The sequence below is a fragment of the Rhynchophorus ferrugineus genome, unplaced genomic scaffold (assembly GCF_030347505.1).
Source record: "Rhynchophorus ferrugineus isolate W39M unplaced genomic scaffold, kcgeb_rfMv2 rfM4, whole genome shotgun sequence".
Lineage (NCBI taxonomy): Eukaryota > Metazoa > Arthropoda > Insecta > Coleoptera > Curculionidae > Rhynchophorus > Rhynchophorus ferrugineus.
The window spans coordinates 4,639,362-5,085,401 of NW_027472583.1; the positions used below are offsets into that span (position 1 = coordinate 4,639,362).

Consider the following 446,040-nt stretch of genomic DNA (forward strand, 5'->3'; position numbering starts at 1 on the left):
CTGCCTGTCTTGCCTTCCACTAATTCAATATTGAGGTCTAATTTATGTAACATTATATTCTTAATTTGCGATTAGTGAAGTAGATTTTACAATGAATTTTAGTAACTATAATAAACACCATTCTGATGAGGTCCTATAATATTAAATTAAATATGTTAGTGCTGTTTAGATTGGGATATCTTCCACTGGACTTGATAACGCCATCATTTCCGGTGATATTAAAAACCAGAAAGATGTTATTATATTTTTAATTGGATGGAATATAACTTTATTCCTTTAACACAGTTTATAACCGCGAGTTAATTTTTTTAAATAATTTATATCGTTATACAGTAATGATATGTTAATTCATGATTTTGACTAGATGGTTAGGGTCATTCACATTGATGTTTTGGCATCCTCTCGCAGATTCTCAACTCTTTTTTCATCGATTTTATTGATATAAACAGTTTTCCTATCCTATCCTACCAACTTACCTCCAGAATATCAATATTTTCATTCTCATTTTATAGCAGTTAAAAGACATCGCTTGTCAAATGTCTGCAAAATTCTTCAGAACTATATACCACACTAAGATAGTATAAACCGGCAAGCGTTGTTCTGGTACTTTGCTTGCTTAATAAGTAAAATCGCTAAAAATAAGTTAAATCGCTGTTTGTCTACAAAACTAAAAAAGTATGCTCACCCATATTCTTAGATGTAGCACAAGCCTTCGATAAGGTTTGGCATGAAAGCATTGTTGATAAACTACAAAAAATTTTACAAACCTACGAATTTAAAAAACAAAACGACACACCGGACTACTAAAATCGTACATTAAGCCAGAATGTTTAGAGTTAAACAAGAAGAAGTTTACTCTACTATAAAAAAAGTGTAAGAGCCAGGTGTACCACAAGGAAGTGTACTGGGGCCTATGCTTTATCTACTCTACACTTGTGATAGAAAAGAAAAGAACTGAAATTGAAATATAGGAAAATGTACTGGCTAATTGGAAGAAAATCACAATTATCAGTACATAATAAATTGTTATTATATAAGCAAATACTAAAACGCATATGGACATATGGAGTTTAATTATGGGGATGTTCTGCAAAGAGTAACATAAATAAAATAGTACAGGACTGACTACCCACACCGAGACCTTCAGATACCCACAGTCAGCCAAGAAATCAAGGAATTGCAAGGGTGCATGAGGTAAGTGTTATACAAAAGTATTTCAACTTTTGGATACCACCAGAGCAGAAGACAGACTCAAAAGAATCAAATCATCTGATCTTGTGTAGTGTTGTGTAGTGATATACAATGGTGCATATAATAAAAAAATACAGCAGTGACATGTATAAACATTATTTCACCAGAGACTGAGATAGGGCTGATGGATCCTTCTAGTTATATACGTAGATTTAGTTATCAAAAAGACAAGACATCATAAAGACAAATTGTAGGTAAGTCGGAAACGATTAGTAACAATGTAATAATTAAATAATAAAAGAAAAGCGCTGTTAAATATTTGTGATTGCGGTGGTTGAAAATGCAGAAGCCAAATAAATAATCCTAGATTAGTTCACAATTCCATCATTTGTCAAATTGATCGAAGGTCAGATCGAAGAGTGTTATTGTAGACAATCCTTTTCACATATTCAAACAGTTCTTGCATATAAATTTTTCTCGACCTGCACGTCTATTGTGGTTATTCTCTGCCACATCGACGTAACAGTTCCATTTGATTGAATATACAGTAATAGGGAGAAATATGTTACCCTCTGTGGCCATATTGTTCAGACATCTGAACTGCTGAGTATCTTTTTGTTTATAACCTCCTATTATCCCTAACACTTTGAAGAATTTTGCCGACATTTGGCAACCGAACGACTTTTGGAGGCTGATTCTGTTATATATTCGAGCGTATCAGACAGCATTGTATCTTTTTTTAACTGAAATAAAATGAGAAAGAAAATAGGCTTTGGTATTAAAACGAATTTACAAACTGCAGTAAGCAATATACTACAATACATCTTGTTAACGTGATTTACTACTCTTTGGATAGACTAAATGACTAAATCAGCACACTGAAGATTGCATTCACTAATAATATGTGAAGTATCTGTAAGATATAATTTATGTAATTATTATAATTAAATTTTCTGTTTTTTTCTTTTTGCATTTTAAAGTGAAATTACTGCATGCAAGGCATTTATTTGATTTATTAATAAAAATACAATTAAGGCAGTTTCCAATTAGCCCAGGTCCCTAAGACAATCATTGGAAAACAATGACTGCATACATTTTAATTCATTATTCCCTTAATAACCATTAATTTTCCAGTTTTCGTAAACAAGTTTGAATCGTTTTACATTGACATTAGTTTTAATATTAAGTATAACTATGTCATTATATAACAGACCACAGATTTGGATCCAGCTATTTTATTATTGCGATACCGACGTAAATATGCAGGAGCTTTTATTTTTCAGCGCATCCGTTTATATAAATCAATTTGTATCATCGCATGTGTGGTTATTTAAAATGATTTTATTTAGTGGTAGCATTCTTATTTCTACACAGCTTTACATGATATTCAGTATGGAAAAAGTAAAAGTATTTTTACCATACATGTCCAGTGTAGCTGCTGTAAGTATTTCCTGCGATCCTTTTTAGGAACACAGTTATTGTTAAACGATTATGCAAAACAATAGCTCAGTAACTAATTTTCTTATTTTATTATAAATCCATTTTTTACATGTTGTGAACATTTATATTTGAGAGAATATTTCTTCTTCGAACATGATGATTTTTCTATTAACTCTTGCAGGCAATCGATCGTAATGTTTACAATATTAATTTCGGTTCAACTAATATCTTTCTAGTCGACTTCTTGACTATAACTGACTATATTCAAAGGGCTGGATTTACACCTCTTAATTATTAAATCTATTTTTATTAATAATTTTATTCAGTATTATTGTAAATAGAAACGTTACCGCTTAATATTTTTTATATGTTTTAGGCAGAGTGCGTACTGACTTGTATGTTATTTTATGAAAAAACTACTAAAAAACTAAGTCTAAACATTTCCCTGGACTTCCTAAAACAAAAGAATAAGGAACGCTTTGAAATATTCAGTGAAGATAACATATTAATTGTTTCATTTGCCATGCTTTATTGTGCTATAGTAATTAACAACTTGTTGTGGCATTCTGAAGGTATATTTATTATATACATATGTTATTAAAAATATGTATCCGATACAGTGTGATATTGAGGGTGTTACTTTTTAAAATAAATTAGGAACTCGTACAAGTGCGAAAATGTAGTGGATGTGAAATATACGAAAGAAATATATATAAAAAAACATATTGCTGAAGTGTAGAAGAGGTACATGTTGTATTAGTTGTATTCTGTCTTTGTGCAAACTGGTGGTGAAACTAAGAAACTTTACAGCGTAAACAACTCTAAAATATCCTAACCTAGCCATTAAATTTACACGAAAAACAGTTTTCGATTAGTAGTATTGATTTATTCAGTGTATACAGATTCTCATTCATTTATTTTATTGTTTTATTTAAAGAAATCTGTTTTCCAAGCTCATCACGTACTTCTAAAAATGTCTAATGATGTTTGCAAGTTATATTGAACGAAAATTCTGTTCAAACTTCTAAATAATTTAGACAGTTTAGCAGTAGATTAATTAACTGTTTCCAAGCTTTTATTCGAGATGGGAAGGAGTCAAACATTTTGATAGTTAAACTACCATAATTATTAATAATTATACTTGCTTTGTATATGGCGAGATTAGAAAGATATAATGTATTACAAGCTGCTAAACATTGCCAAGAACGGTCATTCTTCTGACGTTAATTGACGTAGTATTAAAAAAACAACTATAGTGAGTATCCAACTGAAAGTCACCATCTTGTATAATAACGTTCGTCCATAAGTTGTTAATAATAACAATATTAATAACGGTGATTATGAAAGTGATCTTTAATTTAATCAATGTGAAGAATTCTTTTGAATATTCTTACGAAGAAAAGTTGGAATTTAAAAGAAATGGTAAACCATTACCAGATATTATTATTATTGAGAAATCTGGTGTAAGTAGAGGGAAAAGTACACCCGTAAATTTAATAAAGACATTTATTTAAAAAATGAACGGATTTGTGAATGTAAGAAAAAAATGCGTTGTACTGTTTTCCCTGCTTACTTTTTGGTGGTACTAAATTCGATCTAAAGAATGTTTCAGTATTTAAAGTTACCTCCAAAGAAATACAGAATGATCTACTACAGTGTATGCTTGTGGTTTGTCATGAACAAATAATTGAGAAAATCAAAATTTCTTTATTTCTGGCTATCATGGCTCACGAAACAACTGATATTACAATCTCAACTGATAGTTATTTTTAGATATATTCGCGATGATGAGCCAATTGAGCGTTATTGGAACTACTTAATTTCTGAAAAATGAGATTCAAAAACACGTAGTGAGATAATTTTAAGCGTTCTGGATCCTTGAATTCAAAGTTCATCCAACAAACTGATCCCGCCAAGCTGTGATGAGCGGCCAACATACAAGCGTTCAAGTATTAAGCGTTATGCACACCAATTAAATTTGATTATGTCTAAAACTGCTTCCACAAATAAGGAAGTACGTGTGTTTTTGGCAATTTACAAGAACCTTGTCGCTTTTTTAATAATTGACCCCAACGAGTAGAATCGTTGAACAAAATTGTGAACAGAAGGATTAATTGCCGCGCTTCAACCTGTTGGCACTTTAATAACAGGTTAATTGAAAAGCCCTCGGCCTACCATAGTAAAACACATTTTTTGGGCAAAATTTTTTATTCGACATAATTCCCTTCAAGGGTGATATACTGATTATAGCGACCATCCAACTTCTCGATACCATTTTTGTAGTACGATTTGTCCTTTGCTTCAAAATAGGCCTCAGTTTCGGCGATCACCTCTCCATTCGACGGAAATTTCTTCCCAGCAACCACTGTTTTGAGATCTGAGAACAGGAAATAGTCGTGGGGGGCTAGATCTGGAGAATTCGGTGGATGATGAAGCAATTCGTAGCCCAATTCAGGGATTTTTACCATCGTTTTCACTAACTTGTGACACGTGCACACGTGTGGCTTGTGTACGAAAATAAAAACCATCTCATTGAGTGTATGGGTGAAATAGAAGATCAATTCTTTCTTAAGACAGTCTGTCTTGCTAACTTTTAACATGTGATGTCCGACGTAGATAGCCTTTTAAATCAACTGCAACAAAGAAAAATTGATAATTTTGAACGCATTAGTATTCAAATTCGTAATAATATTGATAACATCATTAGTAAAGCAACAGGTATAATATGTCATGAGCCACCAGAAAATAAACGCAACCGTCCAGGTTACAGTAAATTTGATCACCGAATTTCTGCTTTAGAAATATGTGGAGATAAGGATTACTTGCCGCGCTTCAACCTGTTGGAACTTTAATAACAGGTCAATTGAAAAGTCCCCGGCCTACCATAGTAAAACAAATTTTTTTGGCAAAATTAGTTTTTTTATTCATAATTCCCTTCAAGGGTGATATACTGATTATAGCGACCATCCAACTTCTCGATACCATTTTTGTAGTACGATTTGTCCTTTGCTTCAAAATAGGCCTCAGTTTCGGCGATCACCTCTCCATTCGACGGAAATTTCTTCCCAGCAACCATTGTTTTGAGATCTGAGAACAGGAAATAGTCGTCATGAGGCTACAGTAAATTTGATCACCGAATTTCTGCTTTAGATATATGTGATGTTATGATAAATTGTACAAATACTTTCGAGAGTATGGCGGTAAATTTCCTGATGATAAACTCACTTGCGTATGTTCCTTTTATCACACATTTGATAAAGAACGATCACGAACTAATCTGTCAGTTATTTATTCAAGAAGTGATTGCAGAACATTAAATGGTGCACTACCTCTTCTTAAATTTTTAATAGTAAACAGTCTAGGAGACACGTTGAAGGAGACTAGACAAGTATTACAAATCGTGGTAACAACTCCCATGACAACGTGATATTGATTCATGATACTATTAAGGAGTAATTGTAATCTCTACATGTATATTGTATGTATTTAGAACACTCAACTAATTAATATTTCTCAATTATTCTCTTTATAAAAATTAGTGTGAATAATACTCACCGTTTTATAATAATAAATGAATAATTTTTTAATTATTTTTCAGATGGATCTAATCGTACCGTAATTTTATTTTACGTCCAAAATAATTTTCCCCAATTTTATTACGTCACACTGGCCGTCCACTGGCTTTGGTTGCAAACCGCAATAACTTTATCAATTGCTTCGGTTCAAATTGTATTTCTGGCTATGTTGACAACAATTATAAAAGTACATATATTAATACGGTTAATTTCTTCATAATTTCGTAGAATAATGACAATTTATTACTCAATATTGACTTTATTATCATTATTTTATCTGTCATTGTGTTGGTAAAAAATAATATTGTGTATTTATTAGTTAATGCAGTTTTTTTCTACAAGAGAGTCAAGAGTATTAAAGATCAATATATAAAAACGGACCTTATATCATCGCAAAGGATTCAATGAACCCGTTGAAGCAAATTGAACATATGCACTCTTCACAACTTCTAAGAATATGTGTTATTGAAATAATATACTGTGTTGTTTTTGTGAGAATGATCAGGATCATTAGAATAGGATATACGGTAGAACCGAATTATTTTTGGATCAAATACCCCAACACCTATATATCAACGATGACAAGAAAGTATTTTACCAAAATACGAACATCTCTAACTTCACAAGAGCAAAATCATCGTTGCTCAGTTGTTTGACACTGTAGTAGACGTTATAAGCTGACTCATGAACATCTTTTAAAAGGAGAAATTTCCTCATATCTGCTTAGGGTGTGGTGAGAAGCTCACACTCAAACATACACAAATCGAGTACAGTGCATACCAACAACTTGATACCAGCTGAACATTGAAAATAATCTAGAACCGCTCATAATCTAGAGACCTCAGCCTAAGAAATATTGAGAAATGTATAGTGTTCTTAATTGCGATCGATCTTTATTCAAGTTAATAGCGAATCAAAATCTGCCTATTTTTAGTTATATTTTATGTTTCATTTATGTATTTATGTTTATATGTATTACGTAGATATGAGAGTCATTTTGTTCTACTATATATGTTCATATTTTATGAATTTATTGTATATAATTTATGTATAAGTCTGAATTTGTGCCAAGTAAATCGCATTCGAGGTAAATGTTACCTATTGAAAGTCGTTAAATGTTACTTGAAGCTGATGGTGGTTATGCTCCATTTACCTCAATATGTGAATATTGGTTTTGACGTTTTAAAAGTGGTGATGACGAGTGTCCTAGATATATATATATATATATATATATATATATATATATATATATATATATCTATATAAATATATTTATATATATATTTATATATATATTTATATATATATTTATATATATATTTATATATATATATATATATATATATATATTCGAGCGAGTCGAGCACTGTGCCAAAAATGGCCAGAATACGAGCAGCAATGTTACTAGTCAGCACGAGAATGCTCCACCTTATGTTGCACACTTGAAAATATTAAAATGGAAAGTACCACCTCACCCACCTTATTTTCCAGACCTTGCTCCTTCTGACTACTATATATGAGTCGTCATCTATCTGAGCAGTGCTTCACTGCTTATGAAAATTCATAGATAGTCTCAAATCGTTCTTTCGATATGGAATTCGTAAATTGCTTAAAAGATGGGAAAAACCAGCGGCTAGTGGTTGGGCTAAAACCATTGCCTTATTTGGAACATTTTTACAGTATTTTTAGATAATATTAATATTCTCAATCCGTCAGATATTTTCATGGATTTGTCAGTTTCATTTATTTTCGACCTGCTTTTCATATCCATTAAATTAAAAAACTTCTACAGATATCTTATGGTGGTTCAATCTATCAGCTGTGTGCATAAGCAAAATAATCTGTCAAATTCGTTTGATCTACAATCAATGGGTTTCTTTTCAACATAGCAGGGGATGGAACTACTCGAATGGTATATGTATATGACGTTCAATATATTTTTTTATTATTTAATTATTATATCGTTACTAGTCCTTCCCGTCTAACCTACAATTTGTCTTTATGATAACTGAAGATCTCGATGTAGGTAATCAGTCCTATAGTATTTGGGTGCGCCTACAATACCTCTCAGGAGATTGTTCTAAAAAATTTGTATTTTATTTAGGTTACTCTTTGCAGAACATCTCCATAATTGAACTCCGTATGTCCATATAGGTTTCAGTATTTGCTTATATAACATCAATTTATTATGTACTGATAATTGGGATTTTCTTCCAATTAGCCAGTACATTTTCCTATATTTCAATTTCAGTTCTTTTATATTCTTCTTTATATGTTCGTTCTAGCGAAGTTTCGCATCTAGATTCATTCCGAGATATTTAGCGTTGTTGCTATATGGAATGATAGTATTATTTAATGCTATTGGTGCTTGTATGATCTATTTATAGGTGAACTGCACATGTACAGATTTACATTCATTAATTCTTATTTTCCAAGCTTGTGTCCAATTATTTATATTGTGAATTGAATGTTGTTTCGTGAGGCTTCTTCACTATTGTCTCCGTCGGCTATAATCGCAGTATCATCAGCAAATGTAGCCATCATAATATTCTCCATTTGTAGTATATCACAAGTGTAGAGTAGATAAAGCATTGGCTCCAGTACACTTCCTTGTGGTACACCTGCTTTAGCTTCTTTTATTGTAGGGTAAGCTCCTTCTTGTTTCACTCTAAACATTCTGGTTGTAATGTACGATTTTAATAATTCGGTGTATTGTTTTGGTAGCATTTTCTGTAGTTTATGGACTAGGCCTTTATACCAAACTTTATCGAAGGCTTGTGTTGACATCTAAGAATATAGCTGAGCATACTTTTTTACTTTCATAAGGTTTTTCAATCACATATGTTATTCTGTGGACCTGATAGATTGTTGAGTGCTTGTTAATAAACCTAAACTGGTGTGTTGGTATTTTTCAATCTATGATCGGTTTATTCTTTTTAACAGGGGCTTAAATATTACTGGCAGCAGTGATATAGGTCTATAGGCTTTTATTTCGTTTGGTGAATTCCTAGCTTTTGGAATTTCTGCTATCTTCCAAATGACTGGGATATGTTTTAATCTGTATGCTGTGTTGATCAAGTTGGTGAGTTTTATAATTTCCTTTCTTGGTAGTTTTTGCAGTAATTCTCCTTTTATTAAATCGTAGCCTGTTGATTTCCTGGGGTTAATGTCAGTTTTAATAACTTTGGTTAGCTCTTTCGGCGTGACTAATTCAATCATCAGATTTTCAGCTTCTATGTCCAACAAATTATGTTCAATATAAATTTAGTTTGGTTTGAAAGTTTTTTTCTAGATATTCACAGCAAATGCTTCTGCTTTTTGATGATTGTCACGTGCCCAATTCCCACATAGGTCTCTTATAGGTGGACTGTGTAGACATGAGCGCTTTAGATATATTGTGGTTTTCCAGAGTGAGTAATTAGTTTCTTTATCATCTGCTTAATTTCTCAGATAGTCATTTATGGTTTTAAATTTTCAGTATTTGCCTTTTCAGTCTTTGGGTTATATTGTTTAAACTATTTTTATTTTCAGCTGTTTTGTTTTGTTACCATTTTTTTCTTAATTTACGTTTTTCAGTTACCATTTCCTTCACTTCTTTTGGATAATTAATTCCTTTAGTTGTACTCTTAATTTCTGGAGTACTTTCAATATGACACTATAAACTGACGATCTGATATTCGCTGATTATTACTTACAGTTTTCACGAGAATAGTTATAAACCCAATTATTGTTTTCAAAAAGTCAGTGTTTATTCAACACTCGAAATTACGAAAGTTCACAAAACAATTTATGCCTTAGACCTGATCCCAAATGTCAAATCTACGAAATTATGAGAAATATTATCATTTTAATTAATTCAGTAAATATGACGTATATAATTTTTAGTGGGACTCAATGTTAACAGTTCTAAGCAATAACAAACGTCTTTATTTGAGTGAAAATACGAATTGGGTAGAATTACGTCACAATGATACATATCAGTGGATGGTAGCTCAAGATTTGCAACATATATACAAGACGCACTTGGATATTTTAGTGTAAGTATTTCTACATGAATCTAAAATATTTCTAATACTGTCTCAATTGTAATTATAATTACTTATAACTTATATAATTATTCAAAAATATTAACATTCCTTATAGTTACAAATCAAATACAAAGCTAATAATCTACCTCTGCAGAAACTTTTCTGTCAATCATAACCTTATATTATACAGGATTTCTATTTCAATTCCGTAAAAATCTATTTCTTGTGATTCCCTTATAAATTGCATTTCAATGTGAAATATCCAATGTAATTCCTAAATATAACATTATAACATTTAGATAATATAACATTCTAGCAGAATTATAAAAATGTATATAATCATTCTTGTATTTTTACCTGGATATGTGGCAATTTTATTTGAACCTTTACTTCCTGGAAAATAACAATCATATTATTTTGAAGCAAAGGACAAATCGTACTACAAAAATGGTATCAAAACATCGGAGGATCGCAATAATCACTGTATCACCTTTAAAGGGAATTTTGTTGAATAAAAAAAACTAATTTTGCTAAAATAATGTGTTTATAGTTACTTTAAAGTTTTTTATTTTTCAGGCACACGAGGACATATTTAGGATGTACGTTATTTAGATTATTGGGGGGAGCTCTAGCACTTGCTGGCCTCAGCCTAGTACCATTGTTCCTATATGTAGGGGACACATTTCCTTTAGTGAGTGTTATTCATTTTATTAACTATCTAATATAAGGTTAACTATAAGGTTTTTCAATAAAAGAGGATTGATTTAATAGTTGGAGAGTAACAAAAACATTATATAATTTAAGAAAATGGTTCATTTTCATTTCATTCCCACATGGGCTTACAATTATTTTTAACCATGCCATAAATGAGACGGAGATATACATATTTGTTTTCGAGCTTCTTTTGAGAAAGAAAAGTATAGATCAATATTTATCAACTTTTTAAATATCGCAAACTTTTAAATAAAATAATGAAATTATTTATTGTTATCGACGCCTAACCTGGAAGAAGCACATACTCTCTAAACGGAAACAACTAGGACTAAAATTATATCAAATGTATTGGCTCATTGGGCGCAAATCCAAGTTATCATTAGATAACAAGGTATTGCTGTATGAGTCTATACTCAAGCCCATTTGGACATATGGAATTCAACTATGGGGTACCGCTAGCAAATCTAATATATCCATCATTCAACGGTTCCAAAATAAGGTGTTGCGTGCCATTGTTGATGCTCCGTACTATATTTCAAATAAAGTGATACAACGCGATATTCCTCTAGAACCTATAACGAGTGTAATCCAACGTGTTTGTGTGAAGTACTTCGAAAGAGTATCAGTGCATCCCAATGTACTCGCTAATCAGCTAAATATGCGACGTGATAGTGAAGTGCGTAGAATAAAACGTTTAACACCACCTGATCTGATTACTGGACATACGTAGAGTTTAGAATAAGCATTAGAATAAGACTAATTAATTAAGATAATATTTTATACAGAAGATTGCTTAATGAAGTGATTTTCTACATGCCATGTATATATAATATAAATAGAAGAAATACTTATTGCCAATAGGGCAGATTGTGGACTCACGAAGAGTAATAAAAAAAATTTATTGTTAATTAGGAATATTTTAATATCATCATTCGTTGAAATTTTAAAGAAATTTAAGAATAGAAAGAAAATTTTAAGAAATTTTGAATTGGCATGAGATTTAGAAAATGAAAAACGTTTTAAAAAGATTTAATAGTTGCTGAGATAATATAAATGCTTTCAAAATTATTTTAATATGTATTAATCAAAATATCTTTTACCTTATTAAATAGGTAAATAGTATTGAGAAATAGAGTTCTTAAATGCTTCTATGTTATTACATTATTTATCGTCATATTTCAAATAAAATATAAAGCCATTTATTTACAAAACAAGTATAAAATAGGCACATTATTTCTAAGTTTGTTATTAGGACGTCAAAACCAAAACATTAAAGATCTACAGAATGAAATAGTCACGACTGAAATAGTCGATAGTAAAAAGTAGCCAATTACTAAACAGTCGATAGTCGTTTTCTTTCAATAGTTTCCAACGCACTCAACATTATCTTCTAAGAAAAAATCAAATAGTTCGATTTAATAGAACGACCACAATGGGTATATGACAGTTAACGCCATCCTGCCTGAACGACATGTCCTCCATATTCATATCGCATAGGCGGGAAGAAGGTGGCAATCATAGTTCTATATGTAATGATATTGCTGGCTCAAAACAATACTTTTTTGTGTCTGCATTGCTACCTGTGAAACTTGTATAAGTTGGTGTTATCCATACAACCAAAGTATGTTTGTTATTGTGTAATCTGTTCAATAAAACAGTGAAATGGCGACATCTGAACCGACATCTGACGTCAAAAGGTCGCAATGTTGCCCCATTAACTCCGTTTTAATTCATGTTGGCTTTTACATACAATAAAATTCTAATCTAAATAAAGTTATTAAACAAAAATACCGTTATCAAATATAATTTCTTTTAACATTATAGTACATCTAATACGTGTATTATCGAAAGACTTAAAACTACATTTAAGAACACATGTATAATAGTTTCTAGGTTAAGATTGTGTTTTATTATTAAACTATTTTCCATATCACTCATGAGTTAAAGTTCTAGCCGCATTTTTTTTGTAGTAGTTTCCTCCGGAGACCTAATTAACAATTTTGTATCCAAGTTATATATTTTACTTTCGTTAGAGGGCATAAATACCTTTTACTTCTAGTTCTTATTCCCAAATCACACTAGTTATTGGTTCTAGAGGAATATATCGTGTTGTATCACTTCATTAGAGACATAATTTGGTGCGTGGACAATAGCACGCAACACTTTGTTTTGAGAACGTTGACGACTATATTAGGCTTTCTAGCAAAGAGGCTTAAGTATTGATTCGTATAGCAATACCTAGTTATCTAATGATAACTTTGATTTGCGTCTGATAAGCAAACACATTTATATGATTTAAGTCCAAGTTGTTTTCATTTAGCAACAATGTGCTTCTTCCAGGTTAGGCGTCGGTCCAGATGTATACACAGACATTAGCTCGGCGACTTGGGGAAGTTGATAATTATTGATGTTCACTAATGGGCATGTTTTTCTACGCAGAGTAAATGTCACACTTTGTTAGATTTGCTTTAACACGCAATGTCTTCAGCCACAGTTGTAGTTTTAACAAAAAATGTTATTATTTGATGTACTACTACATTGTACAATGTAATTAACTGTAGATATAATAATTATTGGTACTAACAGCTGAATAATAAACAATAGATTAAACAAACATCACCAAAAATGATGATGCATGATGTTACCTTCTACCAGCAAAGACCCAGTCAAATTGAAAAACCTTATGTCAAATAATTATACGCAGAGTAACTACCAACAATCAACTATTTATTTCAATCAAAAAGAACTCTTGAATATTTTTCTTAAGTAGTTTAAGAAAGTTTTTAGCGAAAAATGCAGTAACATCAAGTGGTGATCATTTTAGGCACAAAAAATTACAATATTATTAACTTTAACATACGCTGATTTATTCTGCGCTTCCGGATTATTCAATTTCGGGCAACAAATCGAGGATAAGGTAACTATTATGAGTAATTAATGAGCACCATTAAATCGTTTTGTCAATTTTAAGAAATCAGATATGTTCGAAGCAGTGCTAAATATGTCTTGGTATTCCTGGAATGAGTCAAACACCAAGACATACATGTTGCTGCTGTTAAATATAAGGAACAGCGTGTCTGCTAAAGTTGGCCTGAATATGAATGTTGATAGAAACTTTTTATTAATGGTAGGTAAGAGGGTAGTAGGGTCCAAAAGTCCCGCTACCAATTTGATTGAACACCATCTTGGTTATGTGACATTTAGCTCAGTTTCGTTTCAACCATTGTGTTCTGTGGACGTACAAATTTATTACATTTTTTTTATTATGGATAAATATACGCCATAAGAACTAGTAGAAATAGTGACAATATTTATTGAGAATCACCATTTCATTATTGCCACTCTGCAGAAATTGGGTCAAAAATATCCTAATCGTCCAAGTGCCTAACAAAACCACAATTTATCGACATGCGAATTTTCGACAGTACGGTACGACAGCAGACTGACCTTGTTCTGGAAGAAAACGGATGTCTCGTAACGCTGAAAATGTGACTCTGATGTGATAGTGTTGCAGATAGTGTTCCAGAAACCACTCGGAGACGTGGTTCCCAGTTACACATTTCTGCACGCAGTTTAAGGCGAATGTTGGTTGAAAACTGACTTGAAAATGTTCCTGTACAAATTTCAATTAGTCGAAAAATTGCTACCGAGAGATCCTAATCAACGAGTTGAGTACAGCAATGCAATCCTAAGGATGTATGGTGAAATTAAAGATTTTTCATCTAAATTGATAATGACTGACGATATCTATTTTCTTGTTAGTGGCCACGTCAATAAACAGAACAGTCGGTTTTGGGGACCACAGAATCCTCAATTAATTCATGAAACATCATTGCATCCACTAAAAACAACTGTATGGCGTGGTATTCATGCTGGAAATGTCATTGGTCCTTAATTTTTTGAAGATAACCAAGGTGTTGCAGTTACTGTTACTGCTGAACGGTACCAAGACATGATTCGAAATTTTATTGTGCCTAAAATAGAAGAGCAAGGACTAGAAGACATGTGGTTTCAGCAAGATGAGACCACAACTTGGTCACCAATTCAATTATTGAATGACGTTTTTCCATGAAGACTAATTTCGCGAAGTGTCCATTTACAGACTTTTTCTTATGGGGTTTTTTAAAATCAAAAGTGTATGTGAATTAGCCCCAGTTGCTGCAGGATGTCATTTTCCAATGCCTTAAAAAGAGCCGAAAGTTGCATAGCGAATCGCGCTCACCATTTAGCCGATATAATTTTTCAATCATAACGAAAAAAAATGTAATGACCAAATAAACTTTTTTTTCTTGAGCATAGTTACAGGTAATCAAAATGGTAGCGCGACTTCTGCCGCACGTTGTATTTATTTCGATTTGATCAACGATAGTTTCTTTATTGTCCAGGTAGCTTTAGAAGTAAATTCTCATTATTTTTGATTGAATAATTATTTAATAAACATTATTGCTACACGTTAGGTTGAACTAACCAACTTATCTGTAACTTCCGAGCAACATATAATCCGTTCAATAAAACAGTAAACTCAGGTCATATGAATGAATGACGTCAAAACGTCGCAGTGTTGCCACATCAACGCTGAGTACTAGATTATTATTTATTAACAAAATTACTCTTTTTAAATATAATGTAACATTATAGTTCACCTAATGCATTATACAGTTACATTTACACAGTTACATAATATTTCGTAAGTTAGTGTTGTGTTTTATTATATTTACATTGAACCCTTTTTCATACAAATATAATATGTTTTGTTTCAGTATTTCAAATGGACGTATGCTGTTCTAATATTTATATACCAAACTAATGTATTAAAATAGAATTGCAAGATTCAAGCAGTCGAGGACTACTGATAATAAATATTAACAGATCAAAATATGTAATGTATGTACTAAAATGTAACTGTGTGTTAAAATTCTGTTATTTTAATTACAAAATCTGTTAAGGAACAAAAATTACAGGATTAATGATGTATAATAGTAATACAATTTTCAGGTGGCACCAACACAGTCCTGTAATTGCGTCAACAAGCACCATACAGAAAAGCTACAATCATAGCATATGATTATTCAAACATGCTTCAATTATAGTAATATTGTAATTAGCAAAATTGAGAAATAGAAAACTACCAAAAAACGCCGAAATTATGTTTTGTTTTGAGTAATACATAGAACACAAAGAATTAGAACTGCGAAGGATCTGAACAAGAGGCGTTAGAAGAATTAAGAGGAGTGTAAAACAAGATAAAATATTTTTAAAAAATTGAACTGACTGAGAAATAAATCAAGAACTCACTAATAAAGTATTTTTAACAAAAAAATTCAACCGACTTCAAAAAATAAATAAGGAACTCACTAAAAATTAAAAATAATCAAACTTAGATTTTTAACACAAAAAAATATTTTAAAATAATATATGTACATAATAATCGTTGTAATAACTAAATAAAAAAAATCAAAAACTTTATTTAACCTATCCACTACACGTATTTTATATTCTGCTACAAACACACAATTTAGCTTAATACCTACCTAAACCTACTTATCTATTTACAATATTATTTTAACCATTACCAACTGATTACTGAATTAATAACTGACTAAAAGCCTTCGGATAATGAAATAAGAAATTTTCATCAAGTTTTTCTTTCAACGGCATACGCTCCATCTGCTATAAATTCTCATAACCAAAAACGCCATTAGTATTTATTTATCTTAAGTTTTCACCATAATTATATTTTCTTTTAAAAACAATAAGCTATGTTCATAAATTATTAAATATTGTAAATTGTCCTTAACCGGAAATATCTTTATGTGTATAAAAAAAGAACAAGAAGCAATCCTAGAATGTCTTTATTTTGTATTAGTAATCGGCCAATGTTATGCCTTGGCCTTTTTTACTGACAATGTTGTCAAAATATATTTTTAATAAATATAACAATTAAATTTCAAATATATCAATTAATATAAGGACATGTTCTTCTACAGAGGGAGAAAATAAATGTTATAACTATTAAAACCTAATTAATTATTATTCCAACGTTTACCTTTTTCTATCAAGTTTAGATGTATTAACACTATTTTTATTATCATTTTGCAATGAGTGACCAGGAGGTATATTGGTTCCGTTCTGAAACATCCACGTCTCATCTAAATACACTAATTGTGTAATTATAATAAATTTAATTATAATAAGTTTAAAAACAATAAGTTTTTTGATTTTATTATATACTTTTAAAAATTGTATTGTATATTTTAAAAGCAATGTCTAAAAGGAAGTTCCATTAGACCTCTTCGATACTTTTCAGACTGACAATTCTCTCTGAAATTATTTCATTCAATTATGCTTATATTGAAAAAAAACTACTCTCTGTTTTTATACATTTCATACATTTGATCTCTGATAGTGATCTTGATCTAATCAAGCTGATTCGTCACCCGCTTCGCATTTATTTATTTATATAGATTATGTTTTTCATTTTATGAAATATTTCAGTGGCGCTAAAAATATTTTCAAAAAAACCGCAGTAAATTAATATTTAACAGAAAAAATGCTTCCCTTTCCAACGAATTTTTTGGTAAGAGGGTGCTTAAGGATCATACTTGAGTTCTGTGATTCCTGTCTGCCTGACATTGAAGGCGCAGATTGGAGAAGACGTGAATTAATTAAAAATTTTCATAATTAGACTGGAGATTTTTTGAATCATATGTCGTAGGGAATATATTTTTCAATAATTTTAAAAAGTCTTCCTTCATTGTAGTTTGTAAAATTGTACAATTCACTATCTAACACGTCGTGGCATGTTTGGAATTCTCCAAATAAAAAGTCATACCTGCTGTTATTGACAAATATGCAGCGACCTGTTCGTATAACTATAACTTTTAAGATTATAGTAAACAAGGAGTACTTTGCCAAGGTAGGTAACACATTATTTTTAATAACATGTTTCAAATAAAACAAGTCTGTAAAAACGCTTAAGAACTGTTTAAGTTTCATGACTATCTTTATGTTCCTGAGTGTGCCGAATTCGAAAATGACTTCCTTCTTGTCATAGGATGACATGTTTCTTGCCAATTTAGATATCTATATTAAGCGAGTTAGTACATTAAAATAGAAGAGTTGCCGCATCATTTTAAACTTTTGGATAACAACGTTTGCCGGTTTATAACCTCTAACTAACCAAAATTCTGCAAAGTTAACGCGGCAACATTGCGATGTGCTGATGTTATAAATTTTGATACCGTGCATTAGATGTTTTATTGGATATAGTCTAACTAATTTAATGAATTCAATTAATATTCATTAACTGAAATAATTTGTATCTTTTTTAGTACGTAAAATTAGCATTTTAAGGCGAATTTTGAGAACTAATTTGAAAATGTTCCCGTACAAAATTAAAATAGTCCAAGTTATAATACTCATCTCCATCAAGTGCTTACTTTACAAGATGCTAATTAGGTTCGTACTGTAATGTCTACTTCGAGTTTGTTACACCCAACCAGGTGAAACGGCTTCAAGTTTTCCAAAATAAGCTCCTCAGGAGAATTTTAAACTCTCCATGGTTTATCAGAAATAATCAAATTGATAGGAAAACTGACACTCCAGAAATCAAGCACTTCATATCTCAATCATTCCACAAACAACAACTCAGCTTAAGTTCTTCCGAAAACGCGCTTATTCACTAGCTGGTCGACATGTTGGGAGCTTACCACCGCGTCACCGCTAACCTCCCTCTTTTCTAGGCTGAAACGACCTCATCCGTCGCTGCAGTCATAACTTTTGCCCCCATACGACAGTATCTAGTCGTGTGTTAACTCAAGTTCGCGAATCAATGGAGTCGCCGGGTCCTCGTGCCCATTAACGGCTGCCCGATCAGCGGGTAACATATCCCCAAATTTAATGCAGTAGCAGTAGCGAGTCAACTGTAAGGCGATTTCGGTTTAGTGTATTGGTAATCCCAGAGGCAGTCCCACATAACCCGGTCCAACTTCCACATCAGGGCAAGTCTCCGCGACCAGGTATGCGTCATGCATTCCACCGCCTGGTTTTAGGCCAAAACAAAAAAATTGCTTTTTCTCACCATATTTAATCTTTATTTATTTAAACTATATTATAGCGCATTTGAAAGGTAATAGTTCATAGTAAATTCGAAATGCTATTCGATTTAGAAAATATTTTTCCCAATATAAAAGTTTAATATATCAATTTATTGATTTAAAACGCTAGTTTTTCGTTGATATCATATGCAATAATTACGCATTTACTAATAATAAATAATATTTGACATAAAACAGAGCAGATTAGATTCAAAATCGTTCATCACATTGGTTTATCAGTCAATTGATAACATCGACTGCACCAAAACATCAAAAAGCAGCTGCCAAGTTCTTCGATTAATTATCAACGCTTATCGCTACCTAACTAAGGTAATGAAGAACTTCATGATGATTTCGAAATCAAGTGGTTCCACGAATTTGCACAAGATTTCGCCTTAAAAAATGACATAAGGTTACTAAATAACAGCAACCTGGACATAGCTTCTGGACAACACGTAGGAAATCAGAAGATTGAAGCGAACCAAAACACGTGAACTTGTACATTGTATAAGTGTTTATTCTCATCTTTAACTTAAGTAGTTTAATTAAATGTTAGCTTGAAAAATTAATTTCACAAATTAGACTGTACTAAGCAGATCTAATGTAAAATGTAATTAAAAAATTATATCAATAGTGATTTCCTTAATCGATTACAATTGTGTTATCCTCGTCGATATGAATAATAAAATAATAATTCAAATTAAAACGTATAATATTCCATGGCAAAGTAGACTCAATTAAGATAATAATGCCTATTAGAAAGAAACAAAATTAATATTTGAATGGAATTCCATAGACGTAGTTTAACTTATAGTCTATCCAAAGTTATTTTGTACATACGCCATCTAAATTTGTGACGTCAAAACGTCGAAATGCTTCCGCATCAACTTTGAGTTGTAGTTCACTTTGGCTTTAACATACAACAAAATTCTAAACTAAATAATATAATTAAACAAAAATACTGTTTTCAAATGTAATTAAGTACACAGTTATATTATTTTATAGGTTAGGGTTGTGTTTGATTATATTAACATTGAACTCTATTCCATACAACCTGTGAGCTAAAGTGCTATGCGCGTTTTTTATGTTGTTGTATACCCTGGAGGCCTAATCCACCTAATTAACATTTGTATATCCAAGTTACTATTTTCAATATAGGCCTAAGTTTCGGCGATCACCTCTTCATTCGATGAAAATTTATTCCCAGCGAGCATTCTTTTGAGATCTGAAAACAGGAAATAATCGCAGGGAGCCAGATCTGGAGAATAAGGTGGATGAGGAAGCAATTAGAAGCCCAATTCATGGATTTTTGCCATCGTTTTGACACAGTGCATTGCCTTGGTGAAACAGCACTTTCTTTTTCTTCAAATTCGGCCGTTCTTCGGCGATTTCGTCCGTCAAACGGTCTAATAACACTATGCAATAGTCGCTGTTAATGGTCCTTCTTTTTTCAAGGTAGTCAATGAAAATTATTCTATGCGCATCCCAAAATACAGACGCCATAACCTTGCCAGCCGACTGTTGCGTTTTCCCACGCTTTGGAGTGGGTTCATCGTGTGTAGTCCACTCGGATGACAGTCGATTGGAGTTCGGAGTGAAATGATGCCTTCATGTTTCATCCATTGTCACATATCGTCGCAAAAAACTCGGGTGTATTACGCTTGATCATCTTCAAACACTGCTCCGAATCATCAACTCATCGTTGTTTTTGGTCAAGAGTGAGCTCGCGCTCAAAAAATAACGGATAATTATTTCAAATAAATTTTCAGTTTCGCCAATGTTTTTGCGGATAATTTCTGATACGTAATAAGGTTCTAAAAGCAAATCTATTTTGCATATAGGAAAACGGTATTTAAGCTCAAATAATCGAAATAATTGCCCGTAACTGTTCTAGCAAATATGTTCTTCGATAATGGTCTGTTTCCACGTTGCAAATTTATGTTGTCTATGTGTGGTATGGGATTATATGGGAACAACACCAGATTACAACATTTTATTTATAAAGTATTTTCAATTATAAGTCAAATAATATATGTTCAATGCGTTGTATTCTTCAGCGTATCAGCTTATTTACTAGGATTTGATGATATTGGTCAAGGTAAGAATAGTTTTTGCGATCGATGACCTTGGTAACTCGAACATACCAGGTGTGTCAGTAAGTGCCTTCCCGTTTTTTTTTCACTAAAAAAAATTCCCAAAGCATTTCCAACAAAACGAGAATAAAAAAGACAAAAATGACGATTCCATGCGATAGCTAGTATTGAAAAGAACGGTGCTGAAATAAACGTCATAGGAGCTATATGGCCCATCGACTGTAATAAACAGAACTATTGGATCTAGAGGAGATATTTCGAATGGCATCTCTTATCTCAAATAAAAATCGAGAACTTATGTGAACTATCATCTGATCACACTCCAGGCGCAATAATCCAAAAAAAAAAACAAAAAATCTAATCTCACTAATAAATTTACTAACTGGGCACATTTAGGCTTATAATGTCTAAACAAATTGACTCAAATGTATAGACGATCTTGACCAGCCAATTAGAAATATAATTGAACAAATTCGATCAGCTGCAAAAGCGGCTACCCCAAAATCGAGAGAGAAATCAGAATATGGCAAATTACACCTCTTAAATTATGGAATTGATAAAAAGAAGACAAAAAGCTAGAAGAGTATGGCACAGAACCGGAAATGCTGTAGCCAAAAAATATTTAACAGATTTAATAATTAAATAAATCAAAATATTAAAGAATATAAACAGAGTGGCTTCGAAAAATATGTAAATGAATTAAGCCCTGAAGCAGACAAAGATTACTCGCTATGGAAAGCAACTCGGAGATTTTCGAAAGTATATTTAGAGTCTGATGTGAAGGATCAACTCAACACTTAACTTAAACACTTAAATCTATTTCGGCTGGAGTTCGCCAGGGTAGTGCCTTGGGACTGCTGCACAATATATGCCTCAGCAACAAAAGAAACACAGCTTGAAACATTTTCCGATGACACAGTGATCATAGCAAAATATATACCTCCGCCTAAGGTTGTGGAAAAAGAACAAATAACAGTCAACGAGATTTGTAAATAGTCTAAAGACTGGAAAATAAAACTTATTGGTTCCAAATTCGTCCATGATAATTATATCATCTATCAAGCCCGATTCCTCAAGCAGAATCAGCTAAATACCTCGAAATACATCTCGATGGCACTTAAAATTGGAAACATCATGTTAAACAAAAAGCAGGGCAGATTAGACTCAAAATCAAGCAACTGTACTGGTTAGTCGGAAGATACTCTCAATTTGTCAGTCAATCATAAAGCCAGTTTGAATCTATGGGCTGCAGATATAGGGTTACAAAATATCAAACTTGCTTATCTAGTAATGAAAATGCAACAGAGCAGTAGAAATAAATTAGTTTGTCTATCAAGATTTACCAAGTATATCTAATGTAAGATTTATGTAATTAATTTTAAAAAAATCAAGGACATAACTAGCTGTATAACCAACAACGATGCAAAATCACATTCCAGAAATTAAAATACTGTTATTTCCTTATTATAAGAAGCTTGGATATTACAATGATTCTGAGTCAAAACAAAATGGGGAGAAGTGCTGTAAATAGGCACCTGTGAAATATTTTTAAATTGGTAAACTCAAGTTATTTTAGAATTTATTTAAACAAAAACAAGGATTTATGGACGGAAAAAGTGTCTTCCATAAAAATAACCCATTGCCCACATAGCTAACAAGGCAAAAGTTAGATTGAGCAACATATAAATCCGTTTTTCATTTCCGTGACCTTATTCTACAACCTGAAAATAAAAAAACTTTTTTGCAGTTCTGGAAGGATTTTCTCGGATGACATACGTCATTCTGATTGTTACGAAGATGATCTTGATACAGTCCAAGCGGATGAGAGATATTTTATTGATGCTGTCCCGCGAGGAAGAAAATTGTTTGAAGGCTCATTCTAACTTGAAGAAGATCTATACCTTTCACGTTAGATACTGTTGGATCATCATTTTCTTTGTTTTAATATTCCTTTATGCGGCGGGTTTCATTAATATTGAGATGGGTACGTTATTGTTAGTTCAGTTTACTAATTAGTCCATAAGGTAATATTAATATTCACGTCCAGATAATAGTTTGAAATCAAAATTACGTTTTTATTACTTTTAATAATGCTTTGGTATTAATTATAGTACAGGGCAATTGTTATAAGCTAAGCTTACTATTGGATGCTTGCACATATCGTGATCATTTTTTTAGACTCTAAAGGTATTGAGTGGTACAAAATATCAGGCCCATAAATTAATCTTAAAGGATTGACAAGAGATGGTGTAGCTGTATCTTAAATCGCATCAGGTACATTTGTTACTAACGTCATTCTGAAGCCTCACTCTTCAGTATGTGTAATTATGTCGGTACCGACTTCAAACTGCTCAAATGGTAATAGTGAAAATAATATTGTAAATAGATAAATAGGTTTCGGTAGGTATTAAGCTAAATTGAGTATATATAGTATAATATAAAATACGTGAAGTACAACGTGGAGTAAAAGGTCCCCCTACCATTTTGATTGCTTATAACTTTTCTCAAAGAAAAGATAAGTCAATTTGGTTTTCATAAAAAGTTGACTGGGTCTTTTTTTCGTTATGATTAAAAAATTATATCGGCTAAATGGTAAGCCCGATTCGCTATGCAACTTTCGGCTCTCTTTCAGGCATTTTTCATGACATCTTGCAACATCTGAGGCTGAATTTCTTCAATTTTGTGACGAATATTTTCTTTAAGATGTTGAATCGGTTGGGACTTATTCACATACATTTTTGATTTTAAAAAATCCCATTAGAAAAAGTATGGTGCTGTTAAATCCGGAGATCTGATTTGACCGAGCTGTGTCTGCAGTGGCCCCATCTTGCTGAAACCATGTGTCCTTTAGACCTTGCTCCTCCATTTCATGCACAAGAAAATTTTATGTCTAGATACCGTTCATCAGCAACAGTACTGCAACAACTTGGTCATTTTCAAAAAAAAAAATGGGCCAATGATGTTTCCAGCATGAATACCACACCGTAAAGTTGTTTTTAGTAGATGCAATGAATTAATTGAGGATTTTGTGTTCCCCAAAACCGACTCTTCTGTTTATTGACGTGGCCATTGAGAAGAAAATGGTCTTCATTGACTTCGCTGACTATCAATTTAGACGAAAAATCCTCAATTTCACCAGACAGCCTTAGGATTTCATTACTAGTTTAATTTATTAACATTTATTTTTATGTTAATATTAATACCATTTATTTCAATAGGATTCATGAGATATTTCGAATGGAAACGTATACCCAACAGAAACAGTTCTATTCCGAAGCCCCATACCATCCCATTTTGGTACCCATTCGATCGAGACAAGCACTACTTCATTGCCGTCTCCTATCAGATATGTCATATCCTGCAGACGCTCTTAATAAACGGTTCGATTCAGGCTTTGGTGAATTCCGTTTTGGTTTTTATAAGAGCCCAACTGAAGATGTTACAATATGAAATAAGATGGTTCGACTGGAGCGAGAATGAACAGAAATATATGCACGGTGACTATCCCAGAAAAAATCTACGTAGACTGGTCATCAAACATCAGGAAATAATAAGGTACGTATATTAATTAGCTTATCTAATAACAGAAATACACAAGAGAGACAAAACAATTTGAACACCATGTAATATATAGTCTGTTCAAAGTTATTGTGTACATATGTCATTTAAATTTGTGACATCAAAACGTCGCAATGTTGCCTCATCAACTCTGAGTTTTAGTTCAGTTTGGCTTTGACATAGAACAAAATTCTAATCTAAACAAAATAATTGAACAAAAATGTTATCAAATCTAATTTATTTTAACATTATAGTACATCTAAAAACTACAGTTAATTATACAGCCACAATAGTTTATAGGTTAGAGTTATAACTCCTTATCACTATTGCTTTCAAGAATTTTGCATACGTCTGACAACCGGACGACTTTGACAGGCACATTCGTTTACGCGTTCGAACTAATCAGACAGTATTGTGTCTCTTTTTAACTAGAATAAAATGAGAAGGAAACTATTGACTCATTTTAAATCTAATTTACATATTGCTAATACATTAAACATCTTGATGACGTATGTACAAAAAAAAATTAATAGACAATAGTCATAGAGAGAAAACTCAATAGGGCCCTCTGGAGATAAGTTTCGCTAAGTCGAATATCCAGATGGGGTTATAATCGCCCATTTAAGTAATTTGATACGTTAGTTTAATTCTCTGTCATAGATACCTGTAAAGAAAACATTTTGCTGTGAAAACATTTGATTGGTTCTTTGATAAAATTTGATAAATTGCCCTGACGTCACATTTCCTTGACCAATCGAATTTAAATAAATAATTCAATAAAAAGAAAATTATCATAAAGTCTATATATATATATATCACTCGATTTTCATCAGAATTAGAATTAAATAATTTTCCAAAGAATTAGCAAAAGAATAGTTAGAACAGAATGACAGAAGTTGGCAAAGAATTAAAAATTTAGTTAATGAGTAGCAGTACGATTGACTCAGAAGATTTACCAAGAATATTTAGTCCGTGAGTGAGAAACAGAACAAAAAAGGTAGAAGACTAAGAGAGAGTTGGAAGTAAAGAAATAAGGTTTATCCTTTTTATTTATGCATGGTCAAGAGTAAGAATCAGAAACAGTCTAGTGGAAGTCGAGAATCAAGAAAAGTCAAAACAGTTAAGAGAGTCAAGGTTTACCCAGAAGAGTCGAAGAGTAAGAATCAAGAACTCTCAAGAGAGTCAAAATTAGACAGAATATTTACTCAAATGATTCAACTAGAAAAGATAAGCAAGAAGTAAGAAAAGCAGTACAGCACACAGTCGAAGTGTTAAGAATCAGAACCAGAATTTTTGTATTATTCATTTAAACAAACAAACTCATCTTTCTGCATTAGTTTACGCAAAGAAGGGAGAAAATAATTATATTTAATTTACAACATCGTTTCGTCCCATAATATAAAAATGAAGTTTTAAAAAATTCAGAAGCACTCTTACATAGAGAAATGATTTTATGACTGATAAAAAAAGGCTGATATCAAATACTGATTTTTTTTTAATTTCTTTTATTATACTGTATTAAAATATGAATTTGTTGAATTTTAGGTGGGTTAATATGTTCAACGATTGCTTCAAAACAATATTTTTATTGGAGTATTGCATAACTTCGCTGCAGCTGGCCACAACGTTAATACAGATTGTTCAGGTATATTTTGCCTCTATAGTAGTTTACAATAAAATAAATAATTAATATTGTTTGCCATTTTTAGGGAAGTAAGCTGATCTTTAATTTGGCGTTCTTTACTCATTGCTCCCTACAATTATTGGCGTTATCATGGAATGCTAACGAAATTTTGCTTGAAGTAAGTTTTTATAGAAACAGTAATAAATTCGTATGATAATGAAGTATGATTTGTGTCGGTAATTTCTTTCTGGTATTCTTTCTCCCGGAACTAGATCTGGAGAGTATGGCGAGTGTAATAAAACTTCCTATCCAAGTGATTTCAACACTTCTTTGACGGGTTTTGCTATACGAGAAGGCGCTTTATTATGCTGCAAAACCATTCCACCGGTTTCATCGACGATTTCTGGCATAACTACTTCTTCTGGGAGCTTAACCATCTAAGTTGATGATACAGAGTCGCCATTCTATTTATCAAGCCTTGTCTTAATTTCGATGATGGTGTCTTTCACAGCACACGGCCATCCCTTTCATCCACTTTTGTTAAAATTGAAAAAGTTGTCTTTTGTCAATAGCTGTCAAATACAAATTACACTTAAAACTTAATACAAAAAACTTAACCATAACATTACCAATTAACAATCATATACCGCATATTGTTTTTTGTGTTGTAGATTGTACTTACATCCAGGTTTTATTTATATATATTGCGAATATATATGAGTAAAATTTATTATAGTTAATATATAGAAAAAAATATGTTATAATATCGTTTATTTTAGAGTTCCATTGGTTTTTATCGCGCATTATTTGAATGCCCCTGGTACCTTCATGATAAATATTGTCAATATATTATAAGTATGATGCTACTGCGATGTAACATTCCACTAACTATGACTATAGGCCCTTTCGGGGAGATGAGTATTGATATGGCTATATCGGTAAGTGAGTATGATTCAAACTGTTTGGTGTTAAATATATTTCGGTTTCAGAGGTTAAAATTGTCCTACACGTGCCTCTCAATCTTACAAGCTACAACCAACTGATTCGCACACTCTACATACACACAATAACTTATGCTTAATCCCATTTTAGCTAATCGAAGTAATATAAACTAACAAGCATTAAAACATTGTTTAATTGTCCAACACATTTTTAGTAAGCCTTTAATAGTATTATTTTAAATTTGATGTTTAGTTACTTGTAGGAAATTGTAAAGAAATAGGAAGAAAGTTTAAATATAAAATATTCACTATGTTAAAATTACATCGCTATGTTAACATTTAAAAATGTTTTATACAATAAGTCAATATATATATATATATATATATATATATATATATATATATATATATATATATATATATATATATATATATACATAACAATACATTAACACATAATGTCATGTAGAATTACAATTAATTTATTTTTCTTGTCAAATATTAGGAAACTGCGTGTTCAGTTGCCTATATATTTATACATTTTAAAGAGATTTTTTTAATAGTTTTAATGTACATTGAAATATATACATCCTATTACTAAATAAATTTACTTATTATTATTATTTAATAAAACATATTGCCGTGGCTAAATAAAAAAAAACAACTAAAATTTATACAACCCGCAGAGCCGGATAGAATTGACAATTCTCTTTGACACAACTCAAGCGCCCTCTTTTTAAGACGATCTTTGCTAGGTGATCGTCTGCTCAGTTTCAGTTGTTTATTTCAAGAATTATTTAGGCCATCCTAAATAATTTCATAAACAAAAATGGTGCAAAAGAAAGTAAGTACTCTAGTTTATAATGTATTACCTTTATTTTTATAATGTTTTTAAATAAATGCCTGTTTTTATATCATTTATGTTTGGTAGGTTAGAAACTGTCTTATACTGTTTTTGTTTTAACATGATCACATTTTTCTAATTTATATGGCCTCCAGTTACATATACCACATATTTAATGGTCAAATTGTGGAAATTATTGTAGTTTTACATCTGAATGTTAAATTAAACAGCACATTACATGATGACTGTATTTGCTATCTGAAGGAACTTGAAGAATCCTTGAACTACCACCAATAGTTTTGCACTGAGTTTATTAAAGATGTATTTCACTTAATTATCATATTGCCAGTAAAATATATTAATGTTTATTATGCTTTATTAGCCCAAGAAGAAGGTTGGAAAGAAAGTAGCAGCTGCCCCTTTAGTTGTGAAGAAAGTTGAACCAAAAAAGGAGGCTAACCCTCTTTTTGAAAAGAGACCTAGGAACTTTGGAATTGGTGAGCTCAGTTATTGTTCATTTTATTCTAATGTAAATAATTTGAATGATGGATCTTTTATTATTAACAGAAATATTCTGTTGACAAGACAAATATACGAGCTTTTTAATTCTGATTTTGCTTAACAATAGCTTTAGTGCATTATTCTTTGTAGTGTTTGCTATAGCCCAATCTTAAATTGTTTAAGGTCAGGATATCCAACCCTCTCGTGACTTATCCCGATTTGTAAAATGGCCAAAATACATCAGAATTCAAAGGCAAAAGGCTGTTTTGCAAAAGAGATTGAAGGTTCCTCCACCAATCAATCAATTCACACAAACTTTGGATAAACAAACAGGTTAGTTCAATGTAAGTTCTATATATCATATTATGATATAGTCGTTTAGTAGCCTCTAACTAAATATAATGTCTAATTGCAGCTACACAGTTATTTAAATTGTTGGAGAAATATAAGCCAGAAAGCCCCCGACAGAAAAAGGAAAGGTAAGGTAGATTAATGTGTTTTCAAAGTTTATAATTTCTAAAAATTAGACAATGTATTTTTCAGATTATTAGCACAAGCTGAATCAAAAACAGCTAAGAAAGAGACTCCTGCTCCCAAGAAACGTATAACTGTTCGTGCTGGCACTAATACCGTTACCAAATTGGTTGAGCAAAAGAAGGCTCAATTAGTTGTTATTGCCCATGATGTAGATCCAATTGAAGTGAGTAGTTTGATATGTTTTATGATTATGGAGATATTTGAGAGAAATGATATTCTTTCAAAAACTGAATGTTTCTATGATGCTTATTGAATTTCTTCACCTGAAATTTAATCAAAATATAAATGTTTTTAAATATGAAGATAAATGACCCTGAGAAGTAAAAAAACATTTTAGTTATTTAGTTGGGTGTATTGTAACTTGTTTTTTTTAAATAGTAATTTTTTATTTCAGTTAGTACTTTTCCTCCCAGCCCTCTGCAGAAAAATGGGTGTACCATACTGTATTGTTAAAGGCAAAGCTCGTTTAGGTGAGTTAAGATTTCAAAAACGCAAATATTTGTATTTTTCATAAACATGATGAGTTTACTAATTTTTGTCTTCTTTTCCCGTCTGAATAGATGTGATGATATTATAGTTTCTGAAAATCTAAGAACATCAACACTTTACATCATGCTTCATGATTCTCTTAATGCCACAGCGATTTCTCTTTTACAGGTGTTTTGGTCAGACGCAAGACCTGCTCAGCCGTCGCCATCACCCAGGTAGAGTCTGGTGATAGATCATCATTCAATAAGGTGGTTGAAACCATCAAGACTAACTTCAATGATCGCGCCGACGAAATCAGGAGACACTGGGGAGGTGGTCTGTTGGGCTCCAAATCTGCTGCTCGCATCGCCAAACTTGAGAGGGCGAAAGCCAAGGAATTGGCCCAGAAACAGGGTTAAACTAATCTTGTGTTTTATAATAAATACATTTATAAGTTTTTCTATTGGGTTTTCTTTATTCTTTCGATTTTTTTTCAAAACTGCTTTGTCGTACGTATATTGTACAGGAGGTAGTTTTAACATTTAATTTGATTTATTTTCTACATTCCATGTGTTTTTTGTTTTGCTTAAATTTCCAATCTAAATTTTATTTTATTTTTTATTACCTGCAAAATGTTTAAATATTGAATAAAAAAAGTTGTTAGTCCAGATTCATGCAACAAAATAACGTAAATTATTTGTGATATCGACGTTTTTGCTTAAAACGTCTACTTTTTTCGTTGAACCATTGTCAAAATTACAATTAGTAATCTAAAAATTTAAATTAAAAATATTCAGCATGTAGAGGTTGATAAAGTTAATAATGAGCGATTAACTCCGTGTCACAAAAATATCGATCTGTTTTGTGATGCGAACTTAGAAAGATTTTCAATGAGTTATTAATTCACGTAAATCAAAAAATAAATGCTTTGATGTAGCGTTATTAAGACGGAGATATATTCTTTCTTGCATTCTTTTTTTTAAGGGAAAAAATTAGATAATTTCTGTTTTCTACATTTAGTAAACAAAGTCCTTTTTAATAGAATTGAAATGGTAACCAGTAATTTTGATGTGTACGATTAAATTAAAATTAATTCGATATTTTGTTTATTTGGGTTTATACAGGAATTATAAATTAAACGTAAAGTGTATAATATTTTGAGGAAGAACAAAATGTCTTTCTTTAATATAAATAGTGGATAGATTATTTTACAATATCGCATTTAACAGAAGTGTTTTTATTACAATTCCAATAGAAACCGCTAATTCTAGTCATTTTAGGTTGACTTCTTGATGTCGGTCGTCGATTTAATATTTATTTTTAATGTATTATGTTCAGTACTTATAGAAGGTAATTATTTTAGAAAATTTGAAGAAATAAAATTAATCAATAGAATTAGAAATAAAAAATATGCATCTAACACACAACATACTCATTTATTGGAATTTGCGTTTTGTGTCTTGTTCTGGATATTTGTTAATAACTACTTCTTAGCAGCTGTGACTTGTAGTACTTAATTAATAACACTATTTCTATATACTAAATGGGATATTTATTGTCAACAATAAAGCATTGGATTATATAAATGTGCTTATTTAAATTAAATCGATAACTAAAAAAATATTTATGGCGCCATCTGCCCATTGTAACGAGCACTATTGACTCAGAAAAAAATATGTATTATTACAGTGACAATTAATGGTTTTTTTATTTCTCTATTAAAGTGTCTTTGCAGTTTTATTTTTAATATTTACATATGCTTGGACTTTGTTTATTTATTTCAGTTCGGTTACCTGACTTTAGAGACCACGACTCAAAGATTATGTAGATTTTGGTATAAGGCATTACATTTTAGTATGTAGAGTTGCATTATATAATACAATATATATCATTTGAGAATCTAATGTTTTAGTGCTGTATATCATGTTTTCACAAAATACTGTTATATTATCATATATTTACTTTTATTATCATATATTTTTTAATGATGTAGTCAAATATAATACCACATAATGTATATTAGGTTGCATAATTTATTAGTGTTACATTCTTGATTATTTTATTTTCAATTGATATAATTATAATAATCATAATCCAGAACAGGTTCTTGTCTCTTGTAAACTGTATTTGGATATTTAACATCGCCCATTCTGTTGTGGATGCGATTATAGTCCTCGTTGTAATTTCTGGGCCCATTCATCATATGTACCGGCGGTTTTTTGGTACCTCGCAGGATCAGAACCGATTCACCTACATTGCCGACATTCTCTTCTGGTCCTTTCTAAAAATAGAGTTTTTGTTTTCGTTCGAGGGGTTTTAAAATGATATCATATTTTTTAAAACTTACATCATCAGCTATCACTAGGGTCCATAAACCGGTAGATAATTCGCCCCACGTCATCACTGACATAAAGGTCCAATTAATGAAGCCTCGCGGACTTTTGTCTAGTTTCCTGGGAGCTAATAGTTGTACTGTGGTTCCTAAATGTTTAAATCAATAATTGCTATATTGTTCAACAGGTTTGAAGTAGAATAAGCCGTCTTCATTTATTTTGGATTGTTTGTTATTAGAGAGAGGTGTCAATATTGGCGAATGCGATGGCGAATTTAAAAATTGGGGATATTTATATATATTTGCTATTTAGTTTCGTTGAATATTTTCCCTACGACTTCTGAAGCAGTTGGAATGATGATCAATCAATAGTGACAACAATATTGTATTTATTACGTAGAACTGGATTCATGGATTTGTAAAAATGCATTACATTTTATATTTATTTATGTAATGATAATTCAATAATAAGGAATGAATATAATCACCAATGATTGGTTAAACACCAGTCTAAGAGCGGATGAATAGGTTAATTTCCTGAAGAAGTAGTATATTTTAAGAAATAGATAGAAGATGAATTTACGATGTTATTCAAGATTTCACTTTAAAACATGAAATAAGGTTACTAAATCGAAACAACGTAGAAGACTGGATAATGCCCAGGAAAATGCAATAAATATATAATGCCAAGAATAAATTTCAACTGCCTAAATCGTACCTCACAGACAGACATTTTATTGTCAAACACCGAATACACTGACCTACACCCAATATATTAGGGTGTTCCGCAGGGCAGTGTTCTTGGCCCATTGTTATATCTATTGTATACAGCTGACCTACCGACTTCAAAAAACACTACTGTTGTAACATATGCTGACGATACAGCGGTTTTATCATCACACGGGGAGCCAATATCAGCCACAAGAAACCTCCAACTTCATCTTAATAAAGTCAAACTGTGGTTGAAAACGTGGCGTATCAAAGCAAATGAGACAAAATCTACCCATGTGACATTCACTCTTTGTAGAAGAACATGTCCCTCAGCAAAATTGAATAATCATGAACTTCCGCAAACAGACAACGTTAAATATCTGGGAATGCATTTAGATCGACGTTTGACATGGAAAAAACGTATAGTGACAAAACGCAAATTGCTGGGGGTTAAACTAAACCAAATGTATTGGCTGATAGCGCGTAAATCTAAATTATCATTAGAAAACAAGGTTTTGATGTATAAGTCAATACTTAGGCCCATTTGGACCTATGATATTGAACAGTGGGGTACTACTAGCAAATCTAACATAGATATCCTCCAGAGGTTCCAGAATGAAGTGTTGCGAGTCATCGTCAATGCCCTGTATTAAACAAACCCGTGTCCAATAAACTGATTCAGTGCGAAATCCCCATTGAACCCATAACGAGTCTGATTCGGAGTGTTAGTGCGAAGTACTCTGAAAGACTATTAGTGCATCCCAATGCACTCGCCAAACAGTTAATTGTGCGCCATGAGAGTATAGTGCATACATTCAAACGCAAACTACCATACGAACTAATAAATAGACACATAGAGTGAGACATAATAATCTCTAGAATAAGCTAGAATAGTTTTTAGAATAAGTTAGGATAATATCTATAATAAGATTTAGATTACAAGTTGTACAGCAGGTCACTTACTGATGTGATCTACATGCTAGGATGGTTATATTATACATTATATAACTGAAATCATATAATAATACTTATTGCCCACGGGCAGATTGTTGATGTTCTAGGAGATTAATAAAAAAAATAATGCGAAAAAGGTTGGAATACGAATATTTGTTACATAGATAGGATATCTTGAAAACGGTATAAGTGCTGTTCTGAAATATCTGATAGAAATCCTTTATGGTTAGGTATCACAACGTGTATATACTTCCAGACAAGTAAAACACTGGAAAGTATTACTAGAATGCCGTTTTTCGAGAAAATTCGAAACAAAATTATATTTTTCGCAAATAAAAATCGATCTTACTTTCTTATAGTCGATAATAACAACTAAAGAACTGACCTGCTGGCGATGTTAAGTGAATCTCTAAAGCTCCTCGAACGGTATAGTTGATACTCGTTTTAAGCTCAACATGTTCCAAGAATATCACTTGGTTTTCGGTATCAGCACAGCCCGTTGTTACTGCAAACAGTTTGGCAGGATTTTTATAGGATATTGTGGAATTGAGCACTCTGAAAGTAGCATAAAAGTGGTTCCAAGTGAGATTTTACTATAAATTGAGACAGCGTTGCGTATAAAAGTTACTCACTCATCGAATATAACCTCACATGTTCGGCTTTCGGGGACATTAGTCCAATTAGCTGCGGCAGAAACCAATCCGAAGGCGTTCATCAAGCCGAAGCCGAATTTCGTGCTGAACCAGAGACCTGCAGCGTTTTTCTGCCAGCCCGGGTTGTCAGCTACAGGGGCCAATTCTGATGTCCATACTATCAGGTGTTGGACGTCTCTCCATGTTAGGGATGGGCTACAAGCCATTCGTCATTAATTAATCGTTCTGAAGCTGACCAAGGAAATATCTCACTTTATCTCTAAAGCCAGCGCAATGATGCCGGCAGCTAATGGTGCTGAGGCTGACGTTCCAGTGTGTTTAATGGTACATTTATTATTTAAGTCTGTTGTGGCCTAGAATTACATTATTTATTTACAAAGAATTTTGTTTATAAAGAAAATATTCGGTGCTTGCTGGCATTCTGATCATTTCTTACTTAAAAAAGGCATTTATTGAGACTTGATGGCATCATATACATTAAAAAGTATATTTTCCATAATTTTTACGTCTTCCAATTTTTCTGACAACATTGAGAAATTCTTATATTCCCTGAGATTCCCTATCGAAAGAGCAATATTGAGACACTTTTGTGTCTGTGTCCTGTTCTGGAGTTATCTAAGAGTTGTAATGCTTTGATATTGACATGATAATAATAAAATAATAATAATAGAATATAAAATATGGGTGCACCTATAATAATTCTCAGGATTTGATTCTTGAAAACATATCATATGGGTTTAAATACTTGATTGTACAATAACAATTTATTATGTATTGATATTTGTGATTATCTTCCAATTAACGAAAGATTTTCCTATATTTTTAACTGTCTTTGAAAAATATTGTACAAACATATGCATGTGCAGATTGTTGCAGCGATTGTTGCTCCAACAGCAACAATCGCTGTATCATCAGTAAATGTAGCATCCTAATATTTGTGGTATATCACATATGTACACGTACGTTAGCTTCTTTTTTGTAGGGGAGGCTTTCTCTTGTTTGACTCTAAACATTTTCGCTGTAATGTAAGATTTTAATTGTTCAGTAACATTTTCTGCAGCTTATGAACAAGGCCGTCATGCCATACCTTATCAAATACAATACAATAGGGTATCCTTTTTTGGATCACAATTACATTTTTCTGCATAAATTTTGCATCGTGTGGCCAACAATTGTCATGTAGAGGGATGATTTTTGTGTTTATTACTCTCTGGTCTCTGGTCTTGTTGACTTATGTTAAGTTGTCTTGATTTAACATAGGATGAGGCATAAGTCTTGCTGCCATTGACGCAATTTCCGCTGAGTGGCAATAATGGAACGATTATTTCCAATAAATATTGCCATTATTTCTGCTCGTTCTTGTAGCATATATTTATCCATAATAAAACTTGGACGTCTACACAACACAATGGTTGAAGCTAAAGTGAGCTAAACGTCACCAAATGGCAGTGGGACTTTCGCCCCACCCTATACAATTTCATCAATAGATATCGCGGAACAAAATGCATGAAAGCACCTGATATGTTGCGGGAGGTACTCACTATCATTTGGTCCTTGTATGCTCCGCTGCTGTATGTTACAGCCAATGTGGAAGCACATGCTTCTCCGTACCATGGAAATTCGCCTTTCTGAGAGGCACTGCCAATAGAGATCGTGTAGGGACTGGCTAAGTAACCATCACAATTACAGTTATCACCTCTGCTTCCACCATTACCAGAGGCCCATACGTATATAGAGCCTTTTCCATTTCTACCCTGAAATATACACGTTTTATTAAGTACTTGCTTATATTCTGATGATTCCTCATTTCAAGCTTTTGATAAAGTTTGGTATGAGTTTGTAAAGCACAAGATTAAAACTCTTTTCCCTGATCAATTTTCAAGAATTTTAGTCATAACAAAGATGGCACTACTAGAATTAAATACATTTGTTTTTTAGTTAGCCCTAACCCTCAAAAGGTGTAAATTTGACAGCTGTCGGATCATTAGTTTGTGAATTGCATTTTGAGTGAAGCAACATTTGTTATTGTGAAAAAAATCGATAAAAACGAATTTCGCGTGTTGATAAAATATTGCTTTTTGAAGGGAAAAAATACAGTTGAAGCAAAAACTTGGCTTGATGCCGAGTTTCCGGACATTGCTCCAGGAAAATCAACCATCAAGGATTGCTAGGCTAAGTTTAGACATGGTGAAAAGAGCGTTACCGACGAAAACATTGAAAAATCCACAAAATGATTTTGAATGACCGTAAATTGAAACTGAGTGAAACAACAGACACTCTAAAGATATCAACTGAAAGTGTACATCATGACATTCACGAATATTTGGGTATGAGAAAGCTCTGTGCGAAGTGGTTGCCGCGCTAGCTGACTTTTGACCAAAAACAACGACAAGTTGATGATTCGGAGCAGTGTTTGAAGATCATCAAGCGTAATAAAACCGAGTTTTTGCGTCGATATGTGACAATGGATGAAATATGGCTCCATCATTTCACTCCGAAGTCCAATCGACAGTCATCCGAGTGTACTGCATATGATGAACTCGCTCCAAAGCGTGGAAAAACGCAACAGTCGGCTGGCAAGGTTATGGAGTCTGTATTTCGGAATGCACATGGAATAATTTTCATTGACTATCTTGAAAAAGGAAGGACCATCAACAACAACTATTACATAGCGTTTTTGGGCCGTTTGAAGGACGAAATCGCCGAAAACGGTAGCAATTGAAGAAAAAGAAAGTTCTGCTTCACCAAGGCAATGCATAGTATCACAAGTCAGTAAAAACGATGGCAAAAATCCATGAATTGGGCTTCAAGTTGCTTCCTCATCCACCGAATTCTCCAGATCCGGCCCCCAGCGACTATTTCCTGTTCTCAGATCTCAAAAGAGTGCTCACTGGAAAGAAATTTTCGTCGAATGAAGAGGTGATCGCCGAAACTGAGGCCTATTTTCAGGCAAAGGACAAATAGTACTACAAAAATGGCACTGAAGGAATTATGTTGAATAAAAAAAATTAATTGTACTAAATAATGTGTTTTACTATGGTAGACCGGGGCCTTTTCAATTGACCTGTTAATAATCTAACCTCAATACTTGAATTATACCCTATATTGTTACAAGATATTTAAAGTATATAAGGAGAGAGAATCTATATTTTGCTGTTAATTGGGTTAAAACAATTTATCTAGTTAAAACATTTTACTCAAACTGTTTTTCATAAATAATCGGACGTTGTTTTCTTATTCAATAATCATAATTTACACTGGTACTATAACTGGTCCACCCTATAGATTGTTATATAATTTTCTCTTATTTGAGCGTTAATAATTTCGTTGTTATTATCTACTACTTGGGGTCTTAATAGCCAATTAAGATGCTATTTTTATAAATTATATATTTACATAAACTTAAATTTTATCTTGGATAATGGTCCTAAGGAATTCGGATAACAATCATTCTTTATTATCTCGTTATAGTTATCTACTTTAGAAATATTTTCTCTAAGATTTCGTTAACTCGTTATTTGCTACTCAGATAAACATTTATCGGTCTGATATTCTTTAAGCTTATCGACGTAAATTTTAAAAAGTTTATATTTGGTTCTAATATAACCGTTTCATAGGAAAAAATAAATATTTATTTACAGAGAAAAGGAATGGTCGGATGGTAAAGGAAGGTCATTTACAAACCCTAGCGAGTACAGTACTCAAGTAATAAAAACCCTAAAGTAATTCTATTCTATATTTCTTAAATTTTATGACAGGTTGGACCAATAACCAAAATTATAGTCTTGTATTAGATATAGCTTTTTGAATTTAATAATAATTAACAAGTTAAAGCTCAAGTTTAACAAGTTAAACGAGCGATTTAATCAATTTAATCAAAACGAATTTATTCATATAACCATTTCATAATCATACATATATATATAACAACATATGCTTGTTTATATTTTTATATTTTTAAAATTTTTATAATATATATTTTTTGAAACAACTAAGTAAATTGAATACAAATAGCAACAGATAAGCCATTAGGGCCAATTACTGTGAAAACCTTTTTTCCATGAAGTCGACAAAGCCAACAATTTTAGGTAGACTAATAACCGTGTCTTACCAACTTGGTGCCTCTTAATAATAAATATTTGTAAAAGTAAAGACTTTACATGATCAAGTCTTTTTAAAATGCGCATAACTCTGAAACCGTTATTTTTTTTTCAGATATATAGATATTTCTAAAAATATTTTTGAATTATAAACTTGGAGAGAAAAGTATAATTTTAAGTTCGCTTGGTTCAAGAATCTCTTAATATTTCAAGGTAATAATCTGTCAAGGGTGAAGAATCTGAAAGGTTTCTTTGAACCGTGCAACAGTAGTCTGATATTATTGAAACTTTTTCATATTTCATTTTCTATTTTTATTTTTGTTTTTTACATTGCTCCTCACTCAAATCTCTTAAATTTTCCAGAAAGTAGTCGAAGAGGAAATGAAGAAAGAATGAATGATTATCTTTGAGGTGCATGGAATGACTATAATATTTTCGTTTTTAGCATATCAACATACATAAATATCATTTGAAAACATAAACAGTTTTTTTTGTTGCAGACCTGTCAATTTTTTGAAAAAATCTGACGAAATGACTTTCAAAAATCTCTATTTCCAAATCGGAATAACTGCTAACTTAGCAAAGGAATGACGTTACCTTTATATTTCGAATGATTTATGGACAGTTACTTTTCGAACTCACTATAGTGCGACTTCCTCGAATAAGTATTGCTAGAAATAGGCTAGACTTGAAAATAATTTATTAGGAAGTAACCGAAAGTACTTTTTCACTAACATTATGTTTCTTAAATTCTCAAACTCCGCTAAAGAAGCGTCCCACAAGACAGAGCCACATGGCACACTTCTAATAATTTGTCTAATAATATTTCGTGAAACTTTTGTTCAAAAATTGATATCTGAAATTGGTAGCGAAAACTAAAATGATATACTATTTTATTATTTATTAAAATGTTTATAGTTATAGGTTCCTATAGTAGACAAAAAATTATATACGCAAAAAAACTCTAATTTGTATTTTAATGTAGGAAAAATAACATATATTTGTTTAAATTTTTATATTTTTCATATTTTTATAATATATATGTTTTGGAACAACTAAGCAAATTGAAGAAAACTTTTACAAGACATTCATAACAATAGGGCCAATTATTCTCAAAACCTTTTTTCCATGAAGTCGCCAAAGTAAACAATCCTAGGTAGACTAATAACCGTTACTTACCAGTCTGATGCCTCTTTCAATAGCCTCACGGGCTAATCTACCTGGACCGTCTACGGTCTTGCCGTCATCGTTTGGGCCCCAAGAAGCGCTGTATATATCCACCAAATGTTGGGCAAAACCCAATGCGGTACCTTCTATCCTATCCGTAACCAATCCGTCCAACATTTTGACACCACCTGAAATTTTTTAATAAAATATATATTTACATTTTTAGACTATTGATCATTCGAAACGCCATCTTCGATGCAACATAAAGAATTTAGCTGGAAAAGAAATATTAATCCCAGTTCTGAGCTCTTCGTTAGAACTTCAGTTTTTGCAAAAAAAATAGACAAAAATAAGTAAGAGGTGAATTAACAAATCATTAATACCATTTGTAATCATTAAGAAACAAAATACATTTTAAATGGACTGTATATTTGTACTATTTGAGTAATCAATTTTTATCGTATTCAGCAATTCGGCTGTGGTACAATGATTTTTTTTCATTTTAGTATTTAATGTCGCTGTAAGTAAAAATTGTAAATTAATAAAAGAATTGCAATATCTTTAAAGTTCCTATGAATTACATTTTTTGAGATAGATAATCGATATCACATTGGTTAACGAAAAAAATTGATATCAAATACTTGATATAATAATATACATCAACAATTTGTTTAGAATAGTTTTTACACTTTTTTTGGTTATCTCTTGTTCGTCAAGTAATTCGCAATTGTAGACTTTCTTATTTTATTTCTTTTGTATAGTTGATTTACAAGACAAAATTAATGATTGAAAGAAATAAGGATTTATTGTAAAATTACTTCAACAAAATTCAGTCAATTACCTTAAAATATAATTAATTTGTTTTTAATATTGTATATTGGTTTACAGGATAGCACACCCCAATCCATATAATGAAGTAATATATTTCTAAGGAATATTTTCGGACATTATTTTCTAGAATCTAAATACGTTTAAATATTTAATTAACGTGTTTAGATAGGATACCCAGACATTATTTGAATTTGGTAGGTAACATCGGTAATTTCACAGACAGTAAATATAATTTGCTTTTTGCATTAGAGATATCGATAAAGATACATAATAGAGAATAGACTAAGGTTTTATCTTATTCGAATTGAACATAGTAGAATTGAAGAAACATTGACATTTAAACAAAGAAATATGTTTTAGCATTTACCAAAAGAGAGAAAACTATCAAAATTAAAATATATCTTCTTCTATAAGATTTTTGCGCTCAAAATATTTGCCTTGTATGCACTTATACACTTTACAAGTTCGTGTGGTTTGGTTCACTACAATCTTCTGGTGTTCCGAGTGATTTCCAATAGCAATTCAGCTTCACGTTGCTGTAATTTAGCAACCTTATTTCATGTTTTAAGGAAAAATCTTGGATCACTTCGTAAATCCGTTTCCGATTTCGAGGTCATCCTGCAGGTCTTCATTAGTTACGTAGCGATAAGCATTGGTAATTAATCTTAGAACTTTGTTTTGGCTGAATTGCAACCAAACATTGCAACCCTATAGATCCAAATTCTCATTATCATTGACTGATAAATTAATCTTTTATTGATTTTAGGTCAAGCTGTAATTTTTTAAAGTATTGATCATTCGAAAGACCACTTTTTATGTAACGTAAAACATTCAGCTGGAAAGGAAATATTGCTCTTAGTTCTGGCCTCTTCAATAGAATTTCAGTTTTTACAAAAAATAGACATAACTAAGTAATGGAGAATAAACAGACTTTTAACATTAGTCGTAACATGAAGAAACAAAATGTATTTTAGGTTTACCATTAATATTTTTTTTTTCAGCCAATTTGTAATACAATAAAGTTATGAATTGATGGTTGATGGCTGTGTTTTAATTTACTTAAAGTTTCTTTAGTTCATATAATAAATTTAGGTCATAAACCAATTTCCATCGTATTTAACAATTCGACTATGTATATTGTAAGTAAACAAATGTAAATTAATATAAAAAATGTATTCTTTAATATCTAAATATCACATTTTTTAAGTATAAATAGAAAACTATTCAAATACGGTCTCAGCATCCAAAAGTAATACAATCTTGATAAATTTGATTAAAATAGTTTTTACAATTGTTTTGGTTAGCTCTTGTTTATTAAAAAATTCACAATTGTAGGCCTCCTTATTTAATTACCTTCGGATAATTTATATTGATTTATAAAAAATAAATGTTCAATAAGTGAAAAATTAATGATATAAAAAGAAAATTTCTTCAACAAAATTCAGTTTTAATCCAATGAATTACCTTAAAATGTAATCAATTTTTTGTAATATTGTATATTGGTTTACGATATGAGATAACACCCCTCAAATAATTCAGTGAAATAATATATTTCTGAGAAATATTTTCGGACGTTATTTTTGGGAATCTAAATACATAATTATCTTTATGGTAGGTAGGACTCCCAGATATTATAGGTAATATTGCTAATTTCACAGAGAGTAAATGTATTTTTCTTTTTGCATTATAGATATCTATAAAGATACATAATAAAGAACAGACTAAAATTTTATCTAATTCGAATTCAACATAAAATTTCTCGAACTGAAGAAAAATTGAGTTATAAACAAATACATTTGTATATATGCATAGCAAAAAAATTAAAATTTGTCTTTATATTGTAAATAGATAAATAGGTTTAAATAGATATTAAGCTAAATTGTGTGTATATTGTAATTGTGTTTAATTTTTAGTGAGTTCCTTATTTATTTTTTGAAGTCGGTTCAATTTTTGTCTTAAAAATATTTTATTGTTTCCTTTTTAGTGTTAGACTCAACAAATTACGCAGTTATATTATTTAGTATTTCAAAGGGTAGGCCAAGTAAAGATGCAGCCCGTATGAGGAAAAATAGGAATAAAAAACAATAAAGGAGCGCTTCAGGCTCCGGGGTCCGCTACCTAGCCTAAGAGATTTGACAAATGTTCTAACTAAAAAATAACAAAAAGTTATTGTCCCCGCCGGGAATCGATCCCGTGACCTCTTTTAGGGTGCTAAACGATTTAACAATGCTCTATTTAGTGTTTAAAAAGCAAATTGAATGGCATTTGTACTGAACGATTTCCGATTTTCCATCACATCAGCTCAGAAATAATATTATCCCTAAATATCTGATTATTTTAAATAAAAATATGTGAAAACTTTGTTACGTGACATTGAAATTTGAGCGTTTCCCTCGATATCCCCCCTCCCCTTCCACCAACAGAACCTGTTTTGAATCCAAAGGGACCACGTCGGTGTACAAAGTGTACTCTTTCGAATAAAAAAAGACTTTTGAAAATTGACTCACAACTGATGGAAAAATCGGTGAACATACATAAAAATTATACAGCCGAACATATAACCTCCTCATTTTCCGAAGTCGGTTAAAAATATGAATTATTTTACCTATTTTCGCATTAAAAGCTATTCCTACTCCACATTTCTTATTGTTTGCTATCATGGCCACTTCTCCAGCACATCTTGTCCCATGACTATTTGACTTGGTAATTTCGTAACGTGGCAAAGGATTGTCATTTTCCTCGTTGCAATTGTAACTAATTTCAGGATCCTAAAATAAATTTCAATCACTTTGAATGTCTTAACATATCTTCAGGATAAAATTAATTTCGTTTCTATTTAAAATAAATAGTTTTAAAGTCACATATCTCTAGTAATAAAACTATACTTCCGAAGGTAACAGGTTAATTAATGAAAAAGTCGATGGAATTCTTTAAATTGAATTCTTCACTGACATGAACTAATTCACTAATTTGAACCATTTTTTAAATGATTTAAGAGTGATGAAAAGTGCGACAATAATTCTGGTATAAGTGAACAGATACTGCAAAAACTTCACAAACGAGCCCATGAAGGTGATGCCAATGAGGTGTTTGATGAAAGAAATTGGCAGAAGGCTATCAATCGAAGGGTTTTTAATTCGTGAAAAATATATTAAAACATTTCGTAATTACTAATCAACATAGGTTAAATTATGGGGTTGTGATTGTTATTATGTAGTTTACTACTAGTTGATTTTAAAATTAAAAATAATTTTATTCTATTTTCTATTCATGTCCTGGATTTCGCAGAATCAAATTAAATGGTGTAAAATGGCTTTGAGACTGAAATAGGTTAGCGAGTTAGCACAATCATAGTTAGTCGAATCATAAGCTACAGAAAATGTTAACGAAAAAACACTGAACTATTTAAATTTTACATTACAGTCAGGATGTTTAGAATCAAACAAGAGTAAGTCTCTGGTGCCTTACACCAAGAACTTCATATACCGACTGTCACTCAGTTGGATAACACCAGAATAGGGCACATACTCAAAAGAATAAAACCCCTTGATCATGTGTAGTACAGTGTAGTGAGGCGCATTTAATAAAAAAGTAACAGTGTTAGCACATAAACACTATAACGCTAGAGACTAATATAAGACAGATGGGTCCTCCTAGTTATATTTAAGTTACTGTAAAGACAAATTGTAGGTTTGTCGATAACTACTAGTAACAACGTAATAAATAAATTTAAAAATCTCTCTGTTCTACATATATGATGTGCTTTAAAAGTTTCTCATTTATCATTTTTCGTGATTTTTTAAATTAGAATCAGAATTTTATGAAAAACTCAAGCATTACTTCACCACTGAAAAAAAAATTAACCTAGAATAAAGGTTAGTACTTACTTACATAGTTACTGTTTAAATCATCATGGGTGTACTCCAGACCGTCATCCAAGATCGTGATTCGAACACCTTTCCCGGATATTCCGGCTTTATACACCGGAAGAACATTTAAATCTAACTTGGGTATATCCAATCTTGTTCTTGTATCTTTCTGTAATGAGCAAATAAAATGATGTATTGAGAGTTCACGTGATTTTACAACAAATTACCAGGTACCACTGCTGATTCCACAGTTCATCGTTAAAAGTGTGATCAATTTGATCATTGTCCGCCGTCAATACGAAACGTTTTCTGCGAGTTTTATTCTTCTCCGATGGTCTTGTTTGGTCAAGATCATCGAACAATTCTATTCGTTTGACTCTTTCTTTTGGTACGTCTGACGGGTCCAGTGGAAGGAAATCTCTTTTTTGTCGTGATTTTCCGAACTGTTCCTCAGCCCATAACACCTAGACCATTATTAAATAACAGTTAAAAGGTCATATTAATTGATATAACATAATTAAATGAAACAAAAACATTGATAATGGGAAAATATAGTTAACATTGTAAAACAAATGAGTGTTTGTGGAACAATGTAGTCTCTTATCTGTCATGTCAGTTTATAAAGTTCGATTGAAGCACTAGAGCACTATGATTCTAAGAAAAGTATGAATATGGGAGAAGTTTGAAATGGAGATATCGTTATTAGCTATTATTTGTAAGTTTAACGAAGTTTTTAAATAACTTACACGTCAACAGAAAAAGAATTGACTCTGAGAAATTTTCTGTTAATTGTGACAGAATATCGTTGAAATGCAAAGGTATTAGAATGCAGATGATATTGTTTGAATATTGGACCATAGAAATAATGATATCACTATTGTAGGTCAAAGTCAGCTTCTACCCTTCAGTTTGTCAATTTATACTTGTGATTTTTAACTATGTTGAATGCTGGTGACCATATAATTATTAATAAAGTTATATCAGATTAATAAAGTTATATCATATATTCGATTATAATGGTGCTATATATCATAAATTTGTAAAATATCAAGGAAGAATGTGAGAATTGTATTAGAGAAGCAAAAGATTTTTTGCTGAGACATCCCAATAAAACAATGAATATTTCCCTCACTTCTTGGGCCATTTTTATGTATATATATATATATATATATATATATATATATATATATATATATATATATACAATAAGACAGCAAAGAAAGTAAGGGCAGAGATAGTAAGTTTAGTTTGTTGGTACATTCATTGCAGTTCAGGGAGTTGGTGGACCATCAAAGGTGGACTGAAATTGTTGTGAACTGAACGAGTACACTGAGATTTAGGCCAAAAGCTTGAAGAAGCCGGTATGTACGTTTACCAAAAGCAGATTGTATCAGCTCAGCTGTAAATTGTTGGAATTTGAAGGCACCAAAATTTAGGAATCTAATCCATACAGAGTTTACTATAGGAATTTGCGCATTTCAGAATATGGTCGAAGACAAACTGGCGGACGAAGGTACAGGCGATACCCACTAACGATTTTAGTACAACTCTAAGCGATCCAGACAGAAAAACGAGCACGTAAATCCCTTTTTTCAATTGTTTCTAATTAATGATGTCGTTTCGTTCGTACATTCGATTCAACAAGTTTTAAAGTAAATTAAAGGCTTTTGTTTCAGCCTCTACACGTTTGATAACTTCCATATACTTACTCTCTGATCATTATCGATATTTCTACTGAAAGAACCTCGTTTTCGCTCGTTTGGCAGCAATGTTGGGTTGTCGGTGGTCAAGAAGATGTAAGTGTTCTCGAAACCTAGTACCTACAACATAATAATATGAGACAGTTTTGGTCTATTGCTTTTTTAAAACATTTTGTGTTGAAAACTGAACAACGTTTAAAGTATTCGGAGTACAATTATTATACATCATACATTATACATCCAATGTTTTTGGTTTTATTGAAATGATACACAAAATAGTAGATATGAGCAGAGAAGATACTCCACAGAGGCACGTTAATGCCGAAATATATAATCTATTCAAAGTTTTTTTGTATATACGTCATCAAGAGGTTTAATGTATTGCCTGTCGCAATTTGTAAATTCGTTTCAGAATCAGAGAATATTTTCCCTCTCATTTTATTCTAGTTAGAAAGAGACAAAATGCTGTCTGTTTAGTTCGAAAACGTACACGAATCAGCCTGCCATAGTTGCCCGGTTGTCAGACTTATTCAAAATTCTTGAAAGAAATAGTGATAAGAGGTTATAACTCTAACCTGTAAACTATTGTGGCTGTATAAATAACTGTAGTTTTTAGATGTACTATAATGTTAAAATAAATTATATTTGATAACATTTTTGTTTAATTATTTAATTGTTTAATTATAACATGCATAGTGGACATCATCCAGTGTTAGGCTATAGCAACGCAACCTTTAATTTCAAACCCTGATCTGTCATATATATGTCATTTGATCTTTTACTTTCTCTTCTTCTTATTAATCTAGTTGGGCTATATGGGCTAACACGAAAACACCTTTAATGCCACATTTGGCGTAATAATAATATTTCGCAAGTTGTCCAGGAAGTTTCTATGCAATGAATGACTTAACTGTTTCATTTGTGTGTCCATGATTGTTTCAATTAATTAGTAAAGTCAAAAATTAGTTTTTCTCTTAGCTACATTATAATAATTATTTTTTATTTATTCCCCTTTCCAAACGTTAATCGAATCTTCTTAGTTTCGAATCTTCGAAGTTTATTCTTTTATTTAGAACGTTAACGACTATCAATATTTCTTGTCCACATTGGCAATAATATAAATAATAATTTTCGAGAATGGTATCTTTATTAATAAATGCTCTATGAACCAGTGAGTCAGAAATTATTGTTAGTATAACTATAAGTACCTAATAAATATTTTTATTGCATAATTAACTATTATATTGATCTAAGCTTACGCACTAAATGTTTTTATTTACATAGCAAACACTATATATGATGTTATCAATAATATAAATAAATTCATATGAAACTGAAACGTATGTGACACATTAAGGGAAAAATTAGTTATTTCAAAACAAATTAAAAGCAAAACGGATGGATACATTGATGGTGATCGAAAACAGCAGAGCAAAATTCTGGATATCGTAATCAAGCTTTTAACACCATAGTGTCGACCCAAGAATAAACATTTTCGTATAGAAACTATCAAACAATAATATAATATAAACGTAGAGTCGGTTTTTCCTAACAATTTTTCTTATAGAAGCCATACTACACCGTGATTGAAAGGTAGACGTAGAGGTTTGAAAGATGTTATCATATTTGTCTTTACTTCCGAAGAAGAAAAATAATTAGGCTCATCAATCAATGTGTGATCAAAAATTGCGAGAGTGCTGCTGACAGCATTGTTTAAATTGCTTATTTACCGGATACCAAAAGAAGCTCAGTAATTGGTTGCAAACAGCTGACGAATCACTAAGAAAAACATCGTTTTGCATCACTATGACGCTAGACGCGATATCGCATAATAAAATATGTTATGAGTTTAAGAACATCTAGTACAGTTCATTGATGTAGATCTGAAGAAAATCTGAAAAGAAATATTCTAGTGCTCTAGATTCACATTAGTATTGTAAGAAGTTATAAAAAGAAAAGACTTTGATGCATCTGCTTGAGTTTATTAATAGGCATTCAACAATTGACCCAAACTGAAGCACCATCCTTCGATGAGATATTGCATGACGGCCTTATTCATAAGCTACAGGAAATGTTATTAAAACAACACAATAAACTATTAAAACTTATAAAGTAATTATTATTAAATATTTTTTAATTAATAAAATAAAAAATTCGGAAACTACTAGATATAACTCTTTATTCAGTTGACTAAATATAGGATATAATATGCTTTTATATCAAAAACACTTGGTTTCCTGACAACGCTTTGCATACAGATTGGGTATGTGAGCTTTTGGTGGTATGTGGTATTATTTCCTTTGCATACTGATCAGGTAAAGAGTTCGTGTATACATAATAATCGAGTTTTCTTTTGCGTTTACTAGCCAACTCATTTATCTGATTTTAAACATGTGAATATTTATATTCTTTAAACATCAACCAATATGCTTGATCTCGTACAATACGCTTGATTGTGTAATATATCGGTTGGGTTGGAATTTATGATAGGAATTCCTGGGTTTGATATCCTCGGGAAAGATATGAATAACACTTATGTGGTGTATAAACTAGTTTTAAAGGTTTTTTTATTTGAAGCTTTATTGTAATCGGTACTATGTACATCGTTTAGACAATTTACAGATTCCATCTCGAAAGAACGATGTATCTTCTGAGGCTATCCATGAATTGACCCATTTCTTGGTATCTTCATAAAAAGTGAAGCGCTTTTCAGGCAGATCACGACTCATATATCTGGACAAGTAGTAATCAGAAGGAACAAGGTCTGGAGAATACGGCGGGTGGGGTAAAACTTCCCATTTTAAGGTTTCCAAGTATGTTTTCATCTGGAATATGTGGTCGAGCGTCGTCATTCTACAGAATAAAATTACAGTACCAAACGTGCCAATTGTAGTCGATAGCGATCCCCATTAATAGTTTCATTGAGTAATGCCTTTAAATCCTCGTCTTCAAAAATGTCTAATAGTGTTCCATTTAGTATTCTTGAGTTATTTATTTTAAACCGACGCTAATCATAGAAAGCTATAAATTGCATTTTCGACATTCAATACTTTGATATCGTGAAACTTTCGTTAATGCTGCTCAGTCATATCCCAATTGTAGGTGTTTCTAAATAAAAAAGAACTGCCTGGAAGACCAAAAATTTGGAATACAATTAATTGCAAATTATTGGACAAAAATCCATCTCAAACTCTTAAAGAACTTCCAGGCAGCTTAGCAGTTAATGAATGAACTATTTCCACGTACGATGGTAGGGGTATAAAAATATTTTTAACCAAAAAATTGAACCGTTTTCACAAAATAAATAAGGAACCCACTGAAAATTAAAAAATAATCAAACTTAAATTTTTAACACACAAAAAATTTTTTAAACAAAATATGTATATAATAATCGTAATAACTAAGTAAAAAAACCTTATTTAACCTATCTACTACATGTATTTTGTATTCTATATAAATTTCTATATTATATATTGTTCTATATAAACACAATTTAGCTTAATGCCTACCTAACTATATTTATTTATCTATTTACAATATTATAATAACAACTACCAACTGACTACTTTGAAGTCGGTGCCGAACCCAAAATTATATTAATTTAGATTTGTTATTTTGATAATTAAATTTTTTGCAAGTCACAAGATTGTATTATTATTTTTGTATTCTTTGGACTAGTAGCCCGGGGTCCGCTACCTAGCCTAGGTAATTTGACGAATATACTAACTAAACAACAACAAGAAGTTATTGTACCCTTCGGGAATCGAACCCGCGACCTCCGTTTGGGACCTAAACGTTTTAACCGTTACACCATAGAAACACAATACATTTTAAAGTCTCCTTTTACCAACTATTGGTTTATCTGGACTGGACCTACTGTTTAACGTGGGCTCCGAACCACGGTCCTCAGCATTAAGCGCCTACCAACTGGCGAGTGACCTACTTTAGAAATCATCCCAGAAGACATCCGGTCTTACCCAGCCTGGTTACTGGCGTGATTGGGATCATTTTCCTTGTCGGATTTTACACTCTTGCCTAGAACAATCACAAATTTTAAACACAAAAATAAATTTACGACCATGGCCCAGCAGGATTCGAACCCGCGGCTATCGTAACAGTAGGAAGACCGTCCTATCGCCTTTACAACTGCGCTACCAACCCGGCGAACAACTAATATTGTTCATTGTTTATTTTATGATGTTTTCCTAAATGTTTTTCTGCAATTTTATATAAAATTCATTGATTGTATATTTAGGACGTAACCAAAAACCCTATTTTATGTTTCTTATTTATTAATATACAAATATTATACCCCTTAACAATTTTAGAAAGTTTTGTTGGCCGAAAATAATTGGTTACCATTTCGATGAAGTCTTAAATTTGGACAGTTGAAGTTATCGGCGCCACAGTAACGATAACGGACACAATAGCTCTATTGTAGTATATTAGACTTTCTCGGCAGTGTTGATATTGAGTTGATTGAACTTAGAGTTCCGACTAAATCGAATTCAGCCTGCCTCGAATTGTATTATTGTTCGCCCAGGTAGATAACGGGTAGTTGAACGAAATTAATTCTTTTTTTCGGCAAATTTACGTCGGCATCGGTTCAAATTGATCTGCGTATCGAAGAGAAACAAAAAGATCGTATTGGCGTCTTGTTATTTATTATTAAAATTAAGAATTTTAATAAAGGCGTTTAAATTAATTCATATGGAAACAAAGTATTCCTTCCAAAGTTCTGTATTGCTTCCACGTTGGTATGATTTAGTAACCTTATTTCATGTTTTAAGGCGAAATCTTGGATCACTTCGTATATCCATTTGATTTGGAGGTCATCGTGCAACTCTTCGTTGGTTACCTGGTAACGAGCATTGGTACTTAATCGACGCAAATGTGTTGTATCGTTTTTGATCTTAAATACATTTCAAATAATTGTGACGATCTGGAATTTTGTCCATAATATTTTTGTTTTCAACATACCAAAGTACATATAAAGCAGTCGTAAATGATAAAACAGAGTTTTTGTTACTTGACAAAATGTTTTGGCCTTGACATGAATACTCACTAATCATTTCGTCCAGTTCTTTATTACTGAAAATGTCCAAACTTTCTACTCAAAGTTTCTATTTTTGTTTTTTACATATTAATACGAATATAATGAGGCACCATTTCCTCCAAAAACAAAGTGTGTTTCCTCTTTATATGGATATTCTCCTGAGGACAAATTGTTCCTGCGTTTATATGGTGATAAATTTGTTGTTTGTTGCGCATTACTAAATATCTCATGTTGCTATCCGTCATGATAAAAATAAATGAATCTCCATATGCTAGAGCATGTATTCTGGTAATTTTTTTCATCTTCACCTCTATTTTTGGTTCTGTCAATCGCCTGTATTCGTCTGGAAACAGTTGACTCATCAACTCCTAAGCTATATGAATATTCCTTTATAGTTTGAGTTTGATTTTCGACGAATAGGTCTTTCTATTCACAGTTTTCAAATTTTTTTGATTCTCCAGACCGTCCTTTGCCATTAATATAAAAATTACCACTTATAAATCATTCTGATAATTGCGATTTGATGGAACAGCAAGTTTATAAAAGTGTTTGATTCATCATTCTTCAAATCAAACAACAGAGGTAATGAATGTTAAAAATAAATGAAATTTTGAGCGTTCCTTGATTGGTATATGTATACACTGAATAACTTAACAACGTTATATAGAAAATCTCTTATTTGATGTTGAAATGCCCACCACAAAAATAACTATTGTGACAACATATGCAGACGATACAGCAATCTTAGCATCCCATGAAGATCCAGTCACAGCATCAATAAACCTACAAACCCACCTGGAGCAAATACAATTATGGTTGAAGACATGACGCATTAAAGCCAATGAATCAAAATCCACGCATATAACGTTTACCCTGCGTAGAAGAACATGTCCACCAGTGCATATCAATCATCGTCAACTCCCCCAAGCAGAGCATGTTAAATACCTTGGTATGCATTTAGATCGACGCCTAACCTGGAAGAAGCACATACTCTCTAAACGGAAACAACTGGGACTAAAATTATATCAAATGTATTGGCTCATTGGGCGCAAATCCAAGTTATGATTAGATAACAAGGTATTGCTGTATGAGTCTATACTCAAGCCCATTTGGACATATGGAATTCAACTATGGGGTACCGCTAGCAAATCTAATATATCCATCATTCAACGGTTCGAAAATAAGGTGTTGCGTGCCATTGTTGATGCTCCGTACTATATTTCAAATAAAGTGATACAACGCGATATTCCTCTAGAACCTATAACGAGTGTAATCCAACGTGTTTGTGTGAAGTACTTCGAAAGAGTGTCAGTGCATCCCAATGTAGTCGCTAATCAGCTAAATATGCGACGTGATAGTGAAGTGCGTAGACTAAAACGTTTAACACCACCTGATCTGATTACTGGACATATGTAGAGTTTAGAATAAGCATTAGAATAAGACTAATTAATTAAGATAATATTTTATATAGAAGATTGCTTAATGAAGTGATTTTCTACATGCCATGTATATATAATATAAACAGAAGAAATACTTATTGCCAATAGGGCAGATTGTGGACTCACGAAGAGTAATAAAAAAAAATTGATATTGAAAAATGCCAAAACAGTGGATTTTAACAGTTAAGCTAATTTGTTTAACAGTTGTTTATAATGACACTTCACATTTTCACCGATAAATATCACTGATATAAATACATGGAAGCACCGGAATTCTAAAATTCAAACAATATTATCACATAATTCACACAATTAATTTATGCGATAAAGCAATGTCAGCGAAAAGATCATTTTTGCTCATTATTGTTAAAAATTACACGCTACCTAGAAATTAAAAGTTTAAAGAAAATCAGTCTATAGTCTACAATGTAGAACAGATCGTAAATATCTATCAATAAAAAAAATCCTGCTATATATATCTTAACTACTAATATAAATCTAAGAAATATAGGAAAATGTACTGGCTAATTGGAAGAAAATCGCAATTATCAGCAGTCACAGTCAGTCACACAGTCAGTCAGTGTGTCACAGTATCAGTAATCATAGTCAGTCAAGAAATCAAGAGAATTGCAAGGGGGCATGAGGAAAGACTCCATTCTTATGAGAATATTGAAATATTGCAACTTTTGGATACCACCAGAACAGGACACACACTCAAAAGAATCAACCATCTGACCTTGTGTAGTGAGGTGAATATAATAAAAAATACACCAGTGACATGTATAAACATTATTTTCACCAGAGACTGAGATAGGGCCGATGGGTCCTCCTAGTTATATACCTAGATTTAAATTATCATAAAGACAAATTGTAGGTTAAACGAAAACGACTAGTAACAATGTAATAATTAAATAATAAGAAAATATATTCAGATATTTAGTAGAACAAGAATATTCTGTTTTCAACTTATGATCAAGAGGTTTTGTATCACTGCAAGAAATCTCTTCCATTTTATTTATTGTATAAAATCCTGCAATAACTGCGATATGATCACCTTCAATAGCGAAAAAAATGGAAATAAATAGATAATAATATTTTTATAACATATTGGTTACAAAATAATCGAATAATCAAAATATTGAAAGTATTACAAGTTAAGCTGATAGAGCGTCATATACAAATTTCGAATAAAATGGTGAACGGCGCTGAATTTAACTTCTTCTTCGTCTTCCCTTCATTGATTTTTCCATATGGTTAGCAGATGAAAATCGACGCCTAACATTAGGAGAACATAAAAACATCCAGGTTAACACATTTTAGGCACGGGCTAAACGTAAACACCCTCTATAAATAGTGCACATACCACCCGCGTGTGAAAAATTATATCAAATCGCTCGTACAGTGAATTCATTAATAGATTTTGTCGGCAATACCGGGACCGAGAGCGACAGAGAGGCCGTCTAGCCCGCCGGCTATGAGATAGACAAGGGCGGATGATATTTGTGTAGAGCAGGGTGAATGAACGATTAAAAAAGTTGATAATGTAATAGATAACTTGTTTTGGAAGTTTTAGCGCACATCTGCTGGTGGGCCATTAGCATATGAATGCTTTTTTACACATATGCTAGGAGACGGGGTCAGAATATGATAATTATTTGATATATAATATTGAATCATCAAATCAGACTTGAGCTTGATAGCAATTCGATATAAAATAGCACAACAATAATAATAACAACGACATAATTCCTTAAAATGTAGTTTTCTTTGAAATATACATTACATCTATTCAATATATATCCTACTTTCTTTTATTAATTAGATTTTAGATAAGTTATGCCAAATTCAATCTTAATTTACAAATTAATGTATTACTACTGTTTTGTTGTACTAGCATTAATACACAAGCAAGGCGAGTACGGGATTAATACGTTAGTATATATTTCCCAAATTAAAGTAAAACTAAAGTACTTAAGCTAAGATTATGAATACACTTATACACTGAACAAGATCATGTGGTTTGGTTCGCTTCAATCTTCTAATTTCCTGCGTGTTGTCCATTAGCTGTATTGCTTTCAAGTTGCTGTGACTTAGCAAGCTTATTTAATGTTTTAAGCCGAAATCTTGGATCACTTCGTGTGTCCATTTGATTTTGAGGTTATCGTGCAGTTCTTCGTTGGTTATGTAGCGATAAGCATTAGTAATTAATCGTATAACTTTGTTTTGTTTGATGTTTTAGTGCGTCTAATCCGCCATGAGTAAAAAGAGGCTTTCTAGTTGTTAAGTTAATTGGGAGTATTATCCAATTAATCAGTATACTTTTTGATTTTGAGTCTAATCTGCTTTGATTTTGGCTAACGTAATGCTTCCAATTTAACTTACCATCTAGATGTATTCTGAGGTATTTAAGTGAAACAAGAACTTGTATAGTGTATTATTACGTTAGTATATATTTCCCAAATTAAACTAAAACTAAAGTACTTAAACTAAGATTATGAACACACTCATACACTGAACAAGATCATGTGGTTTGGTTCGCTTCAATCTTCTAATTCCCTGCGTGTTGTCCATTAACTGTATTGCTTTCAAGTTGCTGTGACTTAGCAAGCTTATTTAATGTTTTAAGCCGAAATCTTGGATCACTTCGTGTGTCCATTTGATTTTGAGGTTATCGTGCAGTTCTTCGTTGGTTATGTAGCGATAAGCATTGGTAATTAATCGTAGATGTTTTGTTTGATGTTTTAGTGAGTCTAATCCGCCATGAGTAAAAAGAGGCTTTCTAGTTGTTAAGTTAAGTTGGGAGTATTATCCAATTAATCAGTATACTTTTTTGATTTTGAGTCTAATCTGCTCTGCTTTTTGTCTAACGTAATACTTCCAATTTAACTTACCATATAGATATATTCTGAGGTATTTAAGTGAAACAAGATTACTAAATCACAGCAACGTAAAAGCAATACAGTTGTTACAAAACTCGCAGGACTATAATACTGAAGCGAGCCAAATCACATGAACTTGTATAGTGTATTATTACGTTAGTATATATTTCCCAAATTAAAGTAAAACTAAAGTACTTAAGCTAAGATTATGATTACACTTATACACTGAACAAGATCATGTGGTTTGATTCGCTTCAATCTTCTAAGTTCCTGCGTGTTGTCCATTAACTGTATTGCTTTCAAGTTGCTGTGACTTAGCAAGCTTATTTAATGTTTTAAGCCGAAATCTTGGATCACTTCGTGTGTCCATTTGATTTCGAGGTTATCGTGCAGTTCTTCGTTGGTTATGTAGCGATAAGCATTGGTAATTAATCGTAGATGTTTTGTTTAATGTTTTAGTGAGTCTAATCCGCCATGAGTAAAAAGAGGCTTTCTAGTTCTTAAGTTAAGTTGGGAGTATTATCCAATTAACCAGTATACTTTTTTTGATTTTCAGTCTAATCTGCTCTGCTTTTTGGCTAACGTAATGCTTCCAATTTAACTTACCATCTAGATGTATTCTGAGGTATTTAAGTGAAACAAGAACTTGTATAGTATATTATTACGTTAGTATATATTTCCCACATTAATCTAAAACTAAAGTACTTAAGCTAAGATTATGAATACACTTATACACTGAACAAGATCATGTGGTTTGGTTCACTTCAATCTTCTAATTTCCTGCATGTTGTCCATTAGCTGTATTGCTTCCAAGTTGCTGTGACTTAGCAAACTTATTTAATGTTTTAAGCCGAAATCTTGGATCACTTCGTGTGTCCATTTGATTTTGAGGTTATCGTGCAGTTCTTCGTTGGTTATGTAGCGATAAGCATTGGTAATTAATCGTAGATGTTTTGTTTGATGTTTTAGTGAGTCTAATCCGCCATGAGTAAAAAGAGGCTTTCTAGTTGTTAAGTTAAGTTGGGAGTATTATCCAATTAATCAGTATACTTTTTTTGATTTTCAGTCTAATCTGCTCTGCTTTTTGGCTAACGTAATGCTTCCAATTTAACTTACCATCTAGATGTATTCTGAGGTATTTAAGTGAAACAAGAACTTGTATAGTATATTATTACGTTAGTATATATTTCCCACATTAATCTAAAACTAAAGTACTTAAGCTAAGATTATGAATACACTTATACACTGAACAAGATCATGTGGTTTGGTTCACTTCAATCTTCTAATTTCCTGCATGTTGTCCATTAGCTGTATTGCTTCCAAGTTGCTGTGACTTAGCAAACTTATTTAATGTTTTAAGCCGAAATCTTGGATCACTTCGTGTGTCCATTTGATTTTGAGGTTATCGTGCAGTTCTTCGTTGGTTATGTAGCGATAAGCATTGGTAATTAATCGTAGATGTTTTGTTTGATGTTTTAGTGAGTCTAATCCGCCATGAGTAAAAAGAGGCTTTCTAGTTGTTAAGTTAAGTTGGGAGTATTATCCAATTAATCAGTATACTTTTTTGATTTTGAGTCTAATCTGCTCTGCTTTTTGTCTAACGTAATACTTCCAATTTAACTTACCATATAGATATATTCTGAGGTATTTAAGAGAAACAAGATTACTAAATCACAGCAACGTAAAAGCAATACAGTTGTTAGAAAACTCGCAGGACTATAATACTGAAGCGAGCCAAATCACATGAACTTGTATAGTGTATTATTACGTTAGTATATATTTCCCAAATTAAAGTAAAACTAAAGTACTTAAGCTAAGATTATGAATACACTTATACACTGAACAAGATCATGTGGTTTGATTCGCTTCAATCTTCTAATTTCATGCGTGTTGTCCATTAACTATATTGCTTTCAAGTTGCTGTGACTTAGCAAGCTTATTTAATGTTTTAAGCCGAAATCTTGGATCACTTCGTGTGTCCATTTGATTTTAAGGTTATCGTGCAGTTCTTCGTTGGTTGTGTAGCAATAAGCATTGGTAATTAATCGTAGATGTTTTGTTTGATGTTTTAGTGAGTCTAATCCGCCATGAGTAAAAAGAGGCTTTCTAGTTGTTAAGTTAAGTTGGGAGTATTATCCAATTAATCAGTATACTTTTTTGATTTTGAGTCTAATCTGCTCTGCTTTTTGTCTAACGTAATACTTCCAATTTAACTTACCATCTAGATATATTCTGAGGTATTTAAGTGAAACAAGATTACTAAATCACAGCAACGTAAAAGCAATACAGTTGTTAGAAAACTCGCAGAACTATAATAGTGAAGCGAGCCAAATCACATGAACTTGTATAGTGTATTATAAATATTTAGTCTTAAGACTGACTACTAACTGACATTGTAAGCATTTCGAATGTAGGATACAATTAAATAAATTATGTCCGTTATCTTTTAACATGTATTTGACCAAAAATAATATTATTGGATATATAATCAGTTATTTACTAGTACATCAACTAATAGCTTCGCTGGATCCTGATGTAATAGCTTCATTGTTCTTGTATGAAGTGTATAATGAAGGCAATTTCTTATTTTAATGGAACGTTTTAGACCAATATATTTAATGACGTTATTAGTATGTGTATTTATGCCCTACTGCATTAAATATTCAGTTCGTCCTCTCGAATTATCTACAATATAAAAATGATCAGATTTATTAACGTTTTCTTCTTGCATGCAATTATATTTATTAAATATTTTTTACTTGGTCAGGAGCGTAGATAAACTTAATGAAATAATCTGGATTATATCAACAAATTACCAATAAACCACAGACCGATTAAAACTCTCTTTTCAACTTAGTATATTACGTTGAATAAAAGAAAAAGCCTCGAGTTAAGCGATACGATTTAACTCGTATACATTAAAAAGAAACCTATTTTTTATAATATTTGAAACTCATCCTTAACAACGCCACTGCCTCTTTATTAGTAAGAACTAAAACGAAACGGTGAAACCAAATAAATTACGATATTCGATACGATGGTATTATTATGAACCTTAGAATCTTATGATCTTAAAATACACTTAACCCGACATGGATACGAACATACTGAAGAGTAACGATTCAAGGATCAGCTCAAATGATTATCCTGAGAACTATTTTACAGCGAATGATACTTTCATAGCTCTATGTGGTTTAAGAAAACTAGGACCGGACACTAGCAGGGTGCGTATTCTTATGTATACTTAAAATTAATTAATGTACTACGGAACCACATAAAAATCCCGATTGTACATTACAAATTGCTTTATAAAATTGAGTTATGAGTTATTTTGGTAAAGTTATGCAGAATTATGAATAGGTCAAATCTTGCTTCTTTTATCGCCGTCAGAACACTACTAATACTTTACGCATTCTTCTCCAAAAATTCAATAATAATATTCGGAGACACTATCACGTTAGACTGAAGGAAAAGCAGATAACAATTAAAATCAATGTATTGTATTGGTTAACCGAAAGATCTCACAAAACAACTGGTAATCCAACGATGCCGAAACAAAGTTCTTCCATTAATTGTTGTTAGTTACCAACAAAGAACTACGCAATGACCTCGAAGTTAAATGAATTTGGGAAGTTATCCCAAGATTTAATTCATACAAACGTAGTAGCGACATAGTTTCTGGACAACACACCGGAAATTAAAATATTGAAGCGAACCAAACCACATCAAATTGTATTTTGTATAAGAGTTTAATCTTAACTTAGGTAGTTTAACTTAATCTTCATTTGAGAAATACATACTCATACATTTATCACACACTTTTCTTGCTTATATATTGACGCAAGTACAACTGACCAACAGTAATAAATGAATTTTATAAAGCACTAAGCATATCTATTGTAAGATGTAATTAATAAAAATAAATTGGAAACCGTTTTACTTACCTGGTTTAATTCAGCTAGACAAACAAAATTGATAAAATCATGGCCGAATAAAAGAAAGTCTTAAAATTCATTTCATTTTCATGTATTTCAAAAATCTTACCACTTATTGATGACAATAATGGAAACGGTGATTAGTTTAGCATCTAGACGTAATTGAAACTTTATTAATAAACGAGGGACATGTTGAACAAGCTTTGGAGAAAATGTTTCGAAATATATATATATGTTAAAATATTAAAATAGACAAGTTAAAAATATATTTGAGTTCTTCGAACATTTATGTCATTAGTTGCATCCTGTGAAATTGATATATTTTCGGTTTTATGTTTTTATTTTAAAAATACTTTTATTACTGTACGAGCGGTACTATATTTTAGAACTTATAAAACAAACTTTTAAAATAATAATATTAATGGATGTAATTGTACTGACATTGTTTAAAAACAAGCTATATTAGGATTTAATTACCCAAAACCCTCATGTTTTAGTTCATTAGTATGTCCATTATTTCAGCCTTAGCCTAAGTACACTGCAAAAAAGCACTGCAAGATGTCAATGATGCGTACTTCAAAAACAACTTAAATAATTTCATATTTTCGTATAAAATCAAACCATCTCCGACATCATTAAAAAGATTAAAGTTATTCAAAGGTTAATAATTAGATTTCTCAGAAACTATTGATTAAAAGCACCTTTTATACCACGCGTAGGGTGTTATATTTGGTGTCTACTCCCCAATTACCTCTCCTGGCTTCAGCTTCTATTCCCAAATAAACGATTTGGATGTTTATTGCCTTTAGCTCTCCCACAATCATAACTTTCGTATTGCATCCATCTATATAAGGTTTTCTCTAAATACTATGGACTCAGTTGTTAAAACAATCAGTTAAAAACAATCAGTTGTTAAAGTATATTATAAATAAAAGATCCTACTAACATTTTTATTTTAAAAAGCGACAGTCATCTGAGTGGACTGCACACGATGAACGATGAAGGTTATGGCGTCTGTAGTTTGGGATGCGCATGGAATAATTTTCATTGACTACCTTGAAAAAGGATGGACCATCAATAGCGACTATTACATAGCGTTATTGGACCATTTGAAGGACGAAATCGCCGAAAAACGGTCGCATTTGAAAAAAAAGAAAATGCTGCTTAACCAAGGCAATACACTGTATCACAAGTCAGTGAAAACGATGTCAAAAATCCATGAATTTGGCTTCGAATTGCTTCCCCATCCACCGTATTGTCCAGATCTGGCCCCTAGTGACTATTTACTGTTCTCAGATCACAAAGAATGCTCTCTGGGAAGAAGTTTTCGTCGAATGAAGAGGTGATCGCCGGAATTGAGGCCTATTTTGAAACAAATGACAAATCGTACTGAAATGGTACCGCAAAGTTGGAGGGTCGCTATAATCAGTGTATCACCTTTGAAGGGAATTATGTTGAATTAAAAAACTAATTTTGCCAAAAAAAATGTGTGTGTGTTTTACTATGGTAGGCCGGGAACTTTTCAATTGACCTGTTACGTCGAGCGAACCGGCAAATTAATCAAAAGGTAATCCAACACCGTTGATATAAGAAATAGTTATCAAAATAAGAAATAACCAACACACGTATATATACAGGAGGTTTTGATCAATCCTGGTACACGGACAATTTTTCGACGATCGCTCCTCGTATCGTCGGAGCGATCCCGTTTAAAGAGTTGGTTTAAAAAAATCATCAAATTTCCCATTTCCCGCTTCGGCGATCGGCGACCGACGTCTGGCGTCCACTTCCACGAGCGTCCATCCATCTTATTAACGCTGACGCCGCCATCGGTCAGTTTCGTGCCGCGGAAACCGCCAAATACGAGCAGGAGAACACGAGAAACGAAGAAGTGAACTTCCGATTTTGGCTTCGTTTTTTCCTGGAAAAAGCGATCGGAGTCGGATCCGTTATCTTTTTCTGGCGCGGGGGAAGCGAGAGAGACCGCAAGGGGTTCCGAGAAATAGCATCTGGCACGTGAACCAGCCAATAGAGAGGCCGCATCGCGATTAAATCGATACCGAGCGTGTGTCGACGTCCCCCACGTTTTGGCGCCCCTTTTTGTTAGAAAAAAGGAGGGTGAGATAACAAAACAAGCTGGGAAACGTTCGTTAGAATGGGTATATAAAATGGTAACACCTAACTAAACTAGAAGACTAAAATTATCTAAAATATATTGATGCTTTGGATCGGAAAATGATATAATCTATATATTGTAAACAACAATTTTGTTATACATATTTTAAAGTCTCCTTTTACCAACTATGGGTTTATCTGGACTGGATCTAAAGTTTAACGTGGGCTACGAACCACGGTCCTCAGCATTAAGCCTACCGACTGGCCAGTGACCAACTTTAGAAATCATCTCAGAAGACATCCGGTCTTACCCAGCCTGGTTACTGGCGTGACTGGGATCATATTCCTTGTCGGATTTTACACTCTTGCTTAGAACATTCACAAATTTAAAACAATCACAAACATAAATGCACGACCATGCCCCAGCAGGATTCGAACGCGCGGCTATCGCGATAGTAGGAGGACCGTCCCATCGCCTTTACCACTGCGCCACCAAGCCGGCAATAAACAACAATTGAATTGTGGTTCGTTACTCTAGCTGAAACTCGTGAATGAACGGAGACGATTGGTTTAGTTTTGGTATTGATATTTTTGCGAAAGTTCAAAGAAGGTTTATATGAAAGGTCATCTGAAAAGTCCCCGGCTTACCATAGTAAAACGCATTTTTTCGCCAAAATTAGTTTTTTTATTCAACATAATTCTTTTCAAAGGTGATACACTGATTATAGCGACCCACCTTTTGTGGATTTATTTAATGTTTTTGTCGGTAACAACCTCTTTTGGACGTCCACTGCGTTCACCGTCTTCGGTGCTCATTTCACCACGTCTAAACTCAGCATACCAATCCTTGATGGTTGATTTTCCTGGAGCAGTGTCCAGAAAAAAGTTTTTGCTTCGACTGTATTTTTCCCTTCAAAAAGAAATATTTTATCAACACGCGAAATTCCCTTTTATCCACTTTTTTCACAATGACAAAAGTTGCTTCACTCAAAATGCTATAATTCACAAACTAATGATCCGACAGCTGTGAAATTTATACACGCATATTTTGACGATACGAAGAGCTGCACGATGACCTAGAAATCAAATGAGTACAAGAGATGATCCAAAATTTCGCCTAAAAACACGATTTTTTAAAATTATTGTTTGATTACATTGTTACTAGTGGTTTCTGTCTAACCTACAATTTGTCTTTATGATAACTTTACCCTATCTCAGTATCTGGTCAAATAATGTTTATACATGCCACTGCTGTATTTTTTGTTATATGCACCTCACTACACAACACTACACAAGATCAGATGGTTTGATTCTTTTGAGTTTGTGTCCAGTTCTGGTGGTATCCAAAAGCTGCAATACTTCAATATTCTCATGAGAATGGGGTCTTTCCTCATGTACCCTTGCAATTCTCTTGACTTCTTAACTGACTGTGGGTATCTGAAGGCCTCGATGTAGGTAATCAGTCCTACAGTATTTGAGTGCGTCCATAATACCTCTCAGCACTTTGTTCTGAAAACTTTTATACGTATTTTACGTATTTTATTTATGTAACTCTTTGCAGAACATCCCCATAATTGAACTCTGTATGTTCATATAGCTTAATTCTTATTTTCCAAGCATGTGTCCAGTTGTTTTTATTTATCACTGACGTATTAATCCCGTACTCGCCTTGCTTGTTTATTAATGCAAGTACAACAGAACAGTAGTAATAAATCAATTTGTAAATTAAGATTGTACTGAGCATATCTAATGTAAGATGAAATTAAATTTGTTAACGTTTGAAAAAATGTTTAACGCTCTAGACTCTGGCGCAAAAGTTAGCGGAGACGCCAGTGGCCGGGGACGCTTTTCCAGGCGCCTGACGTCAGACCTGGCGGCGTTTCCGTCAGCTGGATAGCGCCTAGAAAATTTTGGCATTTTCTATCAGGAACATAGGAGACCGAAACGATGTACACGCGAAACATTGGCGATCGGGAAAGCGTTGGGACGCCGACGTCGCGCGTGCCGACGCTTTCCCCTACGGCGTCGCGATATGCGCGATTTTGTTCGACGAATTTCCGACGCTTCATATCAGGATGGCATAAGGCACGTGCGATATATTTTTCTATGCCGTACGGCACGTGTATACCCCAAAAATAGATCAATACTGCAATTCGAATAACCCCCGCGTATTTTTAACGCTGCCAACACATGCCATTCGGCCCTATTGTTAGCGGCTTACCGATAGCGCTATCCGCTATCCTTACTGGCGCACGTCACGGCCATATGGCCGCAGTAGTCGATGGAGTACGACCGAAATCGTCCGCGACACATTCTTACGTCAAAAACCAAGTCAAGGCCTCGAAAAATTAATACCGCATTAGTTTTGGCTTCCAATCAGATGGATTTTAGTTAAATACCAACATCCTTATTGATATTACAGTCTTGAGATATTATAACTACTACTAGACGACCTAGCGAACTTCGTGCCACCCACAACTAACAGGTCAATTGAAACGTCCCCGGCCTACCATAGTAAAACACATTTTTTGGCAAAATTAGTTTTTTTTATTCAACATAATTCCCTTCAAGGGTGATACACTGATTATAGCGACCCTCCAACGTTTCGATACCATTTTTATAGTACTATTTGTCCTTTGCTCCAAAATAGGCCTCACTCTCGGCGATCACTTCTTCACCCGACGAGCGCGAGCGTTCTTTTGAGATCCGAGAACAGTAAATAAGTCACTAGGAAGCTTTTCATGGATTTTTGCCATCGTTTTCACTTACCTGTGACACGGTGCATTGTCTTGGGGAGGCAGCGCCCTCTTTTCCTTCAAATGCGGCCGTTTTCGGCTATTTCATCCTTCAAACGGTCCAATAACGCTATGTAATAGTCGCTGTTGATGATCCTTCCTTTTTCAATGAAAATTATTCCATGCGCATCCCAAAATACAGAGGCCATAACCTTGCCAGCCGACTGTTGCGTTTTCCCACGCTTTGGAGCGGGTTCATTGTGTGCAGTCCACTCGGATGACTGTCGATTGGACTTCGGAGTGAAATGATGGAGCCATGTTTCATCCATTGTCACATATCGACGTAAAAACTCGGAGTTACTACGCTTGATCATCTTCAAGCACTGCTCAGAATCATCAACTCGTCGTTGTTTTTGGTCAAAAGTGAGCTTTCGTGGCATCCACTTTGTACAGAGCTTTCTCATACCCAAATATTCGAATGATGGATAAACTTCGGTAATTAATCGTAGAACTTTGTTTTGGTTACTAGTTGGTTTGATGTTTTAGTGCCACCCTATATTTGCACCCTATAGGTCCAAATAAGCTCTATGATTGACTGATAAATGAATCTCTTTGATTTTAGATCAAGTTCAGAGTATCTTCTGACTAACCAGTACAGTTGCTTGACTTTGTGTCTAATCTGCTCTGCTTTTGTCTAACATGATGTTTCCAATTTAATCTACCATCGATATATATATATATATATATATATATATATATATATATATATATATATATATATATATATATATATATATTCCGAATCGATATATGAGATTAACAAATACAACGAATTATCCTGAATTACTTACTTCTAGCTTTGCCAGTGATTAGAAGATAAGTGTTGAAATAGAAAAGCGCTGTAGTCATCTTGAATACAATTTGGTTTTAGCAGTATCGACATTGCTGGACACTCCTTTCACAAACCTGAATTTCAAGAAACTTGATGCGTATATAAAATGTCGAGTATTTGAAAATTAATTTCAGAGCATGAAGATTAAGATGACTTCAACATCCGGAAACATAAAAAATCTCTTGCTCACATAATAATAAAAAAAACAATAGCGTAAGTTCACCACCTTATTCGATATATTGCTCCTTCTGTAAGCGCTCTAAAAGCATCTGTTCTCGAAACGTGATAAGAGATGCAAGGTGTATTTCCCAATCTGTTTTCAGTGACAATTAGTCGTTTACCAAGAAGTGTTTACCAGACTACATTGAAATATATTATCAAAATTATTGTTTTTAAGTTCTATAGCTGATAGAAAATACTGGTCCTAATTTTTGTTTTTTAACATAAATTTATGATTTAATTTTATAATACTATTTATTGGTCTTCACTACATAGTATAAAACAAAGTCGCCTTTTCTGTCCCTATATCCCTATGTGCGCTTAAATCTTTAAAACTACGCAACGGATTTTGATGCGGTTTTTTTCAATAGATAGAGTGATTCAAGAGGAAGGTTTATTTGTATAATACATGCATAATATACTAAGGCAACATTGCTAATTTTAGAGGTTTCTAACGTGATGTCGTAAATTAACCTATTTTTTTAGGCTTATTTAGCAATTAGCAAAAACGCTGCCTAACCCTACGAGTTAGATCAAATTAATGTACTACAGTATTGTACACCATAAAAAGGTCTACAAAAAAGTCCGCGATTTAACCATTTTATTGTTTACTTTTTACGTGAGAAAATGGCTTATTTACGAAGCTATTTTAAGCAATACGGCATTAATCCTTATCGAATTAAGTACTTTAAATACAGTGTGCAATTAATATAGATCAATATGGTTCCTTACAGCATGTAAATTAAACAAATATTTTCGGAGATATTACAAATTTAAAATTTGCGTTTAAAAATGTGTAATGTAATAAAAATTGTATGAATTTAGATATTCCAAAGATAGCAGGAAATCTTCATAGTAAGTATAGGGGAAGAGGAATTGTTTTACTCCAAATTTAATGCGTGCAGGCCAAGGGCAGTAATGAATGAACCAAAAATACTGGATCGATTTTAATCATGTTTTCATTGAGTGACATAGGCATATATATTTTATGCCCGTGCAAAGTCGGAGAGGGTCGCTATGTATTTAATTTAGTATCAGCATTGCACCAGTGCGAAGCCGGGGCGGGTCGCTAGTTCTTAGATATAATTAAAATAACATCTTGCGTTTATTCACATGTAAAAAATATCAATATATCGGTGTCATAGATATCGACATCGACTTATTTCTATATATTAAGAGATTATTATTAAAGTCTACGTTATCGATATATCGATAATATGTATAGACTTTGTGGACAAAATGTGACAGCGTTGTCATGCAAAAGAATGATTTTACGTCTCTTACTATATCTACTAGGAGTGCCGAAAAAATATCGATATATCGAATTATCGATCCATATTTTTTCAAAAAAATTACCGATATTTTTGGCTGAAATTTTTTTGACCGATATGTCGATATTTCTGTATATTTTGCTTTTTAAAATAAAAAAAATAAAAATATTAATATATCGGCCCAATAAAAAAATCGATATTCTCATAACAAAAAGTAGCAATATTTTTAACACACCTTTAAAAAGTACCAAAATGCACTAAACATTGTTAATTACTGATCTTAAAGGTTTAATAAGAATAATTAATGGCTGTTAAAAGAGATATATTTAATTTTTTTAAATATCGAAAAATATCGATATATCTTCAAAAAATATCGACCAAATATACGTATAAAAATATAATAATGTTTGAAAAAATATCGATATATCGATATTCGATATATCAATTATATTTATCGATACATTCTAATTAACATCGATTATGACTTGTTAAACTAAAAGGTTACGGTTTTAATCAATTAATATATTTATAACTCTAGAAGAGTTATAAATTAAGAGTTCTTTTTGTAATCCACCAATTTCTTGCACATAATGTTCTAAAATTAGTATTGGCTCCACATCTGCGACATATTGATATACTGAAATACAATATATAAACAAAATTGTTTTGATAGCGACTGATATTGGCATGGCGAGGGGAAAATATATTTTATTAAATTATTTGAAACACACATAGGATATTTGATTATTCAATCGCATTATACATCAACAAGCTTTGTGTGCCAAGAATAATTTCATCTCTTTTCATCATCATCCCATCTCCTTGATGGCTGCACTCACGAAAATAGTAGACCTCATATATTGGCAGGCTTTATATAAATAACATATATGTTGGAATAAATTGTTTGTATATAAAATGTCCTGCTGATGGTTGGAATGATCGAAAAACAATCGTTTTAAATAATCTAAATATGCCGGCTTGGTTGGCGCAGTGGTCAAGGAGACAGGACGGTCCTCCTAATGTTGCGATAGTCGAGGGTTCAAAACCTGCTTGCGCATGGATGTACTGTAATATATATGTGTCAATAAAAATATTAACATATAAGCTAATATCGATTTTTAAAAAATCCATATATCTATGTATTCGATATTTTGAATTCTCTAAATTTAATAATATTCTGTTATTATTAGTGCAACAAATACATTTACAGTGATCACATGATCCACCAATTGATTCCTTATAGATCAAACCATCTGATAGGTATTTTCAACAATTTAGAATATAAATATAACAACAACTTTCTTTAAAACATAAATTCTTCAATTATTCTTTATTAAAATAACTAGCCCTAATAATTATCTTTCTTTGCCATTCTCACTAACTTACAAGTGAAGAAAACTTCTTTTTGTTCGGCAATGAGCATCAATTTTATTGGATTGAAATTAAAATTAATACACATTTAGGCGCCTTATATTAGAATAATTTAGCAACCGCTGTTGTTTTTGTTGACAATCTTTCCGTCTGTCTATATCTGGGAATCATTAAATTTACAAATTAATATTTACATACTTCTGCTCATCAACTTTCTATAAATTATTTAATTGGTTAAAATAAACATACAACTGCAACTAAAGATATCATTTAGTGTCATATTTTCCTGATATATCAATAAACGCGCGTTATAAAGGTAGCATATAACTTAAAATATATTCACCATGCCTGTTTTATAGATGGTGATGAAAATTAATTTTTATTATTTTATTAAGTTTATTATTTATTTCATGTTAGAAATACAAAATGAATCAGAATTATTAAATAATTTTTCGGTAATATCGGATACAAATATCTATTCTAAGATGAATATAATAATGACAGGACAAATCAATTTCTTATAAAAAAACAGTATTTGAATAGGAATAAAGGCAAAGTATAAATTATATTAGTTATATTACTAATTAGTTCGATAATTTTTCAGAAATAACCACCAGATCTTTTTCCGAAAATATTAATATTTATTGACAATTTAAAAATATAAATAATAAAATATTATTTATTCCTTAATCCGTTACTGTTGGAGAGTTGAAAATATTTGCTTGTTTCAAATAACAGATCAAAATAAATTAAATGCTATTATACTCTGTCCGATAATTACCCTTTTAATTTTAATTAATTCTATGTAAGGATCAAAAATATAGGTATAGTCATAAAATAATTTTATTTTATTTAGTAGGCGTTTTAAATTTCATAATACGGTTCTGACTCCTCCTCCATCAGCAAACGTCATTTAGGCCCGTTGCATACATTTACCGGCACAGTTACAGTTTTCTTCTATACTCAGTCGATAACCGAGGAGGTAACATCAGTTATTCGAATGAAATAATTTGGTGGGGGTGCGTGTATCCCTTGTAATTTCACCCTCCACCCCTCATTCGAGTGCTGTACGCAATTTTCGGACCTAACCAGTACGGTATTAAGTCGTCCGTAGACAAAGCTTCACTACGTGTCAGAAATCCCGCGTAAACGCTTGGTGTGTGACTGCGATAGCGAACCCAAGCCGGTTAGCTCTCTTTTGCGCTTGCGGTCGGCCATTTGACAGTGACGCCGGAAGCCTAGCAAACGACGTCCGCGTGTTCGTGTAGTGTTTAAATAAAAAAATAGTGGTAAATAAAAATGGAACAAACACAGAATGGATCCACGGCCGTAAAGCCAGGTTTAGATGAAGATAAGAAGCTTTTTGTAGGTGGTTTGACCTTAGAAACCACTGAAAAGGAGATCCAAGACTACTTTGTAAAATTCGGCCCCGTTCAAAGTGTCACTCTAAAAATGAATCCCCAAACCGGTAAGTCTAAGGGCTTCGCTTTCGTTGTGTTTTCCTCGCCGGAGACTGTCGAGCAGGTCTTGGCTCAAAAAGATCACACCATTAACAATAAACAAGTGGACGCTAAGAAGGCTAAGGCGAAAGCCGGCAAAATCTTTGTCGGCGGTATCACTACCGAGCTCAGCGACGATGATATCAAGAACTATTTTTCTCAATTCGGTAATATAATCCAAGTTGAGATGCCTTTTGACAAGACAAAGAATCAGAGGAAGGGATTTTGCTTTATTACCTTTGAGAACGATGCTATCGTTAAGGAATTATTGAAGAAACCTAAGCAGACTATCAAAGATAAGCAGGTTGATGTTAAAAAAGCCGCTACCCAACCAAACAATATGGTTGGTGGCCGCGGTGGTTGGGGTGGTAGAGGAGGACGAGGTGGCCGTGGTGGCCAAGGTGGATGGGGAGGTGGTTGGAACAACCAAGGAGGTTGGAACGATTACGGTTATGCTGGTTATGACAATGGATATGGTGGCGGATATGACTACTATGGAGGAGGAGGAGGATATGGAGGTGGTTATGGAATGGACTCAGGCTACGGCTCTGGAAACTACAGTGGAGGTAGAGGCGGCAGAGGTGGACGTGGCGGCGGCAGAGGAGGCCAAAGGCATCAACCCTACTAGTTGGTGTGTGTATAGGTTTAAGTTAAAATGTGTGCGAACCTGAATGTGCATTGGGAATGCACGAACTAATGACATGTAAAATACATCTTCCACAACACTTTCTAATTTTAAGACAGGATCTTATACTATACCTTTTTTGTATTGTTTATGTAGTAATCTTAAGTGAATTTAAGAATATTTTTGTAAAGTAAATTGATTAAAAAGCATAATTCTTTTTAAAATGAATGTGAACTTTTTATGTTTTAGTCAGAGGCGTATATAAATTCTTGATAAATGTTCATCAAACTTAGATTAAACACAATTTTTATAAATGCAAAAAGAAATCTCCGGTATTCTCTTTATAATTTATAATTAATAAATAATCTCTCGAAAAACTTTTCAATTCTTTTTTTCTTATTCATACATTCATAAGTCTTACATAGTATTATGTAAAGGATCAAATCTACCTCTTTATATTTAGGAGAAAGATATATTTTAAAGCAAAACCCAATGGTATCTGTCTATATATTGTTAAGTCCCAACAAGACTGACTTTATATGAAAGGTAAATAATACTCTTAAAATAGTTTTTTTTATTATTTATATACGATTTTAATAGTGAATTTTAGTAGCTCAAATTAAGCTACTGTCAGTATTTTTAAATAAAATTGAATAAAACCTAGTACACGTTGTGTTTTATTATCGACAGATATTTTTCAATGTCTTGCCACGTTAGAAAGTTTTATTCAGTTTTTGAAACATAGTCCTAAAGTTTGAGAATACTGAAAATGCATCGAAAAATTTTTTTGTGCTGAATGTTTTTAGGGACCATGTGCTTTTCTACGCAAAAACAACAAAATGGCGGCCTTGGCGTCACTTCGAGGGGTCATTCACACCTTTTCTGCATTTTTTTATCATCAAATCTACAATAGTTTCAAATGTTACTGTTTTGCTTATTATTACTAGTCCATCATTATTCGTTTTTGATAGGAAATTTTACAAATATTATGGTTTATAAGTCGAAGAAACATTTCAAGTCTTCTGAATAAAATAATACAATGGCGCAATATAATCATTATCAAGACAAGGATACTAAAATATATAATGTGTAGGAGGGAGTTTTTTTGGATCTATTTTTATATATTTTTTTTAAATGCAAGCAATATTCGTAAACAAACATATGCGTCATAAGTTATAAAACTGCTACAAATTTAAGAATATACAAGAAACATTACTGCAATGTTATACACTGAAGCCTTTCCTAGACAATATTCTATATCTATTTCCCAAAATAAAATAATTTAATTTCTCTAACCACAAATTGACATAACCAAACTTATCAAATTAGGAAACCGAGATAGAATTGAATTCCCTATGATTTGAACAAAATTATGAGATAGTAGTCATATAGTAGTTAACACTAATAAAATAAATAACATTGCATTGTATTTAGGCAGGTTTTGGAGGTGTATTATCAAACTTTATCAGATATTTCTTTATGTATTTACGGTGATATAAAATTAAAATAAATTCACTCATTCATTACGTAAAAATAAAATAAATTTAGTAGATTTAAATATCACTTCAACTATATTAAGGAATATTGTAAAGTAAAATGATTCTCATTAATAGGTATTTTCATTAAAAATGTTTTTCAGCTACTTTTTAAACGCTTAGTTCTTTTATTTTATCGTTTCGAACTTAGTCGTTTGATTTATATCATTTATATTCACTGAAAAATATTTCTTAAATGTAGACGAAAATTATTTCTATATATTTTTATATAAACCTCCAGAAGTACGGTTAGGTCGTGCTAGTATAGGTAAGATATTAATAGTTATTGTTGTATATATCAAGGTCATTGCCATTTTAATTCTTGGAATAGAGAATCAGAATCGTGAAATATAAGCGATACCGATAAAATTAGAAAATACAGTTGATAATATATTTAATACAACTCTATAGCTATATAGTTTGCATTGTCATGCTTATTAAGTAATGTTGATAAAATGGCGAATGCATTAAAATTACCTGACTGAATAATTTATTTTAGTAGAACTCTCTTATGTTAAATTACTAATTTCAGATTTTGAAGATACTGTATTCAATCTACAATACTTTGCTATATTCTTTGGCTCTAATATTCTTAATGTTGGAGATCATAGCTTTCACCAATTTTTTCGGCGAAAGCCAGATGATTATGAGACAAATCAGTATGATGCTAACGCATTTGCTAGGCCTGCTTAAATTTTTCGTTTTGGCTACTCGACATGAGGCTATAGGTAAAATACAGGACAAATTACAAGACAAGACCTTTCATTATGAACCGTTTGGTAAGATTTTCAATTGATTTAATTTTGTGGCTTATCTGTTTTATTTTCAGACAAATTTCAGCCAGGATTAATGGTACAAGAACAGAAAAAAAACTCGGGCGTTCTATGTACTTTCCTCTTTTGCTTTTACTCATTTGTCGGGATAATCGCCCATATATCAGCTGTAATGTTGGTGAAGAAGAACACCATTAATGAGGTCTTTATTATGAATACTACTTGTGCTTCATTTTTGCCCTATTCATTTTATTTTCCATTTGATGTCAGCACGAAGGATAAATGTTATTACTCGTTGATATTTATGGATGTATGTTTGGTCATATTTGCCTTTTATATTGCAAGTATGTTATACAAAATCGTTAATTAATAATATGCTATTAAATTTTTGTTTCAGCTCTGGATGCTGTGTTTGTATCACTACTTCATTTGTTAAAAACCCAGTTAACTATTCTGACAGATGCTTTAAAAACCATCAGAGGAAGATGTCTAAATAAATTAGGGTTGGAAGGGAATTTTTCTGTTTTATATGATCAGGTTCATCCACGGTTAGAAAAAGAAATGTACCAACATCTGACTCACTCCACTAAACATGTGCAGTCGTTAGTTGAGTAAGTGGCACCTTGGCATCCTGTCGGTGGTATAAATGTTGTATGTTTAATTTTTTCGTAACAATGTTAATGTTACTTTTAGTATCTGATGAGTCATTTGATTTAGTAACGATAATTTATGTTTTTGACCTATATTTACCGATTTTTTTTTTAAACTTTAGGGTTGGCTCAGATATAGAGAACTTGTTCACCTTCGTCACATTGATGCAAACACTATCATCACTTTTCATATTTGCCTCCAGTTTGTATTCAGTTGTTAAGGTAAGGATTATTTTCATCTGGAAAATATTTTTTTTGTTTCATTATATAGAGTTTATATTTCAATAACTAAATAATTAACGTGATCAAAAAGGGTTTCTATAATAAAATAAAAATTTATGTTTTAGGAGCCGATAACTTCACCAAACTTTTTCTCTCAACTCCAGTATTTTATAGCGGTTCTGTGTCAATTTTCTGTTTATTGTTGGTTTGGAAATCAGATAACATTGGCTGTAAGTCATCCAGGTTTTTTTCTATTATTAACAATTACTTATGGTGTACATTTTTGTTTTTAGGCAGCCGAAATTCCATTTGCTTTATATAAAAGTGATTGGTTTGGTTGTAGTCAGAGGTACAAAAAGTCGATGTTAATGACTATGACAAGGATGCGGAAACCGCTGTATATCTCTATCGGGAAATTTAGCCCACTGACATTAACAACACTTTTGGCGGTAAGTTCATTTTTGTTTTTATTTTTAGCTTATTAAGATCTTTATTTGTATTGATATTATTTGATTTTATTATTGATTTTTTTATATTGTAGGTAATTAAAGCATCTTTTTCCTATTTCACCTTATTTCAATCTGTGGGAAGTTCAGATTAAAATATAACAATCTGATGGATAATATAACTGCAAAGTAGATGTTTTAATATCTAGTGGCTTAAAATTTAGTTGTCTCTCATCGGGAGGTTAGAGGACACTATATGCACGGATGGATGTTTTTCTGATGTTTCCAACAGCCAATACATAGTAGTAAGTTTCAGTTATTATTTTGCCGATAAAGGTGAAGTATTATTTAATTTTTTAGGATACTAAAGTACAATGCCCAATTATTCAGGAGTTAAAAAATACTAGATTCACACATTCATTTCACACAGAATTTGTATTTGTGAATTATTTAACTTTCTAAGAAATGAAAGAAGAAATATTTTCTGTTTCATGAATATAAATAGCTGTTCATTAATGGAATTGACGAAAAATTTTTGATTTGACATGTTATAAAACATGTTAAGATGGGATATAATTTGACTAATAGATTACGAACCCTTCTCTTATTTGTGTTCTCAACAATCAGTATTAGTAGTAAGTTTTATTTTTTTATTCTAATTTATGAACTATTAATATCAATATAGTTATCAAGATTTCATCAATTTATGTATATTTTGTGTAGAATAAAGTATAAACCCTATATTCGAATAGCTATTATTAAATACATGATTATTTGGAATTTAATCAACATTAATTGGCACTGTTAGTGAGGAATTTGACTTAAAACATTTGACTATATGAAATAATGTTTGTATTAAATAGATTAGAATATAACATGTCTTTAATGCAATATATATATATATATATATATATATATATATATATATGTCTTCATTCTATTATTTTTTTATGTAAAACCATAACTGTTATATTAATTGTTGTTCTATAACTTTTTTTATGAATTCTTAGTTTTCTATCTCACAGTTTTTAGACATTAATCATTATCAACTTTAAGTCAATAAATGGTGCTGTATATCAGGTGTAATGGTCTCTTTATTAACAACAGTCCAAACAATTGACATGTCTTTAAATAATTGAAAGATATATGGAGGTTTTTATGATTATTAATCTTTGTCATTGTTTTATTAAAATCAGAATATCATTGAATAGTAAAGTATGTAAATTATTATGAAATATCAAAGTGTACTTGAATTATTTTACTGTTAAGAAAGTAATTGTGCTTTTAGGTTGGGTTAAAATTATTCGCAAAAATGTAACTTTAGCAAATGTTTTAGAATAAGAATGAATTCAAGCCATTACTATTTACAATTCAAGTAGCGCTCAGTAAACGTTATTCTGATATCATGACGACAAACTTTTATAACAATGAAGCTCTATTTCCTATGCTACTGTGAAATATTTCATTTTGTCGTATTTAATTCTGTATAAGTGGAATTGTATGCCAAATATCCTAATAAGTTTATGAACAGTTCAATGTCTGAGTCCACAATTATTTTTCCTCTTAGTTTGCTAAATATTAAATTACATCATTTCTAATATACTTAACTCTGAACATTATAAACTTGAGGCTTATCTTTTTTGGTATAAGATTTAATCACGATCTGGTTCTGTGATGCTCTAGTTGAAATGATTTAATTCATATTTATCATGTTTGGTAACTTGAGAATGTTTGTTATGTTGCTGAATTGGTGGTGATTTAACTTTGTTATTGTTCTTTTCAAGATGTTTGTTAGCAGGCTTTCTCATCTTGATCATTCAACTGTCCAAAACAAAGCATTGCTATACTATATCTAATGAAAATGTATGATATCCTTATAGTACCCTTATAGTAACATTTAGAATGTTAAAAAAACTCTTTTAAAGAATGTTAGTGCACCTCAATATACTTTCCATTAAGTTAAATGTGAATAATGACAGAGTAAGTGCATAGACTAAAACTAAAACTTTTATTACCAACTGATTTATTTAAGGGAAGAGTTAAAATGATATTTTTTGAACAGATCGGTTACTGAAGTGATTTTCTACTTGTCATGTATCTTGTAGGTCATGTAGTGGGTAGATTTTTGAACCACTAAGGGTAATAAAGTAAACTACGGTTTTTGGATTTTAATTATTTAAGTTCTGCTATGGTCCCATGGTGCCAATAGTTCTTTAATTTAATTCATTAATAAAATGCTGGTTATATAAAAAGGTAAGCCACTTCCTATGTTCTTAATTCATTCCAGTTATTAACTTGGGATCTGGAAACACTTCTGACTCATACTCTCAATCGCAATTTCAACAATCCAAAAACAATAAATTAAGTGAGTGAAAACACGCCAACCTACAACGTTTTTATCGGAATAATTACGTAAATATATAACCTGAAGTGGATATATAACCAGCAACAAAAGATCGTGAGCTATCAATAAAAACCTGCCAATAAATAATTTATTGAATTCATTAGCGATAAGTTGCGCAAACAGGGGAGACATATGGTACTAAATTAGTGTTCTGGCATAGCGTTTCTTTTAATGAACCAGAATCAGCGTCCGTGGATGTCAATAAAGGAGCACGGCCGGGTTGGAGGCTGCTAAGGAGACAAAGATAAAAGACTAATCTATATTATAATTCAGCGATAAGGCACTTGCATTTTAATTACTAGGTGATATGAATACTCGATGGTACGCTGCCAATTTATCGCTTGTAATGTAAAGGTGTTTTATTAACCCACCCGCAATTTTTCTAACGTCAGTTTTACGAGGACTAATAATGAGCAGAGAGCTGCTTTGAAGGAAGTTATTTCTGTGGAATACTAAGTTTATATTAGGTATAGAATTAATTTTTACAGATTTTGCAAGTTTAATTTATATATAAAATAGAAAACTTGTCAAGACTATAAACTACTGGCATCTGGAAGTAGTGGTATGAAGATCTTCGGTGAATACATGAGCAATTTGCAAAAGCGTAAAGTGCTCGTAAAGGGCTTATAGATATCTGTCTGAGAGGTCTGATAGAGACTAGGAAAGAATTTAATAATTACTATATTGATTTGAAAAAATCAATCTGGTTTTTAAAACAATATAAATTATTATAAATCTTATCTAACTAGTGTTTGTTTTTTTAACACAAAATAACTGTGTCTTGTGATATGATGTGATGAGTGATTTGTTTATATATAATAAGGATTTTCTTTATATTAGAATAGGATTTATCATGAGGCTGTTTTCTTTTTTTGATTACTTTAGATTTTCGTCAGAACGAATAAATTGAATTGACTTAAGTAAACGGAATCAATTTACTTGACGTTTTATTGGCAATCGTTTTTCAATTGCTCGAACATTTATTGTGAAATATTTTCTAACAGAGTGCATTATATCCTGATAGCGGAGGTATTCTTATGATATTGGTATTAGTAGAACAGACAGTTTAGACTACATGGAAATGAATAAGGTAGTTTTTATGATTGGCTAGTTGAACGCAGGTGCACTTAAATAAAATGAATAACATTTCAAGAGTAGTCTCAGAGAGTCTCCAACTACATAACTTGGATAGGTGGATGATATTTCTTTATTTGACTGGATTACTGACAAGAAATAAAACGATTATACTTTTTCGCGACGAGTAGGATGAAAAATGTATCGAATCATTTTTTTAAATTGATTGTCTCATGAAGTTATGAATGAGTCTTAAAGTCTTGGTCTACACATATATAATAAGTTTGAATTGCTAGTTCAGTATATTTGTCAATATTTTATATACACTTACTGTATTCTTTGTATTACTTTACTTATTGTAAACGTTAATCTACTAATAATTAGTGAAATATCAGAACATGATAATAGTGAGCTACAATGTACTATAAAACATTGCATTAGATCTCAAAAAGCTATGCTGATAGGCTACCAATTATACAAATAAAATTATAATCTAATGCAAACATTAATAACAATAAATAATCTAGTACAATGGCTGTCTTTTATATAAGCTTGGGGAAAAGTAATTTCGTTTTACTTCAAATATTTGTATCGTTAATACGTCGTCATTCAAGTTCGACTATGTCAATTGCAGAATTTATATTGATAGTTCAAAGTATAACCATCAGATGTCTATAAATATTAATATAGTCTTTCCAATAACAGAAAACTATGTATAGCCTATTCAAAGTTTATTTCGAAATTTGTGACGTCAAAACGTCGCAATGCTGCCGCACCAACTCTGAGTTTTAGTTCAGTTTGTCTTTGATATACAACAAAATTTTAATCTGAATAAAATAATTGAACAAAATTATTATCAAATATAAATTATTTTAACATTATAGTACATCTAAAAACTACAGTTAATTATACAGCCACAATAGTTTGTAGGTTAGAGTTCTAATCTCTTATCACTATTACTTTCAAGAATTTTGCATACGTCTGACAACTGGACGACTGATAGGCTCATTCGTTTACATGTTCGAACTAAACAGACAGCTTGATGACGCATATACAAATAAACTTTGAATAGACTATAAATGTAATTTTCTAAAAACAAAATTCGTTTTAAACTCGTTTCGAATTTTTCCTTCTTATTTTACGAAAGTTAAAAAGAGACAGAATGCTGTCTGATGCGTCGGACATGTAATCGAATCTGTCAATAAAATTCAAAATTCATTTTTGTTGACACTGCTCAACAATGTTGTGAAACGTCTACATAATTGTTCAAACGTTAGTGATAATAATTAGAGGTTTTAAATTGGTAAATGTTCTAAACTATAATTCTAAGTTAATGCGGCATCATTGTGATGTGCTCACCTCCTATACATTGCTGACGTTCATTGGTTGTTTTACTGGATAGACCATAGTTAGTTGCAGAATTTATATTGATAATTCATTATATGACCGTCAGATATCTCTATAAATATTAATAGTTTAAAATGCATAGAATATGTTCGAGATCCTTACAGATAATTTCACTCGACTTTAGTCTCGTCTAACAGGTATATTGAAAAGTCCCCGGCCTACCATAATAAAACACATTTTTTTGGCATAATTATTTTTTTTTATTCAACATAATTCCCTCCAAGGGTGATACACTGATTATAGTGACTCGCCAAATTTTCGATACCATTTTTGCAGTACGATTTGTCCTTTGTTTCAAAATAGGCCTGAGTTTCGGCGATCACCTTTTCATTCGACGAGAATTTCTTCCCTGCGAGCATTCTTTTGAGACCTTAGAATAGGAAATAGTATTTTCGATTTCAATTTACGGTTATTCAAAATCATTTTGTGGATTCTTGTAATGTTTTTGTCGTAACAACCTCTTTTGGGTGTCCACTGCGTTTACCGTCTTCGGTGCTCGTTTAACCACGTCTAAACTTGGCATAACAATCCTTGATGGTTGATTTTCTTGGGGCAGTGTCTAGAAACTCGGCATCAACCCAAGTTTCTGCTTTAACTGTATTTTTTCCCTTCAAAAACCAATATTTTATCAACACGCGAAATTCCTTTTTATCAATTTTTTCACAATAACGAAAGTTGCTTCACTTAAAATGCTATAGTTCACAAACTAATGATCCAACAGCTGTCAAATTTATACAGGCATCTTTTGAGGGTTAGGGCTAACTAAAAACATATGGATTTAATTCTAGTAGTGCCATCTATGTGTCAGACTGGGGACTTTTCAATTGACTTGTTAGTTATTTCTATCTAAAAATAATTTCAAACAATAATTAGTGAAATAATATGTGTTTTGTTATTTAAATGGTTAAACTTTGATTAAGGACCCTTTATTTTCGGTGATTTTTATTAGTTGATATATCTGTAACTTGATTATTGTTCTACTAAAGTTATTATGATATAGAGCCAAGTTTTAATATACTGAAATGCCTTGTTTCGATCTCATTGTTTTAAATTTAACCTTAAATATAAAAAAAATTGTTTGGCTCCGAAAAAATCCCAATTAAATTTTGTTTAGGTATCGAATTACACTTGCACGAAATTAAGAGAATAACTCAGGGAAAGTCGAATGAAATTTGTTTACATTTACATTCATTATAAAAGTTCTGGGGCCAAAAAAAAAACGCCCGAAAAGAAGAGAACATTCTGTCAAGTTTTAAATATTCAATTACTAATTAAATTCTGGTTGATCTTTAAGCATTTTTTTACAATATTAGTGTCGGGGTTATAGCGAAATATTGATATTCGATATAATCGAATAAATCTTATCGACAGTTGTTAAATAATTAAAGTCTGTTCAGTGAAATAGTGAACTCACGTCATCTAAATTTGGGAAGTCAAAATGTCGTAATGTTGCGGTATCAAATTTATGTTTTACTTAATTTTGGCTTAACAAAATGCTAAATAAAAATAAATGAAACAAAAATAATGTTAGAGACGCAACTTTTTTTAGTTTCTTAGTTCCCTTTTCTTAGTCTGACTACATAGTGACTTCCGTATTTTCAATTAGAATTCTACTGTTTACAAGAGGCAAAGTTTCATCATTTTGTTTCAGAATATATGGCTCCCTTTTTCTATTGACCACTTAAACCTAAGCTATTTTGATTCATTGTCTGTAATTATATATTACTGGTTCTTTTTATAAAATTAATAATATAAATAGATAAATATGATTTAAAATTTTCATGCTGTCTTTATTTATTTATAGAACATGAATTTATCATAAGTCTTAAGTGGTACGAGTTACAAAAAATCCATTTACATCCAAAACAACAAACATTTAATGTTATAGAACAAAAAAGAATGTCACACAGTGTAATAGTCGAACGGCGCAAGGTCCGGACAATACGGTGGATGCCTCAAAACTTATCTCTGGTGTATGGTCTTGTTTTGTCATGATAGAAAACGATGAAAAAAACAGTAGTTGTGGACAGTAGATGGTCGAATGAATGTTTAGGCTAGGATCGAGCAGCTTGTAGCCTACTTTCTCAGTATTAAAATCTCAGTACAACTATTAAATTTGTTGATTCTCTCCGATATCTTAAATCACGTAGGAGATACGAGGTGCACTCAAGAAAAGGTACTAACGGGAGGGTACAAGGAAATTTGATATACGATATGACTATATCTATATCTAAATTATATATGACAATAAACTGACTCAATCAAACTAATATACTAATGAAAAATAATACCCACAATATTATTCCAATCATCTTCCGTTTTCGAATCAATTCGTTTGTTTTCATTTAGTTTTTCGCTGTTAATTCATATGGAATCCAAGTATCCAGCTTCTTTTATCCAATCTTAAGTAAATGGTTCGAAACTGTCTAATGGTTGATGTTTAGTTTCGTAAGTATATCGCGAGATGAAATATGTTGATATATATCGTAACGTTTATGAATTTGATCAACGAGTCTTAGGAAAATCCGAAAGTACTTCCTTCCCAACTAAATATCGGAAGTTACCTTTTCGATATAATTTATTTTAAAACGATTATTAATCGCTGAACTCCGGTGACGTTCAAACGATTTCCTGCCAGTAAGTTTTATTTAAACCCGACTTAATTGTTTACTTCGCGAAGCATTCAAAGACGTAATTTCAAAAACATTGGATAAGAAAGATCCTGCGGCGGTAGTCTACAATCTTATTATTACACAAAAATAGGACGGGATAAAGATTCGGGGAAAATGTTTCGCAGGAACAAAGGGAACTATGTTGGTGCACTAATAAACGTTGTTTTGTAAGATTTCCGTATTATTTCTTGAAGTCTATTCAAAGTTTTTTTTATATACGTTATCAAGATGTTTAATGTATTGCCTGCCGCAATTTATAAATTAGTTTCAGAATCAGACAATATTTTCTTTCTCATTTTATTCTAGTTAAAAAGAGACACAACGATGTCTCATTAGTTCGAACACGTAAACGAATGAGCTGGTCAAAGTCGTCCGGTTGTCAAACGTATGCAACATTCTTGAAAGCAATAGAGATAAGAGGTTATAACTCTAACATATAAACTATTGTGGCTATATAATTAACTGTAGTTTTTAGAAGTACTATAATGTTAAAATAAATTATATAAATTTTTGTTCAATTACTTTATCTAGATTAGAATTTTGTTGTATGTCAAAGCCAAACTGAACTGAAACTCTAGAACTCTCTTCCTGGAACGTTTTGACATCTTAAATTTATATGACGTATGTACAAAATGACTGAATATACTATATATGTTGTTTTCTATTGTACCTATATGTAGTGAATTTAGTATGTCACATAACTATATTCTACTTATTTAACATCATAGCTGAAAGCTACAAGTGACAGACAAAATAACATGAACACCGTGCAATATACTACATCTTGATGCATGTTGGGAATACTGCTTTCGAGTAAGTAATATGATAGTAAAGAATATGGTATAGGCCGATGAATAATGGTTTACATTGTCTCCTATAAACGGCCAGGTTTGTGTAAGGTGAAGCTCTAAAGAAGCCTATGATCAGGACTGCTTGCTTCCTCAAGTTAAGCATTGGGGAAGTTCCTTGATTTGGGCGGCAACATCGTAGTATTCAGCCGGTCATCTCATTCACATCACTGGCTGGATTACTGTGAATTAATATCTCGACATCCTCAATGATGCTATATTCCAAGATGGTCCCAGAATAAAGTATTGCGAGTCATCGTCGATGCTCCATATTACGTCTCCAACAAACTAATTCAGCGCGATATCCCCTTGGATATCTTCAACCTTCAACCCATAACGAGTGTGATTCAAAATGTTAGTGCAAAATACTTTGAAAGATTGTTGGTGCTTTCGAATACACTCGCCAAACAGTTAAATGTGCGCGATGACATTTCACTGTAGGCTCAAATGCGTATTACCATACGAGCTGATTAATATACACACAGAGTGAGATATAGTAGTCTCTAGAATAAGTTAGAATAGTCTTAGGAATATGAAATAGATTATCGAAATAACTATCCGAGCGATCATTTCAGATCTTTTTTTTTTAATTTTTTTCGCGGCCCTTCAGATAGAAATTACGGATGATTGACAGTGATGAAGGGTTCAGGGATTCTTCAGGGGGGTGGGATTTTCTGGAGTCTGTAAGGACTAGCCTTTCTTTAAAAGATTCTATTGCAATGTAGGATAAAACTTTGAGTATTTCAAAGAGTTCTGCGGTCAGTATTGAATCTTGTTCAGGGAGCTTGAAACGGAATACCCGATTGTCCACCACAAATACACTGCCAGTTTAGAGCTATTGGTTTATATGTGTTTGCGGTCAGGATAAGAGTAAAGAAGCTCTCAGAACTTGGACCTAATAAGTGGGAAAATTGGACTTGTTCATGCAATAAGCCAACTACAGCCTTGACAAGAAGATCAGCATTTACATGAGAGATACGAGAGGAGTAGTTAGGGATAAACGGTCCAGGACAGCTGGATTACTCCAAGTGGAGGTCAGATTAAAGGAAGATGGCAGAGCAAGCGATTTCACAGCAAACTCCAGTGAAAGAAAGTCCTTACCATAAGAAAGAGGTAGGGTGGATGTAAGACTCCACAAGCCAATTACAGGGAATGATCAGAAGGCACCCAGCGATATTCTAAATGCAGTATTTTGAACAGCATCAAGGGATTTGAGGTAGGTTGAAGTAGCAGCGGCGAACAGGAGGGAGCCATAATCTAGCTTGGGAAGGATTATAGAGGAATATATTTTAAGCATGGTTACTTGGTCTATCCCTGTGTACAGGCTAGATAGCGAACGCAGCATTTGCATGTCTCTAGAACAGCGAGTTTTAAGATCGTTGATGTGATGCTTCCAGGACAATCGACTCTCGAAAATGACTCCTTACTCAATTAACATTATAAGATCAATATTTGGCATTAGAGTCTTATAAAGAGAGAGAAAGAATGGGCGCAGGTATAGTTACGTCTCCGACAGAAGTGGATTATAAGAAGAGATAAGGAAACTGGCGGAGGAGGATCAAGGAGAAAGGCGGTTAAGTGCTCTTTGAGGAAGCCAAATTGTGGTTCAACATAATATTAATAAATAAATATTTTGTGTATGTTAGGTGTTCATAATATTGTATCCATTACCTGTATATATTGGGAAAAAGTAATTTCAATTTTTCCTAATAGGGTGATTGACAGTCGTCTATCTCCAGTACACTTATTCAATGGAGCCATACTTTAGCGATTTTGAAATGTAACAGTTTATAGAATATTCTAAATATCAAGGTAGCGTTATTGAGTCATTGAGTCAAAGGATAATTTTCATAAAATGTTTCTTTTTTTCTTGAAAATTATGTGGTATTACTAGTGTTATAATTAGTTTGTTGGTTATGGTTCTAGAAGGCTCTATGTCAAATACTACACCCTGCTGATTCTATCATATATAGTCCTTAGCCTATGTAAGACTTCATGTCTAGTTGTCCAGGATAAAACCATGGAATTTTGCGTTTGGGATTTTGAATCAATTTATGTAGTAACCGCTTTCTGTCCGTTTGTTTTATAATCTATTAAGCTGTCTCAAAGGTCTCTGATAATTGGAGCTGGGTTTTCATTCCATATGTATAACATTTGGAAATATGAGTATAATATAATAATATTATATTGTATTTGGAAGGCTTGACAGCAGATTATTTCAAATCATACAAAAATAATAAATGTTGAAATGCGTTTGAGCGTACCAGGATTATCGTCTGGATTCACTGAATGAATCAATTATACTAAAAGGGAAACTGTTATTGTATATAGAGAAATGAGAAACGCTGTATCGCTGATCAAAATATATGCAAATATCTAATAATTTGTTCTGAAAACCATGAAAAACTGGAAATATTTTGTTTCTTAGCCCATTGTGTACGTTTATTGTTATTATTATTGTATATTTAAAGATAAAATTTTGTTAGTGGGAAATATTTTTGTACTAAATTTAATATTGATTATGATACATAGTTGGATTAATTAAAATGTTATTATCCTGCCTTATAATTTTGCTATTTATTTTGAGAATGTAGGATTTTCGCTAAATCTACCTAATTATACCTATAGTATATTGTAAATTCAGGCACCAGTTTTCATTAATGAATAGAGCAATTTGCTGTTAATTAGTTGAAATTATTTCGCGACAGTGTATGTAAATATAAAAATGACTTTAATTACAGTTTACTTTTTTTCTTAACATTGAATTTCTGGGATAAACTTGTTCTGCAACTTAAATATTTTATAGTAAACTTCTGTGTCTCTTAAATTACTTCTGTGCACGTATTTAATTAATGCTAATCATTATACTAAAACAACTGGATGAGTGTTGTCAGAAAAATAAGTTAAAACTTCAAAATCAACTTAGTTAAACTTAGGTAAGAGTATATATATATATATATATATATATATATATATATATATATATATATATATATATATATATATATATATATATGTATATATGGTCGTTTGCAATGGATACTCTTACCAAAGTTTAACTAAAAATGCTTAAATGGTCCCAAAGTATTTGCTTCGACTTATGGATGTTTAAGTTTGTTAGTACGAGTTCTACGGTGGATGATGCTGAAATAAATGAAGCTATCTTTATGCTGATGAAGGATCATGAAGGATCATGCTACCACCTTGGTAACAAAATGCGTTGGTTGCCAGAAAGCATCACAACAGATGAGAGGCAAAAAATTAAAATTTTGTAGTTAATGCCTTAGAGGCAAATTATAAAAATCATGAAATAATGTCATGACCATAGGCATGATCCGCTTATTTTGCTGCTACCTGCTATATTAATTTTATTTGAGAAACTGTTGTTAAAGTGTTTTAAATCATTTATAAAAATACATTTCTAGTTTGGATTTCGAAATCACAGAGTAACAGCGATTGTTGAAAAGGCATTCGAAGAAAATAAATACTACCCTGAAATACTTGATAAAAAATATAGCCTCCCATAAAGGAGCATTCTCAACGTTTAAACCTATTTCGGTTGGAGTTCTCCAAGGTAGTGTCTTGGGACTACTCCTGTATTTGCTCTGCACATTTCAACAAGATCTACAAATGCACTGGAGACAAGTTTGCGATCATCAAGGCCTGCAGAAGGATTGTTTTTTTAGCAGGTTTTATTCGTTCTGCAACAAGAAACTTGTTGCTTGGTTGTAAATTTAAACGTCTAGTTTTTATGGGCAGAAATTGTTTTTTTACCGATTAATAGACTGAGCCGGATATTGTAGTCAATTTACAAAACTTAGTATCTGACTGTATTTTGTATTTTAAACGAAAATAACATATGAGCTAAAGAGTCGCGGGCCTAACACATAGATGAGGCTAGTTTTATTGCATTCACGGTTATATAGCTTTTTCAATTCGTACTAGCCTTCAAAGAAAGCTGTTAAAATTTCATGATATTCTACTCATAAGTTTGTGAGTTATTGTGCTAAGAGTGACATTACTTTTGCACTGTTTCTTGATGGAAAAAAGTACTCTTCAAGAGAAGAAATGGCTTGAAAACTGTTATAAAGACTCCACTCCATCAGAAATAACAATAAAACGTTGGTTTGCTAACTTCAAAGGTGATCGTAGAGAAACCGATGATGTAGAACGGTGTGGACGTTCAAACGAGTTGGTAGCACCAGGAAACATAAAAAAATCCACAATATCGTTTTGAATAATGGAAAAGTGAAGTTGCGTGAGTTAGCTAACATCGTAAAGGTATCAAAAGAACGCGAACATGCAAAGTGGGTGACGCATTTGCTAACGGTTGACCAAAAAAAAGAAAGTGTTGCGTTTGGTGAAACATGGATCCATCACCTCACTCCGAAATCCAAACCATAGTCATCTGAGCGGACAGCAACTGGTGATAGGCCTATTTTCAGATAAAAGATAAATCGTTCTAGAAAATTGGTATTGAAATGTTAGAGCGGCGCTGGAATAATTGTGTGGCTCTTGATGGAGATTATGTTGATTAATAAAGCCAATTTTTAACAAAGAAATCACGTTTTCTCTGTCACGGTCGGAACCATCGGAAATAATGCATTTACATATTATTTCAAATACATGGCTTACATTGTTTTGTATTTTAAATATATATATGGCAGTATTTTGGAATGTTTGTTTTAATTCAAGTAAATCATGTGTTTTGTCCGGCTTTGGATACTGCAATGTAAATAATTCCTTGTTGTTAAATTCTTTCTACTGTAATGATGAAGGAAGGAAAACAATCGGTTAAAAACTTACCGGTCCTTTAAAAATATGTCCCGTTTCGATGGCCAACAGTTCAGCAACAAGTGGCCCACCGTCGACCCTCACCACCAACTCTTTCCCGGCCGAATTCCGAATCATCAGCTCGATCAGGAACGAGATCACTACCGCGATATTTTTTCCCATTTTTTTTTCGCCGTCGTCCTTATCGGATGGACGTGGCCGAGTTCTTGTCGGTCTCGCGCGGTCTATTTCACAACTGGAAGCTTCCCGAGCCGTCTCTTCTGGTTGACGACGGATGCTCGAGGACCTATCGAAAACAAATAACGACAAAAAGCATCCGCGAGGTTCGGCGCGAGTTTCCCATGTCTCACGGATTACCGGATTCGATTGGATGATGGAAATTACATCGTACGCTAAACTATCTGATAAAGCTACCGGTTTTCGATGATGTCTTTGTTCTTATTGAGTCATTTTCGGCAAACTCTATTGGTTTGGTTCTGTTGTTTTGTTGAGGAGTACTGAAGAAACATATTTTTATCTTCTTAATTTACTAAATCAATCAATCAATCATCAATCTTAATTTACTAAATGTACTTGAACTCGTATGTACAAGGTATTATTTAAAACAATAGTTATTACATTGTTACTAGTCGTTGCCCACTGATCTACAATTTGTTTTTTTATATAACTTTTTTTTATTACTCTTTGTACTTCCACAATCTGCCCAGGCAATAATTATTTGTTATGTTTATATTATATATACATGGCATGTAAAAATCACTTCATTAGGTGATATCCTCTAATAGAACTTTAATTAGTTAGTCTTATTCTAAAGACTATATTTATTAAATAATCAGAATGGATGGTCTTAATGTAATTATTAAAAATAAAATAAAATAGATGCGAAAGTTGACTTCCATTTTCTGTTCGCAGAGCTGTTGATTTTTCAATTAAAGTATAATAACAGCTCGAACTACAACTATATACAGGGTATTCCAAAATTGACGAAATATTTTATATATTAATATATCAATATATTATCAATTATATAGAAAATGTTGTATTTTGTATAGATTTGTAAAGAATATCACTTCATTAAGTAAGTATTACTAGATATATGCGAAGTTTTTCTGATTTCTAGATATTTCATGATCATACCGTTATTTTTTTTAAAAATAGGGATAAATTAACTCAAAATTTCATGACCTAATTTCTTATTTAAAATGGTTTCCAGTTATACTTTCCATATAGTCATTAGCTACTCATACTAAAGAATAAGTCAGCGTCATATTAGATTAACTGTATGATTAATTGTTACATTAATAAACGTAATCAGTAATAGTATAAATAATACAACTTAATTTACTAAATGTACTTGGATTCGTATGTACAAGGTATTATTTAAAACAATGGTTATTACATTGTTACTAGTCGTTGCCCACTGATCTACAATTTGTTTTTTATTATAACTTTTTTTTATTACTCTTTGTACTTCCACAATCTGCCCAGGCAATAATTAGTTGTTATGTTTATATTATATATACATGGCATGTAAAAATCACTTCATTAGGTGATATCCTCTAATAGTACTTTAATTAGTTAGTCTTATTCTAAAGACTATATTTATTAAATAATCAGAATGGATGGTCTTAGACGTTATAGTCTACGCAATTCACTATCACTTCGCACATTTTTATATGGATTATTGAGTACATTGGGATGTACTGACACTTTTTGGAAGTACTTCACACAAGTACGTTGAATTTTACTCGTTATTGATTCTAGAGTAATATGACGTTTTATCACTTCATTTGAAACATAGTACGGAGCATTGACAATGGCACGCAACACTTTATTTTGGAACCGTTGTATGATCGATATATTAGACTTGCTAGCTTGGATTCCATATGACTAAATAGGCTTGAGTATAGACTTATAAAATAATATTTTGTTATCTAATGATAACTTGGATTTGCGCCCGATAAATCAATACATTTGGTAGAGTTTAAGTCCAAGTAATTTCCGTTACTAGTCTGTGCTTCTTCCAAGTTGGGCGTCGATCTAGCTGCGTACCAAGATATTTAGCATCCTCTGCTTGCGGGAGTTGGCAATTATTGATATAGACTGGCGGACATGTTTTTCTACGGAACGTAAATAGAGCGTTATAGGATATTGTTTCGTTAGCTTATATACTTCATCTTTTCAAACACATTTGTATTTGATTTAGGTGTGTATGTGTCGTCTGCGTATGTTGCCACAGTGGTTATTTTTGTTGTAGGTAGATGTTACAGAAGATACTGTGTACAGTACAGAAGGTCTGTGTACTGGGCCCAGTACATCAGACCTTACGAAACTCCTGAATATATTGCGTGTCCTTCCTTTAATTTATCAAAGGTCTGAGATATGTCTAGGACTGCAACTTAATAATATATTTTGACCTTTAAGTCCATATTTATATATCCTAAAGTCTCCTTTTTATCAATGAGGGTTTATCTTGACTGGTCCTACTGTCTACAGGACTAATGTGAGTTACGAACCACGGTTGTCAACATTAAACCTACCGACTGACCATTCACTTAGAGATCACCTCAGAAGGCATCCGGTCTTACCTAGCCTGGTTACTAGTCTGAGTGGGATTGTTATTTTTTGACGCATTTTCCACTGTTGCTTTTAAAGACATTTACAATTACAATTACAATTATAAACATAAAGTACACCCATGCCCCAGCAGGATTCGAACCCGCGACTATCCCAATAGTAGGAGGACCATCCTGTTACCTTAATAATTGCGCCACCAAGCCATTGCTGACTAACACAGTCCCATATCCGGGTGCTATATGTTCATATTGTTTTAAGCTTATACTGAGGTTCTATGTTGACAGTGTAGAATTTCTTAACAGCTATTTAACGATAACATCCAGTTTTTTTTCCTTGTTTATATTATCTTTCTAGCATAGCTCCTTGTCCACTATTATTTATCATGTTAAACCCTATAAGCTCTGCCCCTAAATATAGGTCTAAGTTCAAGACACATCAAGAAAAAGAGCAGAACAAAATTTCCTTTAATCATAGGATATTTCAATTATGTTTTTAGTTATACAAATTTGATCTATAGTTGAGTGATTTTCCTTGAAGCGAAATTGATTTTCTGAGATTATGTCCTTATACTTTCTAGTTAGTTCCAGTCTTTTAAGTAAAATTTTTTCAGATAATTTGGAAAGTACTGAAAATAAGAAAAGACTGTAAGAGAGGTTTCTGAGTTTAGGCATGATTATCATTTAATCTAAAAGAAGCATTAACTAAATGAGTAAATTTTTTCATTTATTTACGTGGTAGCTGCTTTGGGATTACTTTTATAATTGTAAAGCAAATAAGCCATCTTTGATTTAATATTTATGTTTCTGTTACGTTTTGTATTCTATTTTCTATTATTTTCGTTACAATTTCTTTGAAATATCGGATCTAATATCACTACCATTATTGATAAGATTTTATATTTCTTCAGTTAAGAGAGTTTTCCTGTTAATTCGGTTGAAAAGTCAAAGATATCATATATATAGTCTATTCAAAGATTATTTATACATACGTCATCAAGACGTTTAATATATTAATGCTTGTCGCAATATGTAAATTCGTTTCAGAATCAGACAATAATATAGTTCCTTTAGATACATTTCATCTAAAGAAACAAGAACTAAGCGAAAAACATAAATATGCTCTCTAATGAACGTAAAATACATTACTCAGATATACAATTGTTAATTAAGTGGATTAAGCCTTCGGGTGATACCCCTACATACAAAAACGCATCTAAAACCGTACCGATACTAGTGTGGAAAAAAGCTCAATATATATATAATAAAACAACTATAACCTATAAATTATTGTGGCTGTAAAATTAATTGAAGTTTTAAGATCTTCGATAATAAATGCATATGATGTACTATAATGTTAAAATAAATTATATTTAATACAATATTTGTTCAATTATTTTATTTATATTAAAATTTTGTTATATGTCAGAGCCCAAATATACTAAAACCCAGAGTATCTGCGGCAACATTGCGACGTTTCCCGTGTCACTGCTATTTTGAATTGACTATATAAACTATTGTGGCTGTACAATTAACTGTAGTTTTTAGATGTACTATGATGTTGAAATAAATTATATTTGATAACATTTTTTGTTCAATTATTTTATTTAGATTAGAATTTCGTTGTATGTCAAAGCCAAACTGAACAAAAACTCCAAAGTTGATCCGGCAAAATTGCGACGTTTTGATGTCACAAATTTAAATGACGTATGTACAAAATAACTTTGAACAGACTATAAATGTATCTTATATAAACAAATATTACTATATACTTTACAATAAAAGTTTTCACATGATATTTCAAATTGTATTATTTTTATTCATCCTCATTATTTTTATTTAGATTTGATAGGTTTTTTAATTTTTTTAAACTTTATTTGATTTTTTTATTTATTTCATTCTGAAGAAGTCTTTAAAGACCAATATTTGTAGATCGCGAATAAAATGTGTTTCCAGTAACACAGCACGTTGAAAAGGTGAATGAAAATGTAATTTATAAAGGTATGAGGGTCATTACTATTTATATTTAAAAATACAATTGAAGTAACATTTTTTCAGAGGTCAATATACTCAGTAGAAAATAGTTTATAGAAGAGTTTATATAACATATAGGGTGGAAAGTTTTCGGCCTGGCTTTCTTGAAATCGGTATAAATTTACTTCTGTTGTGGGAATTTTTCTTATTGAATTGTGATTATGCACTAGCATTTGAAAGTAGTAGTTCATATTGGGTAAATAGTAAAATCAAGAAAAAATAACTGCAATAACCACTTTTTGTGTAATAAAATTATTGTGAAAGTATTTAAAATAAATGCTAAAAGTGATAATGTTAAGTGAATGCAAAAAATATTGTAATTATTAAAAATAAAATTAAATAGATGCGAAAGTTGACTTCCATTTTCTGTTCGCAGAGCTGTTGATTTTTCAATTAAAGTATAAGAACAGCTCGAACTACAACTATATACAGGGTATCCCAAAATTGACGAAATATTTAATATATTAATATATCAATATATTATCAATTATATAGAAAATGTTGTATTTTGTATAGATTTGTAAAGAATATCACTTCATTGAGTAAATATTACTAGATATATGCGAAGTTTTTCTGATTTCTAGACATTTCATGATCATACCGTTAATTTTTTTTTAAATAGGGATAAATTAACTCAAAATTTCATGACCTAATTTCTTATTTAAAATGGTTTCCAGTTGCACTTTCCATATAGTCATAAGCTCCTCATACTAACGGATAAGTCAGCGTCATATTAGATTTACTCTATGATTAATTGTTACATTTAATAAACGTAATCAGTAATAGTATAAATAATACAAGTTGTTTTAAAATTAATCTTTTAGAACTTTAACTATCTGCCCATGAGCAATAGGTATTATAATATGATTTCCGTTATATAACTCTACTGACATGTAGAAGATCGCCTCAGAAGCTGATCTGCTGCAAAACTTAACTAAGTATTACTCTAGATACTATTCTAACTTATATTAAGGTATATCCTAACTTATTCTAAAGACTATTCTAACTTATTCTAGAGATTGTTAAATCTCACTCTACCTGTCTATTAATCAGTCCTTACTAGTGGTAGTTTGCGTTTGAGCCTATGCACTATACTGTCATCGTGCACATTTAACTGTTTGTCGACTGAATTGGGATACACTAATAATCTTGCGGTGTAATATATTGGTCTAATGGTTTAATAGTGTTAGTGAGAAATACTCTTCGCACTAACACGTAAAATCACACTCGTTATTTGTTCGTTATTGAGGGGGTATCGCACTGAATCGATTTGTTGGAGACACATACAGTGGAAGCTCTGGAGGAGAGCTCTGTTAGATTTGCCAGTTGTAGTTCAATACCATAGGTCTAAATGGGCCTAAGCATTGATTTATACAGTAAAATCTTGTTATCTAATGATAATTATATTTACGCCCTATCAGCCAATACATTTGATTCAGTTTAAGCCCAAGCTTTTAAAGTTTTCTCACGATTTTTTTGTTCCATGTCAAACGCCGATCAAAATGCATTCACGGATATTTAACGTTGTCCTGTTGTAAGTTAAATATGAAACAAAAAATCGACTAGCATCGTTTTATTCAGACCGGAAATTACTGTTTTGTCATTCGGAGGAAGTAATTTCCTTCACAAAACTGGCCTATAAATATTTGACCTATTATTTAAAGCTAACTTCATAACATATTCTCATGAGACACGCGTATGTTAAGTATTCATTTCTATAGTATCTAACTGCACCTCTCAGGACTTTGTTCTGTAAAATTTGTATATTATTTATAATACTTCCTGCAGAATATCCTTGGAATTGGATTCCGTATGATCATATTGGTTTTAGAATTTTCTGTACAACAGTATTTCAATATTTCAAATCTAGTTCTTTTATATGTACTTATTCCAATCGAGGCCCATTCCAAGGTACTTGCCGTTGTTGCTATATGGGATGACAGTAATATTCATTGTTGTTATAAGTAGATTCATTATGCACAGATTTATTATGGTTAACTTTTATTCTCCAAGTCTTAGTCTTATTATTTTTAGTGTAGCACTTGGATTGTAATATTCTGGCGGCTTTTTCGCTGTTGTCTCCAACAGCAAGCATCGTAGTATCATCAGCAAATGTAGCCATAACATGTGTAAAGTAAGCTCCAACACACATGATCGAGCGTTGTCATGCTGAACAGTGTGTCATGAAGAATAACATTGTTGTCTTCTGTTGGAGAATCGCCACTTTATTAAAACATTGAAACCAAAATTCACATGGTGATAGAGCATGGTTACCATAAGGTGTGTACAGAATTCGATGACTTTTCAGACATTTTCAACGATCGATAAAATATTTGTTCACATTTCGATGAAAAGACACTCACTGAAATAAGAAGCTTATCAATTGAGGCTGATACCATTGAATACACAGTAACACCATGGTTTGGTGATAAATTTTTGAAGTATTGAGGGTAATAACAAAAATATGATAAAAGTTGTAATAAAACATTATCAAGACTTACTGAGCAAAAATAGCTCAATGTTAAGAACGCATTATGTGTTAATACTAATCATAAGCTATATCACGTGTTCACTTAATTAGTTCGATAATCATATTACAACAAGTTATGAGTAAAACAATATAACTTTATAATACCAGGAGGGTTTTCTTTGCTTAGTTAGGTTAGCTGTCATAGAGCTATTGTATATTTGGTAGTGATATTAATGTGAGAGTAAATGGAGGTTTAAGCAGTGCTTAGTACATGGACAAAATTATTGAAGCCTAAGTATCATATTAACATCAACATAATCTTACGTTTTGATTCATAACTTTACCATTTTTAAAGGAACCAAAGTCGTCTATATTGTCACGGACTACGTGGGTAATTACAAATGATGTTTAATGAATCTCAACGTTTCTTTTTCTCTCGCATTTATTCTGGAGTAAGAAAAATCGATGCCTATTCCGCGACATTGCTTCGTTCTAGATTTAACTATCGACGTAATTAAAATATATCGTCTTTTCCAGGAGTAATCGGCCGTCGTGCGGGATTAGAGCGGGAATTAAGGGATGTTTTCCAGGCTTTGACGGCAAAGACAATGGGATTCACTAATTGACAGGTGCTGCTGTTCTGCAATGGGCGAATGTCGCAAGCCCGTCACGTGGGTGTTAAGCCAAACAAAACCGTGTTTTTCAAAAGTGTCGTATGTCTGCCGTGGAATCGATAATTGGCTGGCCATTCCATTGGCTGCGAGATAATCCTTAACGCTTGATGGTAACTGGATTCATTCCTGTTGCCAAGATAACTAATATCATATTAAATTCTAGTATAATATAATTGAAATGAATTCATTGAGAAAAAGTGGTACAGTGACATATATTATTCAATATATATATCAATATCATACTTGTCGTATGTCAAAAGTACAATTTATATATTCCATTCAAAGTTTTTCTACACACCTCATCAAGATGTTTAATTGGTTGTAAATTGGTTTTGTTCTAGTTAAAACGAGAGATAATGCTGTCTGATTAGATCGAACACGTAAACCAATGTGCCTGTCAAATGTCGCCCTGTTGTCAGACGTACGCAAAATTCTTCAATGTAATAGTGACAAGAGGTTATAACTCTAAACTATTGCGACTGTATAATTAAGTGTAGCTTTTAGATGCATTATAATGTTAAAATAATTTATATTTGATAACATTTTTGTTCAATTATTTTATTTAGATTAGAATTTTGTTGTATATCAAGAAAACGATTGAAACATGTCACGTATGTTGACCAAATGTCATCAAACTATCAAGTGAAGTAAAATCTTATCGACCGATATCATTCCTACCATTAAAATCCAAGGTATTTGAAAAAGTCCGGTTGAACAGATTAACACCAATCATAGATAGAAAAAATACCTGCGCTTCAGTTTGGTTTCATGAACAAGCGTTCAAAAATTGACCAAATATATAGATACAATCTGACATAAGGGACGTATGTATAAACTCTATAAAATATTACCGATGCAATACGTTGAACTCTTAAACTTCTACATATCAACCAATATGTTTGGTGTTAAACAAGAAACAAGCTTATTCAAGAATAAAAGAAAGAAAATCAGGTGTAGCGCATGGCCGTTTTTTTGTCCTGTCCGTTACTCTATTCATGTGACATACAGTATATAGATGTCACTATGGCTACATTTGCTGATGATACTGTGATATGATGGAGATAATTGTAAAAAAGGAACCAAAAAACTTTCACGTGCAAGTAATAACATAAATAAGTGGACCCAGACATGGAGAATAATAACCAATAAGAGTAAATTATTGCATATTGAATTCATCTAGAACCAAATCCTTGATATACCAATAGATATGAATAGTACTATTATCCCATACAGTAACAATGTTTGGTTGTACCTTGGGAGATGAATCTTGACACAAAGCATTGTTGGAAGGGCATATCAAAAAGAAAATAAAAGAATTAAGATACAAAAAAATTTATTTGGAGAAAATCTGAATTATCCGTACATAAGTTATTGTTCTACAAGCAGATATTAAAACCTAAATGGGCCTATGGAATTCAATTATGCGAGATGCAGATATAATTACTTATACTGAGACTTTTGGATTCCAACTGTCATAGAGGAAATTAATAGATTCGCAACAAGAAATGAGGAAAAACTCCTCTCCCATATAGAGGGTAAGTAAGGACCAATTGTTCTTCTTAGATAAATACCTAGTTTTAAGTCACTGTAGAGACAAATTGTATCAAAAGAATGATGTTGGTTTGGCAAGGTTTTTTGAAACGACGTCATGTCTGATGATTTTGCTAGTTGCAGCATAAGTTCATGTTAGAGATGTAACAGTTTATCCTTCACTATTTTGCTACATATGGCCGAACCTTGTTATGCAAAAGGATGGGTATATGTCTGTTACTCGCTATTGCTGGTCTTTTTTGTAACAATATGTTCAATTAACGTTGGTAGGTATCTGAAGGAAGAGTTTAATATGGTTTCATCAGCTCGTAATATACTAGGTCTTGCTCATCCTGTGACGTTAAGGAAACAGTTGATTCATAAACTGCTAAGCTATTCTGATGGTTTTTGAGAGTTTGAGCTGGGTTTTGGTCCAACAAGTCTTGCAATTCCTTGCATTGGCACATTTTTGGTCCTCTATCATTGAGATCAAAATTACTGCTTTACTGAAATAAAAACCGTCAATTGGGAGCAGATTCGACGCTATATTTTTTCAAATCAAACAACTGACAACAAATGAAATGATAAAAATGCAATTGTATAATTAGCGTATAATAATAACATAATTATAAATGAAGAACTATTATTTTGTATAGAGAAATGATAAAATAATGGAATTTAATAGTTATGTTAGGTTGTTTAACGCTGTTGTTTACGATGATATTTCACGTTTTGGCCAAAAGATGTCGCCTATCAATATATATATATATATATATATATATATATATATATATATATATATATATATATATATATATATATATATAACCGAACAAAATATTAAAGCTTTTCCAATGGGCATAATGGAGGAAATGTTGAATTGTAATAATAACCAATTTGATTACAATTTATTCAAATTAATTATGTTTCTGATAACTACTGATACATAGTCAAAATAAATTGTACAAACAAGATCCGTTAGTATACTACATCTTGTTTCTGACTTTAGATAACTTTGACAAATATTGACAATGTCTTCAAAACAGTTTAATCTTTTAAATAATAAAATGAATTCTATCCCATTAATTACTGTTTCGAATAATTCATTATTACTCAATCACTGATGATGAATCGTCATAGTGGACAGCATATCCATACGATAAAACTTTATGAACAAGATGAGTCTACTCTCGTTTAATAGTAAGTCAAGTAACATATTTGTTTACTTATTCATTTTGTATCATTTTTTTAAAGTGTTTATGCAGGCCAGCAAATTTGTAGTATGAACTATTCTTATGATTTTTATTAAGCTTCATCTAATGTAATACCTTTAAAAACAATATTTTATTTGTCAATATATAAGACTTTATCTTATAGATATATTCATCATCAACGCTTCTTTAAAATTTCGATTCCTTATTGTGGGTTTAAATGCATTTTATCACCTGTTGCCAATCAGCTGACAATATTTTTGATTCAGTAAGAATTTCGATGAATTTGCATTGAATAAATATTTTGAAAGCTGAAAAATATTTTTGTATATTATTATAATTTTTGTCTTATTAAAATTAAGTCTTACTATTTTAGATTGATTTGATCATTGTGGAATCATTAGAATTGTAAAAATAAATGGGAAATTATAAGTTAGAACAAAATATAATAATTAAGACCCTGTAGTCTGAAAAGGGTTAAGAACTGAAAATAAATATGGAGGCATAAGAAAAATATACTTGTAGGTAGCGATCAAATTTATTTAATTTATGTTATTACTAATGATATTATATAACTAGTTATAGTGTTTAATAATACAATGGATGGTTTATTAGGACAATATTTCACATTACATGTATTTACAATAAAATGATTTACCGTAGTATAAAATAAAAAGTTTTTAGTAGTTTTTGAACGCTCTGTGTAAATGTTTTTGCCTAACATTTTCTGACTTATTTAATAATAACTATGAATAACTTGTTATGTACGAGGTGTGGTTATAACTTCGTCCAAAGCCAGCAATAGATCAGGTACTAATAGAATCGCAAAACGGAATTTCAAAAAAATATAAGACCATATATAAGATAAAGAACAAACTAAAAAAAACAGATATACCTAGCATTCATTTGGAAAGGTATTTGGAGAAATAATAAGAAATGAATGGGTTATATTGGAACTAAGATAAGTAATAGATCAGATGATAAGAGTATTTCAAAAAATATATAGAATACATACAAATCTTATATATTCAGAGAAAAAATTTAACACCTTCAAAAATTAAGCAGAACCAAAACAAGGCGGAATCTTAAGCCCAATTTTGTTGATACGATCTTAGATAAAATTATATGATCCTACTGATTATTTAGACCACTTATAAAAAACACTAAGAGACTTTGGGATTATACTGAACAACAGCAAAACTCAAGTTATGGTGATGAGGGAACCAGATTAAACAAGCATTCAAAATGAAAAATTAAAGATAGTATAAACAAATTTGAATCAATATCTAGGAAATAACAATCAAATAATGGAAGCCAGGGTAAGGAAATGACAATCATAATTGGACAAATTATGACTGAAAAGATATATCGAACAATTGTTAATATGTTAAAGTTGTAGGGGACTGAGTTGCAGATGATTTAGTAAATATTTCGTGTGCATTAAATTATCTCAAATGTTTTAGAAAAAGGATTGAGCAACAACATAACTATAAGAAATTTTAAAACTTGTTAACCTGGTAAATGTTAAACAATTTGCAATAACAATTTGCTTTAACGTCGATTATAAGTGTTTCTACATTGATTTTGATCCGCTTGGTTGATGATGCTACTATTACGGTGCTTTTGTAATATATTTCAATGTTAAATAGCCATAAGTAGACAATATTATGATTTGATGCATATGTCATTTCACTCTACTGATATTAACGTAAGAACTACACAAGTTACGTTCCTCTAAAATAATAGCGTTATATATTAAACATTTTCTTGAAAATGTTGAGATTTGTGAATCGAAACGTGTATTTGTGGCATGTATTACTTTTAGAGGCTTATGGTGAACATACACCAGCTATAAGTACCTGTGAACTGTGGTTTCGACATTGAAATGTGGTGATTTCAACATCAGGAGCGTTCAATATTTTCAAGACAGAGTAAAGGCAGAAAACGTTTGAAGATACATTTACCGGGATCCATTGATGAAGATCTAACACAACCTCAAAGATAATTGGCAGAAAAGTCGAATGTGACCCGAGTTGTAATTTATAAACTCTCTACAAGAATTGAATAATGAATATTAGAAAATTGAAAAATCGTCAGCGAATTACTGCCTAAAATGTGTGAAAGGAAGCCATTTCTACATTGATTAGCAACGGGTGGTGAAAAATAGATTTATTTCGAAAGTTATCACCTAGCTAAGCTTTGGTGAAGTCACAAGACCAAGTTCTCTGTCTGGAGGCACCAGAACTGCTCGAAACGGTTTATACTGGTCGTTGCTTACAATAAATGATCGATTTGATCGAAAAACGTCTACAATATATTCAAAGGCATCAGAAGGGCTTTTGCAACTCGGCAACGTACCCATACAGCAAAACCGGTCGAAGAAGTGATCAAATCACTTGGACTGGGAGTTTTATCACACCATTCGTTTTCTCCAGATCTGGCTCCAGTCAAATATCAATTTTTCGCACCGATGGGGCACAAATCCGTTCTTTTGGAATGGCATTCATATATTTCTTGAAAGATGAGTAAATTGAATAAAATTAATACTTTGAATAAATATATTTTAACTCTCTATTCCAAATAACGCATTTTAGTTAGCCAAAGGACTAACAGGAAAGGAATTACCTATACACCCTGTATTTATTACGGTCACTTGTACTACATATATAAAACAGGAAACATTTTGGCAACTTATAGATTGATCCGGTCTACATTAAAACTACTAAAAACTTTCTGTCAAACATCTTGATATGTACATACATTACGAAGGTAGGAATATTACGATAAGAAAGGCAAAAAATTGAACCTTATCAATTAGAACAGTTTCTGGTTGGTCCGATTGAATTGTAGGATTTTTTTTTTGATATGCTTATGATGTTATAGGGGAAGGCACCTATGACTAGTGAGAGGAGGTCGTCTTCATGTCGTCGTACGAAGAGTACGCGACTTTCATTTAACGAATGAGTCTAGTATTGTCATGGAAAGCGGATGTTGTCTAGTTTCACGAACTGATGTTGTATTTACAAGATGAGCTTTAACATATACTACATTTGTTGCATTTCTCTTTGTGTCCTCTTCGTCTGGATTCATTTTCTTGGTCGATTTTTCTTCTAAGGGTATCTGAAACAAGACACAAATGTTAGTTAATCATCACTAATTTACATTTAGCTGAGGACTGATTAGAAAGGAGTAAAGCCAGAAGCATATATAGAAAAGTACTGTAATTATATTGGACTGAAAAAAGTAATTGCGGTTTTTTATTTATGCTTTTTATTTATGCTTACAAACTATTGTTATTATTTTTTAATTAATTGCATCCTACATTAGACATGCTTAGTGCAATCTTATTTGATAAATTAATTTATTACTATTGTTTTGTTGTACTTGCATTAATACACAATCAAGCTGAAATGGGATTCTTGCATGTTGTCCAGTAGCTGTATTACTTCCACGGTGCTGTGATTTAGTGAACCTTATTTAATTTTTTATGGCGAAATCTTATATCGTAAATCCATTTGACTTCAAGATCATCGTGCAGCTCTTCATTGATTTCGTAACGATAAGCATTGACAGAACTTTGTTTGGGGGCGATGATTTACTAATTGACTTGATTATTTAATGGGACCCAATGTTTACACCCATAGGTTCTAATTGACTTTATGATTGACCGATATTTATGACAAAGCACTGTGGAAATTCTAAAATTTCTGGGCGAAATATAGAACAAAGTTACACCCACAAATGTCTTTTAAAGCCAGTTTTGCACCATTAAGAGAGTTTTGCAGGGAGTGTATATTCTTCGTTTGGATGGAATGATTTATTTAGGTAATAAATTAAGTACTCTGAGATAATCACAATTAAAATCTATAACGACATACAATTAGCGACCCACTTAAATATCTGATATTGTATTGCTTGATGTCTTTATATACGAAAATTAAAAAAAAAAAAAAACAGAAAAGCACTGGAGCGTCACATACCGCAAAGTTGTGAATCTAAAGCATTTTGAGGCCCATTAAAATATACCTACAATATTTCATCAACATTGGTCTAATTCATCACAGTTTGATTGTATTTACTTTTAAAGCATTTTTATAAGTTAAAATTAAATAATTATTTCCAATCAAGAAATTATTTATTACAATCCCTTATCATGTACTTTCTTTATTTAACAGAAAAGTAAGTTATTGTACAAATTTGAATAATGCTAACCTGCCAGGGGTCTTTTTCCTATAGCTACTAGGCTTTCGTAAAGCTCTTTGACTGGATTTACATCATGACCCAAACCGTGAGCCCAAATTAACATCATCCGGAATCCGTGCTCTTTATAACTGGATGGACCTGAAATTAGGAATGTTAATAATCTTTCATTCAGATTACTTAAAATGAGACAAAATTCAAATACGTATCCTTTTAATGTTGTTTATTACCTATAGTCCACCCAATGAAACAACCAATGCACGTCATCAAGATTTATGTCGTCAGTACGTCGTAACGTTGCCACATGAACTTAGAATTTCGGTTTACGTTTGCTTGTAATCTTTTATTATTATCAGTAATGATTTGAAGAATTTTATAGACATTTGACAACGGACTTTATCAGTATCAACACAAACCAAATTTGATAGACTTATACAATGGTTAATGGTTATAGATGATAAAATGGTTATAGATAATGGTTACTGATACATCAGACAGCATTCTGTCATTTTTTAACTAAAACTGAGAAGGAAAACTATGCTTTGTGGTTATAACGAATTTAACATTTTTACAAACTACATTTGGCAGTATATTCGACGTCATTTATGAAACGTCTTGGCTGCCCTGCTTGAAGGACTATAGGTAACATATGTGCATATTTAAATTAATATCTATATCTAAGAGAACAGATTTCAAACCCAATTATTTTCATCGTCACATTTCGAAACAACTAAACAACAGGGTCCTGTCATCAAAAAAACAACCTATCAACGGATGATATTTTAATTTTTTCATTCTTCTATGATTTTTATCTATACTACTGGATATAGATTCATCAAATTGTCGCATTAGAATAAATATGCGGTATAAGCGAAGAGATACGTTTATTTTGATGACAACAAGGAATAGCTCTAGAAAAATATGTATTAAATGAAAAGATTTGATAAAAATACTTTCTGAATGTTGTATGTATTGTGATTATCGATATCTAGAAGTGAAAATTGCAAACTAGCAATGTAAATAACTATTAAACAACCTAACTAAATTGTTAAATTTGATGCTTTAGACATTTCTCTACATAAAATAACGGATTTTCATCATATTGAGATATTCAGTGAATACAGGTGCTAATCATGGAATGCTCAAAACTGCATGTTCTTTACTTTTTTTGCCTGTTTTTAAGAAACCTCAGTCCACTAAACACTTTCGGAAGTTTATGGCGTTGCTGTTCCATCATATTGCAATTGGTTTCAATGATTTAAAAGTAGTGATTTTAATATCAATGACAAAGAATGTCTTGTCGGACCAAAAAGTTCGAATACAATGAATTATAATACTTGTTGGACTAAAATCTGTTTCTAGACATTTACATACAATGAGAAAGATCGAAAAAGAGCGAATATACTAGCGAATTGATTGAAAATGTAATTTCGAACTTTTCAATATCGCAGTTTCATTGCTTGTCAGGAATATTGACTGTGTTGTGTGCTGTATTGTTTGATATTGTGGCTAGCGATGAAAAGAAGATTACTATGAAAAAAAGAAAGCAAAATATCGTGTATTACGAGTTACTAAGTCAAATGAAACTGTTATGAGTAACGACATTGAAAGAGTTGTGAAGTATACACTCTTGAAGATCGAATGGGAATTTCTGCAGCATTGATGGTACCCATCACATATAGTGCTTTTTGGTTATCATTTATTAATGGTTCATGGGACATAGTTCCTTCTACATTTTATCGCCATGTCACCAGAAAGATGGGAAAATTAATTGTAGAAAATGATTTTATGTATAAAAAAAATTGAAACAGTGAACATTTAGAGATAATAAACATGATTAGAATACATACAAGCCTATAATATTATATATATTTATTAATTTACCGTTATATTGATGTTCTATAGCCTTAATTTGATCTTCTGTGAAGGCCCAATGGTAAGCTAGTCGTTTCCATTCGCCGTGACTCAAATGTTTGTACGCCAACTTGTATAAAATTTCCTTGAGCCTCTCGTATTCCCGTATCTTACCTTCGTCTTTCGATTGGGAACGCCACTTTCGACTTAGTTTCGGCTTCAGGGCCGCCAAGCTGTCTCTCCTGGTTTCGGGCGGATTTTCCTGTAAAACAAAACGAACGACGTGATTTTCTAATGTGCGGCATTAATTTCCTTTCTTTAATAAAAACATATATTTAATTAACAGTTCTAATGTTTCTACTAATTAAACACGGATTTAAGAACGAAAAGGGGATATAAGGGATACAGGTCAATTGTCATATACCATAGTATTCAATTCACCATAGTAAAACACATTTTTTTAGCAAAATTAGTTTCTTTATTCAACATAATTCCCCTCAAGGGTGATACACTGATTATAGCGACCCTCCAACTTTTCGATACCATTATTATAGTACAATTTGGCCATTGTTTCAAAATAGGCCTCAGTTTCGGCGATTACCTCTTTATTCGATGAAAATTTCTTCCCAGCAAGCATTCTTTTGAGATTTGAGAAGAGGAAATAGTCGCTAGGAGCCAGATCTGGAGAATACGGTGGATGAGGAAGCAGTTCGAAGCCAAATTCATGGATTTGCCATCGTTTTCACTGACTTGTGACAAGGTGTATTCTCTTAGTTAAATAGCACTTTTCTTTAAATGCGGTCGATTTTCGGCGATTTCTTCCTTCAAACGGTCCAATAACGCTATGTAATAGTCGCTGTCGATGGTTACTCCTTTTTCAAGGTTGTCAATGAAAATTATTCTCTGCGCATCCCAAAATAAAGACGCCATCACCTAGCCAGCCGACTGTTGCCTTTTCCCACGCTTTGGAGCGGGTTCATCGTGGGCAGTCCACTCGGATGAATGTCGATTGGACTTTGGAGTGAAATAATGGAGCCATGTTTCATTTGTTGTCACATATCGACGCAAAAACTCGGGTTTATTACGCTTGATCATCTTGAAACACTGCTCCGAATGATCAACTCGTCGTTGTTTTTGGTCAAAAGTGAGCTCGCGTGGCATCCTCTTTGCAGAAAGCTTCTGCTATTTCATTCAATTTCAATTTACGGTTATTCAAAATCATTTTGTGGATTTTTTAAATGTTTTCCTCGGTAACAACCTCTTTTGGGTGTCCCCTGCGTTCACCCTCTTCGGTTCTGATTTCACCACGTCTAAACTTAGCATACCAATTCTTGATGGTTGATTTTCCTGGGGCATTATTCGGAAACTCAGCATCAAGTCAAGTTTATGCTTCAAATGTATTTTTTCCCTTCAAAAAGCAATATATTATCAACCCGCGAAATTCCTTTACATCCATTTATTTGACAATAACAAAAGTTGCTTCACTCAAAATGCTATAATTCACAAACTAATGATCCGACAGCTGTCAAATTTATACATGCGTGTAACATATGGATCTAGTAGTGCCATCTATGTGTCAGGCTGGGGACTTTTCAATTGACCTGTTAAGGATACATTTCAACCTGGTGCTTTTTTTATTTTTATTCCATAACATTTATTTTAAATATAGGGGTTTTCAATAAGAGTGGGTCGATGCTGAAATAAAAAGAGTATTATGGAAGTTACAATAATTTTACAATTTTCAATGGCTTACATATATCCTGCCGAACTTGAGTAAATACTTTTGAAGGGGTTATTCATCATGCTCATATTTTACATTCCTACATAATCTGGCTATCCAAAAATTATCACTATTACTTAAAAAACTAAAACAATGTGAATGAAATGTCACTGATATAATATTGGACAAGAAGAATCATCTTAAAAACAAATTAGCATGAAATGGTAAATAAGTTCGAAAAGTTGTGAGTGCCATCGAACTAGACTAGACTAACTTCCAAGGTTACCAATCATGAAAAACTCTCTCCATGGTTCGAGATGCTTATTATAGGATTTTATGAAGGTTCAATCCGCTTCTTGAACGTTGTGGTTAGCAAAGTATATTATACTGCTGAGTCTCAAGTGTCTAATGCAATGTCCGATGGTCACGTCTCATTGAAATTCCGTATAAGTTGTCATACCATTCAAGCAGTATCTTTTGTCTAACTTTTGTATTTATATAACTTTTGTTAACATATCGGCTTAATTTGTAGTATTTTTCTTAATCGATCAGCTTTGCTTGTTTTCCTTCTTCTAGAATTTGTAAACTTTCGTTGGATATCTATGTCTGTATCTTGTATATTATTCTAGTTAATAAGAGATATAGAAACTAGAAATGTGTGGATATATGAAAAGAAGAATTGTTTACAATAACACCTTCGGTTTGGATAAATTCGATCAGACACACTGAAGAAGAAATTAACAGCTTAGTTATTTACTTGAATAGCGATTCCGAAATGATTGAAACTTTCTGAATGTGGAATTATGCTTTAATGCTGACAATTACCAAGACAGGCTGATGAGAGTGGAAACAAAATAAGGTATATAATATCCTATTGTAGAGTATGATATATATATATATATATATATATATATATATATATATATATATATATATATATATATATATATATATATATATATATATATATATATATATATATATATAGATATGTATAGATATGTGTGTAATTGTTTAAAATATACGTGAGAATTAGATTAAAATATATTATAGGAAAAATAATAATAACTGTTTTGCAGACATGGCAGGTGTTTACAGGTAGTAACAGAACAAACTAAGGTGATATTCAGTGATATTAATATAACTTCACAAAGAAAAAACTTCTCTAATGGACACAAGAACTAAACGTAAATATACTCTCTAATGAAAGTAAAATATATTACTTAGATATACGACTTTTAATTAGGTATTTTAAGCCTCCAGTGCATACCACTATTTAATAAAAAGGAATATAGAACTCTACCTCATAGCTGGTGTGGAAGGGTTTAAAAGTAAAACAGAACTCTAACCCACAAACTCTAATGACTGTATAATTAATTGTAGTTTAAGTCCTTCGATAATATATGCATTAGATGTACTATAATGTTAAAATAAATTAGATTTACTAACATTATTTTTGTTTCATTATTTTATTTAGATTTTTGTTATGAGTCAAAGTTGACGCGGTAACACTGCGACATTTCAACGTCATAAATTTAGATGACGTAAGTACATTATTTTGTTGAACAGATTAAAGATATGTGGCATACTGAACAATAAGTAATTAAACAATAGATATAAATGTTTCATTAACATATTATAAAATATTCATATATTTAAATATGTAAAAAAATAAATCGGAAGTAAGTTTTGTTTAACGAAAGATCGAGATCCGCACAGACATACTATATTATTTATATAAAGAGGAAAATTTCGGGTAAGACCGAGGATGCATACCTTAAGATTAATGCTGGCGGTTCGAGCATAAACAATTCAAGATCTGGAGGAGTATAGGGGGAGAAAAGTTTTCGAAATTCGAAAAACAAAATAACGTAATAAATGATTGGCGAGATACACCGTCTGGGTCAATAAGTATTGCTATATAAGACTATGTTATGTTATAAAGAAAGTATACCTGTATAATAATTTCACTAATTTGCAAATTGACAAAGAAATGCATGTATTGTGATCATTTTCTTCACTTCAATAAGGTATTTATCGAGAAAATTTCGTATAATGTGTATTAATCAAATCAAAGATATTTTCAATAATTCTTCTGGCAACATGATGATACCTTATGAAACAACGGCATTGGATTGGCCATGGTCCCATTATCGATCTATTATTTTTGGTATTTTATAACTATGTGCCATCCAGGCTAGAGTGTATTAAAGTGATTAAATGGTAATCGGAAGGCGCCCTGTCTGGTGAGGACGCTGCAACAGTGTATCCTTCAAAACTCTTGGAATTCGAAGCCGACGTGCTCTTACAACATTTGACTTTGGTAAACATCTGCAATAACAGTTTCATTCGATTACAGCACCTTGTAATAGACTACAGTCTGCTGATCCCACCATGTAAACAGTAAGACTTGAATATGTTTTTTCGCTTCGGTATCGATGGGAAAAGCTCTCTTGGTCTAATCTATGACATTTTGCACTTGTAATTGTTATAGTTGATCACTTTTCATCACCAGTCACAATAAGCCATGGAAATATTTTAATTTTTTACCCGACAAGTAATGAAATCAGCATATTGAAACGATTTGAGATGTAATTTCAGTCAATTCGTGTGGTAACCATTTTCCATAATTTTAAATATATATGTCTTTTCAACTTTAAAGGTCCGGAAACAGTTGGTTCATCAACTGGTAAGCTGTGTGAAACGTTTTTTGATAGTAGTAACTAATATATATATATATATATATATATATATATATATATATATATATATATATATATATATATATATATATATATATATATATATATATATATATATATATAGCTAAATATATGTAGCCAAAAAACAATCAACATTTTTTACATTAATTTGAGGGTTTTGTGATAATTTTAACACTTTCTTCAGATAAATTGGTACAATATACTTTATATGAACTACTATATATCATTACATCATATCAACACTCTTGAGATAGTTTGAAATCACTTGTGATGTCTATATCAAGAATTCAATGAGTTCCTCTTGATTTTGACATTAATGTTGGTCAAATTTGACCTCAATTAACTCTCTCCAAACTTATATCGTCAACCTGTATCACTTGTTGTTATTAACAAATGTTTTTTTTAAATATAGAAAAGGTTATTATGATAGGTAAGATAGGCAATAATTTTTTATTTATTAAAATATTATTCTAGTCGTTGATCGAGAATTTACGATATGTCTTTACAGTGACTTAAAACTAGGCACTTATCCAGGAAGATCGATGGGTCTTTTAGTCTCTAGTAAAATAAAAGTAGTAGTACCTTTCAGTATATTTACGATTTAGTGTACTTCACCATACAACTAAACAAGATCATCCGGTTTGGTTCTTTAAAGTCTGAGTCCTAGTTCACTGTTCAAGAGTTGCAGCACTTCGGTATTTACATAGGAAAGAAGTCTCTCCTCATGTCTTGTTGTGAATCTTTTAATTTTATCTATGACATATAGGTCCTGGTATCTGCTTATATAGCAGCAGCTTATTACGTACGGATAATTTAGATGTTTTTTCAAATAACCAATACATTTGTGTATTGGCTTCCAACTTTTATACCTTTTCAAAGGTACTTAGCATTGCTACTGTATGAGATAATACTATTATTCATATTTATTGGTATATGGACAGTTTGGTTGTAGGTGAATTATGCACTCATTTACTCTCGTTGACATTTACGCTCCATGCCTGGATCTACTTGTTTATATAATTTATGTTATTTATTAGGGCTTAGGGTTAAGTGTTGCGAGTCATCGTCGATGCCCCATATTGCGTATCCAACAAAATGATTCAGCGCGATATCCCCATAGAACCCATAACGAGTGTGATTGGGAGTGTTAGTGCGAGGTACTCTGAGAGGCTATTAGTGCATCCCAATGCACTCGCCAAACAGTTAAATGTGCGCGATGACAGTGAAGTACGTAGGCTCAAACGCAAACTACCATACGAACTGATTAACAGACACATAGAGTGAGATTTCATAATCTCTAGAATAAGCTAGAATAGTTTTTAGAATAAGCTAGAATAGACTTTAAAATAAGTTAGTATAGTATCTAGAATAATATTTAGATTATAACTTGTATAGTAGATCACTAACTGAAGTGATCTTCTACATGTCAGGATAGTTATACGACTGAAATCATATAATAATACTTATCGCCCAAGCAGATTGTTGACGTTCTAGGAGATTGATAAATATTATTATCTAGATTGTTTATGCTATACTTTATCCAGAGCTTGTGCTCTTTGTACACTTTTTCAATAATGACTGTGATTCTATGTATGTTACTTGATCAATTGTTGAATATTCGCTTATAAAATACGTAATAATAAAGGAATGATTTTTAATCATTTATCATTTCCAAAAATATTCAAGCCCTTCAATGAAAATTTAGATCCTCAGGCGCTCAAGATAATTACATAACATAATTAAACGAATCAATTATGTAGTTATCGAGGCTTATCTTCTGATTTGCGAAATTAGTTTATTCCCTAGGTATACGAACGTGTATCAATTATTACCGCGCCTGGAACTTCTTACGTAGGGGAGAGGCTTCGATTCTTTTAACTCACTCCACCGCCGCCAGTATTAATCTTTACAATCTGCGGCCCATCTCCTCCGAATTCTCTTTTATCGAGAATAAAACGTCACAGAGAAGAAAAATAACGCGATGGAAAACAATACCGACTTTTTAGAAATATTGTCGAGTTTTCGAGAATTGAATGGTAACAGGTGTATTAATATAATAGTATGGATAGTATTCATTTCAATATAGCATTCAATTTGTCTGATAATCATTTTCCTCCTTTCGGATCTTTCTCATCGTATGTTGTTGAAGATGTCGGAGAGATAAATGGGTAAAATTGTTAATTATGTTTATAAAATTCTAATAGCCATTTTCCAAAATACCGCTTTTATAGTATCTCTCCAACATATTGTCGGTCAATAGATGATCACGTTTTATTACCACTAGCTTATGTAGAATATGGAAAATCCTCTAAAATTGACCATTGACAAGAAGAGAAGGTGATTGGCAAATACAGTATACTATTTAAGTATATTAGGCATGACGTACAGGCCATATTAAATAGGTCAAACCGATGTGTTCTAATCCTCTTTCATTTGAATTCACTAAGCTCACAATTCATGATAATTTGTGAGTCAGCGTGTAGAAGTCTAGATAGAAAGACCCAAATTAAGTCAGTTGTGAGCAATCAGTGCTCAAAATGAATTAGCAATGATAAACAAATAAAAGAGCTCCAACAGCAGTTCGCTACGAGAGCTATTGAAGAAGTTCTCCAACGACGAAGAGAGAACTAATTATTTACTTAACACATGTAAATGTCTTGGAACAGTTGATTCTAAAAAGAATCTAATGCTTCCTTTAAATCAAACAACAGAAATAATTAATGCCAAAAGTGTAATTTTGAGCTTCCCAGGAATAGTTTCTGTATTGACTCAATATCCCAATAACACTAAAAGGTGTAATCTTATTTTATATAAAGAAATGTTAAAATGTTACGTCATTTACATTGCAGGCATTGATGCCTTACATCGCTGATCATAATATACTTCTTCTTAAAAAATCGCATTCCTAAACAACGAGTAACAAAATTAATATAATATAATTATAATATAGACATATAACAAGATAATGTAATATTCAAGGATTTAACTATAGGTTTTCTTTTCTGATTTCGCCATCACTCTCAATCATAACGTAACAAAAGATCTATATTAAACTCGTCCATAGAACTGGGGTTTAGTTTATCATGAATATCAAAAGCATCTAAGGTTTCGAGAGATGAGGGGGTATTGGTGTTGATTGTTGGGGATCCGGACAATATTGAGCATTATCCTCGGCGACTTTAACGACTTGTATACATCTGCCTTTCAAAATTGTGTTTTAATTATTATTATGCAGTAATAATTTTCGACTAATAATAGTCGCTGGTAGTAATGTATGTTTTGATGTACCGATTGATAATCATTTTAGAAACTGTATATGTTCTTTTTAATAAATGTGAAAAATTATAATATGGAATATAGAAAAACACTATTTATCTTTTGAAATTATCTATTAATTTATAAATATTGAGTAGTAGTTACTATGTTTATAAGAAAGAAAAAAAGAAACTAATTTAGAATAATGTTGTTCGGAGATAAAATATTAACAGATGCATTAATATATCCAATTTTTTTTCGTTTTCTGCGTGTCCAACTATAGAGCATTACTTTTAGGGTCTTTATGATTAAATTATAATCAGAACTAGTTCGTTATAATGCATACTTTTCTTATAAGTATAGATGTAAAGAAATAGATGTATATGAAGATAAATGTGACCACAATACAAGAAGATTTATATCGCAAAGTCAATCAATAAATTTTCTCGTTATATGAACTGAACTTTGTATATTGTTCCTATGTAAACTTTTTATGTTTTTGTAAATAATTTTAGTTTGTTATTTTAATTTTATTAATAAACAATTTGTGATGTTACGTCTTATACTTGATCCCATGATGATACGAAACGGATTTGCATGTAAAATTTGTTTAAAAACCAATCAAATGCCTTCACATTCACATCATAATCTTTTCTTTAGAAGTGTCTATCATGTATATGTGGATATTGGATATTGCGAAACTTTTCTTCTAAGACACCTAATGGTTTCCTTATAATGTTATCCCTTAGTATTACTCTATGTTTACACCTTTTCCTTAGCAATATTTAGACAGTATTTATTTTTAAAATAATTGAATTAAAAACTGATAGATGGATGACCACTAATTCAAAATAACGTTATTCGGAGATGAGAAATTAATTACCCGCTCATACGTTCATCAAAAGGAGTTTTTGTTTAGCTGAACCTATAATTTTTGATTCTTTTAATGAAATATTCGATCGCCTATTCTTTTTTAAATAAGGTGGATTCATTTAAATAAGGTGGACTAATGAGCAATAACGTCAATAGTATTAAAAGGCCAAATGTTTCATCAAAGAAACGAGTCTTCTATTCATATGTTCTTTATTTCACCTACGTCAAGCGAGATCAAGTAAATTCCACAATCGATAGCGATAAAATCAAATTGTTTGTGGTGGCCGGAAAACGACACAAACAGACAAGGGTTGATTCCAAATATCGGGCAAGGTAAATAATGAATGAACACCTTTTCTTTACGGTTGAAATCTTAAATACCTTTTTAAATGAATGAAATCGTTTTAAAATATAATTAAAACAACACACCCTAGAAATTAATTATTAATTGTGCTTTTAACAATATTATTTTTATTAATTAGGTATTCGTTATTATTAGAATGTAGCATCCACAGCTGAAATAATATACCGAATCGGCCAGGTTGCAGGAAATTTAATTTCACTTGGAGGGTGCCGCATGCAGCAAGGAAAATATAAGGCTTTCCAATTTAAAACGATTTATGTTGGCAGCCTGAAGTGGCTATTTAATTGTTTAGTATTTGGTCACTGACGCCAATATCTTAAAAATTATAACAGTTAACTAAAAATATATTATAAAAGTTTTCTATATATTAATATTTATATAATATAAAATGATTTTCCGTCAATTAAACGCATTTTTAATAAAAATTACAGAGATTGTAATGAATTTTACGTTGTATATATATATATATATATATATATATATATATATATATATTGATTAGATTCTAAAACTTTTTACTTTTCAGATCAACATTCACTGAATTTTTGCAAAAACATGTTTTACTGTATAACTTAAAAACTACATTTTTCATAAATATTATTAAGCTACCGTCTGATTCAACGTAAAATTCATTACAATCTCTGTAATTTATATATATATATATATATATATATATATATATATATATATATATATATATATATATATATATATATATATATATATATATATATATATATATATATATATATATATATATGGTTTCAAAAATCCAGAAGTTGTAAATTCGATGTTGAAGACAACAAGGAACGTTCCGGTCGATCGAAGAAGCTTGGGGATGCAAAACTGCAAGATTTATTGGATGAAGACTCTACCCAAACTCAAAAGCAATTTGCAGAAGCGTTAAATGTGGCCCACGAAAAGATTAGTGACCAATTACGAGTAATGGGGAAAATCCAAAAGATGGGTGTATCATTTGAATGACAGAAAAATGGAAAATCGAAAAGTTGTCATTGAAATACTTCTTAAATAGTATGCTCGGAAGTCATTTCTACATGTTATAGTGACGAGAGATGAAGAGTGGAAAAAATCATGGGTATCTGGCAAAGCCGGCGGATTGGCTATCCAAATCCGAATCCACCGTTCTAGGCCAAATCTCTATATTTGGTGAGACCAGAGTGGCGCGGAGTATTACTAACTATTGAAACATGGTGGAACAGTTATTAGTGATCGTCCATATTGCCAACAAATGATCAATTTGAACCATGCATTGATAGAAAAACGTCCAGAATGGGTCCTAAGCATGGTAAAGTGATTTTGTAGCAGGATAACTGGTGAAGGAAATGTTGAAAGCAGTTGAATGAGATATATTATGGTACTCGCCATACTCTCCAGATCTTGGCTCGCCCAACTGACAATCTTTTACATCAATACGACTCACACTCTCAGAGCAAGGCTTCGCTAATTTCGAAGAAGCTCATAAATCGTCTAAAGGATGGCCAAATACTTTGAAAAACGATGATGACTTTCCTATATACATATATAGAAGTATTGATTCCTTGTGTTATAATTCTCATTACACTAGTTGAACTTATATAACAGAGCACAAAAGTGAGACGACGAGTAGCGAGTTTATTTCACGCTGATAATTGGGAAAGCTGTTTCGCCTTAAAAACGCTGCGAGAAAATGCTTGTTGTGAAAATGTCTTTACTGTCATTTTCGAACGCATCGGTCGAACAAAAATGTAATGTCTTTAAAGATTTAAAAAACAAAGAACAAGAAAAGAACAAATACAGATACTGTGGCAGATTTAATTCCAACAAGTAAAGAGATTAAGAAATTGATCAGTAAGAACATAGAGCTACAGAGCATTGGGACATAAGACAGATAAAGAGAATACAGGAATCAAGGATGGAGTGTGAGATTTAAGTAACCCTGGGATGAATATTTCAGATAAATATTTCCGGAGGAGAGGAAAATCTCAAAAAAGGTATTTATAGTGTATTAAAAGTTATATTGTACATATGTCAACTAAATTTGTGACGTCAAAACATCGCAATGTTGTCGAATCAACTCTGAGTTTTAGTTCCGGTGGGCTTTGATATACAACAAAATTATAATATAAATAGAATAATTGAAAAAAATGTAATCAAATATAATTTATTTTAACATTATAGTACATCTAAAAACTACAGTTAATTATACAGCCACAATAGTTTATAGGTTAGAGTTATAACCTCTTATCACTATTGCTCATAGAAAAAATAGAAATTTCACGGTATCGGCGACCTTGGGAAATGTTTTGTTTAGTTCAATCAACTGTAGCGCTGCGATCGCAAATTGTGATTGGCTAGTTTAAATTTCTAGTGCCGCCACTAACATGAAATGTGATTGGTCGATCAAATTGTGTGAAATCAGCATTTTCTATGGGCGTCCATTTTTATGTTTGTTGTTTGTAGGTTATGGTTTATGTTTAGATCACGAAATTTTCGTTTTACGTTGTGCATATTTTCTGTTTTACATTAATTATTATGGAGTAATAATATAAAAATTGATGACAATGCCAGTGTAGTAAAAGATGTAGTGTACCGGAGTAAAATTCTACTACGGAAATTAGACATCGTTTCACAAAGAATGATCTCGCTCCTTTCTAAAAATGGGTTGATCAAGTAAATAGTAGTAAGTTACCTGGATAAACCACAATGCAAATATATCAACGTCATGGTGTTTGTTATGGACATTTTAGTGAAAAATTTAGAATTATCCTTCCTTCACGAACAGGTATTTGGGTAAATGCATATTCATCATTGGTTTTATCAGGTACATATAAAATTATCTATCTACTACATGTCTGTTTATATATTGTTTGTTTACAGAAATTCAAAACCTTATGAAGATCTTAGTAATAAGCTTCAATTAATCTACCAAGTTGCTCGTATGCTGTCAGTGTGATGTCTCTACATAAAGAAGTCTTAAAAAAAGGTAACAATTAATATAACTGGATAATTAGTAGTAATAAATACTACTTTTAATTGTAAAATATCCCTAAAATATTTGCAATACTTTAACTTTTTAGAACAATCAGTGTTCAATCATTTTATAGTAGAGGAATTATATATTTAAATTTGATTGCCTTGTTAAGAAAATATTTGTTATGGTGCCATCAATTAAAAATTTAATTGCTACTTTTAGAGGATTTATTACCTTAAAGAAATCTATTTTGTCTAAATTTACAAATAACTACATTTGTTTAACAAATCTTAACCAAGATTGCTTAAAGATCTTTGTTGGATCTATTAGAGGTCATGGAGGTAGAAACAGCATCCTTCCCCTAGTATGTTCGAGAAATGTTTAAAAGGGCTCATCACTTCAATTTTTTCACATCATTCTCCCGGAGAAAATTGTGAAGAAGATGAACATGTTAGATAACTTATATTCTTTTTTAACGGGAGATCTAGTACCACTTGAGGTTGTTAAATCACCAGTTGAGTCTATATTTTCAGTTCCAGAGAATTTTGCTCTGAGGAAAACAAGAGTCTAATATTGTATTTTAGTCTTATTTCAGGCTATTTAACAAAACTTCTGAAAAAGAGACAACATGCAATATTTGTCTATATTCTATATTAAGTAGTTCCACATATTAAATACTCTAAAATCTAAATATTTTTAAAAAACACATAAATTTTTAGTGTTTCGACTGTCCAATCCATAATGATTTTCAAGACCAAATTTTAATGAGTGAGTTATTATGAGGTGTGACTGTATTTTTGGTTTAATGAAGTTAATGCAATATCAACAGGGAAGGATTTAAAGTTTACCTTCAATATATCAAGATAAGTTAGAACTCTAATAGATCCCATAAAATTGATGGCACTAAACATATATGGGAAGGCGTTATAGAAGAATTATAGATATTTTAATATTGCCTAGAATAGAGTTCATAATTGTTTTTTTTTTGCTTTTTGTTTATATATATTTATATTATTTACACTTATGTATATTTGTATAGGATTTTATTTTAATAAATTAATTTTAAAATTTAAATTTGATTTTTATTTAAATACTATTGGCCAATAAATGTGACGTCACAAAATAATCAGGCGAAATGGCAGACCAATCAAAGCAAAGTATTTTCCTTACAGGTTTCTATATAACTATTTTAAACTAACTAATCAAATTCGCGTTGTCAGCGCCGCCAATGATTGGACTAAGCGAAACTCTGCCCCACTACTTACCATTGCAGTTGCACACCCCTGCTATTGCTTTCAAGAATGTCGCATACGTCTGACAACCGAACGACTTTGACAGGCTCATTCGTTTACGTGTTCGAACTAATCAGAAAGCATTGCATCTCTTTTTAAGTAGAATAAAATAAGAAGAATAGTGTCTTATTCTGAAACGAGTTTACAAATTGCGACAGGCAATACATTAAACATCTTGATGACACATGTGTAAAAAAACTTTGAATAGATTATATATATATATATATATATATATATATATATATATATATATATATATATATATATATATATATATATATTAAGAAATATTAAATATATTTTAAGTTATTTATTATGTCATAATTCTAATATGCATGGTATAGATTTCTGAAATAACCAACGTATTTAATAAATTCTGGCAATTAACACTTCTTATTCGGACGCATCGAGATAATGCCCCAAGTTCAAACCGTCAAACAATTTCCAGGACGGGGCCACGAATTAACTTACGTGAGCAGGGTAATCCAATCGGGCTGTCTTGATAATCATGTCAACGATAGCGGTGAAGCTTCCTCTGGCGGCGATGTAAAGCGGCGTCCTGCCGCCCTGTTCCCTCTGTTCGATGTCGGCTCCGGCCGCCAGCAGCAATCGGCAGATTTCGGCGTGGCCCATTTCCGCGGAGATGTGAATCGGCGACTGGAGCCTCTGCAAAAAGGGAATTTTATTCAAGGGTCTTCAAAAAATCAATTTTTTTTTGTTTCATAAATCAAAGTAGTATAACTATTCAACAATATACAATAGTTATAAGTGTCTTTAGTGAGCGTCCTCCGGTCTGATGTGTGGAGAGCGTGACGTAGTGCGGGGCAAGGATTCTTTGCTAGTTTTAACAAAATTTTTTTTGTTTTGTCCTAAAACCAGGCGGTGGAATGCATGACGCATACCTGGTCGTGGAGTCAAGTGCCTTTTCAGAAGAACTTGAGCTGAGTTGTTGTTTGTGGAATGATCGAGATATGAAGTTCTTGATTGCTGGAGCATTTAAGATTCTAAGTAACAAACTTGAAGTAGACATTAGATCCGTAGAGAAAATAGCAGGTTTGCTATCCCCAAACATTTTTGGATTACTTTCTGGATTTGGAAATGCCAACCGAACGGTCGGTCGAAGTGGAGACCTGGGTACGTGACGTTATCCAGCCATGGAATTATTGCGGTGCCGATCTCCGATCTTAAGTTGTGAGACAGGGGGTTGATTTCCAACCTCTAGAGTTTGAACCAAGTTTTAGCAACAGAGGTTCTGGACATAAATCTAAAAAATGAGTATGGTGGTTTAAGCCAAGAATTATTCCAAGGAAATCGATATGAAAATAGACAGTTAATTAACTTTTAACTAGAGAAAATGAAGAAGAAGAAGAAAAGGCGAAAGCAGAAGAAAATAAAGAAAAGAATAAAAGAAGAAAGAGTACATAAAGTATATTAAGATTTATCGAGAGGTAATTTACTCAATGTCTTAGGCGGCCATACTCAACATTCAAAGGAAAGCTTGAATTCAACAGTTGTCGATTGGTTCCGAAGCATCTTTATTCTGGTTTAAAACTCATTTAGGCATATTTGGCTGCGTGCCTATTTAACAATGGATCTTCCAGTATATTAACCATTCTGACGAGCTTAATATTAACATTGGTATCAGAAGCTTTAATTATCCCCAAAAAGTTGATAATTGACGCATAATCCGATAAAATCCACGCAGCTATCTGGACAGTAAAGAAGCTCGAAAAGAACAGGAGCAAGCCGAAATTATACATATGAAGCTGACAATGGGTTCCAATATGATGCTGAGATAGCTGATTAATTAGTATGTTATTTAAATTAATTAATTACTGCCTCCAACATTACATGTTATATATATATATATATATATATATATTTAATTTTATTATTATTATTATATTAAATACAAAATTGGTCAAAAATCGCACTTGATTTTCACTTTTCACATCCAGAAAAAGTTTTCCTTTTTTATGTTAGTTCACATAGATGATGTGCTTAAAGAAACTAATTTTTTTAAAAAGCGCACCAGCTGATATCTTAATTGTGTTATTAAAAAAACTTTCGAAAATTTATTTACACACTCTTAAATACATTTACTATATGCTCCAAAAATATAAATAAAATTAAATGTATTCTTAATTGACTTAAAAAATCATAAAAATGACCCGAAAAACGGCGTCCTACACCCATTTCCCCCCTCAAACGTCTGCAGGTTTCGCTTGCTCTTCATTCAATTTCTTACATCAAAGACATAATTATACGGATGCAAAGGAACGCGTCCCGCGACAGCGTATCGTCTTCGTGAAAAATCCAGTTTAAAAATAATGAAATTGTCCAATTTTATGGCGGATACGAGAGCGTAAAATGAATAAAGTGAAGCTTTTTAACTTTGTATATACGAGGGTTCTGTTATAACTATTTGGTGTAAGAATATGTCTCTAAATTTGATCAAAGAGTTCAAAAGAAGGTTGGATTTAAACTTCCACCCCTCTTTTGCGAAGAAATAACAGATAAAAGGAAAATATAAAAGAATTGAAAACGAGAACGTGTTAGAGAGCGTTTTAGTTGACGAACGGCCACTCTTGGTCACGCTTGTCAATTGTTATTTAGGGTATAGAGTACCCTTTTTGGGACATCTTTTACCACCGCTGCTGTACCACGAATCCCAGTTAATTCATGGAAAATACTTCTCAGGGTTATTTCGTATTTACTGAGAATATTTGATGTGATGAATGTGTTGGTGTGTAGAAATAGTTAATTAATAATAATATGTAAGTGCTTTATAATTTACATCTAAGTACATCACTATCAACTGTGAACAATCAAGGCAAATTGAAGTTAGCGTCAGATCGCTGGTGCTAACAATTCCAACAAATAAAAAGGTTCCAAAGGCAGTTTATTACGAAGGCTATCGAGGAAGCTCTCCAACGACGACGAGCGAACTAGTTTTCATTTAACAGTACAAACTGCAGAAAATAAAAGAAAATTCAGTAAAGCAACAAAAGTGCTGAAAGAGTTGATCCAAATTGAACAAAACCAAGGAATTCAAAAATATGTCAATACCTAAATCTTGAATACTTAAAATCTAACGTCAACTAAGGGGCTTCGGAGGGTTATTCATTATGGAAAGCTACAAGAAATCTCAAAAGTCCTCTGCAACAATCAATAAAAACTAACAATGATTGGGGCTAGAAACAGTAAAGAGAAAAATGACATTTTCTCAAATCACTTAAAAATGTATTTAAGCCTTTCCCGTCTGAGCTACTTTGAAATGGGGTCAGATGAAGTAAACATACTATAACAAGAGAGGTAAATTTAAAGAAAACTACCGGCTATATACTGGAGACTACATAACAGGAGATATTTTACAAGAACTACCAGAGAAAACTGTAAAAGTATTAACATTTATATTTAACGCAATACTGTGAATGAATTGATTCTGATAATGATAATGATTCTTAAACCAGAAAAAGCATCGAAATATATCACCTCCTGCTAGTGCCTACCGATGATCTCGCCAAGTTTTTGCGCAATCATCACTACATAGTATAAAACAAAGTCGCCTTTTCTGTCCCTATATCCCTATGTGCGCTTAAATCTTTAAAACTACGCAACGGATTTTGATGCGGTTTTTTTCAATAGATAGAGTGATTCAAGAGGAAGGTTTATATGTATAATACATGCATAATATACTAAGGCAACATTGCTAATTTTAGAAGTTTCTAACGTGATGTTGTAAATTAACCTATTTTTTTAGGCTTATTTAGCAATTAGCAAAAACGCTGCTTAACCCTACGAGTTAGATCAAATTAATGTACTACAGTATTGTACACCATAAAAAGGTCTACAAAAAAGTCCGTGATGGTATATGTTTATCTTTTAGAGATAACCCACATTAACCATTTTTATTGTTTACTTTTTACGTGAGAAAATGGCTTATTTACGAAGCTATTTTAAGCAATACGGCATTAATCCTTACCGAATTAAGTACTTTAAATACAGTGTGCAATTAATATAGATAAATATGGTTCCTTACAGCATTTAAATTAAACAAATATTTTCGGAGATATTACAAATTTAAAATTTGCGTTTAAAAATGTGTAATGTAATAAAAATTGTATGAATTTAGATATTCCAAAGATAGCAGGAAATCTTCATAGTAAGTATAGGGGAAGAGGAATTGTTTTACTCCAAATTTAATGCGTGCAGGCCAAGGGCAGTAATGAATGAACCAAAAATACTGATGGATCGATTTTAATCATGTTTTCATTGAGTGGCACATAGGCATATATATTTTATGCCCGTGCAAAGTCGGAGCGGGCCTCTGTGTTTTTATATACAACGTTCATATTTTTTCTGTAGTGTATTTAATTTAGTATCAGCATTGCACCCGTGCGAAGCCGGGGTGGGTCGCTAGTTATATATAAAGAGGCTTAACAATATAATAGAAAAAAGGTAACTTCCTTTTCCCAGAATATCAATATGAGTTTCATAATAAGCACAGGAATATAGAAAAAGTGCATAAACTTGCATTTTTTGGTTCTACTCTTGGAGATATTTCAGGCTTTTGATAAAGTATGGCATACAGATATAGAGATAAATTTACTGAATTACGTTTAATATATACAGGAGTTCTAGTAGGCAGTGTACTGGGTTCGATACTATATCTGTTATATTTAGCCGATCTACCGACCACAAATACACTACTGTGATGATATATGTGGACGTCACAGCCATCTTAACATTTCACAGAGATCCAATAATAGCATAAAAAAAGTTGTAATGTATTGGCTTATCGGTCAGAAGTCCAAGTTATGATTAGAATCACTACAAGATATTTCTATTCGAAGCAATACTTAAGTGTATGTGGTTATTAATGGAATATGGAATCCAACTATACGGTCGTAATAGTGAAGTGCGTAGACTACAACGTTAAACACCATCCGATGTGATTATATTATTATAAATTTTATTTAGCATAAGACTAAGGCAATCTTAACACAGAAGATCATTTAATGAACTGATTTTGTTTATTAATTGTTACTAAAAATGTATCTATGGAAATCAAATGGACGTGTAATCAAGATCAACAGTTTGCTTGGACCGTTCATGTTGAACCACTGGTGGGTACAAATACGAAGCCAAGAAACCCGTCAAAACATTTAGGCCTCGCGATAATACACACATTTTACGACCGTCGCATAAATAACGTGTTTTAACACGTATTAGTTTCTTTTTTACGGTCAATGATGTAAAAGCTTTACGCCCGATAACATGACCGTACTGTTACCGCGTATTCGACTTTCAACGAGAGAATCAATGTTTTATCACGCTATAATGCGATCCGGCTCTGAACAAATTCAGCCGTTATTTAAAACATCGCTTATGTTAAAATAAGCCGCTGTGGGCGTTCGGAATGATCTTATTACCGAGCTGGGTTTTTCTCGTCTTTCTTCCAGAACTTCGTTTGCACCTTATATATTTTTTTAAATCAACAGATAGAAATTATGTACTATATCTATTAAACATATACCAGGAATGGGCATGATGACTAATTTTGGAAAATTATTTTATGAAGATCCTGCCACGAAAAACAATCATATATTTTTTATTATTTAATTAATACATTGTTACTAGTCGTTTCCGTTTAACCTACAATTTGTCTTTATGATAACTTAAATCTAGGTATATACTTAGTAGGACCCATCGACCTTATCTCAGTCTCTAGTGAAATAATGTTTATACATGTCACTGCTGTATTTTTTATTATATGCACCTCACTACACAATACTACACAAGATCAGACGGTTTGATTCTTTTGAGTCTGTGGCCTATTTTGGTGATATCCAAAAGCTGCAATATTTCAATATTCTCATGAGAATGGAGTCTTTCCTCATGCCCCTTGAAATTATCTTGATTTCTTGACTGACTGTGGGTTTCTGAAGGTCTCGATGTAGGTAATCAGTCCTATAGTATTTTGGTGCACCCACAATACTTCTCGGGACTTTGTTCTGAAAAAATTGTATTTTATTTATGTTACTCTTTGCAGAACATCCCTATAATTGAACTCCGTATGTCCATATAGGTTTTAGTATTTCCTTATATAATAGCAATTTATTATGTACTGATAATTGTGATTTTCTTTCAATTAGCTAGTACATTTTCCTATATTTCAATTCCAGTTCTTTTCTTTTCTTCTTTATATGTTCCTTCCACCGAAGTTTTGCATCAAGATTCATTCCGACTTATTTAGCGTTGTTGCTATATGGAATGATAGTATTATTTAATGTTATTGGTGCTTGTAAGTTCTGTTTATAGGTGAACTGCACATGTACAGATTAACTTTCATTAATTATTATTTTCCAAGCTTGTGTCCAATTATTTATATTGCCACTTGTCTGTTGTAATTTTTGTAATCATCATATTGACATACATATTCAATGCCTGTGTAAGACTGAAGCATGTTCGGGAATGTTTTAAAGTTGCTCGAATAATTTTGCTTAACGGACCTGGAAACCGGCAGAACAAGTTGGCATTTACAGGTCTATTTCAGTGCTACCTATAGCCTGAAAATTATTTGAAGAACTGCTGTTAATACGTATTACATTACCACTTCGGTATGGGTGGTGATGTGTGCTGTCTGGATAGATCCTCTACTTCGTTATGGTTGTGTTTGTAGTCCTCTATTTGTCTTTATTTTTAAATTGTATATACAATATTTATACTTTTAGTCCCCCTGTTTGTGTTATTAATTTTATTTATTTATTAATTTATTATTTTATCTATACACTTTATATCTGTCCCCTTTATATCATCACTGTACTATTGTATAGTCGCGAAATGATATATTAAACCATTTATGGAAATACAAGATTTCCACTTCGGATTTTGAAATCAACACTGAGTAATCGACGAAGTACACAGATTAATAGCGGTTATTGAAGAGACATTCGAAGAAACGAAATACTGTCTTGCAATATTCCTGGTTGCCTCACACGCTTTTGACCGTTGCGGTGGAAGTACTGTTGACTAGTGGAATCATATATTTTCTATAGAAAATGTATGATCTCACATAAAGAGCCATTATCACCACTTAAACCTATTTCGGCTGGAGTTCCTTAGGGTATTGTCTTGGGATCATTCCTGTATATGCTCTACACTGCTGATATCCCAACAAAAAAATGAACAATACTTGGGATACTTGCCGACGACAGAGTTGCCTAAGGCTGTAGAAGTATTATAAGTAGCAGTCAACAAGATGTATCAAAACAAACTGGGCAATATAGCTTAATAACTCCAAATGTATCCATGTCAATTTTGCGTTGCTGTGAAATGACAAAAACCTATTTATATCAGTTCACGGATGCCGGATTCTTCAAGCAGAATCAGATAAATACCTTGGCATATATCTCGGTGGTAGGTTTAATTGGAAAAACCTTGTTAGACAAAAAGTAGAGCAGAATAGATTCGTAGTCAAGCAACTGTACTGATTAGTCGGAAGATATTTTTAACCTGACCTAAAATTAAAGAGATTGGTTTATCAGTCAATGATAAAGTCTATTTGAACTCTGTTTGCATTAAGACACCAAACCAACTAGTAATCCAATGTATCAAAAACAAATTTCTGCAAAAGCTGCACGATGACTTTGTTTGTGCGTGTTACAAGAGACAGATGTGTCCAACAATACTTCTATATAGACAGCGTATGAACCCAAATGTCACTAGAGTTAAGTAAAATAAAATATAGAGATACATAGATATATAGACAAAATAAAATAAACAGAGATCCAATTTAGGAATTCATAGCAGAATTTAATAAGTTAGTTCATGTCTCAACATAGATTTTATAAAGCATTTGAAGCATTGCAATTGTATATATTCTGTACCTGATGGCTAAAAATTTTAACATTTTTTCCATACACATAGTCATGAACATTTTAGATTTACCAGTTTCAAGTTTTCCACTATCATTTTGGTTGAAATAATAAAGGAAAATGTGGACGGGTTCAGCTAACTTTATTAATAATTGTTATTTTACTTACTTTATTGAGATAATTTAGGTCAGCTCCTTTGGTGATTAAAATTTCTACAGTGTCAACTACGTTTGCTTGACAGGCCATGTGTAAGGCAGTATTACCACACTAAAAAAATAAAACACTGTTTTATACCTAGATATAAATATTTAGGAAATATGGTACTATTGTTTAACTTTACTGTAGTATACCTAGTAGTACTGAATTTGTTGGCGCTTGTTTGTTAAAATATTTTTACCAGACATTTTGACAGTTGAGAGTTTAAGGTTAGTAAATTAGAATATTCTGCGATAGAATAATACGTATATTTTGAAAGCAGTGAAATTTTTGTGGTACGGTAGCCAAATTTCTTATAAGATATCATTGAAATTATGATCGTCATCAATTGCTGGTCAGTAATTGAAAAATTTAAGAGTGCTGGATCAATTAGTAATGCTAACGGCTTGGATTACTAATAACAAACCGTTCAAATGTTGTAAAAGCAGTATGTGTAAATATTGGTACAAATCCAAATAAAAAATATTGGTTGTAAAAAATAGTTTTAAATATAATTCAGGACTAATTGAATGTCAGACTGTGCCATTTTATTATCTGAACACTTTTATACTACTGAATACTAGACTGTTCAGTAAGTTCCTGGAATAGTATTTTTTTTCTGTCAACAATAGAAACTAAAAAACTCGACAGAATTTTTATAATAGGATAACTAAAATTATTTAGTTAAATTACATTTAGTTTTAAAATGTTGAAAATCTCTTCAAAATCCGTCCAAGAAAGTGCTAGCGTGAGTACTTTTGGGACGTAAAAGTTGGAGCACTGTTAAAATAAAATATTGAAATTGATAGTGGAAATTAAATTAATTTTTAAAACTATAAATTATTCTGTTCGAGGAACATATTAAACCATCTAACAAGTTTACTATTTTGTGATAGTTTGAGTCAATTTAAAATAAAATCGGACACAGATTCAAATATCTTATACCTACATGATTTTGCTTAGATATTGAAGCTCCATGCTGTAATAGACACTCCAGTATACCCTTACTTCCTAGACTTGCGGCTATATGAAGTGGAGTACAACCTTTCTAAAAATAAAACCATTAATAATAGTCTAATAAATAAATAAGTTAAAATACGAGCTGTTTAATTTATGTAATGAACACCCTGTATGTCGACGTCCCTAATCCCTCCTACCTGATTTTCGCTGTCCGGATCGGCACCATTTTCCAATAATATCTGAACTAGTTTGTTCTGTTGATGCTGGGCGGCTATGTGAAGGGGTGTATTTTCCTGATTGTCTCTCGCCTCCATGTCAGCTTCCCTGGCTAACAGAAATTGAGCCACCTCCGCGTGTCCGCCCTGACAGGCTTCGTGAAGAGCTGACCGATTCTCCTGTAAAACACCGTTTGACGTTACATTGTCGGCAATAAATATCATTCGTTTTAAAATACTAAAATTTAAAAAGTTTTTTGGTTTATTTCTTGTAACTTTGAGTCGATATATTGGTACAAACTTCGAAACAGATTGGAAGAACTTGTGGCAATTGAAGTAGAGGGTGGTGGATTTATTTTTAAGCATTTAAATCTAGATTTACACGAGTTTCCTGTAATTTTGAGGTGTAGCCTTCTTATTTTCATGTTAGGAAATCACTTTATTACATTTTTATTTATATAACATTTGTTTACACTCAATACCCGACGGAAATATCATTTATAATTTATAGCAAATTCTCATGTACGGATATCTCTTTTTGACCAGTCGTATATCTCATCCTATGCAATGTACGTCATTCTTTACGGATATATTATAGCATAAATCTACCCAACTGGAATAACAGAGACTGTGAAATAAACTACAATCAAAAAAAGTTTATTCTGTAGTATTAAAATTAAAGAAGATATAAAGTATACAAGACAAATAGTGAAAAAAATTAAAAAGTTCAACCACACAAAAATATATACCATGCATTTATTGATTTGTTGGAAATGGTATTTGACCGAAAAACACTAGGGCAATATTAGAACCAAGAGCTGTAAGTAATAAAATAGGAAGAATAATTCAAGAAATACACAGGATAAATATCAACGATATCATTACAGATAACATGAAATCAAATATCTTCAAAACCCAACAAAAGAAATGTTAAATAGATAAAATATGACTACATATAGGGTATGAAAATATGGAAAGCATAACAATGTCGAGTTAGTCTTATTTTAAAGCTTATTCCAAAGTCTATATATGTCCAATAATCAGATCGGATGACGTGTAACAAAAATAAATATATGATGAGATGATGATAATAAAGGTGATGAGTGTAACATAGGATGATAAATAATTAATTAAGACTTCATTATTGAATCAATGGGAGAGTACTTAGAAAGGAGACAGCTTTGGTTCGTTTGCTGTTTCTTGCTGGAGTTGATATGAGAAAAATACTCCAGAAGAGAGGCAAAAATATATCCAGAAAGGTTCGAGGATGGTAAACCTGCTGTCTTCTCTAATCTGCTCTCCTAGCAGACTTCCCATCTCCATCAAATGCTTATTTTACAAGATCTTAATTCGGCCCGTGCTCCTCTACGGATCTAATGACTACTTCAAGTTTGTTACACCCAAACAGGCGAAACGGCTTCATGTTTTCCAAAATAAGCTCCTCAGGAGCATCTTAAATGCTCCATGGTTTGTCATATATAATGAAATTCACAAGGATACTTAAACTTAAGCACTTCATATCTCAATCCTTCCCCAAAAAACAACTCAGTTCAAGTTCTTCTGAAAACGCGCTTGTTTGCGAGCTGGTAGGCAGTCATAACTTTTGTCCCTATACAATAACATCCAGTCGTTTGTTAACTCAAGTTCGTGTATTGGTAAGCCCAGAGGCAGTCCCAGAAAACCCGGTCCAACTTGTCACTCCAGGACAAGTCTCCGCCATCAGGTATGAGTCATGCATTCCATCGCCTAGTTTTACGTCAGAACAAAAAAAAATACTGGCCGAGGCAAGGAGACTGATCAGAGACAGAAGAAGATAAGAATAATTTATATATGGAGCAAGAAAGAATAGATAATAAACTACTACGTGGTACAAAACGTGTTTTTTGATTATATACATACACAATATACAATATTTATTGTAATCGTTCCATTATTGCCACTCAGCGGAAATTGTGTCAATGGTAGCCGGACTTTTGCCCCACCTTGTATGTGGAAATTTTACGTGCATATTGAAATATTATGTAAAAATGTATGTTATATCGAATATATCGTTGAATTTAAATTGATATCAGTACAGTTCAGCTACATCCCTCCAAATGAAAAAGCAACTTAATTAAAACTATTTCGACATGTCTGGGTTAAATTTAAACGGCCATTTAATTAAAACCGGCCATTATAAACCCTGCCTTAATAAATAAATCAACCGCGTTTCAACACAAAGCCCTGTTCGATTGGTTTATTCGAAGAAAGGGATAAGTTTATTTAAAAGGCTTCGATGTTTTTATATCCCCGGTGAAATACACAGTTTTTTCTCTCTCTGGGAAGGTCAATCGAGGATCTCATAATAAATTCCGGATTGGGATGGTTTTTTTTATGATCCAGTGTAACTACGCCGTCGACAGCTAGAGAATATAGAAGAAATATCGCCTAGACTGTTAGTTTTAGTTGTAGTTTTTAACTGATCAAAATGAATCAAAATGTTACGTGAAAAATTCGTCAACATAAACGTACAGTACGATGAACGAAGGTAAGCATATGCAGTATTACTTAAAATATTACGTGAGTTGTTCAATAAGTCTTAAGTTTATTTGTAGTAAGTTTCATTGATCATTAGACTATTACCAAAGAGTCACTTTCAACTCAACGACAAAACTTTAGCACACTAAACATTTTTCATCATATCCTTTAATAAAAATACATTTTTAACAGTTAGATTCTATGATTAAAGATGGATAGTTATGGTACTCACGCAAATATTACAAAGAAATTTATCTAAGATAACTCATCGGCCTTTACTTAATCTCTAATAACATAAAAGTTAGCAGCACTTTATATTGTTCTCGTTATTCATCTTTAGTGCAGTTCACAACACATCTCCATATTATCACACGGTTTGGTTCTTTTGAGTCTGCGGCCTAGTTGAGTGTTAACAAAAAGTTCTGCAGGTCTCGAAATGTTAGAATTGTGTCGACAATACCTCTCATACTTGTATTACGTTGATATTACTTCTCGCAGAACAACCCCATAACTGAATTCCATACATCCATATAGGTTTTAGTATTTTCTTTGACAGAAGTAATTTATTTTGTATGGATAATTTAGATTTTCTTCCAAATAACCAATACATTTTTCTATATTTTAAATCCATTTCTTTTGATATGCCCTTTCCTATAAAGTTTTTAAACAAGATTCATCTCAAAATAGTTAGTATTTTTACTGTATGGGATTCTTAGTTACTCATATTTTTTGGTATAGAAACAGTTTGATTGTAGGAAGCACAATTTTTTCAAATTTATTTATTACATTGTTACTAGTCGTTAACGACTAACCTACAATTCGTCTTTACATTAACTTAAATCTAGGTACATATTTAGGAGGAACTATTTTGTATCTTGTATTAACATTACAGTTCTTCTATTAAATGCACCTCACTACACTACACCACACAAAATTAAATGGTTTGATTCTATTCAGTCTGTGTCTAATTCTGTTATTATCCAAGACTTACAATGTCTCGATATTAACATCAGAATGAAGCCTCATGTCCCCTTGGAATTCGGTATCTGAAGATGTAAGTAATCAGTCCTCGTATATATTATATGCAGATGCACCTATAATATTTCTTAAGGCTTTGTTTTGGAAAACTTGCAATGCATTTATATTAGTTTTTGCGGAACATCCTCATGATTGTATTCCGTATGTCCCTATAGGTTTCAATATTTACTTATATAATAGCATTTCATTATGTACTGATTAATTATTATTTTCTCCAGTTAATCAATACATTTTACTATATTTTAACTTCATTTCTTTCTTTTTCATTTTTATATATTCTTTCTAGCAAAGTTTTGCATCAAGTTTCATTCCGAGATATTTAAATTTCTTGCTATATGGAAAAATATTATGATTTGTTGTTATTGATGGTTGAGTCGTGTTATTATACGTGAACTGCAGAATTGCTCCAAATACACTTTCTTGTGGTACACGTGCTTTAGCTTCTTTTATTGTAGAATACGTTTTTATTTTAGAGTAAGGCTGGAACTACATCTAAAAATATAGCTGCATAGACCTCTTTACCTTCATAGGCTTTTTCAATTACATCTGCTATTTTATGTACCTCATCAATCGTCGAGGGAAACAACAACTGTTCTAGATAATTCTTGAAGTATTTAACACGAATTTTCTTACTCTTACTCTATTAATTACTTCTTATCGAAAAATTAATTTCTAATCTCAAAAAATGACAATTTGTCATTAGAGTTTGACTGGCAAATCATTATTTTTAAAATATCTAGCACTTTTGAAAAGTTCTGTTAAACCATAACTAAAATAATTATTTTTTAAATAATAACTTTTTTAAGATTTAAATTTTAAAAGTTAAATATCTCTTGAAAATACTTTAGCCGTTAGTGAAAACGTCTTACTAGAATAGTACGCCAGATGATATATGTTACATGGTACAAAATTAACATCTAATATTAAAGCTTTCAATAACCTGAAAAAGAACAATTAGTATACCTTATTCTTCTTGTCTAAGCTAGCACCCATTTCTATTAGTCTCTTCACAATGCAAGCATGGCCGTTAGCAGCGGCATGGAACAGCGCAGTCTGACCATCTGCATCGATTGCATCGATATGGACATCTTCCAAAGTGTCCAATAAAAAATCGATTACGTTGGCCCTGTTATTTCTAGCAGCGCATATAAGCAGAGTATAGCGAGCCTAAAGCAGATTAAATATTAGTATTACACTTAATGCATAAATATACATAAAGTACCGGTCATATATGGAGAAACTTTAAAATATTTAAAATAATATTAGATATAAAACAAGATAATCTATTTTCAATGATTCATATATTCCTTGCTGTTTATTCGCCCTGTATATTGTAGTCACCCTACCATTAAGAAAAATATGGTAGTTGTTTTTTTTGCTGACATAAGAATCCTATTTGTATTTGTGTCAAAAATATCATAATAGTTATTGTGTTAAAATGTTGAAGCTTGTCAGGAAATATTCCGGGGGTTAAATTTATCGTTTCATCTTAAATGCAACCTTAATTTGGTTGTAAATCAAACTGAAATTACCAAGCAAATGATACTTGAGAACAAATAGAGTTATTTTAACATCTAGAGGCTTGAAATCCCTCTAAAATGTCAAGAAAATTCCTCTTATCTATTGAGATGAAAAACTGAGACAAGTGATTTTCACAAGTCTCTTTTGAAGCTACATTTACACCATTAAGATAGTATTGCCCTCACACAGAGCAAGGTCTAGGCTATAAGCTGTGGGTCCTCTAAAATGTTTCGTGTTTAAGTGGCTACCATAGGACTTAAAACACACAGAAAATAAATTAAATCAAAAATATTAAATATGATTCCCTTGCTAGATAAAATATGTCAAGGCAATAAAAATAAAGCTGTTGTTATGTTCAGTTTTTTTTAATAATGACATTTGTATATTAATTAATAGCAAAAGTAATAATAGGACTTTAAATTATTTAAAAGTTTCCCCATTGTTGATACCAGTCGCATACATTCTTTTGAAAAGTATCGGGAATTGGTTATGTGGAAAACCCGCTTACAAATCATCAAAATGATTTTTTTGCCAAGTTGGTACAACTGTCTTCTACACTGACGGGAGAGTTTCAACGTCATCGCTCATTTAGTTCGTGTTTAAGTGTTCGATTATGTCAACTTACTTCAAGTGTTTTTTTTTGGGACTTTTTCTTTTGCTGAGTTGTTAAAAATATTGCAGAAGGGGTTGACAATGAATAGGCTTTATTAAAATACCTACAATACCTGTAATAATTAATAATGCATTTAATTATGTTTCGATCTGTCCTCTCATCGAAACTGAAGGTAACCTTGAGAAACTGAAGGAAATGGTCAGTGTTTTGGAAGAAAAGTCTTGCATATTGTATAACGAGATTGCACCATCCCTCAAGCCTGTTATTATTAACAGAAAACGTAACAAACACTGCTGAATAACCAACTTATTCACCTAATATGATTGTGAACGACATCCTCCTCCTTCTAAACTTCAAATTACTACTTTGGTGCAAGTTTCTTGCTGTTGACAGAGAACAGAAATGTGAAGAAAAAAGACATAAAACAAAATCGCAGAAATCGCGATCTGAAGAAGAGAAGGCTAGGAAGAACGAATGAATGAGAAGAGAATGTGATTGGATTCGGTGAAGAATATTCGAAGTCTTTTGGCACCATCAACAGAAACACTAGCTGACAAGTAGACATTCGCTCCTAGCGCTTTGTTAACGAATTTCTAAGATGATAAAGTATTTTTTGTGTTTTATTAACTAATTCCCGTTACTTTTATCGCAGAATGTCCATCATAAAATAAATTAACCCTATAGTTCGAAAAATTTTATAAAAGTAATCCTTAGATGTATCGGTAAAAATATTCTATCTATCTAAGCCTCAGAAGATCGATTAAAATATTTTTAAAATTTATTAAAGAGTCTACAATATAATCTCGCTGCCCAAATATATTAAATCCCAAAAAAGATAATATATATGCAAATATTTAAAGGTTTCTTAACGATAAATAAATACATGTTTTTGAATTTAAATCGGCTTTGTCGGTATATAAATTTTAAATCGGCTTTGTCAGATTTTGATCGATGCATGTTTTGGTAGTTATTATTTGTAAAATTGATTGTGTAGCAAAAACAAATAGAAATATCGGACGGAAAGTTTAATTATTAAGCTTCAAATTGTATATTAATTTTCCAACATAGTTACTGTTAAAACATTTCTCTCAATATGCAATAATTTTTTTCATTCTCATGATGTTTACTTTTAAAGCAGTGTACTATACATATATATGAATTATTATATAGATCGAGTAAATATATATTTATTTGTAGAAATTCTACCTATTATATTAGTAATTTAATTTATGTTATAAAAGGCAAAACAAATTCATAAACCTATTGAAAATAATAAAGCCTCTGAAAAAGATTACCTGAAGTTTTTGTAATTACTATTTAATTCAAGTGTATTAGCATTACGTCAAAAAATAATTAGTCCTATATTGGTGTACTTTAAAGCATTGCATGTACCACAATGGCTGTCGTGAGGCTTTAATTAAAATGCATTTGTCTGATAAAAAATATTGTAAGTATACACGGAACCCTTTTGAAAAATGCAAACAATGTATTCATTAGGTAAAAATATTTTTTTTCGTTTATATAATGGAATGGTGGGAAGTTTATTTACAATTCAGACAATAATCAATGATATATGATCATCTTGTTCAATGACCTTTTATTATATTTCTGGCAAATCCATAATTCTAACTCCATAGAAATTTTGAGATTTCTGATTGAAAAACAAATCCAAGTGAATTTCATAAGCTTATTTTGAAGACAGCTTTACATCATTAGGAGATTTTTGTAGAAATGGGGACACATCGTAGTCAGATGGGCTAAAGTCCGGTCAATACGGCGGGTACATCAAAACATCCAAGGCAATTTCTCTCAATTTTTGATAGGTCATTAAAAATATGTTTGATCTAGCACCTAGGTTTCACAACCATATTGACTTTTCAAATGCAAGTAGAATATTTTATTAGATAACAAGGTTGTTGTTTAAACCAATTTATATGTACGTAAATTTTCTCCATTATTATTCAATTATTTTCAGTGATATCTCGTAAAGAAAAAAATAAGTTGAAGTATATATATAAATGGCTGACAGTATACTTATAAATTTCAAAAAAGTACGAAGACAATGCAACGACTAGCTGGATAAAGACCCAGCTCAAACTATCAGATAATTTTCAGGCAACTTAGTAACTGATGAATAAATTATTTCTGGATGCGTGGAAAGAATTTTCACTGGCATATTGGGACTAGCTATGAAAAGTAGATCTACTACGACAATGTTAAGTGCAAAAGCAATGAATTAGTCCAGGAGGGCCATAAAGTTCATGAATATTCCGCATTATGAGTATTATATATGGTGAGATGAGAAAGATGTAGTGTACTACAAGCTGCTAAAACCGAATAAAACTGTTACTGTTATTGATGCAAAAAGACCAGCAATAGGGATCACTATTCGTAAGAGATCAAAGACTATGTTTTATGATGTATCTGGTGGGTATATATTGATGTTACACTAAACGATTGTCAGATATTTGCTTTTTTTATTGGTTCAGTGTCATTATATTTTAACTGTTCTTGTTACTGACATATATTTTTAGTTATATATAGAATCCAAGTCTATTTACTACTCTATTATTAAATATGGAATAATTTTTAACGGGAACAAATATTTTATACAAACAACTAAGATAAATCCCCGACCGAACCTGCTTTAATTTGTTTGTCGGCAATTAATTCTTCGGTTAAATACCCCCTCCTATTTGTAGCATCGAAACGGCGTAAATTCGACTGAAGGATTACTTTTATTAATTCCGAACTAATTACCGCTAATTGAAATCGAAGCATCCCTTCAACTGTCGGCCTATTGATGCGGAATTGTGGACGTACTTCGACTTCATTAAGGGCCGGGGTTTAATGTTAATTAGTGGATGTGTACCTTAGTAACCGTGTTAGTGCAAGCTCCTAAATTTATTAGTAACTCGACGGCTTCCGGATGTCCATGCCAGGCGGCCATGTGTAGGGGTCTCATTCCGTACTAAAATCGATAGGGTTATAATAAAGCTTAATGGTATATGATGCAGCTGATATATTCAATGAAAATCACAACTTATTTTTACATTGGCACATTTAAACGTAATATAACAGGTCAATTGAAAAGTCCACGGCTTACCATAGTAAAACATATTTTTTGGCAAAATTACTTTTTTTTAATCAACATAATTCACTTCAAGGGTGATACACTGATTATATCGATCCTCCAACTTTTGGATAGGATTTTTGTAGTACAATTTGTCCTTTGCTTCAAAATAGGCCTCAGTTTCGGTTGTCACCTCTTTCGACGAAAATTTCTTCCCAGCGAGCATTCTTTTGAGATCTAAGAATAGGAAATAGTCGCTGGGAATCTGGATAATACGGTGGATGAGGAAGCAATTCCAAGCCCAACTCATGGATTTTTGCCGTCGTTTTCACTAACTTGTGACACGGTGCATTGTCTTGGTGAAACAGCACTTTCTTTTTCTTCAAATGCGGCCGTTTTTTGGCGATTTCGTCCTTCAAACTGTCCAATAATGTTATACAATAGTCGCTGTTGATTGTTCTTCCTTTTTCAAGGTAGTCAATGAAAATTATTCCTTGCGCATCCAAAAATACAGGCGCCATAACCTTGCCAGCCGACTGTTGTCATTTCCCACGCTTTGGAGCGGGTTCATTGTATTCACTCCACTCGGATGACTGTCGATTCATCCACTGTCACATATCGACGCAAAAACTCGGGTTTATTACGCTTGATCATCTTCAAAGACTGCTCCGAATCATCAACTCGTCGTTGTTTTTGGCCAAAAGTGAGCTCGCGCGGTATCCACTTTGCATGGAGCTTTCTCATACCCAAATATTCGTAAATGATATGATGTACACGTTCAGTTGATATCTTTGGAATGTCTGCTATTTCATTTAAATTAAATTTACGGTCATTCAGAATCATTTTGTGGATTTTTTAAATGTTTTCATCGGTAACGACCTCTTTTGGGCGTCCACTTCGGTGCTCATTTCACCACGTCTAAACTAAGCACACCTATCCTTGATGGCTGATTTTCCTGGGGCAGTATCCGGAAACTCGGCATCAAGCCAAGTTTTTGCTTCAACTGTATTTATCCCTTCAAAAAATAATATTTTATCAACTCGCGAAATCCCTTTTTATCCATTATTTTCACAATAACAAAAATTATTTTACTCAAAATGTTATAATTCACAAACTAATGATCCGATAGCTGTCAAATTTATACTCCCATCTTTTGAGAGTTAGGGCTAGCTAAAAAACAGGTGGATTTTATTCTAGTCGTGCCATCTATGTGTCAGACCGAGGACTTTTCAATTGATATTCTATTATAAAGTATATTTAAAAAACAGAACACAATAAGTACAAACAAGGAAATATTGCTTTTTACAAACTAATGTTATGTCGGTAATTCTTTTCCGTTTTTTTCGCTTACGAAACACTCTACTTGTAATAGATAGTTAGATTATATTTATTCAAAGTATTTGCTAAGTTTTATATATTTTGTCTTTGTTTTGGGCTTTTTATCGATTCCAATATAAAAAAACACTTTCTTTTTTAAGTTAAAACATTTATCGAACCATTTTTTAGCTTCTTCAAAATCGGCGACATGCTGCTCTACAATTACGTGCCCCATCCAAGTAATTTGAACACTTCTTTGACAGGTTGTATGGGACAGGATGTTATTATGTTGCAAAATTAGGTCATTTTGTGTTTAAGCGTATTGTGGGAATTTTTCGATCAATGCGCAGTTCAAATTGATCATTTGCTGTCGGTAGCAATCAGTGTTAACTGCTTCTCCAGGTTTCAAAAGTTCATAATATAGGACATCAACCTGGTCCCACCATACGCAGAGCATTGTCTTATAGCAATAGTATCTGGTATCATTTATCCATATTTTTTTTGTCCTGGTGGAGCCCTTCTTTTTTACTTTTCACTTAAATGGCCTAAATTTTCAAGAAAAAACCAAGTTGGGTGTGCAAAACTTTAGGTTTCACCAACTAATTGTCCGTCATATTACCAATGATAAGTTTATTATTGATGCTTTTTGCCCAAACCCTTAGTTTTTTAACCCAACTTTTTCAAATGATATCCAAGGCTCCTTTTATATATTTTTTTCTCATCGTTGCTAGAATGAAGGAATCGAATATCAATTGAATATCAGGCCTAAATAAAACAACTTCTTCATTGAAATCGATAAACATTTCCTTCTTTCAACTTAGTTAAGTAATAGTAATTAGGCAGTTGCCTGATGAACGATAATATAAGGTTTTTATTATTATTTCCGAAATCAACACACCAAATAACATACAAGTTAGTTAATATTATTGAAAACATTCTTTGACAATTGGCCTTTGTAATTAATATATTGTTACATATTGTTTTTCATCATTAGCCTCTCCTCAAGCAGCAAGTGGGCCAACAAAAGCTAGAAGCCACACAAAAAGAAATAACAGTGATATAGGTGGTCGCGAATTTTATTTCTATATCGTATAAAAATTTTTTTTGGATACAAAAAGAACATTATAAATACATTTTCCTAATAGATCATTAAGGAATATTAGGTGCAAATAAATGTATCTAAACATTATACGCCAGTAATTCTTGGTAACGATGATGGTAATTATAACAGGAAAGGTTACTCACTTTGTCTCTGGCCTCTATATCACAATGGGAGTTCAATAGCATTTCCATAATTTCTAAATTGCCTCTCGCGGATGCCCAATGGATTGGTGCGCGTCCATACTGTAAATATTTAAATAGGAAACATTAAAAGCCCATTTAATCTATACATTTCAGGTAATTGATATAAAAATATATATTCGTATTGGAGTAAAATAATATTAATAATTACAAATCTATAATATATTTTCCATATTTTTATCCATAAATATGCAGTAAAAATCCCATTAAACTAGAAAATTAAATAATCTCAATATATTTTCTCTAATAATTTGGCCATTCACTGTAGATAGTGAATAACTAATTGTCATTTGTATACCATTTGCTCTTTCATAAAAAATACTCAACCAAGTCATATCATATCAACTCATATCAAGTACTTTTATATTTCTTACAAACAGAACATTCCCTTCCTCAGAAAAATATGTATTATCCATCACACCTAGTATAATATTGATCTATTAAAATGACCATAACATTATTTGCGTTTAGTCTCGTTAATTAAATAATATTAAAATAATTATATACCGAGGAGGTAACGTATCCTCGCAAAAAATATTTATAAAGTATTGACCTTCACGCCGAATAACTTACCACAGAGAAGATAATTTATAAATTCTATTTTTATGCGGCACATTATTATTTTTATTTTCAATGATATGCGAACGCCCACAGTTCTAATTCTATTTTATTATTAAATTGTTTACCGTGCATATTATAATTCGGCGACAAAAATACGTTCTGTTGTATTCGCCAGACTTGTCACCGTCGGAGGACATGCCCAACTATAAATTTTGGTTGTTATTATGCCTTAATTATTAGGTGTTTGAATAAGTCTTTTATGTTGGATAAAATAAGACAATACCTATTCAGTAATCAGAATATGCCATTCTACGCTTTGTTTCAGGTGTGATATCAGCGAAAATGTACATGTTTTTGCCTATACAGGACACTAGATATAAATGTACAAGTCCTAAATTATAATTTCTTTCACTTGTAATAGAGAAACTTAGGACTAGATACTTCATATTTTGTTCAATAAATATAGTTGATCAAATGAGTTAAAACATTTTTATGAAACTACTTTTACATTACAAAAATTAAATTATGAAAAAAAGTAAAGAAAATCTAAGGATAATCATTCTCCCGTATAGTTGACTATGGTTTAATTAACTACTTCTTCCATTGTGTTATCTATATAGAAACTTGTATTTAAATAAGATGAAGTAATTAGAATTTCCCATTCATTTAAGGCGTGATAACAACGAAAGTGTACATGGTTTTCGTCTACCCTGTATTCTATCTTGTTTCAAATTATAATTTCTTTTACTCATAATAGTCTTTCTAAATATATATAGATTATATATAGGAATAATTTATGGTATATAATTTATATATAATTATATGGTATAATGGTATAATATACAATGATTTTACATCGTTTCCTACAACTATTCCCCCCTCTTCTCCCATTTCACTTTTTTCATTTGGGATTGCAGTAGTACATCCAGTACTCAACGCCAATCAGGATACGCTGCAAAATACCCGACGCGGTCGCACTCTCCAACGTTGAAACGGTTTGAAATGACATTTTCAGTCACTTGGCATGACTGCCACTTTCTTCTACTTGGGATGTTCGCCCATAAAGTATTAAACGGTAACCGCTGAAAAGATATCTGCAATGTTTAATATATTTTACACTAAAATCGTGGTTTGATAATAGTGGTTGGTAGTTTTAATCAGTATTCCACGTTTTTAGACATAAAATAAATTATTTGCGAGCACAGCCCTAAGTATTTGATTATCAACAAAAATGTCGATCCTTTATATCGGTGAAATTATTGATGACAGCGTCTACTGACATCAGTCTAGCCATCAGTCAGTCTAGTTCTCGAGTTTTAGCTAGATTAAACAATAAAAATTCATTTTTATATACATAAATAATACATTTTAGTTATTAATGGTCACAGTTTTTCGAGAAAATTGTGGGTTGTTGTTATCCAGAGAAAAACTTAGCTTGAACCAGTACCGCTCGATTTAATTTAACCTCGAAATATTCAGAGAACTATTTCAAACGAATAGGATATCTCGTAACGCTTAAAATTCCCCACCGACTGTCCTTATCTATCGTAATAATCCTGGCTTTGGTTGGAAATGCATTAGTCCAATTCTCCAGTAGCTAAGAACTTCTTTTACTGTTCTTTTAAACATGAACATTTTAAACTTTTAGTTCGTTCTGGAATTACACGAAATAAACTTATTATTCACTATAATTATCACCGTTAAGTGTTGAAATTAATTCAACATTTTCATTTAAAAAATGTGTTTAATAGAAGCTAGTATATAGCGTTATCTGTAAGTAAAAATGCGAAGTATCAATATAAACAATTGTTAATCAATCTAACTTTACTGTTAGATTCGGCTTTGACGTCTGTCCACATAAAATAACATTTTTCCATTTGGTATTATTGAGCTATTCAGAGTATACAAGAAATATACTGCTAAAGTTCATCAAATACTTTTAAAAACTTATTGTACAGACACACCTTAGACCTCTTAGCAGTTGATAAGTCAACTGTTTTCAGATGTTTACATGAAATTGGAAAGATCATAAGAAGGAAAATTGACTACCACAAGAATTAGTTGAAAATAAAACGATAAACAGTAACAACCTGGCAGGTTCATTGCTTACCAGGCAATAAAGAACAGTAATCTGTTGGTTATTCTGACTTGCTATAATGTCCCATAAAATTATTCTAAACAAATTATATGTATCATAATTAATAATGGAAGTATAATTTAATCTTATGTATATATATCGATAGCCCTTTTAGCATAAAACTTGTAAAATAATATGGAAAGACTATTTCACAACGGATAAGGGAAAAGATGTCCAATAACATTCTCATATTAAATAAGTTTTAACGATATAGTTAGTATCTATGGTCTGAATGTTATTTTGCTCTGTAGATGCTTGGTCTACTTATTTTGGTCCTACCCCATAGTAATACTTCCACATGACTTCATAATACCAGTGTTGGACAGCATTTGAATTACTTGTAAATGAAATACAAATAAGTATTTTGCACTTGTATTTTCAATTACATCTTAAAAATATATTTAATGTTTCGAATATTTTCATCCTCAAAATACAATTACAATTAAAATTAAAATACATCTTTTTAATAGATGCGTTCAAAATATATCAATGCTTTCTTTATTATTTGTATATTTATATATATCTGAATAGTGTAACCTAGGTATTACTCCAAAGCAGTTTAAGAGAAGCTTGCGACCTATTTAGTCACAAAAATCAGAGAAAATAACTTTCAGGAAATTAACTTGGATAAACATGTGTTGTTCTTATTCGTCTTCAATTCGTATACGTATCAATAATAATAAATATGTGATAGAAAAATGAAATAGATCCAGCCTTCTGAACGACCGGACCCAGAAAAAGCTCAATAGTTTCTCGGTCATAGAACTAGAATTCTTGGAGGAATTCGTTGAATCATTGAAACTAATTGCTTCAGCTTTATTTAGGCAACAATTGTTACTATAGAAAACATCTGCTTATTTTAATATCTGTACGAACTACACGACAATATGAGACAGTGTTCTGTTATGTTTATGTTTGCAACAATAGAGAGTTTAGAAAGCACATTTAATAAGTTTTTCTTAACTCAGTCACCTGAAGTAAATAAAGCTATATCGGCATCATGCTACCACCCTAGTTATAAAATCGTTGGTTGCGGGAAAGTTCTACAACAAATAGGAAGCAAATAATTCTAATTCTTACAATTCATGCCTTAGGCGAAAATTATAAAAAATATGAAACAATTCTTGGGAGTTACAGGAGCAGCAGTACTAGTAAAGAAGTTCCTAATTCTTTTTTGTTGCGCACAAGGACAGTGTAAATAAAAACAAAAAGTGTACATAGTTGAACGCTATTCAAATATAAAACGTACAATATAACACATATTTGCGCTCATCAGGAACTGTAGAAACATTGTTTTCTTTAGCAAGTTTTATTCATACTCCAATAAGACGCTGTTTGTCTGAAAATATATTTGAAAATCTAGTGTTCATGAAAGAAAATTCTACTAGTACGGGATAGTAACATGGGCTGGATTAGTTCTATTATATTTACATAGCCTGAAATCTGCCTGTAGTTTATAATTTGTAATTTGTATTTTAAATAAAACTAATTAAAATACTGTATTCTAAACAAATAACTTGAAATTATTTTATATTTTGTATTTTATATACTTATGAATGTTATTATTTCTTTTGGTCTCCCTCTAAAACTAGGAAATAAACGTTCTATATCGGTATTTAAGCTAAACAAATCGCTCGGAGTGGAGTTTTTTCTTATTTTCTTCGAACAGAAACCGAAAAGTTTTAATGGAATTCGGAAACTTACATATTTCAATAAAATTTTAATATATTGCGGGTTAACGGCGACTTTTCCTCATTCCTTTACAATTTGGAAGTGTGTGCGATCAGCTGGAAAATATATGGCTGGGCGAAAAAGTTCTACTACGGTTTCGAGTTGTAAGGATATATAATTCGAACAATTAGTAATAGTAAGGAAAACGAAAAGTTATATTATAGTTCTCTTTACCGTTCACTAATTATATACCAACAAAAATAGTTAAAGATTATTATAATTATTAAATTATAGCTAGTTTAAAAAAGCTAATAATTTAGTTTATTCGTGTTTCATAGTTTTGTCAAGGAGAATAGTTCACTATGAATAGTTCACATATAAATAATATTTATTTTCTTAATTGTAGCTAAATTAATTGAATTGCTGAAATTGAAAGTTGCATTTCTTCGCAGAATATATTCATAGAGCGTCTGAATATTTTCAAAAATATAAATAAAACAAAAACTCCTCAACAGACTGAATATACTTGGCTGTGTATGCGAGATGTTTTAGGAGGTCGACATTTTCATTTGCCGTAATCCAACCGGTGATGTAAATGACAAGAGCAGTTGAATACCACGATATTGCTGATATTACATTAATTTTAAATCACATGATCAATTACAAATCATTACAGAACTTTCCTCTTGCATGACCGCAGGAAGCCGGAAGTCTGGATCGTAGGCTTAATTTGGGATTTGGGCGAACCATAGGAATTTGGGAAAACCATGCTAACAATGATTTATGGGGCCAATTATTGATGATTACGATGATCAAGGGTCCAATGTTTAGTACAGTTAAGCTACTTCTTCCGCAACTTAGCGTTGGTTTCAGTTATAAAGAATTTCGCAATCGCAATTAGTCATATAGCTTAAATAGGCGCTATAGTTACGATATATCATTTCAAAGAGACGCACATCCGAAGCAGACTCCAAAAACAACTCAATGAGACGGTCCAGTGGTTACATTTCTGGAGGTTGCAGGTCAACCTGCAGAAAACCCAGGCTATCTTCTTCGACAAGAAGCGTTTTGCACCGAATCTTTCGCGTCTTAAAATCGAGAACGCCGAAATGGCATGGTCAGAAGAAGCCACCTATCTCGGTCTTGTATTCGATTGCAAGTTTAGGTGGAATTCCCACATTTAAAGGTCCCTCCATAAAGGTCAAGGTATTCTTAATTTCAACCGGGCCAGCAGGCTTCTTCTTTCTATAAAATCTCTCCTGTACAAGATGCTGGTTCGATCAGTCGTTCTATAAGGCTCCAGTGTCTATCTAAAATACCTCTTACCTAGCCAGGTAGAACGTCTTCAAGTCTTCAAAAACAAAATTCTCAGGAGAATAATCAATGCCTCCTGGTTCGTCAGGAACAATCTAATTCACGATTTTATATCCGAGGTCTACTCGAGATACTTCTCCACTCTTCGTCTCTCGGACAATAGATGTATTACCGAGCTGGCCGATATTATAGGCCAATAACTCATCAGGCTCTTCGTAGCCTTATTCTATCACAGCCGACACTACTCCGTCGTGCTCTAACTCCAAATTGTCTCGACCTTCTCCGGCGAGCGATTAACTCATGTACCCCAAGCTGCGTGGTGTGATAACGACGCCACGTCCTTGCCTGGCCCTTGTGCCTCTTAACGGTTACAGGCACCCTCCTTACTAACAGTAAGAAGTATCAGTTAGGGTCATTGGATCAGCTGACAGGGTGGGGTTTAGTGGGTAGCCCAGAGGCAGTCTCCACATAACCAGTCCAACTCGCTTATTCCTGCGGGTCTTCCCGACCAGGTATCCGTAACAGGATTCCACTACCCGAAAAAAAAACTAAGACTAAAAAAAATCATTTCAAAGAGAATAAAATTTAAATTTGAACTTTTGTTGATGCAGCATTTCCCTCATCTTTCAGCTTTTTTTTTTCAGCAAATATTGGCAATTGACATTTTGATGGTAAATATTGAATTTCAACAATGTTTTCCTCTTTTTTCTATTAGTTATATTGCTATTTATTTCTATTTTTAATAGACAGTACTCTAATAAAATGGTCTTTTACATATCCAAGTTGCTTTCCATAGCGAGTAATCCTTGTCTGCCTTCGAGCTAAATTCACTTACATATTTTTCGAAGGAACTTCTTATGATCATCATTGATTATAAGGAATTTTTCCATTAGTGGGGACTATATTATTTTTTTATTCTGGAAATTACGGAATTTTATCCAGGAATTGTGGAATCAGATACAATGGGTGTTATGGTGATAGAAAATAACGATATTTTTCCTTAATGGCTAGCTCTTAAGTCACATACAGTAACCAGCATCCATTACCTCATATTTAACAATTATTTTCCAGCACATTTATTCGTTTATTGACATCAAGTCGGATCTTTTTAACACATTATTGTTGCACTACTTTTCATTCCACTTTTCATCAACAGTAATTATTCATTTCAAAAATTAGATATTCAAAATATACTCTATTCGAACAACATCTATAAATATCAAAAGGAGACAGAAATATATCACCGCAATTAATAAAAACAAGACACGTCGAATAAAATGTTTGCTTTCAATATGGATAGTATAATTGATTAGCAGTTTCTGTGAAACTCTCGCACATTATTCGACACGAGTTTCAGGCGTTAAAGGATTTTCAGATAAAATGGTTTGTTAGTAAGATGTACGGTTGGTTAGAATCCATTGCTTGTGTTGTGTCTGACGCCTGGAGCATTGCGTATCATGTTGAGTGAATTTTAACTGAACCTAAACGCTTCCATTATAATTTTGTTATAGTAGAATCGTAGGTATCAAAACTAAAGCAACTAGAATAATACTATATTTGTCTTTAGATGAATGGAATAATTACTGTAAACCCTGGGTGCTTATTATTTGGGTTTGGTATGTTTAAGTTTTATTTTAAGATGCTATATCTAAATATATAATATATTATTACTGTTCTGTTGTACTTGTATTAATACACAAGTAAGGCCAGTACGGGATTAATACATCAGTACATATTTATGAAATTAAAATAAAACTAAACTACTTAAGATAAAGTCAAGAGTAAAACTTAATCCTATACAAGTTAATGCGGTTTGGCTCGCTTCAATCTTCTGATTTCCTGCGTGTAATCCAGTACCCCTATTGCTATGATTTACTAACCTTTTTTCATATTTTAAGGCGAAATCTTGGATGACTTCGTAAATCAATTTACTTTCTAATCACCATGCAGCTCTTTGTTTGTTACGCAGCGATAAGAGTTAGTAATAAATCGTAGAACTATATTTTGGCTGTGTTGGTTTACTAGGTCCCAATTAATTTTATGATTGACTGATAAACCAATCTTTTTCATTTCAGTCAACTCGAGGGTATCTTCTAACTAACCAATACAGTTGTTTGATTATGACTCTTGTCTGATCTACTGTTTGTTTAAGGTATAAATGAATTGTTTAGATTGGAAAACATAAAAAAGTGTTATGCTACAAGATTGAAGGTTCAAATATAGCAAATTATTTCCTGCTATAGCCTAAATATAATTCTTGGGAGTAAATAATGATAATCTTAAAGGAAACTCTCGTCTTCTAGCTTCTGCATCAAGCATCAAGCAAGAACAGGAGAATTTGTTTGATCTTTGCATTTCAAATCAAACTATTATAGACTGAAATGCCGAAAAGGACTGTTTAACCAAGATGCACTTCTTAATTGTAAGTCTTTCATTTCTTTCGTTGAAACACATAATATGTGAATTATTCGCAGATTTTTAGTCTCAACATTTTTTTCAACGAAAGTAAAACGGGAGGTTGGAACTGAAAATTATAACAAGTGTTTCTCCCCAGATTATAGTGAAAGAGACGAGCACCTAATAAACTATACGCTATGTTAAGTGTATAGTTGTTAACATTGCAATCAATAGTTATTTTATATAACTTTATTATTCTGTTATTGTTATTATGTTATGTTACCTAGATGTGATTTAACGGTGCCAATAATATATTTTAATTATTTAGTGAATAATAATATATCTCAATGTTTTTATTAGTCATCAAAATGATGTACAAAACTTAATAGTCAATCATATTTTATGTCATAAATTACTAGTATTTTTAAATATATTTAACTGTCTGCAATATTCTCAACAGGATATTACAACTAAGACAATTAATAGAATTTCAAATTGGCATTTTATATCTAATTTCATATTAGTTATAAAAATGGAACATTATTAATTAATGCTGAATAAAGAGAATATGATCTATACCCATTATATTTAGTATGTTAAAGAAAAAAATCAGGATATTCTCATTGAAAATTATACTGCTGGGTTAACGAAAAGTTTTCTGTGCTTTGAAAATGTTTCATTAATGTATTTACAGTTTCATTGAACCAATATTTATACGAAATATTTTATTAAAATCCTTTTTTTTAAATTTCCTGTTATAACATTTCCTGCTTAGCGCGCGCTCTGGTGAATCAGACGCGAAAAACTTTTTACAACTTTACGTCGCACTCTATGTTTCTCCATTTTATGGATGTAAGTTATTAGGGTTCCTCTCTATTGATAACAATGTTGAATGGTATATCGACTTTAAACGCAATAGCAGACATGCAAATGACATCAAATTAGTTGGACTTGGTTCAGAAAGGAATAATCTAAGATAGACAAGAGCTTGAGAAAAGTAGATAATGTTTCATAATACATTAAGAATTGTGAATATAGTGAATATTACACGTTTTTTTGTCATTTATTGCTATCATCACTACATGTGTTTTGTCGCCAAACATATTTCAGGGTTTTTATTTTGTTCTGTGTTTTTTGTTTAGTTATTAAATTTATTTATACATATATACACTGTTAATATAATAAAATCTAAAGCATACTGATAAATTTATGTGTATTTTAACTAAAATATATGAGTATAGTTTTGTGTATATAGGTCGTCTGAAAATAGTTGCGAATATAACTGTCCAGTCTAAGCAGATTAATATTTTATCGTAAAACTTTCTAAATATATGACAACTAGCGCAAAAATAGATAGCTGCAATTAATAAAGTCATAATACATTGAATTATATGTTTGTTTCTATTGGGACAGAAAATTTAATTTAAATTTTTGAATTAAAATTGTATAAACACTTACTCTGACTTATTAAAGTCACATATATCTAGTAAAACGTTTTCAATCAAGCCAAAGTATAACAGGTTTTAGAAGTAAAAGTCCATAGCGTCATTTATTAACTTAGTCAAAAATTATTACCATTTGGAAAATGGAGAATTTTGTCATCATGTTCTTTTTTAACTTTTACAAAAAGGAAAAATACAGCGCTAGGCTGATTGAAAGTTATTGATATTGTGCGAATGGATTAACAGTAAAAAATTTAATTTACCGAATTTCTGCTCATCCAAACATATAATATAATTACAGACTAGTGAATAACGTATGACTGTAATGTGTGAAAAATTTTGTTGTTGAAACCTAGTTATCACCTCCAAAATTTTTCACAACCCATTATATACATCTAAAAATCATCATGTCTAAATCGCCTAAATATTTTGAAAGTATCACATACTGGAACCGACCACTTATTTTATATATGAGATTCATGGATTTAACAACCAATTATTATTTCGCAATTATTTACTTAATATTATAATTGATATTATAAATGCTTCTTAAATATATTGCTTTTTATATTCAATATTATAAATACTTCTTTAATTTGCTTAATTTTGTTATCCAAAAAGTATTAAATTCCTATGAACTGAAACTGTATCAAGCATTAATAGTACTATCTTTAAAATCTTTTATGAATAAGTCTATCAATTGCTGTTTAGCGAATAACTGTCATGTTAAACATATTTTAACTTCTATAAAGGCTATGCAGTTACCTAAACTAACCTAAACTTATAATGCAAGTGTTGTCGCTATAAGAGGTTCTGCGTTAAAAGAATATTTGGTATCTAACTATGGCTTCATCTGATTAAAACAACAAATTGTATGTAATGAACCTGAAAGAATATTCCTAATAATTATTGCTGCATTAGAGATAATGTGGTTAGTGTTTTAAAATTACTGTCTTAACAAAAAGGCCTGCAGCTGCAGACTGCTTTAATTAAACCAATTTGGCGACCGGAACTCTAGAGTTTGGGAGCTTATAATGCGAGACAATTCCGATTAAAAATGTTTTAAAATGTATTATCTTAGTAATCAAAAGTAGTCAATCAAGTCGATATCAAAATTTAAAAAAATAGAAGACGTTTACAGACAATATACCTGTCAGCTGTTTTAGGTATCATTCATAGAAAAATTACACCTAGAAGAGGATCTTAAAAAGATTTCTTCGGGACTGTTTATGTTTATAATTTTGTGATATTTTGTAGTATTTATTAACTTTAGTAGTTATAGAAATTACATTAAAATATTTGTATTTTATATTATATTATATAAGTGTTTTGGTAGGAAGTTGATATTTTAGGGAATAACTGAAGGATATTCCTTGGAAGGCCTTATTTCAGGGCCTGCATTTCAAACTGAATAATTATAGACTTAGATATGGAGGAGAATTGTTAATAAAAATGCAATTCCTAATAGCAATTTAAATTAGATGTCTTTCATTATGGTCTATGTACATTGAATTTAAATTATTCACAGATCCTTTACCATTTTGAAAAGGAAAACATGGCGCCAACCTCATGTAAATCTCATATTACCAAAAGTTAGCCAAGTTAACTAAGTTAGTTAAGTAGGTATTAAGCTAAACTGTGTGTATATAGTAGAATATAAAATACTGTAGTAGATAGGTTAAGTAAGGTTTTTGTTTATTTTTATTTAGTTATTACAACTATTATTATGTACATATTTTATTTTAAAACATTTTTTCTTTGTGTTAAAAATCTAGGTTTGATTATTTTTTACTTTTTATGTCGGTTCATATTTTTTTCATAAAATTATTTTATATGTTTTGTCTGATCTGTCTCTCCCAACCTTCCTTAAATGCCTGACTATGATATCATTCATGCTATTGTCAATTTCGTTGAAATGACAATAATTTATCATAATGATGTAGTTGTCAGTGTTTGTGTCGATATTTGACTTACGGTTAATTAGGTCCTCTCTCGCAAAATTTCAGTTGTGTTTAATGTAGTCCGGTGATATTAGGGTCAAAATTTTATATGTGAACATAATTCGCAATGGGTTTTGTATACGGTATAGCAGAGTGTGTCGGTCTTTCGTCTTTGTTATTCATGGAAAAGCAGAAACAGGCAGACTTCTGGAGTTACATGGAAGATGTGTCCACTATGTTTAAAAATCGACTAATGTGGTCCACTACTTTCAAAGTAGCGCAATGGTAAGTCCTTCAAAGTCATTTTGATATCATTTTAGTCAGGTTTTTAGCTCCATAATTCAAAAAAATTAAAAACAGATAAAATAGAAACCTTTAGTACTACTATGTGTAGTGTTCTTTATATTTGGTATTTCTGATCTCATGTTATGTAAAGATAAAATTAAACATATATCCTATAAATGAAATATACTGTTACATTGTTTAGACCTAATTTTGTTTAAGAAACAAAATTATTTTAAGTACCTTGCGAAATTGTTAAACAAACGACAACGTCTTGTCCTACCCGTATCTCGCCCTGAACTGAAGAGGTAGAGTGATTCAGATCTTAGAGCGAATGAATGCAACAGAAGATGTTTGTCGTTTGTTACTTCTTTCCATTGTTTTTTATTGGGAATTGTTTTTAGCCCATATTAAAGCACTAACCCACAGTTAATTACTTTCCTTCATCTTTATACCAAAAATGTTTTATGTACCGTTGTCTTTCAAAGGTGTTATAGAACAACTTCATTGAATAAGTATTTACTTATTCAATGAAGCATTACTTTCTTGTAGCGATCCAGTATTTTATTATTTTAATGTTATCACCCTATCCACTCACATTATTCCGCGAATTGACGTCGACTGGTTCTTTGAGGATCTTCCGCACGCCGTCAGTGTCATTTTTAATGACCGCCTCGTGCAGCAATAAATCATTCCGCTGTATAAGGGCCCTCCGCTCCAATTCCTCCGGAGTGGATGTAGGCGAGGGACATGTCCCCCTATTAGGGCAGCTGATGTATTGGATGTGATTAGACATCTTCTTTAAAAGCCTGAAACATAAACAAATTTCAAGGTTATTCTCCTTAATAACACCGGCTTACTTAAAATTGGACACAATTTCTAAATACGAGGTGTACTCGAAAAGTCTTTACCGGTTTTTCTCACGGATATCGCTAGGCTCAAGTATGCAATATAGAGTGTAACAGGTCAACTGAAAAGTCCCCGGCCTACCATAGTAAAACACAATTTTTGGCAAAATTAGTTTTTTTTTATTCAACATAATTCCCTTCAAGGGCGATACACTGATTATAGCGACCATCCAACTTTTCGATACCATTTTTGTAGTACGATTTGTCCTTTGCTTCACAATAGGCCTCAGTTTCGGCGATCACCTCTTCATTCGACGAAAATTTCGTCCCAGCGAACATTCTTTTGAGATCTGAAAGCAGGAAATAATCACTGGCGGCCAGATCTAGGGAATACGGTGAATGAGGAAGAAATTCGAAGCCCAATTCATGAATTTTTGCCATAGTTTTCTATGACTTGTGACACGGTGCATTGTCTTGATGCGTGAGCTGGTGATTTGGATTGCGATTTTTGATTTGTTGACGTTAGAAATTTTGATGACGTGCATTGACTGTTTTATTCGGTTATTCGGTTAGCTATATATTGACTGACAGAGCAAATAACAAAGAGCATTAATTTTATTATATCGTATCGAGCGACTTTTTCGGAAAAAGTTACCTCTAAAAAAATATAGCGGGAAAAGAAACTGTAATTGATCCCTAATACACCAGGGATCTTGACGCAGTAAAAGTACAACTTCTGACGGTATCTAGGGGATGAAAATCAATCCAGGTATAGTTTCACGAAAACAACTTTGTTTTACGGCACTGTGCTGGCAGTAAATTAAAGACCGCGTATTATGTTGCTATCGATTGCCAGGTATACCGGAAAACATTACCGTATTTTTTTCGAAAAGACTACCTAATTTTCACAAAAATCGAAATATTTATTAATTCAAATTATTGGTCATTCTGTGATTCTATACAGCTTATTTTCTACTTCTTCAAAATAGGCGATATGCTGATCTGCAACCGCATGTCCCATTGATGCGAAAAGTTGATAGTCGAACGGGACAAGGTCGGGAGAGTACGACGCCTCATCCAAGCACTATCAATGATTCCTTAGCTGATTTTGCTTTATGAGACTTTTTTCATTTGTAAAACACAAACACATGAAGATTAGGAATAATAATCTTAATATTATACTATATCTAAAAACTACAGTTAATTATACAGCCACAATAATTTATAGGTAAGAGTTAAAACTTATCACCATTGCCTTCAAGAATTTTCCATACGTCTGACATATAAACCGGTAAACATTATTTTAGCCTTTTATTTTGGTAAATTTTAAGTCATATATCATATTACTTTGTTTGAAAATGCCGAAAACAATAGATATTCAGGGTCACAAATTGATTGCGGCTTTAATAGGTTATTTCGAAAAGGAACGAGATAACGGAGGCCTCCTTTTGCCTATAAATTCCGTTAGAGAGGTAATTATTGATAATATTAAATAATATAAGTCCCTACAATTTTATTGAAAATGTTTTTAGCGGGTTTGCAACATTGTAATGGTTAGACGATATATATATGGATATAGTAATCTCAATAAAAATATACAAGAATAGTTTGTTTTTTTTGTTCAAACAAATTGAGAAATTGAGTAAAAGAATATTTACGACCAGACAAACTCACCGCAACAAAAGCACGAAGAACTGAAACTGCATAATACTGTGCTCCGTGGACGCTGCGAGGATAAAAACAAACTACCCTCCCACGCCATTTGCCTTTACGATAACGTTTACTTCTTTCCGCTGCATGAAATATAAAAAATCAATTTCGTTTCCACGATATCTCCGGAGAGTTTCGTCGTAGCAGATTGGTCAGTTCGTTGAACATTCGCTTTTTTAAAGGAATCTTTCGATTCGTTGCTTTTTTATGCCTTCCCGTATAAATAATGTTATCGAACGCGAGGGAAGTTAAATCTGCTTTAAATATTTGTTATTTTTACTTTTTTTTTTTATTTGTTTGGTACCGATCATAAACAGATCAATTATTTTAATACAGGTATTGCTATATAAGGTAATTCTTAGGCTTATTTGAACGTATGGTTTCGAACTGTGGGGTATTACTAGCAAATCCATTATAACAACCCTTCAAAAGTTGAAAAATAAAGTGTTACGTGCTCTCGTTGACACCCTGCATTACGTATATATCATTCTAGAACTTATATTCAACGTGATTTAAAGGACCAGTGTAACATTCTCAAGTTTTCAAGAGAAGTGAAAAAAGAGGAACTAAATCGTTTACTACCATCTGACTTCATTAAGTGACAAGTTCGTACAGATAACAGCGATTTTCTACATGTCATTTTATAACACAAAACCCATCGCATAACATAAACATACTTATTGCTCATTGGGCGGATTGCTTGAGTGCTAAGGCAATCAAGGAAACATGTAACAGTGATATATTGTAAAACGTACAATGAACGAAGCTTTAAGATTACGAATAAAACCCTCAAATCTTATTTGTATATCCTGTATATTCTTCAATGATCATAAAGTGGTTTACAATTAATCCGCTTACTGTGGCCATTGTGAATTATAAATTCAGATTAATACACAACGGAGAGAAAAAGGCGGTTCCAGATTAAGACCGTTCGCAATAATTAACATTTATTATTAAATTTCGGCAAATATAAAGTTAAATATTTAACAGGCATAAAAGGTTTCATATTTATCATGTTAAGTATACCTCCTTTTAATTAAAAGTTTGTGTGGAATTCTTGTCTCTTTTTTTATAAGAGAACTTAATAGCAGGTATTAATAAGAAATTATTAGCCTTGTTTGATTTATATATTCTAATTTTCTTTATAATTGTGACTGATTTTTGTAGAAAAATAACTTTGAATCTCGATAAAATATAAAAAACAACATATATTTTTTTATCACGGTATCTCCTTCGACTATTTGTCTCCAACTGGTCCAAAATATTTTAAAAATGAGTTTAATTAATTTATTTTTTATGGATTTGAAGATAATTTATGCCTAAAATCTATTTTGGACCTCATAAAAAGAGATTCTGCTTTAAAAACTTGATGAATTTACGAGATAGTATTAGAGATGAGATCATTCGTTAAAGATGCGACAGTCACACTCAAATTATAATAGTTTGGACATCTTTGTCAAGTGAAATGTGAACGAATTCCTCACATAAATCTAACTTTTTAATGGAAGACACACCGAAAAGCCTTGAAAAAGACATGGAACAAGATATCAAAAAATATAAGAATAATTTTGTTGGAGGACCGAATATCCGTGGCGAGATTTAGTGAAGAATTTTCGAACTCGGGCTATGAATTGATGGTGATCATTTTATCCAGATTCTGGCTCCAAAATATAAAATACTGGGTTTACATACTCGATATAGTCAAATGTCATCTATAGTTAAGAAATCGTTTGATCGTTGAGAAACATCTATTAAGTCTTTTTAAAGACTCATTTGAGTTAATTCATAATTATCTTAAAAAGAAATGAAACCACAAACCCTAAAATTAATAATGTCTCAAGATGGTTGAAACGCGAAAGAAGCACGTTAGAAACAAACAAACAATGAAGATTGTTCTCATTCTCATCGGACCATCGAATATGACTTGGAAAAATGGATTAACAGGTAAATTAAAAAATCCCCGGCCTGACACATAGTTGGCGCTACTAGAATTAAATCCATATGTTTTTTAGTTAGGCCTAACCCTCAAGAGATGCATTTATAAATTTGAAAATTGACAGATTACTAGTTTGTGAATAATAACATTTTGTGTGAACTTTTGTTTTTGTGAAAAAAATGGATAAAAATAATTTTGCGTGTTGATAAAATATTGCTTTTTGAAGGGAAAAAATACAGTTGAAGCAAAAACTTGATGCCTAGTTTTCGGACACTGCTAAAGGAAAATCAACCATCAAGGATTGGTACGCTAAGTTTAGACGTGGGGAAATGAGCACCGAAGACGGTGAACGCAGTGAACGCCAAAAAGAGGTTGTTACCGACGAAAACATTTAAAAAATCCACAAACTCATTTTCAATGACCGTAAATTGGTATTGAATGAAATAGCAGACGCCCTAAAGATATCAACTGAACATGTATATCTTATCATTGGCAAGTATTTGGGTATGAGAAAGCTCTGTGCAAAGTGGATGCCGCGCGAGCTCACTTTTAACCAAAAACAACGATGAGTTATAAGCGTAATAAATCCTAGTTTTTGCATCGATATGTGACAATGGATGAAACATGGCTCCATCATTTCACTCCGAAGTCCAATCCACAGTCATCGGACTGGAGTGCACACGATGAACACGATGAACCCGCTCCAAAGAGTGGTAAAACGCAACAGTCGGCTGGCAAGTTTATGGCACTTGTATTTTGGGAAGCGCATCGAATAATTTTCATTGATTACCTTGAAAAAGAAAGAACTACTAAAAGCGACTTTTACATAGCGTAATTGGACCGTTTGAAGGGCGAAATCGAAGAAAAATGGTCGCAAGAAGGTGCTGCTTCACCAAGACAAGTCAGTGAAAACGATGGTAAAAATCCATGAATTGGGATTCGAATTACTTCCTCATCCACCGTATTTCCCAGATCTGGAATCCAGCGACTATTTCCTGTTCATAGATCCCAAAAGAATGCTCGCTGGGAAGAAACTTTTCAATTGACCTGTTACACTAACAAATAAATATGGTGTTTTATTTCTTTTAAGTTGTTTACTTGTTCAGCTACTCTCGTATATTCCGTTAACCTTATATTTTCTATTAAAAGAACAAAATACAGTTGCAGTAATAAGGTTCCTGTCTTAGTCGTGAAACGTTCATTTTGGGAATTAGGAAATGAAAGTTTAATGGAGCGTTGGTTGTACAAACTCGCCCCATATAAACTATATTGTTATTTTATTGGAGTGCTTTACGAATAGTTGTTCTTTCATTTCTTTCGTGGTCGCATATATACTTACAAGTGCAACAGTATAAAAATAAGTGATAAAAGTATACTGTTGGGTTGGATTAGAGAAAAAGTTATTTCGTTTATGTTTTTACAATAAAGTATACAGTTGAAATAGCAATCAATGATCATATTGCTGACATATTGTTACTTTTATAGTAAAATCTTAGTTAAACTGTTACAGAATTATGAGAGCTTTTTAGAGAAAGATCCTTACTATACAGTGGATACATTAACACTTCAAGCTCTAAATATGTATGTTGTCTTGAGTTGTCGTGATGGAAGGCAACGCCTTTACTACTGTACAATTTTAACGTTTTTAAATCGCCTGTTAAATCTAAATCTATAATGTATTATATGTGTTTAACAGAATAAGTATCAGTATAAGTTAAATATTAGACAAAAAGGAACATTTTCCGTAACCCTAGATATAGAGTAGAATATTTTTAATTATTAGATATCAAAATTAGTTCGCATTTTACAAAATCTTACTATAACAATCAGTTTCACTTAAAATAGCTGTTATTGGAGTACGTATTATTCGATAAAAGATTGGATAAATGTTATTAATGTATGTGTTACTTATTCACGGATTTCATCATGAAATAACGCTTTTTAATTTCTTTTAAGGCAATCGACAAATGAACCCATTTTTGGTACCTTATTGAATGTTCGAAGATGTAGCAAGAAGGAGCAAAGTTTGGAGACTACGGCGGGTGGAAAAACATTTCCAATTTTAATGTTTTCGATAATATTTTCATGGGTTTTGCAACATGTGGTCGAGCGTTGTTATGCTGAAGAGTAACATTGTTGTGTTTGTGCTTACATTCCGGCAATTTTTCGCGCAGTGTTCGACTTCAAATTATTTCGACTTTTAAAGCGTCGAAACCAGTATTCAGATATTGAAATCGATGGAGCACGGTTGCCATAAGCTTCACACAGTATTCGATAACCCCAAGCCGCGTTTGTCACAAATTCAAACATTTTTAAACCACCGAAAAATGTCTTGTTCACACTCTGACCAAACTACACATACTGCAAAGTGAAGACTGTTAGTGAGGCTTCAACATGAAGTTAACATCATCTGTTGTAAAACCTTTAACTCTAATAGGCCGACAGATAAAAGTGCACAACCAGGTAATGTAATATAATTTTAAAAAACCTTATTCATTTATTAAATAATTTAATGTAAAAATCAGATTAAAAACAAATCAACAAACTCAGAAAATATTTAATGGATAAACATTGATATAACATTTTTTTAAATACTTTTTTAGAGAAAAGGAGAAAATTAATAAATGTTCAATGTCCATCACTCCAAAATGATGGTCCTGCTACCCTCTGGCCCTTCTGTCTTTTCGTTTGAATCGCATTTCCATAAATAAGCTTATTCCGGCTTTTTATCAAACTCTGAAGGTCAACAAATATGTCTGGCCCCGAATGTTGAAATTGCCTTTGTTGACTTACGACATTTTTGCTGTACGTAGCACAAAAATACTGCGCACTGCTTTCGCTGCTTTTCAGTCTTTATTAAACGCGAACAAAGGAGGATGTCTGGAATTATGGCTATCGTCAGCCAGAGATCCAAATTTGAAATTTAAAACGTCAACCAAGATAAATAATTATATTTTCGAACAAGTGCGTTTTGGATTGAAATAAAATTGTCACAATTATTTAATTTTCACTATGCTGACTCGATGGATATATCTTAATTCCTATTAATACTAACCTCATCATCTATTAGATCAACTTCTAATATTGGTTTATTATAATTGATGTATTATATTGATCAAATTTTATTCAAATTAATGAATTTAAAATAATTGATAAATTAAGATTACGCGACAAAACTTTAGCACACTCTACAGTTTTGAGACTGTCGACTGTTTGGACTATTTTCAGTCGATAGTTCTTAACGCTAGTTTTTTACAGATTTAGGTTGTTGCATGTATTCTGTTAAATGTTTTACTTTAAAAGGACATTTATTGAGATTTGAGAACTTTCTAAAACTGTTTACACCATAGCGATAATGTGTCATAAGAACGATGTTAATATGGCAGCAATCCAATTGTTGATTAATTTTCGCACTTAAATATTTCGAAATAGTGTTCCAACAAAGCTATGCATCATCGATCTGAACAAGTATTAAATAGATGACGCTGTGTCTGTTCCCTGTGAGCACACTGGCGGAAGTATAATCTTCTTGTTATTATGAAAGCTCCCCCGCTATTGCCGGTCCTTTTTACAACAGCACATCCTCCAATTTGCTCAACTAACTCTGTAATAACGGTTTTATTCAGCTCGTGTTAAGCAATTGTACTGGTGTAAAGATACTTCCAACGTCACCTAATAAATTCAAATAAATTGGTTTATCAGTCAACCATAATGCTAATTTGAACCTATGGCGTGCAAATATGTAATTGCACCAAAACATCAAACCAACTAATAATCTAACGCACCCAAAACAAAGTTCTACGATAAATTAACAATCTTATCGCTATGTAACCAATTAAGCTCTGCACGATAACCTCGAAATCAAATGGATATACGAAGTGATCCAAGATATCGACTTAAAATACGAAATAAGGTTGCTAAATCATTTCAATCCGGAGACAATAGAGCTAGTGGACAATACACATGAAATCAGAGGATTGAAACGAACTAAACCACATGAACTTATATGCAAGTACAACAGAACAGTAGTAAAAAGCTAATTTGTAGATTAAGATGGCAGTAAGCATATTTAATATAAGATGTAATTAATTAAAAAAATTGAGCTCATGACCCTGCTGGTCTCATCATATTCACAGCAAGACCATAAATATTCAGCTTCGATGTCAATGTAGATGCCTCTCCAGAACTATAAAACTTTTTGTGCTTGGGATTGTCGTAAAATTCATTATACGCCACAGAAAACGCTTCATTTTTGCCTGATTTAACTAACTGTGTTGCTGTTTCAAAAACGTTTTAGGCATTGGGAAATATTAGTTAAACTAGGTTGTATATAATGTATTTTATCTGATCCTAGGGGTCAGATATCTTGCGTTTCATCGTCAGATATACCGGATAAAATAAGTCACGATACCGGAGCAGCCGTTATATATGTATAGCTATTATGAAGGGCTTTATTCGGATATTCAACACCAAACTTCTCGGATACGGAAGTGCCGGCGTTTAATTTATTAATCCCTTGTCTACACTGTAAGGAGGTTTATTATGGCGACAATAAATATCTACTGTTATCGAAATTGTATATAGCCGTTCGTATCAGATACATATGGACATTACCGTATATTTTCGCATCATATTGTATTTTTATCACGAAAAGGATTATTTATTTAAGTCACATGTTACAAAATATTGATTTGAAAGACAATTGAATGATGTGTGGATACTTATTATGTGGTTGCATGTATATTTGTGGTAAGCGCCACGACCCTTTAGGCCACCACGCATTCACCTAGAACAAGTTCAAAGATTAGCAACGCCGGTCTCGACGACGTCTCGCTCTTTTTTCTTTTCTCCATCTCCCTGTAACAGTACCACTTCCACTGCGCTACCGTACTTCCTTTACCGAACCTAATATCCTGTCAATTCTCCCGTCGACCACATGTATCATTCAAGTTAAAATAAACAAGTATTTCTTCAACCAGTGTTTTTAGTTCTCGTGCAAATTCCTTCCAAAAATAGTAGTGAGTATTCGGACAAACAATCGCATCAACAGCATACATTTCGAGCGACCGACCAGACGAGCATTCCTACATATTGCATGTATCAACAATATTTCTTGGTGAAATTGTGAACTGTCATTGTAAACTACGGGGTGTACTGAAGTCATTACCGATTTTTCTAACAGATGTCTCTAGGCAATGTTATGATTTGTCATGTATGTCATTTCAATCTACTAATATTAACCTTTACAGCTTTATATATTATATTTGGCGAAAGTAATACTGTCATAGATTTATACCTCCTTGAAAATGTCAAGTTTCCTGTCTTATTTACGGCACGTACTCCTTTACGCCGAAAGTCCTTTAGCCGAAATCTTTTGCTGGTAGAAACTTATCATGACCATGCTCAAAAATATGGAATTCTGGGTTTCTAAAATTCAAAAGTGATGATTTCGAAGTGCAAGACAAATAACGTTCTCGTAGACCGAGCAAATTTGAAAATACGATAAGTGTTACTGGATGAAGACTCAACCCTGGTTATTGGATGAAGACTGAAACTCGGAGAAACAGTTAATAGTGATTGCTACCGGCAACAAATGATCAGTTTAAACTATGCATTGATCGAAAAACATCCGGAATGGGTCCGAAGATACGATAAAGTGATTTTACAGCAGGATAACGCGCGCTCTCATAAAGCAAAACCGGTCAAGGAGGGGTTGAAAGAACGATGATTGATGGGACACATTATCACACCCGCCGTAATCTCCAGACCTTGCCCCGTTCGAATATCAACTTTTCGCATCAATGGGACTTAGATAAATTTTTCCATTTTGTTGAAAATTATGTAGATTTTTTCGAAAAAAAAAACGGTAATGACTATATAACGGTACCGGATACCGGGATAATATACCTGCTATATTCTAAAGATGCCTTTTAGAGGTTAATCATAGAACAGTAACCTTTGCCTTTTCGATAATACATATTTCACTCTTCTTAGTCACTCACTCATCGTGTGCGATTATGCCTGTGCGATGAAAACTTATGGTAATGTTAGTTACAACGACAACGTTTAATAATGATTTATTGAACAATAACCTATCTCAAACTTTTAAAGACCTTTCAAGCAGTTTAGTAGAAGATGAATCACCTGGTTCCAGAGGTTTACATGCGATGAGATAGACCCAAAAGAGAAGATGACTACAATAATCATTAACTGAAAATGCCATTTAGAACAGTTTCAAAATCATGGTTTCATTGCTTGCCAGACAGAAAAGAAGATTTTACTGTGGTGTATTGTGACTGATCTACTACTTCAATCTCAGTAACACAGAATTGGATTTATACAGAAAATCAAATGTTTTTCCTATTAAGCCTTGCTGTTCAACTGGTGGAATAAGCAAGATGTAGTAATTGCATTATGCTATAACTGAATGAAAATGTTATTGCAGATTTCTGTTAAAGTTAACTGAATAAATTGAATGACGTATTATGGCAAAAATGCAATCATACGTAATAAACAATAATATATGCATGTTGCAAGAGTTGTGAAAACAAAACACAGTTGCAGTTCGAATGGGAAGTTCTGCTCCACCTTCACGCCCTCAGCGACCACCACTTCTTCAGATAGATTGTAATCGTGTATGTTAATTGTAATCGTGTATATGCATGTTTCGAGAAATATGAGAGGAAGTTCTAAAAAATTATGGAAAATACTCAATTAATATATATTGTTATACAATGGTTCTTAATAAAAGTCTTTCTAAAGTGAAAAGAAGGTCATGGCATACACAAACGTCTAATATATAAAATAGCTTTAATTTTATATGAACCTAAATAATAATTATTATATCTGATAGTGTTTTAGTAATTAATATCCGATGATATCAGATAGTATTATACTAATTAATATCTGATAGCATTATACTAATTAATCAAGCTGGAAACGTTGTTTTATTATTATTTACGATTTTGATTCTTGATAATATAAGATAATTAATTTCTTTGTTTACACGTATATATTTTTATTGCAATAATTTATATCACATAATCACATATTACTCCGTTCTTGATGCAAAACATCGCTGGAATGGATATGTATTTTTATTGCAATAATTTATATTACATAATACATTTTATCGTTTAATTTTTTGTTACTATGGTTGACTAATCCATGTATTTGTTCTGTTATTCCGTCTTTATTACGAACGCCAAATTGATGGTCTGGAATAATATTTCTCTCTTCTGTGATTATTTTGAGTGTCTTAATGTATAGTTTTTTTAAAACTTTATAGATTACAGGTAACAGGCTTATAGGACGATAAAAGTACTCAAAATATAATATAGACGAATTCAGGAAACCCGTCTTTTGTTTTAAACAAATATGGTGGTTTTATTTATCAATTTATATGATTTTAAACTTGCAATAATACATTATTTGTTTCCTAACATCAGAAAAATGTCAATATATTTAGTTTGTATTGAAGTATGTAGGTTGATTACTTTGGTTTCCATTAAAAATATATTTTTCAGTTTTATTATTTTATAAAAATATTTACTGAGCAGTAAAAATCCATTTGGTAATTACTTTTGTTTGAAATACCTGCTGCTATTGAAATATTGATTTCATTTTATTTATTGGCATTTAAATATCTTTGTTACATTAGCATAGGTAACATACAATATTTTCAAAAATATATTAACAAAAGTTTACCTACATGCATTAAAAAAATAAATCGTGGAAATTACATCAGTACTAAGTTAAATATAATGTTAAAATAGAGTACATATACAAATAAAAGGCAGAAGAAGATATAAACTCCGTTTTCAACGCAAAAACACTTTTAGATAACATGGTAGTTGATAAAATATACATATTCAGAACTTTCCATAAATCTAAACAAAGTTTGTTTCACCACTGTCGAATATATGATAACATTTACTCAAGCTTTACCCTATTCCCACGTGTTCTTTAATGTCTTCACAATTATACATATGTAGTTTTACAATAGTACAGACAAAATATGCTGCATATATGGTTTCAATTAATATAAAGAAGTATTATTCTACAAACAAGAAGAAGTATGTTGCATATTGTTTTAAAATTAAAATAAAGGGTTATTAAGGTTTAACGCTCAAATTAACAGGCAAAATATTTTAATCTTGAGTTAATAGTAGCAGATGGTAAAATTCAGACTTGGACTATACATTTTTGTGTTGTCTGTCAGAATTGTCTTCAGTAAAAGCGTTTCTGGAATCTGTTTAATCCTGGTTAAGATTAATTAAGATCAAGTGGGGAAAGTGGCTTAGAAGATGGTATAAAGAAGTTGATGCATGTAAACAAAGCTCGCAAATGGATCATCTATGTCGTTTACATGACCATGAGAAAACTAAAAATGGCTTAGTCTATAAATCGTTTGACTATAATGACATGAGTTTTAAAAAAGGGTAGAAGTATGTTTGTTAAAGAAATCCAACCTTATCTGGAACAATTTGTTGTCGAGAAAAAGACATCCATGCTAAAAAGACTTTGAAATTCAGGAAATGGAGATCGAATACTGGCTAAAAATTTGGAGACCAAGGACTAGATTTGACTACAAATACTTGGATCTTAACGATGTAAAAATTGTTAGTAACTCCAAACTTGAATGTGTTGTTAAACATATTCATATAAGAAATAACATTTTGTTTCATATTTTCATTCATATATGTTTTTTGTGCAGTTTCATAAGGTTTGCTTCTTATTTTGCTTTAGATTTATTTTAGATATAAATATTTCTCCGACAGATATATTGTTGACGCCAATATATCAAAAATTTAGAATAAATAGTAGACAAATAATATTTTTATTTCACAAGAAGTCTTGTATTGAAAAAGAATCCCTCAAAATTAATTCACGCCCCTCGTGGAATATGTTTTGGTTCAAAACCAAATTCGGATATCTAAATGCAGTGAAGATTAATTTCGTTAGGCGAAATTAAAATAAATGTAGACACAAGGAAAGCTCCGGGTTTTAATTTGACAACCCAATGAATGAGAAAAACTTCTTAATAAAATTGATTAGGCCGGCGATATAATACAGGGTTGCCAGGAAAGTTCATTTATTTTAAATCCAATTTCGTAAATTGAAAAATGGTTGAATTTCATTTAATATTAATTGTAATAACGATAAGAAGAAACATATCTGTTGAGGATGTGAGAGTAAGTTAATTGTTCTTGAGCTTTCTTAACCAAGACTTCTTTCTCCGCTTCTAAAATTAATTTCCAACAATACATAATGACATTTTATGGAGTTATGGAGCTTTCACCCAAATGTACTTACAAAAATATTCAACAACATAGCAAAAGCAATGGTGTTTGTTTTAATTTTCTCAAACATGTAAATTTCTTCTAGTATATTTTAATTACTTGGCGTAATAGTAATGAATCTTAATTATCTTAATTTCTGGCTCTGGAAACAAAGGTCAGTGCACGGTACTTGAGTTAATGTTATTTCGTTGCTATAGCACACTTCTCGAAACGCCAAGTTCTAACAATTTTTTCTTGTTATGAACATTTCGAATTTCAGGTCTCATAGAAGACAGACGACATAAAAAAACGGAATAGACTCTGAGATTTTAGCACAATGTGTGTTTTATACCGTTGGAAATTATAATAATATTTTTTTGTGGTTCTCCTTTGCAATTATCTGTTATCTATAACTTTAACATAATAAATAAAAAGTAAATAATATGTAAGTAAAGTAAGTAATCCATGGAAAAAATGTCTATTAATTATACATGTATATAATTTGGAAATTTATTTCCCAAAAATGATTTTATTATTCTTAATCTTAATTAATTTAACCTACGAAAAATGCAATAGCCGATTGTGTAATCGCATCAACATGACCACTTATATAGTTTTTGGTGCTTGCAGTAAGATAAAAATGAGATACGTAGAAGAGAGCTCGAAAAGCTTTAAGAAAGCATGCTTTTAATTAACTTCCTGGGCTTTAATTCTTTCCCTAATTGATTTTTATAATATTAGATTAAGTAAAGTAAATACGGTAGCGCTGTGGAAGTAGCATTGTTACAAGGGGTTAGAGAATAGAAAAGATAGCGAGACGTCGTCGTGGTGGTCTTTTATAGGCGGGAACCTCATGGTACCAATCCACCAGCGTTGCCAACCTTTGAACTTGCTTTAGGTGAATGCGTGGTGGCCTAAAGGGTCGTAGCGGTCGCTACAATTTAATAAACTTGGATGAATTAAAACATAAAAGAACGAAACCTTATAATTTATTTGCTTCTTTGTTTAACCATATCACCTTAGCCCTATTCTCCTCACATTTGCAATGAGAATGGCAAGAAATGAAACTAAACAATGTAGTTGTGTGAGTTGTGCATGTGTAGCGCAGTTGGTGTGAATGCGATAAATGAGCTTTTATAAAAAAAAGGGGGTGCACAAAGAAATCCATTCCCCTTGGCATATTGAAAATGAGGACACCTACCAAGATCTAAGATTATCAATGTCCAGCGAAGGAACATCAAGAGAAATTGCTCGACAACAGTTAACCTCTGCATGTTTAAAAAGAGAAATGCCATTTGAACTGATGTTAAGTTTTATAACAATGTTGAGTGAACCAGTGAAAGTACATACATCAAATATTAATTAAGTTTAGGTCTGAAATCTTAAATATAATAACAAGATGAAGCAAAAATTGCTCATTAGTTGCGGTTAATAACTAGTTGTAATATTAAAAAAAAAATCAACAATAAATGTGGCTGATCAAAATACATGCAAGCATTTAATATAGTTCGTCCTGTTTATCTGGGATTTGGAAAAACTGTCATTTCTTCTATATCATAAAAACTAAATCTAATACAAATGTTTAAGGAAAAGTTGAATAATAAAGTCAAGAAACAATTTTATATTATTCTGAGGGTTGTTTCAAATATTTAACGAAGTTATCTCAAACACTGCATAATAGAACACAATAATTCTACTTAGTCTGTACTCGTTTCAAACGCCAACAAATTTAATATTATTATTGAGTTTCCTTTTATTTTTTCATCGTAATTTCCCACGAGTTCCATTCAAGTATTCGAAGGACGCTCGAAAGACATTATTCCAATCCTTGTGAGATTCCAGAATATCGTCTCCCGATGCCTGTTTTTACGTACTCAGTCAGGAAAATGGTTACCCTATAATCGAGTAGCAGTCTATATTATTCAGTATGTATGAATTTTTATTTGGTTTAAACCCTAACATTGCTATTATTGAATTAATGCTTATACTTTATATGTATTGTCGACAAACTAACGAAATTCCTACACAGAGTACTAAACTTCAATCAATAAAATTTACAGTAGATAAAATTAAATAACTATAAAATTCTATATGTTTTAAATAATATTATAAAGCTTATTAATGAAGCTAAATAAATTGCCTATAAGTAATAAAACCTTCACATTTTTAAAGAAATTAAAATGAGCTGAGGAAAGAGTATTTCAGTTTTTTATATTTTATGGCCAGATAATCAAAAGATCAACAACACTAATAACACATTTATTATTCGAAAATCAATACGTCTATAACATGGCGCCTATATTAAGTAATATTAAACGTAAATAAACACCAAGCATCCGAACATTCTCATTAGCAACCAGCAATATTGTATCGTACAATTGTATCTGGTTCTCATATTACCGTATATTGAAATTTATATCAACAACTACTAAACTACCAATCAAATATCTATGTTGGAGCTGTTGCGATTTAATATCATATGTTATAAAATATTGTGAATGAATTAGTTGTGCAATTAGGATTAAATTAAATATCTTGCTTAACCAATATTTTTTTTCTGTTTGTTTTGTCAATATTATCTATGTAAGATTAGAAGTAATATGAATAATAATAATAAGTTTATCAGTAAATTTATTTATTTTATGTAACATTCTGAAATCTCACCCTTGCAGGTAGCTCATTTTTATTTGTATTCTATGGCTTTCATTACTATATTGCATTCTACCTTGTTTTGTATCCCACATGAGAACTAATAAAAGCAACTGCATTCCAGATTATCGATGTTTAAAACGCAGTAATTGTTGATACTATAAGAGAGTATATCTAAAAGTGTTCCACGGACTGTTACGTTTTTAAACGTACTACAGTATGGCTTCATCGAATTAGTATTATTAGAGAAATAACAGGTCAATTGCAAAGTCCCCGGCCCATGCCACATAGATGGCGCTATTAGAATTAAATCCATATGTTTTTTAGTTAGCCCTAACCCTCAAAAGATGCGTGTATAAATTTGACAGCCGTCGGATCATTAGTTGTATTGTAGCATTTTGAGTGAAGCAACTTTTGTCAGTGTGAAAAAATAAATGGATAAAAAGCAATTTCGCGTCTTGATAAAGTATTGCTTTTTGAAGGGAAAAGTTCGGGACACTGCCCCAGGAAAATCAACCATCAAGACCAAAAGAGGTTGTTACCGACGAAAACATTTAAAAAATCAACAAAATGATTTTAAATGGCCGTAAATTGAAAATGAATGAAATTGCAGCCCCCTTAAAGATATCAACTGAACGTGTACATCATATCACGAATATTTGGGTATAGGAAAGTTCTGTGCAAAGAGGGTGCCGCGCGAGCTCACTTTTGATCAAAAACAATGATGAGTTGATGATTCGGAACAGTATTTGAAGATGATCAAGCGTAATAAACCCGAGATTTTACGTCGATTTGTGACATTGGATAGAACATGGCTCCATCATTTCATCCCGAAGTCCAATTGATATCCGAGTGTACTTCACACGGTGAACCAAGGTTATGGCATCTGTATTTTGGGATGCGCATGGAATAATTTTCATTGACTACCATGAGAAAGGAAGGACCATCAACATCGACTATTACATAACGTTATTTGACCGTTTGAAGGACGATATCGCCGAGAAACGGCCGCATTTTAAGAAAAAGAAAGTGCTGCTTCACGAACATAATGCACATGTCACAAGTTAGTGAAAACGATAGCAAAAATCGGGCTTCGAATTGCCTCCTTATCCAACGTATTCTCCAGATCTGACCCCCAGCGACTATTTCCTGTTCTCAGATCTCAAAAGAATACTCGCTGAAAAGAAATTTTCGTCGAATGAAATGGTGATCGTCGAAACTGAGGTCTATTTTGAAACAAACGACAAATCGTATTACAAAAATGGTATCGAAAAGTTGGAGGGTCGCTATAATCAGTGTGTAACCCTTGAAGGGAATTATGTTGAATAAAAAAAAACTAATATTGCCAAAAAATGTGTTTTACTATGGTAGGTCGGGGACTCTTCAATTGAACTGTTACAATTTTAAAACAAATATTACTTTTCCCGAAACATATATTTTGCTTTCATCCTGAGACACCATCACAAACCAACTACATATTCATCAGCTAAAGGATATAAAAGTGCAATAAAATTAGATCAGTAACGATATACTGCAGCCAAAGAGTAAAAAAACGCTCGAATAGCGACGAAAGATAATACGATAAAGGAGATCGAATATTCGGTTGTTATTTTAGTTATATAGCTCTTATGTGCAATAAGAAGATGTTCCAATTACCGTAAAATGAAGTCGATCTTTCTCCTTCATTCGGTTGAGAGGCCTCCCCCTTTTATGACACACGACCCTAATGCTTTACGGGTACGGGCCGTTGAAACAAAATAAGTTAGAGTCTGGGAGTCGTAAAAAGGCCGCCTACCAGAAAATTGCCGGTCCATCTTTTGTTTCTTTGTCGGATGTGATTTTGGGTTCACGTATTGTGTCTGTTGGTCATTGTTATTTGATAATCGTTAATATGTTCTAACTTTCTAATATCCTTGAACGTACCTCCTAGATTTTTTTTTATTAAGGGTTTTAAAAGACTATAATCATTTCTTGAAAAAGTTATAAATACTTCTAAAAGGAATAATTAATTTTTATAAGAAAATTATTACTAAAAAACTTCTAATATTCTAACTTTCTTGTCTTCCTCAACACATCTCCTGGATTGCTACTGAATATTTTAAAAGAGATAGTCATTTAGTGTCTTACTGATCTTAAACATTTCTTAAAAAAGTTATAAATACTTCTAAAAGGAATAATTAATTTTTATAAGAAAATTATTACTAAAAAACTTGTAATATTCTAACTTTCTTGTCTTCCTCAACACATCTCCTGGATTGCTACTGAATATTTTAAAAGAGATAGTCATTTAGTGTCTTACTGATCTTAAACATTTCTTAAAAAAGTTATAAATACTTCTAAAAGGAATAATTAATTTTTATAAGAAAATTATTACTAAAAAACTTCTAATATTCTAACTTTCTTGTCTTCCTCAATATATCTCCTGGATTACTACTGAATATTTTAAAAGAGATAGTCATTTAGTGTCTTACTGATCTTAAACATTTCGTGAAAAAGTTATAAATACTTCTAAAAGGAATAATTAATTTTTATAAGAAAATTATTACTAAAAAACTTCTAATATTCTAACTTTCTTGTCTTCCTCAATATATCTCCTGGATTACTACTGAATATTTTAAAAGAGATAGTCATTTAGTGTCTTACTGATCTTAAACATTTCTTGAAAAAGTTATAAATACTTCTAAAAGGAATAATTAATTTTTATAAGAAAATTATTACTAAAGAACTTCTAATATTCTCTTTCTTGTCTTCCTCAACATATGTCCTGGATTGCTACTGAATATTTTAAAATAGATAGTCATTTAGTGTCTTACTGATCTTAAACATTTCTTGAAAAAATAACAAACCATTCGGTCCTAGGAAACTAGTTGATCCTCATGAAGCTTACCATAATATCCCCCCCCCCAAGTGTTTTTGAAAGAAATGTTGTTCCCCATGATTGCAAAAATAAAGAATTCCTAAAATAAAGAAGTATTTGCTTATGACAATCTTCAGGTATATACGATAATAGATTGTTTCGTATTCGTTTGAAGGTACATTTAATTTTTTTAATATTTCTTATAACATTCCATAATTTGTCCAATGGGCAATAAGAATTTGAAAGGATTTATATTAAAAACTAACAGGTAGAAGATCGCTCCAATGACTGATATCTGAAGTGAAACTTATAAAGTGTTTAATTACTATATTATGTTGTTCTGAAACTATGTGTCTATAAATCAGGTCGGATGATAGTAAACCTTTAGCCTTCGTTACCATGTTGTATTTTCTAGTAGTACTCTATGGTTTGATACTCCAAATAGGCCTAAGAATGGACTTTTACGGCAATTTCTTGTTATCTAACAATAATTATCGCCCTATAATCAAGTACATCGGGTTCAGTTTAAGCCCAAGTTATTTACGCTTTATTAGTATATGATTATATAAGTATATGATCTTCCAGGTTAAAAAATTTAACATTATCTGCTTGCGGAAGATTATAATTACAAAATTTAATAGAGGACAAGTTTTTTTACGCAGGGTGAACGTCACGTGAATAGCTTTTGTCTCGTTTGCCTTGATACGTCATATAAGATAAAGTCGAAGTTTTTGTTAAGTGTTCATGTCGATTTCTTATAGTTGATATTGGATCCTATGAGATGCTAAAATCACCATATCGTAAGCATATTTTGCTCTAGCTTGTAGTGCACTTAAATTTAAAGCAATTTTAAGTGCTCATTTAGACGGTCTCAAATCCACCAAATATCATGATGTCCTCAAAGTGTCAATTAACAAGCTACAGAGCACTTTGCAGTTACTTCCAGTACAAACACATCGTCAAGCATTCTTTAATACACCTTCCCTATAATAGGTGGTTGAATATACTCTAATTTTTCCGTAAAAGAGCTTTTATTGAGAATAATTGGTAACATGTATTTTATTAAGAATATTTTTCTTAATTTTCTACAACTTTTTTCCATCTTTCTGGAAACATGGCGATACTGCGTCAAAAGAACGTTCTTAATTTGGGAGTCATCCACTCATCGATACATTTTCTCGCTTTTTAGAATGTTAATACCGTGTGTGAACAAGTAGTGATCAGAAGCTCTGATGAGTATGCTAGGTATGGCAAGGCTTATGCAGTACTATTCCAACTGTTACTGCGTATCGTTCACAACTGCAGCATGCGTCAGGGCGTTGTCAAGCAAGAGAACGGCATTGCGGTTGTTACTCGCAATCGCTAACTTTTTTGTAGCAATACATCTTTAAATTTCTTCAGATGGTTTCTTCAGCAATCGGAAAGCTTCCACAAAACCTACACCTCTCTGGTCCCACCATATACACAGCAACACTTTAGTACCATGAATATTTCGCTTCTTATAATACATAGTTTTCTGCTCTTGAAATTATCGTATTGGATCTACTTTTTTTGACCAACATGTTATACAATGTGTTATAATTTTTTTTGTCTAACAGACAATATAATCCTGATATTGAAATGGTTCGAAATGACATTTTCAGTCAATTAGTGAGATGTGTGCTAGACATTTTCACCAACAGATATCCGCAAAAATTATCAAAATACATGCAAGCATCTAATACCTCTGTACATTTATTCACTAGACAGATCCATTAGTTGACATGACACTTTTTGTCATCAAAAAGTTGTCCAAAGTCGAAGTAAGCATGAATAACATTATATAAAGAAGGAAAAATAATTTTGGTTACATCCATAAATACGCTCATTTTTTAAATAAATTATGCTGTTAAGAATACTATCATTATTATCAGTTAGAATAATATCATTTGATAATGTCCCTACCTATTCCATCTAATTCATTCCTTTATTTAACAAAACAAAACAAAACGAAACAAAATTGGAGGCACGCACTATATTATTATTAATATCTGATTAGTTGATCGATTTGCAGCAACTTCTTCGTCTAAATGTCTCCTTAATTTTTGACAGGTCTGCATCACTGCAGCGGTTATGCATCAGCTGCTCCATTTAACTTTATAAAATTAACAAAACCAGTATCTGAATAAATTTTACAGGTTTACTGAATATTTTACAGCTTAACTTGCAAGACAGGGTGGCCATCAGTGTATCACCTTAACTTTGCGAGTTAGTAAAAGGATTTATAATTTATTCATGAAAGGGTTTTCCATTTTAAAAGACTCTAGGTCTCGTAGCCAGAAAATCTACCTCCCAAGATTTTCAGCTATTTATTTTGGAGAACTAACTTTCCTGGTTTGGGTTTGAACTAAACATGAGGTAAAGTGTAAAATATATTAGGGCGTGGTGAATTGGGACATGACATTTTCTTTCTCAGAATGTGATTTAGAAACCTTGAAATATCACTGTTCATCATAGTTGCTATAAAAAACATATAAATGTATCAATTAAAAATTATAACCGATTCATACAAAGAACATTTAATACGATATATTCAGCTTAAGAAAAATAATGAAATATTATGGATTATATTAGTACAAATAATAATAAGTAGTGAAAAATATATATGGGATAAATACCAAAAGTATCAAATCATGTTCAGATAACATGAAATTAAATATCTTCAAAACTCACGCAAGACTAAGACAAGAAGGAAGATTAAGCCTAACATTACTTTTATTTTTATTATTTTAATTTTAATATTTCACTTTCAAAAAGTGAATAAACTAGCCCAGGGTTATATAAAATTGTGTGATGTTTATCGTGATTATGATGAAAGGTGAACATCAGTCGTTCTGGTCCGCTCATTGTTGAAAAAGTGGATGAAACTCTTGAACATATCGAGATATATCGAAATAGTTCCTCTCATAACATCACTATGGAATCAACACCGGCCTAACAGTTTTGAACTCTGCGTAAGATTGGGTACCAAAATAATCTCAATACATGAGCTGATTATAGAACTTATAGAGCGTAAATCCTAATTATAGTTGGATGACAAAATATCGCTGTATGAGTCAATTCTTAGGCCCATATGTACATATGGTTTCGAATTGTATACTACTAGCAAATCAATTTAGACGTCCTTCAGAAATTCCAAAATAAAGAGCTATATGCTATCGTTAACGCCCTATATCACTCCAGTAAAAAACTAATTCGCCGCCTGTGTAAGTACTTTGAACGAGTGTCAATGTAACCGAATGCACTCGTCAACCAACTAAAAATAAGCACACTGAAGTGAGTGTGCTAAAACTGATTAATAGACATATATTATGTCTATCTAATAGTAATTATGTAATAAGTAAATTATGAACAATAATTATGAATTAAATTAAATATTAGTTTATAAGTTTGTTAAATAGATAATTCACACGATATGCTACATGCCATTTTATAATGTAAATCCCATCAAATATGTATTACCCATTGGTCAGATTGTGGAATATTAAGAGAATAATTTTACCAAAAATTGAAAGGAATGAGATGTTGAGAAGGTTAATATAGTTTTTTTGTTATTTAATTAACCGGTCAATTGAAAAGTCCCCGGTCTGACACATAGATGCATAGCGCTACTGGAATTGAATCCATATGTTTTTAGTTAGCCCTGACCCTGAAAAGACGCGTGTATAAATTTGACAGCTGTAGGATCATTAGTTTGTGAATTATAGCATTTTGAGTAAAGCAACTTTTGTTATTGATTAAAAAATTGATATAAAAGAATTTCACGTGTTGATAAAATATTGCTTTTTAAAGGGAAAAAGTACAGTTGAAGCAAAAACTGAGTTTCTGGATACTGCCAAAGGAAAATCAACCATCAAGGATTGGTAAATTAAGTTTAGACATGGTGAAATAAGCACCGAAGACGGTGAACGCAGTGGACGCCCAAAAGAATTTGTTACTGACGAAAACATTTAAAAAATCCACAAAATGACTTTAAATGACCGTAAATTGAAATTGAATGAAATAGCAGACACTCTAAAGATATCAACTGAACGTGTACATCATATCATTCACGAATATTTGGGCATGAGCGCACGCTTTTGTTCAAAAACAACGACGATTTGCTGATTCGGAGCAGTGTTTGAAGATGATAAACCCAAATTTTTGCGTCGATATGTGACAATGGATGAAACATGGCTCCATCATTTCACTCCGAAGTCCAATCGACTGCTCCAAAGCGTGGGAAAACGTAACAGTCGGCTAGCAAGGTTGCGCATAGAATAATTTTCATTGACTCCCTTGAAAATGGAAGGACTGTCAACAGCGACAATTACATAGCGTTATTTGACCGTCTGAAGGACGAAATCGTTGTAAAATGGCCGCATTTGACCTGTTAATCTATTGTTACTCGTAACCACACATTGTATCAGGACCGTACCAAAATAAGTTAAAATTAAACAAATGCAAACGCAAATTTGACAAACACTGTACCCGTAGAGTTAATAAAATCTCTTCCATTTTTTTATAAGCGTTTATATATGTTTCCCAATATGAAACTCAATATCCAGGTAAATGAAAATGGTTTTTGAAATTTTAAAATTGATCGAGTAACAAACATGTCCCTTTGCATTTCGTTGTAATTAAGACCCGATGGATGTTTAACGAATGTTAAATAATACTTCGCGTAAATGGGAGTCCTCCCGGATAGAATACAATCGTGAAACAGTATCGGTGGAGTAATTCGAATCAGCCGAATTGATTTTTACGCTTTACCGTTGTGTAACTGATGAAACCTCTTTGTTCTTTTTTAGATTGCCATCAATATCTCGTATTTCCTTCAAATATAGGGTTGTCCAATTTGAATTTCCAAAGACATTCCGATCTGATTTCCTGAATGAGTAGTGTTTCCAACCCAAAAATGTGAATTATCAATTTCGGAAGATAATAATTATATTTGAATAACTGGTATAGCATCGTATATAAAATGTAAAATAGAAAAGAGTCTATATGTGGGATAAGAGGCGATAAGGGAAAATCTGTCTGTCAAAAGTGCTGGAGGTTTACAGGACAGACTCTACGATTACTTAAAAACATCAACTTTTAATGGATCAATCCTAGTGAACTGGTGACAAAAGAAATCAGTAAAAGTGAAAAATGCAATTGTATAAACTTGAAGATAGGGTAATGTCGGTTTTTACTAATATATGGGTTTAACATCGAATATATCTAGTAATAATTATTCAATAAAGACATACCACCATAGTTTTCTCATTTTCGATCCAGAAAATCCAATACTAAAGCACTAAACAAACTGAATACTCTTTTCTTTCCAAAATTCTATGGACTTAATATCTGTTTGTGAAAGAAACATGAAAAAATCGAACTAATATTTCCATAATAATAATATGAAGAAATTGAGATTAACTCCATCTCCCTTAAAAAATTACCGAATTAGCAATATATCAATATATGAATATATTCAATCAATATATTCATGAAAAATTTATTTTTATGCAATTCTCTAATATTTTCTTGTAACATGTTTTATAAAAAAAACCAAAGGTTCTTTCTTTTTAAGCCTTTACATTTTACATACTGTGTGCAATGTTATTGCAGGTTTATTGCATGCTATAAAATATCTGATAAAGTAGATGGTGTGTTATAAAAGGTCGTATAGATAAAAATGTTATTATTAACATAATTCAAGACTTAATCCTCAGAATAATATTTCGAAAAAAAAATTTCTGCGAAATTTAGCTTAAATAGTCCGAAACATTTTACAGTAAACAATTATATGCCCCATAATTAACAAAAGATAATCTATGTATGTGCAGTTCACCTATAATAAAACCGCACAAGCTAAGATAACAATAAAAAATACTAACATTCCATATAGCAACAACGCTAAGTATCTCAGAATGAATATTGATGTAAAACTTTGCTGGAAGATGTATTGGTTAATTGGAAGAAAAACACAATTATCAGTACATAATAAGTTGTACATGCTATTGTACAAGCAAGTATTGAAACCTATATGGACCTGCAATAACTAATAACAATGTAATAAATAGCATTAAAAAATGTATAAAATACTTCAACAATAATAATCACATTCAAAAGTATTTTGTAAAACAATCAATAAAGGCAGGGAAAAAGGAATAAGTAAAAAAATATGAACAAAGTTGAGATTACTTAATTTTATTCGCTTGTTTAAACCAGTCTCTTGTGTGAAATACCTAAGGTTTATTTTTATGCTTCCAAGTTCTTGTCTACTTCCCACCTGTCTACATATTGTAATCAATTGTCTCGCATATTGTCAATTTTCACTATCTCCACATATTGCCTTAAAAGTATTTTATTTAGTTCATATATTACGATTCTGTGCAAGTTTTGTGGCAAGTTGATATTTCTAAATAAATTAAGAACATACTTATTTTTCTTCCAAAGAATGTCTTTGATTCTATGTTTGATTATCGAGAGTATTTTTTTAAGTATTATTATTATTAGTCTTAATCTCTTGAGTAATATTTTTTCCAAAAATGGTTTGTGTAGGAATGTTCGTCGGGTTGGTTAGTCGGTCGAAATGTGTGGCTGCCGCTGCGATTATTTGTCAGAACACTCACTACTATTTTTGGAAGGAATTTGCACGGGAACTAAAAACACTGGTTGATACATGTGGTCGATGGGAGAATTGACAGGATATTAGGTTAAGTAGAGGAAGTACAGTAGCGCTGTGGAAGTGGTACTGTTACAAGGGGACGGTGAAAAGAAAAGAGAGCGAGACATCGTCGTGATGGTCTTTTATACCCTGGAACCGCATGGTACCAATTCACTGGCGTTGCCAACCTTTGTACTTGTTGATGTATTCGTGGTGGCCTAAAGGGTCGTGGCGATCGCCACAGTTTGCTTAAATATTTTTTTCGTTTGTTAAAAAAGTCATTATTAACTATATCATGACTAGTCTATGCTTGATCTACATTTGACTCAGTCTACTCGTCAGTCCATTAGTCGCCATATTATATTAGTCTACTATTGCTTCTTACAGAGACTAAAGATGTAATACATCAATTAATATTCTTGGTTAGTCTCCAGAATAGGCAATCAGACTCTTTATATGCTGATGGTCTTGTAAATAGAAGTTCCAGTTCACTGATTATTCTTTCTCTTTAAATCTTTGAGTTATTTCTCAAACATTCTCTGCTCTCGGTTTGTTTTTGATTTTTCTTTCTATTTGATTAGTTCTTGTATCTCTACTGGATAGTTTACTTCTTTGATCATGTTTGTAATGACTTATACTTTTCAAACAGTCTTTTCAAATTGATTTTAAGACTGACTTTCAGGTTTTAAGGTTATTTTTACTTATAGTTAACATAAAAACTGAATGATTAAAATTAAAATGAAATGTCTCTTATGTTTCAATAAAGCTATCATTTTTCTATAAAATTTTATCATAAGTGTAGTGTCTCCCGTTGGTTTATTGATATCAGCAGGTCAACATAAATTGAATTGTATTTATCACTGAAGTATCGTACAGCTCCTTTCGGCCAAATTTTTCTTGAGTCAAGATTTTCATTTACACTGGTGTAAATTATCTCATCCGATGTCAACGTCAACCTCGCCTTATTTAAAGAACCCAATACAAGCGTGTATTGATTACTTTTTGGCTTTTCGGCTTAACCCTCGTACTATATCTGAAAGTTCCACATACATGTTTCCCTGTACATTTTATTGTGTCATTTTTTCTGCTTAATTTAATAAACAACTTGATAGGGGGACACTATATGGGCAAAGTTAAATTATCCACGAAGAATCATTTATTTTATTCAAGAAGGTCGACCCCAAAATTTGTTAAAGGCGGTAAGTTTTGGAAGAGATTTATTAACAGAGTTGTTTCTCGAGAGACCCCCAACAAATTAGACTTTCGGTCTACTTAATAACATATCATACATCCTCATATAATCATGGATATCAAAGATTGCACATGCCCCCTTTCGTATCTCAGTAGATTAAGCTAAAAGAAAAGGAATAAGTGGGACTGCTTCGAAATTAATGAAGCGTTTCATTTCGTCCTTCCAGATTTCACGGCGGGATAGTTTTAATTTTTAATATAACGGATGAAATATAAAAGTCCTACTAAATTAACTTACTTTTCCTAAAATCCCTTTACTTTCCTTTTACATTTTATGAATCGCAAGAGATCTATTGAGAATTTTCATCATATAATCGATTCAACTTGATCGCCGTAAATTCGAATAGAACCCAAACGATTTATTAGATGCTCGTATGCATTATGATAATTTTTTCTCTTTAAAAAAAATTATTGGGAACAAAATATACAGTAAAATATTTTACATCATTTTCTACAAATTTTTCTTAACTTTCTGGTAACATAGCGATACCGCGTTGAAAGAACGACTTCTTCTTCAGCATTTCAAACCCATTTGCAATCCAAACCATGTTGCATCGATCTGAACAAGCGGTATTCAGAAGGAGCTACGTCTGGTACCTTAAGTACGCTAAGTGCGGCAAGACATCCCATTATAGCTGCATCAACGCATCTTTCACAACTCTAGTAACATATGGCCGAGCATTTACATGTACGGGGACGTATTTACGTCTGCTAATCACTTGCTTTTTCACAACAATACGTCAATTGAGGTCGGTAGACATCTGCAGTACAGCTTCATTTGATTTTAAGAGCGTGTAATATACGACACCTGATTCTACCATGTGTACAAGAAGACTTCATAGTCATGATGGTGACCGCTTGTTGAATATATTGGACAAATCGATCAATTCGTGTGGTAGCCATTTTAGATCTCTCCTATCGCAGATTTCGTTCAAAAGTCTTGCAAATCATTGTTAAATTCCAAAGTCCTCCAAGCAGTTCGTTGCCATGCACATCAAAATCCCCATTTTTATATCGTTGAAACCAAAACAGACAATTGGGATTTGGCGGAGAAGCATCACCATAATATTGTAATATTGTAAAAGTGCTTTATGGGATTTGACATATTTCTTCATATAAAATAACAAATAAAGTAATGAATATCGATAGGGTACACACATATACTCAGATATATGTAGAGAAAATATTATACATAGAATGTAGAAAAAACAATTGTATTTAAAGTTAAGTTACATTAATAGTAATTGTAGTAATTGTAATTCTTTATAGACAAGAAATATATGTAGCTCACCTGTAAAAAAGCAAAGATATTTAGCAACGAAAATAAAAATATTCCTCAATCAGTATCCATATCAGGAGTTTTACTGGCATCGAAGTCTGTTATAATAATTATTTTCTTCTGTCTTCATGCTGTATAGTATAACTAGAGAGTCTTTATTCTGATAGGACTCTTGCGTATGAATTAAGTATTTTTATCCCCTTAATCATAAGATTGAAGCAAACCAGCACGAACTTGTGTAGTGTACCAGTGTATTCTTATCTTTGTTTTAAGTAGTTTATTTAAATAAATTCTGATTTTATAATTATAAAATTATAATAATATAAATTATAATTGTGTTATTTAAAATTATTTTAACTTGTAAAATACAAACAACAATTAAGCAGAACAGTATTAATAAATTGACAAATTAAGATTGTACTAAGCATATCTAATGTAAGACGTAATTAATTTTAAAAAACACAATACGTATATTGATAATTCTACACAACACAAGAGTAATATTCTATCAATTGCTTAATAATTAAAATCATCTAAAATACAATTAAACGAAAATACACACTGGTGTTATCCAAAAGCAATTGCAGTAACTAATAAATATATTGAATTATTCAAAGCTACTTGAGAAAATTCTTGGCTATAATATTTATAAAGTGTTCTTATCTTGTCTTCTTCCTTCTTCCTTCGTGTTCTTCCGTATTTCTCTAGCACTTGCTTGAATTATCCTTTTTTTAATACCTCTATAGTTTTTACAATTTCTATACGTTCATTAACGATCAGTTTCTTATCCACGGTTACTACTCGTTTTCCTTTCTTTATTTTTCGAATCTTTGGACCGCTTCAGTACGGATCTTGTCCGGCCAATTATCACCACGTCTGAAATATGGATCATCGTGTAGAACTGGGGTACATACTTGACATTATTTAGGCTGTAATTTGATATCTTCAGACATTCATCTGTCCCTAAATTGTTTAATATTGATTCAGAAATAAGTTTGATGCTTATGAGGATCAATTCGGATCTAATGCAGAAGTTAAAAGGGCCATATATGAATATCAGGCGTACCGGAAAATGATTACCGATTTTTTTAACAGATCTAGCCAGGCTTAAGCGTGCAATGTTATGATTTGATACCTATGTTATTTTATTCTACTGACTTCAAACTTCAAAGCTATACATGTTACATTTTGCGAAAGCAACATCGTCACAGATTTATACCTCTTTCTCGTCTCTTACTTGATGTTTCTTGTCTGAAACCGTGCATCTGCAGCAAGTGTTATCTTTTTCGCCTAATCAAAAGAATCCGCTGAAAACAAAAATTCAAAACTGGTGATTTTGACGTGTTAGTTTTTGTGACAAGACACACGGTTTTTTTGGATACCATCTATATATTGCCTGAAATATGGACAAAAATCAAATGGCCAATACTTTGAACAAACAATGTTTCCATTTTCATGAAATTAATGTAGTTATTTCCAAAAAAAAAACGGCAATGATTTTCTGGTACACCTGGTATATTCAAAACCTTTCAGATTCTTATTTCTGGCAGTCAATGGAGATTTCTAATAGCAAAATCTGTTTATGTGTTATTGTTATTTCCCATATAGGGTTGTTTAATAAAGAACATAACATTGACCACGTTTCAAACAATATCTATTCTATCCAGCATAAATCAGTTACAACTTCAACCCGTTCAATTTCCAACCAAGCAGACAAAAACCTAATAAACCGGCCGGTGAGTAATTGAATAGTTCGTATACCTGTCAAATATTTTCATGTTTCCCGTGTGATAGGCTACAATGCAAATAGGTCTTTGTTCTGTTAGCCCGCCGGTGGTAATTTGACAGTCCCATGTCGATATTTTTTCGAAGCGACGTTGCCGAAATGGGCGCTCTGATGCTGCATTGCCATTACCATCAACAATGGATAAATGCGAACATTATTATGCTGTGTTAATGTAGTCTTACAGGCACGTATTATCATAGATTTATAAATTATTTCCACTTATTTTTATAAAATATAACATATACATAAAACAATAACTTTACAATTTCGGGTCAACTTTTTGACCAGAACAGACAGAAAATCCTTTTAACGCTATTTGACTATTTAGCACTTGTTTCTAGCCTGCTATTGAGCTTCGGAATGTACGAAAATGCAGAGACAACTTTGCAAAGTCGATTCAAAGTGTTTTTGTTACGTTTGTGGATGTTATAGATTCAATAAATGTGAAGAAATAATGATAAATTAATAAGATGCGTATTTGCTCTACTTTGGGTTTGGTATACAAACACTGGTATCGAAATTATTTTGTAACGTGTAAAGAACAATGCTGTACAATTAGTCATTGGGTGAAAATGTATTTATTATAACAACTAGCGACCCGCCCCGGCTTCGCACGGGTGCAATGCTGATACTAAATTAAATACACTACAGAAAAAATATGAACGTTGTATATAAAAACATAGCGGCCCGCTCCGACTTTGCACGGGCATAAAATATATATGCCTATGTCACTCAATGAAAACATGATTAAAATCGATCCAGTATTTTTGGTTCATTCATTACTGCCCTTGGCCTGCACGCATTAAATTTGGAGTAAAACAATTCCTCTTCCCCTATACTTACTATGAAGATTTCCTGCTATCTTTGGAATATCTAAATTCATACAATTTTTATTACATTACACATTTTTAAACGCAAATTTTAAATTTGTAATATCTCCGAAAATATTTGTTTAATTTACATGCTGTAAGGAACCATATTGATCTATATTAATTGCACACTGTATTTAAGGTACTTAATTCGATAAGGATTAATGCCGTATTGCTTAAAATAGCTTCGTAAATAAGCCATTTTCTCACGTAAAAAGTAAACAATAAAAATGATTAATGTGGGTTATCCCTAAAAGATAAACATATACCATCGCGGACTTTTTTTGTAGACCTTTTTATGGTGTACAATACTGTAGTACATTAATTTGATCTAACTCGTAGGGTTAGGCAGCGTTTTTGCTAATTGCTAAATAAGCCTAAAAAAATAGGTTAATTTACGACATCACGTTAGAAACCTCTAAAATTAGCAATGTTGCCTTAGTATATTATGCATGTATTATACATATAAACCTTCCTCTTGAATCACTCTATCTATTGAAAAAAACCGCATCAAAATCCGTTGCGTAGTTTTAAAGATTTAAGCGCACATAGGGATATAGGGACAGAAAAGGCGACTTTGTTTTATACTATGTAGTGATAGTCTGGCAAAATAATTTTACGTATTTTGATACTAAATAATATCGTATAATGATTACAGCCATACTGAAATAATTTGATTTTTTTTAGCGTCTGGCACATTATAAACGAACATAAAAATGTATGGCAACGAATTAAATATTTTCGTTAAGCCTATCAAAATCCATTAGAGAAAAGTATCCATTCTTAATTAGTTTAAAAATTGAATAATTTTACCTGCACAGGTACGATGCGCACTGGTAAACGCAACACCTGCTGGGCCGGATGCTGCTGACCGAGAGAGAGAAAGAGATGATATGTCAAGAGATCCGCTTACCTGAAATTATCTCTCAAAAACCTTGCTAGCTCATAGACTAACATACTCAAAATTTTTTGAACTGACGGTACTTTAACAAGTTAAAACCCAAACAAAAGCTTTGCATTCAGGAGCTACCATAATATCTTCTATTTACATGGCGTCTTTCGAATTGTACTACCGACTAATAAACTGATGAGTGCGCCTCTTAGCATAGCGATTAAAATAAGTAATATGTTCAAAATAGTAACATATAGATATTCGAAAGCGCAAAATATTTCTCCAAAGACTTATAGAATTTTCTCTTTATTACTTTATAGTCTGATCATATTTGATGTCATCTGGTATGTCCGTTATTGGTTCATTATCAGAAGACAGCAAATGTCGCAACCATTTAATTGTATTTTTTGTGCACAGAAAAATTCTTTCTTTCGATATAAATTTCTTCTAGTAATAACGTCACCTTTTTTATGATTATAGAACGTTTTCTTATGAGATTCACGGAGAAACTCCCGCAAAAAATAGTAATGAATGTGATAAAATATGACGCCATTAAGAAACTCGTATGTACCTAATTTGTCGCTGGTCTCTCGAGGAACAACCGTGTCGATAAATCTTGGCAAAAACTGCGCGGAGACGCCCATCTTAAATAAAATAAGTTCCACGTTCTGGATAATTTAACTTTGCCCGGGTCACAGTCCGACTCCGAGCTGTTTATTGTCTCCGTTCTGCCGTCTATAAATGCCCCAGAAATTCCACATACAAGAAATGGGGCAATAGCCATTTTCTAAAGGGAGCAAAGTCATCGATTGTACACACATTTGAATGGTTAAACTTTGCACAATGAACTGAATGAATCGTAACGCGGTAAAGAGGGCATAAAGGTGAAAACATTTAGTATACTAAATATAATTTTCTAGAGTAATATATGTGTTGAACAACACATACATTTTTAGTTATTAATCGTGATTTCAGGGGAGATTTTTGTCATATTTTAATTTTTTTTATATATTTTAAAGTCTCCTTTTACCAACTAGAGGTTTATATGGACTGGACCTACTATTTAACGTGGGATCCGAACCACCTGTTCTAGCGAATGACCAATTTAGAAACCATTTCAGAAGAAATCCGGTCTTACCCAGCCTGGTTACTGGCGTGACTGGGATCATTTCCCTTGTCGGATTTTACACTCTTGCCTAGGACGATCACAAATATTAAACAATCACAAATATAATTTCACTACAATGCCCCAGCGTGACCGGAACCCGCGACTATCGCAATATTAGGTGGACCGTCCTGTCGCCTTTACCACTGCGCTAACCCCTGCCTATTTTGATTTTTATTGACGGAAACGTAAAATGCGGCGCAAGCTCATCCTAAATTATGTGTGTGATAATTATGTGATTTAATTATTTTGGTTCTGAAAACAATTCTTTACAGTGGACAATTGTATATTCTTCAATTTATCCTCTCATCGACTACCTAGGTGTTGGTGAACCGAAAGATTGTTAAAAACGTCTCAATGGGAAATTTTGAACAATTAATGCTATTAAATCACATAATAATCATTCATATATTTCTTATTATGTATACAAGGGATGCAATTTATATTTCTGGTCTTCACAGTTTTCATGTGCCGGACTTTTTATATGAATCTTGGCATTGTTGAACATAATATTCTTTAGAAGCTTTTGTTATTCCAGAGCGTTTTATGCAATTTATAGAAACTTGAAGAATGATTTCGGAAAAAAAATACTCGTAAATATTCCCATTAGAGATACTTTTATATTTATTATTATTTAATTAATATATTGTTACTAGTCGTTTCTGTCTAACCTACAATTTGTCTTTATGATAACTTAAATCTAGGTATATAAGTAGGTGGACCCATCGGCCATAACTCAGTCTCTGGTGAAATAATGTTTATACGTGTCACTGCTGAATTTTTTAATATATGCACCTCACTACACAATACTACATAAGATCAGACGGTTTGATTCTTTTGAGTCTGTGTCCTCTTCTGGTGGTATCCAAAAATTGCAATATTTCATTATTCGGGTGAGAATTGAGTCTTTTCTCATGCCCCCTTGCAATTCTCTTGATTTCTTGACTGGCTGTGGGTATCTGAAGGTATAATATTTGGGTGCACCTACAATACCTCTCAGGACTTTGTTCTGAAAAATTTGTATTTGATTTATGTTACTCTTTGCAGAACATCCCCATAATTGAACTCCGTATGTCCATATAGGTTTTAGTATTTGCTTATATAATAGCAATTTATTATGTACTGATAATTGTGATTTTCTTTCAATTAGCCAGTACATTTTCCTATATTTCAATTCCAGTTCTTTTCTTTTCATCTTTATATGTTCCTTCCAGTGAAGTTTTGCATCGAGATTCATTCCGAGATATTTAGCATTGTTGTTATATGGAATGATATTCTTTTATATAAAGTCCTATTCCATGCCCCATATTCAACAGACTTTTTCCTTCCGACTACCATTTTTTCGGCCTCATCACTTGATGAGGATGATAATTCGCGACTTGACCAAGGGATTATTCGATTAATTTACAAAAATAAAGAAACTCTATTCATTGTTATAATACATAATACATAATTATTATAATAATAATTAATTTGTTAATTTAATATCAAAACGTCACTCATATCATTTTTTGAGTAATACATATAATTTTTATTCAAAACATTTAATATTCAAAAAAGCAATCGTATATATATATATATATATATATATATATATATATATATATATATATATATATATATATATATATATATATATATATATATATATATATATATATATATTAAAATTACCTTTTATTTTTATATATTTAAATAACCTTGAAAATCTGGCAAATACACTAAATCTCATTAGCACTATATCGCTAGTAAAATGATACAAATTGTTTTATTGTTATTGTTGTTTTGGTAAAAATACGTTATGGCTTAATAAAACATGTACAGGCAAAACATTATGATATACTAGCATTCATATATAAGTTTATTTGAAGTGGTTAGATGATCCGTGCTTTAATGATTCTTTTTACCCTGAATTATTTTTCTTTGCCAAAATAGGTTTATTAAGTTCAGCTTGAGTTGTATTAACAAGCTAAAAATTATATTAATTTATTATACAATATAATATTTGAACTAGAATAGAAGATGCATTGTTATTATAAATATATAACCTCTCCAGTTAAACACGTCATCAAAATTTGTGACGTCAGCATGTTGTAATGTTGTCGCATCAAATCTGACTTTTGGTTTACAAATTTTGCCGGTTTATTAGAGGTTATATTATTATCGCTATTGTTAAGGATTTTGCAGATATTTGCCAACATATTCCACTAGTACGATTAGAATTTTATAGGCGAATTACATCTTTAAATGCACCGAACAACATTCTATCTCTTCTTAACTAGGATAAAATGGGAAGGAACAATACACACCGGATTTTACAATCTGCAATTAATAATACAGTCGACTTCATCTATGACGTGCATTATTTCGTTCATTGGACGTGCAATAATAAATTTAGCTCATTTCATAAACCAGATAATCGTTCCAGAATAAATAAATTGAGATGACATGAACAATCGACATGTTTGGTTTCTCGCATATATTAATATATTTTCCTTAAGTCATAATTATTATTTGTAATGAGGATTTACTAGAATGTATAACTGTAGGATAAGTAAGGAAGAAACAATATAGAAATAAAATATAAATACTTCAGAGTACAAATCTCTCTCTATTGAACTATCTCTAATTTTTATTATACTAATTTGGTGAAAAATTAATTTCGGTTTTATACGTCGTATATCTCTAGTACTACTTATTCAATGGGAATTCTTAATGCATCCTCATTATAGCCCGTCCCATTATTGTTTATTTAGGTCTATGAAAATTTCTCTTAATTATGTAAAGTTGATTTCAAAAGAGGCTGGTGAAAATATCTTATTCAATTTTTCATCCAGAAATCTCAAGTCTCAATATAACTCAACTTAAGTTGTTCCTTATAAGTTCTCCATATCATATAAATTGACCAAACAGTTCTTATATATATATATATATATATATATATATATATATATATATATATATATATATATATTAGTCTCCTTTTACCAACTATGGGTTTATCTGGATTGGGCCTAAAGTTTAACGTGAGCTCCGAACCAAGGTCCTCAGCATTAAGCCTACCGACTGGAGAGTGACCAACTTTAGAAATCATCCCAGAAGACATCTTGTCTTACCCAGTCTGGTTACTGGCGTGACTGGGATCATTTTCCTTATCGGATTTTACACTCTTGCCTGGAACATTCACAAATTTTACCATCGCCATGCCCCAACAGGATTCGAATAAAATCTAAATACATCTAAAGCAAAAGGTACTTGAATTTGAACGGCCCAAACTGCACTAAAAGGGGATATGGCTACTGTAGCGACATCAAGTACAAGTGGCACCTTTGGCATAGTCTAGCATTTAACTAGAGAACCCTAATACATTATAATAATAGAAACAATCGAACAAAGACCAACATATAGTCATACACATAAATAATTAAAAATAAAACTCTATCGTATTGTTATTGATTTACACTATCTATAAATTTTTTCGATGTTAACTATTATATTTACGCGAGAGTAATTATATTTTAGTAATAAACATTAACCGATTATATAAGCGCAGTTTAAATCGTATAAACTTATGAAGTGTAGTTTTTATGAGATTTTCTATTAGGTTTGGTGAACAACAACCGATTTCATACCGGTTGATTATTTGAATGAGTAAAATGTGGTAAGTTCTGTACTTGACATGAAAATTACTAATCGTTTTGTTGTCGTGCAGAAATGTAAAATATTTTTTGTGTACCTGTCCGTTAATGTTGTTATTATTACGCTAATAGTCGTCTATAGACCGTTCTGTATAAATAATTTATGGTAGTAAAATGAAACTGCTGTTATTCATGAACCTTTTTTTTTTCATAAGTCGTTAGATTTCATAAAAAAATAGAGTTTTCAGATACAACTTACTAAGCTAGCAAGCTGGTGTTTACTTTTTATAGAACGTTGAATAAAAGACTGTTTTATAAAATAATCCCTAAAAAGTATCCATTATATTTACAAAATCAATGTGATCTATTTGATAATATTCTCGAGCTAATTTCGATGTTCGTTCAAATTCAATTCTGTTCGTTTTTCTCTTGAGAATTTGATTTAAGGTATGTTATAAAATAATAATTATATAACATATCGTTGTTGAAACATTAATACTGTTATCATAATAATACTATTTAAATATTATTAAAATATTGTTTAAATTTCTAACATTTTAAAAAATTCTAATTAAATTTAATAATTAAGAATGCAAGACAAGTAGGCGTCTTATTGGCTGACTATTATATCACCGTCCGATTGAAACAATTCAGAATTTTCAGTCAAAGGAAACTAAATATGGCAAATAAAATAATTTATTTTTGAATTTTTCTCTGAATGAAGGCTGGTAATCTGAGTTTAACGATGCAAGAAATCCAATTTATTTGTGCTACAACGCTGTCAGTATTCAAAGCATTTGGTTAAAGTTAAGTCATATTTCAAAGATTTTGTCTTTTGCTCCATAATATCATCGATTACGCATATTACGGTATTATGCATACAGCTTTCTAAAACAAAAAATAATAGTAGTGTTCTAAAAAACTATCAAAAAAGATGAAAGCAGAATTCAGTGGGAATGAAATATCTTAGCAAAATATAAAGAATAACATTCCCATAGAGGAGATAGGTTAAGAGCCTGGTAAGCAGCGAAGAAAAGGTGAAAACACCGAAGATAACCTTAGGGAACCATGAATATGGATCAATGAAGTACTGCAGAAAAGGTTTAAAAAATCGGGTGAAAGCAAAAATATTGAGCGAAAGCAAGAAAGAACATGAAACAAGAGACGCTAAATATAATACATCTCGTAGTACTTTGCATACTTCAAAAATGAACGATATGGTCAGTAACAGTTTCAGTACCCATTATTTATGTATTTTCATATATGCGTGTACATAATATTTTTAATAATCACTAGGAACAATGACATTAATATTGATCTAAAAAAATTTAATACCACTATCAAACAATGTTAGATAACTATTCAGATTTTACAATATCTGCTATTAATAAGCTTTTAAATTATGATATTTTGATAATTTTCTTGGCATTTCCATATCTAGAATATCATAATTTTTATTTATATTTTGGTTATGATTAACATATCATTCATAACTAGTGTCATGTTATTTTTCCAAATTATAATCCTCAAAATCTCGCGACCATATAAAAGAAATTAATAAATGAGTAACTATCTGACCATAGATATAGCACATCATAAACAACTATATATAGTTTATCCCATATGTGCAGAACGAAATAATCATATACAATATCTTGATCACTTCCATGTACAGACAGGTGTCACAATAACTCGGCAATGATACTATAAAGGCAAATAAATTATTAGTTATATATCGCATAAATTTAAAACATAGTATGATGCATTTTGTAGATTAGTTCTATTTAGTCGAGCCTGATGACGAGCGAATTTAAGTGAACGGGAACAATTTACCATAATTAAGTACGGTGTCTACTTATTTGAATAATTTTCTCATTTTAAACTTGTCGGTGTTCAAATTCATCGTCACTTTGCTGCGGAAGCCCTTTTCCAATAGGTTTCCAGTCATTTTACATAATTGAAAACCATGGATGTATGCAGGGTATTTATCTACGCTTTCATAAAACAGAAAAAATCTATATATTGGTGTTCTAGACCGAAATATTGATACCAACTTAATTCAATATCATATATTAATAACAGTAATACATACACCTTACATTATTAGCTATAAAATTATCTACTAAAGTATGGTAAATATTTTAAGTGCAGAATAACCTATTCCATGTTCAAGACAATGTCCTATATGACTACTAGTACAATACTTTTACATCTTTGCCCAATAAAGGACTTTTTTAAATCAAGATCTAGACTCGATTTATTCAATTTTTGCTATAGCATAATGCAGCTCTTATCTAAGTCGATAAAATTGTTTTTCACGTAAAATATTAAATTAGGTTACGTGAAACTCCAGCAAATTTCAATACCTTGCGCATTATCAAAATAGTTCATAAAGGATTAAACTCTTCTCTCGCGTTTCTATAGAGTTAATGACTTATAGACGCTGTATTAAGATTTTCCATCTCTTATACTTTGGAATAAAACCGCTTGCGGCTAAGTTGCGTTCTGAGACAATACGCAATATTTACACCTCTATTAACAAGATAAATTTAACTTGACAGCGTAAAATGAAGTGTACCAGTACATGAAAATTTTCGAAAATGGAAAATGGCTATTTTCAAGATTTTTTTTCAGGATTCCTCCAAATCAGGAGGTAATACATGGACAAAGTCTCTATAAGTTAGCATAGAAATGACACCAATGCCTCTTGAGTTGATTTTAAGCCTCTTGAGTTGACTCAAAATCATCAAGTCTCAATAAAACGAACGATTTCAAATGAAATAAAATTCTTGGTTTTTTGTTTTATGTTATTTTATCAGTTATAAATAAATAAAATTAAAAAATTTGTTAAATATGTAAATAAATATAAACAGTTATAACATACTTATTCATTATTATTGACATATATACTACGATATTGTCAAAATATAACGCCCAAATCATAACGAATAACCATGCTTGACTGTAGAAAGCGTACAGTCCGGATCGTAGACTTCTTCTGGGGTTCTCCATATATAAACCCAGTCGTTTGTAGAAAACAATGTAAACGATGATTTATCAGACCATACCACATTCTTTCAATCATTGAGTGTCTAGGTTTTATGATTAGATAATCATCATCATCATCTCTTAAGCCTCTTAGCCTTAGTTTCCGTTATATAGGGTTTCGTAGTCTTTGTAGTTAAAATTAATTACTTTAAATAAAAATAATTAAGGTATATATTGATTTCAATTATAGTTATCGAACAAATAACTCTCATATATATAGAATTACTCTAAATTCCATACGATTTTCTGCCACTAGCCATCCGCCAATAGCTTCAATGATGTTGGAGATGGAAATCTACTGTTCACTCTCTGCTCTTCAATTATATTCAGATTTCCTTCAAAAGTAATACTGGACCATTTTGACTGTGTGTATGGGCGTATTATCATCTTCAAATATGGCAATGTTGGCAGAAATATGCTGGTTATAGTAAGAATTTAAACAGTAATATATTGAATGGTATTTAATTTCTACTTAAAATTAATAACTTTAAATAAATAAAATGACAGTGTATATTCATTTAAATTATAGTTATCGAACAAATGTCTCTCATAATATAGAATTACTCTAAATTCCATACGATTTTCTGCCACTAGCCATCCACCAATAGCTTCAATTGATGTTGGAGATGGAAATCTACTGTTCACTCTCTGCTCTTCAATTATATTCAGATTTCCTTCAAAAGTAATACTGGACCATTTTGACTGTGTGTATGGGCGTATTATCATCTTCAAATATGGCAATGTTGGCAGAAATATGCTGGTTATAGTAAGAATTTAAACAGTAATATATTGAATGGTATTTAATTTCTACTTAAAATTAATAACTTTAAATAAATAAAATGACAGTGTATATTCATTTAAATTATAGTTATCGAACAAATGTCTCTCATAATATAGAATTACTCTAAATTCCATACGATTTTCTGCCACTAGCCATCCACCAATAGCTTCAATTGATGTTGGAGATGGAAATCTACTGTTCACTCTCTGCTCTTCAATTATATTCAGATTTCCTTCAAAAGTAATACTGGACCATTTTGACTGTGTGTGTGGGCGTATTATCATCTTCAAATATGGCAATGTTGGCAGAAATATGCTGGCTATAGTAAGAATTTAAACAGTAATATATTGAACGGTATTTAATCTCTAGTTAAAATTAATAACTTTAAATAAATAAATGACAGTATATATTCATTTAAATTATAGTTATCGAACAAATATCTCTCATAATATAGAATTAATCTAAATTCCATATAATTTTCGGTATAGTTTGGAAATTACAACGTGCCGTATGATTATCTGCAGCATAATAAAAGCCTACACCAAACAAAATCGGTAGCTTGATTCGTACAAAATCCCACTTCCTCCACCGATGTCACAAAAAGCGAATACGAAATCGTTTCGTTTTGGTCACCGAATCTATTTTTATTAGATCTAATTGTCCGGATCGATATGGCGTCGGTTTTACGGGTAGATTGATACAAAATAACAGAACTGTCAACGGTGAATAGGTGAAGTCAACTGATTTGTTGAATTTGTTAATACGAACATTAAATTTCGAAAATACATTTAACAAACTACGAATCAGTCTGTTCGACGTCTAATTATACAAATAATGGAAATGTTATCACTTTGATTGAATCGAATATTCAGTTTTCCAGCTAGAGAACTTGCTATTGAAATCGTAAAATGTTTTAATGTCGAACATAATCCAACTGATGGTTATAATGATCTCTAGTATTTATCTTTAAGTACATAAACTATCATAGAGAGTTATAAAACTTTTACTGATAATCAGATAATTGCATATTCATTTCTTATCATAATATTCATTTTTTTTAAATTAATTATCTGATCTATTGAAAATTTCCAAATGAAACAGTAATTTGGCTAATCACTGACATATATACCATTTTGTTCCATATTTTTTAACCAATTTTCCGGTAAAACTATAGTTTGGTCCCTATTGGACTTTTTGGCAAGAACAGAAATACGTGTACTAAACAAGTAAGCACAATTCATTCACTGAGGCATTTCATTTGGGATCGAATGAAAGGATGAACAAAGTAGCTTATTTAATAACTTCAATTCATCGTCAATAAAACATTATGGCAACAACATAATATTTCTTGCAGAAAGGATGAAACCTTTCACTGATGCCGAAGTAATAAAGGAGCGCATATTAACCGTTTCTCAGGCTTTGTCTGAAATAATAAACAAGTAATGTCGAAAGTAAAAAGCTTATGTTTACTGAATCAACTTGTCAACACAAAGTTGAAGATTGAACATGTTTGAGGCACTATCTGACAGAATTGCAAATACTTTATTTTTTCATGTGATATTAGTACAGATATATCTTCTGTGTCTCAGTGCTCAATTTTTGCACGGTACTCCTGCGGAGGGAATCATAAACAAAGACATCTTAATCATGAAAAGCCATACGAGAAGTCGTAATTTTTTGGATGACTGTAAATAAATTGAGATCAGTATCTATTGCCATTGGCTGTCCATTTCATATTCATTTAAATTAAAACTAACTTTCCTCTAAAATCCGAAATAATTACATTTTTACAATAAAGTATTAAAGAATATCCTCAAGTTCTCAACGATGAATCATGGACATTAAAGGATTTTTTGGCTGATCTTATTCTGAAGTACCACAATAAATAACTCTAACAGTAAACTCTAAATTAAGAGAGTTAAGGATCTAACAATATGATCGGACAAATGACAAATAAAATATTTGCATATCAAGCTAAACTTCAATTACATATAAATGCCGATAGTACTTATCAAGATATAGTTCCTTAATTGAATAAATATTTGTCAGAAATTAGAAAATGTTTAATGACATGAGAATTGTTAAGAACTGTTTTATCCTTGTAGAGAACCCTTGGCATTTTAAAGACGATGGTATGATTTAATTTAGTCTGTTGGGGTGCTCTAAAACTCAGCTGATGAACAAATTCATTGAACTAAAGTATGACACAGGACTTAAAACTCATTTCATTGAACATCGTAAAAAGCAGGAACACATTGGATTGAGAGAAAATGTGCCTAATAACTATAAAACCTTACGAGAATCGGCACAATTTATTTTGACAATATTAATAGGGCATTGTAGACTTACTCACGAATATTTGTTAAAAAGACACCCCTATGTGATCAACGTCAGAGTCCCCTGAGCGTCAGGCACATCCTACTAGACCGTCAGCTATATGTATTTCTAAGGCAGCAACTCGGGATGCCGAGGTCGTTGAAGCAACTGGTCCAACCTGAGCAATTATACTTACTGATGACTTTTTGACAGCCACGGACCTGTACCAGCACTTATAACATTCACTGAGAAATGAGATATTTATATAGTTTTACGGTTTAACTTGTCTTTCTAAATATTTTGCCATTAACTTGTTTTACATTCTATTTGTGCTATATATTGTTAGCATTATATTATATGTTATATATTTACTGTATTGCATATTATATTTAAATTAAATAATACATTGTAATCGACCCTAAATAGCCCAAAAGAAAGTATTAGCTGGCGGCAAGATCTGGAGAATATCCAATTCATGGATTTTTGCCACCGTTTTCAATGACTTGTGACACGGTGCATTGTCTTGGTGAAAACAACTCGTCGTTGTTTTTGGTAAGCTCGCACGGCACCAACTTTGCTATAATTCACAAACTAATGATCCGACAGCTGTAAAATTTATACACGCATATTCATATGGATTTAATTCTAATATTGCCATCTATCTGTTAGATCGGGGGCTTTTCAATTGACCTGTTACCAATTCACGGCACTGTCTTACGCGACCCCTGATCATAAAAGTGTGACGACCACTGGTATAAACATCTCTGGATCTCCACAATTATCTCAAAACCAAAATTATATATATATATATATATATATATATATATATATATATATATAAATTTCATCCCAACATATTTACGTTAAAAACGAACAAATCACCTCAAAAAAAAAAACAACAAAGAACCCCCTTAGACGAAATCCGTCTTTTTTGCATTTCTGTCGCTTGCTGGGGAGAGAAAAAAATAAAAACGAGAGAAAATATTTCCCCCAAAACACTTTGACGTAAACGCGATAGAGCCTAATGGACGGCTTGCAGAATTCGGAATATATATTCCTTCTTTTCGGGCATTAGTTGGTGAAAAAATCGCAAGATAAAAATTATGAGAGCATCGCCGCCGTCATGGGACGTAATAAATAAATAAAAAAAAGGAACTAGTTTTGTCGACGCGACGAAAAATAAAATAAAATATGAACCATCGAAAATAAATTGCTTTAGAGATTAAGGCGGAAACGCTTTCTTTCATTATATTAGTTTTCCTCCCTGTTCTCCAATATTTCTTTTTAATTTTTTTCTTTTTATATTTTTTAAAATGAGTTATGTTCAGAAATATTGGGCCTCATTATACACAGTTCTCTTAAAATAGTGTTCTAGAATCTATTTTTAGCCAAATAGGGTTTGTTTAAGCTAAGCCTGCAATTATCATCCACAAAGCTGAACAAAATACATATTTTGCATCCATTAACATTCAAATTATAAAATACCAGCTCGCATGTATTATATTTATGAGGTACAAAATATGTTTAAGTCGTATATTTGAATTTTTATACTGTTTTATTATTATATCATTACTAGTCGTTTCCGACTAACCTACACTGTGTCTTTATAATAACTTAAATCTAGATATATAACGAAGACGACCCATCGGCCCTATCTCAGTCTCTGGTGATATAATGTTTATACATGTCACTGCGGTATTTTTTATTATATACACTTTACTATACAACACTACACAAGATCAGATGGTTTGATTCTTTTGAGACTGTGTCCTACTTTGGTGGTATCAAAAAGTTGTAATGCTTCAATATTCTCCTGAGAATGGAGTCTTTCCTCATAAACCTTTGCAATTCTCTTGATTTCTTGACTGACTCTTGGTATCTGAAAGTCAGACCTGTAGTATTTGGGTGCGCCCACAATACTTATCAGGAATTTGTTCTAAAAAATCTCTATTATGTTTATGTTACTCTTTGCAGAACATCCCTGATATTGAACTGATAATTGTGATTTTCTTCCAATTAGCCAATACATTTTCCTATATTTCAATTCCAATTCTTTTCTTTTCTTTTTTTATACGTTCCTTTTAGCGAAGTGTTGCATCAAGATTCAATCAGGGATATTTAACATTGTTGCTATATAGAATGATAGTATTATTTAATGTTATTGGTTTGTACGGTCTGATTGTAGGTGAACTGCACATGCACAGATTTACTTTCATTAATTTATATTTTCAAAGCTTGTGTCCAATTATTTATATTGCCACTTGCCTGTTGTAATTTTCGTGTGGCTTCCTCACTATTGTCTCCGACAGCTATAATGGCTTAAATTGACTAGATTTTTTGTTTGAATTTAAAGCGCTTATTTAATATATATTTTCATGTTCTAATTCCTCTTACTGTTCTTAATTCTTAATTATCACTAGTACACTAAAATTCATTTATCATCTTGCAAACTATAGTTTTGTTCTTTGTTCATATTTTAACAAATAAAAACTGAACGTGGAACTGTTTAATAAATTTTATTTCCTACCATTATTTTAATAAACCATGCACTGTTAAATATTATAGCTATATAAGTTTTGATTATGAAGAATCTATTTATTTCTGTGTTAAAAATATATAATAGAGGTTAAACAAGCAATATCAGTTAAGTTACGTCTCCACAATGCACATATGAACCCCATATGAATGAAAATATTTAGTATAACAGGTATATGAAACGTTTATAGCCTTCATTGTATATGAAAATAAACGATGTAACTATAGCAATATTAGACTATACAAAGCCTAGAAAATGCGTAGGTTATAAAGATAAAGAAAATGAAATAGCTAAGATTAAGGGCGATATTTGACCTTTATAGTTCTATGGAGTAATATAAATAATATATTATAGTTAATAAGCGGTCTATTTACTAGATATGATATGTTGTTGGCAGAAGTTTATAATAATTTATGAAATGATTCCTGTTTTCATAATCTAATATAGTGACGTACAGTGTCCGTAAAATTACTGTGAATCGATTTAATTAGATTTTTCATTAATTTCTATAATTCGTATAATTCGTAGACAGCATAACTCGCATTATTATAAGTTTTTCACTTTAAGAAGGTGAGAAAAATTGATAAAAATATATTAATTAAAATATTTCCATTATCTTATACAACTCCTTCTTCTTCGAGCCACAACAGTGAATTCTTATATAAAATTTTTTTATCAAATTTTACCATTGCTTAAATGTATACTTCGTGTTTACATTGTTTGGACATCAATATAGCTGTCTATATTGTATAAATCTTGTCTATATTCAGGAATTAACACGCGACACTCAAATACTTACATGCAATACACTGCACTCTCTTAATAAGGCTCAATAGAGTAATTTAAGTTCAAGTTGGTGAGTTGTTTAGTCTTTTATTGGAATAGTTTTTTGAGTTCGTTTAGTTTTATTCGGCATTGTTGAAGTTTGTTTATAGATGTTTACTTGTTGTTGTTCACTGATAATAGTGATGTATCATTCAACGATGTTGTTGCTGAATGTTCTTTCTGATCTGAGTTTGACTTGACTTATTACTTAGACTGACCTTATTTCGTACTACTAATATTTAAATATAAATCTTTGGTTATCAATGCCATCATACAGGATAACTTATTCTTCGGGAATATTGAAGATATTCCAGTTTACATTCATACTTGTATTTGTATAGCTTGATGTTTTTAGCTTTTTAAAGATATTTTTACTGGTACGCTAATAAAAAATGTTGATGTCTTAAGTAAAAATTAAATAATAATTTAATCTGATATCATACTTCATAATGACCATCATGCTTATACAATATTATCATTTTTATACAACCTTTATATCTTCATCTTAATCTTTGCATCATCTTCGTTTTTTGTTTAGAAAGTTAACAATTTTAACAAAACATTTTTTGGAACAATTTACTAATTATTAAATTATTAAGTGACACTTTTAAAATGAAACTATACATATATTGTTTTGTTTATTTCAGTCCAACTAGCTTCAAAATCGTACCAATTACCGATCCACTTCAGCATACTGAGGGGCCCCACTGGGACCACAAGAACAGCATTTTGTACTACGTCGATACATTCCAGGCTACGGCTTACCGATGGAACTCCAAAACAAATGCTGTTACGTATCAGAAATTTGGTAAATATCTAGCATACCACCAAAAAAAAACGGCATTAAATCTAACTATCCAATATAATCAGATGGACGAAATTCGATTGGAACCATCACACCAATCAAAGATAGAGACGGGCAGTTTATCGTGTCATCAGACCGATATATTTACCATCTAGAATGGGACGGGCAAGAGAACAATACGGGAGTAATCAAGGAACTGTTCCTGGTAGAACCGACCAAGCCGAAGAACCAGTTCAATGATGGCAAGGCTGACATTAATGGAACTCTTTGGCTAGGTAATAATATAAACATGTATTCATTTTGACATCTTCGATATAATTTTGTTTCATTTGCACACTTCTCCAAAACCAGAACCACGTGTTATTACGAGGTTAGTTTGATAAGTTAGTGACTTTTTGACTTTCCCGCGCAATAACTTTAATTTGTATAACAGAAGCCCTCTTCTGTCATCTATGAGTACTCCACTTTGAGATTATGAGCAAGCTGCGTCATTTAGTTTAGGTTTGACAACCAATAACAAAAGATGACTTCTCGATGTTTAACAAAAATGGAAAAAAGTTATTTTCATATACTGATTAGACATTATTTTTGGTCAAAACCATTTGGGACTCTACACTATCAGTTTTAATGGCTAAGATGTGCTTCAGAGGGTTCTATTCTAGTCGTACTGAATACACCTCTTCTGTTGAAGATATAGAGAGAAGAAGATATAGAATATTCTTGAGAAGAACTGTTTGGCGATATTTGGTAGTAATCTGAGGAAACATGAATACACCAAAGATCAAGGTAGAGTAAATAAAGTAGATTTCCCCAGGTGAAAGTACCCCTAAGAAGGTCAACTTGTCTATGTCGAACTTTAAGAAAACCTATTTTTTTGGATGGAATAAAAAAAATTGAAAAAAACTAACGGTATTTAGTTATAAAGGGATAATGTTGCGCTTAGATAGACATATATTTAGTTTAGAATTTTCTCAATATCTTTTTTTCTATCCAAATAATAGATTTCCTCAAATATATTCAATTATTTGTGCTATATCTACATCGTGAGTCTACTTTTATTAAATATGTATAAACAATATAAATTGTGTTATAACAATTGCTTAGTCGGTCGATATCGTCATGTTAATATGAATCAATAGTAATATTAACGTAAGCTGTACTTTTTTATCATTTCGAAATATAAAAATAACGAAAAATTTCTCATATCATATTTCGTAAATATGTATTTGTTGTAGGAATTGTACTGGCAAAATATTATCTTTTTATTATTTCGAAGCCTCATACCATCCATGACAAGCCTCGTTATCGCGAAATATTCCCGACTCGTACCAAACAGGCAATCTTCTTTCGCGAATTCAATATCCAATACTTCGAGTCTTTTCGCTAGAATAATTTTACCACATATAACAATATCCCGTGACTATTTCTAAGTAAATTAGCTTACCACATGGGAAAATATCACTCTGTCGTGTTTACGTTCAAGCTTGAAAACCTTAACTAATACCAGAACAATAAAATGTATTCGAGTAGAGATGTTGTCGAAGGTAGCGTTTGTTTCGAGGCATAATAACGTCTTATTACATTGTCTTCTTTGACGTTTCGTTTTCAATTTTCGAAAGATTTCAGGCGTGTTCTTACGCGACAGCGCCGACAAAGAAAAGCAAACAAAATCTCCTTTATTAAGGACAAAGTGACCGTTATTTCAGTCGATATATTTTTGGCGCGTAAATATTAAAAAGAAATACATTATTTTGAATGTAGCATAGAGTTATCTCTAGTCGTTTATCTTTTTTTAGTAAATGTGATATATCTCTAATAAAATAAAATAAAAGTTAGTAACACTTTTCAGGATTTTTACCATTTAGTATACTTCATTTATTGTTATGAATCTATTAAATTTCCTCTATAATAATTGAAATCTGAAGAACTTGATATAAATAATTGTTCCTATAGTGTCCGGGTTCATCTGGGTGTATATCTTGTAGAACATCTCCATAAATGAATTCCATAGGTTTTAGCATATTCTTGTACAACAGTAACTTATTTTCCAACAAAGTTTTGCGTCAATAAAATATGACGTTAGATGTTAGTCACGTCAAGAACCAATTAAATGTCTTGACAACAAAATCTTCTCCTTACAAGTGTCTATAATGCTTATTTAAACTAACCAATCAAATGAATAGAATGGCGAGCAAGTACCAACTGGACATTGGACGTTGCGAAATCATTGAGTTGACACCTATTGAGTTTTCTCTCTATTACTCTATGAGTATATTGTCCCAGACATTGAAATATTTATATTAAAAAACCTATTACCGTTGTTTCATTATTTTTTTATTTACACTTATTTTAATAATGAGCAGCTTATCCCCGATGGTATAACAGGTACCTTTTTGGATACTTCGTGTCGCCCACGCGGTCTAAAAAACTTTCGTTACAAATTGCAATAAAACAAAACAACCAGCATTTGTGGCATGATACACCCACCGGGTCGTAAAATCTGATAATTTTTTGCGATGGATACATATTGGAACGAAGTATATCCGTGGCATTCTTTGTTGATATATGGCTTTGCCTAAAATAGATATTAACACGGGCTGTGCCTCAAGAGAATTACTCGATAAATATGTGTATAAATAACTTGCGTAACATTAGATTATATTTTCTAATCCACGCAGAACGGTACATAAAATTATATGAACAATTTATGGTACACCGAATTGTTATTTTGGAGGACTAGAGGCATAGTTAAACAAAAATCGATACATATCGGATGCTTCCATGTATTATGATCGTTTTTACAATAAAAAAAGCATATATTGAGAAATATTGATACAATATATCCATCTATAAATAAAAATAATTCGCAAAACTGTACGTGTTTGCATAACTAAATAACTATAGCACCAAATTGGAAATAATTCGTTTTTGCTATGATCGTTATTGCTATTACAAACTTGCAATAAAAGTTTTTTATATTTAAATCTCGTAATGTGAAGAGACTGACACAGAAGATTGACAGATTGGAGTTTCTTTAAATTGGTTTATATCATGAGAAAACGCAAGAGGGGTTTCTGGAGAAAACTTTCGCTACGTCCATTATCTAGATGGGGTTATAATCGCCCAATCAAATAATTTGATTCGTCTGTTCAAATTTCAATTATAGACACCTGCAAATAAAATATCTTGCTGTGAACACATTTGTTAGGTTCTTTCATAAATATTGCCACGCAGGTGCAATACATTACTGTTCTGGCGTCTCATAACATTAGCCAATAAAATGTAATTAAAAGACAATGTAATTTCTTTAAAAAATTATTAGTAATTTTCAATAAACATGATAAAATTCAACAACAAGCCCGATGCCACAACATATTGATTTGGATACTATATTTCCTTAAATAAATTAAATCCTTGACAAAATTGATACTACTTTAGTAAGTATATTTTTAAAATACAATGCAATTTAACACTATTCATATGTTAAATTAGTTTGCGATACAAATCTGTAGTCACATTTACCTTCATATTTTCATTTATACCAATATTTTTACAACTACGCCCATTGTTGTTGTAAAAAAGGTTAAAATGGGTTTACTTTACTAAAAAAAAAACAGTATATGTTCGTTGTTTATCAGTTCTTCCAGTTCTTTTATTGTTTTTCTCTTATTTTCTTCTGGCTAATTGCCAATTTTGTGCTGAATTGTAACTGATATATGGTTTTATCTTTAGGATATGCCAGTCTTAAAAGTCGATATCTCCTGTATTTTCTAGGCAAAATTGAGCGTTATTTTATCTAGCTGTTTTCTAAATAATGAATAGTTAGTATTATTATTACACAGGCCATTTTTGATGATATTATTTTAAAAGGTTGTTGCTATTACTGGTGTCAATCAGGTTATAGATCAAAGCATGATTCTGCTCTACACTTTTTTTTTCTATCCAATGACTAATAAATAATATGTTACTTTTTAAGAGAGGGTTATAAAAACCCCATCGTATTGGTTATCAGGTTGTGTCAACGTTTCAGAGGAATTGATACAGCATTTAAATTTTTATTTGCGATATATTATTTATTTACGAGTCGAGGCGTCCAACAATAGTCAAAAAGCCAATATTTTTTATTATAGTTTTATGGATTTTTGCTATGATCATATATAGCCTCTCTAAATAATAAAATATACATGTTACCGAATAATATATTACCCGAACCGAAACATAGTTTTATTCAATCGATTGTACGCTCTTTTTATTTAATTCCCTTCCGTTGCATCATTTATGAAACGCATGTTATCACAGAGGGGTTTCGGTTTGTTTGCGCAACCTAACATCATTCAATTTTTCAGTTTCGTTAATATTTAACAATAGAATCAGTAGGCTCGAATTTGTTTTTTCTTTCCTACGTAGAACTCTAAAAATAAATATTGTGGTAGTTTGATGAACCTGTTGTTTTAAATACTCTAATTACCTCTAAAGTATTTTGGCTTTGTTTTAATGTGAACTAAGTACTATTAGCCAAATTAATCACATTTATTTTAATTATATTTATATTTATAATATACTTTTGAAAAATACATGTTTTATACGTTCATGTTATTTTATCCACATTACCTACTGAAATCTTCATTCTTTAGTCCTTTTTTATTGTTTATAATCTTTGCAGAATTTACTTTCTACTCTCAAGACCGTACAAATATATTTACTATCTGAAACATTTAGCTGGTGTTTTGTACGCTAACTTGAATAATCAGGGTTGAATATTAAACAAATCCCAACAAAATTTGCACAGACAAATTTTAATAGCCTTTACAATTATTTCTAATGCATTGGCACTATACTGTGAATCTATAAATTACTATAATTGCTTTAACAAGGCTATTTGGGCTGTGTACTCTATCCTGTGTTTTCCAATATTGGAAATCATCAAAGCTTAAAACTAAAATTGGACTCGTTAATCTTTAATTAGTGAATCTGATAGAAATGTTTGTGGGAATCTAAGGAAATGAAAAAATGCCCCTATTGTATCTCGTCTTTTTTCATTCACTGCTTTAACAAGTATAGGAGGTTGCCTGTTTTTCATTTTAGTTAATTTTATGTTCTTGAAGTATAAATTATATATAAAATATTGCTCAAATATCATACTTCCCGAAGAGGTAAGCAAATTGTTGGTTTACAGTATAATACATAGATAACATCACTTACGCATTATCCTATATCTTCAATGCTCTAGACTCGTAAATCTGTAAAAGAACAAAGTAGTTAAGTTAATATATTAACAAATATATATTAGAAATTATTAATTACATTTAATGATGGGTTATGAAAGCAGCATCCCGTAAGTAAACCACTATGTATTTATGTTTAAGGTACTTTGACACGAGAACCTGATTTGAGCGTCTCTCCATCAGGCGGCAATTTGTATCAGATGGCGTTGTGTTCGCACCCATCACACAAACAGTACGAGGAAAGAATAGCGGGTACTACGATCAGCAATGGACTGTGTTGGTCCTGCAATAACAACCATTTCTTCTACATTGATAGCGCCAAGAAAACAATTGATAAATATAAATTTGACGTGAACACGGGAAGCTTGGGTAAGTGATTATTCATTTACAGATATAAATAGCTTATCGTTTATTCATCTTGTTATAAATATATTTTCTTCTTTGTAAAGGTAACTTATATCTCCTAGTGTTATACACAGTTTGAAAATAAATGAAACGCAAGTTTATAACTAGATAAGTAGCAAATTCACTACTGTTTCTATACGAATCAAGAGTCTAAAATATTATAAAAGTCATGATTTTGATCTTAAAGACATTTTGGATCGTTCAAAAATGTAGTGATTTTGACGTCAATGGCCATGAACGACTTGGAGGACTAATAAGGTCCAAAGACAATAAATTTCAAGACTTATTAGATGAGAACCCAATTCAAACTCACAAAGAACATTTAGATAACTTAGCAGTTAATGAATTAACTGGTATCAATGCAATAGGAGCCATATAAAAGAAGGGAAAATAGCTACCACGTAAAATACGCTTTCGAGACAAAGAAGTTTCATTGCTTGTCATACAAAGAAAAGAAGAGTCATAATGTAATTTCCGATGAATTGCCGAAATAAAATTTGCTGAAAGTTGATCTGCTACGACAATCCCAAGCACAAAAATTTGTAGGTTAGTGCAGAGGAGGAATATACATGGCCATGGTAATATATTACGAGCGGTCAAAAAGAGAATGAAACTATATCTGCAAGTATCTACCGACGTCTGTTGGACAAAATAAATGACGTATTATTGCAAAAACGACTAGCAATATCGAGTAACTGAAATAAAGTTATCGTCTCGTATGACAACTTTCGACCACTCGTTGCAAGAGTAAAGAATACACTGATGCAACTCAAATAGAAACCTACTAATTCAAAACAAATGGATTATCTAACACACGGTTTCGAAATGCTGAAGACATGTAGAAGTCGATCAATGAATGGATCGCTGCCTTCACCAACATCGTTCTTTCAACACGGTATCATTATTATGTCAGAAATAAGATGAGAAAAAGTAAAATGATGGAATATGTTTTTGTTAATATATATTGTTCCAATTTATTTTCACTGAATGCTCTTTTAAAGTGAAAAAATTATTAGAATACATACAAGCACCCAATAAATAGGTTAATACATTATATTAGACCTCTGAAACTATCCAATAGTTTGTACAGAAAATGGTATCCATTGTAAAAAGCGCAGAACACACAAAATCTGATGAACTGACAGAATGGGACAATGTAAGAAACTACTAAAATTCACAATACATTTTGACAGAGTTTATTTTCTTGAGAACCCAATAGTAGGTAATCATTTAGTAACATTTGGTAATATTTTACTTCAATTTTGTCTCTAAGTCAATCCATTTAATAATTTCCAGTAATAACAATAAAGTGGAAATTCTTATTTTATAGGTGAGAAGGAGACGATTTTCACGCTTGAAAACTATCCAGCTATTGAAGGGATTCTAGATGGCATGACAATCGATAGTGATAACAACTTGTGGGTGGCTACATTTGGAGGTTCATCAGTATGTAGTTTTTTCTCATATTAAAGATTGTTCAATAAGTCTTCTGTTCTTAAGTTTGTTGTATTGGGAGATATGATAAAATTGAAACTGTGTAAATAGTATTTGAGATTTTAGATTTCAGAAAGCTGTATATACACTTGGTACGCTAGTAACAGAATAGAAATACATTCTAAGGTCATCAACTGAATTTGAATTTGTATTTTGTGCATAATTTATCTCTATTTGGATCTACCAAGTTGATACTGAATCGAGATAAAGTGTTATGAAACAGCAAATCTCTTTCAGCAAACAGCCACTTCTATAAATCGATCAAAAACGTCACCATCAGTTTTATGGAATAAAACAAATGCAGTTTTTTATTACAACACATTGGATTAATAAATCCTAAAATTACTAAGAAAAGTCGTTATTTGCAAAGGAAAAATAATATTCATCATCAAAATGATGCACAATCTCCTAGAAATCATAAGAAGTATACGATAATTACTGAAAGAAGAGCAAAAATATATCAGAAGATACAACAACTTCAGAGATAGAATCCATATATCATGAAATCGCTGGAACAAATCTACTGAAGGTCATGACGATACAACGAATAATAAAACTTGTCATGTATGTCGACCCACCTTAGTGAACGACAGAACTTGTTGAACAATCTAATATGTATTATTATAAGGTTATCGAACAAGTAGTATCGATTTTTTTTAATCGATGGTTTTAAAGTCGCATATCTCTAGCTATAATTATTCAATCAAAGCATATTACAGGTTTATGACAAGAGTTTTCAACAAATAATTCAGTAAACAGTTAAAAAACGAATAGATTTGGTCAATACTAGACCGCTTTCATTTATTTGCCGAATGAAAATTAAGAGATATTGGTTGGGAAGTTTTGAAGCATTCACCTTATAGTCCGGGCCTTGTTCCATTCGATTATAATTTGTTCTCTTCTCCTCCAAACTGTCTTAATAATATAAATTGGCTTTAAAAGAAACATCTAAAAATATGAGAAATTCTGCAGTTATGAAATTGTGGTTTTACCATAAAAGTGGAAAAAGTCATCGATCACAGCGGCACATATATCACTGATTAGATTTTCAAATATATATGAATAAATTGCCTTAAAAACATTTAAAATATCTAAATTACTTTTTGTCCAAACTCATTATGTTGTCATAAAAGATGTATTACCCATACTCAATCAATATCGATGTATAATATGCTAATAGTATAAGATATAGCAACGTTTTCGAGAGAGAATTTCAAGTAAGCTGATCTTTTGATATATCATCTCTTTCATACTATCTAATAAAAGTCATTAAAAATTATCCATTCGTAATTAATTTAAAAATAGCGCATTTTTAGCTGTACAGATACTGCAGAGCACTGGTAAACCCCTGGCCCAAGCCGGATGGGCCGAAAGAATGAAAGAAATCAAATATCAAAAGTTTGGCTTATCCCAAATTCTTGTCTTCTCTACGTTGCTAGCTCCCGTAGTATAACCTCATTGGCATAGTATATTACAATTAAAGTAGAATAATGAGCACTATATCCCTTTCAGGTACTTAAAATTAATTCGAGAACTGGAAAACTACTCAGAGTAGTTCCTATGCCGGCAAAATACGTGACGTCTGTAGCCTTCGGTGGTAAAAAGCTGGATGTCCTCTATGTGACCACATCGAGACTGCACCTTACCAGAGACGAGATCTGTGAATGTCAATCGGCTGGATCGGTCTTTGCGGTCTACGGCTTGAAAGCCAAGGGAATTGTTATGAATGAGGTAGAGTATAACGCCGAAGAAGAACCAGAAGATACCACTGTGTACTGTTCCAAATAATAAAATAATTTGTGCTTGTCCTATATTATTGTGTTTTTTTTAATATTTTAAGATTTCCTTCTTACCAACGATGGTTTATCTGGACTGGACGTACTGTTTAACGTGGGGATCCAAACCACGGTCCTCAGTATTGAGCCTACCGACTGACCAGTATCCAACTTAGAATTTAGTGAGTCCCAAAAGACTTCCTTGTCGGATTTTCTCCACTGTTGTCTATAAGGATATTTTCAATTATAATCACAAGTATATCCATGCCCCAGCAGGATTCGAACCCGCGACTATCGCAACAGTATTAGTAACAATAGGCATTATTGTGTTTTAATCCAGTCACGCTGAAGAATGAAGAACTGGTTTAACATTTCATAGAGAAATATCACCTTTTCTAGCGAAACTTCCTAGATTCTTTCAAGTGATAGTCAATCTCTGTCGAGTTCCTGTTTTATTTTTGGACATGCTTTCCTTTATATTCACACGTCGTTAAGTTTTTTCTTGCTTAATCCTACCCCTCTCCTATTTCCAACAGATCATATTAAACACTTTGCCATCTACTACCTATTTTATCACACCGACGCTATTTGTTTATTTTATATTTTGTTGAAAGTTTCGTCTCGGTAAAAATTGGAACTGTATCGTGAACATTTTCTAGGCTAGACTAGGATTATCACAACAAGAGTGCATTAATCAACATATTTTGATTTTTGGCGATGAAGCCCCATCAAAAACTACCTTTTATCGCTGGTTTAGTGAATTCAATCGTGGTCGTAATTCTCTATCTGACGAGTTTCGTGAAGGTCGTCCAAAATCGGCTGTTGTGCCAGAAAATATCGATGCTGTGTCCGAAATGATTAACCAAGATCGTCATGTCACCTATTGGGAAATTTAGGCATCCCTAAGCATTAGTTCCACCATCATATATGCGATTAACTCTTAGTTATGCGAAAGTTATGTTCGCGATCGATCCCACACAATTTGACAATCGCTCAAAAAAGGCTCGTGACGACTAGTGCAAAGAAATGCTTAAGAAATTCAATCGCGGTGATTCGAAATTCGTTTATAATATCGTGACAGGCGACGAATCATGGATATATTCCTATGAGCTCGAAAGTAAGCAGCAGTCGACTGTATGGGTGTTTCAAGATGAGCCAAATCCAACAAAAGTTGTTCGTGCACGAAGCACTTCAAAGGAAATTGTGACCTGTTTCTTCAGGAAAACTGGTCATATTGCAACAGAGCCTCTAGAGAATCGTAGAACAGTATATTCTAATTGGTACACAACCGTTTGTTTGTCAGAAGACTTTGGTCAAATAAGGAAAACAAACAAGAGACGTCGGATTGTTCTTCATCATGACAATGTGAGATCTCATACATCGGCTCAAACAAGAGACTATTTAAGCACTCAAAATATCGAATTGATGGGTCATTCGCCATACAGCCCTGATTTGGCACCCAATGACTTCTTTGTGTTCCCATCCGTAAAGAATAATCTGCGTGGCCAACGATTTTCATCGCCCGAAGAAGCTATTGAAGCGTTCAAAAATCATGTTTTGAAGATACCTCATTCGGAATGGAATAGATGCTTTGAAAATTGGTTTAAGCGGATGCAAAGGTGTATCGATCATTGTGGCGAGTACTTTGCAAAACAATAAAAATATATTCGCAGCTTAACTATTTGTTTTTCTTTTCCTATTCCCGAAATATAAATAGTGACCCTAGTAGGAAGTCCCTTCTATCTATCGTATGTTCCATATGTAACGCCATCTGACCAAAATTTGTTTCGAACAACATTGCGATCAAGCATTGTGCAAGATAGGCAAAAGTATGGGTATACAGTTTTTAATTTATGCAATAAATACTATTTTTTATAGAAAAAGCTAGCAATATATCATCCGCGTTTAATAATTAACTTGATGTTCAGTTAATGCAGCATTCAATTCAATCCAAGTCACGTTATCTGCTTTTAGTCATCAGTAGTACAGAAAACTTAATGCGAAAGAAACAGAGGACACATTCAACTCATAAATATTTCCACAAGGAACGTCCCATGTGTTTCCCCCCGATATACTCCACGAAGTTTTCATTTTTCTCTCGGCTACCCCATACTTTTTCCTACACTGTCGTTTGTTTCGGTGTTTTACGACTATCTAGGGATATTATATTCCTGGTCATATGTACTGCAATAGACTTCATTTCAAGTTGTGTAATTAACACTCCAACACAAATTTGTACGGCCTTAAAAAATTTTACAAACTTAACAGTACAGAAATAAAACTTTTAATTAACATTACACAGTATCCTATCTAAACTCACTAAGGTTAATTAAAAAATACAATAAATAGTCTATTCCAAATTATTTTGTACATACGTCATCTAAATTTGTGACGTCAAAACATCGCAATGTTGCCGCAATAACTCTGAGATTTAGTTCAATTTGGCTTCGACATACAACAAAATTCTAATCTAAATAAAATAGTTAAATAAAAGTGTTATCGAATATAATTTATTTTAACATTATTGTACACCTAAAAAACTATATTTAATTATACAGCCACAATAGTTTATAGAGTTATAACCTCCTATCACTATTGTTTTCAAGAATTTTGCATACGTCTGTCAACCGGACGACATTGGCAGACTCGTACCTTTACGTGTTCGAACTAATGAGACAGCATTGTGTCTCTTTTAACAAGAATAAAATGAAAAGGAAAGTGCTGTCTGATCCTAAAGCGAATTTACAAATTGCAGTAGGCAATACATTAAACATCTTGACGACGTATGACCAAAAAACTTTGATAATATATATATCATATATTTGAAAATATATATAATAATAAAATAATATAAACATAAATAAATAATCATCCTGTGAGTGATTGTTAATATATTTCCATTAAAACCTCTTGCAGTCCATCCAACGCTGCTAATATATCAGACTAATGGCCCCTGATATATACGTAACCATAAACAACAACATAAATTTTACTATAGTTACTCGGCATCCAAGGGAGCCGAAGACCAACTTAATTGAATGTATCCAAAAGAAACGTCTCTCATTTTTTACGTTCAATTTCTTTGTTTCTTCATCCGGCTTTATTTCAAAACAGAAACAAACATGGCTTTTTACTTACTGTTGTAATTAATTGGACCGAAGAAAATAGAGGACGCAAAAAAAAGAAACAATTTATTTAGAAATAAAGCTGTCGCAAACCATCCGAAGAGAATTAAGATGAATTTTTATCTACGTAAACATATATATCAGAGAAAAAAGGCCAAAAGGAGATATTGAGTATATTCTAGAAATCTGAATGTTTTATACAGTACTCACATGTTTTTCTACTTTATGGTTTTGTCGATCTATCTACAATAAAGCTAATATTTTATTTATTTTAATATAAGACTTAGAAAAAGCCCGTTTGGTTTTTTCTAATAGATGGTTATTAAATCGCATATCTCTAGTAACTATTGAAGGAAGTTATATGGTAGATGTTGAAAGGTATGAGTCAAATGGACATTATAGATATAAACGTAGCCATCATTCTCATTGCATTGTCACACAAACCCAGCCAGAATTGTACAGTGCTTATGGTGATGAATAATATACAGTTGATTTAAGTACAGAGGCCTGTGTGATGTTTTGGTGTTCAAAAGTAAATAGACATTTTTTTGTCAAGATGATTTAGCTTTATAGATAGAGTAATTGTTGATATATGAGTTTTATATAGTGCTTTTCTATAGCTGTCTTGAGCTTGATTCATTGCCATTATTATTATTATTATTCATTCATATGCCCCATCCATGATGAAGCTGGCTAGATTGTACCAAAGACCTTATAAAAGTGTTTATTTTTAGTTTTGATCACAAAAGAATGGACCTCATTTGTTTTATGTTCTTTTTTTAGACATTGTCATAGTTTTTCTGTTCATATACCTTTTTGGTTATATAATTGTTTATTTTCACAGTAGATTAAAATATGTTTAGGTTCCAATAAAAATTTATTTAATTGAGCTTCCATTATTTTTTCTTAGTATGTAAACTAATTACATCTAGATAATTTTCATGTTAAATTAACCATACTTCTGTAAACTTTTGCAGCAATAGTGCTAAATAGCAATAGTTATCCGTAAAGCAATAATATTAACAGCAAAAGATAATTTAAAAGTTGCCTGCTTATTGATTTATATTTGATATGTGTTTTTTGAATAAACTATCCTGCCATCAGGTAAAAGGTTAGTCTTAACATGAAGACAAACTATATTCTATAGGATTGCAAGCAATATTTGTAGATCTAAAATATATACTGATGAACTTAGAGGTATTCAAACCTAAATTGACATAACCGTGACCAAGGAAAAAGCAGATTTTAATTAAATTACGTCTTTAACGATATTAAAAGATCTTTTTTGCCTTAAAAATAATCCATCAAATGTTCATTCGGTAAAGTTATATTTCCTGTTTTCCCTCAGCCGTATTTAAAAATAAAATTTATTCTGTTGATGATAAGTATCGTCTGTGTTGTTATTTTTTCATATAACCGAGAAAAAAAAACAGGATCACTGCTGACATAAGCCATTATAAAAATACGAGAAAAGAGAGAAGAAACATCGGCTTCCTGAAGGTAAAGGTTGTGTACGAATATCCGACGTAATAAAAATATCCTTAACTTTCAAGAATATGTATTCGAATTAAAACAAATATTTTTCTCTGTCTAAAAAATGTATCCTGTGTCTAAAAATAATTAATTAAAACGATGAAACGAATAAAATAAACAAACAGTGTCTTTTAATACATTCTAATTAAGGATTTTGTGGAATATCATATGTTTTGTAAGCTTCATTTTTATAATATGTATGTGTTATATCGCATGACTAATACGGTTTGCGTCTTTATATTAAGACTGAATGGTGTGATGAGTGAAACTTCTAAATATAGGAGTTTAGTTTACATTATAATATATTTATAACCGTTCAACAAGTCGGCACTTTTTATGAAATAAAATAGATTTGAAATAAAACAAATTAAAACAAATAAAATAAAATTCCGGATATATCATATGGATGTCCTCTATTGAATTCATTCAGATGAAGCTGCGAAGTTACAAAAAGTCGATTGGCAGTGATCAAAAGACCACTAGCTATCAACTATTACAATTAGGAAACAATTAAGCTTTGCAAAACACTAGTCTATGGATTCCTGATACAAGCATCACAGTTCAGGATGTAATGCCACCATAGGAGGACTGAAGTTGCTGTGGATATTTACTGGACTATCTGCTGCTGGTGATAACTTAACTACTGTGCATTCGAACTTACCAGTTGTATAAAGGCAGTAAAATAACTAAATAAAGGGGGAATTAGCAATTATGAACTATAAATGTTAAAAAAAATAAATGTCCATTCAATCAAACAACTATATAATTTATAGCCGAAGAAACTATCAAGAAAAGCAAAAAATATACAAACTTGAATAATGTAGCATTTCGAATGAAACATGTCTCAGATTTCTGGAAAATGACTGAAATTTTTATGAATCCGAAACCTGTAAAACCGTCATATAAAACACAATCAATCACTGTTACCATTTGATGTAGCATGTTTGAAAACCATATTTGAAAAAAAACTATTAAAAAACTAAAACAATTATAGACAGAAAAATATAATACCTACAGTTTGGTTTTATGATCAAACATTGAACAATTGACCAGGTACATGGAATCAGAGACATTATTGTAAAAGCCTACGACGACAAAGAGTTTGCAAAAGACAAACCACAAATATAAAATGTTACATGGCTACATTTACTAATGAGACTGCGATACTTGCTGTTAGAGACAATGGCGAAGAAGCAACTATAAATCTCTAACACACAAGTAATAATATAAATAAGTGGATCCAAATATGGGGAATAAAGATCAACGAGAGTAAAACTTGAATTGAGCTATAACCAAACTGTTTATATACCAATAAATATGAATAATACAATTAACCCATACAAAAACAACGCTACATTATGATAAATCCTGATGCAAAACTTCGTTGGGAACAGCATATTAAAAAGAAAATAAATCGAATTAAATTATAACAAAATCGGTTGGTTGTTTGGAAGAAAATTGGTAATGGTTACCCTTAGGGAAGTTTCGGAAGATATTAAGCACAACTTTAATTTTAAAAAAGCTAATTAGGCTATGACTTTGTTACGAAAGGGATAAGAGACTCTAAAGAAAGCCTTATTTATTGCAAGTTATGGCTAAACTATTTGAGAAATTGATTGTGAAATGCATCAAAACTATTCTCGAGCAAAGAAAACCATCTCACCAGTTTGTTTTCTGGAATGCCCACTCAAAAATTGACCAAGAACAATTGAAAAATCTCTAGAAAATAAAGGTATTTGCTCGGCTGTATTAAAGAGTATAGCATGAAGGTCTTCTACATAAAATAAAGTTACTTATTCGTAAGCATCTCGACCTGCTATTTTAAATATTATTTCTTTAATCGATACTTCCATGTTAAACATGAAGGAGCATACTCTGATCTCAAACCGATAAGGGCTGGCATGCCTCAAGGAAGTATGATGTGGCCAGTGCGTTATTTCCTTTACATCAATGATCTACCCACCTTATTATATTGCACAACTGCTACCTTGGATAATGATAGTGTAATATTAGCAGTAGCAGAAACTATAGAGAGCTCAACTCCGAAACTTCGATCTTCTCTCGATAAAGTTTTTGAATAAAATTGAATAAAGCAAAATCTACACACATTGAATTCACAAATTCTTTATTAAAGGCATGTAAATTCCATATGCCAACATTGCAAAATACTTTGGGGCAACTCTGAATTGCAAGCTCAGATGGAAGGAGCATATAAAAAAACGCGATGAATTCAACATCAAGTTCAGTAAAATATATTGGTTGTTTGGCGGAAATTCCCACCTATCAGCCTACAACTAACTTTCTTTTCTATCCGTAGATACCGAGACCAGTGTGAAGCCAGGAAATTCAGCTGTGAGGCTGCGCCAGTGACTCCAATCGCCATAATAAGTTGTAGTTGTACAAGCAAATATTAATATCTCTATGGACCAATGGACAACTTCAGTTATGGGGATGTTCTATGACAAGTAATATCAACAAAAGACAAATACAAATACAAAAAAGTACTGTAACTATTGGAGAATACTGAAATAAAACTTCCAAAAGTCATTGTAGAGATACATTATCAGTCGACAACGACTAGTAATAACAAATTAATCACTTAGAACTTCAACAATGTGCCCGTGGGCAATAAGTATTATTATATGATTTCCATTAAATAATATAACTATCCTGACATGTAGAAGATCGCTTCAGTAAGTGATCTGCTGTACAACTTATAGTCTAATTCTTATTCTATATAATATTCTAACTTGTTTTAAAGTCTATCCTAACTTATTCTAAAGACTCTTCTTAACTTATTCTAGAGATCATTAAATCTCACTCTGTGTGTCTATTAATCTCTTCGTATGATAGTCTGCGTTTGACCCTATGCACTACGCTGTCGTCGCGCACATTTAACTGTTTGGTGAGTGCATTGGGATGCACTAATAGTCTTTCAGAGTACTTCCCACTAACACTTCGAATCACACTCGTTATGGGTTCTAAGGGGAGATCGCGCTGAATCAGTTTGTTGGAGACGTAATTTGCTAGTTGTACCCCTACAGTTCAATACCATAGGTCCAATTAGGCCTAAGTATTGACTTATATAGTAAAACCTTGTTATCTAATGATAATCAGCCAATGCATTTGGTTTGTTTTAAGCCCAAGCTGTTTGAGTTTTGTCACTATATGTTTTTTTTTTCACGTCAAACGACGATCCAAATGCATTCCCAGATATTTAACGTTCTCTGATTGCGGAAGTTCATGATTATTTAATTTTACTGAAGGACAAGTTCTTCTACAAAGGGTGAATGTCACATGGGTAGATATTGCCTCATTTGCTTTGATACGCCACGTTTTCAACCACAATTCGACTTTGTTAAGATGAAGTTAGAGGTTTCTTGTGACTGATATTGGATCCTCGAGTGATGATAAAACCTCTGTATCGTACAGTGTACTCTGTAAAGTAGTGTTTTTTTGAGGTCAGCTGTATACAAGAGATATAACAATAGGCAAAGAACACTGCCCTGCGGAACACCCGAATATATTGGGTGTAGGTCGGTGTATTCGTCACCCTGTTTGACAATAAAATATCTGTCTGTGATGGATGATTTTAGCAGTTGAAAATGCGTATAGGGCAATAGCTTTTGCCGAAGGATTGAGATATATCGAGAAATGCGGCGGAGCAATATTTTTTATCATTTAGGTTTTTATCGATTTGGTTGACTAATCTATGTATTTGTTCTGTAGTTCCGTGTTTATTACGGAAGTCAAACTGACAGTCTGGAATAATAAGTCTCTTAATGCATAGATTTTCGAAAAGTTTAGAAATCACAGGCCAATAGGACGATAAGAGAAGACGTCTTCTGATTTTTTCCCAAAAATTAATTTAAAAAGTTATAGAAACTTGATAGTTAAATTAAATTAACAACATCTCAATCATATTATCTGTGTTAAACATAATTCGGCTCTTCTTCCATTGAAATAATATAATAAATGATCGTAATTCTGCCGTAACTCATAATGTTCGCCGTTATTTAAAGAGTATCCGAACAGATACAAAGGGGTCTCGTATTTTAGACTTCCTCTCGCCGTTTCTGACATTTATTTCATCCGAGAATAAACCGAAACGAACTGGGCCACTCTTAAGCCCCGGCATTATCTCGTATTTTAATCGAGGCGAATCTGCCGTCCGCTTAAATTAAACGGTATCACACCTAGTTTCCCGAGAAACCAATAAATTATTTCCGCAATGTAGGAAAAATAGAACTCGACGCGTATCGTTCGTAGAACTTCCCCGCTATTTAGTGTCATTGTTTGGCGACAAAACACGACGTTTTGTCCGCGCTATTTTCGTCCGAGATCAACAACTGAATATTTGTTAGCCATTTCGTAATTTCCAGCTGATACTAGTTGCTCAAATTGTCCGAAGTAATCGTAATAATTATCGTCTAGGAATTTTCAACGATGCTGTAATGTTTACGAAATCATTTTGACTAATGATTTTTATTAAGGAGTTATACTTCCTTGATATTTTCCACTTTTTATTACCTTAAATGATACATAAACTATTCAGGAACCATTTGTTCATAAGCTATTTTAAGGAAAAATCAATAAACAACTTTTATAACTAATATATATATTAAGTGCTTGCATGTATTTTGATCATTTTTCGCATTAAATATGCACTTACGTGCTGAAACTAGTTGCTCAAATTGTCCGAAATAATCATAGCAAATGCGTGGAATTTTCAACGATGCTGTAATGTTTACGAAATCATTTTGACTAATGATTTTTATTAAGGAGTTATACTTCCTTGATATTTTCCACTTTTAATTACCTTAAATGATACATAAACTATTCAGGAACCATTTGTTCATAAGCTATTTTAAGGAAAAATCAATAAACAACTTTTATAACTAATATATATTAAGTGCTTGCATGTATTTTGATCATTTTTCGCATTAAATATTCACTTATGTGCTGAGACTAGTTGCTCAAATTGTCCGAAATAATCATAGCAAATGCGTGGAATTTTCAACGATGCTGTAATGTTTACGAAATCATTTTGACTAATGATTTTTATTAAGGAGTTATACTTCCTTGATATTTTCCACTTTTTATTACCTTAAATGATACATAAACTATTCAGGAACCATTTGTTCATAAGCTATTTTAAGGAAAAATCAATAAACAACTTTTATAACTAATATATATATTAAGTGCTTGCATGTATTTTGATCATTTTTCGCATTAAATATACTAGTTGCTCAAATTGTCCGAAATAATCATAGCAAATGCGTGGAATTTTCAACGATGCTGTAATGTTTACGAAATCATTTTGACTAATGATTTTTATTAAGGAGTTATACTTCCTTGATATTTTCCATTATTTATTACCTTAAATGATACATAAACTATTCAGGAACCATTTGTTCATAAGCTATTTTTGGAATAAATCAATATACAACTTTTATAACTTATTTTCGATGACATTTTTTAATACTACGGCTCTGTTATCTATTTATTAAGTGCTTACATTTATTCTGATCATTTTTTATATTTAAAATACATTCATTTTTAATCGTAATTTTCAACTGATACTAGTTGCTCAAACTATCGGAAGTAATCGTAGCAATTCTAGAAATGTTCAACGATGTTGTAATATTTACAAAATCGTTTCGACTATTTCTTTTCATTGAGGAGTTATACTTCCTTGATATGTTCCTCTTTTTATTAGTTTAAATGATACATAAACTATTCAAGAACGGTTTGTTCATTAGCTATTTTAAGGATAAATCAATATACAACTTTTATACCTAATGCTCGATGACATTTGTGAATACTACGGCTCTGTTACCTATATATTAAGTGCTTACATTTATTCTGATCATTTTTTATATTTAAAATACATTCATTTTTAATCGTAATTTTTAACCGATACTAGTTGCTCAAACTATCGGAAGTAATCGTAGCAATTACAGTCTAGAAATTTTCAACTATGTTGTAATATTTACGAAATCGTTTTGGCTATTGCTTTTCATTAGGAAGTTATGCTTCCTTGATATTTTTCACTTTTTATTGGTTTAAATGATACATAAAATATTCAGAACCCATTTGAACCTTTTTCTATATTGGAGTAAATAATACTCTTGATAATATTTGAGTTTGGACCTCATTTGTTTTATTTATTGTATATTTAAATTCCCATTTTGTACCCAGTTTGCCATCGAAATACCTTTGATTTGTCTTAGCAAATATTGAATTTCAATAAAGAAAATTTCTCAAATGGCCATTATGGTAGTATTGTCCACTTTTTAAAGTTATTACATGCATTTATTAATTTCTTTGTACTGATTAAGTATTGTACTGATTGTATATTTACTTAATGTTCGTCAATATTCATGGTTCATCACATTTCATGGTTATTGAATCTGGAATAGTCATTTCAATTGAAATGAAGCAAGGTTACGTAAGACAATATTTGCCAGTCTTTTTCTAGTGGAAAATATTGCAAAGAAAAATATAAATATAATTGATATCCATACGAACATAATGTTTCATGTTAGGCATTAAAAAAACTACTAAAAACTAGCCGTAGCTGTACACAGTCTCCAAAAATATTTTAGTATATTTACAGTAACTTTCTAAGAATATAAATATATATGCAACCATAATTTGTTTTTAAAAAAATTATAATTTTACGAGTCACAGTTAATAACGGAACACCAAAATTATAACTTTGCAAACCAAAAATTATTACAAAATACATAAATAGTGTGGCTGACATTGTTAATATTGCGTATTTGGCAACTTATTTCTTCAGTCAAGGTAACACGATGACACAGTATATGAAGTCTAATGGTAGTAACAGCCAGGCACATTGCCAAAAACCAATTTGGAATTATATGGAACACTTCATGACAAAATTCGATGATTTTAATTTTAATTATTTTAATTACATGTAAGAAGGAGTTGTATGTCATCTGGTTTCCTAACTATTAATTGTTGAAATTAATTAAATGACATTTCGGATATTCAATATTTGAAATTGAAATCCTCATTGCATAAGCTAAATAAAGTACATTACTAATTGTATTTCAATAAATAAAACAGTACAAATTAGGGCAATATTTAGCTAAATACGAAACAGTTCATCAAAAGCGATAGAAAATATCTACAAATCAACTTCATATATTCTTCATATCCTAGAATTTAGTTGTTCTATGTTTTTTAAAATCCTCTGTTTTTTTACAACAATTAGATATATCAGCTGTAGACAGATAGCTATGAATAGGATTTTCACCATTTCCGTCCAAATCATGTAGAAAGTGCTTTTAATAATTATGTTTTTATATGATTATTTCCATTTATTTTAACATAGCTAAAGGTATTATTCTGCTTTTATCCACTAATTCTTTGAGTATTATACATGTTACATCACCCTGAGCAAATTATAAATCAACAGATTGTCATATTAAGATGCTTTAGCTATTTTTATATTGATGACAATATAAGAAGTATGCTACAGAGGTTTTACTAAGTGCTGAAGGGTGATATCTTGGATGGCATCATTGATACTCCTTGAAGTAATCATTCAAATAATCAAACAAAGGTTGAATAATTATATCAGCTTTTCTTCGACACAAATGTGTTCGACAACGAAACTGTTCATATAATAACAAATATGAGAAAAATTTATCGGTTATTTTGAAGAAAATCTAAATTATCCGTGCTAAATAAGTTTCTGCTGTACAAGCAAGTACTAAACTAGTATTATTTAAAGATATAAAATTCTGTTAAGGGGATATTCTACGACAAGTAACATATAGGTAATACAGGTATTTTAAGAATAAATCCTGAGAAGTATTGTAGATACGCCCAGATACTATAGGAACAATTACTCACATGGAGACCTTCTGATTTCAACTGTTGTGATGAAATCAAGAGATTCATAAGGCATGACTAATGACTCCACTCCCATGTTAACACGTGGTCTTGTATATTTGTGTAGTAAATGTTAAATGTGTAAATCTAAATGAAGTCCACTATTTTTTTATTATTATTTAATTATTACATTGTTACTAGTCGTTTCCGACTAACCTAAAATTTGTCTTTATGGTAACTTAAATTTAGGTATATAACTAGAAGGACCTATCGGCCTGATCACAATCTCTAGTGAAATAATGTTTATACATGTCACTGCTGTATTTTTTATTAAATGCACCTCACTACACAACACTACACAAGATCGAATGATTTGATTCTTTTGAGTCTGTGTCCTGCGCTGGTGGTATCCAAAAGTTGCAAAATTTCAATATTCTCATGAGAATGGAGTCTTTCCTCATGCCCCTTGCAATTCTCTTAATTTCTTCGCTGACTGTGGGTATCTGAAGGTTTCGATGTCAATCCTGTAGTAATTGAGTACGCCCACAATACTTCTTAGTACTTTGTTCCGAATAATTTCTATTTTGTTTATATTACTCTTTGCAGAACATCCTCATAATTGAACTCCGTATGTCCATATAGGTTTCAGTATTTGCTTATATAATAGCAATTTATTATGTACTGATGATTGTGATTTTCCAATTAGCCAATACATTTTTGTATATTTCAATTCCAGTTCTTTTCTTTTCATCTTATATGTTCCTTTTAGCGAAATTTTGCATCAAGATTCATTCCAAGATATTTCGCGTTGTTGCTATATGGAATGATAGTGTTATTTAATGTTATTGGTGCTTGTACGTTCTGTTTATAGGTGAACTGCACATGCACAGATTTACTTGCATAAATTTTTATTTTCCAAGCTTGTGTCCAATTATTTATATTGTCACTGTAATTTTCGTATGGCTTTTTCACTTTTGTCTCCGACATCTATACACGCAGTATCATCAAGACAAATATAGCCATCGTAATATTCTCCATTTGTAGTATATCACAAGTGTAGAATAGATAAAGCATTGGCCCCAGTACACTTTCTTGTGGTATACTTACTTTAGCTTTTTTTATTGTAGAGTATGCTTTTTCTTGTTTAACTCTAAACATTCTGGCTGTAATGTACGATTTTAGTAGTTCAGTGTGTTGTTTTGTAAAATATTCTGTAATTTATTCGCAAGGCCTTCATGCCAAACCTTATCGAAGGCTACATCTAAGAATATAGCTGAGCATACTTTTTTACTTTTGTAGACTTTTTCAATAACATCTGTTATTCTGTCGACCTAGCTAATTGTTGAATGCTTGTTGATAAACCCAAATTGGAGTGTTGATATTAGGTTTTCTCAACATATATAATAGTAATATTATACTAATAATTAAATAAACTAATATGTTTTGCATATACCAACAGGAAAATCTCAGATATAAGGAAATTGTTCGGATATAACCGATGTTACTTTAAAACAAAATATTCCTGAAAACTATTTTATTACCGAAACCATAAAAATCAATCAATTCGATAGAATCGAAACAAACAGACGATTAAAAACTCATTATCCACAATCTCGATTGAGCCTGTTTGCTTTTCTAATATGTGTATTGTTCACGATTCGAAATTGTAACACGAATTAGAAAATAATGACCAACAAAACTTTCTAAATATACGATATAGGAACCGAAATTTAATATTTTATTAGCACTTAATCACTCATTTCGGAGCTAATAAATGTTTTTATCGGCTTTTAAATGAATTATTAAAACAATAAAATATGTATTGCTCTTTTAATAAAATATTTTAAAATATAAATGTATTTTCCTGGGCGGCGTTATTGATTTTTGCAGTAATATTATTTATAAAAAAGGTATAATGCCTTGGAAACATCAGTAATAAATATATTTAATTTTATTTAAAAAAGTATGAAAGTGAAATTCTCTCCTATATTAAACTAAATTTACAAATCAATTAAAAACAACCAAAACTATACATATAAATTAATAATATGAAATCCCAACTAAGAAAGAACAAAAAATCAAAACAATGAATATGAAATAATTGAAGGTATAATTAAATATAATATGATGATAATAATAAAGGATAACTAGAGAGAGAAATAATAAGAAAAAGCTTAATAATATTTGAAAGAGGGCAACAAGATCACAAAGAAACAAAATCATGAAAATTATAAAGCCAAACATGATAGACAAATCATTCAAAAAAAAGTTCGATTTAATAGTAACACAAAAAATCAATTCAAGAAAATCGACTCAAAACTAGAGAAAGCAGCAAGTATGAAATTGATCGTTGATAGAGGGGAATGAAAATTAGAAGAACTAGAGAAGGATGAAGAAATGGAAGTTAAAAAAGATAATAGAGAAGATTACGAACAACAACTAGAAGAGAAGATGGAAAATTTTAAAGACGTAAAAATGTGGAAGAACTAAGGATGATAAAACAAAAGAGTAAAAGGAAGGAAGACAAAAAATGGTTACATAAGTGATTATCACCCAAATATACAAAAATATAGTACAAAGTTATTTTTTACAGAAAGTCAAGAAAAATGGCAAGAAATATTGCAACAAACGAATAAAATAGGATACACAATAATTGATAAACTATTATGAAATTCGCACAACAAACGATATAGAATCAGTTGGAAGATCAATAGAGAATAATCAGTTCCAAATATAGAAAGCTTTTTCAGAAAAGCAGAGACATCTCACCTTACAATATCGTTGAAGTTAACCATTGCAGGTTTCCAAAAAAGAAACTTTGTTTTGAAATACAGCAAAAGGAAACACATTAAGTTACCAGATAAATAATACATGTGTTAAGGTCTCAAAAAAATCTTAAATCTTTCAAAAAAATAAAAAAGAGAAAGGAGGAAAAGAAAGTTGAACAAGATGATAGAGAAAATTACGAAAGAAGAACAACACAAAAGGAAGAGAAAATGATGAAAAAGCATGAAGAGGCAAAAAAGTGGAAGATATAAGAGATATAAAAGAAGATAAAACGTAAGAGTAAAAAGAGAGAGGACAAGAATTATTAAAGAAGTCATACTTATACAAATATATAAAAATATAGTACAAAGCTATATTTTACAGAAAGCCAAGAAATATTGCAACGAACGAATAAAATAGAATATCAAAGAATTGATAAACTATTATGAAAAATTTAAAACAAATTATACAAAACCAATTGGAAGACCAATAGAAATTGACCAGTTCCAAATATAGAAAGCTTCTTCAGAAGCAATGCCATCCCTCCTTACAATATCCTTGAAGTTAACCGTTGTAGGTTTGCAAAGAAGAAACTTTATTCTTTTTGAAATACAATAGAGGAAACACAATATGGTACCAGATAAATAATATATGTGTTATGGATCTTAATAAAATCATTAAATGGAAAGAAAATTTCAGCATGTCTACAAAGGCTTTTACAAATTATTTTCTCGTCAGATCCACTTTCCGAAGCGAAAGCACATTCGCTCAAAAATCGAATTTTTCCAAACGAATTCCCGATCCGATCTCTGAGCCTATGTGCACAAGCACAAAATTAATGTGTTTTCCTTTAAGGGAAAAATAATGTTCTTTCGAACGGCCGCAAAATCCCGCGCCTCCCGAAGACCTTATTTATTCCGAATCACATTTTCATGCGTCGCGGAACAGTTTAAGCGTCAAGCCGCATGAAACGAAAATAACTCGTCTGTTTCCACAGCAAACATCGACAATTGGAAGTGAATATAATGAAAACTTGTTTGTTTTTAATCAATTTAACCGGTTTTACTGGTATTCTCCGTCTCCGTTGTATCCTTTGCCGCGTCCTGAACAATCCAGTTATTTTCTACGGTTAAGTTTACGCGATCGATCGAAGGTTTTATTAATTTTCGGCTTTGGGAGGATCTGCCTCCTTTTTCGTATGTCTGCTCGAAACCTACGATGGTGAAAAGGAAAAGGAAATCGAAAACTCCTGAATTAACCACTAATTTAATTTGAATCTTAACAAGGCACTTGTTAAATATTCGAATTGCATTAAATTTAATCGAAAATAGACAGTCATTATTTGAACAATAAATAATATATTTTTAGCTTAATTTGTTATAATGGAAATTATTGCCACTTTTAACATCTTAACTGATATCCAGTCATTAAATATAATTAGCTGTAATAGGCCAATAACAAAAGTATTTTCTAGAAAATACAGTTTGATTATTCCATATCAGTCATGTCACTTGTGGCCAAATGACAAAAAATAATTATACAATTTGTCAGATTCCTCCATCCATTCAGATTGTAAATTAAATTAGACAATAAAAAAAAGACTAATTAATCAGATTAAATATCAAAGGAATGTACTAGTTAGCGGAAAAATATTCCCAACTTGACCTAAGCCTATTTTTATATTTTTGTACATTATTATCATTTTTTAACCTCAGTCATAATTTAACGTAACATGATACCCTTTTCTTTATTCAAATTAAGATTGTTTATACCAATGGGGCCAATATCTTTTAAACCATCAGTATACTTCTGTTTAAATTAATTCGCGTTTTTTTTTTAATGTTCATGTATAATTTATTGGATAACACATTATGTCTCAGTTCAAATCCAATTTACCTCTTTATTTAGATTATTACACTTTACAATCAATATTTTATCAAAAGTAATTTGTTTTTTTTAAATACGAGTAACCTCAACTTAGTATTTCTTAAACAAAAACCTTACTCACAATTTCTTATCAAATTACCTCAAAAATCAATCAGAAATGCTTGACATGGTAAGATGTTTATTTAAACATTCCTTAACATTTTAATTATGAAACTAGCTGTCTGCTTGGCTGCTCTTACTTCAGTTAACTCTAAAAATGTTTAATTTATAAGCCTAATATAATGTTGTATTAATAAATAGATTCGTTCCTTTAAAGATAAGCCGAAATTGAATAAAACATTGTCTTTATGAACATAATAAATGCTGTTGAAAAGTGAAAACTAAAGCTTTATTCTAAATTTTGGTACATGATCACACCACAGGGTTAGATACTTGATATAATAAGTTGAAAATAGTCCAACTTCACCTATTGAATACGCGCTCTATAACTCTATGATATTAAAATACAAGTTCAAATCAATTCGATGAGAGACATTTCATTATTAATTACATTAAGATGGAACCGCGAGATAGTGTAGGCTTTTAAATTAATGTCCCCGTCGATGAACAAGCGCTTAATATTTCATTGATTGTAACTCTAACCGCCAGATGAAACAGATTGTTTTGACACGGGAACCGCTTGACGGTAAATCATTTTAATTTAACGTTCATATTTACGACGGAGGTAAATAAACGTTCGACCGTCCTTAGGAGAGTCAGAACGCGACAGTTTTTTTATCGGATATTTTTAATTCATTTGCGAAATGTTGTTTATCATAGGCGAACGTTAAAATCCCATCGGCACCTACACTAGCGTGTGTGTAGCTTGGCGCAGTGTTATTTCTAGGTACGGCAAAATCGATAAATAAATCAATGGGAACGGTCTTTAGTAGGGATGTCTAAGGGTAGGGATATATCGATATAACGATATCTTGCAAAATATCTTGTAAAAACGAGTTTTATTTGTTTATGTTTTCTGGATATGTTTGTTCTTAAAACGTAGACAAATGCATGTACTATTCAAGGAAATCGCACATTGTTCCGAATATTTATAATAGTTATGATTCTGGTGATGGTAATTGGGCTGGACCTTTTGTGCTTTCGGGTCAATAAAAATATTTCAACAATAATGTAAAGTGACTTCGGAAAGTGAAAGAAAAGAAACCGTTATCATGAATAGCAACAAGTTTGGTCCTTTAGTAGAATTGTTCTTGTTAGAAGTGATGTCTTAACATGTCACTCAGAATCACTTTTTTTTAATTGTGGGGCTAATTTTAAATCCAGGGAATAAAATAAAAATTATATTTAATTAAACAATACATAATAATTTAACAAATTAAATAATTAAAAATAGAGACCAAAATAAATTATATAACAGCTATTTACACAATAAATGGCAAGATAATTAGAGCAACATCTAAGCTTGCGAGGTAGACGGACAATGAAACAGTTGGTCGCGATAATGATGATGATGAATAACGATGAGGGAATAACTATGATGGTTAATCAGAGTTCGCAGTAGTCAGTAATATTGACAGGCAATCATAACAGACAATAGACAATAACGATAACTTTTAGTAATGACAAGCTAGGCTAGAATGAATTATGACATGTACACACGGTACAAAGTATAGGTAACGCTCGATGCACCATTTTATACTCTAACACTAACAATAATAAACGTTAAAGGAGATCACTGGAAAAAAACGCGCGAGATCCTGCCACTAAGTTTAGTGGGTCTCACTAGAGTAGAGCTAAAATACCAAATAAATAAATAATTAAATAAGCAATATTATATTATTATTGTTTACTTGCTTCTCCATCTTCAGCTATGATGAACGTGCAATGTGCACAACAGAAAAAGCCAGAGGCCACACGCTAGATACGCTGTCAGCAAGAGTCGGCAGGAACCACTTTCGGTGGCGTTTTATGCTTCATATTATCAATAAATCATAACGACACCTCGGTTACCTTAGTCACTTTAGCAACAGTTTGTTAGGGGAATAAAACAGATAAAGATAAATTGATAAATATATAAATGAATGGAAGATAATAAACGGAGATTGAATAAATAATAAATGGAAATTAAAAAGAGAAAACTAAAAAAAGACAAAGAAAAAAACCCAAAAGATCTCGCGTACTTAGAATTTACTCTATTTATTTCGCCATATATTATTTATACTGTATTATTCAGTTTTTATTTGTTTAAGATAATTTTTATTGTTATATTTAAATATAGTTCTTATTTTAAGCTCTGGAATTAAATCTACCCCGACAATCGATTCGATATCGATATTTTAAAGAATTATCTACATATAGGAGAATACAAAATATCGATAGCTCCTTTAACTATATCGAAATGTAATTAGGGCAGCCCTAATTTCCATGGCGAGAGCTTACGTTTTTTGATAATTTTGTTAATTTGAAAGCTGACCGGACAAGAGAAGAATTGTTAAATTAAAAATTCAATAGTCTGTTATTAAAAAAAATTATCGATCTTTTGTTTTTTTATATTTTGATTGACCGGCATTTTTCAAAAAAAAACATCGATATTTTATCGACATCCCTAATTAGGCAATCAGCTATCTTGGTAGGGATGTGGGCGATGGAGAAAAATATCGATATATCGGAGGATAAAAAATATCGATACCTCTTTTTAACAATATCAACTGTGATACATATGGATATTTAAATGTATTATCATCTTATATTAATTTTTCTAAATTATCGATATTTCCTCGCTCCAACCCCAGTTTTCAACGCGAAATTCTTTTGACATTTGATTAAATAGGAGAAAATGAAAGTGTAAACACAGTTCGATTATCTACAGGACCCTAGGTGTAATAGCGATATTTTCTTTAAAATAATTTGACCGCGAAAATGAAGGAACCTGAAATTCAATGTTCGATACTCGTTTGATACGAATATTTATCAGAAAATATTGTTCAACAAAAATATCGATATGTCAGCCAAATGTATCGATCAATCAATATCAACAAATCGATATTTTTGGGCATCTCTCCTTTAAGCGACCGGCCTTCGTAGAGGAAGTTTATGTGACTTTTACCAAAGGCCTTGCCAAGGATTCGACTATAATTTAGTGGTACTACATCGCTCCGATGACAGTTCTAACACGAACAGAGTTTTTAACAAATTCGCGAGTTGATTTTATCGGAAACCGATATTAATTATCATAATGTTCTACCTGGTATTCACACAACATAGTTTACTCTACTGCAAAAATAGATATAATGCTCTACCGCTATAATAATATTCAAATAGATTTATAGATTTCGAGAAATCCTGTGTGAAAATACTTTTTTCAATAACAGGTGATGGTTAAGGTGTTGAGTTATTATTTGCTATTAAAACAGCTGCAATTATTCCCGGAATAGATTCCTAGAATGTCTTAATAGTTTCTAATAGAATGCTGTTCCATTCTAATATCAAAAAATCCACTGATTTGGTGATATTTTGATGCTCCTCAAGCCAAGAACATTTGGCTGTATGTATGGACTCATAATCATCTTGGAATATAGCAGTGTTTGGCAGAAATATATTAGTCATAGTAAGAACTTCATCATCGAATAGTTTACCTATTCATTCAAGTCAATGAATCTGCATTACGTTTTTCGTTTTCAGAAGTAAAAAAGCAAGACATGAGGAAAACAACCTTCAGGAGTCTCAATTTTCTTCCAAACACAATAACTTTTAAGTGGTAATGATAATGAATGACTCTACTTCTATATCTATAATGTTCTATAGGCTGTTCCCTCTTAAATGTGCCATATTATGATGTCCCTGAATAAGTTTTAGTTAAGAATTTCACCCATATAACGTTTAACCTAAGAGTAATAAAAACAAGATTTTACTTTTTCTCTCACCTTTCATTATGACAAATTTAAATTAAGTACTGTATCAAGCCTAAAAATTCAATTTCATTAAAATATTTCATTAAATATTCAGTAATTAATTATCAAAACATAAATAACAAAAAGCTGATATTCAATAGGTAAATTCAAGCCCGTGTGGACGTATGGCCTTTCAGGCTCCAGAATGCACCACAATACATAACATATAAGGTATTCAGCCGCCACAGAACAAGGTGCTTCAGATTGATTGATATGCATAGTTAGTTCGTTGGGGTATATAAAAAATGGTGGTATTCATTGTGACCGCGCTAGGTTAACAGAATTGGTTAAGTGTAATTATTGCTATAAAGAATAAAGCGGTATTGTAAAAAGAGAGATATATATTATCAAATGTGTATATTATAAGAACCGAGATATATTTACTAATATCGATTACAACCTTTACGTTTATTATATGAAACATTATTTTCATACATCAAAAACAAGCAAATAGAAATACAGATAATATATAACAGTTCAACTGAAAAGTCCCCGGCCTGACACATAAATTATATCTAGAATATTATACTAGAATTAAATCCATATGTTTTTTAGTTAGCTCCAAGCCTCAAAAGATGCGTGTATAAATTGAAGTGTGACTGCTGTCGGATCACAAACCAATTGTGAATTATAGCATTTTGAGTGAAGCAAGTTTTATTATTGTGAAAAAAATGGAAAAATGAAATTTCGCGTGTTGGTAAAATATTGCTTTTTGAAGGGAAAAAATACAGTTGGAGCTAATACTTAGGTTGACGCCGAGTATTCGGACACTGCCCCAGGAAAATCAACCATCAAGGATTGGTTTACTAAGTTTGGACGTGGTCAAATGAGCACCGAAGACGGTGAACGCAGTGGATGCCCAAAAGAGGTTTTTAACGACGAGAACATTCACAAAATGATTTTGAATGACCGTCAATTGAAACTGAATGAAATAACACACACTCTAAAGATATAAACTGAACGTGTACATCATATCATTCCCGAATATTTTGGTATGAGAAAGCTCTGTGCAAAGTGGGTGCCGTTGACAACGACGTGCCGTTGAAACAACGACCAGTTGATGATTCGGAGCAATGTTTTGAAGATGATCAAGCGTGATAAACCCGAGTTTTTGCGCCGATATGTGACAATCGATGAAACATGGCTCCATCTTTCCTCTCCAAAGACAAATCGACAGTCATCCGAGTGGACTGCACACGATGAACCCGCTCCAAAGCGTGGGAAAATGAAGTGAAAGGGATGGCAAAAATTAATGAAATGGACTTCGAATTGCCTCCTCAACCACCGTATTCTGGCCTGGAAAGTGAGGCAAAGGACACATCGTACTACAAAGATGGTATCAAAAAATTGGAGGATCTCTATAATCAGTCTATCACCCCTGAAGGGAATTATGTTGAATAAAAAAATAATTTTGGCAAAAAAATGTGTTTTACTATGGTAGTCCGGGGAATTTTCAAACATATTTAGTCATTTAATCAGTTAAAATATACTGAAATTATAATTGAACCAAAAACATATTTTGGATATTATAGTTATATCTAGATCAAGTAATTAATTAGTTTATGTATCCGAGAAATATTAATATTAATAAATCATTAATTATTGGTATTCTAAATATGTTTGTATCCATAAACAAACATAAGTCAATGTTACTTTTAAAACTTTATTTACATTAGGTTTTATTTATTAATTATCGGTAAAGTAACTCGTAATTAATTTAAAAGTAAAATATAAATAACATATTTTATATAATGTACATTGCGTGTTGCATATAACTGAAAGAGTCGAATTATATCGCTCGATTATTGAAAATGATATTTTCCATTACAAAAATATGTTGATTATATCAATTATAAAGTTCGTTTCGCATGGCATCAACATTTTAAATTTATTTTTGGCATTGAAATGTAAGAAACTGGGGAGTGATATGGCATTTTATTAATATTTTTATCATATTTTTTCCAAGAACACCAAATAATCTTTCAAATCACGTCATAATTATTATTTGTAACATAAAATATATATCATACCTTAAATTTATTTATATTATTTGTTATTTATACTTATTTGTAACGTATTTTCATAGATAACAGTTTACATAAACAAATATTAAAAAATACATGACCAAATAAGTTTTCATAATGATGTATTAGTTTAGTCATCCCAATATTTTCCACTAAATGTCAATGAGTCAGAAATTCAGCAAAAAAATATTGGCTTCATATCAATTCATAACAAACTCATTGAAACTAGCGAAATAAATTCAGAAAAATAAAAATTAAAACCTGTTTACTATTTACTTCGAAAATATTATATTTTTTATTATAGTATCAATAAAGTAAATAAATAAATATAATTTTGAAAGAAAAGCGAATGATTCAATAAGAAAAATATCAAAAATGTTACACAAAATATTTTTCATTAAAATAAATATTATAACTTGATACATACCAGATATGCTACTTAATTATAAAGAAGTACGGGAGAACTTTTAGAGAAAAAATTTGAAAAAGGATATTTCAATAGAAAAGGTAGATAGTTTAAAGGAGTTTGCTAACGAATTAAAATTTAAATGAACCACAAAAAACAAAAAACTATAGAGATAAACATATATAGTCTGTTCCAAGTTATTTGGTACATACGTCATTTAAATCAACTCATTTACCATTATAGTACATCTAAAAACTACAGTTAATTATGCAGCCACAATAGTTTATAGGTTAGAGTTATAACCTATCACTATAGCTTTCAATAATTTTGTATACGTCTGACAACCGGACGATTTTGACAGGCTCGTTCGATTACATGTTCGACCTAATCAGACAGCATTGTCTCTTTTTAACTATAATAAAATGAGAACGAAAATATCGTCTGATTCCAAAACGAATTTACACGATTTACATTACTTGATGACGTATGTACAAAAGAACTTTGAATAGAGTATAGTTATAATAAACATAAGAGCAACAAAAGACGAAATACTAGATACAATATACGTAAAGGTCTCATTCTTATGGAAAATATAAAAAAAGTATTATGTTCTTCAGTGCTGTAGAAGTTGGATTTAAAAAATATTTGCTCTTTTATGTGTTACAGTATTGGTTTTCGCAATATTTCACACAATGACTGTTTCATTTTTTTTTTCACAATAATACTCACTATTTTGTTATTCGACTTATATAGCTCCATTAAACAAAAGTCGCATTTAAAACAGCAAGGACAGGAAAAGATCTTGATAAATGAAGAGGATAAAATAATCTTCGAAAATAAATAATCCCTTTGTGATTGATTTGGAAAAACTCTTAAATTTTTTAGCAAACTAGATATATCAATGAAAAAACATATTTTTGGATAAAAAGAAGGATTCCGATAAATAATAACTCGAGTTTTACTTCATAAATTATCATGAAACAAAATCTGTATTCAGTCCAAATTCAACAATTTCTTTTATTTTTTGATCAGGGCAGTGTATCAAAACACTTCCATCAATTAAATATAAGCCTTTCAATGAAAATATAATATTTCAGTAAGAAAAGAGTTATCTTCAATAAATAATATTATCGTCACACAAAAACTGCCTTCAGAACAGGGAAAGTTGGAAAAAAATATGACACAAAAGAAGACGAGGAAATAAATTTCGAAAATCCTTTCATTTTTTGATCAGAGTAATGTATCAAACTACCTACATCAATTAAATATAAATCTTCGGATGAAAATAGAATAACCCACTAAGGAAAAATTCAACTTTAATACATTATTATTGTTATCAAATAATTATTATCAATTATTATTAATTATTATCCAACCTAAACTACATTTAGAATGTGGGAGTTGGAAAAATGATATCTCAAACCTCATATATTAATATAAAGTATATTTTTGCTTAAAAGAAGAATGATTCAGTAACGAAAAACTTTACTTTTCATTCATCATGTAACAATCAATTATATAATTAATTAAATGAATAGAAACTCTAATACATCACGAATATTAATTAAAATAGAATAATAAGTACCACTTTTGAAGCAAACAAACACATAATTTTATTGATAAATAAATAATAAAATATTTTAACGTGTTAATTTAGTTACTTCAACATTTGCCATAAAATTTACAAGTTACCTCCAATGGCCTGTTCAGTATTTACATCGACAGTGAAGAAATAAACTACAGACCAGTATATTTATTTATTTCAAGATAAACACCAAAATATATATATATATATCCACTAATAAAACAAAGTCGTGTTTTACCTGAACCGTGTGGGAGTTTTGCGAAGTGCGTAACGACTAATGTCTGAAAATAAACAAACCTGTTGAAAATATTCCAATTACAACGGGCACAAGGTATGTCTGTCCACTTCTCTCGATCTCGGAACGACACACGAGATTTCCAGTCGATAGACCTGGCTCACGTTGCCGGTGGAAGCGTCGCGACGCACTGATCGACGTCGGGAGGTTGGCGTCCTTTCGAAAAAGGCAGGAGCGTCATATACAGGGCGCCGACGGGCCCAACGTGCAAGAACTTTTAGGAGGCGCTTGCCGAACGAATTCGATTTTCAAGCTTCTCTTATGGTAGAGTGAAAACAATAATCTAAAAGCTACATGTTACTAAAACTTGTTTTCACAATGTATATTTAATATAACAGGTCAATTGAAAAGTCCCCGGCCTACCATAGTAAAACACATTTGTGGCAAAATTAGTTATTTTTATTCAACATAATTCCCTTCAAGGGTGATACACTGATCATAGCGACCCTCGAACTTTTCGACACCATTTGTGTAGTGCGATTTATTTTGTTTCAAAATAGGCCTCAGTTTCGGCGATCACCTCTTCGTTGGACGAAAATTTCTTCCCAGCGAGCATTCTTTTGGAATCTGAGAACAGGAAATAATCGCTGGTGGTCAGATCTGGAGAATACGGTCGATGAAGAAGTAATTTGAAGCCCTATTCATGGATTTTTGCCATCGTTTTTACTGACTTGTGACACGGTGCATTGTCTTCGTGAAGCAGAACTTTCTTTTTCTTCATATGCGGCCGTTTTTCGACGATTTCGTCCTTCAAACAGTCCAATAACGCTATATAGTAGTCGTTGTTGATGGTCCTTCCTTTTTGAAGGTAGTCAATGAAAACTATTCCATGCGCATTCCAAAATACAGACACCATAACCTTACCAGCCGACTGTTGCGGTTTCCCACGCTTTGGAGCGGGTTCATCGTGTGCAGTCGACTCGGATTCATCCATTGTCATATATCGACGCAAAAACTCTGGTTTATTACGCTTGATCATGTTCAAACACTGCTCCGAATCATCAACTCGTCATTGTTTTTGGTCGTTGTGAGCTCGCGCGGCACCCACTTGGCACAGAGCTTTCTCATACCCAAATATTCGTTAATGATTTGATGTCACGTTCAGTTGATATATAGTTCACTATTAACTTACAGCCATTCAAAATCATTTTGTGGACTTTTTAAATGTTTTCGTCGGTAACAAGCTCTTTCGCGCGTCCACCTCATTCTTCATTGGGCGTTCACCGCCTGCGGTGTTCATTTCACCCCGTCTAAAGTTAGCATACCAATCATTGATGGTTCATTTTCTTTGGGCAGTGTCCGGAAACTCGGCATCAAGTCAAATTTTTGCTTCAATTGTATTATTTCCCTTCAAAAACCAATACTTTATAAACACGCGAAATTCCTTTTTATCCATTTTTTCACATTAAAAAAATTTGCTTCACTCAAAATGGTATAATTCACAAACTAATAATCCGACAGCTGTCATATTTACACACGTATCTTTTGAGGGTTAGGGCTAACTAAAAAACATATGTATTTAATTCTAATAGCGCCATCTAGGTGTCAGACCGGGGACTTTTCAATTGATTTCTTATTATATCTCTGTATATTTATCCAATATATAGAATATAATTGAGCCATAATTTTAGTTGACTCTAGTAATGCAAATTCTAGTCAATTACAATACAATGAAGATATATTTTAGAGTTTTCTTGTCATTTTAATTTCAAACTTAAGTGCTCTAGATCGGTGACCCCTATTTACAACCAATTTTTGTGTCCATCAAAAAATATACAAGGAAAACATTCATGCATTTTTCTATACATCCACAAACCCATTCATTTTTTAAATAATCTTTTTAATAACATCTTTATTAGATACTATACTAAGCGTATATATTATTTTAATTATAAATTAATTTATTACTACTTTTAATTTGTACTTGGATTAATTCACAAGCAAGACGAGTGCGAGAATATACATCAATATGTATTCCTAAATTATAAAATTATAATAACTTAAGCTATAGTTTACACTAAAGGTATACACTTTATATAAAGTTTGTATGGTTTGGTTTGCTTCAATCTCCTCACATCCTGCACTTGTATTGCTTCCACATTAGTATGATTTAGTAATCTTCTTTCGTGTTTCAAGGCGAAATCTTGGATAACTTCGCAAATCCATTTGATTTCCAGATCATCGTGCAGTTCTTCGTTGGTTACATAGCAATAGGCATTGGTAATCAATCGAAAAACCTTGTTTTGACAGCGTTCTATGACTATTTGATTTGAATTTTTTGTGCAACCCCATATTTGCACCCCATAGGTCCAGATTGGCTTTATAATTATCTTATAAATCAACCTCTTTGATTTTAGATCAAGTTGAGAGTATCTTCAGACTAACCAGTATAGTTGTTTTATTTTGGTTCTAATGTGTTTTGCTTTTTATCTAACGTGATGTTTCCAATTTAATCTACCGTCAATGTGCATGCCGAGGTATATATCAGATATTGCTTGAGGAATCGGGCATCCATTGAGTAATGTAATTAAGTTTTTATTATTTTGATGCAATACAAAATTAACGTGGACAAATTTAAAGCTATTTAGTTGAATTTTCCAATCTTTCCTCCATTTGTAGATTTTGTAGACTGCCACTTGCAGTTTTTCTACTGTCCTAGGCAGAGATATGTCATTTGCCATAATAATTGTGTCGTCAGCAAAGGTTCCAAGTAGTGTCTAAGAGGTCCTAAGACGCTACCTTGTGGAACTCCAGCCGAAATAGTTTTAAATGTCGATAACGCCATTTCGTGCGATACTCTAAATTTTCTTCCGAAAAGATATGACTCCAACAGTTGACAATGGTTACGCGGTAACGATTTGATCATCTTACAGATTAATCAAAAATGCCAAACCTGATCAAAAGCTTGTGAGACATCCAGGAATATTGCCGGGCAGTATTTCTTTTCCTCGAACGCTTTCTCAATAGCCGCAGTTACTCTGTGCACTTGATCCATTGTTGAATGGTGATTTGGAAAACCACACTGGAAATTTGGTATTATTACAGAATTTTTAACATGTTTAAATATTAGTTTCTCAAATAGTTTTGATATTGCAGGTAACAGCAAAATAGAGCTCTAAGATTCGACTTTTTCTGCAGGTTTGTCAGGTTTTTTGAGCATAATTATTTGTGCAACCTTAAAGCTTTCCGGGACATGCTTCAGTCTTAAACAGGCATTAAATATATATGTCAACATGATTATTGCTTTTCGTAGCAGTTCTTTCAATAATCCAGGTGAAATGTCATCTATACCAAGTGCTTTTTTAGGATTGAGGTTATCAATTTCAGTGGCAACTTCCATGGATACATTAGATTTAGATCTACATCGGGATGTATCCACGGTAGATTCTATATCATTAGGTCGAAATATGTTAGCTAAGTATTGTGCGAATAATTCAGCTTTTTGATGGTTGCATCGAACCCATTCATTTCGATTATTTTTAATTGGCGGTACTCGAATAATTCGGCTTTTAAATCTTCGAGTTGCTTGCCATAGCGAATAATCTTTGTCTGCTTCTGAGCTTAATTCACTTACATACTTTTGAAAGCAATTCTGTTTATATTCTTTGATCTTTTGAATTTTTTAATTAAATAAATGTCCCTATTAAATAAATTTGCGGGTGTAACTTTTCTCTCTATTTTCATCAGATTGCTCAATAATAATATCTGCTAATGGTCTACCTTTTCCTTTAAATTCCAACTTTTCTTGGTAATAATATTTTAAAAAATTCTTCACGCTAATTAAATTAAAGGCCAATTCCATAGTCACAGTTATTAATATTGTCATCATTAACTAGCCGAAAGTCACGTAAAATTCCAATACAGATAACCGATACTTGATCTCTACTTGAATATCGGCTTTGTTTTAGACCATTTCGACGAACACGTGGATAGCGGAGTGTTGAATGAGCTGGCAGAGCACTGTTGTACTGATAAATAATAGATAATATTTTAGTATTTTAGTAAGATCACTATTATGCAGTGGGAGGCTTAATAGTATATCAATAAAAACACATTTTTAGATGAAAAAAGTATGATCAATAATGAAAACTTTTTCTAAAAAATAATATTTTAAAGGGAACACCTAAAATTCCTCTAATGATGATTTCAGTGATTCGTAGCAAATATAATTATATATATTATATAAAATTAGAGCAAACTTACAGTCCCCCATTGAGTTTTTACTCTATTAACCTACGCTAACCCTTAAAATCAACATAACTCAGGTCATATCTCAAATTCAACTTTCGACGTGTGATGTACCGTGTTTCATAAGCAATAATAACTGGTACTTATTGAACTTATTTAACCTGGAATGATTGCTTCTCTCTAGAACCTCAAATTAACATTTAGCAAATAATAGCGTCTACCAACTAAAGTGTGCACAATTTACTACTACTTCTTGAATTGTTTGTAACGGTTGCGATTTCATTATATAATTATTAAGTTTTATACGTATCAAACATCAAAAATTATATTTACTCCTAAAATTAGAAATTTAATTCCAAAATATGCCCACTGTCAATTTGTAGGACATTTTTTCATTTTCCAATATTCACACATTCATAAGTATTTCAAAAGCGAAACTTCAAAGTATCGCACCGGCGTTGACAAATTAAGTCCGGGTTGAAAATCCGAAAATTGGCAGCGTTATTACCAACGTCAAATACACACTTTTTTAACGCGTTAAGCGCGCCTTTGAGAGCTACATAATAAATCTGATCAAAGTGAAGTACCATCAACTAAGCTGCTTGGGTTTAAATTATAATTACATGTCTACATAAAATATGCTGTGCTTCCTCAGATAAACGACAACACCCTGACATCTAGTGATGATTATAGGAAACTACGGTAAATAAATTACAGAAAAACGTATACTGGAAAATGTCAACAAAGTCATCACCAGATGATATACACCTTTAAAACCCCAAAAATTGGAAAAATGTTTCTGAGACCCAAAATAAACATTTCTAAAAGATAATGGAATATTCATCTATGTCCGAAAGGATCCTCCGTTCGCTCGAGAGCATTATTAAAAATGACCTAGAACTGTAAGTTTAACATAACCTTTACCTTTTCATGGAAATGGAAATAAAAACCGTTGAAACATGCGATTTTTTGTAGAGAGGATTTCACGATAGTCCCCACAGAAGACAACTCGAAAAACAAGAGTCCTGTTTTATATGAAAGTCACCACTTGGGACTGGAATCGTGGTGTGTAAAATATGTTTATCAGTATATATGCACTGAACTGTTCAAAGTTCGGAAAAGTCTCGCTGAAAAGAAACTGGGGTACCTGATCGGAGAGAATTTGAATTATATACTAATGGGTGGATTGTTTATTAATCCTGATGTAAATACTTTTTGGAATATGAAGAGAGAACTGGTAGAAAGTGATAAATTGGGTTATGAAGAAGAATTCAGATTCAGGTGAATATTATTAGAATTTATAGTAATGAAGCAAGCCATTGTTAAACATTAATGTAGGCAGTAGTATCTCATGTAATAGATAATCTTGAAAACAACCAACATGTATGTTTTAAAGATATATTTTAAAAAAAATTAATATATATAGTAATAATAAGTTATTAGTTATTATATATGATAAATTAATACTGTTTAGAGAAATATCCACATCTAACATATTAGGTCTCAGAAAATATAATTGACGAAATTATAAACATATTAAAAATGTATGTTTCTTCAATTTATATTTAAAAAAGTAATCGTCGTTCAATATGTCATTTTATAAAAGTTCTTGAAGTAATGAAATAGAAAAGTCTCTTTTTACTTAAACAAATTGTTTATATATCAAGAAATAAAATGAAAAGTAATAACCACATGAAGAAATTTCTGGGCAGTAAAATTTTTCCAATGAGGCACTCAGTCTTTAAAGAAAAATTCTACTCAATTGAGATCACTCTTGCAGTTCTCGTGTAGATTTCTCATCAAATTTTCGTAGATACTTTACGTTTTAACATTTTATGTAACTCTAGTTCCATTATTCATTATTTTTTGTTGTTACTGGTAATTATTTTCCCTGGTACTGAAAATAAGTTGCATATGCATTAACGAAATGTGCCACTATTTCACTCAATTTCATCGTCACTTGTTTTTTGACAATTTGTTGTCATTTGTTTTACATCATTACTAAATGTTTTGTTTTATATGGCATAATCCGTATTTCTTTGATGCTTTTTCTACTTTACATAATGCATTTTCCTTTCTCGATCAGCAGTCAGCAGCAGTTCTTTCTTCGATCTTATTGTTAAAGCTGAATCGTTTGCATAGCCTATTATTTGTAGTTTTCTCGGGTATTTTATTCTTTGTGCATGTAACCATCTAAAAACCGCCATATTTATATTCATAACTTCGTCTCTAGGTAATTTTCAGTAAGGAAGATCAATCGTCTCTTTCTAAACTTTGCTTATCATTCCACTACAGACACTCTACTAGTGATTTAATCTATTAGGTGTTTGCATTTATACTGATAGTTTTTTCACTCTAAAAAAGCAGTTATTGGGAAAAATCTGTACAGTATATTGCATTTCAAATATTTACCATAATTTTCTACTATTGCATTTTTTTACAATAATACTTCTTGCAATTCATAGTATTCGAACTTTTTTGGTCCAGCAGGGTGTTCTTTGTTCACGTCAAAATAACGTCTCGTATTTATAGACTAAAAAACTCAATAACATTAAGTGCAAAACTATTATTTTATATAGAGGGTTCAAAATCATCGAATTTGAGAGTGAGATTAGGCTGTTTAACAGTAAACTACTCTGATTTCTCACTTTTACCATTAGATATCACTGCTGATAATTTTGATGCTCTATATTCCAACTGATTGGTCAGTCAATTGATATGTTCCCTTAAGGTTCACTGTCTGTGATGCAAAGACAATTTCATTATTTCCTTTCATGTACAAATATCGAGAGAAATTTACCTCATGACAATAAAATTAAACAAAAATTACTTTTGCAATAACCTAATATATATCCAACTTATCGCATCGTAACATTTCAGCAAACTTATACTAACAAGAAAACATAAATCAAACGAAGCATTCGCTTATCGAAGATGGCTACTAAAAAGAATACTGGAAAAGATGTCGAAGAACGGTATACCTCCCTCTATCGGTAATTTGGAAAACGAGTTGGCGGTGACATCGGCTGCTGCAGATGGGTCCCAAAACAACTATCACGCGTGGACCCATCGGATATGGTGCATGGAACATTTCTTGCCGTATTTTCCTGACATCCTCGCCAGGGAAATGCATTTCAGCGAAAAATGGATAAACGAACATGTATCAGAGAACACCGGCTATCACTATCGACAGTTTCTGATAAACTTGTTCAAGAGTCACAGGCAGCTCGTTATGATTCCGAGATATTTTCACGAAGTGACCAAACGACTAAACCTCTTCAATGATGACGAACCTATACAGTTATTGATCTTTTTACTCGGCAAACCACCGAAAAACAAGTCGTTGGAAGACATATCGAAGTACATAAACATCATGATTGTCCTTCTGTATGAACTACTCGCTGTAATAGAAAACATCAACGACATGTTCACCGAGCACGAATGTCTCTGGCTGCACCGAAGATACATTTTGTATAATCTCGTTCAAATTGCGGACGAGTATCTGGGCGAACCTAACAACACTGCCAAACAGGGAAAAAATGCCAGTATTTGCTTTAACCACGAATCTCAGTCGAGTTATGGGAACGCCGTCACTAACATCGTGAACGAAAACTGCGAAGCCAAACAACCCAAGATATTCAAGAGCCAACCGAACAAATTTCAATCGTCAAATCTGTATTGCGTCTTGACGGAGCGCGAGAAAGAATTCATCACGAAGAACTGCGCGGGGAGCGCAACACAAATGAATCTAGCCAGACGGTACGAAAAATGGCTCAAGTTGATCGTTGGATTCGATCTGACATAAGTTGTGCCAATTTGTATTTTTGTTTTTTATTTTTTTCGTTTATTAGTTTATTTAAGAAGTTTAGAGAACAATAGGTCTTTTAAATAAAAGAATAACAGAACTATCATTTGTTTTATTCCTTTAACAAAGTTATGAACCATGCATTATCGTATTTAATTCAAGTTAAGTGGATCATTTAAATATGCCAAACCATGTGGCATTTGCAAAATATAACAATCTCGTTTTAATTAAAAAAAAAAGAGTACACAAATAAAAGCTTTTATCGTGTATATGTTATTGTATGGTTTATAACTTCAAACACATGATCACTGCGATCTTTATCTCCAGTTTTTTAATCACGCGATGGTATGAATTATATTTAGAAAGTAATATAAAAATGTCATGTGCCCACTCTGATCCCTGTGATGTCACTCGAAACTGATGTAATTAGAGGGTCTAAATTCCATTTAAATACCAAAACAACTATTTTTGGCAAAGATGTAGAATACACAGCCAATGACCAAGTTACCTGTGAAAAATGTACATGTGCCCTAATCTAACAATGTTGTTAATGAGTAGTCCATTAAAAAATAATCTCTTTATTATTCAACTGAAAAACATACTTTTGAGTTAAAACTGAATTAAACCTTCTATGAATACTTAATGCTGTTTAATATGCCATAAGTACGTTTTAATTAAAACAATTTATAAGCGATGCCTGCAAAGCGGCAACATTGCGTCTGGCTTCGGTACAGTTAACAGCTGATCGTTTCGAAAATTTTGTTTTTTTCAGAAATAAAACCTACCGAGCTGTAAACAATAACATTATTAGACTGGTGAGTGATTTGTTACACTATCTTAACTTTTTTTCATAATTTGGTACTTTAGACTTTGGTTTTCGATATATTTAAACTAATATCTGCATATTATTGCTTTGACTAACTGCAAACTGGTAAATAGTTTTCGTATTACATGAAGTACATTTTAAAAGGGCGATCGATTAACCCATTTTTGATTTTCTTATTATATAACCTCACTTTCGAATTCAGGAAAACCGATTATGCCAGAAAGACTGAATATTGATGCCCCGCTTTGGGACCAGAGCACATTTGTTGGCAGATTTAAACATTTCTTATGGGTGACAGACCCTAGAACTTGCGTCGTTGGTAAGTACCACACGTTTTCAAACAAATGCCTAACGATAAAATAATTTTAACAATTAATATAATGTTGTTACAATCAAATAGTGACAATATTAAGAATTGCTAATTATATAAGTTATATGTCCTTTATATATTTTCATAGGACATAATTTTATTAAAAATAACATAATAGAATGATTATTGAATTGTATTCATAAAAATTAAAATAAATTCACTTTATAATTTCTTATTTAGTATCGTTTCTTATTTAGTTATGTTTGTAGAGTATATTTTTTCAACCATATATCCATTATTAAATTTAATTCATAATATTTCATTTAAAACATTCTAAATTAAAAAAATACATATCTGGACTATTTTTTGTTGTGTAATATTTTTGTAACTTTATATTAAAATATTATTATTTATTTAATCTCTGATTATTTTAAAACCTATGTTCATGATCATTTAGGATATAAAGGAAACGGATATGCGATATTTATAGATAATGTTGATAAAATGGTGATATTTATAGGTGATGAAGCTTTAGATAAAGCCAAACAACTCGTAGAACAATACCGTAAAGGCGCCGAACCTCCGGGTACCACAGTGGACCAAGTAATTTATGCCAAAAAGTTGTACGAAAGCGCTTTTCATCCGGACAGCGGTGAAAAACAAAATGTTTTCGGTAGGATGTCATTCCAGGTTCCTGGAGGTATGGCAATTACAGGCGCTATGTTACAATGGTACAGGTAAGTTACCGTCTCAGAAATTCGTTTATGACTATTTTTGTACTTAATTAATCAAAACTGGCGATTGAAACTAATTATTTTGCTGATCCATTTAAAATGAGAATTTATATATTTATATATGTATTTGTATGTTTAGACTTGCTTTACAACTGACAGCTGTTACATATATTAATTAGAATATTATTTATGCTCATTTTTGACATTATGATCGGTTATATTAATTTTTAGAACGCCTTTTGCGGTAGTCTTTTGGCAATGGGTCAATCAGTCCTTCAATGCTTTAGTCAACTATACGAATCGAAATGCGAAATCCCCAACAAGCACAACCCAATTAGTGGTAGCCTATGTTTCGGCAACGTCGTCAGCCATGATTACAGCTCTGGGTTGTAAATACTACTGGCAGAAACGAGCTAGCCCCTTTGTTCAAGTAAGGATCAAAACAATGCTTTACACAGAAAATGCCATAAACGCATTTGTTTGCTTCACAGAGATATGTTCCATTCGCAGCTGTAGCAGCGGCCAACTGCGTTAATATCCCTCTCATGAGACAGAATGAGTTCATCTATGGCATTGACTGTTCAGATGAAAAAGGTCAAATTGTCGGACAATCAAAGGTTGCCGCCGCTAAGGCGTTTACCCAGGTAATTCGATTACATGAATTATAGTGTATATAGAGATGAGAAAGCACTTTTTTATCCTTCGATATGTAGCATGATTTTCTTAGAACTATTAGTGGCGTAACAATCTTATATAGTAAGCTAATCAGTAAGTTATTTATATTATATCAATAGCAACATGTAAATATCTAAATTAATTATCTGGGTTTTGGGAATTTCAACCTTTTGTAGTCCAATAAACTAGCATTATTGCCTGTAAATATTAAAGGTTTTGTCTTCAACCATTTTTTCATTTATTGAAATAAAATATTTAAAAAACACCTTCCAAAAAGTCTATATTTGAACACTGAAAGTATCTCAATGCGATAATTATGCTCAATATATACATATTCCTTTACAATATATGCATATTTTAGGTGATTACATCTCGTATAACCATGTGTGCTCCAGGTATGTTGATCTTACCTGTAATCATGGAGAGGGCAGAGAAATTCCCCTTTATGAAGAAAATAACCTACTTGCATGGACCCATTCAAGTTATGGCGGTGGGTTGCTTGTAAGTATTGCAATATTTAAAATTAAGCGTGTTGTTATAAATGGTTTATAATTTCAGCCTATCGTTCATGGTCCCTGTAGCATGTGGACTGTTTCCCCAGAAATGGTAAGTTTATATAAATATTTTGTCGGCTTTTGGTTTAAGGTTTTAGTTCTTATCTAATAGTATTGTTAAAAATACTATAATTTTATTTACATTGTGGGGGAGACGATGTTTTTTGTTTTTATAGGCAATATTGCGATTTTCTATTTTTCTGGCTATTCTTCTATTGGCTGAGATTTTGGTACGCTCCTTGCCTCTTCAGAATGTTGTGTTCTTTCTGTTTTATATCACTAGTGCAACAATTAAAAGGCACATGTAATTGGACATTGTTTATTCACATTATTTACTTATTAAATCAATTATATTTATTTAGCTACATAGTTCCGATTAACTTGTGATTTAAAACGTGTGATATATTGCAATGTATTTTGCAGTTCCATGAAAACTAGCACTTTGGCCTGGATTGAACCGGAAGCCTACGAAAAAATCAAGAACAACTGTGGCGACAAGGTACCCGAAAGAATCTACTTCAACAAAGGATTGTAAGACGAAAATACTAGTATAATATAGCAAGAGAATTGGTATGACTTTCACAGAAAAGTATACGTAAATACGCATGGGCAAGTTTTAAGAAAAATTAGCTGACATTAAGTTGCCAATAGTTTTTAGCGATAATTTCATTTAGGATCTCACTTTTTATTGTTTTATTACATTCTATATCCGGGAGGTTGTTAATTGTTTATGACGATAAAGATATATACCCAGTGACAATAATGGAAAAAATGCTTAATAATATTTAATTCCTAGGAAGTACGTTTCTCCAAAGTCATTTAATCGATTGCCAATATGCACTTTGAGAAACACTAGCTATTGTGATATATCTTCCCAGATACAAACGCACATTACTCTAAATTACTTAAATGATTCTTAATTCGTATTAGTTATTATTTATTGTAAATTTTTACACCTAAATTATTAAGTTTTACCTATTTAAATTTTTACAAATTCTTTTTATTTGAGAATATATCATAGGACCCTGCTGTTACGGAGTGTTGGCAACTTCGTGACAGATTTCTCGTAGTCGGAATAGTAGTGCATGTTACTTAAAAAGTCACAGCTAAATTGCAACTTACAATAAAAGTTTTGAAATCAGAAAATAAACCGAGGCAATACACATACGCACAGGAACTTTTTGTTTTTTATACAATACATCGTCCGTATTCGAAGCAATATTTTTTCACTGTTATATTTTCTGTAAAACGATTTATTGTTTGTTTTTGTTTTTACTATTGTATGCGATTTATTAAATCAACTTGTGTTAAAATGGTTTTTTACTTACCCTTGTTAGAAATAAAATTTTTACAGTTTTTCCATCGTTTTAGCACTTTTTGTCCGCCATTATGGCAAAAAAATAAATAAGAAAGGAAGGGAATTAAGTATCGTTATATAAGCTTTATAAAACAAAAATTTCTTTTATAAAAAAGAAAACGAATTCCCTACATACAGTCCATTCAATACAACAGTGAACCCACGTTGTCTAAATTTATGACAAAACGCCGCAATGTTGCCACATCAACGAGCTTTAATTTATTTTGGCTTTGACATTTAACAAAATTTTAAATAAGCAGCAATTTGAAATTCATCAAAACAAGCGAAGCGCCAAAACAATGTGTGCAGGTTTATACCCTGTAATTACTATCAGTAATGTTTTGAAGACGTTTGACAACCAGACGAATTTTGTATGCAGATAGGATTGTATCTCTATTTTTAGTTAGAATAAAACGAGAAGGAAAATATTGTTTGATTTTAAAGGAATTTACAAATTACAATACACTGGATATCGTGATGACGTGTTATTTTAAATTGGCTATATAAGGCTGGAGAAGAAGTAATTTTAGTTTTTCCTAAAAGAATTTCAAAATTAAACAGTTCAGGTTCATCTAAAATAGTGACGCCAACCATTAACCAGTTTTGAACCATTTACATAACACGGAATACCAAACGGAGCTCGATACTTGGATTCCACGTGAATTAACAGTGAAAAATTTAGCGAACCTAGTTTTCATTCATGAATTTTTTATTAACAACTAATTCAATCAAAGCAAGCCTGTTAAAGCAAATTGAAAAACGGCCTGAATGGGTCAATATGAAAGCATCTACCCTATAGGCTGGACTATATCCCGTTCGATTACCATTTTTTCGTTAAACACTTCACATATATCATCGCTTAGTATTTGAAATTCAAATAAATAAATTTGCTTTGAAAAATACGAATAAAATTCTCAGATTAGCAGAATGATAACCTGTACATTCGGATCTCATACTATACGAATTTCAGTAATGGAAAAATAAAAAGTGTTTACAAAAGTACAAAGTATTATTATGTGTGTAGTTATTGGTATTTAGTTGTTAGTACCCAGTCGCGATTTGAATGTCTCAACTCTCAACAACACAGACAGGTGAAAAATCAACGCAAATGCAACAAGAAGCTGCAGCTCAGCAGATATTTCCATCAAAAGAAACAAAAACAAAGACTTGAAGGTAGATTCCACGTATTTTGGTCGAACATAAACTAGGCTAATGTATGAACACATTCCTTTGCAAGATGTTCTTGAACAATCGTAAGTGGTGAAAACTATATTTTATAGTTAGTGAACGAGAAACTACTTTACTGTCCTTTTACAATCAATGATACGATCAATTCCACATTGTTCACGTGACTTAGAAAACTCTCTTTAATCCACGATGGAACTCTCTTTCGCAGGAATTGTTATAATCCTTCTTTTTTTATAAATTTTTCAACAGTTGTCTGTTTATTAAATCATAGCGTACTACTTCTTTTGTTGTAAACAATTCATTTGACGAATTTTCGTACTGACATCGGTAGATTTAATTTTTATTCGGTTTGTAGATTAGCTTTAAATAGTCAACGAATGGTTTATATACTAGTTTGCTTGACTGCCTCGTACCTAATTTCCACCTAGGAGATCATTGAGTATATGGATTTGTCGCATCAACCTTATAAACTTTGTAATTACTTTGACAGTGTCTTATACTTAACCTGGGATTCGAACGATGGTCTTCGGCATTAAATCTTCCGACTGGTAATTGATCATCTTAGAGAGACCATCCTCAAGTTTTACTGGCGTGTTTTTGGTCGGATGTACCAAATCGGTTAGTTCTGTTATCACTGTGAGTGGTGAAAACAAGAACACCCCTTCATAATGTTGGAAGTAGAACTTTAAATTCTAAAACAAATACCTTATCATCTTCTCAAATACTAGCCTCCAAGAGACCAAATGATTACAATTACAACTTAATAGAAGTAATATTAATGGGTTGCAAATTGTAAAGTATCAGAAATTAATAATCTTGAAATCTTAGGTGTACTAGTATCACATTAAGGAGAATTATTACCTCTTATGTTAGGTCATGGTAAGAGGCAATGAAACTTGAGAGTTCAAAATTAAATGTTTGAAGAATATATAGTGGGGACCTTGTGACAACAATGTGCCTTGGAACACAAAACATTAATCACTGTATTTTACAGGTAATTAGATACAAACTTGAATGTGGTCTTTAATACTTTAGTCAAATCATAAAAAAATAAACACAAAAGTATAAATAAAAAATTTATTTTCAAAATAATGTTATATACAATTATTTATAATTTCATAAACATTTCCATAAATAATATTTTTTCTATATATAAAAATACAAAGGTTCTGTACAAAAACAAACTACATACTAAACATTGATAACTCCTAATGGCAGTTTGTGAAGCTAGATCTCGTTATCATATTTACATTCAACCCACTCTACAATTAATTGTTGACAACATAGTAACAAAAATGATTTTGCTCCATTTCCATCCAATTCAGGAATTACTGAGTTTAATTAGATTAGGAGGTATTGTATTAGTAGTAAATATAATAAAATACTATTGTTTAGTGACTGTAATTCAAGTTGATATATAAATAAGAATAATTTAAAATAGTATTCGATCAGCAAAATCAGATGGATATATTCATGTGTTTCAATGAGGACGAAAATATATATCAGGCCTTGCTAGAATGGGAGTATTTCATGTTGTTTGATTCGATGAGCATTGAGGCGTCGCTCATCATACGAGCATTGCTTCGGACTAGAAACAGTAAGTGACATTCTTCATATACTGTCAACTGCACTCTAGCACAGACTAGGCCGTGCAAAACTGTTGCACGCTGAAGATCTAGCCATCTGAAACAGATATTGTATTGTGAACTTATTTTGAACCGTAATACTTTACAGTACTTAATCAGAAGAAGTCTAAGATGCTAAAGCAGATTAACAATATGTTAAACATACCTCTGAAGTGTAAGTTCTCGTTCCCTTACGGTGGATCCTAGAGACACATCGGATGGTCCCCAGAGGCTGAACTCTAAAACTGCTTTCACTTGGGTCAGTGACACCGATCGTTCATTGTTCAACAATGACTGGATGAGGCTGGTGGTTTTTGAATACGGTTGGAGAAGCAAAATAGCTTTAGCTGCACACATGCAAAGACTGCCGTACTTTTCTTCGGGGGAATTGAGGGTCATCAACTCTGGCGTCATACTGTTTAAAAATAATAGTTTAATATTTTCGAATACGTTTTCCTATTGTCATTAGTAAAGGGTTAATAGTTTATAAGCTTTATTCTCAGGCGTACACCAAGCGTTTGAGAAATGTAACTTATTTACAAGTTTCAACAAATGTTACCGAAAGAGTGTATTGAACTCTTAAAGTTGCATATCTCAACCAGAGTGTTTGAATGTCAAGAATCGAATATGGCTTACTCAATAATTAAAGAAACTAAAGCAAATGTACCAGAAGGAAGTGTAATGGACCTACATTAAGTATTACAACATTTATTGTGAGACGAATCTTGAAACAGAAATCTAATGGAATGAGTATATTAAAAAGAAAAGAATTCAGATTATTTTTAAAAAGTACACTGCAATCAGTAACTAAGAAATATAAAATTTACCCTAAAAGAACTATATTATTATTACATGAAAATATTTACCCTTGAAGAATGCACAGTCTGTGATGAGTATCCCTGTCCATATCCTTACAGAGCACAAAACTGCTGAGGCTTAACGGCAGTTCTTCGATTCCTTGAGCTTGGAGCATCTTTAGGGCATTCACCAGTTGCAGCATTATAAAGAACCCATCCTTCCAGGTTTCATCCTGCGTTGATTTATTTTTCAAACATTCGCCATATGTTTCAATAGTATTTATTTGCAGCCATGGCAATACTGCTACTGTAGCTAAAAATCAATCATTGTTGTTGATAAATAATTAGCAGGCAATACGTTGTTCAATATTAAAAATAGAACTAAAAATTTGACGTCTTACTAAATACTGTATAACCCATAAAACTGCACAATTAAATTATAGGATTTCAAAGATGTAGCAAGCATAGACACATTCAAATGGGACTTTAAAAAGGATGAGATTTTTAAACCAAGAACGTAAAAAGTACCGTTAGTTTATGTTCAGAGATTCACAATGGGAGGAACAACATAAATTCAGATTATTATCGTAATTTTTTTGAGCAATTACATAAAAAAATTCGTAGAAAAAGTTCCAACTTATCAAGGAAAAAAAATTACTTGCCGTCAAGATACTACACCAGTTTACATAGCTCAAAAATATCTATTGAATATCTGAATTAAAGTAGGAATGGTTTCAACATCCAGTTTATTCAGCCGGTGTTATTTTAGTTCTGCTCTGTTCACACAACAAAAATTATTTTGCAAAGTGTATTGAAAAAGTTGTTTCAACAATTTAAAAATTCATATCATCTTTGTGAACTTATTGAACAATCTAATATAGTGTTTAAATATTTTCTTCAGATTAAAAAATAATAGTTAATAATTCATAATTTACCTTGAATATATTTACTGGTTCCTTCCTTTTTACCCGGTAACAGTTCACTAGATACCAGGTCACTAAAATCGGTAACTGAATTCAAATTGAAAGTACCTAGGTTCATGGTAGATGAGTTAGAAGCGACCCCAGTACTAAACATCAGGGTGACATGCTGAGCACCCCACAAAGCTTGATGGAAGGTTCTTGAGCCGATGGTTATCGGAGTAATGCCCGATTTCATAGTGAAGTCCGTTAGACGCAAGTTGGAACACATTTTCAGCCCTCTTAACGCTGGTTGAACGAAGGCAGTTTGCTGAATCTGTAAAGCAATAAGCGTTTTTACAATTGAGTGTTTCAGCTTGAAAATATCCTGAACATACGTTTTCAAGAACTTGAGCGAGAGCTTCATGATTTGCCACCACTACAGCGCCGTAGTTGTCTTCGAGGTTCTTGTGAACTATGCTCCTACCTTTCCTTGACCGCAATTTATGCGTCCTGCCGTTTTGAATCCAATCATGATCATCTTCAGTTACCTAAAGGAAACCGTCATTAAGAGCCTTTTTTCACTATGTTGTGTTTAGACTTACCTCACTTTCACTGCCATAGAAACTGTACGGTGAATAAATCTCGGATTCTGTTTCGCTTCCGCAGTATGTCAAAGACAAGCTTCTTGGAATATTTCCATATTTGAAATACTCGCCAGAAACATCTATAGAACTCTCGGATCTGCAAATAACACACAAAGTCAGCACTAGGCACGTTATATCTTAAAACAAGTATTTACCGCTTGTTTAACCTAATAGTTTTCGTTTTGGGACTGTTCTTGCCACTTGAATCACTACTGGGACTACTCGATCGAGTGTTAACATAATCGTACACGTTTTCGGTGGACTTTATACGATTATTTCCGATTGGTTCGTATATATTCTTCTTGCTTTGCATTTGTTTCTGCTGCATAGCTTCTCTTTCTCTCATACTAGCTGTCCTCACTGGCTTATTGGGGACAATAGCGGATCTAATTTAACATAAAAGCAATTAATATTATATTGCGAACAAAATCAAGACAACTATCATACCTGACCTCTCCAATGTTAGCATATACCGTTTCAGTTTTGTTTTTGTTGGTGCTCGAACTGGAACTACTCCTGGAGAGCGCTTTTTGTTTCGTTATGACCTCCAAACTTTTAGGTGGTGGTGGAGAAGATACGGGAGGCTTCCAGTTATCGTAGTTCCTCGGTGGTGGAGGAGGTTTAGCCGACTTGGGACTAAATTTGAAGAAAAATCACAATTATGTATGAATATTTTGATTTTATGAAAACATTGCTTACCGTTCTATGCTGTTAATATTGAAAGAATCGACTAGGTCCGGCTTGGTAACCACCTCAACCTTGGAACCATTCAGTTCGGTAGGATGTACTATCACTAATCTAGGTTTTGGTTTTGGCAACACTACCGTCTCTTCACAAGTCATCTCGGAGGAGAGCTTGGGCAGGTCCTTGCTGGAGCCCATTCGTAAGAATTTTCGCAGAGAAAAGCGGCCTTTGGTTTTTTCCTTACGTTTCTCATCGTTACCATTACCCTGAAACAAATCAATTAATAGAAGACTTGGTTTTGAATCGGATTTGTAAATAACTAAAAAATATACGTTTGATTGGGAAATGAATAATTTCGGTTTTTTCTTGGCATCTTTAATAACGCTTGTTCAGTGAAGCCATACTATAGCAATGGAATTATGATTTTACCCGTAAAATGGTAAAAACTCATGCATCAAAATGTGCAATGTACTTATTCCTCAGCGAATCATATTATTTGCCTCTAAAAAGTTTGAACTTAAGAAGTTGAAATAATTTTTACTTATTTCAAATATTTTAATGTTTTGGGATACAAAACTTACCACTAAATTATCTGTAGAAACTGAGAAATTCTTTCTTGGTATCGGAGCGGGCGCTTGATAATCTTTTTCCGGACTTGTTCCGTTGAAGCTGTACATCTTCGGTGTGCAAGAACTGGCTCTTTCGTATCTGTCCTTTTTCTCGATTTCCCTCACAACTGGCGAATCGACATTCGTGAGAGCCGTGGAGTTTCTGCCGTATCCCGGAATATTTTTGCTGGAAAAACCAGTTGTAGCATTAAGGACCAGCGTTTCTTCAGGTGGTTTTGGCGCTTTTCTTTTATTTAATCTATAAATCAATATTGGTATTAACTCGAAGTGTTGAATTTTACTTCCTTCGCTAATGTTATTTGGTGAAGGATTAGTACGCATTCTTTTAACTAGTGATTATTATGATAACGGTTTCTTTCGTCTCTCTAGTACCCAATAAGAAAAATATAATATATTTTTAAAATATTTTATTGTATTGGTGATCATTCGAAACGCTTTATGAAACCAACATGTGTAATATGTTTAATATACTAAAGAAGAATATTTTAATACAGCTTACTTACGTGTCGATCTTTGGACAACTAAAACATTAGCCCCATTTAGCACCTCGATCAAAACAGTAAGCAATTTATTTTTAAACCATAAGTAAGCATTTATTAGCCATATTGAACTTTCGTAAGATGGTTGCCATTTATTTACTTTTTTAATATTCATCATTAAACTTTCTAAAAATATTTCATCTTTGTCAATTTACAATATTAGCAAGTATTTTAAATTTACGATTTCATATATACACATACTTCATATTGAGAGCGTATAAACATGTTAGTATAATGATAAACTATTAGAATTAATTATGATGGGTTATTCGCCATAGTCTGAATGAGTTCTTACTCTCGTCTTTATTTTTATCTTTACCTGGGATCAACTTCCCCTGAATCCTGCTTTGTCAGTGGCTCCTTGGCAAAGGTAGTCAATACTTGATTAGGCGTTTGAATGTTATTCTGCATGCTCATTGGTTTCCGGGTCAAAACAACAGCTGGTTTGGATGGAATTTTCGGTTTCTCATAAACTGACGCGTGATGAGCATTCGAAGCTGGCGCGGTACTGCTACTGTTGTTTACATTACCATGTAGAAAAGATGTTTGGGTTTCAAGATGTGGTGGGGGTGTTGTTGGGAGAGCTGGTAGTTCGGGTGCTTCTGGGTCTTCGCGACCATCAGGTTTACCGGCTTGTTCTCGGCTCTGTGGGGGTATTGTCAGAGATGGGAGCACCTCTTTTTTAGCACTGACGTTGGAATTATTGGTAACTGGTAAGGCATTACTAGAAGAGTTTTGAACTTCGTTCTTAATGAACTTTGAGGATTGTATAATATCGTTAAAGAGTTTCTGATCACCATCGCTGAGCATTTCACTATCGTTGTTGTTGACTTCCTCGTTTGGAGGAAGAATGTCCTCATTTAATTTTGTATTTTTTTGGTTCAGGAGCTCTGTTTTTGGCCCGGATGATTGATAAATAACCGGTTTTTCCATATCTCTACTTTTCAGCGCAGGAGTTCGCGCCAGAGTTACTTTCTTCTCGCTTTTGCTCGTACTTTCTGACTTTTCATTTCGAGTGGTATTGATATTTTCCTTATTCGATTTCCTATCAATATCGGTATCTTTTTTTGACTTCTCCAAAATCTGAATTGGATTGATGCCTTTCTCTAGGGTCTCGGATATCTCATCCAACAGCGATTTCTCTTCCTTACCACCTATAACAATATCATTCTCGGGCTTGTGATTATAACTGGTTAAAACAACGTTAGCATTTCTGTTGTTCTTCTCCGTTACATTGTCTTTTAAGCTTTTCGTAAAACCTGATATGTGAGAGAGATCTTTGTTGTTGCTTATTATGTTATTGTATTTCTTGGAACTGTCCTCGCCGAATGGGGTTACCGATACCAAAAGCGTCTGCTTTTTGCCTTCAGCGTCTACCAACGGCTTGCCAAGCTTCAAATGAGCATACGTTTTCTTTTCTTCTATCAACTCCTTCAGAGATACCGTGTTGAAATTGGTATTTTTCTTGGTCTGTCTTCGGAGCTCCTTAGTTAGTTCATCTTCATCCGAGTCGGTTAACAAATCATCTTCGTTTATATCTTCGGATTCGTATACCACGTCTTCAGTTTCGGTTTCTTCTTCTTCTTCTGATAACCAGTCTTCTCCGCCATAACCTAACAAGTAGAAAAGTTTAATATACTGATGAATATAAGGTTTGCGTTGAAAGTTACCAATAAATTCGCTTAATTCCTTGGTGAATTCAACGTTAAGTTTGGGTTTGGTCTTCTTCGGGTCTTTTATTATTCCGGTTATTTCTGAGCTGGGTATGAGCGGAACATCTTTGGGTTTGGGCATAGGAGCGTGCTCGTCCTTGGACTTGAAGCAGTTTGAACACAATTCCTTTTTCCATGCGTTCTGGACGAAATTTTTGCATATGGCCGATGACATGTTTAGTTTAGTATAGGTCCTGAAATAATAATTATCGGTATTAGACAACAAAATTACTTAATAAGGCAAAAATAAGGCATATTATATAAAATGATATTTTAGTACTTAATATTAGTATATATTTTTTGATTAAATTGTATATACGCTTAGTACAATCTTAATTTACAAATTAATTTATAGATTGAATCTCAAATTAAAATTACTAATTAAACTAAAGTTAAGAGCACCTAATACGTCAATTGAAAAGACCCCGACCTGACACATAGATGGCGCGACTAGAATTAAATCTATATGTTTTTAGTTAGCCCTAACTCTCAAAAGATGCGTGTATAAATTTGACAGCTGTCGGATCATTAGTTTGTGAATTATAGCAATTTGAGTGAAGCAATTATTGTTACTGTGAAAGAAATGGATAAAAAGGAATTTCGCATGTTGATAAAATATTGCTTTTTGAAGGGAAAAAATATAGTTGAAGCAAAAACTTGGCTTTATAGAATTTCTGGACACTGCCACAGGAAAATCAACCATTAAGGATTGCTATGCTAAGTTTAGACGTGGTGAAATGAGTACCGAAGACGGAAAACGCAGTGGACACCCAAAAGAGGTTGTTACCGACGAAAATATTTAAAAAATCCACAATTATATGATCGTAAATTGAAATTGAATGTAATAGCAGACACTCGAAAGATACGACTCTAAATATATCAACTGAACGTGTACATCGTATCATTCACGAATAATTGGGTATGAGAAAGTTCTGTGCAAAGTGGGTGCTGCGCGAGCTCACTTTTGACCAAAAACAACGACGAGTTGATGATTGGAAATAGTGTTTGAAGATGATCAAGCGTAAGAAATGAGTTTTTGCATCGATATGTGACAATGGATGAAACATCGCTTCACCATTTCACTCCGAAGTTCAATCGATAGTCATCCAAGTGAACTGCACACGATGAGCCCGCTCCAAAGCGTGGGAAAATGCAACAGTCGGTTGGTAAGGTTATGGCGTCTGTATTTTGGGACGCCGCATTTGAAGAAAAAGAAAGTGCTGCTTCACCAAGCAATGCACCGTGTCACAAGTCAGTCAAAACGATGGTAAAAATCCATGAATTGGGCTTCGAATTGCGTTCTCATCCACCGTATTCTCCAGATCTGGCATCCAGCGACTATTTCCTGTTCTCAGATCTCAAAAGAATGCTGAATGAAGAGGTGATGGACGAAACTTAGGCCTATTTTGAAGCAAAGGACAAATCGTACTACAAAAATGGTATCAAAAGGTTGGAGGGTGGCTATAATCAGTGTATCACCCTTGAAGGGAATTATGTTGAATAAAAAAAACTAATTTTGCCAAAAAATGTGTTTTACTATGGTAGGCCGGGGACTTTTCAATTGACCTGTTATACAAATGTGGTTTGGTTTGCTTCAATATTCTGGTTTTTTGCGCGATGTACAGTAGTTTATGTGATTTAGTAGCGTCCTTTCATGTTTCATGGAGAAATCTTGGAAAACTTCTTAGATCCATTTGATTTCGAGGTTATTTCGTTATTTCTAAATTATAGCCTAAACAATTCAAAAATAATAATATAATTTTGTGACATATACACAAAATCAAATTACGAACAAAACAAATAAAATTTGTTGCTCGGTACCGACTTCAAAGTAATCAGTTGGTGGTAGTTAAAATAATATTGTAAATAGATAAATAGGTTTAGGCAGGTCTTAAGCTAAACGATTATTAAGTACATATTTTTTATTTAAAAACTTTTTTTATGTTAGACATCTAAGTCTGATTATTTTTTACTTTTTAGTGACTTCGTTATTTATGTTCTGAGGTCAGTTCATTTTTTTTTTGTTAAAAATATTAAGTCTATTTTGGACAAATTATTTTTTAATTTACAGATTTTTGTTTTATAATAATTAAGACAATAACATAAGCTATTATTTGTTAGATTAGATATTGTTTTTTGATTAAATGTTTTATAGAAATGTTAACTATATTTAAATAAAATATGATACTACAATTCTGTTTTAATTTCCTCTCTAGTAAATAATCTTCACCGCCTCAGGTGGTTTAGACGAACAAAACTTGCCTACAACTTTATACAGGGGAGATCGCATTTAAGTCTGTCTATTTTGTCAATGTCACTTGCACTGAAGTGAGGATGGCGGAAGGCGAATTCGATAAAACCGTTAGAGGGGAGGATTATCCATTCTTCCAGCCCCCCGTGCCCCAGTTCGTCGTCTCTTTCGATGTGCCTGTCAAAGAGAAGAAACTGACGTTCGAACAAGCATCCAGGTGCCTTGACAAGTTGGGCAAAGACGAAAGTGGTGCTAGATACGCTTATCTGATGATAACGGCAGTCGACATGAAGCTGACCGACGTTTCGATCATCTTAAGCTTCAAGCACGTGCTGTTCGTCGATCTGAGCGGCAACTTTCTGAACCTGGACGCGCTGCAGGTGTTGTGCAAGATGCCGTTCCTGATACTGCTGAAAGCGGACAGGAATCGCGTTGAGTCCGGATCGTTGAATAGTATGCCCTACTTGCAGATGTTGTCGTTGAACATTAATAAAATCGAAGAGACGTACGATATAGCCCAGCCCATGTTGGAGACGTTGAATCTGGAGTTCAACCAAATCTTTACAGCTCAATTTGAAAAAGAAAGGTATTTAATGGATTTTATACAAGTCGTTTTATTCTTAGTGTTTTAATAATCTGCCCAGTGGACATTAAGCGTGTTTTATGACTTCCATTACAGACTCTGCGGAATTTTTGCGTTAAACTGGGTAAAACTCTAATTCTCGAAACCTTCGCTGTGACTCAGTATGCATTTACTCTTACAATTTAATTCTTTGACCACATTGAGAATCGACATTGTGAACTAAATGTGACACTAAATGTATTTTCTTTTGTTAAATCTTAGATTACAAAATTTGAAGGAACTGAATCTGAAAGGAAACCACCTTATGGACATCAGCGGTTCTTATCCAGACACCGTCGAACGCCTTTTCCTCGCCCAAAACAAAATCACCCGGTTATCTGGCCTGATAACCACCAAACTTATCAACCTGACCACCCTTCACCTTAGAGATAACAAAATCAGGAAGTTAAGTGGATTCTCGGAGGATTTCTCCAAACTGGAGTACCTGAACTTGAGGAACAACAACGTGACCAAGCTGAGACAGTTCCGAAAACTGGCCAGCTTGCCTAACTTGAAGACTCTGATCATTACGGGTAACCCGGTTGACGGACGATCGGCTGGGAAAAGCGTTGCTGGTGAAGGGCAAGATGAGGACGACGAAGAAGTGTTTGGTGAGGATGAACCTGTCAAGAAATTGGATCCAATACGGACAGGGCTGCTGGTATTGCTCCCTAAGTTGGTGGTAAGATGTCCTGTTCTAATAAAACTTATATTTTTAATAAATTACTTTAGGAAGGATTTTGTGTATATATTACAAAATCATTTACAATATTTTTACTTTTTAGTAAGAGTTCCTTAATTATTTTTCGGTGCAATTTTTTTATTAAAACATTACAATGGGTAAGCCAAGTAACGGTGCAGCACGTATGAGGAAAAATAGTTATAAAGATACAATGATTGAAAATAAGCAACGCTTCAGGCCCCGGGGTGCGCTACCTAGCCTAGGTGACAAATGACAAATGTTCTAACTGAACCATAATAACAAAAAGCTATTGGCCCCGACGGGAATCGAACCCGCAACCTCCGTTCGGGAGCTCAACGCTCTAACCATTACACCATAGAAACAGTTGTTTACGATACTTCTACAAGGTCTTATATGCTATGGTTAGTGCTTAAAAGTAAAATGAATGACTTTTCCACCGAATGACTTCCGATTTTCCATCATATCAGCTCAGCAATAACATTATAAACAAATATCTGATTATTTTAGATAAAAAAATATGTAAAAATTTTGTACGTGCCTTTCAAATTTGAGGGTTTCCCTCGATTTCCCCCCTCCGCCATCAGATCCTGACTTGGTTCCAATGGGAGCTCATCGGAAGTGCACTCTTTCGAATAAAAAAATAATTTTGAAAATCGGTCCACAACTGACGGAGAAATCGGCGAACATACATTAAAAAAATATATACAGCCTAACATAGAACCACCTCCTTTTTTGAAGTCGGTTAATAAAATACAATGTACTTATTTTTCATAATAAAGCTTCAAATTAAGAGAAAATCTTTTAAAACGAATGTATAGACCTAACATTCCAAACGTCTTACTATTTTTCGATCGCGTTAGTATTTTAATCACATCTCTTGTAGAGAATCAACAAAGTGGTGGTAACGATGGAGGAACGCCAGGAAGCCCTCCTGTATAAGGACAAGAGGGTGGAAGAGATCATGGGCGAAATAAGCAGCGACGACGACGAAACCGAACCGCCTACTACGACCTATACCAGCGAGGTCGGCGGCGAATCGGAAACGGACTACGATGATGACAGGGCGAACAATAGGTTCGATCAGGCAACGACTGATGAAGAGAACGAATAAAGGTTTTTCTCGTACGTAACGATGATCATTAAAATTGGATGTATTTAGACGGTTTTATTGTACGACTATCGTTATTTGTGTACGTTTAATGAGTAGGATAATGTTAATAAAGTAACGTCTCGAAAATTGTAGTGGTAGGTGTAATTGGCGATTTAAAGAATATCTTCGTGAATTAGACCATTAACAGATTTGTTAAGGCCATTTAAAAAGTTACATAATAGAAGTTAAAGTCTATCTAAAGTAGCAGTGTATATATAGTCTATCCAAAGTTTATTTGTATATGCGCCATCGAAATTTGTGGAGGACTTTGACAGGCTCATTCGTTTACGTCATTTGTATTTTCTCATTCGGGTTCGAACATGAAGAATGAGAAGGAAAATAAACAAATAAACAAAACAAACGAATCTACAAATTGCGGCAGGCAATACATGAAACACCTTGATGCCGTATGTACAAAAAAAAACATTGAATAAACTACACTGCTCCGAATCATCTACTCGTCGTTGGTTTTGGTCAAAAGTGAGCTCGCGCGGCACCCACTTTGCACAGAGCTTTCTCATACCCAAGTATTTCGTGAAGATATGATGTACACGTTCAGTTGATAGCTTTAGAGTGTCTGCTATTTCATTCAATTTCAATTTACAGTCAGTCAAAATCATTTTGTGGATTTTTTAAATGTTTTCGCCGCTAACAACCTCTTTTGGTCATCCACTGCGTTCACCGTCTTCGGTGCTCATTTCACCACGTCTAAACTTGGCATACCAATCCTTGATGGTTGATTTTCCTGGGGCAGTGACCGGAAACTCGGCATCAAGCCAAGTTTTTGCTTCAACTGCATTTTTTCCCTTCAAAAGCAATATTTTATCAACATGCGAAATTCCTTTTTATCCATTTCTTTCACAGTAACAATAATTGCTTCACTCAAAATGCTATAATTCACAAACTAATGATCCGACACCTGTCAAATTTATACACGCATCTTTTGAGGGTTTGGGATAACTAAAAAAACATATGGATTTAATTCTAGTAGCGCCATCTATGAGTTAGGCCGGGGACTTTTCAACTGACCTGTTAATTTGCATAGATGGAACACATAAGAAATTATGAATTATTAATAGTAATTTTGGTAAATATTTTAAAATATTGATAAATAAAAGGTGTTTAAATGCAATAAGTCACATATGACATTTTATTCTTTGAACCCTATATCAATTATTTTGATTATTTACTTTAAATGCATTCCTTTAATATACATTTCTAAATTGTAAAAAATAAATTACCTAATTTCGTTCGTTATTGTTCTAATATACATGCTAATAAGTCAAATATCAATTTCAAAATTGTTTTATTAATATATTGTCTGTTTTAATATGCATTATTATTCCATGTTTATTTTATAAAAAGTAAAGAAAGATCATGTATACTTATATTTTCTGCTCTGAAGTTCTTACAGTTCTGAAAATTATCTCACTTATGATACTTGTGTTATAATCTTTACTGGCATGGTAATTTGAACTTATGAAAACTTTGTTGAAACTTGATGGAAATGCCATTTAAAAAAAATTAATGAGTGTTAGTTCTTGAGATTGCATATATTTTAATATGTATTACTATAGAGACATTTAATATTTTAATTTATATTATATATAGTAAATACATTTCTAATCTGATATTGAAAATTCTATGAAAACTAGTTTTAATAAAACATCATATTTAAATTATTCCCTTTAATATTAAAATGGTCCCAACACCAAAGAAAAAATATGTGGTACTTTTTTTTACATTGTACAACTGGTTTGTAATCGTTATCACCTAATGAAACTCACGATAAGTTTAAAGAATAACCGCACCAAATCAAATAACAACGAACAGGTAAAACTTATCAGTTTTTACGAACACGGTTCTTACAATCTTGTCAATTATTATTAATCATCATCAGTCCCTTGACATATTTTCTCGGAATGCATGTATTAAAATGTTTCCCACATATTTTTTTTTGTAGAAATTTGTAAATATAAACACAGTATTACCGGCTAAAGTCAAACTAAACTGAAACACGTGCGATTCTCTACGGGCAACCGCTATTTGTATAGAAATGATAATTTCCTAGAATTTTGTCTGATAGCAAGCTGCATCCAGATTTCTTGGGAATCAGACCAGTTCATTACACAATTTTCAGGGTAAATCTTGTGATAATACTCACATAGTATTTATTTAAAGTAATGACAATGATTATGTAATATTTCATTAATAGTTTAAATCTTAAACAAGAATTTATATCTCATACTTTCTTATCTAACAATTTTAGTGAAACATGAAAGCTAAGAGGTATCGTCCGAAAATCTAAAAATGGTAAATATGTACACCGTTGACCTCCATTCTGCTTTCTGTTCGTAAATTTTACGGTATATCTTCTTTAAGGCAGGTTAGGACTGACAACAACTGAGGTGAGGCTCCTACGATATATTTGCTTAATATTCACGACATAAACTAATATGCATATTGTTGAGATTCATATTTCGAACTTAACAAATGATGTTTTTATTTTGTAAACAAAATAAGACTCCAAAAAAAATTGATGACCTTGAGAGCATTGTCTAACGATAACCAAAAAGGAAACGGAAACGATCGAAAGAGGTTATTGAAGATTATCATAATATTTTTGACTTCTTACATTAACATCTCTCTCACTTTTATTATATAACGTGTAATATATATTAACAATAAAAAAGCAACGCATTTTTGACGTGTAAATATCATGGTATAACACGATAATAATTTACAGTCCGAAGATAATTAAATTCATTTACTTGTAAAGGTAATTATTTTACTTAGCTTCATAAAAATTGCAGGTAAAGTAATAAAATAACTACCATCGGACTAATTATGCAGCATTGTTTGCTAGAATGTTGCAGTTATTATCTTTTCAATACATTTTTTCTGTTTATTTACATAAATTAAATATGTTATAGTATAATTTTGACATTTCAGTTATAATTACCATATCTGAGGTTATATTGTTTTCTTATGTCAATGTTATTATTATGAAATACTAAAAAAACTATTATACCTATAAACTTAGCATATGTAGTTGAAAAATGTTTACTAAGAGATCCCTTCCTCAACTGGTAACAATACGATTTCACCTTAAAATATGTTCATTGTGTTACGTCGCTAAGAAAACCGGGTTCAAAATATTTAAATATTTTTAACAATGCTATTATAGTACTTATTTCTATAAAAATTTTACCATAAAGATAACAAAAGAATCTCAATATTGTCTGTCATGTTCTTCAAATGTATATCTAATTTTTAAAACGGAATATTACACAATTATATGTTATTGCCATTTAGAGTACATTGTGTTGCTATTAAACTAAAGTACCAATGTATACTTCCACAATAATACAATGAACATTTTATTTATAATTTGTTATGATTCATATTTGTATGGATTTATATTAATAAAAAATAAAATATCTGTATTTTTTTGTTATTTTTGTTCAGATCAAATTTACTAAACAATTTTTAGAATTTAGACAATGTAATTTAAAAAAAACCTTTTTTATTTTTTATTAATACTTATATTTTACTTAATAAATATTTTACATTAATAAAAATTATTGGAAAGGGCCACAGGAAATATCTTAAAATAAAATTAAGTAGAAAGTACTTATTGATTGTATTTGATTAGTACTTATGTACCTACTTAGTACTTATTATGCATATTTGAAACTTCTTGGGGTATTTTATATTAATTGAAGAGAACTAAGTAGATATTTAATGCGAGTGAAACAATAAAAAGCTCCCTGGTTTGTTATTTACACTGAGAATAAAATGAATAAATCATATATAGTGCATCATTCTTTTAGACTTTAGTAGAAAAATTATAACACGAATAAAAGTTATTGAGATATTCATTTCTGAACTGGTCATAGATTAAGTTATAACCTTTAAAAATAAATGTTTCTGGAGCCATTGAAATATCTCGAAATAAAATTCAGTTGAAAGTGAGTTTCCAGGTAGTTCTTTCTAAAAAAACATATAAAATAACATCAATAACCTTTATTATATTAGTATAATTATGAATTATCAAAACTTCTTGGAGCATTATATATGAAATGAAAAAACTACGTAGACTTAATGTGAGTAAAACAACAAAAAATAGTTACCTTTTTTGTTATTTACACTGAGAGTAAAGTTACTAAGATATCCTTTCCTTAAACTGGCCACAATATGATCACTATTTCACTTGCTATTATTATTATCTTTCAGCTGCACCTTTATTCACCACACACTTTAACAATAAACTTCACCAATCTACAGAGATCTACGGTTACGGAACCCGTACCTGCCCTACATGCCTAGATCAAACTGACGCGCGACAACAACCAACTACCACGGCATCTTTCTCGTGAATGAGCCTCGACTATAGACGGACTTTTAAAACGGCGGGGTGACCCAAACTATTACTCGACTGTTTCTTGGAAACCGCCTCGAGCTGATCGTACTCTTGAAGACACCCGACATACACAGTAACGTACAAGTAGAAGTACGTCCACTGGTCACAAGTTGATTTATTTGTCGTCTCTTTTTGACCCCTCCCCCTCGATCCGTCTGTCTCGCACTCTCTCACTCTCCTACTATTTCCCCGACATCTTTGTCTATTTTTAGTTTTTTCCCCTTATCGGATTCTTCGACAGATCTTGTTTTTTGATAAATCAACACAGATGCTAGTGTTGCGAATTAATTTTGAAGGACTCATGACAGATGGGACATATTTATATTCATAACTATGTCAAAGTTCTGTCAACAGGGTTAAATTTTTTGTCAAAAAAAGTATGTTTGTTAAAAGTGTCATTTTTAGTAAGTTGTAAAATACAACTATCTTGGGGAAAGTGTTGCTGTTCAAAATACCAAAGAAATTCGAATGTTGTTGCAATATTACGGACACTATTGATAAACACATGTATAGTCCTTCCAATAAAACAACCAATGCACGTCATCAATACCGTTGAACGGAGCATTTTTCTTTTTCATTTTACTAATTAGCATTATTCTGGTTTAAAAGAGACATAATTAAATTTAATGCATGCCAACATGTAACCAAATCGGTAAATAAAATTTGATTTGTGTTGGTACTGGTCGACACAGATGTCATATGTCAATGTAAATATAATGAAACAACTCTAACCTACAAATTATTGTTGCTGTTTAATTAACTGTAGTTTAAGTACTTCAATACATATTCATTAGATCTACTATAATGTTAAAGTAAATTATATTTTATAATGTTATTTTTGCTTAATTATTTTATCAACTTATAAAAGTAGTGATTTTATAGAGTTGCCAAATTCAACGTTTTAGACAACCTAAAAAAGTTGAAAATGAGACTTTTTTTGAAATTAGAGTCTTTGATTCGCCAAAATAATATATATTAGGTAATCTAAAAAAGGGTGTTAATTCTAAGAACGATAATGTGAATAAACTGACATTTATATACAATGTTAATTTTATCAACAATAGTTAGTGACATCTGATACTTTCAACCAACGAACCAACACAGCCACATAATTTTAGAATAAATTGCTTCCCTTTTGTGGGAGCATGTTACCTATTCTGTATATTAAGTATTTATAAACAGACCTGTGTAAAATATATGCGTTGCTTAGATTAAAATACTAATTACAAAATATTTTTAAATCGTGAAATTTTAAAAGAACTTACAGTCAGGTCATGTAAATAGAATAGATCTAATTCAGCATAGCTTTTTAATCAGTAAAAGAAAGAAGTTATTTCGCCTGGTTTATTGAAAGAGCTACCATGAAAAGCAATCATCGTGTTGACATACATGTTCAATGCCTGTCTGAGACTGAAACATGTTCCTGAATATTTTAAGATTGCTCGAATAATTATGCTCAAAAAATCTGACAAACTGACAGAATAAAGCAGATCTTACAGGCCTATTTCGGTGCTACTTACCAAATATACCAAAAAGTACCAAAATTATTTGAGAAACTGCTGTTAAAACGTATTAAACACCGTACGTATTATATTATTTACAGAAATGCCAGATTTCCAGTTTGGATTTCGACCAAGGGCACAATGTAATCTTTTCAAAAAAAATTAGGGCTCGCATACGGGGGGAGTCTCAACACTTCAACACAAACCTATTTCGTTCTCCAGGATAGTTTTTTTCAGATTACTCCTGTATCTGCTGTACACTGCTGATATCCCAACAATAAAAGAAGCTTGGACTGATACTCTGCTTAAAGCTGTAGAAAAATAGCAATCAATAAGATCTCAGTGGACTAGAGACTGGAAAATACAGCTTAATAGCTTCAAATCTGTCCATGTTAATTTTGCGTTGCGTCGAATTGACAAAAACCTTATTAAATCACTTGAGGGATACCCGAATCCTCAAACAGAATCAGTGAAATACCTCGGCATCAATCCCGATGGTAGGTTAAAATGGAAAAAATCATGTTAGACAAAAAGAGGCGCAGATTAAACTCAAAGTTAAGCAACTGCACTGGTTAGTTGGAAGAAACACTCAATTTGACCTAAAATCAAAGAGATTGGTTTATCAATCGATCATAAAGCCAATTTGGACCTCCAATAGGAAGCAAACATGGGTTTGCACTAAAACATGTTGCTGCAAACCAACTAGTAATCTAAAGCAGTCCAAACAAAGTTCTAGAATGAATTACCAATGCATATGGCAACGTAACCAACGAAGAGTAGCACGATGACCCCGAAATCAAATGGATATACGAAGTGATCCAATATTTCGCTTTAAAACATGAATTAATGTTGCTAAACAACAGGTAGGTAATCGGAAGATTGGAGTGAACCAAACTATACGAATTATTATAGTGTATAAGTGTATTCATGTACAACAGAAACAATGGTAATAAATTAATTTGTATATTAAGATTGTGCTAAGGATATCTAATGTAAGATGTAATTAATTAAAAAAAAAACTAGTTATTATTTAGCACAGCCGATTTAGTGTTTTTATATTCACATTTGCGAATATTTGCATATTTCTTGACATACCATTTTCTCAATAAAATTGGGTAAATAAAACAAAACAAAAATGTTCACTTAAGTCTTAAGTAACTCTATTAATATATAATCAGACTTGCATCCGAATCAACTTTTTATAACAAATTACAAAATCACAAAACAAAAAGTATATAATAAGCTTAAACAGTTTAATTCATTTTATGATTTGTTTCTTTCCAGCAACTATTAAAATAATTTCGTATTTTAAAACAAACATAATGGAAGTTATTTCTGTTCGAAAATTCAATCAAGCGCTTGAGATGCATTGAGAGAAATGTAACGTTCGTCTTTGATCTAGAACAGTAATCCGTTTGATCTTTACTGGTGTGGTCCAATAAAAAAAGTAACTTTAAACAGAACCTTATACTCAGCCCATTTGAATATTGAAAGTGCATTTGAGGATTGTGGTTTATGAGAATGGGAAATATTTTCTCTTGAAGAGCTTAAAAATTGTTTTATGCAAACATGCCTTTTTGTTTGTCTAATACAATGCTAAGCAAGCTGGCTTGGTAACGCAGTTATTAGACAACAGTAAATGGACATTGGCGTGCGTGCGGATTGGCCAGAGCTGCTCATGCGCTTTTGTTATAAACTAGCTTAACATATTTCACAACCACGCGTCATTGTTTACTAGGGTTGTGGTTAGGAAGTACTTTTTAAGTTAATTCTTTGTATACAAAAGTTTGTTGAGGACAAACGTCAGTCGTTGTAGCCAACGTGATAGGAAAATACTACTATTGCAATAATCACAAGATCTCAAGTCAAGCTATAGTATGTGAGTGAAAAAGTAATTTCGTTTTTTTTTCGTGTTTTTGAAAACGAATTTATTCACATAAATGTCATAAATATTGATTGATGACCTTTTGCCATTTTTTTGGCCAAACTAATTTTATAAATTCAAACTAAGCGAATATAAAGATGTAACCTTTTTCTTATGTCCTGATTTTTGATGAAGCAATCCAAATTAAATAAACAGTGATTTCGAAAATATAAATTACAAATGGAAACTAGCGAATTACACAGTAAAATTAACAGTTTAAGTTCAGTGTCTTAGAAACAAACTCGACCTAAATCTTTGATATTCTTTCAAAAGTGGCTATAGTTATGAAAAAATATAAACTTATAACAAATGACTGCAAAATTAATAAGTTTGAATTAATGGATAGGATTCAATTTGCGAATTCGAGAATATAGTCCACTCAAAGTTTTTTTTGTACATACTTCATCAAGATGTTTAATGTACTGCCTGCCCCAATTTGTAAATTCGTTTCAGAATTAGACAATATTATCCTTCTGATTTTATTCTAATTAAAAAGAGACACAATGCTGTCTGATTAGTTCGAACATGTAAACGAATATGCCTGTCAAAGTCGTCCGGTTGTTAGACGTATGCAAAATCAGAGTTGATGCGGCAACATTGCGACGTTTTGACATCACAAATTTAAATGACGTATCTACAAAATAATTTTAAATATACGAATATTTTACAAGAACTATGACTTTGGTTTGTTATTGTGTTGTTTATACTTTGATAAATCATTACATATTGTTTCGTTTTCTCGTTTTTCCTTTCAAAATTATGTTAAAACTAATTTGTGAATTCAAGATAATTTAATCTATTTATATTATATTCCTCAAATGAACGTATAATTTGCAGTAACTGGTTATACTATAAAGTTACTATAGAATATCATTTCAGGAAAATATTTCAGTTATATTACATCTGATTATTTTTGTTAGGAGATTTTACAGCACGGTTCAGGGCAACATTTTTGTTCTAAATACGTATATATATGTACACATTATTAAAAAAACACCCAAATAATTGCACCCAGTCTACACAATGCTTTTTATTTTTGTACATCTAAAAGCGGTAAATATTTGGGTTTTAATGAGAATGAAAAAAGTTAAAAGATAAAATTTAACTAATCCAAACAAAAGACCGGTTATACTTCAATAGATTTTTAAACGTGTTTTTATTTTTTTGATGTGGGCGCCGGAGTTTTGTGACTAATGTTTTCATTATGGCTGTTCTTTGTTGTGGTTTGTTGTTTATAGAACTATCACCACAATTAGTGAATGGTAAAGGTAATTTTATAAAATTATGGGAAGGTAATATCAACTAAATGATATTTTAATTACTATTTTTATTTAGTTGTAATAAACCGAGTTGATGCAACAGCGAGACGTAGATAACTAATTACCAAGATAAGATTCAGTAAATATCAATTGAAAATAAATTAACATGTTTCTTTATTGTTGATGTTTTATGGGGCTATTCGTTCTTGGTGACTCTATAGGATGGGGTTTTTGTTGGTTTATTTTTGTAGTGTTATTGAAATTATTTTGTAAATATTTTTTTAATAAATGTTTTTTAATTAATTTTAAATAGTATAACGTATGATTACTTATGATTGTGATAATGATTTTAGTTATATGAATGTCTCTACAGTGTTGATAACAGCACATTTTCTTAACCTAATTTTGCAGTACCATATATTATGAATATTGTGTGTTTTCTACTTTTTTGTTCTACTTCATTGATACTTTTTACTCATTTACAGTGTTTTATGTTGTAAATTCATTTGAAGTACAATAGGTTTTGCGATTTTTAAAATAGATAAAAACATTGGGTAAACAATAATTTTTTGCATATGAAAATATTTGTATCGTGGTATGGGTAGCGATCAAAAACATTTGCATATAAGTGGCACTCAGTTATAAGTTATAAGGTCTATATGGATTTATGGTGTTCAAAATATGCCAATCTCTTTGGTTTTATATTAAGTTTATAGTATCTTCTACTAACCAGTGCAGTAGCTTCAAAGCGTGGGAAAACACATCAGTCTGCTGGCAACGTTATGGCGTCTGTATTTTGGAATGCGCATGGAATAATTTTCAGTGATTACCTTGGAAAAGGAGGAACCATCAACAGCGACTATTACATAGCGTTAGCAAAAAAAAAGTGCTACTTCACCAAGACAATGCACCGTGTCACTAGTCAGTGACAACGATGGCAAAAATCCATCAATTGGGCTTCGAATTGCTTTCTCATCCACCGTATTCTCCAGATCTGACCCCTTAGCAACTATTTCCTGTTCTCAGATCTCAAAAGAATGCTCGTTGGGAAGAAATGTTTGTCGAATGTGACCCTTAAAGGGAATAATGTTGAATAAAAAAAACTAATTTTGCCAAAAAATGTGTTTTGCTATGGTAAGCCGAGGACTATTCAATTGACCTGTTAGGTTTTTGAAGCCTCTAGTTCATTTATAGGAGAGATATATCCTTTTTCCATAATAATTGTGTTGGAAAATATTCAAGTAGAGTTTCTTTTGTTGTTGTTGCATACACTAAATAATTCAGTAATACTAATAAATGGAAAACTATTATTTTATATTGATACATTAAATATTCACCAATTGGAATCTCTGTTCAAAATACATGCAACATTTATAAAATAACACAAAAGATAAAAGGTAAAAGAAAGATTTTTCTTGAGATTTTGATCACGTTTCTATAGTTAGTGGCCTTATATAATTTCTGATAGAAAATTTCAACGTTAGTTCGTATGTTTGGCCTTCTTCCAAATCCGGCGATGTGACACGCATATTCCGTACTTTCGTACATTTCTTCTGGCGTGGTCAAAGATCAGATACGTCACGCCGTATTACGGTAAGCCGTACCTAGGACACCTGACTCGAATGGATCATCACGACATGAACAGGTGTTCGGTTCGGTTAACATACGCTCAAAAACGGTAAACGTATATGTTCAAGTAAAAGTGTGATTTTAATAAAATATTCATATTTTAGTGTTATCTGAATGGCTCGGCAGCAACAAGCGATATAAGCTTCAGATCTTTAGAATTACAAATTAGAAAATTGTTCAGCTATCATAAAAAGTGTAGAACGAATGGCATTAATACAAGTTAGGCAATATTGGTTTGGGGAAAAAGTAAATTCAGTTTATTTCTAAATATTTTTTTCGTTGAAATTAATTAGATATCTTTGTAATAATTAATAAAGCTATACTGTAACGCATTTGAAAGGTTACAGTCCATAAGTAATTCGCATTATAAAGACAGAGTTATTTGTTTACTAGTTAAAAGTTTAATATTGGTTTGTATACTTGATGGTACTTTTCGACATAAACATAATTGAATACAATTATTTCAGAGAAAACTTAGTTTGGGAAGCATCCTAAGCATTTGGGGTTGATATAAGTCATCTCTTTATATACTGAAACATAGGATTTAAATGGTGTAAAAATAACCCACGAGAAGTCAACTTCTAGGCATTGTTTTTAAAAGAAGAAAATTTGCAAAAGCGTGTAATAAAATTAAGGAGGATTTATTATTTTAATTTGTGTATCTAGACAAAACATTGATATTTTAAAATGAAGTTTTATATTTGTTTATATATTTGATGGTGCTTTTCGATATAAACATAATTGAATACAATTATTTCGGAGAAAATTTAGTTTGGGAAGCATCCTAATCTGGGGGGTTGATATAAGTCATCTCTTTATACACTGAAACATAGGATTTAAATGGTGTAAAGATAACCCACGAGAGGTTAACTTCTAGACATTGTTTTTAAAAGAATAAAATTTGCAAAAGCGTGTAATAAAATTAAGGAGGATTTATTATTTTAATTTGTGTATCTAGACAAAACATTGATATTTTAAAATGAAGTTTTATATTTGTTTATATACTTGATGGTGCTTTTCGATATAAACATAATTGAATACAATTATTTCGGAGAAAATTTAGTTTGGGAAGCATCCTAAGCATTTGGGGTTGATATAAGTCATCTCTTTATATACTGAAACATTGGATTTAAATGGTGTAAAGATAACCTACGAGAGGTTAACTTCTAGACATTGTTTTTAAAAGAATAAAATTTGCAAAAGCGTGTAATAAAATTAAGGAGGATTTATTATTTTAATTTGTGTATCTAGACAAAACATTGATATTTTAAAATGAAGTTTTATATTTGTTTATATACTTGATGGTGCTTTTCGATATAAACATAATTGAATACAATTATTTCGGAGAAAATTTAGTTTGGGAAGCATCCTAAGCATTTGGGGTTGATATAAGTCATATCTTTATATACTGAAACATAGGATTTAAATGGTGTAAAGATAACCCACGAGAGGTTAACTTCTAGACATTGTTTTTAAAAGAATAAAATTTGCAAAAGCGTGTAATAAAATTAAGGAGGATTTATTATTTTAATTTGTGTATCTAGACAAAACATTGATATTTTAAAATGAAATTTTATATTTGTTTATATACTTGATGGTGCTTTTCGATATAAACATAATTGAATACAATTATTTCGGAGAAAATTTAGTTTGGGAAGCATCCTAATCTGGGGGGTTGATATAAGTCATCTCTTTATACACTGAAACATAGGATTTAAATGGTGTAAAGATAACCCACGAGAGGTTAACTTCTAGACATTGTTTTTAAAAGAATAAAATTTGCAAAAGCGTGTAATAAAATTAAGGAGGATTTATTATTTTAATTTGTGTATCTAGACAAAACATTGATATTTTAAAATGAAGTTTTATATTTGTTTATATACTTGATGGTGCTTTTCGATATAAACATAATTGAATACAATTATTTCGGAGAAAATTTAGTTTGGGAAGCATCCTAAGCATTTGGGGTTGATATAAGTCATCTCTTTATATACTGAAACATTGGATTTAAATGGTGTAAAGATAACCCACGAGAGGTTAACTTCTAGACATTGTTTTTAAAAGAATAAAATTTGCAAAAGCGTGTAATAAAATTAAGGAGGATTTATTATTTTAATTTGTGTATCTAGACAAAACATTGATATTTTAAAATGAAGTTTTATATTTGTTTATATACTTGATGGTGCTTTTCGATATAAACATAATTGAATACAATTATTTCGGAGAAAATTTAGTTTGGGAAGCATCCTAAGCATTTGGGGTTGATATAAGTCATATCTTTATATACTGAAACATAGGATTTAAATGGTGTAAAGATAACCCACGAGAGGTTAACTTCTAGACATTGTTTTTAAAAGAATAAAATTTGCAAAAGCGTGTAATAAAATTAAGGAGGATTTATTATTTTAATTTGTGTATCTAGACAAAACATTGATATTTTAAAATGAAATTTTATATTTGTTTATATACTTGATGGTGCTTTTCGATATAAACATAATTGAATACAATTATTTCGGAGAAAACTTAGTTTGGGAAGCATCCTAATCTTTGGGGTTGATATAAGTCATCTCTTTATATACTGAAACATTGGATTTAAATGGTGTAAAGATAACCCACGAGAGGTTAACTTCTAGACATTGTTTTTAAAAGAATAAAATTTGCAAAAGCGTGTAATAAAATTAAGGAGGATTTATTATTTTAATTTGTGTATCTAGAAAAAACATTGATATTTTAAAATGAAGTTTTATATTTGTTTATATACTTGATGGTGCTTTTCGATATAAACATAATTGAATACAATTATTTCGGAGAAAACTTAGTTTGGGAAGCATCCTAATCTTTGGGGTTGATATAAGTCATCTCTTTATACATTGAAACATAGGATTTAAATGGTGTAAAGATAACCCACGAGAGGTTAACTTCTAAACATTGTTTTTAAAAGAATAAAATTTGCAAAAGCGTGTAATAAAATTAGGGAGGATTTATTATTTTAATTTGTGTATCTAGACAAAACATTGATATTTTAAAATGGACCCTCTTGGCAAGAAGCTAATAAAAATAGTGTACGGGCAACAAAAGTTAGAATATAATTTGATAAGGTTTTATTAGCCATAATTTTAATAGTTCATTGCAGATATATTATTTTTCGTGCTGGAAACAGGAGTGCTTTTATTCCTAGAGCAGAGTTAATGTTTTTTTCCAAGCCTAAGAGCGACTACCATTAAGAAATTAACTATATTTAGCTCTCGCTCGAAGATCAACTGTTAAAGAACTTGGAATGATCATCAATTATTGTCATGGACAATATACCATATATTGGTTTAATAAAATCAATAGCCCAACAAGCAGATCAACAAAGGTTGTAATTAAGGAATGATTTGGAAAACATACATTAAGTTTGGAAGATACCATGTTAAATAGTGAAAATATTTCAAATTGTTAATTGGTAAATATAAATGAAATGTTTAATTGCGTTTGATTTCATTTATTTTTTAGAAAAAATTCAAAATGATAAGTGGTGAGGAAATTACTATAATGGACATGGCATGGTCGAGAAAGATATAGAAGTAAGAACTATTTTTGATAAGTAGAAAAAGGTATTAACTACAATAATACCTTTAGTTTAGGTGGACTTCATCAGCCATACAGAAGAATAAGTTGAGAGTGACGACTCTTTATAGAGTGTGAGAGATGTGTGTGTATAGAATTTGATTAGAATCTATGAGGGGAGAATGAATACTCTTTTGTAGATATAGCAAATATATTAGACAGAATGCAGTGACTAAATTTAATTTTATCAAGAAAAATGTACTTAGATAGTAACAGCAGAAACTAAGGAGATATACGGTGGTATCAAAATTACTTGACAAAGAAACACAGCAACAAACTAAACAAGAACTAAAAGTAAAAATGGAAATATGCTCTCTAGTGAATGTAAAATAGATTATTATATTAAACAAACGCGCCTAGAACTCTACATTATAGGTGGTGAAGAAAAGGGTACATCAGGGCTCGGCAAACATTTAGACAGGCTGATGCCATGAATATTGATTGGAACTTCGCTGGAAAGAACAACAGAAAAGAACTGTTCTAATAATAAATTCTTATTTTAATAATCGAAGAGTTTAAATATAGGAAAATGTATTGGTTAATTGGAACAAAATCACAATTATCAGTATAATGTAACACCAAGCCGCCAAATGTAACATAAGTATATTATAAGTTTTCCAGAACAAAGTTCTGAGTAGTATTGTAGGTGCACCGAATTATTACAGGACTGATTACTTACACCTATATCTTCAGATATCGACTATCACTCAGATAATGAAGAGCATCACAAGGAGACATGTGGATAAACTCCATTCTCATGTGAATATTGAAGTAATACAACTCTTGGATAACACCAGAACAGGACACAGACTCAAAAGAATCAAATCATTTGATCTTATGTAGTGAGGTGCATTTAATAGAAAAACAAGAGTGTTAATACATAAACATTACTAGAGAGTAATATAGGACCGATGGGTCCTTCTAGATAAATACCTAGATTCAAGTTAACAGATCAACTGAAAAGTCCCCGGCCTACCATAGTAAATCACATTTTTTTGGCAAAATTAGTTTTTTTATTCAACATAATTCCCTTCAAGGGTAATACACTAATTACAGCGATTCTCCAACTTTTAGATATCATTTTTGTAGTACGATTTGTCCTTTGCTTCAAAATAGGCCCCAGTTTCGGCGATCACCTCTTCATTCGACGAAAATTTCTTCCCAGCGAGCATTCTTTTGAGATCTGAGAAGAGCAAATAGTCGCTGGGGGGCAGATCTGGAGAATACGGTGGATGAGGAAGCAATTCGAAGCTCAATTTATGGTTTTTTACCATCGTTTTCACTGATTTGTGACAATGCACCGTTGTCTTGGTTAAGCAGCACTTCCTTTTTCTTCAAATGCGGCCGTTTTTCGGCGATTTCGTCCTTCAAACGATCCAATAACGCTATGTAATAGTCGCTCTTGATGGTTCTTCCTTTCTCAAGGTAGTCAATGAAACTTATTCCACGCGCATCCCAAAGTACATACGCCATAATCTTGTCAGCCGACTGTTGCGTTTTCACATGCTTTGGAGCAGGTTCATCGTATGTAGCACACTCGGATTGAGTTGATTTTCCTGAGGCAGTGTCCAGAAACTCGGCATGAAGCCAAGTTTTTGCTTCAACTGTATTTTTTCACTTCAAAAAGCAATATTTTATCAACACGAAATTCCTTTTTATCTATTTTTCACAATAACAAAAGTTGCTTCACTCAAGGTGCTATAATTCACGAACTAATAATCTGACAGCTGTCAAATTAATACACGCATCTTTTGAGGGTTAGGGCTAACTAAAAAACGCATGGATTTAATTATAGTAGCGCCATCTATTATTGTAAAGCAAACTGTAAGCACCTGTTATTGTAAAGATAAATTGTAGGTTAGTCGGCAACGGCTAGTAACAATGTAATAAATAAATTAAATAACTAGTTTTGCTTGTGTATACATAAAAGTGCAACAGAACTACAGTAATAAATTAAAATTGTACTATGCAAATCTAATGTAAGATGTAATAAAAAAATATATTTTAAAAATAAAAGAAGTTATTTCTGAAACACCCTTTACATAAATTACATGTTTGCTCTTCCCAGAAGCCCATAAATACTTCTTAATTGTTAAAGTTGTGCGGTTAGAACAACTAAATATTTCGTGGAGTTTCGGGAGTTCTTTGAATCGGTCACGTTAAAAAAAAAACGAAATCCGACAATGTTACTTCCTGCCGTGGCATTGAATTCCACCGTTGTTTACCAGCACCGAGAAACACGGTAAATAAATATTATTACGCAGCCACGGCTAAGGCAAATACTTACTAAACATAATTTCTAAATTTAATTCACGTTCGTTGATCCCGAATGGCTTCACCTTTGATCGTTCGCTTTTGTCTACGGTGCCAGAAGGCAGCCGACCGTTAAAACAGACAATAAAAAGGGGTTATATGCGCTTCTCTGGAAAAAAATACCCTGGTGGTATTTTGTTCCGGGTTTCTGGAAATTCGACGATAACGTTTAGAACAAGAACCATTAACGGCCAGGAAAAGTGGCATATCTCTCTACATAACTTTGAGTTAACTATACAAAACCAGATAGTCTTGGGTTCGAATCCTGCTGGGGATGATAGTAAATTTATTTTTGTACTTAATTGTCTTTAAGGCTAGAGTGCAAAATCAGTCACGCCAGTAACCAGACTCTAAAATATAATTTAAAAAAAAAACAGTTTTCTGTTTAGTATAATTGGGTTTTTTTCAGTGTTCATTGTTTGAATGCTTTTGACAGTTGGTTTACATTACTTTTGATGTTTGATCTGCTGTCAAAGCCCTTCAAATACTTTTAGAAACTTATGCGATACTGCTCCGTCATATCTCAATTGTCGGTTCTTAGTTTCAACCATTTAAAAGTGGTTATTTTAATGTGAATGATAAAGGCCGACTGAGGACTAAAAAAGTTCGAAGACAATGGATAGCAAGATTTATTGAAGGAAAACTAGTTCAAACATTCAAATATTTTTATACAGCTTAGCAGTTTACTGAAGTTACGTCTGAACATCGTAGTTTCATTGACTGTCAGCCCAGAATAGAAGCGTTTTCTATTATATATTGTGATTGGTGACGAAATGTGGAGCTGCTATTATAAGAAAAATCTAGTCCACTTCTCCAGGATAGCCCTCTCCATCGATACCGAAGTAAACTAATTTTTTTTTCTAAACCTTTTCACATATTACAACTTATATACTATACATATAATAACAGGTCAATTGAAAAGTCCCCGGCCTACCATAGTAAAACACATTTTTTTAGCAAAATTAGTTTTTTCCTCCCTTCAAGGGTGGTACACTGATTATAGCGACCATCCAACTTTTCGATACCATTTTTGTAGTACGATTTATCCTTTGCTTCAAAATAGGCCTCAGTTTCGGCGATCACCTCTTCATTCGACGAAAATTTCTTCCCAGCGAGTATTCTTTTGAGATCTGAGATCGTCGATTTCGTCCTTCCAACGGTTCAATAACGCTATGTAATAGTCGCTGTTGATGGTTCTTCTTTTTTAAGGTAGCCAATTAAAATTATTCCATGCGCATCCCAAAATACAGAGGCTATAACCTTGCAAGTCGACTGTTGCATTTTCCCACGCTTTGGAGCGGGTTCATCATGTCACACATCAACGCAAAAACACGGGTTTATTACACTTGATCATCTTCAAACACTGCTCCGAATCATCAACCCGTCGTTGTTTTTGGTCAAAAGTGAGCTCCCGGGGTACCCACTTTGCACAGATCTTTCTCATACCTAAACATTCGTGGATGATATGATGTACACGTTCAGTTGATATCTTTAGAGTATCTGCTATTTCATTCAATTTCAATTTACGATTATTCAAAATCATTTTGTGGATTTTTTTAATGTTTTCGTCAGTAACAACGGTTTTTTGGCGTCCACTGCATTCACCGTCTTTGGTGCTCATTTCACCACTTCTAAACTTAGCATATTAATCCTTGATGGTTGATTTTCCTGAGGCAGTCTCCGGAAACTTGGCATCAAGTTTTTGCTTCAACTGTATTTTTGTCCCTTCAAGAAGCAATATTTTATCAACTCCCGAAATTCCTTTTATCCATTTTTTTCTCAATAACAAAAGTTGCTTCACTCAAAATGCTGTAATTCACAAACTAATGATCCGACAGCTGCCAAATTTTTACACACATATTTTGAGCATTAGAGCTAACTAAAAACATATAGATTTAATTCTTGTAGCGCCATCTGTGTGCCAGGCCGGGGACTTTTCAATTCACCTGTTACTCTATAGTTTACAGATACAAAATTCAACATTTTCAAAAAAAATATAATGTTACTTTGATGGAATAGCATGACATATGTATCAGATTATAACACTGCATACTTGTAATTTGAAATTTGTGGCAAAAACTGGAATTTAATTACGACAAACCTGGTATTTGAAATTTAGGTTATTAAAGTTTTTTTCATATCTTCTCTATCATGAATTTTGGACTTTTGTGTGATTTTGGAATTAACGATAAAAGATATTCAGTCAATCTAAACTCTGCGGAGTAGTATCAAATAAAAGGCTATATACCGTCGTACAATTTATTCCAAGTAGACACAAACATCGAATACATCGAAATGATATAGATTTATTTTAGTTTAACCTAAACTAAATATATTCATGTAACACTAAGTGTGAGCGTTTTTTTAAGCGACATGTACTGGTATTCCGAACCTAACGGTACCAATCACCCATTCGGTTCGGCAGCAAAAACAAAACCGAGCACTTAGCAGCTGAAATTTAATTTGCAAATATGTCCGTCGTGAATGCGCTAACACAGTGACACATTTACCTCGAGATACCATTTACGGTTGGCTATTTTACAGGTCGTACTGTTGCGTACGTCGTCTTGTAGTTGGCGGTGGGTTCTCGCTCCGATATATCCGAAGAGTCAGTAGCATGAGAACGCAGCGTCGTCCTTCGGACGACCAGAACGCAAGAAGAACCTGATAAGGTATTTCCTGCTGTTGGTTTTGCTCGTGTTTTATTTTACTTCGTATATTATGTTACCTAATGTAAACAAGAACTGATAAAGAATCCGTATAATTCTTACCGCAAAGTGTATGATTACACACGCACAAATTTTTAGCGATCTAATCATCGATCCATTTTAACACATTTTGTTTAATTTTCTATCCATATTCCATTTAGGTGTCGATGTCGTTGACTTTCCTGGAGCAATCTATGACTTATCTAAGATCATTGTGTAGTAGATCAAGTTTTCATCGTCAGTTACACCACAGAAAACTCTTATTTTTGCCTGATAAGCAATTAATTCGTGATGGCATATATGGTAACTAGTTCACGTGGAAAAAAATAATCAAAGTTATCATTGCTGACATTAATCCAAAGAAATCAGGCTATGATCTGGTAACAGGACAATTGCTGCAATGCAGTCGGCTGGCAAGGTTATGGCGTCTGTAGATTGGGATGCGCATGGAATAATTTTCATTGACTACCTTGAAAAAGGAAGGATCATCAACAGCGACTATTACATAGCGTTATTTGACTGTTTGAAGGACGAAATCGCCGAAAAACGGCCGCATTTGAAGAAAAAAAGTGCTGCTTTATCAAGACAAGGCACCGTGTCAAAAATTCATGAATTGAGTTTCGAATTGCTTCCTCATCCACCGTATCCTACAGATCTCGCCCCCAACGACTATTTCCTGTTCTCAGATCTCAAAAGAATGCTCGCTGGGAAGAAATTTTCGTCGAATGGGGAAGTGATCGCCGAAACTGAGGCCTATTTTGAAGCAAAGGACAAATCGTACTACAAAAATGGTATTGAAAAGTTTGAGGGTTAAAAAAAACTAATTTTGCCAAAATAATGTGTTTTACTATGGTATGGCCGGAGACTTTTCAATTGACCTGTTATATTGGCACTTAATCGTATTAATGATAAAGTTCAAATTGCTAAATTAACCCTTTTCCAATAAAATATTCTTAATTTTGGTATTGACACCATTTTGGTTTATACCAAATTTTAATAATTAAAACTGCCCCCGTTCTATAAATTTGTGGAACACTTTTACTGAAATAACATATAATTTTTATCAAAATTTCCGATTTATAATTTACTAGATATATCCTTTCTGTCTAATAATGACAATACTGCAAAATGAAATTATTATTACGTGTAATCATTTCTTCATTTCTGTTCTAATGTCTGCTTTCTAAAGATGATTCAACGTCGTCAGACGTATACATGCCCTCATGGCTCGCTGCACATCCTATTGCTAACGCAATCTACTGAATTTAATTGAAATAGTAAATTTTCGATATATCTGTTGTCCGTTGACAGTGTGTGGGTGCCAACGTTTCTAAACCGTTTGGGATTATTTCGTTTCATTGAACAATTTTCAATTACTTAATGAAGTTAATAAGAACCACACAATTATCAACATAACATAGGCCACCTGGTTTGTATGTCGGTGTTATGTTGCCCAAATAATCGTCAATTGATTAAATGTTTTAGTTGTCTATTGAATTTTTTTTCCTTAAACATTTTACAAATAACTAGGTGCGTAGAATAACAGATGTAATTGAAAAAGCCTATGAAGGTAAAAAGGTATGTTCAGCTATATTCTTAGATGTAGCACAAGCCTTCGATAAGGTTTGGCATGAAGGCCTTGTTCATAAACGACAGAAAATGTTACCGAAGTAACACGCTGAACTATTAAACAATAAATAATTTAATAACAATAATTTTTCTGCCTTCCAAAGTCAGGCGTTTATTATCAAGGAAGCGAATAAAACACAGACAACTAGTTAAAAAATGTATGCTATGTTTTCAATAATAACACACGTATAACATTATTTCATTATCCGAAAGAATTTTTAGGACTAAAAGGACATCAAAACTATACTTAATGAATTTAATCAGAAAAATGTTCTTTCCGTCGTTTATAATTCTCAGAAGCTTCTTGTAACTTTAGACATAATAATTAACCGTCTTATGAAACGTATCCCTACGCATCTATAAAATAATAAAAAGAGAAATATCCGTAAAGCAATCAAAATTTAGTAAAATATTATTGCTGTATTTGTGTTATATTATTTAAGGTCTCTAGGAAACTGTAAATACTATATTCAACTTTATTATAGTTAGTCTTTGCGATAGTTTATGTAGGATTTTATTTATCAACCTTTATCACTGCCAAGCAGGTGTAGTAGAGCAGGTAGTCCTTAAGGTGCTATATTAGAATACCTGTTTCTTCTGTGCTCTCATAAATAGTAAGATTATAAATTTGCTTTTAAAATACATTCATATTTAAGAGCTATACCTTTTTTAGTTTTCTTTTAGCCATTTTATTTGACAGACCGAATTTGGATGAAGATAAGGAAAAATATATAAATTATAGCATAATAAAAAGTGTTTTTTTTATAACTTTTAACTGGACTATATATTTAGCAATTTATATTTTAAAATTTATATTATTATTATTTATATTTAATAATAATTATCCAATTATAATGGCCAAATTCGAGTCACACAGGTCACATTCATTTGGCCAAGTGTAAAAAGAATAAAAATGCTGAATTCAGAATGAAGGCTATGTTCAAGATTTTCAACAGACATCTAAGAACCTGTTTCTGTTGATGTTCAACATTATCGCGAAATTATAACATTTCTATTATATCAACACATTTGGTCGGTTCACAACAAATAATTTACAGATATAGAAAATATAAAGACGGATTAAGTAATAACGAATATTAAATAGGTTTTTTAAAAATGTAATTTCATTTTCGCTAATCGCAGTTATACTTACATTAAAAGTACTAATTGATTAGTATTACTAATTGCTTCTTACAAAGGAGTGAATAGAGTTGTGCCAAAATATCTCATAGTACTATGAAAAAAAAAGTTAGATGTAAAAATCATGATGTAACTCCCTATAAATTCTGTTCGTATCTTGGGATCACTCTTATATCTGCTTTAATATCCAAACTAAAGAAGGAACAGTACTTGAAAAATTAACACAATCATTATGGCAAGTAATGATTATATGTATTTCTGCGTAAAGAAAAGCTATAAGTAGCAATGAACAAGATCCACAAATTGATTAGATACTGGAAAATACAGCTTAATACCCCAAAATCTATCCATGTCAATTTTGTATTACCTAGGTATTGCGCATGCTATGATTCTCCAGCATGAGACACTTGTCATCCAAGAGAGATTACTAAGAAAAAAGTAAATAAACCGAGTGCGTGTTATTTCGAAATTCTTGTTGCTTCCTGATCTGATCACTAGTGTATTTAAAAATATTATTAGCCGGCTTGGTTGGTGCAGTGGTAAAGGCGACAGAACGGCCCTCCTACTGTTACTATAGCCGTGGGTTCGAATCCTGCTAGGGTCGCCAATTTATGTTTGTGATTGTCCTAGAGAAGAGTGCAAAATTCGAAAAGGAAAATGATCCCAGTCACACCAGTAACCAGGCTGGTTAAGACCGGATGTCTTCTGGGATGATTTGTAAGTTGGTACTCGCCGGTCGGCAGGCTTAATGCCGAAGACCGCGGTTCGGAGCCTACGTAAAATTGTAGGTCCAGTCCAGTCTTTTCTTTTACATTGGTAAAAAGGAGACTTTATAAAATATAAAAAAATATGTTGCCCATATATTCGGGTGTTCTGCAAAGCAGTGTTCTTGGCCCATTGTTATATCTTATGTATACAGCTGACCTGCCGACCTCAAGAAACACACTGTTGCAACATAAGTTGACAATACAGCAGTTTTATCATCACATGAGGATCCAATATCAGCCACAACAAGCCTCCAACTTCATCTTAACAAAGTCGAATTGTAGTTGAAAACCTGACGAATCAAAGCAAATGAGACAAAATCTACTTATATGACATTCACCCTTTGTAGAACATGTCCGTCAGTAAAATTGAATAATCATGAACTTCCGCAAGCAGACAACGTTAAATATCTGGGAATGCATTCTGATCAACGTTTGACATAGAAAAAACATATAATTACAAAACGCAAACATCTTGGGCTTAAACTAAACCAAATGTATTGGCTGATATGGCGTAAATCTAAATTATCATTAAATAACAAGTCAATACTTAAGCCTATCTGGGCCTATGGTATTGAACTGAGTGGTACTACTAGCAAATCTAACATAGATATCCTCCAGGGGTTCCAGAATAAAGTGTTGCGAGTCATTGTCGATGTCCCATATTACGTGTCCAACAAACTGATTAAGCACGATATTCCCTTAGAACCCATAACGAGTGTGATTCGAAGTGGTAGTGCGAAGTACTCTGAAAGACTATTAGTGCATCCCAATGCACTCGCCAAACAGTTAAATGTGCGCGATGACAGTGAAGTGCTTAGTCTCAAATGCAAACTACCATACAAACTGATTAATAGACACATAGAGTGAGATTTAATAATTTCTAGAATAAGTTAGAATAGTCATTAGAATAAGTAATAAGTTAGGATACACTCTAAAATAAGTACCTAGAATAAGATTTAGATTATAAGTTGTATAGCAGATCACTTACTGAAATGATCTTCTACATGACAGGATAGTTATATTATATAACTGAAATCCTACAGTAATACTTATTACACACAGGCAGATTGTTGACGCTCTAAGAGATTAACTTAAAAAAAATTAAAAATTGCAATTCTCCATGAAATGTTTTAACGAATTGAAATATTATTTGGAGTTAATCAGATGTGAAATATCATAATCCTTAACATTTTAAATAGTCATGCTTAATTTCCATGCGAAATTACCATCAATCAAGTGCGAACAAATTTCTCTCTAAAAAAAAACGTCTTTCGTTGCCTTCGTCAATCTGGAGAAATTTTTTTTTTAATATAAGATTTGTTCTAACGAAACGCTTCCACAGTTATAATATGCAGGCAACCTGCTCGGTAATGATCTCCGTAACTGTTAGCAGACCAACGTTATAAATACCAGAATAGTTTTAAAGTGAAAGCATCATTTACAATAAGAATTTCCATTTCATTTTGATATAATATATGGGAATTGTTTACTTGATGATGATTATAGTTCTCCGTGGTAACTTTTAAAACTTTTACTTATATGGCTGTTGCTCTCATGTACAAGGAATGTTAAATGTATCATGTCAACAAGGATATAACTGTTTTGGACGAAAACTTTGATGTTAGTTGATTAGTTCTTCAATGTATATAAATATATTTTTTTAATTTAGAAGTTTATGGTCGTTAATCTATTAAAATAACAAAATTAACAAGAAATATGTTTTAATAATGGCCTTAAAGTACTTCTTACCCTATGCTAGTGGAGTTTAGACGGAAGCATCGAAGTTCAAGGTGTACGGCTACTAAGTGGCTCAAAATGTCACTCAAACCGAGCTTAGAAAAGTACTCTTTAGACCAAGAAAAAACTAAAAGTGGAAGCTAAAAGTGGAAAGATACTCCTACGTTTTAGATTATATCATGGCTGATCTAACAAATCCTCACTTTTTTCTGCAATAACACCTTTAATAGAAGAAAAAGTGCGATTCTGCACACTTAAACTAATATTTCTAACATCAGATGAGGTACATTTGTGATTACGGCTCATAGTCCTTGCATAGATCACTGTGAATGATATCATAAATATACATAAATTGCAAGGTCACAAAGATAATCACAAATATGAAATGATATCCAATTATGCTCTAATAATGCTGAATGAGCTTTATTACAAATTATACAAGCAGGTATTGCAATTTATATGGACATATGGACAAATGCGTTAGTATGTAGTTTTACTTTATATTTTTTATACGTTAAACAATTGTCAGAAGTATTCATATTGTAAGAGCTAATTTATATATAATTCTTGGGAAAAAGTTTTTTTTTCTTCTGTGTAGATGGTTTTAAAGTCGTATATCTCTAGTAATACTTATTCATTATAGCCATATTACAGCTGTCTTTGAAAGCTTACAGTTTGCAGAACAATATACATAGACGGCTCAGTCAAAAGATATTGCTCTTTGAAATTAAAGATTCCAGAATATTATTTATGGCAGATTTTACCTTTTTACTTTCAAAGAGCGAAAAATAATTGCAGCGGATAAAAATGTTGCACATATTATAATTATGTGTGAAGGTTCACAAACGGTCGCAAAGCATTAAAAAAACTGTTCAACATGAGCTCTCATTTTCGTCATATTTTTCTTTCAAAAAGTAAATATTCATTACGTATGATGAAATTTGGATCACGTACTAAAATAATGCATGAAAAAGGTTCAATAGCTTTAAAAAAATGTGAAAAAGAAACAAAATTATTTTTCCATCAATCCATTACATCTTCATTTGCTGTAAATACTACCTCTGATGAGACCAGGTATATTTCAATGAATGTATTACACATATCAACGTCTACTTTCTCTTATAGTGAGAAATATTGATCTATAACTTGTTCCAATAAATCTGCTAGAATATCTGAACATATAGAACCAATTAAAAAACTTGGTTGAGTATATAAGTTTGACTATTTAAAAACTTTCTTCGAACTAAAATATTTTTATAAAATAACTCATTTTACCGCTAAAATAGACCATCTTTAAGAGGGAAGAGATTTTTGTGATATAAAAATTTTATTGCCCATAAATTTATTAACATCAGATAAAAAGTGAAATTAGTAAGATATCTTCGTGCGCCATCAAATTATTTAGCTGGACATCATAAAATGACAAGCTTTCTGTAGGTGTTTGGTTTTATGCTGTTAATGCCAAGGCCATATTACATGATAATATCAAAACATAACTGAATAAATCTCCGGTCTAAGATATTTTTTAGAAATTTGATTTCATTCATCAACACTATTTTTTGTCTTCGTTCTTAAAATAAGCGATATAGATACATATTGCATTAAGATGTATAACAGTGATACGTGCTTCATCTATTGTTACATACCAGTGTAAGAAATCATTTTTATTTTGATTGAACAGTTCAAATAAAGTGCTAAAAATTATGACTGCAACAGTATTTTTCCATTACAAGATAATAATCAACGTAAAATTGATATGGTGGTATTTGAATTACTTGTAATTAAATAAGTAATTGAAACTCACATACATATTTCATATTTGTAATTCAATTACTTCTTTAAAATGCTTTGTAATTGGTAATTGGTGATACAATATCTGACACCACTCGCATCTTGGCAATACAGTACGTCAAATAATTTTAGAAGCTGTAGTAGAATTACCTGTAGTGGTAGATATAACAGAAGACAAAACCAGGAGACAGGGAGTTATATTTGCCTATGCACTTTAGATGCGCCAGCCACACCTTAAGTCTTTTGGAATATTACAGATATAATATTTTCATCAAAGATTCTCGTGTTAGCAGGGTTTGCTATTCATTATCAATTGCTTATTATACTTTGTTATGGAATATACTAGAAAGCCTAAATCGGCTCAAGTGAATATATTGCCTTGTGCATCAGTTAATATATTGCTGTTCCAAATACGAAATTCTCTTTAGGATTCTATAGTGCAGATTGTGAGGAGTAAATAAAAATTAAATGACTTATTTGACAGCTTTTGAAAGAACTAAAAGAGAGCTTAAAAAGAAAATAAATGGAGCCATATTGTCATGATACTTCCTTAGTTGCAAAATGCATTGGTTGCCAGAAGGAATCAGAACAGATGAGAGGCAAACAATTCAAAATCTTGTAATCTATGTCTTAAAAGCAAATAACAAAAAAAACAATACCTGGCAGTAACATGAGTAGCAGTATTAGTAGAAGATGATGATTTTATTGTTTTTGCGAACAGGGACAGTGATCAACTACTGTCAGCTTCCTAAACGTTAAAAGCAAAACTTTACCATTTTTGAACGCTATCCAAACATTAGAAATATATTCATACAATATAACACAAGTTTGTACTCTACCTTTGTATTCTAACCTGTAGAAAGATTGTTTTCTTTAACAGATTAAATTAATTCCCCAACAAAGGGCTATTTGTGTGGTAGTGCACTTATAAATCAATTTTTCAGGAAATAAAATTCTTCTACTAAAATAAGCTTAATTGCTAACAAATAAATAATTTGTATTTTAAATAAATATAGTTAAAATACTATATTTTCTATATCATATTTCAAATACACTACTTAAAAGGATTTTGTATTTCGCATTTTAATTACACGCGAGATACTATTTTGATTAAGGCAAAGTATGCCCAGGTCTGACTGTCAGAAATATTTAATAAATTTGATTGTGCATGTAGATTTTTGCCTGTCAGAGATTGAGCAATAAAAAAAGAGTTATATTTAAAATGAGAGACTCTACACTTTAACAAAACGCATCCTATATAACCCGGTTCAAATAATTACAAGGAAATAAAAGAAAATCCCGAGGAACTCAGGTACATGGTAACAGTCCGTCCGTTATCACAGTTGTGTTAGAGTTTGTTCAAAAATACACCTGGTGAGAGCAGGTGGTTAATACAGGTCAGGCACACGTCTTTTTCTTAATCTCTTTGAATGTGCAGGTAGTTCTAGAGATTTAAATGACACCAGGTTCTGTCACAGAGGCAATTTTCGCAAAATGCTTCGCGTCGTTACATATCTAATTTTAACTACTTTGACCTTATTACTTGTTTGAATGGCTCTGCTAAGAGTCGCGAAGGTCTTGATATCATTTTCATTTCATTTCTGTGGTAAGTTTGCTTTGTTGGACGCCATTTCCTGCGTGTGAGAAATAAAGAACAATGATTTTAACGTTTTTCTATATTTTCATGACTAAATTTTAATCAAAATTAGTTCATAATAATCCACATTCGTTCTAAAAAGCGTTAGAGGGCGTATAGTAACCAAAATAATGAGACATCGTTATTTTTTCGAGAAGTTTGCGACTCCAAAATGTGTTTAAATGGAACAATGTCAATGAGACAAGGCAATATCTAATGCCACACTTACCAGCTCCATCAGTATTGTTTAATCATACTGTGTGCAGGTTTTTAAGCTATGTGCTTTATTTTATGCCTAGGTCTACCACGTCACAGTGGTTTTAGATATTTAAAAAATATTTATACTTGAAATCTTTTCATGTAAAAGTAGTTTAAGAACCAATCAAATGACTAGACAACAAAATCTTTTCTTTACAGGTGTTTATAATCCATATTTAAACTAACCAATCAAATTACTAGAATGGTGATTACAGTACCATCTGGATATTGGATCTTTCTCCAGAGACACCTATTGACTTTTCTCACTATTACTCTTTGGCTTCTGTGTAGAAATAATATAATGTTTAAATTACATTTACTTTGTTTTATTTTTACTGTCCATTACCATCAGTGGCTAAAGATTCAAGGATAATTATTGGTAGAACAGTAAGAAAAAAACGTAAACAATTACCATTTTAAATTAATAAGTTACGTAATAAACATTAAATTTAAAAAATATTTATACTTTAAATCTTTTCATGTAAAAGTAGTTCAAGAACCAATCAAATGACTAGACAACAAAATCCTTTCTTTACAGGTAATCTATATTTAAACTAACCTATCAAATTACTAGAATGGCGATTACAGTACCATCTGGATATTGGATGTTTCTCCAGAGACACCTATTGACTTTTCTCACTATTACTCTTTGGCTTCTGTGTAGAAATAATATAAAGTTTAAATTACATTTACTTTGTTTTATTTTTACTGTCCATTACCATCAGTGGCTAAAGATTCAAGGATAATTATTGGTAGAACAGTAAGAAAAAAACATAAACAATTACCATTTTAAATTAATAAGTTACGTAATAAACATTACATTTAAAAACCGCCTTTGCCATAAACTCACTCGACCAGTAAAAGGTCAAATAATAACGCTGATCGGATATTTATGTCTTAGAAACTTTATATTTGTTTTTCACGATTTGCATACAGTTCCCAACTTCATTGTTATCTATGGTAATGGAAATAAACTGACATAATTCATAGACTATGCCTGGTAGTGCCTTGAAATATAAGTTACCTATCGAGTTTCACCCGATTATGCCAAACAATTCATTATCACGAAGATGATTTAACTCATAGTTATAATTAAGATAAACGGTGACATTTAGTGAGTAATTTATCGAAGTCCACCATATGGCTACCTTAAGCGACATAGTTCGTCTCTTTAAATGCTAGAGAAATTTATCACCAAAAAAAAAAACGCCATGAGTAAAACCCAGATGATGTTTTGTGAAATAATCATTTCTATTATTAAACAATCATTAGAATGTGCTAAATGATGTTAATAAATACGTGGTGTTTCTCTAGCTATGTAGTAAATGCATTTTGAAAATACGAATATAATGATATCACAAAAATTGTGATAATTGCATTAGAAAATGCATGGTATCTCTTTAACTGTGCACTGAATGTATATTAAAGAAGGAATATAATCATGGAAGACTAATTATTTCATAGGGGGATTGTCTTTTATATTTCGGGATTCAAATTTAGAAAGAATTATTTTTTTATATACAAATTATAAAAAGGAAATTTCTAGAGAGATTTATGAATGTATTTTGAAGATATGAATATGACCATACAGGGCAAATCATGGCATCATTTATTATCATAAAAATATATAGCGTTTCTTTAACTATGTGCTGAATATATTTTACTTGTATGAAAATGATCATGCAGGATAAATTGTTATAGGGAGTCATGATAACTACGTAAAAAAATAATAAATTTATTTAAAGATTATCTCAAAAAATCTTACTTAATATTAACATATTAGAAAACATTTCAGCAGGTACTTTTAAAGAACAAGCCCATAAAACAAAACTAAATATTGATCTTAGGAAGAAGGTGCAATACACGCCGATTTTAAAGGAAACGCTATAATAGTGAAAGTAACGCGTTCTTACATCTTTAAATTTAATATTAGTGTTCTTAAGAAAGAAAGTGATTGGTTATTATAGACTGATTTTACTGTTATCGCCAGTTCTATTTAAAAGATTAAGATTAGTACTGTTCCGGCAATTTAAATTTCAGAAATATGTATTCATCAATTGAGCAGGAAGATATGAACCTCGATAACCTCTGGATATTTCCCTGCTGTTTTTCTACAATCAAAATATAGGTAAAACCTTCTACGAAGTGTAATAAACACGATAAATTTACTTTGACCTTATCTTATAAATTATATTATTCGAATTTTATAAAATACTGAACTGGAAAAAGACCTGTGGTGTTGGTTTCTAGTAAAATATAACTGGTTTTCTTCTAATGTGAAAATTAATTTATTCAAATACAAACACAGATGGTTGCAAAGTTGATGAATTGGAGGGTAACTGCTCATTATCAGTTGTTCAGCTTAAATTCGATGCTTTTAACATTTCCGTACATAAAATGAGCGTCCAAGTTATTTTTATTGGGTTGTTCAGTGAATATAGACGCTATCATGGAAGGCTTTCGTGATTAATCGCTGTTGTTGTTTGGTTTGAATAAACTACTGCCGAAGACTATAAAATACCTTGAGAAACTTATGGCAGCGCTGCTCCATCATATCCCAATTATCGGTTTTGATTTTAAAGTAGCGATTTTTATGTTAAAGATAAGGAACGACCTGGAGGACCAAAAATGTTCGAAGATAATGAACTGTATCACTTATCGAACGAGACTCTATCTTAAACTCTCAAAGAATTTTCAGACAGCTTAGCCATGAATGAATCAAAAGTTTCCAGACGTCTGTAAGCGATGGGAAAGATTCAAAATCAAGTAGGAAATGGCTATCACATGAATTGACTGAAAATGTCACTTCGAACCGTTTCAATATCGCGCTTTCATTGCAGTTTTTTTGTGGCGTATCGCGACTGACTATGAAATGTGGATCTAGTGCTACAATTTTATTATTATTTGTTAAAATTATTTAATTAATATATTGTTACTACTCGTTTCCGTCTAACCTACAATTTGTCTTTATGATAACTTAAACCTAGGTATATAACTAGGAGGACCCATAGGCCCTATCTCAGTCTCTGGTGAAATAATGTTTATACATGTCACTGCTGACTTTTTAATATATGCATCTCACTACACAACACTACGCATGATCAGATGGTTTGATTCTTTTGAGTCTGTGTCCTGTTCTTGTGGTATCCAATAGTTGCAATATTTCAATATTCATGTGAGAAAGGAGTCTTTCCTCATGCCCCCTTGCAATTTTCTTGATTTCTTGATTGATTGTGAGTATCTGGAGGTCTCGATGTAGGTAATCAGTCCTATAGTATTTGGGTGCACCCACAATATCTCTCAGGATAATTGTGATTTTCTTTCAATTAGCCAGTACATTTTCCTATATTTCAATCCCAGTTCTTTCCTTTTCTTCTTTATATATTCCTTCCAGTGAAGTTTTGCATCGAGATTCATTCCGAGGTATTTAGCGTTGTTGCTATATGGAATGATCTGTGTGAATGTGTGTTTATAGGTGAACTGCATATGTACGGATTTACTTTCATTAATTCTTATTTTCCAAGCTTGTATCCAATTATTTATATTGTCATTTGCCTGTTGTAATTTTCGTGAGGCTTCTTTACTATTGTCTCCGACAGCTATAATCGCAGTATCATCAGCAAATGTAGCCATCGTAATATTTTCCGTTTGTGGTATATCACAAGTGTAGAGTAGATAAAGCATTGGTACCAGTAGACTTCCCTGTGGTACACCTGCTTTAGCTTCTTTTATTGTAGAGTAAGCTTCTTCTTGTTTGACTCTAAACATTCTGGTTGTAATGTATGATTTTAATAGTTCGGTGTGTTGTTTTGGTAGCATTTTCTGTAGTTTATGAACAAGGCCTTCATGCCAAACCTTATCGAAAGCTTGTGCTACATCTAAAAATATGGCTGAGCATACTTTTTTACTTTCGTAGGATTTTTCAATAACATCTGTTATTCTGCGGACCTGGTCAATTGTTAAGTACTTGTTAATAAACCCAAACTGATGTGTAGGTATTAGGTTTTTTCTCTCTATAGTCGGGTTTATTCTTTTCAACATTTTCTCAAAAACCTAAGATATTACGGGCAGCAGTGATATAGGTCTATAGGCTTCTATTTTGTTTGCTAGTACTACAATAAAGCGCAAAAAGTCATGGGTTACTCTAAGATAACAATTCATCTCGACATCGAAGCGGAAAAATGGTCATAAAGTCTTGTTGTTGCTTAAACCATTTCAAGCTGTTATTGCGGATGTCTACTAACGTCAATTAAACAAAGACAATTAAACAAAGTAAATGACAAACCAACATTGTTCTTTCCATCAGTTATTCAAGCTAAATTGCAATATATAGTTGGTATAGTTGGTGCATGACTTATACCACATCATAATTAATATAGAAATCAACAAAACGTAAAATAACACTTTTAATAATCATCAAAATTATTTTTAATTAAAGATTAAAATTTATAAACTATTTATAAAAACTAACAGTAAACAACTAATTCGTACCCCCGTTCAGTTACTCACTATATAATAAGTCTGCATCAAAAGTCTTTAATAACGAACAATTTCTAAGCGTTACGGATTGCAATTTAGACGGACTTAAAACAGATGAACATCATTCACAGTAAAACATTTCATTATTTACACCAACATTGACTATTAAACACGTAACTGCGTCAACAGTGGTGGAGATATGACTAATAAAGTATAAGCGTAATATAAAACGATGATATTTTTTCCATGGAGATATTTCGGCGAATTAATGGTATAAAACAGGCAAATATTAGTTTTGGAATTTAGTAGAATTATACTTTTGGCGAATATAAGGAATAAATCCGTATGTTGCTGTTTACCACCAAATAATATTATATTAAAAACGCCTCAAGAAAATTCTCTTTAAACGTTTTGTTCTATTAGTTGGTCAATTTCTAATATTTTTTAGACTTATTTCACGAGTTATTAGGCTTAGTTTCACAAACATTTTTTTATACAACCACTGCATCGTGTGGTGTAGAATTCGATGACACAGGTCAGTAGATATATATCAAATATGACATGGGAAAACAAACATAACAAGGAATACTTTTTATTAGCTCAGATTTTCCCTTTAATAAGATGGCCAATTGCCTACCGCAAAGTCAAGCTGTTAAATAGAATTTCAGTAAGGATATCGTTAATTAACCAAATATAAAACAGAAAATGAACACTTTAGTTCAGAGAAAGAGTTTGAAAACTGGCATGAGACGTTAGCTGAACTTGAATTCCACCCAAGTTAGGATGCAAGAGCATAGATATATGCTCCAAACATTAATATCCAATCTAGAAAATCCTTAACAGAAAAAAAAGATTTTATATCGAAATAATATATTTTTTCATTATTTATGTCACAATAAGAGCTATCATTCAATCACGATATTTCAATCAATTCAGCGGTAATGAATGGTGAGAATGTGAATAGAGCAACAGAGCTATTGCCAATTGCTATTTAAAGTTTTTCAGGGTAGTGTCTTAGGGCCATTCGTTTATCTGCACTGTTGATATCTGAAGAAGAAACGAAATAATACTTGAAAAATCTGTTGACGACACAATCATTATGCCAGAAGGTATATTTCTGTTGAGAACTATAAAAACCACAAGATTCATAAATGGACTAGAGATTCTATAAATTCTAGAAATCTGTCCATGTCAATTTTAAATTACGGCGAAAGGACAGAAACTTAATTGTAACAATTGAAGAATGCCCAATTCCTTAGTCAAAATCAGCGAAATGCCTTGGCATCTATTTTGATGGTTGATTAAATTGTCTTAAGATCAAAGAGGTTTGTTTATCAGGAAATAATAAACGTTATATACATATATGAGGTGCAAACATGGGGTTGAGCTAAATCATTACACAGTAATCATCAGACATCAGACTCGTAATCCAACGCTGCGAAAACAAAGATCTTTGATTAATTAACAATGATTGTTGATAGGTAATGAACGAAGAACGATGACCTCTAAATTAAATGGATCTACGAAGTTATCCAAGATTTCGTCTTAAAACATGAAATAAGATTACTAAATTACAACAACGTGGAAGCAATACAGCTATTGGACAATGCACAGGAAACCAGAAGATTGGAGCGAACCAAACCACACTTGTACAGTGTATTAACCCTTAATTTCACCTTAATTTATAATGAACGAATTTTACGGAATACATGCTTTTATGGATCTATGCACATTGAATATTATAAATAATTTTTTTTTAGATCCAACCCAATTAATATATATTTCATATTTAATTTATGGGAAGTAATGTTTCTAATATGTTTCTAGGACAATTCTTAATCAAGAAGGACAAAAAAACTAATGGAATTGTGTCCGGAATGTCCTACATGCTGAGTTTCTCTTTGAAAACAATTAAACGAAAATTAGTAATTACTATTAAAAATATAAATATTTTTACGTGCCTGTATTTGTACATTAGCACTGATGACACATCATTCCTCATCAGTTAAAATGCGTTCAAGGAATCCAATAAATACCGGTTGTTTTTTATAAATATTACAATATTAGTCATTGAAAATATATTTCCACCATTTTGGATTTAATCCATATTGGGTCTAGAAATCTGATTCATCAGTAAATTTGTTATCAAGTGTGTTCAATTTTAATTAATGACCTTTTTTGGACTAGTTATATTATTAGGTAACAAATAATAATAAAATTTTATTTAAATGATTCATAAATAAATAAAAAAAATATCCAATATGACTCATCATCTTACTCGATATCACATAGAATAACCTAATATATTATTTTAGTCATTTAATATTATTGTAAATATGATTATGACCTCTTAATTTTTATTTGTAATATATATTCGGTGTCATATTGTGAGAGAATTGTGAATGATGAAGAAATACACATCACATACAAAAAAGTACACAAAAATATATAAAATCAGTTGAGTGGTAGGGAATGGTGGTTTAAAAAAATAATACAAAATCGGTAAATCAGTAAACAGCATAAACAAATTAAGAGGGGAATGATTGGATGATATGTTACAATAATTTTTCGTAGGCTTTTAACAATTTAAAATATCAACTTACCTTACACAGACTTTAGGCATGAGCTGGTTTTATAATACAGTATCTTTCTCGTTCATACGCATTACATGTTAATCTGAAAAGAAAAACAATAAAATAAAGTTTTGTTGCTCAATAAGAAAAAAATGTATCAAGAGGAAAACATCGTAGAGTAATTTTTAATTCATTAAATGCAGTTGTCACAGTGTCCTTGTATTACTTTACATTTCCACATCATTACAAAATCGCTTTTCATGTATGAACATTTTGAGGATGTTAAATCTGGTTAAAAAATGAATGTTGAAAAAATTCGTGCTTTATAATTTACTTATTTTGGGGAAGACTTTCAGAGTTGTGAAATTAGATTGTTCATAAAATACTTTTAATATTTTTGAATATCGTTGAAACTGCGGTTGTAACCAATTATATTGAAATGAATCTTTATCTTGGCATTTTAGTGACTGTTATTGTATTTATTCTTCTTAATAATTAGCCAAATTTGTTTATAATTAGAGTCATTATTTTATTCTGTGTTTTATCCTCTATATATATTTCTTCTTAAGTTGGATGTATGTGTCTTCCTCATATACATTTTCTTCAGCTACTGACATTTTATTTCATTGATAGAAAATTTACTATAAAACAAGATGAGGGATACACTGAACTATAACCTATATATTCAGAAATTTCACAAGTATTTCAGAGTATTGGGTCCAGTATTGTATCTGCTATGAATTGTTGATCTACCAACCACAAAATTTACCGAAGAAAAACGTAGTTAGACGTATAAATTTAAGGAAAATTGTTATTAAGACATAATTTTTATAGTTTTTACTGTAAAAATGTTTTGTTTTTAGAGTGAAATATTATTCAAAGAATTCTGCTCTGGATCAGGAATGTTTTTTAAAGTAAACAATGATAAACTAAAGGGTATGTCTTACGAGCTCCTATGTCATATTTCCCGCAGCTTATATATATATATATATATATATATATATATATATATATATATATATATATATATATATGAAATGTAATATAAATAAGAAATAAATTGAAAGGTGCACGCCCTATATTATTATTAAGCACATTTTAATCCAAATGCATAAAATAAATAAAAAACAATTCATTACGATCAATTACATAACAACAGCTGAGATGATTCGACACATTTCTCGGAAACGAAACTAAAAACATCATCAACAGAGATAAGATCAAGCTTGTGGGTCCGATGAATTCCTAAAAAATGGTACAAAAGATCATGACGCAAGAGCAATAAGATAAATCCGATACAAAAAGCGCCATTCTTTTGACGAACTCATCTGTAAAATTGGGTTAATAGGAGCTAAACTGTACGTTGCGTTAGCTAACGGGTTATAGATAAATAGATAATGACCACCAAAGAGGCATCAGTAGAAAAAAGAAAACAACAACGGCCAAACTAATTTTATTTGACCTTCCGCTATAAAGATAATCGGGAACATATTAAATCTGGTTATTAATTAATATTTATGTAAATTATGAGATGGTATTATATTTAACGGGTTTTGTTTTATTAATGATACTGAGACTCATTCATAAAGTATCGTGGGGAATCTTCATCTGTTGTTTTTCTGTATATAAATGACAGTGTTTACGTTCATACTATTGGAGTAACATATTTTAGAAAAAAAAAAGAATTCTATTAGGGCTGGCTTATATTTTGATCACACATATTTATGGGAAAATAATGAGAGAGATTAATATTAAAAAAGCTCCTGGTTATGATTTAATTACCGGTAAAATTTTACTAGAACTATCAGAAAAGGATATAAAACTATTAACATCTCTATTTAATGTTATGCTATAAATTATATACTTTTTTACTACCTAGCATCTGGAAAGTAGCGAAAATATTAATGATTCTCAAGCCAGAAAAAATATCAGAAGATGTCACCTCTTACCGTCCTATAAGTTTATTACCGATAATCTTGAAAGTTTTTGAGAAACTATACATAAATAAGCCAAACTATATAATAACAGGTTCCTCATCCACCGTATTCTCCCGATCTGGCCCCCAACGACTATTTCCTGTTCTTAGATCTCGAAAGAATGCTCGCTGGGATGAAATAGAATTCGTCGAATGAAGAGGTGATAGCCGAAACTGTTTTGAAAACTATTTTGAAGCAAAGGACGGAACGGAAAAAAAGTAATTTTGCCAAAAAAATGTGTTTTACTATGGTAGGCTGGGGACTTTTCAATTGACCTGTTATTTTCTAATTTCCTTCATTAATTCTCAAATCATGTGACTGTACGAGATTTATTATATCATGAAGAATGGATCTGATGTCTGTATCAGTTATTGTAGTGCCATCATCAGAGGACATCAAATCGGACAAGAAATTCGTAAGGGCTTGAAAACCGCATAATTCCATCCACAGTTATATATATATATATATATATATATATATATATATATATATATATATATATATATATATATATATATATATGAAATATAATATAAATAAGAAATAAATTGAAAGGTGTACGCCCTATATTATTATTAAGCACATTTTAATCCAAATGCATAAAATAAATAAAAAAACAATTCATTACGATCAATTACATAACGACAGCTGAGATGATTCGACACATTTCTCGGAAACAAAACTAAAAACATCATCAACAGAGATAAGATCAAGCTTGTGGGTCCGATGAATTCCTAAAAAATGGTACAAAAGATCATGACGCAAGAGCAACAAGATAAATCCGATACAAAAAGCGCCATTCTTTTGACGAACTCATCTGTAAGATTGGGTTAATAGGAGCTAAACTGTACGTTGCGTCAGCTAACGGGTTATAGATAATGACCACCAAAGAGGCATCAGTAGAAAAAAGAAAACAACAACGGCCAAACTAATTTTATTTGACCTTCCGCTATAAAGATAATCGGGAACATATTATATCTGGTTATTAATTAATATTTATGTAAATTATGGGATGGTATTATATTTAACGGGTTTTGTTTTATTAATGATACTGAGACTCATTCATAAAGTATCGTGGGGAATCTTCATCTGTTGTTTTTCTGTATATAAATGACAGTGTTTACGTTCATACTATTGGAGTAACATATTTAAAAACAAAAAAAAGAATTCTATTAGGGCTGGCTTATATTTTGATCACACATATTTATGGGAAAATAATGAGAGAGATTAATATTAAAAAAGCTCCTGGTTATGATTTAATTACCGGTAAAATTTTACTAGAACTATCAGAAAAGGATATAAAACTATTAACATCTCTATTTAATGTTATGCTATAAATTATATACTTTTTTACTACCTAGCATCTGGAAAGTAGCGAAAATATTAATGATTCTCAAGCCAGAAAAAATATCAGAAGATGTCACCTCTTACCGTCCTATAAGTTTATTACCGATAATCTTGAAAGTTTTTGAGAAACTATACATAAATAAGCCAAACTATATAATAACAGGTTCCTCATCCACCGTATTCTCCTGATCTGGCCCACAGCGACTATTTCCTGTTCTTAGATCTCAAAAGAATGCTCGCTGGGAAGAAATCGAATTCGTCGAAACTGGGGCCTATTTTGAAGCAAAGGACAAATCGTACTACAAAAATGGTATCGAAAAGTTGGAGGGTCGCTATAATCAGTGTAGCACCCTTGAAATGTGTTTTACTATGGTAGGCTGGGGACTTTTCAATTGACCTGTTATTTTTAAATTTCCTTCATTAATTCTCAAATCATGTGATTGTAAGAGATTTATTATATCATGAAGAATAGATCTGATATCTGTATCAGTTATTGTAGTGCCATCATCAGAGGACATCAAATCAGACAAGAAATTCGTAAGGGCTTGAAAATTGCATAATTCCATCCACAGTTAGTAGTGGAGAGAAAAGATCTTCTTGATGAGCACTAGTTCGAATCTCAAATGAACTCGATATATCAACTTGCACTAAAAAAGTGTCAGTGCACCAGAATTCACTAGCCAAACAATTAAATGTGCACTATATCAGTGGAGTACGAGAGTACGTTTAGCACACCTAAATAGTTATTAGAATAACAAAAATTACATAAAAGTTGTATATGTCATTGTATAATATAACTGTCATGAAATAATTATTGTCCATTGAACATATGCTACAAAAATGGTATCGAAAAGTTGGAGGGTTGCTATAATCAGTGAAGCACCCTTGAAGGGAATTATGTTAAATAAAAAAAGTAATTTTGCCAAAAAAAACAGTGTTTTACTATGGTAGGCTGGGTACTTTTCAATTGACCTGTTATTTTCTAATTTCCTTCATTAATTCTCAAATCATGTGACTGTACGAGATTTATTATATCATGAAGAATAGATCTGATGTCTGTATCAGTTACTGTAGTGCCATCATCAGAGGACATCAAATCAGACAAGAAATTCGTAAAGGCTTGAAAATCGCATAATTCCATCCACAGTTAGTAGTGGAGAGAAGAGATCTTCTTGATGAGCACTAGTTCGAATCTCAAATGAACTCGATATATCAACTCGCATTTGTAATGTAAGAAGTTTAATAATGTTTAGAGCAACATGTTCAGCTTTTAAAGCTGCCCAAAGTGATGGCCAGCGTATATAGTCGAAGGCAGAACAAAAATCAATAATCAATCTTCATGAAAATCTCATCCGCACAAGCGCAATTCGGTCTAATCCTGCCTGTTGTTCTTGGCTTCGCGAGCTCGTTGAAGTCATATTTATATAATTTTCAAGTCTGTTGAGTTCAATGTGTTTACAAAACGTTAGAATCAGTTTTAAAGAATGGTAGATTGATGAATAAAGTCAAACTTAAATTGAATTTGAATTATTTATTGATATGTTATAATAATCATAAGCTACTCTAGTCCATCCCATCTCCATTTATACAGGACACATCTAATATATTCAGATGTTCCGCAGGGCATGCCTTTATCATTGGCTCATTGTTATATCTACTGTACACAGTAGACTTACCTACCTCAAATACCACTACTGCAGCAACATATGCTGACGATACAGCCACTTTATCATCTCACGAGAATGCAATATCAGCTACAAGGAACCACCAGCTTCATCTTCATCAATAAAGTAATTTATGGTTGGAAACATTGCCTATCAAGGCTATGAAATGAGCCGAAATCTACTCACCTGTCCTCCAGTATATCTTAATAATCATGAACTCTAGCAAGCAGATAATGTTAATAGTTAATATCTGGGAATGCATCTGGATCGACGCTTAAATTGAAAGAAACATATACTAGTAAAGCGTAATCAACTTGGGTTTAAACTGAATCAGATATATTGGCTCATAGGGCGTAAAACCAAATTATATTTGAATAATAAGATATTGCTGTATAAGTCAATTGCTAGGTCCATATGGATGTATGGTATCAAACTGTGGAGTACTACTGGCAAATCCAACATAACCATCCTTCAGAGATTCCAAAATAAAGCGCTACGTGCTATCGTTGTGCCAGTATAAAGTACTCTAAAAAAGTGTCAGTGCATCAGAATTCACTAGCCAAACAATTAAATGTGCACTATATCAGTGAAGCACGTAGATTAAAACGTTTAACACACCTAAATAGTTATTAGAATAACAAAAATTACATAAAAGTTGTATATGTCATCGTATAATATAAGTCTCATCAAGTAATTATTGTCCATTGAACATAGTGTGGAAGGCTAAGAGAACAATAATTAAAACAAATTATAAGACACAATAAGACTGTGTTTATATATTTTAAATAATTTCGATACCAAATTGTAAATGTAATAAGAACATTCGTCTTATTTTCTTAACTTGACTAAATTAAGATATACTATCAAAACATTTCTCTGCTTCCAGTGGAACAATAAACGGCCTTCAAAGGCCTGATCCATAAAACAAAAGCGACAAAACAAAAACCAGAAACGATTAACACGACTGCGACATCGGCGACAACAGACAAATGATACGTATCATCGCCTCCTTTCTCATGGTAATCTGTAGCGCATCAGAAACGAAACTAGGGTCAAGGCTATATAAGGCTGGAAAGTCGATAGCTGGAGGGCCTTTGTTATACTACTTTTCGGTGACGCCCATTTGGACGTGGAACTTTCTCGGGTTGTTGTTATCGGAACCGGTCTCCGCTTCGAAATTATTCTAATGATCTCTAATGAAAACCAGAAAACCCGAAAAAAATGATGATGATGAACGCTTAGAAAAAATTGACGAAAAAAACATTAACTTCCATTAATTTCAATTTCTTGTGGTGTTAATTTAGTGACTAATATACATTTCCGTCATATAAGTACCATTTTTTAGTTTTGTTTTAAAACTATCAAAGTTCAGTCAATATTAATAACTATTCAATTAATGTTAATGGGAACATGTTAAAAAGAAACGAGCAGAATATTGTAGAAGGCTCAGAAAATACGGTGGTTGCTGGTGTTCACTTGGTTAACTTATACTTTTTACCAAACACTTAATGTTAAAATGATTCAAGCATACCAAGACACGTTCTTCGTAGTATAGTAAAGGCGTCATGACACATTAGAACAGACACAAACACTAAAGTCTGGAAAAATGTCTTGCGACGTCCAATATTTAGATATCACCACTCTCAACTTACTATCTGTATGCTAGGAGCCGTGAAGACATTTGATTGGTTCATTTCATTTCTATGTTGCGTTTAGTTTTATTTTGGGTGCCATTTTCTGAGTGCAAAATTAAAGAACAGTGCTTTAGCTTTTTTATACGTCTTTATAATTATACTATAATGAACATTACTTTCTTATAATGCATATTAGATCTAAGAAATGTATCCGCGAGTACAGAATAATGAGACATCATTTTCCTTTCAAGAGGTTTTCCATTCATTTCTTAAAAATATCTGTATGAAGCATATGTAGTGTGTGATGTGTGACTCAGCGTTGTTTTCACTTGTTATGTATACAATCACATATATAGGGCTTTTATATATATTATATATGCCATTTTTTTATAAAGTTAATTTATATTTCACCTTGTTACCAACAAATGGGCGATAGATAAATAGCATATTGTCTAAAGTATAAACCCAAAATGTTTTCAAATGAAACAGTATCAAAAATATAAAGGTAAATGTGACTACACTATAACAAGATTTGTTGAATATTTGAATAGTATAAACTCGCATTTCATTTCAGAAATATGCTTATTCAAGTAGCATCTATTCTTTGCGGAGTTAGTTTATTTAACGAAGTATATTTTGGCTAAGTATCCAAATCAATATGTTGTGACATAAGGCTACTTAATACTACTAAATCATGGAGTTAAAAATATACCTGCCACAATGATGTTAAAAAAAGAAGGCAATTAAAATTTTTGTTTATAATTTGTTATGTCTAACTCTGCAACAAAAGATAACTTAAAGTTTATAGAGGCTAAGCAATATCTTTCACGCCATGCACTATTTTGTATAAATTGTGTTGTGTAAGCAGTTTTAACTCATACCTTACTACACCTTATAGTACTGCTTATATAGGATCGAATTATTTTATCTCATATATTTACTCAGATTACTAAGGACAACATTTCAATAGCCTATCGACGACAAAGGTGTAAATCCGCTTTTATAAAGTCTAAAATAAAGTTTTTTGTTAAAAGGAGAAACATCCTTTGGAATTAATTACAAGGCCAGGCAGGTAGAACATTAAAATGGAACAAAAATAAGACGAAAGCTAAGGTCTTCAGAAAGTAAAGTTTGTTAACACTAAAACTTTTAATTATTAAATATTGAAAACTTTTGAAACCAAGAATATCACATTATTATTATTATTAATATTAATTTAAAATTGAAGAGAGGCCTCGCCATGATGACGTCTTTGAAATATTGAAATGAAAAATCAGTTAAGAAAGGCCAGCCAGACTAACCAGAGTTTATATGGACTGGACTTACTGCTGAACGTGGGCTCTGAACCACGGTTCTCGGCAGTAAGTTTACCGATTGGCGAAAATAATCAATTTAGAAATCACCCCAGAAGACACCCGGTCTTAACAGTAGGAGGAAGTAATACTTTCCAAAACCACCATTATAAATCTACATATTAATATATGAAACAAAAACTCCGTAGCCTTTTTTAAAAATATTAACAGCACAGTGTTGTGTGATGTTTTATACGTTTATACATAAATTAACTGGACGCTTTCTATTCCTATTTTCTGATATAATTAGAGCTTAAATAATCATATGTTGGTGTTATATATTTATACCAGGTTAATCTTTGTAAAAAAGAAGGCTGTGGAAATTCGTACCTAGATATTAATATATATATAGATAATTATACCTAGATAGGTAAATATATTAGATAATCTAATTCCTTAAGAATATATATGAATATGAATAAGATCTAAGTTATATGAATAATACCCGAGAACTACATTAACATAAAATATAGGATATGGTTTTGGAAGTTGAATGGGCGAAATATGTTAAACAGAATTGCTTCAAAAGACTGTTTATAAATACTGCCACAAAAATACGCAGCGACTTTATCATCAACACTTGCAGTGATTTAAAAAGGATAAAAGTGAAACTCATGAGCTTGACTAATGGAGCGGCTTTCGGCTGAAATCATACCCCAGATGTTTAGAGAATGGCTGAAGTTATAATGATTCCAAAACATGAAAAACCAGCAAGTGAAGTAAATTGCACAATAGCAAATGAGTAAAATAAATTCCAGTATCTTCACATTAGTTTTGTTTGAGCAGCCATTATTGAAAAGACGTACGAAACTAAGGAAGCGAAGTATGAGGTGTCATATGGAAAGATATATATATATATATTGATCGAAAAACTGTTAGCCATATTTGGAACATAAATTGCCAGTCAGATTTTCTTTCAGCAACACAATGCTGCTGTTCATATTGCAAGACTTGCTAAAGACTATGTTTCAGAACACAATACTAAAATTTTGAAGTAGCCAGCTCGTTCCCCTGATTTGAATGGTATTGAAAATTGCTGGAGTAATTTACCACGTGCTGTGAAGTCAAGTGGTAAAAACTTTAATAATGCTGAACTAAAAAATCATCTTTGTTATGATCAGTTATAATCAAAATTATGACAAAAACCTATATGAAACACTTAGACTGATTGAAGTTATGAAAAATAGAGGGGGATGTGCCCATTACTGAAATAAAAATTAAAATCATTGATCAATTTTCGGCCTTTCACTTTTTTTTCCGCGTAAATAATCTATCGGTAAATAATAGCTGAGTCCTGGTGATGTCTATATGAATAGTAGTATCTAAAAGCTAAACAATTATTTTTATTAAGAGTTGAATTAAAAAATCTCTAGTGAGCTAAAGTGTTGTCGTCGAGCGCATATGCTTAGTTTTGAAGAAAAAATTAAGCAATAACTAGCAAAATATTAATACAAAAATATGAATGACACTTCAGTATAGAGATGCCGAAAGAATATTGATGTAATTATATATTTTTTATCGATATAACGATGCATTTTGGGCCGTCATTTTTCGATATTTTTTTTTTAAAAATCGATAGCCGTAAATAAGTATTGAATTTATGGTTGAAACTCAAAATATTTTTATTAAAAACCTACGATATTTGAAAGAGTATATCAAACTTTTGTTTTTAGATTTCTCCTTCCCGATCATCAAATCAATTTTTGGTGGAAAAGTAGCTCTGAAGCGAAGAATCGACATTATTTGTTCGTCGATATATCGATCAATTTTTTGAAACAACTCGATACACCGATATATCTAAATATACCTACTTCACGTTAGTCTTGGGTCCACCTACTCAGCCAATACATCCAAGGCGATACAAACGAAATTTTTTTCGTTGATTATCTACCTCTAAATTGGTAAAACACCAAATTCCGGACCGGACCTTTTAGAGTTGTAGTTTCAAAGTTTGAGGTTATTAATTTATTTTTAACAACATTTAGCTAGAAATTTCAAGGTCGCCGAAATAACATTACGAAATAATTGGTTTTCGATAAGCGTTCCTCCATCGTCTGGTCATTTTTCTATAATTGTCCAACGATATATTCATAAGAATGTGACTCATCGTCGGACCTGTAGAAGCAGCCCACGAACCGTTTACCATCGAACAATTTATGATGATTTTTTTTGTTTCGGCGCTGACATTTACATACGCACACATAGTCCGGTTTACAACCCGGTCTGACATTTAATCGCGTTGCATCTATAAGAAGAAAAATAATTGGCCACATTTCGATCGGCACTTTGCCAATTTAGGTTACGTGGTCTTCGCGACAAAAATGTTCACCTCTACATTCTTTAGCGGCAGGAAAACTTCGCGCGGTTCTTTTAAGCAGACCGACGATATCCGCGCAAGGTCAGCCGGTAGGTGTGTGTGGATTTCGCGCAAGAAAACAAGAGGTTCTTGCAAGGGGATCGAAAATATTGACACAAAAGAAAGCAAAAAACCTGATGATTTAATCGAACGTTTCTACATCGCTAGAAGGAAAAAACAGGTTCTTGCATATTCTGAATTCTTTCTTGGTACCATTCAAGAAACTGTTACTTGCACAATAGTTTAAATCTTGATAAATGGTTAGACGAATACAATAAATTAATAACAATACTGAAAAAAAAAACACAAATAAAGGCAGTGTTTTGGGTTTTGTTCTTTACCTTCTCTATACATGTGACACCAACAATGCAAAATGTTATGGCTACATTTATTGTTGACACCACGATATTTGGAATAGGAGATAATAACAAAGAAGCAACCAGAAAACTGCAACACACTAGTAATAATGTAAATAAGTGGAACCAGACATGAAGAATTACGGTCAATGAGAGTAAATCAGTGCATATTGAATTAACGTACAACCAAACTGTTCATATCCCAATAAATATGATTGGTAGTGTTATTCCACACAATAACAATGTATTTTGGGATAAATTTTGACGCAAAAATCGTTGGAAGGAGTATATACAGAAAAAGAGCCCCAATTAAAATAGAAAAAAATTTATTGATTATTCGGAAGAAAATCTAAATTATCCGAACATAATAAGTTGCTGCTGTACAAGCAGATACTAAAACCTATAAAGCATTTCCAGAATGTTAGTTATGCGGATGTTCTGCGGCCTGACACATATATGGCGCTTACTAGAATTAAATACATATGTTTTTAAGTTAGCCCTAACCCTCAAAATATGCGTGTATGAATTTGACAACGGCCGGATGATTAGTTTGTGAACTACAGTATTTTGAGTGAAGCAACTTTTGTTATTACGAAAAAAAAATGGATAAAAAGGAATTTTGCGTGTTGATAAAATATTGCTTTTTGAAGAGAAAAAATACAGTTGAAGCGAAAACTTGGCTTGATGCCGAGTTTCCGGACACTGCCCGAGGAAAATCAACCATCAAGAATTGGTATGCTAAGTTTAGACGTGGTGAAATGAGCACCGAAGACGGTGACATGTAAAACCGACGAAAGCATTTAAAAAATTTACAAAATGATTTTGAATGACCGTAAATTGAAATTGAATGAAATAGCAGACACTTTAAAGATATCAACTGAACGTGTACATCATATCATTCACGAATATTTAGGTATAAGAAAGCTCTGTGCAAAATGGGTTCCGCGCGAGCTCACTATTGACCAAAAACAATGACGAGTTGATGATTCAAAGCAGTGTTTGAAGATAATCAAACGTAATAAACCCAAGCTCCGAAGCCGGATGGAGCAGCAAACATGGCTCCATCATTTCACTCCGAAGTCCAATCGACAGTCATCCGAGTGGGCCGGGGACTTTTCAATTGTCCTGTTATTAAATAAATACTACATTTCAAAAATGCAGAATATCTTACTTTTTCAACAGAATCTAGCATTCCTCGTGCTGTCATTGTAACCTTTAAAGTATTTCACCTTGACTATGTTCTGACTAATTAAACGCTGAAATGATCGTGCATAGAAAACAATCCGTGAACAGTTATTTGTACAACTAAATAAATTTCTCACACTTCTGACGTGGGTTATTGTATTTATAGCGTGTGTGTATTACTTTTTTAGTAATTTTCAGCAATATCAAAATCGCTGTGAGTTTTTTTTCAATGAAGGTCGTGGTCTAGGTTATTCAATTGTTTTTTTTTCTTGCTTTTGTCTATTTTTTGCGTTTCGCTTTTATTTTGAATGCTACTTCTGAAGGATATATACGTAACAACTTAAGTATTTTATTATGTAGATGATGCATTTGTTATGGTATCTTTTTAAATGACTAGTTGGTGGGATTGGAAAGGAATTTGTTCATCATGGGCTGGTCGAACCTGACCTAACCATCAATCGAAGCAGGCGGTTAAAATGATCAGCCTTGATCATCAGAAAAGCTCTTTCGCAACAAGGGTAGATCAAAAATAGGCGGAGATTGGCTGGGGAGTTTTATTGCGTCCGAAGTATAGTCCAGACCTAGCACCGCCTGACGAGAGTCTCTTAATGGTGTAAAGCTAGTTTCAAAACTGAAGTTCTACTGCAATAGAATTATGGTTTTTGCTCGAAAATTATAGCAGATTGTTGATCCAAACAGTACATATATTATTCATTAGTGTTTCTAATTTATATAAATAAATTAATATGAAATATATGTAACATACAAAACATCTATATTTCGTATTCGTAATTTCGGCTTTCTATCGAAGTTATTTAGGTTTTCATACGCACTTTTTACGTAGACATATATGGGTTTTTAATTAGGTCAAAAGTTCAAAATTTTACAGACACAAAAAGACTTTTTAAAACTATTTAATAGATACCATCAATTATAACTTTACTAGCATTTCAATTTTAATTGATGTTGGTTTAAAATTTAACCAGTCGAATTACGAAACATTGATTAGCTTTTTCGTGCGCATTTGGTCAAGACCGTGATAATCAGTTTCCAAAAGTATTTTATTTCATGTAGTTTTTTATTTTATTTACATACGGCTAATTTGGTGTTATAAGTGATTTATTTATCAATCATTCATAAAAATAGTTAATGTATTACTATTGTTGTGTTGTAGTTGCATCAGTATTAAACCAAGAAGAATGTAGGATAAATAAATCAGTATGTATTTCCTAATTTAAAATTAGACTACTTAAGCAGAAATTAGGATTAAACACTTCATACAAGTTCATGTGGTTTGATTCGTTTTAGTTTTCAGATTTCCTGCGTGTTGTCCAAGCTGTATTTCTTCTATGTTGGTATAATTTAGTAACCCTATATCATGTTTTAATGCGAAATCTTGGATAATTTCGTAAATCCGTTTGACATCGAGGTCATAAGGTAGTTATTCGTTAGTTATGTAGCGATAACCAGTGGTAGTTAGTCAAAATACTTTATTTTGGCATCGTTGCATTAGTAGTTGGTTTGGTTTGGTGTTTGTGAAATATGCGCAACCCCATATTTGAAGTCCTATTTGGACTAAATATGATTTTTAATAGACTAATAAATCAATATTTCTGGTTTTAGGTCAAGTTGAGAGTATAATCCGACTAATCAGCGCGGTTTTTTTATTTGATTTTACTCTGCTCTGTTTTTTGTCTAACGTAATGTTATAAAACTAGTGTTAAATTAAAATGAACGTGCGGTAAGAATGTGGAGAGCTTTGAACTAACATAGTCTACTGGGGTTTGGACAGAAGCTTTCAGTTCATGATGTACGGCCACCAAAGGCAGATTGTAGTAGTTAAGTTACAGAGTTGTATAATATTGGAGTTTGAAATAATCAAAATATGGCAAATCATTCCAAACCAGCGTATACCACGAAAATGTGGATAATAGCAGTGTTCACAACAAAGACTATCAAAGGGAAACTGCGGACGAATGCATAGGCGATACATATAATTGTACAAGAACTATAAGCTGTCCAGAGGGGACAACGACCACATATATCCCTTTGGTTGTTTCCTGAGGGGGGGCGAGTTACGCACGACTGACACGAGTGTTGTTCATAAAACACGGTTGTTCATAAAAAAAGTGTATTTATGTCACATTGAGATTTAATGAGATTTGCTAGATTTGTATAATAGCGTTGGGGAATACCATACCATTATAGCATTATGTATAAGTATATTGATACTGAACAATATTAGGAAATGAACAAAGCAAGTTCAAATGAATGTCTATTGCTATATGCCAGTAGCTTTAATTATATTATACGGTAATTTGTCAAAAACTCAAAATTATAATTGTAAAATTTGTTTAAAAGACAAGTTCCTTGCTTCATTAAATAATAAAAATGAAACCATATCATGAACTGAAGTTGCTGCAACTCTTAGATAAAACTGAACTTGGTCACAGACCCAAACATGTAATCTTTTAGTTGTGTTGTGAAGTGTTCTAAATAGTAAAAACACTGCTATGAAAGGGCCTATAACAGGTCTATTGAAAAGTTCCCTGCCTGACACATAGATGGCGCTATTAGAATAAAATCTAAATCATTTGTTTTTTAGTTAACCCCCAAAAGATCCGTGTATAAATTTGACAGCTGTCGGATCATTAGTTTGTGAATTATAGAATTTGGAGTGAAGCAACTTTTGTTATTGTGAAAAAAATGGATAAAAAGGAATTTCGCGTGTAGATAAAATATTGCTTTCTGAAGGGAAAAAATATAGTTGAAGCAAAAACTTGGCTTGATGGCGAGTTTCCGGGCACTGCTCCAGGAAAATCAGCCATCAAGCATTAGTATGCTAAGTTTAGACGTGGTGAAATGAGCACCGAAAACGGTGAACGCAGTAGACGCCCAAAAGAGGTTGTTACCGACAAAAACATTTAAAAAATCCACAAAATGATTTTGAATGACGGTAAATTGAAATTGAATGAAATAGCAGACACTTTAAAGATATCAACTGAATGTGTACATCATATCATTCACCAATATTTGGGTATGAGAAAGCTCTGTGCAAAGTGGGTGCCGCGCGAGCTCTTGACTAAAAACAACGATGAGTTGATGATTCGGAGCAGTGTTTGAAGATGATCAAGCGCAATAAACGCGAGTTTTTGATTCGATATGTGACAACGGATGAAACATAGCTCCATCATTTCATTCCGAAGTCCAATCGACAGTCATCCGAGTGGACTGCACACGATGAACCCGGTCCAAAGCGTGGGAAAACGCAACAGTCGGCTAGCAAGGTTATGGCGTCTGTATTTTGGGATGGGCATGGAATAATTTTCATTGACTACCTTGAAAAAGGAAGGACCATCAACCGCGACTATTATATAGCATTATTGGACCGTTTGAAGGATGAAACCGCCGAAAAACGGCCGCATTTAAAGAAATAGAAAGTGCTGCTTCACTAAGACAGTGCACCGTGTCACAAGTCAGTGAAAACGACGGCAAAAATCCATGTATAGGGCTTCAAATTGCTTCTTCATCGACCGTATTCTTCAGATCTGGCCACCAGCGACTATTTCCTGTTTTCAGATTCCAAAAGAGTGCTCGCTGGGAAGAAATGTTCGTCCAACGAAGAGGTGATCGTCGAAACTGAGGCCTATTTTGAAGCAAAGGACAAATCGTAGTACAAAAATTTTATCGAAAAGTTGGAAGATCACTATAATCAGTGTATCACCCTAGAAGGGAATTATGTTGAATAAAAACTAATTTTGCCAAAAAAATGTATTTTTCTATGGTAGGCCGGGGACTTTTCAATTGACCTGTTATGTTTTCCTAGATAACTACCTAGTTTTAAGTTACTGTAGAGACAAATGTAAGTTAGTCGGCAACTACTACTACTAAATTATTAATAAATAAAGTAAAAACTTTTACTCGGTTGCATAAACCAACATATGACCCACCTTATAATTCCCAATCCCCAAGAATGCCGTATCTGTTTATAAATAACCAACTCGTCAAAATCAAATTCTATATGTTTATGATTTTGATTTGGTGGTATCGGGTTCTACGAACCCGCCGAACAACTTTCCATTTTGCCGGCCTATCCATGGTCATTTTCGAGACAATGTAACGCGAAAAACCCAGCTCGTAACCGACCTAGAAAGGTAACATTTACACGCATCTCACGAACAAGTATACAGATTTTCGTTACGGTACATATCGTCTATCGGTTGTCGTAATCGTTTTGTAAAGTATTTCAGACATATCGGTGTATAGCGTCGTGCCCGTCAGAAATCCAGTGATTACCTACCTAGCTAGGTATCGTGGTTAATGTACCAGTGTATGACCCACATAACTGCAATGGAACCGATGATGAATTTATATATATATTTTTTAATATTACTCTCGTAGTTCCACAATCTGCCCATGATCGGTGTTGATGATCCTTCCTTTTTCAAGGTAGTCAATGAAAATTATTCCATGGGCATCCCAAAATACAGACGCCATGACCTTGCCAGCCGACTGTTTTCTCACGCTTTGGAGTGGGTTCATCGTGTGCAGTCCACTCGGATGACTGTCGATTGGACTTCGGAGTGAAATGATGGAGCCATGTTTCATCCATTGTCACATATCGACTCGGGATTATTACGCTTGATTATCTTTAAACACTGCTCCGAATCATCAACTCATCGTTGTTTTTAGTCACAAGAGAGCTCGCGCGGCACCCACTTTGCACAGAGCTTTCTCATACCCAAATATTCGTGAATGATATGATGTATACGTTAAGTTGATATCTTTAGAGTGTCTGCTATTTCATTCAATTACAATTTACGGTCATTCAAAATCAATTTGTGGATTTTTTAAATGTTTTCGTCGGCAACAACCTCTTTTGGGCATCCACTGCGTTCACCGTCTTCAGTGCTCATTTCACCATGTCTAAACTTAGCATACCCATCCTTTATGGTTGATTTTCCTGGGGCAGTGTCCGGAACAACTATATTTTGCTTCAACAATATTTTTCCCTTCAAAAAGCAATATTTTATCAACACGCAAAATTCCCTTTTATCCACACCTGTCAAATTTATACACGCATCTTTTGAAGGTTAGGGCTAACTAAAAAACTTATGGATTTAATTCTAGTAGCGCCATCTATGTGTCAGGCCGGGGACATTTCAATTGATCTGTTACATACCAAGAAGAAAGGTTAAAAAATTTTAAACATAATTATTTTATATGAATGATTAAGTTGATTCTTTTGTTCTTTTCGCGGCAAATAACAAAATATCAATTAAACTTTTTATTCTCAAATAATTTCGAATAAAGAACAAATTTAATGTTGTATAACATAATATTCCTTGACTTTACTTTTTTCCTATCACAAATATCGATACAATGTAGCTCTAAATGATTTGGTGTTTTTTTTTAGTTATTCCATTTAAATTGCAGTAATCTAAATTTACAAAATGTCTAGTTATTTTGCGGTTTATATAGCGTAACAATTTGCTACTTTTTATCGTAAATTTATCGTGTTAAGGTGATGGATGTTTTTGTTTATCTTATGATTGTTGCTATATAAACGAGCTAATTGAAGTGAAAGGAGCCCATATATTTTTAATGTGATTCATAATGGAAATGACTCATCTTGTTGGTGATTTTATAGAACATCTTCATTTAAAAGTCGAAAAAAGCTTAATAAGACTTTCGTATGTTTAGTGAATGTATTTAGTATGTTCGTATCATTTTAGAGGATTTTTTTGCTCTATTTTTTTGGATTGGATTTTTTTGGATTCGTTATTGCCACATATTTCAACATATCCAAGAGAACTTCATAAGAATTTATTTGTGAATACGCTTGATAATAGTATGCAACTATAAAGGTACAAATTATATATGGTTGCAAATTATAACTATTTTATAAGTCAGAAACTGATACCAAAGTGGTGGCCAACTGGACTGAGTATCCGTCTACAGCTTTAGGCAGAGATATATTTTTGCCATGATAACTGTGTCATCGGCCCAGTACTGTTTATTTTGTTGTTGGAATATCAGGAGTGTAGAGCAGTTCACGGATGGGAACAAAAAGGAGTCATCGGGTGCAAAATAAGAGCTCTATGGCGGATGACACATGAACTTGATGTTTTGAGTGCTCAAATATTCTCTTGTTTGAGCCAATGTGTGAGAGCTCGCATTGTCATGATGAAGAACAATCGGGCTTCCCTTGTTTGTTTTCCTTATTTCACCGAAGTCTTCTGGCAAACAAATTGTTGTGTACCAATAAGAATTTACTTTTCTACGATCCTCTAGAGGCACTGTTGCAATATGATTAGTTTTAACAAAGAAACAGGCCACCATTTTATTTTGAAGCGCTTCGTGCGCGAACAGCTTTTGTTGGATTTGGTTCATCTTGGAACACCCATACAGTCGATTGCTGCTTTCTTTCGGACTTATACGAATATATTCATGATTCGTCATCTGTCACGATTTTTTAAACGTCTTTCGAAGCACTGCGATTGAATTTCTTAGGCATTTCTTTGCACCAATCGACACAAGCCTTTTTTTGAGTGATTGTCAAATTGTGTGGGATCCAACGCGAACATAACTTTCACACAGTGTCCATGTAAAATCTCCATATGCTGATGGAACCAATGCTTAGGGATGCCTCAATCTCACAATAGGTGACATGACGATCTTGCTTAATTATTCCATCGTGCTTCATCGCCAAATGTCAAATTAAGTTGATTGATGCACTCTTGTTGTGATAATCCACGTCGAAAATCGTAAAAAATCATCGCACGAAAATGTTCACGATTCAGTTCCATTTTTTGCCGAGACGAAACTTTCAACTAAATATAAAATAAACAAGTAGCGTAGTACGTGTATCGTCAAGAACATCAAACTTTACGACGAAATCGTCCGATGGACTCTCATGACAGTGTTGCCAATTCCCAAAATATAAATAATAACCCTCGTATCAAATGTCATATCCAGTCAAAAGTTTGTGAGACGTCCAGGAATATTACAGGGCAGTATTTCTTTACTTCGAATACCTTTTAAACAACCGCTGTTACTCTGTGCACTTGGTCGATTGTCAAGTGGTTATTTCGAAATCCAAAATGGAAATCTGGTATATCTAAAATGGTTTAGTACGTTTTCACATCAGTTTGTCAAATAAATTTAATATGACTGGTGGCAAGTCAGTAAAATCCAACTTGTTATACCTGTTTTTCAGTTTTTTAAGCATAATTATTCGAGCAACCTTAAAAGATTCCGGAGCATGCTTCAGTCTCGAATGTAATATTACCTGTCAGTACCATTATATATCATTACTTCGTGACATTAAAGATAGTATTTCATAAGTATTTTTAATTTCATCCTTGTCACTGAAAACTGTTTTCTCAGTAGCGCTTTTACACACTTGCGTTTTGATCTTTTACTTACGGATGTAAATAATAATGCTTTGAAAAATACCCCCAGTTAATGAATATTTGGCACATTGGTCACAGTCATGAGAGTAAAGCCACTAAATATGGATTGAAGTTGCTGTGGAATAAATAACCTAGTCTACAGTAGTCCTACAGAGTCCATCTGAGAAATGTTAATAATCAAAAGATTCTTTTGTGTTAGATAGGATGGGAATTGAAGTTGTTTAAAAACTTATATAGCATTTTGTTCATATATTAAATATCCATGCCAAATGTTATCAAAAGCTTATGGAAAACGTTGTCTAGGAAAACTGTAGAGCAGATATTTTATTTCTACACGAGCGTCATTAATATATTAAGTTCCATTACATCAATGTCTTCATCTCCTTCTAGAACACATATTCCTCAAAAGTCTTAACTGCCACGGTAATTGATTTTTATTTATGATACATACAGAACTATCCTAATAAAATAGGTAATATCACTGGAAGAAATGTCGATTGTATTGGTACATACTTGGATTGTTACGACAGCATAGGAAAATTGATTTAATTTGCCGCACACGTAATGTTCAACGATTCATTACAAGTCCTGTTAATGTTGCTTAATATCCCGTTCTTGTTATCGGCGCGTGAGCTGATGGTACAAAATGAAACACCGCCATTGCGGTACGCTAACTAGGGATGTCAGCCGAAGAGAAAAATATCGATATATCGATTTCAATATTTTAAAAAAATATCAATATATCGCTGTCATTGTAATAGTCGTTATCGATACTTATTTTTAACAATATCGATATTTCCTATTTTTTCACACAAAATTCACTTGAAAACCCTTACAACAAACCTTACTTTCCTTCAAAAAACTCTATCCTAGTCCTATAAAACTTTATTAACGATATTTTAATTTACAACTACAAGTTACTAATACTCTTATTTACAAAAATTTATATAATTGGTATTGAATATCGACCAAAATAACATATATTAAAATATTATCGATATATCGATATTTTTTCGCCGTCCCTAACATGATGAAATGCATGAATCGAAAAGCCGAAAGAAAAGATGAAAATGATCTCGTTTCGCATGCTCGCTTGGTGTCGGTTGCGACCTCTTACCAAACAATCATCGATTAGCAATTCAGATCGATGAAGTCACCGGTTTGATTTCGAACGGTTTCTATTAATGTTCTTGTTGTCATTTTCCGTGTTAGGCATTTTTTGCTTAATGTTTTGAATATAGACATAAAAAATCTAATACATGCACGCCAGTTTGATTTTATGAACAAACATTCAACAATTGACTAGAAACATTGCAACCTAGACATCAGTGAAGAAGCAAACGAAGATACCAAAATTTGATAAGCTATATTCTTGGACGTATCGCAAACTTTCAATAAAGCCTGGTATAAGGGGCTCAGCCAGGTTATTTAGTATTAAATCAGAAGAAGTTTACTTAGGTCTTCTGCAAGGCATCAAGGAGTTGATCTTTTCATATAAATAATAATTCTCTCGCGCCATGGATATTGGACTTCTTGGTAGATGTGGAAATATGCCAGGGTTATCCCCATTATTATCGAGTTTATCAGCTTTAGTTTGTTATAGTGAACCCGCTTTTCATCTTCCATATGTAACTATGACACGTAAAAGCTCCGTTATTTTCTATAGTTCTGACTAGGTAATGGCAGAAATGCGAGAAAAACGCCATTTAACATTTCCATTGTTCTTTTTGACCAATTCTCAAGGTTTTCAGTCAGTAGGAAATCAGCATTGTTATAAGTTTATAAATTTGTTGTTATGTATAACGCCTTCCTTACTCTAAGAGAATACTGCTCGAGTACTGTTATTTGCTTCCCATCCTAAAATTTCAGATAGACATCAATAGCTCACATAGCACAGATTATTGGTGACTATTTCATCGAGCACTTTTAATATCATTCCCCCATCCACCATACTAAACTGATTTAGCTCTCTTTTTGCACTTAATTTCTTATATTTCACAGATATACATTTCCTATCTCACAGACAGACACTTTATTGTGAAACAGGGTGACAAATACACTGAACTACATCCAATATATTTAGGTGTTCCATAGGGCAGTGTCCTTACATCTTTGTTATATCTCTTGTATACAGCTGGAGAACAATGATTAAATTTCGGCCACAATGAATCTACAACTTCATCTCATCAACCAAGTCCATTTCTAGACGAAAAAATTCAGTATGAAGAGGAATGAGATAAAATCCACTCACGTGACGTTCACTCTGAGTAAAAGAACTTGTCCTTCGGTAAATCTAAATAACCATGAACTCCCGCAAGAAGATAATGTTAAATATCTGGGAATATATACAGATTGACGCTTAACTTGGAGGAAATATATACTAATGAAGCGTAAATAATTTGGGTTTAAACTGAACTAGATATTTTGGCGTACGTACAAAATGTCTTTGGTTAATGAGATACTGCTGTCGAGCTATGGAGTACTACCAGCAAATCCAACATAGACATCCTTCACAGATTCGACAATAAATTATTATGGCAGTAACAACTTAATTCAATGCGATATCCTTTTAGAAACCATAAAGAATATAATCCAAAGAATTATTATAAGGTGCCCTGAAAGAGTGCCAGTGTACTCAAATGCATTCGCCAGTGAAGTGTGTAAATGAAAACTTTTACTATCAACCAACCTGATTAATAGACACATAAAATAACCTTTAAAATAACATAGAATAGTAATTAAATTGAGTAAAATACTAGTTTATAAATTTGTACAGATCACTTATTGAAGGGATCTACATGTTGTGGATTTATAAGAAGATAATAATTTTTTTTAAAATTAAAAAGAAGCAGAGTACACAATCATAATTAAAATACGAAGTTTTTATTGCCACACACTGTAGAAATGTAATAAAAATAATAAGCTTTACTCACGCTTCTAGTAGAAAAAGATAAAATCGATATCAACAAATATATTAGAGAGAGAGCGAGAACATACAATCACATCGCGTTAAAGATATTATTCCTTCGCAGTGGAGCCGATTTGTTCAAACCCTCGACCGTAAAGCAACTGAGAATAATTTCCCAGCACGGACGCTGATATGACTGTGGAATGTTGTGCTCAAGATCTTACGCAATTGTACAACCAAGAAAAAATAACAACTAGACCAGTAAACTGAAATTCACTTGTTTCGCTACCAAGAATTCACCTTGTCATTCTTTTCGACGGAAAGGTCACTGACAACGCTCGTTTGGAATCGTTCTCTGCTGGCAGGAACCTGCTGATCGGGACGGTACGTACGCAGTCACCAAGATCTTCCGGGATGTTAATGAGAAGAAGGTGGGACGTTGGTCTCCAGGTAGCCTTGATCGATTATGAATATTAATAAAACAGAATCAGTGTATTGTCTTTGTGTGTGTTCGAGATTTAATAAAAAGGCTTTTGTAATTTTTTATGGCGTACTGAATCGTTCAATAAGTTTTGTCGTTCAGTAATACATCACCTAGTAACCCAACGCTGCTAAAACAAAGTTCTATAATTAAATTCCAATGCTTTTCGCTACATAACTAATGAAGAGCTGCACGATAACCTCGAAAAATCAAATTGAACTATGCAGTGATCGGAGATTTCGCCTTAAAACATTAATGTTATTTAGCAACCTTACTAAATATCAAGAAATATAGGAGGCAATACAGATACTGGACAACACACAAAATCAGAAGATTGTAGGGAATAAAACAACACGAATTTGTTTAGTGTATAAATGTATTCTCAACTTTAGCTTAAGTAGTTTAGTTGTATTTTCCTTTGGGAAATACATACTGATGTATTAATCCCGTACTCGCCTTGCTTGCATATCTAATGTAAGATGTAATTAATAAAAACGGAGACCCAAAGAGAATACCAAATATTATTAACATATATTTCATCGGCTCTCTTATTCCATGAAAGTGATAAGTTGGAGCTAAATGTGGAGAATAAGATGGATATAGCACTTAATATGTAATTCGCTGATATTTTAGTAGATATATAAGCGATTGTTATTTTCTTGAAATATTATATAATTTTACCAAGGTACTATTCAGGTAACCTTTAAACAGTTTTCCTTTTACATCTCAAATAATTGATGCTAACATCTTCTTGACCCATTTTTTGGGCTCTAACTTTCTTTGTTTAGTTTGTTTTGCCGGCTCGGTGGCGCAGTGGTAAAGGCGGTAGAACGATCCTCCTACTGTTGCGATAGCCGCGGGTTCGAATCCTGCTGTGGCATGGTCGTAAATTTATGTTCGTGACTGTTTAAAATTTGTGATTGTCCTAGGCAAGAGTGTAAAATCCGATAAGGAAAATGATCCCAGTCACGCCACTAACTAGGCTTGGTAAGTCTAGTGGATGTCTTCTGGGATGATTTCTAAAGTTAGTCACTCGCCAGTCGGTAGGCTTAATGCTGAGGACGGTGGAGCCCACGTTAAACTTTAGGCCCAGTCCAGATAAACCCATAGTTGGTAAAAGGAGACTTTAAGATATATAAAAAAACACATGTTTTATTTCGTTTTTGAGACACTATTTATCATAAAATATTATAGTTTTATTTTTAACTTGATTTATTTGCGAAATAAATAATTTCGGGCACTGTATAATTGCTTTAAAATCATCTCGACCTTCATCGAGTTATTAGAGATGCAAACATAAAATACAACGTTACGCAAGTCTTCTTTCACCGATGCAAATCAAATGTTAAAGTTGAATAGTAATGATTCAGTGCGGTGACAAATAACTGTTAATATGAATAATAAAATTTCTGCTAGAAATAACTCATTTTTTAAATAGTAAAATACGATTCAAATTTTTTATATTTTATATTAACTACCAGTTTGTTTTTAACTATCTTAATGACAAAAATAATATAATAACACAGGACAATTTTTTTAAATACTTTTTTTTGTATTTTTTAATATTTAATAATATTTTTTAGTATTTAGATAGCCAGTTGAATTATTTCTGAACATTAATGAAGTTATATTAATAAGGGAGGATCAAATCAGTTCAAAACTTAAGCTGTAAAAGAAGTTATCCCAACAACAAGAGAAAAATCAGATCATAAAGTATATTACCCCCCTTCCCCTCTTTATTGCTGCCAGTCCTGGAATTGATGTTTTTATCTTGATTATTGAAAGCACTTACACGAAAAGCATTCATCATGAACATAATTAATACTTTTAATGCTTAATGATAATTCAGTATCTTGCTGCTTTCTGTTACATCTAAACTGTTTTAGAAACTTCTTTTAAATTACTTCTAAACACCAGTTCTAATCTAAGATTTCAAAATCACCATTCAACAATAGACTGAGTGTATAGAATGGAAATAAATTCTGCCCTGTAATATTCCTGGACGTCCAACAAGCGCTTGACCGAGTATGGGACTTACTTGTCAATTAAGGATATATCTACAAAATGAGCAAATTGATGTTTCTTGAATGTAATGTAAAGTGACATACCCTCCACTCCTATATCCCAACAACAAAAAACATTACTTGAAACATTTGGTAACAACACATTTTGCCCTGCTTAGAACTATAGAAAAGCTACAAGCGACAGTTAACAAGATCTACAACACTCCCAAAAAAGAGATATTGTGTAAACTGTAATAACTGTTATTTGCAAATCGTTGGTTTAATTAACTTATTTAAAGTAACTTTGATTTCAGTGCCGAGCAACAAATTAATTTTATTTTGTTCGTTATTTACTTTTATGTATATGTTATAAAATGAGTTGGTAGTTAGTTATATAATAGTAATAAAATTGAAAATAGATAAATAGGATTAGGTAGGTATTAAGCTAAATTGTGTGTATATAGTAGAATATAAAATACCACTGATATGTTAAATAAGATTTTTGTTTACTTTTATTTAGTTATTAAAATTATTACGTACATGTTTTATTTTAAAACATTTTTTTTTTGGTGTTAAAATATAAATTTAATTATTGTTTACTTTTTAGTGAGTTTCTTATTAACTTTTTGAAATCGGGTAATTTTTTTTGTTAAAAATATTTTATTCAGAAATATTTTCTCTTTTTAGTGTAATATATTTACTCAATAAATTATGCAGTATAAAGTATTGAAATGGATAGGCCAAGTAAAGTTGCAGTCCGTATGAAGTAAAATAGGAATAAAGATACAATGATTGAATATAAGAAGGGCTTCACTACCTAGTCTAGGAAGTTTGACAAATGTTCCAACGAAACTAGAACAACAAAAATACGTTAACTTCATCGGGCATTAAAGCCGCAACCTCCGCATGTGAGCTGAACGCTCTAACCACTACTAGTTAGTGCATAAAGAGCAAACTAAATGGCTTTTACACTGAACTACTTCCGATTTTCCGTCACGTCAGTTCAGCAATAACATTTCACCTAAATATTTTTGAAGGCGAATAGACTAATTTTCACTGAGTACCTTGAAAAAGGAATAACCATCAACAGCGCCTATTACATAGCGTTATTGGACCGTTTGAAGGACGAAATCGCCGAAAAACGGGCGCATTTAAAATGCTGCTTCACCAAGACAATGCACCCTGTCACAAATCAGTGAAAACGATGGCAATAATCCATGAATTGGGCTTCGAATTGCTTCCTCATCCACCGTATAATCCGGATTTGGCCCCAGCGACTATTTCCTGTTCTCAGATCTCAAAAGAATACTCGCTGGGAAGAAATTTTCGTCGAATGAAAAGATGATCGCCAAAACTGGGGCCTATTTCGGAGCAAAGGACAAATCGTACTACAAAGATGGTATCAAAAAGTTGGGGGGTTGTTATAATCAGTGTACCACCCTTGAAGGGAGTTATGTTGAATAAAAAAACACTAATTTTGCCAAAAAATGTTTTACTATGGTAGAACTTTTCAATGTTATATTTAAAATATATGCAGATGTTTTCTATGTCATGATCTTATACATATTGAAATTCAGCTAGTCTCTCATTTTAGATTAGAAAAAATTATCAACTTAAATCAAAATTCAAAGTGGGAATTTGTGTTCAACATGACGCTAACAACATGAACCTGCCTTGTTTGTGCAACTTATATAAGAATAACGGGACAATGTGATTTTATGCACACATAGCATATATTTATTTATTATTCTATTAACGATGGATTACTGAATCGGAGAGAAGTTCAACATATATGTATATTTGAAAGAAAAACATAAGGTTATATAAATATCACATTCCTGTAGTCATGCAATTCAAATGTTAGAGTTGAACGAGTATTTTATAGCAAACGGTATCTTATTATATAACTAGCAACGCGATAATTAATTTAGCTCAAAAATAAAGAATAGAAAATTTTAATTGGAGTTATATAGCCATTTAAACTCTATATTACATATAGAATATAAAGTCTGTTAAACGCCCTATCAATATTATTTAATTTTATTATTATAGTAGGTCTTATGTCTTAAGTTAATTCCGATTATTTATAGAAAACTCTTGTTATAACTCCAATTGACATGTCCTATATTGCTAAAGCCTTAAGATTAACTTGCATTGACAATATCTTTTCACGCTTAGAAAGACTTAGACATGATGATATTGATACTGTCCCTAATCACGTTGCCACATTTGTCTGTTAATCAATTAAAAACCCAGTGGATGTTTTGCTAGATAAGGTTGGCCCTATAGCCTCTAGAGCATTGTATACCCTGTTTGTATAAAATCTGCATCATCAAAATATATCATATATCACTGATGAACTTAAAATTTCATATAATAAGAATAGCATTAGTCTCTGTAAAAAAAAACATAAAAACTATTATTTCTCACATAAAGTGCATAGTTTTTGAGATATGAACAATATCAGAGTTAAATTTTTTTTCCAACAAACCACAATTTTGATATAACTTTGAAACTTTTGAAGTTATACAAAAAAATATGCTACTATCTTATTAAGCAGTTGATTTTACATGAGTACTGATATTTTCAATAATGTATCATGATTTAAACAGGAGTTATAACGAAAAGTCTGAAAATCGCCAAAAATCGCGATTTTTCCTGAGTATATATATGGAAAAAAGGCCAAAAAATTGTTGGTCACCAAAGGGATTGAAAAACTCACATTACACGAATAATGCTGTGAAAAAACCGTAGAAACTGTCCTTTTTGGAGAAAGCGCATAGTTTTTGAGATATGAGCAATAATTGAGTTTACATAATTATTCCGCAAAAGGAACATAATTTTGATATAACTGAAACTTTAGAACCTATACCAAAAATTATGCTACTATCTTATTAAGCAGTTGATTTTACATGAGTACTGATATTTTCAATAATGTATCATGATTTAAACAGGAGTTATAACGAAAAGTCTGAAAATCGCCAAAAATCGCGATTTTTCCTGAGTATATATATGGAAAAAAGGCCAAAAAATTGTTGGTCACCAAAGGGATTGAAAAACTCACATTACACGAATAATGCTGTGAAAAAACCGTAGAAACTGTCCTTTTTGGAGAAAGCGCATAGTTTTTGAGATATGAGCAATAATTGAGTTTACATAATTATTCTGCAAAAGGAACATAATTTTGATATAACTGAAACTTTAGAACCTATACCAAAAATTATGCTACTATCTTATTAAGCAGTTGATTTTACATGAGTACTGATATTTTCAATAATGTATCATGATTTAAACAGGAGTTATAACGAAAAGTCTGAAAATCGCCAAAAATCGCGATTTTTCCTGAGTATATATATGGAAAAAAGGCCAAAAAATTGTTGGTCACCAAAGGGATTGAAAAACTCACATTACACGAATAATGCTGTGAAAAAACCGTAGAAACTGTCCTTTTTGGAGAAAGCGCATAGTTTTTGAGATATAAGCAATAATTGAGTTTACATAATTATTCTGCAAAAGGAACATAATTTTGATATAACTGAAACTTTAGAACCTATACCAAAAATTATGCTACTATCTTATTAAGCAGTTGATTTTACATGAGTACTGATATTTTCAATAATGTATCATGATTTAAACAGGAGTTATAACGAAAAGTCTGAAAATCGCCAAAAGTCGCGATTTTTCCTGAGTATATATATGGAAAAAAGGCCAAAAAATTGTTGGTCACCAAAGGGATTGAAAAACTCACATTACACGAATAATGCTGTGAAAAAACCGTAGAAACTGTCCTTTTTGGAGAAAGCGCATAGTTTTTGAGATATGAGCAATAATTGAGTTTACATAATTATTCTGCAAAAGGAACATAATTTTGATATAACTGAAACTTTAGAACCTATACCAAAAATTATGCTACTATCTTATTAAGCAGTTGATTTTACATGAGTACTGATATTTTCAATAATGTATCATGATTTAAACAGGAGTTATAACGAAAAGTCTGAAAATCGCCAAAAATCGCGATTTTTCCTGAGTATATATATGGAAAAAAGGCCAAAAAATTGTTGGTCACCAAAGGGATTGAAAAACTCACATTACACGAATAATGCTGTGAAAAAACCGTAGAAACTGTCCTTTTTGGAGAAAGCGCATAGTTTTTGAGATATAAGCAATAATTGAGTTTACATAATTATTCTGCAAAAGGAACATAATTTTGATATAACTGAAACTTTAGAACCTATACCAAAAATTATGCTACTATCTTATTAAGCAGTTGATTTTACATGAGTACTGATATTTTCAATAATGTATCATGATTTAAACAGGAGTTATAACGAAAAGTCTGAAAATCGCCAAAAATCGCGATTTTTCCTGAGTATATATATGGAAAAAAGGCCAAAAAATTGTTGGTCACCAAAGGGATTGAAAAACTCACATTACACGAATAATGCTGTGAAAAAACCGTAGAAACTGTCCTTTTTGGAGAAAGCGCATAGTTTTTGAGATATAAGCAATAATTGAGTTTACATAATTATTCTGCAAAAGGAACATAATTTTGATATAACTGAAACTTTAGAACCTATACCAAAAATTATGCTACTATCTTATTAAGCAGTTGATTTTACATGAGTACTGATATTTTCAATAATGTATCATGATTTAAACAGGAGTTATAACGAAAAGTCTGAAAATCGCCAAAAATCGCGATTTTTCCTGAGTATATATATGGAAAAAAGGCCAAAAAATTGTTGGTCACCAAAGGGATTGAAAAACTCACATTACACGAATAATGCTGTGAAAAAACCGTAGAAACTGTCCTTTTTGGAGAAAGCGCATAGTTTTTGAGATATGAGCAATAATTGAGTTTACATAATTATTCCGCAAAAGGAACATAATTTTGATATAACTGAAACTTTAGAACCTATACCAAAAATTATGCTACTATCTTATTAAGCAGTTGATTTTACATGAGTACTGATATTTTCAATAATGTATCATAATTTAAACAGGAGTTATAACGAAAAGTCTGAAAATCGCCAAAAATCGCGATTTTTCCTGAGTATATATATGGAAAAAAGGCCAAAAAATTGTTGGTCACCAAAGGGATTGAAAAACTCACATTACACGAATAATGCTGTGAAAAAACCGTACAAACTGTCCTTTTTGGAGAAAGCGCATAGTTTTTGAGATATGAGCAATAATTGAGTTTACATAATTATTCTGCAAAAGGAACATAATTTTGATATAACTGAAACTTTAGAACCTATACCAAAAATTATGCTACTATCTTATTAAGCAGTTGATTTTACATGAGTACTGATATTTTCAATAATGTATCATGATTTAAATAGGAGTTGAAAAACTCACATTACACGAATAATGCTGTGAAAAAACCGTAGAAACTGTCCTTTTTGGAGAAAGCGCATAGTTTTTGAGATATAAGCAATAATTGAGTTTACATAATTATTCTGCAAAAGGAACATAATTTTGATATAACTGAAACTTTAGAACCTATACCAAAAATTATGCTACTATCTTATTAAGCAGTTGATTTTACATGAGTACTGATATTTTCAATAATGTATCATGATTTAAACAGGAGTTATAACGAAAAGTCTGAAAATCGCCAAAAATCGCGATTTTTCCTGAGTATATATATGGAAAAAAGGCCAAAAAATTGTTGGTCACCAAAGGGATTGAAAAACTCACATTACACGAATAATGCTGTGAAAAAACCGTACAAACTGTCCTTTTTGGAGAAAGCGCATAGTTTTTGAGATATGAGCAATAATTGAGTTTACATAATTATTCTGCAAAAGGAACATAATTTTGATATAACTGAAACTTTAGAACCTATACCAAAAATTATGCTACTATCTTATTAAGCAGTTGATTTTACATGAGTACTGATATTTTCAATAATGTATCATGATTTAAACAGGAGTTATAACGAAAAGTCTGAAAATCGCCAAAAATCGCGATTTTTCGTGAGTATATATATGGAAAAAAGGCCAAAAAATTGTTGGTCACCAAAGGGATTGAAAAACTCACATTACACGAATAATGCTGTGAAAAAACCGTAGAAACTGTCCTTTTTGGAGAAAGCGCATAGTTTTTGAGATATGAGCAATAATTGAGTTTACATAATTATTCTGCAAAAGGAACATAATTTTGATATAACTGAAACTTTAGAACCTATACCAAAAATTATGCTACTATCTTATTAAGCAGTTGATTTTACATGAGTACTGATATTTTCAATAATGTATCATGATTTAAACAGGAGTTATAACGAAAAGTCTGAAAATCGCCAAAAATCGCGATTTTTCCTGAGTATATATATGGAAAAAAGGCCAAAAAATTGTTGGTCACCAAAGGGATTGAAAAACTCACATTACACGAATAATGCTGTGAAAAAAACCGTACAAACTGTCCTTTTTGGAGAAAGCGCATAGTTTTTGAGATATGAGCAATAATTGAGTTTACATAATTATTCTGCAAAAGGAACATAATTTTGATATAACTGAAACTTTAGAACCTATACCAAAAATTATGCTACTATCTTATTAAGCAGTTGATTTTACATGAGTACTGATATTTTCAATAATGTATCATGATTTAAATAGGAGTTATAACGAAGTCTGAAAATCGCCAAAAATCGCGATTTTTCCTGAGTATATATATGGAAAAAAGGCCAAAAAATTGTTGGTCACCAAAGAGATTGAAAAACTCACATTACACGAATAATGCTGTGAAAAAACCGTACAAACTGTCCTTTTTGGAGAAAGCGCATAGTTTTTGAGATATGAGCAATAATTGAGTTTACATAATTATTCTGCAAAAGGAACATAATTTTGATATAACTGAAACTTTAGAACCTATACCAAAAATTATGCTACTATCTTATTAAGCAGTTGATTTTACATGAGTACTGATATTTTCAATAATGTATCATGATTTAAACAGGAGTTATAACGAAAAGTCTGAAAATCGCCAAAAATCGCGATTTTTCCTGAGTATATATATGGAAAAAAGGCTAAAAAATTGTTGGTCACCAAAGGGATTGAAAAACTCACATTACACGAATAATGCTGTGAAAAAACCGTAGAAGCTATCCTTTTTGGAGAGAGCGGATAGTTTTTGAAATATGATCAATAATTGAGTTTACATAATTATTTTGCAAAAGGAACATAATTTTGATATAACTGAAACTTTAGAAGCTATACCAAAAATTATGCTACTATCTTATTAAGCAGTTGATTTTACACGAGTGCTGATATTTTCAATAATGTATCATGATTTAAACTGGAGTTATAACGAAAAGTCTGAAAATCGCCAAAAGTCGCGATTTTTCCTGAGTATATATATGGAAAAAAGGCCAAAAAATTGTTGGTCACCAAAGGGATTGAAAAACTCACATTACACGAATAATGCTGTGAAAAAAACCGTAGAAACTGTCCTTTTTGGAGAAAGCAAATAGTTTTTGAGATATGAGCAATAATTGAGTTTACATAATTATTCTGCAAAAGGAACATAATTTTGATATAACTGAAACTTTAGAACCTATACCAAAAATTATGCTACTATCTTATTAAGCAGTTGATTTTACATGAGTACTGATATTTTCAATAATGTATCATGATTTAAACAGGAGTTATAACGAAAAGTCTGAAAATCGCCAAAAATCGCGATTTTTCCTGAGTATATATATGGAAAAAAGGCCAAAAAATTGTTGGTCACCAAAGGGATTGAAAAACTCACATTACACGAATAATGCTGTGAAAAAACCGTACAAACTGTCCTTTTTGGAGAAAGCGCATAGTTTTTGAGATATGAGCAATAATTGAGTTTACATAATTATTCTGCAAAAGGAACATAATTTTGATATAACTGAAACTTTAGAACCTATACCAAAAATTATGCTACTATCTTATTAAGTAGTTGATTTTACATGAGTACTGATATTTTCAATAATGTATCATGATTTAAACAGGAGTTATAACGAAAAGTCTGAAAATCGCCAAAAATCGCGATTTTTCCTGAGTATATATATGGAAAAAAGGCCAAAAAATTGTTGGTCACCAAAGGGATTGAAAAACTCACATTACACGAATAATGCTGTGAAAAAACCGTAGAAGCTATCCTTTTTGGAGAGAGCGGATAGTTTTTGAAATATGATCAATAATTGAGTTTACATAATTATTTTGCAAAAGGAACATAATTTTGATATAACTGAAACTTTAGAAGCTATACCAAAAATTATGCTACTATCTTATTAAGCAGTTGATTTTACACGAGTGCTGATATTTTCAATAATGTATCATGATTTAAACTGGAGTTATAACGAAAAGTCTGAAAATCGCCAAAAGTCGCGATTTTTCCTGAGTATATATATGGAAAAAAGGCCAAAAAATTGTTGGTCACCAAAGGGATTGAAAAACTCACATTACACGAATAATGCTGTGAAAAAACCGTAGAAACTGTCCTTTTTGGAGAAAGCGCATAGTTTTTGAGATATGAGCAATAATTGAGTTTACATAATTATTCTGCAAAAGGAACATAATTTTGATATAACTGAAACTTTAGAACCTATACCAAAAATTATGCTACTATCTTATTAAGCAGTTGATTTTACATGAGTACTGATATTTTCAATAATGTATCATGATTTAAACAGGAGTTATAACGAAAAGTCTGAAAATCGCCAAAAATCGCGATTTTTCCTGAGTATATATATGGAAAAAAGGCCAAAAAATTGTTGGTCACCAAAGGGATTGAAAAACTCACATTACACGAATAATGCTGTGAAAAAACCGTAGAAACTGTCCTTTTTGGAGAAAGCGCATAGTTTTTGAGATATAAGCAATAATTGAGTTTACATAATTATTCTGCAAAAGGAACATAATTTTGATATAACTGAAACTTTAGAACCTATACCAAAAATTATGCTACTACCTTATTAAGCAGTTGATTTTACATGAGTACTGATATTTTCAATAATGTATCATGATTTAAACAGGAGTTATAACGAAAAGTCTGAAAATCGCCAAAAATCGCGATTTTTCCTGAGTATATATATGGAAAAAAGGCCAAAAAATTGTTGGTCACCAAAGGGATTGAAAAACTCACATTACACGAATAATGCTGTGAAAAAACCGTAGAAACTGTCCTTTTTGGAGAAAGCGCATAGTTTTTGAGATATGAGCAATAATTGAGTTTACATAATTATTCTGCAAAAGGAACATAATTTTGATATAACTGAAACTTTAGAACCTATACCAAAAATTATGCTACTATCTTATTAAGCAGTTGATTTTACATGAGTACTGATATTTTCAATAATGTATCATGATTTAAACAGGAGTTGAAAAACTCACATTACACGAATAATGCTGTGAAAAAACCGTAGAAGCTATCCTTTTTGGAGAGAGCGGATAGTTTTTGAAATATGATCAATAATTGAGTTTACATAATTATTCTGCAAAAGGAACATAATTTTGATATAACTGAAACTTTAGAACCTATACCAAAAATTATGCTACTATCTTATTAAGCAGTTGATTTTACATGAGTACTGATATTTTCAATAATGTATCATGATTTAAACTGGAGTTATAACGAAAAGTCTGAAAATCGCCAAAAGTCGCGATTTTTCCTGAGTATATATATGGAAAAAAGGCCAAAAAATTGTTGGTCACCAAAGTTGAAAAACTCACATTACACGAATAATGCTGTGAAAAAACCGTAGAAGCTATCCTTTTTGGAGAGAGCGGATAGTTTTTGAAATATGATCAATAATTGAGTTTACATAATTATTTTGCAAAAGGAACATAATTTTGATATAACTGAAACTTTAGAAGCTATACCAAAAATTATGCTACTATCTTATTAAGCAGTTGATTTTACACGAGTGCTGATATTTTCAATAATGTATCATGATTTAAACTGGAGTTATAACGAAAAGTCTGAAAATCGCCAAAAGTCGCGATTTTTCCTGAGTATATATATGGAAAAAAGGCCAAAAAATTGTTGGTCACCAAAGGGATTGTAAAACTCACATTACACGAATAATGCTGTGAAAAAACCGTAGAAACTGTCCTTTTTGGAGAAAGCGCATAGTTTTTGAGATATGAGCAATAATTGAGTTTACATAATTATTCTGCAAAAGGAACATAATTTTGATATAACTGAAACTTTAGAACCTATACCAAAAATTATGCTACTATCTTATTAAGCAGTTGATTTTACATGAGTACTGATATTTTCAATAATGTATCATGATTTAAACAGGAGTTATAACGAAAAGTCTGAAAATCGCCAAAAATCGCGATTTTTCCTGAGTATATATATGGAAAAAAGGCTAAGAAATTGTTGGTCACCAAAGGGATTGAAAAACTCACATTACACGAATAATGCTGTGAAAAAACCGTAGAAACTGTCCTTTTTGGAGAAAGCGCATAGTTTTTGAGATATGAGCAATAATTGAGTTTACATAATTATTCTGCAAAAGGAACATAATTTTGATATAACTGAAACTTTAGAACCTATACCAAAAATTATGCTACTATCTTATTAAGCAGTTGATTTTACATGAGTACTGATATTTTCAATAATGTATCATGATTTAAATAGGAGTTATAACGAAAAGTCTGAAAATCGCCAAAAATCGCGATTTTTCCTGAGTATATACATGGAAAAAAGGCCAAAAAATTGTTGGTCACCAAAGGGATTGAAAAACTCACATTACACGAATAATGCTGTGAAAAAACCGTAGAAACTGTCCTTTTTGGAGAAAGCGCATAGTTTTTGAGATATAAGCAATAATTGAGTTTACATAATTATTCTGCAAAAGGAACATAATTTTGATATAACTGAAACTTTAGAACCTATACCAAAAATTATGCTACTATCTTATTAAGCAGTTGATTTTACATGAGTACTGATATTTTCAATAATGTATCATGATTTAAACAGGAGTTATAACGAAAAGTCTGAAAATCGCCAAAAATCGCGATTTTTCCTGAGTATATATATGGAAAAAAGGCCAAAAAATTGTTGGTCACCAAAGGGATTGAAAAACTCACATTACACGAATAATGCTGTGAAAAAACCGTAGAAACTGTCCTTTTTGGAGAAAGCGCATAGTTTTTGAGATATGAGCAATAATTGAGTTTACATAATTATTCTGCAAAAGGAACATAATTTTGATATAACTGAAACTTTAGAACCTATACCAAAAATTATGCTACTATCTTATTAAGCAGTTGATTTTACATGAGTACTGATATTTTCAATAATGTATCATGATTTAAACAGGAGTTATAACGAAAAGTCTGAAAATCGCCAAAAATCGCGATTTTTCCTGAGTATATATATGGAAAAAAGGCCAAAAAATTGTTGGTCACCAAAGGGATTGAAAAACTCACATTACACGAATAATGCTGTGAAAAAACCGTAGAAACTGTCCTTTTTGGAGAAAGCGCATAGTTTTTGAGATATAAGCAATAATTGAGTTTACATAATTATTCTGCAAAAGGAACATAATTTTGATATAACTGAAACTTTAGAACCTATACCAAAAATTATGCTACTACCTTATTAAGCAGTTGATTTTACATGAGTACTGATATTTTCAATAATGTATCATGATTTAAACAGGAGTTATAACGAAAAGTCTGAAAATCGCCAAAAATCGCGATTTTTCCTGAGTATATATATGGAAAAAAGGCCAAAAAATTGTTGGTCACCAAAGGGATTGAAAAACTCACATTACACGAATAATGCTGTGAAAAAACCGTAGAAACTGTCCTTTTTGGAGAAAGCGCATAGTTTTTGAGATATGAGCAATAATTGAGTTTACATAATTATTCTGCAAAAGGAACATAATTTTGATATAACTGAAACTTTAGAACCTATACCAAAAATTATGCTACTATCTTATTAAGCAGTTGATTTTACATGAGTACTGATATTTTCAATAATGTATCATGATTTAAACAGGAGTTATAACGAAAAGTCTGAAAATCGCCAAAAATCGCGATTTTTCCTGAGTATATATATGGAAAAAAGGCCAAAAAATTGTTGGTCACCAAAGGGATTGAAAAACTCACATTACACGAATAATGCTGTGAAAAAACCGTAGAAACTGTCCTTTTTGGAGAAAGCGCATAGTTTTTGAGATATGAGCAATAATTGAGTTTACATAATTATTCTGCAAAAGGAACATAATTTTGATATAACTGAAACTTTAGAACCTATACCAAAAATTATGCTACTATCTTATTAAGCAGTTGATTTTACATGAGTACTGATATTTTCAATAATGTATCATGATTTAAACAGGAGTTATAACGAAAAGTCTGAAAATCGCCAAAAATCGCGATTTTTCCTGAGTATATATATGGAAAAAAGGCTAAAAAATTGTTGGTCACCAAAGGGATTGAAAAACTCACATTACACGAATAATGCTGTGAAAAAACCGTAGAAGCTATCCTTTTTGGAGAGAGCGGATAGTTTTTGAAATATGATCAATAATTGAGTTTACATAATTATTTTGCAAAAGGAACATAATTTTGATATAACTGAAACTTTAGAAGCTATACCAAAAATTATGCTACTATCTTATTAAGCAGTTGATTTTACACGAGTGCTGATATTTTCAATAATGTATCATGATTTAAACTGGAGTTATAACGAAAAGTCTGAAAATCGCCAAAAGTCGCGATTTTTCCTGAGTATATATATGGAAAAAAGGCCAAAAAATTGTTGGTCACCAAAGGGATTGTAAAACTCACATTACACGAATAATGCTGTGAAAAAACCGTAGAAACTGTCCTTTTTGGAGAAAGCGCATAGTTTTTGAGATATGAGCAATAATTGAGTTTACATAATTATTCTGCAAAAGGAACATAATTTTGATATAACTGAAACTTTAGAACCTATACCAAAAATTATGCTACTATCTTATTAAGCAGTTGATTTTACATGAGTACTGATATTTTCAATAATGTATCATGATTTAAACAGGAGTTATAACGAAAAGTCTGAAAATCGCCAAAAATCGCGATTTTTCCTGAGTATATATATGGAAAAAAGGCTAAGAAATTGTTGGTCACCAAAGGGATTGAAAAACTCACATTACACGAATAATGCTGTGAAAAAACCGTAGAAACTGTCCTTTTTGGAGAAAGCGCATAGTTTTTGAGATATGAGCAATAATTGAGTTTACATAATTATTCTGCAAAAGGAACATAATTTTGATATAACTGAAACTTTAGAACCTATACCAAAAATTATGCTACTATCTTATTAAGCAGTTGATTTTACATGAGTACTGATATTTTCAATAATGTATCATGATTTAAATAGGAGTTATAACGAAAAGTCTGAAAATCGCCAAAAATCGCGATTTTTCCTGAGTATATACATGGAAAAAAGGCCAAAAAATTGTTGGTCACCAAAGGGATTGAAAAACTCACATTACACGAATAATGCTGTGAAAAAACCGTAGAAACTGTCCTTTTTGGAGAAAGCGCATAGTTTTTGAGATATAAGCAATAATTGAGTTTACATAATTATTCTGCAAAAGGAACATAATTTTGATATAACTGAAACTTTAGAACCTATACCAAAAATTATGCTACTATCTTATTAAGCAGTTGATTTTACATGAGTACTGATATTTTCAATAATGTATCATGATTTAAACAGGAGTTATAACGAAAAGTCTGAAAATCGCCAAAAATCGCGATTTTTCCTGAGTATATATATGGAAAAAAGGCCAAAAAATTGTTGGTCACCAAAGGGATTGAAAAACTCACATTACACGAATAATGCTGTGAAAAAACCGTAGAAACTGTCCTTTTTGGAGAAAGCGCATAGTTTTTGAGATATGAGCAATAATTGAGTTTACATAATTATTCTGCAAAAGGAACATAATTTTGATATAACTGAAACTTTAGAACCTATACCAAAAATTATGCTACTATCTTATTAAGCAGTTGATTTTACATGAGTACTGATATTTTCAATAATGTATCATGATTTAAACAGGAGTTATAACGAAAAGTCTGAAAATCGCCAAAAATCGCGATTTTTCCTGAGTATATATATGGAAAAAAGGCCAAAAAATTGTTGGTCACCAAAGGGATTGAAAAACTCACATTACACGAATAATGCTGTGAAAAAACCGTAGAAACTGTCCTTTTTGGAGAAAGCGCATAGTTTTTGAGATATGAGCAATAATTGAGTTTACATAATTATTCTGCAAAAGGAACATAATTTTGATATAACTGAAACTTTAGAACCTATACCAAAAATTATGCTACTATCTTATTAAGCAGTTGATTTTACATGAGTACTGATATTTTCAATAATGTATCATGATTTAAACAGGAGTTATAACGAAAAGTCTGAAAATCGCCAAAAATCGCGATTTTTCCTGAGTATATATATGGAAAAAAGGCCAAAAAATTGTTGGTCACCAAAGGGATTGAAAAACTCACATTACACGAATAATGCTGTGAAAAAACCGTAGAAACTGTCCTTTTTGGAGAAAGCGCATAGTTTTTGAGATATGAGCAATAATTGAGTTTACATAATTATTCTGCAAAAGGAACATAATTTTGATATAACTGAAACTTTAGAACCTATACCAAAAATTATGCTACTATCTTATTAAGCAGTTGATTTTACATGAGTACTGATATTTTCAATAATGTATCATGAATTAAACAGGAGTTATAACGAAAAGTCTGAAAATCGCCAAAAATCGCGATTTTTCGTGAGTATATATATGGAAAAAAGGCCAAAAAATTGTTGGTCACCAAAGGGATTGAAAAACTCACATTACACGAATAATGCTGTGAAAAAAACCGTAGAAACTGTCCTTTTTGGAGAAAGCGCATAGTTTTTGAGATATGAGCAATAATTGAGTTTACATAATTATTCTGCAAAAGGAACATAATTTTGATATAACTGAAACTTTAGAACCTATACCAAAAATTATGCTACTATCTTATTAAGCAGTTGATTTTACATGAGTACTGATATTTTCAATAATGTATCATGATTTAAACAGGAGTTATAACGAAAAGTCTGAAAATCGCCAAAAATCGCGATTTTTCGTGAGTATATATATGGAAAAAAGGCCAAAAAATTGTTGGTCACCAAAGGGATTGAAAAACTCACATTACACGAATAATGCTGTGAAAAAACCGTAGAAACTGTCCTTTTTGGAGAAAGCGCATAGTTTTTGAGATATGGGCAATAATTGAGTTTACATAATTATTCTGCAAAAGGAACATAATTTTGATATAACTGAAACTTTAGAACCTATACCAAAAATTATGCTACTATCTTATTAAGCAGTTGATTTTACATGAGTACTGATATTTTCAATAATGTATCATGATTTAAACAGGAGTTATAACGAAAAGTCTGAAAATCGCCAAAAATCGCGATTTTTCCTGAGTATATATATGGAAAAAAGGCCAAAAAATTGTTGGTCACCAAAGGGATTGAAAAACTCACATTACACGAATAATGCTGTGAAAAAACCGTAGAAACTGTCCTTTTTGGAGAAAGCGCATAGTTTTTGAGATATGAGCAATAATTGAGTTTACATAATTATTCTGCAAAAGGAACATAATTTTGATATAACTGAAACTTTAGAACCTATACCAAAAATTATGCTACTATCTTATTAAGCAGTTGATTTTACATGAGTACTGATATTTTCAATAATGTATCATGATTTAAACAGGAGTTATAACGAAAAGTCTGAAAATCGCCAAAAATCGCGATTTTTCCTGAGTATATATATGGAAAAAAGGCCAAAAAATTGTTGGTCACCAAAGGGATTGAAAAACTCACATTACACGAATAATGCTGTGAAAAAACCGTACAAACTGTCCTTTTTGGAGAAAGCGCATAGTTTTTGAGATATGAGCAATAATTGAGTTTACATAATTATTCTGCAAAAGGAACATAATTTTGATATAACTGAAACTTTAGAACCTATACCAAAAATTATGCTACTATCTTATTAAGCAGTTGATTTTACATGAGTACTGATATTTTCAATAATGTATCATGATTTAAACTGGAGTTATAACGAAAAGTCTGAAAATCGCCAAAAGTCGCGATTTTTCCTGAGTATATATATGGAAAAAAGGCCAAAAAATTGTTGGTCACCAAAGGGATTGAAAAACTCACATTACACGAATAATGCTACGAAAAAACCGTAGAAACTCTCTTTTTTGGAGAAAGCGCATGGTTTTTGAGATATGAGCAATAATTAAGATTATATAATTATTTTGCAAAAGAAACATAATTTTGATATAAGTGAAACTTTAGAAGCTATACCAAAAATTATGCTACTATCTTATTAAGCAGTTCATTTTACATGAGTACTGATATTTTCAATAATATATCATGATTTATACAGGAGTTATAACGAAAAGTCTGAAAATCACCAAAAATCGTGATTTTTCTTGAGTATATATATGGAAAAAAGGCCAAAAAATTGTTGGTCACCAAAGGGATTGAAAAACTCATATTACACGAAAAATGCTACGAAAAAACGTAGAAACCGTCTTTTATGGAGAAGGCGCATAGTTTTTGATATACACCAAATATGGAATCTTTAGAAAGACATGGGTTGAATAGTGATTGAAGTCCAATAATAAAATTACACATACAGCGATATCCTCTAATTTAGCAAGCCTCAAATAAAGATTAAACTAAAACAAATAACAATAGAACCATATTAGGTTGAACAATGTTATATAAAAAAACTTTTATTTGTATTTATGATGGATTATTCTTCCTGTATCGATAACAAGTTCATCTTTAACACTGGTAAATATTAAGGGCCTAGTTCTGTCAATAAACGCTTTAATCAGAAATAACGAGAACAATCCGACGTGTATTATCAGAAAACAAATAGATGGTGCCATTGTTCGACAGACAGAAAAAACTGACTGTCGCGCAAAGGTTGACGACCAACGGAAGTGAGCAGCGTTACTATAATTACGAACCTCACCCTCTGTAGGAAATCATTTTTGTTTTAAAGGCATAACAATGTTTTCTGGGGATTTATCAACCATGAAGCAAGCGGAGAACTGCGGTATATCAGTCGTGTGAACGACAATAGAGCAATAAGCCGAAATAAATATAAACGAAAAAAGCATATCGGTTTAAAATTTATAACTGAAAAACATTTGGGAGGAATGCTTTAAATAACTTAGTCGTAGAGAAATTGTCTTCAGACTCTCGTGGTAAATGTATTTTCTTTATAATTTAGACCTGAACAACCAGAAACTGTTTATAACATAAATTGGGGACTGAATAAAATTCGATAAGTTCATTATTTTACTATTCTTGGACATGAATGGCCATTTATTGATTTAAAAGTTATATGTCAAAGGTTGAACTGAGTTTTTTTGTATGCATGGGATCGGTTTTACGCATTAGGGTTCAACAAAAATCGCTCATGATCCCAAAATCATTGGTATCGCCTTTCAATATTTGATATAACTTGGTGTAGCCGCTCTCCTTGCTCATGTCGCCCAAGCTTTGTGGGAAAAAAATCTACATGCGAATGCAGAAAATATATTTTGGAAGACATTCGAGCTCTAATCTTGTGATAATTTTTCAACAAATTGTCGATTACGTGCTTGTAATTTGTGATTATCGAGAAAGTTGTGAACAATTCTTTGAAACGATATCCATTATTCTGCTTCATCAGGTGCTAAACATTTTGTAAACTTTGTGTTAGCCATTAGTTCTAGAATATCAGGTACGAAAAATATTCATTAATAAATTAAACGTTTTTCTTTCGCAATGAAATCACTTTCGTTACTGGCCGATGATGAAAATTAAGTTCTTACGGCATTTTTTGCACTTACCTTTTACTTTGTACTTGTATAATTTGGTAATGGATCACTGTCCATACGTGGAACCGGCTTCAATACTGATGACACGTCAGAATATTTCTACTGCGATATTATTTTGCATTTTCTCGTATATCGAAGCATCGAGCATTCATCGAGCAAAAGTAGCAATTATCATAGTTGAAATATACATTTTCGCCAAGTGATCTCTGTACAGCTTTGTTCTGAACGCGTTTTAAAACAATCGAGGTCGTTTGGTAAAGTTAGAAGCCCATTTACTTCATTAGCGCTTACAAAGTTGTTGTCTTTTGAATTTATTCAACTATCCGGAACTTAATTATCAAGAAAAGATTATTGTTGAGAAAAGAGGTTGTTGTTGGATTTGTAATTGTTCAGCCGTCACTCGATATTCGAAGCATTTCTTGGTGTAGTTAAGTTGAGGACGAAAAATCCCTTAATTCGTTGGTTCCAGGTACACATTTCCGTATGTAAAGCTACCAAAGATTGAAGTTGCTGTAAACTAATATAGTCTAATGAATTTGAAGAGAAGCTTGCAGTTCAAGGTAAACGATGACCAAAGTTGAATGACGGTAGTTTAGTTTCTCAGCCGTAGACTATTTGAATGTGGAGTCACCAAAACGATTGAATGTAGAGTATACCATGAAAATTTGGGTAAAAACAGTAATCATCAAATGAAGACTGGCGGATGAAGATACATGTGATATTTACAAGTAATTTTATTACAACAGAGGTCTATAGGTTATATCGTATGTATAATAGGGTACTGACTACGTGTTTATGTTAGGACTGAATGTTATGATAAGTGAGATGTCTAGACATCGGGCTTTGATTTATAATAGAATAGATTTCAATCCTCAGCATCGTTTTGTCGCCACTTCTTTCCCTAAAGCAAAATTAAAAGTTTTTATAATTTTAAAGCCTTTAAGCCTTTACATTACATAAATAGAGTATAGAAGCGGGCAGATAAAACAGTTACCACGATTGAAGGTACGCGAGATAGCTGAGACAGTAGACATCTCAAAAACTGTATAATTCATATCCTGCGCCAAATGTTGGGCTTTTGGGCATGAAAAGTCTTTCGGCACGATGGGTGCTGCTTTTGTTCACTGCTGTTTTTGACGCTGTTTAAGCGCAATCTGAAGAAGTTTCTGCAGCGTGTCATAACCTTCGATGAAAAGCTGATCTACTGGTATACACGAGAGATCAAGGAACGGTCGAAACAGTGGACTTCACCCGGCGAACATGCTCCGAAGAAGGCGAAGAGTGTCCTATCGGCTGGTCATCACCTTGGTCCAAGTCCAAAAATCCAAGTTACGTCGGCCGGCCGGCTCGGTACACAGACCGACGGAATTAAAACGGTCACGGTACCGCCCGGTATTGAGTAATTCGTTGATCGCCGGCTAATGCAATGGATTGAGTCAATGTAATTGATTCGTTCTTTCAACCGAATGGAATTAATATTGGAAAGTACGATTAACGTGTGGATGGTTTTGTTTGATGATTGTTAGTTGTTTGTTGTTGTTGTTCATTATGTTTTACGTTCACTCAGACGATCGTCCTATTTTTAAATGAATTCGAACATGTTCGGTTTGTATTTGAAACCTAGAATTTGGAAATTGTTTCAGTCCCATTTTAGTTATCGTCATTTTTTTAAGAATTACATATTATATTGGCCTATAAATTAGTTTTAAATGAACTTTTAAAATACAATGTGCTTTTTACAAGTGTTGTAGATAGATAGCTGCTAATTTTCTCATATTACACTCATTTTACGGAGTTAATCTCAAAAGCACGAAGTCTCTTTATCTTGGAGTGTGACAGCACTTCCGATTTTAATAATTCCAAGTACATTTTCACTGGTTTTGCAACATGTGGTCAAGCCCTGTCATGATCAAGAATTTGAAACCGTCAGTAAGGATCGTTGCCGAATACAATTGATGCGTACATATGCTGAGACAGTAGACATCTCAAAAACTGTATAATTCATATCCTGCGCCAAATTTTGGGCTTTTGGGCATGAAAAGTCTTTCGGCACGATGGGTGCTGCTTTTGTTCACTGCTGTTTTTGACGCTGTTTAAGCACAATCTGAAGAAGTTTCTGCAGCGTGTCATAACCTTCGATGAAAAGTGGATCTACTAGTATACACGAGAGATCAAGGAACGGTCGAAACAGTGGACTTCACCCGGCGAACATGCTCCGAAGAAGGCGAAGAGTGTCCTATCGGCTGGTCATCACCTTGGTCGCCGTTTTCTGGGATTCGCAATTCTGGGATTCGGCCGATTCGACGCCGAATTGCAGAAATAAGTGCCTCATTTGGCGAAAAAAAAAGTGGTCTTCCACCATGGCAACGTACCGGCCCACACTTCAGCACTAACCACGGCCAAATTGGGCTACGAACTACTGCCGCATCTATCGTATTCTATTAACATGGGTTAAAGAAGTTGGAGCATAGCTGGATCAAGTGTATCGAGCTAAAAGAACATTATGTTGAGAAATAACTAATACATAATCATGTTTTCATTTGATACATAATCATAAGTTTATCTAGTAAATATTATCAGCAACAGCATATCCTATAATGTCAGGTTTATATAAAAGTATCTGTAGAGAGATGTATAGATAATCTCTGTTATTATTGATCACAGAACGGGGTTAGAATGAACAAAAAATTAAATTTCATTAATAACTAGAGCCTGACTTTATATTTCTCCCTCAACCATTAACCTAAAATGGACCAGTTATCTAAGATTGATGTTTCGATAGCGTTTTGAACAGACTCCGATGTGGGCCAGTCGATTATTTTTTGTTTGCAAATTTTTGCGCTTTCGACAGCGGCAAAAATCCAAGTTACGTCGGCCGGCCGGCTCGGTACACAGACCGACGGAATTAAAACGGTCACGGTACCGCCCGGTATTGAGTAATTCGTTGATCGCCGGCTAATGCAATGGATTGAGTCAATGTAATTGATTCGTTCTTTCAACCGAATGGAATTAATATTGGAAAGTACGATTATCGTGTAGATGGTTTTGTTTGATGATTGTCAGTTGTTTGTTGTTGTTGATTATTATGTTTTACGTTCACTCAGACGATCGTCTTATTTTAAAATGAATTAGAACATGTTCGGTTTGTATTTGAAACCTAGAATTTAGAAATTGTTTCAGTCCCATTTTAGTTATTGTCATTTTTTTAAGAATTAAATATTATATTGGCCTCTAAAGTAGTTTTAAATGAATTTTTAAAATACAATGTGTTTTTGACAAGTGTTGTACTATCTATGTACTATGTGCTGCTAATTTTCTCATATTACACTCATTTTACGGATTTAATCTCAAAAGCATGAAGTATCTTTATCTTGGAGTGTGACAGCACTTCCGATTTTAATAATTCCAAGTATAATTTCACTGGTTTTGCAACATGTGGTCAAGCCCTGTCATGATCAAGAATTTGAAACCATCAGTAAGGATCGTTGCCAAATACAATTGACGCGTATATATGCGAATGCGAATACAATACTCGACCACATGTTGCAAAACCAGTAAAAACATTGTTCGAGACATTAAAATTGGAAATGTTGGCACACCCATCCTAATCTCTATTAAATGCTACAATACTCGCCGTATTCTCCAGACTTCGCTTCTTTTATTACTTGTTCTGACATATGAGACTTGACCTTTCTGAGCGGCACTTCATTTATTAAAATACCAAAAAAATGTCTCAAAAGATACATCATTCTTTCGAGATGGAATCCGTAAATTGCCTGAAAGATGGGAAAAAGTACCGCCTATCGGTGGACAATACTGTACCAATTTTTCCGTTAATCCTTTAAAACTAATTTATGCGCTTAGCAGATAACCAAGACTTCCAAGCAAGAAACAATACAGCTGATAATTAGTGTCTTATCTTAATTACTTTCCTAGCACTTCAGGTGGTTCAAATCATTATGATTCCTAAACCTGGCAAAAATCGTCTTTTCTTATAGTCCTATAAGCCTGTTACCTGTGATCTCTAAACTATTCGAAAATCTATACATTAGGAGATTCAAAATTAATCGCAGAGGAGAGAAATATTATTCCAGACCATCAATTTGGCTTCCGTAATAAACACGGAACAATTGAACAAATACATAGATTAGTCAACCAAATTAACAAAAAATTGATAGATAAAAAATATTGCTCCGCTGCATTTCTCGACATTTCTCAGGCCTTCGACAAGGTGTGGCACACTCAACTGCATGTTAAGTTGAAAAAGCTTTTGCCCCATACGCACTTTCAACTGCTGAAATCGTACCTCAAATATAGACATTTTATTATGAAACAGGGTGACGAATACACTAACCTACAACTTCCGCAAGCAAACAACCTTAAATATCTGGGAATGAATTTTGATCGACGTTTGACATGGAAAAAACATATAATTACAAAACGCAAAAACAGCTTGGGTTTAAACTAAACCAAATGTATTGTCTGATCTAAATTATCATTAGATAATAAGGTTTTGCTGTATAAGTCAATACTTAAGCGCTTTTGGACCTATGGTGTTGAACTGTGGAGTACTACTAGCAAATCTAACATAGATATCCTCCAGAGGTTCCAGAATAAAGTGTCGCGAGTCATTGTCGATGCCCCATATTACGTGTCCAACAAACTGATTCTGCGGGACATCCCCATAGAACCCATAACGAGTGTAATTCGGAGTGCTAGTTCGAAGTACTCTGAAGAGACTATTAGTGCATCCCAATGCACCTGCCAAATAGTTAAATGTGCGCGATGACAGTGAAGTGAAGTGCGTAGGCTCAAACGAAAACTGCTATACGAACTAATTAATAGACACATACAGTGAGATTTAATAATCTCTAGAATAAGCTAGAATAGTTTTTAGAATATGTTAGGATAGACTTCAAAATAAGTTAGAATAGTATCTAGAATAAGATTTAGATTATAAGTTGTACAGTACTTGCTGAAGTGATCTACTACATGTCAGGATAGTTATATTATATATCTGACATTATATAATAATACTTATTGCCCACGGGCAGATTGTTGACGTTCTAGGAGATTAATTAAAAAAAATTAGTGCCTTATGAAGTGCCTTTTTCATGAATTTCATGAATGAAAATTGTAAGCACCTAATTTACATTTCTTGCCAACAGATATCAACTTATTTTTATTAACTGTTCCTTATAAAATAACCCAACCTTCAGTAAAGGTCTTAATAGTTAAGCGTCATATAATACAAGTACCTATTGTACGAATAAATAAAGTAGATACAACTACAAATAATTCCGTCCTAATAGCATTTCTAACGTTACAAAAGTAAACAAATGGGGAGCTGGTGTTGGATTCAAGAAAAATATACAGTATAGGCACTAGATCCATCGAGAAGGTGTTAATTATCTGTCCTGCATCTGCAGGCGGTAAATAAAAACGCTAATTTAAATAACCACTAATAAAAGAAAAGATCCATATGGAAGAAATACCATTCCGAACTTGTTGGGTATTTATATTTACTAAAAGAAGAACAAATAAATTGATTCAATCGAAATAAATCGCTTTTGGTTACGTTGCTTCTTTATAATTAAAATGTCAAGTATTTTAAAGTTAAACGTTTTATGTTTTTTAAAGTATATTTATTTGTATGGGCCTATAAATTACTTTTAAAGGATTTTATTTTAATTTACAGCTTTATTATGAAAAATGGGTACAGTGTAATTTATTTAAAGTACTATCCATTGATAGCAGCTACTTTTTCCCATCTCTCAGATTATTTATGGATTCCATCTCAAGAGAGCAATCCACCAGGTGTACTAGAAAATCATTACCGTTTTTTTTTTTCGAAAAAAAACTATATAATTTTGAAGAAACTGGAAAAAAATTATTCAAGTATTGGCCATTTGTTTCTATGCGTCTTGCCCATCTTTCAGGATATTTATGGATGCCATACCGAAAAAAAAATGTTTGTTCTTTGAGTAAAACAATTCATCGAGCCATTTTCTAACTTCCTCGAAAGTGCTGCTCTGTAAGCGCGCATCCCATTGATGCGAAAACTTGATCAAGCGCATCCCATTGATGGTCAGACAAGGCAAGATCTGGAGAGTACGGCGAGTGCGTTAATATGCCCTATCCAAGTGCTTCTTCCTTAACTGGTTTTGGTTTATGAGACGACATAGATTGTACCATATCCGTTTTTGAACCTATATATAATAAAATTTCTAGATAAATTTAATTACGATTGACACCAGTATGCCGCATATCTGAATTAATTTTGGTTCAATAAATACGTGTTAAAATTAGCAATAGTCCAATAAGCAATTGTAAACGCAAACCTTTAAAACCCTGGGAATGATAAATTAGCGTACATTAACTCAAGCAAATATATATATATATATATATATATATATATATATATATATATATATATATATATATGTATATATATATACATATATATATATATATATATATATATATATATATATGTGTATATATATATACATATCGTATTGGTTGAATGTCATAAATAAATACAAGGCACCATAAGAAAGTAATAATGTTCACTAAACAGTTAACAGATTACACAAAGTTATTTAACAGTTACGATCTTAGTTAGGAGCTTAATGATGAGTTATATTTAGTTAAGATAATATCAACCAATATTTCCAATAAAATTGGAAAGACCATTGTTTCATTCCAGATTCCACGGTAAAATAAAATGTTTAGAGAAAACATAATTTTAGTAATGATTTTGCGTACTGGCGAAATGACAAAAACCTAATTGACGAATGACGAATGACAGGTGACGAATCATGGATATATTCGTATGAGCCCGAAGGTAAGCAGCAGTTCACTGTATGGGTGTTCCAAGCACGAAGCACTTCAAAGAAAATGGTGACCTGTTTCTTCGAACCCTCGTACTAAGCATATCTAATATATATATCATATATATATCTAATATATCTATCTAATCTAGCTATCCAGCATATCTAATATATATATATATATATATATATATATATATATATATATATATATATATTGCCTGTCAAGCACAATAAAAAAGGCTATTGTTCAGCCAATCCTCTTACAGGAGATATGTAAAAATAAACCGTTATATAATAGTATCGTTACAGTAGAAATGCAGGATATATCTTAGAAATAATAACAAAGGTCTCATAAGTAACTCGTATTGGTTGAATGTCATAAATAAATACAAGGCACCATAAGAAAGTAATAATGTTCACTGAACAGTTAACAGATTACACAAAGTTATTTAACAGTTACGATCTTAGTTAGGAGCTTAATGATGAGTTATATTTAGTTAAGACAATATCAACCAATATTTGCAATAAAATTGGAAAGACCATTGTTTCATTCCAGATTCCACGGTGAAATGAAATGTTTAGAGAAAACATAATTTTAATAATGATTTCGCGTAGTGGCGAAATGACAAAAACCTAATTGACGAATGACGAATGACAGGTGACGAATCATGGATATATTCGTATGAACCCGAAAGTATGCAGCAGTTGACTGCATGGGTGTTCCAAGCACGAAGCACTCCAAAGAAAATGGTGGCCTGTTTCCTCGGACCCTCGTACTAAGCATATCTAAGGTAAGATGTAATTAATGAAACGAAATCAACAAAAAAAGATTTCGAAACGAAATCAACAAGGTTTCAAAACTAACGCCTATTTTCGAAAGACGGAACATCCGTCGAAATCGGAATCGCCACCTACACTAGATGAGATTACATCAGGCCCATTATCTTTTTCATACGCGACACCCTCCCGCCTCCGTCGAACCCCCCTCGGGCACGACGCCAGTCGAGAGGCGACCGGCCGACGCAGCGAGCGACCGTAGCTCGGTCGTGTCGAACGTGTCGTATAGGCTTTGTGTGAAAAGAAAAATTTCTCAAAGTGGAAGTCTAAAATAAACGGCTAATAATTCAGGCGGTTCAATAGGGCCGGCTCATGCCTGGGTGAACGAACCACTAGTACGGCACCGATATAGAATCGAGCGTCGAGTTTCGACATTCAGTGTCGTACCGGCGTTATCGATTGAGTATTGGTTTTTTTTTCAATAAATTTTATGAATGGTTTCAGGAAGTTATTAAATTTACTATGTTATCTTTAAGATCTCCAAGTCTTCTGTGGCCTATATATTAGTTTTAACAGATTTCTTTAAAATGTCATGTTTTCTTGGCCAAAATCGATACTAAGTATTGTCCATCGAGGGCCGCGACATTTTCTCATCTTTCAGGCAAGGTATCCTTTGACACTTTCCACCAATCAACCCATTTTTAACCGATTTCGAAAAAGGAGGAGGTTCTATGTTCGGCTGTATAACAAGTCAATTGAAAAGACCCCGGCCTGCCATAGTAAAACAAATTTTTTTGGCAAAATTAGTTTTTTTTTATTCAACATAATTCCCTTCAAGGGTGATACACTGATTATAGCGACCTTCCCACTTTTCGACTCTGCTCTGCTCAGACAGATCACGAGTTATATATCGGAACAAATTGTAATCCGAAAGAGTAAGATCTGGAGAATACGGCAGCTGAGGTAGTACATTATATTTTAATGTTTCCAAATATGTTCTTAGAACGTTGTCATGCTAAAGAAACACCTTGTTATGCCCTTGCTTGTATTGCGGCTGTTTTTCGTGCAGTGCTTGGCTCAAACGCATCAACTGTAGTGGACAACGATTCTCATCGATAATATCATTAGCTTTAGCAGCTCATAGTATACGACACCAAGCAGATCCGATTTTACCGTTGAAACAGCATTTCACTTTGGTTTTCTTGGGTTCAATTCATACGGTCCAACATATCCAAGATTTTGGATGGTTTCCATATTCTCCAAGCAATTGGAAATGGTTTCTTGTATTACTCCCAACAATTCCCCATATCTTCTTGCATTTTACACGGATCATCGTCTTCAAATTCTCGTCTTAATTTTTTCTATGGCTGTACAAAACGTCCTTTGTATTTGGTGTCAAAATCGTCAATTTTAAAACGTCTAAACCGATATAAAAAGTAAAACAATCCGCTAATCGGATTTACCCGGTACAGATTCAGACATTTTGACAGCGCACTGATAAAAATGTTTGTTCACACTTCGACAAAGTGACCACATACTAAAAAGTGAACCATGTCAGTGAGGCTTCAACATGAAGTTGGTTACAAATGTGTCCCATGCGATTTAGTACCCAGTAACACTGTCTGTTGTTGTTGTAAATCCTTTAAAATTATTGTACAGGCCCATATATAAAAATGAATTGCTATCCGTTAGTCTTTTGTAAGTATCATAAATTCCATATTGATGCCAAAGCATTTCCTTAAGAATGTAAACATACGCACATCGCAATTATCCCAAAGAAAAATGCCAATGCCAGAAAAATCCAAAAAAGTAATACAACTCTTGGATATTAGTAAAACAGGGTACAGAAGAATTAAACCATTTGATTCTTTAAGATATGGCCGATGAGTTCTCCTAGATATATACTTAGATTTAAGTCAATGTAAAGACAAATTATTGGTTAGTCAGCAACGACTAGTAAGAATGTAATAAATTAATTTAAAGAAACGATCTTCATGAGCGTAGTATTGGATTTTGTGTCCCAACTCTTGAATATGTGAATTGGGCATTGATATACCTACTTGTTTTAATCATTTGTTGCTAACAATCAAGCATATGTCATTAAAATTAATGCTTTATTGTGAATTCCTTCATTCAGAAGAGAGAAAACCATCATCTTTACAATAAACACTATGTTTTTTAAATATATTTATTCCAATTCGAACTGAATATTCATAGCTCAAACATAACAAAGTCTGTAGGATCGGCCAGTTATTGTTTAAAGTCAATATTTTTATGGTTCTTTATTGTCATCATGTACATTGTAGTTATTATTTCAAACGTCATAATTTCCTCAAAAACTTCCTTTCTTTTGTAAATTAACATTCTGACCCTTAACATCAGCTCCATATATTTATTTTAACTCAGTCGAATTAGCTATATAAAGTTGTAAGCGAAATAATCATCAATATTGCGAACGCAAACTATAACGCAATTCCTTATTCAATTTACGACACCAATAATCATTATAATGGTCGATGACTCCAAGGTTTGGTTAATAGAGCTGAAATTTATGATCGCTCGTTGTTTCGTACGTACCGAACGCTACCAATTACCTACAAAAATACTAAACGGAAGTAAACCAGTCAACTGGATACAAGAACAAAGCCAACTGCGACTTTTAGCTAGACAAGTCATTTATTTTTTTTTGTTGCAATACAAATAGTTTGTACATTATATATTTCATAAGTGTATCTTGTTTAAGATTGAATCTCCGTTAATTATACGTCTCACTCAATTTATTTAAAAAATTCATTTCCATTCTAAATTCCATAGCCTATAAATTAGTTTTAAAGAATTTGTTTTTATTTGGAGCTTTAGTGTGAAAAATTGGAATAATATATTATATCCAAAGTATTGTCCATTGACTTTTTTCCATCTATCAGGAAATATACGGATTCCATCTCAAAAAAATATTTTGTTATTAAATGTTGAGTTATTAAGTATTTTTTGTGGCTATCCAGGAAATCGACCTATTTCTTGATGTCTTCATAAAAAAAGAAACGCATCTGAAATAGATCACGATTAATATGTCGGAACAAATAGTAATCAAAAGGAGCGGGGTCTGGAGAATACTGGGTGGGGTATCACATCCCATTTTATTGTTTCCAAGTATGTTTTCACCTGTTTTGTAACATGTGGTCGAGTCCTGTCATGCTGATAAATAACATTGTTGTGTCTGTTCATATTGCGGTCGTATTTCACTAGCCATCTAGCTGCTCTCTGCTCTAGCTAACTATTAACCCGTATGTCAACTAACGTACAGAATTACACCGGTTTCTCCCATTTATACCCTGCCAATTAGTAATCCACATTTTCTAAGATTTTTGAATACATTTTAATATTAAAAACATATTGCTTTACGTCAGTACTGACACTTTGCAGAGTCACATCGCCTTCGCATAGTCGCGAAAATTTGGCTGCCAGTTGCCTTCAAACAATCGCACAAGAAGGTTAATGAAAATTGAAGAAATTTTAAATAATTTTACGTTGAATCAAAGGGTTATTTAATAACTTTAACCAAATTTTAATTTTAAAGTTATACAGTGAAAATTTTATTAATTTTACTAAAAATTTTACTTTCGAAAGCAATTTAACATTGGTTTTTGTTTCTTTTGGTTCAAAATACATATATTTTGAGAGTTTTATCTAAATCCGAGCTGAGGCTTTCTCATAAAATTTGCGATTTTGAACCCTTTTCAAGTTTCTTTTCTGTCATTCTTGTAACAGCAGGCTAATAAATATTACAGTGATAATGAAGAATTTTACTCTGTATCGAATAGTAGAATAATTTATATAAAATTTTCAATGTGTTTCATACAATTTAGCCTCCTTCGACACTTCGACAAGAGCTGTCATGTTAATAAACTTATTAATTTCAACAGAACAGAAAACAATGAAAGTATACCAGTCTTGTTCAATTATGATGAAAAATGTGTTAAAATATTGCAAAGGAAACGGCAATAAAACCGATACTGGTGATTACATTTACATTACAAATGCATGAAATAAAGTGAATTCATTTAGTCCTGCTCTACTTCTGATGGCTATTCAGATACATATTCAAATATTGTAAATTATTTCGTTCTATTCTATTTATTTTACATCTAAATATATCAGGACCAAGAAATGATTTTGATCACCGGTATCTAATAGCGGTAATTTGAATTTTATGAAGCTTAAATGTAATCTATATTACCAAATTCAATAGTTTTGACATATTTCTGTTAGCAGTATATCTCTGACCATTATTCGCTATGACATATCTCCGCCTTAGAGCTGATGAATGGAAATTATTTACGTGAACTGAGAATGAATCAAAATGAAAGGTACATTATGGAAAATGGTTACAAAATAAAAATTATTGGAAAATACGTTGTGACGATATATTTTTTATTGATTACATTTTATATTAAATATGCTTAGTACAATCTTACAAATTAATTTATTGTTGTACTTGAAATTGTACGTTAAATTAAAATAAAACGAATCTACTTATATACCAAACAAGTTCGCGTGGTTTGGTTCGCTTCAATCTTCTGATGATTCCTGCGTGTTGTTCAATAGCTGTACTGCTTCCACGTTATTGTGATTTAGCAACCTTATTTCATGTTTTAAGGCGAAATCTTGAGTCACTTCGTATATATATATCTGATGCCGAGGTCGTCGTGCAGCTCTTCGTTGGTTACATAGCAATAAGCAGTGGTAATTAATCGTAGAACTATGTTTTGGGTGCGTTGGATTACTAGTTGGTTTGATGTTTAAGTGCAACTCCATATTTACATCCCATAGATCGAAATTGGCTTTATGATTGACTGATAAACCAATCTCTTTGATTTTAGGTCAAGTTGAGAGTATCTTCCGACTGACCAGTACAGTTGCTTGATTTTGAGTCTGTTCTGCTCTTTTTTGCCTAACATCATGTTTCTTATTTAACCTACCATCGATATATATTCTGAGGTATTTAACTGATTCTGTTTAAGGAATCGGACACCCGTCAAGTGATATAATTAGGTTTTTGTCATTTCGCCGCAACCGCAAAATTAACATGGACAGATTAGGAGATATTAAGCTATATTTTCCAGTCTCTAGTCCATTTGTTTATATATGTTGGAACAAGAAGTAATTAAAAGGAGAATAGTCTGGAGAATACGGCGGGTGGGCTACCACTTCCCATTTTAATGTTTCCAAGTATGTTTTCACCGGTTTTACAACATGTCGTTGACCGCTACTTGTACTTTTTCTATACCTTTAGACAGAGATACATCTATTGCCATTATAACTGTATCGTCATCAAATATTCCAAGTAGCTGTTTTTCTGTTGGGATATCAGCAGTATAGAGCATATATAGGAGTGGTCCGGTCCGGAATACTCTGAATTTTCTTTCGAAAATATATGAATGCAATTGTGACGATATATGAAATTATAAAATAAATTTAAAAAACTCGATAAAATGTTCGAATATTCAATCACTCGCATTATTACAGAGTACTTATTTGCGTCTAACAACTATTTTTCGATTTACCACCATCTACCTTGCGGAACTTGACATAAATAATTCATAAATGTGATTTGTGTTGTTACTGGCGCCACCATTGTGGAGTTGTTTAATAATGCATTCCGAGACCATAAGATTCTGATTAAAAATACTTGTTGCATCACCTACAATACTTATAATGCAAATTGTCCCCGTCTGAGAGCGCACAAGAAAAAAAAGCACCAGGAAGAGCTGCTATTACGAATCAGTGTTTCCTGTAGGATTATTACAGTAAATTAATGATTAATCTCGTTAATAATTGAAGAAATAGTGCGCTTCAAGCTAATTTATTCAATATTTTAAATGGCCCTAGTAATATAGTTAGGATAATGCATATACTTGAGCAATAAGCATTTCATAGTTGTAGAGTAATAAAATATTTTTCAGTTATTTAACCATTTCCGTTAATATTATCGATTTATTTTAACTTTATTTTAATTATACGAAAATTATATAAGCCTGGTCTAACTATTTGGGATTTTAATAATTTGGATTTATTCTTCAATATATTTCTTTCAAGAGACATCCATCCCAATCCACGTTTTCCGCGACCATTTCGTGATAAAAGTTATATTGGTATCATTTGTTGGTATACTAATAGTAAGAAGTATGAGTTAGGGTCATTGGATCAGCTGATAGGGTGGGGGTTAGTGGGTAGCCCAGAGGCAGTCTCCACATAACCAGTCCAACTCGCTTATTCCTGCGGGTCTTCCCGACCAGGTACCCACAACAGGATTCCCCTTCCCAGTTTCTGACCAAAAAAACAACTCAATCGACGAGTTTTTTGATTCCAGTATATAGTAGTTCACGAGTCGATACATTTGTTAAAATGAAATGAGTTGAAAATGGGTGAGACTATTTTGTAAACTTTGGATTTTTTGCAAGAATTGTTATTTTTAGACTTTGGATTTTTTGCAAGAATTGTTATTTTTAGACTATTAGAACATTAAGCTGTCATTAATTATTTATATTAGAAATCAATTTTAAATGATTTTTTTAATTTGCAGCTTTATTGTGAAAAATCGGTAAAATGTATTGTCCAGTGATGGTTTTGTCCATCTTTCAGGCAATTTAAGGATTCCATCACAAAATAGCGATGCATCTCTTGAAGCTATCCGCGAATCAACCTATTTTAACAAGTAGTAATAAGAAGGTGAACGGTCTGGAGAATACGGCGGGTGGGATACCACTTCCCATTTTAATGTTTCCATGTATGTTTTCATCGGTTTTGCAACAAGTCGTCGAATGTTGTCATGTTGAAGAATAACCTTGTTGTGTCTTTGCTCGTATTTCGGTTGCTTTTCGCGCAGTGCTCGGCACAAACGCATCAATTGTAGTCATTGCGATCCCCATTGATGGTTTCTTTAGATTTTAGCAGCGCATATACCACTCCAAGCTGATCTCACCTAATATAGAGCAGTAGCTTGGAGCCATAGATATTTGGCTCTACCGTTGAAGTTAACGCATGACTAGGGAGTTCCCATCATTTTTTTCGCTTTGTAATATACAATACAATAACAATACAATCAAAAAACCTTTCCGATTTTGCCATGGAATCAACATTTCACCAATGATATTTCAATGTCTCTTGGCTTCTATTCATACGACACAAAATATCCAAGCTTTTGGGTTCTTCCCATGTTCTTCAAGCGAATGGAAATGGTTTCTTCTATTACCCATAACAATTCTGCATGTTGTTTTTGCACGTTGTAGGGATCATTATCGAGTAATGCCTTTAAATCTTCGTCTTCAAATGTTTAGATTGTCTAGAACGCTCTTTTAAAAAGCCGAAGCTAGTGTTGACATGTTGAAATCGATTGATAGATGATTGCCAAAAGCTTCGAACAACATTTAATGACGTTTAGCCGATTTTATCTCCAAATTTAAATAAAAAAGTAAAATTTTCCACAAATGAGATGTAATCACACTTCGACGAATTAACATATACTGAAAAGTCAAGCTTGGCAGTGAGTAAATGTATCCTGGCAAATGTATCCGATGCTATTTAATACACAGTGACAGAATCAATTGTAAACCCTTTAAAATTAATTAATAGGCCATATAAAATTACCACTGTTAAAGCGTTGAAATCAAAACCGTCATTTGTGATACGACAGAACAGTCATCATCACATTTCTAACAATGTTTGATGGGCTTTGGTTTTCTTCCAATATTTATCAAATTCAAATTATAATCCATCCTGTCCACCTGATGTATATTCATCAGACTTAAAAAAACTACCAAAACACCTGGATTGAGAAGATTTTGACTGAATCAAAGAAGACATTACATTTGTAAACAACTTGGAGGTCTATAAAAAAACACTACAGTGGCGTGGATTAAGTAACAATTAAAATAAATTTGGAATATAGATAAACATTTTAATTAAATCTATTGAAAGCTTGTCAGCATATATTACATATCTACTAAAGGGCTCTAACACATATATATTAACTATCTAAAATAATGATACTTAAGTGCAGTGTTATGTACACTTATTCCAACCCTTAAAGTAAAATGATACCTTCTGTAGTAGTTACTATTTCCATGTCAATTTTTTCTATAAAATCTGAGACACTTCACCACTGCTTACCAGTAGTATACGTGTCAGGGTTTCTTAACGGTTCATTAAGGACGTACACTTGACGCATGAATGCTCAAGCCACCGACAAGTAGTCTACCCTAGAATACAAGCTTTTCACAAAATCCCACTTGACAAAAAAAATCTGTTCAACCTACACCCCAACGTTCCTAAAAAGGGCAACCTTCAACGAAAAAACTTCCTGTGCTTAATTTTAAATGTAGACTTGTGGCAGACGTAGAGTTCTCGAAAAGGCCGTATGTATATGCAAATAGATTCGACTGCCCAGTGGCGTAGTTGATATATTTTTATATCAGGTATATGAAAATGTAACTTTATTTTTATCGAAAAAAATACCTACTATTTTCATGCTTCTTAATATTATATTTGATGGCACTGAATTCAAAAATATAGTAAGAAAAGATACGTAGCATATATGTACTTTATTTTACTTAATTATATTATAATTATTTGAAAAAAAAAACGTATGACAATAACTGCAAAAAAGTTACAAGGTAAACAAAAATAAAGGATAAAATTATCCCCAAATCTATAGGGCTAATTTTGAAAAACAATTCTTTAATATACTAATATATTTACTATTTCTTTAAAATATAATTATTTCTGCTACCAAAACGCTTATTGATATCATATGACAATACCATTTATTTTGCACATTAATTATGAATTCTAAAGTGTATAAGAGGTATGTAGATCTGTCTAAATTTGTCTCTACAGTGACCTAAAATTAGGTACTTATCTAGGGGCCCTTACTTAGTCTCTAATAAATAAAAATAAATAAAAATTAGTAGTACTTTTCAGTATTTTTACCATTTTTAGTACACTTCTACATGGAAGTAGAGTCTTTCCTCATGTCCTGTTGCGAATCTCTTAATTTCCTTTATAAGAGATAGAATCCGAATTTCGGTATAAGAATAGTTTCGGTATAAGTAATTGTTCCTATAGTATCTAGGTAGACCCACAATACTTCTCAGGACTTGGTTTATCACCGAGGTTTGTGGATGGGTAGGGATTTAATCAAGGTTGTAATCAATGTTTAATCAAGTGGTCATGTTCTAAAGCGTCTATGGAGAACATTACAATGAGCATGTTCGTGAAATTCTTTACAAACGGGATGTCTGATTCGAGGTGAGTTCTTCATAAAACATCGGGCACTGAGTAACGCGGACTTTTTTGGATTGGAACTCTTGGAGTAGTTCAAGTTGTCTCTCAGAAACATTCTTGTACCACACCTGTGCTCCGTAGAGGCAGACCGGATGGATTAGCATTTTCTACAGGGTCGCTTTCTGGGGGATTGGAAGTTTACGTTTTCTGCACAGGATTGGAAATAGTAGGCTGTATACGCCATTGCCATTGCAAATAATGTGCTGTATTTGAGGTAACCATTGAAATCTGCAATCGAACTGGAGTCCGAGGTATGAACCTTTCTGGAGCCAGGGAACTCCTTCCTGAGGTCGAACAGAATAGCCTGAGTTTTGATCGGGTTTATCTGCAGCCGCCAGAATTTGCACCATGAAGTCGTCTGGCTTAGCTGGTCTTGAAGTGTGTTGCGAATACCGTCGGGACTATAACTGGTTGTGAAAAAAACGGTATCATCTGCATAAAATGCTGTATGAGAAAGTTTGTGGAGTGGGAAATCAGCCATATAGAGGTTGAATGGCGTCACCGATCCTCACTTGAAAGGACCTACCGTCCAACTATGAATCTATCAGGGAGATTAGATCATTCGATAGACTAAGCTGTTTCGCATTAAATATTAGATCATGGTGGCATACTTGATCGAAAGCTTTGGAGATATAGGTATTTGCTGGTTGTACTCAAGCAGCAACTTATTATCTACAGATAACTACGTCAAGATGCATTCTAAGGTCCATATTCATATTTATTGTTATATAAACAATTTAACTATAGGTGAATTCAATATAAAATGATTTACTTTCGTTGATTTTTATTATCTATATGTGGGTCCAATTATTTATATTATTTCTTGCATGTTGTAGTTTTCTAGTTGCTTGTTCGCAATTGCACTTTTCTCTATTCTCTATTTCGCTCGCATTTTCTATTTGCGGTATGTCACATGTATACAACAGTTAAAGAACAGGTACCAAAACAGTACCTTGCTGTACATTCTCCTTCTTGTTTAACTCCAAACATCACGGCTTTGATGTAGGAATTTAAGAGTTCAACGTATTGCTTGAAGTTTATACACAAGTCTCTTTTAGCAGATTTTATGGAAGATTTCAGGTTTTTTCAATAATGTCTTCAATAACGAATGTGATTTTTATCGATATTTCAAGTTCCCTACTAATAATAAAGAATGACCTTCAAATTCACAATATGTCTTTCAGTTTATTGACTCTACTATTCGATTTCACCATCAACTACCATTGCGTTAATAACGAAAAGAGTTGAATGTGCTTTGATAATTAAAATAAATTGCTAATCTTGTTTCAATATTTATGAAAAGGCGGTATTATGATTATGATCGAACTTTTTAATTTATTAGAATTTAAATTGCAAATTCTTCACTATTAGATCATTGCCACCATACGCTTAATTTTAAACAATTGCTCATTTTAATTAATCAGCTTATTATATTCAAGATCATTAAAAACTCGATTGATTAAGTGGGTCGAAGATATTGATGTCTGAGCAACTAATTTTAGTCAAATTTGTATTGTTTTTTTATTGCGATATATTAACGAATTTTTATAAGTAATATTTTTGAAATATATGGACCAACAAAGAACAAAATATTGATTATTTAATAGATAACATCTGTAAGGACACTTTTGTCTCCTAGACTCGCTGATTTTTCTTCCTTGGGTTATTTGTAGCCCAATATGTGTAGTTTTGCTTGTTTACATAACCTTCTAGACGAAAATTGACTTCGTCGCTGAGTATTACGTTGATTATTGAGAGTAGTAACGATTTTCAGCGAATTTCAGTAAGTACTTTGGTAGTTTTTGCTTTATTGTGTAACATTGTTGTTTTATAAGTGATAGAGAGTAATAGTAATAGAGTCTTGAGACCACTCTTGTATCTGAGACATCTCAGAAACATGTTTATTATTGGCAAAAGATATATCCAGCCTAGAGTATAAGTATAAGCAGTAGTCAACGAGATCTATAAATGGATTAGAGCATGGAATATAATACTTATCACTACTTAAGCAAGAGTTGCTCGATAACCTCGAAATCAAATGGATCAACGAAGTTATCGATGATTTCGCATTAACACCTGAAGATTACTAAATCACAACAACATGGAAACGATACAGATACTATAGAATTCACAGGAAATCAAAAAAATTATACCTACCCCATGTTCGTATTGTTTGTGCTCATCAAAATCACCGCTGATTGAACAAAAGTGATCATATAACAACATTTAGTTATTAAAAGTATACATTCAGAGTATATATAAGGGTAAGAGGTATTGAAAACATATGTAGGACATTAAAAAATGGCTAAAGTAAGTTGTTCTATTAAAATCAGAAATATGGCATACTAAAATTTTAGTAGATGCTATATTAAAAGAAATTAAAAATACTGTAGATAGTGGTTTATATCGATATTCAAATATTAGTTTTATTAACCCGTAAAGATTTGTATAATATTCCGAAAATATATTGAATACCACAAGTATAAGGAATAATAAATAGCAAGACCATAAAATATCAGTGCTTGGACCTATTTTTCGATACACCAGGTACTTCCATGTATTTTAATCCGTGATATCTGATAGTAAACGTGTGGAGTATCACTGTAAACAACCAATGAAAAACATAATTTAACAACAATTACAATAACAATAACTAATTAATAACTAATTTTGATATTTCTCTACATTCTATTTCATTTTAATTTATATCAGCTATAAGATACAATGTTTCATACACTAGATACTACGCTTGTATGTATTTTGATCAGTGATGCATATTATCAAAAATGCAAAATATCAATGTAAACATCTATTAAATAACATAACCTACTTGTTGAACTCGACGGTTTTGATATTTCTATACATAAAATAACACTTTTCCATTTAGTATTATTTGGTTATCAGTATATACAAACGTTAATAATTGAGAATTAAGATTTCAAAATAGTACTTTCGACATTTATTAACAGGTCAATTGAAAAGTCCCCGACCTACCATAGCAAAACACATTTTTTGGCAAAATTTTTTTTTTTTATTCAACATAATTCCCTTCAAGGATGATATACTGATTATAGCGACCCCCCAAATTTTCGATGCCATTTTGGTGGTACGATTTGTGCTTTGCTTCAAAATAGCCCTCAGTTTCGTCGATCACCTCTTCATTCGACGAAAATTTCTTTTCAGTGGGTATTCTTTTGAGATCTGAGAACAGGAAATAGTCACTGGGGGCCAGATCTGGAGAATACGGTGGATGAGGAAGCAATTTGAAGCCCAAATCATGGATTTTTAACACGGTGCATTGTAATGGTGAAGCAAAACTTTCTTTTTCTTCAAATGGGGTTTTTTTCGGCGATTTCGTCCTTCAAACGGTCCAATAACGCTATGTAGTAGTCGCTGTTGATGGTCCCTCCTTTTTCAAGGTAGCCAATGAAAATTATTCGATGCGCATCCCAAAATACAGACGCCATAACCTTGTCAGCAGACTGTTGCTTCAATTGTATTTTTTCCCTTCAAAAATCAATATTTTATCAACACGCGAAATTTCTTTTCATCCATTTTTTTCGCAATAACAAAAGTTGCTTCACTCAAAATATCATAATTCACAAACTAATGATCCGACAGCTGTCTAATTTATACACGCATCTTTTGAGGGTTAGGGCTAACTAAAAAACATATGGATCAACAAAACAAGGGGTTCAAGTGGCGATTTTGATGTCAAACAAATAACAACGTGGAGGACCAAAATTCGAAGAGCTTTCAGATAGCTTAGCTATTGATAAATTAATTGGATGAAGCCATTCACTTGCGATAAGGAAGACCCTAAAGAAGAAAAAATGGCTACCGGACGAATTAACTGAAAAAAATATTTCGAACTTCTTCAATGTCGCAGTTTCATTGTTTGCCAGTCAAAAAAGAAAAGTTTTCTGTCTGTAGCGGATTGTGCCTGGGGATGAAAAGTGGACCTATTACAATAATTCGAAGTACAGAAAATCCAAGATATATAAAACTCGATATAAAGCTCAAAAAAATTGTAAAGTATTATGTTATGCCACTGCTACGTCCTGCAACATTGTCGCTCAAAGAACTATCTTTAACTTTTACACTGCAAAAACCTGAGAATGCGAATGATGAAGCCGGGAAGAGCGTAGCTCTGCTTTCGGATAAATTAGTCGACGAAAGAGACTGTCAGTTATCAGGACGGAAAAAGAACGGGACAGTCATCGGAATCTCGTGTCGCAAACTGTTCATTCTATTCCTATTTTTAAAATAGAAGCCGAATTTACTGTCGGTTATTTTCTTTAGTCATTTTACGACTGAAACGGTCTCATTCGGTCGTTTGACCGCAATAAATTCGATAGCGTTAAAATGTTTTCCTCATAAATAATTACTTAAGTGGTAGTAATTAGTGTTTTGACATAATTCAATAAAAACCATTAAATCACAAAAAAGACTATAAGAAGACATAGGTGAAATGTGTTTTAAATTATCAAGTTTACAATTTAATTCTTATCGTAGTCACTGCCTAAACAATTTCTAGGAGTTATTGTTGAAGTAATGTATCCCTTTCATATCCCACCAGATATACAAAACAACTTACTCTGCATTGACCCACTAGCGTACCCGAAATCTCATGGGTTTTTATATTTGAGACTTTTACAACAAACAAAATACCAACTTAGAGCATCGAAAATCTATCAATATACAAGAGAATTAAAAAGCAAAAATGGATAATGAATTATAGAGTATATATTGAGAGAAAAAGGAAAAATGAGAGAGATTGTGGACCCAAGAGTGAGTGTACTGGGAAAAATGCTTTATCTACACTTGTGATATACCACAAATAGAGAATATTACGATAGCTAAATTTGCTGATGATACTGCGATTATAGCTATCGGAGACAATAGTAGAAAAGAATCACGAAAATTACAACACGCAAGTGACAATATAAATAATTAGACACAAGCTTGGAAAATAAAAATTAATGAAAGTAAATCTGTGCATGTGCAGTTCACCTACAATCACACCGTATAAGCAACAATAACGTTAAATAATACTATCATTCCAGGTAGCCAACAACGCTAAATATCTCGGAATGAATCTTGATATAAAACTTCGCTGGAAGGAACATATAAAGAAGAAAAGAAAAGAACTGGAATTGAAATATAGGAAAATGTAATGGCTAATTGGAAGAAAATCACAATTATCAGTATATAATAAATTGTTATTATATAAGCACATACTGAATTGTAGGAATATATACTGATTTCATGAACACTTGCAAAACTAAAACAATACAAATATAATTACTAGTTATCATATACACAAAAATCAATTCACACACGGTCAACAAGTTGATGCAAACAATACAACAAGAATCTGATAATGATGTAATATGCAAAATTCCTTTTATATCTCACAAAAATTCACTTCAAATAGCTTCTTACGAGTCAAAATAGTTTAGTATCAATATCATAGCGTTAGACCCAAATCCCATCCATAGTGATGAACTGATGCATAAAACTTTTTGAATCATTTTAAAACTTGTATTCAAGTGCACACAGCTTTCTCTAACTCAGAACTTCAGTATATTCAGTTAATTAACAAGTTAAACGTGCTAATAAATACGTCTCTAACCGAACACTACACTTTTAGAAAAACGTATTTATATTAAGTGAACAAATAAAATGTTATCAAATATTATTGGATTTACTATTAACTATTAACTATATAAATATTTATATATTTTTTACAGGTTACCTTGAAATATGTTATTTTTTTCATCGAATCTTATACCACATATGGTAAAGCTTTAGGCGAAAATTAAATATTAAATCTAAACGTATATATCCCAATAAAAGAAAAGAAATCTTGTATAAGACAGGTGTCATATTGACTTAGAGATATTTTGTACTTGAATGGGAAGTATTTCTGTTATTTAATTAGTAATGACATTCGAAAGCAAGGTTAATATTTCCGTTTTACAGTCACATTCGTGATGCATTTTTTATCGGTAATATATTTAAATGAAGTTATTCAGCCTAATAGTATTTCTTGTTTTATAGAATAGCCATAGATACAGGGCAATTTCTTCGGTAAAAAACGTTTTTCAACTTCTCAAGGCACTCAAAACGGACGTTTTTTTTTCGTGATGACCTCGTCATTCAACCAAAATCTCTTACCACACAACCATTTCTTCAAGTTTGGAAACGGCATCTAGTCACAGGAGGCGAAATCTGGAGAATATGCTGAGGTATATTCTCTTCAGATTTATAATATGAGGCGGCAGTTCGTAGTCCAATTTATAGATTTCTGCAATGTTGACCACATAAGTGTATAACAACTGAAAGCAGCAGCAATGCTTTTAAACTTACTACGTGGAAAATGCTAAAAGCCGCTGACAAAATAAACTGCTCTCGTATATATTACTTAAATATATGTTGATAATTGATCATTTGACTACTAAATTATTAAAATTTCTTGTTATATTATTTTTATCTGCCTCTCCTGTTTATTAGCTTGATATAGATCTGATTTTTCCAATGAAATATGGAAGAAAGAGTTGCCACGAATAGCAATCATCATTTTGACATACATATTTAATACATTTTTGACACTGATGCATGTTCCGGAACGCTGTAAGATGACACAAAAAATTATACTTAAAAAATCTAACAAACAAGTCGGATCTTACAGGCCTATTTAACTGCTGTGATATCAAAATTATTTGAGAAACTGCTTTTGAAACGTATTAAACCATTTATAAATATATCAATATAGAAATGGACCACTCTCGACCAATTACATAGAGTAACGGTTGTTGATAAGGCATTGGTGCAATATTCCTGGACGTCTCACAAGCTTTTTACCGGGTATGACATTTAGCACTAATTTAAAAGATAAACAAATTTTTACCGTGGAACTGTTGAATTGAGTGAATTCTCAATATATAAACCTATTTCGGAGTTACCCAGGGTATAATCGTTAGACCACTTCCAAATGCATAGACTGGTGATATTCTAATAATAAAAGAAGTTCGGTAGTTATTATGGAAAAAAATATATATCTACCTGAAGCCATAGAAAATGTAACTGGCAGTCAACAAGATCTACAAATGGACTAGAGACTGGAAAATACAGCTTAATATCTCCAAATCTGTCCATTTACACCATTTGACGGATGCCCGATTCCTCAAGCGGAATCAGTTAAATACCTCGGTATCTATCTTGATGGTAGGTTAAATTGAAAATAACATATTTGACAAAAAGCACTCAAAAATCAAAACTCAAAGACTCAAAATTAATTAATCAACTTCACCTAAAACTAAAAAGATTTGTTTATTATCATAAAGTTCTACGATTAATTACCAATGTTTATCGTTAGGTAACCAATGAAGAACTGTACGGTAACCACAAAGCCAACGAAGTTTACGAAGTTATTCAAAATTTCGTTTTAAGGCATAAAATAATGTTACTTAATCACAGCAACATGGAACAAACTACACGCACTTTAGTGTATAAATGTTATTCTTAACTTCACTTAAGTAGTGTAATTTTTAGTGTAATTTAAATTTGTGAAATAAATACTGATTTATTTATAGTAACAACAGTAACAAATTAATTTGTAAATTAAGATTGTTATAAGCATATCTAGGGCAAGATATAATTAATAAAAAATAGTACTTAACGTATGATAATAGGCAAAACTAAAATAAAAATAATTTAAGTTAGATATTGAAATTTTTCTAGCAATCAAACCAAGTCCGTTTTTATGAACAAAAGTAAATTAATAATAAAGTTACGTTTGGTTAATTAAAGTCCAATCGAATATTTATTCGACCTTCGTTTTTTTGGCTTTTTTTTCCAAAAAGGCGATAACATTGAAATTGTCGCCAGTAATTCATTGTCGTTTTACATAAGTCCAATTATGCTAGCCAGCTATTCAAAGAAATTAGTGCAACCATTGTCGTTGCGCAAGAACTCGTAATAGAACAACTTGCAGCGGAAGAAAAAAAACAAGAACCTTATATCTTTTATATGGGTTTTGTTTTATTGACAACGTTCGTTTTGCAATTATGGACCTGCATATAAACGTTATATGACTAGATTGAATAACATTATTTAAATACGGCATTAGTTATAAAAATGCATTAAAGAAAAATGCACGGCTACGAAATCAATATGGAGACCTTGCTTTCGAATTCCATCGGTTATGAAGTTAACATAAGTCATATATTCTTTGGCGGTGTGATCACCAGATTCCGTTTAACAAGAAACCATTCTATTATGTAACTGTTGTCATGTGAGTCCATATGACGGTTCCATCCAAGTTTGACATTTTTGACGATGTACGTACTCAGAACATTTTGTCGCACGGACGTTATTTGTTTATTTTATACTAGCGACCCGCCCCGGCTTCGCACGGGTGCAATGCTGATACTAAATTAAATACACTACAGAAAAAATATGAACGTTGTATATAAAAACATAGCGGCCCGCTCCGACTTTGCACGGGCATAAAATATATATGCCTATGTCACTCAATGAAAACATGATTAAAATCGATCCAGTATTTTTGGTTCATTCATTACTGCCCTTGGCCTGCACGCATTAAATTTGGAGTAAAACAATTCCTCTTCCCCTATACTTACTATGAAGATTTCCTGCTATCTTTGGAATATCTAAATTCATACAATTTTTATTACATTACACATTTTTAAACGCAAATTTTAAATTTGTAATATCTCCGAAAATATTTGTTTAATTTACAGCATGTAAATTAAACAAATATTTAGTATATATTAAACAAATATTTACAAATATTACAGCAGTAAGGAACCATACTGATCTATATTAATTGCACACTGTATTTAAGGTACTTAATTCGATAAGGATTAATGCCGTATTGCTTAAAATAGCTTCGTAAATAAGCCATTTTCTCACGTAAAAAGTAAACAATAAAAATGGTTAATGTGGGTTATCCCTAAAAGAAAAACATATACCATCCCGGACTTTTTTGTAGACCTTTTTATGGTGTACAATACTGTAGTACATTAATTTGATCTAACTCGTAGGGTTAGGCAGCGTTTTTGCTAATTGCTAAATAAGCCTAAAAAATAGGTTAATTTACGACATCACGTTAGAAACCTCTAAAATTAGCAATGTTGCCTTAGTATATTATGCATGTATTATACATATAAACCTTCCTCTTGAATCACTCTATCTATAGAAAAAAACCGCATCAAAATCCGTTGCGTAGTTTTAAAGATTTAAGCGCACATAGGGATATAGGAACAGAAAAGGCGACTTTGTTTTATACTATGTAGTGATTTAGTTGAAAGGCAAAAACATTTTTGCGATGATTTTTTGCGATTTTCGATGTGGATTATCACAACAAGAGTGCATCAATCAACTTAATGCGACTTTTGGCGATGTAGCTGCATCAAAAACCATCTTTATTGCTGGTTTGGTGAATTTAATGGCGGTCGTAGTTTGCTGTCGCCAAAATCGGCTGTTGTACCAGAAAACATCGATGCTGTGTGCGAAATGATTAACCAAGATCGTCATGTCACCTATTGTGAGATTGAGGCATCCCTAAGCATTAGTTCCACAAGCATATATGCGATTTTACATGAACACTTAGCTGTGCAAAAGTTATGTTCGCGTTGGATCCCACACAATTTGACAATCGCTCAAAGGCTCGTGTCGATTGGTGCAAAGAATTGCTTGAGAAATTCAATCGCCGTGCTTCGAAAGTTATTTCTGAAATCATGAGAGGTAACGAATCATGGATATATTCGTATCAGCCCGAAGGGAAGCAGCAGTCGACTGTATGGGTGTTTCAAGATGAACCAAATCCAACAAAAGATGTTCGCGCACCAAGCATTTCAAAGAAAATGGTGGCCTGTTTCTTCGGAAAAACTGGTCATATTGCAACAGTGCCACCAGAGGATCGTAAAACAGTAAATTCTGATCGGTACACAACCATTTGTTTGCCAGAAGTCTTGAAGTGATGAAAAAAGGAATAACCTTTAATTATAAAAACTAAACCTAAATAAATAATAATAAAAGGTGAAATAAGAAAAACAAACAAGAAACACCGGATTGTTCTTCATCATGACGATGCGAACTCTAAATCAAGAAACTATTTGAGCACTCAAAACATCGAATTAGTGGGTCATGCGCCGTATAGCCCTGATTTGGCACTCAATAACTTTTTTTGTTCCTATCCGTGAAGAATAAACTGCGGGGTCAACGATTTTCGTCGCCCGAAGAAGCTATTGAAGCGTTCAAAAATCATGTTTTGAAGATACCTCATTCGGAGTGGAATAAATGCTTTGAAAATTAGTTTAAGCGTACGCAAAAGTGTATGGATCATCGTGGCGAGTACTTTGAAAAACAATAAAAATATATTCGTAGCTTAACTGTTTGTTTTTCTTCCTATTCCCGAAATATAAATAGTGACCCCCGTATGTAGCTTTAAAATCTTAGTATCAGAGTAATTTTTTGTCACTTTCCTTCCTTTTCAATATTTATCATTGCATTTATCAAGTCCGAAAACAATATATTCATGAACTGTTAAGTTGTCTGAAAGTTCGCTGAGGGCTTTAGATAGGTTTTTGGTCAATAATCTTTGCCTCTTGTTCCTCTAGGCCGTTCTTTGTAATCGACGTCAAAATCTACACTATTAAATCGTTGAAGCTAAAATCGACAAATGGAATTATAATATTATAATATTTTAAGGTCGTTCCAATAAACAAGCTCAAAAAAGCCTGACAAACCGGCAGAACAAACAGGGTCTTACAGGCCTATTTCGCTGCAAGTTGCGATATCAAAATTATTCGAGAAATTGCTGTTAAAACATATCAAACCTTTTATAGAATTACCAGATTTCCAGTTTGGATTTCGAAATCATAACTCAACAATCGACCAAGCGCATAGAATTATTGTATTAGAATCATATCTTTTCCAAAGAAAATTTGAAGTCTTGCTTGAAGAGGCATTCTTCACACTTAAACCTATTATAGCTGAAGTTTCTCAGGGCAGTAATTTGCGACCAATCCTGTAACTGCTCTACACTGCTGGTATCCCAATAATAGAAGAAGAGTTATCATGGCAAAATATACATATCTGCCTAAGACTATAGAAAAAGAACAAGTAGCAATCAACAAGATCTATAAATGGAAAATACAGCTTAATAGCTCCAAAATTAACATGGACATTAAATTTGCCTTCGACGGAATCATATCGCTTGACGATTGTCCGATTCCTCTAGTAGAATTTGCTAAATAGCTCGGCATCCATATCCATAGTAGGTTAAATTGGAAACCACATGTTTAACAAAAAGCTAAGCACACTAGACTCACACTCAAGCAACTGTACTGGTTCGTTGGAAGATACTCTCAACTTGACCTAAAATTAAAGAGGTTGGTTTATCAGTCAACCATAAAGCCAATTTGGATCTATGGAGTGCAAATATGGAGTTGCACTAAAAAATTAAACCTAGTAGTAATCCAACGCAGCCAAAACAAAGAAGAGCTGCACAATGATCTTCAGATTGAACCAACCAAAGTGAATTCTTAATTTTCGCTTAAGTAGAGAAATACATATTAATGTATTAATACTATACTTACTTATTTATTGATGTAACTACAACAGAACAGTGGTAATAAATTAATTTGTAAATTATGATTGTACTAAGCATATCTAATGTAAGATGTAATTAATACAGAAAATTTCATAACTAGTATCTGTAGACATACGTAACTAGATAATACCAAAGGGAACACTATTATTTTATATAGAAAATGGTTAAAATCATCAGTATTTCATACCATCATTACAATCAGTTTGGATCACCTGATATTTCCTAAGACTATGGAGCTTTCAAAGAATAGAGAGAATGTCCGTCATTATTGTCCGGATTAGGGATCGAGATACGGAAGTAGGATTAACTAAATTTGAATAGGCATTGGTTTAAGGTCGGAAGCAGTTCAGCAAAGATGCTAATTTACTCAGCTTTTCCTATAAAAGTGCATCAAGGTCAGGCGGTCAGAATATGAGGTTGTATCTAGGATGGTTTTTCCACCGAAAAAACGTATCATTATATACGGAAAAATATCGTATTTAAGTCAGCGATACTCGTATAAAATATTTTTATTTCAACTTTTTTAAAGACTGAACGTAGGTCCAATTAATTTTATTGGTTTTAATTATTGACATAAAATTATCCTGAAAGTAAAGGTTCCTCGCATGTCAGTCGTCAGTACAGAGCAAGCCGTTATATATCTCATCTTTAACGTCCTGAAATAGACAAGATAATTTAAACGCGACAGGCTCTTACTTAATTTAAACGCGCCCGTGTTATACCGGGTGTAATAAATATCCTGGACTCGTTTCAAACATTTTAACGACCTTGAATTATCACACCGAAAATAGTTGGAACCTGAAATGAAGAAATCGTCGTTAAAATAGAAGTAGTGCTTCATATTTACTTTTATTTAATTTTGAACGGAACTGATAGCGGTTTCACGGTCGTTAATACCTAAAAACTAGCCAACGTTTTGCTTCTCTTGCACATTTATACATACAACTAGCGACCAGCCCCGGCTTCGCACGGGTGCAATGCTGATACTAAATTAAATACACTACAGAAAAAATATGAACGTTGTATATAAAAACATAGCGGCCCGCTCCGACTTTGCACGGGCATAAAATATATATGCCTATGTCACTCAATGAAAACATGATTAAAATCGATCCAGTATTTTTGGTTCATTCATTACTGCCCTTGGCCTGCACGCATTAAATTTGGAGTAAAACAATTCCTCTTCCCCTATACTTACTATGAAGATTTCCTGCTATCTTTGGAATATCTAAATTCATACAATTTTTATTACATTACACATTTTTAAACGCAAATTTTAAATTTGTAATATCTCCGAAAATATTTGTTTAATTTACATGCTGTAAGGAACCATATTGATCTATATTAATTGCACACTGTATTTAAGGTACTTAATTCGATAAGGATTAATGCCGTATTGCTTAAAATAGCTTCGTAAATAAGCCATTTTCTCACGTAAAAAGTAAACAATAAAAATGGTTAATGTGGGTTATCCCTAAAAGATAAACATATACCATCGCGGACTTTTTTGTAGACCTTTTTATGGTGTACAATACTGTAGTACATTAATTTGATCTAACTCGTAGGGTTAGGCAGCGTTTTTGCTAATTGCTAAATAAGTCTAAAAAAATAGGTTAATTTACGACATCACGTTAGAAACCTCTAAAATTAGCAATGTTGCCTTAGTATATTATGCATGTATTATACATATAAACCTTCCTCTTGAATCACTCTATCTATTGAAAAAAACCGCATCAAAATCCGTTGCGTAGTTTTAAAGATTTAAGCGCACATAGGGATATAGGGACAGAAAAGGCGACTTTGTTTTATACTATGTAGTGATACAACTGAATTGATATGAGGTGTGGCAAAGAATTATTACAATAAACGTGCAAATCGAGATTTTTTTTATTATTATTTAATTATTACGTTGTTACTAGTCGTTTCCGTCTAACCTACAATTTGTCTTTATGATAACTTAAATATAGGTATATAACTAGGAGGACCCTGCTGTATTTTTTATTATATGCACCTCACTACATAATACTACACAAGATCAGATGGTTTGATTCTTTTGAGTCTGTGTCCTGTTCTGGTGGTATCGAAAAGCTGCACAACTTCAATATTTTCATGAGAATGGAGTCTTTCCTCGTGCCCCCTTGCAATTCTCTTTATTTCTTGACTGACTGTGGGTATCTGAAAGTCTCGATGTAGGTAATCAGTCCTATAGTATTTGGGTGTGCCCACAATACCTCTCAGGACTTTGTTCTGCAAAATTTCTATTTTAGTTATGTTACTATTTGCAGAACATCCCCATAATGGAACTCCGTATGTCCAAATAGGTTTCAGTATTTGCTTATATAATAGCAATTTATTATGTACTGATAATTGTGATTTTCTTCCAATTAGCCAGTACATTTTCCTATATTTCAATTCCAGTTCTTTTCTTTTTTTCTTTATATGTTCCTTCCAGCGAAGATTTGCATCAAGATTCATTCCGAGATATTTAGCGTTCTTGCTATATGGAATGATAAAGTCGAGAATGGTATAATGAAGCAATAAATGTCTGGAGATATGGAAAGAAGCGTTGTCTAAAATAACATAAACCGTGGTTTGGATGAAATCCATTAGATATATTGAATAAGAAATTGACAAATAGTGGAATCGTGCTATATTGATTGGACAACTGTTAGATAGATTGGAAATTAAGAACTTAGTTATTGACTTGAATAGCGATTAAGAAAGTGATAGTGGAATTATGCTCTAAAGCTGACAATTACCGAAACAGGCTGATGAGAGTGGAAACTAATGCTCACTAAGTCTATTCAAAGCTTATTTGTGCATACGTCATCAAGATGTTTAATGTATTGCCTGCCGCAATTTGTAGATTCGTTTTAGAATCAGACAATATTCTCCTTCTCATTTTGTTCTAGTTAAAAAGAGACACATTGCTGTCTGATTAGTTCGAACACGTAAACGAATGAGACTGTCGAAGTCGCCGGGTTGTCATTTGTATACAAAAATTTTGAAAGCAATAGTGATAAGAGGATATAACTCTAACCTATAAACTATTGTGGCTGTATAATCAACTGTAGTTTTTAGATGTAGTATAATGTTAAAATATATTATATTTTATGATATTCTTGTATCATTATTTTATTTAGTTTAGAATTTTGTTGCACGTCAAAGCCAAACTAAACTAAAACTCACAGTTGATCCGGCAACATTGCGACGTTTTGATGTCACAAATTTAAATGACGTATGTACAAAATAACTTTGAACAGACTATATATATACTTAATATAGGATAACTGCAAGATAACTGCGCGTATAGTTATAATTGTTCAGAATATACATGGCATTTGGTTAAAATGAATGAGAGAAAGAATACTAACTGTTTTGCAAATATAGAGATTTATTAAGAATGTAGCGGTCTAATGTAGTTTTATCGAGAAATATGTACACAGATAGTAACTAAAGAGACAAAGGAGAACTATAGTGATATCAAAATGATTTGACAAGGAAACACTTCAACGAAGGAAACAAGATCTAAACGCAAAAGGTAAATATGATCTCTAATGAAAGTAAAATACATTACTTGGATATATAATTGTTAATTACGTTGGTTAGGTCTTCAGGGGATACTATTACATTAAAAAACGCTTCTAGAACTCTACTTCACTACTCCATAGGTAGTGTGGAACATAATTCAAACTGAAGATATAACAAACCACAACTATAACCTACAAACTGTAAAAGCTGTTTAATTAACTGTAGTTTAAGTCTTTCGGTATCTCCTAGAACGTCAACAATCTGCCGGTGGGCAATAAGTATTATTATATGATTTCTGTTATATAACATAACCATACTGACATGTAAAAGATCACTTCAGTAAGTGATCTGCTGTACAACTTATAATCTAAATCTTATTCTAGATACTAACTCCAACTATAACTTATTTTAATGTCTATCCTAACTTATTCTAAAAACTATTCTAGCTTATTATAGAGATTATTAAATCTCACTATGTGTCTATAAATTATTCCGTATGGTAGTTTGCGTTTGAGCCTATGCACTACACCGTCATCGCGCACATTTTGTTGGGATACACTAATAGTCTTTCAGAATACTCCGAATCACCCTCATTATGGGTTCTATGGGGATATCGCTCTAAATCAATTTGCTGCACACCTAATATGGGGCATCGACGATGACTCTCAACACTTTATTCTGGAACCTCTGGAGGATATCTATATTAGATTGGCTAGTAGTACCCCACAGTTCAATATCATAGGTCCAGATGGGCCTAAGTATTGACTTATATGGCAAAACATTGTTATCTAATGATAATTTAGATTTACGCCCTATCAGCGAGTACATTTGGTTTGGTTTAACCCCAAGCTGTTTGCGTTTTGTCACTATAGGTTTTTCCATGTCAAACGTCGATCGAAATGTATTCCCAGATATTTAACGTTGCCTGTTTGTGGAAGTTCATGATTATTCAATTTTAATAACATGAATTGATGAATTTAATGAACATGAATACATAAGATTTAGCTTTAAAAAATTTTTACGAACATTTTTTTGTTTTTTTTTATCTGTACAATGTCTTGGATTTCAACACAGACATTTTACAAACGGAAGTAAGAAGTGCGCAACGTAACCGCATCTCATTCTTGTGAGATCGCCAAGGAAGCAGAACCACCGGCAAACGTACGGCGTCTCTCTAGTGAAAGTGCAGGCACGAACGTGAGGATTTTAAATGGCGTTCGAGTTGGAAATCTCGCCGATTTTCACGAATTCGTATGCTGTCTTTGTATAGCAGTCGTTTTCAAACGATGAGGTTGCATCACAGTTTACGGTTAAAAGATCGTTCACCTACTAATAGTTTTCCATCGCACTCATGTCAAAGCCTACCTCGTCTTTGATATAAACAGATGCACTTGATTAGCGAAAGGTGTGCGATAATTTTTTATTGGTTCTTTATTTGATTCACTTGGTTAATTTTTACATGATTTGTAAATTCAAAATTCTGGAAATTCAACCATAATTCATCAAACTAATAATATTTTTTGCAAAAATGTGATATACCAGTTATATCCAGTTATATAGGGAGAGCAATCAAACAATGAAACAAGAATATTAATAGAAAAGGTTCTATTATTCTCCAGTAGTTTAACAGTTTAATATCTCCAGTTCATAATTTTCAGAATAAAATGTTAAAAATTATTATAAAGGGCTACAGACCATTTTGATCTATATATAAAGAAGATATATGCCGGCTTCGTTGGCGCAGTGGTCAAGGACGGACGACAGGACGGTCCTCTTATTCTTGCGATAGTCGAAGGTTCTAATCCTACTAGGACATGGATGTACTTTATGTTTGTGTTTTGAATAACCATCCCAGTCACGCCAGTAACCAGGCTGGGTAAGACCGGATGACTTCTGGGATAATCTCTTAATGCTGAGGACGGTGGTTCGGAACTCACGTTAAACTGTCGGTCCAGTCCAGATAAACCCACGTTGGTAAAAAGGAGTCTTTAAGAAATATATTTTAAAAAATACATTAAAAAATAAAACAAATTTATTCACAATTTAATGATTTAAAGACAAATCAACCGGCTATTCAGGATTTCTGCTGCCTGCCCGTATTCGGAACGAGACAATCGACCGTATTAGCATACAAAATAATTACCGAACTGTTGGGATGATAATATCTCGATCGCAGTAATTTAATACTTCCGCAACTGGAAAATGACTTATTAATGGTTCTGGGCGCGCCCTTGTAATTGAACCTTAGATCGTTAGGTATTTAAGTCGAATTACCACAAAATATATAGTTGGAGAAAAAGTACGTTTTTCTCGAACGGTTCTTCCTAACTGATGCTTTTAAAATCGCATATCTATCTAGTAATACTCATTCAATGAAGCCATACTATAGCGCGTTTGAAAGATAACACACTGTAGAACATTTTAAATGTAAAGGTGGCATCATTCGTTGACCCAATCAGAAGTCATTGCGCTTCGAAAATGAAGAAACCATCATCTTGTTCTTTTTATCTTTTTAGGGTAAATTAATATAGCCCGGTGAATGGAGGTAAAACGAAATGAAGTGGTGTTTACATTATGTGACCGTTATTTATTGAAATAATATAAAAATGTGGAAAACACAAAATAGATAAAACGGATGGCAGCGGTGTTACCTGGTGACGAGGCTTGGGCAGTCGATGGTGGCACGTCTAAACTGACGGTGGTCAGTTACTGAATGATGGAAATATCCTTCAATAACATCCCAGATAAACGTCTCGGGGTTGCCAGCTATTCGTTATCGTGTTCTAGTTGTCGCTGCTGGCACCCCGCCTGTGTTTGACATCTGGGATTATATTTCTGTAGAAGATTGTGTAGACACCCTGTAGAAGATTGTGTAGTGAATATTGTGAGTAGTGCTTAAGTTAACGTCAGTGACAGAATTGGTTTTCTCCATATTAATAATGACCTCGGTCTGGCTAAAATCGGTGATTTTTTAAAAATATTCATGTAGACTGGCCTATTTCATCTCGCAACATCTCTATTAAACTAAATATCGAGTTTAGTAACAATTTTAAACCATTTACATACGATTGGAAACCAAAATAAGGTCCAAACTTGGCCTTTACATGAATTAACATTGAAAATATTAGTGGACCGAGTTATCATCGCTGAAACAAAGGAAAACAATGGTCACCATTTTTGAAATATTATTTTTGTTTTATTATTTTATTTACGTTACAATTTAGTTAGACGTTAAACCCAAAATAAACTAAAAGTAAAAGTTGATGCGGCAACATAGTGATGTTGTGACGTCACGTCCAGTAATTTGGCAAAATTCCAGAGATATTGGCTGATAAGTTTTGGATACATCCACCTTATAGCCCATACCTTTCATCCAATTACCATTTGTTCCAGTTCTTTCAAAACTCTCTTAATAGTGTAAAGCCTAAAGTAAAAGGTCATCGATCAAATGGTCAAAAAATCAATGTAACAAGGACAACGCTTTTTTTGTTCTTCAAAATTGGCTTTAGTCATCAAACGTAATCTCCATCAAGAGCCACACAATCATTCCAGCGCCTCTAAATATTTCAGTACGGCTTTTGTAAAACGATTTATCTTTTGACTCAAAATAGGCCTGTCCCCAGTTGCAGCCCACTCAGACGACGATCGTTTTGATTCCGAACTGAAGTGATGAATCCGTGTCACATATCATCACAAAAACTCCAATTTATTACTTTTAAACTTTTAAACAGTGCTCAGAATCTTCAACATGTTCTTGTTTTTGGTCAATGGTGAGCAAATGCGGCACAATATTTCATCCATTATTTTGAAAATAGCAGAATTAGTGTCACTCTTAGCACAATAACTCGCAAACCTATGAGTAGAATGTCATGAAATTTTAACAGCTTTGTTTTGAATGTTGGCATGTGTTAGGCTCATGACTTTTCAGACCATATGTTATGTTATATCACTAATTAATGTTTGAAATTTAAATGAATGAAATATATAATAAACCAGCCAATTATTTATTTACATACAAAATAATTACAGAACTGCTGGGACGATAATATCTCGGTCAGCAGTAGTTTAGAACTTCCGCCGCTGAAAAATGATTTATTAATGATTCTAGGTACGCCCATGTAATTGAACCTTAAATAGTTAGGTAGGCTGAATTATCAGAAAATATAATGAGACATTAGCACAAAGACATACTCGACTGACCGGCATTAACAATGTACATTGTTCAGATATCGAACAAGAATGGCGATTTTAGAAATATTTTTTGCGGTTTTGAAATAATCAGAAGAAAAGTTTCAAAACATCGAACAAGTCTACCTGAGTTACATAATTATCAAGAGAATTTAAAAATGTATTTATTCGAAGTATTGGCATTTTGATTTTATATATCTTGCTGATCTTTCAAGCAAGTTATGGATACCATCCCAAAAAAACTATTCATCTAGTCATTTTCTAACTTAAAAAGACGGGACGGCTTTGCTTTATGAAACAGCACTTTATCGTGCTCTAAAGTCACTTTACGGTGTCTTCGAGTCCGTTCTAGACGTGTTATTTGTTTTTAATATTCGTATAATATGCTACATCTATCATCTATATAATTGAAAATACTACTTCTTTAGGCCTAACACAAAAGAATCGGAAAAAAAATTTCATTATAAGGTAACTGATTGGAAAAAAAGTAATTTCAGTTGTTTTTTTGTGCCTGAACATCTGAAAATATTTTTTATAGGTGGTTCCACCTATAAAATTATTGTCAAATCACTATTGTCCAATGAAAACTGATGCTTACATACAACCAATATAATTTATATAATAGAATTTCTAAACATTTAATACAGCATTTAAATACACAAATATTGAAAAAACTAATCTAATAATAACAATAACAACATACTTAAGATATGTTAAACTTGTTGACGGCTTTAAAATTAAAAGTATTCAGTGATCCCAGATTGCTGATATTGCCATATGGCAGATAAATTAGGTTTTAAGCATTTTTTGTTAAACGAAATGTTCTTGTACTATAATAAATAATATATTATAATAATGGTAAATAATAGGTAAATAATATATTTTTACAAAACTATCCTATAAAAATAGTTATATGTTTCTTAAAACATTTAAAAAACTAACATTTCAAAGTATCAAATTTTAACACAATATTAAGTATGAATTAAAAATCAAGTCTTCTAAAAAGATAAAAAAGTTATTTATTCCTATATCAGATAATCAGATAAACTGTGTTTGTAATTTATATATATAAAAAGTCTACACTATAGGATAAAAGATTTGATAGTTTATAGAATATTACCAAAAAATTATACTAATGCTAATAAATAAACCTAAGAAAATGAAAGACACCATTCTTTTAAAATGGAAATAAGGATCAGCAATAAACCGCAATACGTTTACATAATTTAGTAACTCAAACAGGTGGAAGTTAACGTTACTGTTTGACGGCATGTCAAAACATACTCAGAATAAAACGTAAACAAAAACATAAGAAGACAAAAATAAACACTTACGATGTTATAAGGGAAAACAGATTTTATCCAACGATTTATAATGGAAAACAAACAGTCAATATGCGATATTATCAGTCCGCGCCAAATGACGTGTTTGATAACAAGTGTAAAATGCCGTTTTGACGCGACGTACCGTTTGCCGTCCTGTATACGAAAGAGAAACCGCTTCTACTAACTTGGTGTTCTTGGAACGATTCTCCCTATTTGTGTTTTGTCTGGTCGGCAGTAAAAAAAAGGCCAACGGTGATCGTTCGCGTACGTACTCGTATTTTCTCACTCTATTCGATTCAGTCAAATGTCCTTTTTGGTCGTTTTGCGGTTTTGTTGCCGCTACCATGGCAATATTTTTGGAACCCAATATTTTTGCCACACAAAACTGATAAAAATACGTTAATCTTTAAAAAATTGTAAAGCAAGTACTGCAATTAGTATATAATTAATATAATATGATAAAGTAGGCTGTCATATCAAAGTTATGATTTCATACAATAAATCATACAACAGATGGTAAAGTAATAAACCCTGTTTTTTATAATATTCAGTAATTTAACTCCTAACATAGGTGACCAGATATACACTAGACAGCTGACATAACCTTTCAAAATTCCTGTTATATACAAAATATCAGAACGCAGAAAATACTTTGTGATTTTGTATATTGTTGGTAATTGTGTTCGTTCGAAAGGTACGTGAAATTTTTTAGAAAGCCTCTTGTGTTTAATGTTATTTTCCAGCATCATGACGTCAAAGTTGGCTACCCTCCGAGGTTTAATACAAGAACTTCGTTATGCAGTTCCTGATGCATCTTTAAAAAATAATCTTACCTACCAATACATAATGAGCCAATATCGCAAATTCAATACGACAGATCAACAGTTATGTAGAGCAAAGTAAGTATTTCATTCAAAATCCAATAAGTACAGTAAATATGTATCTTTATGCTTGGATTTAGAGAAGAAATGGATTTTATAGCTAAAACCTTTTTGTGTTATCTGAAGAGCGCTCGTTTATCCTATGAAATACAGGATGAATTTCATGGAAAAGGTGAACGTACTGTGGCAGAAACAGCACGCATGGTTGGATTTAAGTTGCCTCATGATCCTAAGTAGCTTTAACATGTTATTTGTAAATATTTTTAACTTAATAGTTTATTATATAGTTATATTTGAATTTTATATTTTATTTTTATTATGCAACCCATTTTTAAAATTCAAGAATTTAGAAAAATTTTTAATTAGGAATTCATGGAGAATCCAATCTTCAACAATGAACGGTATCAAAAACTATTATTAAATTAAGATTTATATTGCTGGTTCTGTGATTCTGGTGATTTTAAAGTGTGTAAATATTAGTATTGGTAAAATAAGTGAACAAACTTAGTAAAAAAGTTTATTTCAAGTATAACAAGAAGAAAGGATATTTATAAAATATAATTCTACTTTATATGAAAAAATCACATTAGTTGCACTCCCGGGAAGTAATCTGATTTGGTAGTTTCAATGACTTCCTTATTGTTTGAATTGTTTTTCGATTGCTTTGGCTATTGTGGTCAATTGGATGTTACTGGTACCTTCATAGATACTTCCAATTTTGCAATCCCTAAAAGTATAACAGTTAGCATTAGTGGTGAAGAGCATTGAAGTTATTGTTATACTTTACCTGTAGAATTTCTCTTGTGGAAAGTCTTTAGTAAAACCAACACCACCCATCCAGTCAATGCATCTAACTGTGGTTTGCTGTGCAACTTCGGCGGCCCAGTACTTGGCCATTGATGCTTCTTTTATGTAGGGCACTCCTTGGTCTAGCAGTCTTGCTGCATTGTAGGTAAGGAGCCTGGCACTCTCTATATTAGTGGCTACTTGAGCAATTTGATGTTCCATTCCCTAAAAAAATTATAGTTTTAATACATCCTAAGTTTAAATTATCATAGCTTACTTGAAATTTGAAGATGGGCTGTCCAAACTGTTTTCTTTCCAATGTGTAAGGAATAGTAGCATCAAAACAGCCTTGTGCAATACCCAACATCTGTGCGGCTATACCAATTCTACCTTCATTTAACACATCAATGGCAATTTTATATCTATTAACAAACACCAACAATATTAATAACAGCTATAATTATTATCAATTAAATGGATCTTACCCTTGGCCATATTCACCCACCAGATTACTTGCTGGAATTTTCACATCTTCCAACGTTAGCATGCATGTGCCTGAAGCTACAATTCCCAGTTTATCTTCGGGTTTGTTGATGGTGAAGCCTGGCGTGTCTCTATCGACGATGAAGCATGATATACCTTTATATCCCTATAAGAAAAACAATTAATACTGAAAATAATATCTACACTTTTTTATGTGTTTAAAGTTAAGGGAAATTTTCTTGGAATTAATTCGAAATTTGGGGTAAGTATTTGGCGATTTTAGTTAAAAATAATGTGAAAAAATAAAAATTTAATAGAATTCTGAATATTAAAAAGAGATCAATGAGATAAAAAAAAGAGATTAGTAACTATATATGAATAATATTCATCTCACTATGTATTCATACTTATTCACAAACATTTTCACTCATTTGTTTTGAAAACTCAAATATCAAGTTACTATAATATAGTTGTTAAAAAAAAACAAGGGTGGAGTCCTAATTTTGATATCATTTTCTTTAGGAATTAATTTCATTAAAGTTCTTCCTATCGAAATTAAATGAGTTTTGTACAATGTAATTTAAATTGATAAATTGGACGATTTTTTTTATTGTGTAGTTGTTAAATTTAAAATTATATAATTGTATTGTCGTTATCTGTTCTGTGTGTTGTCGGGCAGAGTCCACGTTATCGTTAATATTACCATAATAATAATATAGAAAGTTAAAAATAAATTTATTGTAATGAATGGTGGTGATGAATGAGTTATTTGGATTATATAAAACATTGGACAAATTCCTCTTTTATTATTATGGAGTAAATAAAATTGCCGAGGTTCATAATAATATACAGAAAGGTCGGATAGGTTTTAGAAATGATGACAATTATGGTATATTTGACTTTGCGGTAGAATCTTTTATCATTATGTTATTTTTGAATTGTTTGAAGTTATGGTATTATTGATTCTTATTTCTTGATGAACTGATTTCTTTGTGCCTACTATTAAGTTTATACATGGATCGACTCACTGTGACGATTCTGTCATATTGTTGTGGTATGTGTCAGTTGATTTTAGCTCAATTGACGACCCTGTGGCCTCTTTTTTATTTGGCATATTCATAATTACACTGTTAGCTTATGTAATTTGTTTTGGAATGGACGTTGATACTTTTTTTATTTGTATATAAAGGATTGGAGTTCTAATTATCCACAAACAGGATAGATGCGAAAGTTTTCTTCTGGCATTTTAGTTGATGTTTCCTTTGTTTATTCTTAAGTCATACAGCCAGCTCGTAATTTAAATTATATCATGAAAAATATACGTCATATTGCATACAAACTGCTGACAAATCAATCACAATAGCCCTTTAAATGCAATTGTTTTCAGATGACAGTTTTCATTAAAATGATGGGCAATGAACATCATGAAATAATTCATACTAGATTAATATATAATTATCTACAAGAGAGCATAGTACTAATAGAAAAATATGTACGGTAGAAAATTGAAACAAAATTATTTTTCTTATTCGTTTAATTTCAGGCTTAGAAACATAATTTTACTTCCATATCGGACACCCTGTATATGTGGGTTTGTGTATGGCGGATAAAAACAAAGAGTTGTTATCAGACGTGGAGTGATCTTGAACTCGTTTACATCATAATAGTATAAATGATTTCCTGTATGTATATGCAGTGATTATTTTGACATAATGAGTGCTTAGGGGCCAGATTTAATAACCAGCGAACGTTATTTATGGTCCTCTGATCATTGCGACAAATTTAATTATAGTTTACCTAACAAAAAATTAAACTATATAAAGAATTTAATATACAGTACGTATTAACGGTTATGTGTCCCTTTTTTCCTCAAGACTTTTTTAATCATTTTTTTTTAATTTAAAATATATTTTATTAATAATATCTTTCGAGATTTTTATGGAAGAGAACCTTTAGAGGGTTATTTTATTAGACTTCACAAGCTAAAAGCGCTAGCTTTTCTTCAATCCTTGAATTTAATCCTAATATAAACAAAAAATTGTATTATATTTATTTTAAACATTAATATGGGTAAATAAAGGACCGATACTGGGGTATGGAAACTGAAGTTAGTTTCTTTCTGGTGGCTGTACAAATTAAACTGTGATGGTTTTACACGAAATTCAGTAGGCTAGATTGAGAAGTGCTTTTGCAACCTTCCAAATATTGATGATCCACGCGCTAGGAATACTTTTCTAATTGTTGATTTTTCCGAATTCCAACGGTTCACGATATAGGTCAGGTGCTTTGAGCAAATTCAACTGGCTTTGTGTTGTAATGCCTGGCCAAATTCTAATAAAGTAGATTAGGGGATACTGTTGAGCAATTTCGAGAATTAAATAATTTCTTCATTCCAGTTATTACCATACCAAAGTTGTCAGTTAGTAATATATCATGTTTAAAGTATGTCATGATTTTTTCAACTTTTAATGTCAAATCTAGCTTATCTTCTGTTCATATAACTGAAATTATTCTTTACTGATTATTGGCAATATTAAGTGTTGTTAGGCTCACATTTCCGCTTTTCAGAACATTTCAACGTAGATTATCAAGTCACGAACAACTTACTTCAACTTGTGATGATGCAGCCCACTTCCAAAATCAATTGTCACGCCAGAAAACAATGATGCTGTGCGCGAAATGATATTGCAAGATCCTCATGTGCCTTACCGTGATACCGAGTGACCCTTGGCAATTAGTCTGACGATCATCAATAAGATATTGCATGAAAATTCACCCGTGAAAAAAATGTGTTCGTATTGGATTCCACATTATTCGACAAAACCTCAAAGTGCAATCGGTCAGTGTGCTCGTGTCAACTGGTGCAAAGAAATTATCACTAAATACAATCGCGGTGCATCAAAAGCTGCATATATTATCTACATAGGTAATATATTTTGGATATACGCGTATGAGCCAAAAAAAAACAATAATCCACTGTATGAAAATCCAATCCAATTTAATAAAAGTGGCAATTAAGCGCCTATTATTTCGGAATGGTTGGAGATGTGGCCACCGTGCTATTAAAGCAACGTAGAAGGTGAATTCTGAATGATAGGCAACCATTTGTTTACCAAAAGTGCTTCGTCAAATACGAAAAAAGAAGCGACAATGAAGGATCATTCTTCATCATGACAATTCAAGCTCTCACGCATTGGCTGAAACATTTACCCTTTGACTAACCGATAGGTTAAATTAACGGTCCATCCTCCTTACAATACTGATTCTGCACCAAGTGATTTAATTTATTACCGCATATCAAGAATAACAATTGTGTTGCCAATTTTCTATGCGTAAAGAATCTGTTGAGGCATCTAAAAATCATGTTTTGCCGGTAGCCCAATCAAATACGGAAATGGTTATGAATATTGATTCAAGTGAATGTAAAAATGTATTTTTTATCATGGAGAACAATTCGACAAATAATGAAACCATTTTCCATTAGTTGCGAATCCATATTCGATTCAGCGTAACCAACGATCCAAAAACTTCTGATGTTAAGTTAACACAACGAGTTTTAAAATAAACACGTTTGATTTTGGAATTGTTCATCATGAACAGACCATTAATTTGACTCTCTACCGTAAAATCAACCATAATTCACAGCAACACCAGAGCACACACATCTTTTGCGACTTAATAAAAACTGTGATAAATTGGATGGGATCTGGGTTTTGATACACCATATAGCCAAGATCTTGCCCCGTGTGACTACTATTTGTTCTAGTATCCGCAAAACTCTCGTATTAGTATAAAGTTGGCTTCAAGAGAGACTTTTTTATTACCCCTAGTAGTCCCACAATCTGCCCAATAACCAATAAGTATTTCTCATGTTTATATATGGCATGTAGAAAATCACTTCATTAAGTGATCTCCTGTATAAAAGACTATTTTAATTAATTAGTCTTATTCTAAAGTCTATATATGTTCAATAATCAGATCGGACGTTTTAGTCTACGCACTTAACTGTCATTTCGCATATTTAGCTGATTAGGGAGTACGTTGAGATGCAGGGACACTCCTCCGAAGTACTTTACACAAACATGTTGAATTACACTCGTTATTGGTTCTAGAGGAATATCGCCTTGTACCACTTCATTTGAAACATAGTATGGATCATCGACAATGGCACGTGACACTTTATTTTGGAACCGCTGTTATATAGCGGTTCCTTATAGTTGGATTCCATATGACTAAATAGGTTTGAGTATAGATGTATTCAATATTATCTTGTTATCTAATGATAACTTGGATTTGCGCCCGATAAGCCAACATAGAAGGTAGAGTTTGAATCCAAACTGTTTCCGTTTGGCGAGTATGTGCTTCTTCCAAGTTAAGCGTCGATCTAGGTGCATACCAAGATATTTAGCAACCTCAGCTTGCGGGAGATGACAATTATTTATATAGACTGGCGGACATGTTCTTCTACGAAGCGTAAAATTTATATGACTCGATTTTGTTTCGTCTGCTGCCACATTTGTATTTGATTTAGGTGTGTTTGTAGGTTAATTGATGCCATGGCTGGATCTTCTTAAGAGGTTAAGATTGTCGCATCGTCTGCGTATGTTACCACGGTGGATATTTTTGCTGTAGATAGATCGGCTGTGTACAGAGAGAAGTTCTGGACCCAGTACACTACCTTGCGCAAGTCCTGAATATATCGCATGTAATTCGGGATGTTCATCGCCTTATTTTACAGTATAGTGACAATCTGTGAGGTAAGATTTTAGAGATTTTAACCTGCAATCTCGCCATACCTTATCAAAGGCATGAGATGTATCTAGGAATGCAGCTGAACCATAGTTTATGGCGTTTAAGTCCATATTTATATATCTTAAAGTATCTTTTTTATCATCCAGGGTTTATCAGGACTCGAAATACTGTTTAACACTCCAACTCCGAACCACTGTCCTCGGCATTAAACCTACTGACTGGCCAGTGACCAACTTAGAGATCATCCCAGAAGACATCCAGTCTTATCTGGTTATTTTGTTAACAAGTTTATGCATTTGTTCTATTGTTCCATACTTATTGCGAAACCCAAATTGGTATTCTAGGAAGAAAGTCTTCAAGAGAATGAAAATGATTTAGCTCAGTTCTTCACCCAAAAACCTCATAAATTCTAGAATACGTCCTATCCAGTTTATAAGGTGCCTCACCATCTTAAATATTACAAAATAGAGAAAAGCTTTCTTCATTCTATAGTACCAGGTCATTATATCGCACTGTTAAACTATTGGTTCGATCCTGACTTAATGATATGTCAGAAATCAATCGTTGTTGATAAAAATTAAAATCAATTTAATGGATAACATTTTTTAAATATCCTAACACGCACCAAAAAGATTAAAAAAATAATGATATCTACATATCGCTTTTTATCTTTGTGCGATGTGTTAACTGTATTTGCTCTAAGAATTATGATCCAAAGTTCAAAAATTCATATCAGTTTATAATTAGACAAGTTAGATTGTAAATATTTTCATCCATTTTTACGAAAACATACGATTACCTTATGTAATCGTAGATTACATGTGTAGCACTCGTTACATTGTTATATTGTTTATATTGATATAGCGTTGAAGAGGTCTAATTTATCATTCTACTGTATATTAGTTGTAATTACCTTTCGCGTATTTTCAGTTAGATAGTGAATATGGGGCCACAATAGTTTACGAATTCAAAATATTATAACTTTGATATATTATATTCATCTTTTAGTAAAACGAGATAGGAATGCCGAAAAAAGATAGATATTTTTGGCCGATATATCGATATTTTTCGTTATATTTTTGGAGAAATTAAATATATTTCCTAAACATCATAAAATGGTTCGGTATAATATGGTACTTAATTATTAAAAATATTTATATATTAAAAAGTTTTTATTAAAAAGTTTATTAAAAATATCAATATATATTGCAAAAAAAATTTGGATATTTTTTTTCTCCGATATTAAAATATTTTGAAAAAAAAATTAACATGTAGGATAAAGATAAAAGTCTCAATATATATATATATATATATATATATATATATATATATGTATATATATATATATATATATATATATATATTTTTTTTTTTTTTTGGGGAAAACAGAAATTTTCTAATGTTTTGAAAAATATATATCACATAATGAGAAATGTTTTTAATTAATAACACTAAGGACTAATATTTTTTTGAAAATATATTTTTCATTGTATAACTTAAAAATTAAAGATTGTATACACATTATTATACCAGCATTGGATTGAACAAAAAAATCTTTATCTATTTAACTTTATTATCTTGAAATATCCTATCCTGACTTTTGTAAAGATTTCAAAACTTATTCCTACATTAATTCATAGGTTACTATGGTAAAAAGAACATTTAGTGATGTTAAAATGTAAGCCGGACAATCTAAAGGATTTCCCAGTTCGAAGTTACATCAACATAGACCAAGACGACTTTATCAACTATTATGTTGGTACTGCAAAAGAAAGATGCCGATATTTGATGAACAAAAGAATATTCTTCCAACAAGACGCCTTCATTTTTGTTCACGTTGTAGCAAAATTCCGTGGAAGTGGCTCAACATCCACCATTTCTCCATATTGTCTCCTGTATCCCTGTCCAATTTGTATAGAAAAAAGAGTTGGTATGCTTTTATCTGCCTAAATCATTTATTCAAGTCTCAAGAACTAATTTAACAACAAATATATTAATTGTGTTTAGACACTAATCATAGAGCGTCCAAAGTCATTAATCAAAAATCCGAATCAAACACTATATCACCAATATCCTTTATTCGACACGGTATCACCATGTTGTCAGAAATATGAGAAAAAGTTGTAGAAAATGATAACTAATATGTCAATTGACAAGTCCACGGCCTGACACATAGATGGCGCTACTAGAATTAAATCCATATGTTTTTTAGTTAGCCCTAGCCCTCAAAAGATGCGTGAATAAATTTGACAGCTATCGGATCATTAGTTTGTGAATTATAACATTTTGAGTGAAGTAACTTTTGTTATTGTGAAAAAATGGATAAAAAGGAGTTTCGCGTGTTGATAAAATATTGCTTTTTGAAGGGAAAAAATACAGTTGAAGCAAAAACTTGGCTTCATGCCGAGTTTCCGGGCACTGCCCCAGGAAAATCAACCATCAAGGATTGATATGCTAAGTTTATACGTGGTGAAATGAACGTCGACGACGGTGAACGCAATGGACGCCCAAAAGAGATTGTTACCGACTAAACATTTTAAAAAATTTCTCTAAATATATCAACTGAACGTGTACATCATATCATTCACGAATATTTGGGTATGAGAAAGATCTGTGCAAAGTGGATGCCACGCGAGCTCACTTTTGACCAAAAACAACGACGAGTTGATGATTCGGAGCAGTGTTTGAAGAAGATCAAGCGTAATAAACCCGAGTTTTTGCATCGATATGTGACTATGGATGAAACATGGCTCCATCATTTCACTCCGAAGTCCAATCGACAGTCATCCGAGTGGACTGCACAGGATGAATCCGCTCCAAAGCGTGGGAAACCGCAACGGTCGGCTGGCAAGGTTATGGCGTCTGTATTTTGGGATGCGCATGGAATAATTTTCATTAACTAGCTTGAAAAAGGAAGGACCCATCAACAGCAACTATTGTATAATGTTATTGGACCGTTTGAAAGACGAAGTCGCCGAAAAACGGTCGCATTTGAAGAAAAAGAAAGTGGTGCTTCACCAAGACAATGCACCGTGTCAAAAATCCATGAATTGGGCTTCGAATTGCTTCCTCATTGTATCAATTCTTCTCAACAATTATCTTTTAAAGTGAAGAATTGATCAGAATAATAATAATCACCTAGGACCATTGACTGTTGATTGAATTTGACATTCGCATTTAAAACACGAAAAAAGAAAACGAAATTACTTTTCCACCAAAATATTTCTCAATAATCCTTATGACGTAAAAAGCTTAATCTTGATGACCACTAATATTTATGTACAATTACGCTAATGCTCAATAGCCGTTACCACTTCTCCCCCCATAGTAGTAAATATTATTACCGCACATCATGTTACTGTAGTAATAAAAACTAGTTTGTTGAACCTAGTTAAAATTTGACATTGAAACTATATACACACACACAGCGAGATAAAAACGTTAGGGTCAATTAGTTTGCCGTAAGGTTAGTGGGTTTGGACTTCGATCAGAAATCCTGAGAAACCTGAAATGATCTCAAACGGTATCAATCGAGATAAAACTATATTTGTTTTATAAACAAATATCTTTTATCTTTGATACGGGACGAATTTAGAAACATGATAAACAATAGGAGTGCGCAAATTCTAATCGCTCTTGGAGTATCACATACTCAAATATTTGCTTGATGTAATAACTTAATACATATGAATGTTATTTAAATTTAGGATGTAATATGAATGTAAAAAGTCTTTTTTTATATTAATGGCCAACTATACGCATTTAATAACATTTAAAAAAGGTATTAACCTTTTCCTATTACTACTTTACTATTTCTCATTTCTTCGTTGGATACGTAGCGATGCGCATTGATAATTAATAAAAGAACATTGTTTTGGCAGCATTGGATTACTTATTTCAATCTATAAGACCAATTAGTCTAAATACGTCTAAACGGACTAAATAAGTCTTCTTTTACCAATGAGAGTTTATCTAGACTGGACCTACAGTTTAACGTGGGCTCCGAACTACGGTCTTCGGCATTAAGCCTACCGACCGGCGAGTGATCGACTTAGAAATCATCCCAGAAGACATCCGGTCTTACCCAGCCTGGTTACTGGCGTGACTGGTATCATTTTCCTTGTCGGATTTTGCACTCTTAGCCCTTACGATCATGCCCCAGCAGGATTAGACCCCGCGACTATCGCAACAGTAGGTGAACCGTCCTGTCGCCTTTACGACTGCGGCAACCAAGCCGGCTGTCAATACTTTGATGCTCAGACCATAAGTTTGGAAAAATAAGTTTCAAGAGGTGTTAAAAAACAAATGGTTTACACCGAAAGATATGAAAGAAGAATTGGATGAATTTTATGGTACATATGCTACTGCTTACCATTGGATAAATTAGTTTACGCGTGACCATATATCTACAGAAAATGAATGTGTGACCAATCGAAATCTTCAATAGACCACAAGAAACAGGCAACAGTGAATGAAGGCATCAAAAGAGAAAGCCCTTGTTTGCAAAAGAAAAAAAATATTTCCATTAAGACAGCACCAGTTTCCATAGCCCAAAAACCATGACGTTAAAGTTCGAATTGTTACGTCTACAGTATTCACTAAATTTGGCCCTCGGTAACTTTGGTGTATGTTTAAGAATAATGGAAATTATTCCAAATAAAGAAAAATTCGTATTATATAACACATAATTTAATAAGTCCCAAAACTAACGTATAGATATCGCTAATTGATAATCTTCTGACTGATAAAAAAATAAACCATGGCCAAATTAAACGAAATGTACCGAGAATTGCCTCAGCTTCGTCCTTCGTATAGTCCAGATTTGGCCCCTGTTAATTACATCGAAACCTCAAACACCTCTGTGATCCAGGAAAAAATTTCTAGAATATATTTTTGAGAATTCTGTGTAAAAGAACAGCCATGTTATTATTAACGGTATTAAAATCAACTGCAAAACTACGGTTATGATTTATTATATATTAGGATCATAGAAATACATTAATGTGAAGCTATTACACTTGATCATGGTAAACAACAATTAAATTCAATTAAACAAAGCATTCAAGCAACACGGTTTTTGAAAATAAGAATTAAAAACGAAACATCCGGCTAGTTATTACTAAATCAATTAAAGATTAGAGACGATTCATTGAGGTATTCTCTCTAAAAATATTATTAAGGATATTCAATTGTTTCACAGTGGAATCTATAAGGCTACGGAAAAATAACTTTCGTTTCCCCTAACCGATAACTTTAAAATCATCTGTTCGTATGCGGTATGTACATTAATCCAAGTATAAAAGAAAACAAACAAGAAATTAATTTATATATAAGATCCTATTACGTGTTTTTAATAAAGATGCTATATTATAAAGAATGAGTTCGACACTTTTAGTGATGTTTTGACGTTTTTGTTTATTGTAAATAAACCTTGGATAAAAGTGGAATTAAATTTCAAATGTTAAATTGTGAATAATATTGACATTGCTATTTTGATTAAGCTATATATCATTAGAATTACTAATCTTATCTTGATAATAAAGTGGACATATTTGTAACCGAAAATAAGGAATATTATATTTATTTCTCTTTTTATATTTTTAATATCGGAATCAGATTTATTCAGGGGGAAATATCAGCACAGCTACATTTGCCAATGATGCTGAGATACTTGTTTGAGAGACAATAGTGAAAAAAAAAAGCAGAACATTACAATATGCGAGTAACAATATAAATAACTGGATCACGATTTGGAGATTAAATGTTAACCAAAGAAAACCAGTGCATATTGAATTTACTTATCATCAAACTGTACATACAACAATAACAATGAATACCACTCTTATTCCATATAGCAACAACTCTAAGTATATTTTGACAGATCTTTTAGCAAAAGTCCGCTGGAAGGTGAACATTAAAAAGAAAAGAGTTATGTATTACGGTTCAGACTATCCGGCAATCTGTTTTCTTTATTATCTTAGTGGTAAACGAGTGAGACGGTTTGGTATGTTTTAAACCTCACTCTCATTTTGTATCGCCGTTCAATCAGTCGCCTCCTCTTTCCGTTAAATAAAATAATTTTTCAAGTAAATTAATAGTTTTTTGATTCTTAAACCCTTTCAGATAATATAAGAAACCCTCTCAGATATAATATATAATATAATGCTAAATTCTCTTATGAATTCATTTAATTAAGCTAAATCAAATTAATTATCAAGAAAAGAAGACAGGTTTACGTAGGTTTGGCAATCGTTCCGCAGTTACTTGAAGTATTTCTTGGTGGAGTTCGGCCAATAGTATCACAGCTAAAGCTGTAAGGTTATAAAAGGTGGATTGAAGGTGCTCAACGAGCTTTAGCCATAAATTATTTCAAGCAATAAACATTCAAGTTGTGAAGAAGAACTCTAGTCCGTGAATTCTCGACACATGTATTACAGTTCAAGGTGTAAGGCCACCAAAAGCAGGCTGAAGTTGCTGTGGATTAATACAGTTTACCGGAATTTGAACAGACAATCTCAAAAAAAGTGTTAAACCAATTGATAAAACGAACTGGTGAAACCTATAAGGATCAAACCAATTGATTGATCAAATTTAGCCATAAATACAAATATATATTGAACTAATGATATCACATATTAAATTACTGTTAAAACAAAACTTACCTTGGATGGATCGGAGTTGGCCATGATCAAAAATACACCGGACAAGTCCGAATTGGAGATCCACATCTTCGAACCGTTGAGTACGATGTCATCGCCGACTTTCTTTGCTGTCGTCTTCAGAGCGAACGCGTCTGTGCCTGAAGAGGGTTCTGATAGGGCGAAACTTCCGACCTTAAGTAAAGCAAAACGAAGGTTTTTGAGTTCTAGTTTAGGATTTATTATTGGTTTTCGTTATACCATGTCGGTGGCCAGTCGGGGTAAGTATTTTTCTTTTTGTTCTTTAGTTCCGTATCTGAGGAGGACACTGTTGACGAGAGTGTTATGGATGTCGACGAAGGCGGCGACAGAGGCGTCAACTTTGGCGAGTTCCTCGACGATAAGCATGGCGGTTAGGAAGTTGCATTCGGACCCGTTGTATTCAGATGGAGTTTGAATGCCCATCAACTGTAAATCGCAATATGTTGATTAGCAACTTTTTTTTAAATATAATAAGTTGGAGAAAAAGTCTTTCCTGATATATACAAGTATTGGAAAAATTAGAGCTAGGATTTACTAGACTGTAATTACTTTTTAGTTGTATTTGCATGTTGTATATTGTTTTCTTCCTGTTTATTCATATATTTATAATTAAAATATGCCGCCTTTATATTTTGAAATCAATTATAGTAAAAAAGAGGTTTTTTTTTGTAATTTTGAAGCTGCGTTAGGAATAAAGATCTCGTCTGATTCACAGAACTTTTCCATGGTTTTCTTCATTCGCGTGAACCTAATTTCCTTTTTTCTACACCAGATATTTGTTCTTGGGGATATTTAAAATCTCTTGTTAAGCCACTTCAAAGATGTTGGCGAGCGATTTTTGAATTTAGCCTGAAAATTGATCAGCGATAACACATCAATGGCCTTAAACTTTATTAACATTCTCTCATAGAAAAGATAGAAATTCTACTGTATAGCAATTTTGAGTAGATGTTTTTCCAGGTTCAATCAAAGATATCACTGTGATCGCAATCTATTAGAACAAAATCATTTAATTGTTTCGTTTAAATTAACCATATGCATAAACTTTAAGTTTGTTGTTGGAGGTGGTTTTTTGTAGTTAAATATCTACTATTTTACATAGATAAAAGAGCGCCTTCCTAATAAACAGAAAGGGAGAAGAATAATTTAACTTTTAAAGGTTGTTGTAGTTCGAAAAGACTAAAAGGGTAGCGGTAAATCACCCTTCACTCATCAAAACATCTCGTTAAGAACTAAAATTCAATACCTTCTAATTGAAGATTTTAGACATTACGACACACACAACACAGCTGTCATATATCACCTGACGGATGCCTGAAAGTCAAGCAACTGTATTGGTTAGGAAGATACTCTTAACTTGACCTAAAATCAAAGAGTAATAAAGCCAATTTAGACCTATGGAGTGCAATATGGGGTTGCACTAAAACACCAAATCAACTAGTAACCCAACAAATCCAAAACAAAGTTCTACGATTAATTACCAATGTCTATCGTAACCAACGATAACCTCAAAATCAAATGGATTTACGTAGTTAATTTAACTTAACTTTAGCTTAAGCACTTTATGTATTAATGCAAGTACAGCATAACAGTAGTAATAAATTAAGATTGTTCTAAACATATCTAATATAAGATATGATTAATTAAAAGAACGTTTCAAGAAAATTGAGAATTATTGACGTTAATTATTAAGACGATTTTTAGTAAAAAAATCGTTTTTCCACTTTCTGCAAAATCATACGATGTTCTATACATAGCATCGACCGGTTTACAAACTCGCTATACTTAAATATGGTATCACCAAGAAGGCCGTGAGAGATAAAAAGTTATACAATCGGAACAACAATTTCGGTTTGCACAATTTCGGATTTTTGCTTCGGACAAATGCACGTATTGCAAAAACAAGCGTTGACGTTAAGGTGAACGCAATTGACGTTACATGCAAATAAATAATCGTGTTGTTTACTGGTCTTTATCAAGCGTCCGATATTTTGCAATTTGCTAAAAATAACGGCGAATCGCCGATTTATAAACAGCGGTGATCGGGTCTACTTACCCCATTGTCGAAGCACAGCTTGACGACGACATCCTTAAATTTCTTCTCCTTCTCCATGTCACGTACGTGTGGAGCGATTTGTTCCTTTGCCAGCCTGGAAACTAGAAAAAATAATTTATATATAATGAGGTTATAATCACAAGTATATAGTCTATTCAAAGTTATTTTGTACATACGTCATCTAAATTTGTAATGTCAAAACGTCGCAATGTTGTCGCATCAATTCGTAGTTTTAGTTCAGTTTGGCTTTGACATATAACAAATTTGTAATCTAAATTAAATAATTGAACAAAAATGTTTTCAGATATAATTTATTTTAACATTATAGTACATCTAACAGCTACAGTTAATTATACAGACACAATAGCTTATAGGTTAGAGTTATAACCTCTAATAAACTAATTGCCTTCAAGAATTTTGCATACGTCTAACAACCGGACGATTTTGACAGGCTCATTCGTTACTTGTTCGATCTAATCAGACAGGATTGTGTCTGTTTTTAACTAGAATAAAATGACAAGGAAAATATTGTCTGATTCTAAAACGAATATAAAAATTGCGGCAGGCAATACATAAAATATCTTGATGGCGTATGTATAAAAAAACTTTGAATAGACTACACGGTTTCCCACGTAATGAATCCAAATTAGCAGTTTCGAAATATTCAATAAATTCATTATTTTAATATGTTTCACCATTAACGGCCATTTATTAGATTAAAAAGTATAAATACGAAATAAACTGAGACTTTTATATTGCTTGGGATCTGTTTCACGTATTAGAGCCCTACAGTAACCGCTCACCACACCTTCAGCCCAAAAGTCTAGGTATCTCCTTTCGATTTTCGCTATATCTTGGCCAGTACAGCCACTCTTCTTGCTCGTCTTCAGCCGTTCGTCAGGCCTATCGGTTGTCCGCAAAAATAAACTGTGCTTTTAACCGACGTGAATGTCTTGAACAAAGCCTTTGGCAAGGTGCATTCGCTTAGATCTACCAGATGACCTAACCGCTCTTATAAAATAATTTCTGTCAGGATGATCGCTCCAGGTGATGATTAAATATATTCTCTCCAGCCTTTCCGGCGACGCAGGAGTTCCACAAGGTTCCCCTCTGGCACCCGCTTTACTTAATATTTTCCTATTGGATGTCCCTAGGAGTCTACAAGTTTTTTATGCCGACGATACTGCTTCCTTCATTTCTTCAAGAGTAGCACCGCATATCCAAGGAAGACTCTAGAAAAACAACTCGATGAGACGGTCCAGTGGTTATATTTATGGAAATTGCAAGTTAACCCACTGAAGAGCCAGGCCATCTTCTTCTACAAGAAGTGTTTTGCATCAAGCATTTCGTGTCTTAAAATCGAGAACGCCCAAATTCCATGCTCAGAAGAAGCATCTCGGTCTTCTCTTCGATCGGAAGTTTTGGTGGAATTCCCAGATACAAAGGTCCCTCGAAAAAGGTCAAGGTATTGTCAATCGGCTGTTCCCGCTGATCAACCGAGCCAGCACGCTTCCTCTTTCAATAAAATCTCTCCTGTATAAGATGCTAGTTCGGTCAGTCCTGCTTTACGTCTCCAGTGTCTACCTCAAATACGTCTTACTTAACTGGTCGAACACCTACAAGTTTTTCAGAAAAAAATTCTCAGGAGAATGATCAGTGCCCCTTGGTTCGTCAGGAATAATCAAATTCATAGGGAAAAAGATGTTCCTCAAGTTCATGACTTTATATCCGAGCTCTACTCGAGATATCCCTCCACTCTTCATCTCTCGAAAAATGAGATGTATTACCGAACTAGTCGATATTTTAGGCCAATAACTCATCCGGCATTTCGTAGCCTTATTGAATATGCGCCTGTCACGCCCTTTTTTAGAACACCGAATGTTGTTGCAATATTCAGAGCAAATAAAAAGCACTTTTATAAAATATATAAAGTAAATTAAGGAAACATCTTTTGTTTACTAGGTACAGAATTCGCTACAATGTACGTAAAAATACTGCATTTTTATTTATATTTTAAATAAGAATTAACAAACTTTATTGAGAGTGATAAAAATTAAGAAATTCAGAATGTAGTATAACCCCTTAATGGTGTTATTTCTTGGCATTGAATTTATTTGGACTGGACCTATTATTTCACGTGGGCTCCGAACAACAGTCCTCGGCATTAAGCCTACCGACTGGCGAGTGACCAACTTAGAAATCATCCCAGAAGACATCCGGTCTTACCCAGCCTGGTTACTGGCGTGACTGGGCTAATTTTCCTTGTCGGATTTTGCACTCTTACCTAGGACAATATTACTGACAACGCCAATATTAAACAATCAGAAACATAAATTTTGGACCATGCCCCAGCAGGATTCGAACTCGCGACTATCGCAACAGTAGGTGAACCGTCCTGTCGCCTTTACGACTGCGGCAACCAAGCCGGCAATGTCCAATTTTAGAGAAAATTTGTCAAATATATTAATGATATATTATTTACATGGTTTAAATTGTGGTACTGATACCAAAATATTGATAAGATAAAAATAAGAAACATTTATGTAAACAAAGTACATCCACTAAGCGTGACTGAATAAGATTAAGATGTTATATAACTAATATTCCTATTTTCAACCATTTTGTAGAGAAAAACGTTGTATTGTTACAAAAAAGTTCATAAGTACCGAGTAACAGGCCACACGTTACACGAGTTATGAAAGATACACTGTTAAAGCTCTAATAGGAAATTCTACCATACCCAGAGTACCCTCCAGGGCACACGGTCTCGAAATGCTGAAGAACTTCCATCCGAAATTGATCAATAACTAGTTTGCTGTCAAAGTAACACCGTACTTTCGATATAGTATCGTCATGTTGCCAAAAATATGGGAAGCAGTTGTAAAAAATAATGGAGAACATATTGTATCAATTTTTCTAAATAATTTTTGTTTTAAAGCAAAAAAATGATCAGAATAGATGCAAGTACCTAACTCATTCAGCAAACAGTAATCTTCACCAATTCCACTCACCATGTTCACTATGGGATAAGAATCTATGTTACCTAACTAAGATTCTTATATCCAACCATTTTGTATAGTATAAATTAATATTTATTACATAAACAGTCACAAAATTAATATGAATACTATTATCTCACGCTATTAGTTAAAAATGAAAATATAATATATTCGCAAGGATTTACAGGGAATAAAAACACTCAACATCTAACGCATTGAAAAATCAGTTTTCGATATCATTGATATTGTTAAAATTCTATATGACGAATATTCAAACATGTAAAGGAAGATGAATATTCAATAGAAGAGAGTGGCCCAGAACGAAACAAAAAATATGATTAAAATAAGCATTGATCTTATTTACATTCAATTGAGACTGACTATTACTATTAATTCCACATTTTGGTATAAATAGTCACGAAGCGTTAGACTGTAATATAACAAAAAATTCATACTGGAAATATCATTTAAAATTAAATACCATAATTACGTACGAAGACCGGACACTTTTCAGCCGAATGTTATTAATAATCGATAATCTACAGCAACTTAAAGTTCAAAATTTAAATTGCGTCAAAAATTATATTTTATTTTTGTCACGGAATGTTTATAAACAAGTGGGTATGTTTAAAATTCACTGGCAGTTCGACTGTGCATTAATTTCGACGTTTATGTTCGAAGGCCGTCCAGCCATTGCAAATATTCTTCGACTTTTGCAGAGACAAGAAAAGAGTTACATAACGAGTATCAAAACAAACAAGAAATGTTTGAAAGAAAATATTCGACAAAATCTCACAAAATAAGAAAAATCTTTTCTATATATAATTTTATTATTTATCTGATTAGTTTTATAGTTATATTTTACTATTTAATTTCTACTGTAATATAATCATTAATTCAACAAGAATACAAAATATTTTTTAATATATGTACTTAATTATGTTACAATATTATAATATCCCAATTGGCAAAACACTCTGTATTCAAGTGTATATTAGAACAATATGGCGATTGAAAAAAATGTATAAAGATTAACATTTTACATTATCTTTGGTGTCAACAAGAATATTCTTCAATAAAGAAGAAAATATTTAAAACCATACACTGGAAATTATTAAATAAACCAAAATGAAAAAAAATCAAATTATTTATTAAATATATTTTTTAAACAATTTAAGAAATATTTGATATTACTTGAAAAAAATATATTCAATACTACCTGCTATAAATTCTTCAGGAAATTAATTACTAAATCCCAAAGACAATCAACATTTATTAATTAACTGTTTATTAACTAATTTTATTATTTTATTATCACATTATTATATAAATTAATTACTCACCGGTTTCCTGCATAGCCGTTTCATCTTCGGACAGGTGGGTTAATGGCAAATAGCTGGAGGCTTCGCAGTTTTTCGACGACACGGAAAAACTCCTGACTCCAACTTTCTTGAGAGTATTAAACACCTGAAGCAAGAACAAGGCTGATTAGTTAATCGGGGGAGGCTGGGTACCCTCTGTGGACCGACCTGTCTTGATAGAGTGGCCATGGTCTTCACTTATTGAGTTCTTTCTCAATAATGATCGGTCTAGGAAGTGGCCGCAACACTAGCAAATCCCTTCAATGAATTATTTATCTTCTTCCCATTGCGAAACTTGCTAAACTTGTTTATATTTTATCTCTCTCGTCTTTAATCATGTTTGGTTGTGCCAGAGTATGTCAGATGTCCTGACAGTCAACTGTAAATACGGGAAAAGTTATTTTTGATTTCAATTGGCGAAAATTAAAAACATTCTGATATGATAATTTAAATTAAATAGGTTTAATACTGTATGCTTATGCAACCAATAATAATATAGAAGATGAACAAAAAAATTATTATTATTTATTTATTAATTAATTTAATAGCACTAAAGTTAATAGAAAATTATTTTATGTATATTAATCGTAAAATATATTTATTTTATATTTATATTGATTTGCAAAATGACAATTATATAGGCTACTAGCAGTACAGAGCATATTTTTGAAGTTTCTGAATACGCTTGCGTATATCTTCCTTTTGACAGGTTTGAGTTGCTGTGATCGGTAGGTAATATTTTAACATCCAAATAAATCCAAGTCCATCTCACTTATTAAACTTATATTAACATTTTTTTTTACATAAAAGTGATTGCTTAATCATGTTTCTTTAATTTTCATATAATATTTTTAATATATCTTTCTTGAAAACTGTTTGAAAAGTAAACATTTAACATAACCTTTTTGTAGGTCTACGGAACAGCAATAAATATGAAGTTCAACAAATTAGTAACGGCCTCAAGGAGCAAAAACAGGAAAAGGCACTTTTCCGCTCCATCCCATGTAAAAAGAACTTTGATGTCAGCCCCCTTGTCCAAGGAACTCAGGCAAAAATATAATGTTCGTTCCATGCCTATTCGTAAAGACGACGAGGTTCAAGTAAGTTGAAATAATATACTAGTTACTGTATTGAATCTGTAAAAAGTTTATATGATGATTTAAACCATTCGTAGACTGTAAGGTTTTAGACCTAGCAGAGCTTCGGTTATTGAGGTTTTCTCTTTAATGCAGGCGCTTAACTTAGTCTAGCTTGCAGTATGGTGAAGCCATGGCACTGAATTAATACTATATAGCCTTAGATGTATTGAAAATTGAATTTCATAATATTAATAGTAATTTTTTGTAGGTTGTAAGAGGTCATTACAAGGGACAACAGGTCGGCAAAGTTGTTCAAGTTTACAGAAAGAAATTTGTTATCTATATTGAAAGGATACAAAGAGAAAAGGCTAATGGCGCCAGTGTATATGTTGGTATCCATCCATCAAAAGTAAGTTTTTCTCTTAAGAAGATACTTTAACTTATCATAAGAGCTTGTTAGAAAATAAATGACATATTTTAGTACTAATTAGGTTGTTTCAATTTAAAATGGTCAAGTGGTTTTTTTTAGACATATATTTAGTTTTGTATGGTTGTTTTAATAATCATTTTAATTTCAGGTTGTTATTGTTAAATTGAAAATGGACAAAGATAGAAAGAAAATCATTGACCGTAGAGCCAAAGGACGTTTGGCTGCTTTGGGCAAAGATAAAGGAAAATACACAGAGGAATCAGCAGCTGCTGCAGTTGAAACGTCATAAGTGTATTATAGTTCTTTTTCTATTTAATAAATAAGCAAAAAAAGTGGTTGATCTGTTTATTTAAATCTATCATTCAAAATATTTTACTAAACTCTCTATTTAAAATTGGTGCAGAAATGAATGCATGCTAAATGTCCCAAGTATGAGTTATTGAAATCCTTTTAATTTAAAGTTCTTATTTATGTCAGGTGTCTGACTGAAAATTGTTCTGAATAGTTTCTTTGAAGTATTTTTTCATACTTCCAATACAGAAATATTTTTGATTTTTTAATCAGATTCCATATTTGAATTTTTTCTTCCATTTAACAGGTAGTGAATGTTTTTGAAAAAAAAATCAAATGCTCAAAATAAAACAATAATATGAGATTGGAAATTAACAGATTAAAATGAAATGTTTAGTAATTATTTAAATAAAACTCATTATTGTTAATGTATGCGATTTTATATACCTTAAGTTACAGATTTCAGTTTTTAACAGTAATTGAATTTATGGAATACATCAATTTAGCTATTTTCAATGACTTGCTCATCTTTCCTCTTTGGTTCTGGCATAAATTTGGACCGTAGAATATCATTGATGCCCTCACGGTTTCTAGCTATTTCTATGGCCAAGAACTGAATTTTTGTTACGAGCATAGTGTTCTCCTCACAGTAGTCCATGGAGGAGTCAGATCTTAACAGTGTGCCATAGTTGTAATCTGTAAAGTTTTAAATTAGACATTTTTGCAACTGGACTGCACACATTCTCACGGACCCTCAATAACAGTCTTAAATCTTTCACAGAACGGCCTCCACTTGGCTTTCTCCTTGGTACTTTTCAACTCATTTTCAATTATAATATCAATTTTTAAATTAGGAAATTCTTCTCTAAACAACCTGTATATCAAATCATCTTCTGGACTGAGATGTAAATCTTTGGGATCCACTGAGCACAAAATCTAATCAACAAAAAGTTAATAAAAACACCCGTTCATTCATAAAATATAACAGTATTGATATAATGTTTTCCATACATTAAAATATATTTCGGCGTGTTCATACGCCTTCATGGCCCATATTGCTTCAACGCTTTTATCATTTTCAAATTCCTCAGCGGGTCTAGATAAAACATCCTGAAATAACGATTCATTAAATTGGTTCTTAGTATAACTAATACTTTTACCATAGTAAGAAGAAAATTTATTAGACTATCGGAGAATAAAACTGTTAGTCCGCTAACCTCAACATGTGTGTACCATTAGTTGCATATGTTTTGAGTTGTATTGAATAATGAATTGTGTATCATATACTTATATTATAAAAGAATAGAGCTAAGCTAATCTAATAAAAAATTCTAAGAGTATAATTAGATTTGCAAATTCGTATGTATAGTTTTCTTCTGGTTTATATTTAATGGCGTGAAATGTAATTAGTATATTCAAACTAATTTCTATACCTATCCCAAGAAAAAAATATAATTGATAATCCAAATACGTCATGTATAAAACTAGAACTTAGATGGTGCTACAAAGTAAAAAACAAACTACTTTCATTTACATACGTCTAAAATAGGAGGATCATTCGATATGATTACATTAAATAAGTAAAAATGGAATAATTAATATCTAAATCGTTAAAATTTATAAATTATTTTATGCCAAATGTTTGAAGTAGTATTTATGTTTTTAATTTTATAAGCTTAGTTACTTAAAAAAAAGATAAAAGATAATTAACTGAATTAACAAAATCCACCATATTTTGTTCAGTTTTGAATATTAACATACCAATCCGTCTGAAGTGTAAAACTTGAACTGTCATTTCCTTTTGCTTTTTTAACGAAGATATTATTAATTTTAAATTAAAAGAGATTAATTTCCTTATTTTCATATTTTATTTTATATATTGTTTTATGTTTACATTAAGATTATATAACTAGATTAAATTATAAACTAACTAAAAGTACTTTTAAGAAATAATCAACAAGTACTACTTTGACAGTGACACTTGTTCTTTTGTCCTTGCATTGGGAAATGATAATCAAAAAAATATAAGTTTAAAACTGATTTAATATCTGCTTTCTTCGAAATCTTATTTCCTATTTTTCATGAGTTGCAGATGCAGTGTTCGTTGTTAGAACATATATACAAATTTTCATTTATTTATTATATACCAAATATTATGTATGAGGTAAAATAATTTTTTACATTCTCTAGAAATTGTGGATTGACAATTGGATGTAATTCTAAAATATATAATTATTATCCCTAAATTAATATAAATATTCCAAATAGAGATGCGACAAATCTTAAAAGCGGTATGCAGTAAAGTATAAAATATACATTAAGTTATTTTATTTCTTTCCTATTCTGAAACTTAATCCTTAATATTTGACAACTTAAGTGACACTGAATTAAAATTATATTATTCTTCAGTTGTTGAAAATTATGATAATTGAATCAAATATTCAGTATTATTGTTTAATATTAACGGATTATTCTGCTAAAATTATGTTGTTTACTAAAATCAGTGAATTATAAAAAAAATATCATTAATAATTCTTCAATATGTTACGTAACGACATCGGTTCCATGGCATTCTTGGATTCGAAATGCTTTCGTATCATCGATCATTAAAAATAAACCAAATTAACTATCGGTAAAAATTGAACGCCTCGCGAAAGAGAAAGGCTTTCTTCTGACAGACCCACCTTAGATGGTCCCCTTCTTCTATCACCGTCCAATCTACAATCACTTCTACTATAAAAGATTCGTCTGTCAGGAAGTAAATTATCAATCCGTTAAATTTTAATTTAGCTTACACGTTTCGGTCAAGTTTAAACGCCATCATGATAAGGGTGAGTTTCTGTTTTCAGAGGGTTATTCCTATTTATTTTAATCGTCGCACTGCTAACGTTTTTCTTTTTGCTTTTTAGTTTGTGGTACTCAGTGCCGTTTTGGCCGTTGGAATGTGCAGACCCGGAATTGTATCCTCATGTGAGTATTTTCTGGATTTTTGTTTGTTTTTGATGTTAATCGCGCCTGCTTTGATGATATTATATTTTGTTATAAAATCGTTGCATTTTAAATTGTTATACTTAAATTAATGTTGAATATTTAATGGAATATATTCGAAAAAAATAGTATTTATATATTTTTCTTTATTTTTGGTTATTATAACTTATTCTATAATGGTAGAAAGTCTATATTTTGAACTAAATCAGTTTGAGTGGATATTGAATACAAAAAAACAATTTAAGTGTAACTAAGTTTTATATATACATATATATTATACACGTTAGAGGTGAAAAAGAAAGTAAACCATTTGTTGGGCGATTGAAACGTGACAATTAAAAAATGTTATGGATTTAATATAGAGAATGGACGGATGAAAGTGAAATTGCCTCTGGCTAACCGGATTTGACGCGATGAAAACCCGATTAATGATACAGATAGCGCAAATGATATAACGCTACAGTAATTTTAAACTTTCATCTGTAATTAATTAAGAATGTAGTACAATTACGATGTAACATTGCATTTTTTAAAGGTTATTTTGCATTTATTCAAATATTCGTATTTAATATGTCGTTTGTTGGTTGCAGCATACGGAGGTAGCGGTCTAGGTTCTGGACTGGGAGGCGGTGAAAACACGGACCTTAGCTTGGCCAGTCTGGCCTTGAGTGGTGCCGATCACGGCCTCAGTTCCAGCAGTCTGGGCACCGGAGGTCAAACCCTGGACCTAGGCAGCCTGGGCGGCGGTTACGGAGGTGGTTATGGAGGCGGTTATGGCGGAGGCTACGGTGCTGGCGGTGCCTCGTTCTCTAGCATTGGCGGCGGATACGAAAGTGGCGGCAGCTCCAGTGGTGGTGACTACCATCACGGAGTCAGCATTGTAGGCGGAGGTGGTAGTTCCCAAGGACAGACCATTGATTTAACTCAAGGTGAGTCATTAATATAACTTTAAGAAATGATTATAGAGAGCGTTTAATTTGTTGGTTGTTTTTGATTCTGTTGAGCATTTTAATGGATATTCTTCGACCTCCTTCTGCAAGTGTTATGCAACTGCCAAATATCAAGTGTGGCGATATAAAAATAACAGTCACCAAGTGGTTTCATATATCTCGCCTATAAATTAGTTTTAAAGGACTTTTTTAATTTGAAACTTTATTGTGAGAAGTCAGTACAATATATTTTATTCAAAGTATTCTACGTCCAAAGCCGTTTTCTTGTCATCTTTTAGGTAATTTACGGATTTCACTTCGAAAGAACCATGTATCTTTTGAGGCTATCCATGAATCGACACATTTTTTAGTATATTCGTAAAAATGAATGAGCAATCCGTATGTTGGAACAAATGGTAATCAAAAGGAGCAAGGTTTGGAGAATACGGTGGGTGACGTAGCGTTTCCATTTTAATATTTACAAGTATGTTTCATCGGTTGTGCAATATGTAGGCGAGTGTTGTCACGCTGAAGAAATACATTGTTGGTCATATTTCGGTTGTTTTTCGTGCAGTGCTTGGCCCAAACCCACTAATTGTTCGATAACGATCTCTATTGATGGCTTTCCAACCAATGCCTTCAGATCAAATTTCGGCCCCCAACTCATCTAAAAAGTACAACTTGCTGCAAATACGATTTACACGGAGTAAATTCAAACATCTTCAACGCAATGATTTTTTTTTGTTCACACTTCGACGAAATGGCATGTATTAAAAAGTGAGACTTCAACATGAAGTTAATGACATAAATTAATTTATTTTGATACTTTTTACGTTCTACTTCTTATAATGCTTTTTTGTTATGGCTTCTGATAACATTTTTAATCAAATAATGTTGTTAATGCTTTTTTTTGTTCTGGATTCGTTTTATATTGATGTTAAAGTTTTTTTTATACAGTAATTCACAAAATATGATCTTATTAATCCATTGTGTACATATAAAGATATTTATATAAAGCTGTAAATTGATTTATTGTTCTTACTACTAATAATCATTTGAATAAGTTAAGGTCTTGGGTATTTTTCATGGTGTCTCATTTTATATTTAAATTTATCATTTATCATTTATCATATGTACAGAGATTTTTCTGGGAAATACATAGAAGCCCTTAATAAACAAATGTTTACACTCTTTTAGGTGGTGGTCATCATGGTCCCTTCGGAGGAAGCTTCGTAGCGTCCAGCAAGTATTCTGCCGGCGGTAGCGGTGGTGCCGGAGCCGGAGGTTACGGTGGTGGATACGGCGGTGGATACGGAGTCTCCGAGGGAGGTTTCGAAGGCCACTACAGCGACGTACTGGGAGCTAGCGACGACTCTTCCGGCGGATACGAGGCTCTCTCGTCCGGTTCTTTCGGACACGATCTTCATTAAAGCCATACCTGACGCGATCTGGTCGAAAACCGGGTTTATAATATGCGTATACATATCCAACCCTCTTCCCGATCATTTCTCTGCTATTTCCCATGTTTTTGCTAGTCCTATGCATATTATACGCCTGGTTTACGACGAGAATCGTTACTGTTCCATAGTCTGTTTCAAATTTGTTATTGTTGACTAGTTTTATACGTTGTTGTTTACTTTTTTTTAAATAAAATATCAAATACATTTTGTTGATCTTTATTTCATTCATTTTCGTGGCGAGTAGTAGTGTTTGAGTGTGTGTGATGATTCGTTCATTACAATGTTTAGATAATACTATTAAAATTGAACATAGATTTCAACAAAAATAAACAGACCTATCTCACTGCTATCTGATTATAGACAGAAAAAAATATACAACATCGAACAATTGATCAAGTACATACAATGTCATTGAATAAACCTGTGAAGATAAAAAAGTGTCATTCCATATAGAAATAATTAGCGTTGGGAATTTTCGACTGAAATTGACTATCGACTGTTTAGTAATTGACTACTTTTTACTATCGTCATGTTTCAGTCGCTATTTTTGGTTCGACTGATTTTGCTACTTTTTTCCAGTGACTGTTTCAGTCGCTATTTTCTATCCGACTGATTTTGTTATTATTTACTATCGACTGTTTCAATCGTGTACGTTTAGTTACTATTTTTCGTTCTACTAGTTTCATTCGACTGATTTTTAAAGTTCTGGCTCTGTCGTCCTAGCCGCGACCTTGGCAAAAATGTATTCAATTGATGCTTACGATTTTTTTGATAGTTTGCTTGTATATTAATATAGCAGCATTCTGGAACGATTTTCTTCGAGATTGTTAGTGTAAATTCATTTGTGGTGCGCAAATTACTTATTAAAGAGATCTTCTACTTGTTATTGTATAATATTTTTTTTGTTAATCTCTTAGAACGTCAATAATTTGCCCGTGGGCAAGAAATATTATTACATAATTTCCGTTATATAATATAACTATCCTGACATGTAGATCATTTCAGTAAGCGATCTGTTCTATAACTTATAATCTAAATCTTATTCTAGATACTATTCTAACTTATTTTAAAGTCTATCCTAACATATTCTATAAACTATTCTCACTCTCACTGTGTGTCTATTAATCAGTTCGTATGGTAGTTTTCGTTTGAACCTACGCACTTCACTGTCATCGCGCACATTTAACTGTTTGGTGACATGACACTCATAGTCTTTTAGCGTACTTCGCACTAACACTTTGTATCACACTCGTTATGTGTTCTAAGGGGATACTGCACTGAATCAGTCTGTTGGACACGTAATATGGGGCATCGACGATAACTCGCAACACTTTATTCTGGAACCTCTGGAGGATATCTATGTTGTATGCATTCCCAGATATTTAACATTGTCTACTAAGGCTGAATGTTACATTGGTAGATTTTGTCTCATTTGCTTTGATACGCCACGTTCTCAACCACAATTCGACTTTGTTAAGATGAAGTTGGAGGTTTCTTGTGTTTGTTCATATTGGATCCTCGTGTGATGATAAAACAGCTGCATCGTCAGCATATGTTGCAACAGTTTAACAACAGCTGTATACAATAGATATAACAATAGGCCAATAACACTGCCCTGTGGAACACCCGACTATATAATAATGCGTGTTTGTGAGATATGATTTCAGCAGTTGAAAATGTATATGGGGCAAAAACTTTTTTAATTTGACATGCTGTCCAGTGTGCCACACCTTGTCGAAGGCCTGAGATATATTGGGAAATGCAGCGGAGTAATATTTTTTATCGTTTAAGTTTTTATTAATTTGGTTGACTAATCTATGTATTGGTTATATTATTCCGTGTTTATTACGGAAGCCAAATTGATGGTCTCTTAATGTATTAAAGTTTAGAGATCACAGCTACAAAGCTTATAGGACGACAGGAGGGGAATTGTATAACATAAATCCAATCAAATACTTATTACCCATTGGGCAATTTGTGAAATGATAAGGGAATAATAATAAAAAAAAGAGCGGTAGATATGATTACGAAACGATTTGAAAAAAGATTACTCCACGACATTCTGTTTTTAATATCAATTTTTCGATGATTATATAGAAAATGTCTGTGGTTCATTTCCGGTCAATAAGCAGCAGAGAAAGCGATCATGAGCGATCATTCTGACGGCAAAATGAAAGGAGCAACACGGTTTCGAAACAAAGAACGTTAAGGAAAAAACAAAACAAAAAATATCTATATGTAAATTAAAAAAAAACCGGAGAATAAACGGACGGTGAACAGATGGAAATCTGAATAAATAAGGTATAAATATATTTTATAAGATTATTTTTCGTTAATTAATGTTCTTATCTAATAATTTATTTATATATATATATAAAACCATATGCTGAATGTTCAAATAATTCGTTTAAAAATTAATCTGAATATGCTACAACTTGGGGTAAAAGTCCCGCTACCATTTTGATTGCTTATAAGTTTGCTTAAAGAAAAGATAAATAAGCTTGATTTTCATAAAAAGTTTACTTGACCCTTACATTTTTTTTCGTTATGATTAAAAATTATATCGGCTAAATGGTGACTGCGATTCACTATGCAACTTTCGATTCTTTTTAGGGCATTTCTCATGATATCCTGCAACATCTAAGACTGAATTTATTCAATTTCGTGACGAATATTGTCTTTATATTGAATTGTTTGGGATTTATTTTGATTGACAACTTTTGATTCAAAAAAAACCCATAAGAAAAAGTCTGGTGCTGTTAAATCCGAATATCTGGCAGGCCGTGCTAAGTCGCAACTACGCGAAATTAGTCTTCGTGGAAAAACGTCATTCAAATCATACTGTCGAAAATTCGCATATAAATGATAAATTGTGGTTTTGTGGGGCTCTGGGCGTTTAGGATATTTTTGACGCAATTTCCGCTGAGTGGCAATAATGGAACGATTATTTTCAATAAATATTGTCATTCTTTGTGCTCGTTCTTGTGGAGTATATTTATCTATAGTACAATTTGGGCGTCTTTACAACACAATGGTTAGAGGGAAACTGAGCTAAACATCATATATCAAAATAGAGCGCAATCAAAATGGTAGCGGGACCTTTGCCCCACCTGTTACTTGTTACACAGATATTTAAACATAATTTTAATCATAACATTAAAATGTATTTTGCTTAAAATATAATAGTTTTTAACTGCTTTAGTCAGTAGGTTTCTGGAGAGATCATTCAGGGCTGTTCTCATATGAATTAATTAGTTTAAACGGAATCAAATTAATTATCAAATCAAAGGAGAGAGGTTGAGGTTGAAGTGGCAATCGTTCCTTAGTTACATGAAGTACGCCTTGGTGTATGTAAGTGGAGTTCCGGCAAAAGTATTGCAACTGAATGTGTAAAGTCATCATAGATCGATTGAAGGTGTTCAAAGTTCCATAGTTATGATGTATGAAATTGGAAACATCCTTGTTTGGAAAAACACCCTTATTGTGTTGATTCCTGGCACAATTATCACAGTTCAGGGTGTAAAGTCATCAAAGGTGGATGCAGTAGCACAGTAGACTAGAATTTGTAGACATTAAAATAATTACAATAAGAGTACTGCCAAAGGCATTCCGGTAGATGATATAGGCGGTACTCAGAAATAATGCTACTACAACTGTAATTTGTTCAAGCGGGATAATGACTATTTACTATCCATTGGTGACTTTGGTGATGTGATTGTATTGAATGATATGACATCATAAGGCTTTCACTTAAATTGGAATAGGTAATACTATTTGTGGTACCGATTAATTAAGTTGCTCCATCTTTGCGTTAAACTAAAATACTTTTCAAGTAAATTAGGGGTTTCTGTTTCTGTACAACTACTCTTAAAGAAATTAATATAAAACAATAAAAATGTTTAGTTTTTTTAATGTAAATAAAAAAGGAAAGAACTGGAGTTGAAATATAATACAAAAATCTATTGGTTAATGGGAAGATAATCACAAATATCAGTACATAATAAATTGTTATTATACAAGCAAGGTGCAGCCGTATACTACAGGATTAATATCTTCGGCGAAACCTTCAGATACCCATTGTCACTCAGTGGGTATCTGAAGTCATTAGTTCATTGTCAATTAATATTAAAGTATTGCACCTTTTGGATAAAATCGGAACAGGACACAAAAGTACTGAAGTACATTTAATAGAAATGCAGCAGCAAAAACTAAAATAGGTCCGATGGGATCTTCTAGATATATATTTAGGTTTAAGTTATTTGTAAATACAAATTGTAGGTCAGTCGGCAACGACTAGTAACAATATAATAAATAAATTTAAGAAAAATGTGATTAGTTGTCTTTCCTACATAAAAATGAGTTCATCTCCCACTGATAGAACACAAGAATAATTTCCTTTCCACCTGAATATTACGCGGAAAATTATTCAGAACAACGTCCCCATCAACTGAATACCTAGATAAAACCTTCTAATCTGGCCTGATTCCATAAATAGGCACGCTGATGGAATCGTGATGGTTATCGGTTCATTTATGGAGCACCAGCCCGTACCACTCCGAAACAATGGGAAAAAATGACTTTTTAAGGAAATAACGCTGCCTTGACGAGAAGAATTCGGTTCAATAAACGTACATAAATTATAACCCTCATAACCACTGTCGCAGATTTAAAAGTAGGCCGCACCGGGAAGACACGCAAATTTTTACTTGGCGTTATATGTAGATACAGGCCAGAGTACATCATAGATATTGTTATAGAATACAAAATTATTGTTAAAATTATTTAAGAGACATTCTAAAAACATATTAAACGATCTCTAGAAATATCACAGTTCCAGTTTGGATTTCGAAATCGCCACTCAACTCCTGAATCGACGGTTGTTGAAAAGGTATTTGAAGAAAAGAAATACTGCCCTGAAATATTCCTTAATGTCCATCATTCACTGGATACCATTGTGGATACTTTCGGTTGGAGTTCATCAGGGTAGTGTCTTGGGACCACTGCTGTATATGTTATACACTGCTCATATCCCAATAACAATAGAAACAGTACTTAGAACATTTTCCGACGATACAGTTGTTATGGTAAAAGATATATATCTGCCTGTAGGCTATAAAAAAGTACAAGGGTCAGTCAACAACATAGCATCACGTTAAACAAAAAGCAAAACACATTAGAACCAAAATAAAACAAATATACTGGTTAGTCGGAAGATACTCTCAACTTGATCTAAAATCAAAGAGGTTGATCTATAATACAATTATAAAGCCAATTTGGACCTATGCAAATATGGGGTTGCACTAAAAATTCAAATCAACTACGTGGAAGCAATACAACTGCTGGACAGCGCGCAGGATGTCAGGAGATTGAAACGAACAAAACCATACGAACTTATATAAAGTGTATACATTTAGCGTAAACTATAGCTATAAGTTAATAATTAATAAATAATTATAATTTTAAAATTGAGGAATACATACTGATGTAGTTTCTCGCACTCGTCTTCCTTGTTAATTAATCCAAGTACATAGGAAAAGCCATATGGCTCTGCACTTGCAGGTAACAAACTGACCCATTGTAAGATGCCTGAAGAATTTTTCTAATATAGAGAGCTTTCAGGTCGCTTTTTTCTAGTAGTACATATGAATACTTATAATTAAAATGAATTCGGGAAGAAGATATTCTAGAAGCTCATTTCGTTATAATTTGATTTTATTAGTTTTAAAAATCTCTTCGAAAAAGTACTTCGAAAGAGTGCCTATACATATCAGTACCAATAAGCTAAATTTGGGTGATAACAACGAAGTGCGAAGTCTAAAACGTCATCCGATCTGATGTCCGATCCGATTGCTGAAACAGAATGAAAATGAGACTTTTTTAAAACAAATAATTACGAGGAATAAAAAAATGCATCACGTACCCCAATAATGTACGAAAAATATAGTGACTGAAATTTGGAGAAGCTTCCCAAATAGTTGCAAAGTTTGCTTTGACGCCAGTGAAGGTGAAGGTAAGTGTTTATTGCAAATGGAAGCGAATTGTTCATAATGATATTCTTGAGACTATATGTGTCCTATAACCAGATTGGATAGTGTTAAACGTTTTATTTTCATTATAGATATAGATATAGTACGGAGCATCGGCAATGGCACAACTTTTGAAACATTTTTTATTTTAAAACCGTTGTTTGATGGCTATATCAGACTTGCTAGGAGTACCGCATAGTATGACCAAACAGGCTTAAGTATTGATTCGTATAGCAATACCTTATTATTTAATAACTTGGATTTGAGCCCGATAAACCATTTGATTTAGTTGAAGTCCAAATTGTTTTGGTTTAGCATATATGTGCTTCTTCCAGGTTAGCCGTCGATTTAGATGCGTTCCAAGATATTAGGATCCTCAGATTGGGGAAGCTGATAATTATTAGCATTCACTGTAAATGCTACAAGGATAGATTTTGTTACATTTGCTCTAATACGCCATGTTTTCAGTCACAGTTGTATTTTATTAAGCTAGCCATTTTTGTGGTCGGTAGATCGACTATATATAGAAGATACAGTATCGAGTCCAGGATACTTTCGTGAGGAAGTCCTGAATGCATTAGATGTAATTCACTGAATTTCATAGTTTTATTTTATGGTATGGTATATAACATAAATGTCTATCTGTGAGGTAAGATTTTTGTAAAAGAAAATGTGGATGAGGGAAGAGTTTCTATTCTTTAACCTGGAATCCTTTGTGCTATACTTGATTAAAAGCCCAAAATATATTCAGGCCATATAATTCGGCGTAGATGCAGTTTGAGGAAAGATAGAGAGCTGTGAAGTTTTGATGCATCCATAGTATATCTCGAACCTTATCCCAGTGGTACGACTCTCTTAGTGGTATTGGCTTTTGCTTTTTGTTACTAAAAATCCCTCTAGAAATATTGATGTGAAATACTTAAAAATATTGGTATTGATGGACATATCAATCATGCAAATGTGAGTAATAACTATGAAGACTAAACTATTTACTGATTAATAATTGAAATAATCTTCTACATATTATGTATATGACAATTATCATTGCCATAATAATGTTGAACCACTAAGAATAATTGCAGAAAAAAATGCAAAAAAGGAAAAATACAGTATAAAATCGATTGGTTTAGTTTTTCGCCTAAAATGCATTGTGATTTTACCAGAAAATCGGTAAAAGTTCATCAATTAAAACTGCTCATATATCATGAATTAGAGTTTGGAATGTATATAAGTAAACTTGACTTAAAAAACGCGATGAAACTTAAATTAACCCAGCTATTATTATATGGTCAATAGGTCAGACCCTAGACTGTTCAGGTGATGTTTTCATTTGAATTTACACAGCATTTTACCAGGAAATGAGATTAAATATTAATATATGTAAAACACCAGAACGGTTGTGTATAAATATGGATAAGTATTGCAGTAAAATTGATATTTTAGATCACGCACAGCTCTCAGACGTACTAGAATTTCATCACTCAATACAACTAGTTTTAACCCAGCGTTTCATGACTATGAACGCACAAGAGAAACTGCAGACTGTTCAATTTTAGGTATAGTAGGTGCGAGAGTTTCCTTCGAATTCAAATATTTCACCTGCAATTTTGACGTCTCTCCATCGATCTGCAGTGTCAAATTTCGGCGTCTTGTATCAGTCGCGGTTTGGCATTTGGTGACGTAGTTGCCCTGTCATCGTTCCGGATCATCATCATCGTTTCGCTTTCGCACTCGGTCCCGATCCGATTCAAATCCATAGTGGACAATGGAGACTGGGGATATAAATAGGTAAGTTCCTGATTTTTAGCATATCGTTGGTGATTTTTTAATTTTTTTTACTCATTTCTTGTTGTAGTTACGCTCTCGGAGCTTTCAAAACTATTTACCTTGTAAGTATAATTAAATATCTAGTTAATTTTTTATGTTAATTACATAAAGTACGTAGCGATAAATATTGATAATTAATTAACGAACTTTATTTTGACAGCGTTGGTCTGCTAGTCGGTTTTATGTATTCGTTCAACCTAAGATTTACATCCCATAAGTTCTAATATGCTTTATAGTTTACTGTTAAACCAATCTCTTGTATCTTAGGCCAAGTTGGGAGTGTCTTCCATCTTTCATCATCTTCCTTGATTTTGAATCTCATCTGCTCTGTTTTTAAACATGGTTTCATTAAGATCATCTTTATGTCTGGTGGTTGTAGAATGATTTCTTTAGAGTTTATCAAAATGTCATGTAAAATGTTCTTCTTTACCGCGTTGTACTCTCTTGCGGGTTTGCGGTCTCACTTATACTTATAAAATAGAGAAACTTTGTACATCCCTTTTCTTGATCAATAAGTACGTTACTAAATCATCAGCCGAAGATTTCTTGTTATTTTTCGTGTAAAATTAGTTATAAAGGATTTGCGTTATGTAACTATACACATTTTAATGTTGATTGTAATATCACAATATTAAAATATGAGAAATAGATAGGTAAGACAATATATTTTCTAAGATGGACTCTAGGTTAGCCAATCGACAGTCTGTAGACTGAATATTGAGGTCCATGGTTAAGCTGAAGGTCCAGTAACTAAAAGAAGTTGGCGTGACTAAAATATGTATATAGTTTATTCAATAAAACAACGCGTCATCAAAATTTAAGACGTCAGTAAGCCTCAATGTTGCTCCATCAAATTACTGTTTTGGTTTACACATTTTGCCATCTTATAACTCCTAATTATGATAAATAACGTTTTTAAGAATTTTGTTGACATTTGAAAATAGGGTCGACCAGTACCAACGCAAATCGAATTTTTTAGATAGATTCGGTTGCATGTTCATACGCATCAGACAGTACTCTGTCTCCTTTTGTAACTAGGATAAAATGAGAAGGAAAAATCCACTCCCAGTTTAAAACGATTAATATATTTTTTCGAACTGAATTTGGGAGTATATGACGTCATCTATGACATACATTGGCTGTTTTATTGGAAGGACTATAGATATACACAAACGAGTTTACGAATGAATAACTATTGAACTACCGCTATCAAAAAAAAAACAAACGATTTAAATTATTTATCTGGTGAATAGCTGATGAAATCGTATCATATAAATGTAGTTTGTTTTAGTTTATGTTGATGAATAATTTTCGGAAAACCGCCGAGGCCTTCAAGGATGAGTCCAGTTTGAGCGCTCTGATGCTCGACAAGCTTCGCAGCAAATCTCTGCTGCTGAAGAAGTGTAAGTGCTCCAAGAACAAATGCAATCAGACGGACAATAAGGAATCTCCCGACCATAATCGTCATGTGTTGGATGGCAGCGTCGAGGGTGGACCGCTGCAATACAAGACAGACGACACCATTGTCTTCTATATTTGCGATCACTTCACTCAGAATGAAGATAAAGCTGTTGGGTATGTTTGTCATGTATATTTTGATTCACCCATTTTTTGATTAAAAGTCCCCGGCCTGACACATAGATGGCGCTACTAGAATTAAATCCATATATTTTTTAGATAACTCTAGCCCTCAAAAGATGCGTGTATAAATTTGACAGCTGTCGGATCATTAGTTTGTGAATTATAGCATTTTGAGTGAAGCAACTTTTGTTATTGTGAAAAAAATGGATAAAAATGAATTTTGCTTGTTGATAAAATATTGTTTTTTGAAGGAAAAAAATACAGTTAAAACAAAAACTCCAAAAACAAAAAGTTTCCGGACACTGCCACAGGAAAATCAACCATCGATCAACCAAGGATCGGTATGCTAAGTTTAGACGTAGTGAAATGAGCTCCGAAGACGGTGAACACAGGGGACGCCCAAAAGAGGTCGTTACCGACGAAAACGTTTAAAAAATCAACAAATTGATTTTTAATGGCCGTAAATTGAAATTGAATGAAATAGCAGACACTATAAATATGACTATGATACTGAATATAAATATGATACTGAACCTGTATATCATATCATTCACGAATATTTGACTATGAGAAAACTCTGTTCAAAGTGGGTGGTGCGCGAGCTCACTTTTGACCAAAAACAACGACGAGTTGATGATTCGGAACAGTGTTTGAAGATGATCAAGCGTAATAAACCCGAGTTTTTGCGTCGATATGTGACAATAGGTGAAACATGGCTCCATCATTTCACTCGGAAGTTCAATCAACAGTCATCCGAGTGGACTGCAGACAAGGAAAGCGCAACAGTCGGCTGACAAGGTTATGGAGTCTGTATTTTGGAATGTGCATGGAATAATTTTTATTGACTACCTTGAGAAAGGAAGTACCACCAACAGCAACTAGTACATAGCGTTGTTGGACCGTTTGAAGGAGGAAATCGCTGAAAAACGGTCGCATTTGAAGAAAAAGAAAGTGCTGCTTCACCAAGACAATGCACCGTGTCAAAAATATATGAATTGGGCTTCGAATTGGCCACCGTATTCTCCAGATCTGGTCTCCAGTGACTAATTCCTGTTCTCAGATTTCAAAAGAGTGCTCGCTGGTAAGAAATTTTCGTCGAAGTGATCGCCGAAACTGAGGCCTATTTTGAAGCAAAGGACAAATCGTGCTACAAAAATGGTATCGAAAAGTTGGAGGGTCGTTATAGTCAGTGTATCACCCTTGAAGGGAAATATGTTGAATAAAAAAAATAATTTTGCCAAAAAAATATATTTTACGTTAAGTTACGTTAAGTATATATGTTATTTTTCATGCTTTCGCAGGTGTTACATATTGGCGTAGTCTTCTGGCTGTCTGTCCGCGTTTAGTTTTGAAAATAACCTTTATTATTTTAAGAACATTTCGGAAGAATATTATCGGCCATCTTTTTGCTTTTCTTTGCTTTTCATGTCTTGCTTCCTCTTCTTCTTCGAGAAATCAAGACCTGAAAATACATATAGCGGTGTACATGTTTGTTGTCGCAGCGGTATTAATTTAAAATATAGGGCTAATAAAGATGATTAAAAACGACCAATGCCAATTGGTATCTCAAAGAGTTTTTCTATATAATTATTAGCCGTGTTTTATGTTTTATTTTGGAATAATAATTCTAAAGTTGTAGGAGGGACGAACCTGAAGAGCAAGGCAAACTGCATAGAAACGTTGGAGCAGGCGAGCCTAAAGGCGAAATTCTGAAATTGAGGAGTAAATTCAACCAGTTACAACAAGAGCATCAAAAATTAATAGGTAATAATTTGTTTTATTAGTTTGGTATCATTTATGATGAATATATCTAATATGTATTTGAAGAAAAATAGTATCGACAATATAAAATAACCTGCTAAGGTAGTTTTGTTCTTAGGCAAGACAATAGTTTATATAGGTTTGGTGTCTCACTGTTATATTGATTTTATCATTATTTGTGTGTTATTATTATTGAATTTCTTGAGTAGAATGAGTATTTTTCATATACACTTTATTGTTTCTTAGAGAAGACTAGTTCTATGATCCTTTAGCTCTCCATGCTTTTGGTAACTTCTTTGGCATATTGCTTTATGCAAATAGTCAGTTTTTTTTACTGGTGATTATAAAACCATGCTATGATGCTCGTAATATTACGTATATTCCTTAATTTCATACGTAATTATCCCTATTAAGTCCTTAAAACCTGAATATCAATGGTTCGGTGTTTTATTCGTAAATATAAAATTGGGGAAAAATTATTTTCAGTTTTTTCTACTTACTTATTCAGTGAATTAAAGTGTACTGCTTTCTATTATATAGCACTTTTATCTCTTAAACAAGTCTCAGATATGGAACTGTGTGTAGTTAGCAATATCACTCCATATCAGCAAAACTACTTTTTACTTCAAAATTATTCTTTTTGTTCTTGGTTTGCAATTACGTTCAACAGATAACAGACATGTAATTTTACAATAATTATAATAATAACTTAACAATTCGTTTGTTTGTTGACGCCCTTTATTTTCAGCCGTTACTAGTGAACTAACCACAGCTCTACAAATGAACATCGTCGGACAAACCAGAAACATTAATTTGACATTAGAACAATGCAAATCCATATATCCTTCATTGTTCCCGCCATCGACACCTACAAATTTCACTGAAAAGGAGGTTGAGCATCACCAAGCCGTCGGAACAGTCATAGAAGAACCCCTTTCGGATAGACACGAGCGGTAAAATCTTTCTGACAAGTTTCATAAATTGTTTTGATTGAAAACGCCATAGAAAATTAGAGGAATGGACTAACACAGAAGACAAACCAAAATCATCCAGTCCAAGGCCGGTGGATCAGTTGAATCTTCAGCATCTAAATTCACCAGCGCCATTGAGAACACCTTTGACTCCAGATACCGTTCGGCAGATACTCGAAACAGTGTTTACAAGAATATTCGAATCTGCTGGGCAAGTTTATTTTGAGGTATACTAAAATACAGTAACGTTGATGGTTATTTCTAGCTTTGAAGATCGAGAGATGAGCAAGCCTGGTTCAGGTTTCACTCCTCAACAGATGGAGAAGATAGTTGACGAGGTGCTGGAGAATATAGTAAAATCTCCGAACACGTATGGCGCTGGAGAAGGGAAAATCTCCAGACCAATATCAGCAAAAGAATACGTGGAAGATAGAAGGTATGTTGATCACCATGTTTTATTAATAAATTTTGAGTTTTTTGTTAAAATATTGAAAGTTATTTCGAAGAAAGTACAGTTCACGGTATAGTACAGTATTGGTAATATTCCCTAGTGATGGCTTAATTAGGCTAGAGAAGTTCATATCAGATTATTCTGAGCTGATCCTACCAGGTTTACAGCGTCGTATTCTTGCCATGAATATTTGGTTTGGTTTAGAAGGTTTAACAGGTCAATTGAAAAGTCGCCGGCCTAACACATAGATGGCGTTACTAGAATTAAATCTGTAGGAAGTTCGTCAGGTCGGTCGGTCGGAATGAATGGCTGTCGACGCGATTGCTTGTCTGAATACTCACCACAATTCTTGGAAGAAATTTGCACCAGAAATAAAAGCACTGGTTGAATCAAACTTGTTTATTTTAACTTATAATTTATACATGTGGTCGACGGGAGAATTGACAGGATATTAGGTTAGGTAGAGGAAATACGGTAGCGCTGTGGAAGTGGTACTGTTACAAGGGGATGGAGAACAGAAAAGAGAGCGAGACGTCGTCGTGATGGTCTTTTATAGCCTGGAACCGCATGGTACCACTCCACCGGCGTTGACAACCTTTGAACTTGTTGTTGAATATTTTTTAGTTATCCCTAATCCTCAAAAGATGCATCTATAAATTTGACAGCTGTCGGATCATTAGTTTGTGAATTATTGCATTTTGACTGAAACAAATTTTGTTATTGTGAAAAAAATGGATAAAAAGGAATTTTGCGTGTTGTTAAATATTGCTTTTTGAAGGGAAAGAATACAGTTGAAGCAAAAACTTGGCCTAATGCCAAGTTTCCGGACACAGCCCAGGAAAATCAATCATTAAGGGTTGGTATGCTAAGTTAAGACGTGGTGAAATTAGCACCGAAGACGGTGAACGCAGTGGACGCCCAAAAAAGGTTGTTACCGACGAAAACATTAAAAAAATCTACAACAGGATTTTGAATGACCGTAAATTCAAATTGAATGAAATACGTCATACATGTCATACGAGTACGTCATATCATTCATGAATATTTGGGTATGAGAAATCTTGAGTTGATGATTCGGAGCAGTGTTTGAAGATGATTAAGTGTAATAAACCCGAGTTTTTGCGTCGATATGTGACAATGGATGAAACATGGCTCCATCATTTCACTCCGAAGTCCGATCGACAGTCATCCGAGTGGACTGCACGATGAACCGCGTGGCGTCTGTATTATGGAATGCGCATAAAATAATTTTCATTGACTACCTTGAAAAAGGAAGGACCATCAACAGCGACTATTACATAGCGTTATTAGATCATTTGAAGGACAATATCGCCGAAGAACGGCCGCATTTGAAGAAAAAGAAAGTGCTGCTTCACCGAGACAATGCACCGTGTCACAAGTCAGTGAAAACAATGGCAAAAATCCATAAATTGGGCTTTGAATTACTTCCGCATCCGCCGTATTCTCCAGACCTGGCTCCCAGAAATCGTACTACAAAAATGGTATAGAAAATTTGGAGGGTCGTTATATTCACTGTATCACCCTTGAAGGGGATTATGTTAAATTAAAAAACTAATTTTGCCAAAAAAATGTTTCAAAAAACCTTTCAATTGACGTGTTATTAAAGTTCCAACAGGTTGAAGCGCGGCTAGTAATCCTTCTGTTCAGCCACCTTCCACAGTAGTGAAAAATAATATATGAAAAAGTTCGTGATCAAAGTCTGGAGGCGCCTCACAAACGATTGGAAAGCCCGAATTGCATAAAATTGCTTCAAAGGAGTTCTGAAAATCATTTGCTTCATGTATATCAATTATTGGTTAATTTTTTCATGCTGGCACCACAGAAGCTTTACCCTATCTTTTTGAATTTGATTCTTTTAATAACATAAAAATAAAACGGAATCCCTTGGTCCCAAGCCATTTTTTGAATTCAAATTAAATCATTCTTTTCCAGGAACATGTTTAATATTGATTATCGTAAAATAAAGAGAGATTTGATCGATGGAGATAAGGAACGTAAAATTCGTATTCTTCAGGCATTGAGATGGGTACGTATATATATTTTATAATTTCTTGTTATTGTCATAAACTAAATACTTGCATCATGTTTATCTAAAGTCAACTCTATATTTTTATTGAGATTTTATTAAAAATATAACATTATCAAACAAAAAGTTGAGTTCACAAGAATCAATATTTAAACCACTATATTAATAAAATTGTACTAAGTGTATCTATGTAGAGATAATGATATTAAAAACAATCAAAACAATTGCCAAAAGATAATGTCAGGTGTTGTCATTGTTTTATGATATTGTTGATAAACATTATCTTTAAACCGACTTAAAAATAATAAAATTAATGATTATTTAACAATGCATGAATATTAGCGATATGGATACGCCAAATTGTCAGCTGACTGTTAAAAACCGTCCAAAATAATGAATAATAAATTGTTCTACAAAAAACAAAGTAATTGCAAAGAGAAAAATTTTAATAAATTTATTCTTAACAATATATTCAGATTAATAGCGCAGATTCATTGAGTAGTATGTTAGCTAGATACTTATTGTTGATTTTTAAAATAAGTGAATATAAAATTTAGTTTTGTAGTAAAACGGTAGTTGGTTCTGCTAATAATTTTAAAATACGTTTTAGAGAATCACGAAAACAGATAATAATATCAGAGATAAGATGATGTCAGCTTATATACAAAACGACATATTGGATCTGTTCTCGAAAATCAGCATACCTGAGAGAATGTTAATGGGATATTCCGATAATTGTGTTCAGGTGAGTAACACTTGTCATTTGTATGTCATATGATTTGGTCATAGAATTAGAATAACACAACCTAATCTTCTATGTCTGAAGGCACCCTCTTGAAATAATTGAAGACGTTAAATATTATGTCTGTAAATCATATCCTCTTTTTATATTTGGTTTGTGAAAAGTATTTTCTAATTTTACATTAAAATGGCTTTAATTTAATGGAATAATTTTTATTCCTAGACCTACATATCTACAGACCCTAGGTCTATCATTGACAAACAAATATCAATACATATTTCACTTCAATTAAAATCTCAATCAATTTACTTCCTCAAAATAACAATTCTAATAACTTATTGGAAGCTATTTTGCTGTTAGGTTTTTACCTAAGGACGAGCCTTTGCTTTTCCACTTTTGGGTGTTCACATAATACTTTACAAGGGATTACTTTCAGTTTGTCATTATTAACTTTTAAAAGCCATTTCTGACTTAGAGCTGGATTCTTTTGAATTGGAACTTTATCACCATGGAACGAAACATCTTTGTTTCCGTTTTACACTTAAACATAATGTTTACCGTTACTGTTGCAAAAACGGCATGCTAAAACTAACTGCTGGTTACTAAAAAACCTACACCCTGCACTTAGTCCGTATATTTTAATAATAACTTTCTAAGAGGTAATAATTTCTTAGTAAAAGCTTAAATTTACAGACAAAAATATAAAAAAGGACACTAAAGATCTCTATGATTTTAGACACGGGACAAAAAGGCAAATCTGTCAATTCATGCTTTTTATACCTGCAGCCTTCTGGTAGTTCTGAAGCATATAAAAAAATGGTACCAAGGTCATTATTTAAGATCCCTTCCTGGGTATAATCATCTAGGCATAATTTTTCTATGGTAATAAACTGCTATAACTATCTTACCCGTTAGCATGTTATCATCATCATCGGAGGAAAATAACTCCATCAAATATATTTTATAATCTCATAATTTATTGTAATAGTTATAATTTATATTTTACTTCAAACTTTGTGAAAATTTTGGCACACCCTATGCAACGAATTAGAGCAACATAAAAATAGAGTTTACCGAATGACCGTTACTTATAAAGTGCCATTAGGAAACCTTTTATATTTAATCTTTTGTAATTAATGTCATTATCCTCACGCTACAAAAACTGTTGTAAAAATACTAGTTATGACTAGGCCTTTCAGCGAAAAATGTATTTAATTTTCACTTTTATTGTGCAAAAAAGGAACAAGATAAAAAATTTTTACAAGAAAGAAAGTTTCTGCACAGTATACACAATATATTCCAGGATGATTATATTTTTTACGTCATTGTAGTATTATTATTTTATATTTTGGATATAAGTTTAAATCTTAACCATAAAATAACTTCAGGTTTCTATTTTGTCAACATTCCGCATCACTTGTTTAATAAATGATCACCTTTTACGCTTCTTTGTAATACTTCTTCATTTGACATAAACCTATATCCCTGGTGTATCCTTTTGACGGCTGCAACTAGTCATTAGTAAATGAGGCCTGATCTAAAAGCAATTGGCAGTCCAATTCGATCAATTTCATTCCATGGTTTTCATCGACTTGTGATTTTTTTTGTTTATTTTACTTAGTCGATAAGCCTTATTAATGATATTTATCTTATCCCAGTTAGGAATCCTAAAATGGATAGGATATAAACTTGGCAGCTGAGATTTGATTGCTATCCATTCAGCTAATGACCTTTTTGATATAGTAATGGATTCATATTTTATCGATTGTCACATGTCAAAGCAAAGCTTCCTGTTTGTTCCGCTATAAACTGTTATTTCACAAGAACCGCTGTATTTTTTAAAATAAAAGCTAGATTGTCATGTAAATCAACAACTTAACTGTAACAATGGATATGTAGCATGTCACTCCATCTTGTTGGAACTAGGTAGTTTGATTCAAGCCCGATATATAGATTCTATATAACTTTTTAAATTTATTTCATACATCGTAATTTTTAGGAATCTATATGTAGATTAATTAACACATTAGCGTCATTACGACAAGGTCGAGATTACCTTAACATGGACGAGCGACTACTGAAGAAAGTATTGATTAAAAAAATTAAAGACATCAGAAACATGTCATCAGCAGTCATCCGAAATATGCTGGTAAATATTACTAATATAATTTAAATATATATTATTTTATTTAATACAGATCAGGCTGTTTAATAGGTTTTGTGGTTTAACAATAAATATGGTTATTATTCAATATAGCCTACATCCTAGGAGAAACATCTTAGGCGGCCAACTGATGTTCTGTATCTTCCAAATTTCATCAAAACTCTTAAATTCGTTAAAGTATATCATATTAAGGATTTTGCATATATGATGATCTGTTTTATTAGAAATTCTTTATTATTAAGTACCACACCTAATAAATGTGCAGAACCCTTTCGTAACTAATTTGTTACTATTTACGCGATTTGTAAAGGTAATGTGTTTTTAGGTAGGCAGTATGCAAAAACTCTCCATTAGAAAACAATGTCGAATGCGCATGGTCTCTGAAGGATTATTCGAAATTTTAATTGATTATCTGGATGAGTTCTACGACAAATTGTCTCGCTATTGTTTGGAGTACTGTTCCGCATTGTTAATGAATATTTGTTTGGTAAGTGCTGCTTTTCATTGATTTACTGTTGGCAATTAGTCTTAAAATAGGGGAAGTCGGTGCACTACTGTACACTAGTGGAAATTCGGGCTAGCATAGGACAAAATTTACATTGAACCAACTAAATGTTGTGGTTTAAATAAAAGCGATGGACAAATTCGTAATAATGATTTAACTAAATTTTCAGAATTTGATTTTTTATATCTCTATAAATTTTATGCCTTGATATCAAAGAAAAACTATCTGATTCGAAACAGACATAATGATTTTAGAATATATTTGATCACAGTTATGATAGTCGAATAGTCGAAATTTTCTTACAGAGAAATATACGAAAACTGTTTAGTAATGTTATTAGATAACCAAAATGAATCGTTATTAAACTGTTATCGTTTACATTGTATAAAAATATATTAATAGGTGATAGCAGTATAACATTATACAGTAGTGGAAGCACGAGTGAGTATAGGTAAAAAATTTAGTATAAAACTGTAACTAAAACTAACTGAAGTGAGCATATTTTAATATTTCAGTATTGGCATTATAAAGAGTAATAATTATTCGATAATATTAGGTTGATGAAGCTAAAATAATAGCAACCAAGATGTCCTCGAAGGTAATACAACTTTTAAAGAAATTTATCTTGGGAGAAAACGAATGTTGTTTGCCATACATCAACGGTATGATGTTCAGTTTGTTGGAGAAGGACGACATAGTGGAAGAGGCCAAAAAGCAGGATCTGGATAAAGTTCTGGTTCGATTTAGTCGAGTAAACATGAAGAAGATCTTCGTTTTTTAACTGTTATAAATACGTTTTACGTTTTTTAGTCGACCACAAATGAAAACATTAGGAAACAGGTGGATTTCATTATGCAATCGAGACTGTTTGGTAAAAGCGAGCCCATCAACGATAACGATGACGAGAATCAGGACGAGGTGGATCTCCTGGAGATTGAACTCGATCAAGACGATTTCATAACGCAACTGCCAAGCGGCGAGAAACTGCTAGAAGAATATCAAGTGGAAGTTAATAATAACACTGGTAATATTATGTTTAACTATTGAGGTATTGGCTAAAGAGTATTCGATATGTTTTGAATCAATAAAGTCTGTTCTTTTCAAGACAAAAATCAGTATGTTTGTTTCACGACACAGAAGACTGATTGCGCTCCAGATTCGGCGCAGTCGTTCAGTGAAGAAAATAAGGCATACTATCAAAAGCCTTCAGCAGAGACAGGGATTTTTCAAGAAAAGAGACCTAGAAGGTAAATTAGTGGCATTGTTAATTTGTCTAAATTAGTTATTCATTTGTTTACTTGTAATTTGTTTGAAATTAGCATATATGAGACCGAAAAATTATCAAAACTATACCAATTTTTAACCTACAGATAGCCATAATTCCTCATTGACGCTAGACAATATATGTGTGTAATATTCACAGTTCATAAAACATTTTTGTCATGAAGGTAGCGGCATTTGTTTGAGTTTTTTTTTAATTTAAATACATACGCCACATATATACACATACTGCAACTAATTATTAACTATAACTATCTAGTAATCTTGGTCATAGAGCGCAGAAACAGACTCGGAGGAAAATTATATTGTTTAATTGTTTCGTTAATTAACTTCAAAAGATAAGTAGAATATATATACACAATACACATAGAAAGAAGAAAATAATTCATGAAATACACTTCATTTTCATGCATTGCGATCCGATTATATAATTGCGATTCGATATATAACACTGTATCTTTTACGCCTCTTGGAAGAAGATGATTCCTTGATGAAGGAGTTCAGTTTGTTCGACTGGAGTTTCTAGACATCTGTAGCAACAGTTCAATTTTGTTTCAGCAGCTCGTAATACACTAAATCTTGTTGATCTCGCCATATATATAGCAAGACTTTATGGCCATGAATATTAATCTGTGGTGTATATATTGGAATAACCGATTACATATCGTGCTGGATTGTCCTGTTGGATTGTTGTAATATCTTAAATTTTCATCGCGTGAAATTCAAGACATGAAACAATGAAGAAAGCAATGAAACCACGATATTGAAATGATTCGAAGTGGAATCTTCAGTTAATATCTGTTGATAACCTATTTTTTCTTTTTAGATCTTCTCTATGGCATGCAAATGATTGAGAAGTTGTTTTAATGTTTATATCGAGAATTTGGGTTAATAACTTTAAAATCCAATAAGTTTCTTAATTCATTTCCTTCAAAGTATTTCTATTCAAACAACAAAAACAATGCAATGTTCAATTATGCTGTGGTTGCAACGATTAAAACTGTTAATTTTTTGTACAGAAATATCATTACCATCGAATTTGCTAGTTAGGTCAGGTTATTTAACAGTTGTTCGCACAGTTGTTAACTCAACACAGCATTCTCACCAATAGATATCGCTGAACCATGGTTTACATAATATGCATTACCTTTTTAATTCTTCTCATTATATTAGTTTATTACTAAATATATTTTACATATGATCAAGAGAAAATCCCAGACCTGTTAGATTTCTCATAGTAAGAAACGTAACATCCAACTATATAAAGGTCGAAGAAAATTTTGAGCTAAGTTCAGATCATACGACAGTGATTCTGACGTTGAGCGAAAATGTAATAAGACAAGAAAGAAACCCAACGTTGAACAAACGAATTCAACTAAATGTACCCCTCAAGACAGCTGAACAATTAAATTATGAAGCAAAGAAATTCGTAGTTGATATTCAACAAGCTGCTTGGAATAATACTCCAGAAATTAAGAGTTCAACTAAAAGAATTAATTATCCAAAAGAAGAGAAGGAAATGGTAGCTGAAAAACGTAAATTACGAAAAATGTGGCAACAAAACAGAACACCTGAAAATAAAAATATTTTATACAATATAACTCAAAGACTGAAAAGGGAAATACTGAAAATTAAAAGCAAAACCGTAAATGACTATCTGAGAAATTTAACAGATGATAAAGAAACTGATTACTCAGGAAAGCCACAAAATATTTTGGGCACGTGATAATCACCAAAAGGCAGAAGCATTTTCTGAATATCTATAAAAAAAACTTTCAAACCAAACGAAACTAATATTAAACATAATTTGCCGGAAGCTGAAAATTCGATGATTGAATTAGTCACGTCGAAAGAGTTAACCAAAGTTATTAAAACTGACATTAACCCCAGGAAATCACCAGGCTACGATTTAACAACAGGAGAATTACTGCAAAAACTACCAAGGAAGGGAATTATAAAACTCACCAACTTGATCAATACAGCATTTAGATTAAAACATGTCCCAGATATTTGGAAGATGGCGGAAATTATAATGATCCCAAAACCTGGGAAGTCACCAAACGAAATAAAAGCCTATAGACCTATATCACTGCTGCCAGTAATATCTAAGGTCTTTGAAAAACTCCTGTTGAAAAGAATAAAACCGATCATTGAGAGAAAAAACCTAATACCAACACATCAGTTTGGGTTTATTAACAAACACTCAACAATTGACCAGGTCCACAGAATAACAGATGTTATTGAAAAGGCCTACGAAAGCAAAAAAGTATGCTCAGCTATATCTTTAGATGTAGTACAAGCCTTCGATAAGGTTTGGCATGAAGGCCTTGTTCATAAACTACAGAAAATGTTACCAAAACAACACACCATATATATATATATATATATATATATATATATATATATATATAATATTGTTACTCACTTGGCTAAAATGTTAAACCATTTTCTAATTGTTGTAGGTTGACGACTTTCTCGCAAGTTCCTCACAATGTGTCCAGGACGAAAAAAATTAACTTCAAAATTGGAAAATACCCATCAGCACCGTTATGTTACATGGAAAATTGCCAGAAATATAAGGAAGGCAAGTTAGATACCAATCAAACCGATTAATTATATTACAAATTACTACCGCATTATGTGCCTCTGAATTGGGAAAAAAGAAATTTCCTGTTGCTTGCTGCTTTCGACGCGAATTTACTATCTAATCAATGCCGTATGATTGGTGGCCTTTTTACAATCTGATCAAATCATATGTCAACATAGAGCGTCAATATAGAGCCTCTCTTGAAGTCTATATTATTAACAGAGTTTTATGTAACATGATCAAATGGTAGTTAGTAGATGCATCAAAACTTTCCATCCAAAACTTAGTCGAGTCACTAAATATTTGTGTGGTCTAAGGCGGTTTTCTCATTGATAAATTATGACTCTTCGACTCCTTCTCTTGCATTAGTTGTTAATATTTTGTTGTTGGTCGAATTAATGGTTTGGTTCGAGAAGCTCCTGATGATATATTCCTTTCCTTGATGTCAATATAAGAAGTGAAGCGATATTTGCGAAGATTCTCAATGATCTTCATATATTATTGTCGCATGGGTTCAATTTTTCATCAATTCTGATACTCTTGTTGTCTTATAAACACTTATCAAGATAAAATCTACACAATTTTCAATTATTAGTTTGCCCTTCACTCTCTATTTTCGGAAGTAAAAAAGTTAAATTTTCTGTTCTGTTTCTCTTTCTGTAGTCGATATCTTCAAAATGTAACAACCACTAACTTCAGAGATATACGATTTAAAAGCATCTATCAAGAAAGACCAAAGTTTCCTTTTTCCCAACCTTTCATGTTTATGAAAAAATTATGTTAAAATTAAGAAATTTATTTATTATAGATAGTCAATATTACTATTCTATTATAGAAAATGGCATCTGTTCTTGTACGAAGTGTGTCCCACCGCAAAACAGATACACATGCGGATGTTATGATGCAATCCGTAGAGAAATATCAGAAGCTGACGAGAAAATAGGCCTCAAGGAACAACCTTTTGCGAATAGCGGGTTTGTTAATACGAAGATCAATGCTCAAACACAAAACAGGTAGGTGTCAATAGGCATCAAGCACAGCTAAATATTAATTATATTATCATTTAATAAAACATTCGTCTGATACAGAGGTGATACCGCTGTTGATAGATCAATATGCTTTCTGGGCAAGTGTTGTTGTCTTTAAATGGCAAGTGTTGTTGTTATTGTATCATTTCTTGTCATTTTATCTATTAGTTCATAGTATAAAAGAAGTCCATAAGGTACAAGGTGTTCATAGATTTCTAATTCAAGTTTAAATGTTTGGTATTTTGATTAGAGAGTAGCGTTTACAGCTGCTGCAATAAGCCAAATCGTCCAATCTAAAGGAGCTTTTGCTAAGACCTAACATTTTATAGCCTGATATCGCATATAAGTTCATGAGGTACTTCATATGCGATACTTAAGGAAAATTATGCATATTTCTTTCCATTTAAGAGATCCCATTGAAGATACAATGGTTTGAAAATATCTGTCGGGTAAAAGGTAAACGAATTCCTCGCAGACTTCTGTTTATGAGGAAGGTGCAGTGAATAAATATAAATATAAAAGATATAGATCAAAATAATATAGAGAGATTCGAAAAATAGAAAACTAAAATTATTTCGTGATCATTTGCTATATTTAATGAATACGAGTAGAAATTGTGCGATAGTAAATTGGAGAGATTGTCTGCGAATGCCAGCTATGGGTGATGGTGATTATGATGATGATTATGCTGCAACAAAAGCCAACAATCCTAAATAAGTTTCTTAATAGTTAACTATCAATATGGAAGTTGGAAAGAACAAAATCAACATTTTCTTTTCGGTAGTTTTCGAGGTGTTACTGAGATTATAAATATTCACACATCGCGAAAATCCCTATACCACTATATTAAATTATATTTTGTCTTAACCAACATATTCTTTAATACAGTCTTTTATTTTATGTTACTGAGACCACTGAAAAAAATATTACGTTTTGGGCGTATTATTTACACTACATTATGTAGGCTTTATCGAATCACAAATTGATTTAATTCTTTATCTATTTATTGGGATAGGATAAACACTGCCAACATTTCCACGAAAAACGACACAAACGTCGACAATAAATCATCGAAGGATAGTGATAATAATGATAAAATAAAGGCCAAATCGTCTTCATTGGAATGTACTGATAATGAAGGTTGGTTTAAGCTTAATTATAGCTTGTCGGATGTAGATTGGCCGCTTGTAATGCTATATCGAGCTTGTATAAAATTTTGCAAATATAATTTAACTATAGTATACAACTAGCGCATATTTAATGATGTTCTATTTTTATTTATTACTAAAACAAGACAATTCTTAAGGGTATCACTCTTTATTATTATTAATTGCCAGTCCATTAATATGCATTGTTTCTTTTGTGAGATATAAATGTGTCATGAAGAAGCAACTATAAAAATAGGTGTTCTGGTGATATATAAGTTTTGGGAAAAATTATTTCCCCAAAGTCAAATATTAATATTCTAATATGAAGAAACTCCTGAGGTGATGAAAAAATGCGAATCCTAAGAGAACAACCAGAATATAGCTATCACAAGTTGCATTGCACTCATTGCATCACTTCATGCATCAGTTTTGTATATTGCCTTTTACCGTAAAAGCAGCAGGACACGTATCAAAGAAAACTTCTCACATTTATATTCATGTAGTTTTTTGCGTTACTTTGATTGTGAACATGCTAGTTTATTTACATACGTTTTACTTTCAGGTGGTAAACGAAGAAACTGTAAGGTATGTGGAGAGAAGAAATGTGAGTGTGCCTTTGAATCCCGACCAAAAATATGTCGCACACCTCCTCTGTAATTGGTTAATGGAATTATTCAAAGCAAAAATATAATTTTGATAACAAAAAACATGTGATTTATTAACGTCCATTTATTATTTGTTATTAATAAACCTTACGACTATTATTTAAAAGTAATAAGTTATTCAGTAAGATTTCTGTTTGGTAAGTTAGTCAGGTTAGACACTGATAGAAGAGTCGAGGCTACAAAGTCTTCCATAAGGCTCCAGAAGATATAAAGAAGAAAGTTTCGCGAAATTATTTCACTTTGGCTTTTAGAATTTCGATGATAGACTACAGAGGAATGATGGAGATGTAGTGTATGATTGGTTCGCTACGCCTGTTTTCTTTAGTCGTTGATTTTTTATATATGGTTGTGAAAATTTCGTCTATTTTCCTAGATAATATCTCAGGCTTTTGATAAAGTATGGCATAAGGGCTTGCAGGTTAAATTAAAGAAAGTTCTCCCTCATCCGGACTATGAGTTAATTTAAAATTGTATCTCACTGATAGACATTTTGCTGTAAAACATGGCAATGAACATACCGAAATACATCCAATATATTCAGGGATTCCACAAGGTAGTGACCTGGGTACAATATTATATCTTCTATATACAGCCGATATACCCACCACAAAAATAACTACTGTGACGACATACGGAGATGACAGAGCAATTTTAGCATCTTATGAAGATCCAGTCACAGTATCAATGAACCTACACACCCACCTGGATCAAATACAATTATGGCTGAAGACATGGCGCATTAAAGTCAATGAAACAAAATCTACCCATATAACTTTTACCTTGCGTAGAAGAACATGTCCACTAGTGAATATGGTATGCATCTAGAACGACGTCTAAACTGGAAGAAGCACATATTCTCTAAATGACTTCGACTAAAATTATATCAAACATATTGGCTCATCGGGTACAAATCCAAATCATCATTAGATAACAAGGTATTGCTGTATGAGTCTATGCTCAAGCCCATTTGGACATATGGAATTCAACTATGGGGTACCGCTAGCAAATCTAATATATCCATCATTCAACGGTTACAAAATAAAGCCTTGCTTGCCATTGTTGATGCTCCGTACTATGTTTCAAATACAGTGATGCAACACGATATTCCTCTAGAACCTATAACGAGTGTGTTTTTGTGAAGTACTTCGAAAGAGTGTCAGTGTCAGTGAAGTGCGAAGACTAAATCGTTTAACACTATCTGATCTAATTATTGAACATATATAGACTTTAGAATAAGCTTTAGACTAAGTCTAATTAATTAAACTAGTATTTTATACATGAGATCACTTAGTGAAGTGATTTTCTACATGCCATGTATATATATAATATAAAATAAGAAATATTTATTGCCTATTGGGCAGATTATGGAACCACTAAAACTAATTTAAAAAAAAAGGGTTTGCGAAAATTTGATGAATTGAATTGAATCAGAGGGAAATAACAAAATACTTGTTTTTATTTTTAATAGAGACCAAATAATAAAATTATAGTGAAGTTGAATTGAGCATATATTAATTCCAGTAAGTATCTATTAATAAACTCAATAATTATTAATAGTACAAAATTAATTTGAAAAACGTAACTAAAATTAACATATGAATAAAAATTATAATATATTCTATATGTGACAATATCAACAATTACCAATTACCACAATAGGGTAATTTTCAAGGCTTACATAATAGCAGGTACTGTAAACTATAGCTAGTTATCTAACACTGTTTGGTTTGGTTATGGTTGTTGGTTCTTAGTGGTTATTAGAAAATATCACGCATAAGCGTGTACATTTGATAAGAATATGTAAGGAGTGACACATTGTTGTTGCGGACATATTGTACGTATTTGGAGTATATAAAATACATGGATGCTATTGCATCAATATTATAAAGGTATATTTAGAGCACATAGGTGGTGTAAAAAAAACTAAATACAAAAGAAATACTTTAATTATATATGATTATGCATAACTGTATTTATCGATGTAGTTACTTGAATTGACATTAATTTTCTCTTGTTTCTTTCATTTTTATTACTATTTTAATGGATCTGTTAATAGCTTTTATCATTATATTATATTATTTTAGGTTATTTAGTTTCCATTGATACAAGTTTGATTTTATTTTGGGTTAAGTTTTCGATTCCATTGATATATTGACAATTTTTATCGTATTGTGATGAATTGTTTTTCATCCATGACCAAACTAACATAAAATGTTAATCATTTTATTTTAATGCGCCTGCACTTAACTAGCTATTCGTATACAACTTGTTTATATCTCTGTAGTTATAGAGGGAAAAGCCTAATACCTACACATTAGTTTTGCTACAAGGAAGGACTGATTACTTAAACCGGGACCTTCAGATATCGTACGTCACTCAAGAATTAAGAGAATTGCAAGAATACATGAGTACAGACGCTTTATCACGTCAATATCGATGTAATACAACTCTTGGATAACACTAGAACAGGACATAGACTCAAAAGAATCAAACCATGTGATCTTGTGTAGTGTTGTGTAGTGAGGTGCATATATTAAAAAATTCAGCAGTGACATCTACAAACATTATTACACCAGATACTAAGATTCATATCTACATTTAAGTTATTGTAAAGACAAATTGTGGGTTCGACTAGTAACAATGTTGTACATAATTTTAAAAAATCTCTGTAGAATAGTTGATAAGCACTCGACTTGCATCAATAAAAACATAAATTTGAATTATTACTTTCGATATAGTTTGTGATCGGTCCTGGTATGTACGGGCGTTAAAATATTATTCGTGTTGGAACCTTGCGGCGCAAGTCTGTATTAAACTAAGCGGCAACAGGTCGATTCGGTGGTGACCTTTCTTGTAGATTTCTGCTGTGAAGTCCCTCTTTGTACCTTTTTTTTCTCTACTCATCTATGACAGATATAATACCTATAATAATACTGTTGGAAATATTAATTTACTAACCAGTATGTTACGGTAAGGTGAAAAAAAAAACGTTAAAAACGTTTTATTTTGAATGTTACAAAAATATATCAATGTTTTATGATATTCTACAAGTAAAAAAGTGCACAAGAACTTTCGGTTATTTCAAAGATTCTAAGGTAACGAACATTTAATACTTCTGCATTTTCTTATATATAAGGCACATACACACACACACACAATGAAAGTTTAGCTCTACTAATTGCTATATATAAAAGTATTTCGTGGAATTAATTTGAATATGTTGATATGTTTTGCTATTCGTAAGAATAATTAATTATCTTTAGTTAAGTTTATCTCTTTTCATATTGACAATTCCATTAAATACAATTATACGAGGGTTATATAATACGATATACAATTATTGAAAATACACAAATATAGTTAACGTGAGAAATATAATACTAAAGATATTTGAATGAGATTTGTTTAGGACCTAGAATACTTGATGATATAATTTGTTATTACAGTGTTAACATTATGCTGAAAATTTAAGTCCTCTTGACTTAAATGCCTGTTCTCAAATTTAAAAAAATATATAATTCGTAGAAAACAGTTTTGACTGAACAAAAATACATTATTAGAGAAAAAGAATTTTCATTCTTATATAGGCCACATTTATTGCGCTACCTTGTATCATAATCTCATAAAAGAAATCAAAGTTTTAAAGTAAATTATCTGCTCAGAATTTCTGAGAAGCTGGGACTTCAGTTTATGAGCTTAAATTAGTTTGATAATCCTTATCGGTTATTAAAAAAAAACATTGTTGGCTTATAAAACACTTCATTTATTCTAGTGAATACAATAAGATCAGAAGTCACTACATAAATAACATGGTTAGAACTATGTTTCGATTTATTTTGATTGCGGTTTTAGTCCCAAGCTATTTTTGTCAGGTATGTATTTTTTGACGAATTATTTAAGATAATTAATATAAGGGGAACATTTTTTGTATCACGTTGGTAGATGTGTGACCTTTAGTTTTTCCATTACTTCTGCTAGATTCATACCAAGTTCATTTAGTTCACCCTTTGATTTTTCTTCTCTCTGTTCTTGTTTTCCATATTCTCCTTACCTGTTTTGTGTCTTCCATGCGCTCTTTATAGTCCCACCAATTGAATTATCTTCTTTCCATCTACTCTTCAATTGATTATATGCTGAGGTCTTTTCTTATTGTCAATCTTTGTTGTTTCTCTTTTCTCCTTATTCTCTCTTCTGAGATATTTCTCTTGATTGTACCTTGCTTTTCTCTCTTTGACGATACCTATGTCTCTCAACAGAATGTTGGGGTTAGTCTGTGAATTATTTGAATACTTAAAAATATAAAATAAATTTACTCTTTATAGCGAAATACAATTATTTTTCCATTACTTTCTCTTTCTACAACCAGATACTTAAATACATTTACTTCTTCTATTTTTACATCCTCGGGATAGTTTGGATATGATATATCTGTTTTTTTTTGGATTAAACATTATCCACCATTTATCCTATGCTAAATATATGGTCTTGTATACTTCTTCTCTTTCTCAATCTCTTCTGTGGTTCTGATAGCATCTTATCTTCTATTTATTTCAAACAATTGTCTATAATTTGCTCATATATCTTCATGACTTGTGCCCTTGTTTACAAAATAGTAGTCTCTATGATAACTATTGCAGCCTCTTTTATCTCGCTTTACCTTATTTCATCTTACTATCTTATTACTATATATCTTAGTTACTATAACTCCTTCCTTATCTTTTATGTTTCTAAAATTACATGTTCTCTCTTCTAAAACTTTTTAAGACTTTGAAATTTTTGTTAAATATTCGTTTAAATTATATAGTATGTTCTGTCGAAAAATAATATATAAGGTATGTAATATAAGGTATATATGTTCACCCCTATTTTATTAGTAAGGTATTAAGAATAATGTAAGCTTAAGGAGAATTATTATTTTTTATTAAAGGTGTTTTTAGGACATTAAAGAGGTGACGCCGGATCACTTTCCTTACCAAGCTCATGTCAAAAGTGATTTCTGGTTCACTTCTGGAGCTTTAATCAGCATAAAACATGTAATAACTCAGTCAGATCCTGTGAAGGGGTAAGTAGGGAACACCTGGTCTACCTTTTAATCAAAAATTGACCAAAACAACTTCCCATCTCACACGGTGACATTCTGCATTAAAATATGTTCCTAATTTTCTCGATATTTTCAACTTCCAATAGTTTATGTTATCCATTATGGTTACTTTGATCGTTTTAGTCCTTAAATTGAATTATATATTATTACATTCTAGCACGTTACACTTGTAAAATCAATGAAAAAAGTAAAATATCACCAGCCGATGATGAAGAAATATTTTTCAATAATTTTATGTCTCAACCTTACGCTTTTAATTCTGTTATTCAAATATGTGATTCTGTCGACTCTCGCTAATTCTCGTTAATACATTTTTCTGTTTCTGTTCTTCATTCTGTAACTCTTTTATTCTAATTCTGTTGCAAATTCTGATGTTTTATTCTTAATTCTTTAATTCTTTCCAATTATTTTGCAAATTCTGATTCTTGATGTATCGTGTTTTATTGGTGACCTCCTCCCTCGGGTTATTGGTGATGGTTGAGAAGACTAGTTGACGAAAGCCTTTTCTGTATCCCAATTTGTTCAGACTTTAGGGCAGGGAAAGACTATTCCAGCTACGAACATGCTAATAGAACACGTGCATTATAACCATAAGAGGTCCTCTAACTTCTGGCACGCTTCGTCTAGGACACTATATATCGAGTCGATGAGTCATCCTTTTTGTTAGATATGGGTTTTCTTTTTGCTACACACTTGCTCGATGCCTTTCTTATCTTGGCCTAGTTTCTCAGACATTCGATACAATGTGATATAGTATATTGTCTCAAGCAATAACTCTTTCCCCATGTCACAAATATTACGAAAACAGTAAAATGTTAGACCTCTAAACTACATAGAAGAAAAAATATTATAATTTTCGTAAACCTAAAAGAAAGCAATTTTCTTAAATATAAATAAATGTAATTAAGTCGCAAGAAATATTTTGAAAAACTAAAATAATTTGTCAAGTGAAAAGTCCCCGGCCTGACACATAGATGGCGCTACTAGAATTAAATCCATATGTTTTTTAGTTAGCCTTAACCCTCAAAAGATGCGTGTATAAATTTGACAGCTGTCGGAACATTAGTTTGTGAATTATAGCATTTTGAGTAAAACAACTTTTGTTGTTGTGAAAAAAATTGATGAAAAAGAATTTCGCGTGTTGATAAAATGTTGCTTTGAAGGGAAAAATATAGTTGAAGCAAAAACTTGGCTTGATGCCGAGTTTCCGGGCACTGCCCCAGGAAAATAAACCATCAAGGATTGGAATGCTAAGTTTAGACGTGGTGAAATGAGCATCGAAGACGGTGGACGCCCAAAAGAGGTTGTTACCGACGAAAACATTTAAAAAATCCACAAAATAATTTTAATTGACCGTAAATTGAAACTGAATGAAATAGCAGACACTCTATAGATATCAACTGAACGAGTACATTATATCATTCACGAATATTTGGGTTTGAGAAATCTCTGTGTAAAGTGGGTGCCTCGCGAGCGCCATTTTGACCAAAAACAACGACGAGTTGATGATTCGGAGCAGTGTTTGTAGATAATCAAGCGTAATAAACCCGAGTTCTTGCGTTGATAAATGATAGTGGATGAAAAATGGCTTCATCGTTTCACTCCAAAGTCCAATCGTCATCCGAGTGGACTGCACACGATGAACCCGCTCCAAAGCGTGGGAAAACGCAACAGTCGACTGGACTTTATTTCGGGATGCGCATGGAATAATTTTCATTGACTACCTTGAAAAACGCAGGACAATCAACAATTATTACTACATAGCGTTATTGAACCGTTTGAAGGACCAAATCGTCGAAAAACAGCCGTATTTCAAGAAAAAAAGAGTGCTGCTTCACAAAGAAAATCTATGAATTGGGCTTCTAATTGCTTCCTCATTCACTGTATTCTCTAGATATGGCCCCCGCGACTATATCCTCTTCTCAGATCTCAAAAGAATGCTCGCTTCCGTCGAATGATTGATGAAACTGAGGCCTATTTTGGAGGCTGAAAAAAGTTGGAGGGTCGCTATAATCAGTGTATCACCCTTGACGTATTTCATTATATATATTATATTATATATTGTTATATAGAAAGTATAAAAATAAAACTTAAGAATATCAAAATTAACTCATAACACTTGCACTTATTGAGTGAATAAATACTCGATACTTATTTCTTTTAGGTCAAGAGACGCAACGGTTTATTTGGGGTTCCATGGCTTTCCCCAAGTAAAGAAATATCGGAACGAACCCCTGGGACAAATTATTAAATCTGAACGGATAATAATACACAGTAATTTCGCTAACATCTCTGGCAAGTATATCAGCAATGTGGCCGTCATAGTACTGAAACAGCCGGTTCAACTGAGCTCGTCGGTACACCCGATCGACTTAAGTACCGTAGCACCATCGCCAGGTACTTACGCAAACCTAAGCGGTTGGGAAGCGGAGAGGGACAACAAATTACAGTATCATCCTGTGCGTCTGTACGATATAGATACTTGTATTTATAAGCACGGTCCTACAATTTTGCCGAACCAAGAGCTGTGTTTTCAAAAAGCTGCTTTGTTGAACGTAGCGGGGAGCCCAATGGCCGCGAACAAGAAATTAATCGGCCTGGCGACTTACAACGCCAAATGTATGACGTATCTCAAAAACTGTAGCAGAGATGTGATGTTAAATTTATTTCCATTTGTCTTGTGGATTCATACCCAAATTGGTATAAAACCTCATCCCATCAAATCTCAAGAGCTACAAAATCTGGAAGCTTTGTTAGAAACAAATAAACAACAACTAACTTATATTAAGGGATTGCAAAATACACAAATGGAAGCTATTAACAGGATAGTGAACAATGATCTTAAACAAACCGAGGAATTACGACGGTTAAATCATTTAGTGGAAACAAAGTCGAACGAATACAAGACTTGCTATTCCAATATCTCTCATCTGCAACAATCAATCGATAAGATTACTGAGAATTACAACCATCTTAAAAAAGAAATCGATTATTTATTATTTGGACAGGACAGAAATAATAAAGAGAACAAAGACATCATCAGCGATATTAAAAAGACTGATCAGACACTTTATAAATTAATAGAAAAATTATCGGGAATTTTGTGGATGCCGGAAGAGACTTAACATTTTTGTGTTAATTATTGTATATGTTTGAAAATAAATTATATTTACAGAAAATTCTACTTATTTCAATCCTTTTTAGGTGCTAGCAATTATATATCAGAGACATATATATTGGCGAAAATGCGAAATATCAATGTATATTCATTTCGACAATGAAATGTAGTCGAATGTAAATATTAAACAATTCATTATTATTATTTTATTTGAAGAATCTGCTCTCGATATACATTAAACTCTTTCAGACATATATGGTGACGCTGCTCTATCATATCTCAGTTGTTTTAATAAAGTAATAAAGGTGATTTAAATGTCACTGATAAAGAACGGATCAAAAAAGTTCTAAGACCATGATTTGCAATACTTAATGAACGAACACACAGCTGGTACAATTAAGGAGCAGTTCAAGAGGTCTGTTTTTGAAAATTTACCCCTCTATTCTTGACCATAGCGAGAATTTCAGTAGCTGAAAACATCAAACTGGTCGGTCTAGCAACTTACAATGTCATATGGTTGAGATACATCCCAAATTGTACTAAATATAATGTGATGTTAAACTTATTTCCATTTGTCGCGTAGATTCATACCCAAACTTGAGTAAAATTTCATCCCATTAAATCTCATGAGATACAAAAGCTGGAAGCTTTGATAGAAATAAGTAAACAACAACTAACTTATATTAAGGGATTGCAAAATACACAAATGGAAGCTATTAACAGGATAGTGAACAGTGATCTTAAACAAACCGAGGAATTACGACGGTTAAGTCATTTGGTGGAGACAAAGTCGAACGAATACAAGACTTGCTATTCCAATATCTCCCATCTGCAACAATCAATCGATAAGATTACTGATAATTACAACCATCTTAAAAAAGAAATCGATTATTTATTATTTGGACAGGACAGAAATAATAAAGAGAACAAAGACATCATCAGCGATATTAAAAAGACTGATCAGACAGTTTATAAATTAATAGAAAAATTATCGGGAATTTTGTGGATGCCGGAAGAGACTTAACCTTTAGTGCATTTATTATTATAAATGTTTGAAAATAAAAATTATATTTACAGAAACTTCTACTTATTTCTAACCTGCTTAATGTTAGATGTTAACATTTATATAGCAGAGATATCCATTAGCGAAAATGTTAAATTCCTATTAAGTTTTATGGTTTTTAGTTTTATTCGACATTCATTATTTCTGTTCAAGTTTGGCCAGGTAAGAAAAGTTTTCTCTAGCATATTCTGACTGGCAAAAGACCTTTAATAAGATTATAATAGATCTGTACGTACATCTGGACAATATCTGTTGAGTGATGTTTGCGCGAATTTAGTCCTGATTTTAGGTCCTGACACACTAATAGCAGCGTATTGGTTGACAAGCAGATACTCTCACTGCCCTTCCAAAATTCTGAATTATCTGACATCAAAATGGCTTTGTTCTTCAAGGACTGCATTAATTGATCATACGATGTCTCACACTGTCGCAAATCTTCTAGTCGCTGCTTATTGTTTTTGTACACTCTGCGATATTTACACTCTTTTATTTGCATAATCAATAATATCTTCAACTTAAAGATCATCCCAGGAGACGTCCGACCGTACCCAGTCTGAATACTGGTGTGACTAGGATGGGTTTCCTAGTCATATTACATACAATCACAATCATATTGTACATTCATACCCTGCGCGTAATCAAACACATGAATATCGCAACATCACGAAAAGAAAAACTGCATAAAATCTTCCATCCATTGATATCACTTTCTTAAAATGGAAGCCAATATATAATTAATTTATAAAATCGGGAAAAAAAAATTTAGGTTTTTCCCAATAGATGGTTTTAAGTAGAAACAATAAATAGTTACCGGTAAACATGCGCTTTAAGTTATATACCCCTAATTAGCATATCGCTTGTCTACAAAGAATATAATTCTATAAATAATTCAACAAAGCAAACGATTTTACAAAATATTACAGTACAACAACCTTCGCTGTTTATATACTACTTACAGTTTTTTATTAATACTTTGCCAATATGATAAATAGGATAAATAAATTTATAGAAATGTATTGATTTTTAGAATTAGATCAAGTTCCATATTTTATTTGCAAGAACAAAACTACAAATACAGATAATTACGTTATTCCTATATGAACTGATGCTTTTTTGTGACTTTTGTTCTTCGGTATAAACTACATGAACATGTTAACTGGTATAGATAATTGTGAAAATTTGAAATTTGTTTTTATTGATAATAGAGGAACTTAATATAATTATAATATATTACATATTGCCAGTACAAATTTAATTAGAAAATGTAACATTTAAAAAATGAATAAAAATTATAATATATTCTAGATCATAGAATAGAATAATTTTAAAAGCCCACATAATGACAAAGAAGATAAACTGTAACTGATTATCTAACGCTATTTGGAAAAGTATGTTACATTTTGGTATATGAATATTAGCAGCTACATTTGATAAAAATATGTAGGAATGGGTACTGACACTCTTGCAGACAATATTGTATATATTTGGAATATGCAAAGTATATAGATACTACTAGATAAAAAACAAGTTGCAAGAGGAGAATTCGGATATACAAAGTACATTTAAAGCACCTAGGTGGTGTGAAAAAATCAAATACAAAGGAAATACGTCAATATTATGTGAATATCCATAATTGAACATATAATACATACTGTTACTATATATCCAAATATACCCTTTACCAAACTTTGTTTTCCTTCCTTCGTTTTCATTAATGTTTTCAATGCATCCGTCAAACTTTTAATTCTATTAGTTTATGTATTTTCGAGTCTACGAAACTAAAAAAATATGCTCAGCCATATTCTTAGATGTAGCACAAGCCTTCGATAAAGTTTCGCATGAGGGCCCTTTCGAATTACTAAAACAATACACCGAACTACTAAAATGGTACATTACAGCCAGAATGCTTAGAGTTAAACAAGAATAAGCTTATATTAAAAACTATTTTTCAATTTAACATTTTTCGCAGTTCTTTTTTAGTTTATGTTGAGCAGTGTAGGTATAAGCTTAAAATAGATTATTCAACCTAACCAGTTTTATTAAACTTGTCCATCGGTTCTTGTATGTATTATAACTTTCATGGTACAAGGGTATATACTGTTCATGACCTTCTTCAAGGAGCGGTGTTATCTTCCACACTAACATGATTTCATTGAGAACGCTGTTACTTTTTTCTTTTCTGACAAATAGTCTGGCGAAGGTAAGTGCATTTTTATTATCACTTTCAGGGTATATAGTACTGTAATTAGAATATATTTTTTAATTTATTAATGCATTATAACTTATTGTATATAATTTGTACACATAATATACACATAATTTGTATACAATTTCTCTCTACACTGACTTATAGGAACTTACCTAAGAAAACCCATTGGAACCGTTCGGTTATAGGTGAATTCAATACACCATAGTTTATTTATATTATTAATTAAACGTTGAGTTTCCTGCTTGCTTCTTCACTATTGTCTCCAATTTCAAGTATCATAATATTATCAGGAAATGTAGCCATGGTAATATTTTCTTTTTGTGGTATGTAACTTGTATAGAGTGGCCCAAAAAATTGGATTCAAAAGTTGCCTAGAACAGAACCTCCATCGATATCAAATATTTGTAATCTTTTTAGACTATTTTTATTCTTTTTTTTATTTATATAAATGTATAGGTTTAATTATATCTCAATTTCTCTGACATTTTAGACTGAAATATTCAAGATTTCACCATTCTATTAAATATCTTGATGGAAATTATTATACATTGTATTTTATTTTAGCAAAAATTTCGTTTATATTCAAGATATTATAACTTAAACTAACTAAAACAATAAATTAATATATTTTTCAAAATATCCTATCAAATATAGATTAAAACACACAGTACTAGTAACTTTCTGTTTTTTGGTAATTTGATGTAATTAATTCAGTCGTTCTCCAGAAGATTGTACTGCCTGCTGCTGGTGCTCGTTGGTGAATGTGTGGTTGCAAAACGTGTCTTAGTTGTTAGCGACATTACTGCACATATCACTATCTACTTAAAATTAATTTATTTGGAGATAAAACAGACCCTCACATATTGATTTTTTCACCGAAAAAAAAACCAAATAATAATTGTTCGTTTAACTCTTCGTCGCGTTTCTTTGATAAAGAAAACTAAGATTTATATTATCATTCTCAACAAAATTATCTATTAAGTAACTATGATTGCCTATGAAATTGTTATCTATCGGAAGATGATTATGGATATGACCTAGATATGAGCCCTATGTTGATTGGTTCTGTATTTAGTAAGAATCTATACATCGATGCACTTATTGCAACCTTCATAAGAGAATAATACACTGCCTAACAAAAAAATTAAACCGTGAGTTTTATTCGCTTTTTATATTCAACTTAATGAATATGACAAAAATATAATTTGTTAGCTCAGGTTTATGGTCTTTGCTTATTTAGATATATCAGATTGAAGATATACAAAACGTGATTTCGAATGAGGTCACACAATTTCTATGTTATGGGCAGTTGATTAACTTTTTCTTCAAAGTCAGGGATATTGATGGCTTATTGAATTCTTCTTCTTTAACGCTGTCATAATTTTCTACTTTCAATTAATACATTTGTGGAGGATTATGAATCGGTTAAAACGTGTGAGGAATAGGTGGAATTCGAGTTGGTGTAGAAGGACTTACAGCAATTATATCACCAATTATAACCTTCAAATAGCTAAAATATTTATATCTTGACAGTTAATATGTGTGCCAACATAGAAAAATTAATTTCTCGTAAACTCAAACTAGTCTCTTGTTTAGTACGACTTCAAAATGTCTAAAGTTAGTATGCCTGAATATTGTCGCATCAACTTAGAATTTTGGTTTACAACATTTTTGCACTTTTTTTACAGCAACTTTTTTTTACAGTTTTAAAGAATTTTACAGATATTTACAAGTAGATTAGATTTGATTACCAATCCCGACACATCGACAGCATTCTTTTTCATTTTAAATAGGATAGACAATATATTCGACGTCATCTATGACGTGTATCGACTGTTTTATTGGTCGAGCTATAATCGCAACTATTACACCGAGTATAGATTTTTGTGTTGGAACAACAATAACGCTAAGAACCAATTCCAGGATTTCTTAGATGTTCAAATAATATGTTATATTATTGATGTTAGTGTTCTTGCATTTCTTCTTTTCCCTATTTGGATTGTAATCCAGTAAGAAGGGGCTCTTTAATTTGGAGATATCTGCAAACGAGATATATTTATTGTTTTAGAAGTATAGGTAATGCTGACTGAAGGCAAACAGTTTGTTAAGAGTGTTTCTAACGTTTAAAAATGATCAATTTGGCGTTGAAGATAAAAAACACAACAAAAGAGTGAAAATGGAAATTGCTATTCCACCCACCGTATTCATCCACATTCCTACGACATTTTTCCTACCAACTACCATTTACTAATAGATCAATTGAAATGTCCCCGGCACATAGATGGCGCTACTAGAATTAAATTCATATATTCTTTAGTTAGCCTTAACCCCCAAAAGATGCCTGTATAAATTTGACAGCTCTCGGATCACTAGTTTGTGAATTATAGAATTTCAGTGAAACATCTTTTATTATTGTGAAAATAATGAATAAAAAAGAATTTCGCGTGTTGATAAAATATTCCTTTTCAAAGGGAACAAATATAGTTGAAGCAAAAAGCTGGCTTGATGCAGAGTTTTCGGACACTGTCCCAGAAAAATCAATCATCAAGGATTGGTATGCTAAGTTTAGACGTGGTAAAATGAGCATCGAAGACGGTGAACGCAGCGGACGCCCAAAAGAGATTGTTATCGACGAAAACATTTTAAAAATCCACAAAATGATTTTGAATGACCGTGAATTGAAATTGAATGAAATAGCACAAATTCTAAAGAAATCAATTAAACATCATATTATTCCCGAATATTTGGGTACGGGAAAGCTCTGTGCAAAGTGAGTGCCGCGCGAGCTCACTTTTGACCAAAACAACGACGAGTTGATGATTCGGAGCAGTGTTTGAAGATGATCAAGCGTAATAAACCCGATTTTTTGCCTGGATATGTGACAATGGATGAAATATAGCTCCATCAATTCACTCCGAAATCCAATCGACAGTCTTCCTAATGGAATACTGCACACGATGAACCCGCTCTAAAGAGTGCGAAAACGCAATAGTCGACTGGCGAGGTTATAGCGTCTGGAATAATTTTCATTGACTACCTTGAAGAAGGAAGGACCATCAACAGCAATTATTACATAGCGTTATTGGACCGTTTGAAGGACGAAATCGCCGAAAAACGGCCACATTTGAAAAAAAAGAAAGTGCTGCTTCACCAAGACAATGCACCGTGTCACAAGTCAGTCAAAACGATGGCAAAAATCCATGAATTGAGCTTCGAATTGCTTCCTCGTCCACCGTATTCTCCAAATCTGCCCTTTAGCGACTATTTCCTGTTCTCAGATCTCAAAAGAATGCTCGGTGGGAAGAGATTTTCGGGAATGAAGAGGTGATCGCCGAAACTGAGGCATATTTTGAAGAAAAGGACAAATTGTACTACAAAAAATGGTATCGAAAAGTTGTAGGGTCACTATAATCAGTGTATCACCCTTGAAGGGAATTATGTTGAATAAAAAAAACTAATTTTTCCAAAAAAATGTGTCTTACTATGGTAGGCTTAGGACTTTTCAATTGAGCTGTTACCATTATGAAGAAGCCAAAAACTCATTTGTTAATTTTCCTATAAAATAACTAATATGGATTAATATATATCATGAAATAGTTAATAAGGTAAATTTTATATAGATCAGTGTATGTTTTAATTAAAATTAATAGTTTTTTTAGTTTTATCGGCTGTTTAATAAACAATATTAAGATTCCCAAGGCAGAAACAGAATTCCCCACCACAAAACAAGTCTTATCTGAAAAAATAAAAATCCCAGATACAAGACTGGAGTCAGAGAGTGTGTGTGCGTGCAATCGCCATGGACAAGAGCAAGTTCCAAATTGTTTTACTTACTGCGTTAATCGCAAGCTACGTCAGTCAAGTAGGTTGTATTTTTGTTTATCGTCAATATATAATCGTTAAATGATATTTATATAATATTATGCCAATTATTCAAATGCAATTAAAATTTGGTATCTCGTATTGAAATATTTCTTAATAAAATATTAAAATATGTTTATATCCAGTTTGTTGTAATAAATCACGCGTCTTTTTTTATCACAATCAACAATTAACTATATTAACAAAATATGAACTTTGTTATGTATAGCCCTAAATTACATTGCATTACAAATTAATATGGAATGGAATATTGTCTTTCGATGTTACTCTTTGCCGATGGTAAACTTTAAAAATAAAAATAATTTATCTGTTTGAGGTTATAAACGGTGATGTTATTATTGTAACAACAAGTTTAATAGTATTTTTGCTGTGATTGGTGACGAATATCTGGTTTACAATGGTTGCAGAGACGAAAAGAGGGTTAAAAAGGAGGTAACAATTACGTCAATATGTCGCGGAAATATGTTAATTGAGTTAACAACTTTTGTGATATTTGTAGTGAAATAACTTGCATTCTTAGCATAATATAGTTTGACTATCTGCGGTCACCTACATCTGTACATCTGTCGTTATAACATGAAAATAATACAATAAATAAAATGTTGATAAATATTAAGTCATTGCGTTATTGTATATAACAAATTATTATCAACACCTATTTTTTTACATATTTTAGGAGTGCAAAGATGTAAAACCCGATAAATTTCCATATCAGGCGATTGTGAAATCCTCAGTTACTTGCGGTGGTGCTTTGATTAGTGCAAGACATGTAGTGACTCTCGCAAGCTGTGTATATGGGTAAGAATTTTAGAATACTCTATAATTTTAATCACAATATTCTGATACAGTTTTAAAAATTATCCAACCATCATGTCCCATTTTTTTTTTAAATCTCGAACTTGGTATCTCAACCTATTTTAAACTTATACCTTTTTGCAACATATATTGCTTTGCTTGTGCCATCCAAAGAAAACGAAAATAAAAGCATCATGTATTTGACTTCTGACATGTCCCAAGCACACCCCTTCATTTGTTTTCTTTAAATTCCGTGTTACTTCAGCGTCCTTTTTTGTACTTTTGTCACTATTATTCCTTGCCATTATTCTATAGAAGTTTGAATCAATTTACAATGTTTTACAAGCTGTTGTTACCATTTTCTTTTGTTTTCTTCCTTCTTGAGTTGTATATTATATATTGAGAACCCTTTTCAGTGTACTTCAAGTCCTTTGATTTTCTTTGATCGATCCTTTCATTTCCTTTGATAAATATTTCAATTAGCATTGGCTTTATTTGTTCTTATACATTCACATGATTAAAACCTTCCAACGTCATGTTATTTTCTCTTATTCAGTGTACTCATAAGCACCTTTAAGGATCCGAAAAATATAATTACGTTAAAGTTTAACGTCTGTTATGTGTTTGTTTTTTATTTGTGGTACTGGACAGTTACAGTTATAAAATATATATTCCAAATTATTAAAAACAATAGGTCTAAAATTATATTTACATTGCCAGTTTTTTAACGATATATTATTTGAAGGGAAAAAACTGAAATATCTTATATAAATTGCATTTTTCTAGCTTTACATTAGACAAATTAGTTAATAAAGTCCGAATATATAGCTACTTTAAATAATCAGATTCTATAGAAATGAGAGAAAAATTTTCCTGGTAATTGCTTCCGGCCCATTTTAGATCATAAGTAATCCTTAATTAATTTTAACTTAGATAATCTTTTAACTGTAGCTACTAGTTAATATAAATAATAATATACGTAATAGAGTAGTAATGTTTGGAAATGAATGAGTTAAGTTATTTATCATAATCAAATTGAGTGTATCCACCACAGACGACGCCACATTTTTATCGCAATTTTATAGAAATTATCGTTCATATATAAGTTCGATTCCGTTATTCATATCTATTTCGTTTAAAGCTTCATCAAACCTTCTGCAAAAATTAAATTGGCCCTGGTCAGAATACTTGCCAAATCGTCAATAATAGTTTAAATCTTCAATTAACAAATGAAAAAATCATGTCTAGCACTGCAAAAAAGACATTTATGTTAAATTTTTTTTCTGAGTTTTCGAAAATATGTTCATTACTTTTCGTGGTTTTAAAATTTCTGAATATATGAATTCCGAATCTGTTTGCAAGAAAAATATTAATTTTTTGGCATCCACGAGCACGTTACTAAACTCTCAACTCTAAACTGAACGATATTCATTTAAAAACAGAAGTAGGTTGGTCAAACTTTTACAAGCCTATGAAGTATTTTTTTTTATTTGGACAATCTTGGTAGCAACTTTTATATCAACTTTTCTGAGTATTCATTATTACAATACAAAAACACACATAAGCCCATATTTTTTTTACTAGAGCTATACCCACCTGTCCAACTGAAATTTTAGGGGGATTATTGCATCAATTGTGTTCCATCTAACCCTACAAATGTTTTAACGTAAAATTTGAAACGTTACTTTTTTTAACCACCAATTGGTTAAGTTCAAGTTTTAATCATTGTTGTGTCCTTGTCCACGTATATTATAAATTTCTAAACTATAATACTCTAAATATTAGAGAAAAATGTTGAATAAATGTTAAAAGACGTTCTCCAACACTAAATTAATAGGTTTTTTAAATTAACTTATCAAATGTAAACAATAATTTGCTCCTAGTTACTTACACCCACAGTACAATCATGTAATATAGAAAAATACTGTTTTCTTAACTTGATTTAATATACTATTACCAAATAATTTTATCTCAAAGATAGTGACTCATTTTGTTGAGATTAATATGCATAGTACAATTTCATCACCGGTCTGGCCGGTCATTATTGATAGATGGCAGATAATGAAATGTCGCCACTAGTATTGATAAATAATCTTTGCTTTGGTTTTATGTACCATAAATGTTTAAATTTACCTTGACTATTCTTATGTTCCTTACCATTTCTTTTTACTAATTCTAAATTATATATTCTAAATATCTCTGAATATCTCTCTCTCTCTCTCTCTCTCTATATATATATATATATATATATATATATATATATATATATATATATATATATATATATATATATATGTATTGAGTCCTGATTGAAGTGGAGAAAATATATAACAAGTTTTTTAAATTCATTGAAATCGAAACTTCAGAGATATTGGTTTGGTTTTACACTTTCTACTTCTTGTTACACCAGTTGAATTGAAAGTAAGAAACAAACGGGGATGGAAGCCCGGATAACTATTCCAACATATATATAAGGTTGAGACAATAACAATATTGTTTTTAGGTCCAAAGAGGTCAAGGTCTTCCTGGGATTCTACGGTTACCCCTACGAGCAAAGAAATTGGAACGAGCCTCAAGCACAAATATGCAAATCCAAACAAATAATCATCCACGACAGTTTTATAAAATTATCCCCTACTAAATATATCAACAACGTTGCTATCGCTGTGCTGATTCAACCAGCCAGGCTCACCTCGGCGGTACAACCCATCGCGTTGAGTACCGAGGCGCCACTGCCAGGGTCGTACCTTAACGTCAGCGGATGGACGGCCAAGAACAACCACAAGTTGCGGTACTGTAGGGCGAGCATTCTCAATACGGACACGTGTAGTTATCAGTTTGGATCGGAGCTGTTACCGAGCCAAGAGTTTTGTTTGCAGTGGTACACATCCACGCGATTAAACTTAATAGGAAACATAATAACTGCTAACGGACAGTTGGTGGGATTCCAGAGTTTCACGCCGAAATGCCTCAAAACAACCAAAACATGCACGGGCAATGACGTAATCACGAATATATTACCGTTCGTCAGATGGATTCAAGCATCAACAGGTATACCATTAAGGACTCCTAATACTTGCTCTTCCAACGCAACAGTTGGCCAACAACAGATAACTCAGGATTACAAAGACCAACTAGCCAATATCAATAAAGAGCTAGAACGTTTGTCATCGGTTCAAAGCAGAGACACTAACGAGATATTCTCGAAAATCAAAAACGTCACTGAACAATGCCAGCAACTTTCGAAAGGCGATGTTGATGTTAAATATCAAAAAGAGATATCCGAACTAAGGGCCTTGATTGAAACCAATAAAGTACAGTTACTACTAGTAGAAAAAACACAGAATACCACTTTGGACGCCATTAATGAATTGAAGAACGATGTCAGTCAGCAGCATAACGATTCCCAGGCACTGAGTAACTTAATCGATGCTAAGTGTAAAGAGTGTAAAACTGATATGGAAAAACAAGTGAAACTTATCGAAGATCTCGAGAAGAACAACATGCGCGACGTTAATGAAAAACTGCAGTTCTTAAGCGACGAGATCGTGTCTCTTTACAAGAACTTGTCTAATATTAAACAAGAAGTTGACCAGAAGCCGGCAAGTAAGGATATTGTTGCCATCAACAAACAACTTATTGTAGAAGAAGTGAAGAAAGAAAACCAAAACGTTCTCAATCATATTGCAAGTCTTAACAGAACACTCCAAAGCTTACTGCAAAAATTACAAACTACTATAGTTTTCCCAGAACTGACTTAATACATTTAATTAAACTAGAATGCTAGTAGCAGAATTCCATTTTCTTTCAAACTTATGAAATGTCATTTAATGATTTTATTTTCCAACGGTATATATAAATACTTGACACTAACGTAATATAAGTGCAAGTGTTGTTCCACTTTCTACATATTTTCATCAATAAAATCATTATAAACTATACTGACTTGTTATTGCTACATATTATTTCCATTCCATTAAACCTAACACCTAAATCATGTATCGTATAATGGTGTGACTTTGATACAAATTAGGTTTAATGTTCAAACTCAAATTGTCCCGATGCTGAATGTATCCTAGCATTTTTTACGATTGGCAGCATTGAACATCACTGTCATCATATCGATTAGTGAATATTTGTTAAAAATAAGCTAATACTAGTTTTGTGTAATTTTAAAAGATTGAATAACTCCTAAACTACGAATGTGTTTGCCACAAAGACTTAAAATGTATATAATTCATCGGAGCGGAATTTGATTCACCTAGAACATTGAGGTTTTTCTAAATTATATCCTGAAAGTTTATTAGATCTCTATTGGCATGTTTTCTATTGGGTGTCGTTGATTCCCCACGCAATTTTGCATCAAAATGCAATCACACAATTTGGAAATTCCAAAATCCTCATTTGGCAGCAGCCCAAAAAGGTACATGCAAAATCCCTGATATTCACCATAATTTGTACCGGCAATGATTTAATCACGGATATATTACCGTTCGTCAGATAGGCTCAAGCATCAATAGGTATACTACTAAAGAGTCCTAATAATTACACTTCCAATACAACAGGTGGTCAACAACATATCAGTTAGGATTGTAGGAACCGACTAGCTAATATCAATAAATAGCTCGAACGCTTGTTATCCGTTCAAAGCAGAGACAACAACGAGATATTCTTGAAAATCGTCACTAAACAGTGAAACCAGCTTTCAAAAAGCGACGTTGATGTTAAATATCAAAAAGAGTTATCCGAACTACTTGGGCCTTGATCGAAGCCCATAAAGTACAGTTGCTACTACTAAAAAAAACACAGAACACCACTTTGGACGCCATTAATGAATTGAAGAACAACGTCAGTCAGCAGCATAATGATTCCCAGGCATTGAGTAACTTAATCCATGCAGAATCTAAACAGACTCAACGAAGATCTCTAGAAAAACTTTGACCAGAAGCCGGCAATTAAGGATATAGCTGCCATTAATAAACATCTTATTGTAGAAGAAGTGAAAAATGAAAACCAAAACGTTTTCAAGCATATTGCAACTACTATACGGAAAAACCGGAACTTTTTTTATATAACATCTTTATTACGCTAGTACAATTTTAATTCTAAATTAATTTATTATTACTTTTCATTTGCACTTGCATTAATTCACAAGCAAGACGAATGCGAGAAAATACATCAATATGTATTCCTCAATTGTAAAATTATAATAACTTATAGCTATAATTTACACTAAAGTTATACATTTTATATAAGTTCGTATCGTTTGGTTCGCTTCAATCTCCTGAAATCCTGCGCGCTGTCCAGCAGTTGTGTTACTTCCACGTTAGTGTGATTTAGTAGTCTTCTTTCGTGTTTCAAGGCGAAATCTTGCATAACTTCGCAAATACAGTTGATTTCCAGGTCATCGTGCGTTACGTAGCGATAGGCATTGGTAATCAATCAAAGAACTTTGTTTTGACAGCTTTGTTTTCCGGAACTGACTTAATTATTTTAATTAAATTACAATATTAATAGTAGGATTTTGTTTTTTTTCAAACTTAGGAAATACAATTTAATGATAAATAATAAATGCTTGATACTAACGTAATATAAGTGCAAGTGTTGTTCTATTTTCTACCTATTTTTAATAATAAAATTGAAACTAATTTCCATACAATCTCACGTTGTTATACACAGGTAAGTTAATCTTTGTAAGTAATCTACAAGTATCCGTTTAACATTATAAAACACTGAAAGCTAGCTGTTTTATGTCAGATGACAATAGTCATGATATTAAAGTGCCAAGAACTGGAACAAGGAAACATATAGTCTATTCAAAGTCAAGTCAAAGTCAGTTCAAGTTTATTTGTATATGCGTCATCAAGATGTTTAATGTATTGTCGAAATTTGTAAATTTGTTTTACAATCAGACAATATTTTCCTTCTTATTTTATTCTAGTTAAAAACAGACTCAATGCTGTCTGATTATTTCGAACGAATAAACGAATGAGCCTGTCAAAGTCGTCCGGTTATCAGACGTATGGAAAATTCTTG

At 32.1% G+C, this 446,040-nt stretch overlaps 19 protein-coding genes, 1 long non-coding RNA gene and 1 pseudogene across 35 annotated transcripts; 15 read left to right on the plus strand and 6 right to left on the minus strand.

Moving 5' to 3' along the window:
* The first annotated feature begins 10,097 nt into the window (after positions 1-10,097).
* LOC143196108 (uncharacterized) lies at positions 10,098-16,112 on the plus strand. Its single transcript, XM_076403716.1, has 5 exons — positions 10,098-10,243; positions 10,811-10,925; positions 13,773-13,865; positions 13,920-14,075; positions 15,944-16,112. Exons 1-5 carry the CDS (start codon positions 10,101-10,103, stop codon positions 16,004-16,006), a joined length of 570 nt encoding a protein of 189 aa, XP_076259831.1. The 5' UTR covers positions 10,098-10,100; the 3' UTR covers positions 16,007-16,112.
* A 4,821-nt stretch (positions 16,113-20,933) lies between these two features.
* LOC143196682 (uncharacterized) lies at positions 20,934-27,446 on the plus strand. 2 transcript variants are annotated; one of them, XM_076404566.1, is made up of 7 exons: positions 20,934-21,142; positions 22,885-23,121; positions 24,356-24,692; positions 26,241-26,340; positions 26,405-26,497; positions 27,099-27,257; positions 27,309-27,446. In XM_076404566.1, exons 1-7 carry the CDS (start codon positions 20,944-20,946, stop codon positions 27,360-27,362), a joined length of 1,179 nt encoding a protein of 392 aa, XP_076260681.1. In that variant the 5' UTR covers positions 20,934-20,943; the 3' UTR covers positions 27,363-27,446. The 2 variants fall into 2 exon arrangements, with proteins under 2 accessions (XP_076260681.1, XP_076260683.1); XM_076404568.1 differs by lacking the exon at positions 26,405-26,497.
* Positions 27,447-27,953: 507 nt separating this feature from the next.
* On the plus strand, positions 27,954-30,069 carry RpL7A (Ribosomal protein L7A). The gene is made up of 7 exons (XM_076404441.1): positions 27,954-28,104; positions 28,487-28,601; positions 28,789-28,938; positions 29,021-29,084; positions 29,149-29,305; positions 29,537-29,612; positions 29,800-30,069. Exons 1-7 carry the CDS (start codon positions 28,090-28,092, stop codon positions 30,027-30,029), a joined length of 807 nt encoding a protein of 268 aa, XP_076260556.1. The 5' UTR covers positions 27,954-28,089; the 3' UTR covers positions 30,030-30,069.
* A 1,560-nt stretch (positions 30,070-31,629) lies between these two features.
* LOC143196607 (neuroendocrine convertase 1) lies at positions 31,630-87,083 on the minus strand. Its single transcript, XM_076404437.1, has 12 exons — positions 86,801-87,083; positions 45,937-46,047; positions 44,455-44,691; positions 44,250-44,396; positions 42,964-43,126; positions 39,540-39,715; positions 35,802-36,014; positions 34,513-34,613; positions 34,240-34,455; positions 33,993-34,162; positions 31,958-32,091; positions 31,630-31,891 (listed from the first exon to the last, which is right to left on the minus strand). The coding sequence occupies exons 1-12, from the start codon at positions 86,948-86,950 to the stop codon at positions 31,676-31,678; spliced, it is 2,034 nt and encodes a 677-aa protein (XP_076260552.1). The 5' UTR covers positions 86,951-87,083; the 3' UTR covers positions 31,630-31,675.
* LOC143196127 (RNA-binding protein squid pseudogene) lies at positions 69,139-70,623 on the plus strand (annotated as a pseudogene). The gene has a single exon (XR_013005670.1). The product of XR_013005670.1 is annotated as an RNA-binding protein squid pseudogene (transcript).
* On the plus strand, positions 71,629-74,329 carry LOC143196126 (odorant receptor Or1). The gene is made up of 9 exons (XM_076403744.1): positions 71,629-71,766; positions 72,031-72,277; positions 72,328-72,615; positions 72,669-72,882; positions 73,044-73,143; positions 73,269-73,373; positions 73,437-73,592; positions 73,685-73,894; positions 73,950-74,329. The coding sequence occupies exons 2-8, from the start codon at positions 72,094-72,096 to the stop codon at positions 73,742-73,744; spliced, it is 1,107 nt and encodes a 368-aa protein (XP_076259859.1). The 5' UTR covers positions 71,629-71,766; positions 72,031-72,093; the 3' UTR covers positions 73,745-73,894; positions 73,950-74,329.
* Positions 87,084-97,802: 10,719 nt separating the features above from the next.
* LOC143196611 (uncharacterized) lies at positions 97,803-230,523 on the minus strand. Of its 3 annotated transcripts, none has more exons than XM_076404443.1 (13): positions 230,394-230,523; positions 201,258-201,295; positions 149,506-149,716; positions 137,107-137,205; positions 134,344-134,442; positions 130,301-130,504; positions 125,765-125,962; positions 125,557-125,655; positions 124,581-124,679; positions 117,004-117,198; positions 103,365-103,596; positions 101,493-101,621; positions 97,803-100,400 (listed from the first exon to the last, which is right to left on the minus strand). In XM_076404443.1, the coding sequence occupies exons 3-13, from the start codon at positions 149,701-149,703 to the stop codon at positions 100,315-100,317; spliced, it is 1,638 nt and encodes a 545-aa protein (XP_076260558.1). In that variant the 5' UTR covers positions 149,704-149,716; positions 201,258-201,295; positions 230,394-230,523; the 3' UTR covers positions 97,803-100,314. The 3 variants fall into 3 exon arrangements, with proteins under 3 accessions (XP_076260558.1, XP_076260559.1, XP_076260560.1); XM_076404444.1 differs by having other exon boundaries at positions 230,335-230,437; XM_076404445.1 differs by lacking the exons at positions 130,301-130,504; positions 134,344-134,442.
* LOC143196612 (regucalcin) lies at positions 148,720-205,527 on the plus strand. Of its 4 annotated transcripts, none has more exons than XM_076404446.1 (7): positions 148,720-148,910; positions 195,898-196,058; positions 196,121-196,330; positions 201,422-201,649; positions 203,016-203,131; positions 204,692-204,910; positions 205,020-205,527. In XM_076404446.1, the coding sequence occupies exons 1-7, from the start codon at positions 148,753-148,755 to the stop codon at positions 205,128-205,130; spliced, it is 1,203 nt and encodes a 400-aa protein (XP_076260561.1). In that variant the 5' UTR covers positions 148,720-148,752; the 3' UTR covers positions 205,131-205,527. The 4 variants fall into 4 exon arrangements, with proteins under 4 accessions (XP_076260561.1, XP_076260562.1, XP_076260563.1 ...); XM_076404448.1 differs by lacking the exon at positions 148,720-148,910 and adding an exon at positions 185,627-185,767; XM_076404447.1 differs by lacking the exon at positions 205,020-205,527 and having other exon boundaries at positions 148,727-148,910; positions 204,692-204,992.
* A 4,784-nt stretch (positions 230,524-235,307) lies between the features above and the next one.
* Positions 235,308-238,487, plus strand: temp (protein prenyltransferase alpha subunit repeat-containing protein tempura). The gene is made up of 3 exons (XM_076404450.1): positions 235,308-235,481; positions 235,555-235,860; positions 237,460-238,487. Exons 1-3 carry the CDS (start codon positions 235,411-235,413, stop codon positions 238,382-238,384), a joined length of 1,302 nt encoding a protein of 433 aa, XP_076260565.1. The 5' UTR covers positions 235,308-235,410; the 3' UTR covers positions 238,385-238,487.
* Positions 235,966-237,520, minus strand: LOC143196615 (uncharacterized). The gene is made up of 3 exons (XR_013005774.1): positions 237,380-237,520; positions 236,992-237,319; positions 235,966-236,934 (listed from the first exon to the last, which is right to left on the minus strand). It is a non-coding gene; the product is annotated as an uncharacterized LOC143196615 (long non-coding RNA).
* Positions 238,488-238,924: 437 nt separating the features above from the next.
* Positions 238,925-242,796, plus strand: Sfxn2 (Sideroflexin 2). 2 transcript variants are annotated; one of them, XM_076404451.1, is made up of 8 exons: positions 238,925-239,199; positions 239,413-239,529; positions 240,041-240,257; positions 240,486-240,684; positions 240,746-240,898; positions 241,291-241,430; positions 241,488-241,535; positions 241,907-242,796. In XM_076404451.1, the coding sequence occupies exons 2-8, from the start codon at positions 239,424-239,426 to the stop codon at positions 242,016-242,018; spliced, it is 975 nt and encodes a 324-aa protein (XP_076260566.1). In that variant the 5' UTR covers positions 238,925-239,199; positions 239,413-239,423; the 3' UTR covers positions 242,019-242,796. The 2 variants fall into 2 exon arrangements, with proteins under 2 accessions (XP_076260566.1, XP_076260568.1); XM_076404453.1 differs by having other exon boundaries at positions 239,185-239,315.
* Positions 242,797-245,091: 2,295 nt separating this feature from the next.
* LOC143196616 (uncharacterized) lies at positions 245,092-372,059 on the minus strand. Of its 6 annotated transcripts, none has more exons than XM_076404458.1 (14): positions 371,887-372,059; positions 291,694-291,766; positions 251,519-251,754; positions 250,168-251,461; positions 249,262-249,475; positions 248,696-248,946; positions 248,444-248,632; positions 248,152-248,382; positions 247,955-248,093; positions 247,748-247,900; positions 247,386-247,686; positions 246,520-246,763; positions 245,820-246,068; positions 245,092-245,711 (listed from the first exon to the last, which is right to left on the minus strand). In XM_076404458.1, exons 2-14 carry the CDS (start codon positions 291,711-291,713, stop codon positions 245,531-245,533), a joined length of 3,702 nt encoding a protein of 1,233 aa, XP_076260573.1. In that variant the 5' UTR covers positions 291,714-291,766; positions 371,887-372,059; the 3' UTR covers positions 245,092-245,530. The 6 variants fall into 6 exon arrangements, with proteins under 6 accessions (XP_076260573.1, XP_076260569.1, XP_076260570.1 ...); XM_076404454.1 differs by having other exon boundaries at positions 249,262-249,547; positions 371,887-372,026; XM_076404455.1 differs by lacking the exon at positions 371,887-372,059 and adding an exon at positions 313,882-314,007 and having other exon boundaries at positions 249,262-249,547.
* LOC143196617 (leucine-rich repeat-containing protein 23) lies at positions 253,793-256,344 on the plus strand. The gene is made up of 3 exons (XM_076404460.1): positions 253,793-254,397; positions 254,656-255,115; positions 256,020-256,344. Exons 1-3 carry the CDS (start codon positions 253,895-253,897, stop codon positions 256,245-256,247), a joined length of 1,191 nt encoding a protein of 396 aa, XP_076260575.1. The 5' UTR covers positions 253,793-253,894; the 3' UTR covers positions 256,248-256,344.
* Positions 372,060-372,431: 372 nt separating the features above from the next.
* LOC143196619 (protein FMC1 homolog) lies at positions 372,432-373,061 on the plus strand. Its single transcript, XM_076404461.1, has 3 exons — positions 372,432-372,571; positions 372,621-372,776; positions 372,839-373,061. Exons 2-3 carry the CDS (start codon positions 372,625-372,627, stop codon positions 372,993-372,995), a joined length of 309 nt encoding a protein of 102 aa, XP_076260576.1. The 5' UTR covers positions 372,432-372,571; positions 372,621-372,624; the 3' UTR covers positions 372,996-373,061.
* Positions 373,062-373,262: 201 nt separating this feature from the next.
* Positions 373,263-392,262, minus strand: LOC143196626 (short/branched chain specific acyl-CoA dehydrogenase, mitochondrial). The gene is made up of 9 exons (XM_076404475.1): positions 392,044-392,262; positions 391,858-391,981; positions 387,516-387,616; positions 385,679-385,885; positions 385,442-385,612; positions 374,030-374,193; positions 373,822-373,966; positions 373,546-373,769; positions 373,263-373,485 (listed from the first exon to the last, which is right to left on the minus strand). The coding sequence occupies exons 1-9, from the start codon at positions 392,062-392,064 to the stop codon at positions 373,395-373,397; spliced, it is 1,248 nt and encodes a 415-aa protein (XP_076260590.1). The 5' UTR covers positions 392,065-392,262; the 3' UTR covers positions 373,263-373,394.
* A 259-nt stretch (positions 392,263-392,521) lies between these two features.
* Positions 392,522-393,719, plus strand: RpL26 (Ribosomal protein L26). The gene is made up of 4 exons (XM_076404482.1): positions 392,522-392,603; positions 392,787-392,975; positions 393,223-393,363; positions 393,533-393,719. The coding sequence occupies exons 2-4, from the start codon at positions 392,808-392,810 to the stop codon at positions 393,671-393,673; spliced, it is 450 nt and encodes a 149-aa protein (XP_076260597.1). The 5' UTR covers positions 392,522-392,603; positions 392,787-392,807; the 3' UTR covers positions 393,674-393,719.
* Positions 393,720-394,090: 371 nt separating this feature from the next.
* On the minus strand, positions 394,091-394,974 carry LOC143196630 (protein PBDC1). Its single transcript, XM_076404481.1, has 4 exons — positions 394,836-394,974; positions 394,687-394,785; positions 394,428-394,611; positions 394,091-394,371 (listed from the first exon to the last, which is right to left on the minus strand). The coding sequence occupies exons 1-4, from the start codon at positions 394,836-394,838 to the stop codon at positions 394,178-394,180; spliced, it is 480 nt and encodes a 159-aa protein (XP_076260596.1). The 5' UTR covers positions 394,839-394,974; the 3' UTR covers positions 394,091-394,177.
* A 1,439-nt stretch (positions 394,975-396,413) lies between these two features.
* Positions 396,414-399,170, plus strand: LOC143196629 (uncharacterized). The gene is made up of 4 exons (XM_076404480.1): positions 396,414-396,506; positions 396,585-396,645; positions 397,254-397,592; positions 398,790-399,170. The coding sequence occupies exons 1-4, from the start codon at positions 396,498-396,500 to the stop codon at positions 399,020-399,022; spliced, it is 642 nt and encodes a 213-aa protein (XP_076260595.1). The 5' UTR covers positions 396,414-396,497; the 3' UTR covers positions 399,023-399,170.
* Positions 399,171-406,719: 7,549 nt separating this feature from the next.
* On the plus strand, positions 406,720-423,921 carry LOC143195893 (uncharacterized). The gene is made up of 18 exons (XM_076403406.1): positions 406,720-406,866; positions 406,934-406,967; positions 408,197-408,480; positions 410,126-410,250; positions 410,996-411,200; positions 411,253-411,429; positions 411,484-411,654; positions 413,623-413,716; positions 414,327-414,461; positions 416,458-416,607; positions 416,948-417,109; positions 417,684-417,878; positions 417,938-418,151; positions 418,233-418,374; positions 420,871-420,992; positions 421,831-422,008; positions 423,039-423,163; positions 423,734-423,921. The coding sequence occupies exons 1-18, from the start codon at positions 406,844-406,846 to the stop codon at positions 423,826-423,828; spliced, it is 2,631 nt and encodes an 876-aa protein (XP_076259521.1). The 5' UTR covers positions 406,720-406,843; the 3' UTR covers positions 423,829-423,921.
* A 2,724-nt stretch (positions 423,922-426,645) lies between these two features.
* On the plus strand, positions 426,646-432,116 carry LOC143196627 (brachyurin). 2 transcript variants are annotated; one of them, XM_076404478.1, is made up of 4 exons: positions 426,646-426,931; positions 427,609-427,708; positions 428,774-428,898; positions 431,102-432,116. In XM_076404478.1, the coding sequence occupies exons 2-4, from the start codon at positions 427,646-427,648 to the stop codon at positions 432,060-432,062; spliced, it is 1,149 nt and encodes a 382-aa protein (XP_076260593.1). In that variant the 5' UTR covers positions 426,646-426,931; positions 427,609-427,645; the 3' UTR covers positions 432,063-432,116. The 2 variants fall into 2 exon arrangements, with proteins under 2 accessions (XP_076260593.1, XP_076260591.1); XM_076404476.1 differs by having other exon boundaries at positions 426,784-426,806.
* Positions 432,117-435,168: 3,052 nt separating this feature from the next.
* LOC143196625 (uncharacterized) lies at positions 435,169-443,943 on the plus strand. Of its 2 annotated transcripts, XM_076404473.1 has the most exons (4): positions 435,200-435,318; positions 438,987-439,189; positions 439,886-440,007; positions 442,508-443,943. In XM_076404473.1, the coding sequence occupies exons 2-4, from the start codon at positions 439,127-439,129 to the stop codon at positions 443,763-443,765; spliced, it is 1,443 nt and encodes a 480-aa protein (XP_076260588.1). In that variant the 5' UTR covers positions 435,200-435,318; positions 438,987-439,126; the 3' UTR covers positions 443,766-443,943. The 2 variants fall into 2 exon arrangements, with proteins under 2 accessions (XP_076260589.1, XP_076260588.1); XM_076404474.1 differs by lacking the exon at positions 438,987-439,189 and having other exon boundaries at positions 435,169-435,318.
* Positions 443,944-446,040: the final 2,097 nt, after the last annotated feature.

Coding starts and splice junctions, on each gene's coding strand:
- LOC143196108 (XM_076403716.1), top strand. CDS start 10,101: ATGTTAACAGTTCTAAGCAATAACAAACGTCTTTATTTGAGTGAAAAT. Junction 10,244..10,810: donor ACGCACTTGGATATTTTAGT/GTAAGTATTTCT, acceptor TTTATTTTTCAG/GCACACGAGGACATATTTAG. Junction 14,076..15,943: donor ATAGAAACTTTTTATTAATG/GTAGGTAAGAGG, acceptor TACAATTTTCAG/GTGGCACCAACACAGTCCTG.
- LOC143196682 (XM_076404566.1), top strand. CDS start 20,944: ATGTTCTTCGATAATGGTCTGTTTCCACGTTGCAAATTTATGTTGTCT. Junction 21,143..22,884: donor ATTTGATGATATTGGTCAAG/GTAAGAATAGTT, acceptor ACTTTTTTGCAG/TTCTGGAAGGATTTTCTCGG. Junction 27,258..27,308: donor GTATTGATATGGCTATATCG/GTAAGTGAGTAT, acceptor TTTCGGTTTCAG/AGGTTAAAATTGTCCTACAC.
- RpL7A (XM_076404441.1), top strand. Junction 29,306..29,536: donor ATGATGTAGATCCAATTGAA/GTGAGTAGTTTG, acceptor TTTTTATTTCAG/TTAGTACTTTTCCTCCCAGC. Junction 29,613..29,799: donor TAAAGGCAAAGCTCGTTTAG/GTGAGTTAAGAT, acceptor TCTCTTTTACAG/GTGTTTTGGTCAGACGCAAG.
- LOC143196126 (XM_076403744.1), top strand. CDS start 72,094: ATGTTGGAGATCATAGCTTTCACCAATTTTTTCGGCGAAAGCCAGATG. Junction 72,883..73,043: donor CATGTGCAGTCGTTAGTTGA/GTAAGTGGCACC, acceptor TTTAAACTTTAG/GGTTGGCTCAGATATAGAGA. Junction 73,374..73,436: donor GAAATCAGATAACATTGGCT/GTAAGTCATCCA, acceptor TTTTGTTTTTAG/GCAGCCGAAATTCCATTTGC.
- LOC143196607 (XM_076404437.1), bottom strand. CDS start 86,950: ATGGGAAAAAATATCGCGGTAGTGATCTCGTTCCTGATCGAGCTGATG. Junction 46,048..86,800: donor GACATATTTTTAAAGGACCG/GTAAGTTTTTAA, acceptor ATTATGTTGTAG/GTACTAGGTTTCGAGAACAC. Junction 34,614..35,801: donor CATACAAGGACCAAATGATA/GTGAGTACCTCC, acceptor ATGTAATTCTAG/GCCACAACAGACTTAAATAA.
- LOC143196612 (XM_076404446.1), top strand. CDS start 148,753: ATGGGTTTTGTATACGGTATAGCAGAGTGTGTCGGTCTTTCGTCTTTG. Junction 196,059..196,120: donor TGTTACGTATCAGAAATTTG/GTAAATATCTAG, acceptor CAATATAATCAG/ATGGACGAAATTCGATTGGA. Junction 203,132..204,691: donor CTACATTTGGAGGTTCATCA/GTATGTAGTTTT, acceptor TATCCCTTTCAG/GTACTTAAAATTAATTCGAG.
- LOC143196611 (XM_076404443.1), bottom strand. CDS start 149,703: ATGTCTAATCACATCCAATACATCAGCTGCCCTAATAGGGGGACATGT. Junction 130,505..134,343: donor GCACTAACACGGTTACTAAG/GTACACATCCAC, acceptor AATCTGCTTTAG/GCTCGCTATACTCTGCTTAT. Junction 125,656..125,764: donor ATCCGGACAGCGAAAATCAG/GTAGGAGGGATT, acceptor TTTTATTTTTAG/AAAGGTTGTACTCCACTTCA.
- temp (XM_076404450.1), top strand. CDS start 235,411: ATGGAATATTCATCTATGTCCGAAAGGATCCTCCGTTCGCTCGAGAGC. Junction 235,482..235,554: donor ATTAAAAATGACCTAGAACT/GTAAGTTTAACA, acceptor GATTTTTTGTAG/AGAGGATTTCACGATAGTCC. Junction 235,861..237,459: donor GAAGAAGAATTCAGATTCAG/GTGAATATTATT, acceptor GTAACATTTCAG/CAAACTTATACTAACAAGAA.
- Sfxn2 (XM_076404451.1), top strand. CDS start 239,424: ATGCCAGAAAGACTGAATATTGATGCCCCGCTTTGGGACCAGAGCACA. Junction 239,530..240,040: donor CCCTAGAACTTGCGTCGTTG/GTAAGTACCACA, acceptor TGATATTTATAG/GTGATGAAGCTTTAGATAAA. Junction 240,685..240,745: donor GAGCTAGCCCCTTTGTTCAA/GTAAGGATCAAA, acceptor TTTGCTTCACAG/AGATATGTTCCATTCGCAGC.
- LOC143196617 (XM_076404460.1), top strand. CDS start 253,895: ATGGCGGAAGGCGAATTCGATAAAACCGTTAGAGGGGAGGATTATCCA. Junction 254,398..254,655: donor GCTCAATTTGAAAAAGAAAG/GTATTTAATGGA, acceptor GTTAAATCTTAG/ATTACAAAATTTGAAGGAAC. Junction 255,116..256,019: donor TATTGCTCCCTAAGTTGGTG/GTAAGATGTCCT, acceptor CATCTCTTGTAG/AGAATCAACAAAGTGGTGGT.
- LOC143196616 (XM_076404454.1), bottom strand. CDS start 291,713: ATGCCTAAAGTCTGTGTAAG. Junction 249,548..250,167: donor TCAGGGGAAGTTGATCCCAG/GTAAAGATAAAA, acceptor ATTGATTTATAG/ATTAAATAAAAGAAAAGCGC. Junction 247,901..247,954: donor TCTATGGCAGTGAAAGTGAG/GTAAGTCTAAAC, acceptor GGTTTCCTTTAG/GTAACTGAAGATGATCATGA.
- LOC143196619 (XM_076404461.1), top strand. CDS start 372,625: ATGACGTCAAAGTTGGCTACCCTCCGAGGTTTAATACAAGAACTTCGT. Junction 372,777..372,838: donor CAACAGTTATGTAGAGCAAA/GTAAGTATTTCA, acceptor GCTTGGATTTAG/AGAAGAAATGGATTTTATAG.
- LOC143196626 (XM_076404475.1), bottom strand. CDS start 392,064: ATGGCCACTCTATCAAGACAG. Junction 387,617..391,857: donor AACGGCTATGCAGGAAACCG/GTGAGTAATTAA, acceptor TATTTTTTCTAG/TTTCCAGGCTGGCAAAGGAA. Junction 385,613..385,678: donor CCCGACTGGCCACCGACATG/GTATAACGAAAA, acceptor GCTTTACTTAAG/GTCGGAAGTTTCGCCCTATC.
- RpL26 (XM_076404482.1), top strand. CDS start 392,808: ATGAAGTTCAACAAATTAGTAACGGCCTCAAGGAGCAAAAACAGGAAA. Junction 392,976..393,222: donor GTAAAGACGACGAGGTTCAA/GTAAGTTGAAAT, acceptor AATTTTTTGTAG/GTTGTAAGAGGTCATTACAA. Junction 393,364..393,532: donor TTGGTATCCATCCATCAAAA/GTAAGTTTTTCT, acceptor TTTTAATTTCAG/GTTGTTATTGTTAAATTGAA.
- LOC143196630 (XM_076404481.1), bottom strand. Junction 394,612..394,686: donor ACGCCGAAATATATTTTAAT/GTATGGAAAACA, acceptor TTTGTTGATTAG/ATTTTGTGCTCAGTGGATCC. Junction 394,372..394,427: donor ATTTAAGACTGTTATTGAGG/GTCCGTGAGAAT, acceptor AAAACTTTACAG/ATTACAACTATGGCACACTG.
- LOC143196629 (XM_076404480.1), top strand. Junction 396,646..397,253: donor ACCCGGAATTGTATCCTCAT/GTGAGTATTTTC, acceptor TGTTGGTTGCAG/CATACGGAGGTAGCGGTCTA. Junction 397,593..398,789: donor GACCATTGATTTAACTCAAG/GTGAGTCATTAA, acceptor ACACTCTTTTAG/GTGGTGGTCATCATGGTCCC.
- LOC143195893 (XM_076403406.1), top strand. CDS start 406,844: ATGGAGACTGGGGATATAAATAG. Junction 411,430..411,483: donor AGAATATTCGAATCTGCTGG/GCAAGTTTATTT, acceptor GGTTATTTCTAG/CTTTGAAGATCGAGAGATGA. Junction 417,110..417,683: donor TGTTAATGAATATTTGTTTG/GTAAGTGCTGCT, acceptor CGATAATATTAG/GTTGATGAAGCTAAAATAAT.
- LOC143196627 (XM_076404476.1), top strand. Junction 427,709..428,773: donor TCCCAAGCTATTTTTGTCAG/GTATGTATTTTT, acceptor AGGTGTTTTTAG/GACATTAAAGAGGTGACGCC. Junction 428,899..431,101: donor CAGTCAGATCCTGTGAAGGG/GTAAGTAGGGAA, acceptor TATTTCTTTTAG/GTCAAGAGACGCAACGGTTT.
- LOC143196625 (XM_076404473.1), top strand. CDS start 439,127: ATGGACAAGAGCAAGTTCCAAATTGTTTTACTTACTGCGTTAATCGCA. Junction 439,190..439,885: donor TCGCAAGCTACGTCAGTCAA/GTAGGTTGTATT, acceptor TACATATTTTAG/GAGTGCAAAGATGTAAAACC. Junction 440,008..442,507: donor CTCGCAAGCTGTGTATATGG/GTAAGAATTTTA, acceptor TATTGTTTTTAG/GTCCAAAGAGGTCAAGGTCT.